This window comes from Schistocerca americana, chromosome 5 (assembly GCF_021461395.2).
Source record: "Schistocerca americana isolate TAMUIC-IGC-003095 chromosome 5, iqSchAmer2.1, whole genome shotgun sequence".
NCBI classification, from domain to species: Eukaryota; Metazoa; Arthropoda; class Insecta; order Orthoptera; family Acrididae; genus Schistocerca; species Schistocerca americana.
This window is the reverse complement of record NC_060123.1, coordinates 415,171,074-415,688,453: the sequence shown is the minus strand read 5'-3', so window position 1 is coordinate 415,688,453 and position 517,380 is coordinate 415,171,074. Positions and strand designations below refer to the sequence as shown.

The 517,380-nt window shown below is 41.9% G+C and overlaps 1 protein-coding gene and 1 pseudogene across 1 annotated transcript; both read right to left on the bottom strand.

Moving 5' to 3' along the window:
* Nucleotides 1-113,457: 113,457 nt before the first annotated feature.
* On the bottom strand, nucleotides 113,458-444,150 carry LOC124616408 (neuronal acetylcholine receptor subunit alpha-7-like). Its single transcript, XM_047144712.1, has 9 exons — nucleotides 443,971-444,150; nucleotides 403,567-403,611; nucleotides 380,408-380,517; nucleotides 342,039-342,219; nucleotides 241,165-241,240; nucleotides 228,840-229,034; nucleotides 153,304-153,390; nucleotides 144,189-144,298; nucleotides 113,458-117,690 (listed from the first exon to the last, which is right to left on the bottom strand). Exons 1-9 carry the CDS (start codon nucleotides 444,148-444,150, stop codon nucleotides 117,187-117,189), a joined length of 1,488 nt encoding a protein of 495 aa, XP_047000668.1. The 3' UTR covers nucleotides 113,458-117,186.
* A 41,009-nt stretch (nucleotides 444,151-485,159) lies between these two features.
* Nucleotides 485,160-485,277, bottom strand: LOC124616843 (annotated as a pseudogene).
* Nucleotides 485,278-517,380: the final 32,103 nt, after the last annotated feature.

The following is a 517,380-nucleotide window of genomic DNA, read 5'->3' as shown; positions in this document are numbered from 1 at the left end:
GATAGTAATGATGCCACGGAATAGTTTCTCAAGTTGGCACCTCAAGATACACAGACAACAGCGCCCTCTAGCCAGTGCTGTCAATGTCTATGAGCTCTGCGACTGCTTCAGCCCATTTCATCAGGTGCAGACAGCCAGTACACTTTGCTTCGACTTCGCACCACCTTGCAAGTTATGTAATATGTCTGCATATATTTATCCACTAGTAAAGGAGTTTTAACTTTATTGGCAGTACTGATGTAATTTACCTTTTCCTGTTCCTACCCACGTGCCGCCTCCCAGGCGGGATACAAAAGATGTCAACCAACAAGGATGGGATTAAATTTTTTTTTTTTTGCATCTCCTATCATTTCCTTTTTTTTGCTCGGTACTGGTTTAGCTTTTTTTTTTGTGATTTCACAGTGTGACCGTGTGGGTCTATGACTGTTCCCCCAGTTGCTATAAAACTTTCATTTGTGTACACTAGGCTTTGCCACAGGAACAGGCTTCGCTCTCCGATCTTGTACATCTTCAGGCTCAGCAAATGACGCAGCTGCTTGCTGCCATAAGTGGATTGGTCACACTACAAACTGCAGCTGCTTTGACGCCTCCTATGCCACCGCCTGTATCAATGCCATCGCCGATGGTGCCACCATTTCGAGCCTTAAATCCAGACATTGAATGCTGGGCAGAATACATTAGCCAGTTCGAGGCACACTTCACAGCTTATAACGTACCAGGTACAGAGCGGCTTTTTTTTTCATTGCCAACGTGGGTGTTGTGTTATACCATGTGCTCGTGAAATTGTTTCCCACCAACTGTCCAGCAACTAAAACTTACGACAAAGTGATTGATGCTTTTAACTCCCACTTCCTTGACAGCGTAAATGTGGTACCTGCACATTACAAATTCTTTCGTATCCGGCCTGGCCCTACTCAGTCTAATAAATCTTGGTTAGCGGACCTTCAGGGACTAACTTCTGATTGTGATTTTAATTGCTCATGTGGACACTCAAATGCGGATATAATGATTAGAGACGCTATTGTGCAGAATCCTCCGATTTATAGACCCGTCTTTGCAGGAAGTTGTGGACTTGCTAGACAGACAAGATACTTTAGACATGGCTACTTCTGCATTCAACGTGACCCTGGGTGCGTGTACTTTTAGTGTGGCACAACACGTGCCCTCCCGCCTGCTAGCACGGCCAGCCATGCCACGCAGCTCGCGCGCTCATAAACATGGTTCAAATCAGGCACCCTCTAAGAAACTGAAATCCTGATCGAAGTGCTTTCATGCCCACCCATGGGACAGTTGCCTATCCCGTCAAGCACAGTGTTACTTTTGTAATAAGAAAGGACATGTGCAAGGTGTGTACAGTAAGAGAAACAATAATTCCAAACTTGTCTCCTGTTTATGTGACTCGCATGGGCGTCACCACAATGGCGATCATAATTCACATCTGCCGATGGACGTTAATGCCGTTTATTCAAAGCCTTCTACTTCACGTGCGACAACAGCTCGTCGTGTGAATCAAGTTTTGCCAGACACTTCCTCTCGCATTCAGCGCAATGTGAGGAAACTTTTTGTTACTTTGCATATTTGTGGACATTCTGTTCGCATGCAGCTGGAGACTGGTGTGTCAGTTTCTTTACTGCACAAATCTACATATGACTTGCTTGGTTTGCCCCCACTTCGTGATTCGCATTCCATGCTGACTGCATTTACTGGACAGGAGATATCAGTGCTAGGTGTGTGTAGTTTGCAAGCCACGTATGGTGCAACGCGTACAGTGTCTTTCCATGTGCTCTGCTCTAGTGATGCTACGAACATTTTTGGCATGGACACATTTGAACTCTTTGGCCTCGCAGTTCAGGACAATGTACTTTGCTTCAACACTAGTGACCATGCAGACAGTGTTGCCACACTATGCGATGATTTTGCTGAACTCTTTTCTGATGGCCTTGGTTGTGTCATGGACTTTGCAGCGCATGTTGTAGTTAAAGACAATGCCATGCCTATTTTCCGGTGTGCACGCCCGGTACCGCATGCACTGTGTGATGCAGTAGGCGCTGAACTTACGTATTTGCAAGACAGTGGTGTCATTGAACCTGTTTCTGCTTCGCCTATCATGCATGTGAAAAAACCAAACGGTCGTCTCCGTATTTGTGCTGACTTTAAGTCAACAGTAAATCCCCAGACAGTGGTAGCTACGTTTCCATTACCGCATCCTGAATACATTTTTGATAAGCTTGGTGCAGGAAAATTCTTTTCCACAATTGACTTGTGGGACGCATACTTTCAGATTCTGCTCGACGAACATTTGCAGCGCTATTTTGTGATCAACACACACTTTGGATTGTTAAAGTTTCGCCGCCTTCCATTCAGTTGTGCTTCGGCTCCTGCTATTTTTCAGTCTCATTTCCAGCAGTTTTGTGCCACTGTCCCTGGTTGTGCCAATTATCTGGACAATATAGTTGTATCAGGTCGCACCCCTGACAAACATTTGCAGAATTTGCGTGCCTTGTTTACTGTACTTTTGCAGGCAGGACTAAAGTGTAACAGGGACAAGTGCAAATTTTTTCAAACTGAGATTCAGTATTTAGGACATATGATTAATGGACAGGGTATCCAACCCTCACCGTCACATCTTAGTGCGATTAGAGACTTGCCAGTCCCCAGTAACTTGAAAGAACTTCAGTCTGTGTTGGGCTAAATCACTTACTATATTTGGTTTATACCACATGCAGTGCAGATTGCAGCACCTTTGCATCGTCTTCGGCGTAAGAACGTTCCTTTTGTTTGGTCTTCGGAATGTGACACTGCTTTCAACAAGCTCAAATCTGCTTTGTTGAGTGATCGCTGTTTGATTCCTTTCGATCCATCCAAACCAGTTGTTTTGGCTGTCAATGCATCTTCTCACGGCATTGGAGTGGTTCTGTCACACCGCATTAATTCTGTCGATCCCCCGATCATTTTTGCATCTAAGTTGCTCAATTCTGCTTAGAAAAACTATTCTCAAATCGAGAAAAAAGCTTTAGCTATTGTATATGGAGTAACTAAATTTCATGATTTTTTTGTATGGTCACAAGTTCTATTTGGTCACCGACCATAAACCTTTGACATTGTTGCTCCACCCGTCAAAGCCAGTTCTGGAAGGACTTAACTGATGGTTCCCCCGTGGATTTTCGTCACATTGCTGCCACAACAGCCACCGATGCTTCTTTGCAGATTCTTTTGCAGTATATTCATACTCAATCGCCTCCATCTGCTATGCAAATTCTTGATCCACTTGTTTGACGTCACTTTGCGCAACATCACAACTTGTCTACACACCACGGTGTTATCTTGTTATGAACTTTACAATAATCAGTCTCGTGTGGTTGTACCTCGTTCGCTGCAGTCAGAAATCCTCTGTTTACTGCACACTGGTCATTGGGGTATAGTGCGGACAAAGCAATTAGCGCGCCATCACTGCACTTGGGTTGGCATTGATAAACAAATTGAGAATTTGCTTGCTAACTGTCAATCTCGCACAGAGCATCGATCTGCTCCCCGCCAGTGCTTCTTTACGTGGCCGACTACTACTGTGCATTGGCAGCGCGTTCATATTGATTTTGCGGGTCCTTTCTGGGACACCCGCTGGTTGATAGTTATTGATGCTTACAGCAACTTTCCTTCTGTTGTACCTATGTCCTCTACTACATCTGCCAGAGCTATTCAGGCGTTGATGTCTATTTTTTGCATTGAGAGCCTTCCTGAGGTTATTGTCTCCGACAATGGCCCCAATTCATGTCTTCCGAGTTTGCAGCACTCTGTGCTACCAATGGCATTCGCCATCTGACTCAGCCCCATCCACCCCCAGTCAAACGGAGAGGCTGAACGCTTTGTGCGTATGTTTAAGTCGCAGATGAGCAAGTTGCGTGCCTCGCACTCTCGCATGTGTGCGCTCTGGACTTTCCTTGCTCTCTATCGCTCTCAGCCATGCGACACCCATTCCCCAACAGAATTGCTACATGGCCGCACCCATCGGTTGCTCCTGCAGTTATTGCACCCATCGCTGCAAGCTCCCACTGCTTCGCATCATTCTGGCTTGGCGCCACATGATTTGGTGTTATATCACATTTTCTCTGGCAGGGAGGGCTGAGAGCAGGGGCGCATTCTTCGCCAGCATGGCCGTGCCTTATTTGTCATTTCTGATCCCTCCAGCACTGTCAAACGACACCAGAACCAGATTCGTTTGTGCCATCCTCGCTTTTCTGCCGCTGGTTGTTTACCGGCAGAATTGGAGGCTTCACGGCTTCCGCCACCACGGCCCATGACTGCACTGACGGCGCCTCTGCCGTAGGCACGCCTCCTGTCATCGCCGCTGCCGGTCTGGTCACCTGCTCCGGAGGGACACGTCCCGCCGCCGCTGATGTCGCGTTCCTCTGTGGTGCCAGAAGCGATGGACGCTGAGGCTGCCGTCATGCCGCCATCGCCCATGGAGTTTGTTGCTCTGCCTCCTACGAACATACCCAGTAGCGGTGTGCGGCCTGGGCAGGTTTTCCATGGGGCATTTTCCTTGTCCCCTCGCGAGCAATTTGGGGTCATGGGTGGACAGCGCGTCCCAGCCGCTGTCCACCCCCTCAGCTGCAGCACCCCTGGGTCCCTTCCCCCGGCCACCAGGAACCATACTCAATGACGGCGCGTTGTTTCAGGGGGGAGGGATGTGGTATCAATAGCAACAATGCCACAGAATAGTTTCTCAAGTTGGCACTACGAGAGACACAGACGACAGCGCCCTCTAGCCAGTGCTGTCAAGGTCTACGAGCTCCGTGACTGCTTCAGTCCATTTCATCAGGTGCAGACAGCCAGGACACTTCGCATCAACTTTGCACCACCTTGCAAGTTATGTAATATGTCTGCATATTTTTATCCACTAGTAAAGGTGTTTTAACTGTATTGGCAGTACCAACGTAATTTACCTTTTCCTGTTCCTACCCACCCACGTGCTGCCTCCCAGATGGGATACAAAAGATTTCAGTTTTTTAATACTGAAAAAACGAGGGCAATGGTCTGGATGATTGACTGATCTGGCCTTGCAACACTGACCAAAACGGCCTTGTTGTGCTGGTATTGTGAACGGCTCAAAGCAAGGGGAAACTACAGCCGTAATTATTCCCGAGGGCTTGCAGCTTTACTGTATGGCATGGAGAGCTGCATCAAACCAGTCTCAGGACTGAAGACCACCACCACTACAACAACAACAACAATAATACTGAAATGGATTCTAGTACCTTAGTAGTACCTTACTGTCCACACCTGGTTCAATGCTGTTTTTTACTTGCTGTACTTCTGAACCAAACCTCCTGCAGATGTCTACAACTTGACATTGAGCTTCAGTCAGTTCTTCCATAAGAAAACCCATAATAGATGTATTGAGCTCTGTATTCTCTCACTCTGTTTGTTCAAAATAGGCAAATTTGCTTTTGTTTTACTTGTGAGATAAGTCTCTATTTTCCTAATTCTAACTTTCTTTTCCATAATTTTGCCTTCTATCGTAATACTGTTTGCTTCTATGTTACTGCTAAGATCACTAGTAAGATCACTTTGCAGGATAATCATATTTCTTTGCATCATGTCCATATTAGTACTCATGTTATTTTTAAATATTTGTTTCATTTCAGAATTGAAGAATTGCTGTTTGACGTCTGCATTCTGATTCAGTTCAATAATTTCATTTTCATAATCTTCCAGTTCATCTTGAATTTCAACACAAAATGGACTGTGTTCACTTAATGGATTTGTAACATTATATGTGCCTGCACAAACTACTAAATCTAAAAGTATGTGCATGCAATCCGAAATTAACTGTTCAAACAATAAAATCAGAACGATTTGGAATGTAATAAAGAGGGAAACAGGTGCTGCACCATCTGACAATGAAAAATCTGCTGTCCTAAAAATTAACGATTTGGAAATAACTGATAGTAAACAGATAGCAGACACATTTAACAACCACTTTCTAAGTGTCACCTCTCAAATAGGTTGCAGTGGTGACCTAAGAGAAGCTTTAGATATTCTGAAACTTAACCTCCCACAATGTTTTAATGATATAAATGTAACACCCATAACTGTTAATGAAATAAAAAAATAATTCACTCATTGAAAAATAAAGGATCTTCAGGTATAGATAACATCTCTAATAAACTGTTGAAAGCCTGCAGTAATGATGTAAGTGTAGTACTTGCTCACATTTGCAACATGTCTCTTTATGAGGGAGTTGTTCCAGAGAGAATGAAATATGCCATTGTGAGACCTCTTTTCAAGTCTGGCGATGCTACAGATGTAAAAAATTATCGTCCTGTCTCTCTCTTATCAACATTTTCTAAGGTTCTTGAAAAGGCAGTGTATAACAGGATTGTGGCACATCTTGATAAACTTAATATTATTAACCACAGACAGTTTGGTTTTCAAAAAGGGGTTTCCACAGAGCGTGCCATATATTCACTCACAAATGATGTCTTGGAGTCTATTAATAGTAAGAAGTCACCAGTTGGTGTCTTCTGTGATATTTCCAAGGCCTTTGATTGTGTAAACCACAAGATACTCTTGGAGAAGGCCTATCATTACGGAATCAAAGGGCCTATAGGTAACTGGCTAAAATCATATCTTCAAGACAGGAAACAAAAGGTGGTTCTACATGGCTGCAACAAAGGATCTCCTAATCTAGTGGATTCTGAATGGGGCAAAATTCAGCATGGAGTTCCCCAGGGATCTGTCCTTGGACCCTTGCTGTTTTTAATATATGTTAATGATTTACCCCTGTCCATTAGTAAAAATTGTGAATTCACAATGTTTGCTGATGATACAAGCATTGTCGTTGATGGTCAGTCTACTGCTGATCTGGAGACTGATGTTAATGATATACTCAGAGAAGTTACAGCTTGGTTTTCAATTAATTCTCTTTCAGTTAATATTAAAAAAACTAATTTTATACAGTTCCACACAAAAAATAAAACTCTAGAAAGTATAGTAATTGCTCATGACAACCAGGAACTAGAACAGGTACAATCCACTAAATTCCTTGGGGTTCACATTGACAGTAGGCTCAACTGGGAACAGCATGTGTCCCTTACTCTAAAAAGGCTTTGATCAGCAACTTTTGCTCTAAGAATAATTACTCATTTTGGGGACATCAACATTTTAAAATTGTCTTACTTTGGGTACTTTCACTCATTAATGAGTTACGGAATAGTATTCTGGGGTAATTCACCAGCCTCAAAAAAAATCTTAACTGCTCAGAAGAGAGCAGTCAGAATCATGTGTGGGGTTCCTCCACGGACCTCATGTAGAAAACTTTTTATACAGTTAGGTATTCTGACCACAACATGTCAGTACATATACTCTCTGATGAATGTAGTTAATAAAGACTATGCTCAGTATGAAACAAATTGTTCATACCATAACTACAATACTAGAGGTAAAAATGATCTACATGTTGAACTAAAAAATTTAACACTTGTACAGAAGGGAGTAAAGTATGCTGCTATAAAGACTTTTAATGCATTGCCTAATTATATTAAATGTACAATAGAAAATGAAACGCTGTTCAAAGGTATGTTAAAAAAATACCTGCTCGGCCATCCTCTGTACTCTTTAGATGAATTCTTTTCCAGAAGTAATGCCCTCCCTTAATAATAGATGTATTTAGTCTCTTAGTTATTAGATGGATGATACAATATTATGTTAATGTTACAGTGTTAATGTTATAGTTATAATGTTATATTGAGAATTGCTATACTAGTTTAATGACAGCTTGTAATATCTATATCATTGAATTATATTACTATTCTGTAGCATTAATTGTATTTGTACAATTGTATTGACACGTTCCACATCCAGGCGAATCACTCGCATGTACGGATCTATGGAATACGCATAAAAAAAAAAAAAAAAAAAAAAAAAAAAAAAAAAAAAAAACTGCTTGTGTCATGTGTTAGCCCCCACATAAATCTTCTGTGTTCTCCTCTTGACCATTCCCATATTCTATGTCACCTTCTATGTGTCCAGTTTCTGTGTTATCCTCTTGCATTTTTTGACTCCATCTTAATTATAGCATTTCCTACTACAATTCATATTCAGATTATAGTGTTCTCCTAGTGTTCCAAAATCTCTTCAGAGATTGTGGGGTGAAGGTCTTTCTGGTCCTGACTCATGAGCCATGGGACAAACTTGGCAGCAACATGATGCATTCCAAGATGCTGCATTAGGATTTCATGACATGATTCAACTGAAATGTAACATTCTTATGCAGTCTCTCAGACTGTCAGTCTTTGACTGGCAAGCACAGTTTTGTTGATGTTCCTGACAGGAGCATTGTTGGTAGATGTGGAAGGGCATCTTGAATGAGGGTCACCTTTAACTTCCGTCTGGCCATTTTTAAATCATGTGAACCATTTTTAACACTGAGTACAGCTTAATTACTCATCACCATAGATTTTTGGGGTCATTTGTTGTATCTCTATAAAGGTTTTCTTGAGTTTGATGCAAAATTTAATGCAGACGCATTGCTTCTCTAACTCTGCCATTATGAAAATTGCAAACTGTGTGACACAATGTTCTACTCAATACAGCACCGTACAATAACTAAAACACACACAAAAATGAAACTTCTGGCAGTTACACAATAAACACAAGCATGTGCTGGGATGCCAACTGCATTTCACTCCAATATACAACTGCTGCAAAATTATTGATGTTCCAGAATCTTTTGAACAGACCTCACAATTACAAATATAGTCATTTCCACAACCTATGTGTCAGGCTCTACACTAAAGTCCATTGATCAGATTATATACTAGTCTGTACTATTGACCATTTCCATCAGAAGCTTCTGTTGCTGCTCTCAAATACTATACTATAAAATCTAGGAACTATCAACATGAGAATGTTCTGTAATTTGTAAGGTATCTCTTTAGACTTTTTGAGCAGTCAGAAAGTAACTTGTCTTTCAAGAATACAGCCTATTTTGCTAAGCATAAAGCCACAAAAAGTGAGTATTACTGTAGCTGAGTCATTTATTTTGGCTGAACACCTTCACGCTCTCAAAAACACTAATACACAGTCAATATTGTACCTACCATTGCCCTTCTTTTCAGATGGTCTTGTAATGAATATTTTTGAAATCCATGTAGTCATTTTTGGAGATTATTGTAGATGGATGAATCAAAGTATTTAAAATCACTGTTTTTTGAGCCAGATGAGTGCTCTATGCTCTGACTTATAAATCTGCAAGTGTTGGTTTGCAATATACATAGTGTTCCAGGAGCACGTGAAGTTAAATTCAAACTTCTAAAAATAATTTTCTCTTGAGCATATTCACATTTTCTCAACACAAAGACTGCTCCATTATATTTTTGGTGTGCAGGCACATAAATTCTTTGAATATTTTGGCTGTGTACCATTCAGTCATCTTCAGAGTGGGCCAAAAGATGGACACTACAGCCCTTGCCCCATCCTTTTAAACCAACAGACCATGCTACTGTGCATGCAGTCAGTGGTACAGTGTCATAGATGTTGATCAGTGGAAAAGAAGTACACATATGCATGAACTGAATCTGTGGTTACACGGTTCGTTCACCCTGGGAAGATGATGTATCACTGTCAGTTGCACTGTGGCGACATCTTGGCAATGTTATTAAAGAAGGTGTCTAACATTTTTCAGATGACATGAGACTGCATGGTATTGGGTTGCAGGGTATACATGTCCCTCAATTCAGTTAACTTGCACATTGTGTGAAGCCGATTCTCTTCTCTGGGCAATCAGCCACATCGATCTCCCAAAAGCTTCTACTCTGAAAACTATAGCAGATTACAGGAATTTATTAACCTACTTCTCTATTCTTGAAATAATTTGTGTACTCGTGGAACACTTTCAGTTCATTCTTGGTATATTTTCATCTCTCAAGACAAAGCAACATTTACTCTTTTTCACATAAGTAAGTAAACTCAGGCAAGCCAACTGGTGTCTTTAAATGTCAGACTCAATAAAACAGAAGTAAAATATCATAGTAATAATCCAATAATTTAAGGACATCACACGTGTCCTACCTCATGCAGGGCTAAAACATGAAGTAAGATAAAAGTCTCTAGTCTCAAGCATAGAAATCTATATTCAATTATTCATTAGTGTTTTTTACAATCAACGCAGACACTAACACATCAAAGAATACCATGTAATTATGCCTTGAGTTTTCATCACGTCTTCTGTGGTGCTCGCGGCAAAAACTTGTTGTCGTCAGTGACTCACCTCTCTTACAGTCTTCTAATAACAAACTTCCGACCTGCACATAAAAACAGGTGGATCGGTAGAAATGTTCTCACTCTCCCGGACTCGTACCTAAAATATCGGGATTTCAAGAAGGTGGAAGGCCAAGTGTTTGTAGAATTTACACCACAATTCTTGAGGCACTACATATCCCTCCCCTTAGCTTGAACATACGATATTTTATACATATTCATTATGTACAATAATATCCCATAAGATAATGCATTATCTTTTAAGAGTACATCTCTTTCTACTAATAACTGTGCATATTTTACCACAATCATAAAATGTCAGCCTTTCAAACCATGTTGGAGTTAGCTCTTTTCAATCTCCAAAAAATTTACGAGTACCAAATTTTTGTTTTCAGTTCCTCTTCCAATCGTAAATTACAGATACACATAACTCATGAATACTCTACTGCTTTGTTCTTACTTCCGGTACTACTTTTCCTAAGTATGTACTTATTCATTACTTATTGTAATGTGGAGGAACACTGGGTAGAATAAAAGTGTTCACTCCTTCGGACACTTGTAAATCTAAAATGTAAAACTGCTAGTGCTGCATAGAGTTCAAACCTACCAGACTCATCCATTTAAACGTGTGACTTCTGTCATGATACTGCCCTTTTCCCCTTTAGGAACAGTACCTATATCTTACATGGGTTGATCCTAGGACTATCCTTTCTCCTCCTGTTTTGGTAGGTACGCCCCTTTCTTATTCCTATCCCCCTATGGTACAGGTCAATCCCCTTCTTGGTGCTCCTGTCCACGCAGTATAGGTCAGCCTTTCATAGGTCTGCCTGTCCGCCAATAAATATCGAGTGTGCCCTCCGTATCCTTCTTGAGTAGGCCTCCTGGTTCATTGCACTAGCAATATGATTCTTAAATATGAATATGATTTTAAATATTCCCTGGTTAAATTACAACTCTACTTTACACCTTAACTCCACTTTCCAATATTCCCTCTAATACCCTAGAGATATAAACAGATATGCCCACAGATAGTAGATGCTATGTCTACCTGTATTTACCAACTCCCAGTAGATATTATGTCTTTTCTCAAAATACTGGCACGGCACATGTAAATATATTTGAGAGTGACAAAAAATAACAAAGCAGAACCATCACATATCAACAATGTAATATGTGCATGTGCTCACATGTATATATATCTTTATTCCCTTGCATCCCTTGGCGGTTCTGACATCACTTCGTAATTTTCCTGTTTGTGTTTAAGTACATCTTTGTGTGTATGTAGATGTGTGTTTGTGTATCCTGATTCTTCGGCCTACTTACATGAAATAAGTTGAAGGTTATTGGAAACCACAGAAAATAAGAAGGACTTCAGTGATAGAAGTATATGCATATGGAAAGAGGGAAAGATAGACCGGTACTGAGATGAGAAGTAAGAAAGTAAAAAGTAGAAATGGTTGCTAAGAAGAAGTGAAACAAGATAGCCCCAAAGACAGGAAAACCCTTCTTACTCCCTTTCACCAGGATCAATACTTCGCCGGTACTTGAGTGAGAAGCTGGAGGAGGTATGATGTTAAACTTCTCCTACAGAACAGACATTCTCACCTTCACCTTTGAAGCCCCCAAAGAAAAATCTTAGCAACACCTATGGAACAGCAAATGGTGAAGAATCAGTTACATTTGTCTGCAAGGGTTGTCTGAAAGGTGGGGTATGTGATTAGTGTTAGTCATGCTTGTACTTACAATGCCCACCCCTTCCAAAAGTGATACAAACCCTCCCATTTGCATTACATCTCACAAAAGGTATAAAATATTCTATTAAAATAGAAAATTAACACTACAATCAAATAGTTGTTTAGATAACCACTTTACACTATACTTCATACACACATAAAGTACTAAATCCAGTTTATGATGTCTAGATATCACTTTGTTTGAACAGTACCATAATATTCAATTCATTTCATTTCATTTCATGTCTAGAGATTACTGTTCATCTGTGATTATCTCAAATTTGTGTCAATCTTGTAGTCATATCCAGTTTCCGGTGTATAAAATTATAGGATAGTTTAAGAAATCGAGAATAGATTAGAGAATAGTTTAAGATTTGAAGGGAATTTGGTGCAGGAAAAATAATACAGAAGAAACACCAAAAACAACTGGGGATCTGATGGTTATCACTCAGCCCATTAACACAGTATGTTAACATCCCTGGGAGACAAATGTGACTCCACCTGGATCCCATGGATATGACATTAACCTCACTCGATTGCTTACAGACCAAAACATCTCGTTAAATTTTGTGTGAAAGCTTCCCCACAAGAAAACAATTACTACTTTATTAGGAAACACAACATTAGGTAAATTTATTCTATTTTCTAATTTGTTATGGACAAGTTTGAATTCTTCACCCAAGTCATCCATAACCTTGTTGGTATTATTAGGTTTGGTTGGTTGGTTGGTTTGAGGAAGGAGACCAGACAACGAGGTCATCGGTCTCATCGGATTAGGGAAGGACGGGGAAGGAAGTCGGCCATGCCCTTTGAAAGGAACCATCCCGGCATTTGCCTGGAGCGATTTAGGGAAATCACGGAAAACCTAAATCAGGATGGCCGGACGCGGGATTGAACCATCGTCCTCCCGAATGCGAGTCCAGTGTCTAACCACTGCGCCACCTCACTCGGTCAATTAGGTTTGAAAAAAGCATCAGTCACAATGTTTCCGGAGATTATACTCTTGGCCATTTCTTGATCTATAATTAGTTCAAATGCTTCCACCAGACTAATTACATTTATCATGTCAAAGTTGGCTAATTTTTCTTTAAAACTTTGCTTTACATTATTTACTCACGAACTGACAGCTCGTGTAGTAACAGCTCGTATACTAACACCTGGAATTTTCGACTGAATAATCGATATTAATTCCTTAGGTTGATTTGTGCTTCATTAGTGTCCATTTGCTGTCTTACGGAATTAAATTCAACATTACATACGTTTTTACAAAGTTTTGATTTTTTACTAAATTCAGATCCTACATTATTATTATTATTATTATATTTGATGTCACATTCAGTCTCCAAAGTAACTATGCCTTCACACTGATTACTAGATTCTTTGCTTTGAGCATCTATTTTGATGGGCAACAAACCTATATTTGTCATTTGAATATTTAAAGTTTTTTTCTGTCTCTGATTAAAGTCAGTGAACAATTGATTTACAAGAGTATTCAAAGAACTAGTGAGTTCACTCTTTAAATCTAACTTCAAATTTTCTACCTTATTATTTAAGGAGTCAAATTCAGTCTTTAATAAAACTATCTTTTCTGCTTGACTGTTTGAGGTTTCACTTTGAACATCTAATTTTTCACTTAGAGTGGCTGAGTAAGCCTTCTGGTCATTCAGCTTAGCACTCTGGTCATCTAATCTAGCATTTAACTGAGTATTTACTGAGTCTAACTTTAGACTTATGCCTTTGATTAAATTTGGCTCTTCAGTCCACTCTGGTGTGTCCTTATTCACTATGATGGCTATGGCTGGTCCTGAAGTTTGTTTCTATTCTTGATCCATAATTTTATTAATCTTAGACCTAGTAATCATCCAAAAGAAAATTCAACACTAAGTACAATAACTATAATAACAGTTTATGATTCAACCATCCCCTTCACTTTTACCAAATAATTTTGGTTTTCACTCACCTGGTGTAGAGTTCTAGTTCCGTTGGTGAGTGAATGTATAATCAGCACCTGTGGACAGCATTGGCACCGGTGGCATCGAATATTGGTTTCAGCGTCATCATCGGAGAGCGGACGCAGAGTCAGCACCGGTGCACAGCAGCTGGTGCAGTTGGCATCGGTGGCTGGTTACTGCATCGTGTCGGCACGATGTACGTATGTGAAGACTGCTTACTCTCCATACCCAATCTTCCTAGTTGAAAAGTTGAGGTCTTCTCTCCAGTTTTCTCTGCTATTACTTTCTCATGTCTTTTACTGCATTGCACTTGCAACTTTCTTCCATTGGTTTATTGGACTCAATATGGTTATTGGAAACAGTTCTTGTATGTTGTTAGGCCTGGCTGCTATGGTAACGCATAATATCTTCTTTCCATTTCTGTCTTGAAATTCCCATTTTCTTCAGGTCCTGTCACTTAGGTCACCATGTTCTAATGTTTTTCGGATGACACGAGACACTGTGGTACGGAGGAGCAAAACACACTCGTCTCTCACAGTTGACTTACGTATTTTGTGCAGCTGATTCTCTCCTCTGGGTAATCAGCTATGTTGATCTCCCAAAAGTTTCTTCTGTGAAGACTATAGTGGATTACAGCAATTTATTAACCTACTTCTCTATTCTTGAAATAATTTGTGTACTCGCAGAACACTTTCAGTTCATTCTTGGTATATTTTCATCTCTCAAGACAAAGCAACATTTACTCTTTTTCACATAAGTAAGTAAACTCTGGCAAGCCAAATTATGTCTTTAAACATCAGATTCGATAAAACACAAGTACAATATCATAGTAACAATCCAATAATTTATGGACATCACATGCGCCCTGCCTCATGCAGAGCTAAGACGTGAAGTAATATAAAAGTGTCTAGTCTCAAGCGAGTCCAATACCTGAATGTGCATATAAATCTATATTCAATTGTTCATTTGTTTTTTTTACAAGTAACACAAACACTATCACATCAAAGAATAGTACATAATTATTCCTTGAGTTTTCATCACGTCTTCTGTGGCACTGGCAGCAAAAACTTGTCGTCATCAGTGACTCGCTCCTCTTACAGTCTTCTAATAACAAACTTCTGACCTGCACATAGAAACAGGTGGATCGGTAGGAAAGTTCTCTCTCTCCCACACTTGTACCTAAAATATGGGGCGTTCCAGACGGTGGAAGGCCAAGTGTTTCTACAATTTACACCGAAATTCTTGAGGCACTACAAGTGCTGGATTATAAGACTTTTCAATCCTAAAACTGCTAGCTCTATTACATACTAAAATTCTTCCACAAATAGATTTCAAATGCTTATTTCAACACCAAGTCCCAAAAAGGTGAAGCTGTCACTGCAGTTATTTTCTTACAGCATAGTAACCAGAGTTCAGGGGATCTTGAAACACCAGCCTTCTGGATCACCAAATCATTTTTATCATTTAATACTCATTTCTAAAAAATAATTTTTTGTGTAAAATTTCATGTAAAGATTTGTGATCACAGAGAAGATGTTCATATTTGTATTATCTGTGTAATAAAAGAAGGTCAAGCCTTCAAATTTTTTTTTAGAGAGCAGCTACATGAAGGCTGGCTGTTCATATTTGTCTTTCTGCTTCCAGCTATAATAATTAATCATCATGGGCTGTACCTTTAAATTATTTCAAGACACCAACTTATGTTTGAGGTACTTGGGTGTTGATTATTTAATAATACACCATACCACATGTTTATCTCAATATTTATCGTATTATGAGTTCCACTTTACAGCATTCTTCACAGGGAAAATACAACAGTTTGATGTGCCACTGATCTGTCATCGGCATGATTTCATTAGCAATTTCAAATGTTCATTTTCACTTTTTGCATAACCTGAGCCTGCAGTCATTCAGACAAGTAGTGTTTTTCAAATCAGTCAGAAAGCATAGAGTGGTTACCAAACTGCGATATGCAATTTATATTTTCTAAACTTCATCCAGTCCACATCCTCCGTTGCACCACTCCCAACACCAACCTGGAACTTTTACGCGCTTCAGTTTGGTAAAATTTTGAAATATTTCAGTTGGTGAAGGTGGAAAATACTCTCACTAGCTACCACACCCACACAATTAATAAACAATGACTATTGTGTGGAATTGTGATGGTTTTCATTGTAGTAATTGTTTTTCCCCCCATTGTTGATTGGAGTATTATTGCAAGGACATACAAGCCAAGTGTAAACTGAAACTGAAAGAAATGTAATAAAAAGGAAATATAGAAAGAAACTATTAACAGCTTGAAGTTTTGGGTACTAGGTCACAATATTATGCTTTTTTATTTAAACATATCCACAATACCTTACTTTTCTAACTTAGTTAGTTAGATACTGGCATACAATACAATACAGTAACAGTGAGAGACTTAAAAATATGAAGTTTTGGTAGTACAAGATGGGTGATCTTGTTGCATCTCACATGTAAAAGTATATTCCATTATCAAAGTAAACACAATCAGCATTATGGTCATTCATTGACAGTTAATGTCGTTTACTACAAAAATGCTTTACTAGAATTAATCAATCTTCCATTATTGTGGTGAAAAATGTCAGAAACCAACTGTAGTATTATGCAGAGAAAAAATTGAGGTAGAAGTGAATTTAAACATAGAGGATATTCATGCTGCTGTGAGTGAAACCAATATACAAACTGAAGGTGAAAGAGTTCAGCCAGATGTTCAGCCACCCATAAGAAATCAACAGATTTCAAACACAATGGTTCAAAATTCAGACAATCTGGCATTCCTGCCAGGACAAGTTTTTAGTAAACTTGAAATATGACAGATGTTGTATAAGCTATTAGTTGAAATGACAAAGTTTAACACAAAGTTCAATAAAATAACAAAAAATATCACAACACAGATTTCAGATGTTCACTTACAGAAAGAAACTGGAGAACACAATTTCTATTTATTACCTTTTGCTAATGTTGAACAACCAGAGGAACTTCTTGTAGAAAGTAATACAAATGACTTCTCTATCCTACCATCTGCCATGCCAGAATTAAGAGATGATTGCAACAATATAGAAAAATTTCAAAATTGCTTTTCCATCTTGCCATTTGCAGATGATGATTTGTTTAGTGAAAGTGAAAATGTTGACTCAGTATCCGTAGTTAAATGGAATGAAAGTGAAGGGCTATTGTAAAATAGATCTGTCAGGGATGTGAATTCCATCATGTTCCTGAAGAAATTTAAAAGAGTTTATATAATAAAAGGCACTGAAATGATTGCACAGTCTCACACATCACTCATGAACACATTGCAGCATAAACTAAATTTTGATGCAGTACAAGTCCCCACTCATTCTGATTTGGTAAGTAGCATGCATAAAAATTTCAGGAATGTTTTTGTGGACACAAAAGGCTACTTTGAAACCAAGAATTGTAGTAATATGTTATACAGAAATGTATCTTTTCACAACCAGTTCTACAATCTGAGGGCAGTGCTTGCTTTTTCATTACTTTCATGACTCTAACAAACCAAGTAACATACATGAGAAAAGGCATAACAAGACACTGTATCACCACTTAATGTCATATAATCTTGGGGCAGTAATGAAATTTTTGCATATTTTCTTGCACCTCTAGAACATGTCACAAAGCTGGCTGGGATATTTTTACTTCCCCTCTTTTTTTGCCCTCTGCCTCCTTAAAATTCATGTCCCCAATTCTGACTAATTACCATTAACATACGTGAGTATAATTTGCATTTTCATAAAATAGAAAGGTTGGCCCTCAGTTTTAAAGAATATAACACCAGATCTAATTTTGTGCTTAGTTTTATACATGTAACTGATTTTCTAATTTTGTTATAGGGTGAAAGTCAGTGATTGTTTCATAACTTAAATTCTATTGTTGACTTGTAAACAAATATAAATCCTGTACTAAGTACAAACATTTGGAGAATAACTACTAGTATTCTTAAAGGATCTATTTGGCTCTATTCGAAAACATGTTAGCAAAGCCAGCCCTTAATTACTAAAGTAATTAACAGTTTTGCCAAATTTATTGTTTGCGTAGCGATATTTGTTAATTTCATGATTTAAACAAATAATTTGGCCTAACTCTTGTAGTAGAAGAAACTGTTTCAATGAGCCAATTTTTCGATATATTCAGTTAATTTAATGGGTTAAGTTTTAATTGTAATTTCCATAAATTTAACTTTGAACCTATTATTGTGAGGATATAAAAGGGCCCAATTTTTGGTCCTGAGACAGTCAGTCCATGACTGAGTTTCAGATGAGAAACCTGTGTTGGTTAGAACAACAACAATGCTTCAAGTTAACTGTGAAATAAGTGTTACACAATAAGGCCATGTGTAAGACAATGACAGTGACTGCTGCATACGTACCTTTCTATTCTTCAAAAACAGTGAACTTTGTGGTTAGGTTTCATTGCTTGTAGATGTTCAATAGTAAACTAATGCAGCAGTATGTGGAGGTTTGCCTGCAAACTACTAATGAGGCTTACAAAAAGTTAAAACAATAGTGCACTGGCCTTATATAACAGTGTATTTATTTGGGAGGGGTGAACAGTGAAAGTAAACAACTGTGAAACACAAATGTGCACCTGTTGACTATATCATTTAAAGTAGCCCATGTTTGATTTCCAGCCTCCATTTTTCAGTCAGTATAACAATGCAGTATGTTGACACCGAGGACAACAAACAAAGAAATAAAGAGAGCAAACTGTCACAAACAGTTACTGTTCAGACCCAAAATGAATGTCAAAGAGTTTTATTGCTAGTAGATTCTGCAGTCACACAGGAACTATTTATGGCCCAAAAGACTACAAAAAAAAAAAGGAAGAAATAATAGCTGGTATCAGCTGCACTGTCACCTGCATTATAACTACTTGGCCATATTACAGGTAATGTATAAATACAAATTAACAAAATGATACCCCAAACTGCAATCTGAACTGCAACAGACAGTGTTGCTACAACACTGTTAGTAACAAATAAACATCACTATTTGGGCACAATATGGCACATCATAAGTTTTAACTGGGATCATAGTAGGGGTTACAAGCTGGTAATTTCAAGAACCACAATAGACCAGACAGTAATCATACAGGTCCTGTATTCTTTTTTAAAGTACAAGAGAAACATGGATCTTCGTGATGACTTAACAGGTGCAGGAAAAAAGACACAAAATGTTGTGGCCCACAGAATGAAGTGATAGAGGCCATAACACAAGCTATGGTAGGTAGTGTACCAACCACAATTGTTATGATGATGATGATGATGTTGGTTTGTGGGGCGCTCAAGATCATGCTCATCAGTGCCTGTACAAGTTCCAAATCTTCCATTTCCAGTCTCAGTACTTCCTGAATGATGATGAGATGATAAGGACAACACAAACACCCAGTTCCTGGGTGGAGAAAATCCCTGACCCAGCCGGGACCCCATTATCCAGAGGCAGCAATGTTAGCCACTAGACCACGAGCTGTGGACTGCAACTGTTATAGATACGGGGGCAGCAAGATGGACTGTATCATACAATTTACATAAGACAATGTGGGAATTAGGCCCATTCCACACCTTCCTTTCTGTCTAGAAATGCTGATGACTGGTTGGTTGATTGATTGGCAAGAGGGGGAGCAATCAAACAGTGAGGTCAATAGTCCCACAATCTACGGTGACAGAAGGTAAAGGAGGGAAAACACAAAACATGGGGGTGGCAGGAAGAGTAATGAACAAGAGGGGGGGAGGACCAAAGGCATCTCAAAGCAATGCCAATGGCAGCTGAGTTATTCCAGTTCTGGAAGGAAATTCAGGTACTTAGATCTGGTAAGACAAACCACTTTCACAAAGAAAACTGAGGATGGACATAACCAAGCAAGGCTTATCTGCTAACACCTGGGACAAAAAATGTGGGAGGGCAAATTTAATGTGAAGGGCCAAATGATGGGGGTACTCCAGCAAAATACGGGGCACATTAGGAAGGCCCTGCAACCTCAAAGGGGAAGGGAGGTGGAGTGGTTCATTACAGGCTAAAAAACACTCCAGTGGGTCAAACTGGTATGGTTGATATGAAGACAGAAAAGGGTGGTTGATGCCTGTCAGAAGAGTTGGAGAGAAGAATGCCATGTGGTAGGAGTCCCCCTGATTGGTCAAAGTTTATTAGACAGATGGGCAGTTCTCTGGGAGTTGACTCATGACTAAGGACAAAGGAATTTGATGTGAACCTGCAACCCTCCCCTCCTCTGCTAGACAATTGGCAAGCTCATTATCTGGAAAAGCCACATAGTCAGGAACCCACAGGGAACTAACCAAGCAAGCAGCACAGTCAAGATCAGTGAGATGTGCATGGATGGTAGAGACCAAGGGGTGGCAGGAAAAACACCATGCTATAGCCTGAGGGCCCATCAACTCTGTACATTAGAAAATTTGTGTGAAAGAGGACCGTTTAATAATGTAAAGGGCCTGACAGATGGTCTCCTGTTCTGCAGAAACACCCCACATGTGGCAGGCAAGAGATGGTATTCTGTGATGTGAAGGCAATGCCACGCGACTGGCAAATTTAGAGCCACTGGTGTAAAAATCAACAGCTCCCTGAAACTCCAATAAGGGCAGGTGGAACAAACAATGGAACACCACCAGAGCAATTGAGGCATTTGGACCCCAGAAGAGATCCATCTTGGGCCAAGGAACTAACCAATGGGGGGTTGGACAGGAGAGAATGTGGAGAACAAGACAAAATAGAAATCACAGCAGAGAGAAGAGAGGCAGAGTCCAACTGGTAAACCCAAAATGGCAAAAAGACTAGAATAGGAAGATGAGCAGGGAAAGGGCAGACAGGGATGGCATAGGGAAGCAAACGCTGGGACCATTGAAATGAAAGGCAGGGAGAATCCCAGCATCAACCATAAGACTACTGACAAGGCTAATATGAAAGACACTGGTGGCCAAATGGATGACATGATGGTGGACCATGTCCTAGAGTACCAGTGTGGAAGGGGCAGCTGAGCTATAAACTTGAGAACCATAGTCCAGATGGGACAGTACAACTAAGGCCTGCCAATAAAGGTGGAGAAGAGTTGAATGATCCATGCCGCAAGAGGTGTGGGCAAGCAAGTAAAGGGCATTGAGCTTATGGAAACAGCCAATCTCTGGAAGGCGGATATGGGGCAACCACTTGTGCTCATTGTCAAAAAGAGGAGACAAGAAACAGAACTGGGTCAGGCATGGGGCATCAAGATAGATCTCTGATCAGGACAGATTGTAGTACAATGACAGAAATGCACCATCCATGAATTAAGGAGAGGAAAACTGAAAACCATGTGAAAGGGTTCATGTCGAAGCATGCCAGATAGCCCCCAGGAGCTGTCACTCTGCAGAGGCCACCGAGTGGGAACTAGCCCAGATACAGAAAGCATCCACATAAAGCACAGGGGTATGAAACAGTCCAACAGAGGCCATGAGTCCATTAACAGTGATGAGAAAAATAAGGACACTTAAACCTGTGCTCTATGGAACACTATTCTCTTGAGTCTGTGGAGAGCTGAGAATGTTGCTAACCAGAACTTGGAATGACAGGAACTGATGAACAGGAATTGGGAGGGAGTCACAAAGACATCCCCCCCCCCTCCCCCATGGAGTGTAAGTAAGATGTGATGGCATCAAGCCATGTTATAGGCCTTACAAAAATCAAAGAAAACTACAACAAGATGCCGGCACTGAGAAAATGCCTGCCAAACTGTGGTTTCCAACCAAAGAAGATGATCGATCAGAGATCACACAACCCCCTCCCCCCCAAAAAGCCACAATCATAATGAGACAAGAGATCCAGACATTCGAGTACCCAACTGAGCTGATGAGCCAATATCTGTTGAAATAACTTGCAGGGGGTGTTGGTCAGACTGATTGGCATGTAACTATTGAAGGATGATGGATTCTTATTTAGCTTAAGTACAGAAACACAATGATGTCCCTCCACTGAGAGAAGATAACTTGGAGAAAAATGGACTCGCATTCTGAAGGATGATGGTTCAAACCTGTCTCCAGCCATCCTGATTTAAGTTTTCTGTGATTTCCCTAAATCATTTCAGAAAAGTGCCAGGATGGTTCCTGTGAAAGGGCACAGCAGATTTCCTTCCCTTATTCCAGCTTGTGCTTGACGGGATGTAAAACACTAATCTCCTTCTCCTTGGAGAAAAACATGGTTAAATACCACAGGAAATAGTGTCATTGTGCAGGACTGAGATGTTTAAATAATTGGTTATGGGTGGCATCAGGGCCAGCAGCTGAATCATGGGAAGAGTGGAGGTTCAGAAGAAGTTCCCATTCAGTAAAACCTTTATTGCAGGATTCTGCGTGACAAGGGGTAAAACACAAGTAAGAAGCTTCAGCCAGCTGTTTCTGAAGGAAGGTGGCTGGATAGGAGACTGAGACTAATACCATCGCAAAACGGGTTGTAAGATGTTACGGGAAAACCGAAGGACCTGTACAAAAGCCACTTGGAAGGGAAAGACCCATGATGGAAGTCAGCTGTTAGCAACCTTGGAGGGTGCAGACTGTAGTCCACACCTGTGGTGAGGGAACAGAAGAACCTAGGGAGGTGACAAAGAGTTCCCACCACACTTGCTTGCTGAGTTTGAGTAAGTAATGGGCTTTGATATGAAGACATTTAAAGGTGACAAGACTGGTGCTGCTTAAGCCATTCCAAGGTCTGATGGTTGTAACGTAAGATCGTGTATGTCAGTAATTTTCGTGTATGTCAGTAATTTCTTTACCTGTAATGTTTTATGTAAATATAGCCTTTGACTACGAGTTTAACAACTAAGAGACAGTTATCTTTGGACATGCGGAAAGGAGGTCGATCTTTGGGAGAGGTGGTTAAAGGGCTTTGGAGAGAAAGCGTGGGCTAGAGGAGGTGGGAATACAGATGTGGTGTAAAACAATGTCTTATTGCATATCATTGTAGAAGTGTTAAATGTGAATAAATGAATTAAATAGTGATTTGCAAAACTAATGTAACGTTTGCTCTCTAAAAATCAAAATACCACATCGCCCTACAAACCAGTTAGTCTCATCCAAACACAAAGAAAACCGCGGGAACATCGCAGTGGAATCACCTCTAGACTTCACGAAGACAACAACGTAGCCATCGATATAAGTACCAAACTGTTCGTACTTGTTAACGACCTCGGACTATAAATTTGAATCTCCTGTAGTGCCTGAAGTTACCATGTGGACAAAGGAGTAGGACAACTCAAAGAACTGTGGAAATCTTAGGAAGAGGTCTGTTAAACTTGGGGGCTCGTCCGGGATATTACAGTTAAATGCAATGGGACTAATTGCGCTTCGTTTGCGGAACATTACAAACTTTATAATTCGTAAAACGTGAATAACATTGTACACGTTTCCTGGACCAGAAAAAGTAGTGTGAGAACCAACAAAGTGCTGGCTTATCGGAGAGGTGGACCTGTGATCGACGTCGTGGTGTGAAAAGATAAGTACAATTCTGCTTTGTTTTAAACTTTTCGTCAAAACTGTATCCAAACACGTGGTGTCATCATGACGCTATCAGAAGAAATTAAAAAGGAAGTTGGAGAAATGTTAGACTCGAACGTGTGTGGTGTAAGTGACGATCCAGATGACTCACAAACCGAAAGAAAACCGGATCAACAGGACTGGGTAAGTTTACTCTTTGCCAGAATGGGACAAATGCAGTCCGAATTAACAAGGGCAATGAACTCAAATAGTGAATTCCTAGAATCGAAAATAAATGCATCCAGTGAAGCAAAAATGAAAAGCAACGGGGATGTACTGAAAGAAGAGATCTCAAATTTAAAACTTCAATTAGGAGAAAGTTTGAAGGGCGTGAACTCCAAAATTGAAGCTATAGAGAATAAGTTTGTGACCTTAGAAAATAAGTTAGCCACAGTTAGCTCAAGTCAAGGGAAAGAGATTGAAAGGTTAACTGCAGCTCAAAGAACTGTGGAGGAGAGGGTAGACAAATTAAGTCTAGATACAGAATCAAAAGTTAACTCCTTAGATGCTGAATTAAATAAGATAAAAGAGTCTGTAACATGTAATTTAAGTGTAATAGACAAGAGATTCACTGAAATGCAAGATAATTTTGTGTCTAGAAATTTATGTATGAATGGTGGAAGTGTGTGGAGTAATTCACCTGTAAAAAGTTTTCCTTGTGATAATTTACACCCTGTAGATTTTTTGCAACACTGCTCTGACAACCTTGTTACTGGCATGTCTGATAATCTAAAGACTAAATTTGTTAAAAAATTTCTTGAGGGAGAAGCTTTGTCTTGGGCAAACCAACATTTTGATGAGTGGAAAACGTTTGATGATTTTAAGAAGAGTTTCTTAAATAAGTTTTGGTCTGAGACTGAACAGGGTAGAATAAAAAGTGAATTTTTAAATGGGCCTATCTTCAGGGGCAGAAACCACTCAATGAAAGACTTTTGCAGGGATCAACTTAGGAAATTGGTGCATCTAGATAAACCCTTCGACGAAATGACGCAAATTGATGCCCTTAAAAGGAGGTTACCTGAAAGATTTCAGTGGGAATTAGTGCATGGACCTGACGACTGTTTAGATCAGTTTCTAAAATATATAGACAAATTAGACTGGGCAATGGAGAGAAATGTGCAACAGTTTAGTAACGGAAACCATTACAGTGGGAGGTGGAATTCTGATTACCGTGGAGAGAACCCTAGAAGGGACGATAGAGATTTTCGGAATGAACACCAATATGATAGAACAAGAGAGTACAATGCTAATTGGAGAGGGAGTAACTGGGAAAGCAATGGTGTAACTAGGAACAACAGATGGGAAGGTAACAACAGAATGAATACAAATTGGAGGAGTGACAATAGAGGTAGACATCCGGAAAACTCCGGACCGCCTCAATGAGGGTCCACAGCTTTGGGGCGAACAGATTTAAACATAATAGGACCACTAACTTTCACACAAATAAACATAGGAGAGACCAAAGTTCTGACTCAATTCTGGATGAGGGGATGTTAAATGATTTTTACAGGTGGGCAAAAAGGGGAGAGCAAGCTAATAATGAAGAGAGTAACAAATGTTTTAGTTCAGAATTGGGGGGGTTGTTCACACAAGAAGGTAATAGTGAATCAGCTGATGATAAACCTAAGCAACAGGAAAAAGAATCAACCATAGAAAGTGAAAAACAGAGAGAAATAGATGAAACTGGCAGTAAAGTATACCATAGTAGTGATGATGTTAGTATTTTTGATGTGAAAAGTATGGTAAGCAAACCAATAAGTGAGTACAATGTTTTTATTGAAATAAATAATGAAGTGTTGGAACTTGATGATAGTTGTGGTGATGAAGCACAGGAATATGATAGGAATAATGAAGTGACAGCTGAAAATCAGTTGCTACATGTCTTTCCTGATGAGCTCATGGTTAATCAACGTGGTGATAACAAAAGTGAAAATATTGTGAAAGAATTAGATTTGCGTGATATTATTGAAAGTAAAGGAAGCCAATTCTTAGAATTCCTGTGGAACCAGTATAATGAGAGTTGTAGTAGCAAAGTGTTTTGGTATCGTCTAAGTATAATTAGTGGAATTTTATGCCCACGCTGGTGGGAGAGTAAAAGAAAGAGTCTGAGTGAAAGGTACATAAACAGTAGGGAGATATTTTGTGTGCAGCCAAAGTGTAAACTTGACACTAGTAACTTAGAATCTGAAAATCAGGTAAACCTGATGAAGACTGAAAGGGAGGAAGTAGATGGAAATTATAAAGAAATTGAAAAAGATTTATTATATGAAGTCCCTGAGGGGAAGGCAGATGAAAAGGAATTAGGCTGTCCATACATTAAAATAAGAGTAAATCAGTGGGAAGGGCACTGTCTTATTGATACAGGAAGCCCCACATGCGCAATTTCAGAAAAATTTAGAGATAAAATTAGAGATGGTAAGAACTTTGTAGAAATGCCGGTTGTAGGGGTAAAAATCAGAGGTGCCACTGGTAGGCAAAGTAAGGTAGTTAAAGAGCCAAGTATTGTTAACGTTTCAAATTGAAAATGTGGAGTTTGAGCAGGGTTGCCTCGTGGTCCCAAGGTTAGAAGAAAATATCATTTTTGGCATGGATTGGGTCTTAAAAGTGGGTGTAAGCTTCTCTTGGGAAGATAAGACTGTTATAATTACTGAACCTGAGAAAAATAGTATTCTGAACAGAAATGTACATCCTTAACTGTAGTAATTCTTGCAACCATATCAAAGCTGTTGTAAGCAAGGTAGATAATCAAGCCATAAGTGATAACACGTCCTTTGATCTTATAAATGAACAAAATTTCGAAGAATTAGTCGAAGCTGTAAATCTAAGTGAAAGTCAGACAAATCAGTTAAGAGAAGTGTTATGGGAATTTCAGGATACATTCAGTGAGAGACCAGGGAAGGTAAAAGACTATCAGTGCAGACTTCAACTCAGAGATCATCATCCTTTCTTCCTAAAACCATATGGCATTCCATTCTCCAGGAAAAAAGATGTAGAAAGGGAAATCCAAAAAATGGAAACTTGGGGGATTATAGAAAGGAGTAGAAGTGCTTACAACAACCCATTAGTAGTTGTGTCTAAGAGAAATGGTGGGGTTAGACTTGTACTTGACTGTAGGCACCTTAATAAGTTTTTGATTAGAGAAAATGACCATCCTGACAATATGGATGAACTCCTGCACAAATTTGATAATGTAAAATTTATGAGTAGCCTAGACTTGACATCTGGTTTTCACCAAATACCACTTGAACTTGATTCTAGGAAGTATACTGCCTTTTTGTATGGTGGCAAAAGTTACCAATATTGTGTTGTCCCTTTTGGATTGAATGTATTTGTGGCTGAATTTATCAGAGCACTGGATTTTGTATTAGGTGATGAATTGTCTTCAAAATGAATAGTATATGTAGATGACATTGTTGTAACTGGAAAAACCTGGGAAGATCATCTAAACCTTCTGAGACAAGTCTGTTCAAAATTGAGGGAAGGGAGAATGACCGTAAAATTGGAAAAATGTTGTTTTGGAGTTAATGAACTGAAATTTTTGGGGCATAATATTTCAGAAAAGGGAATCTTACCTGATAAGGATAAACTTGAGGCCATTGTAAACTTCCCTACTCCCAAGAACAAAAAACAACTCTAGTCCTTTTTTGGTCTCACTGGATTCTATAGAAAATTTCTTAGTACCCAAGCTTTAAATGCAAACTGCTTATGTAACTTACTAAAAAAGAATACTGTTTGGGATTGGACACAAGAATGTCAGGATGCGTTCGTGGAAATAAAACAACAACTGTCCCAAAGTCAAATGTTGTATAGGCCTGTTATGTCGTTACCATTCTGTATAATGACAGATAGTAGTGAGACAGATTTAGGGGCACACTTGTTTCAAAACATAGAAGTAGAAGGAAAATTAGAACACCATTCTATTGCTTTTGCTAGCCGGGTTTTACAAAAGTATGAAAAATCATATACAGTCACAAAGAAGGAACTACTTGCCATCCACTGGGCATTTAATAAGTTTAAAAGTTATCTTTTAGGGCACAAGGTAATTGTTTTCTCTGACCATAAAGCTCTATCGTACATTCAGGAGTGCAGACTCTATCATGACTGTATAACAAGGTGGGTTTTATTCCTTCAACAGTTTGACTATGAGATCAAATTTATTCAGGGTAAACATAATGTCATTGCAGATGCCCTTTCCAGACTACCAGTAGGTGCAGACGTTGAAAATACTTATGGAAAAGAGGAGAAAGAGTTCAAACTTATGTACTTAAAGGGTGTAAAAGATGAAGCTGAAATACTGAAAATCTGTAATGATATTTGTAGAAACCAAAACCATGATGAAAATTGGAAGTTGGTTAAAAGTTATATAGGGAAAAAGGGAGGACAAAAGGTAGATCAGTATTATAAAGTACAAAAAGGGATTTTGTTTAGGAGACCTAGACCTGACTTAGACAATTGGAAACTATGTTGGCCTGAGCAATGTATTGACACGTTAATCAGTTACATACACGAAAGCTTCGGACACTGCGGGGCAACAAAATGTATACAGAAGATACAGGAAAATGTATACTTCTATAATATCAGTAGGAGAGTGAAGAAAAAACTTGAAACCTGTGATCGTTGTCAGAGAGTAAAAGTGAGCAACCAAACATCTAAAGGATTGATGCAAAACATTTTACCAAATAAAAACCTTGAATTAACAGCTATTGATCTATATGGACCACTACCAAGGTCAAGGGGAGGGTATAGTTACATCTTCGTTATAGTTGACGTTTTCTCTAAATTTATAAAATTGTATACATTAAAGAGAGCAACCAGTAAACAAATTATCATCAAGCTGACGAATCATTATTTCACAAATGTTGGTATACCCCAGGCCATCATGTCTGATAATGGGTCACAGTTTACATCTAAATTATGGAAAAATTTTATTGAAGATACAGGAATAAAACATATCTTGATTTCGGTTTGTCACCCATCAAGTAACCCAGCAGAAAGGTACATGAGGGAAATTGGAAGGCTCTGCAGAACATACTGTAGTAAAAATCATGTTAATTGGATTGAAAATGTTACTGACTTTGAGGATATAATGAACAGCCTACAACATTCATCCACTGGTTTTTCACCTTACGAAGTAATGTTTAATAGACGACCTGCAAATTTGATTTCTGAGAATGTTGATTTCCCACCTTGTCAAACTATGACACCCCAGGAAAGAGAGACAGCTGTTAGGAACACTATGAAAAGACAAGGAGAGGTAAGAAAACGGAGACATGATGCAAGAAGTAAAGGAGTACAGTTCAGGACAGGAGATCTGGTTTTAGTAAGAACACAGGAAAAATCTAGATTGATGAGTTCTGAAATAAAGAAATTTTTTGACATCTATATAGGCCCCTTTGAAATCAAGGAAAACCCACACCCTAATGTCTATAGGCTAATCTACCCAAAATCCAAGAAGTTATTTGCACTGCGCAATGTTACAGAGTTAAAACTCTACAAACATGACCCATAAAATAGTCATTAATAAGTAAAATGCTGCTCGGAAAGAACTAGTTGACTGGCCCAACTACATCACTTTATTGTTTTATCATTCAAGGAAAACTCCATGTCAAAGTGTGGGGCTATGTCAGCTAAAAGTATGAAGTAGATTTTGTGTTAATGTGAATTATGTCTGTACTAATTTCTCTTTGTTCCCTAGTATACCCATTCATTAAATTTGGTACGAGATCAGTGTGTCGGGTTACGAACTATTCTACAGTGTCATAGTAATGTCTCTTAACAGAAACCAAAGTTAATGGTGTGGACACTTTTAAAGTAATAAGATATGAATAGTGATTGTGTGTACGAAGACAAAACCTTGTCATTTGTAAGCTATGTCAGATGGAACGTTATTTAATGGATAAAGGAAACTGGAGGTACTTGTCAGATTATGAGAGTGTACTTTGAAAGACCAGGTATGTTATAGTGTGTTAAAAATATAGTGGGTAGTCATGAAATTTAATCATGCAAATTAAGAATGTATTGAGGTTTAGAGCATTATGGAAACAGATGTTGGTGTATTACTTTTGAAACACTTGTGATGGATTGAAGGTTATGTGATACTAATTTTGAAGTTTATATTGTGGGAGAATATTTTGTAATAGTTTAGATAATTTAATGTTAAAGTGAATGAAGAGCTGTTAGGAATTTATCCCATACCCTGTTACACAATTTGGAATAATTTCTGTTCATGGCTATATGCTATTTGAGCACAGGAGAGTAAATAAAAATGAAACACTGCTTAATAAAGATGTAAAGTTAAGGTATAAATACTAACAATCTTACACAATTTAAGTGAAGAGTTTGTCATAATTTGACCTATAAAGCTGAAATAGATGTACAGTGTGAGGATACTGCAATTATAGTCGCAATCATATGGAACGTCTCAGCTATCTCATTATAAAGGAAACATTAAATCATAAATATGTAAACCAATCTGACTCTGAAAATACAGTGCTGATCACACATAATCGAATTTGCACTGGATTCACCATGTGATTCCATTCATCACGTATACATGAATTTTCCCTAAGAGACAACCATTTAACATTGTGTATAAGTATTACAATATTTTGAACTATGTCTATTTTATGTATGTGGTTAAAAGAACCAGTTTATTTTAGAATAATGATTTCTTTAGATTTAATGGTTGTTTTGGGCACAAGCCATGCCCTAAGGTATTTTATTGAAACACTTATATTAAAAGATTGTGAGAGATGCCTGCATTACACAGTTCACTTAATATATTCTAAAGAAACCACTGACAATCAGAAGAATGAGGTCAACTAAGATGCATTAAGTCAGTATTGAAGTAAACTTGAGTTTATGCATATACTATATAATTATGTACCCATCTTAACACGGCTCTGCAGCTAGCATGATCAATTAAATATAAGGTGCCATATTTTATTGTTAGTTATAAGCTCATTACACTTATTGCTCAATACAGCCAATGTAACTTTCAAATTGTATATCATGGAAAGTGTATATATATAACTAAGATCACTTGGGAAACCAATTTTATTACTAACTTTCGGAACTGGAAATTTTATTATGATGTGTGTATTAGACATATTTTATTCCATAGTGACACACAATCCCATGCATGCCATGCACGGACTTGTGTGTGGGGGGTATTGTAACAGAACATAAGATCGTGTATGTCAGTAATTTTCGTGTATGTCAGCAATTTCTTTACGTGTAATGTTTTCTGTAAATATAGCCTTTGACTGCGAGTTTAACAACTAAGAGAAAGTTATCTTTGGACATGCGGAAAGGAGGTCGATCTTTGGGAGAGGTGGTTAAAGGGCTTTGGAGAGAAAGCGTGGGCTAGAGGAGGTGGGAATACAGATGTGGTGTAAAACAATGTCTTATTGCATATCATTTTAGAAGTGTCAAATGTGAATAAATGAATTAAATAGTGATTTGCAAAACTAATGTAACGTTTGCTCTCTAAAAATCAAAATACCACATCGCCCTACAAACCAGTTAGTCTCATCCAAACACAAAGAAAACCGCGGGAACATCGCAGTGGAATCACCTCCAGACTTCACGAAGACAACAACGCAGCCATCGATATAAGTACCAAACTGTTCGTACTTGTTAACGACCTCGGACTACAAATTTGAATCTCCTGTAGTGCCTGAAGTTACCATGTGGACAAAGGAGTAGGACAACTCAAAGAACTGTGGAAATCTTAGGAAGAGGTCTGTTAAATGGTGGTGATCATAGATGGCAATGGCAATGACTGTGCTCCACCGTGGGACTGACTGGGAGGGAAAGATGCCCATTGAGTGAGGGACAGTCATGCCGGTGGCATGAATAATTGTATTGGACATGTCGTGGATGACTTCATCAATACAACCTGACAAAGATGGAGTAAACATGACCTGGGAAATATATGGAGACCATTCAGGGTGCTGGAAATCCTGGCAGGGTAACCTGGCCATTGGGAGGTGGGAAGGACACAAGAGAATCAATGGGAAGTGGTCACTATTGCACAGGTCATTGTGCAGTGACCAGTGTAATGACGGGAGGAGGGGAAGGGATGTGACCAAAAGATCTATGGCAGAGAAAGTGCTATAAACGGCACTGAAATAAGTAGGGGAATCATCATTAAGAAGGCACAGGCCATGGTCCACAAGAAACTGGTCTATGAAAAGTCCCCAAAAAGACAAGGAAGTGCTGCTTCATAAGGAGTGATGGGCATTAAAATCCCCATGGATGAGATAGAGAGGGGGTTGTTGCTGAAGGAGGGAAGTTAGGCCAGTGGGTGTACATGGCCTGTCAAGAGGGAAATAGGGACTGCAAATCATGACTGCAGAGACCAAGTCGATCTAGATGGCAGCTGTTTCTAATCTGGCATGAAGGGGGGTCCTTGTGCTAACAACTTCTGCATGGGCCTATGTGCAGACACCACTGGAAGCCCTCAAAGAGAACATCTGTTTCCGACAGAAATCAGAGTTACCACGAAGGGTTGGTGTGTGAACACTAGTAAAATGAGATTTCTGGAGAACAACACAAGTTGCAGAGTAAAAGGAAATAAGGAATTGCAACTCTGGAAGGTGATGGTAGCATTCGTTACTGTTCCATTGAATAAGCTCAGAACAGGGATACAAATTGGAGGAAAATGGGCTGAAACCAGCCACACCACCAGGTCACCATTTGCCACCAACAAGGATGGGATGAATCTATAAACAAGAGGTCTGACTCAGTTTGTGAGGGAGGAGTCAGCATCTTCAGGATCAACACAACCACCTTGAACTGTGACTTACATTACTTCTTTTTGTAGGCTGAGGAGGGCAGGGCCTGGAAAAAGAGTGGGCATCAATGGGATCTAGAACCGAGAAAGAGAAAGTGACCTTTGGGCTTGTGGGTCCCACAGCTGACTTGCAAAAGCAGGCCTCCACTTTGGCAGACACTAAGGCGAGGGGCCCAAGGTGGGGACCTCATCACTGTCAGGTGCCAGAAAAGTGGGACAGTTCTCCAACTGGAGTGGCACCTGGAAGGGAGGGTATGGGAGCTGGTGGGGAGGGGAATATGGAGAGGGAGGTAGTACTGAGGTAATGATGGGGAGGAGGGAAGGAAAGGGGAGCAGGGCAATATAGGGAGGAGAGAGAAAGGACGTAATAGAGGCAAAGATAGATCTCACAGACACTGGGTAAAGATGGTCTTATTTGTGGTGAGCCTCAGTATACATATACAATAAACAATCACCTCCCGATGAGTGTGGGGAATGATGGTCATGATAATTAACGCACATGTGCTGTGTAATACAGGGGCTCGGCTCATGGAGTGAGTATCCATGTTCAATCAATAGAGGGTCCACTATTCGGCAGGAAGACGTGTCCAAAATGAAAACACTGAAAACATTTCATGGGTGGTAGGCTGTAAGGCTTCACATCACACAGATAACACATGACCTTGACCTTCTCTGGGAGTGTGTCCCACTCACATGCCAGAGAAAGGCACCAGTACACATGTGCCTGACCTTATGGCCTTTCTGAACGCACCAAAAGAAAATGAAAGCCCCATCATTCCAGATTTCCCTGGACTCTGTCATTGGTTTGAAGGATGAGGTCCCTATGAAAAATGATTCCCAGAGCAATATTCAAAGACTAGTGAGGATTAATGGACTACGTTCACAGGTGTAAAGAGCCACAGAAAGGGTGGCAGAAGTAATTTTGATCAACAGAAAATCTGACGACATATTTCTCAGAGTGTACACTTCACAAAACTTGTCTATAATTGTTTCCATGGAAAACAATGCCTCAGTGGCAGTGAAAGTATCCCCATCAGTCCAGGTGCAGACTAGATAGCATGGAAAGTGTTTCACTCCAAGCCTGCACGCCTGGTCCTCCTACCAGGGTTTAGCCAGGGAAGGGAAGGCTGCAGGATTGTAAGAAGCAGCATGACATTGCCAACTAAGGAGTCAGTTATAAAGGAACAACCAGCTTGATGCTTAAAGTGTTTCATAGACAAAGCAGCCACCTGTAGGGCCACTCAGCCACAGCAAGGGCCGTCTGGAACATCGGCCATTGCCAGAGGTTTCAGTGCTCCAGAAAGACAAACAATCACCTAGGGCACAGGCATATACGGGAGGTATCAGCTCAGGTATAAGAAGTGTGATGTCTGTGTTGTTAGGAGGCTTAACCAAAAGGGTGAATAATGACCCCAGTAAATGGAATGCATGCTGTGCTGGCTATATAGTGTTAAAGGCCAATGGCATTGAGGAAAAGATGGAAGAGGCAGTAAGCCACATGCCGAAGAGGCTGAGTAAGGTGTTCTTCCCAAATTGGCTCACACTATGGAAATCTAATTTAGGAGGGGAGGTCAAACCCCAAAGGAGGACTAAAGATGTTGAAAAGGAAAGGTAAAACAAAAAAGCAAGAGGAACAAAAAACAGTAATAATACTACAAACCAGGAGTATAGCTGGGCCAACATTGGCAAGAACATGAAGAGAGGAGAAGGTGCGGCAGAGGGGGAGGAGCAAGGACAGCAAGGAAGGGGGACAGGGATGGGAATTCAGCTCTGGAGGGAAGAAAGTGCTGCAGTAGCTTGGGGCTCCTCATGTGCCACATAAGAACTCACAAAAGAGCCCTGAGCTCCACCAAGGGACAGAAATGCCAAGTAGTGAGTGCATTTGGCATTGTGTCATGTGAGGTTAGGATCGAGGAATAGTGAGTGCAGTTGCGTTGCGTCATATGTGGTCAGGCTGGAGGTTTTTGTGACAACTAAGCTGGGGAATGGAGTGATAAAATGCACATCCCTAGTAACTGATCATTTAGTTATTGACTGCCTGATAGGCATGGCTTTTCTGAGAAAGAAAGCCACAATAATTGATTTCTCCTTAGAAAAATGTCTCTTGAAGCAATGTAGTGAAAAGATTGAAGACATTCAGGACAGATAAAAGTTAAATCATGGCAATTCTTAGGCAATGATGATGGAAATAATGCTAACCAACAAATGATGAAATATCAAACTTAAAGGAACACGTAAGTGACGAAGTGACTGAACCTACAGCAACTACAAAAGAACAGCAAGGTAAGTAAAATGATTTATTACTATATTATTTACTGGTATTTACATATAAACTAGGTGTTATGAAAACCTATGATTACAATATGTAAGTTCGCCCCCGTGATGTATTTTGTTATATGCATACACACATAAAAAAAAAAGTTTTGCATCACCCTGGTTCACACAACTCCTGAAGACAGACATTGACTGTGGGTACTGTATCACAGACACAGTACCTTTGATTGTTCAGAGATGTCACTAAACCTGTCCAAAGATGTAAACAATCATGCATAGGCAGCGCCTATGAGATGGAGGGGATCCGACAGCTAATCAGTTCCAGTCATTCCACCAGGAAGGAGGTACATGGTTCATGTTGTCTGTGATGCAACCATGCCTAGACAGTCAATACCATGGTTCGAACATGTCTGCATTGTTACTTTGTGCCAGGAAGGGCTCTCAACAAGGGAAGTGTCCACGTGTCTTGGAGTGAACCAAAGCAATGTTGTTCAGACACGGAGGAGATACAGAGAGACAGGAACTGACAACGTCATGCCTCACTCATGCTGCCTAAGGATTACTACTGGAGTGGAGGACTGCTACTTACGGATTATGGTTTGGAGGAACCCTGGCAGCAACACCACCATGTTGAATAATGCTTTTCGTGCAGCCACAGGATTTCATGTTACTACTAAAACTGTGCACAATAGGCTGTATGACGTGCAACTTCACTCCCGATGTCCATGGCAAGGTCCATCTTTGCAACAATGACACCACGCAGCATGGTAGAGATGGGCCCAACAACATACAGAATGGACTGCTCAGGATTGACATCACGTTCTATTCACCAATGAGTGTCGCATATGCCTTCAACCAGACAATCATCGGAGACTTGTTTGGAGGCAACCCTGTCAGACTGAGTGTCTTAGACACACAGTCCAGTGAGTGCAGCAAGGTGGAGGTTCCCTGCGGTTTTGGGGAGGCATTATGTAGGGCCGACATATGTCGCTGGTGGTGCCATAATGGCAGTACAATACGTGAATGTCATGTTCTGACTGACAGTGCAACCATATCGGCAGCATATTGGTGAGGCGTTCGTCTTCATGGACAACAGTTCATCCCCATCATGCACATCTTGTGAATGGCTTCCTTCAGGATAGCGACATCACTTGACTACAGTGGTCAGCATGTTCCTATCAAACATGCCTGGGATAGAATTAAAAGGGCTGCTTATGGACAACGTGACCCGCCAACAACTCTGAGGGATCTATGCTGAATCACCGTTGAGGAGTGGGACAATCTGGACCAACAGCATCTTGATGAACCTGTGGACAGAATGCCATGACAAATACAGGCATGAAGGTCTCGCTGTATGGTGGTACAACATGCAATGGGTGTTTTCATGAGCAATAAAAAGGGCAGAAATGATGTTTATGTTTGCCTATATTCCAATTTTCTGTACACGTTCCGGAACTCTCGGAACCGAAGTGATGCAAAACTTTTTTAAATATGTATATTATCCAAGTGAACAGCAGTGAGAGATGTGATCAAGCGAATGCTAGACTGGAATACAATTGAACCATCTATATCACCATACAGTAGCTCACTGTTAGCGGTAACTAAACCTAATGGAAGTATTCATTGCATGGAAGATGCAGAAGCCAGAAATAAAATAATTTTACCTGTATGCACAACACCTGAAACCCTGATGAGCAGTTACAAAATTTCCACTGTACTCATTTAATAATTTCATACTGGCGGTTAAAACTAACATCATAATCTAGAAAGCATCCAGGCCTACAGACTTAATGTTCCTAGATTATATGCACTTTTTATTCCAAATGATCAATTGAGAGGAGATTCTCTGGGATGTGGAACATGTCAGAAAACAAAAATACACAATAAACATTTACAAAATAAGAACAGATATGCTAATGTATCTACTGCAGATCCCAAATGAAATTGCTCATACGGATGAGCAATCAGTAAAAAAAAAAGTCACACAAAAGAGGAAGTTATCAGCTAATGGGCCACAAAGGGTGCAAATTTTCTGAAAAGTTCTTATTCTCCTGTTTATAAATAATCACACCCGATAGTAATTGTGACTTTTTTTTAAGGGAGAGTAGGATGTCAAGAGTCACCACAGAAAATTTTAATTTCCACTGTCTTGAATATAAGTTTGATGGTTTCCATTAAAAAATACAAGAGCTTGAATTCCACAGAGCAAAATACAGTGACATGCAATAGAAGACTGATGTGTGAAGAGGTGTGGTACTGCACTTTGGCACACTTAAGACCAAGTAACATGTCTTACATTTCCTGGAACATATATGTTTTGTATATCAAACTCTTCACAAAGATGTGCACAACAAAATGTAGATATTTTTGAAAAATCGATTTTTTTTTAAACTTTCTATTGTTCTGTCTCAAATGCTCAGAGGGAAGTGAGGGTGGGAGGGGAGGGGGAGGGAGGGGGGTGCTACTATCAATTTTTTGCCCCTGTTCAGAAATATCATAGATCTGGGTTTGTGTGATATTGTTAATAACATACATGCATCAGTTGGTTCTGCTATTAAATTCGTCAACAGAGTAGAAGTTAGCCACCAAATATTTCTTTATACTTTTCTCAAACTGAAATTTATCAATAAACTTTTTTGTTGTTCCTGGCATATTACTGAAAAATGTGAATTGCTGAATAGTGGACACGTTTCAGAACCAAAGTAAGTAACTTTAAATATTTGTGAAATTTATTCTTATTTCTGGTGCTGATGCCATGAAAAAAAGATATATTTTTAATGACAAATTTCATTATGGAACAAATATATTGGTATGTAGCAGTTAGAATCTACAGTTCATTAAATACCCATCTACAGGATGTTCTTGAGTTCACACCACAAATAATTTGTATTACACATTTTTGGGCTCAGAAAACTTTACCTTGCTTGACGAGTCACGCCAGAAAATAATCTCATATGACATTGTGGAATGAAAGTAAGCATAGTACACTAGCTTTTTTATTTTTATATCACCTATGTCTGACAACATTTGCATAGCAAATGGAGATTTGTTTGAACACTTAGAGATTTGTTTGGGTACTTCAACATCTCTGTGGTATCCTCCTCCCAGTTAAATTTGTTATCAAGTTGTAATCCCAAGAACCTAACACTCTCAACTACTTCTACCCGCATGTCATCATATTTTATGCATATACTGACAGAAAATTTTACAAGTTTGGAGCTGCATATAGTAAGATTTTTCAAGGTTTACTGACAGAGAATTGACCAGGAACAATTTATCAATATCAGTGAAAATTTCATTAGCCAACCTTTCTAAAGTTATACTTGATTTACTATTTATTGCAATGTTTGTATCATCTAAAGCCAAAACAAACTTTACGTATTGTAAGCTTACTGATGAAAGGTCACTGGTGTACACAAGAAAAAGTAAGGGCCCTAAGGTGGAACGCTGGGGAACACCACATGTTATTGGTTCCCAGTTGGATGATGCCTGTTAGCTTAACACACATATCATTCCTATTGACACCCTTTGCTTTTTGTCAGAGATGTAGGACTTGAACCATTAGAAGAGAATGGAATTGAACAGAAGTTTAGTGTCTCATAACACACATTTCAAGTCACTGACTTAATGTACAGGAGGGAGTCAACAAAACACAAAATTTGGTTAACAATTTTTCTTATAATGTCAGTAACATAATATAGTGTACTAGATATGTAATTAATATGCAGATAATAATTTTTCTTAAAAATTGAAAACTTTCAATAACTAACAGTCAAAACTATTAGCTCTCTCCTGCTCAGATATTCAGGTTGTTCATGAATTCTTCTACTGAGTAGTGATGATTGTGCACTAATTTCTGATATAACTTTTTTTTAGCTTGTACAAATTTATACTGAACAATTCTCCTCCTTTCATTTTGTTACAAATTTTCATACCCATATACTGTGGAGTTTGAGCATAATTTTAAACGGTGGATGGACAGCATAAAATTACTTAATTTCTGGTATTGTAATGACGTTGAAAATGATTTGCTACAAATAAATCAGGGTTATTATACAAAAGATAGTCACTTCATAGGTGTGTAGTGAGGGAACACCTAATGTACTTGGATTTTTTAGGAGTGGGTGACATGATTTTCTTTGCTGTACATTGACCATATTTCTGATGATGGTTTTCTGAAGTTTTAATATTTGACACATATTATTTGAGTTATCCTAAAATACAATTCTATACCGTATCACCAATTCAGAATAGCTGTGAGATACTACTTTTCTTAAGCCCATACTAGTAGCATTTACAATATCCTCTTTGCAAAAGCTTAGCTATTTAATTCATTTGCAGGGTACGGTGTGAGAGCCCTATGATAGATTTTTATTCAGCTGCATTCCTAGGAATTTCAATCAGCCAGCTTCCTGCAAATCCTGACTTTTGTGACTGATTTGAACACCATTTAATTTTACTTGTTTTGTGTTAAACTGCATTAACTGAGTGTTTTCCATGTCTAATTTTAACCTGTTTAAATCAAACCAGGTATCAAATTTTTCCATAGTATTTAATACAGCTCGAGGAATTTGGTCAATACTGTTGCTTTCAGTGATTACAGGTGTGTATTCTGCAAATAGAACTGAGTGATACTCAATATTAAGTGGTAGGTCATTTATGTACAATTGAAATGGAATGAGACCTAAGACAGAACCTTGGAGTACTCCTTGTGAAATGGTTTTCCATTTTGAAATATAAGGTCCTCTCTCTGATAATATAACCACTCTTTGTCTTTGGTTGGTTAGGTGGACTTAAAGCATTCTAATACAGTTCTCCTAATTCCAGAGTAGCAAGGAGTGGTTCACACTATCAAAGGCCTTCAGTAGGTCACAGAAAATTCCTGTGGTATACAGTGAGTTGTCTAGAGAGCAGCTAATTTTATCTTTATCTAGAAAATGGTTTATAGCAAATACTGTGGTTTTGCCTTTTTGAAATCCATAGTGATTTTAAGATTATTTTAGATTTTTCTATGAAATTTTAAATTTGTATTGTGACCACATTTTCAAATATTTTTGATAGTGATGGAAGAAGAGAGACTTTGCAATAGTTTCCCTTGTGTTCTTTTGTACTTTTTTTGAATAGTGGCTTAACTACTGTGTACTTAATTGTTGTAGATAGTGGCTGAGAAATTATTATAGAGACTGGTTTTTACACTTTTGTTGGTATCGCATCCCATTCTGCTGATGTTTTACTTTTTACAACAGTATAACTTTTTCTATTTATTTTACAGTACGTTCGCTGAATGTACTGAAAAGTTCACCCTCAAACTGCTCAGTGTTGAAGAAATTTAACTTATCTGGGTAAATTTATATTGATGTTTAATTTGATTACGTTTATAAAGAATTCATTAAATAATTCTGAAATTTGGCCAGGATTTACAACAGCTTTGTCTTCTATCTTGATTTCAGAAATATCACAGCCTTTAGCTGTGGCACCTCTTTCAGCTATGATCAATGACCTTCTATTTCTTTTCACCATATAAAATAAATCTATTATTTGCCATTTCTATTGCTGCCTTCACAACTTTTTTAAAAATAATTTTGTAAGTTTTTGCATAAGTAAGAGAATCAGGAATTTTGTTGTGTTTTCGGTACCTATGTAGCTGTATTTTTCTTGTGCTTGAGATTTTTCTTCCTTCAGTAATCCTCTTTACTTTATTTCCTACATTTTTGTGATGTACAGTAAAGGGCAAATTTTCATTAGAAATGTGTAGGAAGTTTTCCAACAAAGTATCAAAATTTTCTGAATATGGAGTACTATGATCTATAGTCCATGCCACCTTATTTAATCTATGATGGAATAATTTCATATTTTCTGTGCTGAACTGGTGTTTTGTGTAAGTGTTTTTGGAGGAATGTTCTATTGTTTTTGGTAACTGCTGAAACAGAGCACAATGATCAGAAAGTCCTAACCTAAACAAAACTTATTTGCCTTATTATATATATAATTGGTTCAAATATCTTTACATATTGCTGACATTTTGTTTGCTTGAGTAAAATCAGTGAAATTGGCACTGAAACTTGATATTTGAATCATGTCAATGAATTTTCTTGAGTTGTGGGCTTCAGTAGCTAAATAAATGCTGAAATCAGCAGTTATTAAGACTCTTTTTCTGGTCTATTTTTGAAGTTTTTGCAGTAGGCAGTGGAATTTTGACTAAAATTAGTTTGTTATTTCTGTGTCTGAAATTCTATGCCCTAACTCTATGCAGCAGCTTTCAAATATGCATTCTTCATTCACTGAATCTTGCTTTATGTTCCATTAATCATTCCACAAGTACACACAATTCTCCTTGAATTAAACTACTCCCACAAAAGCCTCTGGCAACATAAAAATTAGAAAGGTTATTTAAGATTTTGATACTATCCTTTGTAAACCATTGTTCCTGCATAAACACGTCCTTGATATTTGGTATTTCTGACAAAATGATTTGCAAGTCTTTAAGTTTTGTTTATATGCCATTTGCATAGTTTAAACTCAACCCATTCTGTATAGTTTGATGTATTGTTAATTTTTTGAATATTTTTTGAAAAATAGCTTGTGTATTGTCATTTCAACTTTATTATTGATGTTTACACTTTCATTTTGCAGCGTTTCCTGTTACAAAGTAATATTCTAATTTATTTAAATGGATATTGTGATTTACACAGTCAAATTCCTTTGAAAGACTACAAAATATACCAGTAGCCTGTAATTTATTGTCTTATGAATTAAGTACTTTCTCATTGTATAGTAGATAGCATTATCAATATCAGAACTCTTTGGAAATTCAAATTGTGAGTTGGATAATATTTTATTTGTGGTCAGATGTCAAAGAAACAACCCTGTATTATATTTCCTAAAATTTTTGAGAATATGTGTAAAAGTGAAATTGGATGGAAGTTTGACGATACTTCTGTATCTCCTTTCTTGTTTCAACCATTCAGGAAACATTCCACTGATAAAGATCTGGTTGCACAAATAATTTAAAATATCACTAAACTCAATCATACTGTTTAATCAGCTTTGTTGGTGCATTACCATTTCCATTACCATTCTGGTGCATTATTTATGATCTTATCACGGCATGCTGATAATTTTTTACTTTTGGCCCATTTAATTACAACTGAATGAAACACTCAAAAACATAACATCAAAACAAATGTTCAGTTTCTAGTGTCGTTAAGTCTGAAAAACAAAATTTCATACTCCAGTTATAACAAGAAGAACAGTGCCAAATATGGGACAAAAACACAACATGTAGAACAACATCTTAGAAACCTGCCACCAAAGATGCCTTGCAAAGAATAAACACGAAATGCTTATGGCACAAAAACTGTGTTTCATTCAGTAGTAATTAGACAGTACAAAATTAAGAATTATCAACCTACATTAATATTATACGCAACTGAGGATGACAGGAATACAAAAGTTGAAGACGTTATTTATGATATTGTTATTTTTATTTTTTAATCAAAAAGCTACCAGTGTAACTAATTTTCTGAAGTGTTCATATATTTGTATAGTGTGCAGACAAAATGTCCCTAACATATCAAAAAGGATAAAGAAACAGTAACAACTGAAAAGTACGTTAAAACACCAAACTCCACAGCAAAAACCAAGACTCGTGTGAAAACAAACTATGCAGTATCAGAAACATTAGTAGAGAAACCTGACAGTGATAGGTTAAATTTAGATCAGAGGCTATCAACCTCAGATCATTACACCACAGTGTAGTTGGGGAACTGGTGTAACTATCTTAGTTCCTTTGTAGTTCATGCAGCCAATTTTCTGTGTCATGGACTTTAATAAAATTCTTCTGTGAGTTAATCATTGTCAATTGATTTAATAATTATTCATCACCAAATGGATTCTGATTAAATCTCGTTAACTGTAGTGCTTGTAATGGCTTGTACAATGCAATATAATTTTGACTGTTGACCATATTGCTAAGGGTAACAGCATTATTTGTCAATAACTTTTTCTTTCGAAATTTGTTAATTTCTTCTTGATTTCTTTAAATATATTCTTCTTATCTAACTTACACTGAATTTCCAGCAAAGAAGCAATGTGGGCTCTTCCTAGAGTGCTAGAGAGAAACGTTATGGTGCCTCAGTTACTGTATGTTCAGATTATGAACATTGTTACGATAAAATTCTTAACTGCTGCTTGTTGATTAAACACTGAGACAAATCATGTATTTTTTATTTTTTTCTTCACATGGACTTCTTCACTGTTGCAGTTGTTTCTGTGTGGCAATCAAATCTCTTATCTGTCTTCAAGTTTCTACTAAATAATAGAAAGCATATCTTCAGAAATACAATTACACTGCTCCTTCATTACAATACATCAAGACTTCATAAAATGTTCATACATAAATTCTATATGATATTAATGACAGTTCTAGTAGATCTGACAGCTAACAAATCATCATTTGTTCTTCATGACATCATCAGCATTGTCAAGACACCATCTTCATTTGTGACACATCAAAACAAAGCAACAAAGTGCTCTGATATGCATGCCTATAATACAATAAATAAAGACTGCTACTACAGACAAAGAACAAAATTAAAAACAACAGACCATAGTCCATGCATTAGTGGTCAAATATGGTACAACAGATTACCGAGCTCTATAAGGTGCAACAAAGGGAACCTATTCAAAGTGAAACTGAAATATTTCTTGATTGACAAGTGTTTATATTCTTTAAGTGAATATTAATACTGAACTAAAATAAATTATTGTATATATATATATATATATATATATATATATATATATATATATATATATATATCAAAAAACAAAGATGATGTGACTTACCAAACGAAAGCGCTGGCAGGTCGAAAGTTGTTTGTGTGTCTTTCGACCTGCCAGCGCTTTCGTTTGGTAAGTCACATCATCTTTTTTTTTTGGTATATTTTTCCCACGTGGAATGTTTCCCTATATATATATATATATATATATATATATATATATATATATATATATAGTTGTTTAAAATCTGAATATTTGTAATAGGTACGACGTAACACCCAATATTGTGCCTTATTAGGTACAATGGTACATTTGTATCATGTATATGTAATCACATATGTATATATGACTGTACTAAACTTGTAAAAAAATGCTATGACGTTTGCAAAAGACACCAGTTGGTGTCTCCATGCAAAAAAAATACAATAAATAAATAAATAAATAAATGTGCCCCCTGCTTGTCTAGGCTGAGACATCATAGCAGAGAATAACTGTGAAGCCAGCAATGCTTAGCAAAACTGCTGTCATTGTCAAACCATGAAGACCTGTGGTGTCCATCCATACCAGTGTACACACACAAACAGTAACAGACTTCCAAACAGGTTGTGATAATTAGCTTTAAAAAGTATTTTCACTGTGGCAATCATCATTTTCAGTTACATAGTCACTGGGTAACACATCATTTTACCAAAACTGATATGTTACGCAAAGCCTGCAACCTGTGCTACTGCAAAAAAGTGCATTCAGTGTTTGAGAGAATGGCTACTGCCACACTAAAGTTCAGTGTGCTCTTGGGATTCAACCAGCTAATGTCTCAAGATCTTGCAGGAGTGTTCATCTCAGGAATGTTTGCAGTTAGTTGATATTATATCATCCAAACAAGACTAAAAGACACAGTGTAATGAATTTTTCATTTTTTATGACAAGTCAGAATAAACATTAATTCTCTCTCCCTATCTGTTTGTGGTTACATGGATAGACTTACACTAAGGAATAAGGATTTCAGATTACTATGCTGTACAAATCTGTCAAAGCTTCTAAGATGAATTTAGGAAGTAGTCAAATACGGGCCTACACAGGATTGTCATGACAATGTGCTTCACAGGGTAGCAAAATACACAAGACAGAAAGAAAGACGTTTCAGCATTTACATTACAGCCTAATTCTTGGCCCATTGTGGTTTCTTTCTTTTTCCCAAAACAAAAGAAACAATCTGCATGCATCATTTTTTATCTACAGACACAGCTGAATGTTTCTTGTAACTGTCCTGAACAACATGCATAGGCAGGCCTGTCATGGAGCTTTCAGTTAATAATATGAGAAGATGCACTGAGACACAGAAATAAAGGAGAGTACTCTTACATGATGTGAAGGTAAGATTTTAGAAAAACAATGATTTTGATTACTTTCTCCAAAATTTCAGAGTCACTCTCGAATATTCTCAGGTCATTATTGGGAAAACTTTATACACTCCTGGAAATGGAAAAAAGAACACATTGACACTGGTGTGTCAGACCCACCATACTTGCTCCGGACACTGCGAGAGGGCTGTACAAGCAATGATCACACGCACGGCACAGCGGACACACCAGGAACCGCGGTGTTGGCCGTCGAATGGCGCTAGCTGCGCAGCATTTGTGCACCGCCGCCGTCAGTGTCAGCCAGTTTGCCGTGGCATACGGAGCTCCATCGCAGTCTTTAACACTGGTAGCATGCCGCGACAGCGTGGACGTGAACCGTATGTGCAGTTGACGGACTTTGAGCGAGGGCGTATAGTGGGCATGCGGGAGGCCGGGTGGACGTACCGCCGAATTGCTCAACACGTGGGGCGTGAGGTCTCCACAGTACATCGATGTTGTCGCCAGTGGTCAGCGGAAGGTGCACGTGCCCGTCGACCTGGGACCGGACCGCAGCGACGCACGGATGCACGCCAAGACCGTAGGATCCTACGCAGTGCCGTAGGGGACCGCACCGCCACTTCCCAGCAAATTAGGGACACTGTTGCTCCTGGGGTATCGGCGAGGACCATTCGCAACCGTCTCCATGAAGCTGGGCTACGGTCCCGCACACCGTTAGGCCGTCTTCCGCTCACGCCCCAACATCGTGCAGCCCGCCTCCAGTGGTGTCGCGACAGGCGTGAATGGAGGGACGAATGGAGACGTGTCGTCTTCAGCGATGAGAGTCGCTTCTGCCTTGGTGCCAATGATGGTCGTATGCGTGTTTGGCGCCGTGCAGGTGAGCGCCACAATCAGGACTGCATACGACCGAGGCACACAGGGCCAACACCCGGCATCATGGTGTGGGGAGCGATCTCCTACACTGGCCGTACACCACTGGTGATCGTCGAGGGGACACTGAATAGTGCACGGTACATCCAAACCGTCATCGAACCCATCGTTCTACCATTCCTAGACCGGCAAGGGAACTTGCTGTTCCAACAGGACAATGCACGTCCGCATGTATCCCGTGCCACCCAACGTGCTCTAGAAGGTGTAAGTCAACTATCCTGGCCAGCAAGATCTCCGGATCTGTCCCCCATTGAGCATGTTTGGGACTGGATGAAGCGTCGTCTCACGCGGTCTGCACGTCCAGCACGAACGCTGGTCCAACTGAGGCGCCAGGTGGAAATGGCATGGCAAGCCGTTCCACAGGACTACATCCAGCATCTCTACGATCGTCTCCATGGGAGAATAGCAGCCTGCATTGCTGCGAAAAGTGGATATACACTGTACTAGTGCCGACATTGTGCATGCTCTGTTGCCTGTGTCTATGTGCCTGTGGTTCTGTCAGTGTGATCATGTGATGTATCTGACCCCAGGAATGTGTCAATAAAGTTTCCCCTTCCTGGGACAATGAATTCACGGTGTTCTTATTTCAATTTCCAGGAGTGTATTTAAGGTACTATGCATTCCTGGTCACTTGAAATACTATTTGCAAATTAGCTTCTGTATTAAGGTACATACAGTATGTCCCAGAGAAATGGTCAATATGCAGAGATATGCCAGGAAACTTCAATTGAAACAAAAAACTTCATATGGGCATATACCTGATTCTGAATGTCAGATATAGAACACATTTAATTTACATTGTTCTTTATTTTCTGATTTTTTCAATATATGTCTGGTTTACACACGTACAAGCATTACTAATCATTACAAAGTGTAATTTACAAAATATCAACTGGAAAATATGTATTTTTAACACGTTCACCTCTAAGCATTATTGTACACAACAAATTACAGTTGTTGTACAGTTCATAATAAATGTTAGAATATCCCACTGTCAACTTCAGCCCATCTGTGCACTCTTGTGAGAACACGCGTTGCTTCTCTGAGTGCCTCTGCACATTCCCTAATCATAACAGCAGCATCCACAATGTGCCCAAGTAGTTCATCTTGTGTTTCACTTTTCGTTAGTACACCTCAGATTTTATCCAACCCTATAAATAAAAATCTAATGGTGTAAGGTCTGGCAGTCTTGGTGGCAAGTTAACTAGTCTACCATGAACACCCCACAATTAGGGTGAATGTCATTGAGTTAAAAAAGAAAACTGAATGTACATTAAATGAGTTCTATATAGGAAACGGCCTTGCCGCAGTGGATACACCGGTTCCCGTGCGATCACCAAAGTTAAGCGCTGTTGGGCATGGCCGACACTTGGATGGGTGACCATCCCGCCACCATGCGCTGTTGCCATTTTTCGGGGTGCACTCAGCCTCGTGATGCCAATTGAGGAGCTACTCAACCGAATAGTGGCGGCTTTGGACAAGAATACCATCATAACGAGTGGGAGAGCGGTGTGCTGACCCCACGCTCCTCCTATCCGCATCCTCCTCTGAGGATGACACGGTGGTCGGATGGTCCCGGTAGGCCACTCGTGGCCTGACGACAGAGTGCTTTATATAGGAAACCATTCCAAGTAGGGCATATGTCCACATGTAGGATTTTGCTTGAAATGAACATTCCTGTCATATTCCTGAATACTGAGCATTGCTCCTGGGACACATTGTACATATAGGGTGCCCATAACTAAAGCTCCAGTTTAAAACTGCTGTAGAGGGACACACTGTTCATAATGTCATCAAATTTCAACAGCATTATTACTGATGCAGGGGGAAATTTCATGGGCAAATATACCTGAATTTGCAATAGAAATCTATTTAATGTTTCAAAGCTGATTCCTCACCCCTTGTGGGGGGGGGGGGGGGGGGGCAGAGTGTTCAAAGTTTAGTGTCACTGGGTGTCTCCTTTCGTGATGAACAACTTTTATTACAACATTTTTTCATGCCTTTCTTCATGCATTTTTTCATGCAGGTTGTAGTGTTCCAGATATTTTCAGGGTGAGGTGATTACAGCTGTTTGTGGAAATATCTTGGACATTATAATCCAGATGAAAAAAAAAAAAAAAAGACTTAAATAAAAGTTGTACATCCTGAAAGCGGAAATCCAATGACACCAAACTTGATACCCTTGCCCCATCCTCAGGGGATGGGAGTGTAGTCAATGTTAAAATCTTTAATAGGAACCCCCAATTTTTATTGCAGATTCAGATTCTCCTGGCGTGGCGGGGGGGGGGGGGGGGGGGGGGCAGGGGGTGAAGGGACAGGAATACATAATTTTTGTCTGGCACAATTTAATCATTGCACGATGAATGGTGCTGTAATCAACGCAAATCAAAATGGGTTACAAACCATTGAAAAGTGACAGGGAAATGTTCGATATGTTAACCACTGTCTGTGATACAGTTTGAACCATTAAATAACTGTATGTGTGAACAGACAGCAAACGTGTTGCAGTCTGTGGTCAGACTCTCGCTGTAGGTGTAAAACCTCTATGTGCAAGGATGTAGTTACATTGTGTTGAGCACAACTGTGGCTGTTCCACAAATGAGGGACAAGGACACAGTGGCAAAAGCAGTAGTGGTTCACTTCACGTCAAACATTCGAACTCCAAATATCTCTTCACATGTGTGCAATGATGTTGACAATTGCCGAAAGGGTAGATATTATTGCTGTGTACTTTGCATCAAACAGACATGCAAGAGAAGCTCGTTGATGGTATGCAAACCTGTTTTCTGAGAGGATGTTCCTTCTCCAGAGACATTTTGCAGTATTATCCATCTGTTTACTGCAACTGGGAGTGTTCAACACACATAAAGAATCTGACCATGGCCTTTGACAAATGAAAGTACTGTAGTAGATGTTTTAGCTGTGACTGCGGCATCTCCTCACATTAGTTCATAGCAAATCAACCAAGGTGCAGAATTTCATGACGAAATTATTCTGTGTATACTGCATGAACAAAAATACCACCCATATCACCTGTCATTGCATCAACATATACATGAGGTCGAATTTCAAAGCCACTTGGACTTTTGCGATTGAATACAACAATAACTAGAAGCCAACAATGATTTTCATTCACAGATACTTTTCTCTGGTGAAGCAATGTTTATGAATTGTGGTTTCATGAATCAGCACAATATGCATTACTGGGCAATGGAGAATCCTCACTGGTTAAGGCAAGTCGAGCTTCAATGTTCCTGGAGTGTCAATGTTTGGTGCAGTGTGTTAGGTACTCGGATAAATGGTCCATACTTCATATGGTAAGGCAAATGGTTGAATGTATGACAACTTTTTAGACAATATTTTGCCAATACTACTGAAAAATGTCCCACTTTAAACAAGAATGGGTATGTGGTTTCAACACGCTGGCTGTCCTTTGATTATTCATGGATCTCTTGTGAAGTTCTGAATTGACACTATCCTGGTCAATAGGTTGAATGAGGATGTCCTAATAAGTGGCCTGGACATTTACTCTGTTTGATGTCTCCTGATTTTTTCCTGTGGGGGAACTCTAAAAGACAATTGTTACATGGATATTCCAAGAACCCCTGCAAAAAAACGGTAACAAATTGTCATTGAATGTGCAAACATTAGCAAAGAGACAGAGACATAGGACTGTCTTTCAGAAATATGATTGCAAGATGTGTTGCCAGCAAATGGGCATCACTTCGAACATTTGCTTCAGTAAAACATGAAGATTTCTGAGAAGAAAGGGAAACACAAGCACTCCAGTGCTGAGAGGCAAGTGGACTCACCTACAACAAACACCCCAATGGTGAGAGGCACCACTTTCCACTTCAGCACAATCTGTCAAGGTAGTTACACCAATAATGTGGACACTGGAGAATCACATTGATTTACTATAAAACAGTGGTGTCACATTACAGAATTTAAGAACACTGCTCTTTTACCCTCCTAGGATCATAATCTGTTACATTTCAGTGGATTATAGCTCATTTTGATTTATGACGATTACAACACCACCTACCTCTCAACAATAAAATTGTTCCATGCAAAAGTTGCATATTTTTTACCTGCAGAATCCGATTCTGAAATAAAAATTAGGGATTCTTATTTATCATTTCAAATTTGACCCCCCTCCCACCCCCTGAGGATGGGTCAGGCAGTTGAGTGTAGTGTCATTGGATGTCCTCCTTTGCCCCTTTGAAATGAAGAATTGTTATTACAACTCTTTTCACAATCCAATATGTAGTTTCCCATATATCTCCCAAAAAAGGGGTCAGATATACAAGAGACATTAATCTCAATATGATGGCTATGATTTGAATTGCAAATTACACCACCCGTACTGCTCAACGCGTATGCCTGCGGAAGTTCAGATGTTAACAGTTGTAGCTTTATTTGTTATGTAAGCCCACCCATCATAACAATGTTGTACCACATCATATGGAAAAAATTATTTTTAATTTTCCTGAGCCCAAAAACTCCATAAAAAGCAAAATGGAATCAGTTTATATTTGTCGTGAGATGTCTACCATTTTCTGCCACAAGCTGAAATCACAAAACAGCATCTCCCACAACAGACCGGAATGTCTCAGGGATGCATGCTGTCAGTTCAGCTATGTTTGTAAGTGGAACACTGAACACAACAACACTTTTAACATAGCCCCATAGCCAGAAGTCACACATATTAAGATCAGGTGATCTGGACAGCCAGGTTGTAGGGAAATGATGGCTGGTAAGTCCAACATTTCTGAAATGCCTCTGTAGCAACCATTTCACTGACACTGCAATGTGTGGAGGAGCACCAGCTTGCATTAAAATGATCCTACCTGAACATTCATGCTGTTGAAGGGTTGGTAAGGTGTTGATGCACAAAAGACTCTCATGGCATGCACCAGTGATGGAAGAAGTAACAGGAACAGCAAGATTCAGCTCCTCAAAAAAAATATGTCCCTACGATAAATAATGCCATCAACCCACACCACACAGTCACCTTTGTGAATGAAGTGGTACTAGTTGATGTGTGTGCAGATTTTTCACTGCTCATATTCTTCAATTCTGCAAATTGACATGTCCATGGAGATGGATATGGGCTTTGTCTGCCCACAGATTTTTCCATGGCCATTCACTCTCCACTTCCTTGTGATCAAGAAATTTCAGAGAGAATGTTTGTCTTGCTGGCAGGTGAATGGGAAGCCATTCCTGAATAAAGGTGAAATTGTGTGTACAGCATGGACTGCTTTCCTCCATTTGCCACAATGCATTTCAATAGAACCTGACTTTTTAAAATTTGCAATCATTTTCTCCAGATCCATAGCATACATTGGTCTAATGCCTTTTTTTATACTCTTGAGTGTCTGGAGCTTATGCAGGACTATTGGTACACAGTCAGCATCCTTGTAAAAGAGCTTCACCAACAGCATGTGATCCCTCATGGAGAACCTCAGGGAGAAAGTCACATTAGGTACCTTGGATGCAAACTGAGGATCAGCCGTGTGCCACATTTCTGTTGGAGTGCATATTTTGACACTTACAGAGTCATCTATTGGTCAAATTTTTGTTAAAATTCTTTTTTTGTTCCATAATGTTTCCCCCTGCACCAATAATATGCTGTTGAAATTTAACTTCATTCCGAGCAGTTGTTCTCTTCATACGGTGTTTTGAAACTGAATCTTTAATAAAAGACACGCCATACCTGTATATTCCAAATATTTGCCATCCATAAAACCCAAAAATACAAGCATCTTAAAAAGAACTTACCTATGTGTACTTGGTCTTGATAATATGCTAGGACATACAGAATCAACAGAAACAATAAGAACACAAAACATGCTAGAAAGCATTGTAGATACGGAGGTCTGTGATCACAATGGAGCACTGTGTGTGTGATGTGGCTGAGAGATGGGCATGCTTTATAAAGTCTGTGCACCCTCCTCATCTGGAAAAAAAAGAGTTTTGTTTGTAAATAAACAGCTGTGAATGCATTAAGAATGAAAATTAGAAAACTTTTTCCAAGAGAGTGTAAAAACAGGAAGAAGAAGAACACAGAAAGGCCAGCAACACACCACAACACCACACAGGAGGAATGTTATCACTCATTTATTCCCATGTGCACCTTCAGTTCAAAAATTCTATGCAAACAATATTATTCATTTGACTAGGAGTAAAAGTTTCATTGTGGACTACCCCTTAGATTTTTCATAGTTCATGTGCAATATATGTAAATAACATGCACCAAAATACTCATAGGATACTTGTTCATTGTTTAAAACATGTTTTCTGAATTTGCTTTGCAGTTTTATTTTTTATGGTGGAAAGTTCATTAAATATGGCAAAGTACACTCAACCTAATCTAGACATCACGCTACACTACACATCTGTCTCTCAGCAAACCAAGATTTCAGAGAAGGCCCAATATCAAACTCTAACCTATGAGATAAGTTTTTATTTTTTTATTTTTTCCCCGCATTACTTCTAATTCAAAAATATACAAGGGCATCTTAAATTCACTGAAGAAGCTTTAAGGAAGTCTTTTGTAGCGTAATATGACATTTTATTAGGAAATGACATGGTACACTCTAAGACTCTTCAAGAAATGGAATTTATCATGTGAATGTAGAGAGAAAAACTACTCTTTTACATTAATTGAACTAGAGTGGAGTAAAAGACTGCTGCTAGTGTCCCGTTTATGCAGAGCCCGGGATATACATAGCAGTTGCACCTCCTGTGAGTATTAGTGGAAAAGAGAAGTTGTAACTTGCTGTGAGGGACATGTTATTTCCTGCAGCTGCTCATGGAAGGTATAGTGGCTGCCAAGGAATAACAAAAGAGTATGCTTTAGTAATGAATGTTATGTAAAATGTACTACATTGACTTACTCCTTTGTGTACAGACCGGAGACAAGGAGCAGCCTGATGCTCATTGTGTGTACATTGTATTAATGATCAGTTTGAGAATATATAGTTGAAATCATGGAAATCTGGTTACAATTGCTTCACATTATTTGAGGAGAGAAATGAGCTAATCTTCAGGGAGAGGATCTGAGCAAGTGAAGAAGGTGCCAGTGATGTGGACTGTCTACCCCTTGTGTGTTCTTTGACATGTTTACTTCCTTGTAATGTACTGAAATTAGTGGGATTCAGTCCGTACATGTGTAGAGTATTCAGTAAAAATAAAATGTGCTCAAGTGATGTGATGTGTATCTGTGTGCACTCCCTGCCCTCCTCAAAAGAAGATTAACAGGTTATGGGCACAGGATTGCTGATCTACAGTGACAGGGACTGTTCAGAAACTGTGAGTACTGAAAACTTCTCGCTTTTGCGAATTGTGAAGAGGATTTGTAAGCGAAATTATGAAATCAGTGTGAAAGTGATAGGCATGACTGAATTCCTCGAAAATAAGCAGAAAATTACAAATGGAAAGTCCTTCTTTACTGTACAATATATTTAAAGCGCTAATATGGTGGACGAGTGTAAAAACGAACTGTTGTATGCAGATAATTACCGTCACTGGTCACAGAGAATTAAAGGGATTCTCATAAGCAAACACTGTTAGTGTGCTATCAATCCTGGCATGGGAAATACACCCACAGTGGATGAACGGAAAACAAATGAAAGGGCGATGGGTAGTCTACTAACAACAGTAGATGATAATTCACTTGACAATATACAAGACTGAAAAAGCGAAAGAGATATGGTATGCACTTAAAGATTCCCATACACATTTTGATTTGTGGGATGGAATGCTTGCATTAAAGGAATATGCAAACATAAAAAAGAAAGCAGATGAATTGATGTTAGATTACCTTACGAGATGCGATGCACTTCTGTTCAAAGTTTGCGGTTCTGGATTTGAATTATCAGACAAGCAAGCAGCTGTGCATACTTTGATGGGTCTACCTTCAGAGTACAAGACTTTTTCAAGAAGTATGCAATGTGATGAGTCAGATTTCTCACTTAAGAAGTTCAAAAGCTGTCTGTTAGAAGAAGAAAGATGACTTACAAACATGAAATGCAAAAATGAAGCAAGAGCATTAAAAGTTTCAGCATTCAGAAGAGGACAACCATGACTAACAAAGTGTGGTGGAAGTATTTAAAGGGGATGAGGCTGCGGAAACAACCAACGTGATAACAGTCACAGCAGTTACAAGAAAACATATGACAATTGTCCACGATATTTTTGTTGTCAGGAGTACAGACACATTGGAAGAGACTGTCCACAACTTGGCGATAATGTTTCAACTGACAAACAAGTAAACCAGAGAAAGGAAGCAGATAAAACATCCTCAAATTCTGTTAAGTTAACCACTAGCAAAAGTGCATTATTGACAGTGAAACACAATAACATGAAATGTCATGTTACTAGGGAATTAAGTGACACCCTGTTGGACACTTGTGTATTCAAATGGGATGTACACCATTTTCCGTGAAAACAAAAGAAACGATGTGTGGCTTCTGGAAAGTGGAGCAACAGACCACATGACCTACCAACGGGATAAATTCACCACTTTCACCGAACGTGAAGAATCAGTAAAGGTAGCTGGTGGTGGATATCTGTTGAGTTCTGGCTTTGGCACTGTGCGCATATACTTGTCAGGAGAATGTGAAGGGCAAACTGTCAACTTGCACACCACTTTGTACATCCAGACATCTTGTGTAGTTTGATATCAGTCCCTCAGGCTACCAATTAAAGAATGTTGGCATCATTAATGAAAAATGAAGCTCAAATAATGAAACAATGCAGGGAAATAATTGCGAAAGGACCAAGAAAAGGCAATCTGTATTACTTTTTTAAAGACAGCTCCTCCAGCTCTTCAGTGAGTGGACGTGAGCATACTGCAAATCTTAGCACTAGTCAGGAACTGGATTTGTGGCACCAAAGGCTAGGCCACGTTCACATCGAAAAGGCAAAGAAACAAGTCAAATGCCGTGGAATTACTCTCAAAGCATCTGATGACCGGATAAATGAAATGTGTAGTGCGTGCATTGAAGGCAACATGAAAGGTAAGCCTTTCCCCAAATTGACTGTAAACAGAACAAATGAACCAATACGTTTGATACACAGTAATGTAATGTGTGTGTCTGTCTCACAGTCACTTGGTGGAGCAAAATACATTGTCACATTTATTGATGATTACTTGAGATATGCAGTGATATATTTACTAAAAGCCAAAAGTGAAGTGTTCAAACATTTAAAGAATATAAAGCATATGCAGAAAACTGTCAACAGAAAAGAATACAAACAATACGTTAAGAAAATGGAGGCGAATATATGAGTAAAAAATTCAAAACATACTTGTTAAAAGAAGCTATTCGGAGGCAGTTGACTGTCGCTGGCACACCTCAACAAAGCGGTGTGGCAGAATGGTTCAACCAAACTCTTTCAAATACTGTACAACATATGTTGTTAGAATATGGTTTGCCACAAAATTTCTGGGGTGAAGCAATAACTACAGCAAATTACTTGTGAAATAGGTGTCCAACAACAGCAAATGATGGAGAAAGTACCTACAAAAAATTGATTATCTGCGATTATTCATATGTCATGCTTGGGCAAAAATGAAAAACCAATGTGGTAAATTTAATCCAAAAGGACAGCTTCATGTAATGGTTGGATATTCAGAAACCATGAAGGCCTACAGACTGTGGCATCCAATGACACGAAATATAACTATTTCCAGAGATGTGGTATTTGATGAAAGACTCTTTCCTGCAAAACTGAGCAAAAGTGTTGCAAAGGTGATTGACTTGAAGACCGCTAAAATCACAGGTGATGAAGAGGCATTACAGAATGTGGATATTATGGAAACAGATGCACCTGAAACTGAACGCAGTGAAGCTATGGAAACATGCGTGCCTTCCGAAAACACTGGCATCGAGAAGGAGAGTGCTGACAAGGATTTGAGTGATGAAAGCATTTATCCCACAACAGAGGATAATGACTGTCAACTTCAAAAATCTGAAACAAATGAAAACTACAGAACACGTTCTGGACAACAAGTCAATCCACCTAAATGGCTAACAGACTATGAGGCAAAAGAAAATAAGAAGGTATATGCAATAGAGGATGAGAGTACACCAAGAGAAAATGATCCACAAAGTATATGGGAAGCCATATCAGCTGAAGATAGAAACAAATGGCAAGAAGTGATGTTAGAAGAAATGGAAAATCTACTGTGAAACTGAATCTGGACATTTTTAGCACATACCAATAACACAAAAACAATATGAACAAAATGAGTCTTGAAATGGAAATATGATGAAAATGGAAGAATTGCTAGGCACAGAGCATGAGTGGTAGCTTTAGGGAATGAGCAAAGACCAAGCACAGATTTTGACAGCAGTTACAGTCCAGTAGTAAAAATGAAAAATATGCGAGTACTGATGGGAATAGCAGTTGAACGAGACTGGGAAGTTCACCATTTAGATGTTGTTGCAGCATATTTGATGGCTGACATGAGAGATCAGGTCTATGTGGAACTACCGATGGGTTTCACAGATGCTACTGACAAACTAAGAAGAATATTCAATGGCATACCAGATCAAGAAGAACTGCAAAATGGTGAGTGGATCTGCAAACTAGGAAATTGCATCTCTGGGTTGCACATCAGTCAGGCAGGAGATGGAACAAAACACTTGACGAGTTCCTGCGCAAGCAACGGATGCTGTGATCAGTAGCTGATCCATGTGTTTAATATGTTATTGAGTGTGAAATCATAGTAACTGCATATGTAGATGATATAATGTTGTACGGAGACAAAACTGAAATACGAAAAATGAAAAATATCTTAAGTGCTGAATTTGAAGTAAAGGATCTTGGACTTGCACAGCATGTACAATCAGTTCAAAATACAAAGGAAGATGGCACCCTGATTTTAGACCAGTCAGCATATGCTAAAGAAATATTAAAGGAATTTCAAATGGAAAACTGTAAACCTGTGTAAAACTCCACTCATCATCAATTTAAAGCTGCAAAATGCAACAGATAACCACAAACTCACTGAACATGAGGCAACAAGATACAGTATTGCAGATGGAGGCCTTCTTTACTTGGCAATGGGTAAGAGGCCAGTTTAGCATACCCAGTGACATACTTGAGCCAGTTCAGCAACAATCCAAGTGAGGAACACTGGCCTACTGTCGAACATACACTACGCAATTTGCGTGGTACAACAAATGATGCACTTGTTTTCCATAAGCCTGGTAAAAAAATTGTGATGCATACTGATGCAGACTGGGGAGCTGATCCAAACCACTGTAAATCCTTTAGTGGATATTTGACAGTATTTGGGGGTGCAGCTGAAAGTTGGAGCAGCAGGAAACAGCAAACTGTGGCACTAAGCACTGTTGAAGCAGAGTTTGTTGCACTGAGTGAAACTGTAAGAGAAGGAGGATGAACAGCTTTATTGGTGAAATTGGTGAAGATTGTTTTCTCCACCACCCCATGAAGATTTTCATTGACAATCAAGGTGCTAAGAAACTCGCTGAAAATTGTGAGGCTTCTTGAAAGGACTAAACATATTGATCTGAAGATCATCTTTGAGCAAGGGGAGGTGGAAGCCAACAACATAAGTTTGGAATACATCACAAGCAAGAAGAATGTTGCTGACTGTTTGACAAAGGCAGTCATCAATGTGAAGCTGAAAACCAATCAGCAGTTAATTGGGTCATGGACCAGGGAGGGTCTCAGTGATGTGTACTGTCTTCCTCTTGTGTGTTCTTTGCATGTTTACTTCCTTGTAATGTATTGAAATTGATGGCATACAGTCTGTACATGTATGGTGTATTCAAAAAAAAAAAAAAAAACATGTGTTCAAGTGATGTGATGTGCATCTGTGTGTGCTCTGTGCCCTCCTCAAAAGAAGATTAACAGAAGCTGGGACTAAACAGCAGGGCCAACAGTACAAGATAAAGTTAAGGGTGACTGTAGTATCCAGAAGCCATCAACAAACAAGTCAAATCTACAACACCATGTACCATACTGGGAGGACATATGTAACTGGTAGGTTTGACATCTACCTGTGAGCACTAAGCACGTGACACTTTAACATACTGTAATAGATTATACAAAGTATTAAGTTTATTAGTCACTTTCGTTTTGATTTTAAATTTAGCTTCAGAAAAGGAAAGGGTTAAGTTAGTATCTGTCAATGATGAACTAATTATAGGCAGAACACAAGCTCAGACAGGGCAATGATGGAGGAGGAATGATCCCAGAATTTGCCTTAATTAGGGAAACCACCAAAATTCTGATTCTAGATGGCCAGATGGATATTTGAGTTCCATTTCCCTTGAATGTAAGCCCACTGCCTTTACAGCATTGTCTCTTTGTTCAATAAATTTTGTGGCATTTATTGTCATTGTTATTTTATAATCTGAATTCTGTAATGATAATGTTCTCAGGATAATGATGAGCTTGGTACTTACAAATGAGGATTGTGACAATAGTGTTGATGATGGCAGCAGATAAGTAGAAATAGTAGTAGTAGTAGTAGTAGTAGTAGTAGTAGAGGTAATAGGATGAAGAGGAGGGAGAAGAAAAAGAAGAAGAAGAATAATAATACAGATAACACAGGTCAATGATGGAAAAACTTTTTTGCTGAAAATACCTTTTTCTTACATTTTTTGGGTGGGAAATCCAAATATGATACTTAAAAAACCATATCACCCATCATTTCTTCACATTTTACAGCTAAATTTATTAAATTAAGCGATTTTTTAAAGAATTTAACAGCTTTTATATAGTTAAAATAATTTTAAAAGGAGGGGTAATGAATGTAGATGATGTTGGTAGCACTGCTGAAAAACATTTGCTGGCAAGAAAAGGACATAACGTTAGATGTCCAGGGCTGTCGCTAACATTTCCTAGAAAAGGTCAGATCTATTTTTGTATTAACAGATGGTATTTTGTTTACTGTCAACCTAACCTCACTTTCCCATTTACTGTACATGCGCTCAGTACGATGTCTAATCATGGTTGTAAGAACTCTGCTGACAGTTTTTGTTATATTTGTAGTGAATTTGTGATTAAAAAACACCAAAGAAACATTACGGACTTTGTGAAAAAGGTTTATCTATCATACTTCAGATCTAAACTTGGTGATCAAGATAAATCTTTGGCGCTGCATAAGGTGTGTTATGTGTGTGTTGAAGATGTGAGAAAATGGTCCAAAAAAGAGAAAAAAAACCTTTAGATTTGTTTTTCCGATGATATGGAGGGAGCTAAGAAATCATTCTGATGATGGCTACTTTTGCAGTGTTGATATTACTGGTCACAATTCGAAAAACAAGAAGGTAATAAGCTACCCTTACCTTCCGCCCGCCATCAGACCAGTAGGGCATGATGTAGATTTGCCGGTTCCTGAACCAGCAGATGATTTAAATTTTATTCAAACAGAAGTATTTTTTGATGTACAATCTGATTTGCATGAACCAGATGATGTTCAGCAAGTGACGCATCGTAGAAAAAGCTACACAAGAAGCTTCAATGAAAAACGAGAAAGAAAATAAAAACCAATTCCAGCTGACAAGTGAAAGCTCTATTAACACATATCATTGGTTTAAATAGCTTACTGTAAATACAAACCATGCTTATGTTGTAACAAAGTGTTTCATTAATTTTCCTGTTTACCATATAGTGTAGGATTTTTATACTATATAGTGAAAAGCATATTGCTTGAAAACTACATCTACATCTACATCCATACTCCGCAAGCCACCTGACGGTGTGTGGTGGAGGGTACCCTGAGTACCTCTATCGGTTCTCTCTTCTATTCCAGTCTCGTATTGTTCGTGGAAAGAAGGATTGTCAGTATGCTTCTGTGTGGGCTCTAATCTCTCTGATTTTATCCTCATGGTCTCTTTGCAAGATATACGTAGGAGGGAGCAATATACTGCTTGACTCTTCATTGAAGGTATGTTCTCGAAACTTTAACAAAAGTCCGTACCGAGCTACTGAGCATCTCTCCTGCAGAGTCTTCCATGAGAGTTTATCTATCATCTCTGTAACCTGTTTAGATTAATGGCACATGGCCTGGCTGACCAACACTTCTGATCAAGTCATAAATTGGATCAAATTGTGGATCACTTCAAAAGATTAACAATTTTTTCGACGTTGGATTCGTACACTGCCCAAAAGGTAGGAGGAAGTAGTGGCCAGCGATGGAAAATGCTTTGAATGATGCATGTGTAACCAATTTGTTTCATTAAGGCCTCAAACGGTGGGGGAAAAATGGCGGAAGCAAAGTTGTACACCCTGTATGAAAATGCTCAAGAATTGTCTTCAGATTAGGGATGTTTTCTTATGTTCAGGACCATCTTACAGTGTGACAAAGAGATTTTATTCACATTTCACAGGATGAAAGACAAGTACAAGAATTTCACAATAGGTTTGATGCAATATGAGTATCATTAGTTGACTGACTGACAACAAATGTGACACAAATTCACCTTATAAGAAACCCAGTGTGACGGGTTGTTTACTTTAGATGACAATAGTTTACTTTAGATGACATTCTTTAAGTAATAGTGCAGTCCTCAGCATAAGCACTTAGCACTTTTGAGAGCAACTCCCAACTGGATTGAAACAAGTTGTAGTAATAAAACTATTGATACAACATAACTGGTAACTGGAACACTATATTACAATAAAAGCAGTAATATTATTTGAATTACTCTGCAAAATATAGGGAAAAATGCAGAGTAATATTCACCAATAAAATTCTCTCAGGCTTGCAGCCACAACTTGTGGTTTAAAATCCATAAACTTTTGACCAAGAACTCCCCGATCATTCTCAGATGGAGACTATCACGTGGTTGATACTGCTGGGCCTCTCCCATTTTCATTTATGCATTGTGATGCTGGAGTCAGCCAGACAAATACTGTTCATCATGTCTCTCATGTGATGCCCAATGTGAATATAAAGCATCAGTTTGTTTACTGTTACAAACAGAATTATTTTTAATGGCAGCATTTTGTGTGTCCATTCAACAGACCTATCCAGAATTAGTGTGTAGCATGATATTCGGTTTCTTGATATGGATTAACAGGGCCAGTACAACATGAAGAATAACCAGTTCTCCAGAAGTCACCCTACCCTGTACTGACTGTTACTGCCCAGCAGTACTATACTCAGTTGCTGCTGGGATGCTGCTTATTCTTCATATTTTACTGTCCCTGATAACACATACTGCTAAACTGAATGTTGTGCTACACTAAATTTTGGCAGCTGTATCTAAAGGTTGGTTAAAATTATGCTATAAAAATAATTTTGCTTGTAAAAAGAAAAAAGTTAACATTTTCTGTTCATAACAGATGTTCCATGAAACATATGATTATTTGTTTGGGCAAACTCCATATAACCACTAAAAAACTGAAATTCCAAATACCTGGTGAAACACCAGAGAAAATCCAACTCACATCTCTTAGGAAAGGGACCCTATATAGTGGCACTACTACTTCTGATGTCACTGGTGCCCAGTCCAGTGTGATATAAGTTAATGTTTTAGGTGCAAGAAGACCGTACCCAGCTCAACCTTCTCAAGGCATGGTCCCTAGCTGTGCTTAATTACAGACCACTGTCTTCGAGGGTGTTTCCAGAAATTTTGATCTTTTCCAGAACCTATTTGTCTGTTTAAGAACAGATGATTCGTCAAATGCAATTTGGTGTCCGTTTTCCAGAGGATGTTCTGCTACCTACTGATTTCTCTAAATATCATTGGCAGAATCATCTCTCACATTCAATATTGCACTGTTCAATAGTATGCACAATCCACCCAGCATAAAATGTTCACATCCAAATGGCATTCTGTATATTCCTGGCATTCTGAGGCTTAGATCATTTTCCACAGACCTAATAATCTGTAAAATTCTTGCTGGAGCCTTGCAGACTGAATTGATTTTATGCCTGCTGTCACTGAGGAACAGAACGACAAAAATGCAAGCTTCTCAATCCCCTAGAAGGATACAAAGCAGTCTGAATTTTTGCCATTCTATGTCTCAGTAGCATTAAATATTAGCTAGAACCTAAGAAGGCATAAAATTGATTAAGTCAGCAGACTTTCAACAAAAATTAAACAACTCATTAGGCCTGTGAAAGATGATCACCAGGGATATACAGAATACTGTGTGGGTGTGGACAGTTTTGTGTTGGGCAGACTGTGTGCAATGTTGAACAGTCCCATGTTCCTACCTCATATGGTATCCTGGGAAATCTGCACTGACAGAGGATGCAGTGGAAAATAGACACTGAACTGCATTCAATGAAACTTCTATTATTATGCAGACAAATGGTATATCGGTTAAGCTCAAAATTTCTGAAAGGATCCTCAATGAAGATGGCAGTTTGCAGTCAAGCACAGTTTGGAACCCAGCAAACAGAAGGTTGACAAGGGCATGGTGGTCTTGCAACTGAAAAATTATCTTATATGGAACTGGTCTGGACACTAATGATGTCACAGGCAGTAGGGCCACAATATAAAGATCACAGCAGCAAGCACACGACAGTCGCCACTTGATAAGCACTGAGTAGTACTCAGTGAAAAGCTCATCGATTTTAAAGTGCAAGCAAATTTTATCAATAGGGACTAATATTCTGATGAATTCACCAAAGTGGGTTGTGGATATAAGGCCTTCTTCAGAGCAGGACTGGGTAGCAGTGGTAGGTGCGATGAGGTAGCAAGTAATTGAAAGCACAAATAAATGAGTTCAAAAACTGACATATTTTATTTTAGCTCACAGAATTACAATGTGGTATCATTGCAGGTGCTGTTGCTGGCTTCCCTCAGCTGCATCAATGCACCCAGTGTTGCTGACTCCAGTGTAAACAACCTCAGGTCAAGCAGCCTACTTTCTATTTTGTGGCTGTCTGCATGAGGAGCCAGCAGCATGAATGGATAGAGACAGGAGCTCTTGCAGCAGATGCCAGCTTTCAGTGCAGGAACTTGTCCCTGTGAAAGGCTGTGTGTGGTGCTTAGGCATCCTCACAGACATGACAGAGTGGGGGGATTGCAGTGCCAGAGGCCTGAACTGCTGGCCTCAAGGACTGCTGCATGATGATGGAGAAGGCCCATCAGTGGCAGGAAGTCAGAATTAATACTCGGGGATGGTCTGGCGATGGATGGTACTCATAGCAGTTGTGACCTATTCCATGTTGACCTGGTGCCTGGCAGAGCCCTCATGTTCTGGTGGTACTGCCACACTGATCCTGCTCCTGCTGGAATGGGAGAGTGCGATACTCAATAATAACCCACTTGTGCCTTGGTGCCATATTCTGTCACTTAGTCTACACATGACACTGGCTCACAGGTGTGGTAAGAGGTCGCTGTTGCTGAGGTCAAGTCACAGCACTCATAGTTCAGCTGATTTGTCAGTACTGCAAGTGTACACTTGGCTTTGATATAGCAAGTGTCAGGCTGGCAGCTGTTGTAATGAAGTTATGACTTTCTTTGCATCAGTGACCATCTTGCACCCACAGTGGCAGTGCTACTTTTTAGTGGTGGCTCTACATTGTCTCTCCTTTCAGAAGAGTCAGACTCTGTGTCTCAATCCTGAACCTGTTTGTAACAGAACTCAACAAACATAGACAAAATAAAAAATATTTACAACTTTCTTTCCTATTATCTATGTGCTCTGAACTTTAATTTCAGGAGCTCTACCTTATTGCCCTCCAGCTGCAAGTTTTTCTCTTACAGTAGCAGGGTATTTTCTGCTTTTGTATGCCTCAAAATTAAACAGTCCTTATAAAACACTTCAATAGACTTAAAACTACCATCATTACTTTACATTAGACATGTGAACCTGGCATCAATCCTTCCATTGTTTATGTTTCTCAATCGGCCCTTCCATTGTTTATGTTTCTCAAAAGTCTTCACTTGCCCTGCTTAGTAATTTTTATATCTTAAGTGCCAGGTAAGGTATTTCTAAACTCCACTTGCACATACTCATACAGATTTCCTTACTTCACATTCCCATTACTGGTGCTTCAAGCACAGTTAGAGAAGCAGTCTGCTGAATCTGTACAACCTGTGGTCCACTTGTGTGGGCGACACTGTGCCTCAAGTAGATGAAGGCTGCATAGAATAGAGGTAGAGCTGGCAAGGTGCCTAACATGGTGTACGCAATGTCACATCCATTCTGTGCCCTTCTTGGCTTCATTTTATTGTTCAGGAGGAGGATTAGGTCTAGCTTCAAGGTATTGTTGTGGTAGGACAAATTCTCCTCTGGAAGTACCCCTCCATTTAGTACTGCTGTGGTTGTTCCATGTTCAACTTGGTAACTCCTGAAAGAGTGGCTCTCATTATTTCACAATCTGTTCCACCAATAAGTCACCCACTGCCATGCAGTTCCATCTCTTTACCATTGTGAACCTAACCTGCTCATAGCAATTCACTGCCACCACTATGGAACTAAGCACGGTGTAAATACGAGTAGCCCTGCTTGCTGAAAATAAGGCTACAGCTACAAAATGTGTCATGAGTAACCTTGCATATACATTTTGCCCAGGTATAACTGAATTTTGCGCGTGTCCATGCCAGTATGATTCACTCATGTTGGGCAGATTGTAATCATTTCCCCTCAACAGTGTTGGAATTACTCTGATGTCATCACTGCTTGTTGACCCCATCCTCTGATGTTAGCAAGATTTCTCCAATTTTTACCTACACAAACTTCTCTTAAGTTCCCACCTGAATGGGTAAGAGTGAATAGTGAAAGATGTAAACTGGATGTGCTCACTCACAACCAGGAACTCAATCAACATGCTTAGTCATGCCCAGTCCATTTTAATGTCCACTGCTGCTATGTGGTAGTATAATGGTAAATTCTATTTCATTCATTCAGTTCCACAGTAAGTTCCAACTCAAGTGGAAATTCTTTCTGTGCTTTCACTAAACCAATCAATTAGGAGGAGGAGGAGGAGGAGGAGGAGAAGATATTCAGACAGTTGTACTTTGCATATCACCAATAGATTTGACCAACTGTCAGAGTCCAATGGGAGGAGCCTCTTGTAGCTGTAGTTATATGAAACATGCAACAGAGCTCAGTATTGAGGACCATAAGACAGAGTAGAGTTTTAAATAGAAAGAAGAAGATTCTGCTATTAGCTAGTTCACATGGCAGGGGTGTAAGCAAGGAGTTGCAGGAAGTGTTGGGGAGTGAGTACTAGGACATCAGCATTGCGAGGCCTAGTGCACGGTTGGCTCAGGTGACTGTATCTTAGGGGAGTTACATAGGAATTTTACAAAAGAGGATCATGTTGTGATTGTGGGTGAAGCTGGCAACATTCTTGATAGTGATGTGGAGTATGACACAGGTGGTGACCTAGAAAATGTAGTTACTCAAACTGGTGGCAAGAATGTGCACTATGTGCAACTTTTCAGCATCATGATCAGCCTCATCTTAAAGCTGCTGTTAGGTGTGTTAACATAGAGCTTGAGAGGATGCTAATGGTGGAGGGCATGGCTAACATTGCAGTGGTGCCAGTTGAGTCTATCACTAGATCGGGTTCCACTAGGAATGACCTGCACCTCAATACATATGGGAAGCAGAGGATGGCAGAGCTTATAGGCGATAGTGTAATGGGTTGTGGTGGAATCATTCATGGGAGAATTCCTGTAGTAGTTGATGTTATCAGAATGTAAGAGGTATTAGAGATAAAGTCAATGAACTGCTTCAATGAACTGCTTACAGAGGTTGATTCCAACATTGCTTGTAGATCAGAGCACCACTTAAATACCATGACAGCTCAGTGGCTTCCTTTACCAGGATACAGATTAGCTGGCTGTTTTTCGAGTTCTTTGCAGAGTGGGGGAGTGGCCATGTATGTAAAAAATGCTATCCATTTGAGAGTGTAGATGTATCAAAGCAATACACTGAACATGTATTTGAATGTTTTGCAGGGACAGTTGAATTTAATGAAACTAAACGTTTGACTATAGTTATTTATAGATCCTGTAATTCTGACATCAGAGCATTTCAGCTCAAACTAGAGAGGGTTTCTGGTTCAATTTATATGAAGTACCAAAAATAGTAATTCAATAGTAATTTTGTTATGTGATTGTGCAAGGAAAAGGATGTTGGATGATCTCCTAAATTCATATGATCTGATGCAAACTGTGTCTTTTTCCAGTCAGTAATCAGGGGAATAATAGCACAACCACAGACATAGTTTTTGGTCACTCTTCATTACTAGACAGGTATTCTGTTAGTAAAAGGGTGAAAGACATTTCATACCACGATGCACAAATTTTAACACTAAGTCATTTTTGCACTCAAAATGTCATACATAATTACAAAGTACATAGAAATGCAAACCCAGAAGCAATTGAGAGTCTTTTTAAAACCCTGTTAAGAAACAAAAGTGGCAGGATGCTTGTAGTACTGATAACACAGATGACAAATATAATGCTTTTCTTAACACATTTCTCATGCACTTTGAAAGTTGCTTTTTTATTACAACTTTCAAAACAGGGTACTGGCAGTAAAAGACAGTATGGGTGGCTGATTAGTGGGATACGAATATCATGTAGAACAAAGTGGGAATTATATCAAAATGTCAGATGTAGCCACAGTCGAGATACAGTAGACCATTACAAATAGTACTGTCAGATGCTTAAAAATGTTATCAGGGAGGAAAAGAGTTTGTGGTAGACAAATAGAATAGCTAATTCATGGTCAGTCATGAAGGACATGTCTGGTCAGCATCGTAAGGTCAAGGATATAAAGTCAGTACAAAATAAAAATGTTTCTTTTATTGATAAGTCAGAAATAGGTACAGTATTTAACAATCACTTTCTGAATGTAGATGATGAATCAAATGAAAACTTAGTTTCTATAGGGAATCATATAACTAACTCTCTTGGAAAATGGCTGTCTGAAACTGATATCTGAAATACTCCTCCATGATATTGACACGGGGGAGATTGTGTCAATAATTTAATCACTCAAGACTAAAGAGTCTCATGGATATGCTGGAGTATCTAGCAGAATACTTAAGTACTGTACAGCTCATTTTAGCCCTATACTTAGCCATACTTGTAATTTTTCCTTTAGGGATTGTCAATTTCCTGGATGATTAAAGTACTCAATAGCAAAGCTGCTTTATAAAAAGGAAGAAAGGGATATTATAGACAAATTTAGACCTACTTCATACCATCAGTGTTGCTAAAGTTATTGAAAAGGCTATATATGTAAGCATAATTGATCATTTCATTTCACATAATTTGCTGTCAAATGTACAGTTTAGTTTTAGAAGTGGATTAACACATGAAAATGCTACATTCCCTTTCCTCTGTGAGGCACTGGATGGATTAAACAAAAGGTTTCAAATGTTAGGAATCTTTTTTCATTCAACTAAGACATTTGATTGTGTTGATCACAAAATATTTCTATTCTCCACAGTATTGAGAATGGCTATGATGTGGGGTCCAAGAGGGGCAGGCTAAATGGGAGTGCCCCAGGGATCAGCACAGGGACACTCCTGCTCCTTATTTATATAAATGTTATGCCTTCAGTATTACATGTGTTTGTAAAATATTTATTTTTACTGATGACATGAGTTTGGTAATAGAGGATAATGTGTGCACTGTTTCAAATAGTTGTTCAAGACATTATTTCATGGCTTGTAAAAAATAAACTATTACTAAATCACAATAAGACTCAACTTTTACAGTCTAACACTAAATGAAACAAAGCCTGACATTCTAATTATACAGAATGTGCATATGATTAGCAAGACTGAACATTTAAAATTTCCAGGTGCTCAGAAAGATAGAAAACTGTAGTGAAAAGCTCATGTTCAGGATCTTGTTCAAAGACTTATTGTTGCGATATTTACTATTAGAATGCTAACTGAAGTAAGTGGTAGTTCAATACAAAAAGTAGTCTGCTTTGGTTACTTTCATTTGCTTATGATGTATGGTATTTTATTTTGGGGTAACACTTTCCATTTTCAAAGTGGTTCAGGCAATAAGTGATCTAAGTTTGCGAACGTCTTGTTGACCCCTGTACATTAACCTGGGTATTCTAACATTGACCTCTCAATGTATGTTTTCCTTAATATCATTTCTTGTTAAAAATACCAGCTTATTTCCAAGAATTAGCAGCTTTTGCTCAGTTAAGACTGGGCATAAATACAATCTGTTTTTGGATTCCACCTTCCTGACTCTTGTGAAGAAAGGTGTACTGTATTCTGCTGCATCAATTTTCAATAAGCTACCACAAGAATTCAAAAATCTTAGCAGTAATCCACACAATTTCAAGTCCAAACTGAAGAGTTTCCTCATGGGTCACTCATTCCACTCTGATGAGGAGTTGCTTGAAAAATTAAGTCAATTCCTGAGTTACATTGTTGCCTGTGTTTATATAAACATATTGCTTGTCACCCTTTTAGGATTCATAAACATTTTATTTTATCTAATATTACTTTTCTGTTGTACTTCTAGGTACTGACACATTCCATGACCATGGAGATTTGCTCCTCAATTTGGTCTTACGGAACTATATGTGCAAAATAAAAAAAAGTAAAATAAAAAATACTGTTCCAGTGTAATTAATGCTGGACTTGCTGTCTGCACACTACATGGGAAATGTCTTCTTGTAAGCTTGCCGTTACTGCTCATGCATCGCAGATGCCTGTGACAAACCTGCCACCATGACCCTTGTGTCAAATACATCCACATGAGACTATATGATTTCCAGGTCTCAGTAAACAGTTTTCTTTGATGACTTTGCAGTCAGACTTGTCAGTTTCCGCAGTGATCAGGTATTATTTAAAACTTCTTGCTCCACACTCACCAATTGCACTGTAAGCCATTCTCCCACTGCCTTGCTGCCTTTTGTCATCTCTCTCACTCTTTCCACAGTACTGTTTAGTTCTCTGAAGTTGCTATCATCTGCTGTTCTGAACCCAGTCTTCAACACCCATTCTCCAGCATCTGAATCCTTTTGCACTGCCACATGGTGAATGGCACCATACCTACTATTTGTCCCATCTGCTCCCATAACTTTTCATATGATCGGTGCAGTCTGTTTTATTCTCTCCATACTCCAATGAATATGGCCTTTCTCTCCACTTCATTTAGCAAGTCTGCAAACACTTCTCCCAATCTCTTCATCTCATTTCTCATCTCCCACACACTGAAAACTGGCCTCTGATGGCTGGTGAGGGCCACATCTTCTTGTCCAGTAAAGAGCACTCCATTCTCCAAGAGCTGATCCTGCGTCCCCCCCCCCCCCCACTCCTCCTTTGGTGAAGCACAGAACTGTCATAACTAGGATACCCTTCATCCTCATTCTCATCGTTGGTGCACAGTTAGTTGGGAAAAGGGAACCAGCCTTACTCCCCCACCTCCCATACAAAGTCTGCAGTTACTTGTCAATCATTTTATTAACTAATACTCATAAACTGTATATACAACTACAAAGCTGTAACACACAACTTATTTCATATATATTTCCACAAAATCATGCTGCTTTTCAACACACGGATGTTCATAACTTTAATTCTACCTAGCTGATAGTCTTAACACAACGTAATACAAAATACACACTATTACTCCTCATTTCCTCAGCCACAAACCATATGGTATGTGTTGCTGATCGTACAACATCTTTGGGCTATCCTTCTTCTTACCAATCTCGCTCTTCTCCTCCATAATCCTAGTTGACACTAGTGCTAATGCATCTGGTGCACCTAGAAATGGCTGTCGGTGTCCAACATGAACTGTTGCCATTGCCAACTAGAGTCTGATGTTGATGGTGACTTTTTCTCTATTACTTGAGATAGTCCTTGGTAACTTGTCACAAATTTTGTTGTTTTATCTTTCAGTGTATAAAGGCTTGAGAGCATTATGAAGTGTTAAATGCCATTTAGGCAAATGAGATTTCACACTCCTTCTGAAGTACAGGGGGAAGTTCATAACAGAAAAATATTAAATAGGGACTAAGTCATGGAACAAAACTGCGTGCAGGTGTTTGTTTTCGTATGTGCAGATATTAAACAGGAAGTCTGAAATATGAGAAAACACGAAATGTGATGACAAGTAAACAGCTTCACCTGCTGTGGGAAGGGTTTTTCGTGTTTTGCCACTGCAGCCTGGTAGTGGCTTGAACGTCAAGGAGCAACCGCACTCTTCAAGAATGAAAACAAAAGATAAGATGGTTTTGTGATAAATAAAATATATTGTAACCTTGGATGTCATGTTAAGCCTTCAAGGCATAGGTCATGAGATAAGTTGTGTTCTACTCTAATTTAAAAGTCACTCTAATTATCTGTACACACATTCAAGGAAATAAATGTTTGTAAAAGGAAATTTCCCCCCCCCCCCCCCCCCCCCCGCCCCCCCTCCATGAACCACGGACCTTGCCGTGTGATACAGATAGCCGTACCGTAGGTGTAGGGGCAGCACTCTCTTCAGTAGTTGCAGGGGCAATAGTCTGAATGATTGACTGATCTGGCCTTGTAACATTAACCAAATTGGCCTTGCTGTGCTGGTACTGGAAATGGCTGAAAGCAAGTGGAAACTACAGCCATAATTTTTCCCGAGGGCATGCAGCTTTGCTGTATGGTTAAATGATGATGTCGTCCTCTTGGGTAAAATATTCCAGAGGTAAAATAGTCCCCCAGGTGGATCTCTGGGTGGGGATTACTCAGGAGTACGTCGTTATCAGGAGAAAGAAAATTGGCATTCTACAGATCGGAGCATGGTAGGTAGGTAGGTTAGAAAATTTAAAAAGGGAAATGGACGGGTTGAAGTTAGTTATAGTGGGAATTAGTGAAATTTGGTGGCAGAGGAATGAGGCTTCCGATCCAGTGAATACAGGGTTATAAATACAAAATCAAATATGGGTAATGCAGGAGTAGGTTTAATAATGAATAAAAAAATAAGAGCACAGGTAAGGTACTATGAACAGCATAGTGAATGCATTATTCTAGCCAAGATAGACACAAAGCCCATGCCTATGGTACAAGTTTATATGACAACTAACTCCAAAGATGACAAAGAGATTGAAGAAACATATGATAAAATACAAGAAATTATTCAGATATTGAAGGGAGACGAAAATTTAATAGGTCTGGGGGACTGGAATTCGATAGTAGGAAAAGGAAGAGAAGTAGTAGGTGAATATGGAATGGGGGTAAGAAATGAAAGGGGAAGTCACCTGGTAGAATTCTGCACATAGAATAACTTAATTATAGCTAACACTTGGTTTAAAATCATAAAAGAAGGTTGTATATGAAGAAGAGGCCTGGAGACACTGGAAGGGTTCAGGTAGATTATATAATGGTAAGACAGAGAGTTAGGAACCAAGTTTTAAATTGTAAGGCATTTTCAGGGGCAGATGTGGACTCTGACCATAATCTATTGGTCATGAACTGTAGATTAAAACAGAAGAGACTGCAAAAGGTGGGAATTCAAGGATATGGGACTTAGATAAACTGAAAGAACCAGAGGTTATAGAAAGTTTTAGGGAGAGCATTAGGGAACGATTGACAGGAATGGGGAAAAGAAATACAGTAGATGAAGAATGGGTAGCTTTGAGCGATGAAACTGTGAAGGCAGCAGAGAATCAAGTAAGTAAAAAGACGAGGGCTGGTAGAAATCCTTGGGTAACACAAGAAATGTAGAATTTAATTGATGAAAGGAGAAAATATAAAAATGCAGTAAACGAAGCAGGCAAAAAGGAATACAAATGTCTCAAAAATGATATCGACAGGAAGTGCAAAATGGCTAAGCAGGGGTGGCTACAGGACAAATGTAAGGATGTAGAGATTTATATCACTAGGGGTAAGAGAGATACTGCCTACAAGAAAATTAAAGAGACCTTTGAAGAAAAGAGAACCACTTGTATGAATGTCAAGAGCTCAGATGGAAACCCAGTTTTAAGCAAAGAAGGGAAAGCAGAAAGGTGGAAGGAGTATATAGAGGGTCTATACAAGGGCGAAGTAAAGCAAACAAGCACTCTGTCTTCAGGCCACAAGTAGCCCATTGGGACCATCCGACTGCCGTGTCATCCTCATCTGAGGATGCAGATAGGAGGGGCATGTGGTCAGCACACTGCCCTCCTGGTCTTTATGATGGTTTTCGTCGCCCAGAGCTGCTACTATTCGGTTGAGTAGTTCCTCAATTGGCATCACGAGGCTGAGTGCACCTTTAAAAATGGCAACAGCACATGGTAGCCTGGATGGTCACCCATCCAAGTGCCGGCCACACCCAACAGCACTTGACTTCAGTGATCTGACGAGAACTGGTGTAGCCACTTCGGCAAGACCGTTGCCTCCAATGGCAATGTACTTGAGGACAATATTACGGAAATGGAAGAGAATGAAGATGAAATGGGAGATATGATACTGCGTGAAGAGTTTGACAGAGCACTAAAAGACCTAAGTTGAAACAAGGCCCCAGGAATAGACAATATTCCATTAGAACTACTGACAGCCTTGCGAGAGCCGGCCATGACAAAACTATACCATCTGGTGAGCAAGATGTATGAGACAGGCAAAATACTCTCAGACTTCAAGAAGAATATACTGATTCCAATCCCAAAAAAACTAGGTGTTGGCAGGAGTGAAAATTACCGAACTATCACTTTAATAAGTCATGGTTGCAAAATACTAACACGAATTCTTTACAGATGAATGGAAAAGCTGGTAGAAGCTGACCTCGGGGAAGATCAGTTTGAATTCTGTAGAAATGTTGGAACACGTGAGGCAATACTGAACCTACAATTTATCTTAGAAGATAGATTAAGGAAGGGCAAACCTACATTTCTAGCATTTGTAGACTTAGAGAAAGCTTTTGACAATGTTGACTGGAATACTCTCTTTCAAATTCTGAAGGTAGCAGGGGTAAAATATAGGGAGCAAAAGGCTATACTATACAATTTGTACAGAAACCAGATGGCAGTTATAAGAATCGAGGGGAATGAAAGGGAAGCAGTTGTTGGGAAGGGAGTGAGACAGGGTTGTAGCCTGTCCCTGATGTTGTTCAATCTGTATATTGAGCAAGCAGTAAAAGATACAAAAGAAAAATTTGGAGTAGGAATTAAAATCCATGGAGAAGAAATAAAAACTTTGACACTCACCAATGACACTGTAATTCTGTCAGAGACAGCAAAGGGTCTGGAAGAGCAGTTGGACAGAATGGACAGTGTCTTGAAAGGAGGATATAAGAGGAACATCAACAAAAGCAAATTGAGGATAATGGAATGTAGTGAAATTAAATCAGGTGATAGATTAGGAAATGAGACACTTAGAGTAGTAAATGAGTTTTGCTATTTGGGGAGCAAAACAGCTGATGATGGTTGAAGTAGACAGGATAAAAAATGTAGACTGGCAATGGCAAGGAAAGCGTTTCTGAAGAAGAGAAATTTGTTAACATCGAGTATAGATTTAAATGTCAGGAAGTCGTTTCTGAGAGTACTTGTATGGAGTGTAGCCATGTATGGAAGTGAAACATGGATGATAAATAGTTTAGACAAGAACAGAATAGAAGCTTTTGAAATGTGGTGCTACAGAAGAATGCTGAAGATTAGATGGGTATACCACATAACTAATGAGGAGGTATTGAATATAACTGGGGAGAAGAGAAATTTGTGGCACAACTTAACTAGATGAAGGGATCAGTTGATAAGGCATGTTCTGAGGCATCAAGGGCTCACCAATTTAGCATTGGAAGGCACTGTGGAGGGTAACAATCGCAGAGGGAGACCAAGAGATGAATACACTAAGCAGATTCAGATGGATGTAGGTTGCAGTATGTACTGGGAGATGAAGAAGCTTGCACAGGATGGAGTAGCATGGAGAACTGCATCAAACCAGTCTCTAGACTGAAGACCACAACAACAACAGATCACCACTGACCGTGTAGAGGAGACACTGAGCAGCAAACAGGCACAACAAAAAGCCTCCTGCAACCAATCCCTTGCCTCAAGGCTCATATCCTTGCAACTGACCAAATTGCAAGACCTATCCCACATCCTCCCATCACCAACCACTCCAGACCTGTCACAGGCATCCCTTATCCCATCATTGGCAGGGCTGCCTCTGAAAGCAGTAATGTGGTATAAAAACTAAGCTGCAAACACTGTGCTGCTTTCTACATGTGCATGACATCTAACAAGCAGTCCATCAGCATGAATGGCTACTGGTAAACTGTAGCCACAGGACAGTTGGACCATGCAGCTGCTGAACACACTACCCAACACTGTGTGCTTCACTTCAATGACTACTTCATAGCCTGTGCCATCTGCATCCTTCCTACCCACTCCAACTCTTCTGAAGTGCGCAGGTGCGAACTCTGCCTGTGATATATCCTGTTCCCATAACCCCTGGCTTCAAACTGTGCTAGTCCCTCTCCTCCACTAACTTACCACTCCAGCACAACACAGACTTCTATTCCACCAATGCACCTGGGCTCTCTCCCTTTCTCTATTTCTTTCCAACTGCTCTTCACCCACCCCCACCCGAAAAATCTCCTGTCTGCACCTAGCAGCCCTATCCTGTCCACACTGTGAACCAGATGCTCCCACAAGCATCACTACATGCCCCCCTCCCCTGATATCCCCCACCCCCCCACCCCTTGCCTCCTCCTTACCACCACCTCGAAATTGCTGCTGCCATCAGGGCAGTTAAATTTAGTCTGGCCACAGCGACCAGAGACAGGGGTCATATGAGAGTGAGTTATGCCTGCGTGAATGTGTGTGTTTGTGTTTCCTACTTCAGATTCAGAAGAAGCCACTTTGACTGAAAGCCAAAATACAACAGTCTTTCCATTGGGCCTGTCTGTGATTCAACATCATCTTTCCATGGTGAGTAGCAGTCTAACCTCTTCACAATAGCGCTTTTATTCCATCTTGGGGTTTCCATTGTGTTAGTTATATGAAAGAAAAATGTGTGCTAATCAGAGAACATTGTACAACAGGGACCAATCTAATGAGGCAGTGTAGTTAAAGCACTGACATCATACTGTTTCTGTTCAAAAAATTCCAGAGCTCTGTTCACAAAATTTTTCTAGGCTTACCTTTTTCTTATTGTGCACTGTCTCCTTAAAAGTACCCTCCTCCATAATTGAGACACTGCTCTCAATGCCATTTCCACTTCGGGAAGCAATCTTGGTACGCCTCTTGCTGGATTACACAAAACGCTGTCTGCAAATTTTCATTTATGTTGTCTATTGTTGCAAATATTTGTCCTTTCAATGAGGTTACAAAGTTGGAAATTAAAAAAAAAAAAAAAAAAAAAAAAAACCATAGGAATCAGGTCTGGAGAATATAGAGGATGAGGCAGCACAGTGATTTTGTTTTTTGTGCAATAGTCGTGCACCAACAAGGACGATTGTGCGGGAGCGTTATCATGATGCAAGAGCCATGAATTGTCTTGCCACACTTCAGACCGTTTCCTTCTTACATTTTATCACAGGTGTTGCAGCACATCATGATAGTACCATTGACTAACAGTTTGTCCCTGTGGCATGAATTCACATCACAGCACTATCACAATTTCTTAGGACGAAAGTTTTGTTGGCTGACATCAGCCATCTGTTGTTGATCACATGACCTTCAAGCTCATTTCCTCTCAATACAAGGCCATGTGTAGATCTCCACCTCTTGTTTCACAGTAGTTGATACCAGTTGTTTGTTGTTCATTATTCTTGTTATTAATTGTTTTGTTTTATTATATCTTTTGTTAAAATTTAATAATAAATGACTAATGATTAATTGAATCACTTAGGCAGTCATCTGAATTGTATGACATGAGCGTGCTAAATTACTTGCCCTCTACTACATTTACAAAGTCAGTTTATATACCTACCACTAGTGTATTTAATATTTTACAATTAAGTGGACTGCAATATGGCTGCAAAGTGAAGTGAAAAAAATATTGTGGGGAGAGTTAGATTGATTACTAAGTGGAATTTACTTGTTCAGCAGCAAGAATTTGTAATGTTTCATAGAGAGATGAACTGAAACCCTCAGACACTGCAACAGTGCATCAAGTAATGTCTTAGAGTTTTTTTGTTTCAATATATGTTTGTGGCAGGCTTATTTATTGTTATGTAGCTCGCTGGATTGTGAGTGTACCAGCTTTGCTAGCATCAGTGGTCAATATTTATGTGGTTTCATTAGCTAACACCAGTGTAAATAAGGCACTTAATAGATTAAAATCCACATAAAAGATGTAAAAAATAACTGTGACTCTTGAAAGCCACGGTATAAGGGAGATATTACCATTGCAAAAAATTTTGCACTGGTCTGGCAACTAAACTTAACCTTATACAAGCCAATTTTTCATGGGATATGACGGCAGCTCGTAACACTGTTCCTTTTATTAATTCTGTGAGCAATTTGACCCAACAAATGAAAAAACTGATGCTTTGGTTTGCTAAAATACTTATAAATGCACATTCCTGTTCCTTGAGCTCCTTGTATAGTGTGTGAAATTCCCTTTCTGTATCACGTAATGACATTTTTCGGACCCACACTTTTTTTTTCTTTTGTATTGAACTTCTGTCATTCTTATCTAATATACAAGTTATCCTTGCAAGTTGAAAGCCATTTGAACCCAATAAACATCATTTTCAGACAAATGTGGACTCCAGCACCAACACATGTAAGCTACCACATTGTGTATGTGCACTTCATGCATAAAAAGTTAAAAATTGTCTTCCAAAGGACTCAGTTCCTGCAAAAATCAGTTGAGGACAGCAATGTGGGTTGAAATCGTGGGCTCTGAACTGACTTGATGTGCTGTAGCATAACAGACAGTGTGCTTGCACTTTGACATGACAGTGCCGTAACATAATGATGCCATGACAGCCAATGTGAACTGGTCTTATATCTGAATATTGTAGAATACTGAAATCAAATACATCATATTTTGATCATAGATATAAGTCATAGCTCACCACATTTTTGACACATTTTAACAATGATCGAGGTCAAAGAGAAAAGCATAAAAAACTAAAAAGTGAATATTAAAACGGTAAAGCGATAAAAAAAATTTCCAATATGCAAATGTAAAGTGAATCTGTAAAAAAAAAAGAACAGAAAAATAGCTTTTTTATTTGTATTCAATTGTTTTCTTAAAATTTTTTATCCAAGTAAGTACAAAACATCTTTTAATTTTATATTTGCTGCTAATTATTTGCAGAAAGTATTTAGAAGCACTGAATAGAGCACATAGAACACTCCAGGACTGACAAAATAACAAATGTTTAATGGGAGATGTATTACTTATACTGTCAAGTTATTTTTGTCAAACACTGTCTGTCATTCTGAAGTCAACACCAGCAGATGAAATAAATGCCTGTTTAATAAAGTCGTTCATAAGGTAGCAGGGAAAAATAATCAAGTTAACAAAAATATGAGAACACAAATCTTGGAAGATGAAAGAGCACAAGAATTTGTCGAAAACCTTTTACAAATAGGGGAAGGCGCCTATCCAATAGACAAAAAATCTGGCCAGGTCATACTGACAAATGAATTGTATAATATCACTGAAACACCTGAACAACTCTTAAGCCAAATAAACTCAGGTATTGTCAAAAATTATACCAATTCAGAATCGTTATGTGAGCAAGTCAATATAGCAATGAAGGGCAAAGTTGTCAACAACATCAACAAGGCCATCCAGCAGACAATTCCCAGAGCAGAGAAAATTTACCTGTTGATCGGGACATGATTGACGAAAATGAAACTGCAAATTTTTCTACTGAATTTTTAAATTCATTCAATGTTCCAGCAATGTCATTACATTGTCTCAACTTGAAGAATTGTTTGCCAGTCATTTTACTGCAGACTCTGATTTCGTTGAAACTGTGTAACGGGTACAAGACTCTGCATCAGACAACCACAAAATAACATCGAAGAAGACAGTACAATGATTCACAAAGAAACAAGGTAGACATTATTTATGATGTGATTACCTTTAATTCACCTAGATTGCCCACCAGTTTAACAAATTTGCAATTTCCAAGAAAGTTGGTTTACAGCATGACCATCAATGAAGCACAGGGCTAAACATTCTGAAATCGTGGTGTTATCTTACAGGAATCCTGCTTTTTAGATGGCCAACTATGCATCATATGCTCATGAGTAGGACAATTAGAGTCTGAACAATAAAAATTCAAATATAGTGTATGAGAAAGTGTTGTGAAATTTTTACCAAGGCCAGGATTTAAACACAGGTCTTTGAGTCACTAGGCAGATGCGCTACCCACAAGGCCACCCTGGCTGCACAACTGAATGGACTACTCTAGCATGCCTCCCTCCTTAATCCAAAATCCCATTCACACCTCAGCCCACTTGGTATTCCCCCTAACTCAAACAGCACTGCAGAAGCTCTCCAACTGTATTGGAATAGTATCTCAGCATCAAATGAAACAGAAGATCTTGCCTGAAACCCAGGCATAGATGCATTAATCAAATCAAACTATATGGTTCCACATACTTTTTCAGGTTTCAAAAACATCTATGATGTATATATGCATACTAAAGTGACAAATGAAAATTTGTATTATGCTATTCCACCACAGATGGCGAGTCTCTGCAATGCTGACTGGGTTTAGGTGCAATACTAAGTGGGCTTAAGTGTGAATGGTAATTTGCATTGAGGAGGGATGGATGCTAGGGTAATATGTGTAGTTGTGCACAGCTATTGTGCCTGGGTGGCCTTGTGGTTATTGCATCTGGCTAGTGAGCGGAAATCATATATGTCTGAGACTTGAAAGGGTCACTGGAATCATATAGTTTCATTCGATTAAATAATACTTTATTTCACTGTTGATCAGTTAATTTAGTATACACTATATACATCATAATGGAAAGTATATCTGTATCTGATAGGGAGACTGGTTCTTATGGTGTCAACATTACAATATATTCTGACTTGGGCAATGCTGGCTATTGCTGGTAGTAAAGAATTATTATTTACTGACCTCAAAATGGAAATTTCATCTCAGACTAATTAATTATGTAAAATTGTGTAAAGAGTACTAACCAAATGAGGGAGGGGGTTAATTTTTACTGACGAGCAGAGATACTTTGAGGATGATGATTACCGATGTACAGTATGGTCACTTAGCTGAAGCTAAACCGGAGGACATGGAAAACTTATGTCCTGTCCATAAGACACAATTAAGGTAATTGTTATGCAAATATATTGATATTTTTGACAAGAAGCCTAGGAATGTAAAAAATTATGAATTTAAGTTAAGACTGAAACCAAACACCTATTTCTCATTAAAGATTATGGAGTACCATTCTCAAAGAGGGAGGCCATAGAGAGGCAATTACAAAAGATGAAGAGTTGGAGAATAATTCAGAATAGTGAAGTGAATACAATAATCCATTGGTTGGCATATCAAAAAAAGATGGAGGTTTAAGACTGGTACTGGATTCAAAACATTAAAATAAAATTTTGCAAAGAGAAATAGATCATCCTGGAAACACTGATGAGTTGTTGCATACATTTACACATGAAATTCATGACTAGCTTAGACCTCACCTCCAGTTTTCCTCTAACCCCACTTATATAACTCACAGAAATACACTGCATTTTTATATGAAGGAAGATGCTAGCAATATTGCATAGTATCTTTTGGCCTTAATGTTTCTGCAGCTGAGTTTATTTGTGCACTGGTATTTTCTACAGGGGAGGGAACCTCTTGAGCGCATTAATCATTTATGGGGATTCAATTTTAACCTCTGGGAGAAACCGGGGGGGATATTTTGTTTTAATGGGGAAGTTTGTATGAAATTAAGGGAGGGGGTATATAACTGAAGTTGTCTAAGAAACAAATTTGGATTGAAGCAACTCAAATTTTTGGGCTACAGTATTAACAAAGAAGAAATTTCGTCAGATGAAAAGGAAGTTGGAGCCATCAAGAATGACCTTTTCTGAAAACAGGGCATTGAAATCATTGGGTATTATAGAAGTTCAACAGTACACAAGTTGCAAGTGCACTCTGTATAAACAATATTTTAAAGAATAATTCTGTGTTTTTTGCGGTAAAGATTAAAAAATTGGCAAAATTGAGACACAACTATGTGAAAATAAAATTTGGTACACACATGACTTGTCTTGGCCCTTCTGTATCATGACAGATAGCAAAGGCAGTAGGTTGCAGGAGAAGATTATAAATGGGAATAAAGAAGGCCAATAACTGTCACAAGTAGAGCACTACAAAAACACGAAAATTGTTATATATTTAGATCAAAAGACTATTTTACTTACACGAATATAAACTGTACCATAGCAAGATAATCATGTAGACACTTTTTATTCACCATTTTGATTACATAATCAAATATATAAAAGAAAAGAACAATCTAACTGACGATCCCCAGTCAACACTTCCAGTGGGGGTGAATTCAAAAAAATCTGTGGGAAATGTGAGGAATTTAACTTAATGTATTTGAAATGGATATAAGATCAAAAGGAGATAAGCATCATTTACAATGAAATCAAACAAAATGAAAACCATGACCAAAACTAGAGACTGGTAATGAGTTCTTTGAGTAACAGGGGAAAGAAAAAGTAGAGCAATATTACAAAGTATATAAAAGGATACTATTTAGGAGAATAAATATTGACAGTGAGATCAGGAAGTTATCCTGCCAGATGAGTATCTGATATGTTAATAAAATATCTACATGAAAGTTTCAGACACTGTGAGGTACAAAAATGTATTCAGAAAATTCTAGAAAATATTTATTTCTATAGTATCTCAAGGAGAGGCAGCAAACAACTAACAACCTGACCAAAGAGTGAGAGTCACTTACAAGACCTGGTGGGGATTATGCAGAACATTTTGCCAAAAAAATGGATGGAGCTTGTTGCTATACATTTATGTCTGTCACTACATGAAACAAAAAGGAGCTTTTGCTAAATATTTGTCAAGGTTGATTTGTTTTCCAAAGTTATAAAATTATCTCCATTAAAGAGAGTATCTAATGGGAATATAGTTTTGAGAATCAGGAGAGAGTATTTTACAAACTGGGGGACACCTTATACAGGACATATTTTAGCAAGAATAGCAGATGTTGAAAATACCGCTGCAGTTACAAATTTCTTTATTTTCACATGGCCAGTTTTGGACTGTTATAAGCCCATCTTCAGGTGTTGGAGCTATGCTGTGGTCCCCAAGCACCATGTGCACCAGGTGCGGTGAGCTGCCTATGAGTGCAGAACAGGGAAAAATAAAGAAATTTACAACTGAAGTGGTATTTTCAAACTCTGCTATAATGCTCAGTTGCAAATGTTCTTCCAACAGGATTGTTTGTAGCAAGAATCACGCAAATTGGATAGAAGAATATGTTGAGATATTACTGTGAGCAGCTTAACAGTTTGTTCCAAACAGAAAGATTTATAGAACACATTCACAAAATTAATGTCAATACATAAATTCACAGAGGATGAGAATGAGGCCATCTTGTAGAAAATTGAGCAGAGAGTGCTTGACACATTTTTTAGGGGTTTACAGCCACAGATATCATGAAGAATTTGGATGAATTTCTAATGACTTTAAATGAAGCAATAGGAACCAAATTAGCACTATCTAAGGTAGATATGTTCACCAAGTCATGAGAAAAGAAGGTAATATATAATATTGATGTTAAATGTTTTAGATGTGGACATGTGGGTCACACGAAGCACAATTTCAGAGAATGGCAGAGCCAGATACATGGACTGTTTAGGCATTCTGGTGAAACAGTAATGATAGAAATTCATGGAGGCATGGAAGAGAGTCACAGAGTGGACCTTCCACCCCCCCCCCCACCCCCCCCCCCCCCCCACCCCCCAGTTCATGGGGCAGAGGGAAATGTGTCCAATATACAATGCTTCCATTAACAGTTAGCTCCAATGTGCAATTACTGGCAGACTTTTTCTGACTGGTTATGAAAAAGGAAAGTTTTGTAAATTTTTATTAGTTACTGAATCTCAGGTGTCAGTGGCAAGTAAGTATAAAGTAAAATTAAGTGCAACATACTGGGCATTAAGTGCCGTAGATGGGGTTGATGTAGATTTGCTCAGTTCAATGGTAACAGCTTTCCACATGGAGGTATGGAGAAGTTGATGGAGAAGTTCTTTCCATCATCAGCAGTGATTATGATATCATTCTTGATTTAGATTTCCTGGCTGCACATCATGCAAAAGTTGGCTAGGAATGATGTATAGTGGGACTGGATGGAACACCATTTCATCTGTGCTCTAAGCTGGAATACCAATACTGTTGCAAGGTTCACATCTGGCCCAGGAGTGGTCACCTTGAGTGTGTTCAAGTTCTCAAAGTCAGCTCACAGGATATCACACTGGAAGGTGTTGGAGAGATAATCTGATTTCATTTAGGAGATGATCTGCCCGTGAATTCTTTTTATATTGTTCAAACTTTATCTAAAATGAAGAACTGGACAAGGTGAAGTGTTTTGCATGGTGTTGTTTATTATTTGTTTCAGAAATTGAAGGAAGCAAAGCAGTGCCTGTCAGTATTGATCACTTTAGCCATGAGGAGGTACAGCTATGTGTTATACCTAGATAGCTAACTTAGAAGTACTAGATGAAGATGAATTAGACAGGGATTTCACATTAAATTACACAACACTGGGATAGTCCATCAGCTTGACTGCACTATGAAATAAAGTAGCACATCTAGAGGGGCATTTCAAGAAGAACATGGAAAGACTTTCACAAGACTACATAGGGTTGTTTGATCCTTCTGCCACAGCACTAACTCAGTAGCATATCACTGGAAATGAAGCACCTTTTTTAAGAAACCATGTAAAGTTCCACAATCCCTACAGCCTGCCATGGAATAGTTTATAAGTTGACAGCTTCAACTTTTAACCCCTGGTCAGTACCTGTCATCACTGTACCAAAAAAGTCACCAGATAGATGCAAAGCGCATCAGTTCTGTTGTCACTACCACTACAGAAATCACAAAACAGTGTCAGTACCTACCCAGTGCAAATATTAGAGAAACATTAGATAATCTAAGCCAATGTCAATATTTTACAACTGCAGACCTATGAAGTGGATACCATAAAATAGAGGCAGCACCTGAACATCATGCGAAACCACATTCTCAATCCATTTTGGTCACTGACAATATTGCTGTATGTGTTTTGTGCTGAAAAACTCACCAGCTCCTGTCCAGTGATTACCATATAGTGTGTTGTGTGGAGTAAAAACTGAAGCAATGTATGATCTATTTGGGTGATACAATTATGTTTTACAAAGATACCCAGCAGCACATACAGTGTTTATGTGTGTAGCATAGTTAGCTCTTAGCCTGTTAAAGAGCAACTTTGTTTTACAAAAAGTCTGTTACTTGGGCTATATTATAGGCTGAAATGTGGGTCATGATGATCTGTGACTTCTTGAGCCCATCAAAAATTTTCTGACACCCACTAAAATAAAGAAATTGCAATCATATTTAGGCCCTGCAAATTTTTATCGAAAATACATTCTAAAATTTGCTGAAATTGCCAGATCCATCACACCATTGTTAAGGAAATGGATGAAGTTTCATTGGTCATCATATTGTGAAGCAGATTTTCTGAAACCTAATGATTTGTTAACATCTAGTCCAGTTCTTGCATTTTCAAATTTTCAGAAACAGTTCACGCTGTCACGTGACTCCAGAATTTTGCATTACATTGTGTTCTGAGTCAGGAAACAGATGGACAGGAATTCCCTATACTGTATACACCCAGACAGCTTAATAGGGCAGAAAGAAATTATTCAGCAGCTGAGAAAGAAACACTGGCTTTAATATTCATAATAACATATTTGTAATGTTATTTATGTGGACATCATGTTGAGGTAATAAATAATCATGGAGCACTCAAACTATTATTAGAACTCAAAGAGCCCACTACTAGATTTACAAGGTGGGCAATGCCGGTCAGTGAGGTTCCTTTTGAAGCAGTACATCAGCCAGGAAGGTATCATGTGAAGCAGATGGTCTGAGCCACAAAGTCTGCACTGTGGAATGTGCTGGCAAAGAAAAGGATGCATAGAAGGAAGAGCAAAGCAATAACCAATATTATTAGCAGTTCACCAAGTAGCTGCAGTGTACAGTAAGACGAGACGTGGGCTATGTATCACAGTGCCAGAGAGATTACGAAATGAAATACTGAGGCAGCTCCACAATTCAATTTTAGGAAAACATGTTGGTCGCAATGCAATAGAATGCAGGGTAGCGCAAAATTACTCGAGGGGAAAAACGCAAACGAGCCATCAATCATTAACACAAAGAAATGTATACCATGTACAGAAAGGCTGGAGATAAGTAACCAAAGGATTATGTTACAAGGGTTACCTGTGGCAGATAAACCATTTCAAATAAAAGGGACAGTTATTCTTGGACTATTAAGGCAAACACCAGTAGGAAACTATTATGTACTTCGACAATAATTGATCATTTTTCACATTTCTTTTCTCTGGCAGCTGTACCAAACCAGCAGCACATGTAATGGTGAACCAGAGGATACCCAAGTTGCCGGCCGAAGTGGCCGTGCGGTTAAAGGCGCTGCAGTCTGGAACCGCAAGGCCGCTACGGTCGCAGGTTCGAATCCTGCCTCGGGCATGGATGTTTGTGATGTCCTTAGGTTAGTTAGGTTTAACTAGTTCTAAGTTCTAGGGGACTAATGACCTCAGCAGTTGAGTCCCATAATGCTCAGAGCCATTTGAACCATACCCAAGTTCAGATCATTTGAAACAGTAATAACTGACCAAAGAAAAAGTGTAATGCTTGATTTAATGAAGTAGTTATACCAGCTATTGCACATTAAGAAACTTCAGACTAATGGTTAACATCCACAAAAAATGGTCAAAAAGAAAGGGATCATCAGACGAGCGCAAAGCTGTTAAGGTATTATGTTAACTTGAAGTTCTCTATACTATGTAATGAAAGGGCAAAACATACATATGAGAGGCATTCAATAATTAATCAGTATCAAATAAAGAAAAGTAGACATTGTGTACAAAATCATGTTGCCTGTTGAGCACTTTTGCTGGCTTCTGTTTTTTTTGGCTTTGTAAATTTCAAGCTCTTGTAGTAAACTGAGAGCACAGCTTTTCTTCACACTGTGGAACCTTTTTGCTCTGCCTATAGCATGGCTGCTTTCTGCTAAGTGTAATCCAAAGGCTGTATGCTACCTGGATGTAAATGCTCCTTGAACTTTGCATTAAAAGAGTGGCTAGTTTGTCCAATATAATGTGCATCACAGTTATTATGTTCAATCCTGTATACAGCACAGCTGTCAAATTAATCATATGCACTTCTCACCTTATGTTTTACGCAAAGTTTTAGAGTGTTGTTAACTTGAAAGCCACATCTGATTTCAGATTTTCTAAAAAAAAAAAAAAAAAAAAAAAAAAATTCTCTATATGGTTGGACACATTACTATGAAATTGCATTGGGATGGTTTTCATTTTTTCTTTATTAGTAGTGTTTCCTGGCTGAAGATGCATTTGCCCGCTTTATTAGCTTATTGTATGGGCTCATAACATCATTTACTGAAAAACCTTTGGCAACCACTGTGGTCTGCTTTGAGATATTGAGTCCTTTACATATTTCATTGTTAGTCACAGGTAAACAAAAGAGCCAGTGGATCATTGGGGTGAAGGAGACCTTTTTATATCAAGAAGCCTGATATGAAATGTCACTGATTGTAATATCTGTGCTGTGAGTTTTCTGAAAATGGGAAACCTGTGTCTGTTGTCAAAACTTTCTTAATAGTAAAGTCTAAGTAATTAATGGAGTTCTCTCATACTTCTGTAGTAAAAGTTATTTTTGGGTGCGGTATGCAGCATACTGCTTGGGCAAATTCATTAAGTTCATTGGTGTCACCCTTTAATAGTAATTAAATATTGTCAACATAATGTTTATAGTAAATAGTTTCCTCTTGTACCTGTGGGAAGTTGGCAAAAAATTTACATTCTAAATCATTCACAAAAATATCTACTAAAGTGCCCCAGACTTTTGCCCATCCCAAGACCATTTGTTTGTTAATATATTTCACCACTGAAGGTGGGAAAATCATATGCTAAAAAAACTCTAAAAATTCAATTAGTTCTGTACTTTCTGCAGTGATTATTATGGATTAGCAGATTAAGTCTTATAATTTCAATAGTTTCTTGTATTGGCACATTACTGAAGATGTTTTTTTTTTTTTTACATCCAGGGATGCTATTTGCATTATTTGGTATATGTAGGTCCCTGATAGCATTTGCTATCTCAGAACTATTTTAGCCCCCAAAACAGGTACCAAACATGTAATACCTTCTAAGTTTGTTGGTAAGAAGCTTATTTAGTGTATAGCATGGTGATGACATGTTTTCACTATTAGGCAAATCAGAGTTCTTTGTCTGTGAATCTTAACTTTAAATCTAAATTGGGGAAGTTCAGCATTGACCATTTCAAGCAATTTCTCTTCATATTAATTAACAAGAAATTTATCTCCTTATATAGTTCAGACAAGAGCCTAACAGTTGGATCTTATGAACTTCTATTACACTATTTTTCAGCAGATCATTCATTGTCTTCTCTAGCTCTGACTTTATATTGAGATTTTTTTAAAATCTGACTCTCACGATTAACAACCTTACAAGATCTGTTTTAAATGGATAGAGCTTTATTGAATTTAGTACTGTTTCAGTTTGTGTGGATAGAGAATTCAAATATGGCCAGGAATAATTCTGAAAAATTAGAAAAGAGGCATAACAGGAAGTTAGGTAAACTGATTAAACCTCAAACAAAAAATATTATATAAATAATTAATGGAAAATCTCATTTAAAGATGTGAAACAAATACTAACAAAGAGATAGAGGGGCTGACCAGTACTTACCTCAGCTCAGTACAGCTGATAGATACACAAAAAAAAATTTATCCTAGCTTTTGGAACTTTGTTCCTTCGTCAGGGAGGAGAGAGGCGAAAAAAAGGGGGAAGATCTTTGCTACCCTTCCTGTTTACCTTTCCCCTGTTGCTTCATAACCTCAGTTGTGAGTAACTGAGTCCACTTTCCCTTCTTCCCCTTTTTTTCTCCTCTCTCCTCCCTGATGAAGGAACAAAGTTCCGAAAGCTAGGATAAAAATTTTCTGTTCTGTTTTGTGTATCTATTGACTGTACTGAGCTGAGGTAAGTACTGGCCAGCCCCTCTATCTCTTTGTTAGTATTTGTTTCACATCTTTAAATGACCCAGAAATGTTGATTGGACGTGTGATCAGTTGTTCCTGAATCAATATACAACGCTTCTCCAGTTATGTCTGGATCACTTGCACTGCACAGTGCTGCTCCAATGAGAGATTCTCGATTGGATGAAGATTGGTTTGCAGTTGCAGATACTGCAACCTGTCTTCTGACAATAGTGACAACCACATAATTTTCAAAATGCCCGTGTTCTTTACCACAGTTTTTATGAGAGCTGTTGCTTGCTGAATACGCTAATTTTCTCCTTTACCACTTGTGTTCATTCTATCTTTCTCAATACTAAGTCGGGATCTAGACTGCCAAGTCTTCATTCACTTGTCTGAACAGATTCCCATGCAGCAACAAAATATTTGTATGCTACAGGTAGAGTCATCAGAATTGTTGTAATGATCATTTACTCAGATATTTGCTCATCCAGAACCTGCAAGCCATGTAGAAAATCTTCAGTTAGCAATATGTGTCAGTATGTCATCAGATTGTTTCTTTTGCAAACAATACCACTGCTGCAGAAACATGTAAACACTTGTTATGGATTTTTGTTCATAAATGCACAATGGTTGTGCCACATTTCTTTCAGTGTGCTGCAGTTCATAATATGCAGCATAATATTTTGAGCAGACATGGTGATAATTTGTTCAGCCATTGTTTCACATTGTGTCAGTCTGCAATCAACTTGCTACACATATCATTATTGGATTTTTTTTCAGTTAGACAACTATCCAAGCATTGCATGATTTCAACACTATGCATACTTGATACAGTCCAATTTTCAACACTTTTGAGTTTGCTTATGCAGATGACCTCACTTTCCATCCTGAGGTTAAGTTATTTTTCCTCTACATGCATGGCCCGAAAAATAACCTCATGATCATATTTCAATTGTTATTTCTTGTCTGATACTAACTTCCCACAAAATATTACTTGTTTTGTATTTCTGGGCCCATAACCTGCTGGAAATCATTATTTTTGTGTTAACAAATAATACATTGAACATGATGAACTTGGGTTTTATTTGATACACAGTTTTGCACACAACATTCAGAAAAATCAGGTACATACAACAGGAAAAAACAAAGATACTGGGCTCAAAAGAAAGTGAACAGATCAAAGAGTCTTGAGGACCAAAGAAGATAAATTGCTGAGTTTCTGACATTTAAAACAACATTAAATTTGTCCTTCTTTTATGTATTTTTAACACATGATTATAGCAGAAACAAATAGGGAATCATTTGAGTAATGATGTGAGTCCAAATGGGAAATCCACTGAAATAAGCAACTTTGACAAAGGCCAGAGTGTTGTGGCCTGACTCCTGTGAATTAACATCTCAGAACCAATGATGCTAATCAACTCTTTGCATGGTGCCATTGTGAACATCTATGGAAAATGGTTTACGCGTGATGAAACCACAAACATACGCCAATGTGTTGGATGGCCAAATCTCATTTTAGTTGGTGGAGGTCATAGCTCACAAAGGTCAGATGATATGACACTTCCAATTACCCAAGATAGACAGGGAGAGGACAGAGAGAGACGAGTCATTCTGTTTTATGAGTCAGTCTGCACCATTCCAGAGGTAGTTCACTTTCACGGGAAGATAGCAATCGTAACAATGTGATGGACAGTGAGAGAAATTGTTAGGGTGGAAAGTTTGCATAATGATTTTGCTTTTTTCAGCAGCATAAAACGGCATTGAACATACAATGTCTTCATATTCAGTTCGTATTCAGAAATAATACTGTCATGTTGTAACTATAGTCAGTTCAACATCCAAAAGTAGGGCTATCACAAAAATGATGACAGAACGTTTATTAGTACTGGCATACACCCAGAAATAATGAAACTCCCAGATGGATAGTGCAGGTATTTGTACAAACATTGAATATTCCAGAGTGCTGGTATTAATACAAACATCAACTAGTGCAGAATATGCAAACATTGAATATTCCAGAATATACAAACATAAGATTTTCCAAGAACCTTCCAGAAATGATAAATACTAATTTACAAGTAATGGTTGGTCGTTAGGTTTGTCCTGGAGAACCATAGCATGCCAGACACTGATGCTAACCACTATACTGTACTACATGGACAGTGACTCACTGTTTCAGAAATTTGCAATGGAGCCCACTAAATCTGGATCTCATAAAGCGTACTCTGTGTGGTGATGCTGGTGGATCGCCACATTCTGACCACACTCTTACGCCTTCTTTACTAAGATGTGTATTGAATGTAGCCCCTCCTGTCAAAGCTTCATGATCATTGAGTGGATCTTCATTTTCCTGGGACCTCCCATCATCATCCTGTGCCCTTGGATTGTAGTAGGCCTCCATACAGAGGACATGTATGACTTCTTTGTGCTTTTGCCTTCTTCAACATATGAGATGTCTAAGAAACAATGAAAGATATAATACAGCCCAAAGTAGTGCTCTAGTGACTTTCCAATAGTCCTACTTTCTGTATAGGCATAAAAATCCATACCACATTTCCAGGGCCGTATCTCAGTGACTGGTCCGTGGCACAATAGCCTCTTGGTCTTTCTCCTGGTCATCCAGAGTTCATTTGTGAGCTGGTGCCTTACTTCATTGGTAATGGTGAGAGGTGTTTCTTGTAGTCACAATGAGTGTCATCCACTTGAAACGGGAACCATGAATCACGGTCATTTCAGCCTTGTGACTGTGGGGCAGAAAGAATAGTGTGAAGTCTGTAGTGTCTTGCTTCATTATGTTGTATACCAATGTCATGACAAGCAGCACTATGTCCATGTTCGACATCAGTGTTCATCAACAGTGTATATGTCAGTGTCTTATTAAAGCAACTGATGAGGTTATTCGTCTGTGGATGGTAGGTAGTTGTCATCCTGTGGGTGATGTCATGACGTGACATCACTTTTGACACTAGTCTCAACTGGAAAACTTTTCCACAATCAGAGACCATCGCACAGAGTAATCCACATTTCAAAATGATGTCTTCTACAATGTACATACAATTTCCAGAGCTTTAGCAGTTGGAACAGCTTTAGTGACAGCACAGAGGGTGAGGTAGTCAGTGCGGACTATTATCCATCAATTCCCATTTATTAACTTTAGGCACCTCCACAAGAGGTTGATTCAAATCAGATGGAATGGGGGTCCTGTAGGTGGCATTAGTACCAAACACAACAGAGATAATTGTGACATGTGCTTGTGTCATTGGCATTCCTTAGAGAGGCTCACATAGTGTCTTAATGGATTGGTAGAAACATGACCAGTAATACCTGCTTCTGATTCTGTCTAGAGTCTTCACAAATCCTAGTTGAACAGATGTTGGAGCACCATGGAAATATTCAGGATAGGTAGTCACAGGTGAGCTGAGCAGAGCAACCAAGGCAAAAAGGCTGCAGGAAAAGTATGAAGAAGTTGAAAAAAGAAATGATCAGCAGAAGGACTGACTCAGCATATAGAAAAGTCCAAATAACTCGGTGAAATTAAAAGCAAAGGTGGTAACATTAAAAGCACAATGGGAATTCCAGTGTTAAACTCAGAGGAAGGAGTGGATAGGTGGAAAGAGCAAATCAAATGCCTGCAGGTAGGGGAGTACTTTTCTGATGATTTGACAGAAGAAGAAATTGGAGTTGATATCGAAGACACTGGGGATCCAGTATTACCGTCAGAATTTAGAAGAGCCCTGGGAGGCTTGGGATCAAATAACGCTGAAGTGTTAGATAACATTCCATCACAATTTCTAAAATCATTGGGGGAAACGGATACAAATGACTACTCAAGTTGGTGTGTATTATCTATGAACTGGTGATGTACCACAGACTTTTTGAAAAATATCAACCTCACAAGATAGCCAGGGCACTTAGGTGTAAAAACTATTGCACAATTAGCTTAACATCTTACACATCCAAACTGCTAAGAAGAATAATATACACAAGAATGGAAAAGAAAATTGAGAATCTATTGGATGACAATCAGTTTGACTTTAGAAAAGATAAGGGCACCAATAAGACAATTCAGATTTTGTGCTTAAGCAAGTCTGAAGAAAAACCAAAGTACACTCATAGGATTTGTCGATCCAGAAAAAAAAGTTTGACAATGTGAAATGGTGCAAGATGTTGGAAATTCTGACAAAAATAGGTGTAAGGTACAGGGAAAAATATGTGACATACAATATGTACAACCACAAAGCAGGAACAATGATTCTGGAAGACCAAGAATGAAGTGTCTGGATTAAAAAGTGTGTAAGACAGGGATGTAGTTTTTTGCCCCTACCATTCAATCAGTACATCGAAGAAGCAATGATGGGGGAAAAAAATTGTTCAAGAGTGAAATTAAAATTCAAGGAGAAAGGATCTCCATGGTAAGATTCGCTGATGACATTGCTATCCTCAATGAAAGTGAAGAATTACAGGCTGTGTTAAATGGAATGAACAGTCTAAAAAAAGAAAAAAAAGAATATGGTTAAGAGTGAACTGGAAAATGGCAAAATTAATGAGAAGTGGCGGAAATTAGAATAGTGAGAAACTTAACATCAAAACTGAGGGTCACAAATAGGTGAATTAAAGGAATTCTGCTACATTGGAAGCAAACTAACCCATGACAGATGAAGTAAGGAGGACATAAGAAGCAGGTTAAGCACAGGCAAAGGGGGCACTCCTGACCAAGAGAAGTTTACAGGTATCAAACATAGGCTTTAATTTGAATAAGAAATTTCTGATAATCTACATTTGGAGTAAGCGCTGTATGTTAGTGAATCATGGACAGTGAAAAAAGTGGAACAGAAGAGAGTTGAAGCATTTGAGATGTGATGTTACAGAAGAATGTTGAAAATCAGGTGAACTGGTATGGGATGAGGAGGTTCTCCACAAAATCGGCAAAGAAAGGAACATAAGGAAATACTGACAAGAAGGGGCAGGATGGTAGCATATGTGTTAAGGCATTAGGAGATAATCTCCATGGTACCAGCAAATACATAAGGACATAGGGTGCAAGTGCACTTTGAACCCCAAGGGGCTATCAGGAGTTACGAAGGCGGTCTTTTCCCAGTCAGTCTCTTCAACATCAATTTCCCAGTAGCCAGTCTGTAAATCCATATACATAACTTTGCTCCTTTCAAGCAGTCTAGGGTGTCACCAATGCGTGGCTATGAGCAAACGTCTTTCTTCATGATTATTAAAATTCAACAGAACCACATGTGCTGCCCTTCTCCCTCACAAGCACCACAGGAGAGGACTAAGGACTCTCTGCAATTTCAATGACATGCTCTTGCAGCATCTTCTCCCATTCCTCCAGGATCATCCTCGATCAGCTGATGACACGTTATATGAGAGTTGGCTAATTGGTGGATGATACCCAGTACTGAAGTGGTATTTTACCAAGGGCTACTTGGACTGACTTTTCTCCAGTCTGGATTTTAAAGCATCCAAAAAGTGAGACAGAATGGCTGTCACACACTGATGTTGTTCTTCAGTCAGGCTAGAACCTGTTGGCAGTTCAATAGCTGCCTTCTCCCCTGCATTTGCTGTCATTGTAATGGACCAGGATTCTTTGTTGATGGCCAGAATGGTTTGGCTGTCCCCATACACATACTGAAATATAGACAACCTCTTTCATATCATGGACTATAGTCTTCTTTATCTGACAACAGTAAGCACCAGACATTACAGAAAAGGAAGCTGACTAGCATCAGGACAGGTTGGCTGTCAGTGACAGCATCAGTGAGATTTCCTGACATCTTGGTGACTGTCATCCATGGACGATTTTCATCTGGGGTTGTCTCATCTCCACAGATGGTCACCTCATCTAGGTTTCCTAAAATTGGCAGTTAGGCAAGCTTCTGGTAGCTCTGTACAGTGACAGGGAATGACTATGGCATGCTGTGGATTGATGTCTCACAGTTCGGCTAGGTTCATCTGAAATTGATTGGCATGATTAGGTTTTGTGGCAGTTGATGTTTTTCAGCACAGTAATCATCAAAAACTTGCCTTTGTTTTTCGTGATAATGTACAAGGGCATCCATGGTGAAAATGTAGCAGTGTCCATTCTTCTGCAAGACATTAAACTTAGAGGAGGAGTTGGCTGTGCCTGAGTTGGTTGGGTGCATTTGATGGCTGTAGCATAAATCCGAGTTGGCCAAGTCCATTCTTCCTGGCACGATCAACTGATGGCAGCAATTGGTGCTAAAGATCATCACATCTCTTCTTTGACATCCTCTATTACCTCCTGTCAAATGGTCTTGGCATTCCCGGCTGCTATCTCTTGCTTATTCAACATAAAATGCTGTATCTCTTCTCTAACTACCTAGTGCATGAGGGAAATGAGATTGTGGTGATCTTCCAGTACCACATCAGGAACCACATTGGGAGTCAGTTGTGTTTCTTTCATCTGATTCTTTTCTGCTCCATTTCTCCAATGCACTGGCATCACTTGTTGACTTCCTGAGCTGTTGCAGCGTCCTTGACCAGAAGAGCATGTTACATATTTTCTCTGACCGCTTTCATCAAGTGTGAGATTTTGGAAGCTCCTATCATATTTGAATTTACAATTTGCACATAGCCAAAACATTCTGCATGCAGGACTGTGTTATTTCCCCATGGTGCTGTGCCTTGTTATTCACTTGTTTGACTTCCTGATTATTATCATCAAATGTTTTGTTTATTTCCACCAGGAATTTGTCTTTATCCTTCTCAAGGCACTGCTGGGGTGTGCCATCCAAATTAAAGTACACATTGGCCAAAAAATGTCATGTCATCCCACCTATCATATATGACTCGATTGAATCCTTTCAGCCATTGTGTTGGATCCTGACTAGTGATTTTCGAAAACATTGTAGATGTCTGGTGTATAGTTGATATGTTGCTGTTTCGGAAACCACTGATAACCACAGAAATGAAGTACTGCTTGTATTCTGATTATTTCAGTCCATGTCGGAGACAGCTTTTATGTGGGCTAATTGGAGTGAAAGTCATTTAGATGTTTTTAAGTACCCAGCATCTTCACCAAACAACGTCTTGTTGTGACCACACTCTTTTAAGTCCAAATGTGAAAGCTGAGTCATCACAGAAGTACAACAACTTAGAACCAAAAGCAAGTTTGCTATGACCACACCGTACAGCCATAAAAGAACTGAAGTCCTGGACAGAGAATGCAGCAATTTATCCAAACACAAAATACTCCAGAATGCTAGTATTTATATGGAAATTTAATATTATATAATAAACAAACATAAGATATCTGATGAAGCTTTCAGAAATAATAAATGTTAAATTACAAATAATTGCTGTTGGTTGAGCTTGAATTGGTGACTTGCGGCATGTCAGCCAGCAAAACTATTCATTGCGTCATACTCAATGCAACCCAGCATGCAACAATATATTTGCTCAATTATTACTCACATGAGATAACTGGATGTAAACTGCCATTTGTCATACAAAGATGAATGGATCTCTTATACAATTTTTGTGTCTGTAAATTATCTGTGCATCAGAGTGTCACACTATTTGTGCCAGAAGTGATGAGTTATTGGAAAAAAAGCACAAAATCTGGTCCAGGAACTGAGAAACTGGATGCTAAAGTTGAAACTTTTTAGGAAAAATGGTGGCAACTACAAAAATGATATGGAAGATCATCAAAGTTCATGATGGAAATTGAACAGGTTTTATTCTTTAAAAACTTGAAGATATAGCACATGCCAATGTGCTATGAAGATCATTAGTATTGAACAAGTTAGCTAACTTTTATAACAACCAATGGTTGGAAGGGGGATAAAGGTTCATGCATTGAATTAATCACTATTTATCTGAAAAATAGTGACAACCAGAGGCAGCTGTGAAGTTGCAACAAGGAAGTGAATGTGAAATTCAACAAGTTAACAGTTTATGTTCTTGTGGTGGTGGTGGTTAGTGTTTAACGTCCCGTCGACAACAAGGTCATTCGAGATGGAGCGCAAGCTCAGGTTAGGGAAGGATCGGGAAGGAAATCGGCCGTGCCCTTTCAAAGGAACCATCCCGGCATTTGCCTGAAACGATTTAGGGAAATCGCGGAAAACCTAAATCAGGATGGCTGGAGACGGGATTGAACCGTCGTCCTCCCGAATGCGAGTCCAGTGTGCTAAGCACTGCACCACCTCGCTCGGTTTTATGTACTTGTAATATAATTTTTGCACATGTATGAATTTGAAAATAAAATAAAAGAAGAAAATATTTCTCATTCAATGCTTTCATACCAAATCTGATTTGAGTGACAAGCTGCCCATCCCAGTGACACAAAAATGATAATTTCGGCATTGTACTGCACCTAGTTATTAAACTGAAAGTTGCAAATAATCTGGGTGAGAGAGACATCAAGTTCATGGAGGTCTACAATAAGTAATTTACAAATAACTGGAAACAGAAATAGTATGTGCTTCAGGTTGTATCTCAATATCACCTCCAGTACCCATGGCATAAAAGTGAATTGACTGAATAAGAATAACCTTTAAAAGTAAATGCAATTTTCTCATCATACACTATCTGATTATGAGCAACCAAACAGCCCTCTGAAAAGCAGAATTACCACTAGATGGCACAAGAGGTGGACCTGCCAGTATAAAACAAGGCGAGAAGTATTATGTTGACAGCCGAACAGCTGAATGAGTCAGTCAGAAAAACTCAGAGGCAAAATGGGGACCACTCATTGGATACATCAGGGGCATTTTAACACTTCTAATGCTGCCCAGATTGACTGTTGGTGTGATTGTGAAGTGGAAACGTGGAGGAACAACCACAGATCAACCAAGACCAGGCAGACCTCTTGTGCTGATAGGACAGGGACTTCTAACATTGCGAAGAGTGGTTGTAAAAAATCACATGAAATCAGTGGAAGCAATAGCTCAGGAGTTCCAGTGGCACTGTCAATCCAACTAGCACATTGACTGTGTGTATAATAATAGAATTATATTCAATAAAAAAGGGTGATACACCACATATACACCCTCACACTCACTGAAATTTGTTTAATAACATTTAAAGGTCACAAAAAATTATAGATATGAGTCTGTCAGCTACATGACAGCATCAAATACATTTAAGAAATTAGTAACTCAGACAGGGTTTGTTGATGCAGACCACACAGCCACGGGATACCAACTTTGTGTATTTCTTTAGTCATCAAGGAGTAATGAAATGGTAAAAAGTTGCAGTTCTAAATTAATGAAATTTGTCTCCAGAATGAACATTCATAAAAAAAGAGAGAAGTCATGAGGCATAATTGCTGGCCAAGAAGTGAAATATATATTTAGCACTGCTGATTGATACCTACAGAAGTACACATAGTATCCTAGCTTTCAGAACTATTAGTTCCTTCCTCAGGGAGGAGAAAGGCTCAGGTTGAGGAAGTTTAAAAAAAGAGGGGCAAGGTCACTCAGACTTCAGGCCAAGAGGAACTCACCTATTGTGAGGATGAAGGGAAACAAATATGAAGGGAAAGATGTCAGAGAGAGCAGGAGCGCAAGTATGTATCCTTTGAGAGCTGCCACCCCTTCCATATGAAATAATCTTTCCTTCGCAATCTAGACATTTACAGAAATATATCTGCTCTACCACTGAATCCCTCCATACCTACACCATACTGCCTTCTCCCACAACTAGCCCACAGATCTTATTCACATACAAATCTCCAGGGCAGTATCCTCATTTCACCTGAAACATCACTGCACCAAAGTCACAACTTTCTTGAGTCAAGTCCTGAAATGAGAGCCTCTTTCTTTCATATTCTCCCAACACCACCCACTTCCGCATTCCACCACCTTCCTAAGCTCCATACCATTGTAGTGAAACCATTATCCCTAATCCAAAGTTCCTGCAACCATTCTCTTTGAAAAACCTAGCTTCCTGAACCCACCCACTAACAGCTACTCTTGGTCAAACATTGGTAAATCCTATAATATCAAAGGAACAGCAGCTAGTGAAGATGTGAATGTTATTAGCGACTAATAGCAATGACCATCAAGTAATGGTGCACTTTGAAACACCCAGTACCCAATTTCTGAACAAAACTTAAGTGACAATCTAAGAAAGGGATAATAAGCCGAAGATGTGAATTGAAGCCTGTGTTAGGGAGAGCATTGTACTAGGGTAGTGCATGCAGCTGTGTTAGCTACACTGCCGTGGTGATGTAATGGCTAGCCCCACTGCCTAGTAATCAATGAAACATGAGCCCAAGCCCCAGTTGCAGCACAAATTTTAATCCACTTCTTCAGCTTCTTTCATTATCATAGATAAAGATGAGACTCAAATATCTCAAAGAAAATTTAATTATATCACACTCAAGTGAGTTGGGTGCCTGCTGCATCACATGGGCTATTTGGATCTTCACACCTGCAATGGAGATGGGAGCTTTCCCCTCAACACATCCATATATCTGGACATCCTTCTGAACTTAAACGTGTCTTTTTTCATTCTCATTATTTTTATGTTTATTTTTATTTATTATATGCCATTATTTTCTTTATTGGTTTTACCTTTTCATTTTTGTTCTACTCCCACCTTTCCTTATAATTTTTCCCATATACTTTCTTCTTTCCATATCATGTCTCTCTTAGTTATTAATTACACTATTATTTCTACATTTCTACATCTACATTTATACTCCGCAAGCCACCCAACGGTGTGTGGCGGAGGGCACTTTACGTGCCACTGTCATTACCTCCCTTTCCTGTTCCAGTCACTCCCCTGTGGCATGCCAAGTTTTCTTCTCTCTCTCTCTCTCTCTCTCTCTCTCTCTCTCTCTCTCTCTCTCTCTCTCTCTCTCTCTGCACTGAATCATGGACAGTGCTGACCAACGTAGTAGGCCTACTCTCTTTGATCTACTCTCTTTGACTCTTTACCGTTCACTTTTGTCTTGCATCACTGTCAAACCAGGTGGAACCCTGACAGCCTGGCATCTGAGTGACCTGCCTTTCCCTTTAATCTTCTCCAACACATCCCTCTCTCCTCCTCAAGGGAATAATTAGCAGTTTCAATTATTGTGCATCCTCAAGATTAAATACTGTCCATAAATTCTGATTCACAAAACATTTTAGTTATTCCCAGAGGGTATCTTTCACTCTGACACAGAAAGTGTATTGTTTTAAAACTTATTGGCAGATTAAAACCATGTGCTGAAGCTGGACTCAAACCTGGAACCTTGTCTTTCCTGGGCAGTGCTATTCCTTACAGAGCTATCTACAAATAACTCAGGACCCACCCTCATCAGTATACTTAGATTAGTATCTCTCTCCTACCTTACGAACTTCACATAAATTCTCCCAAATACCTTGCTGGATCATCACTCCTGGACTAGAGGGCACAGTGGAGAAATGGCTTATCCACAGCTATCTGCCAGGAAGTTTTAAAATGTGTGAGTTTAGAAGTAGAAAGTAATACATAGTTAGTAACCCCATTTTATTCTTAAGAGAATCACTTTATGAAAAATGGGACACAGTCTGCTCCCTTGGGCCTGACTGATATGGTAATTAAAAGAGTTCTTCTGAGTCTGCAGCATATGAAACACTATGCAGTTGCTACACATTCAGAAAGGGGAAGATTAGGAAAATGGAATAAGTTAAGTTTTGACCAATTGAATTGGGTTGCCACTGTCCTTTTCAGTATACCTTTCTCTTGTTGAAGAAAGTGCTTAAAAGTACTGTTAGTTACCCAAGACATCATCATCATCATCATCATTTAAGACTGATAATGCCTTTCAGCGTTCAGTCTGGAGCATAGCCCCCTTAAGAAATTCCTCCATGATCCCCTATTCAGTGCTAACATTGGTGCCTCTTCTGATGTTAAACCTATTACTTCAAAATCATTCTTAACCGAATCCAGGTACCTTCTCCTTGGTCTGCCCCAACTCCTCCTACCCTCTACTGCTGAACCCATGAGTCTCTTGGGTAACCTTGCTTCTCCCATGCGTGTAACATGACTCCACCATCTAAGCCTGTTCGCCCTGACTGCTACATCTATAGAGTTAATTTCCAGTTTTTCTGTGATTTCCTAATTGTGGACACCCTCCTGCCATTGTTCCCATCTACTAGTACCTGCAATCATCCTAGCTACTTTCATATCCGTAACCTCAACCTTGTTGATAACGTAACATGAATCCACCCACCTTTCCCTCCCATACAAAAAAGTTGGTTGAAAGATTGAACAGTGCACAGATAACTTAGCCTTGGTACTGACTTCCTTCTTGCACAAGAGAGTAGATCGTAGCTGAGCACTCACTGCATTAGCTTTGCTACACCTCGCTTCCAGTTCTTTCACTATGTTGCCATCCTGTGAGAATATGCATCCTAAGTACCTGAAACCGTCCACCTGTTCTAACTTTGTTCCTCATATTTGGCACTCAATCCGTTTATATTTCTTTCCCATTGACATTACTTTCGTTTTGGAGATGCTAATCTTCATACCATAGTCCTTACATTTCTGATCTAGCTCTGAAATATTACTTTGCAAACTTTCAATCGAATCTGCCATCACAACTATGTCATCCGCATATGCAAGACTGCTTATTTTGTGTTCACATATATTAATCTCACCCAGGCAGTCTTTTGTTTTCAACATATGATCCATAAATAATATGAACAACAGTGGAGACAGGTTGCAGCCTTGTCTTACCCCTGAAACTACTCTGAACCATGAACTCAATTTACCGTCAACTCTAACTGCTGCCTGACTATCCATGTAAAGACCTTTAATTGCTTGCAAAAGTTTGCCTCCTATTCCATAATCTCGTAGAACAGACAATAACTTCCTCCTAGGAACCCGGTCATATGCCTTTTCTAGATTTATAAAGCATAGATACAATTCCCTGTTCCACTCATAACGCTTCTCCATTATTTGCTGTATGCTAAAGATCTGGTCCTGACAACCTCTAAGAGGCCTAAACCCACACTGATTTTCATCCAATTGGTCTTCAACTAATACTCACACTTTCCTTTCAACAATACCTGAGAAGATTTTACCCACAATGCCGATTAAAGAGATACCTCTGTAGTTGTTACAATCTTTTCTGTTTCCATGTTTAAAGATTGGTGTGATTACTGCTTTTGTCCAATCTGATGGAACCTCTCCCAACTCCCAGGCCATTTCAATTATCCTGTGTAGCCATTTAAGACCTGACATTCCACTGTATTTGATGAGTTCCGACTTAATTTCATCCACCCCAGCTGCTTTATTGCACTGCAACCTATTGACCATTTTCTCCACTTCCTCAAATGTGATTCTATTTCCATCATCATTCCTATACCATTCTACCTCAAAATCTGAAACACAGTATTTTCACCTACATTGAGCAACTCTTCAAAATATTCCCTCCATCTGCCCAAGGCATCCACAGGATTCACCACCAATTTTCCTGACCTGTCCAAAATACTTGTCATTTCCTTCTTACCTCCCTTTCGAAGATTGCTAATTACACTCCAGAATGGTTTTCCAGCAGCTTGACACATAGTCTCCAACCTGTTTTCAAAGTCTTCCCAAGATTTCTTCTTGGATGCTGCAATTATCTGTTTGGCTTTGTTTCTTTCTTCAACATAACTTTCTCTGTCTGCCTGAGTTCTAGTATGTAGCCATTTTTGATGCGCCTTCTTTTTCCTTTTACAAGCTGCCTTGACTGTGTCATTCCACCAAGCTGTTTGCTTCATCCTACTTTTACACACTACTGTTCCAAGACATTCTTTAGCCACTTCTAGTACTGTGTCCATGTACCTTGTCCATTCCTTTTCCAATGACTGTAATTGACTACATTCAACTAACTGGTACCTTTCTGAGATCGCTGTTATGTACTTGTGCCTGATTTCCTTATCCTGAAGTTTCTCCACTCTTATCCTCCTACATATGGACCTGACCTCCTGCACTTTTGGCCTCACAATCCCAATTTCACTGCAGATTAAATAATGATCAGTGTCATCAAAGAATCCCCTGAATACACGTGTGTCCCTAACAAGCTTCCTGAATTCCTGATCTGCTATTATATAGTAAATGACAGATCTGGTTCCCCTGCCTTCCCAAGTATACCGGTGAATGTTCTTATGTTCAAAAAAGGAGTTTGTGACTACTAAGCCCATACTGGCACAGAAATCCAAGAGTTGTTTCCCCTTCCTGTTGGCCTCCCTATCCTCTCCAAATTTACCCATAACCTTTTCATACCCTTCTGTTCAATTTCCAATCCTGGCGTTAAAATCACCTATGAGCAGAACACTGTCCTTGTCCTTTACTCTAACAGCTACATCACTGAGTGCTTCATAAAAACTATCCATCTTATCTTGATCTGTCCCTTCACAATGCGAATATACTGACACAATCCTAATTTTCTTGCTAGACACTGTCAAATCTATCCACATCAGTCATTCGTTTACATACCATATTGCAACTACGCTGGGTTCCATTTCTTTCCTGATGTAAAACCCTACACCCCATTGCGCTATTCCTGCTTTGACTCCTGACAGGTAGACCTTGTATTCTCCCACTTCCTCTTCTTTCTCACCCCTTACCCGAATGTCACTAACAGCTAAAATGTCCAGCCCCATCTTACCCGCAGCCTCTGCCCGCTCTACCTTCTTCCCAGAGTAGCCCCCGTTGATATTAATAGCTCCCCATCTCATTACCATTTGTTAGCCAAGTCTATCTTAGGAGTCCCTGGTTTGTCAGTTAGAGGTGGGGCTCCGTCACCTCCAAAGGTCCGAGGCATTTTGCTCTGATTATTGCCTGCATCATATTTAAAGTACCAGGGAAGCAAGTTGCTAGCCTTACTTGCCCCGTGTCCCATTGGGTTTTACCCCTATCAGCTGAGGGATTAACCGGTGGATTTGGTAGTCTTTGCCGTATGAGCACAAAGGTGACCATGACTCAGAATACGTCCGAGATGCCCAGCCTTATTCCAAAGTAACTGGTATCCCGACTGTCGGGATCACTTACTTGGTCACTCATACGTTGCCCGTGGTTCATGAACTAGGACATGACTACAGGGACCCACACCATGAACCACAAGACTGGTATTTTAATTTGTTTATATCCTGCTACAGTTTTTCAAGTTTTGACATAGCATAGTTATATATTTATATATCAGAAAAATGAAGGTGTGCATAAAGAGGTGTAACACAGGGGCCAAGCAATAATTTTAGGTGGGGTCTGGATACATCTGAAAAAAAAAAAAAGGACCACTCATATTCCTTACTACATTTAATTTTCACTCACAGAATGAAAAGAAATACATTAGATAGGCACAACTGTATTAAAAAATGAATGGGATAAATTATATTTGTGGTTTTGAGGAAGCTTTTTGTAGTCAGGTTCACTTCGGGAGCAGCTTATGCGAAGAGTGACTTCAAGGTGGGTGACTGTTGATATTGGCCCTTCAAAAAGATTCATTTTTGAAAATGAAATTTCCACAAACATATGTGGAGCCAAACATGGCAGTCGAGTAAACAGCTTATTTTTGCAGTTTTTATATTTTTCTGGGACATGTTTACTCCAAAATTCTTCTCCAAATGCAGTTTTATACATCGGCAAGGGGATGTCTGCCTGGAAGCCTATTACCTCCATTTTGATTAAAGGCTTTGAAATGTGGAATAACTTTGCAGCCACATCAGTCTATTCTGTCACTGGAGAAACTTCAAAAACAAAATTAAGAATCATGACAACTTCTCTATTCCTGTGAAGTCTTGGAATCTTGCTGCAAATTCCTTTCTAAGATCTGACATAAAATTTGAAAATACTGTGATATCTATTTCAGAATTATTTTTGTATTCAAGCATTGTTGGAAAGTAAATAAATTCTTGACTTGAAATATTTTTTCACAGATATCTAGTTTTCAATGGAAAGAAGACACTTTGTATAACATCATATACTAATGTTCCACAGCTAGCACAATGTGATCCTTTGCTAGAAATTGCAGATGCTTCCTTGCTTCTTCTGCATTAAAGTTATCTAAGGAGGAGGTTACTTCTCCTTTTACTTGGCAAAAACATTCAATCACTTGACCCTTACTTTGCCAGCATACATTGCTGTGCTCCAGTAAGTCAGAATGTGCTGAATCATGCTCAGATAGGAACTCTGCGAACTACCTTTGCCGAAGAGTAGAATAAGGCCTCATAAAATTAATCAATTTATCAAGCTGTCCAGAAGTTCTTTCAAAGTGTCACTAAGTTTTCCACAAAGGGCTGCCTGGTGAATTATGCATTAATAAGATACTAGACCCAACTTCTTATCCTTCATTCTCTTTACTAACCCTTTTCTTTGCCAATCATCGCTAGAGCCCTGTCAGTTGAAAGAGACTCCATTTTATCACAACTAATGTTTGATTTTGTCACAAAGACATCAAAAGCCTTGAATAAATCTTCTCCACTTTTAACCAGTAATATTGCTAGCAATTCTTCCCCAAATGCTTTGCTTTCAAGATCCAAGGATTGTAACAAAGTAACATCTGTTTTTCATAAACAATGTCACATGATTTATCAAGTGTTATGGTGTAGCAAGGTATTTTCTGCAGAAGTTCAAGCAAATACTTTAACTGTCAGCAGCCAAAATTATGATTCTACTTGTATTGCTTCTTTATGACAGTGGAATACCTTGAACTATGGCAGCAGCATCTTCTCTTCAAAAAATGAAATGGTCATATCTAACATACATCTTTTTACTATCTAAGAGGCTGAAAATGACTTCTGATGTTTGAGCAGCTAACACTTATACAACGCTGCTTTGGCAGATTTTTCTTTACTGCTCATAGAGCGATTTAGTAAGGCCATCTTTTATTATATAAAGCTAGGTATGCCTGGAGTTTTTCTTGACAAGTTCCACTATACAGAGGAAAATGTTATGCAGCTGCTTATGAATTGTTATGTAGTGTCACTTTAAATTGGCACCTCTAATAAAAGCAACAGTCTCGATGCCTATGAAGCAAACTGGAACAGCTCTGGGCCTATCAGGCAGTGTAAAACAATGTTGTTCAGCCTACTTAAGTCTGTTACAAGCACCAACAATAACAAGGTGACATTAAGAACAGCTCCATACAAGAACACAACTACTGATGAACTGACAATAAAAGTTATCTGTTTTATTTAAATTCGTTTTTTATAAAAACATCACTGCCCTGCACAAAGCACATGCCAACAGAGTCGCTTCCCTGCATCAGATCATCATCGTCATGTAAACCCACCACAAAGGTAAAACTGTCATTTCACATCAGTTTTGTAATGTGATGTTAAGCTTTTGTTCGCGTTATGAGTACAAAAACTGTGTTAAAATGAGTATGCCAGCTCCGCTTAACAGAAGCATTGTGGGTTACCAGTCAGAGATCGATTTATAAAATTTCCTATTTCATTAAATAAATTCTTGTGTTGCTTTCAGGTGTACAGAGCTTTTATGCAGACTAGCATAACTTGCTGCACTGGGCAGCCAGCTGCCCCTGTTCCCCAGCATACACTCCTACACTACACAGTATATCAACTATGTATTTAATCTATCAACTAACAATTAAGAACACAAATCAGCCACACAATTACTTGTAAAATACTATAAAAATTATACAGACGACACTAAACATATTGTTATCTGTTGAAAAATATGTTTTAAGTACGCTACTTAAGTAGCTTATTTTCAAAAGACTTCTGGCAGTCCAGTTTCTGACCTTCCGTAGTCTGGAGCTGGACCACAGTCCACCGGTTGTCAACCACGGGTGTAACACTTCACAATTACCATTCCTGACATGCATGAATTAATAACTGAATTATTTAACTCCCTAGTTTCATATCTGTCTCTTACCATTTCTTTCACCTCTGGCACAGTTTGTTAATGTGAAAAATGCTGAGCTGCACCATGGTTCGGAAACCATGTCAAACTGCATCTCCCCCTATAGCTGTGTAAGTTTGTAGGTTGGAGGAATGCAATGGCATACCATGTCCAACAGAACCATGACCAGTAAAGAACTGTGGTGTTCAAAACAACCTTGCAGGAAAGGTGAAAAACAGTGAAATCAACTGCAATAGTAAAAAGTTTTATGAAAACCACTTGACCTAGGTTTTGACGTGTTTAAGTATGTCTTCTTCTGAAGGTTCAATGATTGACAATGACAATGGTTATATAATGCTCTGGAGGTACATCAACAAACATTTAATGCTGATTGTCATTGGAAAATGCTTCACAACTGCACCTAGTGAACCTATGCCACACACAAGTGGCTAGCCGCAGTAATGACTTTGAAACAGGCCTGGGTGACTAAAACTGATCCATGATTGCTCAACAGCTTTTTACAGCTCATAAGAATAGATTGAAATACATTCAAAGTGGTCACACTGTTTTATGCAGCATTCAAAATGTCCTCCATGGCTATATAAATGGAAATGTCGTGTGGCTAGGGCCTCCCGTCGGGTAGACTGTTCGCCTGGTGCAGGTCTTTCAATTTGACGCCACTTCGGCGACCTGTGCGTCGATGGGGATGAAATGATGATCATTAGGACAACACAACACCCAGTCCCTGAGCGGAGAAAATCGCCGACCCAGCCGGGAATCGAACCCGGGCCCTTAGGATTGACAGTCTGTCACGCTGACCACTCGGCTACCGGGGCGGACCTCCATGGCTATGAAATTAGGTGTTTCAGAGAGCCAGGTCAGTATTGAAATGCACATGAAATGTTCATCAAGCCACGTTAACACATGGCAGAACCAGTGGTAGTTTGATAATTGCTCAAATGCAGCAGATAAACAAATTGGTGAATATGAGATGTCAGCAAATCCTGGTATTTCTCACATGAAAGGCACAAAGGCAAACATATTGGGATCCCATTTCATCACAAGTAAACACTTCCCACATGAAAAAGCCATGACAAACATTAACAGTAGCATTTCAGCAAGAGTGATCCACGACATCACAGACTTTTTGGTGAATACCTTGTCACTTGCAGAGTGGTTCTGAAATCAGGTGATCCAGAGTCAGGTTAGTATTGAAATGCACATGAAATTTTCATCAAACCATATTAACACATGTCATCTGAATCGACTCACCAATTCAGGTAACCTTTATCCAAACTTTGAAAGCCAAGTGTTGTTATTCCTATGGACATACTGGTCCCTGAGCCCTGTCATTAACACAGTCATTCATATACTACTAGTAGCTCCTCCAGCCTTTAGAGTGAAGATGGTTTTGGTTGGTGTGGTGAATCATATGCTTTTGTTTTTTAGCACTGAGCTTGTGAGTGACATTCTCTATTGTTACAGTAACAGCTGATCAAAATTATTCCCCAGTATTAACATATAGCTGATTGTAACATATGACATTAACAGCAGTGGTTTTCCCAGAATTGAGGCACTCTAAAAATTGTGGTCCACAAGAAGGCCAGAGCACACAGATCTTTACACATGGATTGCACCATCAATCTGGCCCATGGTTAAGGTCAAATATAGTGAGAATTGGGGTCACCTCAATCCTGTGTGTAACAGTTATTGAGGCAGCCATCACAATTCATTCATTAGTCATTCACTAACTCATTCGCACAACTCTCTGCAAACTCCATCATGAAATTGCAAACTCCATCATGAAATAGAATTCTCAGGGATCTGGAATGAGAAAGATACAACAATAAGGAACTGCTTCTGTACATAACTGTCATTAAAAATGTCTGCTTATTTCGCTTCCCAAATTTTATACATATATTTGTGGATTATTAATTATTATGTCACAATATTATCTTTGATAGTGCTGAAGCTGAAGTTCACTTAATATTACATACACTAATGGTCAAATGTCAAGTGGGAAAATATGAAAATGGAAAGAGAAATACTCCAATTATCCCAAAAATTGTACAATATAGGATAGGAATACTACCTGCTTTGGAGACATATGTGTGTTACCCCCACAATTTCTCTGTCGTATTTTTATTCTCATTGTGAGAAGAGGTACTTCTTGGTGAAGTTTACAATATAATACCAATAAGAATATCTCTGCATTACATTAATGTATCAGAAAATTGTTAAGTAAAAAAGCTCTGAAAATGCTGGTTTTTACCGGTTACGTTGTTGGCTGATTTTCCCTTATTACTATACATGCTAATGGTAAAATGCAAGTGGAATAATATGTAAATTTCTCAGGCCCCTTGAAACTGCTAAGATGAAGATTGCAGCTCAGCATTGTTGAAAATGCTATGAAGTGTTGCTTTGGTGATAGCTCTAGGAGACACTTACTTTTTAGCATAGGTCACAATAAAGCCAACTAAATGTCCACAATAACTAATACCTGGTCTTAACTGCACCATGAACTCTTATTGGAATAAGTAAAGGCTGCCTTAAAAGTTGCACTTTACTGGAAAACTGTGTAATGGATACTCTGAGAAGTTGGTCTGTATTCTACACATGCTTAAGTTGGTGTTCTCACTCATGACAGTGCAGAGATAGGCTTTTTCATTGTGTTTTGTTGCAAGGTTAGCAAGATAGAGACTGGACCAAGAATAAATGGAAAACTGTGGTCTATACATTTCCATTAAATCTGCAAAAGAATCTTGGTAACATGTTCATTTTGAAGGAAGCAAGGTGATATAGCTGCAGGAGAGACATAAGTGTGATATTCACAATGGCTTTCAATCTGCAGCAGAGTGAATGCTAGATTAAAACTGTGTGCCAGACTAGGAACTGATCCTGGAACCTCTGGCTTTTGTGTGCCAATGGTCTATCAACTATTCTATCCATGATGCCTCAGCATATAAGAGGACGTGCCTGCAAAAGGCAAAAGTTCTGGGTTTTTGGTCCCCATTCAGCACAGAGTTTTAATCTGCCAAGATATTTCAAGTGTGGCATTGATCGGGACAGCATCGTTATACTAACAGAGCTTCTAACCTTCATTGGATGTTGGAGAAATAATGTTAATGTGCAAAATAAAAGAGATGAGCTCCTGGCCACATATGCAACTTTCAGGGGTGTGACTGGTATAGACCTTCTCTTCATGGATGAAAATACCTGTCAGCATTGAGCTGCTTTGGTAAACAAATTACATCCAGATGAGGATATCTGATAATGTACAGGCCAACAAGGTCTCTGGATCTGAATTCCACTGTGTGTATCTGTGCTACAGTAGGGAAATTACTTACACTGTCTGAATCCAACGATTCTTCTAGACTCCTGGAGAGCTCTGTCTCTGCTTGCCTTTTGAACACTAGTGTATTTTAATGTTATACACTGAGGAGGCAAAAGTAATGGGATAGCAACTTGTACAAATTCGGACGCAGTAGTATGGTCTACACAAGGCATAACACGGCAGTGCATTGGCAGAGTTGCCATTTGTATTCAGGTTATTCACGTGAAGAGGTTTCCAATGTGATTATGGCCACACAATAGGAATTTTAATAATTTTAAAAGCAGAATGGTAATTGGTACTAGATGCATGGGACACTCCATTTTGGAAATCATTATGGAATTCAATTTTCTGAAATCCACAGCCTTAACAGTTTGCCGAGAATAACAAATTTCAGGCATGTAAGGGCAATGCAGTGGCTGACTCCCTTCACTTAATGACTGAGAGCAGTGGCATTTGCGTAGAGTTGTCAGTGCTTGACAAGTAACACTGTATAAAATAACCTTAGAAATCAATGTGGGACGTATGAAGAATGTATCCGTTAGGACAGCACAGTGAAATTTGGCATTAACAGACTATTGCAGAAGATGGTCAATGCGAGTGACCCTGCTAACAGCATGACATTGCCTGCAGCACTTCTCCTGGGCTTGTGACCATATTGGTGGGATCATTTCAGTTGGTAAGAGTTGATGGTAGAGAACGAGTGTGGTGCAGACCCCATAAAGCCTTGGACCCAGGTTGTCAACAAGATGCTCTGCAAGCTGGTAGTGACTCAATTAATGGTATGGGCTGTGTTTATATGAAATGGATTGGGTCCTCTAGTCCATCGAGACTGATCATTGACTGGAAATGATTCTGTTTGGCTACCTGTAGACAATTTGTAGCCATTCATGATCTTCATATTTCCAAACCACATTGGGATTTTTATGGAAGACAATGTGACTCATCACCAGGTCACAACTGTTCACAATCAGTTAGAAGAACATTCTGGAAACCCAGCGTGAATGTTTTGGCCACTCAGATCACCCTACATGAATCCCGTCAAACATTTATGCGACATAATCGAGAGGTCAGTTCGTGTACAAAATCCTGCACCAGCAACACTTTCGCAATTATGGACAGCTGTAGAGACAGCGTGGCTCAATATCTATGCGGAGGACCTCCAACAACTTGTTGAGTCTATGCCATGTTGAGTTGCTGCACTACACCAGGCAAAAGGAGGTCCAAAACAATTTTAGGAGATATCCCACATGACTTTTGTCACCTCAGTGTAAGAATGTGCAGGAAATTATTGCAAGATGAGAACTACTATGTATTGTGAGGGCAAGATAAAATACTTATGGCCTGACAATGAAAGGCTGTGTGTTTATAGAGCTAAAATGCACTTATATTTTCATTTAATGTGCTTAACAGTGAAACACTATGTCTAATGTTTTTTTTGTAAAGAGAAGATTGTCACCAGGAAGTGTAATTTTAGAATGTTTGCAAAGTACAGGTCTGTCTGTCATGGCTTCCTCATTTGGCTCAAAATGTTTTCACTTATTAATTTCTTTTGGTGTAGGAGTGGTTGGAGGTCAGAAAGTGAGAAATGTTTTAATGTCAGAGCTTCTAACATTTTGAAATTCAAATCCCTCAAAAATTAGGGGACCAGCCTAGCAATTACATAAATGAACATGAGGAACTGCCTCAACCAGGATGGCCAGCATACCAACGCATGTTCATTAATCTTCCAGGCAGATATTATCTGAATCTGGCTAACCACCCTCCTTCATAAGCTAGAGTGCTGCACATTATGCTTTATGAGCAGGTTGAATTTTTTAAAATGATCTTACATAATGGGTTGTGTACTTCTAATTACAGCTGCTGATTAAACTTCAGGAATCTAAATGTACTTATGTCTGGACTGTGTTTGTTGCCGTCTATAGTAACTTGAATGAGAGTACAGGTCAAAATGCCAGGTGAAAGTTGAGCTATACATAATACAAATCACAATTAGATTGAGAATGTAAGTACAATGAGACTAAATGTATGGCCAGTACTTATAGTTTTCTCTAATAAACTATCCTTTTCATGCAAATGATTCATTAATGTCTCATTGGTCTGCAAAGGAATTTTCCATGTCATATCTTTGGTGTCTTAATGCTAATCAATCCATGAAACTTCAGTGACCTTGTCACCCTAAATGACTGCCTGTAGCCCCAGCTATCGTCACAGTAATTATGGATACAGAAAATGCTCCAGAAATATCTCCATCATTATATCTCAGGTGCTCATGAATAGGTTGACACTCAAGAGTGTCTTTTAAAAGGGTCAGGTCTTTCATGGGTGATGGATTTTTATTTTGTGGTGAACTAGATGATCTCATTCACTTGACTGATAATGTACCAGTATGTAAGTGCACACTTACCCACGAGTATTCTACAGTCTACAGTTTTTGTGCATGCATGTAAGAATAATGTTTAGTGCTCACCCACAATCATTTTGTAGATATCTGTTCAAAGAGTTGGGCATTATGACTACTGCTTCACAGTACATTTATTCCCCCATGAAGTTTGCTGTTAATGATCTGCTACAGTTAAAAAGGAACAATGATGTACATAATTACAATACCAGAAGGAGGAATGGCATTCATTAATTCACATTAAGTTTGTTTGTAGCACTAAAAAGGCTACAATAATAATTTTTCATCACTTATCCAATGGTATGAAATTTTTAAGAAAGTTTCTCCTTGACAAATCCTTCTATTCCACACAAGAATTTCTAATACTGTAATGTGTGAAAGGTTTTGGGTAGAAATTAGTAACACACATCTGATGTCTCTTTTATTTTTGAATAAAAATAAATGAAAAAACACTTTGAAATGTTCAAAATTGAGCCATATGGGCATATTAATTTGCGAAGTGAATTTAAAATGACTTGTTCCACATTACGACAATCTGCCATCCAAAATCATCCATGGAACTTCTGACTAACTCCAAAGGTTTCAGCCATAGGCTACATAAAGAGCTTAATTATAGCAAATACTACTTTAGAAGTCTTTCTTTTGGTCCTCATGTCAAATGTGCATTGAGTAATGGAGAACATCCCCCCAACTGGCATGTGTAACAACTATTCAAGGTTACTTATTTTCCACTAGGATCAAAATTTAAATACTGATGGGACAGCCATTAGCCTCTAATGCATCAACATAGTAAATGGATCAAATACCATTCAAAAAGTACTGAGATAGCATCACACATCTTGCCTTGTCTGTCCTCTCATACCCTAACTCACAAGCATGCCACACAAGGGAATATTATACAGCAAGAATCAACATAAGAGTTTCACAATGACCTCTTTTATGTAACTAGACAGTCTAAATGAATCACTTGGTACATATGGGTGTGATGAAATTAAGACAGAATGGAAACTAGTATCTGAGCAGTAAAAAATGCAATATTAATGACACAGATTGTACAAATACAGAATAAGAAATTGCCAATATTCTTAAGATGGATGACAAAAGAAGATCATGGATTGATGTACTTGAGGCTGTATTAAAACAATAAAGTGAAAGAATTCAGAACAGTTTTTTTTAAATAGAGGTTATGGAATGTTTTCAGGTGCCTACTTTATAAAGTTGTCTCTTTGCCATGTTACATTTGCTTCACTACTAGTGAAGTATGAATATACTGGCCCCTAGAAATTTTTCTCTTCATCAGACTTATGCTGTTGTTGGACTGGTGCCACATCACAAATGATGGTGAAGTTTGTCTCTCTGTCACAATGAATCTCCAGGTAAAAAAGGTACATCCTGGAGCTTTGGCTCCTAGCTTCACTTTGGAGGTACTTACCTTGATTGTTTCATAAGTATCAACTGAGTGATTTCATTTCTGAAGTCTGCTGGAGGTCACATTGTGATCCTTTGTTTAGTGGTTTTTCTAATGTTTCTCCAACTTAAATGGCCAGTATTATTAAAATTTCACATTTCATTGTTGGTGATGAAACACTTGTGTTGGTGAAATATCAGAAAATCATTAAATGACCATTGGCCTAAGATCCTGAAATGAGCACCAATGGGCAAGACATTAAGTGGCTGTGAAAAACTCAACAACCCCAGGAATGTGGTCTGAAGGCTGTTTGTGTATTTTATTTAAATGTCTGTACTGACTGCTGCGGTCCAGAAAGATAAATCTTCTTTTACTAACCATACATTTATTGCAAGTCTCTTCAGTTTATGTACCTATAGCTGTAAGCTGTTTCACAAACTGAATTAAAGTTCTTTTCAGTTTGAATTATGGCTTCTGTCAAAACTTAATTTCGTTTACTTGAAATTCATGAATGAGGAAAGCAGTGCACTACTTGAGATTCTGGGCCCACATTAACAAGGAATGGGGTTCCGATCCCCAGCTTTGAGTTTTCCATACTTTTTCTCTCCTATGCTTATTGAAATCATATTTTGTCAAAAATGACCTTGCTGCCTACAGCAACTTAAAATCTCATCAATCATCCCTTCGTTCTGTAAACCTTTGTAAGTGGGAAATGAATATGGAACCACTCCAAAAATAGGGCAAAAATTTCTATTTCCACAAGGCGCATTCTTTGACATTGCCAGACGCTTGTGTGTAATTTCGAAATCTCTTAAAAGTGTTCCTGTACTTACATGTTAATGTGCTATGGAACAGGTACTGGTAGTGAACGTAATTAGTACTGAGCATTAATACTCTGTTTTGACGATTTGGATTTGACCTAATCTTGCATGTCTGGACTGTTTTTCTAATCCCCCTTTTTTTGAAATGGTCTATAGTTTCCGTGATTCAGTGACAGTATTTCCGATTACCATGTACCGGTAGCGTACTTCGGATTTTGACTTCAAATTTACAGCGTACATGCATTAGGCTCGAGCCTAAGTATTTTAAGCTATCTTTGTAGGAAATAAAAACAGTTGTTTCCACTGGCTTAACGACAATTTGAGTTTGATTTCCACTAATGCATTTATTAATATCTATATTACTGTTTTTCTGTTTAGTGGTGAAATGTTTACAGAATGTCGTTTTGTAAGCTTTCAAAATATCATCTACTTAGAAGTTTGCAACTTACCTTAGAAACTTTTAATGTGTTCCTGACTGTTCCGGCTGTTACCAGTTCGTACTTTGTTTATGCCAGTCGCCAGCGAGAATATTAATACCGGTACATGAACAAGAGTTTGAAGAGCCTACTACGTTACATCATAAGACTTCCTTTTTCCATTGACTGGTTACAGTGTTACAGTGGTCACTTCCACATATTATTGATTCCTTCTCTGTGTATCAGTAACTGTAGATAGCGATCGGTTTTTATCTGTGTCCTGTTTGGGGCGTGTGTGTTACAGACTAGTGTTTCCGTTTCGGAGGTGGTCAGCAAGTGAACTGTTTAAACACATATCTGAACATGCTAAAGTCTCAAGCATACATTACTTTCTTCAGGTTGGAGCTATGGTAGGACGTAAGATAAAAAGTAATATCGTTACGAACATCTGGTAACATTTAATTCTGTATTATCTTCTACTTACGAAAGTATACATTGCAAACTCTCTACAACAATTAGCAGCATACATATTGTGCGTTTGATACGTGAGTCTTCTGAACACATTACCTTCAGGACACCTCGTCGCAGTACAAAATACGGTTATCTAAAAAACCAGTAATTTATAAATCATAATTTATTTGGTTGATTAAAGGCATTTCTTTAAAAATACATTATTTTTGCCTTGTCACGGCATTTATAGTTTTCATATTTCGCAAACTCAATGCAACCCTTCAGTGAGTTGCATGGGTTTGGAAGCTCGGTTAAAACAGTCTGCTTTCGCAGCAGTTAATTGAGTTTGAACTTTTCTGACAGTGTTTTATAAAAATGTTTCTCTTAAGACTTCAAACTTATATAATAGAGATAATTATCTTTTAGGGAATGACACTTTATATTCATACAGTTTAATTTCATAAACATACGGGATGCTTACAAACATGTTTAACAACTCAATTTAATTTAAATTTTATTAATTTATGTTCGTTTTTTTATCGTTCAAGAAATTCGAATGATTTGATGTACAATGCCAACACGATAGTTGCGGCTCTAAATTGAACTTCAAAGCGCGGCTAATAGCGATCGGCGACTGTTGTTCCCTTCGTGACCTGCAGTTATTCTTCAGATCCTCTCCACTGCCGTCGGTTGAAACACACTCCTAGGTATTAAAAAACGTGTAAGTACCTCAGGTTTTTTGCCAAACCACTTCTGTTAACAAAAACTTTCGTAACAGCATAAAAAGCTAATTATTATTTGTAGATTAAGCCCCCACGGCACTATTTTCTTTTCAGCATGCACTTTACAAGCACTAAATTGTGATGCAATTCAGGGATACAAGAATTTTTTTCTTTGTCAGCATTTTCCCCGACCTCGGCAGCCTCTATATGACAACAAACAATTTATAATGCTGCAGAGAAGCAGGTAGGAAACATGTTAACGGATAACAGGTGATACATGAAACGCCGAAGGTTACGTAGATGATCGCATAATGTTGTGTTCTAAACAATCCGAAAACAGAGGAATTCAGGCGAGTGATCAACAGCCAGTTAAAATTACAATATTGAAGGGCTTTGACAGTGTGCTGCCCCACTGAGAGGGCGTATTAGAACTGTTAATTCAGCATGGTTCGCGTAGTTAGTCACCTCACTACTGCACATTGTGCTGTAGATTAAACAGTAGCAGTCCACCAAGTAAATTGCAATTTTGTGAAGAGGAAGATGAAAACATTTTGATACCAATTTCGTGTATATGTGAGTTTTAACCTGTTGATACTTCAGTAATAATAGTCTGTGTGCCACTGCCAGAATCAACCTTTTGCTTCACTGTACGTGGCAGACCAACTCCTTTGTCACCAATCCGCAGCGCTTCGATACCACAGCTACAAGAAATTCATAGACAAGTAGATGCATTAGATGTTTATCGGAACAAAATTGTTTTGGTAATGAACTTATTCACACTTGTTTCGACATTGATAAGCAATAATGTTGTATTCAAGACTGCGATTTTTGGCTGTTACTGCAACGGGAAATAGAACGTTCGCAAGATATTATTATTACGCTATTGTTATTATTACAGTTCTTGATACGACCCATAACTGATTGACCATATGGCTTCATTTTTAATCGTACTTTGCCAGACAGCTCATCAAATAGCTCGACAACCCCATTATTTATTGCTAGAATGTTTGGTCGTAAATGCTGTGATTTATATTATTTTGAAACCGAAAGTAAGCGAAAATGAACAACAAACAAAATACGGCGCGGATACAGCGATTGTCGTGCAAGTGTTCAGTGAAATAAAGAGCCAAGAGACAGTCTTCTTGTTCAGAGAAATGAGAGACTCCCTAGCTAGCGAACAACTAGACCCGTCTTCACATTGGCGAAGACTTGATATCCGCCATCAGTTTGCCCCCATTTTTCAGATAAGGTTCACTAAAGAACTGTACATTGGCGGATTGATTATTATCGTCCAGTATGTGACATGCTTCAACTTCTCTCTTCGATTTCCGTGGCAACTTTGACTGAAATCAAGTCGAGTGGGTGAATGGGTGACAAAGTTTAATTGCCCACAACTTTTAGAATATATTATTGAAGCGAAAGTTCTTCACGTTCTTGAATTACATAACAATGAAGTTGTTTGTACGCTATTTTGAGCAGAGAAGTATGCTTCTGGCTGCTTTTGAAACCCGCCACATAACTTTTACTCCATGCACCTGAAACTGATAGACGCCGTTATGATTATTGTTGAATTTCATCGTAGGATCATATCCAGTACCATTTTGTTTTATGCTGAGCTCTACTTTCCTAAAATTAACTTCCAGTTGGCAACATAAAATGCAGAAAAAGTTAAGACGCAACTGTTCTAGTTCATTTTCATTGTACAGAATAGATATTACTCTTAAGCTCCGGAAAACCAAGGAATTTGTGAATTAACTTTTCGTTTCGATATACGTTAAATGATTAAAGTTTCCAGATATTATTTCCAAATGTCGAGAGAAATATAAGGACAAGCACTTCGGCGATAGACTGTGTGAAGTTTAGATGAAAGTGTACTTTTACTTATGAAATATGTTTGACATACAGTTAATAAATATTATATTTCTCAACAATTCGTTTCGATAAAATCTTATGTGTGCTGCTGCTTTCTTAGCAGACACTGTAACTACAGCTATTATCCATGATTCTAGTCGTGTATACAAGACAATGTCAGCTTCACGGAGATATAAAAATTTGTGACGAGCAGATCACAGGAAAAACTTTGTTACAGTTTACAATATATCTCTTGATATTTACAAATAGTTATGCATCTTTTAAACTAATGAAATAAAAACAATTTTTGTGAGACAAATTCATGCATACCTTCTCGCGATTTCGATAACATGTATTGAACAATGCAAAGAGCACCTTTCAACCAATCGGAAAGGATCTGTTGAACAAGATATAATTGAGCTGTGCTGGAAGACTACGCAAAAGTAATATTGTAGTTCTTCCGGCACCGTTAGTTTCAACGCTGCGAACCTAAGCCGCAGTTCTTTAACAATAACATTATCAACAATAACAATATATTGTGACCTAATAAGGTCTTTATTACGTCTGCACGCGGCTTGCGTCGGTGCAGACGGAGAAGACAGTGGAAGAGTTAGTCAATTCCTCATTACAGCATCGTCCAGCGACAGGCTGCAGACAAGAGTGAAGGGATAAACATTCATCAGACAATCGCTGACGAGCCGTTGATAGGCAGATTTCGTCCTGAGACACTGATCGCGTTGTAACACGTCCTTTGCGTAACTATTGTCCTCCAGTGAGTGCAACACAATCTCAGAACATACGAGAGTACTTTACAATAGCTTGATAACAGTTTAAGGTCTAGCGAATTCAGCTTCGTTCACGCGTACAGTTCTTATTTTGGAGACAGAAATGGCAGCAGTTTCCACTGATTGTACAACGGAAGTTGAAAGATGTTGGTGAGTTATGAGGAATGACGCGGCCAAAGTCAGGAATTAACGCAGCGGCGGAGGCCGCTTTTATAGCGAGGTGTACGTCTTTACACTGCACTTTGGTCAGCGGAAGACCTGAACGCACTTCTATCACCGACGTCTAGAACATTATGATATGTGGCACCCGTCGTAAGTAACTTGCAGCCCCGGTGATGGGTGGTGGGACAGAAGTCTTCGACGAACCATTCCCGTCGACAGTGAACTCGTTGCTCGCCGGTAGCCTACTGGACGATGATGTGGGGAGCCGACAGGAGCACCGCCACGGTCGCGATGATGGTGAAGAGCGTGAAGATGATGAGGCAGAAGCGGTCGACGACCATGGCGGCGAACTTCCAGTCGCTGATGAGCTCGGCTTCCTCGTCAGCCTTGCGCATGCGGCCGGTGATGAACTGCAGCTCGCGCAGGATAGCTTGTAGCTCGCGCTGGGCAGACGAGCAGGGAGCGTCGTCCAGTGTGGCCGCGGTGGCCGCTCTCGGCAAGTAGCCGCCGCCCGTCGGCGCAGGAGCGCTATTCGCCGCCAGCGTGGCCGCTGCCGCCGCAGCCGCGTGGTGGCGGAAGTCGTCGTCGATGTCCAGCACGTTGGCCAGCAGGCTCTTGGAAGACCGCTCCTTCAGCTCCAGTTCTTTCATGCGGTTGCTCATGAGGATGGTCTTGCGTGTGATCTTCTTACCCGGCCGACTCATCCCGAGGATCCACGGCAGCCACTGCAGGAACACGCTCTTGATCTGCGCACAACGGAAAGAAAAACCACAGTGATTAGCTATCAGCTGTGCAGCAGATTCTATGGTGCTGTACAGGTGTAATGTCGAGTCCCTCTACGACGACGTAAAAACAGGGAGTGCACAAAAAATGGGAACACCAGACATGCACTGAAGCGCCAAAGAAACTGGTATAGGCATGCGTATTCAAATACAAAGGATGTGCGTTTAGCGGTTACAGAGATCAAGAATCACACTTTATTAATAATTAATAATCGAGGTCAAGCGTCCGCTGTACAGGGTGAAAAGTATTTAAACCGACAAACTCTGGGAGGTTTAGGGGACACCATGTGGTGTGCGTGCTGTAAGACCTTCGGTACACACACCACCATATTATTTGACTTGTCGCTCTAACGAAGGAGGCGAGTGTCAGCAAGATGTCTCGTGGTCTTATCGTGGCGTGTTTATCTTCTGCCGTTAGGTCAGACGATAGAAATGCCACTTGCACGCTTAGAGTAGCAGATTGATGAGGACCAACTTTAAACAGAACTTGATTAATTTTCACACAATTTATTAAAATAATAAAAATCATAGATATTACGTAACTGCTTCTGGATGCTGTTTACAATTGACAATCTGAAGTTCCTTTGGTCTTGGTACGTTTATCTTATTCTCACGTATCTCTGATACTTGACAAAGTGTCTATACATTTCTCTTAATGGCTGCGTACAGGAATATGATAATCTTATTAGGCACCTACTGAAACTTAACTACAGACTAATGCAGACTGACTAATCGGAGGTCTGTACACTCGTTATTACACCTCGCGCGTTCAGGTATCACTGCGCGAGTGTGATCCGCGAGGAGAAAAGGTTCTACGTTAGCAGCAATCTCATTGGCTGCGTTACATATTAATACGCGGATCGGCGGAAGCAGAATTTGGTCCGTCTTTATGGCAGCGCCATCTCGTAGAGCGGAGACGGACGAGCGCTGCGCCTGCGCTGTTGTGCTTAGCGGGGCGCGCTCTAGTGGGAAAGTTGCATACGCGCTGACTACGCGGAGCTATGTACACAACACACCAAAACAAATATTTTTCCCAAATGTCATTTTTTCCTATGAGGAGTATTTAAACAGGTAGAGGAAGATTTCTCTGGCGGCAAATTAATTAAACCAACAAACAATTTTCCATTTTTTTATGACCAAGAGACAACACATTAACACAATCCAATTTCAGCTACAGTAGATTTTCAAAAATGCCCCCATTGACATGTAAACAAAGGTTACACCATCGGATCATGTTCTGTTTGACACGGGTAAAAACCCGAGTATCCTGCATTGTTCTTGCTGCTGCCACTATCCGGGCAACCAGATCCTCTTCTGATGCAAGAGGAGTTGCCTAAACAAGGTTGTGCATCTCTCCCCACACAAAAAAGTCCAGAGGGGACATATCTGGGGATCGAGCAGGCCATGGTACAGGACCACCTCTGCCAATCCACGTTTCTGGGAACCGTCGGTCCAGGAATCGACGCACACGACGACTGAAATGTGCCGGCGCTCCGTCATGTTGGAACCACATGCGTTGTCTTGTAGGTAGCGGAACGTCTTCCAGCAATTCTGGCAGTGCTCTGGCGAGAAAATTGTGATAGTGCTTGCCATTTAGTGGCCTAGATAGCAGATACGGCCCAATTAAACAGTCCCCAACAACACCGACCCACGCATTAACGAAGAGCCGCACTTGATGAGCGCTAGTAACTGTGCCATGTGGGTTATCCTCACTCCAAACATGCGAATTGTGCATGTTGAAGACTCCATCACGCCCGAACGTTGCTTCATCGGTAAACAGCACAGAGGATGGAAATGTAGGATGCATTTCACACTGTTTCAGGTACCACTGCGAAAACTGTGCTCTGGGTGGATAATCAACTGGTTCCAGGTTGTGGACATGCTGTAAGTGAAATAGACGTAACAATTGCTCTCGAAGGACTGTTCTTACATTCGTTTCATTCGGCCCCATGTTACGTGCAATTGCACGAGTGCTGATTGAAGGATCCCGCTCCACATGCTGCAAGACAGCTTCCTGAAATTGCAGCGTTCTTACCATGCGACGGCGTCCCTGTCCAGGTAATCTGCTAAATGACCCGGTCTGACGCAGACGTTGGTACACAGCAGCAAAGGTCGTATGATGCCGGATACGGCGATTAGGATATTGTTGTTGATAAACCCGCTGTGCAGCTCGTTGTTGTGGTGCGCTACGTAGTACGAACCAACCATATCGGTGTACTTACGCCAGGTGTATCACTCCATTAGTAAACAGAGACAATGCACTACTACGCTGGTGGACAGCAGTTGCCTACAACTGAAGAGCGTAATACGCCCTCTAACAACTGAAGATCGTAATACGGCCTCTAACAACAGAAGATAGTAATACGGCCTCTAACAACTGAAGAGCGTAATGCGGCCTCCACCGGTTTAAATAATTCTCATAGGAAAAAATGACATTAGGGAAAAATATTTATTTTGATGTCCCCTACAACCCCTCAGAGTTTGTCGGTTTAAATACTTTTCACGCTGCTTAAGCGGGCAGTGCACGGCAGCGGAACCATTACGCTGTGAGCTCAATCAGCAACATCACTAAAGCACTATGCCTCGTCGATGTGTGTATCGTCAACGCCGTCACCGCACGCCTGTGTACAAACATATTATTAGCCTATAAAATAAACTGGGGGGCAATGGAACAGCTCAAGCAGTTATATTAAGTGGACCTATATTCTTCCGTGGATGCAAGATTAATTTTACTCTCGACGTCACTACTGGAAATTCTGGTAGTGATTGATTTACCCTAGCCATTACTTGGCATTGTGGTATCGACCCGAAGACGCAAAGTAGACCTAGTTATGTGTATAGTAATAAGCCATTTACTTTGTACACTCGTTCACGTAGGCCGAATACGGCGCTGCGGTTGATAACGCCTATATAAGGAAAGTGTCTGGTGCAGTTGTTAGATCGGTTACTGCTTCTACAATGGCAAGTTATCAAGATTTAAGTGAGTTTGAACGTGGTGTTACAGTCGGCGCACGAGCGATGGGACATCTCCGAGCTAGCGATGAAATGGGGATCTTCCCGTACGTCCATTTCACGAGTGTACCATGAATATCAGGAATCTGGTAAAAACAAACCTCCGACATCGCTGCGGCCGGGACCAACGATGACTGAAGCGAATCGTTCAACGTAAGAGAAGCGCAACCCTTCCGCAGATTGCTGCGGATTTCAGTGCTGGGCCATCAACAACTGTCAACGTGAGAACTATTCAACGAAACATCATCGATATGGAATGAATGAGTTTTCACTCTGCAGCGGAGTGTGCGCTGATATGAAACTCCTTAGCAGATTAAAACTGTGTGCCTTACCGAGACTCGAACTCGGGAAGGTAGGAGAGGAGATACTGGAAGAAGTAGGAGACGAGATACTGGCAGAAGTAAAGCTGTGAGGACGGGGCGTGAGTCGTGCTTAGGTAGCTCAGTTGGTAGAGCACTTGCCCGCGAAAGGCAAAGGTCCCGAGTTCGAGTCTCGGTCCGGCACACAGCTTTAATCTGCCAGGAAGTTTCATCATCGATATGGGCTTCGGAGCAGAAGGCCCACTCGTGTATCCTTGATGACCGCACGACGTAAAGCTTTACGCCTCGCCTGTGCCCGTCAACACCGACATTGCACTGTTGACGACTGGAAACGTGTTGCCTGGTCGGACGAGTCTTGTTTAAATTGTGTTGAGCGGATGGACGTGTGCGGCTAAGGAGACAACCTCATGAATCCATGGACCCTGCATGTCAGCAGGGAACTGTTCAAACTGGTAGAGGCTCTGTAATGGTGTGGCACCTGTGCGGATGGAGTGACATGAGACCCTTGATACATCTAGATATGACACGTACGTAAGCATCGTGTCTGGTCACCTGCATCCGTTCATGTCCATTGTACATTCCGACGGACTTGGGCATCTCCAGCAGGACAATTGCTACAGAGTGGCTCTAGGAACACTCTTCTGAGTTTAAACACTTTCGCTGGCTACCAAACTCCCGAGACATGAATATTATTGAGCATGTCTGGGATGCCTTGTAACGTGCTCGTACTCTCACGGATTTATGGACAGCCCTGCAGGATTCATGGAGTCAGATCTCTCCAGCACTACTTCAGACATTAATCGAATCCATGTCATGTCGTGTTGCGACACTTCTGCATGCTCGCAGGGTCCTGCACGATATTAGGCAGGTACACTAGTATTTTTTTTTTTTTTTGGCTCTCCAGTGTACAACACATTACCACGCCTAGTATGACGCAGGAAAAGATTCGGAATTCAAAGAAATTTCCAATAATCTTGAAATGGATAAATACGGGTTCTGTGTGTTCAAGGGTATCTTATACCATTCTTCCTGCAAGATAGTGGCAAGTTCAGGTAATGGTGATGGGAGTGGATAGCGATCGCGTACCTTTTCTCTAAAGGACACCGGAAAGGCTCAGAAATATTGTGACATGGTGACCATGGCGGCCAGGAGAGATACGACAGTTTATCCTTGTGCTCACAAAACCAATGCTGGACGATGCGAGGTTTGTGAACAGGAACCCTGTTGGCTTGGATCACGGCATCACCATTGGAGAACAAACATCGTACCATCGTCTGGACCTGATTGTCCGAAATGCTCGCATAATTCTTATCAGTAATGCGACCTTGTTTGAATCACTATAAATCCTGTAATGCACAAAATATAGGGATATTACATTACTGAATACTGCATATACACTACTGGCCATTAAAATTGCTACACCAAGAAGAAATGCAGATGATAAACGGGTATTCATTGGACAAATATATTATACTAGAACTGACATGTGATTATATTTTCATGCAATTTGGGTGCATAGATCATAAGAACTCAGTACCCAGAACAACCACCTCTGGCCGTAATAGCGGCCTTGATACGCCTGGGCATTGAGTCAAACAGAGCTTGGATGGCGTGTACAGGTACAGCTGCCCATGCAGCTCCAGCACGATACCACAGTTCATCAGGAGTAGTGACTGGTGTATTGTGACGAGCCAGTTGCTGAGCCACCATTGACCAGACGGTTTCAGTTGGTGAGAGATCTGGAGAATGTGCTGGCCCGGGCAGCAGTCGAACATTTTCTGTATCCAGAAAGGCTCGTACAGGACCTGCAACATGCGGTCGTGCATTATCCTGCTGAAATGTAGGGTTTCGCAGGGATCGAATGAAGGGTAGAGCCACGGGTCGTAACACATCCGAAATGTAACGTCCACTGTTCAAAGTGTCGTCAATGAGAACAATAGGTGACCGAGACGTGAAGCCAATGGCACCCCATACCATCACGTCCGGTGATACGCCAGTATGGCCATAACGAATACACGCTTCCAATGTGCGTTCACCGCGATGTCGCCAAACACGGATGCGACCATCATGATGCTGTAAACAGAACCTGGATTCATCCGAAAAAATGACGTTTTGCCATTCGTGCACCCAGGTTCGTCGTTGAGTACACCATCGCAGGCGCTCCTGTCTGTGATGCAGCGTCAAGGGTAACCGCTGCCATGGTCTCCGAGCTGATAGTCCATGCTGCTGCAAACGTCGTCGATCTGTTCGTGCAGATCGTTGTTGTCTTGCAAACGTCCCCATCTGTTGACTCAGGGATCGAGACGTGGCTGTACGATACGTTACAGCCATGCGGATAAGATGCCTGTCATCTCGACTGCTAGTGACACGAGGCCGTTGGGATCCAGCACGGCGTTCCGTATTACCCTCCTGAACCCACCGATTCCATATTCTGCTAACAGTCACTGGATCTCGACCAACGCGAGCAGCAATGTCGCGATACGATAAACCGCAATCGCGATAGGCAACAATCCGACCTTTTTCAAAGTCGGAAACGTGATGGTACGCATTTCTCCTCCTTACACGAGGCAGCACAACAACGTTTCACCAGGCAATGCCGGTCAACTGCTGTTTGTGTATGAGAAATCGGTTGGAAATTTTCCTCATGTCGGCACGTTGTAGGTGTCGCCACCGGCGCCAACCTTGTGTGAATGCTCTGAAAAGCTAATCTTTTGCATATCACAGCATCTTCTTCTCGTCGGTTAAATTTCGCGTCTGTAGCACGTCAACTTCGTGGTGTAGCTCCCTGCTTTATATCAGTGTAAAACCGTTCGCAGAAAAAACAGTTGGGAGATATCAAGCAGGCTTTAGATCTGTCAAATCAGCTATTGACCAAATATCCACTCTGAGACAGATATTGAAAAAAAAAAAACAACAACAAAGGAATACAGTGTAAAAACACATCATACATTTGTTGATTTTAAAGCAGCAAATGACACCATCAAAAGAAATAAGCTCATTGAAGCTATCACAAGCTATCACAAACAGCAGTTGACCGGCTTTGCCTGGTGAAACGTTGTTGTGATGCTTCGTGTAAGGAGGAGAAATGCGTACCATCACGTTTCCGACTTTGATAAAGGTCGTATTGTAACCTATCGCGAATGCGGTTTATGGTATCGCGACATTGCTGCTCGCGTTGGTCGAGATCCAATGACTGTTAGCAGAATATGGAATCGGTGGGTTCAGGAGGGTGATACGGAACGCCGTGCTGGATCCCAACGGCCTCGTGTCACTAGCAGTCGAGATGACAGGCATCTTATCCGCATGGCTGTAACGGATCGTGCAGCCACGTCTCGATCCCTGAGTCAGCAGATGGGGACGTTTGCAACACAACAACCATCTGCACGAACAGTTCGACGACGTTTGCAGCAGCATGGTCTATCAGCTCGGAGACCATGACTGCGGTTACCCTTGACGCTGCATCACAGACAGGAGAGCCTGCAATAGTGTACTCAACGACGAACCTAGGCGCACGAATGGAAAAACGTCCTTTTTTCGGCTGAATCCAGGTTTTGTTTACAGCATCATGATGGTCGCATCCGTGTTTGGCGACATCGCGGTGAACGCACATTGGAACGTGTATTCATCATCGCCATACTGGCGTATCGCCCGGCGTGATGGTATGGGGTGCAATTGGTTACACGTCTCAGTCACCTCGTGTTCGCATTGACGGCACTTTGAACAGAGAATGTTATATTTCAGATGTGTTACGACCCGTGGCCCTACCCTTCATTAGATCCCTGCGAAACCCTACATTTCAGCAGGATAATGCACGACCGCATGTTGCAGGTCCTGTCCGGGCCTTTCTGGATACAGAAAATGTTCGACTGCTGCCCTGGCCAGCACATTCTCCAGATCTCTCACCAATTGAAAACGTCTGGTCAATGGTGGCCGAGCAACTGGCTCGTCACAATACGCCAGTCACTACTCTTGATGAACTGTGGTGTCGTGATGAAGCTGCATGGGCAGCTGTACATGTACACGCCATTCAAGCTTTGTTCGACTGAAGCCCAGGCGTATCAAGGCCGTTATTACGGCCAGAGATGGTTGTTCCGGGTACTGATTTCTCTGGATCTATGCACCCAAATTGCGTGAAAATATAATCTGACGTCAGTTCTAGTATAATACATTTGTCCAATGAATACCCGTTTATCATCTGCATTTCGTCTTGGTGTAGCAATTTTAATGGCCACTAGTGTAATCCAGTGCAGTTCAAAGGAACAATGAGGTATATAATTACAATACCGGAAGGAGAAATGACATTCGTTACCCCACATTAAAACTGTCGTTTGCACGGAAGGGGTGAACAATGCTGCAACCAAAATTTTTGATCAGTTATCCAGTGAAATAAAATGTCCGACAGATAGCAAAGTAAAATCTGAAAACAAAATGAAAAAGTTTCTCTTTGACTACTGCTTCTGTTTCATAGAAGAATGATCATTACTCTAATGTGTAAAAGGCGGTGGGTAGTAATTACTGACTCACATACCTATATTATTTTTTTAAAAAAATAACGAGAACCAATTTGTAAATGGACAGCATGTTGCTATATTTACAAATTAATTTGTGATGTGAACGTAAAATGACTCGTTCGACATCATTACGATTTATCGTGTAAATGTCCCAATGCAACATGAAACTAACTAAATAACTAACTAAATAACTAACTTTCCCGGTGAACTGAATATTCAAAGAAACTTAAGGCCTGCAACTGGGCTTCGTTTACCACATTCCACATTTCGACTGGGAATCTCCAGTCAGTCAGGCGAATCATCGAGGATTCGGTAGTTCAGATGCCGAGTCGACAAGTTGTAGGGTATAGTAAACAACGACAGCCTGCAAGCCCGAAAATTGTTTGAATAGTTTATTTAATTATTTTAGGTGAATTATAGCAATGAGTTATAATTTTTTAACAGAAAATTATTTTTTTCTGTAATGTAGCTGATGAACCAGGGTCGTCTAGATTACGGAAGAGCCAAAGAAACTGGCACTCCTGCCTAATATCCCATAGGGCCCACGTGAGCACGCAGAAGTGCTGCGAGACGACGTGGCATGTACTCGACTCATGTCTGAGGTAGTGCTGGAGGGAACTGGCACCATGAACCCTGCAGGACTGCCAATAAATCCGTAAGATTACGAGGGAGTGCAGATCTCTTCGGAACAGCAAGTTGCAAGGCGTCCCAGATATGCTCAATAATGTTCATGTCTGGGGACTTTGGTGGTCAGTGGAAATATTTAAACTCAGACGAGTGTTCGTGGAGCCACTTTGTAGCAATTCTAGACGTGTGTGGTGTCACATTGTCCTGCTGAAATTGCCCAAGTCCGTCAGAATGCACAATGAACATGAATGGATACAGGTGATCAGACAGGATGCTTACATACGTGTCACCTGTCAGAGTCGTATCTATACGCATCACACCATTACAGTGCCCCCACCGGCTTGAACAATGCCTTGCTGACATGCAGGGTCCATGGATTCATGAGATTATCTCCATATCTGTACACGTCCATCCTCTCGATACAATTTGAAATGAGACTCGTTCGACCAAGCAACAGTCATCAAAAGTCCAACGTCGGTGTTGACGGGCCATGAGAGGCGTAAAGCTCTGTGTCGTGCAGTCATCAAGGGTACACGAGTGGGCCTTCGGCTCCGAAATACCATATCGATGATATTTCGTTGAATGGTTCGCACGCTGACACTTGTTAATGGCCCAGCACTGAAATCGGCCGGAATTTGCGGAATGGTTGCAATTCTGCCACGTCGAACGATTCTCTTCCGTCATGGTTGGTCCTGTTCCTGCAGAATCTTTTCCCAGCCGCAGCTATGTCGGAGATTTGATGTTTTACCGGATTTCTGATATTCACGGTACACTCGTGGAATGGTCGTACGGGAAAATTCCCATTTCATAGCTACCTCGGAGATGTTGTGTCCCGTCGCTCTTGCGCCAACTATTACACCACGTTTAAACCCACTTAAATCTCTTAATGTGCCATTGCAGCAGGAGTAACCGATCTAACACTGCGCCAAACACTTGTTTTCTTATATAGGCGTTGCCGACCGCAGCGCCGTATTCTGCCTCTTTACTTATCTTTTCTGTACATAACTGGCTGTGTTCAGGTGGATTTTCTGGTGGTCAAATGTTCATTAAAATGACTGGTTCAAACGAGTACCCATTTTTTTGTATGCACAACTAAATGAGTCTTCAAAACGATCTGAGGACGAGATGGAATAAACCAACTCATGCTGGCAATCTAAAAAAATTATATTTCCTCTTGTGTTATCTTTACTCTGTTTTACCGATATTAATGGAACGACGTTGCTTTCGTTCGTTCCATGTTAATCACAGACTGTTACAACTGCAGTGATTCGGATCTTCAAATTAACGACTGAAATGAAACACGAGCAACATAAATCGAATACAGACACCTGTCTGTATTCTTGTTTTCACGCCTTCGAATAATAATAATAATAATAATAATAATGTCATTTAAAGAAATCAGCACTGAACTCATACGTTCTCTTTCTGTTCGTACAATCGAAAAAAACACCGCTTCTTTTTCTTTCGTATTCATTTTTAGGTGACATCTGGATGTTTCACCGACAGTTAGATTAATGTCTGAAGTGAATTGTCTGACTACAGAAAAAGTTATCGAACGGCAACGAGCAGAACTACAAAGTTCTAATCCGCGAAATTAAACGGGAAGATTTACGTCACCGGAGAGGAGTATTAAATTGCCAGCAGCATTCCAAGTTTTCAGAGGTGGTATGACAGCAACACCGTAATCACAGATATAACACTAGAACTTCTGGTACAGTATCAAAATAAAATCCTCAGAAACGTTTGCAATAAGCATGGCTGAAGAACGTATGTAATGTGTTCTCCTATTACTTTCATATAAAGTACGTTTCTACAGCTGATTCTCTGTTTCAGTTGTTTGAGGCAGTCAGGTACCCAGTAAGTTGATGAAGTGAAACAATAATTGTGTGACTGAAATTATTTGTGTGAAGTGAATTGAGAGAATAATTTGCAGACTGAAATTGGGGAAGAAAAGTTCGCTTTCAAGAAGCGAAAAAGTACTTGTGAAGTAAATATTGACATTACTCTTGGTAATAGAATGCAGGCTGAAGAAAAATCAGAATACTTTTCTAGCATTTAAGAAGCAAGAAAAAGGCTTACACGATATAAAGTGGATGTTCGTAATCTACAGAAGATTGCTGTTTATGTACAGTTACACAGGAATAATCTCCGAGGGGATTTCAAAAAGTAAGTTACACATTATTGTGGCAGGTCAAGTAACTTTTATTGAATGCTGCACTGTACTTCAAAGTGATACGGATAGTTGATACAATTTTTCAACGTAATCACCAGGTCTCTAGCCGGCCGCGGTGGTCTAGCGGTTCTAGGCGCTCAGTCCGGAACCGCGCGACTGCTACGGTCGCAGGTTAGAATCCTGCCTCGGGCATGGATGTGTGTGATGTCCTTAGGTTAGTTAGGTTTAAGTAGTTCTAAGTTCTAGGGGACTGATGACCACAGATGTTTAGTCCCATAGTGCTCAGAGCCATTTGAACCAGGTCTCTAAACAATGGTCTGAACATCCTACCAACCGTTCAACTCCTCAACAATGGGAATCCGCTCCTTGGTCGCGAATCCTTTCGAGAAACGGCGTGTGAGCATCCTCATCATTGGAAAATCTCTTTCCACTTCGCGTGTTCTTTCAGCTTCAGCATCACCCACGTTTATGCAGCCTTGGTCGTATTGTTGGCACCAATTCACTATGGCTGGCGCGACATTACATTTGGTCCATACACCGTCAAAAATATCGAGGTGAATCTATGTGCAATGTAGACGCTTTGTCCACAAGAATGATACTTTCCTACGTACCTCATCTTTGGAGTACGTTTGCAGTTGCCGTACCGTTTCACTCCCTTCCTGCGATGCACCTGTCACCCTTGCCGTAGCAGAACTGTGGCTATAGAAAATTGAAAACCTTTCTCACTGACAGTGCGCTACTGTTATTGAGCAATGGTCTTAGCGTGAGACGACATATGTAACTTACTTTCTGAAGTCCCTACGTTCATCTACACAACCCAGGTGGGTGTTATAAACCATTGAGTTCACGATAGACAAGCTAGAGACGGTACAAATCACGGATTTAGCTAATACCACCGTTATTCAAGTTGTACATCGAAGAAGGAATAACGGAAGTGAAAGCAAATTTTGAGAGCTGGAATCAAAGTTCATGGCGAGCAGGTAACAGAGCCACGGTTCGCAAGTGATATATAGCCTCCTGGTCGGATGTAATGGAGATAAACAGAGGATAAACAGAGCCAAGACAAAGGATATAGAGAGCAGCAGGAGGTTGAAGTACGACTTGCTCGACATCGCAATTTGGAACGACACAGTAGAAGAGACGGAATTCTGTCTACGTAGTATGGCCGAAGTAAAGAATATATCAGAAGCAGCTTGGCACGGGTGATGAAAGTATACCCACTCTGTCCAAAAAGTTTTGAGAATGGATTAATAAAGTATAGAGACAAGTTAACTGGTGGTTTTATGCTTCAGGTGTTCTACATTGTCTCCCCGCATTTGAGAACAACTTGTAGGACGTTCATAAAACCATGTGAAACTGTCACAAAAATCCTTCTTCGGAATATTGTTGACCTTGTGCATCACATTCGCTTCCTCTTCACTCTTGGCTAACCATCAAAGACCAGTTCAGCACTTTGTCGTTTGCGGTAGGTTTATGCTGGTAACACCAACTCCCTTCACCTGTGGTGATTTTTTTCCAGAAAATAAATGCCCGCGTTTTTAATTTCGTTCAAGTTGCAGCAGGCGTCCACACGGTCGTTGTTTTTGTTTGGCAGACAAAGTGTGAGGGACAAACTTTATGCACACTCTTCTCTCCTTCGAAACAGTCTGGAGAATGTCTTGAATACTTGATTTATTGATGTTGCTCCATTGCAATTTATGACGCAACAACACTCGCACACTACGGCTGGAATCCACTGTTGTACACTGCCTGCTGGAAACTGACTGGTCGAATGCACATCTGTTGCGTGCAGTCGTTAGTTCAACCTTCCACCGTAATTACTGTGCTGCAATCGCTTGTATGCCAGGAACATAATGAGTTTCGGAACGTTTTGGACAGGCGGTATGCAAGGTGCTCCGAAATTCCTGTTACAAACTTATAGGACCTAAGGTTACCTTTCGCGCATTTTAGTTCGTTATCGAAGATCTACATCTACATCTACATGGATACTCTGCAGTCACTTTTAAGTGCCTGGCAGAGGGTTCATCGAACCACCTTCACAATAATTCTCCATTATTCCAATCTCAAACAGCGATCGGAAAAAATGAACACCTGTATCTTTCCGTACGTGCTCTCATTTCCATTATTTTATTATGATGATCGTTTCTCCCTATGTAGGTGGTGTCAAGAAAATATTTTCGCATTCGGAGGATAAAGTTGGTCATTTAAATTTCTTGAGAAGATTCCGCCGCAACGAAAAACGGCTATGTTTTAATTATGTCCGACCCAAATCCTGTATCATGCAAGTGACACTCTCCTATTGCTCGATACTACGAAACTTGCTGCTCTTGTTTGAACTTTCTCGATGTACTACGTTAAACCTATCTGATTCGGATCCCAAACCGCGCAGCAGTGCTCCAAAAGAGGACGGACAAGCGTAGTGCAGGCAGTCTCTTTAGTAGACCTGTTGCATCTTCTAAGTGGTCGGCCAATAAAACGCAGTCTTTGGTTCGCCTTTCCCATAACATTTTATGTGTGTTCTTTCCAATTTAAGTTGTTCGTAACTGTAATTCCTATGTATTTAGGTGAATTTACGACCTTTAGATTTGACTGATTTATCGTATAACCGAAGTTCAACGGATTCCTTTTAGCACTCATGTGGATGACCTCACACTTTTCATTATTTAGGGTCAATTGCCAATTTTCGCAACACACAGGTATCTTTTCCAAATCGTTTTGCAATTTGTTTTGATCTTCTGATGGCTTTACTAGACGATAAACGACGGCGTCATCCGCAAACAACCTAAGAAGGCAGCTCAGATTGTCTCCTAAATCGTTTATATATATAAGGCATAGCAGAACGTCTATAACACTATTTTGGGGAACGCCAGAAATCACTTCTGTTTTACTCGATGACTTTACGTCAGTTACTACGAACTGTAACCCTTCTGACAGGGTATCATGAATCCAATCACGTAACGGAGACAATAAGAACGCAATTCGACTACAAGCTGCTTGTGAAGTACAGTGTCAGAAGCCTTCTGGAAATCTAGAAATACGGAATCAGTTTCAAATCTCTTGTCAGTAACACTTAACAGTTCGTATGAGTGAAGAGCTAGTTGTGTTTCACAAGAACGATGTTTTCTAAATCCGTGTTGACAGTGTGTCAATAGAGCTTTCTCTTCTAGGTAATTCATAATGTTCCAACACAATATATGTTCCAAAATTCTGGTTGTAAATCGACGTTAATGGTGCGGGCTGTCAATTTAGCGGATTACTCCTACTGATTTTGCTGAATATTGGTGCGATCTGTGTAACTTTCCAGTCTTTGGGTACGGATCTTTCGCCGAGCGAGCGGTTGTATATGATTGTTAAGCATGGAGCTATTGCATCAGGATATTCTGACGGGAACCTAATTGATATACAGTCTGGACCGGAAGACTTGCTTTTATTAAGTGATTTAAGTTGCTTTACTATTCCGAGAATAACTACTTCTAAGTTATAAGAACGTAGGCTTCCGCGGCCGGTGTCATAGTGATTAAAGTTCTTCTGGGTATTATGCCGCGTCATTGCTAAAAACTAACAACTATAATAAACTAAAACCGAGGCTTCGGCCGAATTGCAACGGCCTTCCTCAGGGCACGACTGGTTTTGCATGGGGGTAGGTGCTTCTATTTATTACAGACTATCGATGTCTGACGTCACTGTTGTAAAACGTTTAATTGGCCCTCTACTACGATTGGCTAGTCATGACGTAAGGAAAGATGGAAGGAAAGAGACTATTCGTGGATGTGACGTTTCTGCCTTCTGTTCGTTGGTGTCCGTTGTACTCACACAAACCTTCAGCGGTTGACTGAATAGCCGGTGTGCGTTTTCCTTGTGCTTCCATTTGTTTCATATCAGCTCTAGGAAGAGGACGAGTTATGTTTCTCCTGATACCTTCACAGGTTCGTCAAAATCATTTTTGTGTTACGTTTATGATAATGTCATGTTTACGTGAGTGACAAAGTGACATGTTTTTGAACAAATCTGGAGGAGAGGATGTGGATTCCTGGCAAGGGAGACTACGACGTTGGGATCACGGATTTTCTTCAAAGTTTGTGCACCATTAGTAGGCCCCATAATGTGCGAGTAGTAAGGTGCACTACTCTGGCAATTCTGAGAAAAGCGCAAGAGAAGTTTTACGCGTCTATCATGTAAGTGATGTATCTGTAGGAAGGAGCTGGCTGTAAGAGGTCATTGTGGTTAACGTTCGCGCTTAGCAAGTGGGGCGTACATCTACGTCTACATCTACATACATAGTCCGCAATCCACCATACGGTGCGTGGCGGAGGATACCTCGTACCACAACAAGCATTTTCTCTCCCTGTTCCACTCCCAAACGAAACGAGGGAAAAATGACTGCCTATATGCCTCTGTACGAGGCCTAATCTCTCTTATCTTATCTGTTTGGTCTTTCCGCCAAATATAAGTTGGCGGCAGTAAAATTGTACTGCAGTCAGCCTCAAATGCTGGTTCTCTAAATTTCCTCAGTAGCGATTCACGAAAAGAACGCCTCCATTCCTCCAGAGACTCCCACCAGAGTTCCTGAAGCATTTCCGTAACACTCGTGTGATGACCAAACCTACCAGTAACAAATCTAGCAGCCCGCCTCTGAACTGCTTCCATGTCCTCCCTCAATCCGACCTGATATGGATCGCAAACGCTCGAGCAGTACTCAAGAATAGGTCGTATTAGTGTTTTATAAGCGGTCTCCTTTACAGATGAACCACATCTTCCCTAAATTCTACCAATGAACCAAAGACGACTATCCGCCTTCCCCACAACTGGCATTACATGGTTGTCCCACGTCATATCGCTCTGCAATGTTACGCCCAAATATTTAATCGACGTGACTGTGTCAAGCGCTACACTACTAATGGAGTATTCAAACATTACGGGATTCTTTTTCCTATTCATCTGCATTAATTTACATTTATCTATATTTAGAGTTAGGTGCCATTCTTTGCATTAATCACTAATCCTGTCCAAGTCATCTTGTATCCTCCTACAGTCGCTCAACGACGACACCTTCCCGTACACCACAGCATCATCAGCAAACAGCCGCACATTGCTATCCACCCTATCCAAAAGATCATTTATGTAGATAGAAAACAACAGTGGACCTACCACACTTCCCTGGGGCACTCCAGATGATACCCTCACCTCCGATGAACAATCACCATCGAGGACAACGTACTGGGTTCTATTACTTAAGAAGAGGCGAATGTTCGAATCCGGCAAACACTTAAATTATATTCTATATTTCTTTCCTCGCTAGTCTGTTAATTTAATGTATATGACTTTTGAGAGGTAATGTAACGAAAAAAAAAATCACGCGCGTCTATGGAAGTTGTAGTGAATTTCATATGTTATTTGAGCGTTTATTATTCGCAATTAAATTTTCAAGGACGAGGGACATGCTTGGAAAGCCCAAGTCAAACCTCGATAAATAATTGTCCGAATGACGTTATTCAGTTATGTAGTAAGTCACAATGTGCCAGGCCACAAGAATAATGCACAATTATTCGTCGGATGTGCTCTCGACATCACACGCACGATGGTATTTGTCATACAGACATCGAAAACATAAATTGAAATGGCATCTATGACATCGAATGAATTCAGTTTTCCCACATTTACAGGGAATGTTCAGAGTTACCAAGGGAAAGCATACCTCGTTGACATTTTGAAAACTTTCTCTTTTTTCCGACAGGATAGATTAAAAAAATTAAGCTTCAGCGCGAGCCGGACCCTCGTTTCATACACGTTTCTTTTACACAGCTCGATCGCTAACCACTTGATCACAATGATGCGGCCGCTATTCACAGATACGTAAGGAACATAATGGGTAAAACTTCTGTTGCGATTTTCTCGGAATTTCCGGAGTAGTACACCTTATTATTTGCTCGTAATGTTTTAGTGGCCTACTAAAGGTGTACAAAGTTTGAAGTAAATCTTTGATCCTAACGTTGTGGTCTCCCCTTGTGAATCTAAAATATAGTGTGTTATTTAAGAAAGACGTACTGCTGTTCATATCTTCGTCACGAACAAAGCTACAAGGAAGGTAATCATGCTGTTTAATGTCCTGTCCGGTAGTAACACAATATTTGTTTGCTAAATTTTTATTTTGCTTCTGGCTAAAAAGATATTTGGAGTGGTCAAAATAAGTGCGACACCCTGTATAATGCAACAAACACAACTTTTAAGGACTATTATTGTCAGTCAGGTAAAATGGAACGAAAAGAAAGTTCTAGCAAAAAAGAATCTCATCAGCATCAGGATGGTAACGAGGGAGACGTATGGTCGACTTCGGTTTATTGGAAGAGTTTTAGGAAAGTCTAGCTCATCCACTAAGGAGAGCACGTATAAAACACTTGTGCGACCCATTCTTGAATACTTGCTCGAGTCTTTCGGATTGAAACCGGGTCGGATTAGAGGAAGACGTCGCATCAGTTCAGAAGCGCGTTGCTAGATTTGTTGTCAGTAGATTCGATCAACATGCGATTGTTATGGAGATACTTCGTGAAGTCAAATCGAAATCTCTGGAGGGAAGATGATGTTCTTTTCACGAAGCACTATTGCGAAAATTTAGAGAATAGATATTTGTAGCTGATCGGAGAACTGTTCCACTGAAGCCAACGTAGGTTTCGCGTAAACACCGCGAAGAAAAGATAATATTAGGTTCGTGCGGAGGCATATAGACAGTCTTTTTCCCTTTGCTCCATTTGTCAATGGAACTGGGAAGGAAATGAATATCAGTGATACATAATACCTTCCGCCATAGCCACAAGGTGGCGTGCAGAGAACGGATGTAGTAGAGAGCCTGTATACAGAGAGAGTGGTCATAGGTGAAGTTGCCCGTGATTGGTTGATTAGCTTGATTGGTTGATTTTTCTGCCAAACGTCTCTCGCACTTCCTATGTTTACCGTGCTTTGGAGTTGAAGTTCAGAGGACTTTTGGAAACGATTGAAAGGTATTTGAATTATTGAGAGACTTGTTATGCGTTGTGCATGCATGTTCGATTTAGTTGTATATCGTTTTTTAGTACGTAATTAGCTTTTGCGATCTTAAATACGAGTTGAAATAATGAAGCTTTTTGTGATGAAGTCGGTAGGCCTACATGTTTGAAGTAAACACATTAGTAATTGTACAGTATTGTTTTTGACATCTGTAATTCGTTCTGCGGCCGTTCGTAAACGATGCCAGGTTGTGCTGCATTTGGCTTTCCAATAAAGGCGAAGGTGGATTTCGCATGTTAGCATTTCCACGCATTGAAGAAAGACGAAAGTAGTGGGCAGTCGCAGTCAACAGGGCTGATATGAACAGGAGCCTTGTGGAAACCAACCAAGTACTCTTATCTATGCGCCGGCCGAAGTGGCCGTGCGGTTAAAGGCGCTGCAGTCTGGAACCGCAAGACCGCTACGGTCGCAGGTTCGAATCCTGCCTCGGGCATGGATGTTTGTGATGTCCTTAGGTTAGTTAGGTTTAACTAGTTCTAAGTTCTAGGGGACTAATGACCTCAGCAGTTGAGTCCCATAGTGCTCAGAGCCATTTGAACCATTTTCTTATCTATGCGAAGTAAGTCGTTTTTGCTTTTTATTACATATAAAACAACTTGCAATATGAAACAGACCTGTAAATTGGCTGTGTGAAAAGTCTGAAGACGTGACAAGAAGTACTAATACGTCTTGCATGTCACAAGTGAACAACTGCTTACTACTTTCATCCATCTGACGTAATACAGGCACTTCCGATACAGAACAAATGCTATACACTATATTTTTTTATTTACGTTACTTTCATTGCAATATGTCTAGTAAACGAACCTTAAAGAAGATAAATGCAAGTAACGAATAATTTTTACAGCCAGTGTATCAAATTTTCCTTTGCTGTACGTAGTAGGCTACTATGAGTATATTATAGCTGTAAAGAAAGGCATTTAACGAATGATTTCGCCATATTGTCTTGTGGTTTTGATTCGGTGAGTGTGTACTCCACTACTCCACTACTGGCCATTCGGGAGTCCCGCCCGCAGTTTGGCAGAAAAATGGCCGCCGTATCGTCTGGTTGGCCACTCTCTCCCTATACAGGCTCTCTTGGATGTAGAGGTAGGTATGGGCTTAGAGTAATCAGTGTGTATTAGAAAGCGCATAGTAGTTACATTCGTACCTGTGTAGGCACAAGTCCTTAACAAGTGTACCAGTTTCAGGGGAAGAAGAGCACAGATCACGGACACAGTATTCAGACTACAGAATTGTTCTACTCATGATTGTGGAACAAAAGTCAGACTTAACGTACATGTGCTGTGAAAAATTAAAATAAAGACTGAAACAATATTTTCTAGCAGCGAATAAAGCTGTACAATAATCGAAAAAGGTAACGAAGAGAAAGAGATAACGGAAATCAAAATGTTTAAAAAGGTAGTTAATGCATGCCTTTTAAATAATACGCAATACTTCAACACCATAACACAAATTGCAAAATGAAATGATAATTAAACAGACACACTAGCTGAAAACAGGCGTTCATATACTTCATTGGGGACATGTTGAAAATGTGTGCCCCGACCGGGACTCGAACCCGGGATCTTCTGCGAACGTCAGGAAATGTACCATATTGTCCGCTACAACTTGGCTAAAACTGACGTCAATGTATTTATTGATTCTGCAAATATTTGAGAATGCTTGCCTCACCGTCTATGTAACTGAAATACTACTATACCCTTTGTAAGAGAGACACAGAGAAAAAAAGGAATAGAAGCTCTTGAATTCTAGGGCTGTAGAAGATTGCTGAGTATTAGATGTAAAGATCGATTAAATAATGAAGAGATATTGAATCAGATCGAGGGCAAAACTTGACTACAAGATGGACTAGTTAGCAGGTGCCAATGGATGTCGCTACAGCAGTTAAGCAGAGATGAAACGACTTACACAAGATATACTGGTGTGGGGAACTGCATCAAAACAGTTTTAGAACTGAAGACAACAACAACAACACTAGAAAAACATTTGATGTAACGAACTCTTGCTTCCAAGTGGCTCGTCACAAAGAAATTTGTTTGGCTTGTTACCCCAATTACCTTTGAGATTCTGTTGAAGTATGAATACCTGCATATTATTGGATACGTATATAACGTGGAATGTGTGCCAAGTTTATGCTGTTACCCATCAAGGAAGTAAGAACAAGAGAGTGAAATTTTCTTAATCAAAGCAGGACAGTATTACTGAAGTCCGTCCCCGGTAGCTGAGTGGTCAGAGTGCCGGATTGTCAGTCCTCTGGGCACGGGTTCGATTCCCGGCAGGGCCGGGGAATTTTTTCCGACCAGAGATCGGGTGTCGTGCTGGCCTCGTCACCCTCCTATCATCCTCATCGACTGCAGGTCGCCGAAGTGGCGTCAAATTGAAAGAGCGGCACCTGGCGAACGGTCTGCCCGACGGGGGGCTCTAGGCATACCATTAAATAAAATAAATAAAAGTTTTACTGAAGCACATGGGAGTATCAATACGAGACAGCCGCTAGGTGCAAACATTGTGGCACGGTTAGTTGGTTACCAGGAGTGCAACAACACTTCTGTAGCTGTGAGCAGGCTTAGCGGAAAGGGTTAGACGAGTGCAGAGCAGACTGCCTTCGTTACTCTTATAACACTATGTAAGAAAAGCTAAGGGGGCTGCAACAGTACGCCTCAGGGGTTTGGCAAAGCTGTTAAGACACTGAAATTGCTTAAGCAAATGTAGCAGAACGGAAGACTACTGACAGCTCATAAAGAGCTGTTCCGATTGGGTCATGTTGAATGACGTCAGAAATCAGAGCCTCTCCTCAACGCCATAAATACTCCACCTCGCTAGTCTAGAGTCGGTCAATCAGCAGGATCAGTGGCATTCATGTAGTTCACACTCGATCCTCCGATTTCTGTATTTGAACACCTTGTGTATGAGATTGTTTCAGTACCATCACACTCCTGCTACCTTACATGATGACCACCGATCTGTATCCATGGATAATAGAAGCCAGCCTCCAGTACCAGCCACCATTGATGGACAGTCCAGAAGTCTACCAACACAGTTCCAGCCTGGGGTACAAACTGCTCTAAACTCCAGCATCACTTGGGTCAGACGGGCTACCAAACCGGCGGCCCACACGATCAGCATTCAACACGATCTCATGGCATCCAGCATCGTGGTCCATCTGAAGGGACAATATGTGCAGTGACCAGGGAGGGACAGAGTACGCCCAGAACGGTGTGTGAGACACAACAAACATGCGCCGTGGTCACCGCGAACACCGAGCAGGACTTATCACGGGGCTCGCCTTCCACACCACAGACGGCAACCCACTTACTAGAAGTCGCTGTTCGTGAGCAGAGGGCTGATGCAACGAGATATGGCAGCCTGAGCCAGCCATTGGGTTCATCAAATTCCTCCGCTGCTTGCTGAGCCACCAGCCATCGCCGAAGATATGCCGACGAGGTGTATTCAAAGAAATAAATGAAGTAATATTTAATCCTGTTTTATTGCATCTGGCGACAGCACACAGATTCCTTGGCCTTCGTCCTGATAAACGGAGGGGTTTACAGCCTGTGAGTGGGCGATCTCTACAGTGGCTCACTGTACCAGCTGTTTAACAATGCTGTGAAATTCCCAATTAATTCATTGCCTTGAAAATTTAATTGTATAGTGTCTGTCCTGTCTCGTATTTTGTTTCTGGCGATGTTAGTGGCTAAATAAGCAGTGACACATCACAATCCTACGATTGTTCAGCTTGTTAGACACACCATAGTGCGGCGGTTCATGGTCTGCGTTATTGTGTGCTGTAATATAAAAAGTTTATGGCGTTAATCTTTGTGTCGTAAAGTTCTCAGTACCTGTTTTTTGTGCTTCTTGACGTAAGTCCTGAGTGCTATAGACCTAGCTGAACTAAACTGAAGTCTGTTTCTAGAAGTGTCTAAAGCTTTTTTCAGTATTGATCTGCTTATTAGGAAATTATGCAAACATTGTATATGTGGATTGCCGATAAGTGGCTTAAGTCATATCTTTCTGGAAGGAAATATATGGTGGAAATATGTCAAAATAAAAGTTACTTTTCCGAATACATGAAAGGCAGAAATTGAGTCTCTTATGACTATATGTTAGGCTCTCTGTTATTCTTAGTGTTCATAAATTATTTACTGTACCATTTGTCAACTACAGAGCCAGTATTTTTCACAGATGGTAATAGAATTTTTGCTAAAGAACACGATGAAGCTGATTTAGAGCAGAATGTCTTTGTGATAAATAAAGAAGCAGGATGAGCCTTAGACATAAGACCAAAAACGAGAAGAACTATAATCCTAGAATTATTGGGATGCAGTACTGAAAAAATATTTTACACAAAGCTTCTACGAGTTTAGGTAGAATATTAAGGTAAGAAACATGTTAAACTACTGAACAAAAGCATGAGCAAATACGGTTGTGGCTTAACAGCGATCAAGAGCTGCTGTAACACTGAAACAGTACTATGTACTTAAACTGCTACTGTACATAGTTATTACGTTATGGTGTGATGTTCTGGGGAAATAGAAGTGTTGCAAAACCATAATTTAAAATTCAAAAACTAGTAATGAGGATAATGAAAGGAGTTACCGGTACAGAATAATTCTGGAACAGTTTTAAAGGATTAAAAATTTTGCCTGATCTGGAATATATACAATCTCATTCCTGTTTGTAGAGGTCATTCATTATGTTCATGAGGTAAGCAGTAGCAAACGTTTAAGGAAGTTAGTTGTAACAGCGATCAGACTTCGTGCCAAATACCAATAACTCAAAACTTATACTGAGAAGAAATAACTGAACGAAAGAAGTACACACATCAAATAAAGTTTTGCTTCACCCCGGTTCCCAGAACTCCTGAAGATAGACGTTGACTGTGGATATTGTATTACAGACACGGTCCCTTTGACTGTTCAGAGATGTCACTAAACCCGCTCAAAGATGTAAACTACCATGCATGATCAGCGCCTATTAGACGGAGGGGGTCCGACAGCCGATCAATTCCAGTAATTCCACCAGGAAGGAGGTATACGGCTCGTGTTGTCTGTAGTTCAACCATGCCTAGACGGTCAATACCGTGGTTCGATCGCGTCCGCATTGTTACTTTGTGCCAGGAAGGGCTCTCAACAAGGGAAATGTCCAGGCGTCTCTGAGTGAACCAAAGCGATGTTGTGCGGACAGAGAGACACGAACTGTCGATGACATGCCTCACTCAGGCCGCCCAAGGGCTACTACTGCAGTGCATGACCACTACCTACGGATTATGGCTCGGAGGAACCCTGACAGCGACGCCACCATGTTGAATAATGCTTTTCGTGCAGCCACAGGACGTCGTGTTACGACTCAAACTGTACGCTATAGGCTGCATGATGCGCAACTTCACTCCCGACGTCCATGGCGAGGTCCATTTTTGCGACCATGACACCAGGCAGCGTGGTACAGATGGGCCCAGCAACATGCCGAATGGACCGCTCAGGATTGGCATCACGTTCTCTTCACCGATGAGTGACGCATATGTCTTCAACCAGATAACCGACGGAGACGTGTTTGGAGGCAACCCGGTCAGGCTGAACACCTTAGACACACTGTCCAGTGAGTGCAGCAAGGTGGAGGTTCCCTGCTGTTTTGCGGTGGCGTTATGTGGGGCCGACGCACGCCGCTGGTGGTCATGGAAGGCGCCGTAACGGCCATACGAAACGCGAATGCCATCCTCCGACCGATAGTGCAACCATATCGGCAGCATATTGGTGAGGCATTCGTCTTCATGGACGACGATTCGCGCCTCCATCGTGCACATCTTGTGAATGACTTCCTTCAGGATAACGACTAGAGTGGCTAGCATGTTCTCCAGACATGAACCTTATCGAAAATGCCTGGAATAGATTGAAAAGTTCTGTTTATGAACGACGTGACCCACCAATCACTCTGAGGGATCTACGCCGAATCGCTATTGATGACCAACAGTGCCTTGATAACTTGTGGGTAGTATGCCTGCATGCCAGCCAGCTCAGAGATGAGGAAGTGGAAGAATATTATGAGAAAATACAAGAACTCATCGAGAAAGAAAATAGAAATGCCTGCATTATCATCATGGGGGACTGGAATGCAGTGGTGAGTGAAGGAAGAGATGAAGATACAGTAGGAAAATTAGGATTAGGAATAACAAATGAGAGAGGTGAACGATTAATTAGTTTCTGTAAAGAAAATTCATTAGCAGTGGTTAACACATTATTTGAACACCACAAAAGGAGACGTTACACAAGGATATCAAAAATTTGAATAAGAAAGACATCAGCTGGACTACATCCTGATACAAAAAAGGTTTAGGAACTGTTTGAAGAATGCTAAAGCTTATCCAGGAGCGGATATAAATTCAGACCACAACCTAGTGTTGGGAGAAATACAAGTGAAGTTGAAAAAAGTCTGGAGAGGTAAAGCAAAGGAAAGACTAAACATAGAAAGACTCAAAGAGGTAGGAAAGGCATCAGATTTATGGAAAAATGCCAAAGAGGTAGTGTTGATGAAAGTGGATAAAAATGAGGGAAGGACTCATGGACTCTGCCAAAGAAGTACTAGGAATTAGACTATCCCAAAGCACCAGGAAAGAATGGATAACAGAAAACATGTTGAAAAAGATGTAAGGAAGTGGAAAAGTGTAGAAACTGAAGAAGACAAAAAGAGGTACAGGAAACTGAATAATGAATTTAGAAGAGGAACTGAAGAAGCAAGAGAAAAATGGATGAAACAGAAATGCGACGAAATAGAGAAAATGGAGCGAGAGGGAAAGTATGAAATGATGTATAGACTGGCTAGTGAGATAGTTTTTGAACGTAAAAGAAAGAGCAATGACATGGAAATAGAAAGAGCGGATGGTACTTTAGCAGAGGGACCACAGGAGGTTTTGAACAGATGGCAAGAATATTTTGAATGTCTGTATAATGGGGATGAAATGCAAGCAAAATTAAGGTTGAAGAGGAGCAACATGTGCCGTAAGATGGAAAGGGATTTACCATCTTGGAAGCAGAAGTAGAAATGGCGCTGAAGGAGATGAAGATTAGGAAGGCATGTGGAATAGGTGATTTGCCAGCAGAACTGTTGAAGAGTCTGGGAAACAAGGCAAGAAAAGAAATAGTCTATCTCTGTAACAAGATATATGACAAAGGGGAATGGCCTGAGGACTTCGCTGCAACAGCTATGATACCAATAGAGAAAAAGTGAAACACTAAAAATGTGAAGAGCACCGGACCATCAGTCTAATTTCTCATGCAGCTAAAGTCTTGCTGAGAGTGTTGAATAGAAGGTTACATGGCAAGCTGGGTAGAGGGATTGCAGAGGAGCAGTTCGGGTTTAGAAGAGGCTAAGAACTATAGGGGAAAGATATGTGGAAAAGGGTAGAGAAATCTTTGCTGTTTTTATAGATTTAGAAAAGGCTTTTGACAGAGTTCAGTGGAACAAGCTGATGGATATCTTGAAGAGGAAAGGAGTAGATTGGAAAGGGAGACGACTGATACAGAATCTATATTTACACCAGAAAGTAAGGATAAGGATTGGAAATGAAATGTCAGAAGGAAGCAGCATTGGCCGAGGTGTTAGACAAGGTTGTTGCCTTTCCCCACTGTTGTTTAACGTATACCTTGAAGAGATTATTGTGAAAAGCTTAGATGGGAAAAGAGGAATATGTATTGGTGGAAAGAGAATAGAATGTTTAAGATTTGCTGATGACATGGTATTAGTGGTAGAAAGTGAGCGGACAGTGAATAACATGCTCAAAGATCTGAATGAAGCTTGTGTGGAATATGGGATGCAAATAAAAACAGCAAAAACAAAGAGTATGGTCATTAGTACAAGACGCAGACTGTACAATATTAAAATAGGACAATCTACCATTAGCCGAGTAAGTGAATTTAAATATCTTGGAAGCACAATAACTGAAGACTTGAGATGTCACCAGGAGGTGAAAAGTCGAATTGCCGTAGCGAAGGAGGCATTCAACAGAAAGAGGAGACTCTTATGTGGCAAATTAGATAAAGGACTAAGGAAAAGGCTTGGCAAATGTTTTGTCTGGAGTGTGGCACTATATGGGGCAGAAACATGGACACTGAGACTAGAGGATGAGAAAAGGTTAGAAGCATTTGAGATGTGGATGTGGAGGAGAATGGAGAGAATAAGCTGGATGGAAAGAGTGAGTAATGAAAGAGTATTGGAAAGGGTTGGTGAGAGAAGATGTGTGCTGAAGGTTGTAAGAGAAAGGAAAAAGAACTTGTTGGGACATTCATTGAGAAGGGAGCGCTTGCTAGTAGATGCTTTGGAAGGATTGGTTTGTGTGAGAAGACTGAGAGGAAGAAGGAGATACAAGATGACAGACGACATAAAAGGAAGAAATTATGCAGACCTGAAAAGGATGGCAGAAGACCGGACAGCCTGGAGAACTACCATGTGAAAACCTGCCTTTAGGCAGAACACTGAAGATGATGACATATCTCTTCTTGCTTTCTTAGGTATCATTAGCAAGCCGGTTTGATCGAGTACTGCTGTGAAATGCTTTTAACATTCCAGGAACACTGTTGAGTAGTGTTTTGGTATATTACGACGGTTATTAAACGAAATGATAACGTAATAAAGATCTTGTGCAAACATTCCTTTTTTTACAACATGCGCTAAAAACTGATATACAACCAGACGTTTAAACTACGTTCATTCTTAAGCTATTGACACATGGAGAACAGAAGTACTTTTATTCTATATAGTTTGATAATGAAGGAAGTGACATACCCACTGAGGCATCTCGTGAATATCTGCTGTTCGATGATGATAGTTGAGCACGACGACCGTTAGCACCACCGAAGAAGCCACCATGAACATGATACAGTTGAAGTATGTTCCTGAAAAGTCATCGGCAATAGTACATGTTCAGTTGTTCCAAGGGCGGGTGTCACTACAATGAAAAGTGTAAAAACGGCAGCTTGCTTGCAAACAAGGCCCTTGTGCATACAAAACTACGGTACTTCATGAGCCAAGAAACAACTACTGTGAACGCAACCAAATACATATCAGACAAAATATAAAGAAAAAAATAATGCACAACAAGAGATATAGACGTATACAAAATTTGATACTCGTAAAGTAGATAGGATTGTGGCTGCGAAGTTCAAATAACGTTCGGTGAAGAATACAAAAATTCTATAAGAAACTGGTGTGATACAAAAACTTTAAAAAATACTGCATAAACACTCTTTCATTTTAAAAAACTTTCAGGCACAATAGTAAATAAATTTCTAAGACTACATACTTGTCGTAGCCTCCTCAGAAAATTTATTTGTGATGTTGAGGATGTTCTCACATCACATGATTTCACATGTAAAGTATTTTAAAGAAGATAAAAATTAGAATGGGATGTATCTTTCCGTCGTTTAATAATCTCAAAGTACAAATTTAAATATATGGAAACTTTTAATAATCAATGAACATTTTTAGCAAATGAAGCTAAGAGAATTCAATCGCGAGTTCGCAGTATAAATTTAATAAATTTCATTAAAATTGTTTTAAGCAACTTCTTTAAATTTATAGCAGTTAGTTACTAATGAATCATGCTTGCACGAAATCAGAAAGTCAAATTAACTAATATATATTAAATATGTAATCCTATAGTTATAAGCAGAACCATCAGGCATTAATCTGAAAATGAGAATTCATTTCCAGAAAACAATGCTACAGCTGCAGCTCATACGAAAAGCCGAACTCAAACGTGATTCTAAGAATATATGCATATAAGTGATGCAGTACTCATTCCACTTATAAAAAATATATAAAAAAATAATTTTGCAAGGAGAAGTACTGTGTTTTTAATTGTGTTTTGTCTCTGTGACTATTTAAACTGAAAGTAAGGTGTAACTGTCCTTCGAGCTCTGTCTGGAATTAATAATTCTCTTTAAGCGTTTCTCTTTAAAATTTTTACCTTGAAGATTGTCCAAGCCATTCCGGGGATGGGTTTTATTGAGGTGTCGTTTAAATGCCTGGAGTTACGTGGCTTTCCTCTCCTTGCATGAACTTCGCGCTGAATGCACGACAAAATACATTTTAGGCTTTGTCCCTCGCACCTGTGTGATGCGCTTTTAAATATATGTTTATACAAATAAGTATTTATAGAAGTACTTAGTAAATCACAGTTTGTGTTAAAGGTTTGTTTTTTTCTTATTAGGAGAGAAGTTGAGATAAGGCTTTAGGGCTGAAAGTTAGTGAGGAGGAAACGAGTGGAAGAAACAAAATATAAAAAACAAGAACCATACCAGAAATAACACAGAATATACGGCAGAAGTTTATAATTTAATTTAATACTTTTTAGTATAGAAAACGGGACAGAGTCAGTTGATACTTGGAGGTGGAGGTGGTTCCGGCGGACTGCAGTCCACACCCTCGCATCTTTGTGACTGTCGGAAAGAACTCCGCTCAGCTGTACTGATATCCCTACGGATGCGCTCGAGTAAAGTAGGAGTAAACACAAAGAAAAGCACAAGACAGGTTTAGGTTTCACATTTTAAGACTAACGTTCTTTTAATAAAAATGTACACTATCAAAAGGTTAGTCATACCCTCGGAGTGTGATTGGAGACGCTGTTCATCCCGTGCGCCAGGAGACGACGTCTGTCTGTCAACAGAGAGTGTGCACACAGAAGGCATCAATCAGGTCACAGGTCGGTCCAACGAGGCCGTGCCGTCTCATTTCGCTCTGGAATCCCCTGCTTCGAATTTCTGTGCGTTTGTTACTGATAAACACATACTGGACATGCCGAACGCACACAGGGAGAGAAAAGGAGACGAATCTGTGAGATGTGCAATCAATGGTTCTTTTTACAGGAAAGGCATGCTTCCAATCTGTTTAATGGAAAAAAAGAAAAGAAAATGTACATTCGGGTTTTGCTTGATTGCAAGTCTCACGGTGATCCGCCGCGTCAAGGCACCCGTCTGAACTGGTCTCCAAGTACGCATCACATGTGAGGAGTATGGGGGAAGATTGCGATGTGTCAGAAAAAAAATAGAGTAACAAGATGTGGCTAAGTTTTAGAGTGGGTTTCTATCTGTCTAATAACTGCTGGATTCGAGATTCCTTTTTTTTTTTCTCGCGTCTCGGTTTAGTCGTTTCGTGTTAGAGTGGTCATCTTTATCAGTTGGTGATTATAGGGCAGTAATTTTACAGGAAAGCTGCAACAGAACGAGGTAAGCAGCGGGTAGCAAAGGGGGCGCTCGGCGCAGACCGCATGCAGGCGGGCAGGGTTGGGGGTATGGGGGCGGGGGTACAGGCACGCTCGTCGCCAATCCCATTGCGCATCGCGACCAAGTCACTGCGCTGCACGTATGCTGTCGTTCGAGTCCATTTTTTTTTTACTTTCTCATTCTAGTTACATGATTTTAATTAGGGGAGCTACCATTGAATTAACAATTTTTTTTTATTTTTAGGAAAATGAGTATTTTGTCAATTTACCCGGAAATAGTTCAGGCAATTTACTAGTGCTGCTCAGGAGAGCATGTCAAAAAACCGTGAGATCCGTGCACCATGCCATCCTCAGTCGTGTAAATACGGTTTGTGTTGTATGTGTCGGTAGTACTAAAATAGAGCTAAGTGACCAGACGACCTCCTGCTAGCACATCGTCTCAGCAGTTCCGTACACTATTATGCTGTTACACCCTCTCCCTCTGCCCCTTCCCTTCTACACACCACCTTCTTTCTCCGGATATTCATTTCGAATGACCTCACACACAACATAAATCTTGTTGTTGAGGCTGTAGGGACGCTGCGTCATCGGGTAGCGTCGCTAAAAATCTGCCATATTTCAACGAAGCTATTGCTCGTGATGTCGACTGACCTCGAACAACACAATAGGCTGGTAGTTCTCGTGGCGAAACATGAAAGTGCCACATTCTGCGCGATAGTGTTGGGCAATCGGAGAACAGGCTAGTTATCTATTCCAACGTGTTCTCCACAACTGACGTCGAGCTTTCGAATATTACATCCGAAAACAAGACCTCATTTTTCGGAGCGACTACTGACGCCAGCACTTAAGACTAAGACACTTGTTGATCGCTTTCGTAAAAGTTCTCGGTTCTCAGATTTACCGGGTGATCAAAAAGTCAGTATTGATTTGAAAACTTCATAAACCACGGAATAATGTAGATAGAGAGGTAAAAATTGACACACATGCTTGGAATGACATGGGGTTTTATTAGAATAAAAAAAAAAAATGTTCACAAAATGTCCGACAGATGGCGCTGGACAGCAAAACGTCAGTGACTGCGCATGACAATCGTCATGCTTGGCCTCCCAGGTCCCTAGACCTCAGCTCAGTCCGTACGATTATTGGCTTTGGGGTTACCTGAAGTCGCAATTGTATCGTGATCGACCGACATCTCTAGGGTTGCTGAAAGACAACATCCGACGCCAATGCCTCACCATTACTCCGGACATGCTTTACAGTGCTGTTCACAACATTATTCCTCGAGTACAGCTATTGTTGAGGAATTATGGTGGACATATTGACCATTTCCTGTAAGGAACATCATCTTTGCTTTGTCTTACTTTGTTATGCTAATTATTGCTATTCTGATCAGATGAAGCGCCATCTATTAGACATTTTTTGAACTTTTGTATTTTTTTTGGTTCTAATAAAACCCCATGTCATTCCAAGCATGTGTGTCAATTTGTACCTCTCTATCTACATTATTCCGTGATTTATTCAGTTTTCAAATTTATACTGACTTTTTGATCACCCGGTATTTTCGCTTACCCAGCTGCCTCTTACCGCGGAAATTCGGCCAATATCTCCTACTTATTTCATTGTTATACAAAAAAGGAAAGCTGCATTGGAAAATGTATAGAAACAATATTATTTGATCATGTTTTCTTTATAGTTGCGTTAATAAGACCGCACTGAATTTCGCTAAGAATTGTTCCATTGCGTTTCAGAAGTGATTATGAAAACATAAACGAATAAAATATTTCGAATAACGGAAATATAATAAAGTGATTATCAGGCAGCATTCTGAGACTATAATAAGCGGAACGTAACATGAAATCTCACATTAATGACGCGAACACAGGGATACACAGGCAAGAGCTGTACTGGCGGTTGAGACTGCAGCGTACAGTGGCCCTATCACCTAGGTTGTACTCTTGCAAGTTTACTCCTTTCGGCTGTGTATTCGATTCCTTTCGGTTCTCGAGTAAAAAACTCCGGAATCTGCCCATCACTACCGTGCAGCGTCTTGCTGAGTACCGATATACACTGGTGTGCAAAACTTATAGACGTAAGAAACTTTCGCATGACTTGTCGGTGCCAAGGAACGTAGCTCGGTGAAGCTTGGACCTTACAGAGAAAGAACTGCCACAGAACAGTGTAGAAATCTGAGAGTAGAAAAATGAGATGACCAGAAATTACTCTTTTGTTCAAAGACAATAATTGTCCCGAATTCACCGCAGTTCAATTCCGCCCCGATAGCTGAGTGGTCAGCGTGACGGATTGTCGTCGTACGGGCCTGGGTTCGATTCCCGGCTGGGGCGGGGATTTTCTCCGCACAGGGACTGGGTGTTGTGTTGTATTCGTCATCATTTCATCCCCATCCGGCGCGCAAGTCGCCCAGTGTGGCGGCGAATGTAATAAGACCTGCAACGAGGGGGCCGGACCTGCCCCGCAAGGGGCCTCCCGGCCAATGGCGCCAAACGCTCATTTCCATTTCCATTACCGCAGTTCATGATGGTCCCTTGAAAATTGAAAAAGGCGGGACATGGTTCTTAATGGGTTGTGTGGTCTCCGCGGGCGGCAGTGCACGCTCTGCAATGTGCTCCCATGCTGTCCATAAGATCGATAGTGACTTCTTGTGGTAGGGCTGTTGGCGACTGCTGGACGGTCGTTGATGCGTGCTGGAATTCGTTTCCTCAACGCATACCACAAGTGTTTGATGGGACTTAAGTCGGGGAAACGGGCAGACTATTCCATTTCCCGAGCATCCTCTCATTCCAAGATCTCATTCACCTGCGCAGTTAGATATCGTTGTGCACTGTCATTCATAAAAATGAAATAAGGGCCAAATGCTCCCCCGAAAAGACTCTCTTGGGGAAGGAGTACAGTGGCACATTAACACTTGTAAGTAGCCTGTTTAGGTTTTTACCTTGGTAACGCCACGTAGCGCTCTATATGAAAGTCACTGACTGTGCTGTGTGAAGTCTGTGGCTGGTTTGCATTGTTGTTTGCTATTGTAGTGTTGGGCAGTTGGCTGTTAACAGCGTGTAGCGTTGCGCAGTTGGAGGTGAGCCACCAGCAGTGGTGGATGTGGGGAGTGAGATGGCGGAGTTTTGAGAGCGGATGATCTGGACGTGTGTCCATCAGAGACAGTAAATTTGTAAGACTGGATATCATGAACTGATATATATATATATATATATATATATATATATATATATATATATATAATGACTTTTGAACACTATTAAGGTAAATACATTGTTTGTTCTCTATCAAAATCTTTCATTTGCTAACTATGCCTGTCAGTAGTTAGTGCCTTCAGTAGTTAGAATCTGCTGGCAGTATTGGCGCTCGCTGTATTGCAGTAGTTCGAGTAACGAAGATTTTTGTGAGGTAAGTGATTCATGAAAGGTGTAGGTTATTGTTAGTCAGGGCCATTCTTTTGTAGGGATTATTAAAAATCAGATTGCGTTGCGCTAAAAATATTGTGTGTCAGTTTAGTGATGATCAGAATAAGTAAAGAGAGTAATGTCTGAGTACGTTCAGTTTTGCTCAGCTGTTTGAAAAGCAAATAACGTAAGCGGTTTTCCAGCACAGTAATTAAAAAAAAATTTTTAAGGGGACGTTTCACACTGACCAGTGACTGTACCGTGTTCAAAGATTTGGAGGTCAGCACGCGCATACAACATTTTGCCACCCAACATAACACCTGCACCACGAAAAGGAACATGTTCGACAACGTTCCCGGGTGCATTACATGTTCATATCTCTCGCCACGTGAAGGTACTTCGTCGAAAATGATCGTTTTGGTGGGCCAGGTGCTACGGTGTTAGGAGGAATAATGTCGCATGGGCGTATGGATCCCAAATCTTTGAACGACACACTCACTGATCGGCATTACTGTCACTGTATACCTCACCTATATCGTCTTTTCATGGTTGCATTTGGCCCTGACTTAATTTTTATGGGTAACAATGCATCGAACAGCGCAGGTGTGGGATGCATTTGGGAGACGGACTGCAGCAAGATCACACGCACCAGCGACTATCCAGCTATTATCGACTGCGCTGTTGAAGCAACGGAATGCGCTACCACAAGAACTCCTTACCAACTTCGAGGACCACATGGGAGCAGGTTGGAGAACACGCACTACCGTCCGTGGTCATCACACACCGTGTTAAGAACAAAGTCCCGTCTTTTGTAATGTCCAGGGGAGCACCACAAATCGCCGTGACTTCAGTGTAATTATTGTCTATGGAGGAAAGCATCATTTCTCTTCGTCTCGTTGCGTTGGTTCTTTCAGTTACAATCTGTAATATAGCAGTTCTTTCTATATATGGTCCAAGATTCATCGACCAGTGACACATTATGCGGAAGTTCCTTTCGTCCTAAAGTTCCGCACCCCAGTGCAGATATGGATCTGCTATGCGCGAAGCGACGGCCTTTTATCCGGCACAGTCGTAACAGCGTGCTGCACAGAAAGAGAGTGAAAACAGATCGGCAGGGCACTGATGTGAAGGCACCAAGCAGTGGCGTCTCCGTTGTGCTGCCGTGTAATGATTTAAGCGCGGCCAATGACAGGTCCCCAGCCTTGATCAGATGTGTGAGGCTGGTAATGAAATTATTACTCGCGTGAATTTGAAAAGCCTCATCGTTAAACCTATCTCAGAAAATTTAAATAGCAGAAAAGATTTTAGTGTGTCTGTAAGTGACTTTTTCTCATCTCCTTTTTAAATATCAGTCATGTACCCTATATTCAGACGCAGTTCGGTAACCGCTGATTTTTTCAGTTAACAATGTACAACACCAGTGTTCATCTTGACAACGTTCAACGAAAAATTGCCAACGTGGGCAAGAGAATCAGTCTTTCCGAACCATCTTCTTCTGGCTACTTATTTCAAAATTCAAAACGAAATTTGCTTAAAATCTGTTGCTCAGTTACTCTGAGGTAAATTTTAGGCAAACAACTCGACACTTTTTGGAAATATTTCGGATCGAGATGGCTCAGAATCTATGCTCCATCGAAATATCGTAGAATTTCAGCTCCACCATTAGATGCAGTGCCCGAGTGCCTCTGCACCAGGTATTAATCCTAAATAGCTTAATATTATTTTTAATTAGAATGAGATATAATCACTCATAATATGCAAGCCCGTTATACAGAAACTAGTATTTTCGTAGTAATACCGTATATAATTTGCACGAGTCTTTATAACAAAGGGATTTCATTATAACAAGAGCTAGCAAATGTTCTGGGTACAGAAGACGTTAGTGTCCAGCGATTCCTGATTCAACAATTCTAACAGATCTTCCGGTCCCCAGTTCTGACACGTTTATTACAGCCGCTATTAGAAATTTTCAATGCGGTTCACATCTGGCGACTTTGCGGGCCAGAACAGTTACGTCATTGCTGCTGGATATTCTAAATATTAAGAATACTTTTAGTCCAGTGGACGTGAGAGTTATCCTCCCTGAAGACATAACGGATTATATTAACTATCTTCATTAACATGACGGGAAACAGGCAGAACAGTCGAGCAGTTGATCCAGTTCAGTGTACCCGTCACTTCATCATATAGCTCTTTTCACGTGTTTCGTGTGACAACATAAAATACTTTCTGTCCTTTAGTGTGTTTTTGGGCAACAAGTGAGTCAGCTGTAGATGCCCATGCGATGCCGTTTCCTTCCGAACTGTAGGTCGTCAATGGCTCGTGAAGGACCAGCGACGATCCTACCTCGCATTAGCAAAGACATTATTACATCCCTTCCCCCCTCCTCAGCACGTCACAATCCGTTACTGTCTGTTTATAGACCAAGAAATCTACTACTGCTCGGAAATCCACAGGATAGTTCGAGGCGAAATACCTTCGGATCCTCTGAAATCCGCAACGTTCTTCACAGGTCGACATCTTGTGCGCCAAAAGGCCATCAGTAGTACAAAATCCCCAGTCGCCTTCGCTCCAGACACCAACGGGTGCCTCCCAAAATCATTAGCGTCTACTCGCCAGATGAGTAATTTTACTACGGTGATTTATGCTTCTCCCTCTATAATTGCCGGTTAGCCATGGTCAGTCTTTTATTTCGCGAGAGTAACACTCATGATTATTTAGATTCTCTGTCGTTTTCTTGTATGTTTAACCACAACAAGAGTACGCTCGTAGCCGCAATTTCTGGTGTTAGAAAACTAATGATTAAAGAAATGTTGGGTGTAATAAATTGGTCTAAGCCTACAGTTAGCACCAAAGAGGTGATGTGCCAGCTTCCCTGGAATAAGTGTAAGGTTTTCTTTTTGTGCGTCACTCTGTTTCCATCCATTACCAAATGGAAACGTAGATGTGGAACGATATATGTTGTGAGTTACTTCGTCGCCGTTTGCTGTGAGCTAGGAGACGTTGCGGTATACCTGAGTCTGGTCACTACCGCTCGCGGTCAGTGTGAGAAACGTTAAGTGCCGTCAGCGACAAAACTGAAAGCAGCTAATGAACACAAGTTTTTTTTTAATGATGCATAGTCCAGGATTTTTTAAAAAATGTTTATTTAGAGAAAAGCGATCAGTATGTAGTGTGTGTTGTTGTCTTGCCCAAGGCGTTATCTGGCCATGCAGCGTTCAGTTCGCTTTTCAGTGTTGAGAATTGCATGGAACGCGATTCTGACCTATCAGGGGTACAGCGTCGGAAGTCTGAGGTAGCACGTTTGCCACCAGTAGGGAGAAAACTGTTAGCGACAGCAGGATTGTGACACCTGTAACAGACAGAACGACACTCAGGCAGGGGCACAAACTGGCTCGCTACTCAGCAACAACAAACAACATCCAACAAACTAAACAACAGTCTCCGGGCGGGCGGGGCAGGTAGGATGGCTCAGCTGGTAAACGTTGGCGGTGGTGGCGGGGTTAAGGCCCGTGGGGTGTACTCCACATACCGGCCAGGACAAAGAACCAAAAAGAGAAAGAAAATAAAAGGTTTACATACAGTCAAACAAACAACAACATCAACAACGGGAACTAGTAAAGAAAAGATTGTCTGAATGCTATCTTTGCCCCCTCCAACGATCCAAGTATCAGAAAGCAAACCACTGTCAGCCACTGAGACAGCAATCGGCATCACTACCTAACAGAGGGATGGCATCGGAGACTTGGGGGAGGGTCTCTGCCACGAGGTTCAGGAACACTGTCAACGAGAGCAAGATGGTCACCCCTGAAACAGAACAAGGGTTAATTGACACAGCTACCCGGGGCGCTGTGGCGCGCACTCCACACTCACTACATTTCGAGCAAAGTGCCTCGAATGGACCTCAGTTTAAGCGGCTCCCGTCCCGTCCCGTCCGGTGCGACGGAACGGCTTGTCTGTCAGCTCCGCGGAAGGTCGACGTGGCCTTCAGTGCCAGTCTTAAACGTTCGTCGCCGCTTAAAATGAGTTCCAAGCATTCTGCATTTGGTAACAGACAAAAGAAATTACGATGATTTTTCATTAAAATGAAAATGGTGTGAAGAATCAAGCTACATGAAAATTAAAGTAAAAGTGTGAATGCTTTTTTTTTTCAATTCGGGGCTTTTGGCATTACTGTAGTACATATCAGCATTACGTATTACATTTTAATAATTTCTGTTTTTCTGTTTTTCTTCTTCTTTGCAATCAGCTCTGATATCGAGAAATTGGTTACCAACGTACGTTGGAAAAGTAGTCAATTCTCGTATCAGTCGGTAGTTACATTTTCTTATATTAACAGGAGATATCACTTTTTTTCTATGCAGTTTCTTGCTCTAGCTTCTTTCTGTCCGAGATCTTCGCTTGCTGGAAGTTTCTCTGGCAAATACTCTTATTAGTGAGAGGCTAGCTGGAAGAAAAACGGAGGACAGGTACGACTGTTGCGAAGGCTTGGGTCTGTGGGGGGCTCCATAGCAACAGAACGATACACATACAGTTGGTTCTCCCATCTAACATGCGACACAGTGCTATCACTAAAACTAAAAAAAAAAAAAAAAATAGACACATCCACGGTGCATACAAGAGGCGGGCGGCGGGGTTGGCGCTTTGCTAGCGGGAGTCGGGGTGAGGGCGCGCAACAGAGACACACACGTGGACAGGACGGCCGTGCGGTCGCTCGGGCCTCCAAGTATCACCTCAGCCTCTGCCCGCGGCACGGAAAAAGGCGCAAAGCCGGCTCATACCTATCAGCGGCACGGCGTCTGACGTAGAGGGCATCTTTTCCGCCACTAGGTTGAGAAATACTGTTAACGAAAGGAGAATGGTGACCCCTGAAATCAAGATTTCAAGTTTTTTATCGTCTGCGCCCAACGTGCAAAAGGAAGCTTATTTTGTACTTGATGCGTGGCTCAAGGAAATTACAGACAGCGAAGGAACATTGTGAGACGTGTATGTACACTTTATACATATTCAGGCAGTGCTTACAGTTTGTTGAAAAAAATGTAAATGACATGCTCTGCATAATACAAGGTAAATGTTCACAGACGATCACCAACAGGACGCTCGACGATTCTGCAAATTGTATTCTTCTGTCGCTTAAATATACAGGCTGTAACTAAATTCTCTTTACAGACATTGAGAACGTGTAGTGAGGACCAAACGGTTAATTTTAGCGTCGGAAGTCGTTTCCCGCTACACGCAAAATACCAAATCACACGTTCAAATCTCCCTCATTTTCGGCGCCACTGACTAGGGTATCACGTACGTCATTCACCGATCGGATATGCCATGCCCACTACAAGGTTGTTTACATGCTATACAGTTGAGCCCGCGATCTGCCCGGAGAGGTTTGTACCTTTGTTTACGATGTACACTAGTAATCATTCACCACAGTACAGATGCAAGGACGGAGCGAGGTGGCACACTGGACTCGCATTCGGGAGGACGACGGTTCAATTCCGCGTCCGCCCATCCTGATTTAGGTTTTCCGTGATTTCCCTAAATCGCTCCAGGCCAATGCCGGGATGGTTCCTTTGAAAGGGCACGGCCGGCTTCCTTCCCCGTCCTTCCCTAATCCGATGAGACCGATGACCTCACAGTTTGGTCTCTTCCTCCAAAAAAACCCAACCCAACAGATGCAAGGCATACGTACATTTCATTCTTAGTGTGTTACTGTTGACCATGGTGAACAACCCGTTTGCAGAAGACGTCCGCATGATGTTATTGTACAGCGAAGCTCGGCGCAATTGGAGAGCTGCTGGACAGCTGTACGCGGAACGTTTTCCACACTGCCAGACACCTTACGCTCCCTCTTTACTACGGTGTACCAGCAGTCCTTGGAGACAGCTACATTCACCACCAGCAGAGCCGACTGTGTCGCTCCATAGCGGCGCCACACACCCGAGTTTGAAGAGTCTGTACTCCGTGCAGTGGAACAGGATGTGTCGATGAGTACCAGAAACATAGCAGATAGACCGAGTGTGGGTCGCCGAACTATCTGGCGTGTTCAGCATGAGCAGCAGCTACATCCGTAACATTCCCAGAAGGGACAGGCAATACAGCCATAGGATTTTGCGTCACGAGTCCGCATCTGCAGGTGGCTTGCAGCGTTGTACGGATGAGCCCGAATTCACCAGGGAAAGTGTTCCCAATTCCCACAACTGTCATGTGTGGGCTGATGAAAACCCGCATGCTGTGCGCTCCCATGGGTTTAAGGAATGTTATTGTCTGAACACTTGGACGCGGTTCCTGGATGAACTTCCGACTAGGTCTTACTTTTCTTCACTACATCTATAGGGTGCAGCGTACTTGCAGTTCCTTGATGGTGTACTGCACGGGCTGTTTGAAGATGTGCCACTGGTCCGAGATAATCTGGACCAACGATTTTGCACGTTCTCCCGACTTGAAACCCCTAGAATTCCAACCTCTTGGGTCACACGACTCTTTGATTTATGACATTCCATTGGCATTCGAGGAGGACCTACTGCCGCGAGTTGTGGCTGTGGCGGATGCTGGAGCACCAGGGATTGGTAATCATGTGCACCGGAACATTGTACGGAGGTACCGTATCTGTGTTGACGTCCGTCTTCCTGGACGCTGACGACAAACTGCAGGAGTCAGAGAGCGACATGTGTTGTGGTATTTTGCGTGTAGCGGGAAAACAGTACGAGTGAGTTCCTATGCTAAACGTAACCGTCTTGGTCCCCACTAAAAATTCTCAGAGTCTGCGATGGGAATTTATTTACACCCTGTATACTGCTGGCATTATCGATCCGCAACAGAACATATTTCGAATATGTTCTAACCACTTGTAGAAAGTCTGAAATTTAATGCAGCGGAAGTAGCGACCTTTTACATTGCGGTATCATCACATGCGGGTCATACTGCTACCTCTGGATTGAGCAGTACACCTTAAATAAATCACCGACTCAGTACAAATAATAATTCCATTTTGTATATTTTCATACACGTATTTTGTTGAGGAACACTTCCTCGATTCCTGTGTATAAATTCTGTATGGACAAGAAAATTCTAGCACACAGTATTTGAGAAGAATTCATGCAGAATGTCACAGTAAACTTAGTTCAATAACAGATCAGATAAATAACTTATTTGTTGATACTATTCGTAGTATATTATAAAAATTAGTTTCGTTTCAACTAGCCTCATCGCAGTTCAAGTGTTTCATATTTCCTTCCTGACTGCAAGATAAACACACATTCCACAGAAGTGACAGACTACACATTCAACAGCAGTTCGCGCATATCGTTGCCCCACACGTCTGAGCAGAGCTTGAAGCACAGCAACAGATTATTCACAGCGTAGAGTACATCTACAATTAGGACACAAAGTCACGCGAGTGTTACGCTGACTTGCCTGCCGGGTTGCAGTATACATCAACAAGAGTTTAAAATACTATGTTGTGGTGCTCATTATGGAAACTGGTTTGATGCACCTCTCCACACTAGTTACCTAGTACACGCCTTTTCATTTCTGCATCACTGCTGCAACCTACAGCCACTTGAAGATGTGAACTGTAGTCTATCCTCTATCTCCCTCTATAATTTTTATCCCGCATGCTTCCTCTATTATCATTCACTGAGGCCTTAGAATGTACCGCATCAATTAATCCCCTATATCAGTCGAGTTGTCCCTTAAAACCCTGTCCTCTCCAATTCGATGCAGTACCTTTTTGTTAGCTACTCGATCTACAAGTTTGATATTCTGCTTTCTTCTGTAATATCACCTACCAATAGCTTCTATTCTCCTCTTCTCGGTATTCTCCATCGTTCGAGTTTCGCCGCCATATAAGTCTACACTCTACACAAATGTTTTCAGAAACAGGTACATTTATAACACTGAGTGGATATTTCCATTAGTGTATGGAGTTCCAGTTACAATAGTGGAAAACGAGAAATGAACACCCTGAAGCTGTACACCAAGTGTTATTATAATCACAGAGTTCCTTACGTAACAGATTGATTTGAACAATAATTTCAGTATCCTGCGTAATCACTTCTAGCGACAATGCAATCTTGTCACAGTGCTCGTAGACAGTCGTAGAAACGCCGGACTTCATCTTCGAGAGTAGCGTTCTATGCCCCTTGCTGTTATCGTCGCACATCATCACCGGCATAAATGCTCAATGAACGACAGCTACGCTCATGGTGCTGGCCTTGAGAATTTTTTGAACGTCTTGAATAGCACATCTGATCACGCAAGAAGTGTGCACTCAGGCGTTGTGTTATCGGAAGAGCACGTTTTCACAGTGAAGTACGAGGGTGATTCTCTAAGTAAGGATGCAAAAGCCCTCACAAGTGTAGAAATACTCCCTGCGAATTAAGTCCATGTTTCGATCGAGGAGACAACGAAAACTTTGAAGCGCCAGTTGTAGATGGAGTTGGTGCCAGAAATTTGACAAATGCAGAACGAGCAAAAGTCAGGGCGGCCAAGCATTGCCACCTCAAATCAAGTTCGCTTTGTCGAAGGGTTGATTCAAGCCGATCGTCTCATTCATATGAAGCAGATTGTACACAAATTCAAAGTTTATAGTGGCAACACATTGGACTGCGGGCAGAATGGAATTGTCTTCCTCGGATACTTAACGTAGTATCAGACGGGGTGTATTCCATTCTTTCACCGCGACAGGGGACGAAGTGTCGTTTCACCCGAGAGTAGAAAGCATCAGCGTCAAGATACACACTTCGTCTAATATCACCCTCTCCCACAACAAGCTCCAACAACGGCATTCAAGAAGATAGCTGTGAATACTGTCTTTCAGAATACGCAGAGTGTGCAGCTTGTCGATTTCCTCACCCGTGGAGAGACAGTGAATGCTGCCGGTTATGGGGTAACTTTGTAGAAGGCCAGTCTGAGGAAACGACCAGGACTGTTTTCGAAAGATATCATACCGTTGTGCGGCAACGCCATGCCGCATACTGTTTGGTCACGCGTGGTTTGTTTCGATCTTTATAACGGACCATACTGGAATAGCTCCCATACAGCCCGTATCTCACACAAAGCGATTTTCATCTCTACGGGCCGTTAAAGAAGCGTCTGGCTCGTCTCCATTCCAGAACCCACGCCAGCGTTAAAGTGGCTATTGTTAAGTGGCCACTAGACTTTCACCCTGATTTCCTCTATGCCAATTTCGGCAGACTGGTTTCCGGAGGGCTCTAATGGCAGCCATGGATACTATGTGAAAAAGTAATATGTACTAACGCCCTAATAACTCTGTTTACTTGAGGTAAACTGACAGAAGACTTGTTGCATTACTTTTGCAACCAATCTCGTATCAACAGAACTAGAACTGACTGGATAATGACGTGGATGGATATTTTACTACACTACTGGCCATTAAAATTGCTACACCACGAAGAAGACGTGTTACAGACGCGAAATTTAACCGACAGGAAGAAGACGCTGTGATATGCAAATGATTAGCTTTTCAGAGCATTCACACAAGGCTGGCGCCGGTGGCGACACCTACAACGTGCTGACATGAGGAAAGTTTCCAACCGATTTCTCATACACAAACAGTAGTTGACCGGCGTTGCTTCGTGAAACGTTGTTGTGATGCCTCGTGTAAGGAGGAGAAATACGTACCATCACGTTTCCGACCTTGATAAAGGTCGGATTGTAGCCTATCGCGATTGCGGTTTATCGTATCGCGACATTGCTGCTCGCGTTGGTCGAGATCCAAAGACCGTTAGCAGAATATGGAATCGGTGGGTTCAGGAGGGTAATACGGAACGTCGTGCTGGATCCCGACGGCCTCGTATCGCTAGCAGTCGAGATGACAGGCATCTTATCCGCATGTCTGTAACGGATCGTGCAGCCACGTCTCGATCCCTGAGTCAACAGATGGGGACTTTTGCAACACAACAACCATCTGCACGAACAGTTCGACGACGTTTGCAGCAGCATGGACTATCAGCTCGGGGACCACGGCTGCGGTTACCCTTGACGCTGTATCACAGAAAGGACCGCCGGCGATGGTGTACTCAACGACGAACCTGGGTGCACGAATGGCAAAACGTCATTTTTTCGGCTGAATCCAGGTTCTGTTTACAGCATCATGATGGTCGCATCCGTGTTTGGCGACATCGCGGTGAACGCACATGGGAAGCATGTAATCGTCGTTGCCATACTGGCGTATCGCCCGGCGTGGTGGTATGGGGTGCAATTGGTTACACGTCTTGGTCACCTCTTGTTCGCATTGATAGCACTTTGAACAGTGGACGTTACATTTCAGATGTGTTACGACCCGTGGCTCTACCCTTCATTCGATCTTTCTCTGCCTCGTGATGACTGGGTGTTGTGTGCTGTCCTTAGGTTAGTTAGGTTTAAGTAGTTCTAAGTTCTAGGGGACTGATGACCATAGATGTTAAGTCCCATAGTGCTCAGAGCCATTTGAACCTTCATTCGATCCCTGCTAAACCCTACATTTCAGCAGGATAATGCACGACCGCATGTTGCAGGTCCTGTACGGGACTTTCTGGATACAGAAAATGATCGACTGCTGCCCTGGCCAGCACATTCTCCAGATCTCTCACCATTTGAAAACGTCTGGTCAATGGTGGCCGAGCAACTGGCTCGTCGCAATACGCCAGTCACTACTCTTGATGAACTGTGGTATTGTGTTGAAGGTGCATGGGCAGCTGTACCTGTACACGCCATCCAAGCTACGTTTGACTCAAGGCCAAGGCGTATCAAGGCCGTTATTACGGCCAGACGGGGTTGTTCTGGGTATTGATTTCTCAGGATCTATGCAACCAAATTGCGTGCAAATATAATCACATGTCAGTTCTAATATAATATATTTGTCCAATGAATACCCGTTTATCATCTGTATTTCTTCTCAGTGTAGCAATTTTTATGGCCAGTAGTGTATTTAACATTCACTCAACAATCACCAGAGAGGGCTTCTACTCAATTTCTCCGGTCCTGTACGCTCGTTACAGTATCGCTACCCTCCTGCTCGACATAACACTCAACAGCTCTTGTGTCAGAGTTTAACTACTTTACTGCACGGAATGGGACACACTTCCTGAAACAATGACATAATAAAAATAATGACCACGGCCTTGGCAAGCGTCCTAAGTTCCGCTGAAACAAGATCGCGAGACGATAATACGAAGGTGAAAGTCGTAAATGGAACAAACGTGTTTAGAGTTCCGAGAAAAAAAGAAAGTTCAAAGTCCCATTACGTAAGTGCGTCCAAGGTACATGATGTACCGATAAGATTCTGTAGCCGACACAATGCTTAAATAAGGATGCGCCGGAGAACAACGGCGTCGGCCCTTGTATTGGGACGAGAAAAACAACCCCATAACAAGATCTTACCTGGGCAGGGGGCGTCGAATTCTGCAAAATTTTCCAAATCCAAGTAGGCCAGAAACACAGCGTCGTGCCAGAACACAGCCGTGAGCAGAGCTGGTTGCTACATTATGGAGATCACGACAATCATTCGCAGCTGGTTAGGGATTTTTGAGGGGGTGACCAAATCATTTATTCGATGATGTATAGCGATGCTGGAGGCAAAAATTTCGAGAATTTTTGTAAAAATGTCACATGAGAAAAGAGAGGGTTTAAAATTCAGCTTTTGCTTTCTTTTTTATCATAGCCTTAAAATTTTAAAAATAAAATTTAAAAATTTGTGTAAATTTCTAAGGGACCGAACTACTGAGGTCATCGGTCCCTATACTTACACACTACTTAAACTAACTTATACCAAGAACAACACACACACACACACACACACATACACACACACACACACACACACACACACACACACACACACACACACACATGCCCGAGGGAGGAATCGAACCTCCGGCGGGAATCATTGCCTTAGTTCACAGTTACTGATCGACTGTACTTTTTAGCATTAAAGTTCATTTGCGCTCTGTGAGTATTAGCGAGAATTAAAATGTATGTCCTTTTGATTTCATTTTTAAAACGAGGGCTATTTTTTTGTTCAAGGCCCGATAGGTTCGAAATTAAGCCCACAGTGAACGTCCCATGAAGCTTTGTGGAAATGGGTTGCGCAGTGTCTTTAGTATGTCCGTCGATCGCGTTATGTCGCACGCTTCAGTTCTGAGCGCGCAGTGAGCACGTAAAGATGTCTAGAACAATAGTGTCTCCCGACAAGTGTGAAGTGAGTGTCTGATTTCCATGCAGCCCACATAATGCAACTGGCGTGAGTGGCAGCAAACTACGGCAATGGTGCAGGAACGTTGAAGGAGGACGAGCAGACGTTCATGGTGCAGACGTTTGGGTAACGGAGCGAGTGCAAACCGCTGATTTTGTTTCCGCAAGTGGATCAGGCGATTCGATAAAATAGTTGACGAGGGGAATTAGAAACAAGCAAAGAGGAATGCTGTTGTCAGGCACTGTCCTTCTTCAGGAAAATGCTCGGCCGCACACCGCATGTTTCTGTAACGTTTTCAATGGGCAGTGTTTCGACCCACTATACAGCTCTGACTTGGCTCCTTCTGATTTTCATCTTTTCGCTCACATGAAACACTGGCTATAAAAACAGCATTTTTGCACGGACAACGAGCAGCAGAGCAGCGTAGAGAATTAGCGGTAAGCACAGGCGGCTGCCTCCTATGACGAGGGTATTGGAAAGTTGGTACCACTCTACAACAAATGTCTTGGAGTGGCGAATACGTAGAGAAGTAGCTGGAAGGTGTAGCTAAATGTTGCAAATAAAATATTTTTGATTTTCACTGTGGTTTCCTTTCAGCGACTGATCAGGCTCTGAAAAGAAAAGAGTGTTTGTTGCATTGGACCTTAGATTCCCAAATGTCGACTGTTTTACTGCAGTGGTAAGTATCAAACGTCTCTGGCTGTGGCAGAACTCCTCCCGTTTAGTTTTGTGGCTCCCTGTGACGTTTCCGCAGTACTTTTTTTTCGCCAAGTTTCCTTTATTATCAATTAGGCGCTCGCTTGAGCATTTTTTATCTCATCCGCCAGCTCAGCTTCAGTTATCTTGAAATAAATTAAAAGAGTGAGTGACAACTGTTATTTGTCTTCTCTTGATAATTGGCAAGCTGAGCGGACGAAAAAAGTGGCGCTCTTACGTTTTAGTAACAGATTTACTAAAATAAGCGGCGGGTCTCAAAACGCGTTGGCGTGAACTACATTAATTATTCTCATGTTTAATCATGTTACATCTTCGTGGAAGAACGGACAGAAATGCTGCCAATATCGAAAAAAATCAACCAAAATTCGCCAGTCTCACAAGGGGACCATTTGACCTGTTAATTAAGAACTCTGATGAATCTTAGCTGTGTTGTTGAGTGTCCTGTCCTGAGTACCTGGCTAGCAGCTTTTCGTGAGACAGCCTTTAGTTCAACAGTGAAGTTTTACGGGTAACTCGTATATTCGTAGCGTTAGCCATTTTCGATCGAGCGGGTGTTGTGCACGGGTTAAGGTTCACGGCTACCACGCGTGTGTTCCTTGTTCAAATCCTGCCTGTCTTTTTTTCCAGTTTCATGAAATGGAAAATTATTCAAAAATAGTCATTTTCGCCGTAGTAATTTCATTAATAAATCAATCATTAAAATAGACTTTCTTCAAGTGTGTATTCTGTTTGTGGCTCGTAGTTAAAATTCCAAATATTTGGAGAGTTCCAGGAAGTTGTCAACGATGGACGAAGTATTAGCAAATGCCGAAGGATTCCAGGTGCGGACAACAGTCCTCAACCTTAATTTTGACCTGAGTTCTGTGATTGATTCCGATCAAACCGATGAACAATCGAGATATAGTAGATACCTTGCGGAACACGGAGCGTAAACCGAACATGATTAATTACTCCTTCACTGAACTGCATCGGAAAAGATAGCCCCTTACGTTTTCTTATGTCTGCAAGAACCATCAGGTAATTGTCACCCGGACAAAATCAGGGAAGTTCACGGTGATGGGCTTCAGCACTGTACGGAGATAAATGCGCCTCCGAGACTTCAACTGTTGATTACAGGCTCGTGAGCTTATACCTTCCCGTGATTTTTGGCCATTCACCGTATTATAGTCGGAGTCATTCATGAACGTATCACCATTTGTGGTGTTCACGAGTCGTTGATTACTGAACTTGGAAAATAAATTGTTCGTACCCTTCGTGGAACGAATTATTACTGATATCGTTTTCAGAATGGTGCAACTATTTAACCTTCGCGAAACTGGTAGTCGGTAATGGGAAATCCCGAATTTGCGGAACAGCTTGACGGACAACGTTCAGTTTACACAGCAAGGTGCGTCTCGAGCTGTAGTGATATTATAGGGTCGGGCATTTTCTGAATTATCATGAGAATGCTATTGTTTACAAGGAAAGGATCCAGGGACGGTTTTTAAAGCACAAACCCTGCGCTAAACTGCCAGAGACGCCACAACTCTAAGATTTCCGTACAGGACGTATCGTAATTAGTAGTGGCCGCTAGGGGCGCCAAGCCGAGAGAGGACGCTAGAGGCGTCCAAGTGCAAGATTTACTTACAGTGTGCATCACAATTATTAACGAAAACTGCCACAGGTGAAAGTAGGGGAGGGCACCAAATGATAAGTTCCTTGCGTGGAAAAATGTTCTCGAACAGGCCCTGAAAGGGTCACTGCATCGTGATTCGAATTCGATCGACTGGTCTCCATCAGAGCTGCGACTTGACGCCACGGAACGACTATACGATTATATAGGATACCGGCTGCGTACCAGAGCAGTTCACCAAAAAAGTCTGGTGACAACTGAGAATGTAGCAGGAAAATTAAAAAAGAACCGTCTTCATTATATCATATCTCGAAGGAAGGGTTTCTTCGAAGATCATAAGCTGTAATAGGTCGTCAGTGCTGTTGGTTAGATGATGATACTTTTTTTAATTAACAACAATGAATGCCTCGAGAAACACCTTTCTGATTTTATTATTGTTATGTAGCAAACAAAATATTGCTTCTCGCTTATCAGGACGAGCTTTGGATCAAAAATGGTTTCTCGTTGGCTTTGCCGAATACACTTCTAGATTGTTAAACAGCAGTTAAAAAGCGCCACCTATGCAAACTAGGACGGAAAGTATCGACACGAGCTGGCGAGTTTGCACCGTGGTGCGTGTCTACCTAAAGCTCGCTGTAATTACAAGAGCAGGGAGCTGCTTGTCGGTGTGGAAGATACCCGCCGAGCTGCCGCCAGCGTATTATTCTGGCTGCAGACGCCGCTACTTCCGCAGATAATTAGCATAGTAATGAGGCGGCAGCGTTATCCGCCGCAACTCAGTCGCCTTACCGTCCCAGCGAGCAGTTGTGAATATGCTGGCTCTTGAGATTCCGCCGTCCTCACAGTAGGCGTTCGTTTACGTTCCCTGCTTGCAGCGCTACTTTCAGCTCTCCTGCCTGGTTCCTTTTAGACGAGAGTTTCTCCCAGAGATAACCCGCCACTTACGGCCTCTTAGAATCTAGTTGCTCTTCGCCTTGGAGGATATGGCTTCAGGTTCCATATTACAAACACGAGACCGCTGTGTCAAGATTCGATTTCTGCCTCTCGTCTGGCTGTCGTTGTTGCAATTTGGAATGAGCTAAGCTGGCAGATTGTCGAAGAGAAACCTTCTGTCGGGCCTGTCTTTCCCAAATCTTTTTATTGACAGGGTCACGCATCGTACAAAGACAGATTATGTAAGAAAACGTCAACGATTGAGGTTATTTGAAGTAGGCGTGCAGAGGGGAGCAAAAGACAGGAACACGTGGAACATGTCTCCAAACCATTCTAAAAAATTTTCTAACGACACCGGTTACAAGTATTGTTTCTCTGCTCAAACACAGAGCGAATCTCAGCTGTAGCGGTCTCTAGTCTATTTTACCTCCCAAGAATGTATCTCATGAGACACTGGCAGCTGCCTGGCAAAAATGAGATTCCCTCATCGGTAGTTACGATGATGCGGTGTATTAGCAGAGATGTACCCATAGAGGGCGCTGACAGAAGTTAATTGCTATTTGAGAAACCGAGGTTTCGCTCAGAACCATTACACGACCACTGTGCATTGTCGGATGTTTTCTCTGATCTGTTGTGAAACATTTTTCTTATTCACACACAGCCCCTGTCATCCTGGGTTGCTGCATTGAACAAGGCGATTGTAACGATGAAGGAATCAAGGACTTTCACTGCTCCACGGTATGCCTGCCATACATTTTCCTGATTGGTCGAGGAGGCAGAACTATAGGAATAATATATTATCATACGAAGTCCGTGCACGCTGCCGGCCTTACTGTTCTGCTCCTGCATTCCACAGAAGTCAAAATTTGATCCATATTCTGTACAGGCCAAACCTGAAGTTGTCATTTGTGTACTTAGAAGATTAGCCAGTCCTAGAGATGCTGTCAGCACTTACAAAAGTGTGGTTATACCACTTGAAGAAAATATGTGGGTAAACTGTTTCCACCCGGTGTACTATGACATAAAAATACACCGTTTCAAGAAGGTACTTCTGTGAAAATAAACAATACCTCCTTGGCCAAACCCAGAGAACCATCGATGACTACTGGCTTTTTGAGAGATGCTTTTACTGGCCTTAGTTTCTTACTACGCCTCATGGCGTCATTCGGTTTGGGTATGGAGTAGTTTGAGGTCAGCACACTGCTCTCCCAGGCATTGTCAGTTTTCCAGACGTTGGAGCCGCTACCCCTGATTTAAGTAGTTACTCAGTTGGCCTCTCAAGGCAGACTATACGCCAATACAGTCCTCCCACCAAGGAAAAGTTCCTGGCAGCCTTGGGAATTGTACACTAGTCATTCACAAAGAAGATGTATACTCTGACCATGCAGTTAGGGTGGTGTTCCTTTGAGAAAATATGGTGATCAAAATTGCTTAATGTTCAACAATCTGGGTTAAGTTAAGTATCAAAGGTGGGTCAGATATGATAGTCGGATGCTTCTATAGACCACCTGCATCAGCAACCGTAGTAGTTGAGCGCCTCAGAGAGAACCTGCAGAACGTCGTGAAGAAGTTTCGTGATCATACTATTGTAATAGGGGGAGACTTCAATCTACCAGGTATAGAATGGGATAGTCACACAATCAGAACTGGAGCCAGGGACAGAGACTCTTGTGACATTATCCTGACTGCCTTGTCCGAGAATTACTTCGAGCAGATAGTTAGAGAACCAACTCGTGAAGCTAACGTTTTAGACCTCATAGCAACAAATAGACCGGAACTTTTCGACTCCGTGAATGTAGAAGAGGGTATCAGTGATCATAAGTCAGTGGTTGCATCAATGACTATAAGTGTAATAAGAAATGCCAAGAAAGGAAGGAAAATATATTTGCTTAACAAGAGTGATAGGGCACAAATCGCAGAATATCTGAGTGACCACCATCAAACGTTCATTTCTGAGGAAGAGGATGTGGAACAAAAATGGAAAAAATTCAGAAACATCGTCCAGTACGCCTTAGATAAGTTCGTACCGACTAAGGTCCAAAGCGAGGGGAAAGATCCACCGTGGTATAACAATCATGTACGAAAGGTACTACGGAAACAAAGAAAGCTTCATCATAGGTTTAAGAGTAGTCGAATCATAGCTGATAAGGAAAAGCTGAACGAAGCGAAAAAGAGCGTAAAGAGAGCAATGAGAGAAGCATTCAACGAATTCGAACATAAAACATTGGCAAACAATCTAAACAAGAACCCTAAAAAGTTTTGGTCATATGTAAAACCGGTAAGCGGATCTAAATCCCCTATTCAGTCACTCGTTGACCACGATGGCACCGAAACAGAGGACGACCGAAGAAAGGCAGAAATACTGAATTCAGTGTTCCGAAACTGTTTCACTGCGGAAAATCGTAACACGGTCCCTGACTTCAGCCGTCGCACGGACGCCAAAATGGAAAATATTGAAATAAACGATATCGGAATTGAAAAACAACTGCTATCACTTAGTAGCGGAAAAGCATCCGGACCAGACGAGATACCCTTAAGATTCTACAGTGATTATGCTAAAGAACTTGCCCCCTTTCTATCAGTAATTTATCGTAGATCGCTGGAAGAACGTAAAGTACCTAGCGACTGGAAGAAAGCGCAGGTCGTTCCCATTTTCAAGAAGGGTCATAAGTCAGATGCGAATAATTATAGGCCTATTTCGCTTACGTCAATCTGTTGTAGAATAATGGAACATGTTTTGTGTTCTCGTATTATGACGTTCTTAGATAATACAAATCTCCTTCATCATAACCAACATGGATTCCGCAAACAGAGATCATGTGAAACTCAGCTCGCCCTATTTGCCCAAGAAATTCACAGTGCCGTAGACACTGGCGAGCAGATTGATGCCGTATTCCTGGACTTCAGGAAGGCATTTGATACGGTTCCGCACTTACGTTTAGTGAAAAAAATACGAGCTTACGGAATATCGGACCAGGTTTGTGATTGGATTCAGGATTTCCTAGAAGAAAGAACACAACATGTCATTCTTAACGGTTCAAAATCTGCAGATGTAGAGGTAATTTCGGGAGTACCGCAGGGAAGCGTGATAGGACCCTTATTGTTTACAATATACATAAATGGTTCAAATGGCTCTGAGCACTATGGGACTCAACTTCTGAGGTCATTAGTCCCCTAGAACTTAGAACTAGTTAAACCTAACTAACCTAAGGACATCACAAACATCCATGCCCGAGGCAGGATTCGAACCTGCGACCGTAGCGGTCTTGCGGTTCTAGACTGCAGCGCCTTTAACCGCACGGCCACTTCGGCCGGCATACATAAATGACTTAGTTGACAACATCGGTAGCTCCGTGAGGCTATTTGCAGATGACACGGTTGTCTACAAGAAAGTAGCAACATCAGAAGACTCGTACGTACTCCAGGAGGACCTGCAGAGGATTAATGCATGGTGCGACAGCTGGCAGCTTTCCCTAAACGTAGATAAATGTAATATAATGCGCATACATAGGGGCAGAAATCCATACCAGTACGAGTATGCCATAGGTGGTAAATCATTGGAAGCGGTAACGACCGGAAAATAGTTAGGAGTTACTATCCGGAGCGATCTGAAGTGGAATGATCACATAAAACAAATAGTGGGAAAAGCAGGCGCCAGGTTGAGATTCATAGGAAGAATTCTAAGAAAATGTGACTCATCGACGAAAGAAGTAGCTTACAAAACGCTTGTTCGTCCGATTCTTGAGTATTGCTCATCAGTATGGGACCCTTACCAGGTTGGATTAATAGAAGAGATAGACATGATCCAGCGAAAAGCAGCGCGATTCGTCATGGGGACATTTAGTCAGCGCGAGAGCGTTACGGAGATGCTGAACAAGCTCCAGTGGCGGACACTTCAAGAAAGGCGTTACGCAATACGGAGAGGTTTATTATCGAAATTACGAGAGAGCACATTCCGGGAAGAGATGGGCAACATATTACTACCGCCCACATATATCTCGCGTAATGATCACAACGAAAAGATCCGAGAAATTAGAGCAAATACGGAGACTTACAAGCAGTCGTTCTTCCCACGCACAATTCGTGAATGGAACAGGGAAGGGGGGATCAGATAGTGGTACAATAAGTACCCTCCGCCACACACCGTAAGGTGGCTCGCGGAGTATAGATGTAGATGTAGATGTATGTGATCAAAAGTATCTGGACATCCCAAAACACATAAGTTTTTCATATTCGGTGCATTGTGCTGCCACCTACTGCCAGGTACTCCTACCAGCGATTTTAGTCATTAGAGCACAATGGGGCGCTCCGCGGAACTCACGGACTTCGAACGTGGTTAGGTGATTGGGTGTCACTTGTGTCATACGTCTGTACGCGAGATTTCCACACCTCTAAACATCCCTAGGTCCACTGATAAGTGGAAACGTGAAGGGACACGTACAGCACAAAAGCATACCTGCCGACCTCGTCTGTTGACTGACAAAGACCGCCGACAGTTGAAGAGAGTCGTAATGTGTAATAGGCACACATATCCAAAAAATCACACAGGAATTCCAAACTGCATCAGGATCCACAGCAAGTACTGTGACATTTACGCGGGAGGTGAGAAAACATGGATTTCATGGTCGAGCGGCTGCTCATAAGGCACATATCACGCCTCGCTTGGTGTAAGGAGCTTAAACACTGGACGACTGAACAGTGGAAAACGTTGTGTGGACTACGAATCACGGCACACAATGTGGCTATTCAGTGGAAGGGTGTGGGTATGGCGAATGCCCGATGAACGTCATCTGGCAGCGTGTGTAGTGCCAGCAGTAAAATTCGGAGGCGGTGGTGTTAGGGTAGTGTGGTCGTGTTTTTCGTGGAGGGGGCTTGCACCTCTTGTTGTTTTGCGTGGCACTAGCACAGAACAGGCCTACATTGATGTTTGAAGCAACTTCTTGCTTCCCACTGTTGAAGAGCAATTCGGGGATGGCGATTGCATCTTTCAACACGATCGAGCACTAGTTCATAATGCACGGCCTGTGGCGGAGTTGTTACACGACAGTAAAATCGCTGTAACGGACTGGCCTGCATAAAATTCTGACCTGACCTATATCGATACTTCTCAGTGCAGCACTCCGTGAAGTATGTGCTGTCATTCCCAAAGAAACCTTGCAGCACCTGATTGAACGTATGCCTGCGAGAATGGAAGTTGTCATAAAGGCTAAGGATGGGCCAACACCATATTGAATTCCAGCATTACCGATGGAGGGTGCTACGAACTTGTAAGTCACTTTCAGCCAGGTGTCCGGATACTTTTGATCACATAGTGTATATAAAATGGTAAAGATGCTCTCTCTCTTTCTGAGCCACAGCGAAGAACATGGTAATAGATTGTGGTCGCGCAATATCTTTGAACAAATGACAGTTACTGTGTGCAAGGTTATCTTTGAGCTCTTTCCTGCTGCCATTGCGGTGCACAGGGCTAGAGAAGTCTGTCTTCCAGAAGTAGTGGGTAAGTGAAATGTGAAGCTGGGCGAGATGTTGCGGTGTTCTGAGTTGGCGGGTATCAGGTTGAATACCACTGTATTTTGGGCAATTGGCAATTTCCGGTACTTATTGTCATTATTTCCACAATCGTTCTGAGTCCGTATCGCATATTTATGTAGAATAGTTGGTAGCAATTTGCTTATTTCTGAAAAAGAGTCCTTTATGATAGGCCTCGGCATTGCACGTGGTATTTCCAAAGATATTTGTTAGTGTAAATCGGCCAAAATCCGCTTTATCTTTTGATATATATGCACATTTTTTAAAGGGTAAACTTCTCTCTCTTTATTTTTATGGACCTTTGTTTTGTAAAAAAAAAAAAATGTGCAATCTATCTTGTAGTCATTAGTAGAGAGAAAAAGGTTGTCTCTTACGAGGAGCGTACCTAGGATACGGAGGAGTGGGGAAGGAGGGGGGGGGGGGGGGGGGAGACAACTCATTTTAGTTTCGCGACGGAAGGTGAAAGCTTTGAGAATTTACGTAAAGTAATCAGTATCAATTACATATTCTAGCTTTCTTAAAACTGATTCTGAGCTAGGTATAAGTCCATGTGCGGAGCAAGAAGGTCTAAATTTTTATCTCAAGGGAGGTATGCTGGCGTCAGCTGTCCTCTCACGCTTGGCACGCCCTTGTCTAGTTTCTCGTGGTACTGGTCGGCCACAGGATCAATAATAGGGATTGTGTCTCATGCCTTTACTGTGCTATACCGACTTCGCCACAATTGTACTAGTTTTTTCTTCCTTCAGATAGTCAAGTTACTGTTCATTATGTGAAATACAGGGACCGACACGTTATCTACAACTTATACAGGAATCAGATGGCATTTACACGAGTCGGAGGACATGAAGACAAGTACTAGTTGAGGAGGAAGTGATACAGAGTTGAAGCCTATCTCAAATGTTACGGAAAAAATAAAAACTTTTAAGTTTACTAATTATGTTGTAATTCTATCAGACACGGCAAAGGTTTTGAAAAATCGGGTACGAAATACAGCTTTGTGGTTTCCGACACACTTTTCTGGAGATATATAGGTACCATATATACACTGACATACAAAAATTCAGAACACCAAGAAAGAGTTGTGCGACATAAACGGAAGTGGTGTTGTTTCTACATGAAAAATGGTGTCTATTCAAATTTCTCACCAGACGCATAACAGTGGCACCAGTAGCGCCAATAGGAGGGTGCAAATCAGGTTTGATTTAAATACAAGCTGTAACGGTCGTGAGAGTTAGTTACCTTTGAGATTGGACGTAGTGAGTTAATATTAGTCAAGAATGCTTTGAAGACGACAAAGACGCCATTATCAACAGATTACTGAGCGAGTGCTACGACGATTGCGTTGTCGCGTGTTGAAATTTCCCGTTTCCTAAATGTAAATGTCGTGTGACTAGGGCCTCCCGTCGGGTAGACAGTTCTTGAAGTGTCCCAACAAGACGAGGGAACATTCATCGGGGAGGTGGGTTCTTGTCAGGATACAGTTTCGTTGTCTGCGTAGCATTTCGCTTACCTTCAATAACAACAATAAAAGAAACGTTATGTCGATGCAGTTTGTAGGAAGGACAGTCTTTACCGTATTCCTACTCTACACAACAGTATTTAAAAGGACTAAACTACTGTACTGAATGTACCCGTACATAAGAATACAGTATTGCAATTATTGTTCTGCTAACTTACATTCCCCGTAGATGAGTACCATTTCTACCTTCTCTTCGTTGGTGTACATTCTACTCACACAACTCTTCAACTGACGATGGGTGACGGAATGACGGGTGTGCATTCTGCTTATGTTTACATTTGTCCTCTGTCAACTTCAGCACGTGGATGTGTCCCCCCGAGTACCTGCACTAACTGCTGGCAGCGTCAACATCAATGTTGTGTTATGTAATTAATAACGCTGTGTTTCGGTGAATGGTACACTGTGATACATTTGTGAATAGGTCTTCAGGAGAGGAAGTGAATTAACGAATAAAAAAATACAGGGTGCCATTTAAAAAAATCGTACCGCTGTTCATATCTTTGTAAAAAACAAAGCTACAACGAAGGCAATCATGCTGTTTAATGTCTCCATGACGGCTAAAGAACATTTGCTTGAAATATTTTGTAATTTGCATCTGGACAAACAGTTATTGAGGGTGATCAAGATAAATGGGACAACCTGATAGTTTGTCCATGTCGTCATTAGCCACAATTCTTTTTATGACAGCATCATACATCACCTCTCTATGAAGCCACGCCTTCTCTCCTGGAAACAGATAAATCAGAGAGCTTCTAAGCCAAGACACCCATATTTAGATCTCCCAGTCACAGCACAGTATTATACCAGCCAATGAAATGAAACTGTCAGTAACATCCCAGCCATTAAAAGTAAACAGCTGATCCCCGTATTTGTTAAACAATTTTACATGTAAATTGACTATGTTATTTATCAAAATATGAAAGCACACACGCAACCACCCACACACATTATTTATGTCAACGTTATTTCCACAACATAAATAGCTGTTAAAAATATGCAAAGGGTGTAACGTGCAGTGTTTCTAACTGCAAAATATCTGTTAAAAATACGTCAACCGTGTAAACCAAAATAGCCGGCCGGGGGGCCAAGCGGTTAAAGGCGCTACAGTCTGGAACCGCGCGACCGCTACGGTCGCAGGTTCGAATCCTGATGTGTGTGTTGTCATTAGCTAGGTTTAAGTAGTTCTAAGTTCTAGGGGACTTATGACCTTAGAAGTTGAGTCCCATAGTGCTCAGAGCCATTTGAACCATTTTTTTGTAAACCAAAATAGTTTATTCCACATCTAAACCGCTAATCAAAACTACGAAAATGGTGTAACTTACAGTTTTCCCACGAGTAAAATCTTTGTATTATTTACCAAAAATAGCAGCATACGTTTGCTAAAATAATTTATCAGCCACTATAAGACCGCAATTATTCTGTAACTTACAGGTTAAGGCACAATTGATACCTAGAACGTGGCTGTGGACAAAAAAAATTAAGTGCAAATTTTACTTGGGGGAGGGGGGGGGGAGACTAGATAAAGCATAAAGAAAATTACAATTAAAGTTTTGACTGGTCAATATGACTTTTCATTACTTCTTATCTTGTACCTACCTGTAGTTATGTTTTACTAGCAAGTTTGTCGACCAATGTCACATTTTCCGACACTTTAGCACACGACAAATCGTACTATAAAATGTGGGTACCTATGAGATCGCTAATGCGTTCTGTCACTTAATCTGCATATTTTCGTAATACATGAGTATAATTTCTAAATGCGCGAAACACGATATGTAAACACAACAAGGTCGAGGTCAACGACGGATAAGGTTCAACTAAAGGAAAGCTCGACCTCTCGAAAATTTTATCTTTGCACCAAAATAATACTGTATTATTTATCAAAATACATAATGATCTATTTTTAAAAGTTCAAAACGCACATGGCCCCACTGTTGTGATTTAATTGTTCTTTAACATCCGAAAAAAATACACGCGGATCTAATATTGGCACAGTTGATGTAACTTACGGTATTGGAATGTGTGACGTAGGTGGATAAACATGCTAGTGGAACATAACAAGAAGAGGGTCCAAGACCAAAAGTACTAGAAAAAGGTAGATTAGCCTGTCATTATTGTCTATTATATTTTTCTTGATGCATTATCTTCTGCCCCCGCAAGCCAGAATGATGCAGCGTATTTGTACATCCGCAACGTAGCCTAATTTAGACCTAGCAGGAGCCGCCAGCAATTACTGCATTGCCTCCTTAATATGCTATTTTAACGACATGTGTTTTATATTCTTATAGAACAAAATACAGACAATTTACACGTGCAAATAACATTGTAGCCCTTAAGGGGCTCCGGAAAGGCTCAAAATCATGAAAAGTTCATTTTTACTTTTTTGCGTTTTCTGAATCTGCAGATTATTACCTTTTAATAGATATATAATTCATTTAATTCCGAAGACTACAACTATTTTTAATTTTTTTTTGAAATGTGTTCTACATGGGCGTGACCCACTGCGGCGCTGTTAAACTGCTGTCAAATGGTGTTATTATTAACGTCCGTGTTCATCAGGTACATTTTAGTGATGTGAGGTAAAGTATGTGTTGTGGCTAACCTGTGATGGTTCAATATATATCGCTGGTGTGATTGTCGATTGTTTAATGTTTATTTACTCTGTCGTTATCTCGAAAATATTCGCAATTGATTCTGTTTCTTGAGTCTCTGTTTTGTTGAAGTATAATAATGAGTAAAAGTAAAGTTATTAGAAATCCTCTGAAGGCTTTTAAGAAAAGGAGAAATGTTGGAAAGCCAAAGGTATGTGTTCTTACTGTAAACAATAAAGACGATAACCAAGTGAGTGAACCTAACCTCTCAAGTACACCTGCCCATAGCAGTCAAAGTGGGAAGGAAAATACTTCACAGAAGAAGCTTGGTTCAATGAGTGAAAACTATGAATGTTTTATGGGCGAATCGGATGTGAATGAAATATTTGATATGTCGGTTCTCAAAGGAATTTTTTCAAACTGTGTAAGATGTATTCATTGTAGTGAAGTTGGTCTGGAACTCTCCATAATAAAGCACGTAGGACTTGCTAGTGAAATACAACTGAAATGTGATAAGTGTTCATACATGACCACCTTTTTGAACAGTGTTGCAGTAACTGCAACTGAAGAAAATGGTAGCAAAATCTACGAACACAACAACGAGCGATGCTTGCTTTAGACAAGGAACGCCTTCGGGCTGCAGACAGGGCTGTAAAGAGTCTAGAAATACAAGCAAGAGTAAACAGCTTCCTCTTGTACCTCCTCCTGTTTACTCTTGCTTGTATTTCTAGTTTGCAGAGGATGAAGATAATCCATCCTATGGACCTGGAATGCACTAAAAAGTTAATCCAATCTTTGTCGCTCGATTCCCAAAACTTTTATTTTCTCATACTAATTACATGTTTTCTAAGGATCTTCCAAACATATTTGTTTCAAACTTTCAGTAAATGTTACACAGTACCTTCTGCATAATTTAACACAGCCTTTTTCCAAAAAACTGTATATATTTTTGAATATATAAATAAAAAATTGCAAAAAAATGTTGTGAATTATCATTACAATTGAAAAAAAAAATCATTTTTAATAACTGGACTAAAATTTTGTAAAATCCCTGTGTTAAGTTGTAGCCCATATTCCAATAAATAATCTGTAAAAAGTTCAACTTCCTACCTCAAATACTTTGTGAGGAAAGATGTAATTTATAAGCGTTATTTTAACATTGCAAGTATAGGGCGTTCCGGAGCCCCTTAATTTGAGAGTGCACAGTAATGGTCTAGCTGTCAAGAGTATCTTTACCTATAGTTTACGTAATAATTGGACTCTTCTAGTAGCTGACATTACTTTAGCTAACATGTTTTTTTTACAATTGTAGAACAATATACAGACAATTTTTGCTAGGAAATAGTATTGGTGGACTTCATTTCAGGGTCCACAGTTAGTTTTTAGGTGCGAAGTGTATCTTAACCTCTAATTTAGACAATGGTTCCACTATTCCAAAACTTATGTATGTTTGATAGATACTAAAGACAATTTAGGTTTAGAATACTGTAAGTTACACCCTTTACATAATTCTCATAAATAATGCAGGTGTGGAAATAACATTGTGGCACATGACTTAAATGTTTTAGCTGATGAGTCTTAGTTTTGAAAGACAGATGTGGAAATACTGTAACTTTACTGCCTTTACGTGTTTTTGACAGAAATTTCGGATGTAGAAGTAACATTGACATAAGTATTGTGTGATTTCTTAAGTATTTTTGACAAATACTACAGATTTGAAAATACTGCAAGCTATATCAGTGTTATCAATATCTGTACGTAACTTTAGACAGTAATTTCAGCCATGGAAATAACGTTGTGACACTAAATGTGCGTCAGTAACCCCTTTAAACGAGCCACGAGTGTTTTGTACTATTATAGCAGATAGTCTTAGATTTTGTTAAATAATGCACACGGTTTGGATGTGGAAATATTTAACTGTGCTTTATAATAAGTTTGGTGCAAATATCGAACTTTGCTCATTGCAAGGTGGGAGGTACAAAGAATAAACAGGGGGCTTGGCTGTTTAGTTTTAACGGCCGGTAAAAAAACTGTTTGGCTGTTTCAATTTAGTGACTGGTAAATAAAGGGCTGTGATTGAGATCAGGTCTCTGACTGGTCAAGGGGCGTAGCTTAAGAAGAAATTGAGAATCAAAATATGTGTTGGTTGCTAAATACAAGGCTTTGGTTGGAAGATCCAGATGTGGTTGTGGTAGTTTAGAAGTCTACTGACTGGACCGTTTCCAAGAAAAGAGTCGTAGTTTCGTAGAGACGGGGGATGTGATTATGTAATAGAAAGAAGGCATGGCTTGTGTCATCATGGATATAGTATGTATACGGTACATTACGGGTGGAGGTTACACTCAACAACCGAGCTAGGTTAATAATTGGCTCCTTTTATCGACCTCCCGACTCAGCAGCACTAGTGGCAGAACAACCTTCTCAGCATGTTATAGTCTTAGGTTGAGATTTCACTTTACCAGATATAGACTAGGACACTCAGATGTCTAGGACAGAGCATCGAGTGACATTATACTGAGTGCACTATCCGAAAATTACCTCGAGCAATTAAACAGAGAACCGACTCGTGGAGATAACCTCTTGGACCTACTGATAACAAACAGACCCGAACTTTTCGTCTCTGTAAGTGCAGAACAGGGAATCAGTGATCATAAGGCCGTTGCAGCATCCCTGAATATGGAAGTTAATAGGAATATGAAAAAAGGGAGGAAGGTTTATCTGTTTAGCAAGAGTAATAGAAGGCAGATTTCAGTCTACCTAACAGATCATAACGAGAATTTCTGTTCCGACACTGACAATGTTGAGTGTTTATGGAAAAAGTTCAAGGCAATCGTAAAATGCGTTTTAGACAGGTACGTGCCGAATAAAACTGTGAGGGACGGGAAAAACCCACCGTGGTTCAACAACAAAGTTAGGATACTACTGCGAAAGCAAAGAGAGCTTCACTCCAAGTTTAAACGCAGCCAAAACCTCTCAGACGACAGAAGCTAAACGATGTCAAAGTTAGCGTAAGGAGGGCTATGCGTGAAGCGTTCAGTGAGTTCGAAAGTAAAATTCTATGTACCGGCTTGACAGAAAATCCTAGGAAGCTCTGGTCTTACGATAAATCAGTAAGTGGCTGGAAACAGCATATCCAGACACTCCGGGATGATGATGGCATTGAAACAGAGGACGACACGCGTAAACCTGAAATACTAAACACCTTTTTCCAAAGCTGTTTCACAGAGGAAGACCGCACTGCAGTTCCTTCTCTCTCTAAATCCTCGCACAAACGAAAAAATGGCTGACATTGAAATAAGTGTCCAAGGAATAGAAAAGCAACTGGAATCACTCTACAGAGGAAAGTCTACTAGACCTAACGGGATACCAATTCGATTCTACACAGAGTACGCGAAAGAACTTGCCCCCCTTCTAACAGCTGTGTACCGCAAGTCTATGGAGGAACGGAAGGTTCCAAATGATTGGAAAACAGCACAGGTAGTCCCAGTCTTCAAGAAGGGTCGTCGAGCAGATGCGCAAAACTATAGACCTATATCTCTGACGTCGATCTATTGTAGAATTTTAGAACATGTTTTTTGCTCGAGTATCATGTCGTTTTTGGAAACCCAGAATCTACTCTGTAGGAATCAACATGGATTCCGGAAACAGCGATCGTGTGAGACCCAACTCGCTTTATTTGTTCATGAGATCCAGAAAATATTAGATACAGGCTCCCAGGTAGATGCTATTTTCCTTGACTTCCGGAAGGCGTTCGATACAGTTCCGCACTGTCGCCTGATAAACAAAGTGAGAGCCTACGGAATATCAGACCAGCTGTGTGGCTGGATTGAAGAGTTTTTAGCAAACAGAACACAGCATGTTGTTATCAATGGAGAGACGTCTACAGACGTTATAGTAACCTCTGGCGTGCCACAGGGGAGTGTTATGGGACCATTGCTTTTCACAATATATATAAATGACCTAGCAGATAGAGTGGGAAGTTCCACGCCCCTTTTCGCGGAAGATGCTGTAGTGCACAGAGAAGTTGCAGCATTAGAAAATTGTAGCGAAATGGAGGAAGATCTGCAGCGGATAGGCACTTGGTGCAGGGAGTGGCAACTGACCCTTAATGTAGACAAATGTAATGTACTGCGAATACATAGAAAGAAGGACCCTTTATTGTATGATTATATGATAGCGGAACAAACACTGGTAGCAGTTACTTCTGTAAAATATCTGGGAGTATGCATGCGGAACGATTTGAAGTGGAATGATCATATAAAATTAATTGTTGGTAAGGCGGGTACCAGGCTGAGATTTATTGGGAGAGTCCTTAGAAAATGTAGTCCATCAACAAAGGAGGTGGCTTACAAAATACTTGAGTATTGCTCATCAGTGTGGAATCCGTACCAGATCGGGTTGACGGAGGAGATAGAGAAGATCCAAAGAAGAGCGGCGCGTTTCGTCACAGGGTTATTTGGTAACCGTGATAGCGTTACGGAGATGTTTAGCAAACTCAAGTGGCAGACTCTGCAAGAGAGGCGCTCTGCATCGCGGTGTAGCTTGCTCGCCAGGTTTCGAGAGGGTGCGTTTCTGGATGAGGTATCGAATATATTGTTTCCCCCTACTTATACCTCCCGAGGAGATAACAAATGTAAAATTAGAGAGATTAGAGCACGCACGGAGGCTTTCAGACAGTCGTTCTTCCCGCGAACCATTCGCGACTGGAACAGAAATGGGAGGCAATGACAGTGGCACGTAAAGTGCCCTCCGCCACGCACCGTTGGGTGGCTTGCGGAGGATAATTGTAGATGTAGATGTAGATATATAAGCACTGCAAAAGTGCGGAAACTCGTTAGCTATACGGCTCAGGTGAACGTTGTGGACAACGTCTTGAAAAGTGTGTGAAGGCGAACATCGACAGAAGCAAAACAAGGGTATTGGAATCTACACGAAGGAAAGCAGAGGGTGCTGAAGGGATTAGTTTAGAGAATAAGTCACTAAATGTTTTTGTTCGAGCAGCAAAATAACTGAAAATGGCAGAAAGAGAGAGGATAGAAAATGCAGACATGAAAGCGCTCCTGAAAAAGAAATTTGTTAACAACGAGTAGTATACATTTTAGTGTTAGGAAGTCTTTCCAGCAGATATTTGTCTAGAGCGTAGGACAGGTAGACGACGCGCTAAACGGATGGTGCTGCTCACTAAATTCCGAAATCCGATGTTCACCGAGGATGTAGAGCACATACTATTACCACCAACTTTCAAATCGCCCAATGATCACCATTCAAAGATAAGGGAAATTAGAGATGGTACTTAGGCGTTCTGACAGTTGTTTTTCCCTCGTGCGATCCGCGAGTGGAACAGAGGGGGGTGGGGAGGGGGGGGGGGGGAATATGACCTTGGCCCGAATTGTGCCCTCCGCCACACACCGCTTGGTAGCTAGCGGAGTATATGTAGATGTAGACGTAGATGTAGAAGTGAAAAGTAAAAGAATGATAGTTAAGGCATCACGAGAAAATAAGGTTTGTAAATATGCTACTGCAGAAGAACTCTGAAGAATACGTGGGTCGATCAGATAACGAATAAAGAGACAGTGAATCGATCTGGGGAATAAAGAAATTTATGGCACTGTTTGAGTAACAGAAGGGTTCATTAGACTGCATACATTCTGAAGGTTCAAATAATAGTCAGTTTAGTAGTGGAAGAAAGGGGAGGCTAAAATTTTTACAGGTAGCCCGAGAGTTGACAGTAGTAAGCAGGATCAAACGGATGTAGGTTGCAGTAGTTATGCAGAGATGAAGAACTTGTACAAAGTAGACTAGCGTGGAGAGGCTTGACAGTCTTCTGGCTGAAGATCGCAACAACAACAATGTGTTGGTTCATATCCTGTCTGACCTAACGAGGGTCCACTGTGTATCTTACGCATCAGAATTTTGTAATAAGTGATTACCCTGCAGTGTGAGATTAAGGATGCTTTTTACTTTACATTAGACTCGTCTTCCCCTGCCGGTAACCACCGCCACTTCACTACATGACATGTTTCAACCTAAACGTTAAAGAGTCGTAAAGGTGTACAGAAGCGCAGGATCACCGCGTCGCACGCTCTAGCTCGCCACGTGTGCGTCGCAGCCGCCGGCTGACGTCACGAACGGCGCCGGGATCGGGCAGGTTAGCGCGCCCATCTCATCGGCGCCTCGGCGGAGCGCACGCATTATTGCAGCTTTTGTGCCGGCCCAGAGATTAGCTGACGCCGAACAAAACGCGCGCCGCCCACCGCCCGCTGTTGTCAGCGGCGGCATCTGTCACGCTGCGCGCAGCTGCGCGTCGCATTCACGCCCCTGCAAAGCGCTCTGCCCGACACTTGCTAGCGGAGCCCTTCGCGGTTCCCGGTTTGTCACAACGCCAGCCGTCGCGCCTACCAGCTGTACATCAACCACACTGGGTGTCCTGCTGAAAGTGACGTGCTGGAGCATCATTCATTCCGCAAGTCACTCTACAGTGCATGCTCCAAAGTAGGCGAACACTGGGGACACTTCCCACACCTTCGCTTCTAACCAGCTCCGTAACAAAAGTTTAACATACACTGACGTGACAAAAGTCACGGGATACCTCCTAATATTGTGTCGGACCTCCTTTTGCCGGGCGTAGTGCAGAAACTCCACGTGGCATGGACTGGACAAGTGGTCGGAAGTTCACTGCAGAAATACTGAGCTCTGCTGTCTCTATATCTGCCCAAAATGCGAAAGTGTTGGCGGTGCAGGGTTTTGTGCACGAAATGACCTACCGATTATATTCCATAAAAGTTCAATGGGATGCATGTCGGGCGATCTGGGTGGCCAAGTCATTCGCTCGAATTGTCCATAATGTTCTTCCAACAAGTCACGAACAATTGTGATCCGCTGACATGGCGCATCGTCATTCATAAAAATTCCATCGTTGTTGGGGAATATGAAGTCCATGAATGGCAACAAATGGTCTCCAAGTAGCCGATCGCAATGACTTTCAGTCAATAATCGGTTCAATTGGACCACAGGACATGGTTGATAACCTGGACCCATGGCTTCATGGGGTCTGTGCCACACTCGAATCCTACCATCGGCTCTGATCAACTGAAATCAGGACTCATCTGCTCAGACCTCGATTTTCCAGTCATCTAACATCCACCGATACGGTCACGAGCCCAGCAGAGGCGATGTCGTGCTGTTCGCAAAGACACTCGCGTCGGTCGTCTACTGCTATAGCCCATTAACGCCAAATTTCGCCGCTCTGTTCTAACGGTTGCGTTCCTTGTACCTCCCACATTGACTTCTGCGATTATTTCACGCAGTGTTGCTTGTTTGTTAGCACTCTGACCAAACGGCGTTGCTCTCGGTCGTTAAGTGAATGCCGTTGGCTGCTGCGTTCTCCGTGGTGAGAGGTAATGTCTGAAATTTGGTATTCGTGACACTGTGGCTCTCTGGATATTGAATTACCTAACAATTTCCGAAATGGAATGTCCCATGTTTCTAGCTACAATTACCACTCCACGTTCAGGATCTGTAAATTCCCGTCATGCGGCGATGATAACGTCGGACACCTCTTCACGTGAATAACCTGAGTACAAAGACAGCTGGCCGAGCGAGGTGGCGGCCAACTTATCGCGCCCTTACTTTAGATAATCTATTAAGGACTCATAACATAGTAATTTACGTAGGTTAGCGGTTAATAACGAGATCGGTACATATGCACCCAGAAGTACCGCCTCACAGTGTCAGTATTGGTTTCTGAAAAAAAAAATAAAAAAATAAAAAAAAACACTGTTCGATAGTGCTGCTTGCCGATTTTACTAGCTGGACTGAATTGGTACCCAAGGCAGCATAAATGGGTTCCGTTATCATCTCGTGGCTGTTATACGCTTCAGGCTGTTGGTACTTGAAGGGGTTTACGAACGTGGGTACTTCGCTTCTGTAAGTGGCCAACTTGTCCACATGCCGCACACGTATTGTTTTGACTCCCATATATGGGCAGGCCACAAAAAGTTTCCACATTAATGTATGACGGAGCATGATTTTTAAACCAATGTGAACCTCTCGAACACCGTTATAAACTTTTAAGTGGGCATCCGTTGTCCTATCCTGTTTTATTTGGATAAACCTGTTTAAGTCTTCAGTACCAATTAACTATGTTCGTCTGGCATTTCAAATGGATCGGTGTGCACCCTGCCGGTGCATGTCACTCCGGCCAGGATCTAGCGAGGTGGCGCAGTGGTTAGCACACTGGACTCGCATTCGGGAGGACGACAGTTCAATCCTGGCAGACTATCCTGATTTAGGTTTTCCGTGATTTCCCTAAATCGCTCCAGGAAAATGCCGGGATGGTTCCTCTGAAAGGGCACTGCCGACGTCCTTCCCTAATCCGATGAAACCGATGACCTCGCTGTTCTCTTCCCTAAAAAAACAACCCAACTCAACGAAAGACAGCTCCATCAATGCGCTGCCCGTTTACACCTCGTGTACGCGATGCTACCACCACTTGCATATGCGCACATCGCTACCCCATCACTTTAGTCACCTCAGTGTATTATCTTGTCTCATTTTAAAACGATGCCATTCAGTTTTTTGTGCCGCAGTCTTTTTCTGAAGTTACAAGGGGCAGTCAATTGAAAACGAGACATGGGAATTAGTAAGTAAATTTTTCATTTTTTCAAAAGTAATCGCCATAACTGTTAATAAATTTATCCCACTATGAAACAAGGCTCTAAATGCCGTCATGGAAAAATGTTTGCGGTTGTCTACGAAACCGCCATTGTACCCAGCTGCATCTCTTCGTCCGACGCAAATCGATGACCACGAATATCTATCCTTGCACCAAGCGTTTATCTTCTGCAGGTCTTCTTGCATTTAGCTACAATTGTCTATTGTTGCGACTTCATATCAGCATCAACCTCATCCGTAAATATGGAAATCGCATGGAGAGATCGGGATTGCATAGACAGTGTGTAAGGCTTTCCAGCGAAGCTTTTTCAGGGTAGTCGAAAACACGGGAACTCCAGTTCCGGGAAAATCATGATGACCTTTTTAACTCTTGGGAGTATATTTGTTCTGTCTACCTTTATATTTGACTGCAAGCGCCCGCTCTTAATTGACTTTATGGAGCACGGCGCCACGATTAATGCACAGCGGTACGTGTCCATTTTGCAAAAACTGAAACGCGAAAGGTCTAGATACACAGGAATGTTGACGGACAGCATCATTCTGTTGCAGGAAATGCCCAACCAAATGCTGCCGAGATTGTTTCGGCTACGCTGCAGAAGTTTCGCTGGGAAGACCTTACACTTCCTCCTAAACAGTCCCTACTTCCCCCCACCCGATTTTCACATTTTTGGTGCCCTGAAGAAAGATGTTTTGCTCTGGACGAAGAGATACGCGCCTGGATCTCTAGAAGACCACAAACATTTTTCCATGGAGGCATTGACTGTCTTGTCTCACAGTGGGATAGATATATTAACAGTTATGGCGATTACTTTTGAAATGCCGTAATAAACAATTGACCTACTTTTCCCCATGTGTTTCGTTTTCATTTGACAGCTCCTTAACTTAAAAGTTCTGCAGAAAATTAAGGTTATTCCAAAAAAGAAAACATGTTCCAAGGTACAACAGATCGTGTACCTAGAAACAAATATTGTACTAAAATTTAAAAGCGTTGCGATTGAGAATATCTTGTCAGCGCTGTATTTAAACGTTTATCTGTTACATTATGATTCCACAGTACATCAATAATCAGTAAATGAAATCAAACGAAGCAGAAATAGTATCAAAAATCGATTACAAGCTAAATAAATATTTGAATTGAAATTTTCAAGACAGGTAAAATTGTTAAGGCGTTAACGAATTTGCAAGTATTCCCCGTTCCATGGTAAAAGACCTTCTATTTCGATGTTGAAGTTGGTCAACGGTCGACGAAGTGCGGCTTTACCCTCGATGCATACATAACTAATTTTAGAAATATGTGTGAATTTTATTTGACATAAAAATCTGTACCTGAAGAATTAACAATATATGTATGCTAAATAGCTTTAATATATTATATAGCACTTAAATGCGTAGAACTCGAAATTTTTACAAATGTTGCGCAAAACACCTCATATCTGGTAACAACGTAACCTGTGTAAAATGGCGGAATCTATTTAGGGCTCTCTCTGGTGCGCATTCTTTATTGTGGTTCTAAAATCAGTCAGGAGACTGAAGTTCCGATCAATAAACGTCGTGTTCCTAGATGCTCTATCTTCCAGGTATAACACTCTCCGGTACTTGGTACCAGTAGCGATAGCATATCGTACGACGCAGTAGAAACGAAATGTTCCGAGTGACTGGAAAAATGCCCAAGTAATTCCCGTTTTCGTTGAATAGATGCACCCAACTATAAGCTTATAACACTGTCTTTCATCTGTTGTAGAATTTCGGAACATGGTATATGCTCGAGTATTGCGAGCTTTCTGGAACCTGCTGGTACTAATCTGTACCAGCAGGTCCCAGAAAGTTCATAATACTCGAGCATAAACCATGTTCCGCAGCGTAGCGCGTCAGCATGCATCAAAGGTAAGTGAGCCACTTTTGGATTGAATGCGTATGGTGATTTAACGACCATTGTTCTGGTAGACCGGCCAGCCTAAATTTCGTTTTTAGGCGGTTTCCCGCTCTCGTTTAGGCAGATGCTAGGCTGGTCCTCAATGCCTGACACAGAAAATACTATGCTGAAACAGTTAAAATACGATAACTCACAGAAAAAAGTTTACTCGGTTCACAGGCAGGTGGCGCAAGCGTTTCCTGACAGTTCTGTCGCCTGAAAGTGTATCCGGTCACACAGTTAAAACATAAAGAAAACAGTAAATTTCCTAAATCACGATAACAGCGGACCCCGTGAGAAGGAATAAACGCTAGGAAACGGGGGCTATGACCTTTCTGGAGGCGGAAAACATCCTCTGCTGGAGGCACCATGGATCCGCTAGCAACGGCCTTAGAAACCCAGGTCGCTCAGTTCGTCCATACGACACATAAAACAGTAGATACCGGATTCCCGGCCGAAGCTAAGTTCCTTGACCTTCGGAAAGCTTTCGTTACAGTTCTGCACTTCCGCTTAATGATGACGTAGTGCATAGCGTCCGAAGCTCTCTCACCCTGTTTGCGGATGATTCTGGTACGAAGTCGCAACACCAGAAAATTGTAGCTAAATGCAGAAAGACCTGTAGAAGATAGACGCTTGGTGTAAGGATAGACATTCACCCTCGCAACGCAAGCGAAGTCAACGTATTACATATATGACACTTTATTGTATTATTACACTGTTGCATAAAACTAATCTTAGGGAAGGCAGATACTGGATCGAGTATCGCTGGAAGAATCCTCAGGAAGCGCAGTCTACCTACGAAAGCGTTGGCTTACAAGACATGCAGTCGACTGATACTTGAGAATGTAATTTGAGTCAGGGACCACTGACGGATACGGCTGGTAGATGTAATAGAAACTTCGTTAAAAATAGCAGCACGTTTCGTTACGGGTTCATTAAGTACACTCGAAAGAATCGCAGAGGTTCTTATTCAAATGCAGTGGAAAACTATACAAGAGGGGTGTTGGGCATCAAAGTGTGATTTCTTGTTAACATTTCGACAGCGTACGTCCCAACCATTATATTGTTTCCTTCTACATATAAATTTCCAAAAGACCATGAACGTAAAATTACGTGGATTAGAGCTTATACGGAGACTTATTAGTGGTATTAGCCACTGACACTGGAAATGGGGCAGGTGACAGTCGTACAAGAGGTATCCTCCATTGTACGCCGTACCGTGGCTTGCGGATTATAGATGTAGATGTAGAATATAGTCACCTTTAATCCTCTTTAGATTATGTGTGGGCCGAGGGAAACAAGCGTCTCTATATGCCACGTGTGTCCTAATCCCTTATGCATTGCGACATATATACGACGTAACACTCCTTTCATTAAGTGAAAGGTCCAAGATCTCAAAACAAGTTTTCCGTCAAATTAAAGCATGCAGAGGGGCATGTAAATTTATTGCACCGTTAATGCTCTTAACTCTTGTATAAACCGATATACTGAAGCTAGTATGGTTTTATTGTTTTAATGGAAAGACGCATTTTTCTAAACGGCTTTTTAAAGCCTTGACAAAGCGAGTACAGCTACATGACGCTTGTTGACGTTAACACGGAACTTTTCGAAAGGTAGCGGAGAAATGTGCTAAAACTGAAAGAGAAGGCCCGGTATAAAGACAGTCACGAAGGGCTCTCATACCAGACACCGTCGTTGTGCATAGAAAGAAGATAGGTCTACACTGCTAAGATAAAACGTATTTTCTCTTTGCCTTAATGTTTACGACATAGATAAGGTCTTCACTACGACTGTGCCGAATGGAACGACAAGCTAAATTCTACCACACCAGAAGGCGCTTAGGAAAACTATTTCAAATTGTGCACGTATTCTGTTTTAAGCGAACAACTTTTGTGGAAACAAGTTAACAGTCGAAAGGCTCTTCAAACACGGTGCACTCACCGATCTGCTTTACTTTTACGCTGTACTCCCTCCCCATTTACGTCTTTTCTGGAGTGCCTTTGGTACTGACTTCATTTTTATGGATGACAATGCGCAACCGCATCGAACTGCGCAGATGGAGGCCTTGTGGTCAGCGTGGGAACAAGTTGTAGGGACGCACTGCCGTCTGTGGTGATCACATATCCTATTAAGAAACATGTCCCGCCTTTTTAGTGACCAGGGGACTATCATGAATCACGGTGACTTCAATGTTATTATTGTCGAATAGAAGTGCCATTTCTGTTCCTCTCACTGCGTATCTCTTTCAGTTACATTGTGTACTATATTACAGCAGTTGTTTCTATGCATGGCCCAAGTTTCATCAATCTGTGTTACTTGCCAGTGGCACATCATGCAGAAGTTGCTTTTGTCCTTAGTTTTGCACACTAGTGCATAAACGGGGTATCTCTCCTAAGAGTCGTCAGGAGCATTTTCTCTGGTGTTTCGGCAGATATTTGTATCTCAGCGTATTCGATCAGAGGGATGCTCGCTCTCTGTAGTAAAAACACTGAGTAAAGGAGTCAACGATCAACTTGAACGGATGTCTTGTGACTTCCACCGAGACCAAACGCAACGAACAATATCGGAAAAAAAGATGGATAGATCGTCTGCCATGTAAGCAGGAGGTCCCGTGTTCGAGTCCCGTTTGGGGCACACATTTTCAACATGACCTCAATGATGTATATCAACGCCTGTTTGCAGCTAGGGTGTCGCTTTAATTATCATTTCATTTGTAATTTCGTTTTTGCAACGTCTGGCTGGTGTCAACTCAAACAAATCCTGCTCATATGTTTCATACGACGCACGACGTCGGTGGAATGCGTCGGTTTGCTTCCTGTTTCAAACAAAATGATTTATAAATCGGAATTTTACGTGCCCATTCGATAGAGTGCTACAAGATTAGTCTAGTGCAATACTCGTTTTAACGACATGTGTTAACAGGAATAGTAAAACACGAAGAATAGCCAGAGTTTCAGCAACGACTGGGCAGTGATTCTGCGTGGCTGTAGCTGTCAGCGCGCGCCAGGGCGGAGCTGTAGCTGCTGCAGTACTGGTTAATCTCTGTGTTTTACTGTTCCTGATAACACATATCTTTAAAACGAGTATTGCACTAGACTAATCTGGTAGCGCTCCATCGAATGGGCACGTAAAATTCCGATTTATAAATAATTTTGTTTGAAACGGGAAGCAAACCGACGCTTTCCATGCACGCTGGGCGTTGCTTGAAAGACGAGATGAGTAGCATTTGTTTGGGCTGACTCCAGATACACGTTGCAAAACCAAAACTGCGAATATCTGCCGAGACACCAGAGCAAATCCGCCTTACGACTCTTAGGAAAGACACCCAGTATATAGGCAATGCCACGTAATAGGTACAAATTTCAAAATACTCAAAAAAGTTTTTTGGTATCTTACTTTAATAAGCACGTATGTAAACTTCGCAAAAAGGTGATGAGTATGACACTCTTCGAAATGTCGCAGTATTTTAACACTGTCACCCGGCTGGAAAACAGAGCTTTTTTCATCATGGCTGTAGTATGTTTTACTGTGTTAGCACAATTGTTCTATGACTCGATTGTAAAACGCTCTAAATTACGGCATAACGGTCATTCCGGAAAGGAAATATGTCGTCTACATGTGCCCAGTGGTGGTTGACTTGTAAAGAGTTTGTAATAGCACAACAAAAAACTTTAGGTTTTTTTGGCTTTTACAATTATACCCTGTTTTGTAGTACGTTTCCATCAAGCAATACAAAGTTTTAACATCAGGTAATTCCCTATTCGGAACATTCTGTTCAGTGGAGAAAGTAGAATTACTTAAGACTCCAGTTCCCCATATTTATTCAGCCGGGTTCCACGGTTAAAATAACTCTCGTTAAAGTTCTCCATGTACATGTTGTTACACATTCCTATGATCTACATCAGTTCTCAAGAATGTCGCGACGAGTAGAAGATGATCCTGCAACAACCATGCCAAGAATTGTTTCTGTTTGAAATTATGAACAAGAAGGATCTTGTGTTGTTGATTCTGCCCGAGCAGTTGCTTTATCCATATCACTTACAGCTCTCAGACAACAAGATCACCATGCCCTATTACAGTTCTGACAGTTCGTAAGAGATGGTGCCTAAAGCAGCACTCCTATTTTTGTTGTTATTTAGAAAAATAGAAAATAGTAAACAATTATGTTTTAAAAACATTTAATGTTTACTTCATAATGTTATATACCATTTACATTTTATTCTTAGAAAATATAATAGCAATGTATTATAAAAAATAATATTTTCAAAAACCTTACACGTCGCGAGTCTGAAAAATAGTTGCTAAAATCGGACTCCTTGTAAAAACACTCAAAATAACACTAAACAAAATTAGCTAAAGTGTTGCCGGTGTTTGTAAGAGAATTTTAAGAGGGTAAGGGGGTGTATAAGTACAGGCAGCTGTCAAACATGAGAAAGTGAGAGTCCTGTTTAAGCAACTGAAAGGAGTCAGTGAGCAACTAAAGCCAACATTTTAATAACAGAATACATTTTTAACCAACCATCTGCATGAAACGGCCTAATCATTGGAAAATACTTCACTGTTCACGATTACTTATTGGCTGAAAGGCTTACCTGCCGATATCTAAGTGAAATGAGAAAAATGTAGCTCAGCGCAAAAGCTTTTTCCATTGTCAAAACCTGCAATGGCTAACTGGTAAGTAAAAGTGAAGCGGACGAATTGGTTACCGCACAACAGAGTGCTATAAGCCTAAACTACTATTTACACTTGGTCTCACTAGGGCTCAGCAGAATGCAGAGCCAAGAGACCAGGCTGTCCGCTTTAAAGAGGGGGGGGGGGGGGGGGAGCCACTTTAGGGCACTTTCCCCTACCAACAAGACGGAGTGCATAAGACTGGTAGTCAAGAGTTTCATTCTATTTACAGATGAGGTGGGAGCTACACAGAGCAGAATAAAAAATTACCGCAATTACCAAGTGTGGGCAGATGGAAATTCTTTGGTGTCGATATATGGTCAGGAATTGTGGATAACAGATTCATATGCTTCACCAGACGAATTAACCATTGTTGTTTATCACCTGTTTCTGCGCGGCAAATTACTTCTACTGTTGGAGAACAAAAATACAGCGGATGTCGTTTATGGATGAAGAAGCACAATGCCATTTGTTACGTCTCGCAACACAGCTTCTAACAAACTTTTAATGACGATGAACTGGCCCAGGAGAGTGCGCTCCTTCTTCACCTGACCTTAATTGCTTATAATTACAGCTTCTGTCATTGATGAATTGGACTCACGTCCGGAAAGTGGACACATTGCACTGACCAAAACCGAGGATAGCCAGGTGCATTTGAAGAAATCTGTGATTCTTTGAGAAGGAGGGCTGGAGGATGTGTCATAATAAGTAGTATCCGCAGTGATCACCGCCTGTCAGGTCAGCAGCAAGATGACTATTACAAGACAGCGTGACCCATATCTCGATAATACATATGTTAATTTATGATAATTTTTCTAGTTTTGACAAGTAATATATCTATTAAGATCCTACAAAAAATCCATGAACTCATTCGTCATCAGACGATTTGCTTACGTTGTGTTCCCTGTGTTCGTCAATTTCGTGGGCTGATGATATTTTTGGTCATGTTAATTTTAATATAACTCTTAGTTTTCATCAGGAAGGCGATCAGAATTATCAAGGTTCATTGTCAAGAGTGCAGGTATACATTTTCTGGGTTGTAGTTGGCGGTTAGAACCAGCAAGGTCAAGGAAACCTGAAGGGTTAGCGTCAGAACTCGCTTCTAAAAGTGGCCTTATTGTAATAAGGTTATTCGGAGTAGCATTAGATAATAGAAAATAATGCTAGACATGACACGACGCAGTTATTTTGCTGAGACTGCGTGTTTAAATGGACCTAGCAATATCAACCAGGGTCTCTGTTATTAGTTTTCTTAAGCAACCTCCACGTGACGTCCATGTCGTGAAAATAGTGCCACCTCAATGGACCACATGTTAGACGCCGTGATGTCGAAAATTTTGCACAGAGAGTCCACATACTCAAATATGTAGTAAGAACTTATGACATAGGTCATGAAGGTTATCGTTGGTGAAGTATAAACTACCTTCGTGTTGTGTATGCACCGGTCACACAATTCGTGTAAATTATGGGCTGGTGGTTTGTGGGTGAGAAACTGGTGCCTAATAGTGTTGCAAATGTGTTCCATCATGTTCAGATCAGATGAATATGGTGTCCAAGACATCAACGTGAGTTCTTTGCCATGTTCCTCAAACCACTCTAATATGATTCTGGAGTTGCGACATGGGTAGTTATCCAGCTCGAGAATGTCATCACCGTCAAGGAAGACATCAAATACGGAGATATACAGGTCGTCCACAATGAATTCATGTAGTGCACAGCGGTCATATTGCCTTCGATTACTACTAAGCTCCCTTGGAAGCCCATATAAAGTTCCTCACATCATAATACTGCTCCCACCGCCCTGCGTCCACTGCGCTGTACTTCTTTCGAACAGCCATTCGCTGGATGACCGTGTATTTGGACGCGACTGTCAATCTGGTGTAACAATAAACGAGATTCATCTGACTAGGCTACATGGTTCCAATGATCCACTGTCCAATTTTGATGATGCCCTGCCCTTTGCAATCGTAATGTTATTGGGTCAACCAGGGAGTACATAGGGCTCGTTTGCTGGGGAGCCCAATGTTGGACAGTGCCAGTTGCATGGTGTTGGGCCGGCACCAGCATTCTACAGTGTCGCCCGATCTGCCTCAAACGACTTGGAATACTTTGTGCCCACTCATAGTTTCACCATCCTTCAGCCACTCTCAAAGGATGCTCATGACTGCAGCACATGGAAGAGCCGACCAACATCGCCGTTTCTGAGACCCTCGTTCCCAAGCGGAAGGCCGTAATAATCCGTCCTCTATTAGTTTCTCCAATTTCACAGCGTGCTGTTATTCCGCAACGAATGAAAGGCCGCTTCAGTTGTTGGTAGGCGCTTTACTAGCTCCACTACTGGTTTCGCCCTTCACAGTCAGGCAATTTTAAAACGGATCTGAAAATCGTGTCGTTGAGAAACAACGCCAAACGTTCATTTGACAGAGAATCTTAACAGCGGTTTCGGCCGTTGAAATAAGGCCATCTTCAGATCCACATGAAAATGGTGCGATTATAAACGTATAAACGCCAACTCTGATCATGGTCTTAGTAAAGTACCTACTAGCTGTTCGTAAGCTCTGAAATCATAAGATGATGGAGATAAGGGATCTGATATATTTCTTAAAAAAATTTTGTCTTGATCTCACTAATACACTAGTTTATAGCTCGTTGATTACTATTTTCGGTTGCTATACAAGATGACTGGGTGTTGTGTGATGTCCTTAGGTTAGTTAGGTTTAAGTAGTTCTAAGTACTAGGGGACTGATGACCATAGATGTTAAGTCCCATAGTGCTCAGAGCCATTTGAACCATTTTGCTATACAACCAGCTTCATATCAGTCTTAGTAGGGCCTAGAAATGGGCAAACCCTTCTGTTCAGAAATCAGATTAGAACTGTTCACTTACTGGGATGACCAACTCTTTTTCATGACTCACCACTTATTATCCACTCACAAAAATACGAGGCGTGTTTTTTAAGTAAGGTCCATTTTGTTGATGACACAAGTAGTTCGCGCGCATACCGCAATGAGCGCCTGCATCGTGTATTGGCATGCCTCGGGAACAACTGGGTCCAGTTTCAGCTCCGTAGCTAACCTGTACGGCTCTGTTCTGTGCTTTCAAAATGTTTGAGACTATCAACTCGCCCGCCGCGTGTGAAGTTCGCTCAATGATACTGTTTTTGTCAGCAAGGAACCTGTCTGGTACAGAAATTCATCGACAGATTTGCGAAGTATACGGTGATACTGTTATGAGTGAAAGCAAAGTGCGTGAGTGGGTACGAGAATTCAAAGACTGCCATGACAATCTCCATGATGAGAACCGCTCCGGTCTCTTTTCTTTGATTATAGACGATTTGGTAGCTTCAGTTGAAGGGAGGATTCGTGAGAACAGGCGCTTCACAATAACAAGTCTCGCAAACGAATTTCCTCACGTGGCGAGATCGGTGCTTTATAACATTGTTTCTGAACACCTAAAGTTTAGGAAACGGTGCACCCGTTGGGTCCCAAAACTCCTAAAAGAGGACCACAAAAACCAAAGATTTGAGTGTACGATGAAGTTCTTGACTCGTTATCATGAAGAAGGTGACGGCTTCTTGAGTGAGATCATAATTGGAGACGAAACGTGGATTTCGTATATCACGCCCGAATCGAAGAAACGGAGCATGGAATGGAGACACACACATTCGCCTGTAAAGGTGAAGGCCAAACAGACTCAGTCCTAGCGCAAAATCATGGCGTCGGTTTTTTGGGATAGGCATGGTGTTTTGTTGGTCGACTTCATTCAACGAGGAACCACTATCTATGCAGAAGCATACTGCCAAACCCTGAGAAAGCTATGCAGAGTGATTCAAAACAAAAGACGCGACATGCTGACAAAGGGAACTGTCCTTCTCCATGACAATGCAAGACCACACACTGCAGGTCAAACCCGTGATTTATTGGACAATTTTGGCTGGGAAGCTTTAGACTACCCACCCTACAGTCCTGATCTTGCGCCAAGCGATTACCGTCTGTTCCTCCACCTCAGACATCTCAGTGACAACGGTTACAATGATGACATCGACGTGAAACGGCAGTGAATTCTTGGTTATCGGAGCAGGTGGCAAGTTTTTATAAAGAGGGTATTTTAAAATTGGTTGAGAGGTATGATACGTGTTTGAACAAACTTGGCATCTATGTCGAAAAATAGAGTGAAGTATGTACTTCCTGAAAATAAATTTACTTTTTTGAAATAACCTTTCGTTGTGTACTTATGTTCAAAAGGACCTTACTTAAAAAACATGCCTCGTAAATAAAAGAAAGCCACCTTGCCTTTTTAATTTAGATCACTATAGGTGTATTTATATCTGGTTTAGTCCTATTTTGAAAGATCATAGAAAGAGAAGTAATAAGTTTTTGTAACATCCCTAATAGTTTTCAGGTTTAAATGTTCTACATTTTGTCCAGAGTAAAAATTAAAAATACCACAAGAAAATCATAAATATTATTTATCAAACGCGAATTCTAAAAGTAAAGCTAGTCTTGTTACGTTTTCATACTTTTATTGGAGACAAAATATAAGAATTACAGCATATTTGTAAATAATTTAACTTTCTGCAGTCAAAATTTGAAATTAGTATGACAATATATGTTCCCAAGAAGTAAAAGTTAACCATTATTGTGATTTACAAATAAAATTCGATCTATTTTACTTCAAGAAATTGAGTTTCTTTCCTCAGCGCACATTCACTCTGTCTTTGAAATGATATGCTCATAAAGCACTGATGTACCTGTGATACATAATATTTTCAGAAACAATTGGTATAGCATTGGGTACAGCAATTTTCTGCTTTCCCAACACTTTAATGGACATCTGCTTCTAGGCAAATACGTCTGAGACAAATATTTATCTAGTTTGACAGTAGCTGCATGTACCGGATCATGAATTAGTTGGAGCTGAGAACATACTCCAAACAGCTGTTAATATTTTAAACAGAAGCTGAAGTATTCATTCTATTGGTATCTCCAAAAGAAAGAGAAACTATGTCTTTCAGGTGCCAGAAGCCATTTCCCAACAAAATAATAATAAATGATCAGAAAATAGAAGAAACTTATTAAACATCATAGGAATTATCATCTCATTCATGACAGAAATGGACATACAAAAGAAAGTAGAAACTTAAATTAGATCAGAAGAAAAATCTTGAGAACCTTCAGAACTAAATTAATAAGGAAACTGTAAGTTCTACTAAATAATGTCAGGATCAGCTTTGATATTTGAAAAAAGATATGAACAAGGATACAAGCTTTGGAGATGAGATTCTTAAGAAGAATAACTCAGTACACACTGCCTGACAGGAGGATGAATGCTGACATCACTGAAGAACTGGGAATGAAAATATTAAATGAGCAATTATGGAATATAGAAACAAGTGAAAGGACTAAGTCACAAGAATGAAAGATTACAGAATACCCAAATTAAGGAGGAATTATTACCCAGTGGACATAATACCTTTAGGAAGACTGAGAAAACGTGGAAAGATCAATGATTTGAACCAAGAGGGCTTAATAGACAATGCCTAATACGTGCAGAAAGAAGATGATGACATCTCATATTAAAAATATTATGCTTTTTAAGTAGCTATGGCATAATAAGCTTTGAAATTACACAAAAAAACCTGATCCAATGTAAGAGGGGTATTGAAGATATTAATCTGATTAAAAAAATAAATAATGAATAAATTTATTAATGCACTGTCTCTATTAATGGACTATCATATACATAAATATAATTATATAGATATATACTATTACTGTGATGAAGAACAATATTCAGCAGAGCCAAAATTTGATGGAGAGTCACTACGTCATGAAAGTGAGCTGTGAGCTAAATCAGTGAGTGCAGAGATCAGAGTGACTCCTGGTTTGCTTTGCAATCAGTTCTGTGTGAACCATGGGGAACAGAGTGCCTCCTGAGTCACTCTGTGATCCTCACCATGTGAGCAGCAGTGAGTCAGATCAACTGTGAGCCAAATCGGTCACTGAGACAAGTCCATCAGTGGGCTCGATCTGCTGGTGAGCTAATGGGAGGGGAGTGACTTCTGAGTCACTTTGCAGTCTGCTCCGTGCAAGCAGTGGCTGAAATCTACTGCTCATACGACTCACATGATCACTGACAACATATTCTGAGTGCAATGCTGTGTCGGAAGATAAGAAGTAACAGTTCGCTCAGAATAATGTAAAAGTTTATAGTGCTTGTGAAATTTGAGACTTTCTTTTCGGATCAAGAGGAGAAGTACACGATGTAAACGATTAACGTTTACAATGAACCACCGTAGCGTACAGGAAATTGAGATGAACAGTTTGATAAATTAGTAGATTAAGCCAAAGACCTAAACATCTCAAATATTGGAAATAATTCGTGTAGTCGCACATCTTCGTGTACTGGTAGGAGGGAGTGCTATGAACAACTCACTAAAAAACCTGACCTGTAGGAATGAGTGTGAGGAAGGAGGGGGGCGGGGTTATGTACTTGAAGGTCGCTTTTGTATGTTTCTTTTATAGCTCAGAAAATGTGCCCTCTAACGAAAATTTATCCCAGTACAAAATTAAACTACATTAAATTTCCAAAAAACAGGTCGTACTCATTTTTTCTCTAGGACTAATAGTTTATATGAAGAGAGAGAGTGCATACTGAAAATCTCAAACAATGTGCATGTGCTGAGCTTAGGTATTTTTGTAAGTCAATTTGAAATGTTTCCCGACTTGATAAACCACTAGCGTCCTATACCAAATTGATCATCACTACTTCCAGCTGGCCGTTGGGACCGAGCGGTTCTAGGCACTTTAGTCAAGAACCACGCGACCGCAACGGTCGCGGGTTCGAATCCTCCCTCGGGCATGGATATGTGTGATGTCCTTAGGTTGGTTAGGTTTAAGTAGTTCTAAGTTCTAGGGGACTGATGACCTCAGATGTCAAGTCCCATAGTGCTCAGAGCCATTTGAACCATTTTTGAACCATCATCACTACTTCTCTTACACCACTGTGATAGTTTGTAAACAACTGCTGTCCTTCATCCTTTGTATAAGGTGGCAAAGTGTTTCCTGCATTAAAGCAGTCTTCTGGAGAACTTATCCTTCTTCATTTTCTATTCTTTTCATGGCTGAGAAAAGCTGCACACACTGGTAAGATACACAAATTCATACATGCACATGATCGATAGCACTTTTTTTTTAGCTTGAGAAACGAGAAACATTTCCTTCAGTATGCAATGAGACGCCCTGCTACATATTCTTCGTTCAGCTTCCTAATTCACCAGAGAGACGTTTCAGATCGGAGGAGATAATGGTCCTTTTTTAGGAATTATTGATTGCCGACTCCTCAGAAGGATCTGGCTTTTTGAACTGGTTCAGGAATGGATCGCCTATTTCTAGTACTCAATGATAAGATGATTGTCACGATTTTATGCTTCAAATGGCTTTGAGCACTATGGGACTTAACATCTTAGGTCAGCGGTCGCCTAGAACTACTTAAACCTAACTAACCTAAGGACATCACACACATCCATGCCCGAGGCAGGATTCGAGCCTGCGACCGTAGCAGTCCCGCGGTTCCGGACTGTCACGATTTTATGATTCTTCTAAACTGTAAATGAATGCGCTATTGCGGATAAGGGAATTAAAAAACTTTTTAAGAAGTACCTGTCAGGAAGTGAAGCGCCTTTTCATTACTCTGCTCTTTGTCAAAGTCGCATATGTCAGTGGATTTCCCCATCTGCGGCCCGTATCGCCGCTAGAACATGCAACACCACATTCAGACTCGGGTTTGGACAGTCATGTTTTCGCTCGTTAGTGTACGTCTGCTGGTGCGAAAGATAAAGAAATAGAAATGGCAAATAATTTATCTAATGAATTATGTAACAATATTACAAAAGGAAGATTGTGAATCGTCAAAGAGAGCGTAATAACCGGGGCACTTCCACCGGGGCTAACCAGGCAACATCAACAGAGAGGCAAATTAATTCAGCGGTCAGCATTAGGACGCACAGCTGAAGTTGCGCGCGCTGACCGACTGGGACGCACGCCAATTTTCCCGTGCACATCGCTGACAGTTGCAGAAAAAAAGCAAACGTAAATAAAATAGGACGAGTTATTTCCCCCGCTGGCCGCATTTCGTTGACGCGGGCAGCCGGCTGCGAGGAATGGGCTGTGATTGGCCGGGCGACCGCCGTGTTTGGCTGGCTGCGCAGTTTGAAGGGCGCTGCACCGCTCTGCGGTCGTTCATCGCTGGGCGTGGCACCCCAGGGACGGGCCGCAGGCCGCAAATCACCGCTACGTGGCCGCCGCCGCGGAAACCGCCACAGGGCGTTCTTCCTTCTGCCACTGCGCGAAGACGAGTCACAGCGAAGAGCATTTGTGCTCCAAAGATATGGTGGCCAGAGGTTCGAAACAAGGACACGAGACAAAACATTACTCACACTCTGGACACACGATGCCGATACCATGTAACACAGCCTCTTGTCTTGGTAACGGCTTCAATTCGCCGAGAGACAGAGTCCAAAAGTTTCTTCTGGCTGCATTGATGACTGGACCCCGTGGAGACATCTAATTGTGGAGATGTCGATTGATACATTTCATCAGCTCTTCCAAAGAGAACCAGCTGTTTTCTATGGGAGTAAGACATGGTAATTTTGCGGACCAGTTGAGGCACAGTAGGATGCCTGATCGTTCCTTGAACTAGGAGCGTACACATGCAGTTTGTAAGCACAGCAGCCGGCCGCTGTAACCGAGCGGTTATAGGCGCTTCAGTCCGGAACCGCGTGACTGCTACGGTCGCAGGTTCGAATCCTGCCTCGGGCATGGGTGTGTGTGATGTCCTTAGGTTAGTTAGGTTCAAGTAGTTTTAAGTTCTAGGGGACTGATGACTTCAGATGTTAAGTCCCATAGTGCTCAGAGCCATTTGATCATTTGTAAGCACAGCTGCAGTTGCCTTGCAAGACGAAAGAGTCGCAGCATATCTGTCATTAAGATGTACCAGGTGATAATAATGAAAGTGCAGTTACTCACAGAGGTCTATTGTAGACTGTAATTATCATACGGCAGCGAAACATGGTAGATATTCTAATGTGTTAATGTGGAACAGATTTATGCTGGAAAAAAATTTCGTTCCATATTAGTCCACCAGGTGCAAATCTGGCGCTGTAAGTGCAAGAAAGACATATTAAAATATGTCCATAAGTAATGGTTTTAGGAACGGGATGTGGGTAGAAAGGCCAAACAAGTGAAAAAGGCGTAATGTTGATTTCATTATTAACCACCGTTTACACATTTTGTTCAATATGGGCTCAAGAGAAGTTGGTGAGATGCTGTGCAGCGCCAGATTTTCACCTGTTGGCGAAAATTGGAACAAATTTTTTTGCAGCTTAAATCATTTCCACTGTTACGCTTTACAATGTCTACCAAGTTTCCCTGCATCATGATGACTACAGCCCCAATGGATTTTCGTCAGTAGCTGCACTTTAATTATAACCACCTGGTAGAAGATAAGGAGAAACTTTGTCTAATAGAATGTGGAAATAAAATACTGGTTCATGATCACGGTAAGCTGAATGATTGATCCCAAATCAAGGTATGAGAAACATCGCAAACTATTATAAAAGCACTTCTGACCCCAACTTCACTCTCCATACGCAGCGATTTGAACTCCTTGTTGAGCCGCCTTGCGTCATGTAACAGAGCAAAAATTGCTACTTAACGGAACACATTACACGCCTCCAGGCAGCTGCTGTCCAGTTTCTGTGTTGTTTGGCCCTTTCAAGACGCGTCGCTCTTTGTGCCAGTGTGAGAAATAGCTTTTTGCAAATTGCGCGCCATATGTCAATAGGACATAGTTCTTTCCTTGCACTGAAACTGTTTGAGATGGGCCTGCACTGTAATTATCGTACCACAGCGAAACTTGCTAGATATGCTAGTGTGTTAATGTGGAACCGATTTACGCTCGAAAACAATAGTTCCAGTTTTGCCCACCAGGTGCAGATGTAGCATTGTGGAAGGTTTGTTTGACGGACCAATGCCCGCGCTCTCATTGGACAATCAATAACGTGAGTAAATACACTCCTGGAAATGGAAAAAAGAACACATTGACACCGGTGTGTCAGACCCACCATACTTGCTCCGGACACTGCGAGAGGGCTGTACAAGCAATGATCACACGCACGGCACAGCGGACACACCAGGAACCGCGGTGTTGGCCGTCGAATGGCGCTAGCTGCGCAGCATTTGTGCACCGCCGCCGTCAGTGTCAGCCAGTTTGCCGTGGCATACGGAGCTCCATCGCAGTCTTTAACACTGGTAGCATGCCGCGACAGCGTGGACGTGAACCGTATGTGCAGTTGACGGACTTTGAGCGAGGGCGTATAGTGGGCATGCGGGAGGCCGGGTGGACGTACCGCCGAATTGCTCAACACGTGGGGCGTGAGGTCTCCACAGTACATCGATGTTGTCGCCAGTGGTCGGCGGAAGGTGCACGTGCCCGTCGACCTGGGACCGGACCGCAGCGACGCACGGATGCACGCCAAGACCGTAGGATCCTACGCAGTGGCGTAGGGGACCGCACCGCCACTTCCCAGCAAATTAGGGACACTGTTGCTCCTGGGGTATCGGCGAGGACCATTCGCAACCGTCTCCATGAAGCTGGGCTACGGTCCCGCAAACCGTTAGGCCGTCTTCCGCTCACGCCCCAACATCGTGCAGCCCGCCTCCAGTGGTGTCGCGACAGGCGTGAATGGAGGGACGAATGGAGACGTGTCGTCTTCAGCGATGAGAGTCGCTTCTGCCTTGGTGCCAATGATGGTCGTATGCGTGTTTGGCGCCGTGCAGGTGAGCGCCACAATCAGGACTGCATACGACCGAGGCACACAGGGCCAACACCCGGCATCATGGTGTGGGGAGCAATCTCCTACACTGGCCGTACACCACTGGTGATCGTCGAGGGGACACTGAATAGTGCACGGTACATCCAAACCGTCATCGAACCCATCGTTCTACCATTCCTAGACCGGCAAGGGAACTTGCTGTTCCAACAGGACAATGCACGTCCGCATGTATCCCGTGCCACCCAACGTGCTCTAGAAGGTGTAAGTCAACTACCCTGGCCAGCAAGATCTCCGGATCTGTCCCCCATTGAGCATGTTTGGGACTGGATGAAGCGTCGTCTCACGCGGTCTGCACGTCCAGCACGAACGCTGGTCCAACTGAGGCGTCAGGTGGAAATGGCATGGCAAGCCGTTCCACAGGACTACATCCAGAATCTCTACGATCGTCTCCATGGGAGAATAGCAGCCTGCATTGCTGCGAAAGGTGGATATACACTGTACTAGTGCCGACATTGTGCATGCTCTGTTGCCTGTGTCCATGTGCCTGTGGTTCTGTCAGTGTGATCATGTGATGTATCTGACCCCAGAAATGTGTCAATAAAGTTTCCCCTTCCTGGGACAATGAATTCACGGTGTTCTTATTTCAATTTCCAGGAGTGTAGTATGGCTTTCGAGAAGAGCGGCCAAGCACTTTTGGTGAAACTGATGTATGTGAACAGCAGCAATTACGGTGCCGCATTGTGGGAGTATCGTTGACTGGAAGGTCTGAGGAGGGATTTGATGTCATTAAATGTTTAAAGAAAATGATAATGGAATTCGAAAACACGGTGGAGTTCAGTGTGTCACCTGGAAGAGAGGAGTGTCGTATCTCGGTGGAAGTTACTGACGAGGTTGCTGTTGGTGTAACTGACCATGCAGCACGTGCCCCGGGTAATGCTAGTGGTCGTGCAATGTCACGAGAACTGTCTAACCATGAGCAATAGTACGGAAAGTTTTACGGTCTATTTTACACTGGCACTCGTACAAGATCAGAACTGTGCAGCAACTGAAACCTCATGATCTGCAGCAATGTTCGGAATTTGCTCATCAGTTTCTGGCACGGATCGTTCGTCGTGACATGTGGCCGGGCAGTATTTTATGGAGTAACGAGGCACGCTTTACACTAAAGGGTGCAATGAATACACAGAACTGCCGAATTTGGGGTAGTGTCAAACCACTGCTGTGCACAAAGAAGTCTGCACTCGCCGTATGTAACTGTGTGGTGTGGATTCACAGGCACCTTTATTCTCGTCCCTTCTACTTTAAAGACAGTTCACCCAGAGGGCCCGTCTGGTGTGCCGTGACGTCTGCACGTTATCGAGACCTTCTTGTACAGTATGGCCCTGCTTCGGAAGAGTGCAATGGTGTGGAAACCACTGTTTTCATGCAAGATGGGCGTGTCATCTGCAGAGGTTTCCCAGATGCGTGGCCTACAAGATCACTTGATCTGAATCATTTGGTCTCCACCTGATCTGAACCAGATTTGAAGCCCAGTATATAGGAACACATTTCCTAGATTCCACTGGAACTGCTGCAAGCAATTGTTGATCATCTCATTTTACGGTTACATCGTCTCGTCGACGTCTCTGTTGATCTTTGGTCACTTACTTAATAGCACTTTGGTCACTTAACTAATTCCATCAAAAGTCTGACAGATAGCCATATAGCATTTAAAAGGAAATTAAAAGAATTTCTGAATGGCAACTATTTCTACTCATTAGACGAATTTTTGGATGTAGTAAGTGGGTAATTTCCCCTCCCCCCCCCCCCCCTCCCAAAAAAATTAAGTGTCATGTAATATTTTGTGTAATGTAATATCTTGTATAGACACCTTTTATTAACCTGACAGGTTCCACATACGAAGTGTCGTATTCATGACCTATGGAACAAGTTATAATCTAATCTAATCTGATCATATTGAAAAAAACTGAGTGAGCGCGGTGAATAATAAAATAAGCGTTATGATTTTCTCAATTGTTTGACGTCTCCTGCCTGCATCCCACCCCTAATTCATTGCACATGGAAACATTTCTGTAAGTCTTTCTTGGAATCATAGCGCCAGATTTGCACCTGGTGGCTAAAACTGGAACTAATTTTTTCCCGCGTAAATCAGTTCTGCATTAATGCATTAGCATATCTACCAAGTTTCACTGCTATAAGGTAATTACAGTCCTCACTGGACCTCCTTGAGTTGTGCAGTTTATCACCCGGTATCAACATATCGGGCTTGACATGGCTTACATCAGCGGTGGAAGGTCACTCGGCGGCTTGGTGCCAGTTCGACATCTATAGCGTCTAAAGCGACTAGTGTGCGCTTTGGAGGGGGCGACTTATTTTATCCCGCTACCACATGCGTCTATGACTGATAGAAAATTTGGAAAGAAAGTTAAATTCCAGGTAAAAGAAATAGAACTTCAAGGTTTGTCGATGAGATTGCAGTTAGAATACTTGTGAGGAACATATGATGTAACAAAAATATTTATCGGGATACTTTAATAATAATAATAATAATAGCGTGTGACGAGGGCCTCCCGTCGGGTAGATCGCTCGCCTGGTGCAAGTCTTTCGGTTTGACGCCACTTCGGCGACTTACGCGTCGATGGGGATGAAATGATGATGATTAGGACAACACAACACGCAGTCCCTGAGCGGAGAAAATCTCCGACCCAGCCGGGATCGAACCCGGGCCCTTAGGATTGACAGTCTGTCGCGGTGACCACTCTTTTTTTTTAAATCTCATTTTGTTCGTTGTATCTGCTCGGGGCGGACGTCGAAAGACACCCATGTCAGTGCGTTGTTGATCCATTAACTCAGTTTTTTTATTACAGAGGGCAGCTAGCCCTCTGACTAAACACGCTGAGTTACCGTGCCGGCTATTCAGCTACCGGGGCCGGACGGGATACTTTAAAGGAAAGTAAACCTAAAACAAGGGTAATGGAGTGTAGTCGATTTAAGTCACCTAATATTGAGAGAGTTAGATTCGAAAACGGTAAGCTAAAAGTAAGAGACGAGTTTTGCTGTTTGGGGGATAAAATAACTGATTACGATCGAGGAGACGTAAAGTTCAGAACGGCATTAGCAGGAAAGCTTCCCTGAAAAACAGATATATGCTAACATGTAATACAACTTTAAGTATTATGAAGTCTTTTTGAAAACATTTGTTTGAGATGTATCCTTACATGGAAGTGAAATTTAGGCGATAACAGTACAGACAATAAGGGAATCGAAGCTTTTGAAATGTGGCGCTCCAGGAAAATGCTGAAGTTTAGATGGGCAGATCGTACAATTAATGAAGAGGTGTTGAAGAAAAGTACTTCAGGGGACAACTTTGCTACAAAACGGTTATACTGAAAGGACACATGCTTAGGTATCAAGGAACTGACAATTTGGTGTTGGGGCGAAGTCTTAGAGGTAAATTTGTAGAGGAAAACCAACTCTTAAACACAGTATGTGTGTTCAAGTAGATGTAGGATGCAGTATTTATACAGAAATGAATATACTTGTAGATCATAGTCTATCGTGGAGAACTGCATCGAACTACTCTTTAGACTTGAGATCACAACAGCAACACAGTAACCAGTATCTAGTTGGGTTTTGAAATTTGCTTTATATAGTTTGTAACTTTCAGATGTTTTTCACATTCTTATTAAAAATGTACACATTTTTTGGGTGTAAATGTATACAATGAAAATAACAGCTATTTTAAACTGTCGCTTCCTCACAACTCCTGCATTCTTCCTCTTTTGCTACTGTAGGACTTCTGATGCCCTCATCTTAGGCGCGTATCAGTTAGTATTATGTATTCGGATATGATTATTGCAGCTAAAGCAGTAGCAAGAGTTAAGAAGTTTTACAAAAACAACAGCAAAAGCTGGAGCTTATCTTCCGTGAGTAACTACCAGCGTTTGGCTGCATTATAAGGCAAAAAACAAAACTCGTTCACTGGGCAAAACTATAAGGACGTTCAAAAAGAAACGAGCCGGAGGCATAATTACAGAAACCAGTACCTTTATGTTAGAAGTATTGACCCTGGCTGTGGAAACACTTGGCTCACAGTGACACAAGGCGGTGAATGGCTGGCTCATAAAATTCCCGGTGCTGCGATGTTAACCAGTTCCGCACGTACAACTGGACGTCGTCGTCCGAGGTGATCGCTTGCCCCCCCCCCTCCCTCCCTCAGAGCCTTTCTAAGAGGAACACGGGAGAGAGGTCCGGATTGTATGGAGGGTGCCCTAGAACTTCCCATTTGAATTTCTGCAGGAGTTCCGCGACTGTGTTGGCCGTATGAGGCTCGTAGAGCAGAATGACCCCACGGGTGAGATTACCTGGTCGTTTTGATTTGATCGCTTGGCGAAGGGTGGTCAAGGTTTGCGAGTAACGCTGGGCATTCACTGTTGTCCCCGTGATTACGCCATTTTTGGTCTCCTTAAAAAGGCTCTGAGGGGCAAACGGTTCACCTCGGACGGCTATGTCCAGCTGTACGCGCGGAGCTGGTTAACATCGATCGCAGCCCCGGGAATTTTATGAGACAACCATTCACAGCCTTGTGTCGCAGTGGGACAAGTGCTCAACAGCCAGAGTCAATACTTCTAACATACAGGTACTGGTTTCTGTAATTATGCCTCCGGATCGTTTCTTTTTGAACGCCCCTTATAGTTTAGAAAGATACTGAAATGTCTTACCTCGTCCAAAGCCTCAGCCTCGTTGAAATTCTTTGGTCTTACTTCAAAAGACAAGTAGAAATTACACCGATGCATTCTAAAAGCGAATGAGAATGTGGGCTATAGGAAGAAACAAATTGAACCGGTGGTCAAGAGGTGTAGAGAGTCATTCCAGATGAAGGACGTCCCAGAACAAAACTAATATGTCTCATTGCACTAAGAGATTTCTCATCTTTTTTTCTGAACGTTTGTGTTCGCGATTTTTCGCTTTAAATATAAATTTGGTTTTAGTTATACGTGTATTACATTGATTTAATTTTAAAGTGAATAGTTTACGATATTCTACAACTACATTTTTGTTTTAACGCTGCCATGAGTGCGTTTGTATACAATGTAAATCGTGAACAATAAGTTTTTCCAGCGTGACGGCCAGCCAAAAATATAAGCTGAATGCCTCGTAGACATTAGGTGACACCAAGCAGCTTAGTTGCATGCTATTTCCTTTACGACTTTCTTCTGGATAAATCATTATCCCATGAATACTTCGGTTATTTGTAAAAGGTGTTTGTAGTTCTCTGGAATGTATACAGAATACGTGGTTAGTAAGGGTTTAAATTCGAGCCTGTGTCAAGAAGGGTAGCCTATCGTTTCTCTGCTGTAGAACAAACATATAAAACATTATCATCCAACCAGCTGTTTGTAACGAACTATTGTTTTCATGATTCTAATGCTAACAGCTGTTTTAGTAGTAATAATAGTAGTAGTAGTAGTTGTAGAAAGAAGTGAATACAACCAATAGAATATGAAACCAAAAGTCGATGTTATAAGATGCGCATAGGCATTAGGCCTGGCAGTTGTTGCCACGTTAATTAGTTGGCTACATATCTAATAAATATACGAGTCACGCTCAATTACTATAGTTGTTTCTTTCAGCAGTCGTGGGAGAGTGGATCACATTCTTCTACAACGTATATTCTTGTAATGCTGACAAGATAGTCCACGGCCATGGGTTCTTATCAAAGCAGTATCTGCCCAGCCAAATCTATACGTTCTACGTTTTTGTAAGAGGAATTTAGAAACAATGATTATTATTTTTGCTGTGGTACTGAGTTCAAAAACAATTTTGAGGCAGCTTTCCATGTGTATATATTTTCTACAATTCTCTTCATCTATGCATAACTACTGCAACAAACACACATTTGAACCTGCTTATTGTATTCAACCCTTGGTGTCTGCTACTGTTTTACCCGTCAAACTTTTGAGTATTACCAAATTAACTAGGTGCGTCAAAATGTGTCTTATAAACCTGTGCGTTATTTTGGTTACCCAATTTACCCGTTTAATCTTCTGTCACATAACGTTTCAGATGCTCCTGTTCTCATCTGGTATATACTATTCATCATCCACGTTTCACCAGTCCACATTTTATATCCCCTTTACTTCAGCCGTGGACAGTTATTTTAATGAACAACTAGCAGAAGACATCTACTACTTTTAGTATCACACCATTAGATTAGATTCGACTACTCCCAATTACAAATGTTTTACTTTTATTGATATTCATCTATTTATCTGTTTATAGGACACTGTCTATTCTGATTTACAGAGATTCCAGGTCCTAACTCGTCTCTGACAGAATTAAATACTTTCTGTTCCAAAATTCTCCTTGTTTCTTTTACTGTTTCCTCAGTGTACAAATTGAACTGCGTGCAGGATAGCTCGCAACCCACTCTCACCCGTTCTAGCTACTGCCTCCATTTCATGTCCTTCGATACCCTGTGCAATAGGTATTTTGTTTTCTTAAATACAGCTGAGTGGTCTAAGGCCCTGCAGTCATGGACTGTGCGGCTTGTCCCGGCGGAGGTTCGAGTCCTCCCTCGGGCATGGGTGTGTGTGTTTGTCCTTAGGATAATTTAGGTTAAGTAGTGTGTAAGCTTAGGGACTGATGACCTTAGCAGTTAAGTCCCATAAGATTTCACACACATTTTCTTAAATACAGTTTCCTAGCCTGTGAATTGTGTCACGAGTAAATATCTGAACACTGCTACATTTACAAACAATGAATTTACCTTCTAGATCAGAGTTGTAGAATACATTAGTACGTCTCCTTTTACGAGGTGCCATTGTGAAAAGCGAAAGCTGCCTTTCAGCATACCTCAAGGAAGTGTGATGGTACTATTACTATTAACGGCACAGACTGAGGTGACAAATGTCATGAGATACCTACTAATATCGTGTCGGACCTCCTTTTATCCGGCGTAGTGCAGCAAATTGACATGACTTGGAATCAACAAGTCGTTGGAAGTACCTTGCAGAAATACTCTGCCGTCTCTACAGCCGTCCATAATTGCAAAGCCGGCCGCGGTGGCCGTGCGGTTCTGGCGCTGCAGTCCGGAACCGCGAGGCTGCTACGGTCGCAGGTTCGAATCCTGCCTCGGGCATGGGTGTGTGTGATGTCCTTAGGTTAGTTAGGTTTAAGTAGTTCTAAGTTCTAGGGGACTTCTGACCTAAGATGTTGAGTCCCGTAGTGCTCAGAGCCATTTGAACCATTTGAACCATAATTGGAAAAGTGTTGCCGGTGCAGGATTTTGTGCCCGAACTGACCTCTCGATTGCGTCCATGAATGTTAGATGGGGTTCATGTTGGATGATTTGGGTGACCAAAACATTCGCTCGAATTCTCCAGAATGTTCTTCAAACCAGTGGCGAACAATTATGGTCTGGAGACATGGCGCATTGTCATCCACAAAAATTCCATCGTTGTTTGGGAACATGAAGTCCTCGAATAGGTACAAATGGTCTCCAAGTAGGCGAACATAACAATTTCCAGTCAATGATCGGTTCAGTTGGATCAAAGGACCCTGTCCGTTCCAAGTAAACACAGCCCACACCATTATGGAGCCACCACCAGTCTGTACCGTGCCTTGTTAACAATATGGGTTCTTTGGTGTCTGCGCCACACTCGATCCTTACCATCGGCTCTTACCAACCAAAATCTGGACTGATCAGACCAGGCCACGGTTTTCCAGTAGTGTAGAGTGCACCGGTGTGGTGATCAGCCCAGGAGAGTCGCTGCAGGTGACGTCGTGCTCTTAGCAAAGACACTCGCATCGGCCGTCCGCTGCCATAGCCCATTAACGCTAAATTTCGCTGCACTGCCTAACAGATACTTTCGTAGTACATTGATTCCTGCGTTTATTTCACGCAGTGTTGCTTGTCTGTTACCACTAACAACTCTGCACAAATGGCGCTGCTCTCTGTAATTAAGTGAATGTCGCCGGCCACTGCGTTGTCCGTGGTGAGAGGTAATGTCTGAAATCTTGTATTATCGGCACACTCTTGACACTGTGGATCTCGGAATACCGAATACCCAGACAATTTCAGAAAAGGAATGTCCCATGCGTCTAGCTCCAAGTACCATTCCGCGTTCAAAATCTGTTAATCCCTGTCGTACAGCCATAATCACGCGAGAAACGTTTTCACGTGGATCATTTGAGTTCAAATTACAGCTCCGCCAATGCCCTGCCCTTTTATACATTGTGTTGGCGATACTACGGTCATCTGTTTTTGAACATGTCGCTACTTCATGATTTTTGTGACCTAAGCGTACAGGGTGATTCTTATAAACCTTTTAAAAACCCGCGAAACGACGTAGATGACGCTGAAACAAGTTATTTAACCTAAGAGACATTGGGCCACAAATTTCGGGAAATACCCCAAAAGCGGATGACTAAGTCAGTTCAAACGTTGGAACAATAAAGGCCGTATCATCTCGATTTGGACCAAAATATTGCAGTGTTCAAACCAATCATTGGGTTTTGGGTAGTTACTTATCGTTTGACTACATAATCGATTATAAGTCGCTCAAATAAGACAGAACTGCTCAGTATGAATAGTCGAGTCGGCGTAAAAAGATTCCTGAAAGCTAGCAGTGGTACTGCCAGCTTGGAGCTGCATAGCGCTAAAGCAAGGTCCGCGCTAGTGGCTGTAGGCACAAACAACAGCCAGATATACAGGATGTTACAAAAAGGTACGCCCAAACTTTCAGGAAACATTCCTCACACACAAAGAAAGAAAATATGTTATGTGGACATGTGTCCGGAAACGCTTACTTCCCATGTTAGAGCTCATTTTATTACTTCTCTTCAAATCACATTAATCATGGAATGGAAACACACAGGAACAGAACGTACCAGCGTGACTTCAAACACTTTGTTACAGGAAATGTTCAAAATGTCCTCCGTTAGCGAGGATACATGCATCCACCCTCCGTCGCATGGAATCCCTGATGCGTTGATACAGCCCTGGAGAATGGCGTATTGTATCACAGCCGTCCACAATACGAGCACGAAGAGTCTCTACATTTGGTACCGGGGTTGCGTAGACAAGAGCTTTCAAATGCCCCCATAAATGAAAGTCAAGAGGGTTGAGGTCAGGAGAGCGTGGAGGCCATGGACTTGATCCACCTCTACCAATCCATCGGCCACCGAATCTGTTGTTGAGAAGCGTACGAACACTTCGACTGAAATGTGCAGGAGCTCCATCGTGCATGAACCACATGTTCTGTCGTACTTGTAAAGGCACATGTTCTAGCAGTACACCGAGCGAGGCGGCGCAGTGGTTAGCACACTGGACTGACATTCGGGAGGACAACGGTTCAATCCCGGTCCGACCATCCTGATTTAGGTTTTCCGTGATTTCCCTAAATCGCTCCAGGCAAATGCCGGGATGGTTCCTTTCAAAGGGCACGGCCGACTTCCTTCCCCGTCCTTCCCTAATCCGATGCGACCGACGACCTCGCTGTCTGATCTCCTTCCCCAACACAACCCCAACCCCTAGCAGTACAGGTAGAGTATTCCGTATGAAATCATGAAAACGTGCTCCATTGAGCTTAGGTGGAAGAACATGGGGCTCAATCAAGACATCACCAACAATGCCTGCCCAAACGTTCACAGAAAATCTGTGTTGATGACGTGATTGCACAATTGCGTGAGGATTCTCGTCAGCCCACACATGCTGATTGTGAAAATTTACAATTTGATCACGTTGGAATGAAGCCTCATCCGTAAAGAGAACATTTGCACTGAAATGAGGATTGACACATTGTTGGATGAACCATTCGCAGAAGTGTGCCCGTGGAGGCCAATCAGCTGCTGATAGTGGCTGCACACGCTGTACATGGTACGGAAACAACTCGTTCTCCCGTAGCACTCTCCATACAGTGACGTGGTCAACGTTACCTCGTACAGCAGCAACTTCTCTGACGCTGACATTAGGGTTATCGTCAACTGCACGAAGAATTGCCTCGTCCATTGCAAGTGTCGTCGTCGTTCTAGGTCTTCCCCAGTCGTGAGTCATAGGCTGGAATGTTCGGTGCTCTCTAAGACGCCGATCAACTGCTTCGAACGTCTTCCTGTCGGGACACCTTCGTTCTGGAAATCTGTCTCCATACAAACGTACCGCGCCAGGGCTATTGCCCCGTGCTAACCCATACATCAAATGGGCATCTGCCAACTCCGCATTTGTAAACATTGCACTGACTGCAAAACCACGTTCGTGATGAACACTAACCTGTTGATGCTACGTACTGATGTGCTTGATGCTAGTACTGTAGAGCAATGAGTCTTATGTCAACACAAGCACCGAAGTCAACATTACCTTCCTTCAATTGGGCCAACTGGCGGTGAATCGAGGAAGTACAGTACATACTGACGAAACTAAAATGTGCTCTAACATGGAAATTAAGCGTTTCCGGACACATGTCCACATAACACCTTTTCTTTATTTCTGTGTGAGGAATGTTTCCTGAAAGTTTGGCCGTACCTTTTTGTAACACCCTGTATAAGGTATATCGCGTATAAGTGCAGATATTTCTATTGCTGACTGAGGACGGTGTACTGAACAACGTTACATCAGTGTTTACGTCATTTGCAGACTAATAATTATAGCCATTACAAGTTGTATGTTTTTGGGTTGATTAGTACCTCCAGGTACATGTGGCAGGTAATTGGGAAGCAGGTCAGGTGTAAAAGTGTGGACGAATGAACTCAAAACGATGTGTCTGTACTGACAGGCATAGTCAACTTGGAAGTGCAGTGCGACCGTGCAGAAAACATCAGGTCGTAAGGCTTCTGACATGTTTGTGGAAAGACTGTTCGTCGCAGAGAAAAAGCAATCAGCACGCTGATGTCTGTACATGTCAAGGCATCATATATGAAAATGTTTGCGTTATGCCCATTACACACTGTATAGCTGCGAAAACAATGGGGCATAGCCACAGGGGCATTTTCAAAATCGCGTTACGTGACTTGTTGAGGTAGGCGCAAGAAGCTGGCGTGCCAAACTCACTGCGACTGTCAGGGATCGCTTTCTGTGCCCACTCGGCTATAGGAGTATATGTCAGGAGTGGTTTAAGGTGGAACGACCACATAATGGCAGCTACCGAAATGAGACTTTCAAACAACTAGCTAAACAGGTATTCCACCTACAAGGAATAGTGTTAACAAAACTATTATTAGAATAAATCTTTAGTATAGTTCATCGGTTTGGAATCCTTACCAGATTGAGTACATGAAAGACAAGGAAGATCTAAAGAAGTGCAAGGCAGTTCGTGATGAGATGGTTTGAGCAGCAGGAGACCATTGCTGAAATTTTCTACTAGCCAACAGAGATGCTGTACGCCATGGAGAACGTTACTCTCAATATCCCGAAAACCACAAGTCAAGAAACAAATTACCTCTTACAATGTACGTCTTGCGCAATGGCCACGATGGTAAGACTAGAGAAATTTGGAATTTTTCGAAGGGCTATCGACATCTTTCATTCCTTCGTACCTAATGCTGCGAATGGAATAGGGAGAGGGGCACACAGGTTCTTGTTAACTATGTACCCTTGACCACACAACATACGGTTGATTACGGCGCCCCGCACATCTGTGATGTAAATACTGTACTGTTTTCGCAAACGACTTCGAGCTAATTTGGTGAAATCAAATTACTTGTCTGTCTCTAATAGTGAAGTTTTCATCGAATATGTAATTGGAAATATGCTTTCTTCAGAATTCGTCTTAGGATGTTTTCGTCTGACAGTTTGCTTTGATAAAAAAAGAAACCCGGACAGTAATCTGGTTACCTATAGAAATTTCGACTAATGAATTATTTAATTTTCCGTAAATCGTTTCACATTTAAAGCCATTTTCTGATGACGTAAAGACTGAAACTATTCTTCGTTCATAGTGAATTGGACACACAGCAGCTACGTCGTTTGGACTTCTAAGTCAAAATTTGAGACTTTGGTATTTCGTTGCGTTCCCAAGGGGAAGTAAGGGAAATTTCAAAATTTGGCAGAAAATTGTGATGTCGCGTCCTGAATATCGCGTCCTAAATGTCAAAAATGCAAACTCGAAGCATGAGATAATTCGACTTCCAATCCCCTACCATCGATGCGGCTTAGAATCATGGTTCTCAGGTCTGGAGGATGGGCACAAAATCTACCACAGGAGACTGCAGATTGAGGACATTTTTTCTTATTTTTTGTTACATCACCATCACATTTTCAACTGCGAATTACTTGATAGAATCCACGGAAATGTGGCTACCTTTTATTGTACGCGACAAATAACTATGTTACAGAATAATAATTGTACCGGACTTTGTAGAATATCTTTAAAGGCTTTCAGAGATTAGCTGTAATTTTCAAACAAAATCGAACTTCCTTGTAATCTCTTTGACTTACGCGTACCGCTAGGAGTCATTAATGCAAATTAGTGGGAAGTTTCAGCGTCGTTATTTAGTAGGCATAAAGCCTCTATATATTTCACATTGAGTTTTAGAATTTCTGAGCCTACAGTAACACGATCTGTATGCAGAGTCGGCTCATAACTGGAGCTGATTAAATTACGACATCAAAGACATGTACCAGAAGCGAGAACATTTTATTCTGTGGGACCTCGTCTTTCGGAGCGGGGCAGGCTCCTTTGACGTTCAAATCATGGAATTTGTAAGCGACTCCTCACCAACATCTACGAAAGGAAAATTTTCAAGTTACTTGCTGCAGTCAAGACAAATCGAAAATTTCAATTATATTTTGCTCACAGACGCCGAAAAGTTTTTGATCTCTGATGAGAAAAGCTATTCCTTGACCGTCACTTTGTGTCCATAGAGGAAAGCTACTTGACTTGAAGTTTTCCTCATACATTTTTTGGCTTGTATGACGCATTGACTAGTGCGACAAGGATTCTTTACTGTAACGAAAATTTTAACTACAAATGATGAAAAAATAATACGCTTTGCCAATTACGATGAAAAAAGAAAGAACCGTGTTCTGAAGCTGTTACAAAAAGACTTTATCAGAGCTATAAGCGTCATCATTAGAATAGCAGAGTTCGACGCTCAAAACTTTTAGACAGATTAATTCATATTGAATGTCAGAAGCACATAAAACAGAGAATAAGACTTGTGGAATTACAATTTTTTGTGATTTTTTCTGGAGTGTTGTGAAAAATCCAGAAAGTGTGGTTTTATACGAAAAGTTTTCACTATGTTCAGCGTACAATACCCCAAAGCTTAAAACCAAAATCTATAGCATGTCATTCTCATTGATGTCGATGAATTCAAAAGCTCCTGTTTTTTCGACAAATACAGTATTTCATGAGGCGATTTCTGAGTTCTGATTTCCTTAGAATCTTCAGTAGCTGTTCCTACACAAGATTTTAGACATGAGATAACAGGCAAATTTATTATGTACAGAAATACTGAAGCAGTTAAGTTTTTGATGAAATAATGTACGTTGTGAAACTACATCCTAAAGTTTGATAAGACTAGTACAGTGATGTGGTACTTGCCAGTATTACACTGAAGTCTTTGGCAAAAAAATACGGAAAAATGAGGTTTATTTGAGGAGCAAGGCAGGCAGTACTTTGTAATTTGAGCTCCGTTGACATTGCGAGTAGCACGTAACTGGTCTCTGGCCGATACCATAGTTCTAAAATTTAGGAAAGTTTCGTTTTTTGCTACAATTCAAATGGAAGCATTAGCAGGAGTTACTGTACTTCTCTTTCCAACAGTCTGAAATGCCGTTAAAGTAATACATGTAAGAATGTAGTTATTTTAGTATCTCGTCCTATTATTTATGCATAAAATACTACCCATTTGTGTAGGATCGCATTTTGAAACCTTATTTACGTATCTTAAATTGTTTGTGATAAACGTGGGCTGTATGTTTACAATTGTTGCTTACTTGAAATGAGGGTTTTGTAGCGATGGACGGATAATGGCTGCATGTCTGATTGCGCAAATATGAGTCATGCCTGTAAAATGAAGTCTTAACACCAAGTCCTCCGTAGCGAAAACAAAAAAAAAGTAAAATATTTCAGGACCTCTTAATACTAAGCGAATAAATTATTTCAGTGCCACTCACTTCGGATTCTATTCAGCTCCGAGTGCAATTTCCAAGGAACTCAGGAGAATCTGTTGATTTAAAACAAATAAGGCAATACTATGATGGATTCTGTCCTACGAAAAACAATAGCTCCAAACAACTTTCTACAGCTTAAATGCAGCGAATTTCGCCAGGTACGTGTACAGCTTCTGATGCTGAGCAACAACGATCTCCATTTTCTCATTCACATTCTTGAATTCGATGCTTTAAAAGATGTATTTTGTAAGAAAGAGAAAAAGAATAATTGTGGTTCCGGCAGTGGTTCCAGATATGATTTCCCTTTGAACGGATATCTTCTCAGATATCTCGTAAAATATGTGGCAAAGCAATTCGAATCATTCATCGTATGGCATAAGATCGGTAGTGATCGTGTTTTTTGAAACTGTTCCCGTAGTTGATCTTATATTATTAGTTCTCTACATCCAACCGGTGTATTCTGAAAGTATGGATGTTCATCCCTGAACAAATATTTGTTACATACTCTTCTTTAGAAATCTAGTAAAATGATTTAATGAGTTCCTATTCATAAAAATACTCCACTAGTATTCCCACGTCACGTTGTCATTACGATTACATTGCTTGAGTCTCACTTTTCTTCCGAAGGAACCTCGTAATAGGTAATTAGAAAAATTGATGATTTTAAAGAAACACGAGGAAGTAATTTCTACACCCCACTGCGTCGAACAGTGCACCATTTTTTGTGAAAATTGCGGATTTCAGATTTGTTGTCATCGGACACGTAAATTTATTTTATGCAATACGCAGATCATACAGTCGCGCGTTTTAGTGCAAATCGGTTATTGTTAGCAAGATAGCAACAAGATATTCTACATATTTTGTGTTTGAGAGGCACAGCCTTTAGGTGTGATTCTGAACAATAACATGATGGGAACATCAGAGCGAGTATGAACTTCTTCGCTATGTTTGTTGGTTCATGCTCAGTTTTATGTCAAGGAAAAATAAAAGATCAACACAAGTTACTCATAAGGAGCGACATATGTACCAGATTATGCTATACGAATAGGCAGCAGAATAGCTTCTGGTCTGTCGTAGGGCATCTCTGTCTAGTGCTTTGACGATAACGGCGCTCATTATAACATAAATCTCTCCCAAACAGTTTTTCTAATAGCACTTTGTCACTTTTTTGATTGTTAAGCAAGCGTGAGAAATTTCCAGGAATGAGAGTAGGACTGCATATTGGTCCTTACTGGAATCGGAGGTCCACATGGTTCGTTGTGAATGTAAACTGAGAATTAATGTCGTTTTTTACAAGAGATTCATTGCGCTGTCGCTATTCCATATCTTAGGGAGACAATGTCTGTCACCTATAGTGATAGAATGTTTCCAAAATTAAGTTATATGAGTGACATTTTGGCATGCTGCACCTCGTGAGTTGATAAGACGAAAGGTCAGATTGCCTTCTCACGTACAAACGTAATTTCCCCTGTAAAGATTTCTTATTGTGTGCCCGTGCCACCTGCTAGGCATACAGTGTGCTGTGTTATTAGTATGACAACCTGCTTGTGCATAGAGTTAACCACTTTCAGCAAAATTAGCTGATTCTCATTTCTCCGCGATTTTATTTGGGTGGAGAGCTGGCAGGCCGTGGCATGCGGTTGACGTTTGCGCAACGCCGCTATCGATGTTCACCTCGGGAATCAACGGTGCGATGCACTTCTCCCTTAGAAACATACGACTAATTCACAAAATTTTCGTTTTAACAAATACTGCCTCGCCTGAACTGAAAACCAGTAACTAACCCGCGTCGCAAGTCACAGATATTCTTGTTTCGTCCGCAGCAGCACTGAGCGAAGTGCGATCTGAAAACTTGCGCCTTTTTGTGGATTATTTCACCATTGAAACACATCACGAGACATAAATCATGAGCTACGTTTAGTCTATTAGATGGTCACATTAATGTTCCACGTACGCTGTCTTAATAAATAGTAACTAACTTGTCTGGCATTATCATTTTCATTCCGACGGTGAACAAACTTGCCTGTGCTGATTGACAGTTCTGTATAGAGTTTCAGAGGTTTCCCTTGGCTGTAAGAATGGTATCAGAGCTGTCTCCAATAATCCGCTACAAATTAATTCCTAGCTGGAAGATATACTCGTACGTGCACAGTCATAGAGTTCTGTTTATCATCTTTTAAAAAAATAAATTTACATACGAGGGAAGATAGGAAAGTAAAGTACAATAATTTTATCACCAAAAAGTTTAACAGGTAACGAAATATAAAAATTGCAAATGAATTTACGTCTTTCACCTGTTTTATACATAGTCACCAACGTTTTCAGCACATTTCTCCCATCGTGGTACCAATTTCAATATGCTCTGTTCGAAGAAGTCCTTTTAGCTGGAGTATACCCATCTGCGGACTTTCACTTCCGCATCTGTCGCAAAGCGATAGCCGGCCAGGAATTTCTTCACGGGGCCAAACAGATGAAAGGCTAACGGTGCAAAGTGTGGAGTGTATGGTGGATGCTAAAGAACCTCCCACCAAAATTTGGCGATTTTCTCGCGAACAGGACCAGCAACATGGGAGCGAGTATTGTTATGAAGAAGTTTGACACAGTCAGCGTTAATGTTTTGTCGTTTGTCACGTAGGTCACGACGGAATATAACCAAGGTTTTAATACAGTCTGCAGCATTCTCAGTGTTCCCGTGTTCAGCAAAGTCCACCAATAATACTCCAAGCGTATCCTAGAACACTGTCACAAACAGTTTTATAGCAGACTGACTCAGTCTGGATATTTTTCGAACTGGGGAACCATCGTGTTTCCATTCCTCATAAGTCTTCTCGGTTTCGGGCGTGTAGTGGCACGCCCCACGTCCCATCACAAGTGGTGATTCCTTTCAGACAGTCATGACCTTCTGCAGCTCATTGCGTCAACTGATCCAAGTTTGTCATCATTCGGTGATCCTTGCAGTTGTCTGTCAGTTTCTTAGGCACCCAGCGAGCACTAACTTTACGATATTTCACCTTGTCATGAACAGTGTAGTACACCGCACGATAGCAAATGTTGAACTGCTGTGATAAGATTCGGAGGTGCCCACGCAGATCGTTCAAAATTGATGCCTCAATTGCTTCGACGTTTTGCAGAGTTGCAGCTCTTCCTAGCCGCCAGAACGTGGCGAATCTCTGAGTTTCACATGACCCTCCTGGAAGAATTCACAACTTCTGGAGGAATTGCTACGGTTCACAGCCGTCGTCCTACCCGCCACGCATGTTCCTGTGAATTCCACTCGGCTTAATGCCCTTTGGTCCCCACAAATATCGAACTACGCTTCGTAGCTCTTCGCCAGTTGACGACAGTAACATGCGCACCATGTTTGTTTCGTAGTGCAGGCCCCTCTCGCTGTAGCTGCACATGAAAACAAAATACTCTGTGTAGCGCAAAGTTCAAACTATATCGTCGTGAAATTTCAACATTCCAGATACAATACCAGGGGAAAACTAAAATTATTGTGAGATACTTCCCGATCCTTCCTCGTTTAGCAATGATTGAGAAAAATCAGGACATCCGGCCGTCTGCAGGCACTGTTATAAATCAACGGTGAGGGCTGAAAATTTGTGCCGGACCGGGACTCGAACCCGGATGCTCCGCTTCTCTAGAATGGATGCGTTGACAGCATCGGTTATCCCGACACATTTCCCCTCCCACCAAAATTCTCAACATGTCTAGCGCGTATAGCGCCTCTGTCTATAGCCCCACTCTTCGTATTGCTAAGTCCCGCATAGAATCGGAATATTTGTTGCATCCTTTGTCTGCAGCGCTGATATACATTAAAATCCCCGTTGCTTAGAGGAGCCAAAACAAAATGGCGCAGCCCTTTGATAAAGTGGAAGAGCGCGCGGTTATTCGTTTTCTGGAAGCATGCAGCAACAAAAAACCATCATACGACGTGGTGGTCAGGTGGTGCAGACGCTTCCAGCGTGGTCAAACAAATATCTGAACGACGAAGCATGAAGTGGTAGATGATCTCTCGATGAAGAATCGGGAACCGCAAGGGAAGTGGAAGCTCTCGAGCTCGAAGATCGGCGTATCACAATGGAGGCGATAGCGGAAAAGAGTCAAAACCAGTTACAGATCAGTTTTCAGCATCTTGTACTACACTTTAAATTTGATAAAGTTCACCTCTCGCTGGGTTCCGCGACAGCACACAGCAGAAATCTTGTTGTGGTTTCAGCTCAATTTAGATGACTGCTTTAGCCTGTTAATCACCGTCGACAAGTGATGGGTATATTACTATGACCCCGAGATAGAGAAGAAAATGCAAGCAGTGGTAACAAATGGATTCTACCACCGCTGAAAAAGGTGATGCTGAGTGTTTTATAGGACTGCCATGGGGTGGTGCCAACAGAATGTACTCATAAGGGACAAAATGACGCAGGAGCATTCTATAAAGCAGTCCTGACGAGTCTAAGGGAAGCTGTCAGGGCGAAGCGTCGCGGGAAAGTGTCCAAGGGCGTGATTTTGTTGCTGTGTCTTCATACTCCGCCCTCGGATGAAGATACCATTGCGTAGCAAGCATTTCCATTGTGACGGTGAGGTGATTGTTCTAGGTGTAAAGTTCCTTGAACAACCGAAATGCGAAGTTCAACAGCCAAATCTCCACCAAGTCATCCATCGTTAGGAGCCAAGTGTTACAGAAGCAGGATGAACAGAGAAGGACAAACTCCATCATCCAGTTTCACGTACGCAACTTCCGTGTTTGGATATTGTAACAAGACTGTATGACTACTCGTCGTAAATATCACACCCATTTGTGTATATACAGGGTGGCCCATTGATAGTGACCGGGCCAAATATCTGACGAAATAAACATCAAACAAAAAACTACAAAGAACGAAACTCGTCTAGCTTGAAATGGGAAACCAGATGGCCCTATGGTTGGCTGGCTAGATGGCGCTGCCATAGGTCAAAGGGATATCAACTGCATTTTTTAAAATAGGAACACCTAATTTTTATTACATATTCGTGTAGTACGTAAAGAAATATGAATGTTTTAATTGGACCACTTTTTTCGCTTTGGGATAGATGGCGCTGTAATAATCACAAACGTATAAGTACGTGGTATCACGTAACATTCCGCCAGTGCGGACGGTATTTGCTTCGTGATTCATTACCCGTGTTAAAATGGGCCGTTTGCCAATTTCGGAAAAGGTCGATATGATGTTGATGTATGGCTATTGTGATCAAAATGCCCAACGGGCGTTTGCTATGTATGCTGCTCGGTATCCTGGACGACATCATCCAAGTGTACGAACCGTTCGCCGGATAGTTACGTTATTTAAGGAAACAGGAAGTGTTCAGCCACATGTGAAACGTCAACCACGACCTGCAACAAATGATGATGATCAAGTAGGTGTTTTAGCTGCTGTCGCGGCTAATCCGCACATCAGTAGCAGACAAATTGCGCGAGAATCGGGAATCTCAAAAATGTCGGTGTTGAGAATGCTATATCAACATTGATTGCATCCGTACCATCTATGCACCAGTAATTGCATGGCGACGACTCTGAACGTCGTTTACAGTTCTGCCTCTGGGCACAAGAGAAATTACGGGACTATGACAGATTTTTGTGCGCGTTCTATGTAGCGATGAAGCGTCATTCACCAACAGCGGTAACGTAAACAGGCATAATATGCACTATCGAGCAACGGAAAATCCACGATGGCTGCGGCAAGTGGAACATCAGAGACCTTGGCGGGTTAATGTATGGTGCGGCATTATGGGAGGAAGGATAATTGGCCTCCATTTTATCGATAGCAATCTAAATGGGTGCAATGTATGCTGATTTCCTACGTAATGTTCTACCGATGTTACTACAAGATGTTTCACTGCATGACAGAATGGCGATGTACTTCCAACATGATGGATGACCGGCACATAGCTCGCGTGCAGTTCAAGCCGTATTGAATAATATATCTCATGACAGTTGGAATGGTCGTCGAAGCACCAGATCTGCCGTCCCCGGATTTCTTTCTGTGGGGAAGGTTGAAGGGTATTTGCTATCGTGATCCACCGTAACGCCAGACAACATGCGTCAGCGCATTGTCAATGCATGTGCGAACATTACAGAAAGCGAACTACTCGCTGTTGAGAGGTATGTAGTTCCCCTTTTTGCCAAATGCATTGAGCTTGACGGACATCATTTTGAGCATTTATTGCATTAATGTGGTATTTACAGGAATCACGCTGTAACAGCATGCGTTCTCAGAAATGATAAGTTCACAAAGGCACATGTATCACATTGGAACAACCGAAATAAAATGTTCAAACGTTCCTAAGCTCCGTATTTTAATTTAAAAAACCTACCTGTTACCAACTGCTCGTCTAAAATTGCTAGCCATATGTTTGTGACTATTACAGCGCCATCTATCACAAAGCGAAAAAAGTGGCCCAAATAAAACATTCATATTTCTTTACGTACTACACGACTATGTAATAAAAATGGGGGTTCGTATTTTAAAAAAAACGCAGTTGATATCCGTTTGACCTATGGCAGCGCCATCTAGCGGGCCAGCCATAGCGCCATCTGGTTTCCCCCTTCAAGCTAGACAAGTTTCGTTCTTTGTAGTTTTTTCGTTTGACCCTTATTTCGTGAGATATTTGACCCGGTCACGATCAGTGGATCACCCTGTATATGCTTCACAACAAATTACTAAACATTTCGTCTTTTCGTGCTCCAAGATTTTCTTGCTGTCCAGTTGAATCTGGCCCAGGGTTGATTCCTTGCCATACTAACCATACAGCAATTGAAATAGTCATTCAAACGATATTTTTAAAATTTAGACTGTTAATTGTAAAAAAATGGTGGGCATTACGGAGTTTTTGCTATTATTTTAGGAGTCAGCACTTTAAAAACCACACATAGGACTCTTAAGCTACAAGATTTTTCCATTATTGGTCAATACAGGGTGGTCCATTGATAGTGACGGGGCCAAATATCTCACGAAATAAGCGTCAAACGAAAAAACTACAAAGAACGAAACTTGTCTAGCTTGAAGGGGGAAACCAGATGGCGCTATGGATGGCCCGCTAGATGGCGCTGCCATGGGTCAAACGGATATCAACTGCGTTTTTTAAAAATACGAACCCCCATTTTTATTACATAGTCGTGTAGTACGTAAAGAAATATGAATGTTTTAGTTGGACCACGTTTTTCGCTTTGTGATAGGTGGCGCTGTAACAGTCACAAACATATAGCTCACAATTTTACACGAACAGTTGATAACAGGTAGGTTTTTTAAATTCAAATTCAGAACGTAGGTACGTTTGAACATTTTATTTCGGTTGTTCCAATGTGATAAATGTACCTTTGTGAACTTATCATTTCTGAGAACGCATGCTGTTACAGCGTGATTCCTGTAAATACCACATTAATGCAATAAATGCTCAAAATGATGTCCGTCAAGCTCAATGCATTTGGAAATACGTGTAACGACATTTCTCTCAACAGCGAGTAGTTCGCTTTCCGTAATGTTTGCACATGCATTGACAATGCGCTGACGCATGTTGTCTGGCGTTGTCGGTGGATCACGATACTAAATACCCTTCAGCCTTCCCCACAGAAAGAAATCCGGGGACGTCAGATCCGGTGAACGTGCGGGCCATGGTATGGTGCTTTGATGACCAATCCACCTGTAATGAAACATGCTATTCAATACCGCTTCAACCGCACGCGAGGTATGTGCCAGACATCCATCATGTTGCAAGTACATCGCCATTCTGTCATGCAGTGAAACATCTTGTAGTAACTTCGGTAGAACATTACGTAGGAAATCAGCATACATTGCACCATTCAGATTGCCATCAATAAAATGGGGGCCAGTTATCCTTCCTTCCCATAATGCCGCACCATACATTAACCCGCCAAGGTCGCTGATGTTCCACTTGTCGCAGCCATCGTAGATTTTCCGTTGCCCAATAGTGCATATTATGCCGGTTTACGTTACCGCTGTTGGTGAATGACGCTTCGTCGCTAAATAGAACGCGTGCAAAAAATCTGTCATCGTCCCGTAATTTCTCTTGTGCCCAGTGGCAGAACTGTACACGAAGTTCAAAGTCGTCGCCTTGCAATTCCTGGTGCATAGAAATATGGTACGGGTGCAATCGATGTTGATGTAGCATTCTCAACACCGACGTTTTTGAGTTTCTCGATTCTCGCGCAGTTTGTCTGCTATCGATGTGCGGATTAGCCGCGACAGCAGCTAAAACACCTACTTGATCATCATCATTTGTTGCAGGACGTGGTTGACGTTTCACATGTGGCTGAACATTTTCTGTTTCCTTAAATAACGTAACTATCCGGCGAACGGTTCGGACACTTGGATGATGTCGTCCAGGATACCGAGCAGCATACATAGCAAACGCCCGTTGGGCATTTTGATCACAATAGCCATACATCAACATCATATCGACCTTTTCCGCAATTGGCAAACGGCCCATTTTAACACGGGTAATGAATCACGAAGCAAATACCGTCCGCACTGGCGGAATGTTACGTGATACCACGTACTTATACGTTTGTGATTATTACAGCGCCATCTATCCCAAAGCGAAAAAAGTGGTCCAATTAAAACATTCATATTTCTTTACGTACTACACGAATATGTAATAAAAATTAGGTGTTCCTATTTTAAAAAATGCAGTTGATATCCCTTTGACCTATGGCAGCGCCATCTAGCCAGCCAACCATAGCGCCATCTGGTTTCCCATTTCAAGCTAGACGAGTTTCGTTCTTTGTAGTTTTTTGTTTGATGCTTATTTCGTCAGATATTTGGCCCCGTCACTATCAATGGACCAACCTGTATAATTCACGGCTTTTTTCGGTAATCTATTTCGAGATACGTTTTTAAAATGTTCTCCTGTTTTCTATTGCTTGTTATTATTACGCTAGCAATTGAGTTCATGCTGAGTTGTTAACTAATATCGAAATTTCATGACCTGCTTAATAAAGTATATTACAGAGTTTGCAACAAAGTTTCTCCGGGTACGTGACTGCGTCGTCGCGTTATTCCATACACCAGGGTTTCGACCACTGTTGCATGTCCCCTTCATCATGGTGATATGGTTACTAGTGCCACGTTCATGTCGTATGTAGAGTAATTTCGTCCGGCTTCTAGAGTCAGTTTGTCAAGAACGTCGCTGAACTACGTTCTTTAGTGTATAGCAAGAGTGGGGAATCGTTATGTGCCGTCCTTTATTGATATAATTTATTTTAATTCCTCGTTGCCTTCTCCCTTATTGTCGAAGCTCGGTTGAATACATGAATGAGCATTTAAGAATGGATTTGCGATCACGGAACTGGTGGGGAAAAAAAGAAATGAAAACGAAGTATCCCGTCAGTCCAAAAAGTTTCGAGACTGGATTAGTAAAATACAGAGAAAAGTTAAGATGACGGTTTTAAGGCTTCGATTGTTCTACATAGCCTCGCTTCAGTAGAGTACAATGCACAGAATGTTCATACAGCCATGTGAAACCATCAGAATAGTCTTTTTGTGGGACGTCGCTCAACTGAAACGTCACGTTGGATTGAAGGTCGGTCGTGTTGTCTAAGCGATGACCCTTGATGTGAACATGACGTTCGGTCGTATAACTGGAGAAATTTATTGAAGATTTAAACTGCAGTGGAGGTCTACACTCACACATATATCAAAAGTGTTACTTAATAATTTCATTTCTGTCGAATGAGTATTCTTCTTACATTTTTCGGAATTTGTATTCGTTTCTGAATAGTGGGACTTGAAGTGACATTTCACTGTAAATTATAATGTGTATACAGGGTGTTACAAAAAGGTACGGCCAAACTTTCAGGAAACATTCCTCACACACAAATAAAGGAAAGATGTTATGTGGACATGTGTCCGGAGACGCTTAATTTCCATGTTAGAGCTCATTTTAGTTTCGTCAGTATGTACATTCCAGCCTATGGCTCGCGACTGGGGAAGACCTAGAACGACGAGGACACCTGCAATGGACGAGGCAATTCATCGTGCAGTTGACGATAACCCTAATGTCAGCGTCAGAGAAGTTGCTGCTGTACAAGGTAACGTTGACCACGCCACTGTATGGAGAGTGCTACGGGAGAACCAGTTGTTTCCGTACCATGTACAGCGTGTGCAGGCACTATCAGCAGCTGATTGGCCTCCACGGGTACACTTCTGCGAATGGTTCATCCAACAATGTGTCAATCCTCATTTCAGTGCAAATGTTCTCTTTACGGATGAGGCTTCGAGGAGGAGGAGGAGGAGATAAGTGTTTAACGTCCCGTCGACAACGAGGTCATTAGAGACGGAGCGCAAGCTCGGATGATGGAAGTATGGGGACGGAAATCGGCCGTGCTCTTTCAAAGGAACCATCCCGGCATTTGCCTGAAGCGATTTAGGGAAATCACGGAAAACCTAAATCAGGATGGCCGGAGACGGGATTGAACCGTCGTCCTCCCGAATACGAGTCCAGTGTGCTAACCACTGCGCCACCTCGTTCGGTGATGAGGCTTCATTCCAACGTGATCAAATTGTAAATTTTCACAATCAACATGTGTGGGCTGACGATAATTCTCACGCAATTGTGCAAACACGTCATCAACACAGATTTTCTGGAACGTTTGGGCAGGCATTGTTGGTGATGTCTTGATTGGGCCCCATGTTCTTCCACCTACGCTCAATGGAGCACGTTATCATGATTTCATACGGGATAGTCTACCTGTGCTGCTAGAACATGTGCCTTTACAAGTACGACACAACATGTGGTTCATGCACGATGGAGCTCCTGCACATTTCAGTCGAAGTGTTCGTACGCTTCTCAACAATAGGTTCGGTGATCGATGGATTGGTAGAGGCGGACCAATTAAATGGCCTCCACGCTCTCCTGACCTCAACCCTCTTGACTTTCATTTATGGGGGCGTTTGAAAGCTCTTGTCTACGCAACACCGGTACCAAATGTAGAGACTCTTCGTGCTCGTATTGTGGACGGCTGTGATACAATACGCCATTCTCCAGGGCTGTATCAGCGCATCAGGGATTCCACGCGACGGAGGGTGGATGCATGTATCCTCGCTAACGGAGGACATTTTGAACATTTCCTGTAACAAAGTGTTTGAAGTCACGCTGGTACGTTCTGTTGCTGTGTGTTTCCATTCCACGATTAATGTGATTTGAAGAGAAGTAACAAAATGAGCTCTAACATGGAAAGTAAGCGTTTCCGGACACATAACATATTTTCTTTCTTTGTGTGTGAGGAATGTTTCCTGAAAGTTTGGCCGTAACTTTTTGTAACACCCTATGCTTTCATATATACTTCTGAACATGTTCAACTTTTCATGCAATTTTATATCAGTCTCACAAGAAATGTTATCATGATTATCATAATAAATATATGAATGAAATCTAACATTGCAAATATTTGTATTTTTTGTCATCTGTTATTTTATCTTCAGTGTCTGTTTCTTGTTGTTAACAACATGTCCTTCAATCACATTATCTTTGGTTTGTCGAGAGAACTTTTAAGACAATGTGCATTTGCTATCGTATTTTATATAAAAATTGTGCATTCCACCTCAGTTACACTATCATCAATAATGAATACAGCGCTGAATAGCATAACAAGTATTGAAATCATACAGTGTAGGCTTTCACCGCCGGTATTGTCTTCACTTAAAACTTCCGTGCTGATAGGCCGTGGTCGAAGTATAAAACTCTCCCCTGACGTTTCGTCTCCCGCAGCCCGGAAGTTTTAAGTGTATAAATTATTGAAATATTGCCTCCCCCCTCCCCCCGTTAAAGAAATATCCAGGTGAGCCTTCTGTTTTCGGGTTCTGGTTCGTCGACCATGAACAGGGATTGCTTCACAATGATACTGAAAACGCTCGAGGTGTTAGGCATGATTCCGGAGGGAACAGATTGTGGAAATCCACGGGAACCCGTTTCATCCCCGTTACAGAGCTTCGAAAATAGGGGGTCCAATCAGCCGGTAACCTCCCTCTCTCCCCCTTAGCCCTCCTCTACCTCCTAACAGAACTTATCACTCTCTCAAATACTGAAATGTTACTGATTCAGAAGTATAACGAAGATCTTAAGTAATAAGAACCAACAGATGAGTGATCTCTATGTATTGCTCAGGTGACCTAAATTCGCTGGACTTCTTTTTCTTTAGAGATTTCAGAAATGTTGTTTATTAATCAGATAAGGACTAAGTTGCCACGATACATACAAGTGTGAAAATAATATTAAATGAAAAACGCTTTTCCAATGTGCTGCAAAATTATATTTACTTATTCCTGGCCCCAGTTCTAGACCAAATATAATTTTGCAGAACATTTGGAAAGTGTTTCCTGTTTAATATTGTTCTCACCTTCTCACGCCTCTCTAGTATTGCCCCCCTTTCATGTCTTTGGACTCTTCAGCATAACTTGCAGATAACATTTCAGTCCGTGTATTTCATCTCTGATAATTTCAGAATAACAAAGAGTATGAAAGATGTCTACATTGTATCCATGTCAGTTTGCGTGACGGAAGTTCTGTTTTATGCATTGCTTTTGTCGGACGCTGCACCACCTGGCCACCAACTCACGACTCTGTAGCGTTAATGAGAGTTTTTCAGAATGATCGCTGGCGCCAAGGAGACGAACGTGAATAGGATGCTGTACAAACGGAAGTGGCGGGTAGAGAAGAATGAAAGTAGCAAACAATCCTAATAAACATAGGTATATGCTCAGGTGAAGTTATACCGATGCTGCAACACTGTTAATGTCTCATGCTGCTTTTGCTTCGAAACATCGAAAGTGAGGCGAACATTTCAAAGTGATGAACCTCGTTTGACTATCATCGTTCTGGATATCTTTAAGTACTGATAAATAGCGTTTCGACAGCAGGTAACTAGGAAGGGAACTCCAGGCAACATTGCTAAAATCTTTTTCTGAATTTATAAGTGACGTAAACGTTGAAAATTATTTCTTGTCTGAATTGTTACCTGTGAGTCTTCCTCTGAGTTTCATAATGTACAGTGATGAAGATGACGATAAACGATATTCATAGGTTTATCGGGAGGCAACGGTCCTCGTATTTTCGAAACTCAGCAGCAGAATTGGACGATGTTCGGGACATGGTTTCCAGCTATCAATGTGCTCCTCTGGGTGCCTTATTCAACACCTCCTAGTTATTCGGTATCATTTCTAAACACCGGCTATATCAAAGTGTTTGTATCAGGCTGCATCGTTGTCTGACCCTTTCATATGCGGGAAATTTAGATGTTAAAAACTTGAATAAATCTCATTGATTTGTATGAAGGACACCTGTGAAAGAGCTTAAAAAAGAACCAGAAGGTGAGAAATATAGTCGGTAGACGCCGGAGCGGAACGTGGAAGGTGTGGAGCGCGAGGGGCGGCGCGCTTGCGGCTGCGGCTGCGGCGGCGGCAGCGGTAACAGCCGCTAGTTATAGGCCGGCGGAGCGGAAGGAGTGCCTGACCTAGCGTGAGCTTCTCCCCGGAGTCAGGCGGCAGCGTGAAGCCCAGCAGCGCCATGCTCGAGATGAGCACGCACGGCACGATCAGGTTGAAGAAGTAGTACAGCGTGCGCCGGCGGATCTGGATCGTGAACGTCACGTCCACGTACGGCTCCGGGCAGCACTGGTACACGATCGTATTCTTCTTCCCGGGCATACCTGTGCAAACAGACACATCACTCATTTCATGAAATCACACTTTCTATCTTATTCAGAGTCACAGCGGGCGGTCAAAAAGCTTGCGTTTGAGGGCGTTCAACAGCGTATATGCAACGTAGCGCGACTACGATGCGGGTGTACGCGGAGGTGCCAAAAGTCGCAGGATACCTCCAGACAACGTGTCGGAGCTACTTTTTACCGGCGTAGTGCAGGCGTCCGACATGGCGCGGACTCAACAAGTCGGTGGAAGTCCATGTACGAGGGCGAGTCAAATGAAAACCTTAAATTTGTAATAACAAATCGAAATTTCGCGCCGTTATCCTGTAAGTTGGTAAGCGCGCTACAAACAGCGTGCAGAATGGCCTGTAGGTGGCATCATAGTGCAGATGCACACATACCGTCGCAGTATCAGTATAAAGATGGTCGCCCCACTTGCGACTTGCACCAGAGAGAACAGCGTTCTGTTATTCGGTTTTTGCTTAGTGAATATCTGAAACCTACTGAAATTCATCGACGAATGAAGGTTCAGTACGGTAATGCATGTTTGTCACAGCAGCAAGTCTACAAATGGAGTAGGAAGTTTGCAAATGGCGTGACTATACTGAAATATGCCCCTCGTCCAGATCAGGCACAACGAGTTGTGACTCCACAGAACACTGCAGCAGTTGAAGCCATAGTGGAGGAAAACCGCCGAGTGACACTGAATGACATTGCAGCATGTTTACAGATTAGTCATGGGTCAGCACACCACATTGTGCATGATGTGCTCCAGTTGCACAAAGCGTCTGGAAGATGGGTGCCACGGCAGCTGACTCCTGAAATGAGAGAACGACGTGTTGATGCTTGTGAAGAACTTCGGCGCTTTGAACGAGAAGGTGATGGCTTCCTCGTGAGAATTGTTTCTGGGGACGAAACCTGGGTTCACTTCCACCAACTGGAAACGAAGAGAGCTAGCAAGGAATGGCGCCATTCCTCATCACCAAGTGATTTCCATATGTTTGGACCACTCAGAGACGCAATGGGAGGAAAGAAGTTCCGTTCTGGTGAAGAGGTACGCCAAGCGGTGCATGAGTGGTTGTGCGGACTACCAAAAGAATTTTTTTCTAAAGGAATTTATGCACTTTGTAAGCGCTGGAGGACTTGCATTGAGTGTGGGGGAGATTTTGTTGAAAAGTGATACAGCTTTGTACCACTTCTGCACAATAAATAATATTAAAAAAATATTTAAGGTTTTCATTTGACTTACCCTCGTAGGAATACTGAGACATACTGCTTCTGTAGCCGTCCACAATTGCGAAAATGTTGCCGGTGCAGGAATTTGTGCACAAAGTGACCCCTCGACTATGTCCCATAAATTTTCGATGGGATTCATGTCGGGTGATCTGAGTGGCCAGATCATTCACTGGAATTGTCCGGAAAGTTTTTCAAACTAGTAGCGAACAAATTTTGCCCGGTGACATGGTGCATTGCCATCCATATAATTTGCTTCGTTGTTTGGAAACATGACGCCCATGAACGGCTGCAAATGCTCTGCAAGTAACCGCCCATAACCATTTCCAGTCAGTGATCGGTTCAGTTGGACCAGAGGGCACAGACCATTACACGGAAATACAGTGAACACCATTGTGGAACCACCACCAGCATGCACAGTGCCTTGTTGACAACCTGGGTCCGTGGCTTCGTGGGGTCTGCGCCACACTCGAACCAGGCCATCAGCTGTTACAAACAGAAATCGAGATTCATCTGATCACGCCACGATTTTCTAATCATCTAGGTTCCAACTGCAATGGTCACGAGAGCAGGAGAGTCGCCGAAGGCGATGTCGTGCTGTTAGCAAACGAACTCTTGTCGGTGGTCTGCTTTGTTTTTGTTTTGTTTTAGGGCGACGCACCCAAGTCAAAACTATAGAACCCGAAGACAGAGAGGAGTTAAAAACGACTACACGTCAATCCTAGTTGTCATACGAGAAGACAGCTAAAAACAGGGACGTGGAGAAAGGACTACAAAAGATAACATACAGAAGCGGAGGTCCAAAACTAAAAATTAAATGGCCTTCTCCATATTGCTGTGACGGTTAAAAAGTAAAACGCGATCGTCAACACACGCGTCGTTTGCTAAAACGGCCGATAACTCAGACGGTACGTCCAAGCGAATACGTAAACTGTCAAAAAATAGACATTCCGTCAGGAAGTGGCGGACAGTTAAAACTTTGGCGCAATGTGTACAAAGTGATGGGGGGAGCGCCACTTATTAAATGACGATGGCTAGAAAGGCAGTGCCCAATACGCAACCTAGTTACAATGACCTCCGCCGGCCGCGGTGGCCTTGCGGTTCTAGGCGCTTCAGTCCGGAACCGCGTGACTGCTACGGTTGCAGGTTCGAATCCTGCCTCGGGCATGGATGTGTGTGATGTGCTTAGGTTAGTCAGGTTTAAGTAGTTCTAAGTTCTAGGGGACTGGAGACCTCAGATGTTGAGTCCCATAGTGCTCAGAGCCATTTTACAATGACCTCCTCCCGGCGGGAAGGCCATGAGATCGTCCAAGCCACTGGGAGAGGCTTAATAATCCTGAGCTTATTCCCACGAAGGGAGGACCGATGGCGATGTCAAAGGTACACCACCTCCTGACAGATGGCAACACAGAGATTATTGGAGGGAATATAGGCACTCGTGGGCTGAGGTACGAGGACTGCAGCCTTGGCAGCGGCGTCAGCAGCCTCGTCTTCTGGCAGACCGACATGACCAGGAACCCACAGTAACTTCACAGTGACTCCACAAAGAGTGAGAAAGTGACAGTTTTCCTGGACCGGTTGAATAGGGTACGGGCGGTGTACAGTGCACATAGACTTTGAAAGGCGCTGAGAGAGTCTGAGCAGAGGACACAATCGAAAAGTCTCTGTCGCCGGCTGCACTCCGTGGCCTGATACAGGGCGAAGAGCTCGGCTGTAAATACTGAGCAGTGTGCCAGAGGCCAATATCTAACGACGTGGGCGCCAATGATGAAGGCACACCCGACACGACAGTGAGTCCGAGAGCCATCATTGTACATGAAGGTACTATCGCGAAATTCCATGCGGAGGTCGTGAAACTGAAAACGATTGACTGAAGCCGGAGTAGTGTCCTTAGGAAGCGAATTAAGGCCAAGATTAACACGGGCCACTTCACGAAGCCACGGTGGTGAAGGGTTCACGCCCACAGGGAAAGTTGCAGGTAGTGTGCAGTTAAGCTGCCGGAGCAGGCGCCGAAAGCGGACTCCAAGAGGTAGCAAAGAAGAGGGACGCGCCCCATATTGGCGATCAAAAGAATCATTGAAGAAGAAGACAAAGGGTGGGTGGTCACGCATGGAAGATAAACTGCATGCATACCTGCTGAGGAGAAAGTCACAGCGGTAGGACAGTGGTAGATCACCAGCTTCAGCACACACACTCTCAACCAGGTTAGTGTAAAAGGCTCCAGTGGCCAAATGGATGCCACGATGGTGAATAGTGTTGAGATGGCGTAATAGGGATGGACGTGCAGACTCATAAACGAAGCACCCATAGTCGAGTTAGGGACGGACATGGGACCGTTACAAACGGAGGAGGGCGGTTCGATCGGCACCACAGGAAGTACCATTGCGGACACGTAGGACATCGAGGGACCGCGTCGGTGGTCTGCTGCCATGGCCCATTAACGCCAAATTTCGCAGCTCTGTCCTAACGTATACGTTCGTCGTACGTTCCACATTGGTTTCTCCCGTTATTTCACGAAGTGTTGCTTGTTTGTTAGCACTGAGAACTCTTCGCAAACGTGGCTTCTCTCGGTCACTGCGCTGTGCATGGTGAGAGGTAATGCCTGAAATCTGGTATTCTTAGAACCCTCTTGACACTGTGGATCGCGGAATATTGAATTCCCTAACGATTTCAGAAATGGAATGTCCAGTGCATTTGACTTAAGGACTGTTCTGCTTTCAAAGCCTGTTAATTCCCGTCGTGCGGCCGTAATCACACATGAATCACCTAAGTGGAAATGAATGCTCATCCAGTATAATGCCCTTTTATGCATTGTTCATGTGACACTCCCACCCCCTTTATATGTGCGTATCGCTAACCCATGACGTCAGTGTATAAGCACCAACATGTAGGCAAGGGATTAGTTTGACATCCGTGTGTTTCCGACGTGCGTGCGCAAATCTGGAAACGTGAACTATGGCGACATTATTACCAAACGCGTACAAACAGAACCAACGTGCTATTATTATTGTTTTGGCTGCTGAAGGACAAACACCTGTGTGTGGGGCAGCACGTCTGTCGAGAAGCACCGTTGTCGAATAATGCGCCATGTTCCGTGCGGTGTATCTGCTCCACGATAACGCAAGTCGCCATATGCAAATGTCGTAAGGCAAAAGTTACGCCAGCTCAAGTGAAAGACATTCCTATAGTCCCGATCTCTCCACGTCCGGTTGACTCCTTCGATCCCTTAAAAAAGGCCTTGAATGGTGGACGTTTCCTGTTGTTCCTGTGGGACGGGTATGTGCAACAGGCAGTTCCAGTCTTCTTCACACAGAAGGACACGGTGTTTTGACAAACGGGTATCTTCAACCGTGTGTATCGGTAGGATGATTACCTCAATACTCACGGCGATTTTGCCAGACTGGCATACCGATTCTGGACTGTACGGCCTTCGACCGGAATCTTTTTCATCGCCCATTATTTAACAGGACAGGAGGGGCAGGGGGAGATACGGTAGCCAGCGAGATGAACGTTTAAATGAAAGTTCCGCCATTTGGCTGTATAGATTGTTTATTCCTTTGTATAGTCATTTTCAAGTGCCACAGTATTACGTACGATAAGACTGCTCTAAACGGAGTCATCGTCGAACACAGAAGTCCGATCATTCTTAACAATGTGGTACACGAAAATTGCCAAAGGGTGAAATCATGATTGTGCAGTACCATAAACAACCTATATATACAAATGACGGAACTTTCATTTAAACAGTATTATATTATAGTGGCCACGAACTATCGAGAGATTATCAACGAAATGAATGCTGAGTCGGGGAGTGGTGAAACCAGGTGAGGATACAGGACACACTTTCTTAACGTCTCTCTCTCTCTCTCTCTCTCTCTCTCTCTCTCTCTCTCCCGCTCGCTTGCCCCTCCCCGCAAATTTGCCATCATCCCCACTACATTACGGTGGCACAGATGTCGAAGGCTTTAATAGTAGTAATAGAATACATATAAAATACTATAATAGAATATTTAATTTTTTAAGACAACTTATTTGGATCGGCGCTTAGTACATCGCTTTAGCATGTAGGGTAAGAGAAATTGCGAGTCAGGGAAATATGGCATTTGAGAAGCATAGATTTGAAAATTTGAGAAAAACTTGTGTTATGCAATCAATTCAAGAACAGTGATAACAACAAGTTCTGTCATCTTTGAGCCGCACGGGATTAGCCGAGCTGTCTCAGGCGCTGCAGTCATAGACTGTGCGGTTGATCCCGGCGGAGTTTCGAGTCCTCCCTCGGGCATGGGTGTGTGTGTTTGTCCTTAGGATTATTTAGGTTAAGTAGTGTGTAAGCTTAGGGACTGATGACCTTAGCAGTTAAGTCCCATAAAATTTCACACACGCATTGTCATCTTTGACATTATCATAATTTACAAAATATAAAATTGAAGTGTGCTCTGAACGTGAACAGTATTCCGATATTGCAGTGCCTGTGCTGTTCCGAATTAAGATACAATGTTCCTTTGGATGTGCATGCAGACTGTAGCGATCACAGGCGTTATGAAATACATGATATGTATTCGCAGTTATATGGAATAACATTAGATGTATAATGGAATGACGACAGTGAAAATTTGTGCCAGACCTGGACTCCAACCTAGATTTCCCGCTTATCGCGAGCGGTCGCCTTACCATTTTTTTTAATCCCATTTTGTTCGGTATTGTTCGTTGTATTTGTTCGGGCGGACGTTTTCTGACACCCGTTCAAGTCCATCTTTGATCCGTTTTTTTTTTTTTTCTTTACAGAGGACACGTAACTTTCTGACCGACCACGTTGAGCTACCGTGCCGGCACCATTCGGCCATCGGAGCACACCTCAAGGCCAGACCCAAAATTCAATATGTCGTCAACCATGTGTTTACATGCATGTCCGAAGGAACATTACATCTTAATTCGGAATAACACAGGTACTGCAGTATCTTATTTATTCACCGACTCCGGGCCAGTGACTCTCTTGCTAAGTGTCTCCCCTGTACGGGAATATACATAATGGATGTACAGGTGCAGATTGTAGACAAATGGTCAGTGAGAAATTGAAGTTCAGGTATGGCCGTGAGTGGTGCTCGGATATCTGGTAAGGTGGCCGCCTCGCAATAAGCAGAAAATCCGGGTTCGAGTCCCGGTCCGGCACAAATTTTCGCCATCGTAATTCCATTATACAACTGATGGTTGTCCATATTCGAAGCTGCGAATACATCTCGTGTATTAACAGTACTACGAGTTTGATTTTACGTCTACAGCCTACGGCTATGGAAAAAGGGAAGGAAAGCTCCATAGCTCTGGCCTCAGACGGGCAATCTTTACCGACTGACAGACCTCTATGTCACTCTCAGCCAGTGGCGTTATGTGGAGGGGCGCAGCGCCAGCACACCGCTCTCTCAACCACCGTCGGCCCCGCACATTTTGGAGCCGTTGTTTCCCATCCAAGTACACTACTGGCCATTAAACTTGCTACACCACGAAGATGACGTGCTACACACGCGAAATTTAACCGACAGAAAGAAGATGCTGTGATATGCAAATCATTAGCTTTTCAGAGCATTCACACAAGGTTGGCGCCGGTGGCGACACCTACAACGTGCTGACATGAGGAAAGTTTCCAATCGATTTATCATATACAAGCAGCAGTTGACCGGCGTTGCCTGGTGAAACGTTGTTGTGATGCCTCGTGTAAGATGGAGAAATGCGTACCATCACGTTTCCGACTTTGAAAAAGGTCGGATTGTTGCCTATCGCGATTGCGGTTTATCGTATCGCGACACTACTGCTGCGAGATCCAATGACTATTAGCAGAATATGAATCGGTGGGTTCAGGAGGGTAATACGGAACGTTGTGCTGGATCCCAACGGCCTCGCATCGCTAGCAGTCGAGATGACAGGCATCTTATCCGCATGGCTGTAACGGATCGTGCAACCACGTCCCGATCTTTCAGTCAACAGATGAGGACGTTTGCAAGACAAGAACCATCTGCACGAACGGTTCGACGACGTTTGCAGCAGAATGGACTATCAGCTTGGAGACCATGGCTGCGGTTACCCTTGATGCTGCATGACAGACAGGAGCGCCTGCGATGGTGTACTCAACGACGAACCTGGGTGCACGAATGGCAAAACGTCATTTTTTCGGCTGAATCCAGGTTCTGTTTACAGCATCATGATGGTCGCATCCGTGTTTGGCGACATCGCCGTGAACGCAAATTGGAAGCCTTTGTTCGTCATCGCCATACTGGCGTATCACCCGGCGTGACGGTATGGGGTGCCATTGGTTACACGTCTCGGTCACCTCTTGTTCGCATTGATGGCACTTTGAACAGTGGACGTCACATTTCAGATATGTTACGACCCGTGGCTCTACCCTTCATTTCATCCCTTCGAAACGCTACATTTCAGCGGGATAATGCACTATCGCATGTTGCAGGTCCTGTACGGACCTTTCTGGATGGAGAAAATATTCGACTGATGCCCTGGCCAGCACATTCTTCAGATCTCTCACCAATTGAAAACGTCTGGTCAATGGTGGCCGAGCAAGTGGCTCGTCACAATACGCCAGTCACTATGCCTGATGAACTGCGGTATCGTGTTGAAGCTGCATGGGCAGCTGTACCTGTACACGCCATCAAAGCTCTGTTTAACTGAATGCCCAGGTGTATCAAGGCCGTTACTACGGCCAGCGATGGTTGTTCTGGGTACTGATTTCTCAGGATCTATGCACCCAAATTGCGTGAAAATGTAATCACATGTAATTTCTAGTATAATATATTTGCCCAATGAATACCCGTTTATCATCTGCATTTCTTCTTGGTGTAGTAATTTTAATGGCCAGCAGTGTAGCTCCTAAATCGGCTTCATGGCTGCGAGGGCCCAGTTCCAGTCCTCTCACCTCCGAATAATCCCTGGCCGTAACGGAAACTGAACCAGGGTCCTCGGCATCGCTGTCATCCGTGCCGGCCATTTTTTTTCTATGTGTGCTTTTCTCGTTTTTTCTCCCGTAGGCAACGACAGCGGACACAGAGGTGTTAAGCAAGAGTTCTTCCCCCACTCCACACGCAAATACAACAGAAAGAATCTCTAATAACTAACTCAGTGGGAAATGCCGTTTGCCATGCACCTCACGATGGCTTGTAGCGTATAGATGTAAATGTAGATGCAGGGCGTAGAAAAGTATTTCTGCACACTTCGACAGGCGATAATTTAATCAAAACAAATTACAGTAGACAAGAAAGTACGGGTCACATGTGTTGGTAATGTTTGAATACGACATAGTCCTTGGAAGTTCACAGTGCCTGAAAGACAAGGATTTTAAGTCTGATGCGCTGAAGTGTAACTAATTTTTATGCCTAGCTTTGGAGGGTAGGATTTATGTCTGTAAACATGTCGTGTACAGTGCCGAATATAATTTTCTTCCATAAGAACATCGTCCTTAGATGTTACCACTGTCAAGAAGATCCTGCACTAATATGCAGCCTGCTGCTTGTCACCTGAACTTCGAGAGCCAGTAGTGATTCTCCAACAGAAAGAGGTTCCTACTCAATAGTCTGAAGATGACCACAGTAGTGGTCGAAACCGGTCACATTGATAAATAAATCGTGATCAAGACTGTTTTTAATAGTAAATATTCGACAGAAGGGTTGTTTTGAACGTTTTGAGTGAGAAATAGTAACAACGGTCTCAGCTAATGCAAGGGCCCACCTGCTGCTCTCTCAGATAACAAGCTACTAACTGGTTATCACAGAAGTGTCGTGAGATGAGCAGTTTCACATCGTTAATTGTCTTTACTAAAGTGACCTACTGTACAAAGAAGAGTTCTACAAAAGTCCTAAAAGGCACACCGAGGCGGACGCTAACACTCAAGGGGCAATTATTCGTTGCTGTCAGCAGTTGTCTCGTGTGAACTAATAGGCACAACAGTTTGATTGTCTTGGCCTTACTGCTTCCAAGGTTGGGTGAAGACAACATTTCTTTTTGAAATTCTGCTTTTACAAAGGCTTCAAGGCGTTCTAGTTTACATCTGTACATGCTCATCGTTCCACGGGGATTCAGGTCACTGTAATAACAGAAATGTTGAGAGATGAATCGGAATAGGAATATCTGTTGGCTAACTACCAAGATCACCAGATCCGATGGCAGTGGACTATTTTCGTAGCTCCATGTGGAGAATATGGTGTGTTCCAAATCTGCAACGACAGTTTAGGACGTGTATGAATATTAAGAGCTCAAACGGGGCACCAAACCTAAGCAAAGAACGTGAAGCCGAAAGGTGGAAGGAGTATGTAAAGGGTCTGTAAAAGGGAGATGTACTTGAGGGCAGTATTATAGAAATGGAAGAGGGGATAGATGGAGATGGGGGATATAATAATTCGAGAAGAATTTGTCGGAGCACTAAAAGACCTAAGTCTAAACAGGGTTCCGGAAGTAGACCACGTTCCGTCAGAGCTTTTGATAGGCTTGGGAGAGCCAGCCATGACAAAACTCTTCCAGGTGGTGTGCAAGATGTATGAGGCAGGTGAAATTGCCGGCAAATTTAGTGATATATATGGCTACTGTAGGCAGACTAACTTGCGAATAGAGTTAGTAGTAACAAAGTAATACATTAAAACGTCATGCCTGATGCGGCAGCTTTCGGCATGTTCAACGAAAATGTAGTAAGTGATAACCTTTTTTTCCTTTCATCATTTTGTGGGTGGTGTCAGGGAGAAAAATTTTCATAGAGGGCTGAAATTATAAATTATGTAAATTTTGCTGCCAGTCGCTAAGTGTTCTCATTCTCAAACAGTGGATGCATAAATCTGGGTATTTCCCTGAACGGTGCGTCGTACTCTTGTTGTTTTTTTGGACTAGGAACTTTCGCGGGCGTACGGAGAACATCTCATCAAAGTTTCATCTCAATCAGATGAATGGTAAAGGAACACATAGGGGACAACCTCAGAAAGAAACATTCATTTTTATTTATGAACATTGTCAGTCCTAAGTATTTAAAACGGTCAACTCCACTGATTGTTTGACCACCTTCGGACAGAAAAATTCTCTTTTGCGGGAGTTACGTGTCAGAACCTGTATGTATTGAGTTTTGTTGCAGTTAAGCGTTAATCTATTCTCTCCGGCTACCCCAGTATCGAGACCATTTACGTTACGTTACATTTGTGTCATATTGCCATATACAAAGATAATATTGTTTGAATAGTATTTCATTTTTGGTTTCACATCATCATATATACAAGCATCAAAAAAGTTTTACATCACCCCGTTCCCCAGAACTCCTGCAGATAGACGTTGGCTATGGATGTTGTATCACAGACACAGTCCTTTTGACTGTTCAGAGATGTCATTAAACCGGCCCAAAGACGTGAACGACCATGCAAGAGCAGCGCCTACTAGACAGAGGGGGTCCGACAACCGATCAGTTCCAGTCATTCCACTAGGAAGGAGGTACACGGCTCGTGTTGTCTGTAATTCAACCATGCATAGACGGTCAATACCGCGGTTCTATACCGCCCGCATTGTTACTTTGTGCCAGCAAGGGATCTCAACAAGGGAAGAGTCCAGGCGTTTCAGAGTGAAAAAAAGCGATGTTGTTCGGACATGGAGCAGATACAGAGAGACAGGAACTGTCGATGACATGCCTCGCTCAGGCCGCCCAAGGGCTACTACTGCAATGGATGACCACTACCTACGGATTATGGCTCGGAGTAAACTTGACAGCGACACCACCATGTTGAATAATGCTTTTCGTGCAGCCACAGGACATCGTGTTACGACTCGAACTGTGCGCAATCGGCTGCATGATGCGCAACTTCACACCCGACGTCCATGGCGAGGTCCATTTTTGCAGCCAAAACACCATGCAGCGCGGTACAGATGGGCCCAACAGCATGCCGAATGGACCGCTCAGGATTGGCATCACGTACTCTTCACCGATGAGTGTCGCATATGCTTTCAATCGGGCAATCATCGGAGACGTGTTTAGAGGCTACCGGTCAGGCTGAACGCCTTAGGCACACTGTCCAGCGACTGCATGGTAGCCATAACGGCTGTACGTTAATGCCATCCTCAGACCGATAGTGCAATCTTATCGGCAGCGTATTGGCGAGGCATTCGTCTTCACGGATGACAATTTTCGCCCCCATCGTGCACATATTGTGAATGACTTCCTCCTGCATAACGACATCGCTCGACTAGAGTGGCCAGCATGTTCTCCAGACATGAACCCTATCGAACATGCCTGGGACAGACTGAAAAGGGCTGTTTATGGATGACGTGACCCACGAACCACTCTGAGGGATCTTTGCCGAATCGCCGTTGAGGAGTGAAACAATCTGGATCAACAGTGACTTGATGAATTTGTGGAGAGTATGCCACGACGAATACAGGCATGCATCAGATGGCGTTCTACTGGGTATTAGAGGTACCGGCGTGTACAGCAACCTGGACCACCAGATCTGAAGGTTTTGCTATATGATGGTACAACATGCAATGTGCTGTTTTCATGAACAATAAAAAGGGCGGAAATGATGTTTATGTTGATCTCTTATCCAATTTTCTATACGGGTTCTGGAATTATCGGAACCGTGGTGATGTAAAACGGTTCCGAGAATTCCAGAACCTGTATTTATATCCAAATGGCCAAAAACTGAATCCTGTGATACTCTTGACTTTACACGACCCCAGCTTGATTCAAATATTTTCCGTGTTTGTTGACGTTGGACGACAACCTTATGCTTCCTACTTTACAGATTTTAAGTGAACAACTGTTGACCTTCATCCATAATCCCATTAAGTTCCAGCTTAAGCAAAAGTATTCTATGGTCCACACAATCGAATGCTTGCATCAACTAGGATGAGACGACCATTTTTCCATACTTACCTATGAGGTACCACTCGCCGTTGGTGATGAAGTCGGAGAGGTCCCCGCCCTCTTCCGAGTTGAGCACCAGGTCGAGCTGCACAGAGTAAAAACAGTCAACGACTAACTGCCAGTGCTGGCGAATCGAGGCGCATGCTGCGTGCACTACATGCTGCGGGGATCCGCACCTAGCTTTGCGCGTATGCTCGCCGCGGTTGCTCACCCTGAGGGGTGCACTCGCTACGAGTGACTTCAAGAAAAACTTTTGTGTTTTAGTTGCAACAAAATGACTGTGGCTCATGTATGGCCCATGCATCTGGTACTTGGTGTGGCAGGTGTCAGAACCGGGCAGAGTGGCGCAGCTGTAACAACTTGAATTTGTAGTCGGAAGGTGTGCATTTCAAGTCCCAGCCTGGCCATCCTCCTAGAACCTTCCGTAGTTTGCCTAGTCACTGAACGCGAATTTGGAGATGGTACTTCAAAATGATGTGAGTGGTATTCTTCTCGATCTGTTAGAAATGTCAAAGAAATAACATTATCCTACAGAAGGAAACTGAGTGGCCAAATTTCGCAAGAAAAGTTGTTCCATATGAAGATGTGCCGGGTGTGACACCTTAGTGTTGTGGATAGATGAGGCGTTTGGCACAAATGTAGATATCTGGGCAGCCTGTTCCAGACAGATGTTTAGTGAAATGACATTACGTCGAGAGTTGACGGACTTTGAACTCGGGACGATACTCGGTGTACGACACATTAGTCGTAACGTATCGGAGATTTCCAATTAAGATTTACGAGATCAACACAGTCTTAATCATATCATAAACATATCGCAAAGATAAAGTTTCTAACCGCGGAAATCGCCACTCAGGGCTACCGTAAGTGTTGGACGAACGGACCACATTTCGTACGCAGAGACATACGGGGCAACTACAACTGAGTCATTTGTTTTCAAACTTCCTTTTTGTCCAAAGTTTACATGTACAAATATGACTGGTTCTTGAGTGGAACCGTAAAGTCACAGAATTTGCATTCTACTCATCAGTTTGCGTCACCAGAGCAGTGCTTCGACAAAATGGCGACAAAGCAAGAAAAGAGTTTTTGTATGTTGGAATACGCGAGATGTTTACCTGTTTCAACTGTGCAGCGTGCATTCAGAAGGTATTATAGGAAAGAACCGCTATATAAACAGAGCACTGTACGTTGGTATCGACAATTTAGGGAGACTGATTGTCTGTATAGGCCAACGGCGTTTCAGCAGTGGTAACACCGGTTCCCGTCAGATCACCGAAGTTAAGCGCTGTCGGGCTGGGCTAGCCCTTGGATGGGTGACCATGCGGTCTGCGTAGCGCTTTTGGCAAGTGGGGTGCGCTCAGCCCTTGTGAGGCAAACTGAGGAGCTACTTGATTGAGAAGTAGCGGCTCCGGTCTCGAAAACTGACGTACGGCCGAGAGAGTGGTGTGTTGACCACATGCCCCTCCATATCCACATCCAGTGACGTCTATGGGCTGTAAATAAAGAAAAAAAAACATATGCACCGTATTGGTTACAGTAGTCGCCTACCATCCCGTGCCCCTATGCTTACACTTCGACAAAGAGGCCAACTACTGGCATGGACTCGCGAACACCGTTACTGGATCCTGAAAATAATGACGGCTTGTAGCACGGCTCAATGAATCCTGCTTTCAGTAGCCTCGAGGTAATGAACGCTAAAGAGTGTGGAGTATGACCCATGAAGCTACAGATTCTGCGTGTCAAGAAAGCCGTGTGCAGACAGGATGTGGGTCTGTTGTGACATAGGTTGTGTCCGTATGGGCGTAGTTAGGTCCTATTCTCTCGCTCAGGGACAAATGACAGGTGCAAGTTATGTGGAAATCCATACAGACCATCTATATTCTATTTTAGCGTTAGGGTACTCTGACAGAGAACCCATGTTTCAACACGAGAATGCGACATGTCACAGCTATTTTGTTGCAAGCTAGTAGCTTGATAAACACTCAAGCGAAACAACGACATTGACTTTGCTCTCTAGAGCTCCCAATCTTAGCACAAGCGAGCATTTGGGGGATTCAGTAAATAGCCTCGTACCTCGATGATCCCAGCACAAACTACGATGAATAATTGTAGATAATACTCCAAATTCCGTGGATCAATACCTCTCGAGAACGATTCTAACACCTCCTTGATTCCATTCCTCGAGGTGTTACAGCAGTTTCGAGGACTCAAGGGGGAGCTCTCGATTCTAACTTCCCATGACACTCGGCCACTCACAAGTGTAATATCGATATTTATAAAAGGATAATATACTTTCGATGGATCATCAAAGTTGATACTTTCCCCGGTATCTCGGGATTTCACTATTCTATTTTCTACATATTATTTCTGGACATTGAATATGATTAATCACTTTATTTTAAACGCCCTTTCAAATAAACCTTTTAAAACGAAGGTTCATTAAGTATTTCCTGTATCACATTAATATACAGCATCTCATCTATAAGGCGAGTACTTTATTATTTTCCATGAATTACTTTTATTTTTAATGAATTTAGTATGACTATAGTGAGTGAGTTAGCGCTTAGGTTTTTATGAAAACATTTCTGTGGGGCAGGGTAGCAGTATTTGTTGTGGCAAATCGAAAGAAGACTTGCGAATTTCGTAACTGTTGTGCACTTCTCCGTATCCGACGTCGCTAACACATGCATATGGGGTGGCGCTCTAAGACAGTTTGAATTCTGATCGTGTAACAAGTTTTCATGGTCGGTATTTTGTCGTCGAGGAGAAGAGAGGTGCTGGCAAACACTTTCTGTTTACTAGACTTTTCGCAAATTTCCTGGTATAATTCCAAATATCTCCACGGTGACTAAAGCACTGTTGTTTAAGGATAATGCACCTGTCGCACGGTACCGTTCAGAGGCGTGGATGCCTTGATTTATCGAGTGTACTAAGCTACGTGCGGCCACCATGATCAAATCTCCCATATTTTTCGCCTTATCAACAATACAAACACAACTCTAAATTCCAACCCCTCTCAGCGCAGTCACCTACATCCAACAGGTACGCAAAAAGGAAGAAAACTTTCAACACTAGGCAGCTGAACTTACTGTCAGTATTCTTTCAGCTAACAATGCCATACGACTTGTTTTACTTTCAATAATATTTTTTCAAAACGATTTTATCTCTATAATGAACGTACCATTTCAATTGCTAATTATTTATGAGATCTTGTTGTTGTTTCTGCTCACCATCTAGTTTAGGAAACCACGTTCCAGGTACGCCAGCTCACACTGGGATTATTCAAGAAACGTAATGCGCTGGGTCTAAAGCTGATTCACAACATTCGTGTACGGTGCACGATTCCCTGGATCGATTTTCTCCTCGCTTGAATGAACAATACATGACATAAGCACAGTCTTGCGAAGATGCCCGGTTAAATGAGGGACTGCAGCTGTATCCTCATATGGAAAATATATACATGAAGTGAAATGGGCTCCGCGATATAATTGCTTTTGTCGTTCGAAGGCGGATTGTTCATAGAGGCCCGCCACTGATCTTATTCATGTAGGGCATCCCAAAGGTACTTGAAAGTACAACTGTAAGTTTGTGTAAGACCTTTCACGCTCATATTGTATCAAAGTAGCTTGAAGGAACTCCATGGGTATGGAGTGTTTTACTTCAATCCAATTAAGCCATATGAGATGGAGATGAAAGATATACACGCGCTATGAAACATCCCATTACGCGTCTTTGACATATAAATACACATCTGTACTTCGCAAGTCAACTAACAGCAAATGGCGCAAGGTATTTCTAGTATTCGCGAATGGTGTCCCCGAAGAATATCTGTCGGTAATAGTCCACATGAGCTCGAAAGCTTCCATTTTTCTTGTCAGTGTCTCTGGGCGAGGTGGTGCAGTGGCAAGACACAGGCGCTGTAACTGGGAGGATAGCGGTTCATTGCCCGTCGAGAATTCTCGCTTTAGATTTTCCGGGACTTTCCTAAATAGTTTAAAGCTAAAGCTGAGGTTGTTCATTTAAAAAGAACGTGCCAGTTTTCTTAACCAACTCAGGTTTTCTCTCCGTCTCTAATGAAATCGTCATCCATGGGATCTTTCTTCCTACCGTCATGATCATTTCAAAAGGTGAGTGTGGGAAGAAGTATATACTTGCTGAATCTTCTTGAGCGGTCATGTGTCCCAATACCTTCTCAACTAGCTCTCAATAGCATATACGTGATGATGAATCCTTGTTATTTTTAGCTTAGATAATAATAGTCATGTACAAAACTTACAAAGCTTGTTCAAAAAGTAATGAGTTTTAATGGAGGGGAAAGTCTTCATCTGCTGTCTTTCACGTATGGGCTTCATTTGATTTTAGTTTATTCCTGTCTGTAGGCTCCGTCGAAGCTTAAAAGTGCGTTAGTCTGCCGTAAGAGCTGTGCCATCAGATTCTGTGCGGGACTCGAATAGTCAGCTATGGAGATGGTGGCCATGATCCAGAAATTGTTCAGAGGCCAACGCATTTCAAAAACTGCTGTTCTGATATGGTACAACTGCTTCAAATACCGTTGACATAGTGTGGGAAATGAATCCCGTATCCCGTGTAGAACGCCCATCGAAGGTAGAAACAACGACTATACGCGACGTGTGCGTGATGTGTTAAATTCAGACGGGCGGGTAAGCGTTCGAATGTTTACGGACCCGGAATTGATAAAATGACTGTTCGCGCCATCATTTCCCAGAATTTGCAGACGAGAAAACGAACAGCTCGTCCCAAAAGTTACGACAGATGCTATGTACTAGACTAGGAATGTTTTTACGGCATGATAACAGGAGAAAGAATGTTTGTTTTTGAGAACGACAACGAGACGAATCTCCAAAGTCCCGAATGGCACACACTAGTAATTCCCTCATTAAAAATTCTCGAAGAGGTAGGTCAAAGGCCAAAGCACGCTCATCGTCTTCTTCGTTACCAAGGGCGGGCTCCGCCACGAATTTGAACCTGAGGGACAGACCGAGTGCTTCCTACGTGGAACTGCTGGGAACATTCATGGGAAGGGTCAACCGAATAAGGCGAGCCTTTGCCGCCAGCTGAAATATGTATCATGAGAATAGAGAAAGCCAAACCTCATTTTTTGTCAACAACTACCTTGCACGGAACGACGCTGCTACTTTTCCCCAGTCCCCCTACAGTCCCAACATGGCCCTGGAGAACTTTCCCAGATCCACCGAGCGAAGACAACACTCAAGGGGTAACACCACAAGACCGTAGCGGTGATTGAAGCTGCTTCGACGAGCTGCTGGAGGGACATTCCCCGAAAGCACTTCCAGAGCGCATTCCAAGTTCATAGCGATGTCTTAAATATTCTCCCAAATTTGGGCTCATTATTTCTTGTACGAACCTTGTATCATTACAACACCGACAACGGTTAGTTAGTTTCGCTCTACGGAAAATTTCTGTGTTTCAGGCTGGGAAATTAACTTGATTTTCTTCGATCCGTGATGTAATGGTCCTATGCTGTTACCGGAGTAGTTTGCATCATATTCTTCTTAGCAACCCGTAGAAAAGCAGTCAGGGGATATAAGACCAAGTGGCCACGTAAAGGGTTTCTCTTTATCAACTATCTGAATAGTTGGCGTCCAAAACGGAGGCAACACACTGATCGTTTCCGTATTTGTGTACATCCATGTTTGTGCATTCACAATTGTCACATAAGCAGATATGTCTTCAAATCAGTGAATGTTTGGGTTTTACGGCAAATTCAGGTTGTAGTTCATCTAGAGAGTGCTTCTTCACAACTATTTTAAATTGACTTCGGTTTTTACTAACATAAAGATCTTTGAGTTGCTCTTTTACCTGATTTTCTGATTTTTTCTCTTATTTGTAAGTAAAATCTGGTGATGCTAGGACTCATTCAGCTCTCGATTATCACAGGTATGTATCCGGTAGAGATAAAGACGTAGCTCTGTACTGACAGTCTAATCACTTCGTTTCGTGTAGATGCGGGATAGCCCACATTATAGTTTTCGTGCTTAGCGAAAATTTATTAGTTGGTGATTCAGTGGGAGTCAATTTTGCCTAAAGAAAAGAGGTTTCCTTCATACTTTGCTGAAATTCTCTCGCCTATGATAATGGTAGCAATTGGGACGTAAGTTTTGCCAATGTCTCTGTCTCGTGTGAAATGGAGGGTTCGGCTGTGGGCGTGCTGGTTTCTCCTAAATTTTCGTCGCTCGAGTGGATTCTCTTCTATGTGTATTGTGTTGTTCTAACGCAGTGGTCATCAAACTACGGTCCGCGGGCCGCATTCGGCGCAAGCCAGGTATACGTGCCGCATCGGACGACTAATGGCCGAATACAAAAACGTCATCTAACGTTAAGAACTTCTTAAGCGTGTATTTTTCCTGTTCAGTAACACAAATACTTACAGATACAGCAACATTTTAAGATGCGCTTACTTTTAATTGACGTTGGTGAATTCGGCAGTGAGCAAAGTAGGCCGCTTACCTCAGGGACAGAGGTATAAGTAGTACGGCCACTGCGGGGTTACAGGGCGTGAGGAGAGGAAAGTTTTATTTTTTGTCATCTGACAACTCACGTGAGTGCGTGGCTCCTACAGATCAAATTTCAAACGACAGTAGCTGGGATTCGTGAATACGTGTTATGGATATGGTCATCTTCAAATGCAATACATATCTGTAGCAAAGAATATGGATAAATTAAGGCTATTTTAATACAACACAATGAGTAGAAGTACAATGGCATTCAAAACATTTAGTAAATCTGTGAGATCGTGTCTCATATTGCGCAATATGTTTAAATATAAGTTCAGTTACTGTTTTTAATCAGTTATTCATCCGCTCAGACAGACAACACAACACTACTTCGTCAGGCAATTACAGTGTTGCATCTTTGAGGTCGCGTGTGGGTTGGGACTGGGAGGGAGGGGGTATGCACGGATGTGCAAGCAGAGGTTGAGGCGGGCGGGGGGGGGGGGGGGGGAGGGGGGAGGGGGGCACAGGTGGCAGCAATCTGAAAAACAGAAGTCGACACGAAGTGTTCAGAGTGGTGTCGATTTTTAACCATCAGAACTTGGGGCCTGGCGGCCAACTTATCGTGCCCTTACTATAGATAATCTATTAAGGGTTCATAACATAGTAATTTGAGTAGGTTACCGGTTAATAACGAGATCGGTACATATGCGGTCTGAGGTATCGCCTCACAGTGTCAATATTGGTTTCTGACCAAAAAAAAAAAGACGACCACTGTTCGATCGTACTGCTAGCCGATTTTCCTAGTTGGACTGAGTTGGTACCGAAGGCAGCATAAGTGGTTTCCGTTATAATCTCGTGGGTGTTATTTACGCTTCAGGCTGTTGATAGTTGAAGGGGTTTACGAACGCACGTACTTCGCTTCTGTAAGTGGCCAACTTGTCCACATACCGCATACGTATTGGGTTGACCCTTATATATGGGGGGGATACAATAAGTTTCCACTTTAATGTAAGACGCTCGAACACCGTTATAGACTTTTAAGTTGTTATCTGTTGTCCTCTCCTCCTGTTTTATTTGGATAAAACTATTTAAGTCTTCAATACCGATTAAATATGTTCGTCCGGCATTTCAAATGGATCGGTATGTACCTACCAGTACATGATCCCTCCGGCCAGGACCGAGCGAGGTGGCGCAGTGGTTAGCACACTGGACTGAAATTCGGGAGGACAACGGTTCAATCCCGGTCCGACCATCCTGATTAAGGTTTTCCGTGATTTCCCTAAATCGCTTCAGGCAAATGCCGGGATGGTTCCCTTGACAGGGCACGGCCGACTTCCTTTCCCATCCTTCCCTAATCCGATGAGACCGCTGACCTCGCTGTTTGGTCTCTTCCGCCCCCAAATCATCCCAACGCTCCAGCCATCGATGTCGGTAACTTCATGATTTCACCTGTTGGGGGTCACAAAATCACCCTCTACTTTAGATTTGTCCATGATTCGTTGACATGTCAGTTGTGAGCTGAAAAATCTGTTTTTTGAAGTAAATTAAATTGAAATGTATATCTATCTTCTAAAGATAAACGTTGTTTGACAATAAGCCAATAATCACTCATGGCTATCCTCGGTTTGACACAAACAATAGGGCAGTTAAATCGGTGCGTATTCTTTAGAATTTCTTCCACGTTAGCCCTATGCTCCACAGGAGCTTACATACTGTTGCTGCATCGCCCGACTTAGCTACAGTACTCTCTTGTATGTCTGTCTCGCCCGACCTCTACCGCGCAGCTAGGACGTACAGTAAATACAGCACGTCCTCGCACGGTGATCGCCGTAGCCAAACTGACGAGCTATAAAGGCACGACTCACGACACTCCGTCACACCTCTATGCAGCCATGACTTCTCTCCTGCTTTTCAGACCTCACAGATATTTTCACGGGAGAGAGGAAGACTGATTTACTCTAATGAAGTAGTCCTTGTGCTTAAGCACTAAGACTCTCATTTGATGATGATGACGATGATGTTTGGTTGTTGGGGCGCTCAACTGCGCGTTTATCAGCGCCCGTACAAATTCCCAACCTTTTCTCAGTCCAAACTCGCCACTTTCGTGAATGATGACGAAGTGATGCGGACAACGTAGACACCCAGTCATCTCGAGGCAGGTGAAAATCCATTACCCCCGCCGCGAATCGAACCCGGGACCCCGTTCTTTGGAAGCGAGAACGCTCTCATTCGAACTGCGACTGACCAGACATTTGTTAGCCTGTGCACGTCAGCAGTCGATCCTGCAATGCAATCGTGCTGCCTTTCTCAGCGTCATTTGGACATACTTGAACACCCTGTTTACGCTTTGAAGGAAAATGCGCGCATTCGTGATAGCTTAGCAGCATTCAACACTCTTTAAAACGAGGTTCGTAGAACGCAGGTACGAGTTTCTAGTTTCAAAGCTTTGCTATACGTTGTTTTTAAGTTTATTGATTGCTACTGAGCTGTAACGATTGAACGTTGTAACCGCTACGCCGCATCTGTATAAATGGATAATACTACATAAAGAGTCTGTCCTGGTGGTCTATTGATACTCCTCTACGGCTGCCGCCTAGACAGGACTTGCCAGCTAGCTCTTGCTTCGCGCGCGCCGGCAGAAACAGTCGTTGAGCAGGTCAACTATTTTGAGTACGACACAAGATTGTCAACAACATGGAAAACTTGTACGAACGATGTACTATGAAATTTACCTTTCAATACGAATTTGCACGCTCCACGATTTCCGAATTCGATGACTGGCTCTTTGTAAAGATTAAGTTGAAACATTATGAAATAACTAGCTTGAAATACAATTTAGTTGCGGACACTGTAGAGGTGAAACTATGCGGTGATGATACTTGTGTTACAGTAATGACTCAACCTGCAGACTGGTGATAAAGTAAGGTTGCTATTAGTTACCCTGGATTGAGCTTACAGATTTTTATTCAATTTATTGCCTTTCGGGCCATATCCATCCAGCCATTTCAATAGTATTGTCAGTTACGACGATACAGCGCAACACCCAATCCCTGAGCGGAGAAAACCTCCGACCTATCCGGAATGTTACAGTCGAATCATGTCTTCAACTTGCCTTTTGAAATAACAGCGGGCCACATTAGAAGAACATTCCGTTCACGACATGCTTTTGCAAGTGACCAGAGAAAAACGGACGCGAAATGAACCCTACGATATCGATTACGGCGTAAAGAGCGTGAAAATTGATTATAAAAAGTACATTCAGTCATTCATACCCGCATAAGGTTTCCAAGGCTAAATAATTTACAACGGGTAGCCGCGCCCTTGCTCATTGAAACATATCAAAACGACAGACCCAGACACATCAGCTCAGAAATACTCTCGTCCATTCGAATACAGACGTAGGACACAGCAACCATACCCAAGAATTCACCTACGGTCCAGGCGACGCAAGAAACTCCCTGACAGCTCGTAGTACTTTGACCTGTGACGAGCCAACGGCTGCAGACGACAACATCTACAGAACTGTGACGACACTTAGGCGCTGCCATAGACAAGTTTATAAAATCGCTTACTTTACTGATTCGCGCCCATCCCATTGCAGCTATCAGGGATCAACATGCACCGACTCAACTGGAGTACTAGCGTGGATAATTCGCACGAGAAACCATTTGCTGTTCAGAACGCAATAAAAATTGCTGCACATAATGATTTCAGCATAAGATCTAATAAAAAAGTTTGGCAATTTCACATTGGGGGCGTATACGTTTACTATTAAGAAATGTTGGAAACACGTAGATATTCCGCTGCCACTTTCTAAAACCACTAGCGAGCTAAGGTTTAATCCTTATTTTCCCCAAACGCGATCGATTTCTCAACAAAAATCATGAAGTCAAACAATAACGACGACAGAAATACTGCCCTTCAGGCACAGAAAGTAAAAGCAAATTCACTCGGTCGGGAACGTGACCCAGAACAGCAGCTTATTCCTAAAACTAATAAACAAAGCAGCGCGGAACGGCGGTAGCAGAAAAACAAAAACACTGCCACGCCTGTAGACCTCGCGTCTGATATTCACATAATCAAAATAAAACCAGAGCAAAGAGAGGATGCATCAACAACTGTCGCAACTCACCAAGCCGAAAATAAACAAGACGAGCCTCCGGCAAGCTCTCAACACAAACCTGGAAGACCGAAGCGTGTAGCGCGCAGACAGACATCCGAGGAGACATATGATTTAGAATTTAAGCTTCAGAGTGCACGCAAAACGCTCACAAAAATACGAGAAGAAGTGCTCATCAAAGGAGCAAAAGGGCGTATCATCTTCCGAAGTAGACGACGATGATGCAGCTATGAAAACTGATGTACAGGTAGCCGAGCTTATGGATACAAGAGTCACGCATACACCAGCAACAAGTTTAGAATAGTCGGAAGACACGGAAGACTAAACACAGCCCGCCACGGACTTCAAGCGAAATTTCAAAATAGCAGTAGATAGTTTAAAAAAATCATGGTTGCAAAACACTAACACAAATTCTTTACGGAAGAATGAAGAAAAAGGTGGTATAAGCTGGCCTCGGGGAAGATGAGGTTGTATTCCAGAGAACAGGAACACGTGAGGTAGTACTGACACTACCACTTATCTTAGAAAATAGGTTACGGAAAGGCAAATATACGTTTATAGCATTTATAGACTTAGAAGAAGCTTTTGACCATGTTGACTGGAATACTCTCCTTGAAACTCTGAAGGTAGCAGGGCTACAATACAGGGAGCAAAATGCTATTAACTTGTACAGAAACAAGACACCAGTTGTAAGAATCGAGTGGCATGAGAGGGATGCAGTGGTTGAGGAGGGAGTGAGACAGGGTTTTAACCCATCCCTGGTTTTATTCAATATGTACACTTTACACGCAGTAAAGGAAGCCATAGAAAAATTTGGAGTAGGAATTAATGTCCAGGGAGGAGAAATAAAAGCTTTGTTTGCCGACGACATTGTAATTCTGTCACAGATAGCAAAAACTTGGAAGAACAGTTGAATCGATTGGAACATATAAATAGACACTCCGCAAGCCACCGTACGGTTTGTGGCGGAGTGCCTTGAAAGGAGGGTATAAGATAAACATCAACAAAAGCAAAACAAAGATAATGGAATGTAGCGGAATGAAATCAGTTGAAATTGAGGCAAATAGATTAGGATATGAGACGCTTAAAGTAGTAGATGAGCTTTGCTATTTGCGTTGCAAAATAACTGATGATGGCTGAAGTAGGGAGGATATAAAATACAGACTGACGGTGAAAAGAAAAGCGTTTCTGAAGAAGAGAAGTGTCTTGACACCGATTGTAGGTGTAAGTGCTAATAAATTTTTTCTGAAAATACTTTTGCAGTGTGTAGTCATGTTTGGAAGTGAAACATGGACGATAAACAGTTTAGACAAGAAGAGTATAGAAGCTCTTGAAGTGTGGTGGTACAGAAGAATGCTGAAGATTAGAAGGGTAGACCATGTAAGTAATACGGAGGTACTGAGTATAAATGAAATAGTTATTGGGAGATGAAGAGGCTTGCACAGGATGGTGTAGCATGGAGAGCTGCATCAAAGTAGTCTTCGGACTGAAGACCACTATCACCACCACCACCACCACCACAACAACAACAACAGCAGTCTATATGAACAGAATTGTTTCCGATACTGAAATCCGAAACTTCGAAAAATATCTGTATGCCACCGATTTAGGCATAGTATTCGTAGAAGAGCTAGTTTCAACATTGCTGACTACGCAGTAGAAATCCACGTTGGGAACGAAAGTAGTACAGCTATAATGTGGAAACAAGTAATGAACCTTAACTCGCACGCAAAAATTGGGTGTAATTCACGTGGACAACGAAGTACGTTTTATTGGGATGAAGCTGGAAATATTTTTATTAGACCTTATCCTAAAATCATTACGGACGGCGATTTTAATTGCATTTTAAACAAGGCATGTCAGAATCCCAATTTAAAATTTTACCATGAGCATCAGATTTTAACGGATGGACTCAAATTAATTGACTCTTGGACACATTTACATTGGCAAAAACATGGTTTTACTTATTTCAGTTCCAACTCGAAGACAAGGGTTTTGCACAATTCATTTCTGGTAGAGAAGTTAGGGCATGTGCCGTTTCAGACAATTTGCCTATCAGAATTCAGTTAAACTTGCAAAACCAAAAATCTTTCGTGGGGAGACGCACCTGATATAGCAACCCGACAATTATAAGAGATCCAGGGCTGATTCAGGCTATTGAATAAGTTTGGAAAAAATGCATTCCAGAAGTTTCTAGTTACATTCGACGCATTGATTGATGGACACGAATGTTTGAAAATCCACGACTAAGTAAGTGCGATATCAGTTCGCAGAAGAGAAAGATTACTGGAGGACGCAGATAAACGAATTTTATTTTGAGTTCTACGAGTTCTAGAAGTTCTGAGCACTCGCTACATGCCATGGAAATGCAGATACTGAGAAGAGCATTAGAGATTTCTCTGCTCGACCGTATCAACACTACAACGATCTGACAACTGGCTGGAGTCGTTCCAATAAAACAGATGATGCAAGAATGGAGACATATCATACAGTCACCTACCGGTTCAGTCATCAGTTCAACCTACCGTCTCGCTGTCGAAGACCAGAAAAAGCGATAAAGACCTATAAAAAAAGATCTGAGATCAATAAGCCTAAATCCTTAGGAAGTGTTAGACCGTAAGAAATGGCTTGCATTCCCCTTCCAACGGGATGACGCTAGTAAGCAGAAGTATTTCTACGATATCTATACTCCAACACAACGACCAATAATGAGACTTCAGTTCACATAAGAAGCCAAAATAATTACACAGACGAGACATTCACTGGAAGGAACCAAAGTTAGGGCGCGCAGTAAGGTAGAAGTCAATGACGAAAAAATCTCCATCTGCCATATGATTAGAGAATCGGAAAGAGCTTGACAGACATTAATTACCTACTTGAGAGGTCTACAAGGAAATGTCTACAACATCCAAGCCATCACTGGACAGCACGTGATCGGTTATTTACGGATTGAAACTAATGAAAGCATGCAACAGAATCTGTTCGATGGCATCGCAAGCACGATCATCGAGAATGACAAAGAATCAGGTAGCAAAAAAAAAAAAAAAAAAAAAAAAAAAAAAAAAAAACATTTGTGATGAGATCGAAAACCGAAAGCAGCAGGCTTCGACGAACCCCTTATAAAATTTTACGCTGAATTTTGGTATTTATTGGACAAGAACTCAATGAAATGAGTAACGGAAAACTTCACGGTATCAGACTCTCCTCTCGATTTACAGAGATTCTCAGTGTTAATACCAAAAAGGTGCATAGCATCAATTTGCTCCGACTTCCGCCCTCTCCATAGATTGAATACAGATTTTAAAATCTTTACGTGGATAATTAGTAACAGAATAAAATCAATCTAGCCTCGAATTATCGGACATTACCTAACGAGCGCAGTTAAGGTCGTTTCATGTTAAACGCCTTAGTCAAGTGTAGGGATCTAGCCCATCCGGCTAGCCGCACGGTCTAACGCGATGCTTCCCGGGCGGGAAGGCGTGCCGGTCCCCGGCACGAATCCGCACGGCGGATTAGTGTCGAGGTCCGGTGTGCCGGCCAGCCTGTGGATGATTTTTAAGACAGTTTTCCATCTACCTCGGCGAATGCGGGCTGGTTCTCCTTATTCCGCCTCGGTTACACTGTGTCGGCGGTTGCTGCGTAAACACTGTCTCCCCATAAGTGTACACCATAATTACTCTACCACGCAAACATTTGGGGTTACACTCGTCTGGTATGAGACATTTCTGGGGGGGAGGGGGTCCACTGGGGGCCGAACTGCACAATAACCCTGGGTTCGGTGTGGGGCGGCGGTGGGGTGGGTGGACTGCTGTGGCCTGTTGTGGGGTTGTGAACCACTGAGGGCTACGGCAGGACGAAGCCTCTCCGTCGTTTCTAGGTCCCCGGTTTAATACATACGTACATAGGGATCTAACATGTTTGAGGTGGGTGTGTAAAAATAAGGGAGCACTGGCCGCTCTCGATTTTGACAACACATTTCACAGATTTAGTCACACGTTTCAGACATCTCCGAAAAAACAGATACCATCTTCATATAGTTAAGGCTAACCGGCCATTGACCTTCCTCTGTGCGGATGCACACGCATTCCTCGAACTCTTACGGGATTCGGTAAGATTGTCTGTCGCGCGTAATGAGTGTAATGGGCAGGGCACAACGAATGTAATGTGTGAACGTTAAGTTGGGCATGTGGGTCTCACGGAGAGCGTGCAAAGAATAAATCCCTGCAGTCGCACTATCCTCTGTGCCCTCCGTGGCTCAGATGGATAGAGCGTCTGCCATGTAAACAGGAGATCTCGTGTTCGAGTTCCGGTCGGGGGACACATTTTCAACTGTCCCCGTTGATGTATATTAACGCCTATCGGCAGCTTAGGGCCTTGATTTAATTATCATTTCACAATAGTGTGTTGTCCACTTTTGCGATAGAGCAGCGATTCCACGTGGCATGGATTCGACAGGGCCTTGGTAGGTGTCTGGAGGTATGTGGCAGCACAGGTTTGTGTGCAGGTCACGAACTTCAAGTAAATTACGAGCCGGTGGCTTGTGAGCGTGGAACTTGCTCCCGAAAGCACCTCAGTCGTGTCCATCGCGTTCAGATCAGACGAGTTTGGTAGCCAATATCGAAAGTTCTCTAGCTTGCTCCTGAAAACGCTGTTTACGATTCCAGCATCTTACTGGAAGGTGACATCGCCGTCGAGGAAGACAGCAAGCATGATAGGATGCTGGTAGTCTACAGGAATGCCTATGTAGTCCACGGCTGTCACGATGCCTTCAATGACCACCACAGCTCCCTTGGGAGATGGAGTACTCGACAATGTCTCGTATCTTTCCGATGCATTGCAGCAGATGTCCGAGGACGAGTTTAGGGCTGCCCGAGCAGGCATGCCGGCTGTTTCACAGCTGCCACACTGAACATGTATCCCACGACGTCCGCTCCCGGAGCAGTGAAGTACTGTCAGCTCTGCTGCGAGCTACAAGAAGATCAGCCCAGAAGGGACCAAGAGAAGCCATCGAAACCGATCATCAAAATTCTTTTTACATTACAGATTCTTGGAGACAAAACACCATGTGTTTGACACTTAATCTGAACGAGGGTTGAGGCTTCTCATGCGTGGGTACCTACAACGCAACCAAGTGTCATTCACTCTTTCGGTCTGCAGTGGTCACTATGATTTCGATGATCAACGTATATCTTATGATCATTTTCGTAGATCGAGGAACTAACCGTATGTACAGTCGTGGACAAAACGAGCGAGGCCCCTCGCCTTTTCGTTATGCTGATGCGCACAGCTTTAAAGTTTGCTATACAGCATAACAGGCAAGGCGACGAAGTGCTGCCAACATACTATGCAAGTTCGCTCAGCTGAGGTGCTGAGATACCTAGCACTGGCGAAACTCGCGCTTCGATGACGCCGCAGCATCGTCTGCTACCACTTAGTGGGAAGCAAAATACCTCAAGTATAAGCCAATGTGTTGTATTCCCATGTCTGTGACTATGACTTGGATCTAAACTGTGGTTATGGATTGTACGTATGCTCAGATAGCGAATCTAACATCATGAATAAAGACAGGGGGAAATGAATTAAACGTCCTTCCTCTTCCGTAACATCAAATACAGTTCAGTTATTCTTTCTTAAATGAACTGCGCAGAAAATCATTCACCAGAAGTGAATAACTTTTTAGCAACATCAGAAGATATTAACAGCTTGCCGGCGCGGGTTAGCCGTGCGCTCAACGGCGTCATATCGCGGACCGCGCGGCTCCTTGCGCCGTCAGTTCGAATCCTTCCCCGGGCATGGATGTGTGTTAGGTTAGGTAGGTTGAAATAGTTCTACATCTGATGACGTAAGTAGTTTGGTGGCATAGTTCTTAGAGCAATTTTTTTACCTTTCGCGTAAATTTTCTTTACATAAACGGCCGTATCTTTAGATTGCGTTGACATAGCTCACTTTTTTACACCAGTAAGGGACCGTATCCCGCAGGAACTGCGATACATTTCCTCTTATTATGTCCACCAGTACTTGAGGTAAACGGGTTTTAAGGGTTGGGTAGACAGATACACAGTCAAGAAAGTGAGACTAGTAGAGTTACATTTTTACCGATTTACGTGACGAAATCCTAACAACGAAAATAGCTACCACAGTTACTGAAGATGCGGGCCGCATAATAATTTCCTCTACTCTTTATTCGAAATGTTCCAGTTGCAGTCGATACATCAGCATACGAAGAAATGTTACTGTAACAAACCTGCTTCAATGCGACGCTCGTGATGTTCGTAATTTCAATGTTTCGATTGTTTCTACGTTTGGAGTCAACCAAGGAAACAGGCCAGATCTTACTGAAGAATGAACATAACAATGAAGTATAAGAGTTGATATACGAATGAAATACAAGCGTATAGGAATTTAAAAAGGTTGTAATCCCTGAATGTAACGTACAAACATATTTTATGCAATACATGTTTGACATTGTAAAACCCAGAAGTAATTTTACAATTAATATAACGCCTTGTATTCCCGAACCTGATAAGGAACATCGTGTAGTAACCTTCTTCGGACATGGGTAAATAAATGTGAATAATAAAATAAATAACAACAATATTTGCGTTTAGAACACGGGGCGCGGAAGTGAGAGACCGTGACGATAACCGCTGGGCCACCATTTCTTCTGAGATTATCGCCTTCTAAAATGAATCTAAATTACGTCGAAAACTTTTACAGTCGTTTTCTCAGAAACGGTCAAGTATCCACGAATCTGTCGAGACAAGTGTTCGCTTATTTTGAGCCCTCTTCTACCGAGCGAAGTTTCTGGGAAATCGGGTTACGGCACTTACGTGTTCTCATCAGCCGCTTCAAGCATACTACAATGGCAACGCAGATGTCGCCAATAGAAGTGGATGGAGATTATATGCGAGGAAGACATTCGCCACGGCTGAAAGACGTCGCGTTGTTGAGACAGAGCTAAGCCTTATTCGTTCATTGTGATTGTTGATAGTCGTATTGTTCTGACCCACTAGGACAGAGTTACAAAGAGACACAAAAAGAGACATTATTACGTATACTTATTATTATTCAAGTTGATTTCATGGCTCTACAAGGTCGTGGAATTTGTCATAATATATCCATAATTTATTAAAAGGAAAAAAGTGAACATTAAGGGTATGATGTATAGAACTGTGGTATGTAAATAGCAATGTTAATAACAATAATGGCGAAACAAATCTCACTTTCTCGTCCATCGGTATGAGAATGTCAACAAAGAATTCTGTATCCGCGCTTTGTAAAACTGAAGTGCATTTGATATGACTGTAAAAATTTTATAATACATTTAGTTACACATTTTATTTGCCCGAGTAAACTCTTCGGCCGGTTTAATCATTACATATCCCCAGAAGAATTTATCAACTGTGACCAGCTATCAAATTTCCCGAGCTGCAAAACTAATAGTTACAAGAGAATTTATGAAAATTTTTGCTAACGAAAGTTCATTAAACTCAGGTTAAATATTCTCGGGTAATAGAACTTCTTTTGAATGTAACATGAGTCGCGATTATTTTGTTATGAAAGCGGAATTGTGGTTTTAGTAATACCATTGAAATCGTCGTCTTCTTGACGCTGATGATGGTGTAATGGATTCACAAAATTTGTTGAATTGAAATACCAGGTTTATAAAAAATACTTGTACGACATTTAGGGTCAGCTCTCTGACATAAAAAAGGGAAAATAAAGTAAACGTACGTTCAGAATTGTTTAACTTATTAGGCTGTTGTCCATCTCTTACATAAAAAAGGGAAAATAAAAGTAAACGTACGTTCACAATTGTTTAACTTATTAGGCCGTTGACCACCTGTTGTTGCTTCCAGGGGTAATAGCTCTATCTATTTTATTAAAGATCCTTACATCACGTACAGACTTAATCATGTATTCGTGTTACCGCGCTGCATACGCATAATAAAAGTAAATTTTCCTTATTTACTATCCTTCTTGGTGTTGAAATTTTAATGGTCAGCAGACTATGTCTGTGAAGATTGTTTGCTTTCGATCATACCTTCGACGAAACACCATTGGAGTTACATGTGCAGCAGGTCCAATAATGAAGCGGAAACGTTAGAACAGTTCTGAGCTCAACCGTTGCTCTCAGAAACATATGAAGTTAACTGAGAATAACAACCGACAAGTATAGCATCCTGTCGTACCGAGCCTTAGACGTTCTCGCCATCTGTAGCAGGGGAGTTTCATTGTAGCTCAGGTACAGAGGAAAGTGGCAAAACGATGCGATGAGAGGTAGTACAAGTTGGGTTTTACGGCTGTGCTGTTGGCTATAATAGTGATCACCGGAACGAATGCGCAGTGTGACCTAGGGCGGTCTTTGGGCTAATAGGAAAAGTTCTATGGTGTGATGGTGCACAACGTCGTCCGGAGACGGACGTGTGTAACTAGCAGATGCTTGGCGAATAATAATTTTTTAAATGTTGGAACGGGACAGTTAAATTCAAAGGATGACAGACTGGATCTCGTTTGGGCTCAGGCTGCTAGTTTTAGTCAAAGACAAACGATCAGAAATATTTATAAAAAAAACGGGCAAGTGCGAGTAGGACTGACGCTCTAAGGCTTCCGTACAGACGTAATAATGTATATAAACAATAACGGTAATGACTTTGTGCAAGTCTTTCTATTTGACGCCACTTCGCGACTTGCGTGCCACTAAACAACCCCAGTTATGCAACCTGGGAAAGGGGACCTAACAGTTTAACGTGGAGTATGAACCACAGGGTATTTCTGAAGACTCCTTATATCATCGAGAGGTAAAGGCTAGGTTAAACCGAAAAAAAGACAGAAAAATCCGTTGTCCGACACTCAATCCCGTGACCATTCAGTTTCCAGGCACGCAATTTACCACTAAACGTCCAGGCCCGACGTAAGTACCGATTGCTCATCTATATGTTTTGATGAGTGAGTCTGCGAGTATCGAAATGTGTAGCATAGTTGGCCGTTTCTTTCGACTGATTTGTCTTAGAAGTTTAAATTGTCCACACTGCCAAGGTTCAAATGGCTCCGAGCACTATGGGACTTAACAACTGAGGTCATCAGTCCCCTAGAACGTAGAACTACTTAAACCTAACTAACGTAGGGACATCACACACATCCATGCTCGAGGCAGGATTCGAACCTGCGACCCTAGCAGTCGCGCGGTTCCGGACTGATGCGCCTAGAACCGCATGGCCACAACGGCCGGCACAGTGCCAAGGGAATGTATATCTTAGACCGTTACATAAATTTAAACTTGGGACCTATCTCAGTTAATGAAAAAAGGGGTCTTAATAGTCGGACAAACACACAGACAGTCAGACAGAAGACATAGTGATCCTATGTGAGGTAAGGAACCCTAAAAAGCGAAGAAATATTAAGGTTTAAATAACCTCTGATTATAAAAAGAAAGACATGGAAATCAATCAAATACTTCCCACAGGAACTATCCGACAGGTGCTCCATGCAAGTTGCTTTAAAGTAGATCTGGATTCCGGACGCAGAAATGAATCTCAGTTCTTCCGCATGAGGGTGGTGTGGCTTAATTGTTGTGACATTTAGCTCGCCCACAAGGAAAAATTTGAACAATGAATGCTTCACCCAATGAACACCACTTGTAGAAACGTGTCTGTTCTGCATTTACGTGACAGTGTTCATATTCACAGATCAAGGCTTACGGCGTTGGTGTTCGAATTGCATTAGGTGTAACTATTACACTGACTTGTTCGACACCTCTATCTGAACATCTTTGGAATAGTTAGTGGCGTAGAGCTCACATACGACGATTAACCATATCACAGGATGAATGGAAACAGATTTCACATTAAAGCCTCCGGCAGATAAAAACTGTGTGCCGTACCGTGACCCGAACCTAGGACTTCGACATTTCACGGGTAAGTGTTCTACCTAGTGAGTTATCCAAGTAAAGTTCACAGCTCGTCCTCGCATCTCTACTTCTGCCAGCCATGGGTCGAGAGTCTTGCTCGGCAGTGGTTCAAAGTTCGAGTCCCAGTCGGTGCACAATTTAAGCAGGCCAGAGAGGTTCAAATTATCACAACCTCTGCTGCAGGGTGAAAATTCATTCTCGAAAGATTCAATTTTCATTATGTCAGAATTTAGTGGAAACCCTTTCACTGAGATATTTAATGCGTGAATGACGATCTTTGGGGAAAAAAAAAAAAAAAAAAAAAAATTGCTGCTCGAAATATTTGGGCGCAAATATGTGTAAGCTCATACGAACAAAAGTTGCTTTGCTGATTTCAGTTATGGTCAAATATTGTCTTGTAAGGCAAATATAAAGTGTATGCTTCGGATCAAGCAACGCCATGCTGGAACAAGAAGGAACACCAAGAACTGTAAAATGAGTGTTCATACCATGCTGACAAATGACTCATAGACTTCAGATCAGAATCTACACACAGCAAATGATGTTTATAAGCGAAATAAGGACAAAATGCCTTTTCGTGGGCACACTCCGGTTCAAATGTAATGTAGCGAAATGTCTGCGGAGTTAGGCGAAATGCTCTGTGCGTCTGATATGTATCTTTAAGGCCCTTATTTGCATCCAACAATGTCTGACACGCATCTGCAGGTGTTAAAATGAGATACACCATTATAACCCCTTCACATTGTCTGAGCTTTCTGAGTAGGTTTGCACTTGCCTTTAATTATTTTACTTTGCTGAAGTGGACTCGCATCCGAAGTTTTGTGATGAACTACACGAGGGACGTTTCTGAATGCTGCGTCAAACTAATTTCTTTCCGCATCTCACAGTGGCAACCAATAATGTTACTTTTTATTTATGTTTAGCGCGTTTTGATGAGGAGAACTTTCGTACCCGAGGTTGCGCGCTCTGCCGACACACCCTGAAAATTACCTTATGTAAAACAAGGATGTAGTAGGTGATAACGACCAAATAGTTTTATCCATATTTTGTAACTGTGAACATGACTGTATTCAAAACACAGAGTATGAACAAAAACGCCTTTACTCGCAATTTTCTCGTGTTTTATTGAATTGTACGTTGCATTTCGGACCCTGTGGCTCCATCGTCAGATGCAAATCGTCTCAATACATAATTTACTTCTGCTCTTAAGTGAAGTGAAATGTATATTCCTGTTATAAGAAGGTTAGATGTTAGGTTTTGTATTTCATGAACCAACTACGGCAAATACCGTGAGAAACAGTGTAAAAACAATGAAAACCTACCTAATAATCAAGGAAGAAAATTTTTAACCTTTTATCGCTTGTGGATGTTGGTTTACCATTTTTTCTACTGCACATCACGTCACTCAAGGCGCTTGTACATTTGTTTAAACATTTTAAAAACACTTCACAGATGTAGTTTAACATGTTATGATCAAAGATGATATTCATCACGTAGTGTCAAAGGTCTGAGTATTAACCAAACTGGCATACCCAAGGAAATAATTTTAAAATAATTCCTTAAAATTATTAAAAGAACACTGCGAATCTGTGTGTTCATTTAACATAGATTCAGGCTTTTTAATTTTATTGTGGTATATTTTCAATTTTTCTAACATATTTAGGGTCTTATCGTTGACTTCATAGTGCAGTACTACCAGATTGTATTCTGTCTTGTTGATAATGCGTTTGGTCTCCGGCAAATGCTGTGCAACAACTGATTTTTCAAAGTGGTTGAGTCTGGAAGCATTTATGTGCTCCTGGAAACAAGTTTTGAAATTTCTGCTTGTTTTCCCTAAAATAGCATGTAGGGAAATTGGGACATGCTACTTCATACACTCCTCTGCTGTTGAATGTTTGGGTTTCTATTTTTTATGTACAAAAAGTTAATACACTTACTAGTTCACAACATAAAAACAATTTCCCAACTATTTAACAGCGGTGGACTGTATAAAGTATCATTCCCTTGTTGTCCTGCTTGCTATGCAGGGAAAACATACAGAAATTTCAAAACCTACTTCCAAGAATACGTAATGCTTTCAGGTTCAACCGTTTTGAAAAGTCCTGTATCGTAAGCATATGTTGGGAACCAAACACATAATCAACAAGACAGAAAACATGTCGGTAGTGTTACACAACGAAACCAGTGGTAAGATACTAAATCTTTTAGAACATCTGGATATATGCCACCATAAAATTAAAAAGCCTGAATCGATGTTAAATGAACAGGCGGATCTCGCGGTGTTATTTCAAAGAATTATTTTAAATTTATTTCCTTGCATATGTCGATTTCGTTAATACTCAGATCTCTGATACCACGTGACAGATTTCACCTTTGATCATATGATGTTAAACTACATCTGCGAAGTGCTTTTAAAATGTATAAACAAATTTGTGCACGCCTTGAGTGCCGCGTTGGGCGATGACAGAAAGAATAAAGCGACGTCTTCCGGGGTTTGAGGGTCTAATAATGCTCTTCCATATACTTGTAAATTTTACTCTGTTTTGTTTTTTCACTGTTTCTCTTCGTATTTTCTGCAATTGATTCACAAAATATAAAACCCAATACCTAACCTTCTTAGAACAAGAACATAAATTTCTACTCACTCAAGAGCAGAAGTAATCATTTATTAAGACGATTTGCATCTGACGATGGATCCACTGCGTCCGAAGTGCAACGTATAATTCAATGAAACACGAAATAATTGTGAATGAAGGCGTTTTTATTCATACGTCATGTGTCATAACCAAATACCTGGAGATGGCAGGAAGTAATTGTGAAATTTAAAATTTTCCCTTCGTATAGACTGCGTATCGAAAGAACTCCTGGATGTCAGTAACTTGGTGCCATGTTTGATTCGCACCGTATCTTGTGACCATCTTCAGGCCATTATGATGGCGACGGTGCACTCAACTCTTGTATTTAAAACCCCGCCGGTGCATGCACGGTGTACTTAGTTGCTGTAAGTCTGTTGTAGGTCTGTGCATTGCTGAGAGCGCCCTCCGCTGGTGAATACTCGCCTCTTCGATGTCAGATCGTATTTCTACTGACTGGGTGATAATGGCGTTCCAGGAGTATGAAGTATAGGTCGCAATTATTGTTGCACTGTATTTTGTCGAATGATCAAAATCTGTTTATAAGCCGGTAAATTTTTAAATACCACATCAAGCACGTCAAGGGGAAGCAAATGGTGAGTGTATTCGAAGACCTAAAAAGTTACTGGAAAAACAAGAGCGAGGTTACTGAGCTCACTGACAGTTTTATTGAGTTCCAGAGACAAGGGCATTATTCCAAAGTTTGCCAAAATTCTGTGTTTCATTAATGCCGCTGCTACAAATAATATAAAATGCAAAGTGATCATGGCACTTGTAAGAAAAAAGATTAGTTGTAGGTAATGCTAGTTTGCTTATGCCATTGGAGGACAATATTACCAAAATAAGATCAATTTTTTACGTATCCCACGATCAATAAGTATGCTACCAACTATATAATGAGCAAAACTGTGGTGTCTTTGACTTCCCGTCTTTACCTAATGTGGTCATTGAGACTAAGATCGCATAGTTCTGTTCTCCCTTTGTAGACTGCCTAAGAGACATAAAGAACTTGTGCCTCTATAGTGATCAACATTGGAGCAGCCATCTATGAACTGCTTAAGTATTCAGACCCACTGGATATAAATCATATAAGAAATTATTCTGATTTCATCAGCAGATTTAAGTCACTTAAGCTGAAAGACAAATTTTTATTACTCAGTTTTGACGTTGTCGCTGTTTTTATAAAAATACTGTTGGTGGAAACGCTACATCTCATTAGCAACCCAAAAGTTTTGGGGCTGACATAACAGCACTGTTTGAGCACATCCTCTCCTTAACGTACGTTTTATTTAACAACGAGTTTTATGAAAAATCTGATGGTGTTACCGTGGGGATTTATTTACCTCTCCTGGTGTTCAACCCTTCTACGGAAGATTCTGAGGAGCGAACAGTCGATTTAGCAGTTTCAGAATAACAGTACTTTGGGGATATTTTAATGATACTTTTATAGTTTGTCCTCATGGTTTTGACAGTCTCATATAATCCCCGCAACATCTAAACTATGTACACTAAAATATAAAAATTACTATTGAGGTGGGGAATTAAGCTTGTTTGCCGTTTTTAGACGCCTTAGTGCGACGTAAAATCAGTTTTACATTTGGATATTCGGCTCATTCATAAGGACCTATATTTACAGGCAAATAGTTACCACCCTGAGGCAGAAACAATGACCTTCCTGAAGACTTTGATTCACCGATTCTAAACTATTTTAGCTGCCATTAACCTGCAAACAGAACTGGAACATTTCCAAATGATATTCCTGGAAAATGGATGTTAATTACAGCAGGTACGGAGACATATTAACGGCAGAACAAGGAGGAGGATGAGAAACATGTCTTCAAGATGAGAGCCTATCTACCTTACACTGGAACCGTAAATAGCAAACTATTTCAGAAACAGAAGGTTGAAGTGATCGTTCGTCCTCCTCAAAAAATTATTTCTGAGATCGGTCAAAGATGACTTTGAGTTGTACAAGGCTGGTGTTCATAAGATTCAGTGCGAATTCTGTAAATCATATTTAGGACAAAAAACGCGCACTGTTCAGGAGAGCGATGCGGAACACAGGAACAAATTGGCTGTCGCAGAACAATGTATTTCTACTGGTCATGCGATGAAATACAATGTAACAAAAATTTTAGCCTGTACTTCAAATTTCTGGAACTCTTATTATCAATGAATCAGTAGAAATACGATATCTGAAGCTCTTACTGATCGGGACTGCGGTTTCAACTGTCGTAGTAAAACGTCGTGCTCTGGATAGCCGGCACCGATCTGCGATTTTACGACATGAAGACGATCGATCTGACATCGATGAGGCGAGTTTTCGCCATGGAGGACGCTCACAGCAGCGATCGGACTGGCATCGTGCGTTCGAGCAACATATGCTTGGAGAAAATCGGGTACATCACACATGTGCTCGCGGGATTTTAAGTAATGGAGCTTAAAGTACTGTCACCAGTGTACATTTGATGGTGGCCAGAAGACTCTGTGGCAAAATATCGTGGCAGCAAGTTACTGAAATCTGCCAGTTCGCCCAAAATTTTATGGAACAGAAATGAACTATTATTGAGGATATCCAGTAGTCATACCTTCCGATATTTACACCACAAAGCAGTTATCACTGCGACTCTCCGCATACGTGCACACATCTGGCTATACTGCCATGAGGTAGCATGACTTCCGTTCGTTTAGAACAAAGTAGGGCAGTTAATTTGTGAATAACGCGCGTGTCTTGTTTGGTCATAGCACTTTCGACGTAGAGGTGGCAGCTGCTGAGAATGATGAGATACCGAAATTCATTACGTGTCTCGTTTCCTGGTATCTTTTGTCTTACTGTGTTGCTGTAAACGGAGTCACTGCGTCATTTTTTGTCTTGGAAGGTACTAATAAAGTGTGTCTAATCCTACTAACTGAAGTACAGAGTTTGTAACTGAAAGCGTCGGAATCAGTACGTCACGACTGCAGTAGAGTGGACGTAGACGGTTTCCAGACGATCGTTATGTGCTGCATCACTTTAAATAAGACGACAACTAATGCAGTAAGCACACCACATTCGGATGTTGCTGCAATTTCTACTATTAAAACTTTCTCACGTTCTTAAAGGACGGTTATTCTTGACGGAAACCACTGCGCGCTAGGTCGCGTTGTCTCACTGCACCTTAAGAATTCATGCGAAACTCAAGTACACAATGTTTGACACTGCTCTGAATCCCCTGGAGCGGCTGGATGGAGGGGAACATAGGAAACAGAGCGAAGAGGGGGAATCTCACTACAGAGGAGATGTTCAAGGGACACGCTATGGCAAAATGCGGCATTAGTACGTGCTGTTTTGCTGCAATCGAAATTTCTACATACGAATCTTCAATAGAACCAGCAACTCGAAGTAAGGGGGTGTAAGAAAATTCCCTGGTTCGCCAATGGATATTTTTTTGCTGAAAAAATGCCGGAAGTCTAATCAACTACAATCATATCCGCTATCATACTTGAGAATAAAATGTAAATGTCAAGTGACTAGGGCCTCCCGTCGGGTAGACCGTTCGCCGGGTGCAAGTCTTTCGATTTGACGCCACTTTCGGGACTTGCGCGTCGATGGGGATGAAATGATGAGGGCAACACAACACGCAGTCCCTGAACGGAGAAAATCTTCGACCCAGCCGGGAATGAACCCGAGCCCTTAGGATTGCAATTCTATCACGCTAACCACTCAGCTATCGTGGGAGGACATACTTGAGAATGAAACAAGTATAGTGTTGGCTCCACTTGATATCTTAGGGTCTCAACAATTTTCTTTTTATAGAGAGTATATAATGTACTGTGATGACGGCTAGCTGATTCTTTATCATATAAAATTATATGGTGATAGTGCACAAGTACTATTTTATATTTTGGATGCTTATGCTGTGTAAATGAGTAAGAGTGAGTTCATAACAATGTGTGGAAGTGACAGATAGTTAACGAGACTTATTAGGGGTAATTCCAATCTCTGTGTAGACTGTATTTGTTTCAAGCACTATTTTACAATTATTTATGTCTTTCTCAATTTGGTTATTTTATAGTTACGTTTCCCTTTTCTTTAAATTTTTCTACATTAATTCTATTTATTTTTTATAGGTGCATCAGGTACACTATTAGTTTTATATTTATAAGTCTTTTGAAGTTTCGATGTTTGACTAATTTTAAAGTTATTTGTGAATTTATTTATATAGTTACTTCAGCTGCCTTTGTGTATCATGCATTTGTTTAAAATCTCAGCAATTCCCCCAAGTGCAATGCCTCTAAAATCACATGATTACACAGTCTGTACAAGTGACCAAGTATCGTGTGGTGCCTATATACATTGTGATTAGCCTTATGACCAGTTCTAGAAATATAATTTTACAATCTATTTGCAATGGACCAACTTACCGTGAAATGTCACACCACAGTTCAACATGCTGAAGCTGCTTTTCACTGTTTAAATTGATTATCTATCGAGAACATTAGGAGTCTATGCTCTGCAGTATCAGTTTGTAGTGAAGCGTATTCGTTTTTGAGGGTTATCGGGCTAGGTGCACATAGCCATTCTCAATGCAACCCCAACGTCTTAAACCTCTGAGCAAGGAAAAGACTGAGTTCAAGTTCATCACAATGGGGGTACGAAACCAAAAATGCTTTATAAAGCAACCTAAAAACCTTAAACAAATGGTTCAACTAGGAATGTCAGCTAATAACGTATGTATTAAAATAACAATGTTACTGAGTGGTGCTGATACAGTAAATAAAACTTTCCGCGCTTGACATTATTAAATTTTTTATGCGTTATGGTTCAGCAACAAAAAGCGACTTTTCAGCAGTAACTTCATGTAAGATGCAGGCAGATAAATATTGTTTTAATTTTAAACAAATCAATATCATTCGTGCCTTGTCACTATACTAGGCAGCCTCAGACCTCCATATCTCTACCTACTTCGTATTACGCACGGGTAACTCCGTGCCGCCCGCCTGTTATTTACGCGCTTGCAACTTGTTCGTACCCTCGGAATATTCCAGCTCAGCCGTTTCGCGCTTCAGTCGTGACTAATAGTCCGCCAAGTTTGGGTGCTGCTGGTGCCCTGTAACATTCTCGTCACTTTGGAACGTTCTGTCGGGAGCCATCCCCTGTGGCAGCCGTGACTCATTAACATTTCCACCCTGGCGGGCTGTAACTCGCTGTTGGAATGTACTCGTTCCTTCGTTCACAGTTTCCGGGGTAGGAGTTCCGAGTCCTTCCATTGCGCTATGTGGAAGCCATGACAAAGCTCCATATGTGTAGAGCGTTCTTGACTGTGGTCTTGTACTCGTGTGTAATGCAAATCGTGATACACTATTGTAAAATATAGGAATTTTACGCTCAGTTTCGTGTGTAGTTGCAACTGTTCGTCAAGAATGAATGAAATACGAAGTCTAGTTATTTGTGGGTATATTCTTCTGTAAGAGGCGAAAGTAACAAAACTATACAATGCAATTTTTATGATTAAGCATTATGTTTCAAAATGAATACAACGTGTAGAATATTCAACAATTCTTAAATAAATCGCAGTTCAAAGCGTTTTATTTAACCACATAAAATACGAAACATTGCTTCGTGATCCGAACTGCTTTGTTCGTTTCAGTATACTTAATAGCCTATGCAGACCCTTTGAAATAATTAATACGTATCTGAAATCTATTACCTTTTGGAACATGAACAATGGAATCTGTTTCTCGTAATTAATAGTCTAGCACATCCCTAGTTTTATCCTCATTCAAGTCACACCCCGAGTAAATTACTGTATAGAGCACTTCTGCGGTGTGTTTATGTGTTTGTTTGATCTAATAAAAATTTTAGTGTTACCACAAACTCATTGCATGGCCACGATTCAAAGGATTACGAGGCGGGCTTGCTGTGTTGAACAAAAACTGCACCGCACAGCGGTAATGGCGAGAGTGAGCAGGGTAGCGTTACCACATCGAGGCAAGGCCCATGATATGAGCTATATGCCTGGGGGCCGGGATTAGTGCAACAAAGACGTCCTGGAGTCGTATAAATAGCTCTGAATTATGAAGCGGATTCATTCAGAGCCCAGAAGCACCACCACAATGCCAGAACCATTGTAGACAATGAGACGAGTTGGCACTGCCAGTTACAGCCATAGGTTCGAGACTGCGTTGAGCCATCCACCTCATGCACTAAGTCTGTCCTGTGGAAATTGGTGCCACGGCGCCACTGACCATCTGTCCGTGCCTCGCACCACCAGACTCTTGTGAGAGGGTAGCGAGTAATGTCCCAAGCACGGTAGTCTTCCCTCGCCTCCGTGGTACACGTGAGCCGTCACGGAGTCGCCTGGGGTCTGCTCAACGGCAGCACACAGTCCCACTAAGAAGAAGAAATGCGATGCCGACGCCAGCGACTAGCCCCACTGACAGACCGCTTTTGCCACTGCTCAACGTCACATCAGTAACGTAGGGTGTTGACACCCTTACATCTTCACTGGGGCAGAAGCCAGCTACCTGCTGGTCATTACCGACTTGCCGTGCTGGAGTGGGGTGTGACTGCCTCATGTTGTCAATGAAGAGATGTGTAATTGAGGTTTAATAAGATATCTCTCCCGACCACCAGTCTGTCAGTGGGACGCACTGGCCCATCTCTCTACTATTCTCTCTAAGAGTGGTGTCAGATATCGGATTTAGCCCTCCAGAATGGTGTTAGGAGAGCTGAGGTCACCACCAGTGGGCAGCGAAGGGTGTATTGTTCAGCAGCCTATAGTATTTTAGTTATGGTGTGAGTAAGACTATTGTTTGTGTTTTGGCGACAATCACGGGGTCGAGAGTTTGGGGCCATCATAACTGCAAAGTTACTGTTGTGAGACCAGAGGAACCGGTGAATGTCTCCCAGTTTAAGCGTAACTCTAAGGATCAATGGTTAGAGCCCATGCTGTGTAATTTAATAGGGAATTCCGCCCCAAGGCGTCACTGATTAGGAAGCTGATCAATCATTAGTTGATCAGGTAGTATGGGTAAGAGCAGAGAATGTGTTTGTGAATAATATGCTTAGGTGGGCAGCGGAAGTGTTTAAACTCAGAAGAGTGTTCCTGAAGCCACTCTGTAGCAATTCTGGAGGTGTGGGGAGTCGCATTGTCCTGCTGGAATTACCCAAGTCCGTCGGAATGCACAATGGATATAAATGGATGCAGGTGATCAGGCAGGATGCTTATGTATGTCTCATCTATCAGAGTCGCATCTAGACGTATCAGGGGTTCCACATCACACCACCTGCACACACCCCACACCATTACAGAGCCCCCACCAGCTTGAACATTCCCCTGCTGACATGCAGCGTCCATGGATTCATGAGGTTGTCTACATACCCGTACACGTCCACCCGCTCGATACGATTTGAAACGAGACTCGTCCGACCAGGCAACATGTTTCCAGTCATCAACAGTCCAATGTTGGTGTTGACGGGCACAGGCGAGGCGTAAAGATTTGTGTCGTGGAGTTATCAACGGTACACGAGTGGGCCTTCAGCTCCGAAAGCCCATGTCGATGATGTATCGTTGAATGGTTCGCACGCTGGCTCTTATTGATGGTCCAGAATCGAAACCTGCAGAAATTTGCGGAATGGTTACACTTCCGTCACGTTGAACGATCCATTCAGTCGTCGTTGGTCCCGTTCTTGCAGGATCTTTTCCCGGCCGCAGCGATGTCGGAGATTTGACGTTTTACCCGATTTCTGACGTTCACGGTACACTCGTGAAATGGTCGTACGGGAAAATCCCACTTCGTCGCTACCTCGGAGATTCTGTGTCCCATCGCTCGTGCGCCAATTATAACACCACGTTCAAACTCACTTAAATCTTGATAACCCACATTGTAGCAGCAGTAATCGATCCAACAACTGCCCTAGACACTTATTGTCTTATATAGGCGTTGCCAACCGCAGCGCCGTATTCTGTCTGTTTATATATCTCTGTATTTGAATACGCATGCCTATAACAGTTTCTTTGCCACTTCAGTGTAAGCATCTGTGTGCCGGTTCTTCCTGAGCAGTTAAATGTAATTTCGTAGAGGTCTAATGAAGTCATAGAGGATTTTGTGGACTGGATTAGAAAGGTTAATGTGCATATGAATGAGCTGACGTTGAAAGATGAGGCAAATAAGCGATTAGAACAGGAAGCCGAGCAGATGGTTCTTGATGCTTTCCTGAGGGGCTTAGCACTGGAATTGTCCAAGATTGTGTACAATAGTGCGCCTAGGGGTCTTCATACAGCAGTTAGGATAGCAATGTTGTGACAGGGGTAAGAGATTGACGAAATATATTTGCGGCGAATATAAGATGTTTAATTGTAGGTGTACGGGGGATGTGCAGAGGCAGTGACAACAACCACGGAATAATAGGAGCGGTAAGAACTAGCAGCAGTTTTGTGGGAATGGTATGAACCGGCAGCAGTCTTATCGGGATGATGATGTTTGGTTTGTGGGGCTCACAACTGCGCGGTCATCAGCGCCGATACGAAGTCCCATTTTTTACACAGTCCTATTGTTTTACCCAGTCCAACCTATCCACCGTCACGAATGATGATAATGATGATGTAATGATGGAGACAACACAAACACCCAGTCCCCGGGCCGAGAAAGTCCCCAACCCGTCCGGAATCGAACCCGGGACGCCGTGATCCTGAGGCAGCAACACTCGCCACTAGAACACTAGCTGCGGACACAGTCTTATGGGGATAATGGTAGCAGTGGTCTGCGTGGTAAAACGCAAACCGGAAGACGTTCGCAGTACAAGCAAATGCAGTAAACACGAATGAAGATGTGGAACATGCCATAATGGATGTTGTAGGTGGTAGAAAGCTTTAGCTTGACACAGGGGCACGTGTATCGATGGCTGTGGGAGATATGGTGGGTAGGAGGGGTGAGACCCAAATCGTTTTAACTTTTGTGGAGTAGGGGGTAACGATGTATGGTAACTGGGGTCGATAATGGCGAAATTTTGAATTGGCGGCAATCAAGTTTAGGCGGTGTGTAGAAGTGATTTCTAATGTAAACGAGGGCTCCGGCATGATCCTAGGGTTAGACTTTCTGAATCAGCATCATGTCATAATTGACTTTGATGACGTGCAGTGGAACTTAGAAGAAAGACATCCCAGCTGGGGGAAGTTGTTGTCAATGTTGATCTGTCACGAGGACCATCTGTTGTACATGTCGGTCAAGTTAAACCATGGGCAGTGACATTAAGGCTTAATTCGCATTACTGCGTGTTGAGTGGCACTGGTAAGTTGCTATGAGTGAGTGTGGAAAAAAAATGGTTCATATGGCTCTGAGCACTATGGGACTCAACATCTGAGGTCATAAGTCCCCTAGAACTTAGAACTACTTAAACCTAACTAACCTAAGGACATCACACACATCCATGTCCGAGGCAGGATTCGAACCTGCGACCGTAGCGGTCGCGCGGTTCCAGACTGAAGCACCTAGAACCGCTCGGCCACACCGGCCGGCTAGTGAGTGTGGAGTCTGACTTACCAGTTGGTATGTTGTGTATAGTGGAACTACTGGAGAAGAGTGATGTATTGGATGCAACGGGTTGCTTGGTAAGACGATGCACTGTACGTGTGTAGGAAAGGGACGGAGGCAAGATTATACCCATCAGTGTGGATTATTTTGGCGCTGAGGAGGTTAAGTTCTTAAAGAGAACAGTAGTGGCAAAGTTAGAAATTTCTGAAGAGGAAGATTGCTGAGCAGAATGTGTAAGCTACGAAAAGGCACTGGATGGCACTAAGACTACATTAAACGAAGAAGTGAAGCATTTGAAGGGGGAAGAGAGGGCACACATGGAAGAACTGTTGTTAGAGTTTCAAGATTTGTTCTTTTCACAGGGGCCATTGCCTTCAACGCCCTTGGTGCAACACAGGATTCCTACAGAGAACGAATCGCCAGGGTACCACAGGCCATACAGAATACCGTGGTGTCTGCAGGCGATGCTATAAGAGTTTATAAGTCAGCATAATAGAAGAGAGTATCAGGATCGGGGGGGGGGGGGGGCAGGGATTGTAATTGTACGAACTGTCAAGGAAGTGTTAATTTTGCTATGACTAACGCTATTTGACTAGTAAGACAACAACAGATGTTTACCCCTTTCCATACATCACGGAAACCATTTGTAATTTGGGCAGTGCCGGTATTTTTCTACATTGGACCTGAGGAGAGGTCACCATCTGTTAGAAGTTGCTCCAGAGGATAGATCAGAGACTGCGTTTTCAACATGCTGCACGTGAAATGGGTCAGCAACTTCTCCTTTATTTGGGTGGAATTCCATTGAAAGTTGCGTTAGGAAGTATTCTTTATTTATTGATGGTGACTACTTTTACTCCATTTTCAAATCAATAAATGAAGGACACTTCTTAATGCGACTTTCGACAGAATTTCAACCATTTATTGCTTATGGACATGATCAGTGTAGAAGAATGCCATTTGGTTTAGCGAATGCGGACGCAACATTTCAGCGTTTGTTAGATGGAGCGTTGACGGAAATGAAAAAGGGACTGAAACCTCATCAATGTTTAATGTATCTGGACGACATTATTGTATTATGAGGGGATGTGCAAGGACATAGCGAATGAGGGAAGTATTCAAGAGGTTATGTGTGGTACATTTAATACTGTATTGAGGAGTGTCATTTTGTGTTGGTAGAAGTAAATTATTAGCGTTATGTAATTAATAAGGATGGTATGATAACTTATCTGACGCAGGGCAAGGATTTCCAGTACCAGGGGAAAGTAAAGGGTTACAGTCATTCCTGTGCCTCAAGAATTATTATATAAAATTCGTGAGAGTATTTGCAGATATAGCACGATCAATAATGCAGTGACTAAAAAAGGGCATCGAATTTGTGTGGGCTGAGGAGTGTAAGAAAACGTTTAATGAGTTAAATAAAGTGTTGACGTAGAGTTCAATGTTGGTGTTCCTTGATTTTCAGAAGAAATTTATATTATTATCTGATGTGTCGAACCATGTGCGTTTCGAGCCCAGGAGGTCGGTGGAGAGGAGCACACTACTACTTTTGCATCGAGACAACTGAATGAAACTGAGAGGAATTATTGTATGATGGAGAGGAAGGTCAAGAACAAAACGCAGTCACGGCAAGAAGAATAAACGCTCCGCTGACGTAAGGTCTTAGCCCAATGACAGGCCGCCGACTGCTGATCGGCTTGATGTCAGCAACGCAGGGTGCTGACATCTGTACTCTTCGCTGGGGCAGAGGCAGCCACATGCTGGCCATCATCGGTTTGCCCAGCCAGAGTGGGATGTGACTGCCTCACATTGCCAACGACGGGATGTGAAACTGAAGTCTAGTAAAATATTTCTCTCGATCACCAGTTTGTCACCGGGCCCCACTGGCCCGTCACTCCATTCCTCAGCCTACAGAGTGCCGCCAGAAATCGGCCTGACCCCACTGGAACCTTGTGATCAACTTAACAATCGTTCAACAGCCGTAGTTATGGCTCTTAATGTTTTATTTGAATTCTTTCGTGATTCGCGACTCGACGTTTGTTACAATTAATCTTTGAGCTAGCATGGATGCTCATTAACTTGTCTGGTACATGTGTTAGTTCTGGCGCGTGTCTAACCTTCTACAATACCACCAGTAACGCAATTATTTTTGCCACACCATTTACTCTGGAAGTAATGCATCTTTTTACTGTGTTTCTAAGTACCTTGCGGATCCACCATACATGTATTAGTTGTAACTGAGACAGTTTAATGCTTCATTCATTTCTTATTATTTTTGAACGAAGACGTTCACCATTTTCAGCTTTTTCCATGTCTGTAGATCTTTTTAAAATAAATGTGTAGTAATCGAATTCCTCTTATATCATTTTGGTAGTTAGGTAATACAATGTCACTTGAATGTATATAAATCAACGCCGTCAGCCATACTTATACGTACGTGAGGGATATTGTTTGTTATGACAGTTCTGTGGTGCAAATCTACTTTCAAATAATATATAGCTCCCAATCAACCTAAAGGGCATAGGACATGTTTCTTTATTTTGTATTAATCATTGATGCTCAGGGATCTGCCGACTATTGTGTTGAACCATTCTTAGAAACAAAGAGCTACAGCTCACATAGTTCCGTTCCACAAAGTAATAAATAGTTTCATAGTTTGACGAACTTTCGGGCGACTAGATTTTATTTTGCAGGATGTCAAATTAAACATCTTTCATCCGTCTAGTTTCCAAACCTATTTATATGGCCACCAGCTTCGGCGATTTACTACGCCATCTTCACAGGCTCCTGACCGACGTGTGGGAGGTTCCCACCTCGGTTCTTATCAAAACAGAGGCCAGCAATACTGGTATTAGTAGATTTATGCCTGCTATAGCGATGCCTTCAATCTTGGTTGAAGCTATCGGTATAGTTGTTTTGATCAGAACCGTGGTGGAATCTTTCTGCGCGTCAGTCAGGGTGCCTGAAAATGGCGTAGTAAATCGCCAAAACTGGTAGCCAATTAAAATAAATTTGTAAACTAGAGAGGTGCATCGAACAGCTGAGTCCCACAACCATCTCTGAAAAGATGGTCATACAGAGACTCAGTCTGATTTCGTTTTCCCTATGCGTTTCAACGGAGATTGTGATCGGGAGCCAGTTGCACAGAATCTCAACATTTCATTTGTGAACGATGATATTAATTTGAGCTTTCGTAGTAAATTAATTGTGCTTTGAGCTTCGATGGACTTTGGAAACACTTTAAGTGAACTGCAGTGAGACTAGGTTCAACCACCTTTCATGATCTGACTGAATAGCGGGTGCTGTTAATGTAGTTAATAATAATGTAATTACAAACTATAGCCATGGTGTTTAGCGTTAAACTCATTCCCCAGTCACTTTAAACGTGTGGTTACTATTTTATGGTGCAATTAGTACCAGGGAAGATACCCGTGGTCTAGGCGTAGCGTCTTTGATTCATAATCAAAAACGTCTTCGGTCCCGGGTTTGATCCCCGCCACTGCCTAAATTTTGATAAATAATCAGCATTGGGGGCCAAAGACTTCCGGCATAAGAAGTCAGCCTCATTCTGCCAACGGCCTTGTCAAAGAGGGCGGAGGAGCGGATGGAGGTTCAGGGCACTCTCTTGTCCTTGGGGTGGGAAATTGCCCTTAAAGGCGGAAGAATCAGCAATGATCAACGACATGAGGATGCAGAAGGCAATGGAAACCACTGCATTAAAGACACGTAACGTGTATCCACAGGACATGTGACCTGTAATTGAAGAAGTGTCATGATGATCTCTCCATTGGTTCAAATGGTTCAAATGGCTCTGAGCACTATGGGACTCAACTGCTGAGGTCATTACTCCCCTAGAACTTAGAACTAGTTAAACCTAACTAACCTAAGGACAGGACAAACATCCATGCCCGAGGCAGGATTCGAACCTGCGACCGTAGCGGTCTTGCGGTTCCAGACTGCAGCGCCTTTAACCGCACGGCCACTTCAGCCGGCTCTCTCTCCATTGGCAAAAGATTCCGGAATAGTCCCCCATTCGGATCTCCGGGAGGGGACTGCTAAGGGGGAGGTTACCATGAGAAAAAGATTGAATAATCAACGAAAGGATAACGTTCTACGAGTCGGGGCGTGGAATGTCAGAAGCTTGAACGTGGTAGGGAAACTAGAAAATCTGAAAAGGGAAATGCAAAGGCACAATCTAGATATAGTAGGGCTCAGTGAAGTGAAGTGGAAGGAAGACAAGGGTTTCTGGTCAGATGAGTATCGGGTAATATCAACAGCAGCAGAAAATGGTATAACAGGTGTAGGATTCGTTATGAATAGGAAGGTAGGGCAGAGGGTGTGTTACTGTGAACAGTTCAGTGACCGGGTTGTTCTAATCAGAATCGACAGCAGACCAACACCGACAACGAAAGTTCAGGTTCAAATGGCTCTGAGCACTATGGGACTCAACTGCTGAGGTCATTAGTCCCCTAGAACTTAGAACTAGTTAAACCTAACTAACCTAAGGACGTCACAAACATCCATGCCCGAGGCAGGATTCGAACCTGCGACCGTAGCGGCTTGCGGTTCCAGACTGCAGCGCCTTTAACCGCACGGCCACTTCGGCTGGCCGATAGTTCAGGTATACATGCCGACGTCGCAAGCTGAAGATGAACAGATAGAGAAAGTGTATGGGGATATTGAAAGGGTAATGCAGTATGTAAAGGGGGACGAAAATCTAATAGTCATGGGCGACTGGAATGCAGTTGTAGGGGAAGGAGTAGAAGAAAAGGTTACGGGAGAATATGGGCTTGGGACAAGGAATGAAAGAGGGGAAAGACTAATTGAGTTCTGTAACAAGTTTCAGCTAGTAATAGCGAATACCCTGTTCAAGAATCACAAGAGGAGGAGGTCTACTTGGAAAAGGCCGGGATATACGGGAAGATTTCAATTAGATTACATCATGGTCAGACAGAGACTTCGAAATCAGATACTGGATTGTAAGGCGTACCCAGGAGCAGATATAGACTCAGATCACAATATACAGTAGTAGTGATGAAGAGTAGGCTGAAGTTCAAGACATTAGTCAGGAAGAATCAATACGCCAAGAAGTGGGATACGGAAGTACTAAGGAATGACGAGATACGTTTGAAGTTCTCTAACGCTATAGATACAGCAATAAGGAATAGCGCAGTAGGCAGTACAGTTGAAGAGGAATGGACATCTCTAAAAAGGGCCATCACGGAAGTTGGGAAGGAAAACATAGGTACAAAGAAGGTAGCTGCGAAGAAACCATGGGTAAAGAAGAAATACTTCAGTTGATTGATGAAAGGAGGAAGTACAAACATGTTCCGGGAAAATCAGGAATACAGAAATACAAGTCGCTGAGGAATGAAACAAATAGGAAGTGCAGGGAAGCTAAGACGAAATGGCTGCAGGAAAAATGTGAAGACATCGAAAAGGATATGATTGTCGGAAGGACAGACTCAGCATACAGGAAAGTCAAAACAACCTTTGGTGACATTAAAAGCAACGGTGGTAACATTAAGAGTGCAACGGGAATTCCATTGTTAAATGCAGAGGAGAGAGCAGATAGGTGGAAAGAATACATTGAAAGCCTCTATGAGGGTGAAGATTTGTCTGATGTGATAGAAGAAGAAACAGGAGTCGATTTAGAAGAGATAGGGGATCCAGTATTAGAATCGGAATTTAAAAGAACTTTGGAGGACTTACGGTCAAATAAGGCAGAAGGGATAGATAACATTCCATCAGAATTTCTAAAATCATTGGGGGAAGTGGCAACAAAACGACTATTCACGTTGGTGTGTAGAATATATGAGTTTGGCGACATACCATCTGACTTTCGGAAAAGCATCATCCACACAATTCCGAAGACGGCAAGAACTGACAAGTGCGAGAATTATCGCACAATCAGCTTAACAGCTCATGCATCGAAGCTGCTTACAAGAATAATATACAGAAGAATGGAAAAGAAAATTGAGAATGCGCTAGGTGACGATCAGTTTGGCTTTAGGAAAAGTAAAGGGACGAGAGAGGCAATTCTGACGTTACGGATAGTAATGGAAGCAAGGCTAAAGAAAAATCAAGACACTTCCATAGGATTTGTCGACCTGGAAAAAGCGTTCGACAATATAAAATGGTGCAAGCTGTTCGAGATTCTGAAAAAAGTAGGGGTAAGCTATAGGGAGAGACGGGTCATATACAATATGTACAACAACCAAGAGGGAATAATAAGAGTGGACGATCAAGAACGAAGTGCTCGTATTAAGAAGGGTGTAAGACAAGGCTTTAGCCTTTCGCCCCTACTCTTCAATCTGTACATCGAGGAAGCAATGATGGAAATAAAAGAAAGGTTCAGGAGTGGAATTAAAATACAAGGTGAAAGGATATCAATGATACGATTCGCTGATGACATTGCTATCCTGAGTGAAAGTGAAGAAGAATTAAATGATCTACTGAACGGAATGAACAGTCTAATGAGTACACAGTATGGTTTGAGAGTAAATCGGAGAAAGACGAAGGTAATGAGAAGTTGTAGAAATGAGAACAGCGAGAAACTAAACATCAGGATTGATGGTCACGAAGTCAATGAAGTTAAGGAATTCTGCTACCTAGGCAGTAAAATAACCAATGACGGACGGAGCAAGGAGGACATCAAAAGCAGACTCGCGATGGCAAAAAAGGCATTTCTGGCCAAGAGAAGTCTACTAATATCAAATACCGGCCTTAATTTGAGGAAGAAATTTCTGAGGATGTACGTCTGGAGTACAGCATTGTATGGTAGTGAAACATGGACTGTGGGAAAACCGGAACAGAAGAGAATCGAAGCATTTGAGATGTGGTGCTATAGACGAATGTTGAAAATTAGGTGGACTGATAAGGTAAGGAATGAGGAGGTTCTACGCAGAATCGGAGAGGAAAGGAATATGTGGAAAACACTGATAAGGAGAAGGGACAGGATGATAGGACATCTGCTAAGACATAAGGGAATGACTTCCATGGTACTAGAAGGAGCTGTAGAGGGCAAAAACTGTAGAGGAAGACAGAGATTGGAATACGTCAAGCAAATAATTGAGGACGTAGGTTGCAAGTGCTACTCTGAGATGAAGAGGTTAGCACAGGAAAGGAATTCGTGGCGGGCCGCATCAAACCAGTCAGTAGACTGATGACAAAAAAAAAAGTACCAGGGATTATAATCACGAGTGTCCAGAAATTCGTACATTTACCCCTAGAGGCAATATTTAATGAGATAGTTACGCGGGAATTCCTTGGCATATTCAGGGTGATGAAGAAATGCAACACTTGCTGGGCGGCATATGAGTCCTCGTCCCAATTCAAGACAAAAGTGTATCTAGCAAAACCTAGTCCCACCAATAGGTTTAATTGAAACGCGATTTAAAAATACGAGGCTTTGGCAACACTGTAACTGTGTGCAGCGTGGCCAAGAACAGGCACCATGACCTGTGCACTGTGACGGAGCCATCCCATTAGCTCATCGAGCACGAGGCAATGCCGTGGGGAACGGATATGCAGACTCGCCGACATTTGAGTCACGTGAGCGCCAAACTTTCTTTCCGTTAAAGCATCAAATTGTATTCTGTTTACACCTCCACAATGCTTTACCTTGTATATTTCTTTCTGTTATGTTTATTTAAAAATGAAGACATAACGTGAACTTCTTACAGATGTAAACGACCACTTTCTTCGTCCATGACACAAATAAACCCAATAGAAAATAATAGTGGATACCACAATAGATAAGCTACACTAGATCACTATGCTATGCAGTATCTTCCCAGTGCCGGTACGTATGCATACGAGGAAGGTTAACTTTAGAGAATACTTTCAAACGACCACCTTGCATTTGCAGACACTTCGCCGCTCACTGGATCATACTTTGCTGGACCCTACACAACACACCTGCATCCACCACTGCCGAAGTGGCATACACACGAGCTATTAGGTCGTATACATCCATGGTTAGACTACTATAAACTGGTTTTTTTAAGTGTCCCCACACACAAGAATGTAGTGCATTAAGGTCCGGGTAATGCGGAGGCCAGAGCATTGGACCTCCCCGACCAATCCATTTCCCCGGAAACGCATCATTTAAATAGTTACGCACATTCATTACAACTTGTGGCGGTGTGGCATCATGCTGAAGCCTTAACGGTCGGTAAAGAACCAAGTCACACGTTTTCTAATGAGCCAGTCAAAATGTTTAAAAGAAAAGTACGATGTAGGGGCGCATTCAGCTTGTCTGGCAAAGTGCCCAAAGTACTTCTCCCACGATTCCAGCCTACAGGTTTAGGTCACATATGGCTAAAAGCCACATTTACAGGTGACACGCGGGTTGAGTGCCAATCAATAATGGCTGTTATAAGAGTTTAAATACGTTCACGGGTGAAGCTAGAATCATCAGTCCGTATCACATTATTCATAAAATATTTGTCATCTTCCACTTGGTGCAAAAGCCATTCACAAAACTGTACTCGTCGAATGCTGTCTTCGGGCCTCTGGTGCTGAGTTAACGTGTAATGATGGATGCAGTTCTCCATCCTGTAACATTTCGACAAACATATCTGAAACTACCCTGGAATATCACGTATCCTCTGTTTATAGAGATCGTGCCTGGACGACCTTTTTGCGTTATTTGTGGACGAAGATTACCGGTTTTCAGAAAGCTTTGCTGCAGGCGACGAAAAACATTCTTATCGGGACGGCGAGCAGCAGCAGCGTGGCTATTGAATGCACCCAGCACCAACAGCATATTCATCATTTGTGTACTCCATTGAATGGCCGCCCAACGTAAACCTTATAGGACCAATTATCACTGTGAAATGCAAGCAATTTAATGGATCCCACTGTACGTGATAGAATATTTCAACGCCACTAAATGATTTCCTGCGTATAAAGGACGAGAACTAGGGATGGGACACCTAAAAAGCAAAAACAGAACATGACGACGAATCGACTCGTAGTACCATGGGGTGTGGGCTTGATGCTCCAGCAGTCTACTCAGTGAGCTGTGACGGCTAGTACGGTAGTGCTGGGCGATACACGGTCCTCGATGCATTCTGATGCACTGCACAATGTTACAGTATTATCATCTCTCAAAGTGCACCCAATCTGATTTTGCTAGATAAATCTTTGTCTTGAATCTGGATGAAGAAGTGCATGCCGACCTCCAAGTGCAGCATTTTTTCTTCAACCTGTATGCAGTTTGTCGTCCAGTGTGAACCTACTACGGCAGCAAATCCTACTTTTAAAAGATAGTAACAAAGATTTGTATCGGAAGCTAATTGCTATTGCTCCAGGACACAATGCTGCAGAAGCGATGAAGGAGCAATTGTGAGGGTCGGCTGCAGAATGAATTTTAAATATTTTTTGAGGCGGGTATTTAGTGTATTTGTATGGACTGTAGCCATGTATGGAAGCGAAACGTGGACGATAAATAGTTTAGACAAGAAGAGAATAGAATCTTTCGAAATGTAGTGCTACTGAAGAATGATGAAGATTTGATGGGTAGATCACATAACTAAAGAGGAGGTATTGAATAGAATTGGGGAGAAGAGGAGCTTGTAGTACAACTTGACTAGAAGAAGGAATCGGTTGGTAGGACATGTTCTGAGACATCGAGGGATCACCAATTTAGTATTGGAGGGCAGCGTGGAGGGTAAAAATCGTAGAGGGAGACCAAGAGATGAATACACTAAGCAGATTCAGAAGGATGTAGGTTGCAGTAGGTACTGGGAGATGAAGAAGCTTGCACAGGATAGAGTAGCATGGAGAGCTGCATCAAACCAGTCTCAGGACTGGACCACAACAACAACAACAACAACAGTATTTAGTGTTTCGTTGGGTGTGTTGTTGCACATATGTGCAATACCAATGTACATAAATAAATGCCTCGTAGCAGTTCCTGGATAGCTTGTATCCTCAAGGATGTTATCAGCTGAATGTGATGTTCAAGAACGACAAGAACAAAATTTCTAGAAAAGATTGACACAAATGGTGTGCAGTAGGTACTGGGAGATGAAGAAGCCTGCACAGGATAGAGTAGCATGGAGAGCTGCATCAAACCAGTCTCAGGACTGAAGACCACAACAACAACAACAGTATTTAGTGTTTCGTTGCGTGTGTCGTTGCACATATAAATGCCTCGTAGCAGTTCCTGGATAGCTTGTATCCTCAAGGATGTTTTCAGCTAAATGTGATGTTTAAGAACGACAAGAACAAAATTTCTAGTAAAGATTGACACAAATGGTGTGCAATATCTAAATGTGCCATAGAGTAGATATGCGTTTCCTGTTACATTACAGTGAAAGCTGCCTGGTCAGACTTAGGAATATAAAAATCTCCAAATGAAATCAGGTGTTGGACTTAGAGTTTTGCTTTTGGATACTATGAAAAGCCTTGCTACATCAGAAAATCGTCTACCACAGCTACAATGTAACTTTCTTAACGCAGATGTATGTCCACGCCCACCCATTCTCCCTCTCTCTCTTTCTCGCCTCAAGCATTAAAAAGTGATTATTTCATGGCAAACATTATGAAAGACGTAGCTGAATCTACCAAAAATCGACGGATATTTACATTTTTCCGTCTTCTGTTCAGGAAAGGACGTGCCTAATCGACCTTGTTTCCAAGAACAACACTTCGAATATGGGGCTCAGAGGGCGGCATAGGGCTTGTAAAGCGCTGCATTCGCAGTCAGTAGGAATAGGCTTCAAACGCCCATGTGCTGCAAGTTTTCCACGATTTTCCTAAATCGCGTAGGGACTATACTGTGAAACTTCATCTGAATATACTCCTCAAACCTCTACGAAGTTCATACCACAAGGCACTTCCCATTGTACCGCTCTGGTTACATTTGCATATGGAGGGGAGGGGGGGGGGGCGTGTACGTCCGCGTACACTGTAATTAAGCTAATCTTGTGATTACAGTCAACACAGCAGTTGTACGTAGTGGGCTATAATATGTTCCTAGTTACATCACATAAAGTGGTTCTTGAAATTTCGTAAGAAGTCTTTCACGGTATAGTTGGCATCTATGTTCAAGTGTCTGTCACTTCGGTTTTTTCAGCGTTCCCGTGACACTCTCCCAAGGATCAAACAAATGTGTGACTTACTGTGCTGCCTTTGTTTGCATACATTAAACATCACCTGTTAGTACTATTTGGTACCGGTCCCAGACACATGAGTGAGATTGTAGGTTGGGTCGCACAAATGTTTTGCAAGCAATCTCTGTTGTAGAGTGGTTGCATTTTCCTAGTATTCTTTCAATGAACTGAAGACTGCATCTGCTTTGCTTACAGCTGAGCTTGTGTAACCAATCTTAAACGCGGCAAGCCATTTGATATGAGAATCACCCTCTACTTAGAGGACAGAATATTATAATAATATTTCATAAAGAGGGTTTTGGACTGTAGTGGCTGTACGTACTAACGTCTACCTAACTTCATATCTTAACTGTATTTAACAAGGTGCAAGTCTTCATCCCCTTTTTGCTTTCTGTGTATAACTGGGAATAGGGTGCACTCTGAATCTGGCACAGGCAAGCCAGTGTCCAACGTAACGAAATAGGTGGAGCTGAGCCGCCGGCGGTGCCTCTCGCGTTTGCACGGGTACTAAGCAAGATAGGTGTTGTGAAAGTAGCCTTGCCAGGTGAGCCCCAGGGGACTGGTCCTAACGTGCATTTATGATTCGCCTCCAGTCGAGCGGCCGAACAGTAACAGTGGGAGGAATTTCATCAACAGATCGTCGGCGCTCTCCCATTCTCTGAAGAGCGTCTTCAGCAGGTAATAGTCTTACGTTTACCTCTTTAGAAAACATGGCATGCTAAAATATAGGGGCCTAAGGTCATAAGCGATTTGCAAGACTAGTTATTGGGCGTGGAAACATGCTATATATAAAATGTTTGTGACGTCAGAAGTCGGAGCAAAGCAGTATTTATTTTTGTTGTTGTTTGAAAGAGAGGGGTGAATCAGAAATTCATTGGAGATTTAATGCAATGCGTTTTTCTTGACAGAAAGGAAAGCGCAGGCTGTGCAATTCAGTAGAAACATTTGGATTTTTCCTGAGATGGAGATGAGGATGAGACGAGGAGTTCACCGGTGACAGAGACTAGGATGGACCGAAAAGTTCGTTCAGAGGTGGAGAGATGTGAGCATTTGGTACACATATCAGGAGCCGATCAGGGACCGCTGTTTGTCTCAGCAGAACCGCGGCCCTTGCCCATTATTTCAGAGTAACAGGCGCGACGGCAGTTTTATGCATGTCTCACGCTGTTTACAGTGAGCCTTATTTGCAGATCCGACATCTTAGGAAAACCCTTGGTCCGCGTTTAGTCAGATCATCGCAGTTACCTGTCTCAAGTCCAGCACTGCTGTAGTAGACGCACGAATTTTTCAATGTAACTATTAGACTAACAGTCACTCTATTCGTTTCATTACAAGCTCACGAGTCATTTTATGAACGTCAGTTGCGGATAAAGGGCACTTTTTCATTCACGTTCGAGTAGCTCTGGAAACCAGCAGGCTCACTTTGTGCAATTCATGCAGGGCAGGTTTGTAACATCAAATGAAGTTCTTTCATAGTCAGATGCCTTTTATGTTTGTGTTATAATTGAGTAATTTAATGTGTTTGTGTAAAACTTGTTTCTGTTAGCATCTTCACTTAATACTGTATTCAACATTATGCTGTTCCCTACTTAGGATCCACAGGTAGGGCCATAAATTCTTCGCATTAATTATTCCGCTGCGCACAGTAATTTCAGCTTGGGTATTAAACATGTGTCTGGCTCTTAATTAATTTTCAGGGTCAGGGTAAAAATTTAAAACACAGCTGGGTGTTGGAATTACATTCTCAACCTTCAGAATTCTTATACGCACGTATTCTTATGAGTTGACTCTCCTTCCAGAATAACAAGCTGTGTCTTCCCTACCAAGGATCCTCGATAAAGTCAAACATTTCGCCCGATACCTCATTCGACCGTACTTTCGATAATAAGTGTAGGTGTAGTACTGAGTCAAGTGCTTTCCGGAAGTTAAGAAATATTGCATCTACCTGACTGCCTTAATCCATGGATCTTAAGATGTCCAATGTTTTCGGAATCCACGCCGGTGGCAAATATCTCATTGTATTTGAGCTTAGAATATGTTCGAAGATTCTACAACAGATGGATGTCAAGTACATTGTATACTGGTGTGAGTTGTATGGCTGTGGCCTGCACTGGGTACAGTTTTTTGTTCTATGTATCTACAGTATGCTACGGTTAAACGAGGGGCTTATTCAAACACATATTCTAAATAGAATCTGTCAAGGATTCGAATAAAGTTATGTTTAGCACCAAGAGCTGCTAATACATTTTCTTTATGTAACTAACAGTTTGAGTCCAAGGGCCATCATCAGGCTCCTACAAGCATTTACGTCATACTAGGCGATAAAAAATCAGTTGCGTCAGATAATAAGATCACTGAACTCGTCACTGGTGTCACATATAAATAAAAAATTACATCGTCAGTCAGAAAATGTGCTAGACAGTGCACACGTTCATACTTATTGTTGGTAGAGCATGAAAGAATGCACTCTCCGTCACATTTTATGATCGGCGGTGTAATGTGACAAAAGTGACGAATTCATAGATTTTGTTATCTGACGCTGTGGATGTTATATCGCCTAGTGTAATGGAATAGTTGCTTTTATTATGGTCCTTGACCGAAAGTGGCTGCTAAATAAAGAAACTGTATCAGCAGCTTTTGGCGGTAATCATGATGTTCTTCAAATATTTACGAAAAAATGATAGGGATTTCACCGGGCATTGGACCTTTGTCTAATTTTAACGGTTTCAGCTGTTTCTCAACGTCATTGATCCTAATACCTATCCCACTCAAGTTTTCAGTCGTATGATAATTAAACCGGAGCAATATTCTTATCTTTTCCTCTGTAATGGAACGTTTGAAGGCAGAATTACTCATTTCTGCTTTTGCTTTACTACGCTCAATTTCAGTTCCTGTCTCATCCATAAGCGTCTGGACATAACCTTTGGTACCATTAACACATTTACGTATAGTAAGAATTCCTCCTGGTTTTATGAGAGCACTTTAGATAATATTTTGCCACCGTAATCACTAAAGTCTTTACGCTTTGCTCTCTTCGGTGCCGAACGCTTTTCATTTAGCAGTTCGCTAGCCATAACCGAACTGTTTATAGGCTTCTACCGCATCAATGCTCAGTCGTGTTGTTTGGACCTCGCTATCAATGAGACGTTAAATCCTAGTTTCCCTGCTGTTGCCATATTATTTTCGTATTGGTGGACAATCAGGTTTTGATTTGATCCATAAAATCGCGGGAATTCAGCCGTAACCAAACTTTGTCTGCTGCTAATTATTTCGGCTGTAAACCGTTCGGCCGAAATACTAACAGTATACATTGTTTAGTTACGGGTGAATCCCCATAATTTTAGAAATCAAGTAATATGCCGTGAGAACATGAAGATTCACAGCATTTGATTTTCTGCGTAAGCTTTGGAAAATATATGGTTTATGTTCAGCTGCTCAGTCATGCAGTACATTTAATAAGTTACCAACGATAAAATGTTAGCGGTATCCTAAATAAATCTGACATCAACCCGAAGATTGGTTTGAACACCACAGTGCTTTACGAGGCATGATTGTAATAGAGGTGGTATATCGTCACCTTCCTCAAACTTCTGAACTGATTTACCTAGATACTAAATACAGGAAGGTTACAGTTTAATGTGGACTCTGCAACTCGGTGAAACAGGACAGTTTACACGCTTGCCCGAAGGTTAAGAAGTGACAGTGACCGATAAAAATCCTAGGATTCAATGAACTTTACATTACGAATATACCGTAGCTTCCTCCTTATTTCATCCGTCAAGGGTTATTTTCCTTACAGGCTAGCAGAATTCGTTAATTTCGTGTACTTCGTGATCACCAGTTTTGATGTAAAGCTTCTCGATACCCTCATTTCTGCAACTTCCCATTATTTTCATCTTTCTTCGATTTACTCTCAGTCCATACTGTGCTCTCATTAGACTGTTCATTCCATCTAACAGATTTTGTAAATCTTCTTCACCTTCACTGAGGATAGCAATGTCATAAGCGAATCGTATGGATTTTAATCCCACTCTTGAACCTCGTCGTTGCTTCTTCGCTATGTAGAGTGAGCAGTAGGAACGAAAGACTGCGCCCATGTTTCAAACCGCTTTCAATCCGAGCACTTCTTACTTGATCTTCCAGTCTTATTGTTCCCTCTAGGTTCTTGTACATTTTGTGTACTACCCGTCTTTTCCCATAGATTACCCCTATTTTTCTCATAATTTCGAACGTTTTACACCATTATACGTTGACGAACGCTTTTTCCAGGTCGACACAACCTATGAACGTTTTTTGATTTTTGCTCAGTCTTGATTCCATAATGAAGAGCAACGTCAGGATTGCCTGTTAAGGTGTAACATTGTAGGTAAAACACTAATTTGGGTGCGACGAACTGATATTGTGGTGAACGACATATACCGTCAGCGAGAATCGAACGTTCCGTGCTACGAACGCATCTCTGTGTCTTAACGAACCAAAGATTTTGTTTTATGGACTGTTTGCGAAGGAAATGGAGATATCGGATGTGTGAGAGGAGAAGAGTGATTGTATTGTTGTGAGACACCATTACGGTATGTAGTAAATTTTCAAATACTTTTTCACAAATTAAAATCCAATAACTAACATCAAGTATTGAAGGCGTGTATGTCTCCTTACCAAAATTACTTAATTATCACGGTACAGATATTACGAGACGTAGAAGTTTGGAACGGTAATGCGAACTTGCATTTTTGACGGTCAGATTTCGTTGAGAGATTATCTCCGAATTAATAAACTTTTACTTGCTAAATTGTTGGACCTGTCATCCAGACTCATCAAACAACATAGCACATAGTTGTGCCGAACGATCTGCGTAGCAAGTAAAGGTTTTAAAAATTTCAGGTGGAGCAGATAACGACGTGGAATTCCCGCGAGATCGCCGCATTGGAATTCATCTCTTGCTCTCCTGTGGTATTTAAACCAAAATATTTATATTTTCCGAGTTTTCAGGAGAGTGAAGGTAAAAGGAAATAAGGAACTAAGCTAAACCAACTAAAACCAATAACTAAACAAATAATTAAAATAAAAGCACACATAAAGAATAATTATTTATAATAATAAATAAATGAAGAATATTTTTAATTAACTAACCAATAATAGTATATTTAACTCTCTGATGATAAACTTTATACAAGCCAAACTGATAGCCATCTAACAAATCTTGAATTTTCTTTTCCATTCTCCTGCACATTATTGCGGTCAGCAGCCTTGATGCCTGAGCTATTAAACTGACTGCGCGACAGTTCTCGAACTGTCCTTGTCATTTACGGAATTGCGTCGATGATATTTTCCCGAAAGTCTAATGACATATCGCCAGTCTCACAAATTCGATACACCAGCTTGAATAGTCGTTAGGTTGCAATTTTATCCAATGATCCTAGAATTTCTTGTGGAGTATTATCTATTCCTTCTGCTTGCTTGATTTCAAGTTATGCACAGCTCTTTTAGATTATGACCCTCATACTGGATCCCCTATCATTTCCATTTTGACTCTAATTTCTTCATCTATCATGCCATCAGGCAATTTATTCTCCTCATCTGGGCTTTAGTGTACTCTTTCCAATGCTTTTAACAGTGGGATTCCCATTGCACTCTTACTGCTGCCATCCTTGCTTTACATTCCACTCTAGGTTGTTTTAACTATTCTATGAGCTTGCAAAATTACTGAGAAAACAGGATTAAGTGTTAATGATGAAAACACAGAATATCTGCTCATAAGTAAGAATATCCAAACTGATGCACCTTTGGTCTTTATGCTGTTCATTTTTGGAACACATTCTACGACCAGCTTAGAGACAGAAGTGATGACACTTTCTGCAGGACCTGAACACCATTTTGCAAGAACGTACAGTGCAAGTTGTTACTGATTTGTTTGACTAATGGGTCTGCTAAGTGCTATACCACCTACTGCACTCTCCTGACATAAGCCCTCGTGAGTTCAACTCGATTTCTAAACTGAGGGAAACACTTCACGGCATTCGCTTCAGAACTGCTACAGATTCGTTGGGCAATAGATCGCGCTGCTCGAACCCCAACACAACTGACACTACTAAGAGTATCCTATGACTTCCACATCGCTGGCAACGGGTTATACACAATGCTGGTGACTGCTTTGAAGGTCAGTAAAACTTTGAAACACGTATCTATTTTGTACGAGCTGTAAATAAATAGTTGCCACTATAAAAGTTCCAACCCCTGTATATGCTGAGTCAGTCCTCCCGATGATCACTTATGTTTCGATTTCGTAACTGTTTTCCTGCAGCCATTCCGCCTTAGCTTCCCTGCACGTCCCATTTATTTAATTCCTAAGTGACTTGCATTTCTGTAGTCCTGAATTTCCCTTAACATTTTTGTACTTCCTTTTTTCGTCTATCAACTGAAGTACTTATTCTATTACCCACGGTTTCTTCGCAGTTTCTGCCATTGTACCTGTGTTTTTCTTTGCAACTTATCGAGATATTCATCATCGCAATGTCTATAGTCTCAGAGAACTCCAGGCGTATCCCTTTATTTCTTAGCACTTCCGGAGTCCACTTCTTTGAGGACTGATTGTTCGTGACTAGTCTCTTAAACTTTAGCCTCCTCTCCATGGTTAACAAATTGTAGTCTGAATCTATGTCTGCTCCTGAGTACGCCCTACAAACCAGTATCTGAGTTCGGACTTCCTGGCCGTGATGTAATCCAGCTGGAATCTTGAAGTGTCTCTGGGCCTTTTCCAAGTACACCTCCTCTTGTGAATCTTGAACAGAGTATGCGCTATTACTAGCTGGAATTTATTGCAGACCTCAATTAGTCTTTCTCCCTTTCATTCCTACTACCAAGGCCATATTCCCCGTAACTCTATTTTCTGCTCTTTCCCCTACAACCGCATTCCAGTCTCCCTTGACCATGAGATTAACGTCTCCCTTTACATTCTGATTTATCCGTTTAACAAGTCCTCTGTCTCTTTATATTCTGCTTGCGATGTCAGCTGGTATATCTGTTGTTGTTGGTGTCGGTTTTCCGTTAAGTTCCATGAGAACTATGCTATCACTGACCCGTTCACAGCAACTCACTCTCTCCCCACCTTACTATTAATAATGAATCCTATTCACTTAATACCATTTTCTGCTGTTGTTGATACTATCCTGTATTTCTCTGACCACAAATCCCTATCTTACTTACATGACTCTCTCTATATCTACTTACATGACTCTCTCTATATCTAGATTGAACCTTTGAATTTCCGTTTTCAGATTTTCTAGCTTCACTACCACCTTCACACTTTTGACATCCCAGACTCCTACTCGTAGTATATTACCCTTTCGTTAGTTATACCATATTTTTCTGATGGTCGCTTCCATGTTGGCCGTCAACTCCCACAGTTCCGAGTGAGGGACTAATTCGGTATCTTTTCAGTTATAGGCCACATGGCCTGAGGACACAACTTATTTGTCTTTAGTGCGATGGTTTCCATTGCTCCAGCATACTCATGCCATTGATCGTTGTTTTAATTTTAGGTGCAATTTCCCGCTCCGAGGACAGGAAAGAGCCCTGAATCTCAGTCCGCTCATCTGCACTTTTTGACAAGGCCGTTGGCAGAACGAGAATGACTTTTTATACTGGAAGTCTTCGGCCGCCGTTGTTGATGATTTTTATTCAAACTTTAAGCAGCGGATACTTTCGATTCCGGAAAAGAGGAGATTTTGATTATTGGTCAAATACGCTACACCTAGACCACGAGTCCACTACAAAGTTCATAGTATATGCCACAACAAGAAAGATATGGTTTGTGTATAGTTAACAAGGAGAAAACAGTTCACGACTGTTATTACTGACATCTTCAAATACTGACATCTTCAAACAATAAATAATTTAACCCTCAATTTCAACTTAATAATGATCTTTGAAGTGATAACATGGTCGCCATCGTTTTAATTATTTATTACCATTTCCATTATTGCAATTTCGATCTTAGATCATCATCAAGTAATAAACTGCAATGAGTGTATAAGCTAAAGTTAGATATTGTACAGACAAAAAGAATACTTGTATGACATTACATCCATGACAAACGTGGATTTAGGGTCACAAAAATTACTCATTTGCTGGAAAACAGCAGCTGTCAACATTAGTAGAATTAATGATCTCGGGGTGTTGCCGTTTTTCTTATGTCCGTGCTTGCTACAAAAATAGCAACAATTACTAATCCACAATTGTAAATATTTTGCACCAAAAGTTTCTCTAAATGTTAATATGTAACAATAATTTTAGAGTAAGAAAATAAAATAACTCACTGAAGGTAGCAGAAAAAGTGCTAAAACATGTCTGGGTAAAACGAAACTGAATAGGTGTCTTGCATAAGGGGGAATTCCTCGTTTTATTAACATAATTACTAAAACGGACGTGAGCCTCTATGGCTCATGTCATCTTTCGTCACATACGCACCATCTGTATTAACATCTTGTTACGAGAACATAACATAAAATAGGCAACTAAATACAGCACTCTTAATTAACTTCATCGGTTTGTAACAAATAAGGTTAAGTCTCTTGAAACTAGATTAATTGTTTCTGCACACGCCACGAATACGTACTGCTGAAAAACAGGTTGGAATCTGCTGCAGCTTGCTTACATAATTTCCAAGGACTAAATTTAACAAGCACGCAAGGCGTCTAGATACAAAATCTTTGGTAACCAACACAACAGAAATATACTTTAAATTCTAAGCTACAGGTAATAGGAAATCGATGACTATCACGCTTTATTAACTAACACACACATACACATTGATAAATCCTTAATTTATATTTATGTGTGCGTTTTTTACCATAGGTAATAGAGTATGATACACACATATATCCACAAACCCATAGTTTCTAGATATGTGTGTGTGTTTTTTACAACAGTTAGTAAAGTACAAAAGTTCATATTTGATTGTCACCTGAAGGTTAGCACCTAAGAGTACATTTGCCTTCTCTACTAAAGGTTTTGTACCTGGATGCCCATATGCGACTTAAATGTAGTTCTCAGAAATGATGCAAACACAGTGAAGCTAAATCCCACCTCTTTCTGACTAGTGTGATGTGTTTGGAAGGTGGGAGATGAGGTACTGGCGCAAGTAAAGCTGTGAGGAGAGGGCGTGACTCGTGCTTGGGTAGAGCTCTACCTCAGATGGTAGAGCACTTGTCCGCGGAAGGCAAAGGTCTCGAGTTCGAGTCTCGGTCGGGCACACAGTTTTAATCTGCCAAGGACTTTCACTCTAACACCTCTTTATAAAATCGTATGGGTGAACAGGCAAGGTTTAACTGCTGTCAGGTATCATGACGAGATCGTGACACCTCATGTACGGTTGTGGCGAGATGCTATAGGCTCAGGCTTCGTATTCAAGGACGATAATGCTTGACCTCATAGAGCATCCGTGGTTGAAGTTTTCTTGGAAACGATGTTTCACACCAGGCATGGCCTGCTCACTCTCCCGATTAGAACTCCATAGAGCATGTCTTAGATGCACTAGGCAGATGGTTTGCCTCGTGTCACCATTCACCAATCACTCTCCAAGACTTGCGAGCAACTCTGCAGGAAGAATGGGTTTTATTGCCTCTACAAGAGACTGATGACATCATTCACAGCATGCCCCATCGTTGCCAGGCCTGTATTGCTGTAAGACAAGACCACACCCCTTACTGAGCATATTAACCAGTTGCTGGAAAGTGTGCGCAGAACCCTCAAGTTAGAAAAAACAAAGAACGTTATTGCCTGCCGTTATGTGTTGGTGCAGCTGTTTATATTCTGTATTCTACACTTTGTTCCGACTTTACCATCGCTTATTTATAGCGTTTGGTGGCAAAATAAATTTAATATTGCAAAATTTCCGTTTGTTGATGTGATTTTTGACGCCATTGTAGTTGGTTAGAGACGATCTGTTATTTCCATTTACTGAAAATTCTGTGTTCCTTGTTGACAACTTTGTATATACCTATGTGTCCAAAATGACAACATTTGTTTTGAATCTGAACACACAACAATATTCTGAGAGCTAGTTTGCTCTATGTAAATTTAAAACTATTACAGGCTTATGTACATTAAATCTTAGTGAACATGTGGACGATCTGTATAAATTACGTGTTTCTCATGTGATAATTTAGATTGACTTTCCACGTGTGAAGAGGCTGAAGATGAATTAACTTCACTGGTAACTATTGTCTTATAATGAAATTGCCTTTGCAAGTATTCAGTTACTATTTTATTCAGTTTAAATTCTAATAAAATAACCACATATAATTTAATCCACCGCTCTTTAATTTTCTTTCCAGCAGCTGCAACATTTTCTTAGGAAAGTTCATTGTCACTCTCTGATTTATTCTTCTCACATTTGAGAGTGAGTGGAGTTTTCCACCTACGAACCACAGAGCTTGCCGAGGTAGGGTGCCTTGATAGCGTCAACGATACAGATAGCCAAACAATAGCTACAATTACAATGAAGGGGTGTCTATGGAGATGCCAGACTACCCTTTAGTTCTCGAAGAGTGGCAGCAGCCTTTTCATAGTTGCAAAGACAACACTCTTTATGTTGACTCATCTGGCTTTTTGACATTAGCGAACATAGTATTGCTGTTCTGGTATGCAAACGACTGAAAGCAAGGGGAATCTATAACAGTTATTTTTCCCGAGGGTATGCTTGTTCGACTCTGTGGTTCACTGATGATGACATCCTCTTGGGTAAAATATTACAAAGATGAAGGATCTTGGGGCAGGGGCTGGGGCCACTCAGGAGGGTGTCATCACTAGCAAAAACAAAAATGGCATTCTATGGGTCGGAGTGGAGAACGTTAGATCCCTCAATCAAATAGGTAGAGAATTTAGATAGAGAAATTAATATGCTGAAGTTACATATAGTGTGAATTAACGATGTGTGTTGGCAGGAAGAACTGGACTTCTGATCAGTTTAGTGGAGAGTAGAAATACATAATCAAATAGGGGTAATACAGGAGTAGATCTAATAATGAATAAGAAAATGGGAATGAAGTGAATACATTACTTTATCCAAGATAAACACCACCACAATAGTACAAGTTTATATGCCAACTAGTTAAGCACGTGACGAAGAGGTGGAAAGAATGTATGATGAGAGAAGTGAAATTACTCAGATAGCTAAGAGAGAGGAAAATTTAATGGTAACTCGGGCTGGAATTCAGTAGTACAAAATAGAAAGAGAAGGAAGTTTAGGAGAAGAGCGTGGACTATGGAAAAGAAATGATGCCATGTGGTGGGATTATGTGTTTCATTCAAGAGTTATGTAAGATGATTGTATACAGTAAGAGGTCTGGAGGCACTGGAAGACTTCAGATTAGTTATACAAGGGTAAATGGGAGATCTAGAAATCAAATTTTAAACTGTTAGACAACTCCAGGAGCACATGTCGACAATGACCACAATTTATTGGTTATGATTTATACAATAAAACGGAAAAAACGGCAAAAGGTAGCAAATTAAGGAGATGGGACCTGGGTAGATAGAGGAACCAGAGGATGTTGAGAGTACCGAAGAAGAAATTAGGCACCGATTGACTGGGAAAAAGGGAAAGAAATACAACAGAAGACGAATGGGTAGATTTGAGGGATGAAACAGTGAAGACAGCAGAGGATCAAATAGGTAGAAAGACATGTGCTATTAGAAACCCTTGGGTAACGCAGGAGATGCTGAATTTAATTAATGAATGGAGAAAAGATGCAGGCAAAAGGGTATACAGACGTCTGAAAAATGAGACTGACTGAAATTGCAAAATGAGTAAGCAGTAATGCCTGCAGCTCAAATGAAAGCGCTATAGAAGCGTCTATAACCAGGGGAAAGAGAAATACTGCGTAGAGTGAAAATTAAAGAAGCCTTTAAAGAAAAAAAGAAGCAGTAGTATGAACATCAAGAGCTCAGAATGGAAAACAGTACTGAAAAAGGAAGGGAAAGCTGATTGGAGGAAGGCATATGTAATGCCCCTGGAATACATGATAGTCCCTCTGAACTACTTTGGAAAAATCAGCTATGATAAAACTATTCCACCTTGTGCACAAGATGTATGCAAGGGAAATACCTTCGGGCCTCAAAAAACTCCAATTTAAAAGAAAAGGGGTGCTGACAAGTGTGAATGTTACCAAACTATCAGTTTAGTCAGTCACGGGTTTAAATATTGACACAGATTATGTACAAAAGAGTGGATGAATTGATAGAAGCAAGACCAGCTTGGGGAGAAAAGAAGGAACAAACGAGTCTATACCGACTTTACGACTTTTTTTAAAAGATAGTTTAAGGGAAGGCAAATCTACGTTTAGAGCATTTGTTTACTTATAGAAAGCTTTTAACTACGTTGACTGGAACACAATCCCTGCGATTTTCGAGGTAGCAGGGGTAAAATCATTGAGCGAAAGATATACGACTTGTACAGAAGCTAGATGGCACATGCAGGAGTCGAAGGGCATGAAAGGGAAACAGTGGTTGAGAACGCAGTGAAGCAGAGCTCATCCCTGACGTTATTCAACCTGTACACTGAGCACACAGTAAAGTAAACCAAGGATAAATTTGGAAATGGAATTCATGGAGAGGAAATAAAGCTACAGGTTTGCCAATAACACTGTAATTTTGTCAGACAACGAGAGAAGTTACAAGAGCAGTTGGATGGTATGAACAGTGTCTTGAAAGAAGGATATAAGGTGATCATCAATAAAAGCAAAACAAGGTTAATGGAATGTAATCGAAAGAAATTCAGGTTATGTTAAAGGAATTAAATTAGGAACTGAGAAACTAAAAGTAGTAGACGTATTTGGCTATTTGGGCAGTAAAATAACTGATGGTGGAGGCTATAGCACGTAGACTAGTCAAGGCAAGGGAAGGGTTTCTGAAGAACAGGTTTATGTTAACATCGAGAACAAACTGACTGTTAGGAAATATTTTTGAAGGTATTTATCTGAACTGTAGTCTTATGTGGAAGCGGAATGGGGACGATAAGTTTAGAGAACAAGAGAACAGAAGCTTTTGAAACGTGGTGCTGCAGAAGAATGCTGGAGATTAGATGGTAGATCACATATGTAATGGAGACATATTGAACAGTATTTGGTAGAAAAGAAATTTATGTCGCAACTTCACTAAAAGATGGAAGCCATTGATAGAGCAAATTTCTCAGACATCAAGGAATCATCAGTTTGGTACTGGAGCTAATTATGTGGAGGTAAAAATTGTAGAGGGTGGTAAAGAAATGAATACACTAAACATATTCATATGAATGATTGTTGTAGTTGTTATTCAGACATGAAGAGTCTTGAACAGGATAGAGGAGCATGATGAGCTGCTTCAAGCCAGTCTTCAGGCAGAAAACCACAACAACAAGAACAACGACAAGAACTGCAACACCAACACATCGAGTAATCAGTAAAGAAAAGAAGTGAGAAATTTGGTAAGAGGATTAAGGTTGAAGGAGGAGAATGAAGAACTTTGAGGGTTGATGATGACATTCTAATTTTGTTAAAAGCAATGAAGTATTTCGAAGAGCAGTTGGACGGATTGGATAATGTGTTGGAAATACATTATAAGACGAACACCAAGAAAAATAAATTGTTAGTATGTAGTATAAATGTAAGCATTAGTGGGTCTTTACTGTAGGCATTTATCCGGAGTGCAATTCCTTACAGTGCTGAAAAGTGAATGGAATGCATTTCAGACAAGAAAAGAACAGCTTTTGAAGTACATTGCTACATAATAATGCTGAGGAATAAATGGGTAAATCGAACAATGAATGAGGATTGGCGCAATAAGATATTTATGGCATAACTTGACTAAAAGAAGGGGAAGAAAGATATTTATGGCATAACTTAACTAACGGATGTGTTTGGTTGTTAGGACACACTCTAGGGTATCCAAATATCTTCAGTTTTGTAAAGGGGAGAAGTAAAAACTGTAGCTGGAGACTAGGCGATGAATACAGCAAGCAGGTTCACTTGGATGTAGGTTATATAGAGATTCAGAGGCTTGTACAGGATAACTGCCTCGATGAGCTGCATGAAACTATTCTTCAGGCTGCTGCCAACTACAACTATAAGACGGTTATTTGGTGATGATTTTAGATGAAAGCTATACTTGAAATTCACATTTGTGGCATTGTATTCCAAAATATTCTAATATTTTTCTCATTCCATTGTTTAGTTATGCATATCCAGTTATTTAATTTTTAAGCTTTCAGCAACATTACTGTCTTTTAGATTTTTAATTTTTTTAATCTCCTTTATTTATGAATTGCTTGCAGTTCACATCATGACAGAATATTAATTCAAATTAGAGTTGATGAAATGTCCAATTTTCTGCATATTTTACTTATTGTATGGAAGCTATACAAGTTGAACAACCACACTTTTCTAAATGCTGTAAATTTTTTTAACCTGTGTCACTGAATGATAAAAATTGCAAAAAGCAACAGGTTATTCATGTGTAGTATGTTGTATAGATGATAAAATCTTCAAAATAATGAGAGTGTAAATGTTTGGTAAAATTCAACAGCCTTGCTGCAGTGGTAACTCCAGTTCCCATCAGATCACTAAAGTTAAGCACTGAAGGGGTTATCTAGCACTTTGATGGGTCACCATATGGGTCTGTCGAATGCTGTTGGCAAGTGGGGTTCACTCATCCCTTGTGAGGCAACTTGAGGAGCAACTTGATTGAGAAGTAGTGTATCTGGTCTTGTCAATTGACAACAGCCATGAATGTGGTGTGTTGATCACATACTCCTCCGTATCTGCATACAGTGACGCCTATGGATGAGGATGACACGGTGGTCGGTCTGTACTGCGGGGGCTTCAAAGGCTCTTTGGAAAGAATTTAGTCATAATTGTTTCGTAAAATCTGCCTAGCTGTTTCGTGGAGTATTTCAAGGCCAAAATCTGGAATGAAGGAATTTCACAAGGCTTAGATATTAAAGAAAAAGCTTATAAAATGTTATCTAACTTCAAAAACTGCAAAAGAGCGAAAAATTTTGCCTAATCAGTCAGTAGTAATGATGTGTTGTCAGACATTCAGTTAAGTTGATGATTCTATTTTATGCACAATATGTTGATAGTCAAGAGCTGCTTGTGTTACAAATTGTGCTGTTAAGTTTACTCAGTACCTATACTCCAGTCTCCAGTTAGCACAACTAGCAGCACTTCAAGAAGACGAATGAGTCGGTAATCGAAAAAGTGCGTATAAAATGGAAACAATAACTTGACTGAACGCCCATTAGGACCCCATTAATCAATAATGAATAGGAAATCTGAGAGATTACATCGTAAGCAGTGCAAGACCCATGAGATTGGTTATGTGACGTACATGGAAGATATACAAGACCCTGGAGATAATGAAATCAACTCACCAACTAGTTATGTAAACATAATTTTACTAGGGGAGGAGGCTGGATGAGAGTAATAATGTTTCATTTAATTTTGTGGCACTAGAGTAATCGCTGTCAGCAAATAGAAAGTTTTCTCTTGTGGGTACAAAAAAGAAAGAATTTGATACAGCCATAAAAATGGATAGAAACATAAAAGGTGTTAGGTCAGACGGTATGAACATGGAATGTTAGAAGTATGGATGGACTTTACTTCAAGTTAATTGCTGCTCCTGTCTGACATGTTTCGAAATCTTACATAAGTCCTCAAAAGCTGTAATAAAAGAAATAAATGAAGCTCCATCTAAGAGCAGTAAGAGATCAGGTGGGAAGGAAAATGACAGAGGTGAAAAGACGAAAGAATACTGGAGGAAAAGGAAACAGAAAATGTAATTAAATATGCATCTGGTCTGTAACTGTCCATAATAAAAAGAAAAAAAGCGTTATCTATTTTATTGCTTAAATAATAGGCAGCAGTACGAAAAGAATAATGGAGTACTGGACAGTAACTGTAACAAATAGGATAATAATGTGAGGACCCAGAGCTGTGCAAATCTCATAAATTCATATCATTGTTAATAAGATTATAAAATACAATTTCCTTTCATTCCTTTAATTTGTACTGTATATTAAAAAGTTGCTGTACAAGATCCTCCAATAAGATAGTTATAACCTGTATTACACCATGGCCAATTATCATCCGATCGGAGTGCAGATTAGACTATATGTATGTTCTATTGCTCGTTGTTACTTCTGTCTTCCCAGACCTACTGAGCAAGGAATAATAAGCATATTATCACTACAAAATTAGAACTAGAATCGTGCCAGATTTCAGAGAGAACATGTTTGTTATTGTGTTCTTGTATTCAATACAAAGATACTCCACATAATTTGTGAAAGCATCTAAGTGAAACGAAATCTAGTCTTACCCCTTAATCACCTGCAAACTATTTTATTATATTACCATCTACATCAGGTACAAGAATGTCTTTGATGAGTTGAATTTAAGATTCAGGGATATCCGCCCTCTTCAATTCTGAATTTAGCACTTGGAGCTTTACAAAAGCTATTAAAGAAGGAGGCAAATTGTTGTTTATGGGCATTTCATGGTAGATTTTCTGAAAGAATCTGATAGAAACAATGACCTTGAAGGATTACTTGGTTCTTTCACATTGAATTTGTTATTGATTTTGTTACTTGGGTAGTGCAGGAAAGCAGCACACTGACAGATAATGTTTTTATAGATCAAGATAAATTTAATCAAATAAAAATCTTTTCTGTTAAGAATGGTCTTTGTGATCACGATGCACAGCTAGTTACAGAATATGACATAGCCCCATACAGTAATGCAAAAGATTCCTCCAAAATAGTGCATTCATTTAGCAATTTAAGATTTAAGATTTTAGGGAAACCTTGCAACAATTTGCCTGGGATGAGGTGTACAGGGAACATCATACTAATATAAAATTTAACTTGTTCCACGATATTTTTGTGACTATATTTGAAAACAGTTTCCTCAAGAAAATAGCGAAACATAATTGTAAGAAACCATCTAAAAAGTCATGGACTACTAAAGGGATAAAAATATCTTGTAAAGAGAAAAGGGAAATGTATCTTATAGCAAGAATGAGCAATGATCCACAAACAGTCAAACATTATAAAAACTAGTGCACTGTATTAAAATAGTTATTAAAACATCGAGAGGTATGTGTATTACATTTGATAAAAAATTAAAGCAATTTGAAATATTGCTTAAAGGGAAACACAGCAACTGAGAGCACAAGAGGACTATTTCTTGAAATTCAATGAAAATTTTTTTAACAAAAAGTCAGAAGTAGAAAATATTTTCAAAAATAATTTTTTAAGCGTTATAGAGAAAATAGGAGCCAGCTGTTCATTAGAAAATGCTAACCTGTATATGGAAGAGGCAAACCTATGCAATCTGATGAAACTGAAATTCAACCCACCTCTCTTACTAACTTAGGAAAATAATACATTCACTCTAAAGAAAAAGCTCACATCGAATTGATGACATTTACAACAGAGTAGTAAAAGCTTGTTCCCATCAAATATGTAGGATTCTTAGCTCACTGAAGCAGGGCATTTTTCAAGACAGACTGAAAATTGGTATTGTTAAACCATTGCATAAAAATGGGGATAGGTCTGATACTAATGACTACCACCCAATTTCACTTCTAACAACTTTATCAAAAATTCTTGAAACTGTAATGTGTTCAAGAATAGCTTCATAAATTGGTAAAAATGAAGTACTAACAAAATGTCAGATCGGTTTTCAGAAAGGCTTGTCAACAGAAAATGCTGTACATGATTTGACTGATCAAATATTAAATGCTGTGAATAATCAGACATCACCCATTGGGATTTTTTGTGATCTCTCAAAGGCTTTTGGTTGTGCAATCACAAAATTATTTTAGGTAAGCCTAAGTATTGTGGTATGATTGGGGCAGTGCACAAATGATTTGATTTGTACACTCCTGGAAATGGAAAAAAGAACACATTGACACCGGTGTGTCAGACCCACCATACTTGCTCCGGACACTGCGAGAGGGCTGTACAAGCAATGATCACACGCACGGCACAGCGGACACGCCAGGAACCGCCGTGTTGGCCATCGAATGGCGCTAGCTGCGCAGCATTTGTGCACCGCCGCCGTCAGTGTCAGCCAGTTTGCCGTGGCATACGGAGCTCCATCGCAGTCTTTAACACTGGTAGCATGCCGCGACAGCGTGGAGGTGAACCGTATGTGCAGTTGACGGACTTTGAGCGAGGGTGTATAGTGGGCATGCGGGAGGCCGGGTGGACGTACCGCCGAATTGCTCAACACGTGGGGCGTGAGGTCTCCACAGTACATCGATGTTGTCGCCAGTGGTCGGCGGAAGGTGCACATGCCCGTCGACCTGGGACCGGACCGCAGCGACGCACGGATGCACACCAAGACCGTAGGATCCTACGCAGTGCCGTAGGGGACCGCACCGCCACTTCCCAGCAAATTAGGGACACTGTAGCTCCTGGGGTATCGGCGAGGACCATTCGCAACCGTCTCCATGAAGCTGGGCTACAGTCCCGCACACCGTTAGGCCGTCTTCCGCTCACGCCCCAACATCGTGCAGCCCGCCTCCAGTGGTGTCGCGACAGGCGTGAATGGAGGGACGAATGGAGACGTGTCGTCTTCAGCGATGAGAGTCGCTTCTGCCTTGGTGCCAATGATGGTCGTATGCGTGTTTGGCGCCGTGCATACGACCGAGGCACACAGGGCCAACACCCGGCATCATGGTGTGGGGAGCGATCTCCTACACTGGCCGTACACCACTGGTGATTGTCGAGGGGACACTGAATAGTGCACGGTACATCCAAACCGTCATCGAACCCATCGTTCTACCATTCCTAGACCGGCAAGGGAACTTGCTGTTCCAACAGGACAATGCACGTCCGCATGTATCCCGTGCCACCCAACGTGCTCTAGAAGGTGTAAGTCAACTACCCTGGCCAGCAAGATCTCCGGATCTGTCCCCCATTGAGCATGTTTGGGACTGGATGAAGCGTCGTCTCACGCGGTCTGTACGTCCAGCACGAACGCTGGTCCAACTGAGGCGCCAGGTGGAAATGGCATGGCAAGCCGTTCCACAGGACTACATCCAGCATCTCTACGATCGTCTCCATGGGAGAATAGCAGCCTGCATTGCTGCGAAAGGTGGATATACACTGTACTAGTGCCGACATTGTGCATGCTCTGTTGCCTGTGTCTATGTGCCTGTGGTTCTGTCAGTGTGATCATGTGATGTATCTGACCCCAGGAATGTGTCAATAAAGTTCCCCCTTCCTGGGACAATGAATTCACGGTGTTCTTATTTCAATTTCCAGGAGTGTATTTCACTGGGAGGATGCAGAAAGTTGAAATTAACAGTGCAGATAGTCTGGAAAAATCAATAGAGTTCTCTAACTGGAATGGTATGAAGAACAGTATCTCACAGGGCTCGGTCTTGGATCCCTTATTGTTTATAATATGTATTAATGACTTGCCACTGTATAAATATGCAAAGCTAGTTATTTTTGCTGGTGATACAGATATAGCATTCACATCCAACAAACAAGAATTAGCCAAGGAAATTGTAAGTAACGTCTTTCAGGAAATTATTAAGTAGTTCTCTGCAAGTGGACTCTCACAGAATTTTGAGAAAACACATTACATCCAGTTCTGTACAGTAAATGGCATAACACCATTGATAAATATATACTTTGAACAGAAGTCTCTTGCTAAGGCAGAATATTCAGTATTTCTGGGCAAGTGTGTTCATGAGAAATTGAACTGGAAGAAATACATTAATAATCAGTTGAAACATCTGAGTTCAGCTGTGTATGCTATTGTGGTTGTTGCAAATTTTGGTGATAAATATATCAATAAATGTGCCTACTATGCCTGTTTTCTTTCACTGCTTTTATGTGGCATCAAATTTTGGTGTAATTCATCACTAAGAGAAAAAGCTTTTATTGCACAAAGTGTGTAATCAGGATAACAGGTGGAGTCCACTCAAGTTCACCTTACAGGCATTTATTTAGGGAACTAGGGACATGCACAATACCTTCACAAGACACAAATTAACTTATGAAATTTTATTATTAAAAACTCACTCAACTTCAAAAATAATAGCAAAGTGCATAGCTACAGTGCTGGAAGAAAGGATGATCTTCCCTATTCTGGGTTAAATCTGACTTTGGCACAACAAGGGGTGAACTATCTTGGCACAAAAGCCATTGGTCATTTACCAAATACCGTTAAAAGTTTGTATATATATATATATATATATATATATATATATATATATATATATATATATATATACCGTCCAAAGGAATGTTATGTTAAACTGACATGTTCCATATCATTACGAAATGTCATATTCATTATTTACAGAACAAGTAATAATGTAATGTAACGGATGAACTGGTCTATTGCTTGAGGGAGAGGAAGAAAAGAGAATCTAGAAGGTAGCCAAAATGCATCACTTAAAGAGAATCATGAAGGTGTTCCACAATAGTACTGGGATTTTCCCCAAGAGAGAAATTAAGTAGATTCAAGTAGCCAGAAAAATAGAATATTACATTCCTCACAAAAACTTTAGGTTAATCTCTATAAAAGGTTCTTAACAAGGAACACTCTTGCTTGCTCTATGATATTCCCAGGACATGCCATCAGTATCTATTTACTCATCGTATTTATTGTATTTGGTGAATGAGTACACGTTAGCTTGTGTGCTGTAGGGTACAAGACTTGTATTAATGACATAAAATTTCTCACTTTTCCAACGGTCTCAGTGACCTTCAACTGGCACCAGACACATAACTAGCTGATAAACGTGTAACACATTCTTGACTAACTGCAAAGACCGCTGAAATGTACAAGGTCACATTGGTTCATTCATTAGTTAGTTGGTTTCACGTTCCATAGATAATTTGACAATAAATTGTAGTGATCTGGAACAAGTAAGGTTATATTCATATCACAAATTATATTCTAAATATTCCTACATGCTCATCATTTACCATTGGACTTTTTTTTCTAAAAAAAGAGACATTTATATGTGAGTTAGTTTCACACATCACAGAAATAGAAATCTTCTATAACATAGGAGATATCGAGGAGAAACACTTTCAGTTTATTTTTAAATTTTCCTTTGCCTTTAGTTAGACATTTTACATCCCCAAGCGAATGATCAGAAGTTTTGGTAGCAGCATTGTGCATCCGTTTTTGCTAAAGAAAAATGAACGCCTTTTTTTTCTTTCGGTATTCTAATTATGTAAATCAGAGTTAGTTTTGAACTGGAGCAGATTAATCACAGCAAACTAGATGAGGGGGTAAATATACTGTGAAGCAGTAGTCAAAATACCTAAGTCCTTAAAAAGATGTCTACAAGATGATTGTAGTTGAGTGCCATGTATTAATCTTATTGCTCTTTTTTCAACAATGGAAACTTTTTTCTTAAAAATGAGGTGTCCCAGAACATTATTGCATGTGATATTATTGAAGATATGTAAAATATGCCAACATACTGATTTGTCTCCCCCCAAGATTTACAATGCATATAAGTGTAAATGTGGCTGAAATGTTGTTTTAGAAGTTGCATAATGTGCTTTCTCCAGATTGTCAGTAGTATGGACACCTAAGAATTTTGAAGTTTCCACCCTATCTGTTATTTTATCATCATTGTTGTAGTACTTCTTCATGTGTAAACTAAAATATCGAATGGTTTTAAAATTTAGGATGATACCATCCATAAAAACCAGTCAATGCATGCTTTTGGGGACACTGTTTGTTGTTTTTTGTGTTCTGTATGTGTGGTTGGTACGATTACAATACTTGTGTCATCCACATAACAGCTAATTATGCTTCTTGTGTTTTGGACAGAAGATCATTTACACATGTGAGGAACACTAGTGGCCCAAAGACTGAGCCTTGGGGAACCCCATATGTTATTGCCTCCATCAAAATAATCTTCCCTGGTTACAGTGGTTGAATTACTAAATTCAACTGCATTATTTTTGTTAAATATGACTATCCATTTGTTGGCTATATCATCAATCAGATGAAACTTCAGTTTATCTAGGAGAATATTGTGACTCAAGGATCAACTGTCATAAATGGGTTGCAGAAAACACCATCTGGCACTGTTTTGTTATTAATGCTTGTACTATCCGGTGAGTGAATTTGTAAATAGAATTGTCAGTAGAGCAACTCTTATGAATTTGAAACTTTGATTTGCTGAGTTCATTATTGTTGATCTGGTGAGATCTATTTTAGAATACATCAACATCTAAAAAAGTCTTGAAAATTATGCAGTAGTCAAACATACTCGTAGTCATTATCACCTCTCTTAGCACCTTTCTTATATAAAAGGTTTAGCAAAGGCATATTTCATGTTTCTTGTCTTCTTGTGATGCGTTCCATATTTCAGATAATAATCTGTTGGAAACGCCATCAAATCAAGATGAACTTCTGTTTCTGAGACAATTTTTAAGATTTTTTAATTTCAGAAGAAAAAGTTGGTCGCTATGACGGAATTTTATGAGAGTTGCCTTTCAATATACTGCTTTGATGTTTCTCCTGAACGGTTTGTCCATATTTTCTACTGTGTTTAAGAAATGAATATTAAATATATTTGCAATCTTCGACTTATCATTTATAGCTATTCTATTCAGTTCAATAATGATATTATGCTATGCTATGGCTTCTTATCCAGTCTCTCATTTCACTATGTTTCATATAACCTCATATCTGTTGCCAGAAGTAATGATTTATGACATAATGTGCATGTTCTTTGATTTTTAGCAACTTTACATAGTAATTCTGTGTAGTTTTGGTTGTGTGCAACTACTTTAGGACCTCTACTTGCTCTTGCCAGCACATAGATTTTTCTTTTCCTTTCACAATATACTTTAAGCCCGCTAGCGTTCCACGGTTTTTCATGGCTGTTTAATGTCCTTTATGATTAGCTTTTGCAGGAAACATTCAGATATGGATATGAATTTATCCTTCTATTCTAATAAATTTTATATCAGCGTTTGGTATGTTATAGTGGTCATTCCAGGGCATTGTAAAAATATTTGTTCCAGAGTGATTAATTATTCTGATTTCTGCTGAGGAGCATATATGATCTAAGGTACTTCCTGAGATCTACTACTATCTGTGCAACTTGATCAGAAAAAGAGAGAGAGATCATTTGTAGTTGAGTGTACAGTTAATTTCTTGCTTTGACCTTCATCAAAGAAAACATTATTAATTAGGGCCATAATGCCTTTGTACACCTGCGTTGGAATGTTAATTACTGGTATCAAATTTTAGGATCGAAATAAGATTTTCAGATTAATTTTTGTTTGAGGATCCTTTCGGAAATCTATATTCAGGCCACCACAGACTGTTAATTGTTTGCTGTTGTGTGATGGATAGCATAATAAGGAATTAGAATTCCTCAAAAACAGTACAAAATTTCCCAGTGGCAATCTACTCGAATTTTCCAAACAGACAAGAAGCTATTCTACCTTACTACCCCATCCTGTGCCCCCCCATGAACCATGGACCTTGCCGTTGGTGGGGAGGCTTGCATGCCTCAGCGATACAGATGGCCGTACCGTAGGTGCAACCACAATGCAGGGGTATCTCTTGAGAGGCCAGACAAACATGTGGTTCCTGAAGAGGGGCAGCAGCCTTTTCAGTAGTTGAAAGGGCAACAGTCTGGATGATTGACTGATCTGGCCTTGTAACATTAACCAAAACGGCCTTGCTGTGCTGGTACTGCGAACAGCTGAAAGCAAGGGGAAACTACAGCCATAATTTTTCCCGAGGACATGCAGCTTTACTGTATGATTGAATGATGATGGCGTCCTCTTGGGTAAAATATTGCGGAGGTAAAATAGTCCCCCATTTGGATCTCCGGGTGGCGACTACTCAAGAGGACGTCGTTATCACGAGAAAGAAAACTGGCGTTCTACGGATCGGAGCGTGGAATGTCAGATCCCTTAATCGGGCAGGTAGGTTAGAAAATTTAAAAAGGGAAATGGATAGGTTAAAGTTAGATATAGTGGGAATTAGTGAAGTTCGGTGGCAGGAGGAACAAGACTTTTGGTCAGGTGATTACAGGGTTATAAATACAAAATCAAATAGGGGTAATGCAGGAGTAGGTTTAATAATGAATAAAAAAATAGGAGTGCGGGTTAGCTACTACAAACAGCATAGTGAACGCATTATTGTGGCCAAGATAGACACAAAGCCCATGCCTACTACAGTAGTACAAGTTTATATGCCAACTAGCTCTGCAGATGATGAAGAAATTGATGAAATGTATGATGAGATAAAAGAAATTATTCAGGTAGTGAAGGGAGACGAAAATTTAATAGTCATGGGTGACTGGAATTCGTCAGTAGGAAAAGGGAGAGAAGGAAACATAGTAGGTGAATATGGATTGGGGGGAAGAAATGAAAGAGGAAGCCACCTTGTAGAATTTTGCACATAGCATAACTTAATCATTGCTAACACTTGGTTCAAGAATCATAAAAGAAGGTTGTATACCTGGAAGAATCCTGGAGATACTAAAAGGTATCAGATAGATTATATAATGGTAAGACAGAGATTTAGGAACCAGGTTTTAAATTGTAAGACATTTCCAGGGGCAGATGTGGATTCTGACCACAATATATTGGTTATGAACTGCAGATTGAAACTGAAGAAACTGCAAAAAGGTGAGAATTTTAGGAGATGGGACCTGGATAAACTGAAAGAACCAGAGGTTGTAGAGAGTTACAGGGAGAGCATAAGGGAACAATTGACAGGAATGGGGGAAAGAAATACAGTGGAAGAAGAATGGGTAGCTCTGAGGGATGAAGTAGTGAGGGCAGCAGAGGATCAAGTAGGTAAAAAGACGAGGGCTAATAGAAATCCTTGGGTAACAGAAGAAATATTGAATTTAATTGATGAAAGGAGAAAATATAAAAATGCAGTAAATGAAGCAGGCAAAAAGGAATACAAACGTCTCAAAAGTGAGATCGACAGGAAGTGCAAAATGGCTAAGCAGGGATGGGTAGAGGACAAATGTAAGGATGTAGAGGCTTGTCTCACTAGGGGTAAGATAGATACTGCCTACAGGAAAATTAAAGAGACCTTTGGAGAGAAGAGAACCACTTGTATGAATATCAAGAGCTCAGATGGCAACCCAGTTCTAAGCAAGGAAGGGAAGGCAGAAAGGTGGAAGGAGTATATAGAGGGTTTATACAAGGGCGATGTACTTGAGGATAATATTATGGATATGGAAGAGGAGATAGATGAAGATGAAATGGGAGATAAGATACTGCGTGAAGAGTTTGACAGAGCACTGAAAGACCTGAGTCGAAACAAGGCCCCCGGAGTAGACAACATTCCACTGGAACTACTGACGGTCTTGGGAGAGCCAGTCCTGACAAAACTCTACCATCTGGTGAGCAAGATGTATGAGACAGGCGAAATACCCACAGACTTCAAGAAGAATATAATAATTCCAATCCCAAAAAGCAGGTGTTGACAGATGTGAAAATTACCGAACTATCAGTTTAATAAGTCGCAGCTGCAAAATACTAACGCGAATTCTTTACAGACGAATGGAAAAACTAGTAAAAGCGGACCTCGGGGTAGATCAGTTTGGATTCCGTAGAAACGTTGGAACACGTGGGGCAATACTAACCTTACGACTTATCTTAGAAGAAAGATTAAGACAAGGCAAACCTACGTTTCTAGCATATGTAGACCTAAAGAAAGCTTTTAACAACGTTAACTGGAATACTCTCTTTCAAATTCTGAAGGTGGCAGGGCTAAAATACAGGGAGCGAAAGGCTATTTACAATTTGTACAGAAATCAGATGGCAGTTATAAGAGTCGAGGGGCATGAGAGGGAAGCAGTGGTTGGGAAAGGAGTGAGACAGTGTTGTAGCCTCTCCCCGATGTTATTCAATCTGTATATTGAGCAAGCAGTAAAGGAAACAAAAGAAAAATTCGGAGTAGGTATTAAAATTCATGGAGAAGAAGTAAAAACTTTGAGGTTCGCCGATGACATTTTAATTCTGTCAGAGACAGCAAAGGACTTGGAAGAGCAGTTGAACGGAATGGACAGTGTCTTGAAAGGAGGATATAAGATGAACATCAACAAAACCAAAACGAGGATAATGGAATGTAGTCAAATTAAATCGGGTGATGCTGAGTGGATTAGATTAGGAAATGAGACACTTAAAGTAGTAAAGGAGTTTTGCTATTTAGGGAGTAAAATAACTGCTGATGGTCGAAGTAGAGAGGATATAAAATGTAGACTGGCAATGGCAAGGAAATCGTTTCTGAAAAAGAGAAATTTGTTAACATCGAGTATAGATTTAAGTGTCAGGAAGTCGTTTCTGAAAGTATTTGTATGGAGTGTAGCCATGTATGAAAGTGAAACATGGACGGTAACCAGTTTGGACAAGAAGAGAATAGAAGCTTTCGAAATGTGGTGCTACAGAAGAATGCTGAAGATAAGGTGGGTAGATCACGTAACTAATGAGGAGGTATTGAATAGGATTGGGGAAAAGAGAAGTTTGTGGCACAACTTGACTAGAAGAAGGGATCGGTTGGTAGGGCATGTTTTGAGGCATCAAGGGATCACAAATTTAGCATTGGAGGGCAGCGTGGAGGGTAAAAATCGTAGAGCGAGACCAAGAGATCAATACAGTAAGCAGATTCAGAAGGATGTAGGTTGCAGTAGGTACTGGGAGATGAAGAAGCTTGCACAGGATAGAGTAGCATGGAGAGCTGCATCAAACCAGTCTCAGGACTGAAGACCACAACAACAACAACCCCATCCTGTAATATTCTAATGAAATAAAGTAACTTTACTTTACTGTGTGTTCGTAAACAGCTTCTGCTATTTTAGCCTCCTTCATAATAGAGTGACAAAATGCTGAGTCTAACCTAAAAAGTGCCTGTCTGTCATTCATAACCGCAGGGATCTTGCATTGTGTCATGGTGATCCACTGTACATTATCTGCAAGAAGCTCAGCCAAACTATCTCTACTTCTCTTTTTAAGATGTAGGCCATCTCTTAACTGTAGCAACAGGCACCACACTCATGAGCAGCTGGCTCAACTCAATATTCAAATGGATCCTACCACTGTTACACCAGGGCTGATTATGGAACTTTAGAACCTCCACAAAACTTTTATTTGTGTGTGTAGATGCTACCCATTTTTCGTCTAGAAAATTCATCAGACCCAATTAGCAGATGTGGCAACCAAGGAATCTTGTGCAACATATCCTCTGGCTCAGCATGGAGACCCCATATTGTGTAATGATTTAAGATGCAGAGCCATGCACCGTCGGGAAGAATAATAGTACAAAGTTACAGACAATAAGCTGCTGCTCGTGAGGCCAAGTACTTGGCCACGCCATACCACATTTGATTATATATCCTCACACAGTATGAGCAAGCTACCGTTCGTTCCTTCGAAGCTTACAGGTCCTGCGAATTAGCCCTACCAATGAAGTGTGCTTTTGATTAAAGGTTTCTTTGATTTCTTGTTGGCCAGCCGCTGTGGCCGAGCGGTTCTAGGCGCTTCAGTCCGGAACTGCGCTGCTGCTACGGTCGTAGTTTCGAATCCTGCCTCTGGCATGGATGTGTGTGACGTCCTTAGATTAGTTAGGTTTAAGAAGTTCTAAGTCTATCGGACTGATGATCTCAGATGTTGAGTCCCATAGTGCTTAGAGCCATTGGAACCTTTTTTTTTGGTTTCTTGTTGTCGGTCATCATAGCCACAACAAATTCAAAGAAAATGTAATCTTTTCATGCAGACTGTTTGGTTTAAATAAATACTTTATTGAGAACTACTGTCCACTTATGATGTTAAGTGATAATCAGGCACAGAGACGTGTACACATCATCAAAACAAACACACACAATAAATCACATGTCTTGCTAATTTAACTTGGAGACATCGTCGAAGCAGATGACAGCTACACCTGTGAGAACTACATGTGATTCGATGGTCAACAAGTATATTTTACTTAGAAAAGGGGAATGAGACTAGTTTATCTACTGATTTGTCATATGTTTTAGCACACAAAGAGTTGTATATGAAGCAATTTTTAAGATTTTGTGAAACTTACAATCTGCTTTCAAAAAAGCTCGAGACAAAATTTTAACCTATCACAGTTACTTAGGTTTTATTGTGTATTTTCAGATTTTCTTGGCATAATGAAAAATCCATTAAATGTTGGGCATGCAGAAGTGCAAATTCCAATCATTCGACTGGAATTTCAGCTGTGTGTCTTAATTCCTTCGCAGAAGATCTTTAGGTATGTTTCCTTGGCTGAGACACTATGGGCGCTGTCAACAATGTTTTAAGGACATTGGCGGTTTTTGAAGGCTGATGGCGACTATCAGCAGGTAAACAATGATTTGTATTTGCAGTTCATTGGAAACCTCATCAGTAGTATGTTAATCAAAAGAAGCTTTCAAGTTGTAATGGGCAATAATAGGAGATCACTAACAAATGTTATTAATGGCCTTCCACAAGCATCAGTGTTAGCCCCTCTTCTATTTTCCTTGGGTATAGCAGACATGCCTAACACAACATCAAGGATATTTGGAAATGATATTGACTAGACTCACCGTGCAGGTCGCAAAGAACTGGGCATTTCTGAGTCTGTTTTGACAGAAGATCTGCAAATTCTTGGCAAACACTTCCGCAACTGGAGGTCACAGACAAGCAAGCCAACTGGCAAAATAGACGTCACAGGTTTCCACTTTAACAACAATCTTAGCAACAAGAAAATGAGGGTATACGCTGAAGAGGAACAGCTGAGGATGCTTAGGAGTAAAAAGCACTTGCTGAAAACTGTCGCTAAGATGAAGACAAGGAACAACATCTTGTAGATATGACATGTAGTTCATCAGCACCAATACTAACCACTTGTGGTCTTGGACTGATGTGCCCTGTGGCGGAATGCTGCACTGCAGTTTGCATCAGCAGCTCATACAACAGACTCGTCGACTCCCAACTAAACCAGACTACGTGCATCAGTAAAGAATAATTTGAAAATATCTTTTTGGGTGCTTATTCTCAGCCGTATAGCTCCCCCATTTTTTCGGCCAGAATCTGCTCTCTATCGGGAGTTTACGAAAGTAGCGGCTGATCATTATCTCCAAATATACGAGAACATTCCTGCACACAGTAGAAAGAGACTACACTCCCGTCATCCATCTTTACAAGGTGCAAAATTTTTGGTGGACTGCGGATTAACAATCAGAGTCTGACGGACAGAAATATGGCGGAGAAGTGCTATCCCGGAACAGCGTAACATGCTATGGATCTCGTCCAGGGCACAACGTTTTGAAGAACATCGCAATTTTTGGTCTGCACTCAACAAAATAAGGATAATTAGTGGAAGAAGTGCTGACTCAGTGTACAACATCGCTTAACTGTGACTATGCTTCAGAATGATGAACTTTTCAGCATATAATAATGCGTGCCCTAAACGATGATTTCTTGCTGGTCGGAAGGAGTTCGGTATTTTGTATACTAACCAGTAAAAACGGACTTTTCGTGGGAGATCCGAGAACACCAGCGGTGTAACTGGGTAAGTCAACAACAGCAAAGCATTGGATAGATATGAACAACTCTGAGGTCGGCAGCAGCAGGAATATTTTAGTTTCCACGTCATTGTTTTGGGGATTAGTGCTTAAGAAAGCCGTGAGATCCTGTTAACGGAAAATCTAAAAAATCACGACAGTATATATAGTTTGGACAAGGCACGTACTACGGCCCTTTCTAAAATTAAACTGCAGAGAAGTCACCACGACGTTTCCGCCAGCCACCGAAGACACATCGACGTAAGATTCAACCATTTGAGCGCTTAGTTCACCTACTTCAAGGATTTGCATTCGCAAAGCATACCTCTTCACCGCCGAACACCCTCTGTGGCGCAAGCCCGCTTGCGCTGTGCTCGTGGATGGCCAAAAGAGCGGTACGAGAAAATCAGGGAAGGAACTGCATTGCTGCATGTCCGAATTTTGTATCTATATCTGCATCTATTCTGCCTATCACAGTTAAGGGCCTGCCAGAAGGTTCATGGAACCACCTTCACATTAAGTTTCTATTATTCGACTCTCGAAGAGTGCTCGCAAGAAAAAGAGTACCTTTTTCTTTCCGTGCGAGACCTAATTTACCTTATTTTGTTGTAATGATCGTTTCTGCCTTTGTAGGTCGGCGTCAACAAAATATTTTCGCATTCTAGGAGAAAGTTTCTAACTGCAATTTCCTGGGAAGATCCCGCTCAACGAAAAACGCCTTTGTTTTAACAATTTCCACCCAATCATATCCATGGACTTCCTCCTCTATTTCTCTATAATACCAACGTTCCGCCCTACTTCGAATTTTCTCGATGTTCTCCGTTAATCTCATTTGGTAAGAATCCAACATCGCACAGCTGGTACTCCAAAAGATGACGGACAAGCGTAGTGTAGGCAGTCTCTTTTGTAGATCTGTTGCATCTTCTGAGTGCCCTGCCAATAAATACAGTCCTTGGTTCGCCTTCCGCACAACGTTTTTTATGTGTTCTTCCAATTTAAGTTGTTCGCATCTGTAATTCCTAGATATTTAGTTGAATTTACGACTTTTAGATTTGATTGATTTATCATGTAACCGAAGTTTTATGAATTCCTTTTCGCACTCATGTTGATGACATCACACTTTTCGTTAATTAGCGCCAGTATCCAATTTTCGCACCATACAGATATATTATCTAAATCGTTTTGCAATTGGTTTTGACCTTCTGAAAGCTTTACTAAACGATAAACGACAGCTGCTCAGATTGTCTCCTAAATCTTTTATAAAGGTAAGGAAGAGCAGAAGAACTATAACACTACCCTGGCGAACGCAAGAAATCACTTCTGTTTTTCTCGATTACCTTCTGTCAATTACTACGAACTGTGGCCTCTCTGACAGAAAAACAAACTGAGGCGATATTCCATAAGCACACAATTTCACTACAAGCCGCTTTTGTGGTACAGTGTCAAAAGCCTTCCGGAAACACAGAAATACGGAATCAATTTGAAACCCCTTGTCAATAGCACTCAGCACTTCGTGTGAGCAATGAGATAGTTGTGTTTCACGAGCGATGTTTTCTAAACCCATGTTGACTGTGTCTCTTCGAGGTAATTCATAATGTTCGAACAGTATATAGGTTCCAAAATCCTGCAAATCGACGTTAATGATATGGGCCTTTAATTTAGTGTATTACTCCTATTGCCTTTCTTGAATGTTGATGTGACCTGTGGATCTTTCCAGATTTTGGGTATGGATCTTTGGTCGAGCGAGCGGTTGTATATGATTGTTAACAATGGAACTATTACATGAGCATACTCTGAAAGGAACCTTGTGTACAATCTGGAACGGAAGACTTGCTTTTATTAAGTGATCTCCTGTAGTTTCGACAGCCTTATTGAGTAAAAAGGTACCACACTTGTCCTTACAGCTGCAAGAGCTTAACTTCTGGAGCACTATGTTCACAATAACTATTGATAATCAATTCACTTTACAATACGGGACGTTTCATCAATTGTATTTTAAGTAGCAATAAGATATTTATCTATGAATTTGTTAGTCTCTGCAGGTAATGAACGTCATGTCCACGAGTGCAGTTATAATATAACATTACTTCTCTTAGTCTTTTACAGCACAATATCATCTTCCTTGATGACTGTTAAATTTCACATCGAGATATTACGAATTTCCTTCAATAAACACAACGAAATGCATTATCGGGTTTTAGCAGTTTTGCGACTGTTTCGATGCGGCTAGGCATGATTTTGTCTCTTATGCTATTATCTTCATCGCACAGTAGCATTTGCACCTAACATCCTGAATTGTTTGTCCCGTATCTCCCAATCCTTGTCTCTCTGTACTATGTTTTTCCTCTACAACTCCCTCCATTTCCATGTAAGCTATTACTCTGTGTCTTGTTGCGTAGCTGTAATCCTGAAGATATCAGCAGTTTCCTCTTTTTAATGACAAGATAACGGAATGAAATTTTGAAATGAGACTTAACCACAACTGCAAAAGTGAGCATTATCATGCTGGAAAGTGTCTCCTGAACTGATTAAACCATGGAACTTCGGGTGCAGTCATTGAGCCTCGAATTTCCTCACATCACTCTGATGAGCTGCATTGGTACTGAATGCATGCATCTCAGAAAATTGTGTCAAGGTAGTGGCTTCTGGCCTGACACGTGTGTGAAAGTCACTTCTGCTATGTCGGGGCTCATAGTCCTCCAGCATAGCAGCAATGCATCGCAAGTGGACTATGCCTGAAGCCGCAGGGGCTACATAGGCGAACACCACCACGACAATTCTGAGCGCTTACCTAGCAGGCAGGCAGCTGTAGTACCGCTACAAAGGGGCGCAGTAAGCGTGGACGCGCTTCCGAAATGTCAAGTAAACAAAAATAGATCCTTCCGTATCTTGGCGCCTCAACAGTATTTAAGCAGGCGCACGTCTACTGCGAGCCATTTCTGCACAAACGAACTCTCTGGACAGTTACGCTGACCGCTTTTGTGGTTACGTAAACAGAAGATTTCCTGGTGTCATACCGTGAGCTGCCGTCCGACGCCAGCCTACTTACTGGAAATCTTGACCTCCCTTGGGACGTGGAGCAGCCAGCTACTTAGCCCCTACAGTGTTTTGTGTGTAAGTAGACATTCAGGGGAAGCACTCGTGGTTTACGGGTAGCGTTTTGTTTAGTATTCAAAATACCCTTGGTCCATGGTTCGAACCCCAGCACCGTTTAAATTTTGAATAAACATCATCAGCTATATCAGCCGAAGACTTCAGGCATAATAAGTCACCCTCATTCTGCCAACGGCCTTCTCAAAGAGCTCGGACGAGCTGACAGACCGTCAAGGCACTCTCTTGTTCTTGGTGTGGGAAACTGCCACAATAGGCGGAAGAATCGACAATGATCAACGGCATCAGGATGCAGAAGGCAATGGAAACCACTGCATTAAAGACACGTAATTTGTAGCCACAGGACATGTGCCCTGTGCTTGAGAAAGTGCCACGATGATCTCTCCGTTGACAAAAGATTCCGGAATAGTCCCTCATTCGGATCTCCGAGAGGGGACTGCCAAGGGGAGGTGACCATGAGGAAAATATAGAGTAACCAACGAAAGGATAACGTTCTACGCGTCAGCGCGTGGAATAACAGAAGTTTGAATGTGGTAGGGAAGGTAGAAAATCTGACAAGGGATATACGAAGGTTAAATCTAGATATAGTGGGGGTCAGCGAAGTCAAACGGAAATAAGGCGAATATTTCTGGTCAGAGGAGCAAGGGTAATATCAGCAGTAGCAGGAAACGGTATAAGCTGAGTAGGATTCGTTACGAATAGGAAGGTAGGGCAGAGGGTGAGCTATTGTGAACAGTTCAGTAATAGGGCTATTCTCATCAGAATCGACAGCAAACAAACACCAGCAACGAGATATCAGGTATATATGCCGACGTCGCAAGCCGAAGATGAAGAGATAGAGAAAGTATGTGAGGATATTGGACCGGTACTTCAACAAGAAGTACGTAATGGGAGACGAAAATCTAATAGTCATTGCTATTGTGCTATTGTGCTATCGTGGTGGGAGGCGTAGAAGAAAGGTTTACGGGAGTATATGGGATTGGTACTAGGTATGAGAGCGGAGAAAGAATAATTGAGCTTTGCAAGAAAGTTCAGCTAGTAATAGCGAATACTCTGTTCAAGAATCACAAGAGAAGGAGGTGTACTTGGAAAAGGTCGGAAGATACCGGAAGAGTTCAGTTGGATTACATATTGGTCAGACAGAGATTACGAAATCAGATGGTGGTTGTCAGGCATGTCCGGGAGCGGATATAGTGGTGATGAAGTGTAGGCTGAAATTTGAGAGACTAGTAAGGAAGAATCAGTGCGCAAAGAAGTGGGATGTGGAAGAACTACGGAATGAAGAGATTTGCTTGAAGTTATTTGAAAAAAATTGGAAATTTGTGGTAAGGACTGATGGTACCAAACTGCTGAGGTCATCGGTCCCTAAGCTTACGCACTACTTAATCTAACTTAAACTAACTTATGCTGAGGATGAGACACACACCCATGCCCGAGGGAGGACTCGTACCTCCGACGGAGAAAGCCGCACGGACAGTGACAAGAAGCGGCTGCCCCGCGCGGTGAAGTTCTTTGAGGCTATAGACACTGCGATAAGGAACAGCTCAGTAGGAATTTCAGTTGAAGATGAATGGACATCTCTAAAAAAAAAGTCACAGAAGTTGGAAAGGAAAACATAGTTACAAAGAAGATAATTGCGAAGTAACCATGGGTTACAGAAAAAGTACTTCAGTTAATCGATGAAAGAAGGAAGAACAAGAAGTTCAGGGAAATTCAGGAATACGGATATACAGATCACTTAGGAATGAGATAAATGGCAAGTGCAGGGAATCAAGGGCGAAATGGCTGCATGAAAATTTTGAAGAAATCGAAAAGAAATGACTGTCGGAATGACTGACTCATCTTACAGAAACGTCAAAACAGCCTTCGATGAAATTAAAAGCAAAGGTGGTAACATTTTACTGTTAAATGCAGAGGAGAGAGCAGATAGGTGGATAGAGTACATTAAGGGCTTCCATGAGGGGGAAGACTTATTGAATGACGTGATAGAACAAATAGCAGTCGATATAGAACAGATAGGGAACCCAGTATTAGAATCAGAATTTAAAAGACATTTGGAAGACTTAAGATCGAATAAGGCAGAAGGGATAGATAAAATTCCATTAGGATTTCTAAAATCATTGAGGGCTGTGGCAAGAAAGTGACCTTTAACGTTGGTATGTAAAATGTATGAGACTGGAGGTATACCTTCTGACTTTCGGAAAAACGTCATCCGCATTGTTCCGAAGACTGCAAGAGCCTTCAAGTGCTCATGCGTGAAAGATGCTAACAAGAGTAATATATAAAAGAATGGAAAAGAAAAATGAGGATCTGTTAGATGACGATCAGTTTGACTTCAGAAAAGGTAAAGGTACCAGAGAGGCAGTTCTGACGTTGCAGCTGGTGGATACAAGACTTAACAAAAATCAAAATATATTCATAGGATTTGCCGACCTGGAAACAGCGTTGGACAGTGAAAAATGGTAATAGATGTTCGAAATTGTGAATAAAATAGGGTTAACTATAGGAAAAGAATAGGGAAAAACATACAATATGTGCAAGAACCAAGAGAGAACAATAAGGGGTGAACAAAAAGAACGAAGTGCTCGGATTAAAATGGGATGTAGTCTTTCGTCCCTACTGTTCAGTCTATACATCGAAGAAACAATGATGAAAAAAAAGAAAGTATCAGATATGGAATTAAAATTCAAGGTGAAAGGCTAAGAATGATAAGATTCGCCGGTGACATTGCAATCCTGAGTGAAAGTGAAGAAGAAATACAGGATCTACTGAATGGAATGAACAGTTTAATGAATACAGAACATAGGTTGAGAGTAAATCGAACAAAGACGAAAGTAATGAGAAATAGCAGAAATGTGAACAGTGAAACGCTAATCGCCAAGTAGATGAAGTTAAAGAATTCTGCTACTAGCTAGCAAAATAACTCGTGACGGTGGGAACAAGGAGGACATGGAAAGCAGGCTAGCACTGGCCAAAGAGACATTCCTGTCCAACAGAAGTCTACTGGTGTCGAAGATTGTCCTTAATTTGAGGAAGAAATTTCTGAGAATGTACGTTTGGAGCACAGCATTGTATTGTAGTGAAACATGGACTGTGGGAAAAGCGGAGAAGAAGATAGTCGAAGCATTTGAGACGTGATGCTACAGAAGAATGTTGAAAATTAGGTGGACTTATAAGGTAAGGAATGAGGGGGTTCTCCAGGGATTCCGCGAAGAAAGGAGTATGACAAGAAGAAGGGACAGGAAGGTCGTACATCTGTTAAGATATCATAAAATAACTTCCATGGTTCTAGAGGGAGCTTTAGAGGGTATAAACCACAGAGGAAGACAGAGATTGGAATACACATAGCAAATAAACAAGGACGTAGGTGGCAAGTGCTGCTCTGAGATAAAGAGGTTGACACGGCAGAGGAATTCGTGTCGGGCTGCATCAAACCGCTTAGAAGACAGACAAAAAACAAAAAAAATGCGCTTTCAGTTCCTCGTGAACCAATATATTGATATCATGCACTAAGATTCGGTTTTCAGCGTTTAAAACACACCTTACTTACATTTCTTTTCACTTCAAAGACAGATATACTCGTATAATCGTGAAATTGTATTTCTTTTGTGTAATCACGCTTCGAAGAAAGAGAACTAGTTTACGAGGGTTGGAACATAAATAGTGGCAACTATTTATTCACAGCCGATACAAAAGAGTTACATGTTTGCACCTGTTAGTGTCCTTCAAATTAGTCACCAGCGTTGCATAGAACCGTTGTCAGCGATGTGAAAGGCGTAGTATACTGTTAGCAGAGCCTGTTCTGTTGATGCTGCAAATGGAGCGGTCTACTGCCTGTCGAATCTCTGGAACAGTTCTGAAGCGAATGCCATGAAGTGGTTCCTTCATCTTCGGAATAAAACCAAAGTCACAAGGACTTAAGTCCGGGCAGTATGGTGGATGGTACAGTACCTCCCAGTCCCATCGACTGAAGAGAGCAGCCACAGCTTGCGCTGTATGCGCCCGCGCATTCGTGCGAAATGATGGGTGGGTTGCGCAGAAAGTGTTGCCGCTTCTTTCGCAAAGCTGGTCGCAGGTGGTGCTACAAAAACCAACAGTAATACCGTGCATTGACGGTCTGCCTTGGAGGAACGTAATGCGTTAGGGTAACACCATCACAGTCGTACATGAGAATAACCATAACTTTCACCATACTGGGGCTCTGACGCACTTTCGACTTTCACGGCGACCCATAATGAAGCCATTCGTTGGATTGGCTTTTCAGTTTTAGCTCGTACGATGTGGCCCATGTCTCATCCAGTGTTACAATACGACATAAGAAAGCCTCTCCTTCGCGCTCATAGCGCTCCAAGTGCGTCTGAGCAGTGTCATGTCGCATCCATTTCTGCACTTCCGTCAAGTCATGCGGAATCCATCGTGATGAAATTTTTCGCATGCCCAGGCGTTTCTTCAGGATGCGAGGCCCTGTCCACAACCGCGGCAACAGCATGTACTTCTTCAGAGACGCTAGGACGACCTGCCCGACGCATGTCTGCCACAGTTTGCCGACATTCGTTGAAGGATTTTACACAACGTGCCACTGTTCTGTACGGCAATGCCGATTCATCGCACGCCTTCTGAAGACCTTGATGACACTGTTGTGCTGTACGACCTCTGGCACATTCAATCTTGATTCAACTCCGTTGTTCCTGTTTCAAAACATAGTGACACCGTTATGTTAGACCGCTCGCTCACAAGTGACTGTGTTTCCCTGATTGGGCGCACGCCGGTGACGTGGGACAAGCGAGTCCATTTTTTCGGAGGTAAGGTAGGTATGTCAACAACGTGTGCTATCAGCGACAATAGTAGATTCCTTTGCATAGGGTCTCCACAGCAGTGTTGCCACTATTTAAGTTCCAACCTACGGATGTTCATTTTAATAAACGTGCGACATTTACTCCGTTCACTGCCACCGCCTACCATCATGGTATACATGGTCTGAAGATGGTCACATTCTGACCGAAACCGGTTAGCATTGCAAATAAACATATTATCTCAGCCAAGACTGTTATTAGTCCATTTTTAAAGTATACTACCTGGACCACTGATTTTCTCCGCGAGAAATATTCTCAAAAGGTACTGATAGTTTCCATTGTCTAATTGGGCTTTACTTTCTTTGCGGCGTCACCGGGAAGAGCACCTTAAGTTTCTTTGGAACATTACCCATCACACAAAATGTTGATGCTGAATTACTGATGTAACACTGATGTTAACTGAATATTGAGTGTTGCCAAGTTGTCTGTAAGCAGATAATACTGTAGGAAAAGCGGAAGACACATTCCATATTGTGTTACATAGTTGCTGTGGTAACAACGAATGGAAATATATTGCCGCTGACGTATTACTATGGTGCAGCCTGGAGGTGAATAGTTATCGCCGTCCAGCGGTGCTTCTGGAAGGAGATTCAGTCTCTTGAGCTGCCGGGATACATGGAGGGAGATGCGCAGAACAAGTACGAACTTGGAAACCTTCTGACGTGGCGCACGCTATATTCGTGGTGCCGTACTTTATTTTTGATTCCTGTTATATTTATAGGGCGGCAACCGAGACAGGTGATAGGTATGTAGTAGTATGATAGTTAAACAGAATCCTCTGAGACATCAAACACTTCCAGATATGAGGAGCTACCATCATACACTGATGCGTCAAAACATTAAGGCAACCCGTCTGGTGGTGTTGCGTGTACGTGACACTGCTTGCAAAGCATTTAAACGGAGCAGAGACGAGTGGGGAAACATTCTAAGGACCATACGGGCCACAACTTGGGAAATATACTGATTCTGGCCATACATACAGCGCACCGGTGGCAAGACAATCAATACCTTCACTGCACGATAACAACGGTGAAGTCACTGATGACAGTGCCACTACAGTAGAGTTATTAAACACGGTTTTTCGAAACTCCTTCACCAAAGAAGATGAAAAAAATATTCCCGAATTCCAATCAAGAACAACTGCCAAGATGAGAAACATAGAAGTAGAAATCCTCTGTGCAACAAAGCAGCTTAGAGCACTTAATAAAGGCAAGGCCTCCGGTCCAGATTGTATACCAGTCAGGTTCCTCTCAGAGTGTGCTGATAATATAGCTCCATATTTAGCAATTATATACAACCACTCGCTCACAGAAAGATCCGTACCCAAAGACTGGAAAATTGCTGAAGTCACATCAGTACCCAAAAAGGGAAGTAGGAGTAATCCACTGAATTACAGGCCTATATCACTAACGTCGATTTGCAGTAGCTTTTTGGAACATACACTATATTCGAACATTATGAAGTACCTCGAAGAAAACAATTTATTGACACACAGTGAGCACGGATTCAGAAAATATCGTTCTTCTGAAACACAACTAGCTTTTTATACTCATGAAGTAATAAGTGCTATCGGCAGGGGATGTCAAATTGATCCCATATTTTTAGATTTCCAGAAGGCTTTCGACACCGTTCCTCACAAACGTCTTCTAACCAAACTGCGTGCCTACGGAGTACCGCCTCAGTTGTGCGACTGTATTCGTGATTTCCTGAAAGAAAGGTCTCAGTTCGTAGTAATAGACGGAAAGTCATCGAGTAAAACAGAAGTAATATCCGGCGTTCCCCAAGGAAGTGTTATAGGCCCTCTATTGGTCCTGATCTATATTAACGACATAGGAGACAATCCGAGTAACCGTCTTAGACTGTTTGCAGATGATGCTGTCGTTTACCGTCCTGTAAAGTCATCAGATGATCAAAACGACTTGCAAAATGATTTGGGTAAAAGATATCTGTATGGTGCGAAAAGTGGCAATTGACCCTGAATAAGTAACAGTGTGAAGTTATTGACATGAGTACTAAAAGAAATCAGCTAAATTTCGATTACGCGATAAGTCACACAAATCTGAAGGCTGTAAATTCGGCTAAATACTTAGGGATTACAATTACCCATAACCTAAATTGAAACGATCACATAGATAATATTGTGGGTAGAGCGAACCAAAGACTGCGATTCATTGGCAGAACTCTTAGAAGATGCAACAGGTCTGCTAAAGAGACTGCTTACACCACGCTTGTCCGCCATATTCTGGAGTATTGCTGTGCGGTGTGGGATCCGAATCAGGTGGGACTGACGGATGACATCGGAAAAGTACAAAGAAGGGCAGCTCGTTTTGTATTATCGCGAAATAGGGGAGATAGTGTCACAGACATGATACGTGACCTGGAGCGGCAATCATTAAAACAAATGTGTTTTTCGTTGCGACTGTATCTTCTCATGAAATTTCAATCACCAGTTTTCTCCTCCGATTGCGAAGACATTCTGTTGGCACGCACCTACTTAGGGAGAAATGATAATCACGATAAAATAAGAGAAATCAGGGCTCGCAAAGAAAAATTTAAGTGCTCGTTTTTCCCGCGTGTCGTTCGAGTGTGGAACGGCAGAGAGACAGCTTGAAGGTGGTTCATTTAACCCCCTACCAGGCACTTTATTGTCAATAGCAGAGTAATCAGGTAGATGTAGATGTAGATAAAGCGACTGTTGTGTACCGGCGCTTTGGAACGAGTATCGCAGAAGCAGAAAAGCTGCTCGGACAGTGAAACCATGAGTAGCGACAATGTATTGCACGTCCGAGTTTCATCGAAGAACGCGGAAATTAGAGCTTTGACCACTCTGTAAGGCAGGGGGGGGAGATATGAAGACAGAGCGCAATTTTGCTGCAGGAACTAGTATTTCGAAGCTCACCGTTCAGCGCACATTTTTGAACACAGGTCTTCGCAGCGGACAAGTTGATCAACGACGTCTTCATTTACAACTGCTGTGCGCACAGGGTCATAGAGACTGGGCCATGGATTTTTGGAAACGTATTACTCGGTCGGATGAGTCACGTATTCTGTAATATCAGGCTGCTGGGGTCATCCAGCGAATTGCTGCTCGAAATATGTACTGCGTCATGAATAAAGGCCGTTGGGGACAGTCTAGTGCTGTGCGGGGACATTCACCCGAGCTTTTTTGGGACCAGTTGTAGTAATCAGTGGCACCATGGTGGCGGCGGACTACGTGAACATTACTGAGGACCACCTGTATCCCTCCACTCTTCGGTTCTAGGCGCTCAGTCCGGAACCGCGTGACTGCTATGGTCGCAGGTTCGAATCCTGCCTCAGGCATGGATGTGTGTGATGTCCTTAGGTTAGTTAGGTTTAAGTAGTTCTAAGTTCTATGGGACTGATGACCACAGATGTTAAGTCCCATAGTGCTCAGAGCCATTTGAACCATTTTTTGAACCTCCACTCTTGATGTCTTGTCTGATGGCGAGGCCATCTTCCACCAGGATAGCTGCTGGTGTCGTTTGGCCAGAATAGGACTTCAGGGGTTTGAAGGACATTATAGTGCACTCACTTTGTCCGTTGAACACTAAATTCGACTGATCTGAACTCGACAGAACTCATCAGAGACGCTATCTGGCGCTAGCTCCCAGCCAACAAGCGTCAGGCTTCTTATTGACGGAAATTGTGTGTCTTATGCGTAGACTTATGGTGTCACATAGCTCCGGAAGCCTATCAAGGACTTACAAGATTCATGCCACACAGAACCGCTGATATAGTGTTTGTCAAAGGTGGCCCAACCCCCCTATTGAGGAGGTGGTCAGTATGTTGCGGTTCATCAACGTATGTTGATCACTTGGAACCATGAAGTAAAAAGCACGAAAATGACATGCAACTCAGTACACTACAGTACATCGTAGGTAGATGAGCATCCTTACTCTTCAAAAGTTGTTATTAGTTTATGCCGAGTGTATTTTATGCATACACTTTACTCAATTTCACGCCGAGTAACTATCGTCCAAGTGACATTACAGGCTATTCACCGTCCCCAAATCGGTAGACATACAACTTTTTCTTCTCATCACTTCTGACGATACCTTAATAATGTCAAGACAGTTACTAATATTTCCATAATTATTTGTGAACCGAAATTTTAAGGCTAGTGTAAGACGGAAGTGACAGCAATGCGAGTAGCTCGCCCACCAAAATAGAGAGAAGGAAATTAAAACAATTCTGTGTTCTGTATTAATAATAACGGAGGTTGCCTAATAATACACTACCCAGTCACCTGTCAAAAGCCTGAATGACTACCTTTTGCAGCGCGAGAGGTGTTGTGGAGGGGTTGTGGAGGGTACTGCAAGGGATATGGCGCCATGCCGACTGAATTGCCGTGGCCAGCTGTGCTATTTTTCTCGTTTGAGAAACCCAGACGCAAAGAGCCCGATCGAAGAGGACCCACAGACTCTCGATTGGGTTTAAATCCGGTGAGTCTGATGACTTCTCGTAACGCTCTTCTAACCACGAGCTGTGTGCTGTGTGACACGTGCATTCTGCTGCTGGTAGGTGCCTTAGTGTCAAGGGAAAACAAACTGCATGTAGAAGGTGGACACGGTCACCGAGGATATATACATACTTATGCTGATCCAGTGTGCCTTCCAGAATGACGAGGTCACCAAGAGAATACCACAAAAATATTCCTCGTACCATAACGCTATCTCCTGGTTGCAGGATGTTTCACACTGTACACAACAGCGGGCATCTTTCCAATGGAGCATAAAGCATGCTACATCTGAAATGGAAACTATCGCCTCTCAGGGGACGTCTAGTTGCGATACTGGCGTTCAAATTCGTCGCCGATGAACAACAGCCAGCATGGATCCATAAAACAGGCACCTACCGCGGAGGCTCACACGCAGCTCCGTTCGCTGAACAGTCGTTGAGGAGACACTGCTGGTAGCCGCTTGGTTCATCTGTTTGGTCAGTTGATCAAAAGATACACGTATATTCGCCTGTACATATCGTCGCAACAGTCGTTCGCCACTGTCGTTTATGGCCTGTGGTGCACCACGGTTGCTTTGTCTCCGGTTTGGAACAGGGCCATTTTGCCGTGTGTTATATACTTTAACAACGTCGGCACGCCCTTGGCCCAAAGGGAATGATCAGACAGTTTTGGAAGTCAGATAACTCACTCCGTTTGCGGATTACCACGACGACTGCACTGTTTCTCGCGCCTTGCCGGCCGGAGTGGCCGAGTGGTTCTAGGCGCTACAGTCTGGAACCGCGCCACCGCTACGGTCGCAGGTTCGAATCCTGCCTCGGGAATGGATGTGTGTGATATCCTTAGGTTAGTTAGGTTTAACTAGTTCTAAGTTCTAGGGGACTGATGACCCATAGCGCTCAGAGCCACTTGAACCATTTGAATTTTTCTCGCGCCTCCTGACAAACTTTATATAACCTCCACCGCTAGTGCTGCCATCTGCCGTTTGTGGATGGTTATTGCACTTTGACTTTGAACATAGGGGGTGGTCCTATTTATGTGAATGGGCTGTGTAGGGTGATGGGTAAAAAAAATTCTGGTAGAAATTTAAGGGACATATTCGGTACAGTAACATTGACAAATGATGAACAATCAATGACATTCTCTGTTTGGTCAGATATTTTATGAAGAGTGCTTCAGGGGGAAAAAGACATGATTTAAAATGTGTTAGTATCTACCATTCCGAAACTATTATGCGAATGTGTGCTTTATCCCCAGCTGTTTCCGAGATGCTGTATCTACATCTACATGTACATGGATACTCTGCAAATCACATTTAAGTGCTCGGCAGAGGGTTCATCGAAACACCTTCACAATTCTCTGTTATTCCAATCTCGTATAGCCCGCCCAAAGAATGGACACCTGTATCTTTCCGTACGAGTTCTGATTTCCCTTATTTTATCGTGTTGATCGTTCCTCCCTATGCAGGCAGGTGTCAACAAAGTATTTTCGCATTCGGAGGAGAAAGCTGGTGATTGGAATTTCGTGAGAAGATTCCGTCGCAACGAAAAACGCCTTTCTTTTAATGATGTCCATCCTAAATCCTGCATAATTTCTGTGACACTTTCTCCCATATTTCGCGATAATGCAAAACGTGCTGCCTTTCATTGAACTTTTTCGATCACACTGCGCAGCAGTATTCTAGGAGGGGACGGACAAGGGTAGTGTATGCAGTCTCCTTAGTAGTATATAAACAGATCATCACTTGCTGCATTTAATTTTCTTTACCTTTCTACAAATTTCATAAAAAATGGCAAACTGAAGCTGATATCGGTTGTTTGCCCAAGTTTTAATTATAACGTCTCTGGTGAATCTATGCCGGCGACAGCTTAGAGTGCCGACTGGTGAAGTCTTTGGCCAAATAAGAGTAGTTGCAATCTGTAAATACTACACAGCACAACAGAATTATTTTTGTCTTCATAATTGGTACCGTGCTTCCTGCTCAATTAAACGATGTTAATGGTGCAAATTTACAAGCATAGTATATGAACGCTGATACTTCGGCCAGTGTCACCTGTCGTTTGAGACAGACTGCCCTGACGACCGGCTTCCTTCAGTGGTCATGCTATTTTCGCGTCAACAAGCACAATCCCGTTCATTTGTAAGGGATAAGTATTCAATCAACTAACTCTAGTGCCGGTTTTACTCAGTTCCGATTAGCAACGCATGACTTGAAAATTTACTGAAGTTTATTTCCTTGCATGCCTGGATGAACAGATATTGTTGACGATGGGCCGTAGTCCGAAAATCACTTCGAAATAAATTAACTGAATGCGGATAACTTGGCTTCAGCTTGTTACGTAAAGATTTACTACCTTTTGGTGACAAAGCGACAAGCGGAAGTTTTGGTTGATCCGCGAGGCGTGCGTGGACAGCCTAATGTTAAGGCGACCACTCGCGATAAGCGAGAAATCCGAGTTCGAGTCCCGGGTTCAAAATGGCTCTGAGCAGTATGGGACTTAACATCTATGGTCATCAGTCCCCTAGAACTTAGAACTACTTAAAACTAACTAACCTAAGGACAGCACACAACACCCAGCCATCACGAGGCAGAGAAAATCCCTGACCCCGCCGGGAATCGAACCCGGGAACCTCGAGTCCGGGTCCGGCACAAATTTTCTTACGTTACAGCAACAACTTCCACCCTTCTCATTCCTGACAGTTGCAAATAGCTGTAACGCGAGAGTAAGAGAGCAGTTACAGCGTGTGTTTATACGAAGTTTTCCCCCCGTAGTGAATCACACTATCATTTAGCGTGGATCTGCTTCCTTTTGAAACACTGTATAAAGAGTGCTCCATTGCTAATGACCGGGCCAAACATCTCACGAAAAAACTACAAAGAACGAAACTCGTCTAGCTTGAAGGGGGAAACCAGATCGCGCTATGGTCGGCCAGCTGGATGGCGCTGCCATAGGTCAAACGGATACCAACTGCGTTTTTTTAAAATAGGAACCCCCATTTTTTATTACATATTCGTGTAGTACGTAAAGAAATATGAATGTTTCAGTTGGACCACTTTTTTCGCTTTGTGATAGATGGCGCTGTAATAGTCACAAACGTAGAAGTAGGTGGTATCACGTAACATTCCGCCAAGGCGGACGGTATTTGCTTCGTGATACCTTACCCGTGTTAAAAAGGACCGTTTACCAATTGCGGAAAAGGTCGATATCGTGTTAATGTATGGCTACTGTGATCAAAATGCCCAACGGACGTGTGCTATGTATGCTGCTCGGTATCCTGGACGACATCATCCAAGTGTCCGGACCGTACGCCGAATAGTTACGTTATTTAAGGAAACATGGGAAACGTCAATCACGACCTGCAACAAATGATGATGCCCAAGTAGGTGTTTTAGCTGCTGTCGTGGCTAATCCGCACATCAGTAGCAGACAAACTGCGCGAGAATCGGGAACCTCAAAAACGTCGGTGTTGAGAATGCTACATCAACATCGATTGCACGCGTCCCATAATACTATGCACCAGGAACTGTATGGCGACGACTTTCAACGTCGTGTACAGTTCTGCCGCTGGCCACAAGAGAAATTACGGGACGATGACAGATTTTTTGCACGCGTTCTATTTAGCGACGAAGCGACATTCGCCAACAGCGGTAACGTAAACCGGCACAATATGTACTATTGGGCAATGGAAAATTCACGATGGCTGCGACAAGTGGAATATCACGACCTTGGCGGGTTAATGTATGGTGCGGCATTATGGGAGAAAGGATAATTGGCACCATTTTATCGATGGCAATCTAAATGGTGCAATGTGTGCTGATTTCCTACTTAGTGTTCTACCGATGTTACTACAATATGTTTCACTGCATGACAGAATGGCGATGTACTTCCAACATGATGGATGTCCGGCACATAGCTCGCGTGCGGTTGAAGCGGTATTGAATAGCATATTTCATAACAGGTGGATTGGTCGTCGAAGCACCATACCATGGCCCGCACGTTCACCGAATCTGACGTCCCCGAATTTCTTTCTGTGGAGAAAGTTTAAGGATATTTGCTGTCGTGACCCACCGGCAACGCCTGACAACATGCGTCAGTGCATTGTCAATACATGTGCGAACATTACGGAAGGCGAACTACTCGCTCTTGAGAGGAATGTCGTTACACGTATTGCCAAATGCATTGAGGTTGACGGACATCATTTTGAGCATTTATTGTATTAATGTGGTATTTACAGGTAATCTCGCTGCAACAGCATGTGTTCTGAGAAACGATAAGTTCGCAAACGTACATTTATCACATTGGAACAACCGAAATAAAATGTTCAAACGTACCTACGTTCTGTATTTTAATTTAAAAAACGTACCTGTTACCAACTATTCGTCTAAAATTGCGAGCGATATGTTTGTGACTATTACAGCGCCACCTATCACAAAGCGAAAAAAGTGGTCCAACTATAACATTCATATTTCTTTACGTACTGCACGAATATTTAATAAAAAATGGAGGATCCTATTTTAAAAAACGCAGTTGATGTCCGTTTGACCTGTGACAGCGTCATCTAGCGGGCCAACCATAGCGCCATCTGCTTTCCCCCTTCAAGCTAGACAAGTTTCGGGCTTTGTAGTTTTTTTTTCCTTTGACGCTTATTTCGTGAGATATTTGGCTCTGTCACGATCAGTGGATCACCCTGTATAAGATTGGGAATGGCCAATCACTGTATATCTTAAAGGACATTCCGAATTACAGAAAAAATAAACAAATGAATCTACAGAATAGTTAGAAGCATTCTAAAGTAGAATATTAAAAGAAAAGAAAATATGATATCCTGATGTTATTGTAGGCCAGGTTATGTCACCTCTGATTGGAGCATGCCTAGTAGAGCACTGTGATGTTTATATCAACCCTTGCTTCATTAGCAAGTACTAATCGCAGAATAAATTTTTATAGCCGAAATCGCGTTGAAAACTGTTATTTACTGACCAGTTTCGGCAGGTAAGATTTTCATCCTCAGGTCTTTAAAAACTTTTTTGGTTGTACGTCTTGTTTCTTTGTGCGTTCATTACTCATACCGCATTAAAAAATTTAGTGGACAAATGGTTCAAATGGCTCTGAGCATTATGCGACTTAAATTCTAAGGTCATCGGTCGCCTAGAACTTAGAACTAATTAAACCTAACTAACCTAAGGACATCACACACATCCATGCCCGAGGCAGGATTCGAACCTGCGACCGTAGCGGTCACTCGGTTCCAGACTGTAGCGCCTAGAACCGCATGGCCACTCCGGCCGGCTTTAGTGGACAGTGTATTGCACATTCCACAAAGGTTTGTCAGGCCTTGACATCAGTAATGAATGCACAATGGAACAAGACGTACAGCCAAAAAGTTTTAAGGATCTGAAGATGACAGTCTTACCCATCAAAACCGGTGTCAATAAAGAACAGTTTTGAAAGCGATCTTGGTTTTAAAAAATGTCTTAAAGTACATACAGATCGCTACTTCTCATTTCTCATTATTAGAAACTTCAAATTATTCACAGAACCTAAAGTTGACGAAGAGGCTTCAGAGGAGCGTAGGACTTACAGTATGGATTAGTGAAGGATCAGATTCGTGTCTCTCATACTTCAAGTGCACTAGAGTATTACCAATGACATTTGCATGTAGATACATACTCAGGCTACTGTACACTGCAGGGCGGAGGGTGAATTATACTTTTATTTGCCACTTCCCATCCTCATCTGTTCTTGTGTGCAGCGAGGCAAGAATGACCTTATGCTTCCGTAGGTGCCATAATGCTACACTAATGTATGGCGTTTCACGGCCCACTATGGTTCTAGCAGTGCGTCTTTGAATTCATTCTCTGGTTACATTCAGACCTATGCACTCCATACGCTGGATTTCAACAGAACAGGCCGCACGAGATTATTAATAGATACACTCAATTGCAGTGTTATCCCATCAAATACAAGTCTTCCATTGGCCTTCCCTACTATTGGTTTATCGTTTTCGCTCCATTTCTATCACTTTGTAGTATTACCACCACGTGTTGAAACTATGGAACAAGCTCGAGAAGCTTACCAGTAATCTTACAATCAGATTCTATCAGGTTCTTTGTCTTGCTGATAGGTGTTATTTAGCATTTAGAGAGCACTACTTTAAGTACAACAAGTGGAAACGGTGTTTATTTTGTTAGTCATTTCTCATAATCATACACTGACAAGAGAGCTGGCAGTGTTGCTAAACGTATATAATAAACAAGTTATAAATTGGAAGTGTATAAGACTTTCTAGGGGGTACAATCAATGTTACTTTCATTTCTGTTGAACATTCGCTGTTTGTGAAGCATACTCGTTTCTTCTACTCCAATATTCTTAGAGCCAGTTGCATAGGAGTATTTGTGAAGCTGCTTCGTAAGATCTTACAGTGAGTATTAGTCAATAATGTGGTATAGTGTTCGAAGCCTTTGAGAAATTTATGACAAGGAAGCACACCTGTTCGCGCGTATATTCCATGGGTGAAACATGTGACTTGTCTTTCGCGCGAGTGCTGATTCCCGTAACCACACTGATTCTTTGAGACAAGATCCTTCCCCTACAGGAACGTCGTAAGTAGGAGCTTAGAATATGATCTAGGCACCTGCAACATACGAACGTTTCGGCTATTGGTCAGTAATTCACTGTACCCATTATTTAAATTTTTCTGTAACCCGATGTCACCTGCGCCCATTCCTAGTTGAGTGGGCCTGTCTCACACGAGAGATTAGCGATAAATATGAAGCAGTACAGGTAAATTACCAGCGGTACCGTGTACGAAGTATTCCTAGTCGACTCTGTACAAATTAAAGCCACCGCAGAAAACTACCGAACATCGGGATTTTTGAGTATTGTGGATTGTACGGTGCCTCTGAGTTGCTCTGCGAATGAGGAGTATGAATCTGAATCTGGTACCATCTAGGGCGGTTACTAATGTCTATACAAGTATGCAGGCGATTTAATTTTGGATCTCTCTATACCCAGTAATTAATACAAACGATCGTTCTCCTGGAGAATGTAGTCTGCCTTTCAGATAAACATTTCACTAAATATCAGAAACTTACTTCCTTTATACCACGGGTTTCAACTCTCAGTAACTCGTAGTCGTATTATTTGACGGGGCCTGCTTTCTTGGAGAATGGTAAGTTTCGGGAATTAACTACGATCATTTCGTTAGTTGACGAAAAGTATTTTAATATTATCGCCATTCACATTTGATCTCTAAGTCATTTTAATAAGTGGATTCTGAGATTGCATGTTTTTCTTTATGGATATCGGAGTTTCGCCTAACCTAAAGCACAGTCATTTGTATTCCAAAGTTACTGTGCCGAATTATTAATGGTAACTGCAGCAGCTGTATGTGGATAAGTAACGCAGAGACTAGCCCTTAAGAAAGTATGTGTTATTTGGGTAAAGATAGGATACTTACGTGGTATTTACTTACCTACAATCTGCTCTTAATGACCCTTAAAGGGCCAGTACTTTTCCTGTATTTACTGCTTTCTGAATATGTGTTGGTTACCAGTAGTTAAGCAGTTGGGTTGCATCAGAATTTTTACTGCTACTTTGATGTGACACCATGGAACAGCCGAGCTAACTTCATTTACGTCTGTAGCGGTTCCAGTTTTGGTCCTCTGTTGTAGCTGTATTTTAACATACTGAACTCAAATTTAGAAGGAAGATGAACTACAAGTTACTATACTACCATGATTCTCCACATATGTCTGATGGTAATAAGAGCGGAATGACATATTGGACTAAACAAATTTCAAATGATTCCGTTAATTTAATTCGGCACCAATCTAGCCTTCCCACATACAGTAGCTAAAAATATATTTCTGCATCTCTAATGACATCAGTATTGACTGGACATCAAAATTTATCCTTTCTTTCCTTGAATGTTAAGAAAACTTTGGTTATGAACATGTTAAGCTAGGTCTAATCGTGCCTGTAATATATATTGTTCGAATACGCAGGAATCTTTAACCAGTAACTTCAATTACGAATCCACGACACATTTCTGACTCTTATACTTCCATCATCAGGCCTATTCTATTCAAATTTATTTTAATATCAATGTTGATTTTTGGGTATACGTTTTTCTGGGTTGTAGCGACCACTACAAACATTGTCAGAGGGTTGCACACCACATCGAGCACATGAAATTAAGCATTATGATACATTAGCATTACGTGAGTAGATGACTGATGCGTAATACTCCAACCTGCGTCGTTGAGTCATAAAAAAAGTGACTGGTTATAAATTTTTATGTATTTTGGTTCCCCGTAAATTGGTATATAATACAGAAAAGTGAATTTAGCTCCATACAGAGTATGTCTAGGGGATAATTTTGACAATTGGATAACGCACCCCATAGTGCTTTACAACTGAGGAGATCGTTGAGGAATAACTGTCAACAGTGTTACCCTAACAGTCATTTTACATTATGTCGAGTTCATAGAGATATAAACTATCAACGGACACACAAAGTACCACACTATTTCAAAGACAATGTTGTTTCTAGTTCTCTACAATTATTACTCTACACTTTCGACTGTGTTCATTGTACAGTCATCCAGTTTAGAGGGTGAGCAACCGTCAGCATGCGTGTAAGAATAACTTATCGCTGAAATATGAGTATTTAGAAACTCGGAAAAATGTGTATTTATAATCATGCGAGGAAGCAAAATGAGAACATTACGTAAATGGTTAATTGGTCGTCATATTATTAGTCATGCACTATGTCTAAGACTAGTTGATCTATTGAGTAAGTGCCAGAGGAATCATATAATTTAATGTATAAGATTCTACCCAATGTTTGTAATAATAGTACGATATAGAAAGAAATACTATAAAGAAAAATGTTAAACCTTAGAAAGTGAGCTATTACGTGCAGAATGGATAAATGTATTTTCTACCTAAGTAGTACCTATTGTCTGAATGTTATGGATAATCATGCGTCAGCGTTTGCAATTCAAGTTCTCCACATTTGCTGTGCACTGAATCACTTAAAATGCGTTTTTTTGTATGTTTCAGTGTTACTGGTATGAGCAAGGCTTTCGAAACTCGTGGACTAGTTGAACGTTGACTTCACTTTCATTTCTGAAATAAAGATATTCCTCTTTTGGAAAACCATTTCACGGTCAAGAGATTTGAGTGGAAACACTGTAAATTGCAATCGCTGTGCTCAGATGCCACTACCGGGATAGTACGAAAATGCATTGGCGTCAACTGCAACTCAGATCTGCCCATATCGGTAGTTTGACTGGCTGCCGCCTCTTAACCTAAACCAGATATCCCCGACGTCTACCAAAACGTCAGTTGGAGGCCTGTTTCAACGATGACATTCGAGAAATTATTGGGGAAACTATAATATTCCCCAAATATAGACCAATGTTGCTAAACAACGTTCCGTTTCTTTGTTGCGGAATATACTGTAATTGGTGATTGAGTTGTGACCTCTCGCAGGCTAAGCCACTGTACTATATACAATGAATTTAAGTTTTCAATTTATTTCAGACATATCTAAGCAAGTGGTCTACACAGAATGTCTGTAACATCAATTTCAGTATTTTTACTAAACATGTGAAATGTGAAAATAACTAATTTTTCAACCTATTTCCGGTCATTTCTAAGTGAACTTTCTTTACGATGACCAGACTGAATCTCTATAATCTTACTTTCAATTTTTTCCGCCAAATATGTGACAACTTTCCGTCCATAGCGTTGCTTGTGTCTGATCATATGTTCGATATTATCTAAAATTTCACCTACCATTTGTAAGTAAAAATTGTTATAAGACTTTTTTATGGCAAAATTAAAGTTTGCGACAACAAGTAGTCATGATCTAAAATCAGTGGTTCCCAACCCTTTCGTAAATATTACCCTTCATCGAGTTTACATGTCAACAAATACCTACAGCAAAATTTTTTGTTTAAAGTGTTTTGTAGATGTTTTATTAAACTGAAAAGTAATGAGTCACGGAGACTGTTGGTACTGCTTGTGTCTGACACTCTGTTCTTATATTTTCTTTACTTTTGGTTAATTCACATCGTTCTAAAATATGCTTTAATATCAATAAGTCATGGAGAATTGTATCGTTACTTTTAAGGCTATTTCAAATAACAATGTATCCAATCTATTGCCGAGACTTAGCCATTTCCGTTTTATCAAAGCGTACTGTCAGTGTGTTGATATCACAGAGTTCAAGAAATTCCTCTTTGTCTCAGATTTCACGATCTGAAAATATTCTTTAACTCATTGAAAATGGTCTTAATAGCCACACATTTATTTGTCGATTTATCTGAATCAGCAAAACAGTCAGTGGCAAGGGCTGGCTTATTACACTTGTGAGAGTAACTTTTGTTGCTCGTGTGAAGTATCATTGTCAGTTCTTGGAACAGTGAAACGTCTTAAACTACAGGCCTTCGTTGGTAAAGGCCAAATTTGCCAAGAAAACGAACAACAGTAACTTGTTTTGTTAAAATATTCCCTATATTTCGAGACCATCCGAAATGAAGCATGCTTATTTCATGAAAGAAATCAACGCGGCACGCTGGTTTGGAAAAAAAAAACGAAAAAAGAAAAAAATCGTTCACCATTTTCGCTCGTTCGTCGAAGTAACAACTGGCTGGTAAAACATTAAGAAACAAGCGAACTAGTAGCTGTTTCGAACCACAGAACACTCTGAGCCAAGCAACTGCCCATTGTAATATGTTCCCTGACTATACGCAAACTTCGAATAACGTTGTTCATTGACTCGTTTCAACAGTTCTGCCTTCCTTTTCATCGCATCACAGCCAGATACTCGTTTCTGCATCGATACAGCAATAGTAGATATGACTGTTTCAAATCGTTTCGTTTACTAATTTGCCGTGACCCATGTCTCGCTTTCGATATCCGGTCAACCCTCGGATTGTTATCGTCACTTATTATTTCTTTTGCCTCTAGCAATGTTTGTTATGTGAAACAAGCCAAATTGTATCTTTGTTTGGAGGCACTCTATGACTGGTCAAGTGGAAGGCAACGGCATCTACATCTGTACTATATATACTACGCACTCCGCAAGCCACCATCATGTGCATGGCGGAAGGCACCTTGTACCATTGCTAGTCACCTCCCTTTCATGTTCGACTCGTAACTCGAGCGACCGAGCGAGGCTGTGCGGTGGTTAGCAGGCTTTACTCGCATTCTGGAGTACGACGCTTCAGATGCCCGTCTGGCCATCTATTTTTAGATTTTTCGTGATTTTTCGCTCCAAAGCAATTGCCTTGATGGTTCCTTTGAAAAAGACACTGTCATTCCTCACCATTTCGTAATCTAGCTTGTGTTCCGTCTCTAGTGACTGCACTATCGATGGGACGCGAAACTATAATCTTCCACCGTCCTTTCGTATGGAGGTAGTCAAAAACTGCTGTTTATGAGCATCCGTAAGAGCCCTGATTTCTCTTATCCTGTCTTCAGGGCCATTACGCGAGATGTAATTTGGTGGCAGTATTAATCGTTCTTCAGTCTATCACGCATGCCAGATTCCCACTAAGCACATTTATTTGTTTTTAGTCATCAGTCTTTTGATCGCTTTGATGCGGCCTGCCAACCTCTTCATTTTAGAGTAGCACTTGCAACCTACGCCCTCAATTTTTTACTGAATGTATTCCAATCTCTGTCTTCCTCTCCTTTTTTGCTTTCTACAGTTCCCAATAGTACCATGGAACGCATTCCCTCATGTTTTGACAGAATTCCTGTCTTCCTGTCGTTTCTCCTTGTCAGTGTTTTCCACATACTCCTTACATCTCCGATTCTGCGCTGAACCCCCTCATTCCTTACCTTATCAGTCCACTTAATTTTCAACATTCATCGGTAGCATCACATCTCAAATCCTTCAATTTTCTTCTTTTCCCGTTTTCCCATAGTCCATGTTTCACTACCACACAAGCTCGGCTTCAATCGTACGTTCTCAGAAATTTCTTCCTCAAATTAAGGCGTTTGTTGATTACTAGTAGACTTCTAATGGTCAGGAATACCCTTTTCCCGGTACTAGTCTGCTTTTGGTGTCCTCCTTGCTCCGTCCGTCATTGGATATTTTGCTACCTAGGTAGCAGAATTTCTTAACTACATCTACTTCGTGACTGTCAGTCCCGTTGTTAAGTTTCTTGCTGCCCTCATTTCTGCTACTTCTCATTCCTTTCGGCTCTCTTCGATTGACTCTCAATCCATATTCTGCACTCATTAGACCGTTCATTCCATTCAGCAGATCATGTAATTCTTCTTCACTTTCACTGAGGATAGCAATGTCATCAGCAATTCTTATCATTGCTACCCTTCCACCTTGAATTTTAATTCCACTTCTGAACCTTTCTTTTATTTTCATCATTGCTTCTTCGATGTGCAGATCGAGCAGTAGGGGCGAAACACTACATCCGTTATTTACACATTATTTAATCTGAGCACTTCGTTCTTGGTCGTCCACACTTACTATTCCCTCTTGACACTTGTACATACTGTGTATTACCCGTCTCTCCCTATAGCTTACCCCTATTTTTCTCCGAATTTCGAATAGCTCCAACCATTTTATATTGTCGAGTGCTTTTTCCAGGTCGACAGATCCTATGAACGTGTCTTGATTTTTCTTTAGACTTGCTTCCGATATCAACAGCAAGGTCAGGATTGCCTCTCTGGTGCCTTTACCTTCCCTGAAACCAAACTGATCGTCATATAACACATCCTCAATTTTCTTTTCCGTTCATCTGTATATTTTTCTCGTTAGCAACTTGGATGCGTGAAAGGTTAAGCTGATTGTGCGATAATTCTCGCACTTGTCAGCTCTTGCAGTCTTCGGTATTGTAGATGATATTTTTCAGAAAGTCAGATGGTATGTCTTCAGACTCACACATTCTACACACCAACTTGAATTGATGTTTTGTTGCCACTACCTACCGGTAAAAAATCCAGCAGCACTCCTCTGAATTGCTTCGGCGTCTTCCTTTAATCCGAGATTTGGAGTTCCCAAACAACCGAGCAGTATTCAAGGGCAGGCCGCACATGTCTTCTATACGCGATCTGCCTTATAGGTGGTCTAGTATATCCTAGAATTCTTCTAATAACCCGAACTCGAACTTTTACCTTCCCTACAACCAGCCTTGCGTACTCTCTCGTTGCATTTCATGTCTCTCTGCAACGTTACGTCTAGATGTTTAATCGAAGTGACTGCGTCAAGCAGCCCGCCACACTCTATTCGAACACTACGGTACTTTTCTTTTCACTCATTGTATTAACTTACATTTCTCCGCAATTAAGATCGCGCTGCTATTCATCACACTAAATAGAAATTCTGTATCTTTTTACGGTCACTTAATGACGACATTTTCCCTGGCACTGCAGTGCAATCAGCAAAGTCACCTCCTCTGATAGGATGATGTGTAGTTGTGTTCAGAACAAGCTTCGAGCTGATGACAGATTTACCTAATTGATCTATAATATATCCCTTCTTGTTTGTTCCCCGTAGAACATTTCATTTTACCTATTTCCCAGTGTGTAACTACCCAATAGGTTGAGAACCACTGCCCTATATTACAACGTGAAGAAAGAATTCAGTACGCAATATCCGTTTAAGTTACCAGAAAACACAATGACTACTTATTTCGCCTGTGTGAAAGGAATTGAAATATTAGATAATTAATTAAAAAATTACTATGTGACGTACTCTACTCAACTCCCTCTAGCAACTCTATATGATGAGATGTTCTGCTCTTCAAGATTTTCTTGATGTCATTCAGCTGTGGTGACCGAAATAGCGTACAAAATCTGTAACTTTCCTATTGGTCCTACATCACTGCTTTGTCGAAGATCCAGTCAGATTAAGAGGCGACCTCCAGGGCTTTCTTGCTCCATGCAAAATGGTGGTGCAAACCGCGGTTTCCCCTCCTGATGGTTCAATTGCGCCAGAAACTGAACGATGGCCAGCTGATCTGAACATATACCTGAATAGTGCACTGCCTTGGAACCTACTGCCTGCAAAGCTAAGCTCTCGTGTCAGCGGAAGCAGTGCTGTTGGTTACGTTCTGCTCCGATCGCATACTGAACGATTTATGTAAGCTAAGCCAGTCGGCGTACGGGGCTCGTTTTGCATGATATTAAGCATGAGATTCAGGCACTGAAGCGGCCGTGGCGTATGCACCGTGCCTCTTATCTACTCATCAACTGTCGTCGTGGACTGCAGTGCTGTTTCTCGACTGGCCCGAATACTTGGCTGAGCCAGCTTCCCGTAATTTCGCAATGACAACGTGCAGTAATCAACTAAACTGGATACTTGTCTACTGTTCAGAATGCGCCGTGTGTATCTACTCTATTGCTTAGGCATTCGATTAGGAAGTCACTACTTAAAAGACAATTTACTCAAGATTTTTTTTCTGATTAGTGTTCCTTACCTTACACTTGCTTCTTTACATTTTATTTGCCTGCATGTTTGTCATTTTCGAAATGTGCTACCTCAAATTCACTTTGAAATTCGGTATCTTCTATACATGATCAGTATCCTATCACAGACTTCTGTGACGACATTGTCGAATGCTTTGAAACACACTTATAAAGCTTTCTCGGAGGCAGTCTGTTTACATCAGGTGACATTAATTTAGACGAACCAGGCAATCTAGTCTTCGTCTCTCTCAGCCTCGATGACATTTCAGCTTTATGCACTTGTTATCCATTTTTAACCTTAATCGGTATAGTCACTAATTCTTATTGATCTTTAAGGCTTCTTGAAGCAGACAATAAGGAAAATAAGTCCCAACAAAAAGAATACAATTATTTTCGGTAACATTATTAGATGATTCGTAGTTAGTTATCTAGAGCAATATTCACAGTGTCTTATGAAAAAAAAAGAGTTACTCTCACAGTGACATAATTCTTTCCTTTCATTTTCAAGCCGCGGCTTTGGTCAAACTTTTGTACATAATTTTGAGAAAAGAGTACTTGACTGAGGCGGTAGGGACTGTCTGTTGCAGCTCTAGTGCACCAGGGACGCGGAGACTAGATTGCCTGGTGAGCCATCATCGCATGTTGTGCAGCCACTGTGTACTACCTGATTGCCATCATAGGTCCAGCTACCGAACTTCATGTCACAATGTTGGTCATCAAAGGGGAACCACGTAATGTCTATCTTGCATGTGCTCTTGAAGATGCCCGGTGGAACGTACAAGCAGCTACCGTTATGTCTGACCACAACGTTGGTGTGGTAGGTCCCGTCGAAACCCTCATCAGCACTTGTGGTGGAAAAGTTGGAAAATATTTACTGTGTGTATCATATCAACACTATCGTGTGTGTATACAAAGGCAACTGAATAGTAGTATTACTTTAACAGTATTTAGTTCTGCTTAGTCTCGTCACTTTAGGTTCCAGGCGTTTAAAGGACCTACTTGAGTTTTGAAATTTTAAATCGGTATTTTTAGGGATGCAGGAATTCGGGAAGGGGTATTAAAAGAACACATTTATTACTTAAATATTTTTATTTGCTTTTTTTAACAGGAATAAAGGGCATGTGTAAGTTAAAATTGTTCATAAATTTTTATATTTAGGAAATATTGCAAGCAGAAAAGAAGAAAAATTATCTGAAAACATCCTTCCAATCTCATTAATGCGACATTTTTTAACATAATGTTCCATAAGATAGTTGTTAAAGGCACTGTGTTTCGTTTCTAGAAATTAATTTTAAAAATGCATAGGGTAGCTCTCATGCGTGAAGCTAACCTTATCAAATACAACTAGTCCTATAATAAAATACTGGCAGGTCGCTAATATCTCAGGATATATTTATACTGCAACTGCAGTTAGCAGCAGATAGATCATAGGAGACGCCATTAGTGTTGTAAAAGGAACATCAAAGCTCAGCCAATTTGGAGAGCTCGCAAGACTAGGGCCCAAGAGCTTTGAAGTTCATACTTTTCTTAGTTTCAAAGAGTTTGTAATTCTAACAAGAGTATGTAATTTGTCTGTTGTTTTCTATCTACATCTCTTTACATGACGTTTTAGACGGTGCCAAATAAAAAATCAAGTATTATCTGTAAGAAACATCAAAGGTCAGATTCGTGTTCCTGCCAATGTGCGTGAAACTTTAGACTCAGTTCATGATTTGTTACAGCAGAGCACCCCTTGTATTCTACACGCGTCTTTTGGTGTTAATGTTTATTCTCTTCATACAAAGAGAAAGAGTCAGCGTAAATTCTTTTTATTGGACCGAATGATTTCTGTATAACATCACAGTGCCACATGAGTTTCAAGCATACGATAATTTTATTTGACTGTTGTAATTGTACTGGAAGCAAGGATCGTGCGAATCAGTTTAGTACTCACGTGCTTTCATCCCTGAAGTGCTGGTGTGCGGTGAATTATTGGGTATGGTTTACTGAATGTTAATTTATGGTAAAAGCTGGCGTTGTGGGTTTAGATTTCTGAAATTTACAATGTCGGTTGACAAAGATTTTTTCTGGGACTTTCCCACCACACGCAGGGAGCGCCGCCAGCTCCGAGCCGCTAGAACCAGTGCCGCCAACGTCTGTACAGTAAATTTACTCCGGTCTTCACGGAAAAACATTAAGTAGTGCAATGAGGAAGGATAAGGTGTGGGAGAGGCGTTCATGGAAGAGGGGAAGACGAAATTCAAACCGTTTTGTATCTCGGGACAAACTGAAATTTTCTGCCAACCAGGACGACACCAAAATGCTTCTTTTGTTGGGCATCTGCGAAACCAAGCAAATGCCTTGAGTGGAAGTTGCAACGAAGTGTGCTCGAACATGCATCGAGCATCACTCGGAGGAGTCTCGCTGCAGTAACCATGGTGTGTTGAGTGTCAGGACAGACTGAAGTGGATAATCATACACAGGAAATACAAGGTGTAATTAAAAAAGAAAAATATGCTGATGACGTCATAAATGTGGTGAAATTTGTTTGAGTTAAAAGAGAGACCCATTGTTTCTATACAAGAAGACGGATCTATTAATCACACTTTTTGAAATGACGATAACGTACCGAGAACTCCAGCATGATTAACCCAGAGCACTATCAAAAAATTTAAATGCTCTCTCTGACGCTGATTTACTATCTTTTACAGAGACCTGTTTTACTTGTTAGAAGAAAGCAAAAGCAACTGCAGCGGAATACTGTTTGAAAACCGTGGTTAGAAGAATTCTGAACATCTGCTCTGTGAGTCGTTGCAGTGCTACAGTGTGGTGTAGTGCTTGGAAGTTGAACAGAAGGCTATTGACTGCAGAATAACAGCTACGTACAGCTGTTGCTTACAAAATGTAGTCGATAAAAGAACAATGATTGTTTACGTGCAGTGGGAAAAAAATGCGAGAACGGTAAATGGAAAAACAAAGTGCGAAAAACTGATAGATTGGTGTACCTCTTCAATAAATCCCTTTGCAGTGATACCAAATGATTTCCTAGAATTATTATACACAAGTGGGACGTCAGCATTGGACACATATCATACGCGACTGGAACAGGAAAGGGAGGTAATGACAGTGGCACGTAAAGTGCCCTCCGCCACACACCGTTGGGTGGCTTGCGGAGTATAAATGTAGAACGGATCAGATGCTCTACCTCGAGGTCATTTTAGTTTAGCCTTGACAGGCATAAAAATGAAAAAATAAATAAAATCTTGATTGAATTTGAAAGTGATCTGATAGCAAGGAGTTACAATATAAACATAACCTTTATTAATACAACTGTCAGTCACAAAAGTTGCTATATTTAGCTTATTTATTTGCGATGCGTTGCGACATCTGGAAGATCATATTAAGGCGCTACGACTATCCACATTTCCTACAAATGTACTGGCTGAATTGTATATCACGTTATTGTTAACAGGTTGTCAGGAACGGTGTGTGCTGCTGCCAGTGAAAATAAGGTTGTCCAGTTATCTGGTATATGTCGCCACCAACAAAAGAATGGCTTACTATTTTATTACTGCTGTGTAATTACTTTTGCTGTCATTTAAGGTGTTGTTGCAGTGATTCACTGGCTGTTTGAGCGCTGGTGTCTCCTTTAGTGTCTAATTAAAGTCACTTCATTTGTGTTTTTGTTTCGATGTTTCATTTAGTATAAAATTCACATCGATTTGTACAAGAAAGAAGGAAGAATAGGGTTTAGTGCCCCCATCAACGGCAAGCTAATTAGAGACAACATAACCCAGATTGGTCAAGAATGGGACAGGAAACTGTCAGTGTTCTTTTTAATTTGATGATCTCGGAATCTGAATCAGGAAATTTATAGAGAGATTATAAATATAGATGGCAGCGGCCTAATCCAGCATCCTAACAACCAATGGGGTTTCATTAAAGGACGTAATGCTGCCGTACCATCTTTGCTGTGCATCAACTCATAGAAAAAAATCTAGAGAGTTTTATATTGCTTTGCTACATTTGGAGAATACTTTTGGCTGTGACCCACATCAAGCAAATGGGCACAATTTCTATGTCACAGGTGTGCCAGAACAACTCATCTATTGACTCAGAATGTTATGCATAAATAGGCTGTGTATGTCTGGCATGGCCGTCATTGTTCCAGTATCAGTTGAAGTGCATCTGCACAACTGTTCATATTCGTCATGGACACTAAAGAGATTGGAAGCTAAACCTATGTTGGACTTATTCTACAATGACGATGGTTTGATTGAAGATTCTACGGGATTGGATTTACATAATGCTCAGGCTACGCTGTTGATCGCCCCAGTTTGTGGTCTGACAGTAAAACCAGAGAACTGTATGCATGGGTACAGTTATTAGTCAAAGAAACTTCGAAATTTGAGGGAAAACTTACAAAACCAGTGTCTCACGGGAAGTGAAGGCATTATCAGTAGTGACGAATAAACTAGGATGGAAGTAAGTTGGAAGTGGGAAACACAGCAGCTTATCATGTTGTCATCCTAGGGAGAGCAGGATAACGCCTTTAACAAGAATGTGAAGATCGTAGACTTTTACCCAATAGGCGTAAATGGTTGAGGAAAGTGAAACTCCAAAATTCTAAAAAGCTTGATAACGTGAGAAAATGCTCGAACGAAAAGTAAAAGGAGGATTTGTATTGTTTTTGTTTATGGTGAAGTTCGAAGACAAGGGATGAATGGATCTCGCTGGACAATGTTGCCCTAAGTAAAACTCGAGAATGCTATTATAATTCAGAAGGGACCTCTCCGTTATTTGGTCTGCACGTCAGCTTGATAACGCACGATGAGTGGGACTGGGTTCTGACTAAAGGGATCTTTCATGATCAGACAGGACAAAGAGTTTGCATGTTCTGGGAAATATTATACAAATATTTCTGAAGAACAAAACAAGTTTCTAAAAATTTCATTGGTGGAACTCAACCAGGCCAATGAAAAGAAAAGACAAGCCCAGGTCAAACCAGGGTGCCAGAAGAGATGAGATTTTGATATACTCCTACTGTTGAATTTGTGTTATGATACTTGATGTGATATGCTTCTACGTTTATTAGAACATTACTGAGGTTTTCACGCCAATTACAGTCATTGGTGTTAAATGCCTGATCAAGTCAGAGCCAGCTGCAACCACATGGGAGCAACACACAACGCGCAGATATATTATTGTCTCATATGCACAGCAGCCTGAAGCCACAAGTTACTGGATATCAAAAAACTGGCTGTGATCTGCCTGATAATAATACGTCCTAAAGCATTTTGTGAATGTCTGCCTTCCGTAGTTCTGTTGGTCTCAAGGTAGTAACAAACACCTAGGAATGTCACCCTGAGTCTCCGGTTCGTACAATAGGCATATCATTGTGAATCTTATAGTTGTGATGGAAAGATGTTATTTTGCTTCGTTTGAATCCTTGAGAGCAAGTCACTAATTAATTTTGTAGAGGGTAATTACTATTCATTTAGCTGTAGTCCATAATAGATAAAATTCGTGAAAATAAATGTTTTAAGATATTCTACTGTACCAGTCGCGTAGCTGGTGTATTCAGTCATATTAACTGATTGAAGTTAAGTTTCCTGAGCTCGATTTATGCAACAAATCTATCACCAATAGCTTCTCACAAAAATTCACGCCATACTTAGTACTATCTACCAATTACAGTGGACAGATGAGTTAGTAAGTAATAATAAAATCGTTGTACAAATGTAAGCAGTATGAAAACAATAATTCTGTCTTTTTACAAAGCGGCGACAACTCAAAACAACTGGATAACATGGAGCATTAAACTTATCTCTCATCAGTTATATGTTGATGTGCTTATCGAAAAACATATTGTACTTTCATCAGCTGCTATGAAAATTCTTTGTTATAGCAACCAGTTTCATCACCTAATCATCAGGCACAGGGTGTTTTTCAATTAATGTATTTGTGTAGAAACGTACAAGGCGTTCAGTCACACTTTAGATAACGTCAAGAATGCGAATTGAACAACACAGCTTGAGAATATAAAATCTACATATAGTTCACAAACTGCAATGTTATCAATAACCAAGGAATATAACGCACCAAAAGCCTGAAAACTTGCACGGCGTATACCATTTCGCTATTAGACTTCTGTCGTGATTCAGACGTCTAAGAGTATCTTCATCTGGGTTTCTTTCCTGTCTTTATTCTGCAAAACTTTTTATGATGGTCCCATAAATGGAAGTAAATTTATTTAAATTTTGGTCCACGTCGTGATTATATTCTTAAGCGATGTGCATCCTAGATATTTAATATGATTTATTTGCTTCAAGATTTTATTATTCAAGACTATTTTGGATCTTACTAGTAGTCTGCCAAGAAATGCCATCATTTTCGTTTTATCTACCAACAATGATAGGTTGCAATTTGAGGCTTTCAGCTGCAACCTACAGACTACCATGCAGAGGTCGTCTTCATTGTGCGTGATCGGAGTTAGGTCGTTTGCATATACATTTAGTGTAGTGTCACGATCTAAAAGAACTCCATTTATGTTCAACATTTTTCATTTGCTGATAGCTTCATGTATATATTTAATTAAGAATTTTGGAGAAATGTAGCATCCTTGTCGTATTCCTTTGTTTGTGTTCATTGCTTTGTTGTTATGTTTCCCATATGTATAACGATAATACTATCATTGAAAAAGAACCGTATCCTTGATGATTGTAAAACACTTAATTGTGCCTCATGATAGTTTGTGATAATCGCAACTGGTAGCAATAATGCAGACTTATCATATCATGTAAAGATACTGCAGCATCATTCCTGTCAAATATATACAAGCTATGGGGTACTACCTTCTGAAAATATTAAAAAGTTGGTTACTGTAATTGTTTGTATACTGAATACATACACCATCTGATGATAAATTACCAGATCTCGAAATCCATCGCAAATAAATAAGTTAACCAGAGCAATATTTGTGACTCGTAACTGTTCTATTCATAATGTAATTAATCTTGTAACTATGATATTGGTGGAAGAGAAGGAGTCAATAGATGATTAGATTTTCGTGTCGAAATGTAAGTGCTATTTATTGTCTTTTTAATTCTGTATCCGAACAGGTGATTTATTACGTTCCAGTTTGCTTCCTATCGATTTAGAAGGGCTCCATCTTCCAGCAAAAAAGGTGGGAATCGATACACACTATAACAGCTAGTGTATCACCTGAACTTGAGGAAACTGCTCATCCATTCACCAACAGGTGCTAAAACATTTCAGTTGATGAGTACAACAGGATCTGTTGTTAGGGCTGTCGTACCTGTTGGACAGAGGACCAGTTTCCTAGTTTTAAGGCGATATAAGGACACTAGACAAGAAAAAATTAGTCACACCTAACAGAAATCACGCTAATAACTTGTAATACCACCTCTAGCCTTGATAATGTCCCAAATTCGTCGGGGACGTTAGTTCACCATTTTCTTCAGACGTACCATATCCCCCTGAAATCACTCATTGATCCTGCAGAGCCAGCAAATTGCGGAGATGTTGAGTGCTACGTTTCAGCCGCTGTTACGAGTAGTCCCATACATTTTATGACGGATTAACATTGAGTAATTTGGCCTGAACGCATGCGTGCTGCCTTGTAAACACGACTGCTGTTATCTTGGAACGCAGGAGTGTCCACAACATACTCACCATCAAGATAAAGGACAAAGGCCGTACTTAGTCATCGAGATATTTAAAGTAAATATCCTGGCCCTAGCTCGCGGTGACCTGAATCAGTGGGCCCAAGTAGTAATACAGAAAACACCCCAGTCTGAACCACAGCCTCCTCATCATTTGATAAGAGGCCAAATGGTGACTTGAATTACTTTTTTACATGTCTACAGTCAGTTTCTGTCCAGTTTCTGTGCTGCTTGACCAACTGAACTTTATGTGTCATTATGAGCAACGGCCTTTTGCGACGCATCCAACTTCAAATGTCTCTTGAATACAATGTTCGCTTGGAAAGTGATTGATACAGACTCGTGTTCACTAACAGTAGAAACTCCTGCCTTGTTTGAAAGAGGTCTCTGGTCACAGTCAGTTAGGATCTTTTTACGAACATAGTTCTTGTGTTATATTGCTCCGAGTGGTACACTATTTCATGTAGACACATTGGACAGCCTGTATTGATAAACTGACCATCGGGCAACTTCATTCTTGGTGTGGTTGTGGGCATCTTCCCGTTATTGTCACGTCTCCAAGTCAACTCATCTTTTTGCAATGATTCAATACAATGGACCAGTGAGTGCACACCATTTCATTGCCATGACTTACACCTATGGTGGATGGTCACATGAGCACCTGATACCCGCTCTCTAGCACCTACAGCGTTCCAAAGCGACCAGTGTGCTCTTTTAAGGGTGTGATTAATACAGTATTGTTCATAAGTACCACCAGGGTTTCAGAAGAGAACTGTGAGAAAACAACAAGACATACAGAAAACGCATGTCAGTGGACAGGGTTTCTCTCCAAGTTTGGTTTCTTAATAAGCTCCTTGGCATAGGTGCAATGTGGAGCAGACATATGGAAAGATGTAGAGAAATCATTCACTCTGTATTGTCACATCGAAATAATTCGCCCCTGAAAATAGGCAACCCAGTAAATAAATTTCCAGATCAAGCTGCTGTGGTGCCTTTCTGGGCAATTAGTGTCTCAGACTTCAGTGTGTTGCACGCCACTACAGATGCCTGTCGCACCACAAAGAGTGCCGTTGTTGAGTACCTGTAGTGTCAGTTAAAACATGGAGGGATGCTGTATCACTAATATGTGTTTATTTTCTATATTCGTTTGCCTTGAAATTTTAGTGCAGTCGTCTTCTGATAACCTGGAGGCACTTACGAATAACTGTGTGTTTTGCTAACTGAGATTGCTTGCATTTGTGTAATATTCATCAAATTTCGCATTTTGTGCTTTAAGATGGACCCTTGTGAATTCTAAACCGACAGAAATTAAATGGGAAAGCAATAAATGCAGCTATTTGGATAAGGACATTTTTGTGTAGCTACCTTTGGCTATAGGTGTTATATATTAATTATGTATTTTTTATCTTAAGTGTATTACAGTTTAAGAGAATTTTACAGCAGACATTTTTTGCTTTTATTTACGAAGCATCTTTAATAGATTCTATAAATCTGATACACTTAATACGTTTCTACATTTCTACATTTACAAATTAAAATAAAAACAGAAATAAATTAAAGACATTAGCAGCCAGTGGGTGCTGATTTATATCAATGGTGCATGTTGAAAATTTGTACCAGACTGTGGCAGGAAACTGGGCTGCCTCGTTTCTAGGCAGATGCCCTGATAATTATGCCAGACAGACAAAGTGGTCTCCTGAACTGCACAGACTACCCTAGTACCACTTCCATCAGACTCATATTCTCTATTTTCTACTTATATTATATATATATATATATATAATTAAGCTGATGACAGCCGAGAATTTGGATCTGACGAGAGGTGTTCATGAATTTAGGCAACATTGTCTATGGAGTGCAGTGATCTGGTGTTAACTTTGATTAAACCAATAGTCGGGCTCACAATAACATTTGTTTATTATTACTGGTCTTGGCTTATGTTAAAGCCATCAGTGTTTGGTCGTGGTGTCACGTGAAGAACCAAGGAGCTGCTAAAATCAACCACAGCGAGCCTAAAATATATGAGGATGGCTTAAACATAAGCCGAAACTGGTAATAATAAACAAATGCTATTACAGTCTTGACTGTTGTTTTAATCAAAAGACTGGAGGTGTTCTAGGCTAGCCTGTACAGCTGCTGTGAGCACTGTGTTTGGATTTGCATAGTGGTCTGTCCACTGTTCGAGTAAGCAAGAGACCCAGTTTGGAATCCCAATGTGACAAAAAATTTCAACTTGCCTCATTGATATAAATAAATGTGCACTGGCAACTGGTGTCTGTAATTTCTGTGTGTCCAAAAGAACAGAAAACACCTGTAAAATTAAAATTAATTTTTTTCTATAAATTTGGAGTAAAAAGAAATATTGAACACCATAAGTAAGTTGTTGCCAAATCCATAAGGAAGAACTGTTTTTAATGTACATATAGCAAAATGTAAAGATATGTAATTTATACTGTATTTATAGAAACAACTCATGATACTTTGTAAATAAAAGCGAAAAGCGTCTGGTGTAGAACTTTTTTGAATTGCATTGTGCTGAAGATGAAACAAATAATTAATAATTGAAGTATTACGTTTTTCCCAACTGACATACACTTTTTATGTAACTATCAATTGAAGTCAATAGAGCGAAGAAATGATGTGCTAGTTAATGGAGAAGTCAAGAGTGTAAGAGCTATGCTGGAGAAATGATGACACGGGAACAGACAGTGAGTGGATAAGTTGGAAGTTAGTGGGACAAGAGAGGCAGTTGAGAGAGAAAAGTGGTGAGGTTAGGAAGGGCTTGGCGGCGCTGGCGGCGCGCGGCGCGTAGTGGCGGTGGCGCTCCCCGCGCGGGCGGCCCGGGCGGCTGATGTGGCCCACAACAACGGCTAGCTGCCACTTGTACTTCCACCAAGTCGCCGGGCGGGCGGGCAGCTCTGACTCGCATGCGCTCGCGCTGCTCACAGACACAGGGGCGTAGGCGGAGGCGGGGCTGCTAGGGGGCGTGGGGCAGGGCGGGGCGGACAGCATGCACGACCATACCCGGCCGGCGACTGCTCGTCACCTCGCTTGGCGCCTTGCTGGGCCGGACACCCCCGCGCGCCGGCGTGCTTGTGGTGGTGTGATGGTGGATGGTTGTAGTAGTAGTAGTCGTTTAGTAAGCATGTTTGGTTTTTGCTTTTATTGCACTGCAGGGCGGTCTGGAATAGTCTTTAGTAGGTGCTTTCAACTCGGATGGAATTTACAGGAGACAGAACATAGGATGCTGTTATAGAGGGTGATTACTTTTGACAGAATGAACACAGTTTTACTGCCGAAGTGACTGTTTTAAAAGACAGGTGCAGCACTGCCCAAAAATTGTCGTGATCGTCGAGGTGACATGCGGGTTGTACCACAACTACGTGGACGACGCTTGATGTGGTCCATTTGCGTCTGCATATACAGACTGTATCGTAACTAAACTTTTTGTAAGATGATTGCCAGCAGCAGTCAAATATTTTATGAAATACATGACATGCGGCTGTCCGTACGGGCTGTATGAAAACATTTGTCAGAAACCTTACGGATTTTTTCTTGACATCAAAACGTTACAAAAAGTTCGTAAGGGAAGTATGAAAGTAATGCGCTGTAGTGACTGCTAGATTTGTAATTTACCTCAGTTGTACATTTTTACTCACTTTGTTCTGTATAGACGACCACTCCACATGTTTTATTTTATCTGATTGTCGTTTCTTATGGTTTAGAGTAACATCCACCACAACGCATCGTGACTGTTTATTCAGTTCCTGAAATGATGGATTGGGAATACATGTATGGCCCAGTATATGTGAATCCGGACGCAGAACGTCAGCTTTAGCCTGAACGTTGCCCTGAGAGACAGTTACCTTGCATGCATATGTTTGATTCCATCAACGCGTGCGACGGACAAACCTCATTTGAGAGGAGACTCGGATATTGTGGGAGACTACATGACTTACGAACGCCTGAACGTGAAGAACGGGCTCTACGTAACGTGGATGAAACTCCATCAACTACCTAGTACCACGACAATTGTGACAGTCCGCAGCTCGTGGTCGTGCGGTAGCGTTCTCGCTTCCCACGCCCGGGTTCCCGGGTTCGATTCCCGGCGGGGTCAGGGATTTTCTCTGCCTCGTGATGACTGGGTGTTGTGTGCTGTCCTTAGGTTAGTTACGTTTAAGTAGTTCTAAGTTCTAGGGGACTGATGACCATAGATGTTAAGTCCCATAGTGCCCAGAGCCATTTGAACCATTTTTGAACAATTGTGACAAGGAGTTAATCACGTGATGATGCAGAATATTCTGCACGAAAATCTTCTGTACACCTATTACCTTCAACGGGTGTAAGGATTATGAGGTAGACTTTCAGCTAAGAGTACCTTTTAACGCATGTTTTCGTATTATGCTGTGGTTCTGCATTTCTTAACGTGTACCTCATTCATTGACGAGGCTGGCTTGTCACTTACGGGTTCTTCAATTACTTTTACAAACGCGTCTGGACTTATGAAACCCTCATGAAGTGTGACAAGCAAAGCATCAACAATGGTTCAACCTCATCTCATTCATTGTTATCTCGATGGTCCTATTTCTTCCAGCAACGTCTTCTGGACAAACCTATCTACAATGTCTCAGGCATGCATTGCTTCCTTTACTAAAATAATGATGCTCCTCTAGACATCGTCCAACCAATGTTGTTGAAGAACAGTGGTGCCACACCGCGATTTAGACAGATAGTTCGCCAGAATCTCGATAACCAGATTGGTCGAGGGGGATCCGTATGACCCACTAGATCAACAGCTCTGAATGCAACTGATTCCTTCCTTTGGTGACACTAAAAATCATTGGTGAATTCAACTCCCACACCAAGTATCGATGTTCTGAGGGAACGAATCCGAAATGGATATGACCAAATGCGAAACGAAGCAGGAGTTTTCCGCAACGTACGTCAGAGTACGGAACGCAGCCTCAGTGGATACATGGAAGCAGGAAGTGGCCACCTCAAGCCGTTTCCGTAAATGTATTATTTTTGTACCATGTATAATAAATCCTTTCACACATGTAAATGTGTTTGGTAAATTGATCATTTTTGCGTTCATGAACAATAAATTTTTACATACTTTTTTCCAAAGTTTTGATATAAAAAATAAATCCCTAGAGATCCTGACATCCACTGATGAAAAAAATCACAACATGGAGGAGTTGTGCGGCATAATCGATAGTTGGTAGGCGTGTTTCTACATCTGAAAGTTGGTGTCTATTCACATTTCGCGCCAGTCACATAAGACTGGCGCCAGTAGTGCCACTATGACGATGCAAATCAGGATTGCTTTAAATACGCGCTGTAATGGTCATGAGCGTTGTTACCATTGAGATTGGACGTGATGCGTTGATGTTAGTCAGGAAAGCCTTTGAGGCACAAAGACACCATTATCACCACTTCACTGGATTTGAACGAGGTCGTTTAATAGGGCTGTGATAATCTGGATGTTTCTCCTGCGATATTGCAGGAAGGTTTGATAGGAATGTAGTCACTGTACATGATTACTGGCCGCGCTAGTCACGAGAATATATAGTCGCAAGAAGACTGGACTCCAGCTGACCATGTGGCAATACCGAAGAGGAAGACTAACGCTTTTGGCGTATAGTTCTGGCGCATGGTGCTGCATGTGCAACAGAAATTTGAGCAGCAGTTGGCATCATAGAGACACAACGAACTGCTACAAATAGGTTACCACAAGGCCAGCTCCGAGCCAGACGCCAAGTAGCCTGCGTTCACTGACCCCAAACCACTGCTATTTACGACTTCAGTGGTGTCAAGTGGGATCTCGTTGGAGTACAGGGTGGAGGTCTGTTGTGTTCTATAATGGAAGCTAGTTCTGCCTCGGTGCCAGTGACGGCCTCGTATTGCCAGTTAAGGGCCTGCAACTAGCCTGTCTACTTGATAGACACACTGGAACTACACCTGGTATTACAGTTTGCTGTGTGGTTTCGTACGTCAGCAGGAGCACTCTCCTGGTTACCCCACTTACCCAGGCTGCAAATTTGTACTTCTGTCTGGTGATTCGATCTGTGATGCTGCCATTCATGAAGAGCATTCCACGGGGCGTTTTCCAACAGGATCATGCTCGCCCATATACTTCTGTTGTAATCTAGCATATTCCACAGAGTGTCGACATGTTGCCTTGGCCTGCTCGACCAACAGATCTGTCTTTAATCGAGTACGTATGGGACATCATCGGAAGACTATTCCAGCGGCATCCACAAACAGCATTAACCGTCCCTGCATTGATGGACGAGACTACCGACTAGACTGTAGACAGCTGCGTGTCAAGAATTTCAGAAAATGTATCATGACGTGCCATGGAAAACAGTGCACAATAACGGAAACAAAAATATTCCAGTAAACATTTGCCCACGTATAGCCGTTTGCGGGATAATTGCGAATGTGGGATTCTGAGCAGCCATTGACGTCATTTAGTACAGAGGTATCCGACGTCTGAATTTCCCTATTAAGTCACCATCTAGTTTCGCTGAAAGTTCACCGCTGGCTCATCGTTGGGAAATATGATACGGGCGTGATGAGGCATTGGCATACTTTGCTATTAGTGTAAGATGACATGTAAAACGCAAATATGGTGCCAGATAGGTTGAGCAAGCCTGGTACCTTGACCTCCAAGATCGCTTGACCTCAATTCTCAGGTTTTTTCTGCCTTGTTTACGTTACTCGCCTTGATACGGTTAAAGGACTGGGGCAGCGAATTGTACAATCTTATCAAGAACTCCTAACTCACTGCGCAGACGGGCGCACATTGTATCCACCTGCGAGAACGGCAGGAGCAGCACCCCCTTTAACGTATTCGAATGGTGACACGTAACGTGCTGAAACAACACAGTATTTCTTGTTAAGCTAGGCCAAGGGTAAACAATGAGCTCAATTAGATGAGAACCTATTCATAAAGTTTATATTTCTAATAAGTGTGCGTCAGTGGGGCAATATTTCATACAGAAGGCATAGGAAACTCATAGCCAGTCATTCTCAGTTACCTCAGAAACGGTTCGGTTCCGGACACATGTTTACTGAAACTCTTCTGATTCTACTATCTTATATTTTCATCCGCTCAGTTTTCCCAGTTAATTTCGATACAGCCTCTACACACAGCACATCACTGTACAATGCCTGGAAGTGCGTGTTTCGCACTGATATTAATCGATTTTCCCTTCTCCATTCTCGTGTAGAGAGATGGAAAAATGAAGGTGCGTTTTCGTACACGTCCCAATGACACCAATTTTATTATCGTGTAAAATAATTGTCAATGAATAAATACAGTATGACGCGGGACAACACTCAGAACATTTTTGTGTCAACTGACTCTGGTGCGACTGTGATATTTTCGTCCCAGAGCGATAGACAAATTCAGTGGTATAACTGATGAGAAATTACGCAGTACAAATAATTTAAATATAGGGGTTTTGTGCTATAGATACACGGCACCCAGAAGTTTGAACCATTCTCAACGGCAACTGGCATCACCAAGGCAAGCGATATGTAATGATGTAAATAATAAAAATCTATACAATAAAATAATTCTGGGTATCAGTCTGAATGTTTATAAAACACTAAAGCAACCGAATTGCCGACGTTACAAACCAGCTTTGCAGTAGTCTTCTTCATGTCTTCCCTGCCGAGTCAACCATCCTGAAGAGGACCGCTTTAAATGCGGTCGAAACGTCAGCAATTTAGTTGCTTAGCGTTCTATAATGGCACGGCTTAATATTAAAAATTATTTTATTCGGATATGTAATAGTATTTACGGTAACTTCTTGTGAAACTTACAACAGAGTTTTATCACTGAATGTGTCTCATACAGATCTACTGCTCTGACGCAAAAAATACCATAAATCCATTTAAAAAATAATGCCTGTGTCTCGGTGACTAGCCAGGTTGCTCCATGAACCGCTGGTGACTATTCGGCTAGATTAAACGATATTACACATCTTTAACGCATCAAAAGTTATTTAAACTTGGGCTCCTTACCCAATACAAGGTATATGATAATAGCAAAGACTGCCGCGGGCGGTATTCGGCGAGTTTGCACAGGGACTGAACTTTGCACGTGCTGTTATGTCGAAGGTTACCGAAAGCACGGCAAGCTGCGGAAAACTAGACCTTGCAGGGTTCGTTGTCCTGCCAGATCGACTACCGTGGATTCGAGCAGCGAATAGATGCGCCACTGTGCTTCAAACAGCATACTAATTCGATGGAAGCTGTGAGCAACTGTACTATGCAGAATCAGTTCCTCCCCACGCGATACGGAAGACAGCATCTCACTTGTGCATCTCTGCCTCGGCAAACGTAAGCGGGCACAGAGTTTAGTCTGGCTGTGGCAACACATATACTGGACACTCGAGGCGTGTAATGCGTTCCGCTTGCTAACAGGAAGTGGATGAGGTACACTCGTGCGGGAGATTTTCACATTGTGTGAAATGGAGCTCCCGATACGTGTGCCATTGTCTCTTACAGGTTAACGGTACAGATACCTACTGTCCAATCATGTGCATCTGTTCCTTTGTCTATAAAAATTTGCACTTAAATTATTTCTTTGGTAAAATAATGCATCACTCTCTTAGTTCTGAACTGTGAGTAAACTACTTGTTTGAGCCTCTATACCAATGGGCACCTGTGGGACATTATCGAGCGAGATATGTAAGTCTCTGACTTAGGTCCAGTCAATGTCTGTTGTGTGTGAGGGGAGGTTGAATGGTCATGGATCAAGATGGCTATACATTACTTTCGAATGCGACACACTATTTGCTTGACAGGGCTCGCGCAAAATAACTTAGCACTTCTGCAGAAACGAATTCTCGTTTTTCCCGCTGTAAAATTGACAGTTTCCAGAGTCGCTAGCTGTGGCTTTAAAGTTCTTCATTGGGAGTAGGTTTCAGTTGTTAATTCACGCGATGGCCGCACGCAACGGAATCTACAACACCACTACTGTTGCCCCCCCCCCCCCCCCCCCCCCCCGCCTTTCAAGCGGTCTGCGCAGGTACAGGCCAAGTTATTTAGTGGATAATTAGGTAGATTATGCATTTTGAAGCTAGTTTTTTAAGGACTTATTATCACAGCGTTCTCCTCTCCACAGTTTTCGTTACCTCTGTGTGCACAGGGTTCAGGTATTATAAACGCAGTGGGCAACAGTGACACACTGTAACTGCCTGAGGAGTATTATCTGTACTCTAAAGCTCATGTTACCCAACGTTCTGTGTTACCTTTTATGTAGGAGTCGTATTTGCGTTAGAGGCAACACTAGGAGAATATTAGCAAATTATTGGGAATCAATGTTTCATTCACTTCCTGATGTCAGGAAAATCAGCTGTATAACTGGAATAAAAATGTTCGGGTGTATACTGTAGAAATGCCACATGAATGGAACTTCGTTTTATCTTAGCTGTCTGGGCTTGAAACTAGATCTTACACATGTACAAGGGTCTCTAACGTTCTTCGAGTGTTGTAAATGTACAGTTTAATAGAGCACTCTGTATCGACGAATGTAGAAAATATAGAAATCAAGAGCAACAGCGGAATTGTGACAATGTATTGCTTTGCTACAATGTACACGATTTTTCGTTTTGACATACAAACTTGCTATTTTGAATTTCGATGTTCATAAAATTCTATATCTCGCATTCGTTGTACAGTTCTTACTTTCTAGTCACGACGATTTATACAGTACCGTTTGCCCAATCACGCCATCGGCAGGAAAGCTATGTTCAGTTCAGTATGAAGGATTTAGGGAAGGAGTACGTGATGGTAATACAAATTTTATGGATAATTTACTGTTGGTACTATAAATCATTCTTCAGCATTGTAGTGCGAATCTGGAACCGCTTTGACTTTGTATGCGCTTTCCAAGGAAACGAGAGTTCTCTGCAAACGCAGACTAATTATTACAAATTGCTGAATCTAAAGGTGTTATTAACAAATCTATATTTTATGAGCTTTTTCTACAATGCTGTAATGATTTATAGGCATTTGAAGATGATGTTTAGCTCACCAGTATTTATCTGTTGACATTAAACACAGAAAATTTAAATACATATTCCATTTAGAGATATTACACACAGAAAATAAAAGAACAAGGCTTAGTACTTAATTATATAGGAAATAGATTCTTTCCAATATTTCTTTGAAAATTTTAAAATGTATAATAAACTTTTAAAACTAGTTACAAGTCAGTTTGCAAGTGATTTTGATGAGAAATTGTAAATTACAAGTATTTTTCTGACAGTCAAAACACCTTTCAAAGATAATTGAATGCATTTCCCAAATACTGAACAGAACATGGAAAAGTATTATAAAGTTTCAATTCGAACGTTTTCATACAACTTTCCAATTTGCTAGCTACTATTTAATAATAATATGCATAATAATTTTATCAGTTTTACTATTGTGTAACAAATAGCATTTAAATATAAATGTATTGTAAATAAAAAAGAAAGAAAAACATTATAGGTGAACCCAGCAAACATACTGTGAAACGGAGAAAAGATAACATGATCATTTAATACGATAGTTGTGTTTCTGAATAGTTCCTTATGGAACATTTGGAGATGTCAACTGTATACCTTCAGTTTATAACAGTACTTATTGACATAAAAATGGCTGGAAATTTCGTGTATAAGCTGTGCAAAGTGTTTGTTATTTATAACTTCTGTGTGACTAGGCGGCATTTGACGCTTTACCGGCTCAGTTCTTGCTAAAAAGAATTGTGTGTCTTGGAAAGTTAACTATTCTAACAGAAACAGTAACCAGTCGCAGTTGCTCTTTTGAAAAATTTATTTCTTCTCTACGCTACATTTCAGTCACCAGACAGTCCTAAATTGATTGCTGTTTGCAGTAAATTACTTGCTAAATTACATGTAAGTCTTGGCCAAAGTTGTAGCGATGATACAGAAACATTCACTATGTATGAAACTTTATAACATGTCAAATGGAGAGACACCAGTAAACTGCTCATTGTTTACCAGTGTGAGTAAAAAGCGGTCGAAAAGTTGTTGGTTTGCTTATATGTCGAACAGTTCACTCATATGTGAAAATCCAACATTTCACCTATCTGTCTTGCCTTTACGCCACGTTATTTGTTTGGCAACGACCTACAAGTTATTTATATGAGGCAGCTCAAGTATACTATCAAACCTGGAGAGAAATTAATATTTAAAGAGAATAGCTTGCAAACTGGTTGATTGTTATAACTGAATAATAACCATAGTGTGCGTATTTGGTGATAATGTTGCCTTAATTTTTATTCTCAGATTTAACTATCTTTTCGCAGATTTTTATTTAACACGTAGCCTAATACAGTAGGGTCTACAGATTTCATAGTCAGTGATACTGAATGATATTTTTGAGTTAATTTCCTTATAGTACAGAAATTTAAAGCCTTGAGTAAACTTTCAGACGCTGTTAGTATTTAAAAGAGAGTGACATAAGCATTTGTTTAAAAGCACACTGTAAGTCTTGTATTACGGTTGTAATCTACTATATTGCACAGTGACTGCTATTGATTTAAACAGTCGCATGAAAAATAATTCTCCAGTTAACGTTAACGAGAATAACTATAGGAGAAATCTTGAGGAAGCATTTCATCTTGTTAATCATTACTGTCTTTTCAACAGTAATTTTTTGAAATATCTCTACATTATTTACACTGTCAGTTGCTGTCGGATCAAGATTAAATTAACATGATAAAGGTGATTGCGTGTTAGATGCTTCTGTCACACTGGTTGAACATAGAATTATTTTTTCTGATGATGTGCACAGATTGTCCCAAAGCTGAATCTGTAATTTGTGTACATTGCTTTTTAAAGTCATTACTTTATTAATCGCTTATTACAGCCTCTGGGATCTCATTTAATTAGTTTTGCCTACATACATTCACTTTTGTGCTTGCCTAATATGAAGATTTAGCAGTTTGTTGTAGTTACTATTCCATCATAGAGCCTACTAGAGTTGTGCTTGCTACATAGTCTACGAGAAGTAGTGGAAGTGATTTCTTGCTTCCTTCAGATTTCTAATTTACGTTTTCTTGACATTCACTGTTGCTTCACATGTATTAACAGCTTATGTCTGAGGCAAATAAAGCGCATCACTCCCTCAAAGCTGTCGATATTTTAAAAACTGGTACCACATTTTTCAATTAGCAGTTAAGAAAATACAAGTTATTACCTTTTCTGCAAATACTTCCAGCATACAAAACTGGTTAATGTTTGGTTAGTCTCAAGACCTTATCTTCGAAAGTGGGACGATAGAGCGACATTCTTCATGGGCTATACAAGTCTATTAATTACAATGAATTATTGAAATGAGAATCACAGAAAACTACACGATGTACGTGTAGTCCCAAAATCTTGAATTACTGGTGATGTAAAATTATTTACTTTCTCACATTTCGAGATTTTTGTTGCATCTCTCCTCATTACCTAAGGAGTAACGAAATTTTTCGCCATAATTACCGATTATTCCTCATGAGCTGTATTTCACACATGGTTATCTGAAGGATGCCTTTGTGTTCTGAACCGATATTGGTTTGTGGGCACTGGAAACATGCTTTTATGTCAAGTGACTGCTGCATTCTGAAACGCACCTTTTCTGTTGGCAGAGATTGCTTACTCAGAGACCTTGCTATACGTGAACCTGCGACGATGGTGATCCAATATTCAGTCTGCCAGTACCAATGAATAAAGCGACCTCTCGAAGCAGGTGAGACTTAGGAAAAGATAACAAGCAAGGAGTGTTGCAGTAGACTCACTTGCCATGGATATTTAATTGAGAGAAGAAATTCGCTCACGTGAAAGGGGCTTTATACTAAGATACTAATTAATGAAAAAGTGCCAGCTTTGTTTAGCTCCTTCAAATAGAGTTCGCCTCTGTAGCCGAATGGTCAGTGCAGCTGACTGTGATGCAGGTTGCCCAGGTTCGTTTCGCAGTACTGGCAGGATTTTTGCTTGGTGCAAAGACTGAAATGGGGTACAATCAACCTCGTGATGCCAATTGTGAGGAGCTTCTCACATGAGAAGTTGTGGGAGTGGTGTGCTGACCCTACATCAGTATTGGGACAAGGGGGACATGAGCACAAAGTACCGTTATCCAAGATGGCGGCTGTGACGTCAGCTGATGATGTCATCCAAGATTGCGGCCGTGACGTCAGTAATTGACATCATTCAAGAAGGCGTCTGTGACATCAGCTGATGATGAAAGTACCGTTACCCAAGATGGCGGGAAAGTGCCACGCCCCCTGGCGGGAAAATTGAATTTCAGAGGGAAGATAGGTCGCTTGGGTTATCTCTACTAACCTAAGAAAATGGCGGGAAAGAAAGGGCACTTGGCTACCTCCACTAACCTAAGCCAATCGACCGCCACCTCTTCCTAGAAAATGGTGGTGAGAGGACTCAGCCTGTGCTGGGCTGCTGGAGGGAGGAAGGAGTGTACTTTATTTATTTTGGGACAATGTATTTAGGCATGGATTTTGGGAGATAGTATATTTATCTCAGTGATACAGAACATACACTCTGACATGCTTGGGGTCATGGCTCACAGCATACAGACCTACAAACAACTCGTAAATTACCCATGTATAATAATCTGCAGATGCACTCGCTAATTGTAAACAGCCCAAAATAATGCACTGCACAGCCTACAGACCTGCAAACCACTTGTAAAATAATGCAACACATGTATGTCCAGAGATCCAAAAAACTCATAAATTGTCAAAACAATAATACTCTGCATACATAGTCGCTGATTTTCAACTCTCGAAATCATGTACCAGTCTTTATTTAAACAATTTGAGGCACTACAGCCATCCATCGTGGTCGACATGGGGTCCAGAGTCGAACTGACCTAGTGCACAGTACTGCCACCAGAGGGCACTGGCATCCTTTCCATGATGTGATCCAAGATGAAGAGGGAAAATGGCGGGAAACAGTGTGGTCACCATGGGGTCCGGAGTACAACTGACCTAGTACCCAGTACCACCACCAGAGGGCACTTTGTCCATTCTGTGATGTAACCCAAGATGGCTGCTGGGAGGGTGAGGGAAAATGGTGGGAACAGTTAGGTCTGGAGTTCTGCTGGCCTAGTACACAGTACCACCGCCAGAGGACATTGTCTTCCATTCCATGATGTAATCCAAGATGGTTGTCTGGAGGAGAAAATGACTCAGCCTGTGCTGCGGTGCTAGGGAGAGGAAGGAGTGTACTTTATTTATTTTGGAGAGATATTATATTTATTACACTGGTACAAAACACACGCTCTGACATGCATGGGGTCACACCACACAGCCTACGGACCTGTAAACTACTTGTAAATTACCGAAATAAACCACTAAGACAAGCAAACTATTCCTAATTTACCAAAATAATTTCAGTACACATCACACAGACATGTAAACTCCTCCTAAATAATGTAGTACACTGATTTGTAGACACGAAATCAACTTGTAAACTAGCCAAATAACACATAGCACAGCCTACAGACCTGCTCGCAAAATAATGCAATCAACTTGCGCAAGCACTGCCCACTGCTTCCTGTCTACTGGACCGCACAGGTGGCTTCTGGCAGACCCCCCCTCCCCCCAAAGTGATGCAGCCATCAGCTGCCAAGCCACACACAGATGCCATTTTGTGTCCCTCAAGCATGAGGCGGTGCTTCCCTTTCATACTTGACACCTGAGAACTTCCTCTCGAAATACGTGATCAGGTAGACACCATTGCTGACACGACTAGATGGGAGTGAAGACCTATTTGAAGAGTGCAGACGCTCCAAGGGCGCATGCGCATCGACGCCACTGGCAGATGCAAGCCAGCGTGAGCCATCACTCTCACACCACTACTGCCTACAGCGAGCAGGTGAAAGTTTCCTCTATTTTCGGGTGTACAGTTAGAGTTCTTCCAGTGTTATACTGACATCACATAACTCCAAGGGATGCTCACACTTGTCTCATGCATGATACCTATGGATACTGATGTCATTGGTGCCTAGGGGATTTCTATATCGGATGAAGTTAGTGGATCTTTTATAGTTCGTAAGTTTTCTCTGTTGAGCTGATAGGTGTGAATCATCAGTTGATGACGCCATCAGCTGGCGTCTCCGCTGCCATCTTGGATAACGGTACTTGTGCTCATGTCTCCCTTGTGCCAATACTAACGGCTTCCACACTGCTTCTCGATGACGTCATTAGCTGATGATAAAACGGCTGTCAGTTGGTCCCAGTCGTCCTGTTTGTTGCCAAAACGTCGGTGCTTTCCTTTCTCCTTTGACTGAACAGTCGGCGACACAAGCTGGTATAGGGTGTGCAAAATGGTCTGGCCGCTAGATGTACAGCTGGTTAGGAAAGTGTGGGGAAAGTGGCACTGGTGGGGGGTCGCTCAGAGCGCTGCAGGGGAAATGTCGAGTGCTAGAGGGGAAGAGCCGCTCTAAACTGAAGCCTACACTCACATCTTTTGTAAATATTAAGCGAGTCCTCTCCACACCTACACTTGCATTGTGACCATTCAAAATAATCTACTGTCATCTCAACTTTCGTTGGTGTCTAGAAAGAATTCCGTCGATAAAGCACCAGTTTCTTTTCGGCTGGCTTGTTAACAATTTGTGGCTTTCAGAGAAGCATCGTGAGCGGCGAATTTTGAGTAAAACCTACACATTCCTCTGGCTGCCACGTTAATATTTGCTTCTTTTGCCAAAACACAGCGAAGTTTACACTGTCTCACCTCACTAACATGTTGTGCAGACACAATTGTGAGCGAATTCTGAAACAGTGCTTTATTAAGTATATTAAAAGAGGAACTGTGGAAAAGTAAAGTCAGTAGCTTATGAAAAAACACATCCTCTGTACAATCAACCCTATAATGTCTTCACATACGTTGTTCTAATGCCCATAGTATTTCTCATTTCACGAGCTATCGATGGCCCTTAAAAATTACATTCCCTTACCAAAAAAGTCTCTAGTTGTTGGAATAACACCGTAGATAACGAAGTTATATATAATAACGATATGGTGATATACTCCCCTCTTTGCGTGCAATCATTTGCCAAAATCTCATTTCGATGACCGAAACTATAAATGAAATAAGAAAAATGTTGTGGATATTTCACTCTGACTTTATCGCTTTTGTGGCGCGATCGCGAACGTGTGTTACATCAGGTCGATTTTTCTCGGGATTTTCTACAGACAGATACCTCTGCCCAAATTTAAAGAACAATTCAACATGTTAGCTAAATTTCATACCCAACGACATATTATGTAATATGCACCAAACGCAGACTCATAGCAACGCCTATTTTTTGTCGTACACTTTTCCGAATTTCGCGCAGTGTCTTGCTTTTGCACAAATATCACAATAACTATGACCTTTAACGAAATGGTGGGCACATGATCACGAACCTGACATATAAAGCTATTAGTAAAGTAAAAATTAAATTTTTTCCAGAATAGTTTGTGTAAAATCGTTTGAGAATGATTGCAGTGTGCGCGCCTCGATTCTGGCATCGCTGACGGGTCGAAAGGTGGAAAAAATTTATCGGCCTCCCGTTTGGAGCAAACGAATGAACTCTCCCAGCGCTTTTGGACGAAAACTGGTCACTGCGCTTCGTCCTCCGTATCTTGTGCGAGCTATAACCTCATCTTGCGTAAGCAGAGGCCTCTGTCTTCAAACACGTGTAGTTGTTGAACCAACGTCGTACTCCGAAAGGACATTGCGATGTTCGTTTGGAGACCGTGTGTGGTAAAATCTCCTGCTCTCACTTTTCACGCATGCGGTTTAGTATACAGACATAACAGGCTATTTCGGGCGAACAGACAGTCCTTAAAAGACGTTAACTGGCAGGTCCGCGAGTCCGGCCGGACATCTTCAGCCGCTGCCGCCCACGCGCGGCCCGTCGCGTCGCTTATCTGATGCCGGCCGTCCGGAGCCAGGGCGCGCGCGGCCGTCCCCGGCGTGCCCTAAACTCTGAGATACGACCCATTAAAAGGGCGCCGGCATTCGTCGTCAACCTTTACGACCCATAAAAACTCGCGCCGCCGTAACGAATTACGCGTTACATGTGTTTATTTTGCTGCGATTATTCGCCTGGACTTCTTACGCCGTTACTCCCGAGTCTTGCTGATAAATTGAGAAACTCATTTGCGGACAGAGTCGCTTCAGATGGATATGAAATACGTGGCTTGTGTTTCTGACTTGGGGAATTGGAGGAAGGGGGCTGGGGATGGGGGGACAGAAACTGTGCCCTGCAACTTCCGGGCTGCAATGTCGTCTCGAACGATCTATATCATCCAATTCTCGGTATTCATTAAAAAGTTGGTGGGTGTTAAATTTTGCTCTTTCTGTCAAAAATATTGTTGTGGAAGTACGTTATCTAGTTTTCTAGGACGCTGGACTGATATTTCACAAACGCGACGTAATCTTAGTTTTCTCGTTATAACAGCTTGTTTTCATACCGAGTGGATAATTATAGTAAAAAAAAATTTAAAAAATGTTTTGGGATCACATTTGCTTGGTAAAAAATAATTATATGTTGGAATGGTGAAATTGCAAAACGACTTAGTCCAAATTTTCTCGGTGCCTGATTTACGGGCACAGCCATATTCCAGTGCCCAAATTGCTACGTTTAACAGAAAAATCACTTCAGTCCCCATTTTCTGTACAGTATTTCTAGTCCCAGAAAATTAATGTTTACCGGCAAACCAAGCTTGGTACAGGACTTGTTTTGCTTGCCAGGTATTTACATATAATTATTAACACGTTCATTAATAGCTTTCTCTCGATAATTTATGTATATTAATATAGTCTGTACGGTAGACCTACGATAGGTAAGTAGAAAATGACAATGGCGTCTAATAGCAGTGATTTATGTGTTGATGTTGTTGAAACTGAACAAAAGAAGTTAATGACCTAAGAAGGAATAAATGGAGTAAAATGAGTTCAGAATACAAGAGAGCTACATTGAAATGTGCAAATGTTAATGGTCTGGAGCATATAAATCATATCGAGAAGTTAGTTTCGGTCAGAGAAACAAGACCTACTTGTGGGTAAGCAAACTGGGTTTAGTCGTGTTTCACAATAATTACTGTTGTACACATCTTTGTAGATTAGTGACATAATGACGTCAATAATATCACTGTCCGTACTGATCATCACAGTCAAAGCAACCAATAACGGTTGAACCAAATGTATTCCATCTGGAACTTTTGTGTTTACCATATGACATTACACTGGTGCGTCTTCTTCAACGTGTTGCTCCCAAATGTGTTTACTGAATACTGCATAGAGTGCCACAATGATTAATGTATTTACATGACCTGAGGATTTCAATTTAATTTGCCGAAACTAGTTGTCTATATATTTACTGTGATCTAGGCAAATAAAACTTCTCTAGTAAGAAGCTAACATTCTGCAAATTCAGAGATCTCTCTCCTGCTCGCAACATCCGTTAACCGTAAAAAGCAAATAGCATGACAACAGTAACGGTGACGACTGGTGATACCAGTGCAGTTGACAATAATGTTTTGACAATGTAAAACGATCAAAGGCTTTCGCTCAGAACTGAATGCGTCGTACTGCGTCGACTGTTTTCATTCAGCTGCTCTCACAGACCTGTTCCAGTCAAAAGAATGAATAATTCAAGCGATACATACGAGTAGAACTATAACCGAATGAGTCGACTGTTTCCCAGCAACATACTCAGTCGACTGTTTTCATTCTGTTGTTCCTATCACCTCTACCTACCACTCATGCTTATCCAAATGGTATGTGCCCAGTTAATGAATACAAAACCAAATACGTATGCAAGATGTCAAGTATGTTCAAGTCAATGATTAATTCAATGCATTTTATGAAAAAAAAGCTAAATGAGTAAAATTGCAGTTTGATTTAAGTTTCTTATATATGGTTATTTCCCATGATGAGTTATTGTTCTATGTATTTTGAATGCGTTTTTCACCAAACGAAGTATATTTCATGTATTTATACATCAGAAATTTATTTCGTAACCACAAATGAAATTAATTTGAAATATGGCTTCAGCCTACCTTTGTCTATAAGAATTTGAGCAAGAAGAAGGATATAAAGTAACGTAATTTCATAAACTTTTTATGTCACATACATGTATGTATAATATCACATCGTAATTTAGTGCAATATTCACTTCAGTACGATAATAAACCGTTCTTTGTTGTTTCTAAAGATTTACTTCTACGAACTTCAAAGGCGATTTGCAAATTCATGATTCACTTGCAAATGCGATGAGCAGATAATTTATTTCCTCGGATTCTGACCAAGGTTATGGAGTGATTTTCCTTGGTTTTAAGGCAAATTCCAGAACCGTGAACCTCCCGAAACGTTCCCAATTGGAACTCCGTCTGTCCCACTACCATCTAGTCTGGTATTTGACTGAAAAGACCCAGTGGGTCAGAACGCTAAAAGACTGCTCTTTCTCTAAATTTACGATTAAGGAATAAAAAAAAAGCTTTATTCCTTGACCGCATCGTCTGCTATTGGCAACGCATTGTACATGCTGAGGAAGGCATCTGTCTACACTTCGACACACTGGGTAAATGGCAGGCTATGAAGCCACAGATCTGGGTTTATAAACTGGTTGGTCACAGAGTTTATTGCCTCCTCTGGCTATATTTTATGTCTGTTAAAAATGGTGAGTTGCTCCGCGATTTGGAACCCATGTCAAACTGTAGGTTCCTCTACAAATGACTAGCTGATTGACTTCCAAGGTCGGGATGAGACAAAGACACGTCACCTCCGATAGGACTATGCCTAGTAAAGCACCGTGGTCTTGAAACAAGCCTTTGGATTGATGCAGATTTTCCTTCTACATAAAACAGAACACTTACATACATCCGAGGTCCTCATACTTTTGTCTCGGACATAAAAATAAAAAATTAAATTAGAAAGATAGTGCACATACCTTAGCCCCCATAACTATGCTTCGTTTTCGGGAGTTTTCATTGATTTTTAATGCGACCGTCAAAGCTTGAAATCCCCTCACGAATAATATTGTCAGTTGGGACTTCCTCCGTTTCTCTGCTGCCTTGCCTGGACTATGGCGAAATGTAACCGCCCGCCCTACCATTAGGACGATACTTTATTTTTCGAATGCCTCAAAAAAATTAGGCGTTGTTCTAGTGTAGACGTATTGTAGTTCTTAAGCAATTTTCGATTGAACTCACCAATTTCATAACTGTTGTTCGTTCTGTGTGGCGCAGTGCAGACGGTTATTAACGGGGAAAGTAATGTAATTATAATATCTGAAGTAGCGTTTGTAAACTTTAAGTCATGCTTCTACAGCAGATTTTGGGCAGATGTTTCCTTTCTTCCTTCAGTATGTCCCAGGCTGATACCCTCTCCATTCCTGGAAATATACTAACGTATGTAAAAACTAGAATGAGATTTTCACTCTGCAGCGGAGTGTGCGCTTATATGAAACTTCCTGGCAGATTAAAATTGTGTGCCCGACCGACACTCGAACTCGGGACCTTTGCCTTTCGCGGGCAAGTGCTCTACCATCTATGTAAACACTGCAGTACTCAGAAATAATAGCCCAATTGAATCCAAACTTGGATGATACATAGAGCAGCGTATCAGTGGCTATAGATGTAAATTATTCTCCTATGAGATTGCACGGAAGCTCTCGAGAATCTCGCCGATAGCGCAGGGATTTCTATCCATCCGTGTGAAACAACTACATCACATTCAGCGAGAAGAATTGATAGAAACGGTTTTGCAGGATTTTCTTTGAATTTTTATTGGGATTTCATGACCATATCTACACCAGTTAATTATTATTAAAGATTAATTTCATAAGTTAATATGCACAACAGGCTGAGTTTACTGCTGTACAACCTCTATAAGGTGGACACTTCCATTGTCGTGCACCTACTATGAACTGCTGACGACAATACACACTGCTCCTACATGCTTTCGCTGGCTTCACCTCAGAAGAGAAAAATAAAATCTAAATACAAATCTCTACAAAACATGTCCCGTATTCGTCGCCGTACGGATTTTGGTGATTCAATACTTACTATTCAGTGCAATTATGAGTGGAGAATTTGCCTGTCTTGCTTTCAGTGGTTTTAATGGCAGGCTTTGAAAACAGATTTGTGTGAAAGATAGACAGCTCCAAGATTTCAGCTTTCGTGTACCCGTAGCGCGATTACGTGTACTGAACGCTACAGGATACCAGCGGAGAAACGCTCTTATCGGAGCACAAAAACGCGAATATACTCCTGTTTAAAAGATTAACTTAAAAGTGGGGTACCAGATGTCTCATTAACCCTCCTCAGCACCTTTAAAACTTTCCCAGAGGTTATGTCATGCAAGCATATTCGCGCTCTTTTTAACATGCAACTCTTCATTCCTCTCCCATTGGCACTGTCTCCTTCATTCTTTTACCAGCAATGTTTGGTCACTGTCAACTATATCTCACTGCCACTATGGACCTCCCTTTATCTCACATTGCCCTCGTCTCATTTGCTCTTTCTATAATACAACCACTGTCTAATATCTCCCACTATTTGTCACTTTTTCGTCTATTTTCCACTGCCACACTATCCTCATCTCTCAGCATAAAAATGCAGAAATATATCCGCATGCCTAAATTAATGGGACACTTTTTGACGGTGTTGAAGACAGAATGAGACAGCTGCTATTCCACTTTTCAGAGTCTTTTAAACAGACTTGTTCGCCTTACTTGTACTCCGATAGGAATATTTTTCCTCTGGTTCCCTTCTTTTTCCTGATACAGCAGGGCATGTCGCTCATGAAAAGAACTTTAAAGGACAGTAAAATTTTAATAATTTACTTATGTGAAGCTGAAGTAACGCTAAACTATTTTTACACTTCAGACCGGATATTGCGCAAAAAATTTTTACTCGTGCTTCAGTGCTACAACGTGGGCTCCCAGAACATTTCTGATGATAATGGTGACGTTTATATCATCATACTGCTCCGTGCTACGTCACTTTATAAATTACATTTTCGCCTCAAATGGCATTTTAGTTGCGTATTTTACGTGAGCAAGTAAGGTAACTTTAAACCCCTATGTCTAGGATGCACCACATTGTTTTTTCTTCAACAATTCTTTAGCGGACATAATGAAAATTTCACACAAGAAAGAATGGTGTTTTATCTACACTCCCTATTTTTTCACGTAATCTCCATCCCGTTCTATGGCCTTCCTCCAGTGCGAAAGAAGGGCGTGTATGTCCTGTCGGTACCAATCCTTGTCCTGGTGGCGGAGCTAGTGCTTAACTGTGTGAATCACCTCCTCATTGTCCTCAAAATGTCTTCCGCGAATGGAATCCTTTAATAGCCCAAACAAGTGGAAGTCCGACGGGGCTACGTCAGGTGTAGCAGCCGTGGATGATTTCCCCGAATGCTGCAAATCGTGGAGCTCCGCCGAACCACCTTCTGATGACCTAAAATTCTCTGCCCAGAAACTACCTGTACTTCTGTCGAAAGCAAATGCTCCATACATTTTGCACAAGCATTTGTGAATACTGTGGTGTCACCGCCAGACACCACACTTGCTAGGTGGTAGCCTTTAAATCGGCCGCGGTCCATTAGTATACGTCGGACCCGCGTGTCGCCACTGTCAGTGATTGCAGACAGAGCGCCGCCACACGGCAGGTCTAAAGAGACTTCCTAGCACTCGCCCCAGTTGTACAGACGACTTTGCTAGCGATGCTACACTGAAAATTACGTTCTCATTTGCCGAGACGATAGTTAGCATAGCCTTCAGCTACGTCATTTGCTACGACCTAGCAAGGCGCCATTATCAATAGATATTTAAATTATAAAACATGTACCGTCAAGAGCGATGTTCTCCAATTATGGATTAAAGTTAAGTATTCCAAGATCTTCGTACTTTATTTGCTACTATCAATTCCCTTAACTGTTCCAGACCTCACGCCGTTCTGCGAGAGCTTAAAAGCGTGCATTTCGGCCTCCTCTAGCAACACGGTGTTGGCTCTTCTGCCAACACTTCAAATACTCCCCACAGTTTCTTTCTCTGCAGTGAGAAATCCAATGACGGCACGTTGCTTGTAACGTACATCAGCTACAAACGCCATTTTGAACGTGTCCTGTAGCTTCCCTCTCTGTCGGAAGTGACGAAAACTCGGTGCGCTCACTCAGGAGATTTCAAATAATACATACGTAACGTTCTTCGAATTCGTAGCATTGTTTTCGGCTGAGAAAAAAAGTGCAATGCGGTGCATTACTTTCTGGGCAACACCCGTATTTTGTCACTCATGGATGTTATGTATTATCAGATATGGTTTAATTAATTTCCACTTATGTGACATACGATATGGTAAACAATAATGCATAGCAGGTGGTATAGTTCGACAACTGCACACACGTGTGTGTCAAGATATGCAATGGTACGCTTATGATAAATGATGCGGATGGCCAGTTGGTATACTCGTATATGCTAACAAAATAGTCAACACATGACTTTGAACATATGAAGTGGAAGGCGTTCTGTTAATGTTTCTGTGTAAAAATATTACAAGTGAGTGGCAAATGCTTTCTGTTTCGTATAACAATTGTGATGGTTTGTGCAGATACGACGAACCAATTTTCCACAAGGAACATGTATACCCCGAGCTACTGTTGGTGAATGCATTGCGCATATTAAAACATTGTGCATAATTATTCACTTAAAACGGCGAAAAAAAATTCTAGAGAAACGAATACAGGTGCTCGACAACTGCAGTCATTAGCGCTGTGTCACCAAAATCATTTATATGACAGCAGCTCTTCTGGCAACAAACACAAGATGCACTTTTTATGGATCTACAGGGCGTCCCAGAAATATAGTGACAAACTTCGGGGGGTTTGTAGCGTTTGTTTTGAGGAAAAAATCGAGGACAGCAACCCGTACCTGGAAACTTCATACTGCAACGTGCCACTTCGGCATCCCTTCGGCAGCAAACGTGACTTTGTACGCTGGCGCACCGCGGGCGGAACGTCTCGCAATGTCGTTTGTTATTCAGTGATCACAACTAACTGCCACTATCGCCAGTGGAGAACATGGAGCTAGCTGCTGCGTAGAAACAGAGCTAGCAGCTGCATAGAATAGCCTTGGCTCATATGAATGCAGTGCTCTGTTGCCTCTGTGGATGACGTTTTCGGACACGGATTTCCACCCACAGTTTATGATTCTCCCGGAACCCTCTAAAATCTGAATGTTTTTCGGCATACGGGAGAAAAATAAAATGAAGATAGAAAGCCCTATCCGAATCCGTCATCTACCATGGCAACAGAGCATTGCATTCGTTGGGAACAAGGCATGTATAACAAGTAACTATCTCCTCCTTCTACAATGGCTACCATGCAATCAGTCGCAATCACTAATTAATAGAAAACATTGAGAGACATTCCGCTCAAGGCCTGCCAGCGTAGAAAGTCACGGTTGCTGCCTAGTGGCAGGCATCGGCACCTTCAGCTTCGACGAATTCTAACGTCATTGGATGAAATTTTCAGACACTGGTTTCTACCATCGATTTGGTCCTTAATACACCCTCTATAACCACTCTAAACTTGTCGGAAAATTTCAGGAACACCCTGCATAACACATATGTTTTGGACTTAGCAAATACCCCGAAAGCTCAACAAATTAGCGACAGTCTAGTCAATAGTGTTAAAAGTGCAAATAATATTTGATTAGTTTGTATACCTTGATGGCTGATGATGAGCACCAGTGGCTCAAAAAAGGATCGTAAATAAATTAATGTCATAAGATGAATAATCCTGAAACATTATGTCTAGTTGCGCTGATTACGTAAACAGATGAGCCAAAAGATTATGACCACTGCCTACAGCGAGAACGCGTGCGCCTGATGGTATTCCTCCCAAGCGTCGTCCTAAAGAAAGTATATAATCAGAACAGAGATAACTGGGACTCGTTCTAGAGATGATACGGGCTGCAAATTTGGAAATCAACTGACAAAAACCGATTTCCACAATCGGGAACGGCGAAGCTGGTAGGCCCTTTGCGTGCTACTGTCGTGGTTGAATGACTGTTTCAATCACGACTAGGCGACAAGGTGCTGGACGTCACCAGAGTGTGAAATTCGAAGGTTTACTAGCCCCTCCGCAAGCAGGATAGGTGGCGAACTGTGGCAGGTCTGAGGACAGAGTGCAGTGCTGGTGCATGTACAAATGTTTAGGAGCACCCCCTTCCGCACACATTGTCGAACATGGAGCTCAGCAGCAGATGACAACTACGTGTTCCCTGGATGACCCAACGAAATCGTCCGGTAGGGTTGCAGTGACCACAAGCTCATCGATATACTAATGCCGATTAGTGGAAACCTATGTTCGGATCGGATGAAGCACGTTTGATACGCCTTCATCCAGACAAACGGCTACTCGAAACATCCACCGTGCTATGTACGCACTCCCCTGGGGCTGTGGGGGATATTACCCTGGGCTCCCATGAGATTAGTCGAAATAACGAAGATAGCTGTGGACTAAATGTTATTGCGGACCTCCTGCATCCATCCATGCTTCATGTCTTATCCGTTGGCGTTCGCGTCTTCCGGCAGGTGAACTGTCTCTATCACAAGCTCAGAATAGTGCCACAGTGGTTTGAGGAGCATCACGTTGATGTCTTGGCCATCAAATTTGCTTTTATTAACCTGTTGGAACAAAACTGGGACGCTTCGTGGGCCAGTTGCACGCCCGCAAACCACCGAACTGAAGCTGGTGGGAATTACTTGACCTGTGCGTAGTCGTCTGGTGCGACATATCGGCAGAAACCTAGTAAGGAATTATCGAATCCATGCCACCGTGAATCGCTTCTATGCTGCGTTCCAAAGGTAGACCAACAAGCCATTAAGAAGATGGTGATAATGTTTTGGCTCATCGGTGTATCTTCATTATGGCGGGAAAGACCCAGGCCTAACTATTCAAATGTGCGAAGACGCGCATTCAAATATTTGCACAAATCTAAGGGAGAGATCCTCGTATTGTCGAACGAACACTCGGCTGCGCCGTCTAATGTAGGGAACTGTAACTGCTGCTGGAAGATCACTCAGTAGCTTGGTTCTGACCATATGACCATCGTGACAGAGTCATTACTGCTGGCCCTTGTCCCTTTGGACCCAATTTCTGAATCCAGTCTGGCAGCACCACAGAACGAGCCATTACCTGGCACTTGCTTGCGGATTAAAACTGTCTACGCGACCTGGAATCGAAGGTGGGACCTTTGATTTTCGCGGGCAAATGTACTACTAACTAAGTCATCATTCTGGAAACGATCCTTCAGGCTGTGGCTAAGCCATGTGCCCGCAATATCCTTTCTTCCAGGAGTGCTAGTTCTACGAAGTTTGCAAGGTAGGTGATGAAATACCGGAAGTAAAGCTTTGAGAACGTGCTGTGAGCCGTGCTCGGATAGCTCAGTAGGTATAGCACTTTGTCGCGAAAGGCAATGGTCTCAGGTTTGAGTCCCGGTCAGGTGCATAGTCACACAGTTCTAATCTACCAGCAAGTTTCAGACAGGCACACATTCCGTTGAAGAGTGAAAATTTCATTCTGGAAGCCATTACCTGCCAACTCTTGCGCTCAGTCGCTTCTAACTCGGTGCCAGCACACTATCAGCTCAGCGAAACACATTACCTGTCAGTACTAAAGCACTAATGTAAGAGCTTGTTTCGCAGTGTTCCGTTAGTTTGTAATTGAGAACTGGCACTCTGGCTAATTATCAGTACAGCGAGCTTTTTAACTGTATTAAGGAATTCAAAGATAAGTTTCGTTAATAGTAACTACAATATCTCTAGCGGCTACGCAGAATAAATATTTTTTTGAAAATAAAACAACTGCACTATACTTTATTTGCCAGACAACGTAATATGCCATGTGGTTTTATTTTTGCAAACTATATATTTCTTTGCGTTTCGGCTTAAGCCAGCATCAGAATCAGTCACGTAACAGTGCACTTTACTTTCAATGTTTTAAAGTCCTTGCTATATATTGCTATAATAAAGTTATCATCTTGTTTTATAATCCCTATTTTATGAAGTGAAAACTGTTATAACATACTTTTTACACACCTTTACAATGAAAGAGGGTAATAATTAAAAATATTGTTGCTCATTGACCTGTCTTATTTAATATTATACAGTATGTTACAGTGCTTTCAACTTCAAATTAGTATATTTACTTATACAGTGTGCGAAAAAAGTATGACTTTTTCGAAATGCCGTAGTTGTCTCGCATTGTTACGCGTAACTTTTAAATTTGGCTCAAATGTGCTTACAACCCTCCTCTGTAAATGTGCGATAGGTGGTACCCCGCGACGTCACCGTTGAGCTCGCCGATGCTTCAAACAACCAGGTGTCAACACATGTGAAGCAAAGTCCACAGCACCAAAGTTTCTTGTAAGGTGTAAGGCGTGTTCAAGATGGCACGTTATTTGCAAATTTCACCACAATTCTGCCCAACGTCTTTGTAGACGTGGCACACGATGAGAAAGTTGTCACATCCCCTCTTAACCCACATTTGGCGTTTTCTTTGACGCCTCTGCGAAGGAAGTCGGAACCATGACACACAGTATTGAAATCACTCGGTTTTCTTACGGTTAGCGGCCGCTCAGAATCGATACGAGGATCCCTCCACCGGTGACATAAAGGGCACTTGGGACGTTTATTCCTACACATTTTGCAATCGAAAACGACAGTTCGCAGTGAAATGGGAAACAAGATGATGTTGACGACTTTCGACGCAGCTGCAATTCCCTGGACGTTTCGAGACCACTCTAAGTGCATCATGGGGCTGCAGCCCCATTGTGCGTCATCTGACGTCTTTGAAGTGTAGTGCGACCGCAGTTGTTGCTCTGACATACTGGGTGTGAAACCAGTAGGAACTATTCGAAACCATTCGCCGGAATTTGAACGTGATCTAAAGCAGCAGAGGGTGTTTATACTTCTTCAGTCCTCCTGTTTCGCCCCCTCCTGTGGCGTGACCAAGGAGGGGAGCGGGACAGACAAGTGCACGAACAAAACAGCAAAGGGTCCCTCTAAGATCTCCAAGTTCGGCAACATCCTCGGTGCCATCTAAAGAACTTTGTTGAGACGCTAAAAATATATCTGTTGCTTCTGAGGCAGGCAACCTCTTTGACACCCTTAGGTGCGGTTGCATGCCCTCATGCGCTAGAGCAGCCATGAGGCACCACTGAGCTGAATGGATTATCGAAATATCTGACTGATAGATTTTTAACACGCTCAGCAAAGTGTTTGGGTGGCACCGAGTGTGTTATGGAACTGCGGAGTTTGAGACGGAGCCTTTGCCGTTTTATCCACGCACAACTCAACGTTGCACCTCTCCATGGGATTATTTTTCGGGGTAAGTCATCAAGCCAAGCGAAAGTTTTCCGTGTACAAAAACGTGCTATGAGAGTTATATGTGATGTGAACTGAAGAACATCTTGCAGAAGCCTGTTGAGGAAACTAGGGATACTGACTACTGCTTCCCAATATATTTATTCCTTAATTAAATTTGTCATTAAAAATATGTCACTTTTTCAAACCAACAGCTCAATTCATGGAATCAATACTAGAAAGAAGAATAATATTCACAATGATTTAAAGTCACTTACTCTAGTACAAAAAGGTGTGCACTATTCAGGAACCCAGATTTTCAATAACTTGCCAGCTGCCGTAAAAAGCTTAACAACCAATGAAATTCAGTTTAAGAGAAGCCTAAAGGATTTATTGGTGGACAACTTTTTCTACTCCATTGATGAATTTCTCAGTAGAACCAACTGATTTGTGTGTGTGTGTGTATGTGTGTGTGTGTGTGTGTGTGTGTGTGTGTATGTATATTTAAGTACAATCTAACTTCTGCACCACTTCAGAGCAGTAATGTGTTCATTGTAAATAAGTATTGTAGTAGTTCTATTATATGTTTATTACCCTATAAATAAAAAAAACATTTTTTAAATTTTAAATTCAGTGCATTAATGCGATCTTAGTAAATGAGTGTTTGTAAAATGATTCTTTCATATAGTGTTCATTAAAAAAAGTGACGATCATTCTACTTGGGACCTGTGGAAGGTACATTAGCTTATTTGTTTCAGATGTAAATATTTGTCATGTATTATTGTTTTTCTGACATGTTCTACATCCTGGAGGACCTCTTCTCTACGGATCAGTTGGAATGAAAGTAAATCTAATCTAATGTAAAAACGCCACAGGAGGGCTCAAAAAGCATTAGCACGATTTGCTGCTTCGGAATGTGTTTAAATTTCGTCAAATGGTTTTGAACAGTCCCTAGTGGTACCACCCTGTATATCAGAGGAAAAACTTTGGTCGCACTACACTCCAAAATGATCAGATCGCGTTCAGTTACGTTGCAGCCCTAAGATGTTCTTAGAGTATGGATGAATCGTCCGAGGGTGTCATCAGTACGGAATGTTGTCAAGAACCTCTCTCCCTGTTGCTCATCGTACTGCGAACTGTCGTTTCCGACCGTGAAATGTGTGGGGGACTCAACAATGCAATGTAAAGTGTGGTTTTATTGACGTCTTTGTACCACCTACTGAGTGGCGGTGTGGCTGAAATTATTTCCTCGTCCACTCGTAAGAAAACCGTATTATTTCAACGCTGGGTGTCGCGATTCTGATCTCCATCGCAGAAGTGTCAAAAGAAGGGGTGAAATGTGGGTAAGAGGGAATGTGACGACCTTTCCATAGTGTGACACGTCAACGATGGCGTTGGGCAGAATTAGGGTGAAATTTGGTGCCAGTGTGACATGATCAACCCACTTCATAACTCACATGAACTTCGTTTCGCATGTGTCGACACCTTGCTGTTTAAAGCGTCGCCGAGTCACAGGCCACCGCTCCTTCGCATCTATACAGGGGAACGTTGTAGGCACCTTTGAACTACGTTTCAAACTCACGCGTCGCAGCGGGAGGCAATTACTGGGTATCGAATAACTAATACGCTTTTTTTTAACAGTGTGTGAAATGACTGTATGCCTAAAATTATGTTAGAGTTTTGCGTGAATAAACGTATTGTACGCGTGCCACCTAAGAGCCACAGTTTATTTTATTTGTAGCAGTTAACACTAGCTTCTGGTACGGTTGTTCACGAGAACCTGACAACGTATTTTGTATCTACATTCTTTTACGTACGTTGTATATAAAACGAACATTTGCATCTATATATAAAACTACTCACCCGATCAAAAATGCCAAAATGCGACCGTCTAAAAATGAAATAAAAAAGGAAGCGAGGAATATGGAAAACGACGTTGTCTAGTGTCGTAATGTCATGGATTCGTATAATGATTTGTTTTCACTGACTGACAAATGTACTTTTCCTACTTCACAACCGATGCACCTCACAGTTTTATTTGTTAGGCCAATAGTAAATGAAATTTTTATAATTAATAATTTAAGTTACTACGTAGTAGCTTGTCAAATTGCATCGCAACAAATGTACCACTATTAATGAACTTCCAAAAGTAGTTCAATGTAATTGTTGCAAAGCGTTTAATGTGACCTGTCAGCCTTTATTGATGGCTGATTTGTAGATCGAAGGAAGGAGGATTGGATTATCGCCCCGGAGACTTCGAGGTCATTAGAGACGGAGCACAAGATTGGATTGTGTCAGGGATGGGGAAGGAAATAGGCCGTGCCCTTTCAAAGGAAACATCCTGACATTTGCCTAAAGCGATTTAGGGAAATCACGGAAAATCTAAATGTGGATGGTTGGACGCGGGCTTAAACCATCGTCCTCCCGAATGCGAGTCCATTTCACCATCTCCTCTGTGGATGGTTTGTAGTTGCTTGTCCTACTGACACGCCGTAATCAAATAAATCCGACATAACTAAGATTGAATAAGCAACGGGTTGACAGATTGTCATTTTTTTATATGTTCAGCAAGGTTAGCAGTGGAGACTAATTTAAAGTTATGTAAGAGATAATTTAGTAATGATTCTATTTTGGTCGATTTGATGGAACTCCTTCAGTTTCTAATGAATACAAAGAGACCCGAGAAATATAGGATGCTGGTTATGTAGGTCAATAAGTACTGTTATTATGCTGGAGGTTATCGATAAAAAAACCAATTCGTGTGAATACTCTGCAAACGTTTTATTTTCATTGTTTAACCTTTATCGAACAAATTCACATGATTTCATGACATTAAGGCATTCTGTGCATTTAGTTTGGTTGTGGGATATCTGTGTGGAAAGTGTGAACTTAGCATTAAGCATTATGAAAGGTGGTCAGGTGGAATGATAGAACCTCCACCAACTGGCTTGTGGCAGTGGCTCGGTTGATCGAGTTTACCTGTTGTACATGAGGATGTCAGGCCGCCATATCTTGTTGGGTGTTATCCTGAGGTCCTTGACGCCGCCGTACTCCGACTCGTTCCAGCGCAGGTTGTAGTCCACCCACTCCTGCAACGCCACAGAGCACACGCACACATACAAACGCGCGTGCAAGCCAAACAAAGCGGTACACTCCTACACCAGGGCAGAAGTCTAAGCACACTCTCCCTTTTTGCAACGACTGTATCTCTAGTATTCTGTCTGATTAAAACTGAAAGTGATAGAAACAATTGAAAATTACATTCATCTGCGATAATATATGGAACTAAAGACAATCGAAATAAAGGCACCAACACCTTCATATTTTTTCTATTATTTTCTTTTTAATTACATGTAATTTCAATAGTAGCCATTTCTAAAATTTCAAAAGATTATGGTTATCTTAAAACAAATACAAAAGATCATTTTTACCGCACATAACTAACAATACTGAGTATATATTGAAGTGCACAGAACTCCTAGTCACAGTACTGCATGCGTTGATAGTTGAATTTTATTTGTGTCTCAAGTACAAAAATTAAAATTTAATTCTACTACACTTAACACGTCACTCTACAGATACGGCGACATTTCGATATACTTTACTACCGATACAAATTCACAAGATATTCGTGAAATGTTACTTCGAACTCTACGTATTAAATTTATTTATGTAGTGAAATGCTAGATAAGAGTGAAAATTTGCTAACGAGCACAAAATAAGTTCAAACTACAAGACTGAATGTCTAACGTCATGCATATGTAGGATATAGACGTGAAAAGATATTAAAAACTGTTAAAAGAAAGTAAGAAATACAAAAAGCAGTAAGAAGTAAAACTTCATGCAGGTTGGAGCAGATAAATAAGAGAAGCAATTTATTTTTCATTTATTAAAATATTTAATTTCGTTTTCATTAGTTTAGTTGATAATTTAAATTTTCCATTTATTATAGTTAATTTAATAATCTAGTCTTGTTTTGCCGAAGACCGAGGAGTTTTCACATTGGTCCGCAAAAAGTAAGCGAAGATATCACCCCAGTCCACTGTCAGCTCTTAAGCGAAAGCGAGTTAAAACTACAACTTAGTAAATATTCTCAACAGTTATTTATAATTTGTTATTTATTACAAATTTATATTTATAAATGGTGATTTGGTTGTCACTGTACGTATTTAAAAGTCAGAGTACAGTCCTATGACGAGTACGTAAAGTGTCTCCTCGCTTTGCTTGTAGGAAACGTTCCATCCAACATTTGCTTGTTACGCACTGTTACACTAACTCACACTGGTAATGAGTGTAACAAATCTTGAAACTACGTGCACGGGACCTGGACAATGAACAAGATCTCTGTCATTCACAGACATTTCATTTAAACTAAGCTGTTCTAATGCGCCTCGTGAGCTCACATGAAGAGCTTATCTGGTAATAGTGTTATTACGCTTTCAAACTCCACAAGTGCACTATTACGTAACTACGCGGTGAAATGGTGAGTAGTGACTTGACAGCGATCAACGGCATATTTCACGTGACAGACACGACTTTGCGTCAGTCATGAAGCTTGCTAGTATAGCTTCCATAGTAGACACGTATCTGAGAAATGTAATTATCCGGGTTTTGAGTCCTTCTCCAGCACGAAGATTTGACTGGCGACGAAACTTGCGGTGAACGAGCACTTCGCCACAAACCGAAGACTGATTCGTCCGCCTGTATATTGCCTCGTTATCACCACTAATGCAATTACGACAGCTCATTACACCGGACAGCTATTAATGAAATAAAGAAATGTATGTTATATTAAATTTAAAGTGAAGCTATTAAGCAACATTTACGAAGTACGCAGTAAAATAGTGCATTATCGCTCTCCCGGCGTTACTCGATTCCATCCTTGAGGGCCACAGCAGAACAAGAGCATATCGGTGTTTATGGTTATTTTTTTAAAGATGAGTAAGTTGAGGAAGGTTACAGAGTGAGTTTTAAGAAGTGTCACACACACGGCAGCGACTGACGATTTGGTGGTGAAGAAACAGGCAAGTAACCATGGCAACACATTTCATGCAGGAGTGTTTGGAGACGGTTCATTCCATTTGACTGTCGTTGTAGCTTCCACGTGAACATCTCCTTAGTTGCTAGTGATGGATGTTTATACTCCAGAATTAGTGAATAGTGACACATTTAATTGTTGACCGTTGTCAGCTTTCATTTGGAGTGTTTAAAGAAGTCTTCGCTTTAAGCATTACGCAGAATGAAGTGAATCAGTTATGTGATTTACGCGGTAAGGCTGTGTGGCCACAGCATTTACTGATATGGTAACGGTGTGAGAGGCTGAAATGTTTATTTAATTTGGCTCAGTATGTGATATTTTAAACTTTTCTTTGTCGTTACACAATAGTTATCTAGCATCGCAGATTTTTAGTATCTGCAAAACAATGACAAGTGAGGTAATAAGTTAAATTAGGAACACATTTTGTGTCAATTTGGAAATATGTATCATTTATGGGGCATTAAATGTTTGGTTTCGGTACGTAGGTAGAGCGTGGTGGGAGAAAGTGTTGTTGCGACTTAGTTTCTACTGTAAAATAGCTATGTACTTAGGTGTCATGCAAGCTGTGCAGCTATTGAAAGATTGTGCTGTTGTGCGTGTTTGGCTAAAACGTTGTTCCGTAATCTGTAAGGATGCGAGTGTATACGTTTTGTTTCAATTCGAGTTATTCCAGGGTGATAGCCGTTGCTGATCACGAGTGCTTAGCTGAATTAATTCACATAACATAAGTTATTCTTAACTACGAGTAGTATTCAGCTGTTGGTGACTATAATGGTCCACATGTACTTATTTTACTGATATAAAACAGACTCGATTGTTACTGTCCTTTGTTTAGAACAGATTTAGACTCCATGAATATATGATCCTAATGAAACGTTTATCTTGTAGTGTTTACCTTAAGCATTAAGCTTTAAAAGTTTCTGTCCGGGAGTAATTTCCTTTTATCGCAAGAAAAATAAATGAAATTTACACAGCAGTTAATCAATTAATTTCGTAACTGTTCATTTCTGAATATTAACTTTTGCTCTTATCAACAGGCTGTAAGCGGGGATGTGTATTCTCTTTCAGTGAACCTCACTGACTCTGTTTATGAGCCAGTGGCAGACGGAATTTTTCATTTCCTTCACACGTTCAAAGCGGGGATCAGAATGAGAATCATTTAGTGGTCTGAGGGGACGATAGTTTAATGACGATAAGTGTGACGGGTAAGGCGGTACTTATAGTCCAAGTTTCACGATATCAGCAGTGACTTGCCTATCCATGTGAGGCCCTGCACTGTGAGGCAAGTGCATCAAAGTTTTCAGTAACCCAGTTAATTTATACAGAATATCTGGAAGGCCTTTGGCGATGCAAAGGTGGCGGCACACATCACCAGGCTTTACACGGCGGTTGGCACGATCGGAGTGTGTATAGTTATCGTCTACGGTTACACAGATATTAATTCATTGTGTTTCGGAATTATTCTTATAGAAGCCAAGTCACGTCAAACATCACAATCGTAGGCAATTATCATTCAATATATTCTTCAGCAGCGATGAAGTTATGAGACTGGTCTCCACAAACAGTGTTACTGCAGGAAATGGTAAATATACGTGGTCGAGATTATATTTATTGATCCATATCGTTGTCACGATTATGTATTCGCAAATGTTGAAATACAGTGAGTTGAGAGAAGTCATGGGACTTAACATCTGTGGTCATCAGTCCCCTAGAACTTAGAACTAATTAAACCTAACTAACCTAAGGACATCACACACATCCATGCCCGAGGCAGGATTCGAACCTGCGACCGTAGCAGTCGCACGGTTCCGGACTGAGCGCCTAGAACCTTTGACCACCGCGGCCGGCTGGTGTGCAGCAGCTCAACATCGGGTGGTCTCATCAAGTTGTTGGTAGTCCCCTGCCTCTGTAGCAGTACATAATTTCGAAAGTGTTGCCAGTGCAAGATTTTGTGCACGAACTGATCTGTCGATTATGTCCTATGAATGTTCGATGGAATTCATGTCGGGCGATCTGGGTCGCCATAGCATTAGCTCGAATTGTCCAGAATGCTCTTCAAACCAAACGCGAGCAATTGTGACCCGGTGACATGGCGCATTGATATCCATAAAAACCGCGTCGTTATTTGAGAAAATGAAGTTCATTAATGGCTGCAGATGGTCTCCAAGTAGTCGAACATAACCATTTCGAGCAATGATCGGTTCAGCTGGAGTAAAGGACCCGGTGAGACCAGCATTATGGAGCCACCACCAGCATGCACAGTGCCTTGTTGACTCGAACCCTACTATCAGCTTTTATCAACTGAAATCGGGACTCATCTGTGTGGGACACGGTTTCCCAGTCATATATAGAGTACAACCGATATGGTCACGAGCCAAGAAGAGCCCCTGCAGGCAATGTCATTGTTAGCAAAGACACTTGCGCCAGTCGTCTGCGCCGGCTGGAGTGGCCGTGCGGTTCTAGGCGCTTCAGTCTGGAACCGCGTGGCCGCTACGGTCGCAGGTTCGAATCCTGCCTCGGGCATGGATGTGTGTGATGTCCTTAGGTTAACTTAGGTTTAAGTAGTTCTAAGTTCTAGGGGACTGATGACCACAGATGTTAAGTCCCATAGTACTCAGAGCCATCTGAAACATTTTGAACCAGTCGTCTGCTGCCGCAGCCCACTGAAGCCAAATTTCGACGTACTACCCGAAACATATATTCGTCGTACGTTCCACATTGATCCCTGCGGTTATGTCAGGAAGTGTCGTTTGTCTGTTAGTATTGACAGCTCTAAGCGAACGCCGCTGATCTTGGTCGTTAAGTGAAACCGTCCGTGGTGACAGGTAATTCCTGAAATTTGGTATTTTCGACATACTCTTGACACTATGGATCTCGGAATATTAAATTCCCGAACAATTTCCGAAATGGAATGTCCCACGTGTCAAGTTCCTTCTACCATTCTGCGTTCAAAGTCTGCTGATTCCCGTCGTGCGGCCGCAAGTACGCCGGAAAGCTTTTCACATGAGTCACCTGAGTACAAACGACAGCTCCGCCCATACACTGCTCTTTTAAATCTTGTGATTCTACCGTCGTCTGTATGTATGCATGTAGCTATACCATAACTTCTCTCATCTCAGCGTAATTCTATAGCAAATTGACCGCTTATGTATTGTAATCAATCGCCCTCCTAATGCAGGATTGTGTGTTTGCTTGATAAAACAAAAACATCTGCCTGGATATAAAGCTTTTCATAGAAATCACAGTCATAAGTTTCTAAGCATAAATCATCTAAGTGGAAAATATCAAGACGCTTTTGGGTTTTACCGAGAGATCTGCGTCTTGTTTGATGCCACGACAAAGTTGACTTCAATATTTCTTGTACATGATGTTTTGCAGCCTCAAGAAATTCGTCTCAGCTCCGGTAAAATATTTTCCTTAGGCAGTGCCCGTAACGCCATCAGCCGATATTTACCCTACTAACCATTAAAATTGCTACACCATGAAGATGACGTGCTACATACGCGAAATTTAAGCGACAGGAAGAAGATGTTGTGATATGCAAATGATTAGCTTCTCAGAGCATTCACACAAGGTCGACGCCGGTGGCGACACCTACAACGTGCTGACATGAGGAAAATTTCCAACCGATTTCTCACACATAAACAGCAGTTGACCGGCGTTGCATTGTGAAACGTTGTTGTGATGCCTCGTGTAAGGAGGAGAAACGCGTACCATCACGTTCCCAACTTTGATAAAGTTCGGATTGTAGCCTATCGCGATTGCGGTTTATCGTATCGCGAAACTGCTGCTCGCGTTGGTCGAGATCCAATGACTGTTAGCAGAATATGGAATCGGTGGGTTCAGGAGGGTAATACGCAACACCGTGCCGGAACCCAACGGCCTCGTATCACTAGCAGTGGAGATGAGCGTCATCTTATCCGCATGGCTGTAACGGATCGAGCAGCCACGTCTCGATCCCTGAGTCAACAGATGGGGACGTTTGCAAGACAACAACCACCTGCACGAACAGTTCGACGACGTTTGCAGCAGCATGGACTACCAGCTCGGAGACCATGGTTGCGGTTACCCTTGACGCTGCATCAGAGACAGGAGCGCTTGCGATTGAGTACTCAACGACGAACCTGGGTGCACGAATGGCAAAACGTCGTTTTTTCGGATGAATCCAGGTTCTGTTTACAGCATCATGATGGTCGCATCCGTGTTTGGCAACATCGCGGTGAACGCACATTGGAAGCGTGTATTCGTCATCGCCATACTGGCTATCACCTGGCGTGATGGTATGGGGTGCCATCCGTTACACGTCTCGGTCACCTCTTGTTCGCAGTAACGGCACTTTGAACAGCGGACGTTACATTTCAGATGTGTTACGACCCTTGGCTCCACCCTTCATTCGATCCCTGCGAAACCTTACATTTCAGCAGGATAAAGCACGACCGCATGTTGCAGGTCCTGTACGGGCCTTTAGGGATACATGAAATGTTCGACTGCTGCCCTGGCCAGCACATTCTCCAGATCTCTCACCAACTGAAAACGTCTGGTCAATGGTGTCCGAGCAACTGGCTCGTCACAATACTCCTGTCACTACTCTTGATGAACTGTGGTATCGTGTGACATGGGCAGCTGTACCTGTACACGCCATCCAAGCTCTGTTTGACTCAATGCCCAGGCGTATCAAGGCCGTTATTACGGCCAGAGGTGGTTGTTCTGGGTATTGATTTCTCAGAATTTATGCACCCAAATTGCGTGAAAATGTAATCGCATGTCAGTTCTAGTATGATATATTTGTCGTATGAATACTCGTTTATCATCTGTATTTCTTCTTGGTGTAGCAATTTTAATGGCCAGTCGTGTAGTTTAGTCTCACCGTGACTAGTGGTCATAATGATTTGCCTCCTCATAGGACGTTGACGTGTTTAAGTTGTGTGCAAAGAGATCTTGAGTTCACAATCGTACCTTTTTTTTTGAAATACTAATCAGGTACTTTGTTAATTAGGTGAGGACATGGAAGCCTTATTCGGAAGTAATGATAAACGAAACGAAACTGTGGTCCGCTGTCTACGGCCCTCTGGGACTCCCTACCCAAACGGAATACTGAGAGCCTGTTACGATGGACGGTGAGATTGCAGTCGCCGCGGATGCAGCAGCAGCAGCTCGGGGTGCGCTCAGCGCCGGCGGCGCGACTCGGAGGCCGCTCGGTGTGGTGTGGTCCCGAGCGGCACGCGCCGACCTTCGCCGCCGGCGCCACCGCCGCCGTCGCCACGGCGCCGACGTCTGCGCCTGCTCCGACGCCTTCATTAGCGGTGTCTTTGTCCGCTGCTTAATTACAAGGCGCGCCTCTGCCGCAAACGCCGCACCGCGCAGCTTTGATACAGATCCGCGGTGTGCCGCCGCCGCCGTCACCGCCGGTAATTGACTTTGGCTGCCTGCAGTTTTGCGGCTGCATTCTCCACTAGAGATGTAATTACCGAGGATCGCCGGCGGAGGAGCGGTCGGCATGACCTTCAGGCGCTAGTGGACAGGTGTCAGTCAGTGCGTGACGTTCCCCCTGCCCTGCGATGTATTATTCTCGGCTCCTTATTTGGCAGTGACGGTGTTGTGCGTTATTCAAGTTTATTCGTGATGTTTCAGGTTGTCGTTTCAGTCGTCAGCTCTGAGGCTGGTTTGATGGAGCTCTCTATTGCTGTTGCTTCTCTGCTGAAGTTCGTCGGAGGAGAGAATGAAGATGAGCAGGTAAGTCTACCAATGCGCGTCTCAGGAACACAGTTTTATGGGTTCAGCAGGGAGTTCAGTCATTCACTGTATGTGAAGGATTACAGACTTCCTCAGCCTGCACGTGGATTATTCATAAAACATACCAGGTGATCAAAATGTCAGTATAAATTTGAAAACTTAATAAACCGCAGAATAATGTAGATAGAGAGGTAAAAATTGACACACATGCTTGGAATGACTTGGGGTTTTATTAGAACAAAAAAAAAAAAAACCAAGTTCACAAAATGTCCGACATATGGCGCTGGACAGCAAAACGTCAGTGACTGCGCATGACGATCGTGTATAGAAGGAACTGTAATGAGAGAAAGAATCAAATGCGCCAGCAGTCGCAGCATGTTGACGTTACCAGAAAAGGCGCTTTTAGTGAAGCTGTATTATCATAAAGGGGAATGTGCTAGTTCAGCGTTACGATCCTATCGCCATAGGAAGGGGATTCGAACGGGTAAAGGTCCGTTGACAAATCCAGCTGCGGCGAGAATGATTTCGAAGTTCGAAGCCACGGGTCGTTTAGACGATAGACCCCGTAGTGGCCGACCGAGCACAAGGCGTAATGCTGCTGAGGCAGTTCAGGAAGAAATGGGGACTGTATCAGGTTCGTCTACGCACGGGGAAGTCAGCGCTCGTGCAATCGCACGTCGCACCGGTACTCCATACACTACTGTTTGGTTGGCATTGAGGCGTACCCTCCGATGCTATCCGTACAAAATCCATCGGCATCATGAACTGTTACCTGGCGGTTTAGAGAAGCGGAGGGCATTTGCGGTGTGGGCGTTTCAAAAGATGGCGGAAGATGACGATTGGTTGAGTAACGTGTTGTGGACCGACGAAGCTCATTTCAGGCTCCGAGGGTCTGTCAACGCCCACAACTGCAGAATTTGCGCTACCGAAAATCCTAGAACTGTCGTGGAAACTCCATTGCACGACGAGAAAGTCACGGTATGCGTTGGATTTACCACATCTGCCGTTATCGGGACTTTTTTCTTCGAGGAAATGCGTGATTCTGGTTTTGTAACTGCTACCGTGACGGGTGAGAGGTACACCGATAGATTACAGAATCGCATCATCCCCAGCCTGGCTGATAAACAACTACTGGAACGTACGATGTTTATGCAGGATAGCTCTCCACCCCATATGACCCCATAGACGCGTGAAAGATCTCTTGCGTGCGTCGTTTGGTGATGATTGTGTGCTCAGCCGCCACTTTCGTCATGCTTGGCCTCCCAGGTCCCCAGACCTCAGTCCGTGCGATTATTGGCTTTGGGGTTACCTGAAGTCTCAAGTGTATTGCGATCGACCGACATCTCTTGGGATGCTGAAAGACAACATGCGGCGCCAATGCCTCACCATAACTCCGGACATGCTTTACAGTGCTGTTCACAACATTATTCCTCGACTACAGCTATTGTTGAGGAATGATGGTGGACATATTGAGCATTTCCTGTAAAGAGCATCATTTTTGCTTTGTCTTACTTTGTTATGCTAATCATTGCTATTCTGATCAGATGAAGCGCCATCTGTCGGACATTTTTTGAACTTTAGTATTTTTTTGGTTCTAATAAAATCCCATGTCATTCCAAGCATGTGTGTCAATTTGTACCTCTTTATCTACATTATTCCGTGATTTATTCAGTTTTCAAATTTATACTGACTTTTTGATCACCCGGTACATGATAGATTTTGAGTGAGACACTCCATCATCATGTATCAGGGAAACCAACTGCATTTACATCAATTCAATAAAATACGTAAAGGCCGATAGGAGATAACCATATCTTGCCATATCACGTAGTTAAATCGCATTAAGCTTGTTTTTTGTTTTTGTTCCACAACAAATACGAAACACAATTGAACAGGGGGTTCTGGTTCGCCTTTAGCCAGAGACCCCTGGAGACTGCACAAATGTCACGAACATCAATAGAAGTTTGGTATCATCCTTTATTTCCACATTCATAGCGCAGAAAACAAAAGCTGGGTCTGAAGCATGCGTTTATATCCATTTGCAGTATGTCTAAATCACTATAACAGGAAACATTTGTGTGAAGACGGCGGTTTTTCACACAACTGCTGAGCATCGTCAGTACGTAGAGGAACGTCCACTGCTCGGATGCAGATCTGAATCCATCGTGGAGTAACACAGATGAGGTTATAAAGCCACTCCTGATCCAAATTGTCCCGCTCTTCAATGGCAATTCTGCGTAAGTCGCACGGAATACTGGTCCTTGTCGACGTCCAACAACATCTGGTTTCAGTCTATCCCACACATGTACGATTAGGTTCAAGTCCGGGGAACGGGCTGGCCACTTCATTTTGGTCATTCTAGCATGCTGAAGAAACATGTTCAAGACAACAGCACGATGAGTCCGTTAGTTATCATCCATCAAGATGGAATTGTCACGTAAGTGTTGGCTCCACTATTGGTTGCAGTCCCTGAAACCGTCCTCAACAACCACGAAAGGTGTACGATAGTAGTGTGTAATGCCACCCCAGAACCTTGTTGCACATGTGGGACAAAGTTTTGTAGGCGTTCGATATTATCAGCGTACAAACTGATCCGATTTTCGTCCATAAACAACAACCGACGTCAGCGCTGGGGCGTTGATTCTGCGTGATTTTTTGCCCATCTGTAATTGAGTCCACGCTCTTGTGCCGAACAACGTGGTGTTCGCCATGATCGTCGAGAATGTAGGTTGGTAACACGCAATCTTCTTCTATCGGTTTGATGGGATACATGACGTCCTGTAGCCTCTTCGAACTTCCAGTTCAATTCTTGAGCACGCAGCCCACAGTTCCTTCGACTCAGAAGTCGTAGATATCGATCATTCTGTGGACCTGTCGAGCATAGACGGATTGTGTGGTGCTAGTCCTCAACACTACCTGTCAACTGGAACCGATTCCATGTCCGAACCACATCATATTGACTCCGGTGCACACGTCGAGCAACGTCCGTGGTTGAGAAGTCTTCTGTGATTTCAAAGGCCATTGACGTTTATCCAACTGAGAGACTTGACCTTCCGCTATAATCCGTTTGGTACTCTTCATGCCTTCAACATTTGGTCTAATCTAGCTCACTATTAAGCTGGATTCTACATTTCCCAGTGATCTCATCTTGTAGTGGACTATAGCTGTTTCTTAATAATTTTCGCTTTCAAACTAGAAGATTATTGCAATTATTCAGTCGTTGTATCTGAGATTTTTACAGTTAGAGTTCGAAATTCCTCGACAGATTAAAAAGCTGACGGAGTCTGAAATTAGTCTCCAATTTGTATCCTCGCTTTGATCTCTGGTGACTGTAAAAAAAATCACCCTCATACAGTTAAAATCATTCACCCTTTTGTAGGATCGGCTTCGGACTACCAATGGTTAGATTGGGTACTTTCTTAGCTGTTACTTTAATTATTTAGTTTCGCAAGGTTTACTGTCTCTTTTCCTTTCTGATATGCAAGTGACGCAAAATTTTTTTCTATGAGCGGTTTATATAAGCAAACGTTATATTATTTTACAGAGCGATGTGATGCAATAGTTAACACAGTGGATTCGCATTCGTGGTGACTACAGTGCAAATCGGCGTCCGGCCATCCAGATTTATGTTTTCCGTGATTTCCCTAACTCGCTCCAAGGCAAATTCCGAGATGGCTTCTTCGAAACGGCACGATCGATTTCCTTCACCGTCCTTGACACATTCCCAGCTTATGATCCCTCTCTAATTATCGTGATGTCGACGGGAAGTTAAATTATAATCTTCCTTCCTTTCTTTTGGCACATGTTTCTTTGTGTGGTACGTTAGACATTTTTCTCGCTGACTCGATCCACTACTGTCTCTCCCATTGTGTATATTCCGCATCCATACGGAGCCGTGTTCCAAACATAACTTTCCAAGAATATTTTTCTGGCTATAAAGTATTTTTAATTTTTTTATAGCAAACGTTTCTGTTTTTGCAATTTTCTACTAGGTCATCTTCGCACCGTCCATCTTTATCTACTATATTTCGAATGTAGCAAAATTCATCCACTTCTCCGTGAGTCTCATATCCGAGAGCAGCAGTTAGCTGTCCGGTGTGCCAGCGTGCTGATACCATGCCAGTGCAGCAGTTTTCTTTTTGATTACGTCCATACTATAGCCATTCGCCAGCACATGTTTCACTTCATTAGGTACTCGACAGCTTACTTTCATTTTCGGCGTCTACTGCTTGCAGTATCATGCTGATTTTCTGCTCGTAACAAACAACTCCCACACCTTTGCTCTCCGCATTTCCTTTTCTATATAAAAATTAAATATTAGTGGTGATAAAGAGGAATACTGCCTCACACCTCTCCTGATTTTAGCCATTTGAATTATTCCGTTAATATACTTCGCATAAGGTAAGGAGAATGGAGATATATCTTAAAATGTTGTAGCGGAGATTCAGCAGAGAAATGAACTGTAGAAAGTTTTGGAATGATATCTTGGGGAATTTAGTGTAATTTCAGTTTCGGTTAATGAAGTTGGAGCACTCAAAAATAGGAACATTATTACAAAATTTCTGATGGCACGGTATTTTCGTCGGAATATTTAATTTTCCTCGTGTTACGGAGCCACAAGTCCATTTTGAACACCTGCATTAAAGTTTTGGAGCATTACATCTGATTTAGTGTATCAGTAATCAGTAAATAGACAACGGTAGTACGAATATTTATTAACAGTTTAATCATAAAAAATGTAATGCAGAAGTAGATAATTTTGTATCAGAAATACGGTAACCACTTATAGTACTTTATTTGTTTGTTAATATTCTCTGAGTCACTTTTTCCAAAAACTAACAAATTTATCGTTCATTTACTGTTGTATCATAATTAATGCAGATATGCACGAAGAAAATGTTAGTGTACTTCCTGAAAATGGACATGCAGCTTCGTAACGCGTTAAGGAGAAAAGTAACATATTGTTACTGACATTGCTCTATTACTAGTAAAAACTGGTTATTACTCGTAAAGATATCTTCAACCGAGAAACGCTGTTTATTCACGTATTATGTGTGATTGATGAGGTGGTGAGCGAGTAAAATTGGCGGTGTGCCTTGTTACTAGCGTTTTTGGAGATCATCGTGTTTTGAATTTTGGACGAGTCGTAGAATCGACTGTCTGAACAAGCTACCTTTACCCCTGAAATGGGGCAGAACCATCCCAGAAAATGCAACATTTGCCAGGCTGCTTAAACCGTATGCTGCTTATTGCTGGAAAGAAGCTTACATGACTCGTTCCTTCATATCTCACCAGTGAGATTGCCTAATGAGTAGTCTTTGTAATTTTGATAATCAATGACAGACCTGTGATTATTCAGTATCTCCCGGCGTATTTCTTGCTCGAACAGTCCAAAGGTGTACTGCCGGTCCATAGTGTCCAAAGGGAACAATATTTCGGCGATCAGACATGTCGCCATCGTCAGGTGCGCTGACGAACTGAGCTTCTGAGGGCGGGCAGCCGTCTTAAATCCCCACCCCTCGCGAGGCGGTCTCTCTGCGATCCGCGCCCGGGCGTCAGCGGTCGGTGAGGCGCTGGCGTCGGCTTCTGTGGTGGCGTCGGTGTAATTGCCTCGTCCGTCCTAGACGCCAGTTCGTTTCCTTTTCTGAGCGACTTTTTAATTCGACTCAATGCTGGTTCCAATGCCCTGCTGAGGTTGTAAGTGCAATCTCGTTTGATGAGTCCGATAGCCTCTCCAAGGACACTGTCCCAGTATTTAGATGTCTGTACCAAGACCCTGGTATGTTGGTAGTCCATTTCGTGATTTTCGGATAAACAGTGCTCTGCGACTGCTGACTTGTTGGGGTACCCAGCGTGTGGAGATGGAAGAAGTCATGGAGAAAGAGATAGCCACTGCCTATATACCGTATGCTGGCCCACTATCGGGAAAATAGGACGAATATTGAGGAAACACGGAGTAGGAACTGTCTTTGGGGCACCAAATAAAAAGCTAGCATTATTGGGAAGTGTCAAAGACGATCTCGGTTTGCGGAAGGCCGCCATATACCAGATTCCGTGTCAATTTGGGCAGACGTATATTGGACAGACAGTGCGCACCATCGAAGATCGTTGCCGAGAACATCAGAGGCACACTCGACTTGGGTACCTCAACAAGTCGACGGTTGCAGAGCACTGTTTGTCCGAAAATCACGAAATGGACTACCAACATACCATGGTCTTGGCACAAACCTCTAAATACTGGGACAGCGTTCTTAGAGACGCTATCGAAATTCGTACCAGGGACGGACTCATCAACCGAGATTGCGGCTACAACCTCATCAGGGCATGGGAACCATTTCTGAGTCTAATTAAAAAGACGCTCAGCAAAAGAAACGAAAGGGCGACTAGGGCGGACGGGGCAATTACACCGACGCCACCGCAGACGCCGACGCCAGCATCTCACCGACCACGGACGAGCGGACGCGGACTGTGGAGAGAACGCCTCGCTAGGGAAGGGAATTTAAGACGGCCACCCGGCCTCAGGAGCTCAGTTCGTCAGCGCAGCTGACGATTTCAACATGTCTGATTGCAGAAATATTGTGCCCGTTGGACACTATCGACCGGCAGTACAACCATGGACTGTTCGAGCAATGACAGACCTAACATAGAACTCAGTAAGAAATCCTCTAGCGCAACCAGTAGCCTCCAATTAGAGAATTTTATAACAGTGTAATGTAGAGTTAGGCATGAAATTCTTCTTGGCTCGTTGTAGGGGATTGCCGATTCGCTGGGGGCTACTTCAAGAGAACAAGGCACCCATTACTTGCACTCTTGTGACGGATGACATAGAGGGTAGTGTCTGCTCCACCGAGAGTGTCAGGTGAGGACAGCAAGACCTCGACGGAATTAGTGTTTTATGATTGATAGTCAGTTTAGTAAACTTATATGGATTAAGTAACCACAGAATCTCATCAGATAAAACATTAGTCATCCCCTTAAAACATCGCACACTAGTTACATTGGAACGATCTAGCTGGCGTAGAGCTGATATCTTCCCTGGTTCACTTGTGTCATGGCAGCGAATCAGTGTGTGTGTTCCATGCTGATGTATGAAATATGCGCAATAACAAGGGTGACTTTTCTGAAAATAATACGTGTTTCAGAATGAATTTTTACTCTGCAACAGAATGTGGGCTTGTATGAAACTTCCTGGCAGATTACAATTATATGGCAGGCAGGGTCTCGATCCCCGGGCCATTGCCTTTCGCAGGCAGGTGCTCCACCATTTTTTTTTAAATATCATTTTGTTCGTTATTGGTCATTGCATTTATTCGAGGAAGACGTTGCATGACACCCGTTCAAGTCCATCGTTGATACAGTTACTCAGTTTTTTTTTTTAATTTTTTGTGTTACAGAGGGTAGTTAGCCCTCTGACTGAATACGCTGAGCTACAGTGCCGGCACTAACTGACTTACAACCCATGCTCACAGCTCTACTTTCGCAAGTACCTCATCTCCCACCCCAAATACACAGTTCTCCTGTGAAACTTGTGGGACTAGCATTCCTACGAAAATTGTGGTTCTAGCACTCTTGGAAGACTTTCAGACTGCAAGTTTCGCAAGAGATGTTCTGTGAAATTTGTAAAGTAGGATATGAGGTACTGGCGACAAGTTGTGAGGACAAGTCTCGAGTCGCCCTCGAGTAGCTCAATTGATAGGCCACTTACCTGCCAAAGACAATGGTCTTGGGTTCGAGTCCTGACCCAGCACACAGTTTTAATCTGCTAGCAAGTTTCAATAAATGTTTCAGTGTTAGTCTACCGTTCGTCTTTCATTCAGTTTTTCCTACATTTACAGTGCCTGACCACTGTTCATTTTTCAGTTCAGTTGAGAGACAAATTTGTTTAGTAAAAACCAGTTAGGTGCCCTAACATTTTCTTCATATAATATTTCTGTTTATGTTACTACTGTGTTATCTTCTGTTACGATAGTCATTTATTACATGAGGTCTTTTTTGTTGTTGTGGAAGGACATCGAGAAAGATGTATTCTCTTTTGCACTTACTGTCAGTTAAGAAAAAAATATCTTGTTAAAGGGTATAAAGGAAACAAATAGCATTTATTCCACTAATTATATGTGTACAGGATGCTCCATAATATCTATTACAGGCTTCTGGAGGTTGCAGAAGGGACTTAGTAGATAAAGTTTTGATAAGGATCCGTGTACGGAAACATATGTTCGGATGAAAAATATAAATTTCGGATCACTTTCGAAGTTCCCGATTTACGGTTCGCATGTAGTGGAGACGATGAGCTCTGGCGTGTGTAATCTACAGGAGTTGGTCCACGTGGCGATCCTGCTGTCCATGCAGAAGGCGTATCTGCGACGAACACATTCATACGCACTGTCCGCAAGCCATGGTGCATGTTTGTCGAGAACTACTATCAATACTTATATTTGTGAACGAACCAGTTTCTCGCAGTCTTTCTTGTAGTTGGACGAAAATGGTACGTGATAGATTGAGACGATTCGGAAGACGTTATCGGTAGATGGGTTGTGCAGCTCTGCCATTAAGTACCGTACAACGAAACTGGAGATTTGAAAATGAGCCGATCTTCAAGCCTGTTTTACATCTAAGCGATACATTTTAGGATATGAGTTCCTTATCAAAGCTTTTTTGCGCTAAATTCCCTCTACAACTTCTAGAGGCGCAATAGGAATTGTGAAACACCATCTATTAGAGTAACAAAACGTGATTTGATTGCTTTCCTCTCTGAAATAGGACATTTTTCTGCAATGAAGTGACAGAAGAATTCACTTACATGAGAAATTGAAATTTTTCATAACAATGTTCTGAGTCTAGGATATCCTCATAATTTTTATTTGTGGACCATTAAAGTCGGTTCAAACAGCTGCGATTCCAGTACGGTTGTAAAACGCTAACACACTTTCTGTACACATACGTCAGAAGCGTTTTAAAAAGCTAAATATGCGAGAATCGCCTTGAAAGCTACGCAGAAAGGAGGATCTGTAGCGAATTTCACGCACTAGTGTCGAACTAATGTGCATTTTCTGGCAACTAGAACTATGCCTCGTTTGGAACCTGCTACTTTTCGTGCCAAAGTTGTGTATCGAATACAGTTTTATTATAAGAGATGGATTAATAAGGTGGTTCAGATACATGGATAATAGGGAAGGCTTTCTTATCTAACGAGGTTCTACAGTTACGTGGTTGTCTGGGGAAAAATTATGAGTACAAAGTATATAAATTTGGGCATCTGCCGTGTGTGTTTTTAATGAATCAGCAGTTAAAACACTTACCAACGTAAGCCAAATATTTGTAATTAGGAGTTGATTCTTCTCGTCCTATTGCAAGACACAACAGAAGGGAAACAACTGTTGTTAGTGACATGGCATTTCATGCAGCAGGCAGGCGGGCGCGGTCCACAGGCTCAGGAGTTTCATTTGGGGGGGGGGGGCTAAAAGGGGGGCGCGACGGGGGGCAAGGAGGGTGTCTGCGGCCGCTGACCTCTGGACGATCCCAGCCAGCTCAAATTCATTTTACTGCCTCCTCAATGCCATCTGCAAAATCGTCGGAGTAACATTTCTGATCATGCAGCTGGTCATTAAGCAGTCATTATCACGTACATCTATACCTGGCGACTTCGTTCTTGAATTAATCATGGGAGTCATCCTATCTTCACCCGACGTGCGAATTCCACAAAAAAGGGTCGATACCTTGCGTCTGATCGATTCTGATGAACTTCAGAAATACTGGTCGGTACCCACTGGTAGGTAGCTGGTGTGAAAGGGCTTAGATCCCTTCATATAAGTTTTCAAAAAAGAAATCGGGGTCAAAGGTCATTAGCCAGGACCCATTTCAGATCGGGTAACACTCGAAAATAATGAAAATATGTTTGTACCCTTTGGTCCTGAAACATAGTATTTTCCGAAAAATCCAAGAATTACCGATTTCAATTCATTTTGAGAAAAGCATTTGCTATCTTGGGGGAGGGGGGGGGGGGGTATAATCGTGTAAGATATAAAACTTCTTTTATTTAATATTATAGCACGTAAACTGCGAGACAGCTTTAGTTCTCTTGCCAATGTGTTAAAAGTATTGAATATCGCGAGATTAGAACCTCAAATCCACGAATCTTGACTGTTGGCCTTACAACACTTAGCTGCGGACCACTTACATAGCATACATAGAGCTTTCTGTCACAAATATGTCTGCAATTTCTCGGAAAATACTAGGTTACGGGCCTGAAACGCATATAAAATTTTCACATTTTCGATTGTTGTATGTTTCCCGTTGGTACGAAACGGATTCTACGACATATTTTTCGTCTCGATTTTTTCGGAAACGAAAGTGTAGTCGAATGACTTTCACAGAAGCTACTTCCTAGTGCCCCTTTCTCCCTCCTCCCTCCTCCCCTCCACTACTAATCTCATCGAAATCGGTGTATCATAGGATATTTTCTCTATTGCCGTTATGAACGTCGAGCAGTCGGATAACATACTTTACAATGGTAGTATCTTATTCATCTAGTTGATGAATTTGGATCTACGTCTCACAGCTAATTAAATTTAGAAATCTCCAAACACACAGCGCTATACCATTTATTTCACACATGATTAGTTTCTAGGATTCAGCTTTTATTCTCAAACGCCACCGGTATAACAAACAGCGGGCATCTGTGCTTAGCGTTACTTCACTTGCCTTATGACTTGGATTATTAGCGTTGGCTCGTACGTGCATACGCTGACTGCGTTAATTCAGTGGATGTAGTTGCTCTTTGTTAATCGTTTCACTAACGGAGCAAGCAACGAAGTACCTGATATACATTGAAATGTGATAAAAGCGTAAGCATTTGTCTTACAGCGTCGTACATTATTCGCAGATAGTTCTTGAAAGAAATGATTTTCCGTACCTTTTGGTAATAGTTTCACCTCAAGTGATCTTTGGAATTTTTCCGTTTTGATGTCAGCTATCCTTAGGCTTTCATCAGTGTTTGTTATACAGATCACATTTGACAATGGGAGTTGGTCTCCTAAACTAATTCTGTCTTAAATAACTGGCGTAATGTTGATGTTTGGAGATAATTTACAGATTTCCATGGAATGTAACACGGAGTAAACTACGAAGACGTATGCGTTTGTATTCACAAACAGCCTTATGACGTGTGTCGAAGTTTACACCGTATAACACTATCATTTACCCTTTCGCTCCGTCTAATCCCCAACTGCACTTGAGTTCGAGCACTTTAGAAGCCCCTTTTCCTCTCACTTTACCGTAATGATCAATTTGAGAGATTCATATGGGAGAAAGTATTACCCTGCTTGACTCATTTTAGTTCGCGTGATCTAGGAACTTCATTCATGCTCTCCGAGATGCCTTCTTCTGCATCTGCTACTACTTCGGTTGACCATTTCGTCGCGTTCTAGCACAGCTATCCTTCGAATCTTCTTTACGTCTATTCTGCCATATAAGGGTCTGAGTTTATGAGAAATATTCAAGGATCGCCGAATGAGGGTCTTCTAGATCACCTCCTTCCTGGACGTATTAAACATCGTTAAGATTCTTCCACCCTTGCTACGTCTGGCATCTACTTTTCCTACGACCAGATGCTCCCCTGAAAGCTTTCCCATCTATATTGTTGTGCTCGTAACTGTTTCCAGTGGCGACGACAAACGTGACCAATCAACGATGAACTTAATTTTTCTGTTTACGCCTCGAGACCTTACATTTACGTGCGGCTACAACTCTCCGGACCATCATTGTCCACCGCCCCAAAGATATCAGTTACATATTTTTCACTTCCTCCTCTTAGGGGAAAAGGCGGGCTGTTTGCTCTTTGCAGTCACTGGTTTTTTGCAGACTCTGTGTTGCAGCTCGAGTGTTTCTGCAATTAGTTATGTTAAGGGAGAAGGATAAACTTTTAAATCCCACTTCGGAGTTTATTGGGAGCTGATTACTGGAGACGCTCTTTTACTAACGGTAGAGCCCTGGGAAATCTTCTGAAACCCTGGCAAATGCTAATGATGTATTTAACACGTCGCATCTAAGACCTGAGGACGTTTCACTACTATGTTACGTGGAAAGTGACATTGGCTAGCCTACTTCTTGGAGTGTGGCAAATAACATCTCTGATTTATTTCTGAACCATGATGTAATTTGGATAGTAATAGCATTATCGTATTAGTACAGAAAACATAGTATTTCAAACCGATACATGGTACTGTGCAAAATATATTTTGCCATCAACCAAAATTAATTATACGAACCACATTGGCGACTTTCTAAGCTACTGGAAATATAAAGTAATGATTCGATCTATATTTACGTAAATGTTACAGCACCCATCAGACTTATTTCTTACAGTGAAACGGCCCAACTGATACAGTATTTGGTAAAAGAGATCATATATTACCAACTCTATTCTCTGCAGCCCTACACGAGGCTTTCAGCACGTAAAACTGAGATAACGAAGGAAAAGGTATATCTATTAATGGAAGACGTCTCAACCACTTTCATTTTCCTGATGACACAGTTCTGCTTATGTCTCTTGCAGAAAAACGTCAACTATACGAGGAACTTCATAGGGAAAATTAGAAAGTATGCATGAAATCTGGTTATAATGCAAATAAAACAATGCGCAATCAACACACCGAAAAGAAAATTATGCATATTAGGGGTAAAGTCATAGAACCAGTTGGCGATATTTTGTAATTAGGGCTGATGAAGACAACTAGATCGGCAGTAAAAGAAATATACAAAAGAGTAAAAGTTGCCTCTACTGCTTTTGGTAAAACAAATACAGCTTCAAAAGCTAAGCTTTGAAAAGTTTGTATTGTGTAGTTGACGTTTGATGCGAAAATAATTCAAAAACAGAAGGTTGATCATTTACGACTGGAGAGCTGGATGCACGAAACTGCTAAGAGAGACAGAAAAACGAACGAATGTTTGGGGAAGAAACTGGAATGGAAGCCGCCATTATGACTATAAAGAAAACGAAGTGGGGGTAGATGGAACATATAACCTATGTAATAGATGGTATTGCATTCCACGACATAAGAAAAGACCAAGACGTTGTTGGGCAGATGACGTTAGTAAATATGCTGGATGCATTTATCTGAAGTCAACTCTGAATAAAAATGTCCTGAGGAAGCAGTTATCCAGTTGTGGATGTCAGATGGCTGATGATGTTAATCTTAATGATAACGATGGGAGCGATATCAGATTGAATCCAGACCACACTGATAAACTTCCTGAGATTTGTTTGTGTTGTCTGCTGATGAGGCAAGTCTTAGTTGACGCCACTTCGGCGAGTTGTGTGTGTACGATAGTGAAATGATGATGAAGACAACACAACACCAGTGTCTGAGCAGAGAAGGCCTCTGGCTCGGCTGGGAATCTAATCCGGATCTCTCCATGGGATGCGCTAACTACTCAGCTAAGGAGACAAACATTTTATGATTAACTTGATGTGACAATCTTTCAGTCTTTACATCTGGAAATATGAGCTACTGACAATAAAAATACAGAAAAATATTTGAAATATAAAAAATGTGTGATTATGAAGTTTTTTCATAACTTGGCGAAATTAATTTGCTCCAGAAAAAGTTACAATATAATCAGCAAAACCTGATTACCTTAGGCATGTTTGTTAACTTGTATTCCTTTCTCATTTTCTAAACATAAGGATTTGAAAGTGCACTAGTTTTATGGGAAAGAATTTGGTTGTACTGCTGAGAATAGACTTGGCCTGAGTGTTCTTCATCCTGTGTTAAAGGTAATTTTAAATTTCGTACCTTCTTCACGAGTACTTTGCAACTCATTCAATGGTATCTCTTGATAATGTTATTGGTGTTGACATTTCCTACTAACACCCAAAACTACAATCCCGCGTCCGGCCATCCTGATTTAGGTTTTCCGTGATTTCCCTAAATCGCTCGAGGCAAATGCCGAGATGGTTCCTTTGAAAGGGCACGGCCGACTTCCTTCGCCGTCCTTCCGTAATGCGATGAGACCGATGACCTTGCTGTCTGGTCTCTTCCCCCAAACAACCCAACCCAACCCCCTAAAACTAATGGAGGTTGCCAAGCAAATGCTGGGATGGTTCCTTTGAAAGGGCGCGGCCGACTTCCTTCGCCGTCCTTCCCTAATCCGATGAGACTGATGACCTTGCTGTCTGGTCTCTTCCCCCAAACAACCCAACCCAGCCCCCTAAAACTAATGGAGGTTGCCAGGCAAATGCTGGGATGGTTCCTTGGAAAGGGCATGGCCGACTTCCTTCACCGTCCTTCCCTAATCCGATGAGACCGATGACCTTGCTGTCTGGTCTCTTCCCCCAAACAACCCAACCCAGCCCCCTAAAACTAATGGAGGTTGCCAGGCAAATGCCGGGATGGTTCCTTGGAAAGGGCATGGCTGACTTCCTTCGCCGTCCTTCCCTAATCCGATGAGACCGATGACCTTGCTGTCTGGTCTCTTCCCCCAAACAACCCAACCCAACCCCCTAAAACTAATGGAGGTTGCCAAGCAAATGCTGGGATGGTTCCTTTGAAAGGGCGCGGCCGACTTCCTTCGCCGTCCTTCCCTAATCCGATGAGACTGATGACCTTGCTGTCTGGTCTCTTCCCCCAAACAACCCAACCCAGCCCCCTAAAACTAATGGAGGTTGCCAGGCAAATGCTGGGATGGTTCCTTGGAAAGGGCATGGCCGACTTCCTTCACCGTCCTTCCCTAATCCGATGAGACCGATGACCTTGCTGTCTGGTCTCTTCCCCCAAACAACCCAACCCAGCCCCCTAAAACTAATGGAGGTTGCCAGGCAAATGCCGGGATGGTTCCTTGGAAAGGGCATGGCCGACTTCCTTCGCCGTCCTTCCCTAATCCGATGAGACCGATGACCTTGCTGTCTGGTCTCTTCCCCCAAACAACCCAACCCAGCCCTCTAAAACTAATGGAGGTTGCCAGCCAAATGCCGGGATGGTTCCTTGGAAAGGGCATGGCCGACTTCCTTCGCCGTCCTTCCCTAATCCGATGAGACCGATGACCTTGCTGTCTGGTCTCTTCCCCCAAACAACCCAACCCGACCCCCTAAAACTAATGGAGGTTGGCACCTGCAGACACCCAATCCCGCTGGCGCCCCGCCCCTGGCTGAGGGCAGCTCGCACCTCGGTGTAAGTAAGTGGGGAGCGGGGTCTCCGGGCCTGTGGACGCCTGACGCAGCCAATGAGCAGACAGCGAGTGCGGGGCTGCGCCAGAGAGCAGCAGCGGCGCCTCGGCGCAGCAGACGCGAACACATAGAGGCACACACTCAGCTAGCACCGCCGCCTCGTGCCGTACCGTGCACACACTCACTCACTGCGGTCCCACTTACCATGTTCAACCAAGCGTTGGTTGTCAGAATTTGGTTCTTTTCGTCCTAGAAAAGAGAGGGGAGAGAAACAAAGAGAGTGGTCAGGTGGCGAAGACAGGAACGCCGCTGGGCTTCGGTGGCGCTTAGCTTTGCTTTGCGTTTTGCTGTGCTTTGCTCGGCTGTGCTGTGCTGTGCTTTGTTTTACGCCGCTTCGATACACTGGTCTTAGTGCTAGAGCCATTTACTGCATAACTTGCTGGCAGCTTGGTTCCTAAATACGTGGAAGGCCTCTTACGCACTGCCGACTGGTCGCTGGCAGCTGCGGATACTAGCGACAATTGAAGGCTGGAGCAACCAGAAGGAAGAGATCAGGGAACAACAAGTGCTGAGTTCTCCGCTTCCAGTGTGCACTGGGATGGACGCAGAGGCCAAAGTTGTCGTAGTTTTTGTGACTACTCAGAACGAAAATGAAGAAAGAGAATACTGGATGTAATCCCTGCTGCCATAACTAAAGGAGTGAGGCTATATCCAGAGTTTACTGTAGTTTTGCAGTGAACACATGCTGTGTCGTGGGGCGATCACTCTGTTTTTAAAATAATTGGAAAGCCACGATCGCTTCAATCGTTTATTAGATGACCGGTTTCAGCACTCTGAAGGTGCCATCATCAGATCTGAAACGTGGATTAACATCTATAAAACCATATGGACGTCATGGCATATGAGGAAGACCATCTGATAAAATCATTGTCACCACCAATAAAAAATAATAAAAAACTGCTCTCATGGTCGTTCTTTCCATAAAATATAAAACTGAAGTCACCAAATAAAACCACCACTGCCCCTAAGTGGTTATCAGATTGTCTGCCTCATATGCCATGATGTCCATATGGTTATATAAATGTTAATCGACGTTTCAGATCTGATGATGGCACCTTCAGAGTGCTGAAGCCGTTCATCTAATAAACGATTGAAGCTATCGTGGCATTTCAATTATTTTTACTGTAGTTGTTGATCATTTACGTGACAATGTCAGTAGGTGTAGCTGTTTTCGCAGATGTTTTCGATGGCTCTTTCATAGAGTAGCAACAGAGTGTTCCATCAAGTAATTTCATCTCCTTTTTCACAGTATTTTCATTATAAGGTGTCGTATTTTCGGCATTAAATTGTTCAGCTGCACTGACAAGCAGTTACTGTTAGTTGCAATATGTGTTTTTCGACATTTTTGCAAAGAAATGAAAAAAGTGAAGATTATTTCAAGAATCGTTATGTCATAAGACCATAAAAAATTTAATTTTTTTTTCAGGCAGAAAAGATTACATTAATATTTTAAGGTGAGGTAAAAGCCAATCTTGTCAATGGTGAATAAACATTCCTTCTCAATTAAAATCGTTGTTTATCTAGTTTCCTTTCTCCTCCAGTTATTCACTGACAAAGAATCAACTATATTCTCCCACTGACTTTTTCTCCTCCCAGTTTACGCAGTGGAATTTTTGGCGTTGTGCTCTGTATCAATCGTTCGAAAAACATCCCGAAAACGGCCTTTTCGCTATCTGGTTGTGTAATCTGAGTGCGCACACGTGGGGCAATTCACATCACTCTGTTGGTCGCTACACTCCCTGATCGTCGGGACCAGTCTTCCTTGAATTCCTGGACTCCGGCGACTCGTTTTTCGCGAGAACCAATGTCGCCGCCGCGCAGACTTTTTCAATACCTGCCAAACAGTCGACAGTGCGTAAGAGGCCGAAATCTTTCGCTTACGTTTGCTTGCGAGCGCCTCGGCAGCTGCATGCACGACGGAACGGGAGGATCTCGTCTTCTCTTTGCTTTGGCTTACTTTTGTAACGAGTTAATTACAGTACTATTAAACACTGAGTGATATTGCAACTACGGAGTGAGAGTCTGAAACTGTTTCATATGGCACCCGGTGAAACATCGCCTGGAGGAAGGCATACACGACAGTCGGAAGCCCCTGGCGTATGGCGCAATGCTTGTAAAGCTCTACACGTTCACGGAAGTGTCTTGTTTGCATGCAAGGAACAAGTAAAGATATCGATTATACCACATTATATGTGCCACAAATAAAAATCAGTTTCAGACGGCAGCAGCTGGCAAGGCCCAACTCTCAACTGTGTTGATGAATTAATATATTTAAAATGATAATTGCTGCAGTCAGGCAAAGACGGTCAGTAGTGACAGTGTTTTATATTTCTAGGAACTGTGAGGGTAAAGTCAGTATATTGGCCCCCCGTCGCAGAGGAAACGTCTAACCTTTGTTAGTCAGAAATACGGAGAGTCATATTTCACTAATCAAATAACAGATTATAAGGCCTGTTTTTTGAGTTATGTTTTCTGATAGAGGTACACCCGCTACAGCGCTGCAGTGCCGATTCGAGCATGCGTGCTATAACAAAAGCATTCATCCTTGTTTACCTTTATGCTTATTTAAAATGCTTTAGTTGATTGATATATTCGAATGATTTGTCTTACGTGCGTTGAACAGGAAACATGTCGATATTCATCTTTGCATTAATGGTGATTGTGGCGAAAACGCATGTGCGATGGAAAGGAAGAAAATGGGTTAGTGAGTTTATAGATGGTTGAACTCATTTTCATGATGCAGTAGTAAGTGGGCGACCATCTGCCATCACTAACGACTTTGTGCAGGATGTTGACCAAAATTTCAAGAACAACAAAAACGTATTACAATTTTGTCCTTATGCAACGCGTTTTCTCAAATTTGAAAAAGTCTCCTGTAGTATTAATACATTTCACTGTGCACTAAGTTGTTCTTTCATTTTAATAGTATCTTGTTTATCATCGTTGACGTTCATGTATTAATAACTACCAGACTGAAATTTTCGCTGCGGTGATAATGAAACTTCGTGACAGATTAAATCTGTGTACCGGATCGAGAATCGAACTCGGGACCTTTGCCTTTCGCGGACAACTACTCTACCAGTTGAGCTACACAACCACGACTCAGACCACGTCTTCACAGCTTTACTTCCCTCAGTACCTAGTCTCCTACCTTCCAAACTTCACAGAAGCTCTCCAGCGGAACGTGTGGGACTAGGGGTCCAGGAAGAAAGGATATTGCGGAGCGATGGATTACCTACAGCCTGGGGGATATTTTCCAGAGTGTACTTTTCAGTCCGCAGGGGAGTTTGCGCTGGTATCAGTCTCGAGTCTCGGTCTGGCAACAGTTTTAATCTGCCAGGAAGTTTCATATTCAGAACATTTTGTATAATTGAACAATGTTTTTTCGGATATTCATCTGTTGATGGCAATAACGTATCGAAAACGATAGTTTAAATATTTCATCACAATCAACGATCCTGAACTGGTAACTAATGTTTGAACTCTCAAGATAGTTCTCCTCCTTTGTAATTTTTTTGGTACGCTTACTGTAGGAAAATTCTCCAACTAACTGCAGCGATCATAATCCAAAGGAAAGACCCAGACATTCGTATAACGTTTGAGGTTAACGATTATCTCGGAGATTCACCTTGCGCAGCTGTGATCGGTTGTTAACAGGTAACAAAAGCTTGCAAAAAAGCACTGTAACGTCAATCATCGAGCTTCAGAGCATTCCACTGAAAAATAAAGACGGGACGCTGAGAGGCGACAACTGAGGCTGGAAGCAGGTAGAAGGAGACATGGGTGTACTGCGATGTTGGTATTATTCCTCCAGAAGATAGTACAGGGAGCAGCCAAAAGTACGAAAACACCAAAAACATAAGACATTACCACGTCTATACGGTAAAGGAAATCATTAGCATTCAAAACAATTTCGGAACGGATAAATACATCTCCTGTATGGTTTTATAGGTAATCTTATAAGAAAGTACACCACAAAGGCACAATAATATTGTGATCTGGTGACTGTGGTGGCCAGGCGAGAAGCAAAAATTTATCCTCGTTCTCACAAAACCACTCCTGGAAGATGCGAACTGTGTGAACAGAGGCTTTGAAACCTTCGAATGCAGTATTAGCATTGGGGAATAGACATTGTACCATGAGATGGACCTGATTAGCCATATCGGTCACATAATGCTTGGCAGTAATTTGATCTACATCTACATCTACATGGATACTATGTAAATCACACTTAAGTGCCTGGCAGAGGGTTCATCGAATCACCTCCTCAATAATTCTCTATTATTCCAATAGTCCAATCTCGGAAGAAACGAACACCTATATGTTTAAGTGCGAGATCTGATTTCCCTTATTTTATTACGATAATCGATTCTCCCTACGTAGGTCGGCGTCAATAATTTTAGCACTCGGAGGAGAAAGTTGGTGATTGAAATTTCGTGAGAAGATCCCGCCGCAACGAAAAACGCTCTTGTTTTAATGATGTCCACCCTAAATCCTGTATGATGTCAGTGACACTCTGCCCCCTATTTAGCGAAAATGCAAAACGTGCTGCTCATGTGTGTTCTCGACGTACTCCGTTAATCTTGTCCGCTAAGGACCCCAGACCGCGCAGCAATACTCCAAAAGAGCACGGACTTGCGTAGTGTACGCAATCTCTTTAGTAGACCTGTTGCACCTTCTAAGTGTTCTTTCAATAGAGCGCAGTTTTGTTTTGCCTTCCCCACAACATTTTCTATGTGTTCCTTCCATTTTAAGTTGTTCGTAATTGTAATTCCTGGGTATTTAGTTGAATTTATTGCCTTTACATTTGACCGATTTATCGTGTAACCGAAGTGTGACTGATTGCTTTTAGCACTCTTGTGGATGACATCACACTTTTCATTAGTTACGGTCATTGCCAATTTTCGAACAACACAGATGTATTTTCCAAATTGTTTTGCAGCTTGTTTTGATCTTCTGATGACTTCACTAGACGATAAACGACAGCATCATCTGCTAACATCCTAAGACGGCTGCTCAGATTGTCTCATAAATCATTTATGCAGATAAGTAACAGTGGAGGACCTATAACGCTACCTGGGGGAACGCCAGAAATCACTTCTCTTTTATTCGACGTCTTTCCGTCAATTACTACGAACTGTGACCTCTCTGACAAGAAATCACGATTCCAGTCACATAAATAAGCCGATATTCTATAAGTACGTAATTTCACTACAAATCGCTTGTGTGGTAAAAACTGTCAAAAGCCTTCTAGAAATCTAGAAATACAGAATCGGTTTGAAATCTCTTGTAAAGAGTAGTTATGTTTCACAAGAACGATGTTTTCTAAATCCATGTTGACTATGAGTCAATAGACACATAGTGTTCGAGGTAATTCATAATGTTCGAACACAATATATGCTCCAAAACCCTGCAGCATGTCGACGTTAGTGATATGGGCCTGTAATTTACTCCTACCACCTTTCTTGAATATTGGTGTGACCTGTGCAACTTTCTAGTCTTTAGGTACGGATCTTTCGTCGAGCGGGCGATTGTGTATGACTTTTAAATGTGGAACTATTGCTTCGGCATACTCTGAAAGGAACCTAATTGCTATAAAGTCTGGACTGGAAGATTTGCTTTTATTAAGTGATTTAAGTTGCTTCACTACTACGAGGATACCTACTCCTAAGTTACTCATGTTGTCAGCTGTTCTTAATTTTAATTCTGGAATATTTACTTCGTCTTCTTTGGTGAAGGAATTTGGGAAGTCTGTGTTAAGTAATTCAGCTTTGGCAGGACTATCTTCGATAGTATTTCCATTGCTATCGCGCAGAGAAGACACTGATTGTGTCTTGCCGCTAGTATTCTTTACATACGACCAGAATCTCTCTGGATTTTCTGGCAGGTTTCGAGACAAAGTTTCGTTGTGGAAACTACTCTGTTATAAGCATCTCGCACTGAAGTCCGCGCTAACTTTCGAGCTTCTGTGAAAGATGACCAATCTTAGAAATTTGGCATACGTTTAAATTTGGCATGCTGTTTTTGTTGTTTCTGCAACAGTGTTCTGAACCGTTTTGTTTACTATGCAGGATTAGGTCCGTCGTTTATTAATTTATTTGGTGTAAATCTCTCAATTGTTGTCGATACGGTTTCTTTGAATTCAAGCCACATCTGGTCTACACTTACTTTGTTACTTTGAAAGGAGTGAAAGTTGTCTCTTGGCAAGGAGTCGCGCGAATTTGTATCTGCTTTTTTGAATAGGTATATTTGTCGTCTATTTTTGGAGGATTTGAGGATTACAGTATACAGTCTCGCTGCGACCACCCTATGTTCACTAATCCCTGCATCTGTTTCGATACTCGCTACTAGCTCACGATTATCTTGCAGACTACACATGCGGCCCATGGAATATGACGGTATAGTTGCTGAGTTCATCAACGAAGCCCCGTCGTGTTTTACTCTTTGGAAGTAAATTCGTCCAGATGGAGACAGTGTGCAAAAAGACGCATCCGACCAAATGACATTCTTTCGTTGCCCCATAGTCTAATTTTTATGGCTTCGGCAACACGTTTTCCTGGTACGAGCACTTTCATCACTGATGAATGGGCCTGGAATTCCAGTTCGCCCTGAGATCCCCAGTTTACGGAGCTCCCTTTGTGTTGTTTGTTGCTGACAGGGTTCACGAGTGCGACATTCGGTTCTGCAGTGACTTCTGCAACCGTGGTTCTCTTTTTATTCGTCACAGTCCTCTTCATTGAGCGTCCATCACGATCACTCAACACTCATTTTCGTCCGCGTTGTGAATCAGCGGCTGAAGTATTTGGTTTCGCTATATGCAGTATATATCTTGGCTACAGCGTCTCCTGAAACACCAAACACTTCGGTTACCTTAGTTACGGATGTAATACAAGCACCAACAATATGCCCACGTTCGAAGACACTTAGCTCCAACATAATGCAGCCACAACTACATAGAATACTCTCCTGGCCATGACTGGCACTTGCAACGTATGAGGACAATGGACAGTTGTGGTTCGAGGTCAGATACAACAGCGAAATCTGCATGCTCGGCTAGTATCTACATTTATGGTCAAGGAAGCATTTCTTGCGGTGTTTTCGTTTGTTTGTCCACCCCCTAAAGTTATCACTCAACAGAAGTGCCCCCTTCACTGCCACCAGCCTGCCAGTTAGTCTTCTGGAGACGATTACATTTTCTAGAGCGCAGTACGCTGTGACTCCCTCACGTGCATTCTTGAATATTTTTATCCACATCGAAATTTCTCATGTAACGGTTGTTGCAAGTGCCATAGTTTTGTAAGGGAAGCGTTTTTAATAACGTATGACGTGAGATTTCGACGCCATATAGAAGTCACCAGAAGAAAGCTGAATGATGCATTTAATCACATAAAGAAGCGCTATACGTCACTGAAAGCAACGTGAGACCCACTAACGCAACGTGTGAGTAGTGTTGTCAACTACGAGACACAGCGCACGAATAGACACAGAAAGTCCACCTGTTGGAACGACAGTGATTGGGTAAAGAGTAGGTAGGTAATGAGGGGTATAAGACACTGGAAGATACTGGCAGTGAGATGGCACGCCTTCTTCATTAGTTGGCTATGATCGTAATTGTTAGTTTGGTAATAAAATGGATCCACTGTTTCATTAATCTGGACTGCAAAATCCGCAACCGTACACTAACATCTTACCAGCGGAGCAGGACTCTAATCATGTGGGCATTGCAACTGCAGCAAAGAATCGTCTGGTCTCATAAAGAGAAAGCTCCAGAATCATCAGTCACCGTGATGTAGAGAAGCCCGTTATTAACCGCTTCATTTAGGATAGTCAGTAGCCTGAGATAGTGTGGGTATTGTTATTACGTTAAGCAGAAAGGTTCAAATGGCTCTGGGCACTATGGTCATCAGTCCCCTAGAACTTAGAACTACTTAAACCTAACCAAGCTAAGGACATCACACACATCGATGCCCGAGACAGGATTCGAACCTGCGACCGTAGCGGTTGCGCGGTTCCAGACTGTAGCGCGTAGAACCGCTCGGCCACTCCGGCCGGCTAAACAGAAAGATAAGTAACTAAAATGCATAGGGAAAACAGATTATAAGGTGAACTTCAGCAAAATTGCGGCAATATAGTGTAATTTAACTGAGGTTGCGCTGTGGTAATGTAATTAGAAAATGAGAAGCTGAAAGTAGTAGGCTTTCTTTTTCTAAAACTAGCAGCAAAGTAATTTACGATACCAAACATTCCAAGTAGCTATACCAGAAAATATAGTTTCTGAAATGGAGAAATGTGTTAACATCGAATATAAAATGGAGTGTTACGAAGTCCTTTCTGACAGTATTTGTCTAGAATGTAGCCTTACATGTAAATGAAGCCTGAACGATAAACCACACAGAGAAGAAGAAAGTAGCTTCTCAAATGCTGTGAAAATATCAAACAAGTTTCAATGTAAATATTTTTTCACTGATTATGTTATCAATAGTAGTGAAATGCTGAACGATGTGTTTATAAATTTTTACCGATATTTCTCGGTGTTTAAAGGAGTTTTTTCACTAATCATTGTGATACCAAACATAAAAAACTTAATCTTCTCTGAGCGCAATGTATGTTAAAACAGCTTTCTGCACTGGCATCGCCTCACCCACCGAGGACACAGCAACCTCTCGCGGCAGTTGCACCTTAAAAGGTGTTCACCTATCGACGTTGTTGTCGATGACGTTACCCGGATGTAGTGTCGAAAGTTATTTGATATCAAGACTAGAAACAAGTTAAACAGATAATTAAATATGCAATTGTGTCTTTACTAAGTGCTTCTCCTTAACTAACTGGTCAGCGTAGATCACTGCCACGAAGGGAACCTGGATTCGATTCTAAGTACTGCCAAGGAATTTATCCTTGGTGGGAGGCCTGGTACCAGGTGTTTTTAGTCTCATGATGCCCATTGATGAGCTGCTTGATTGAGAACTGCCTGGCCCAAGGTCTCGAAAGTCGGGAAATCATCTGGGAAAGCAGTGTGCTGACCGCATGCCCATCCATACCGCAGCCGCATGACGCTGCTTGGTACAGGATGACACAGCGGCCGGTCGACATCCCTTCGGGTTTCAGGGCCGGAACGAGCAGCACGTCTTTATAACCGTGTCTTTGATTACTACCTTCCCATGGAAACACAGCAGAAAGTTTATACAGCACAGTACTGTCCACAGGGTCTTGCTGTTTTGGCCGGCCGCGGTGGCTGAGCGGTTCTAGGCGCTTCAGTCCGAAACAGCGCGACTGCTACGGTCGCAGGTTCGAATCCTGCCTCGGGCATGGATGTGTGTGATGTCCTTAGGTTAGTTAGGTTTAAGTAGTTCTAAGTTCTAGGGGACTGATGACCTCATATGTTAAGTCCCAAAGTGCTCAGAGCCATTTGAACCATTTAACTGCACCAACATTCTTCTTTGTCGTGAGATCTGTCACAAATAGCCGCCGGATTCGGTGGCCGTGCGGTTCTAGGCGCTCCAGTCCGGAGCCGCGCTGCTGCTACGGTCGCAGGTTCAAATCCTGCCTCGGGCATGGGTGTGTGTGATGTCCTTAGGTTAGTTAGGTTTAAGTAGTTCTAAGTTCTAGGGGACTGATGACCGCAGCAGTTGGGTCCCATAGTGCTCAGAGCCATTTGAACAAATAGCCTCCTATCATGCTGGCGAGACTGCGGCCTCGAAATTCTGTACCGAGTTGTGGACGTCCAACACCTCAATGATTCCATGTCCAATACAATCGTAATGAAGGATGTGTTTGGGTTAACATGGGAAAACGCTGAAGTTGTCTGCTGCGGAGCCACATGGTCAACAATGTACGCTGTATAGAGTACTCTGAAACACTTAAACCTGCACCAGCACTGAACTTTGCCGTCAGAACTGTTACAGACTGCGGCCAGTGCTGTTTTACAGAACGGGAAAGCCTCCAGCCTTCAAGTCCTGTGAAAAGCGTGGACGCCCAACACACTGTCACCTACTCGTGATTTCACCATTCTTCAACCACTTTCCGTAGATTCTCACGACATTAGCACACTAACAGGCGACCAAATTCGTCGTTTCCGAGATCCTCAATTCCAGTATCGTCGCCAGAATATTTGTCTCTCCTTCGCTTATAGGAAGAAGGGGGTAAATTATGCTGCCACAAAAGTCTTTGGTCACTTACCTAATAGCATCAAAAGTCTGACAGATAGCCATATAGCATTTAAATGGTGATTAAAAGAATTTCTTAATGGCAACTCCTTCTACTCATTAGATGAATTTTTGGATACAGTAAGTGGGTGATTTCCCCACCCCAATAAAAAAAAATTGAAAATATTAAGTGTCATGTAATATTTTGTGTAATTTAATATCTTGTGTAGATACCTTTTATTAACCTGACACGTTCCACATCATTACGAAGTGTCGTATTCATGATCTATGGAACAAGTACTATTCTAATCTAATCTAATCTATATAAAATTGTGTTGTATTTAAAGGCAAAGAAACACTCTTGTATATAACAAAAATGTCACAGGTGATCCGTTCCACCATAGGTGTTCATGAGTTTTGACGCTAGTGGTGTTTAGAGACGGTATTCAAATTGCCGTTTCATGAATATCGTTGTAGAGATGTTGCCTCACTCGTATGAATTTCTTATCACGAGAAGAGATGAAGCGTCAGGTTTATGAGACACCGACAGACGTTCCAGAAGAGATGGTTCTCGTTTTACTGAAGCAGCAACACCGGTTTGTTCTGACAGTGTTTGGCTATCATTAGTAGGCAGATGCCAGTTGTAAACGGACTACATTTTCAGGATCATTTCTAAAACAATATTCAGCTTAAGGTAGTCTGAACACCGACGCTGAACATCACTTCACGTAACTTTAGTGTTGAAAGTCTGCACCTGAGACAGATTTGTCACGTAAAAAGTGTTTCTTTTTGTCTCCTCTAAACACCCTGAAACTGTGTAGATAGTTTCTTTTTAAACCTTATCGCTCCACGTGGCCGTAGTGCAACCGGATGGTATTCAGTCCCTTTATAGGCAGTGATTATAAATTTTTGGCTCATGAGTGTATTTAAAATAAGAAATGTGAAACAAGAAGAGGCATGTTACGAAAACCGCTTATTGGCGAAATGAGTCACAAAGTATGTAGTTAGTGTATTGTGACAGAAACAGCGGGTGAGTGTAATTTATGTAAAGCTATTAAAAACTGTTGAACTGAATAAATTCTCATTATTGTAAAGGAGAGAAAAGTTGAAATGCGCAAATTAGTGAGTATCCAGTGGGCGGAATTGCGCACTAGTAAATCTGCTGGAAATATCTTGTACACGACATTTATAGGATTTAATAGGCTTGTGATTCAATAGTAATGAAAATGAACTGCCAAAGTTACTGAACAGAAACAAATTGTCTTTGGAAGAATGAATGGAAAACCATTTCTCTCTTTTATGTTCTGTAGCGCTACGGTAGCTGTGCAGCTGTGCTGATATCTGTAGGAGGATTCTAGCGCTACATTTATCAAACGGCGTCACGGTGTTAATTGATCACCAGTTTTAAAATATTCTAATCTTTATCTCTTGCTACCTCTCGGATTATGGAAATGAGCGCACGTGAAAATTTATGAATCTTGTATCAGGAGGGTACTGGAAAAGGGAACAAACTTTAAATTTTAATTGCTACATCAAACGATCCTGTTTCACCCAGCTATCAAAAGTCTGTTGATAAACAGGAGGGAGCTCAGAATTGCAAATTTTGTAGGAGATAAGGATTAAAAATTTTAATTACTTTGCTCTTACCGTCTCGTTTTTCTGCATGTTGGAGCAATAAAAATTATGTGAATCTACTTTTAGTGTCGAGTTGCTTTTGTGGAAATTGGAACCAAAGTTTTAGTCAAGGAAGAGAACGAAACTACGTACCAATTTCCCTCTGTTCGATATGGTGTGACTGGAAGACTAACAGTAACAAATGCGAAATGCTATTATCTTCAGCTGGAAGATCTAATGGTTGCCAACAGAATTCGCTGCCACAGACAAAATGTGCTCTTTTATAGCAGGATAGTACTCGACCTCTTTCATCCGTTAATTATAATTTGAGAACATTTCGCGGCATTTACAATCAGCTGATATAGAATAATCAAATTAAATCTTTAACATGCATAAGAACTTTCCTGTTGGTTAAAGTATTGATTCATATGGTTACGTTATAAAGGGTAATGGAATGGATTCCCAAGGGACCAAGAATTTTCTGTTCTGTTTCAATACAGTCTCTCGCCTAAAGAGAGAGGGCACATTACGGAGGAAATGAATGTATCACCTTCGCTATATGATCCTATATTATATAAATTATCCTTTATGATATGAATCCTCAGACAAAAATTTGTGTTATTCATTAAATTGACATCATGTATAGCACATATCTCATGAATCTTCGCTGCCGTTGTCGTTTCATTGCCTGCCCAGTTTCTACATGTACATCGATGGAAGTGGAAAGTGTAGCACCATGAAGTATCAGTCCGATATTTATAAAATTTTTGGAGAAGTGGGTCAGGTAATAGGTATTTGATGATTAAAATTTCATTCCATCTGGAAGTGCATCAGTAACAGTAGGAGGCCCAGGCACCATTAAACTCTTACATTTGTTGTAGTATTGAAGCAAATATCCTCTGAACGTCACCTTGAGGAATTTCTCGCCATGCCTGAATCACATGTTGAGTCAGTTTACAAGGATTGCCGGCTGTCGGCTGGAATGAAAGAAACTATACTACACTCATGTTCAGGAAAAAAAACCACCTTGAATGACTAGATGTTGAACGTTCATATTCAGAGGACATGTGCATCTGTACGTTCTGCAGAGATGATTAGCAGTTGAGTCACGTCGGTTCAGCATGAGTCACCGAGCGAGGTGGCGCAGTGGTTAGCACACTGGACTCGCATTCGGGAGGAAGACGGTTCAACCCCGCGTTCGGCCATCCTGATTTAGGTTTTCCGTGATTTCGCTCAATCACTCCAGGCAAATGGCGGGATGGTTCCTTTGAAAGGGCACGGCAGACTTCCTTTCCCGTCCTTCCCTAATCCGATGAGACCGATGACCTCGCTGTCTGGTCTCCTCCCCCAAAAACAACCCAACCAATCAGCATGCGTCCTGTTGCCTAGCAGGCACAGGGTCCGCTCTAAGCCCTGAAGGCTTGTTCCATGCGTTATGGCGTCGACGCGTATAAGACGCGAATATCGTCCCGTAGTGTGCTACATTCACCTGGTTCCAAAGTTCATTTACGGTGGTTGGCATTGGGTCGCAGCGCTGCACCCATCGCTTCACCATTTTCCACACATTTTCGAGTGGTGAGAAGTCTGGTGACCTGGAGTGCTAGGGCAAAAGACTGACATTCAGTGCTACCAAGAAGGCAAGATTTCGTGACGCTACATGTGGTCGTGCATTGTCTTGCTGGAAAGTGGCATCTGGGGTGTTATGCAGAAAGACTATGGCTACGGGTCGCAAGATGTCGTTCACGTGGGTCACACTGCGAAGCAAAATGCGGCCATCATTTTCAAACAAACAGAACCTCTATTCGTCCGAAAACACTATCGGGTCCTATTTCTATCCCCAGTGATGCCGTTCAATATACCATCGCCTTCTAGCATGTTTCTGCACATTCGTCAAAGGTTGACGGAGAAGTGGATGATGCGCACTTAACTCATGCCGTAATAAACGGCGACGCCACGCTTGATTAGCCGAGCAGTCTGAGGCGCTGCAGTCATGGACCGTGCGGCTGGTCCCGGCGGAGGTTCGAGTCCTCCCTCGGGCATGGGTGTGTGTGTTTGTCCTTAGGATAATTTAGGTTATGTAGTGTGTAAGCTTAGGGACTGATGACCTTAGCAGTTAAGTCCCGTAAGATTTCACACACATTTGTTTTTAATAAACGGCGACGGTCTGTCATCCCTCATAGTGTGCGATGTTTTACAGTGTTCCACTCTTACGCCAGAGCCGAGGAGGACGCTGACCTGTCCTACAACGCCGTTCGGATCTTGTCGGGGGGTGGTCTGGGTGGTGCGACCTGACCCATCTCTTTGTGTTTTACGGCCTTCCGTAGACCTTTCCACACACAGCCGTTGCAGTACGGAAACACTTCGTCCCACACGAGCAGCCGTTTCTCAAATGGTTCAAATGGCTCTGAGCACTGTGGGACTTAACATCTGAGGTCGTCAGTCCCCTAGATTTAGAACTACTTAAACCTAGCTAATCCAAGGACACCACACACATCCATGCCCGAGGCAGGATTCAAACCCGCGACCGTAGCAGCAGCGCGGTTCCGGACTGAAGCACCTAGAACTGCTCGACCACAGCGGCCGGCTTCCCGAATGGATGCACCACATTCTCTGATACCAGTAATGGGCATTCTTTCAAACTCACTGATTTGACGATACGGTTCACGCATACGTCTTGAAAGCATGCTGCGCGCCTGCCTCAAATGCCAATGATCCATTACCTGCGGTTTATGGACGACGAAAACCCGAGACACATTTTATCGGTAGGTGGTGTTGCACCGCGATATCGATATTGACGCTGAACCCGCAGGCGACATAGTTTAAATGCTAATCATTTCTGCAGAAAACGCTAATGCACATGTCCTCTGAATACGAACGTCCTATCTCTAGTCTTTAAAAGTCTTCTGGTTTCTTTCTTTTTCCTTTTCTTTTCTGTCAAATCCAAGACATGCTGTGTCTTTGACATATCGAGATACCGGGAAGGCCTGTCAAGTATCTCTACATTTCTCAAATTGTCTCTGGTGTGAACTGTAGTGTGGGGTCTCTCATTTTCCTGTTGGAATATGCCTTACGGAACCCTGGTCATGAGGGGTGCGACAACAAGGGTTTACCATTCTTGACACGTGCAGGCGAGCATTCAGCGTCCCGTCAACAACTGCCTAATCCGCACTGTTGTGATCTCCGATAGCTACTCACACCATGTTTCAAGGAAGTGGAGATGCTGCTTCCTGTAACATTTTACAGTCGTCTATGGACACATAGGGTGGACCTGACTGTCACAAACGGAAGCGAGACACAACGCTGGGCACGACAGCACACGACTCAGTGTCCCAGTTGACAACGGTACTACACAAGGCAAGTCTCTATCGTCAGCGGTATGATGCCAGCAGTGAACGAAGTATGGCAGGTCGACATCTCAAACCAGTTTCCAACAATCTGTTCCGAGCCGTTCGTTGTGACTCTCTGCCTACAACAACCAACAACTCCCCCTCAGAGCCAGTCAGTGCCCGTCGAGCAAATTTACGACAATGTCGTGATGCAGTCTTTCCGGAAAGATCCGTGCCTACTCTTCTCGCCACACTGTTGTTCTGAGACTGTCTTGAAGTCAGTCGTTCTACAGTCAGTGCACGACATCCAGCTCTCTGTGCGGAATGTACGTATGATGTTATCATGTCCCTTATGCCAATGTGAAGAAATCAAAAGAGAAATGATCGTCTAGAAGCTTGATTCAGAATGCAGAAAAGTCAAAACAACCTTTGGTGAAGTTAAACGCAAAAGCGGTAACGTGAAGAGTGCAGTTGGAATTCCGCAGTTAAACGCAGAGCAAAGAGTGGGAAAGTTGTAAAGAATACTCGAAAAGCCACCATGAGGGGTAAGTCTTTTCTGCTGTCTTGATAGAGGAACAAACTCGGTTCGATAAGGAACATATAAGGGATCCAGTGTCAGTGTTAAAATTTAAAAGAGCTCTGGAAGTCTTGAGACCAAATAAAGCAAAAAGGTTAGACTGCAATCCATCGCAATTTCTAGAATCAACCAAATGACAATTTAGGTTGGTGTGTAGAATCTAAGAGACTGGTGTAGTACCATTAGACTTTTGGGAAAATACTACCCACACCATTTCGATGATAGCAGGGTCAGAGAAGTGCGAAAAATAGCACCCAGTCATCTCTACAGCTTGTGAATCGAAGCTGCTCACAATACTAGTACACAGAAGAACGGAAGAGAAAAATTGCGGATCTGTTAGAAGACGAACAGTGTGGCTTTAGAAAAGGCTAAGGCACCAGAGAGGCAGCACTGACGTTCCGTTTGATAACGGTAGAATGAAGAAAAATCAAGATATGTTCATAGGATTTGTCGACCAAGAAAAAGCGTTCGACAGTGTAAAGTGGTTCAAGATGTTCGATATTCTGCAAAAAGTAAGGGTAGAACTGATAATATACAATAAGTACAAAAATCAAGAGGGAATAATAAAACTGAAGAATGAGAAAAGTGCTCGGATTAAAAATGGTGTAAAACAGGGATGTAGTCTTTCGCCCCTACTGTTCAGTCTATACATTGAAGAAACAACGACGGAAATCAAAGAAAGGTTCAAGAGTGGGATTAAAACTGAGGGTGAAAGGATATCAATGATAATATTCGCTGACGATGTCACTACCCTCAGCGAAAGTGAAGAACAATTGCAGGATCTGTTGAATCGAATGAACAGTCTATTGAGCACAGGATATGGACTGAGAATAAATCGAAGAAATCCGAAAGTAATATGAAGTGGAAGAATTGAGTACAGCGAGCAACTTAAGATCGGAACTGGGGATCGCGAAGTGTGTGAAGTTAAGAAATTCTATTACCTAGGCAGCAAAACTACTCATGATGGACGGAGCAAGGATAAAAAATCGGCCAGTAGTGGCAGAAAGGGCATTCCTGGCCAAGAAAAGTCTACTAATGTCAAACACAGGACTTAATCTGAGGAACAAATTTCTGAGAATGTACGTCTGGAGTATAGAACTACATGGTTGTGAAACAGGGACTGTGGGGAAACCGGAAGAGAAGAGAATCGAAGTGTTTGAGATGTGTTAAGAGAAGAATGTTGAAAAGTGGTGGTAGAAAAGAACGTCGAAAATCTGGTGCTCTGATAAGAAAAGAATGAGGTGGCTCTCCGCAAAATCAATGAAGAAAGGAACATATGGGAAACACAGATCAAAAGGACGGACGGGATTATAGGACAAGTGTTAAGACATCAGGAAATAACTTTCATGGTACTAGGGAGCACTGTAAAGAGTAAAAACAATAGGAGAAGATAGAGATTGGAATACATCCAGTAAGCAAGTGATATTCTGAGATCAAATGGTTGGTGCAGAAGAGAAATTCGTGACAACCACATCAAACCACTTAGAAGACTGATTACAATAAAACTGAATACATAAATAAATAATACAGGCAGACATTTTATGTACCTTTGATCGCCTTCCATAAGGCCGACGTGAATGATATCCGAAGTCTGGAACAATAACTTCTGAAATAAAGCTTCCTGCATTGGATCTCCTAACTCATGGAATGCAGTTCACCAGATATCCTAAAAATATCTGGAAGTTTCAAGTGTTTCAGTCAGCGTAACGCAGGTCGTTGTTTTAACGTTTATATGGTTAGGAGATGACGAACAATCGAAATTCCGTGGTATCTCTTAAGCTTTGGCTTTTCAAAAAAATGGTTCAAATGGCTCTGAGCACTATGGGACTCAACTGCTGAGGTCATTAGTCCCCTAGAACTTAGAACTAGTTAAACCTAACTAACCTAAGGACATCACAAACATCCATGCCCGAGGCAGGATTCGAACCTGCGACCGTAGCGGTCTTGCGGTTCCAGACTGCAGCGCCTTTAACCGCACGGCCACTTCGGCCGGCTCTTTGGCTTTTCAATGGGGGTTATGGAAATTCAGTTTTCCACTGCACGCTGGTGATTGTTATGTAGGTTTCAGCGAAACTCATCTCCAGCTTACGCCAGCGAAAGTTAGTGCGAAGTTGTAGGCAGATCAAGAAAGACTTGTAGTACCGCGCTCCTCTTGTTAGGGAACAAATCTAACACTAAGCCACAATCCGATAATCCTTGGAAAACTTTTGGTGATTCGAATTTTGAAGAGGCTGGTAGTGGTTTTCTTTCTCTTCAACGTTAAGCAGAGTGTAAAAAAATGCGGTATACTTCTGGAGAGGCAATTAATCAGGATACAAAAGCTGCTAGAAATGAGCTATGCCATCTTTTCTGACAACGCATAATAAGCCGAAAATAAGTGAATGTTTGGAATAATAAATGCCAGTGAGAAGAATATCATTTTATACGCGTAGAAAATACTTGGCATGATGTATCTCAGAGCGGAAAAATCCATTCAAATACGGATCACTTGATTTTATTAGATACGCCAGTCTGTAGTTGATAAATACAGGCCGGCCGCTGTGGCCGAGTGGTTCCAGGCGCTTCAGTCTGGAACCACGCGACAGCTACGGTCGCAGGTTCGAATCCTGCCTCGGGCATGGATGTGTGTGATGTCCCTAGGTTAGTTAAGTTTAAGTAATTATAAGTTCTAGGGGACTGATGACCTCAGATGTTAAGTCCCATAGTGCTCACACTCATTTGAATCATTTTACTAAATACACTGATGACCCATAGCATTGGGCCACTGGCTTCACAGCTTGTTTATCCACATTTGGAGGGCAATACAACAGTGATTTTGCGCAACGTAGTTTCGACAAATCTTTGATAGGATTCCAGAGGTATGTGTCACTAGACATTTAAGTCCGAGCCACGTAATTCCCATAATGGTACAGGCCAGTGGTTTGTAGGCACCGAGGTGGCGCCCTACAGCATCACTGATGTGTTCCTTAGGGTTCATATCAGCTGAATTTGGCGGCCAAGACATCAACGTGGCTCACTATGACTCTCTTCAAACCACTGTAACACGATTCTGGCCTTGTGAATGTAGAAAATGCAATCGGCGTCGGGGAAGATATCAAGCATGGAGCGATGCAGATGATCCTGCATAGTTTCCAAGTAATTCACAACTGTCATGGTACCATGGAACCCCAAGTGTATGTCCCTCATAGCACAACATTGCGACCACGGTCTGCGTCCCTGCCGCGGAGAATGTTACGAGCAGTCGTTCGCTCGAATGGCGCATTACCCGGACACGACCTTCAACATGGTGTAACGAGGTTCGTCTAACCAGGCGACACGTTTCTATTGCTCCGCGGTCCAATCTCGATGGTCACGTGCCGACTGCTATCGTAATTGACGATGTCGTTGTGTCAGAGTGGGATAACACAGGGCTCGTCAGCTGCAGGACCCTCTGTTCGAAATGTGTGCTGAACGGTGTAGTCCGAAACGTTCCTCTATCAGCTCTGTACCCTGTCGTAAGACCTGCCACAGATCGTCGCCTACCCTGCTTCACAAAGTGGACTAGCCTCCGACCTCCACTTTCCCTGGATGTCAACACCTTGTCACTTACACGTGGTTTCACAGTCCTTCAATTACGTTCCACATACGCTCACGTCAGTAATACACGAACAGACGACCAGTTTCGAAGTTTCCATGATTTTTGTTTCCAGCAGCTGTTCATAACAATCTGCCCTCTGCCAAAATCGCTATGACAGTGGATTTTCTGTTTTGTGGCCCGTATCGTTGCTAAATGACTCCGCTTATATACCATCCTTCTACATTAGCATCTGTATAATTTCTTTGCAATTCACAATTAAGTGCCTGGAGAGAATTCATCAAACCACACTTAAGCTGCTTCTCTACTTTTCCACTCTCGAATAGCGAACACTTAAATTTTACTATGCAAGCTCTGGTTTCTCTTATCTTATTATGACGATCATTTATTTCTATGTAGGTGGCGCCAACAATTTATTTTCACATCCTGACTAAAAGTTAATGAAAAACTCCTGCTTCAGCGAAAAACGCCTTTGTTTTAATGACTGCCTCCTGAATTCGTGTACATATCCGTGGTGTTCTGTAGCTTTATTTCGCGATGATACAAAAGGAGTTGCCCTTATTTGAACGTTTTCGATGTTGTACATTAGTCCTATCTGACGCGGATCCCACTCTACAATAAGGTGGACAAGCGTAGTGTTAGCAGTCTCCTTAGTAAGCCTGTTACATTATCTAATTGCTCTGCCAATAAATCGCTGTCTTTGGTTTGCTTTCCCCATAAAATTATTTATGTGATCGTCCAGTTTAAGTTATTTGTATTGTAATCAGTAAGTGTTTAGTTGAATTTACAGCTTTTAGATTTGTGTGTTTTATCTTGTAGCCGAAATTTAGCGGATTTATTTTAGTATTCCTGTGGATGACTTCACACTTTTCATGATTTAGAGTCAATCGCCACTTTTTGCACCATATGCATATCTTGTCTAAATCATTTAGCAATTTTTTTTATCATCTTATGATTTTGCTTGAATATAAATGACAGCATCACCTGCAAACATTCTAAAGGGGCTGCTCTGATAGTCTTCTAAATCCTTTATCTAGATCATAAACAACAGAGGGCCTACAACACTTCCTTGGGGAAAGCCAATCATTATTTCCGTTTTACTCGATGACTTTCCGTCAGTCATTACGAACTGTGACCTTTCAGGGAGAAAATCACGATTCCAGTCACACAACTGAAGCGATACTCCATAGGCAGGCAGTTAATTAGAAGTCGCATGAGAGCAACGGTGTCAAAAGTCTTCTGGAAATCTAAAAAATATGGAATCAATTTGACGTCCCCTGTCGATAGCACACATTACTTCGTGAGAACAAAGAGCTAACTGTGTTTCACAGGGATAACATTTTCTGAATTCGTGTTGGCCGTTTCTCAATAAATCGTTTTCTTCGAGGTGATTCATAATGTCTGAGCACAGTATATGTTCCAAAATCAACTGCAAATCGACGTTAGTGGTATGGGCCTGTACTTCAGCGGATTACTCCAGTTTCCTTTCTTGGGTATTTGTGTGACTTGTGTAACTTTCCAATCTCTGGTACGGATCTTTCTACGAGCGAACGGCTGTATATGAATGCTATCAAGGGAAACTCCCCATCGCACCCCCCTCAGTTTAAGTGGTAAGGTGGCCCAGCAGATAGCCCATCAAAAACTGAAGACAGATCAAGCATGAACACAAGAAGAAGGTGTACTAGACGGTGAAAAAAATCAAAATAAAACAGTGAACTTTCCAAGGTTAACCAGTGCAATATCGAGAAATGTTGCACAGCTCGACGTCCTGGTTAAGTGGTCGCGTTGTTGGACTGTAAACTGGACGACCCATGATCAAAACTCCCTCGTGAAATTAATTTTTTTTTTCACAACATCATGAGCTGTCCGTCCGGTCATTAAAGTGTTGTTCTCTTTCTGTAGTCTTCGTCGTTGTCATACTATACATTGGTTGTACCGGGTGGCAATAATTAAACCTTCACGATTTAACACGTTATAACACGGAAACTAAATACCATACGAGAACCAGACTTGGTAGCACTAACGTCCAGAGTACGGGGTGCGTGATTTCCACGCGTCACAGCGCCACCGTCCATATCCAACTATGGCCACCGGGTGCCACGATCAGTTATCGTGATTCATGAACTCAGACGCCTGACCAATCGCTGTGCACTTGTCGACATGTCAACATGAGTTTGGACAAAAGGAGCAGGGCATTATTGATGAAGCTCTATTATAAAAACAACAGTAATGCTGGAGCTGCACTTCGAGAATATCGCCGGCTGAAAGGATTACGGAAGGGTCTTCTTTGTCCACCTGCTGTGCGGAGCATGATGAAGAAGTTACTACCAACAGGAGAAATGGGCGTCGTTCCGGCGTTCCGGGATTATTTATGATTTCACAGAAGTTCTTTTCACTGTTTCAAATTATACATTATTTGCTTGACTCATTTTAAGAACATATTACTCGAATTCATTAAAAATAATGTCACTCATTCTAAGATCTTTCCGATAATGACACATACTCTCATTGCAGTTAACAGCGCCAACGCTTAGGGAAATGAGTTAATGGATCCCCAGGGAATCAAAAAGTAATCATGTCCACGAGGGTCTCAAATGACATATTCCAACGAACGCAAATTTAATTATTTGGGAAAACAGTTCATAAATCCATGAAACTAATGTAGAGTATAGCTATCACAGCCTTGGCTCACTTTAAAGTGAGGGCTGGTACCACCTATTCATGGGAGACATGGTATCTCAATTCTGCAAACAGACAATATAATGCTCAATAAAATTCAGTAAATCAACTCTTGTAGCTGTGATATCTCATAGCAGTTGAAACGCAAGCCAAATGTAAACGAAGCATTTTTCGGAGAAATGCAGCAGTATTATGTAAGTCAGCAGAAATCTCAGATTTTCAGGTCTGTTGATATCGGCGGCGGCAGGAAGAGTGAGTCTGCATTATTCCCTTCCAAAAACCGACGGTGTGCTGCCTACGGCCGGCCGCGGTGGCCGTGCGGTTCTAGGCGCTTCAGTCTGGAACCGCGCGACTGCTACGGTCGCAGGTTCGAATCCTACCTCGGGCATGGATGTGTGTGATGTCCTTAGATTAGTTAGGTTTAAGTAGTTCTAAGTTCTAGGGGACTGATGACCTCAGATGTCTAAGTCCCATAGTACTCAGAGCCATTTGAACCATTTTTTTACTGGCTACGAGGACTTGCCAGTAAATACCAGTCCACGAAAACTTCTGCCAAAAGACTGATTTGCTGAGGGTGGCAATAAGGAGATGGTTATATCGCTTGCCAAGGTTCGTGGAATTAGCTTTTTCGCTGACCTCAGCTCACGCTGCTCCAGATTCACGAAATTTTGCAGGCTGGAAATCGTAATTGTAATAGTGAATTGTCAAAACAAATAAATCTCAGGAAATTCCAATAAAACATTATGAGATGTTGCCTATGGACGGGCCTCAAGTTTTGTGCATTGTGTATGTAGAGACATGACTTGAAAAGATGTAGGCTTCACTGTGCATCTGTTTAAAAGGGAATGAAGTAATTCATTATGGCCAACTTCTTGCTCGCAAGTGGATATAATACAAGTGGAAACTGAAGAAATCAAAGTTAGTTTTAAGAAGAATATACGACAGGGATGCACCTAATGACCACTGTTGTTCAACTTTTACATCGTAGAAGCTAAGATGAAACTAACTAAAATTTCTGAACGGGGATACAAGTGCAAGGGAATGTTACTTTATGAAAAGTAAAGAAGACACAAAGGTGATGAAAAGTGGTGGAAATAAGAATAATGACTTGCTTGATATCAAAACTGGGAAGGCCACAGCAGTGGTACAAATGAGAGATTTCTAAAGATTGTAGAATTATTTTGCTAAAAATGCACAAACCGTAGGGAAGGATCCCTAAGAGAATAATGAGTGGAAAAGGTCATATGGAGATAGGGCCAGAAATTCGTTCCAAGGGAGACACATCAACTTGAAGATGGAGATAAAAGTTCTTTATCAGTATAGGTTTCAGATATTAAAACACACAGAAGAACTCGCCAGGCAAGTGGGAGTATTCAGTTTGTACTAGCATTTTAGTGCTATGGTGGCAGCGAACCATCATGACCGTTTCAGCTTCCATGTAAGATCAAAATATACCGGTTGATCAAAAAGTCAGTATAAATTTGCAAACTGAGTAAATAACGGAATAATGTAGATAGAGAGGTACAAATTGACGCATATGCTTGGAATGACATGGGGTTTTATTAGAACCAAATAAATACAAAAGTTCAAAAAATGTCCGACAGATGGCGCTTCATCTGATCAGAATAGGAATAATTAGCATAACAAAGTAAGGCAAAGCAAAGATGATGTTCTTTGCAGGAAATGCTCAATATGTCCACCATCATTCCTCAACAATAGCTGTAGTCGAGGAATAGTGTTGTGAACAGCACTGTAAAGCATGTCCGGAGTTATGGTGAGGCATTGGCGTCGGATGTTGTCTTTCAGCATCCCTAGAGATGTCGGTCGATCACGATACACTTGCGACTTCAGGTAACCCCTAAGCCAATAATCGCACGGACTGAGGTCTGGGGACCTGGGAGGCCAAGCATGAGGAAAGTAGCGGCTGAGCACACGATCATCACCAAACGACGCGCGCAAGAGATCTTTCACGCGGCTAGCAATATGGGGTGGAGCGCCATGCTGCATAAACATCGTACGTTCGAGCAGGTGTTTATCAGCCAGGCTGTGGATGATGCGATTCTATAACATATCGGTGTACCTCTCACCCGTCACGGTAGCAGTTTTGCAGTCCAGTGCCATCTGTCAGACATTTTATGAACTTTGATTTTTTTTTGGTTCCAATAAAACCGTTTGTCATTCCAAGAATGTGTGTCAATTTTTACCTCTCTATCTGCATTATTCAATGGTTTATTAAGTTTTTAAATTTATACTGACTTTTTGATCGCCCGGTATGTTGTCGAGATGCCTCCACACGGAAATGCGGAAGTGAGCTGGAGCACCATCAGGTAGTAGACATAATACCATTCGTACCACCAAAGGCAAGTCTTCCAGCAGAAGAGACAGCATCACCTGCAGGAAGTACAGACGTGCCTCGCTTTTGAGGCGTTGTAAGGTTGACTTATTTAACGAGGCGGTCGCCAGTAATCCCCGCCCACACATTGAGACAGAACTGATGCTGCCACCACACCACTAAAACACTGTTACATGCAGAACTTTCCCCCATGTTCTCATGTGAGTTTTTATTAATGAAAACCTACATTGTCACAGCTATATTATCTCCATCTTTAATGGGTGTACCTTCTTTGGAAACTGTTTCCAGCCATATGTCTACGAGTATTTCTCCTTTCCTGCTGCTTATCTTCCCTGTGATAATTTCTTGCAGTTCGTCACCATTTAGCCAAATCACTCTCTACCGAATGGTGACGAAAGAAAAATGTCACTTAACATCGGCGAAGGGAGAGTCCTATTGGTATAAGGCATTGATATGGAAATGAAGAAGTCGTTCCCCAAAGTGTACAGTACTTCTGCGCTCAAAAGAATAGATAGGGAACGAAGTCTGTGAAAGACCCGTAGAGCAGAAAAGACAAGTTACTAGTACATCCGTTGCGGCATCCAGAAATAGTTAACGCTGCAGGGGGAAAAGTGACAGAGGTTGAGAAAGACTAGAAAGCACTTTCATGGAGATAAAATTAAGCAGAAATGGAAGACAACGACAAACCAGTCGAAAAATAGCTTATAAAAGATTATTTATGATGGTCTTGTATATATTTTTTTCAACGGCACAGCGTAGGTCCAATATATGCAATGTTATCCCAAAAAACATTTTAATTAAGAAACAATATACTGCCTTATCCTGCATAGAGCAATCGTTGCATTTCATGGTCGGTTCCAGTGGATCTTACCCTGTAGATAGTGGCCACCATCTACAGTACACAGGTTAATATCCGATATCTATCCAATATGCAGTATTCAGATCAGTCTGTGTGTGTGTGAAGCCTGACGCGGTTAATCCAAATCAGTATTATAATGGTCCAGAAACAAAGCCTTGCCATATCACAGCAAAATGTGACAACAGGAAAAAAGAAGAAAGTATTTCAGACACACTGCCGCTAAGGAGGTGGCATAAAGTGTGGCACAAAGGGTGTCCGTGAAACCACCATTTCCCTTTAGCACTGATTCCGACATATTTCATGGTCGAAAACGACCGCAAAGCGATGAGCAACAGTTCGACGTACCTGACAACGTTCGACACTACTGATACCCCGTGGACTACTCAGGCCTACCTAATCTGAGGCCACCTTAGGGCTGCAACACACTGAACGTGATCCCACCTATCTGGAGTGCAGTTCGATCCTGACGTACAAAACACTCGAGGAAATCTGAACGCGATTTAAAGCAACAAAGGGTGCATACGGTGTTCCAGTCCTCTGGTTTCGTGCCCTCCTGTGGCGTGATCATGGAGGGGTGCAACGATGACATACGTGAATGACAAGGGGTTCCTCTAAGGCCCCCCAGTTCTGCATCATCCGTGCATCTTTGGTGAGCACGTTACAAATGTACCTGTCAGACGTTCGACACTCATTCAGCTGGGTGATGCAGCCAGTCAACCCATTTGGCTCCCCTTAGGTCCCGCATGCACGGGCGCTACGGCAGCAACTGAATAGGTTCAAATGGCTCGGAGCACTATGGAACTTAACATCTGCGGTCATCAATCCCCTAGACTTAGAACTACTTAAACCTATAACCTAATGACATCACACACATCCATGCCCGAGGCAGGATTCGAACCTGCGACCGTAACAGAAGCGCGGTTCCGGACTGAAGCTGATTAGGTGTCGAAGTACATTTTTAAAGTGTTCAAGAAAGGTGTGCAGGTGACACCAACGGTGTTGCCGAAATGGGACTCTTGAAAAGAATTCTTTGCGGTTTTATTCATGCAAGTGCCACTGTTTCACAAAAATAAATAATTTATTTTCTTTCTGAGTAAAGGAACAGCATATGCGCTTGGTGTTATATTTATAGGGCTGGCAATTAATTGTCGTCACTACGGCAGCGTCGTAATGGGAGTCGAATCATACAATAATACAACCCATTTGTTTTTATTTAGTAACAAATTGCTAGAAGATTAGTTTTATCGAATGCAAATCGGTTTTAACTGTTTTTTCTCTTCTGTGAATTGTATTTCCCTGTTAACATGCGCAAAGTTTCAAATGTAAGTACGTAGCGCAATATTTCAAAAGTATCACGTAATTATGACGATACGAATAGACGAAAACGCAGGAAGTATGACGACAGTTATTTGAATTTCATGTTTATGTTTTATACTGTTGGAAATGAAGAAAGAGCGCAGTGTGTCATTTAGTTCAAAGTCCTAGCTACTGGAGTATGCTTCCAGACAAAATGAAGTGATGTTTGAAGGCAAATTGGTAAACAAGACACTAGAATACAAGTTCAAAGAAATGACAGAACAAGGAAGACTCTCTCTAACCAGGCTAGGATTTCTAAAATGGCTCATCTTTCATCTTACGAAGTTGCCTACCATGCAGCAAAGAGTGAGAAACCTCACACCATAGAGGAAAACCTTATTTCACCGAACATAATATATACTGTAACAGGTTAGTCAGTTGCAAAGTAATTGGCAAGTGTTCGTTTGAAGGCAACACTATCAGTCGTGGAGTACTCGATATGGTTGACATCATTAACGATTATCTGGTTGAAAACGTCAAAAGTAACGGCGATTTTGCCATTCAGTTGGATGAAGCTACTGACAGTTACCATGACGCGCATCTAATTTGTTACTCGCAGTTTATTTCATGAAGACAAATTTAGCTCCTGCCTGCTACGCCGGTTTGCAAACTCTGATCCGAAAGAGACTACTCATGCTATTTGGACACGCTTTTTTTATTTACCGAGAAGCACTGGTATCAGAAAGCATGAGCTCCGTCCTTCATGAGGGTCTTCAAATGGCACTGTGATATACTTCCTTAAAAATCGGCCACTTAAACCGAGATGTTTTCAATAAATTTGCCTTGATATGAGGGCTGCTCAGATTTTCATAACAATTACAGTGGAAATGGAAATGAGCATTTGGCGTCATTGGCCAGGAGGCCCCTTGCAGGGCAGCTCCGGCCGCCTTGGTGCAGGCCTTATAACATTCGACGCCACACTGGGCGACCTGCGCGCCGGATGGGGATGAAATGATGATGAAGACAACACCCAGTCCCTGAGCGGAGAAAATCCCCGACCCAGCCGGCAATCGAACCCCGGCTCGTGGGACGGCAATCCGTCACGCTGACCACTGAGCTATCAGTGCGGACAAGAATTACACTAACTCTTGCTGGCTTTCGCTTGGCAATGTCTTGAAAAGAGTGTGTGAATTCAGAAATAAACTTCACTCTTCCTTTGTTCAAGAAGTTCGTAGACAGTGATCATTGTGTAGTTGACGCATGTTCCTAACATATTTAAAAAGCTCAGTTCACTCAATGAATCTTTTCAAGATAATGAGACAAATGAGTTCCTCCTGTTGACCATCTTCTTCCGTGCGGATGCACAAGCAGTGCCCGAACTCTTACGGGAATCGGCAACAAGCCGCGAGTAATGAGTATAATGGACAGGGGCACTATGAATATAGTGCGGGACAATAAGTTGGGAATGTGGGTCTCACTGGAGGCGTGTCAGAGATAAGTCCCTGCAGTCGCATTATCCTCTGTCTCCTCGGAGGCTCAGATGGATAGAGCGTCTGCCATACAAGCAGGAGATCCCGGGTTCGAGTTCCGGTCGGGGCACTCATTTTCAACTGTCATCGTTGACTTATATCAGCCCATGTATGCAGCTAAGGGTATTCATTTCATTGTAATTTCGTTCTAACGAGCTTCATGGTTTACATTCTTTCGGACATGTCCAGAAGAACAGATACCATCTTCATATATAGTCTATATATACTAGAAATGAATAAATATGACCATTGTGGACCTAGGAAAATATTTTCTGTTTTGGCTTGATACTCTGCAAAAATTATTGTGTGATGTAGTATAGCACCATGATTTCGGAGATCTTGTTACTTTTTCGTATGAAATGGCAAAATGAAGTTCTCAGCAAGTTGTCACATACGAAAGCTTGAAATACCTTCTTCTAAATGTAAGATAAATAATACGGAAGGCGTGCAACGAATGGCTTACTGAAGTCATGCTCATTCCAGTGTGACACAACAGATATTGACATTTATCAATTTAATAGAAAATGATCGAAGCTCAGGCCAATTTATGTTGGTTCGTACAGACTACTTTATTACGTTCGCACACAAGACAAAGAAACAACCATCCGCTGCGTGTAATAAAATGTAACATCGCGTCTAACCTTGATAATGACGTCAATTTGGCACGGAAGAATGTTCCCTGTTTTATTCGGGTACCAAACTTACATATCGACAATTCTGCTGTTTGGTGACTCTACTGGATATAAAATCCTATTAGTGACATCATTTGCATAGTGAGTAACTGAAGAAACTTCTAAGGCATCTATCTCCGTTCCAGCAACAGCCTTGTAGATCATTTGTTGACTAAACTGAGGTGACAAAAATCATGGGATAGCGATATGCAGATATACATCTGGCGGTAGTATCGCATGCACAAGGTTTAATAGGGCAGCAGATTGGCGGACCTGTCATTTGTACTCAGGTTTCCGAAATGATTACGGCCTCACGACGGGTATTAACAGACTTCGAATGTTGAATGGTAGTTGGAGCTAGACGGATGGACATTCCATTTCGGAAATCGTTAGGGAATGGAATATTCTGAGGCCCATAGTGCCAAGAGTGTGCTGGCAATGCCAAATTTCAGGCGTTCCCTCTCACTAAGGACAAAGCGGTGGCCTACGGACTTCGCTTAATGGCCGAGAGCAGCGGCGTTTGCGTAGTTGTCAGTACTAACAGTCAAACAACACTGTGTGAAATAAACTTAGAAATCAACGCGGGACGTACGGCGAATGTATCCGTGAAGACAGTGGGCGAAATTTAGCGCTAATGGGCTGTGGCAGAAGATGACCGACTCGAGTGCCTTTGCTACCAGCACGAGGCCACTTCTGCGCTCGTGCCTTAGTGGTTAGGCACTAGACAACTGGAAAATCTTGGCCTGGTCATACGAGTCCCGATTTCAGTTGTTAAGAGCTGATAGCAGGGTTCGAGTGTCGCGCAGACCCCACGAACCTATGGACCGAAGTTGTCAACAAGACAGCGGTCAAGCTGGTGGTGGCTCCATAACAGTGTGTGCTGTGTTTACAAGGAATGAACTGGATCCTTTGATCCAATCGAACCGATTATTGACTAAAAATGATAATGTTCGGCTACTTGGAGACCATTTGCAGCCATTCATGGGCTTCATGTTCCCAAACAATGAATGAGTTTCCATGGGTGACAACGGGCCCCAGTTGTTCTTGAATGGTTTGGAGAACACGCCGGAGATCCGAGGGAATGAATTGGCCAATCAAATCTCCCCAAATAAATCCCACGGGACATAATCGAGAGATCAGTTCGTGCACAAAATCTTGTATCGGCAACACTTTCGCAATTATTGATGGCTGTAGGGGCAGCGTGGCTCAGTGTTTCTGCGGGGAACTTCCAGCGACCTGTTGAGTCCACGCCACGTCGAGTTGCTGCACCACACCGGGCAATAGGAAGCCCGACACGGTATTAGGAGGTATCCCACGACTTTTGTCATTTCACTGTATACTAAGAGCTTCTACAGAGGCGAGCTGCTTATTTAGCGTTGTCTGCGTTCTTTTGCAGTTTAATATTTGATTCCGTGTCTGTGTATTTACGAGGCCAGACTCGCGTTATTAACTGTGTAGTGTATATTTACGCACTCTGTATCGCCACTGTCGTTTATTTTGAACAGGACAGCGACTGTGTCCACGGAGTCTTCGGTGGCTGCATGGCTGAATTAATTCTTGTTAATTTACAAGCCACGTTATTTTGGATAAGAACCTAGAGCTTTCGATGGGTTCTCCGCCATCGTCGTCAGGAGCATTTAAAAAAAAAAAAAAAAAAAAAAAAAACACACTGACTGCTGCTGAAGGTGCTACATTTGTTAGAAAATAATACGTACTGGAAGCTCAGTAGATCTGACACAGGCCATCATCAGAAAGACAGGGATGTTGTGAAAATGTCCTAGTTCGCCAAATGATGTGATGAAGAAATTTATGCCTCCTGCTACCAGACCTGAAAGACTTTATAGAATGTTGAAGATGCACAAGGAAGATACCCGTCTAAGGCTATTGTTAGTGCAATCAGTTCGCCCACTTACAGACTGGCAAAACACCTGGTAGGTTTATTATTACTCAAAATGGGACTTTGTGAACGCTAGGTCGTCAGCTCACAGACATTTCTTGAAACACCCAAGAAAATTAAGAGAGATGAAAACGACGTAACCATTGGTTTGTACGTAGTGGCTCTTTTTACGGGGGAGCCTGTACAAGTCACGCTGGATCTTTCGGTCCAATAGTTTGCACTTTGGATCGTCAAGTTTTACCGCCATGCTCTAAGGACAACGTTCATGATGGTTGTGATTAAGTTTTTCTACTTGAGCCAGTGTACACACGAAACTACAGACCCTGTATAAACCTCTTAGACTTTTTGCAGATGAAGTCATCAGAAGATCAAAACGAATTACGATGTAATTTGGACTAAATATTTTCACGGTGCGGAAAGTGACAATTCATCGTGAACAGTACAAAATGTGAAGTGTTCCACAGGAGTACTACGAAAATTTCGTTAAATTTCGGTTAGATAATAACTAACAAATTAAACGGTGTCGATCGAACTGCATATCTAGGAATTTCAATTATGAGCAACTTAAGTTGGAACCATCGCATATAATACGTTGGCGTGGAAAGTGAACCAAACATTGTATTTTATTGCCACGACACTTAGAAAATGCAACCAGTCTACTAAAGAAATAGCTCACTCTACGCCTGTCCGTCCTCGATTGGAGTAATGCTGCGCGGTATGGGGTTCTGAACTGGCAGGACTCATAGAGAAAGGGCAGCTCGTGTCGTATTATCGCGAAGCAGGGAAGAGAGTGTCACGGATATGTTAAAAAGGCGTTTTCCCGTCCGGCGAGATCTTTTCACGAAATACAATCGTTAAATGTTTCTTCAGAAAACTAAATCATTTTGTTTTCTACCATCTATGCAGAGAGAAATAATCATGGTGTTGAAATAAGAGAAGTCAGAGCCTAGGCGGAAATATTGAGATGTTAATTTTTTCCACGTGCTACTCGAGAGTGGAACGACAGAGAAACCTCTCTGACAAACAAATAACTATGAATTTCAGAGTTATCATGTAGATATAGGTGTAGACTCTCTTACAAGCCGATTTTGGCCGTTATCACGGCTGAAGACGGTGGTACACGATAATAGCGTAATGGCTCAAGGTGGAGACAAATTTTTTGTCCGATTTTCTTATATTCTTTTTAAAGTCTTTCCTTGTATACAGCTAGCGCGGCATACTGTGAGAGATGCACGCTGCGCAGCGGGCGCGCGCTCTGTACTCTCTGGTGGGGCTAAAATCCCTTTGATTACACGACGTCCCGACAACTCGCTGAGTTCCTGTGAATAATTAGCTCTGCCGTTTGAAGCAAACTTCATTGAACTGACAGAGCACTTCTATCCTGCACAGGCCAACTAGATTAGGGCTCCGCCCCTTTGAGTGAGGCGCTATTTCACGTTTCACGTAGTTACTCAGCGGAAACTGTCCTTCAGGGTTTGCTCGTAAATAACGCTACCTTTTAAATTCTCTTTTAATTAAAACATTAGGGTTTGTCGGCATGGTCTTAAGACTATGTTGCCAAGTGTGTTGAACATAGTTCTATAATACTTGCCGGCCGAAGTGGCCGTGCGGTTAAAGGCGCTGCAGTCTGGAACCGCAAGACCGCTACGGTCGCAGGTTCGAATCCTGCCTCGGGCATGGATGTTTGTGATGTCCTTAGGTTAGTTAGGTTTAACTAGTTCTAAGTTCTAGGGGACTAATGACCTCAGCAGTTGAGTCCCATAGTGCTCAGAGCCATTTGAACCATTTTTTTTATAATACTTATCGGTCTGATATTCCACAGAATTACATCAGCTATACGAGAACTAGGTTGAAAAGGAGGATATTACAATAGCATATCACTATCTCAGTATACGAATTTTCCGTGCAAAACTCTAGCCGCTGTAGAGTGAACTGTCCATGGTACTTCCAAGTGAAACCGGATTTAACATTTCTGGCGAAGACAGTGCTACACTGGTAAGCATTTTGCGAAGTGTTACTTTTTCGTCATTCCCGCCATCAATCATGTTTCCATGCTGAAGTTTCGACTATATTGTATTTAGCATTGATTATTTTCTGTTAAGAATATAAATTGCGCCAATGCCCTTGCCGCAGGGGTAACACCAGTTACCGTCAGATCACTGAAGTTAAACCCTGTCAGGCTTGACCAGCACTTGGATGGGTGACCGACCAGTCTACCGAGCGCTGTTGGCATGCGGGCTGCACTCAGCCCTTGTGAGGCAAATTGAGGAACTACTTGACTGAGAGACAGAGACTGAGATGATGGAAATGAGCGTTTGGCGTCATTGGCCGGGAGGCCCCTTATGGGTCAGGTCCGGCCGCCTTGGTGCAGGTCTTATTACATTCGACGCCACATTGGGCTACCTGCGCGCCGGATGAGGATGAAATGATGATGAAGACAACACTCATATGATGAAAACTGACAACGGCCGGGAGAGCGGTGTTCTGATCGCATGCTCCTCCGTATCCGCGTTCAGTGACGCCTATCTTTCCCTCCGGACGGAGGAGAAAATACAGGATGCTGGAGACACTCATAGCAATTTTTGAAACTATTATCTACACAATACTCAATCTATTAAGGGCAGATAGAAGAATTATCATAACAGCAGCTTTACAGTTAGCACACCCAAAATTCTGACGAGAATAATTTAGAACAGAACGGATAATTAAGATTTGTTAGACTATGATCAATCTGATTTTATGAAAGATAAAGACTCGTGAGATACAATTCTGATTTATAACTTGAAAATGCAAGCAAGATATAAGAAAAATAAAGGCACTCTCCTAGAATTTGTCAACACAGAAAAAAGATCGACAATGTATAAGTGTTGCAAGTTATCAGAAAACTGCACAAAAACGGGCATAATCTGAAGGGAAAGAGAGAAAATATACAGAATGTGTGAGAGCCAAGTATGAATAATAAGAACGTAATAAGAACGAATGACCAGCAGAGAAACTCGTGGAATGAAAACGCCATTAGCTAGGATGCAGTGTTTCTACTCTATCGCTCTACCTGCACATCGAAGATGCGTGGAAGGATTTGAAGGAAAGCTTTCGAAATGGTAAAAAGATATCAACGATAACACTAATGACATGCTATCCTCCGAGAAAACGAGGAAGAATTTCAGGTCTTGTTGAATGTAATGTACAGTCTAAAGCGTATAGACTATGAACTCAGAATAAACTAAGTAAAGATAAATCCTCTGTGAAAACGAGGAAGAATTTCAGGACATGTTGAATGTAATGAACAGTCTAAAGCGTATAGACTATGAACTCGGAATAAACTAAGTAAAGATAAAAAAAATAAGGCAGTTTGTCGTAGTTTTCAAGTAATAAACCAAACCCGTAAGAAGCAGATTACGACAGGCGAGGAGAGCTTGGTTCGCCAGAAGGATTCTGTTAGTAGGAAAGAAACGCTCTTAACATGACAAGAAAATTTCTGAGAAACTGCATCTGGAGCACGACTGTTAAGGAAAGGAATCCTGAATTGGGGAAACCCCAGAAAGAAAAGAATCATGGCCGTTGAGATGTGCTGTATCTATGTTTCCGAAGATTAAGTGGGCCAATGAAATAAGAAATGAGGAATTCTCCGCATAACAGCCGTGGAAAGTAATATGTCTAAAAGTACTAACAAGGTGAACGTTCAGAATAATAGAGTGAACAGTATAGTGCTAAAATTCTATGGGAATATAGAGAATGGAATGTGTGGAATTCTCGCAAGGTATCCAAGAGATCTTGAATGAAACGGGTTCAAATGGCTCTGAGCACTATGGGACTTAACATCTGAGGTCATCAGTCCCCTAGAACTTAGAACTACTTAAACCTAACTAACCTAAGGACATCACACACATCCATGACCGAGGCAGGATTCGAACCTGCGACCGTAGCGGTCGCTCGACTCCAGACTAAAGCGCTTAGAACCGCTCGGCCACACCGGCCGGCTCTTGAATGAAGTTATGAAGGTAGATACTGGCGGAAGTAATGATGTGAGTGTCTGCATAGTTCATTTGGTAGAGCATTTTATCGAGAAAGGCAAAGATTTTGGGTTCGTGTTCCGGTCTGACACATAGTTTTAAATGTTTGAAATATTGGTATTTTTATATAAACTCCTGTGGCCAGAAAATTGCACTATATATTTCATACGATATTTTATTACACATTTCCATCACATTCTTCTGGCTGTAGTAAACCGTATCATATTATAAAAAGATGTATGAACGCTTAAGCCTCCGTCAGGGTACGTAACACTGTACTACTGTCCTGGTGTCCATTGATATGATGAATTTTTATTCGTTCCCTTTTAGGAAGACAGCAGGTACTGAGAGGTATGAATATTACCGAATTATCAGTTTAGTAATTCATGCCTGCAAAATACTAAAGGAATTGTTGACAGAAGATTGGAAAAACGTGGTAAGCCGACCTCGGGGAAGATCAGCTTGGATTCAGGAGAAATGTATGCACAAGCGAAATAATACTGACCCTTTATCTTAGAACACAAAAAGAAGACAATCGAAAGCCAAACCTACGTTTATAGTTCTTGTAGATTTGGAGAAAGCTTGTGACGATGTCGACTGGAATACACTCTCTGAAATTCTGAAGGCAATGGCAATGGCAATAAAATACAGGAAACGAAGGAGTATATACAGCTTGTACAGGAACCAGACGGCAGTTACAAGCGTGCAGAAACATGAAAGAGAAGCAGTGGTTGAGAAGGGAGTGAGATAGAGCCTGTCCGCAATATTATTCAATTCACCAAGTGGTAAAGGAAACCAAGGAACAATACGGAGAACGAATGAAAGTTCAGGGAGAATAAATAAAAAAATTGACGTTTGCCGATGACATTTTAATTCTGTGAGAGACAGCAAAGGATTTGGAAGAGCAGTTGAGTGGAATGGACAGCGTCTTCAAAGGACGATATAAGATGAACGTCAACAAAAGCAAATCAAAGATAATCGAATATAGTCGAATTAAAACAGGTGATGTTGAGGGAAATAGATTAGAGAACGAGACACTAAAACTAATAGATGAGTTCTGCTATTTCGACAGCAAAAAACTGATGATGCCGAAATAGAGAGTATATCAAATGAATACTGCCAATGGAAGGAAAAGCGTTTCTGAAGAAGAGAAATTTCTAAACATCGAATATAGATTTAAGTGTTAAGTAGTCTTCTATGAAGGAATTTGTGTGGAATCTAGCCTTATATGGAAGTGAAATGTGGACGATAAACAATTCAGACGAGAAGAGAATAGAAACTTTTGAAATGTAGTGCAACAGAAAAATGCTGATGATTGGGTATGTAGACTTGCGTACTTATGAGGAAGTACTGAATATAACTGGGGAGAAAAGAAATGTGTGTCATTTCTTGACTAAAAGAACGGATCGATTGATAGGACACATTCTGACACATCAAGGGATCACAAATTTAGTATTGGAGGGAGATAAAGATTTTGAGGGCGACCAAGAGATGAGCACAGTAAACAGGTTCAGAAGGATGTAGGTTGCAGTAGTTATTCTTAGATGAAGATGGTTGTGCAGGATAGCGCAGCAGGAGTACTGCACAAGGTCAGTCGTCAGGCTGAGGACCACAACAACAACAACAACATTTGTAGGGGTGAAGACAGTGGTTAACTTGCGCTGCCCTAGTAGTATTACATACACTCACGACAGCCACTTATCGTAACGTTGGTTCAGCATTTTACAGCGCTATGCGGGCTGAGGGCTAGAAGAATTTTATGGAAATTTATTCCAGATATAAAAGCCTACAAACTTACATATTTTTCTTTATTGCTGCTTCATACTCTTGTTCCTCACAGGCTAGGGTGCGCTGACAACACTCCAACATTCACTCTACAGATGCACATTGCACAAAATAGATAACTTAATTTTTTCTTTAAGGAAACACTGAAGATGAAGTACACTCCTGGAAATGGAAAAAAGAACACATTGACACCGGTGTGTCAGACCCACAATACTTGCTCCGGACACTGCGAGAGGGCTGTACAAGCAATGATCACACGCACGGCACAGCGGACACACCAGGAACCGCGGTGTTGGCCGTCGAAAGGCGCTAGCTGCGCAGCATTTGTGCACCGCCGCCGTCAGTGTCAGCCAGTTTGCCGTGGCATACGGAGCTCCATCGCAGTCTTTAACACTGGTAGCATGCCGCGACAGCGTGGACGTGAACCGTATGTGCAGTTGACGGACTTTGAGCGAGGGCGTATAGTGGGCATGCGGGAGGCCGGGTGGACGTACCGCCGAATTGCTCAACACGTGGGGCGTACATCGATGTTGTCGCCAGTGGTCGGCGGAAGGTGCACGTGCCCGTCGACCTGGGACCGGACCGCAGCGACGCACGGATGCACGCCAAGACCGTAGGACCCTACGCAGTGCCGTAGGGGACCGCACCGCCACTTCCCAGCAAATTAGGGACACTGTTGCTCCTGGGGTATCGGCGAGGACCATTCGCAACCGTCTCCATGAAGCTGGGCTACGGTCCCGCACACCGTTAGGCCGTCTTCCGCTCACGCCCCAACATCGTGCAGCCCGCCTCCAGTGGTGTCGCGACAGGCGTGAATGGAGGGACGAATGGAGACGTGTCGTCTTCAGCGATGAGAGTCGCTTCCGCCTTGGTGCCAATGATGGTCGTATGCGTGTTTGGCGCCGTGCAGGAGAGCGCCACAATCAGGACTGCATACGACCGAGGCACACAGGGCCAACACCCGGCATCATGGTGTGGGGAGCGATCTCCTACACTGGCCATACACCACTGGTGATCGTCGAGGGGACACTGAATAGTGCACGGTACATCCAAACCGTCATCGAACCCATCGTTCTACCATTCCTAGACCGGCAAGGGAACTTGCTGTTCCAAAAGGACAATGCACGTCCGCATGTATCCCGTGCCACCCAACGTGCTCTAGAAGGTGTAAGTCAACTACCCTGGCCAGCAAGATCTCCGGATCTGTCCCCCATTGAGCATGTTTGGGACTGGATGAAGCGTCATCTCACGCGGTCTGCACGTCCAGCACGAACGCTGGTCCAACTGAGGCGCCAGGTGGAAATGGCATGGCAAGCCGTTCCACAGGACTACATCCAGCATCTCTACGATCGTCTCCATGGGAGAATAGCAGCCTGCATTGCTGCGAAAGGTGGATATACACTGTACTAGTGCCGACATTGTGCATGCTCTGTTGCCTGTGTCTATGTGCCTGTGGTTCTGTCAGTGTGATCATGTGATGTATCTGACCCCAGGAATGTGTCAATAAAGTTTCCCCTTCCTGGGACAATGAATTCACGGTGTTCTTATTTCAATTTCCAGAAGTGTATTTACTAAGATGGTGATGATGTACATTATTTCATGATGTATGAGAATGAGATGTGAGTGCTCCTATTAACTATGAGATATGAATTTTGATGGGGATAACATGTCTGCGGATGTTTTGTGTTGGAATATGTCTGTGAGTATGCGGACCGTATGGCAAGTGCAGGGTGTGGGTATCAGATTGCGGGTGAGGTTGCAATGAAGTAGAAGTGAGATTGGAAGGGATCGGAAAAGAAGGTTTTCAGGTGTTGAGATGTGTGGTTTCCACGAGAAACACGGCCGTTCTGAAATTCAGACTGTGACTGACTCAGAATTTGTCGGAGGATTTGAGGAAAAGGTGGATGTTTTTCAGGAGTGCTACGATGAGGCGGACTGTGTCTTTAACTGTGGGAGTAGGACGGAGAGAGTTACTTGCCGTTGTAGCTTCACTGGATCTGAGAAAGTAGGATGTGGGATTGGGTAGATTATACCAGGGGCGACGAAGTGTGCCTGGCTTGGGGATTGGTAGCTATGACGTTAAGGTGCATGATAGATTGAGCTCTGAGGAAAATTTGGCAGAGTTTAGTTTCTTGCATGTTCTGTGTATCAAATTTGCCGCAGCTTACTATAATGTGGCAAGTGGCAGTAGGTTAATAAATACAGTCCATTTTTCTTCCGAATCTACGGCTATATGCAGGCCACTTACTCTATTCCTTCCTCCTTTTATTTTTTATTTTTTCGTGACGTACAACGAAATTTTATGACTGTGACGCAACCAGATACTTACTATCCATTCAGAAATTCGTCTATGACACAGAAGAAATTTTCAAATAGAAATGATTTCAATTTATGTTTAGTTTTGTTATTCGCAATGGAGGTGCTCAAATATTTTTATCTTGACATTGTTTACAGTTTCTGAGCAAGTAAGTTGGAGGCTATTCTTTACCCAGTGTCATATTTAAAAACGCTACTATTATTTTTAAATTGTGCCTGATCCTTCACAACAAACTCTGTAAGAGTGTAAATGTATTTTGAGGCTCATCCTAGCATGCCTAATTTTTTTATGCAGTTGCTTACGTGAAATTCGAGAAAGGGCCCCTGATATTATCTATACGTGAGTCACTTTTGTGTGCAATTAATACTTTGTATCTTTGTGTCGAAATGCTCAAGAAAATTAATGCCCCGTATCACGTCCATTAATTGAAGTAAGCAAAGTAATTTGCTAATGATTTTGTTATCAAAATCAGCAATTACACGGGAGCAAATATTACTGAACTTAATTGTTTGAGAAGATCTATAATATGTGATTTTCGCTTCAAATTCTAATCAAAATGCACACCATGAATGTGAACAATTAGTTTTAAGATTTCCTTTCCTCTGTGCTGTACTGTTACCGCTGCATATCTTATCTTGTACACATTCTTTTCTATGTTAGTCGATAGACCATTTACCGAACACATTGATAATGCTTTCGAGTATTTCGTTTATTGGTGTTATATAGTGGCTGGTATGGTGGACTCAGTTCCTTCAATTTAATGCATTCGCCAGAAATTTACATGAGAAATGATTTCCGAAAATCAGATAGTAATATATAATCTTACACTGAGGCCTTATGTATTTATTCGAATATACAAAGTCGCTTTTGTTATGCGTGTACAGCATGGATGTTTGTCATCACCGCGAAAACCAAAGTAACGTAAGGAAAACAGCCTGAAAATGAGGCCTGTACAAGAAAAGGAAAACTGGTACGCTAATTTTACCCAAGTACGCTCTGGCCAGACGCAAATTTGCGTAATAAAAAAACACTGCTTCTGCTCCATTAGTGCAAGACGAAAGGCCATTTATTTGTGGCAAGGACAGGAGTTGTCCCGGAATTGAACCCTGTGGGACATCGGTAGTAACTTTTTCCCACTCAGCAGAAGATTCATCACGATCCTTTGCTCTCTGTCATGCAAATATTAAGTGACTCCATATCCGCATCCAGTAACGCCTATGGGCTGAAGATTACACGGCGGCCGGTCGGAACCCTTGGGCCTTCATGGCCTGTTCGGGAGGGGGAAATATTAAGTGATTCACTTACTCAGTGTACATCGAAAGTGATGAATTTCATCTTTCTCCAAAAGAATGTTGTGATTTGCTCTGTCAAATGCCTTGGTCGGACCACAAAAGAATGTCACTAGGTGAAATCTTGCCAATCAGGTATTTCAGCATATTGTGAGTGAAATGGTAGGTGGCCGTTCTGGAATTCAGACTGTGACTGACTCAGAATTTGTCGGAGGATTTGAGGAAAAGGTGGATGTTTTTCAGGAGTGCTATGGTGAGGCGGGCTGTGTCTTCAACTGTGGGAGTAGGACGGAGAGAGTTATAGTGGTACATTGGACTGTCGCCCGCTGAGATGAGGACATTGGTTTCAAATTTTGTTGAAAGAGGTCTAACTTTGCAGCTTTTAGAGTATGAAGTTTATCACAAAGCCTGCTCAGCATGGTTGTGGGACACAAGAATGGAGAGTGAAATGCTCTGTGTGTCAACACAGCGGTGCCTATTCGCGGGGTCATATCGTATAGTAGTATTTGCAGACTCTGTGCCTAAGCAGCAGTAGGTGAGTGGGATATGGGGCTGCTGCAGCGCTGCGTGGGCGGAGGGCGTCGAGGAGGCTGGGCGCGGCGCAGCGTGGCACGGCGCGGGACTCACCACGTCTATGATCTGCTGCAGCGTCAGGCCGAACTTGACTTCCAGCGGCTCCGACTCGTTGGCGACGGGCCTCTCCAGCGTGTTGTAGGCGCCCAGCAGCCGGTTCAGCAGCTTCTTCTCGTGGGGCCCCTGCTCCGAACCTGTAACCACAAGCCGATCTGCACTGCTCTGTCCACTCATACGGGACACTCACTTCAGGAATAATTCCTGAGTTATGTTAGATTCCGTGGGAATGATTGTGCCCCACGACGATGATGTAATCTAGGACAGAAAAAAGGTCCACATCGGTCGTAATATCATCTGCCGTTTTTATTGCACTGCAGATCTACACTCCAACTGTCAGCGTAGCTCTCATCAGTGCTATAAATACAAATAATACAAGACTCAGACATAGAAACAGCAGCTAACAGCACACTCATCAAATGCCACGTCACAGTTGTACGCAGTTACAGTTCCACTGTTACATACCATTATACACTGATAAACCAAAACATCATGACAACTGCCCACCGCGAAGTTGAATGGCTCCTGGTGACGTTGCGGGCACGTGACGCGGTAGCAAAAGTGTGTAAACGGATGAACGAAGTAGACACGGATGGGGCATCACCCTAGCAAAGATATGGGCTACAAATGGGGAAATCCATTGAGATAAGAGACTCTGAGAAAGTGCAAATTGTTATTACGCAGAGCCTGTGAACGAGTATCTCGAAAATGACGAAGCTGGTCGAATATTCACGTGCTGCAGTCTTGAGTATGAACGGAAAGTGGTGGAAGAACTGTGGAGCTACCACTAGGCGTTGAAAGGTTGGACGTCCACGACTCTTCACAGAACGTGGGCTTCGGAGGTTGGTTGGTTGGTTGGTTTACAAGAGGGGGGAAGGGACCAAACTACTAGGTCATCCGTCCCTTGTTCCGAATAAAACAATGCCACAAGGGTGAGAATAAAACAAACGAGATTGACAACACAAAACGGAGGGAAAGGCAAAACCACAAGAACGGCCGAAGAGTAACAAACACTTAAATGGACAAAAGGGGAGAAGAAAACTACAGGAACGCAAGAAACAAATAGAAGAGATTAAAACGACGAAACAGATTACCATGACTGGCTGACTATGACAATAAAAAGGGGAAGCCAGCCATTGTGCAACACATTAAAATCTCCATCCTAAAAGCACTAGGGTGGAGGACACAGAGGGACAAAGGATAAGCGCTGAAACTTAGATCAAATGATAAAACCCACCCTTACATTCAAAACCTAAAACTAAATCAGCCGATGAGGCGTAGTCAGATAAAATTAAAGCCAACGAGTCCAGTAACCGAAGACTTCGTCGCAGGGCAGTCAAAGTGAGACAGTGCACCAGAATATGGGCCACTGTCAACCGAGCGTCGCATCGACACTGAGGCAGGTCTTCACGGTGCAAGAGGTAGCTGCGGGTCGCCCAAGCGTGGACAATGCGGAGCCGGCAGAGAAACACAGAGTCCCTGCGAGAGGCCCGCCTGGAGGATGCCACTCATTCGTAGTCTCTTTAATGGCACGCAGTTTGTTGTGCATACTGAGACTATGCCACTCCGTCTCCCAAATCCGAAAAACCTGGAGGCGTAAAAACGAAAGCAGGTCAGTTACTGGAATGCCGATCTCCATAAGCAGTTACCGGGTAGCCTGTTTGGCCAGCCTGTCAGGAAATTTGTTGCCTGGGATTCCGACGTGTCCTGGGGTCCTCACGAACACCACTGAAAGACCAGACCATTCCAGGGCACAGATGGACTCCTGGATGGTCGCTACCAAAGGATGACGAGGGTAGCACTGTTCGATAGCTTGTATGCTGCTCAAGGAGCGGGTACACAGAAGATGTGCTCAAGATGTGCTCAAGAACACGAGATATAGCCACCAGCTCTGCGGTGAAAACACTGCAGCCATCGGGCAAGGAATGGTGTTCAATACGTCCTCCATGGACATACTTGAAGCCGACGTGATCATCTGCCATCGAGCCGTCGATGTCAACCACTTCATGGCCTCGGTACATGTCAAGAATCGAGAGGAATTGACAGCGGAGAGCCGCGGGGTGAACTGAGTCCTTTGGGCCATGTAAAAGGTCCAGGCGTCCTAGGTGTACACCATGGAGGTGTATACGAATGGACTTCGAGTGTAGGTGGTAAAGGCAAGAAGGCAAGAACTTAAGATAGATACTGAAATTGTAATCCCTGATCTGGGCCGTAGTCAGACGAGAGATGTTTTATCATCTGACTGTGGATCAGATCTGGCCCAGGAGCTGTGGCGGGGCAATGTGCAAGGGCACTGAGGAGCTCCCACTCTGTAAATGGGGCGTTATAGGGTTCACTGTGGCGTGTAGTGAACGAGAGGACTCTCCCTTCCATCCACCGTTTGAGAGTGCGAAAGGTTGGGGGGTAATTCTCCGATGCAGAAGCTTGAGCATAGTGCTGATAAAAGTGCTCGGCAATTGCATTTGCGTCGGTAGATGACACGCTATTCATGTTAACACTGGGAACACCTGTTGGGGTCTGGTACCCAAAAACTCGTTTGATCTTTGCCCAGACTTGGGAAGGTGACGTATGGCACCCATTGGTCGAGATGTATCTCTCCCAACACTCCTATTTCTGTCTTTTGATAAGCTGGTGAACACGGGCAGGGAGCTGTTTAAAGGCTGTGAGGTGCTCCAGAGAAGGGTGTTGCTTAGGCCGCTGTAGAGATCGCCGACGCTCCTTAATTGCCTCAGCGACTTCTGGCGACCGCCAAGGAACTGCCTTTCGCTGGGGGCACCCTAAAGAACTAGGGATCACGTTTTACGCCGCAGAAACGATCCTTGTAGTTACCTGCTCAACCACCACATCGATGTTACCATGTGGGAGAGAGTCAACGGTGACAGCAGAGGTGAAAGCGTCCCAGTCTGGCTTGTTTAAAGCCCATCTGGGCAGGCGTCCGTGGATCCGACGCCGGGGCAGTGACAGGAAGATGGGGAAGTGGTCAATACCACACAGGTCGTCATGTGCTCTCCAGCGGATAATGGCAGAAAGCCAGGACAGCAGACCGAGAGATCAATGGCTGAGTATGTGCCATGTGCCACACTGAAATGCGTGGGGGCTCCTGTTTTTAGGAGGCAAAGTTCGAGATGTGAAAGCAAATTTTCGACATCTCTGCCTCGGTCTGTAAGCACAGTGCCGCCCGACAATGGGTTATGAGCGTTAAAATCTCCAAGAAATAGGAAAGGCTTAAGTAGTTGATCAATCAGTGCAGCCAATGCGTTCTGCGTTACTGCACCATCTGGAGGAAGATAAACTTTGCAGACAGCTATTTCCTGCATGTCCTTATCCTGACAGCCACAGCTTCAAGAGGCGTTTCAAGGGGCACAGGTTCACTGCATACTGCGTTCAGGATGTAGCTACAAACTCCACCTTACACTGTATTATAGTCACTACGGTTTTTGTAATATCCCCTATGGCCACAGAGGGCAGGGGTCCGCGTTTCTGGACACCGGGTTTCCTGAAGGCAACGCAGAAAGCAGGTGTAAAGCTTAAGACTTGCCATAGCTAAGCCAGGTGGTGGAAAAAACCACTGCAATTCCACTGGAGGATGACGTTCTACATCTACAACTATACCCCGCAAGTCACCTGACGGTGTGTGGCGGAGGGTACCTTGAGTATTTCTATCGGTTCTTCCTTCTATTCCAGGCTCGTATTGTTCGTCGAAAGAAAGATTGTCGGTATGCCTCTGTGTGGGCTATAATCTCTCTGATTTTATCCTCATGGTCTCTTCGCGAGATGTACGTAGGAGGGAGCAATATACTGCTTGACTCCTCGGTGAAGGTATGTTCTCGAATCTTCAACAAAAGCCCATTCCAAGGTACTCAGCGTCTCTCTTGCAGAGTCTTCCACTGGAGTCTATTTATCATCTCCGTAATGCTTTCGCGATTACTAAATGAGCCTGTAACGAAGCGCGCTGCTCTCCATTGGATCTTCTCCATCTCTTCTATCAAACCTGTCTGGTGCGAATCCCACACCGGTGAGCAGTATTCAAGCAGTGAGCGAACAAGTGTACTTAAACCTACTTCCTTTGTTTTCGGACTGCATTTTCTTACGATTCTTCCAATGAATCTCAGTCTGGCATTTGCTTTACCGACGATTAATTTTATATGGTCATTCCATTTTAGATCACTCCTAATGCCTACTACCAGATAATTTATGGAATTAACTGCTTCCAGTTGCTGACCTCCTATATTGTGGGAAATTGATAAAAGATCTTTCTTTCTATGTGTTCGCAGCACATTACACTTGTCTACATTGAGGTGAAATTGCCATTCCTTACACCATGCGTCAATTCGTTGCAGATCCTCCTGCATTTCAGAACAATTTTTCATTGTTACAAACTCTCAATATACTACAGCATCATCCGCAAAAAACCTCAGTGAACTTCCGATGTTATCCACAAGGTCATTTATACATATTGTGAATAGCAACGGTCCTACAACACTACCCTGCGGCACACCTGAAATCAGTCTTACTTCATTATCGTGAGGCTGGGAAGGCATGAAGCCTGCAAGGAGGCAGGTTATGCCTCAGGGTCACCTGCTGCCACCGATTGAGTATTTGTAGCCATTTCTATGCTGGATGAGGCATCAGTGAGATCCAGGTCCGCAGGGGACGCTAAGATCTCAGCTGCATCCTCAGATGCAGAATTGATAGGGAGTGGTTGTGTTGGGGCCACAAGAGGGTACTGTTTCTTAGCAGACTTCTTCTTAGTTTGCTTGCTCTCTCGCTTCTCTTTAGGGGCTTGCTGGGAAGGTTTCTCCAAAGCAGCTTCAGGCATGGAGGTAGACTGTGAAGCTCTTCGTCCAGCAGGCTTGGCTCCTTGAGCCACTGGCAAGTGTCCGCCATGGCATTAGTGGAGACCTTGGGAGAGAGGGTCCCAAGGGATCCCTTCCAGATGAGCCGGAGAAGGCTGTTGCTTCTCCAGCAGGGGGGAGGGGACCGATATCCCCTGTGTTTGGGGGGGGGGGGGAGCTTGCTCCCAAAGTAGGTGCTTTGGGAGCAACGGAGGAAGATTTGCCCCCTACCACCAAGGGGGTAGATGCATTCTGGTGGCCCAGAGGGCCCACTGTTCGTGGCATAGAGTGAGGAACCACTGGCACTTGGGACAGCGATGGTGAAATAGCTGCAGCACGTTCCGACATCAACCAAATGGGGTGTAATATTTCAGATTTACTTTTAGACTCTATGTAATTCAACTGGTCCAGGGTCTTGTACTCCATGATTTTCCGTTCCTTTTGGAGTACTGGGCAGTCTGGCGAGCAGGGGGAGAGGTGCTCTCCATAGCTGATGCAAGTGGGAGGAGGTACACATGGAGTACCTGGGTGCAGTGGACGTCCGCAGTCTTGACATGTGGCGCTGGAAGTGCAGGGGGAAGACATGTGCCAGAATTTCCAGCACTTAAAGCACCGCATAGGGGGAGGGATGTATGGTTTAATGTCACAGTGGTAAACCAACACCTTCACCTTTTCAGGCAATGAATCATCCTCAAAGGCCAAGATGAAGGCACTGGTAGCAACCCTGTTGTTTCTGGGTCCCCTGTAAATGCGCCGGATGAAATGAACACCCCACCGTTCTAAATTGGCACGGAGCTCGTCGTCAGACTGCAAGAAAAGATCGCGATGGAAAATGGTCCCCTGGACCATGTTGAGGAGTCACTGAAACAGGAATATCACCCAGCTTGTCACAGGCGAGTAACGCTTGGGATTGGGCTGGGGATGCTGTCTGAATCAAGACTGCGCCGTTTCGCATCTTGGACAGCGCTGCGACTTCTCCAAATTTATCCTCAAGGGGTTCAAAGAAAAACTGAGGCTTCGTAGGTAGAAAGGAGTGCCCATCAGTTCTGCTACAGACTTAAAAGTGTTCAGAAGCCCTACATTCCTCCCTTGGTGTAGCACCGTACGGTCACCAGCAAGAGATGACTTAGTCCGCTTCATTGCGGGTCATCCACCCTGATGCCACCCACTCGGATCAGGGGCTCTCCCCATAGGCGCCACCTAGCCACAGCAAAGGCTATGGGGCATGATAGCCGTTGCTGGGAGTCCTGATGCCCCAAGAAGACGGACATCTATTCCTTGGCATACATGACAGCTCAGTCATCAACAGTGCAGTCCCTGTGCTGTCACGGGGCCACCACCAAATGGGTACATGCCAGCCCCACCACAACGGATACGGGTACCGTGCTGGATATTGGGTGCAGAGAAATCCAATATTGCATTGGGGGCGAAAGAGGGCAGGAGACAACGGAAGAAGATGACAGACTCCGGAAAGTGTCCTCGCCCAAATAGTTGAATCACAAGTGGAGACGCAAAGCCATGACAAGAGATTCAGGGGATCGAATCTAAGGGCACTATGGATACCTCATCCACCACGTAAGGTATCCTTCCCCATATGGCCCGCACTTCTGTAGAATTTTGAAAGTGGCGGGTTAAATCATAGAAAGGGACCTGAATTCATAGGGCCGAAAAGTGTGAGACTCATTTTAGTCGCCTCTTACGATAGGCAGGAATATCTCGGGCTTATTCTAACTCCCTGACCCGCAGGGGGGAGGGGGGCTTCAGAGGCTTGTCTGCCGTGAAAAGTAGAGTAGATGGTGATGTGTGTCGTCTCTGACGAAACAGCACAGTGCTGGTGCAGGTACAAGTGTGTCTGACCACACTGTTCATTGTAGATTGTTGAACATGGACTTGCGCAGCAGACCACGTCTGTGTGTTCGCCCAGCAACATCATCTGTTTCGACTGCAGTGGGCACGGGACCAACGGGATTTTTACTACACTAGGTCGCTGCTCGTCTCCACAAACACCGTCATCGAGGAGAACCGCGGCGCGAAACGTGCAGCGTGCCACGGATGCAGGTTGGTGTGAGCAGTATTATGCTACGGGAAGCATTCTCCTGTGTTTGCATGGGACATGCGGTAGTAACTGAATATGCGATAACAGCTGCGGATCACCTGTATCCCGTTATGCTTGATGTCTTGCCCGAAGGCAAGCAGTATAGCTGTCCGTGTCTCGGAGCCAGAACGGTGCAACAATGGTTTGAGGACCATTTTAGTGAACTCACATTGATATCTCGGCGACGAAATTTGCCTGATGAAAATCCTATAGAAGCCATCTATATCGCTATCGGGCGCCATCAACGCGAACGCCGACCAACGGCCCGTTGTTTACGCGAATTACATGACCTGTGCGTAGGCATCTAATGCCACATATCTCCACAAACCTACACACAGACTGCCGGATCCGTGATACACAAGATCAATGACGTGTTTCGTTTGAGAGACGGACAAACAAGCTATTAAGCAGGTGGTCATTATGTTTTGGCTCATCAGTGTAAGTAGTAAGTAGTAAGTAGACTGAATGTAATTATAGCGACACATTTCATTCTAAGTCAGGCATGTACAAGCATTAGTCCAATTGACGCCGCTGTTTACAAATCTATATAGCTAACCTCATTTTTCGTCATACTGGATAGCCAATGCCCTCAATTTGTGGCCCATATGTCAAATAACAGGTTAAATAAAAAACTTTTACACATAAATATACAAAGAATTCTAATCGTAAAAGAGCTTAACCTTTTCTTTTACATGTGATCAATAAATATAGTGCTTGTCTGTCCAATATGACGTAAACGGAGATCAACTGGCTCTGAGCACTGTGGGACTTAACTTCTGAGGTCATCAGTCCCCTAGAACTTAGAACTATTTAAGCCTAACTAACCTAAGGACATCACACACATCCATGCCCGAGGCAGGATTATTACCTGCGACCGTAGCGGTCACACGGTCCTGACTGTAGCGCCTAGAACCGCTCGGCCATCTCGGACGGCCACGGAGATTAGCTGTATGGCTCCTTAAACAGTGGTCTGAGTTGGACTAATGCTTCTACAATTCTGAGTTAGACTGGAATGTGTGTCTTTGTAATTACGTTAAGTCTAAACTGCTGCTTATAACGGTTTTCAGTAGTGGAACTGTAGTTGTGTAGCACTGTGACATGACGTCTGTCCGACGTGCTGTTTTAGTGTCTGGTTCTCTATGTATAGCAATTATGTTAAAAATCCAGATCTGCAATGCAATAAATAAGACAGATGCTGAAATTCGTTCTGTCCTGTTTTCTCTGAGTATTTTGAGAATTTTAATAAATGTGACTCGTCGCTTCTAGTGTCTGATTACAGAGTAATGATATGGGAGGCGACTTAAACAACTAAGTTAGTCATTATTACGGCAGACCAAGTAAGTTTCATTTAACGCTGCAAAACGCTTCGAGAGTGACACAGCTTCATGACGCTGTATTTCAGCATAGTCACCAAGACTCTTCAAACAGCGATAGAAACGTTCTACCAATTGTTCACTTCCTCGACAATAGAAATCCTCTGATTTGTCATGGAGCCATTCGAGAACCGCTTTGCGAACGTCCTCATCGTTCTAAAACGTCCCAAAACGAACTTTCAGCTTCCTGAAAAGATGGAAGTGGCTTCGTACAGGATATGGATTTGCCGATCAGTGTCTTCCACGTCTGTGCGTCGTAGGACAAATCGTTGGCGCCATTTCACTATGGCTGGATGCGACATTACATCTGGTCAATGTACTGCCAGAATTTTACTGTGAATCTGTGTGCAATTTAGACGTTTGGCTACAAGAATCGTACTGTCCCGTGTAATTCAACTTCGGGTACGTTACCAGGTGTCACACCATTTTAATCGCGTACTATGGTAGATCTGCTATCTGTACTCAGTGGGCCGCCCGGAGTGGCCGTGCGGTTAAAGGCGCTACAGTCCGGAACCGCGTGACCGCTACGGTCGCAGGTTCGAATCCTGCCTCGGGCATGGATGTGTGTGATGTCCTTAGGTTAGTTAGGTTTAAGTAGTTCTAAGTTCTAGGGGACTGATGACCACAGCAGTTAAGTCCCATAGTGCTAAGAGCCATTTGAAACATTTTTTTGTACTCAGTGGCGACTGTTGTGCAAGAGCACAAGAGCACGTGAACACCCTAACTTTTGACATCCTGTGGATTTACTGCTTATTTTTCTTTGAATGCTGTTAAAAGTAATGACACGACAATCCCTGTAATGGACTGGCTTGCACCGACTCCTGACGTGAATCCTGTAAAAGACCTTTGGAATGTTTTGGAACGCCGACTTCGTGCCAGGCCTCACCGACCGACATCGATGCCTCTCCTCGGTGCATCACTCCGTGAAGAATGGGTTGTCATTCCCCAAGAAACCTTCCAGCATCTGATTGAACGTATGCCTGCGATAATGGAAGCTGTCATCAAGGCTAAGGGTGGGCCAACACCATATCGAATTCAAGCATTACCGATGGAGGGCGCCACGAACTTGTAAGTCATTTTCAGCCAGCTGTCCGGATACTTTTGATCACATAGTGTAATTGGTGGTGACTTCAGTCTACCCTCGACATGTTGCCGAAATTACGCGTTTAAAGTCGATGGTAAGCATAAATCGTCGTTCGAAATCGTACTGAATGATTTCTCTGAAAATTATTATGACAACTGGTTCAAGAGACCGCTCGAAGTGTAAATGGATGTGTTAACGTACTTAACGTGTTAACGTACTTAACCTCATAGCAACAAATAATCATCAGAAAATAGGGAGCATCATAACGTGAGACGAAACTCCTCTGCTATAGTTTTCGGCTTCCCAGTATTTTATAAACAATAACAGTGATAATATGATAGCGTATCAAGGACGCAGTGAGTGGATAGTAATTTCAGATCCATAAATAAGCTGAGACCCATTTAATTTCACTCCTCATTACATACTGCTTGCTAATGTAATTGCAGTGATTTAATTAGTTCACTTAAACACTTTGTTAGTTGTGCAATATTGTTGACTGAAGAAGTTGATAATGTACAGGCTTACATATTTAGTGAGTGGTAGGGAACATATTTGGGCAAATTAACGCTCGTCATTTGAAAGTACGTATCTCCGACTTTTTGTAACATACTTAAAATTGTGTGAACTAATTATCTCCCGAATTAATTAACATTAAAGCTTTAGACTATTGCTAACTTCAATAACAAATCGTGTCAAAATTACTCTCAGATTCTGAACTTGGGAATTATACTTTCATTGATACATATTTTGTGTTCCATTTGACGTGCAGCATTTGTTAATTAACTTATTAACTAGAAACTTCAGTATTTTAAGGGTCATAAAATATTTTATTTAAGATGGCTGCCGTCAGTAATGAGTAATGCAAATCATATTGTTCATAGACGAAACCGTATGTAGATCTACCATATCTGACGTCAGGCAGTCTGAGGCTGAGAGTAAGGTGAGCAACACCTTTTTCTCTTGACGAGACCAATGTGCCGTTGTCCGACAACTAACACTGAAATATTCGCATATATTGCGTACAGTTCGTTTTTTTAACGCGTGGTTTCAATTCATGACGATTGTGATAGTAACTACTAATTAATTCCGAGTGAGAACATATTAGAGGAACACCTTGATTATTGACTACTATGAACAATAAGTGGTTAACAGGGCAATGTTGATGGTCTTACTGATTATTTTTGAGTACTACCTTAATTGCTTAAGAGTTCCTTACATTTTTGCCACGTGTGAATCTTTTGAACAACTGGGCTGTGTTGTGTAATTATTGGACTAGGATAATTTAACAATCTAGCAGGCAACAGTCTGCTTTCCTTTAATTCGAACTATATGTGAGACACGAAACTGGCCGTATCAGAGAATACTTTGCACCAAGAGTGCATTTAAAGTGTTTCAAGTCTAACTTTGGTGTCGACCACAATATTGATATAGACTCTTAATAGAACTAACATGTTTGAGCCAGTTTTGCAGCCAGTGCAGCTACCGAGAAGAACGGAAGAGGCTTATGCAGAAGGAAGCTAGTTTGTTCCACTCCAACACAGGAATTAATGACCACAAGATCGTTGTAGCGAGACTTAATACTGTAACATCCAAATCGGGCAAAATAAACGCAAAATATCTCTATTTTAAAATGCTGATAAAAATTCGCTTGACGACTGCCTAAGAGTCTTCTTCCCGAACTATGTGAGCATAGACCGAATGTGGCTAAAATTCAAAGAAATGATATCAACAGCAATTGAGTGATATATAACTGATAAAATAAAAAGGGATGCTACTGATCCCCCAAGGTAATTAAAACAGATCAGAAAACTGTTCCAAGAGCAACGAAGAAAACATGTCAAATTTAAAAGTACACAAAATCACGAAGATCGACTCTGTTTTGCCGAAGCTCGGAACTGAGAGCGGATGCTATTAATAGTTTCCACAACGAAACTCTGTCTCAAAATCTGGAAGAAAATCCGAGGAGACTCTGGTCATATGTGGAGTACGCCAGCAGTAAGACATTACCTATTCCTTCATAGCGCGATAGCAGCGATAATAATACCGATGGCAATGCTACTAAAACAAAGTTACTGTACATGATTTTCCGAAATTTCTTCACCAAAGAAGACGAAGTAAATATCCCAGAATCTGAATCAAGAACAGCATGAGTAACTTACAATGGAACCGCGCCTATTCGTCATCACCGATTTCCTCCAAATTTATCTTATAAATGAAAATGGCTGAAATGGAAGTTGTGGATCGCCAAGTGTTTAGAAAAAAATAGCATTTCTGTCTTGAGTCAAGTGAGGCATGAGTCATTTACGTGTGCGTGTACCACAGGCAGCTGTTGGCATAGCGGAAAAAGTGCAGAACGATAATCCAGCGGTCAGGGGTTCGAGCCACTTTGCGAAAACTTTTATAGTTTTCAACTTCTACGTTACTCACACTGAAAACAAACCGAAATAATGCACAGTGTATTGTATTTATTAGTATTTTCATAGAAGGAAAGGCAAAGGAAAACTTGGGATAGTAAATAAATTTCCAGGAAGATATTGTAAGGCATACTCGCGAACTTCGTGCGTAAAACGAGATACTTTTATTATTTTATAGTTGATGATTCACGCATGCTAGAGTAATAGCCATCACAAAAACAGGAGGAGTCGTAATTTTCTCAGTGTCTTGTTCACGCTATAAACGCCACATTTTTATAATTACATGGTTGTTTTATAGTTTCTATATAAAAACAAATTTTGATTTACTTTCATAAAATCTTCTCTCTGACAGTACAGCACGGCAGCAAAGCACGCGTAACGCATCATTTTGCTAAATATTGGTGAGGATAGGTGGCGATACACAATGAAATGTATTTTGGTGGTCTTCTCGAGGTTTAATTTCTTTTTCTCTCTCGAGGAGGCAAGAGAAGTTTTGAAGCTTTCCATTTAAATTATTTATCTAACAATAGAGTTTGGCGTGACAGGATCACACTGTCGGAGAGCATTTGGAAATAAATGGCTTTAACACTACATGATGGCAATCCTTCTTCATTCTGAAGAGTCTCATCGTATGGTTATGGATTTGCTTATCCTCCCAACGAGTCAATTAACAGAAGAAATTGGTTCTCTGGCATATGGGATTTCATCACATGAAATACGCTATATTGGGCCTCATCGCGGTTTATTTGCAGCTAAATTAACGTAAAAATTGAAAATACAAGAAAGAAACAGTTTTCCGCTAAGGACTCGACCGCACGACCCACGGATTGCCGTTCTGTTCTCTTTCCCACTGGGCCATTCACTTACCTGAAAATTATGCCAATCTAAATGGCACATACATCGCCCTACCCGCGCCAAAAATTCTTCAAAACGCTTGGCCGTATGTAGCTCTCACTTCTATCGCTGTCATTTCTGGTCAAGCCCTGTGTATACCATAAATTTTGACGAAATCGGCGATGATAAGCAGACACGATCCCCTTGTTAGATGCAGAAACCCTCGGTATAGCGAAGCAGCTTGCATTATTTAATGAAGTCAAAGTCTCCAGTCCATACTGTTTACTAGTTTGGTTCTTTTGAGAGTATCCAGATAAAACAGGTCCATGCTTAGCAGTCAATACAACCGCTCGCTCGATGAAAGAGCCGTACATAAAGACTGCAAAGTTGTACAAGTCACGCCAATACTGAAGAAAGGAAATAGGATTAATCCACAGAATTAGAGAACCAAATCAATGATGTCGTTTTCAGTAGGATTTAGGAACATATGACGTCTGTTCAGAAAATTCCGTTACTTTTTGCACACAATTTTTCTACGCTTACCTTTTATTTATTGTACGAGGGCTGTCCAGAAAGTAAGTTACGATCGGTCGCTAAATGGAAACGACTATGAAAATCCGCTAAAGCTTTGCAAAGATGTCTTGGGCAGTGTCTCTAGTATGACTCTAGGTAGAATTATGTCGCTCTTTTCATTCCTGAGCTCTTAGTGAGCGCTTAAAGATGTTATAGAAAATAGTGTCTCTCACCAAGTACGAGGGCCTGGTGAGAATTTTCCCCTGAAACTATGCAACCAACATTACATAACTGTCGTGCGGTTTCTTCTTCAAGACAATTCTCAGCCTCATTCTGCAGGGGCAACGAAGATGTTCCTGCATCGCTTCAATTGGAAATGTTTGGTTACGCACAATACAGCCCGTAATTGTCTCCCACTGAGTTTCAACTCTGCTCAAACGAACTGCTGGCTATGAAGACTACATTTTGGCACAGACAACGAGCTTTAGGCCAGCGTAGAGAATTGGCGGAAAGCACTGGCGGCTGCCTTCTATGATGAGGGTATTGGAAAGTTGGTACAACGCTACGACGAATGTCTGAGTCAGAACGGCGACTACGTAGAGAAGTAGCTGAAAGGTGTAGCTAACTGTTACAAATGAAACATTTCTGATTTTCACTGTGATTTTCATTTCAAGATCAATCGTAACTTACTTTCTGGACAGCCCTCGTACATAGCCTCCTTCGAAACACTCTCTTCCGCAACTGATACTCCGCTTCCAAGGCCGTTTCCACTTCCGGAATTAGTACCCCTCTTGCTGTATCGCCCGAAGCGCCCTCTGCGAATTTTCTTTTATCTATCGTTGCAGATCGTCGTGCTTTCAACGGGGGTTTCAACTATGGAAATAAAAGGAAGTCCGTCTGGAGAGTACGGACGATGAGGCAGCACAGTGATTTCGTTTTTTGTGCAGTAGTTCCTCTCCAACAGGGATGAATATAGGGGTGTTATTCTAATGCAAGATGGTTCAAATGGCTCTGAGTACTATGAGTACTATGGGACTTAACATCTGAGGTCATCAGTCCCCTAGAACTTAGAACTACTTAAACCTAACTAACCTAAAGACATCACACACATCCAAGCCCGAGGCAGGATTCGAACCTGCGACCGTAGCGGTCACGCGGTTCCAGATTGAAGCGCCTAGAACCGCTCGGCCATACCGGCCTGCCCTAATGCAAGAACCATGAATTGTCTCGCCACGTTTCAGGCGGTTTCCTTCTCACATTTTTTCCCATAGATTAACAGTTTGCCCTGTGGCACGAGTTCATGATGAACTAATCCTTCAAAGTCAAAGAAAACTACCAGCATGGTTTTGACATTTGACCTAACGGGCATTTTTTTTGTCTTGAAAAACCTTTCCCGACCCATTGTGGAACAACCTTGGTCTCAACATCATAACTGTAGACTCACGTCTCATCATCAGTTGTCATTCCCTTAACATCTGGTTCTCATTTTCCCGATCAAAAAGCTCTACAAAGATTGCGAGGCGAAGTTTTTCCGCTCTTGACTCATGAGCCGTAGGACGAACTTAGCGGCAACACCGTGCATTGCAAGATGCTGGGTCAAGCTGTCACGACATGAGTCAACGGAAATGTTACATTCTTCTACAATCTCTCGGACAGCCAGTCTTCGATCAGTACGTACAATTTCGTTGGCGTTCCTCACCTGAGCGTTGTCGGTAGACGTCCTGAACGAGGGTCATCTTTAACTTACGTTCGGCCACTTTTAAACCGTGTTAAACATTCGTAATACCGACTACGGCTTAAGCACTCATCACCGTAGGCTTCCTGCATCATTTGGTGTGTCTCTGTAAAGGTTTTTCTCGAGTTTTTTTGTAAAATTTAATGCAGAGGCGTTGCTCCTCTAACTCTTCCGTCTCGAAACTCCCGAACCACGCACACAACATTCTATTCAATACAGCACTGAACAATAAGTAAAAGACTTACAACAAAGAAAATTCTGGCAGTTGTACATTAAACACAGGTGTGTGCAGGGATGCCAACGGCATTTTGCTGCAACGCACCATTGGCGCGAAATTACGAATATTTTTGAAAATACCTCGTATACCTTATTCGAACATTATGGATTCCCTCTACGAAAACGATTTATTTGACCAATAGTCAGCTCGGATGCAGAAAATATTGGTCTCGTAAAAGAAAACTATCTTTTTATTCACGCGAAGTAACAAGTGCTATGGTTCAAATGGCTCTAAACACTATGGGAGGTCATCAGTCCCCTAGACTTAGAACTACTTAAACCTAACTAACCTAACGACAGCACACACATCCATGCCCGAGGCAGGATTCGAACCTGCGACTGTAACAGCCGCTTGATTCCGGACTGAAGTGCCTAGCTCCGCTCGACCACAGTGGCAGGCCAAGTGCTATGGACGGGGGATCCCAAACTGATTCTATATTTTTAGATTTCCAAAAGGCTTTTGACACCGTTCCGTCACAATCGACTTCTAATAAAATTGCGTAAAAATTGAGTAATATCTCAGTTGTACGACTGGAATCGTGATTTTCGGCCAGAAAGGTCACATTTCGTAACAACTGACAGAAAGGCATCGGACAAAACAGACGTGATACCTTGCGTTTCCCAGGAAAGTGTTACAGGCCCTCTGCTGTTCCGAAGCCATAGAAATGATTTAGGAGACAATATGAGTAGCCCCCTTAATTTTCAGTTGATTCTGCCATTTACCGTCTCAAAGTTATCAGAAGTTCGAAGCAAACTGAGAAATTACTTAGGCAAGACATCTGGATGGTGCGAAAAGCGGGGATTGAATCTAAACAGTGAAAAGTGTCAGGTCATCCACGCGAGTACTAAAAGGAATCCACTGAATTTCGATTGTGCGATAAAGCACCCTGATCTATAAGCTGTAAATTCAACTAAATACTTATCGATTACACTTGCGAATAATATAATGTTGTGAGGAAAGAGAAACAAAGACTGCGTTTTATTGACAGAACTCTTATAAGATGCAACAGGTCAGCTAAGGAGACTACCTAAACTACGGTTGTTCGTCCTGTTTCGGAGTACTGTTGCAAGGTGTGGGATCCGTACCATATAGGTTTAACGGAGGACATCGAAAAAGCCAAATAAGGGCAGCTCGTTTCATTATTATCAGGAAATAGGGGAGAGAGTGTCAAGGATATGGTAAGGGAGTTGGTGCAGCAATTATTAACGCAAATTCACGGAACTTCATCCCCCGAATGCGAAAATATAGGAAAAAAATGATCGTCACAATAAAATAAGAGAAACTGGAGCTCGCTAGGGATTTTTTCCGCGCGCAGTTCGAGGGAAGAACGGTAGGGAAATAACTTAAATCTGGACCGATGAATCCACTTACCAGGCACTTAACTGTGAACTGCAGAGTAGATGTATATGTAGATGAACCCAGTGTTACAGGACTGGCCATAAACGGTTGCTGTCAGGACCCGCAACTTCTGTTTCCTTCTAACGTGTACTTATGGAAATTTTAACTGAACGCTTGGAACCGTGATTTGTGTATTTAATACGTGTGAGGCTACACAACGTATAGTTTGTACAGGAACCAAAAGCTGAATTGATTTTGATGTTACTGACCTGCGTATTATTTGTTGATGTAACAGTATTTACATTAAAATACATATTATACAAATTACACATTTTATTTTTAATGGTTATCGTAAATGTATATTTGACAGCCATTACGACATTACTGAGAGATAAGGCTTTTTGAATGTAATATTTACATACAGACGGATGCAAAAAACAGCTGTTATGAAATTACAGGTTTTTTTAAAAATAATTTGATACAACATTGATATTTATTTTGTTGTTACAAAGATAACTTCAATTCCTACGCCTGTCCATGTTTTAATAAAATATTGGTGAAACGTGAGGATTTATTTACTTATCGTATGATAACAGGAGAATTGGCTAGACAGCTATTTACAACAAATATATTTACTTTTCTACACAAATACACGCAGTCTGAAGTCGTAATGGCATCATAGCTGTAAGAATATGTTTCAAATCTACTCATAGTCTTATTCAGACCAATTCTGAAAGCCTTCTGTCGTCAGTTTGAAGGCTCCGGCAGAACGTTGCAATTTTATTTGATTTACTATTTGCTGCTCTTCGCCTCATTCACATTCAGGGAAGGACTTCCGACCCCATTGATGCAGCAGTGCTATAAATCTTTCCCGGCCAGTTCTGATCCGATTCGGTATGCACCATCGTCGTCGGGATGGATCACAAGCCGGCCGGAGTTAAGTCCCATAGTGTTCAGAGCCATTTGAACCATTTGACAAAATCTTGTCGACTGGATGAAATCAGAAAACCTCAACCTTAGATATGATGCAAAAGACAGGCACGTTATTATCCTGCCGGTGGAACAAGGGCCACACATACAACCTATGCTTTCTCACGCCGTCTCCATATGTGTCCAATGTGTTGCACCAAAAAGTCCTAACCAGATGCCCCTACAGTCAGCTTTGCCCAACAATTCTCCAGACAAGATTGTTCATACTCATCATCCACCCCTATCAAAAACTGATGTAGAATATGCGAATTAAATTGGCAGATGAAATGATTTTTTTTATTTTACTTATTTTTTGTGTAGCAAAACAGTTCGGAATTTCAAAGTGTATCTTGTGTTCAGTAGCTAAATTTTTTCATTCAGTACACATTTGGTGTATGTCCTGTCATATCTGTAGATTCTTTTCTTCTTGCATGTCCATTTATTGGCTTTTTCTGGCAATGTGTGAAACTTCCATATGTTATTTCGAATGTAAGTGGCTGTATGACATATGGATAAAATTATGTCAACGTGTTATTGGTGAAAATTTTGTTCATAACGCAAAAAAATTCAAGGCGAACGAAAGTAGATCTTTGCCAAAAACTAATCAAAAAAAGTCCTAAGGACCTGGAATACTCGTGACAATAGTGCTGCTACTTAAGTTTAGTGGCTTAGTGATTGGGGATTATAAATATTTGTGAAATTACAGAATGTGCTGTGTACTTGTAGGGTTCCGAAAATGTTGCAAGATGAGTACAAATACGAGCTAATGTACGTCTTACCGGTAATATTATGTGTTATAAACAGCAAAAAATTCATTTGCAGATAAAAGGATAAGGAACTAAGGGGTATGGGAGTATTTCCCTGAAAAGGCCAAAATTCGTCGGGTAACTCGCTGATTGCCCCGATGATAAGTAAGGTAACGATTTCAAGGGTGTTTGTGGAGCCCAATTCGAGAAGTTGTGGACGTGTTTTCTGCCAGAAAAATCCAAACGAGAGGATTGAGTGAATTCGACTGGAGAATGTTTAGATGTTCCCATAATTTCGTTCATTCCATAAGAGGGGCTTTCATAGGGCCTGCAATGATGAAGTACAAAGTTAGTAAAGTTATTTTTAGGCGTTAACCTCAAGAAAGCCTTGTATCTAATTGTCGATCTGGTAGGCATCAGATGTTAACTTAACGATTCTCCTGAATTTTACAGCTTGCTGTACCACCCAGTACGCAGATATTATTGTTAACAAATGTACAGGGCTCTGGAGAATGAGTACTAAGGCCAGGGACAAAGATCTGTCTTCATAGGACAGCTAATGCCCAACAGGCATTGATCACGGATGTGCGAAGTCGATTAGAGTGGCACAAAAAATGCCACCAATGGTTTGAGAAGCTGCTGAAGAAAGGTACATGGCTTGACTGGCATCTGTCAACCTCATTTGCTCTCGGACTATTATTTTTCGTGGGTGACTCATGTCATGTGATGTGACTAGGGCCTCCCGTCGGGTAGACCGTTCGCCGGTTACAAGTCTTTCACTTCGCCGACCTGCGCGTCGATGGGGATGAAATGATGATGATTAGGAGAACACAGCACCCAGTCCCTGAGCGGAGAAAACCTCCGACCCAGCCGGGAATGGAACCCGGGCCCTTAAGATTGACATTCTGTCGCGCTGACCACTCAGCTACCGGGGGCGGACCGTTGGTGACTGATTGTATACGAGTGTCTACATCTTAGCCTGTATCATGTTTGGCACATTTTTACAACAGTTTGGATTTATGCTTTTTCCATATCAGAATAACGATTATCCTTGCTACGAAGAAAGACGCACATCACTGTGGCTCGATGAAACTCCAATACTGCTTTCGTATGGCATCATATTCTGGGGTAATTCATCGTTGAGTAGAAAAGTATTCATTGCTCAAAAACGTGTAATCAGAATAATTGCTGGAGCCCACCCACGGTCATCCTGCAGACATCTATTTAAAGATCTATGGATCCTCACAGTAACCTCACAGTATATATATATTCATTTATGAAATTTGTTGTTAATAATCCAACCAACTTCAAAAGTAATAGCAGTGTGCATAGCTATAACACCAGGAGAAAGGATGATCTTCACTATGCAGAGTTAAATCTGACTTTGGCACAGAAAGGGGTAAATTATGCTGCCACAAAAGTCTTTGATCACCTACCAAACAACATCAAAAGCCTGACAGATAGCCAACTAACATTTAAAAATAAATTAAAAGAATTTCTAGATGACAACTCCTTCTACTCATTGGCTGAATTTTTAGATATAAATTAAGGAAAGAAAACAACTTAAACATTAGTGTCATGCAATATTTTGTGTAATGTAATATCTTTTTATTAACCTGACACGTTCCACATCATTACGAAGTGTCGTATTCATGATCTATGGAACAAGTATTAATCTAATCTAATCTATGGTCCAGTCTGTTCAAATCCCCCCCCCCCCACACACACACACACCGCAAAGCAAAGAATATTGGTCGTGGTAGGAAAGAATTATAATGGCTTTGCAGGACTCAGCTGTTAGCATTCCGGACAGGACTTGGCTGACGGATCAGAGAGCCAGTTGTTCAGAACATTAATTTTTATGGAAACCCAAGAATAGTTTACGGTATGCTTCGGGTGGACAGGGAAATAAATTCTCTGTTAGATTTGTGGAAAGGCACATTAAATCTCGTAACGTATTAGAGTGTATTTGAACTTTCTAACTGTGTTTAAACAAAATCATTTTCATTCAACTTTGAAGTCATAGAGCACAAATTGTACTTTTGCAGTAGAAACGCTTTGAATGAGCTCTTCGAATAGCACAACGATTTAATGACGACGATAAGCAGGAAATGGAATCGTATACCGACATGCAACTTATTTCTTTTAAGAAGAATCAAATTACACATCTTAAGTGCCGGTACAGACGCTTGCGATCATATTTTTTATTTGCCTTAACTGTGGCGGTGTGCTACCCTGGCCGACCGAGGTGGCCGAGCGGTTCTAGGCGCTACAGTCTGGAACCTCGCGACCGCTACGGTCGCAGGTTCGAATCCTGCCTCGGGCATGGATGTGTGTGATGTTAGGTTTAAGTAGTTCTAAGTTCTAGGGGACTGATGACCTTAGAAGTTAAGTCCTATAGTGCTCAGAGCCATTTGAACCGTTTTGTACTACCCTGCAGCACCGGACTTCAGCGTCTATAACAAGTGATGCGTATTTTGAAATCGAAGAAAGAAAGAGGGGAAGATTTCGACGATGCAATTAATATAGATGGATCATTAGCCCAGTTGGACAGGCGTAGAGCTGGAAATCTGACTCTGTCTTAAGGATGGAATCATCACAGCATTCCCGAGAAGTAATTTAGAGAAATCACAAAAAATCTAAATCACTTTGGCAGAAGGGGTTTAGAACGCTGATATCCCCGTTAGAGAGCTCTGTGCTTTAACCATCACTCTAGTTCGCTCAGTTTCTGAGATCGAATAACAATGAATAGCGCTTGATGCAAAAAAAAAAAAAAAAAAAAAAAAAAAAAAAAAAAAAAAAAAAAAAACCACTGCTGTCTAATATTAAGCGCTCCTCGCGGGACCTAAAATCCTGTAGTCATTTTCTGGGCCAAGCGCTCACTATAATTTTATTTCACGTTGCAAAGTGAAAACGTTTTATTTATTTTTAACGGGCGTATTTCTCCAATAAGCAACGCGGAATCTCGCCGGCTACACACGAGAAAATTAATGAAATTTGTTTATTTTTAACGTATCATAATTGAATTTACACCTCACAGAACATTTACAAGCGATACCGCACAATTAGTTACGATTGATTGCCTGCGATTTTTCCATCAAACAAAACAACAACGCAAACAAATTCTGGTGAATGCAAATGTAATCTACGAATGGAAGGCACTAACACAGGTGCAGTGGGGAGTAACGTTAACAGTCAGTTTTATAAATGTTTCGAACTCAGTTACATAATAGCATATGAATCTTGACTTTTTGACATTATGTATGACCTACCCATGAAACATTCTTTATGATTAGAATTGTTTTTTGAAATATTTGGTAAGCAGCTATTGTAATCGACATTAAAACTGCAGGACCATGAAGGTGGATTGGAACACAAGGCAAATTGGCATGCAATCTGTGATCAGAGATGTAAACGATAAGCATTACGGTGCAAGCTCAAAAACTATGTACAAGTAAAACAAAGAAAATATTATGTAGTCGGTTTCTTATGTATGGCATTTCAGTTTCAGTTGTTTCCGAGAACACTGTGATACTCCATATCTAACATAGAGAAGTACACCAACACGTGTCGTAATTCGATAGCGGCGGATCACGGTCTATCGACATTGCGGTTTACCGCTCACGTTGGTCGGGATCTACCGACTATCACGTAAACATGGAATCGATGGGTTCAGGAGTCCATACTCAATCCGATGCATGATCTCATCTGGCCGTCGCTAGTGAAACCCGAGTATCAGGACACCTATTAGCTCATACCTACCGTAGACACTATGAATGAGGTTTCTGAATGTCTGTGGAGGAATGGTAGCCCATTCTTCCTTAAGAGCCGAGGCCAGATGTTGGTCGCTGGGGCCTGGAGAGAAGTCGACGTTCTAATAAATCCCAAAGGGGTTCCAATGGGTTCAGGTCGAGGCTCTGGCCAGGACAGTCCATTTCAGGATTTTCTTTTTTGAGTCATCAGTCTTCTGACTGGTTTGATGCGCTCCCGCAATGAATTCTTCTCCTCTGGCAAATTTTTCGTCTCAGAGTAAGAATGGCATACTATGTCCTCAATTACTTGCTGGACGCATACCAATCTCTGTCTTCCCTAACAGTTTTTACCATCTACGGCTCCTTCTAGTATCATTGAAGTTATTCCCTTATATCCTAACAGATGCATATCATTCTGTCCCTTCTCCTTTCCTTGGCGATTCTGCGGAGAACCGCCTCATTGCTTACCTTATCAGTCCAACAAATTTTCAACCTTCTTCTGTAAGACCAAATTTCAAATGCTTCTATTCTCTTCTATTACGGTTTTCCCACAGTCCATATCTCACTACCACACATTTCTGGGTTCCCTCTTTAAGTTAGGACCTATGTTTGGTACTAGTAGACTTCTCTTGGTCTCTTTTTGCCAGTACTAGACTGTTTTTGATGTCATCCTAGTTCCGTCCGTCATGGGTTGCAGAATTCCTTAACATCATCTACTTCGTGATCATCGATTCTGATGGTAAGTTTCTCTGTATTCTCATTTCTGCTACTTGTTATTACTTTCATTTTTCTTCGATGTTCCCTCAATCCAGTCTTTTCATTCCATCCAATAGTTCCTGTAATTCTACTACACCTTCACTGACGATATCAGCGTCATCACCACTTTGAATTTTCATCCCAGTCTTGAACCTTTCTTTTATTTCCGTCATTGCTTCTTAGATGTATAGATGAAAGCAGGGTCGAAAGACTACATCCCCGTCTTATACGCTTTTTAATCAGAGCACTTAGTTTATAGTCCTCTATATTATTGTTCTCTCTTTGTTCTTGTACATATTGTATATTTCCCGTCTTTCCCTATAGCTTATCCCTATTTTTCTCAGAATTTTGAACATCTTGCACTACTGAACATTGTCGAACGCTTTTTCAGGTCCACAAACCTTATGAAAGTGTGTTGATTTTTCTCAATCTTGCTTACATTCTCAACCACGTCAGAACTGTCTCTCTGGTGCTTTTACCTTTCCTAAAGCCAAACTGATCTCATCTAACAGATCTTCAATTTTATTTTCCGTTCTTCTGTATATTATTATTGTCAGACACTTGGAGGCACGAGCTGTTACGCTGGTTGTGCGATAATTCTCACACCTGTCGGCCCTTGCAATATTCAGAATTGTGTGGGTGATGTTTATCCGACAATTTGATGGTATATCGCCAATCTGATACCTTCTACACACCAGCGTGAATAACAGATTTAATGTCACTTCCCTTAATGATTGCAGAACTGCCGGTGGAATTTTATATATCCCTTCCGCCTTATTCGGTCTTAAGTCTTCCAAAGCTCTTTTAAATTCTGACACTCGATCCACCTATCTCTTCGCTATCCACTTCTTGTATCACGTCAGGAGCCAACTCCTCCCCCTCATAGGGGCCTTCATTGTACTCTTTCCAATTATTCGCTCTCCTATGCAGTTAACTGTGGAAATCCCATTGCACTGCCGGCCGAAGTGGCCGAGCGGTTCTGGCGCTGCAGTCTGGAACCGCGAGACCGCTACGGTCGCAGGTTCGAATCCTGCCTCGGGCATGGATGTGTGTGATGTCCTTAGGTTAGTTAGGTTTAACTAGTTCTAAGTTCTAGGGGACTAATGACCTCAGCAGTTGAGTCCCATAGTGCTCAGAGCCATTTGAACCAATTTAGCCCATTGCACTCTTAACGCTACCGTCCTTGCTTTAAATTGCACCAAAGGTTGTTTTGACTTTTCTGTATGCTGACTCAGTCCTTCTAGTGATCATTTCTTTTGCGATTTCTTCACATTTTTCATGTAACCATTTCGCCTTAGCTTTCCTGCTGTTCCTGTTTATTCCATTTCTAAGTGACTTGAACTTCTGTATTCAATGAAAATTTTTTGCTTCTTTCTTTCGTCGATCAGCTGAAGTATTTCTTCTGATATCCAAGGTTTCTCCGCAGTTACCTTCTTTGTACCTAGGTTTTTTTTCTGACTTCTGCAACTGCCCTTTTTAGAGATATCCATTTTCTCTTCAACTGAACTGCGTACTGAGCTATTCATTATCGCTTTATCTATAGCCTCAGAAAGCTTCAAGCATATCTCTTCATTCTTCAGTACTTCCGTATCCCACTTCTTTATGCATTGATTCTTCCTGACTAGTCTCTTAAACTTCAGTCTACTCTTCATCATTACTAGATTGTGGTTTGAGTCTATATCTGCTCCTGGGTACACATTACAATCCAATATCTGATTTTGGAAACTCTATTTGCCCACGATGTAATGTTACTGAAATCTTCCCATATCTCCCGGTCTATTCCAAGTATACCACTTCCTCTTGTGATTGTCTTTGCTGTTACCATCTGAAAATTATTACAGAACTCAATTAGTGTTTCCCGTCTCTCATTCCTACTACCAAGTCCATATTCTTCCGAAAGCCTTTCTTCTACTCCTTCCCCGACAACAGATTTTCATCTCCCTTGACGTATTTAATTACCTTTTCAATCCACTCATACTTCTCTATCTCTTCATCTCCTGCTTGCGACGTCGGCATATATACCTGAACTTTTGTTGTCGGTGATGGTCTGCTGTCGATACTGATGATAACAACCGTGTCACTGAACTGTCCGCTGTAGCCCCTATTCATAACGAATCCAACTGCCATTATAGTTGTTGTTGATATTACCCTACACTCATCTGACCAGAAATCGTTGTCCTTTTTATTTCGCTTCACTTATTCCCACTATATCTTCTGACATCATAAGCCATGACTCGTAGAACGTTCTTCTTTCGTTAGTTACTCAGCCTTCTTCTCATGGTGACCTCACCCTTGACAGTCCCTCCAGGAGATCCGACTGGGAATTATTCCGGAATTTTTTTCCAATGGAGAGATCCTTATGACACTTTTTTTTTCAATTACAGGCCATTTGTTTTGCGAATACACGATAAGTATCTTTGATGCAGTGTTTTCCATTGGTTCTGCGTCCTCATGCCGTTGATCACTGTCGATTCTTCCGCCTTTACGGGCAGTTTCCCGTCCCAAGGGAAAGAGAGTGCGCTGAACCTCTGTCCGCTCCACTAACCTCTTTGGCTGGGGCGTTGGCAGAATGAGGGCAACTTCTTATGCCTTAATTCTTCACCCGGCGTTGCTGATGATTTTTACTCTTTTATTCAAAATTTAATTTGTGGCAGGGTTCGGACCAGGGACCGAGCACATGTTTATCAGGAATGTTACACTACAGTAACCATTACTTCACACATGCGGTTTTATAACAAGGCGCATTGTCTTGCTGATACAAACCGACATCATTTTGGATATATTCCTCTGATGTATACAGCAAATACAGTAAAATGTATTCATATCCTTCCGCATTTAGCGTTTTATTAAGTGCAATAAGGGAGCCATACCGTTACCACCAAAAACACCCTCTTACCGTAAAATCATTCAACGCCCCACTTGTTAATAAAACGTTTTTGTAGGGGAGGTGGGAGCTATTCGTTCCAAGGGTCGTATACATTGAGGAATGTGGATGAAAAGAGTTGAGACTGTCATTGAAATGATAAGTGTGTAACGTGAATATGTTTCATCTGTATAGAAAGAGACGTCTAGTGGCAGTGACTAGATTAACAACGTGGCTGGTTGCAGAGGTGGCGGTGACTGACGAGCTGTTTGAAAATCAACCGTTGTTACATCTAAGAGAAGCACAGGTGGGCCAGAATGATACTTATAAATCAACAAGCTATTTGGTCGCCATTTACAATGAGGTTATAGTAAAGCGAATTGTAAGCGGGCCTGAAGAGCTGTTCAGTTTGATATGTTGAGACAGTGAGAGTTGGTATAGATTTATGGTCATGACTAATTGTCCAGTCTTACGTCTGAAGATTATGTGGTGTTGGCGAGGGTTGGTCTTGCAAAGCAGTTTTCGGTAAAGTATGTGAAGAATACAGCGCTTAGTCTAACCCGAATTACTGTAGATAGCTTATGAGGTGAGTAATATCTGAAGTTATTTACTAGGGTGATTCTGCAATAGAAAGAGCGTTTCTGAAGTGGAAGAGTTTATGTTTGTGAGGTTAAAGTGCTAGAGGCACATGTGAGAATGAAATATTTAAGTTGCTGAGAAGACTACATCAAGACTCTATGAAAAGGCAATAATAATCGGAAATGTGTTGTTTTAGGTTAAAGTTTAAAAAGATTGACTTTTCAGTAAATAGTTAATAACACTGGACGGGGTGCAATTTAATTATAAAACTACTTTGGCATATCGATAACTTTTTTTGACTCGGCAAAAGGTTCAATTAAAAGTAAAAGATCTAGTGTTTTACATTATTGCGATTTCGAACCAGTATAAGACAAAATATTAACGAAAAGAAGTTAATTTGCTCAGTATGTTTTGTTAAATTGAAAGAAATCACAATACAGAAAAAAGAAGTTTGAACATCCCTAACTGTAGTTTAAAATGAAGGAAACTTTTCTTAATTAAATGTCAGTTGGCTGTTCATGAAAAAGATAGTCTTTGATAAAGAAGCTCCCGATATTATTTACTTTCTAATAGCAGAACCAGGTTTATTCATACATAAGTAATCAGTTTACGAAAACAGTAGTCAGATGCATAAGTTTCAGGAAGAGTGGATTTGTTTTTGTTTTATTTTATTTATTTCTCTAAATTTCACTGCGCAAAGAGAAGTAAGGTGAGAAGTGTTCGTTGGTGTGGAATTGCAGTAACCAAAGCGCAGCTATTTAAAATGTAGCTACCACTGGATGAAATATTATCGCTGGCGCAAGTAATAGTCGATGCTCCCAAAATAAACGTTCAACGACGATTAAAAAATAACTAACCCGCGATGCATCTTAAAAACTAAACCAGTAATTAGCAACTCTGATGTATTTCTGTGACATATACGTGAAATACCACCATGGTAGTGCTGCCTTGCTATATCAAGCAGTCAATTACCGACTGGATCCACGTAGATTATCTCCCGTGGCGTATTGGGTTTATGTTGCGCAAAATTAAAATAGTAATCTCAACATAACCTAACAATCAACTCTCCGTACTTCACTCTTAGCACTGCACATGATGGCAAGTTTCGTTCCACAGGCATTCGCCGAACCCAAACCCATCCAATTGGCGCAATGTATACACGCTTTTCCACTCCAGCTCACTCGTTTTCAGTCAGCCACTCTCCTTTGGTGGCATTCTTTGCATCATGCTGTGGCCTTCTCCACCAGACATCAGGGCGCCTAGAGTATCGGCAACCAAACTGACAGCCTGCAGCCGCGGTTGCCCGCCTCGCAGGCACACCGAAGCACTACACAACCGACAGGCAGTTATGATGAACGGCCACAACAACAACCACAACAACACCCCAGCAACGACACCAGCGTCCACCAGGGGCCACTACCGGTCCACAAAACATAAGAAAGAGGTCGCTGCAGCTCCCGAAACTATTTTTACACGTCAAACCACGTGATAGAAAATAGTTCCGAGGTACTCATCCGCCGAAGCGCTATAAAGGCCGGCGCTCGGACATACATTGGCAGTTCATCGACCGCCAGCAGACATGGATAACTGCTGCCCCGGCAGCCAGGGTGGATCTTCTCGCTGATCTCTGGATTAGGCTTAGTATCTCGGAGAAGTCTCTGGCGGAGACTAGTAGGAAATTATTTCAGTTGTTTTCTATATTATTCTTGTATGTAGTTGTGATTGGAAGACGGATCACTGTTTTGTGTTGGTATTATACTTGGAGAATTTGTTTTGGTTAATTGAACAGTCCAATAAATTGTTTTCGGACTTGATCGTTAGTTTCTTATGCGTACGCAGACGTATCACATCACCTCAAGCGTCGCTTAGCACTCACAACTGAAATGCATGGCTTACGAGGTTATGCTCGACCATTGTATCCCATCCTTTTGATTTCCAACGAACAATCACTGTGCTAATTGCTCTTCTGGTAGCACTTTGGAACGCAGGAGTGATTCGTTACGCTGTTTTCACGCACCTTTTTACCACCACCCTCCACAGTGCTCGACGGTTCCTGCCAGATGATGTCTGCTTGCTCTTGATCTAAGTGCGGTTATTCCTTCGCATTTCTACTTCGAGATCAGACCACCAACAACAGATTTGGGCAGTTTTGTAACGTTTGAAATATCCCTGTTGTATTTGTTAATCAGGTGACATCCAATGCCCAGTCCACGTTAGAAGTCACTGATCCCTCCCGAACGACCCTTTCTACTGTTACTGCGTCTCTACTGACAACACAGTACTCCTCGCCTACTTTTATACTAACGCGTCCCCACCTCGTGACATCCATTGGTCAACACCGCATTACATACGGGTGTATGGGTACTTTTGATAAGACACTATATCGTTGCTCAGCCACGCAGCATCCTACACCCCGTCAAGTTCCTTGAGTCAGGAAAAGGACTTGTTTACAGTGAGACAAATATCCACACGATCAGTGCCACGACATCTGGAGCAACATGGACAGTCAGCACGACCAGTATTGTTACGAATTCCCTCGTCACAACAGTAGAGAGAGGCGCAGCGTCAGTAGGCGCCCAATGGATACAGGAGTGGCATAAAGCCGTGTTTTGAGAAGGAACACTTAAGTGTGTAGCATGACGATGTACCTATTCGTGTGTGGATGCTCCGAAAAGAACGAACGTTGTCAGATTGCATTCGTCTTTGTCAAGTGTGCAGTGTACCCGGTATTGTAGTATGGGCTGCTATTGGGTACGCAACACAGTCATTTGTGTTCCGTATAGCCGGTAGTTGGTAGTTCCTCTGTTACATTTATGACATGTGAAATCCTATGATTAAGCGCTATATCTTTCAACGAGATAACGCAAGATTGCATGTTGCGTGTTGTCATGACCCGCATCGATATGGCGGGTGTTGTACTACTTGGCTGACCAGCAAATTTTCTAGATCTGTCACCAGCCGAGAGTCCGGCCCTGGTAGCTCAGTGGTCAGTGCGATGGAATGTTATACCTAACGGCCCGGGTTCGATTCCAGGCTGGGTCGGAGATTTTCTCCGCTCAGGGACTGGGTGTTGTGTTGTCCTTATCATCATCATTTCATCCCCATCGACGCGGAAGTCGCTGAAGTGGCGTCAACTCGAAAGACTTGCACCAGGCGAACGGTCTACCCGACGGGACGTATTAGCCACACGGCATTTCCATTAGCAGCTGAGAGACCGGCAAGCTACAACACGACAGCCACTACGATTGGTGGCCTCTGGCACAAAGCTGAAGCAGCATGAAATGAGACACCCACATTTGTCAGTCAAGCTTAGTACGACTCTATGTCCAGCCGTATTAGAGTCATTACGGGGGTGGGAACAGTGTGTACCAAATTTCGCACTGTTTATACCCCATCAAATCACCAACAAGTTGAACAATATGATCGTGCTATTTCTAAATATACTGAGGTGACTAACGTCATAGTATAGCGATATACACGTAAACAGATGGTGGTAGTACCGCATACACAGGATATGAAAGAGCAGTGGAACTGTCATTTGTGATTCACCTGAAAAGGTTTCTGACCTGATTAAAGCCGCGTTTAAGACATTAACAGACTTTGAATGCACGATGGTAGTTAGATGCATGGGAAATGCCATTTCTGAAATCGTTAGAGAAGGCTATATTCCGAATTCGACAGTGGCAAGAGGGTGCAAGAATACCAAATTTCAGGCATTACCTCTCACCTCGGACAATGCAGTGGCCGTCGGCCATCACTTATCGACGGAGAGCAGCGGCATTTGAGCAGAGTTGTCAGTGGTAACAGACAAGCAACACAGCCTGAAATAATCACAAAAATAAATGTGGAATGTATTCATTAGATCAATGCGGCGAAATTTTTCGTTAATATGCTTTGGTAGTAGAAGACCGTCGCGAGTGCCTTTCTAAAGGCACGGCAATGGCTGCAGCGTCTCTCCTGGACTGGTGACCATATCAGTTGGATCCTAGACGACTGGAAAACCATAGCTTTGTCAGGTGAGTCCCTATTTCGGTTGGTAGGGTTAGAATGTAGCGCAGGTCTCACGAAGCCATTGACCCAAGTTGTCAACAAGTTGTCAAGCTGGTGGTGGCTCTGTAACGTTGTGGGCTTTTTTCACATGGTATGGACTGGGACATCTGGTCCAAGTGAACTGATCATTGACTGGAAATTGTTGTGTTCGGCTAATTGGAGACAATTAGCAGCCATTCGTGTACGGGACATAATAGAGAGGTCAGTTCGTGCATGAAATCCTGCACAGGGAATGCTATCGCAATAATGGGCGGCTATATAGGTAATGCAGCCATCACTGCCAAAAGTAGATGTTGGCATGCGGTGGAGGAATGTAGGACATGGATGGAAATGGTCAGGATGTGCCGTATTAAAACTCGGGCGTGATCTTCAAGTGTTTTATTATTCCCAGCTACAGTGCCACGTTCCTCTCTTCACAGGGTCCTGCGATGCCGAAGACGCCACTTCGCTGTCTACAATAGAGCTTGGCACGGAAGGGCTATCTCAGTGACGCGTGCAACATGCTGCAGCGCGCCGGCTGTGTACAGCTCCTGAGTTTTGACGTCAGGATGCGCCGGCAGCCGACTCAGCGGCCTCCGTCCCCATTGCCTCAGCGCCACTCCACTGGGAGCCACAGGGTGGCCCGCTGCATGCCTCTTCGCCATCGTGGTTAAGATCGTGACGACAACAAGCGCCTGTAATCTGACAGCCAAATCTCCGGCCCACACCTTGGGATGCATCCAGTGTGTGTTGAGAGCTAACAAGACCGCTCGTGGTAGCGAGTGGCCCACTGCTGTCTGCCTATGGACACCGCATTGGCCTCAGAGGGACGAACCAGCGACCCGCTGTGGACTGGAACACTGGCGCCTCATCTGCCGCTGCGTGTAGCCGATGGTGTGACATGCCCCACCGTCCAGGAGACCTGCCACACTTGAATCCACTTGTCAAAAAACCGGCACCTATTTATACGCGGCTGTGCGCCTCTGTTTTGCTGACGCGCCCCTCCGAGTCATGTACTCATAAAACCTAGGTAGTCCAGTGGGCCTCTTCTGCCTGTAACTTGCGCCATCCAAACCACTGCGTTCAATCTTTTCAGCAGTTCTACGGCCCTGTGGCCTCCATTCTGCTTCGCAACCGCTGGTAAGTGTAACTTACTGTCTGGCTGTAACTTGTGCACTCAGAAATATTGCGCCGAATCTAAATTTTTCCTACCTTAAAGGTGGTGCAACTACAGTAATATAGCTCAATATTTCTGCAAGAGGCATCCAGTGACTTGTTGAGTCCATAGCATGTCGAGTTGCTGCGCTACAACAGGGGAAAGGCGGTCCGACACGATATCAGGAGGTATCCCATGACTCGGTGTAAGTAAAATTTCGTAATTTGTAATCGTTCTGGTGTTACAGTCGTAGTGGACAGCAATGTACTACGTATCTACTATGTAGAGTTAGTATTCTTACTATTCCTTACGTGAGATTAGTAACAGTTTGTGATTCATGCATATAAATTTACCGAAAGACAGTGTCAGAAGAGAAACGTAATACACTCCTGGAAATTGAAATAAGAACACCGTGAATTCATTGTCCCAGGAAGGGGAAACTTTATTGACACATTCCTGGGGTCAGATACATCACATGATCACACTGACAGAACCACAGGCACATAGACACAGGCAACAGAGCATGCACAATGTCGGCACTAGTACAGTGTATATCCACCTTTCGCAGCAATGCAGGCTGCTATTCTTCCATGGAGACGATCGTAGAGATGCTGGATGTAGTCCTGTGGAACGGCTTGCCATTCCATTTCCACCTGGCGCCTCAGTTGGACCAGCGTTCGTGCTGGACGTGCAGACCGCGTGAGACGACGCTTCATCCAGTCCCAAACATGCTCAATGGGGGACAGATCCGGAGATCTTGCTGGCCAGGGTAGTTGACTTACACCTTCTAGAGCACGTTGGGTGGCACGGGATACATGCGGACGTGCATTGTCCTGTTGGAACAGCAAGTTCCCTTGCCGGTCTAGGAATGGTAGAACGATGGGTTCGATGACGGTTTGGATGTACTGTGCACTATTCAGTGTCCCCTCGACGATCACCAGTGGTGTACGGCCAGTGTAGGAGATCGCTCCCCACACCATGATGCCGGGTGTTGGCCCTGTGTGCCTCGGTCGTATGCAGTCCTGATTGTGGCGCTCACCTGCACGGCGCCAAACACGCATACGACCATCATTGGCACCAAGGCAAAAGCGACTCTCATCGCTGAAGACGACACGTCTCCATTCGTCCCTCCATTCACGCCTGTCGCGACACCACTGGAGGCGGGCTGCACGATGTTGGGGCGTGAGCGGAAGACGGCCTAACGGTGTGCGGGACCGTAGCCCAGCTTCATGGAGACGGTTGCGAATGGTCCTCGCCGATACCCCAGGAGCAACAGTGTCCCTAATTTGCTGGGAAGTGGCGGTGCGGTCCCCTACGGCACTGCGTAGGATCCTACGGTCTTGGCGTGCATCCGTGCGTCGCTGCCGTCCGGTCTCAGGTCGACGGGCACGTGCACCTTCCGCCGACCACTGGCGACAACATCGATGTACTGTGGAGACCTCACGCCCCACGTGTTGAGCAGTTCGGCGGTACGTCCACCCGGCCTCCCGCATGCCCACTATACGCCCTCGCTCGAAGTCCGTCAACTGCACATACGGTTCACGTCCACGCTGTCGCGGCATGCTACCAGTGTTAAAGACTGCGATGGAGCTCCGTGTGCCACGGCAAACTGGCTGACACTGACGGCGGCGGTGAACAAATGCTGCGCAGCTAGCGCCATTCGACGGCCAACACCGCTAGATATGAAAAGAAATTGTGAAGTGCTTATGTGGTTTGAAGACAATGCCCCTCAGGGACAATTCGATTCACGTTCGGCTAGAATGAATCAGCTTTTTCATTGCTTGCAGAAACTTTGTGTTTCAAGGTAGTGACACTGTGCGAAGTGTCTTACTTTAATATTTTCTAATGTTGCAGTGTTTTACGCTATGATAACTGATATTTATGTTAATTTATATGTTTCACCCAGAGGGGACTGGCGACGCTACAGAGCGGCATTCGTGCTGATCATGTTATCAGCTCTCGTGATACACCAACCAGGAAGCACAGCGAGATCCCTGATGTGCTTTCACGCCGATCTGTGTCTGTCAATGTGAACAGTACTTTAAGAGAGTAGTATATAGTTTGTATTAAACAAGTGTGAAAATGTGCAATTTAAACTGAGCTCTCGAAGTTGGTGTTCCGGTAGGTCACGGTATAGTTGTACACTTACGCTTGCTAACTGTAAGAGCTATAGTGAAGTACTGAATCATGGAGTAATATGTGTTTTTAGTGTTATAACCAATTTATTTGTGAAGAAAACTGCACAGTTTATTTCATGGAGTTAAAGGAAGCTAAAGGGCTGCAAAAGACACTTTTAATTAATTACGAATTATCAAGGACCGTGTACTGAAAGAATGAAATTACATTAAATCAATGAAAAATACTGCAGACTACAGAAAAGCAAGCGTGGAGCACCTTGAAGTTTAAGTATCTTTGAAAGTAGCGTTTCTTATCCCTTAGAAGAGTATCAGCCGTGGGAAGCTTCGGTAGAACTACCCGCGAATAAACTGACCAAATAGATTAAATATTCAAATTACGTGCCCTGAAAATATGTTCTCAAGTCACAGAATATATTAAACTAAAAGTAGCTCGGTTATCCACAGCAAAGAATAATAACGACAAGACTGTGCAATTTAATAAGTGAAAGTAATAACGGATCTCTCTGAAGAAGATTAACTTGATAAAACATTTCTCAAAGAAACGACAACTTTTACGTTGAGGTAACATTCCAGACTCGTTGGCACATTTGACTTCATGGTAAAACTTCATCCATAAAAATCGGAATGAGAAAAGGACAACGATCAATCATCGGGAGAGTAGTAGGAACGAGTGACCTCAACCAAGTCTGTAAGATTAATTCGACCTCTTGACAACGTCTGGGCTAGTTTACTTGTGACAATAACTGCAAGGAGTTTAAATATCAGTCATAATGTGTTCCTCTTCTTGTTGATACCGGGCCTACACTGGATGAATTACTGGACTCAAGTGTTAGGACAGTAACACACGACTCGCATCTAGGAACAGACTGTTCAGAAACATCAGAAATACGTTTACCTTAAGTGTAACGCTTCAGAAGCGAACGTACGCGTCGTTCAGAACTGATTCTCAGTGAGAAAATAAATATTAATTTCCCCTCCCAAAAGATGTAGTGCGTGCCCATTTAAGGACCCTGCGAAGTTTGTGCAAAATATTTTGAATACCGGCCTGGCTGTGATATATTTCCACTAATTCAGAGTTAACTGACGCAGGCACGCGCGTGCCAATAAAGCCTGTGCCAGAACAGGCGGGCGCGTTCACACGGATAGCCGGCTCTTGTTCATTTTCGAAATTAATTCGCGGTGAAAGATGATTGTACGGGTACAACAGTCCACTGTGTGGTGTCGACATCCACGTCTGTGTATGTTAATTTGTCCTGCCGTGGCTGACAGACAGTAACAGCAGAGGCTTTCATCTATTGCGAGTAGTTTGCATTCAATTGAATGGCACCGATTATATATCCGTGTATCGTTGTGAACTTTTGGGATTCCACAATTGGCTGGTTTCGTGCTTTTACGAATTTCATCGTGTGTTGATGCTGCCGACTTTGACATGTCGAAACCTGCCCTGATTTTTTTGATATAGGAAAAATACCGCGAAAGCTGCTAAGACACACTGCAAGTATTCAAAAAAATGTTGAAAACTGCTAAATTTACAGCTCGCCAGGCCACTAGAGAACTGCACACCCGTATCGTAGTTCTAGCAGACACAGCATGCGCAACGCAGCAAGCATATATCATTGGTTGTCGGCATACTGGTAAAATGATCACACGGCACGACTCGATCGTAATTTTGAAAGGGAATCGTTGACAGTTTGTCAGAATTGCCCACAGTTACTATTCACTAGTATTCACAACTACTTTAACATCTAAAACAATTAGCAGTCCCGTTTCTGGTACTGCTATGTGCTAATACAATGGAGATGAAACTAATTTTCTTTGTGTTTTCCTCGTATATGCTTGCTAACAGCATCTGTGTCTGTGCAGATTCCAGATTTTCACAGTACTGTCGAATCCAAAGTTTTAAACCTGCAAAGATGATCTACTTCTTTTGAAGAGCTACATATGCCATATCTATAAGTTAATTTCTTGGAAATTGATTCGATTGTTATCGGGAACGTTAGAAGAAACAGGAAATAACTGACAGTTCTGTGAAAAGTGGTTCGAATGATGATTGTTGAGCTAATTACAGTGCAGAACAAAAATACAGAACTTCCAAGCCCAAAGACAACGTGTACAGTAATAGCTTTCAGTGACAGAGAAAAGGCCTAATTTTTTGGTTAAAAGAAGGAGAGAGAAAGCGCTTAAGTTTAACCAGTGTGCGAAGCTGGTTTCGTTTCGGAAAATCTGAACGTTAATTTTGTAACCTAGATTTACGCGAAGTACGAAATGAGCGCCAAAATGAAACTCGCCGAAGTTTCTGAGAAAAACTGTTTGAAAGCTTTAGAATTGTTCGTTATAGTCAATGCTCTGGTACCGAGAGAGGTGTATGACGCTGTGCCCTTCGGATAGTTCAAGAAATTATACGGAAAAGAAAGTCGCTGAAGTACTTAAAGTAAATGTGTAGAACTGTCATTAATAGGTTATACTACAGAGAAATTCGTAGCTAATATGAGGATGAAGCTTCTCGTTATCCCTTAAAATACTGTGTATAAAGGCAGTCTATGTGCAAACTGCACTTTATCATTTCGAGCGAAAAGAAGACAGAGGGGCTTGAGCAGTTGATGAATGCTATAACACATTCGTATATAAGATTGTGAGTGATAAGTATCAGTGGATTAATGTTTTTGCAGCTTCATAAACTCTCAACGCAAATGAAGACCAAAAATTAAAGAAAAATGACTGTTTAGTTGAAAAAATCTAGTACTCGACGTACCAAATTCTGGAAAAATGGGAGAGGATAATTTTCAATATTAGAGTCGATACGTTCCCTTAAAAATTGCAGAAATTAATTCGTTGCTTTTGTTGCAGCCTTTGCCTGAACATAACCACGCCTCCGTCTTCTGGAGGACGACGAAAAGGCTGTTAATGTAATTAGGATTCCATTCTGAACTAACAGTGTGATTCAGCCTCTCGATAAAGAAATGCTTTCACGGTGTAGGCATCTTTTAGAAAATGTCAGTCATTTGTAAATTGTTGGTTTGTATCTCAAAATTTTACTAATTTGATTAAGCGTACGGTACGCAGCACTATAAGCGCAACGACCTCGATCATTCCTTACTCCATCCCAATTCTCTCTAAATAAAACTACTGATTACAGTGAAGTGCCTAAATGCATTAATATATCTTTTATCAGTTGTGCCTGGGGAAAATATTTGTTTTTCGTGATCCAATAGACACTTCGCATTTTTGTGAGGACTTCAGGGAACAAACAACAAACTGTTTCATTGTCCCCTGAATCTTTCGCTGTGGCATGCTTCAATAAAATCCTCTCGGTTTACAAGCCGCGTCGCTTCGATTTCGATAGCTGTCACCTCCATCATCATCCGGGGGTAAAATCACTGATTGCTGGAAGTGTCATGGTGTTCTGCTTATATAAATGTATTGGCAGTGTCTGGAACGTGCCACAGAGAGCCGGAGTAACATCCGCGGAAGGCAGCTCTGCCCCGCCTTGGGCTGAGGCTTACGCGAAAGACAGGCCGCAGGCGCGTAGGTCACGAAGGTAGTCCTGCGCTCGCTCTATCGCTCAAATCAGCAGACAAACTACGTTTCTACACCTGTTAACTCGTAACTAGGAGTGTCCGTACAAACGAAAACTGAATCTTCTACTGGATTCCGCTATTGTGGAATCTTACTGTTAGTAGCCCTGTAATGATGGGAAGCCCATGGACGTACTTATAATTTCTTACGGCTATACTGACGTACAATAAAATAAAATCGTGCTAAAATGATTATCATTTGGATAAGGCACCACTTCCAGCATGTAATGAGTGCTGTTAAGCAGAAGAGACTAAATGCTACAAACAAGACGTTATACCATTTATATCGAGTACTGATCTTAAATTAAATTTTGCTGTAGTACTGTTAATCAGTAAGATTTCATAATAGCAGATTCCAGTGGAAGATGCAATTCTCGTTAGTACCTACACGCCTAGCTGCGAGTTAACAAGTTTAGAAAAGTATTTTGTCTGCTGAGCTGAGCGAGCGAGCGAGTGAGTTCAGGACTACTTTCGTGACGTGCGCACCGCGGCCTGTCTTTCTCGTGTACCTCGCGTGGGCCCGAGTGACGTCACATGGTGCGACGGCGAGAAAGACAGGCCGAGGCGCGTACGTCACGAACTCGCTCGCTCGCTCAGCTTAGCAGATAAAATGCGTTTCTAAACCTATTAACTCACAGTTGGGCCTGTACGTATTAGCGAGAAATGCATCTTCTACTGGAATCTGCAATTATGAAGTCTTGCCTATTGACAGTACTACAACAAAATTTAATGTACTTTAAATAATCGATGTAAATGGTTTAACGGTGTTGGCCGGTGTGGCCGAGCGGTTCTAGGCACTTCAGTCTGGAACCGTGCCACCACTACGGTCGTAGGGTCGAATCCTGCCTCGGGCATGGATGTGTGTGATGTCCTTAGGTTAGTTAGGTTTAAGTAGTGCTAAGTTCTAGGGAACTGATGACTTCAGATGTTAAGTCCCATAGTGCTCTTTTAATCTCTTCTGCTTAATAGTCCTCATTTCATACAAGAAGTGGTACCTTATTCAATTGATAATCATTTTGGCTTGATTTTAATGTTATTGTGCCACAGTACAGTCGTAACAAATGATGACTAGGCCTACGGACTTCCGATCATTGTAGGACTACCAACAGTAAGACTCTATAGTAGTGGAGTTCAGTAGAAGAAGCAATCTCTTTTGTACGTACGCACCAAGTTACGAGTTAAAAGGTGTAGAAAGGTAGTTTATCTGCTGATCTCCGCGAGCGACCGAGCTGAGCCTGGCTCGGGCCTACCTTCGTGACGTACGCGCCGCGGCGTCTTTCTCATAGGCCTCGGTGCAAGGGGCCGACGCCATATTTGATAACTTCCACTCCCGCGCCACTTCGAACTTGAAGCCTGCGTCTGAAGCTGCCATTACATCCATATAAGCAGAACATCATACCGATCAGTGATGTTAACGCCTGATTACAATAGTAGAGACAGCTACTGAAAGCTCTAGTCTTTTATTCGAAATGACATGGCTTGTAAGCCGAGAAGACTTTAATGGGACTCTTTCATTGTTAGTAAAATATACAGTATTCAAAAATTATCATAAAAACTGTGCTATAGGAATTGTTATAAAATATTTACTGGCAACAAATTAAAGTCCCGATTGATGGAAGTAACTCTTATACTTCTTTGATTGTCTAGTCACTTGTGTAACAGTTTAGCTGTAGATATGAACTGCAAATTATTTGAACAATTAGTGATTTGAGACATTTTGGGTATGGTTTAAGTGCTTAAATTTCACGTCGGAGTTCGCGCTGTAGGACGCTGCGCTCACGTGTCAAAACTTCGTCTGCTTATTCGGCGACTCGCTCCCTAGAGAGGAAGGGCTGTACGAAACGATGTTATAAACGATTATTCATGCAGAAAAAAATAAGAAACGTCAACATTAAAAAAATTACTTGCCGTGAACATTAGCATATAAAATTTTGGCAGTGTATTTCTTTCGGCGTGAGAGGAAATTCAGGGTAGATTTCGACATGTCGGGTTGGATCATCCCCTTGTGAGTGGAGTAATATTAATGATCTGCTCACAGGTAGGTGCCAGTCTGTCGACTTAACGTCACTTCGTCAGCTTATGTGTCAGACGCCATGAATGTAACTGTCTCACAGTAGGTGTTAAGGGGTGTACTGATGTGTTTGTTGTTTGTAATATCAATCTTGCCGCCCCCCACCCACCACAAACTGCTGCGTTCTTAGGCGGCGGACGGTCCGCCGTAAAGGGCTCGCCAGAGTCCTCCGGCAGTAGCTGCTGGCTGTGCCTCTTCAGAAAACACTTGTAAACTGCGAGAAATTTAATGGAGAAGTAATTCAGTCCCAACTGTGGATGGTTATCAACTTCGTCCGTACTTGCATGGGATCCCAATTAATTAGGAGACTGAGGAAAGTGCACAGCGGAAGCAAATTGAATTAAAGCAGATGAATGTGAAGCAATAGGGTATAGTCTTCTAGAAGTTACAAAATCGTAGCCGATAGCAGCCTTCACTGACGAGATAAACTACTGACATAGAGAGATGTAAAATTGGTAACATTCCGATAAAAGAATGCTTGAACATAAATGCAGATGCCAGGCAAAACCTACAGGTGTATTGTGTAATAAACCAGGGAACCTAGAAACGACCGAGAGGCTTCGTCCCGCCGTAGCCCTCAGTGGTTCACAGCCCCACAACAGACCACAGCAGTCCACCCAGCCCACCGCCGCCTCACACCCAACCCAGGGTTATTGCGCGGTTTAGCCCCCAGTGCACCCCTCGGGAACGTCTCATACCAGACGAGTGTAACCCCAAATATTTGCATGGTAAAGAAATTGTGGAGACAGTGTTTGCGCAGCAATCGCCAACGAAGTGTAACTAAGGCGGAATAGGGAGAAACAACCCACATTCGCCGAGGCAGACGTAAAACCGCATTAAAAACCATCCACATTGTGGCCTGCACACCGGACCTCGACACTGATCCTCAGGGCGGATTCGTGCCGGGGACCGGCACGCCTTCCCGCTCGGGAAGCAGCGCGATAGACCGCGCGGCTAGACGGGCGGGCAAACCTACAGGTAGTGCTGCTGTATTTGACCACGATCGACGGACGTGACATGTGCTCAGTACGTAGCAAGTGTCAGTCGTGGCCAGAACAGTGATGCGTGTAGTTGTGAGTGCATTATGTCGTAGCTAAGTGAACTCGGACGTGGACAAATTATTGGTGCTCGTATGATGGCTGCGTCCATAACCAAGATAGCTGAAATGCTTCGTGTTTCACGAGGTATTGTATCGAAGATATATAGCACGGAAAAACATCATTCGCTAAATGACAATGCGGAGGAAGGTGTCTGTTGAGCGATCGTGACAGACGGTCATTAGAGACGATTGTGACGAAAATTAAAAGGGATGCATGCACCAAAACACGAAGCGAACTCCATAAACCTGGAATTGCAAGGCGAGCTGGAATTCCAAAACCACCCACGCTTGTAACTGAAAACGTGGTGCTGAAGCCATAAAATCTGGCCGAGTTTATTTCCAAAGAATGATACATAGTGGGGATTCGGTGGTAGTAGCCACATCGGGGTATTCCATGGACCCCGTGAGAGGCCTACAAGGTCGCATTACTGTGAAGCATTATGTGACAGTTTTGGCTAATCAGGTCTGTCCCCAGTGGTGATCCTGTGTTCCAAGACGACAGGGCACATGTTCAGGTTGATCGCATCGTCCAGGACTGATTTTTGTGAGCACGACGATGAACTGTCGAATCTCCTCTGACTAGCAAAGTCACTACATCTCAATCAAAGTTACTACATCTCAATATTATTCAGCCTTTGTGGTCTACTTTGAAGAGAATTGTGCGTGATCGCTATACACTACCATCATCACTATCCTGAACTTATCACTATTTTCTAAAGAGAATTGCATAAGATTCCCTTGAAAGTCATAGCACTCACTCCGTCCTCAGCCCACGAGTGGCCTACCGGGACCATCCGACCGCCGTGTCATCCTCGGTGGAGGATGCAGATAGGAGGGGCGTGGGGTCAGCACACCGCTCTCCAAGTCGTAAGATGGTATTCTTGACCGAAGCCGCTACTATTCGGTCGAGTAGCTTTCTCAGTTGGCATCACGAGGCTGAGTGCACACCGCAAAATGGCAACAGCGCATGGCGGCCCGGATGGTCACCCATCCAAGTGCCGACCACGCCCGACAGCACTTAACTTTGGTGATCTCACGGGAACCGGTGTATCCACTGCGGCGAAGCCGTTGCCTTTAAAGACCATAGAGGACCTGTATTTATCATTACGAGATGACTGGAACCTATTTTGGATTCCAACGGGTTTCCTACGCCCTGTTAGGCGTGGTATGGTGCTGTGAATTTGGTGTTTCAATATTTTTGCCCAGTCCCTGTAGTAATAATGAATGCATGAATCAACATACAGAATTATCAGAAGAATTTAAACGACCCCTGGAGTTTAAAGTGCAGGGGAGAGTTGAATTCACGTAAGAATATTAATATATTACAGAGAGAGCTTATCGCATCAGGTAGCGATCGAGGTGACGAAATTGTGGTGGTTGCGATGAGGGCTTACCAGACAGCAGAATGTATGGTCTCTCTTTTAATGGCGACATAGTCACGCTCACCGGTAGCAAACGATGGCACTCCTATACCACAACCGACATTCAACTTTTTGCTCAGGGTAATGAGCTGGCAAACTTTACTCTAATGGAAGGTGGCTTGCCGAGAGAATACCGCGTATGCGTCTGACTTACCTTGCTGCAACCGCTGGTCCGAAGAGAAGCTGGTGAACTGAGTCCGGGAGGCTGCGCTCTAAAGTTTTGTGGTTTCTGGTAATACCAACTGCTGGAAGGGTCTATGGTGAAGGACTACTTGCTGATGTCTAAAGAATAGACACAACTTTTTGTCGACTGAGGTTTCCCCTCCTGCGTTGACTCCAACCGTCGAAACGCAGTCGTTTTTGTAGCATTGCACCTGCTATAGAAATAAGAAAAGCTGTTTGAATTTATGAATTAACGGTTGTCGCCATCTTGAGCAAACGCATCCCCTCAGTGATCGCACCCGAATTTAGATTCTGGCATGCTGTTCCTCAGTACGTGAGGAGTCTGTTACGGTGTCTCTTCTCTCTGCAGCGCGGGATTAGCCCAGCGGTCTAGGGCGCTACAGTCATGGACTGTGCGGCTGGTCCCGGCGGAGGTTCGAGTCCTCCCTCGGGCATGGATGTGTGTGTGTGTTTGTCCTTAGGATAATTTGGGTTAAGTAGTGTGTAAGCTTAGGGACTGATGACCTTAGCAGTCAAGTCCCACAAGATTTCACACACATTTGAACGTTTTTTTCTCTTCTCTCTGAATTTTTGATCAGCAGGAAATTTTCGTTTAATGTTCGGAGCACATAGAAATAAAACTGATGACGTGAGTCAGTCGTTAAAATGGATCAGGAATCTCGAAATATGTGTATTAATTTTCAATTATCTGGGGCTTCTTTCTTTGTTAATGACCAGTCGCGAACTCACATGTGTGTGAGGTTTGTGGCGTTATAATTGGGCGATCTTTAAATGGCACAGCAAGATGTAAAAACGGATATGTCTCTAATGCACACTAACGCTCCTAGTTGGAAGAATACGCATCGGCGGAATGGGCACAGGTAGTTTTGGTGTTATTGCCATTTAAGATGAATAGAACACTACATGTAGCCACTTGTATATTTGAAACTTCATTTAAATCAGAACTGTGTGCCTGACCAGAACTCAAAGCAGGGACTTCTGCCTTTTACTGTCAGTTGTTCTGCTGACTGAGCTATCCAAACCGGACTCACCACCCACCCCAACTGTCTTACTTCCGTCAGTACCTCTTCTCCTATCTTCCAAACTTCACAGAAAATCCCTCGCATACCCAGCGGGACTAGTACTCTTGGAAGAAAGAATATTGTGGAGAAAATATCTCATTCGCTGCCTAGGGGATTGTTTTTAAAATAGAGCGGATTATACGCCTATTTAAAACTTCCTGATGATTAAAATCGTCTGCTAGACTGTCGTCTGCCAAATTTACCGATCTGGACGAATTAGTTTGATGTTTATTCAGCGGTTGTTAGACTGTAACTTGATTTTAAACGCGTTATCTCCCTGCCTCAAATGATAGAGTTTTCTTGTTTTAAGATTGCAGTTCGCGTCAACAGCGGCGAGTATCATGAGGTTAGTAAATGAAGGAGGTGCCAGGAGGACTCGGCGATGAACGGTGTATGTGAAAAATATTGACGATATGAAAGAAGAGGAAGATCGAACATAATAGTAAAGGTAACCGTAGGGGCCAAAGCTGTTGGGGAACACGGAGACTGGAGTACATCAAATGAATTATTTCAGTGGTGTGCGTGAATACTACTCTGAGAAGAATAGGACGACAGAAGGGGATAAGTTTTCGGTGGTTAGATCTTGTAGCCCTAGCCTGGAAGTAGCGACATTAAAAAAAGGTCATCTTCGTTTTTAGCGCTGATCCTCACGGTTAAAGGAGAAATCACATTTTAAAGTGTGAAGCGACTAGAAGGCTGCCTAGGTGCTAATCAGTCCACACAACTGTGATGGATGTCTTGTAAACTAATATCGTGGCTGACGTCCCTTTCCTAAAAAACCTGCTTGGGGAAGTTAACAGACCATGTACGACACTAGCTTAGCGTCCCCATCTGCTCAGTTGATCACTATGAAAAAGTCAGCTGGCTTAGATACTTTTGGTAACACGCATAATTTAAGAGTTTATTGGTGCGCTGTGTAGAGAACTGTACCCAAGCCTCTCTTCTTTCTCTGATGGCTACATACCGGCGATATTCCACTGTCAGTACTCCAGCCAGCTACCTCTAGGTTGCGAGCTGTTGCAGTAAAATGCGTTACTGATATCTCTTACAGTGCTTATCTTGACCATTCCAGAAATAGGACTAAACTGATTTAGCTGTGGGAAGTACATGAGGACTACTAAATTTTCCTCTTTCACCCAGTCAGATGTAATGATAAGGAATGTACAACTAAAAAAGCAACTGCTCCCCTCATAGAAACCTCCCTGTAAATTGATTTTACGGCAAGGTGATCGTAAACTAAAGAGAATATTACATTAGCTGGAAGTTAAAACTGTGTACACTACCGGGATTGACGTTGGCTCGAACGGTGTGGTAGTTGTTCTGCACTGGTCGTTTAGGAATCATTGGCGCCTTTGCTGCTGAGAGCTATGGATGTAATCAATCACTCGCTTTGTCGAAACGCAGCACGGCAATGACGGGGCTTTCCGCAGCGTGATAAACGGCCACTCGAGATACCAGTTCATCCGTTACCGCTTGACAATTTTCGGTTATCAAGCGTTGCACGAACAACTAAATCGATGAGTCCTTCAACTCCCATTCATCTATACGTTTATGACAACATGGCATATTTTTTTTATGTGCCTATTGTCAAGGTTACCATACTGAATTTAGGGGGTTATAGGGCAAGTAAGTAAGTTGGCTTTCTTATCCCACAATATGGTAACGCACCACTTTCCAAGTACTATTTCACTCGGCTAGTAACTTTCATGAACCCGCCAGTTCACAGAGGACGTTAACGCAATGTCTTCGTCTCAGCTGAAACAACTTTAGGTCGCTGGCCAGAAACGCAAAGTAGGTTTAGGTGCAGGGTAAGTCCTAGGTCAAGTTTTTTGCGGAAACCGCTGGTATGTCGGCGGAAAACGCGCGGGGGTAAGTAGGCGATGCCTGTGTTTCTGTGAGCGGTCGTTGCCAGACCGGTTCTGGATGAGTTCTGCTGGCGCCAAAGGTGACTGTTCGGGTCCAGGGCTATGTAACTTGAGGTTAAACAGAGGGTGTTAACAATTCCTCATCTTTTCTGAATTAGTTTTTGCTTAGGTAATGCTGTAAATACTTTTTGATCCATCACGATTTTAATTTCGTTAAATAAATCAATGGGTTCTTGTGAACGTGGCCACATATTGGCAGACAGTCTTTCATATGGTCCATTGTCTTAGACAGGTCTCCAAAGTGTTTCTTCCTACCTTAAATTGCTTCAACATTATATCTCTCTCATTAACGATAATTTGGGAGTACAATTTTCATGATAAAGCCAACTTTTCTTTGTCGTTGTGTGCACTTGATATCGGCCAGAGATTTCATGTAGCTCATGAATAGACACTTCTACTTAAAGTTTCTCATTATCATAAATTCCTTTGATAGTACAGTGTGATCAGTCCTTAATGTACCACATGTCGGATATTCTGTTGCCCGTCCGGCAGTCAGCCCGCGGCACAGAAATAACATCATAAAAGTTCTGAACCCGTGAATTTTCATTTTGTTTCCTCCTCGCCTTCTGGGTGCTGCAACTTTTACTGTCAGGAAGTGTATATGGCGAATAGGTGCAGATACTTCTACTGATGATTGAGGAAAGTGTACTGCACAAAATTACATCAGTTGTTGTTGTCTTTAGTCCAGAGAATGGTTTGATGCAGCTCTCCATGCTACTTTATCCTGTGCAAGCTTCTTCGTCTCCAAGTAACTACTGCATCGTACATCCTTCTGAATCTGCTTAGTGTATGCATCTCTTGGTCTACATCTACGATTTTTAGCTTCCACACTGCCCTCCAATACTATTTTGTTGATCCTTTGATGCCTCAGAACATGTCCTACCAACCGATCCCTTCTTCTAGCCAAGTTGTGCCACAAATTTCTCTTCTCCCCCAATTCTATTCAGTACCTCCTCATTAGTTATGTTATCTACCCATCTAATCTTCAGCATTCTTCTGTAGCACCACATTTTGGAAGCTTCTATTCTCTGCTTGTCTAAACTATTTATCGTACACGTTTCACATCCACACTAAACTTTGAGAAAATACTTCCTGTCGCTTAAATCTATACTCGATGTTAACAAATTTCTCTTCTTCAGAAACGATTTCCTTGCCATTGCCAGTCTACATTTTATATCCTCTCTGCTTCGACCATCATCAGTTATTTTGCTTCTTAAATAGCAAAACTCGTCTATTACTTTAAGTGTCTCATTTCCTAATCTAATTCCCTCAACATCACATGATTTAATTAAACTACATTCCATTATCCTCGTTTTGCTTTTGTTGATGTTCATCTTATATCCTCCATTGAAGACACTGTCCATTCCGCTCAACTGCTCTTCCAGGTCCTTTGCTGTCTCTGACAGAATTACTATATCATCAGCAAATCTCAAAGATTTTGTTTCTTCTCCATGGATTTTTATTCCTACTCCAAATTTTTCTTTTGTTTCCTTTACTGCTTGCTAAATATATAGATAGAATAACAGCAGGGATGGGCTACAACCGTGTCTCACACCCTTCCCACCCACTGCTTCCCCGTGAAGCCCCTCGACTCTTATAACTGCCATCTGGTTTCTGTACAAATTGTAAATAGACTTTCGCTCCCTATATTTTACCCCTGCCACCTTCAGAATTTGAAAGAGTGTGTTCCAGTCAACATTGTCAAAAGCATTCTCTAAGTACATAATGCTAGAAACGTAGGTTTGCATTTCCTTGATTTATCTTGTAAGATAAGTCATAGGGTCAGTATTGCCTCAAGTGTTCCAACATTTCTACAGAATCCAAACTGAGATTCACCATGGTCAGCTTACATCAGTATTTACTTCAATTTCACGCTAATACTAATAGCAGCTACGAGCAGAATGTTTTTAGGTTGGTTTGTACTTCCAAATACATGTTGCACAAGCCAGCGATTAATGTTTATTTTGCACTAGGCAGCCGATGAATCTTTGAAATGTGAACACGGATGCAAAATAGCTAGTCTATACTGACAGGCGAAATCCAAATCACAATCGTGTTATGACCATTCAGTAAACATCAGATAGTAAATTACTTGATGTATTTGGGGGAAAACTATGACAATCTTATTTTAAAGCTGTGATCTAGAATGTTGCGTTGTTATGAAAATAATTTTAATAATATTGGAGTGAAGACATAATTGTAGTGTGGCAGATGTATCGAAATGTATCGATTATCAGACACCAATACGTACAACAAATGTTTTACTTGATGTATTTGGGGGAAAACTATGACAATCTTATTTTAAAGCTGTGATCTAGAATGTTGCGTTGTTTTGAAAATAATTTTAATAATATTGGAGTGAAGACATAATTGTAGTGTGGCAGATGTATCGAAATGTATCGATTATCAGACACCAATACGTACAACAAATGCGCACTTTATTATCTCTGAATATGTTATTCTAGCTAAGTCGCTATTGTTGTGTCAAACGATTAGTGTATGTTGGGACATCAGCATAACATGTTATGCTTTAATTGTGTGTTATTTTATTTGTGACAAGCTGATGCTCCCAGTCATGTTGTTTTTGACGCAGCATCACTATGTGACATCTAGTATTGTAACAAGCACATTCGACTAATAATGTTACAAGGTACATTCTAACACTGGAGTAGTGTACACTGTGGTTAAGTGCAGTCGTATATGCTTACACCTCCTTCATCTGGGTAGTTTATTTTTGTAACTTTCAGATCCGTTGATGACAGCGTAGATGTGGTGAAACCAGTCGTAGTAATAAAAAGAATTGCTAGCGATCCTGGCGAACTCTATTCTTCAAGAATAATGCGTGTTAAGATACCAACTATCACAATATCTGTGTGTGTGGCTGGGCTTCTCATTTTTTCTGTATTGGTGGAGGATGTATAGTGGACGACTGTAATTTCTCAGCATATCTACTGTATTCAATGACTGACGATGGGATGACCGATAACTTTTTACCATCATGGTCATGTCGTTAAATGTACGTGGAGGAAGTAATATTTTTCTCGGGTCAACTGTAAAAATGTTTGACGAATTACCCAGCTCACCGCTTAGATTTCCCTCTTTTGTGATTGTAATGATAAGACTCCTGACTGTTGAAGAATCTGTAAGATTGGTAACTGTCTTCCACAAAACCACAGTGGAGTCATAAAATCGTTGCCCTTCAGATCACGCAGGATTGAAGCCACCGAGTGCATGACAGTAATAGCTGAGTTATTGTAGCATATGTTTTGTTTGTTCGTTTATTCACGGGCTGCTTGAGACATAACGCGCAGGAGTTTTTCTCGGAATCTGTGCGACCAGTCCGTTTCAGGTGAAACGAGTTTCAGGCAAACCGATAAGGGCAAACAAAATATCCTCGCATCTAATTAGAAGAGTTTCTGTGATGACCTCAGTTTGTTATGCTGTCGGTAAAAAGGGGAAGCGAAATTCGCGCACTCGGGCTTCACAGCGCGACTCCTCATATACCAGCGATAAGAAAATGTCTGTCACAGAATTTCGTCTGGCGAGTACATCCGGCAGAAAAAGGACATTAAAGAGTGGTAATCTGGCAACACTGTAAGAACACAATTGGTAGCTACCTCTGACAGCCCCTTTTAATTGTATTGCACAGTTGGCATAGTGGGTTAGCATGCACGAGGTCCAGGGTTCAATCTTGGGTTGGGTACTTTTCTTTGTTTGCTTATTTCGTTCTAGCATTTCACACAGTAGTATACACCGTTTCTTCCGTCTCATGTATCCTAAATTTACAACATTGTATAACGCTGAACACAACAAATACGTGGTTAGACAAATAAGAAATAGTCAGTTGAAACAGTTAATGGGACCATGGTGATAACACATACAAATAGTAACAGAGTTTGGACATTATTCGCAAAGCACGTTGCTAGTCCTACTGGTAAGGTAAGGCGCTAACGAAATGTAATGGACCTGAATGAGTTAAGAATAATAGTTGGTACTAGTCTATGTGACCGTTAGACGAGGGTACAAAAAAAACAGGTTTCGCTTCTAGTAGAGGCAGTGGTGTAAATAAATTCGAGCCCACATCTTTCAAAGCTGACCAATCTTTCATTTCCACAACTGTCGTATGTAAGAGCAAATGTTTTCCAGATGACCCGCTGCAATCGCTGTTGACGATTAAAATGCCAGACACCGTACCACTTGGACTACATTTACCAACCTCGACCTTCTGCATGCTAATCCAAAACTCTGTCCACTGCACCAGCTATACAGCACAACTACCACGTGTTGGCAGAGGTAGTTACTATACATGTGGTTACAGTTTTGCCAGATTGCCACTCCTTAACGTTCTTTTTCTGCCGGATGTATTCGCTGGACGAAATTTTGTGACACCTTTTTTTCATCGCTGGCGTGTGAGGAGTCGCGCTGTGAAGCCCGAGTGCGCGAATTTCGCTTCACCCTGTATGACGATCGGGCATTTGGTATGATTGTGACATTTGGAAAATATCACCAATATTACCTACACGCAGAGCAAACACTGCAGAAACATGGAAAGTTCGTTAAATCTAGTCAGACATGTTGCTCGGTGACTGGAAGCACAGATTCGCAATAGCCGCGCATTCTCGTAAAGTACGAGCTTGTACTGGGTCTCGAATGGTCACGTCGTCGACGAGACTTTAAACCCTAATCCTTCTTTCTTCAAACATACGTGACTCCACATTGAGGTAGTCAGTAATGGTGTGTAATAATTGCTCTCCTTAGGTTGTGGAATAGTGTGCGTAATAAATGTAATGAAAATGGACAACTGTAACCGCATGGTTGGTCTGTGGTTCGCCGTGGGCTATGGTCCAGAATGGTGTTTCACTTCAGGGCACAGCCGTAATGAGAATGAGAATCCGTTAACGGCCGTCGGCGGCCACTCCTTAGTGATTTATTGCGGCGGGGGTTGGCAGCGCGGTGTGGTCGTAACTCAGTGTGGCGCTAACTGACGCGGCTCCGGCATGACACGGCCATTCCTGCCGCTTGCATTCCAGTCAGTCGCGCACGTCCGGCAGGTTGTTAACTCTGAAGCGACTCGCGTGCTCTGTGTTATTCGACATGTTATGCGTGAGCCAAGTCCATGAGTAAATATTCCCATTCTTCGGGGCGTCGCAGTTGTGCACAGAAAGCTGGACATCAGATAGCGCGAGCTGCGAAACTTCATTGTAGATTACCATTAGGTGTTTACTTTTATCCTTTATGCTGCTGGTTTCGATCAGTAGACCTTTATCAAACCGAAGCAAAACATAACCAGCTTGTCGTCTTGATGACAGTCTCCTGATCGAAACCAGCAGCACTGAGCATAAAAATAAACAGCTGATGTTCGTCTGCAATGGAGTTTCACAATTATTTGACACCTGTAAAGCCCAACCACATCACAAATGTAAAATACAACGAGAGGTCAGGCCGCGCACCACGAGACGTTTGAAGGAACGGGGAGAGGCAGTGTGTATCAATCAGTGGTGGTCCGGGGACAACATCTGCTTAACTTCACACGGAGAAGAATCATTGGTAGACTGGAAGAAGTGTGACGAGTGTAGCCCAGGAGTTTGGTATTGCTAGCAGCACTGTTTCGCGTGCATGGGAAGCGTTCAGAAACACAGCCGCTGCTGCCCGAAGGAGATGAGATGGTCGACCACGGTCGACTACAGCAGCAAATGTTCGATCAAGCAAGAAGACAGGAAAGCCAAAGAATGGGTGCAGTTGCTTACCACATTTAACAGGACTACGGGACACGCAATCTCACGCTTCACTGTGGCAGATCGACTGCTTGGAAGTGGTCTCTTTGCCGACGACCAGTACATTCTGTTTCGTTGACAGTCACACACCTGCGACATTGTTTACTCTGGTGCCAAGAGCATAGAGGCTGGACCAACGAGAAGTGTGATCCTGTGATCTTCTCGGATGAGAGCAAACTCAGTCTCAGTAGTGATTATGGACATCTCCTCATGTGGCAAGAAGTGGGAGCACGCAATGTACCCAGGAACATTGTCGAAGGTGATCGTTTTCGTGGTCCAGGCGTTTTTCTGTGGGGAGGCATATTGTTGCTGAGGCGTACTGACCTGCAAATCGTTCAACACTGTACCTCACTGGTCAACGTTATTGTGACTCTGTACTCTTTCTCCATGCGCGTCTTCTCAACAATGCATTCGGCTGTGACTTTGTTTTAAGGGGAGATTGTAGGTGAAATTTGTTGAAATTTGACATTTTCTGTTTTCTACTCCATAATGTACTTTTGGTATATAATACATTAAAATTAGACAATTGTGAGACCTTCAAATAATATTTTCAATGTTGACGTGTGACTGTCAAATTTCGCGGTTACGTATATACTGACGCAGTCATATCTTGGGAACTACAGTCTAGAAGGCTGCGAATTGCTTTGTTTTGTGCCTACTGCTATGTATCACAAGTTGACATTACGAATAAACAAATCAGTCCTTTGTATCTAATACTAGTAGTGTGATAATCGGCTATTTTTGTAGTAAGCTAACTTCTATTGCTCTTTATACGTAAATAAAGTGACTAAGCGTAAAAGTAACTTCAAGAAACGCAAGATGAAAAAGCTGTGTGGACCAGTTTCTTTCGTTGAATATCAACCGATGAAAAGCCATGTCACGTTTCGTGTACACCTCCACAAAACACTTGGTGTAAATATAGGCAAGCTGAATTTTATGGCACCCTGCATGAGTTTACACATAAACATTCTCTTCCTTTGGCAGTAATGGAGGCAATCAAACTTATTTACAGAGATGTGGCAAATTCCGAGCTACTAAAGAAGTGTTTACATGGGAAGACCCAGAATGTGAGTGAGTCCTTCAATAATGTTGTGTGGTGCCGTGTGCCTAAAAATGTATTTGTTGAGCTCATGACTCTAAAGTTAGCAGTGTCTGAGGCTGTAATAACTTTATGTGGTGAGAGCTATGAAAGACTTAAGGTTATGGAGGAACTGTTCGCCCACTGTCCTCGGAGGATTCCTTCCGCAGCCGGCCGAAGTGGCCGTGCGGTTAAAGGCGCTGCAGTCTGGAACCGCAAGACCGCTACGGTCGCAGGTTCGAATCCTGCCTCGGGCATGGATGTTTGTGATGTCCTTAGGTTAGTTAGGTTTAAGTAGTTCTAAGCTCTAGGGGACTGATGACCTCAGTAGTTAAGTCCCATAGTGCTCAGAGCCATTTTGATTCCTTCCGCAGTCGAAGGCGAAACGTCAGGGGAGAGTTTTATGAATGGACCACTGTATCTCAGCCCGGAAGTGTTAAGTGATGACAGTTTACTATCGTACTTTTCGGAGCCTCCATATAAGTATCCTCATAATGCTGTGCACTGAACCAGCATGCGTCAGAAAAGGCGACATGCCGGCGCTGCTGCGTCAATTGCTGTTAGCCGCATCACAATCGGCGCGCCCCTCTCATCTTACGAGTGAAGGGAAGCCGCAGTATTCTTCGCTATACTGAGAGTCCATAATGATCCGGACATCGTAGCACTAACCTTGTGAATATTTGTCTTGTTGGAAACAAGTCCGTTTCCTGGATGAAATTATGCACGGCTGAATGAACAATGTATCTCTCTGATAGTCAGCCAAAAACAGAACATACGTCAAGTGTAACCGGAAGAAGGTGTACTGAATTGTGGAAAAAACAAGCAACACAGAAATAGTGAACGGCCCAAGATCAACACTTGCAACATCGAGGAGCTTTGAACAACCGTGGTGTCGTGGTCATGTGGTTAAGGTATTGGATTGTGAAGGAGGAGATCTTCGTTCAAAACTCCGTCATGGCTCACTTTTTTTTTACAAAATTATGAACTGTCCGTCGGCGCATTGACGGGTCTGTTCGCTGTACTGAAATTTGTGTCTGTATCGTGTTGTAACGTTCGTTAGGAACATCGATGTGTAAGGAAGGGACTTCCGAACGTCCGCATCTCCTACTTGTTCTACACAAATATTACATGTTATGCATCTTGCGTTTTGTTTTGGAAATTTTGACTCTTGAATTTCTTCGTTCTAACATTGGTCACACCGTATTATTTGTTGATTTCATTTCTGTGAGAGTTCTATGAGGCATCTTACCTGCTCTCACTATTCATCACACTTGCTTGCGATGGTAATATATTCCTACCACATGACTCATATTCTATATCCAATGTATAGTACGACAATTGCCAAGACTACAGAATGAGAATATACACGTCAATGATTGGATGAACAGTTAATAAATTTCTGAAAAAATTGGGGCACGGTGGAGGTTTGGACACGAATCTGCCGCTTTGTCGCCCAACAGCGTGACCACACTGCCAGGACGCAGTTGTTCTTGCGACTCGCTCGATGCTGCACGTATTGATATTGGACAATTCGCTGTTTCTATTCTGCTTTTCTTTCACAGTTGAGTACACCATCTTCTTGTTTTCATGCTTGATCGGTGTTCAGTTTTACCACTAAATCTGAGGAGGGTACGATGGGGAGTTTCCCTTGTAAATACAGACTTCTTGAAAACATAGATTCCATTTTCGCATGAAAGTCACGGGATCCCAACCAACGCAATACCACTTCCTTGGAACGATAAACCGCAGTCTCTTTAGGCCACCATCCTGCCTCTGACGAATTGGTAGACGTTTCCCTTGTCATCCCACTGTGTAATATTTACGTATATACAGAAAATAGACTTGCATTGCTTCTAGGTACTTTCTGCGGTTGCGCTTGTGACGTAAATGTTACATTGACAGCCCCGGTCAAGTAGCAAACGAAAAACACGAAATATTGTGTTTTAGATGTAGCTGGCTTGCTTAATTATTCTCTGACCGTGAATTTTGAATATTTTTCGAGTGTGTGAGAAATATGAGACTTATTTTTTGTTTACCAAAGGTTTATTTTTTTCAAACAACAATGTCGTCCCCTCCAAAATAGTTCATTTCGGTAGCTATAAACCGGCGAGTCATTGTTCCCAGTCTTCGTAGAAGTGCTGAAAGGCTTCAGCTGGTAGGGACTTTAACATGTCGGTAACATTCTCTTGAATGCTATCCAGAGTCCCAAAACGACGTCCTTTTAAGACTTTTCCAATTTCGGGAAAAGAAAAATATCAGGACTCAGATCTGGTGCAAAGGGGGCTGTGGAACAACGGGAATGCCATTTGAGGTCAAAAATACCATGATGGCAGTGGCTGTGTGACTTGGGGCGTTCTCATGATGCAGCATCCACTTGTCTGTAACGCCCAGTCGCATTCGATTCAACCTTTGTCTGAGCCTTTCAGGGACATCTTAGTAACACTGGATTGGTAGTTTGTCCTGGAGGAACAAATTCTCTGTGCATGACTTCCCTACAGTGAAAACTGCTAATCAGCATTGTTCTGATCTCTGATTTGCTCGTTCGAGCTTTATTCGGTTGAGGAGACCTCAATGTGCCACTCCTCACTTTAATCAATTGTCTCAAGATCGTACTTAAAAATACTGGAATCTTAACTTACGATCACACGACTGGACCACTCGTGGTCATTTGGAATACTCTCAGGAAGCCAAACACACACGTTTCTTCCATTGTCGTTCTGCTCAGTTGTGAGATCTGTCGGCACTATCCTTGAGAGGTTCTATGCCCTATTTTGCATGTCCCCTCTCATTCTCATCAATTTTATTAATCTTTTATGCCATTGCACGGTGGTAGCAGGCCGAATAAGGTCATTTTAATGAGAGTGTTTGTACTGAGAGCTCAAAATACTTGATTCCTATGCATGTTGGCTTACTTCCCTGGGTGGCCTGTGCGAGGCGAGCGCCGGAGGACACGGCACACTGCGTTTCCGGTTGGGGGCTGCGCTTCTGCGTCGTACATCAATTGGCTTAAGCGCCTAGCGGAACGACTGACGTTGGTCGAGTTTCGCGTGTTGTATGCAGGGCAAACCGACCTGCGAGACGTCTGAGTGTTGCCGCAGTTTATGTGTTTACAGTTCCGACGCGTCCGGAACGAAGACTGCTGGCACTGACAGACTACATTGTCCTCATGATTCTGAGAATACTTGTGGACCATGCCCTGCTGGGCACGACCATCTGGCGCCGGATGCCGGACGTCTAGGCATGTTGTTTTCGTAGCTGGTCAAACGGTAAGTTCAGTGTCCTCACCTGAATAGCAGAGGCATGACTGGTCAACTTAAACTGAGGCGAAATTGGAGGAAACGGTCGCTACTGGCGCGAACGATGTTCTGAGACAGTGTGGGGGAATTTTGGAATCAGCACTGATTGCTGATTTGCGGTTTTCGAGGATGGTAGGGAGTCGAGCAATGTGGGCTTCGCTCTTGTGTTCCGCGCGCGCTGGTATTCGGGATCTGATCGGACGGTCTTGCGGCTTAGTCGCACTTTTCGGCAGAACTTAGAATTCTCGGACAGCCTTCGAAGCCAGGGGTGGAAACAGAGTTGCTGCACAGCAGAAGTCGGCACCTACATCGTTAGAACGCTGCCTTCCGACGACGTGCTGCAGATTTTAAGTCTGGTACAATATTTTGCGACTTCTGCATTGTAGGACCTATCATTTTTATACTGAATCCCTCAGCAGCATGCGCGCTCACTTTGCTACAAGTCCACCTTGCTTCTTTCTCCATGTGATCCTATTTGAGCTCTCACTACTAATTGCGATAATGCATTATGTCAGGAGTGTAACAGTTGATTCATTAGGACCTCCAGTCATTATCGTGATCTATTGCATCACAGAGAGTATGAGCCCCTTGTTCTCGAGCCAATTCTTATTCTCATAATAATTCAGCATAGCCTGTTCTTTGACCTGCTATTTATGTCGATAATCATGTGCCTTTATCTTCTGATGTATAATAAATCTCAAAAGAATGGTTCAAATGGCTCTGAGCCCTGTGGGACTCAACGTCTATGGTCATCAGTCCCCTAGAACTTAGAACTACTTAAACCTAACTAATCTGAGGACATCACACAACACCCAGTCATCACGAGGCAGAGAAAATCCCTAACCCCGCCGGGAATCGAACCCGGGACCCCGGGCGCGGGAAGCGAGAACGCAACCGCACGACCACGAGCTGCGGACAATAAATCTCACTGTAATATTTGATCCACGTATCATTTCGTAGATATATGCAGAATCACATTTCCTCTTGTTTGTTATGATAAAGTTCACTTTTTTTTCTCTAAGTAGATTACGATTTATATAAAATTATTGTGAGTGTTCACTCATTTTACCAACTAGCAGGGTCCACCATCATTTCCTTTCGTTACCGTTGTGTGCATAATTAATTAAGTAGTAGATAAGGAGGGGGTGGAGTGCATGTCTCGTTCTCATGTAAAATTCGTCAGAATTAAAGAGGTACAAACTCTTCTCCATCCCGACACCTCGCAACCTTTCACTTATGCAAATTTCCAGTCAAAACTTGGTGTACGGTGAAAGTGTTTAACAGGTAACCCATCATCCTTATTGTTAAACGTTGGTCTGATCTCACAAGAGCACGCATACATTCGACATTTTCGTCGGTTTGTTGAAGATGAAGGTCTCCCTCAGCGAGGTTCAACTTGATCTCGGCATTCCAAAACTGATTTGTGGCAGCGAAAAACTTGTGATCTCGATAATGAATGTTCCCCATAGGACTGTTTCAACATTTCGAACGTCACATTCGCAGATTTCCCAAGCTTAACAAAAAAAACTTGATTGTATAGCGTTTCTCTAAATTCTGCTGTTCCATTTTCGTAACACACGACAAAAACACAACTTCACTAATGGCTCTCTCGCCAGTCACGTGGTGGATGTACGCAGTTCAAACTTTGACCTAGCATCTGGTATACACAAGCAGAACAACACAGCGTTGCCAGATCGCTCGCAGTGTAATCTCTCTGCTTTCCTCACACATCTCTCATGTGCGTCAATGTTGTTCGCTCTGTTGTATTGGATTTTGTGAAAAAAAGGAGAATGAACAGAGTTTACATAATTACAACAATTAATAGTTGTCTCAGTGAGATAGCCACAATGACAGCTAAACAGATTACATCCAGGCTGGCTATTTCTAGGCAAGAGACAACACTCACCATCACTCCCAAAGCATGAACTGTTAAAATACAAATATATCATCAGTGACAGGGATGTAAATAAGCACTATAGAATATGTCCATTTGTCATATTTTATTATTATTATTTTTCAAAAAGATAACTTACGTAATCACACACAGCACTACAGATAGAGAGAAAAAGGAAAAAAGGTAATGCACGAAGTGACAAGAGAATGTGAAAACAGTGACTTGCAAATGGGTACGTATTTTTCTGCTTCCTTTCCTAGATTGTAGCTTATATGCACAGCTACGTGTTTCTTCTGTGCTTTAAACATTTTACTATAGGCTTCATTCCTGACTCCTAGTGTTGAAACGGTAATAGTATATGGGTATTTACAAGACCATCAGCTCGGAGTGTACGCGCTCCGCCTCACACTGAAAGACAGGACAATGCTAACGATAGCGCCTGCGCAGTATTTTCCTGCACGTGTTGCAAGTCGGCATCTGAAACTATGTGCAGTCGATCGAATACTATCCTGCGTGGAACCTGCCACCGTGCGAAAAGTCTGCATGTGGCCAGTCTAGCTGAACAAACAACTGTCTGCACTGTCGGAGAGAATTCCGACATAAACGCGCGTGGAGAAAATAAAGGAGCGCTTGCGTGGCCACAGCATCAGAACAGAAAGCGCTGAGGGGATGTGCGGTTCACTGAACGCCAGCGCCGGTGTTTCTGGACTTAACGTGCGTCTAGAGAATTCAGTCTGAATGAGAAACAGAGATGCAGAAAACACATAAACAAAACATTCATGCTATGACCTGCAAATTTGATGAATGCAAGAAACCGACTTCAGTGGTCCACGTAGCAAAGCGAGAGTGTTGTTGCACAGTTAAATCATGTATTACAGGTGCTTTTCTCCGTGGCAGACGGTGCTACATTTGCAAACCACGTGGTACGTGTTTATTTCTGTCTTACTACTACTGTGAAAAATGGTGGAGGCACTATAGTTTTTTTTTTAATCTTTATTCAATCATTATTATAATACAAATTAACCTACTACCTAAATACATTAGTAGGTCCTATTTTTAACTATTATAATTTACAATCGGCAGGTTTACTTTCTAACACTACAGGTTAGTACTATAATGCTATATATAACACTATAGTTTACCCGGTAATATCGCAACCTTCTGTCGGTGCTACGAATACATTGACAGAGGAGGGAACAAAAAATCTATGATATCACTCTGACTGGCGATGTTTTTTAAGATCGGGGGCGAGAACTGTTCACAGTACGGATACGCCTCTACGATAGAAATCTCTAGGACTGGTAGTAGCGAATGATGTTGGCGTAAGATACTTATGGGAAGATCGTGACGTTCAAATTCAGTGGAACTCTTGTGCTGGTTTGGCTCTGCTTTTGTTTTAGGTTTGGATGATTAGATCTACGTACATGTGTATGAAAAGAGCTGAGGCGAGGGAAAGTGTGTCGCATTTAAAATTTTGAATCGGTGCTATTTGAAACTGTAAATCTAATTCACCAACAAGGACTGTTGCACGTGCATTTGAAGAACATCTACAGTGTGCTAAATCCATTTGACGAACATACCAATAGCAAGTAAGGTTGTGGATAATCTACGGTATAATGCTAGTAAATCGTGCCTCAAAGTGTAGTTCCACGAAGACTAAACGTCATAAACGAGTCAACTGCTTACGAGGGCGGTACTATAAAAAAATCTATTTTTTAAGACAAACAACGGAAAATCCAGGGTGGAGTAACAGCAGCACTTTGAAAATGATAGAATGCTACTCACCATACAGAGGAGACTTTGAGTTGCAGACGAGCGCAACAAGAAGACTGCTACACATTCGAAATTTCCGCGAAAAGGCCTTCTTCGAAAGCAGAAGACACAGGCACATTAACACACGCACATTCACACAAACACAACTCGCACACACACATGACCTTTGTCTCTGTGCTCTGAGGCCTTGTAAAAGGGACATTTATCCACTTGGGGGGGAGGGATGAGGCATGATGTAATGCGGATGTTCCACAGTAATGTTCAGGTCCACAGCGGTTTCAGCGGCAAGGGACAAAGGTAGACATCGTTGCTAACTTAAGTTGCCGCCATTCTTTAGGACGTTGATAAAATAAATATGGTACTGGTTCATGGCGAAACATGAAGATACACGATGAGCCAAAACACTACAACAACCAGATTATAGCATATTGCTCCTCCTTTGGAATGCAGTACAGAAGCGATTGTCCGTGACATGGATTCGAAAAGCCATTGGTAGGTTTTTGGAGGTATGTTGCACCACATGTCAACAGACAGGTTACAGAATATCCGTAAATTACGGGCCAGGCGTTTCAGCGCGCATAGCTGGCACTCTATTGCTTCCCAGACGTGATCCGTAACGGTTGAGATCAAGTGAATTCGGTGGGCCAGACATCAACGTGATCTCACTATCATGAGTTTCAACTGTAGCGCCATTGGGGCCTTTTAGATATTGTGTTATTAAAATACGGATGGAATGTGTGCGAGGGGAGGCAATAGGAATTACTACACAACGTAGGTTAAACTTTTGGAAACCATAGCTAGTACTCATTTTAACAAAAGACACAAGAGAGATGGTATTTTCACAGTGTACATTAAAGTGAAAATCCAGAAAAACCCGCGATCTATTAACACAATTCAAACAAAAGTCGAGAAAATGTGGCTAGATACAGAAATATATTCCAAGGGAAGAAGGACTTTATCAATAGACAACTATACCATAGTCGTCTAGACTAGTGAATAAAATACCAAGTTTTACCACCAACTATATGCGTCACAATATCAATAACAGTGCTCGCAGAGAGTACCTCAATGCCCTAAAGAGACACAAGAAAAGCTAACCAAACTCAAAAAGTGCAGTGCAACGGAAAACCAGCCAAAGCTCCAAACTGCATCAGGATCCGTTACAGGGATGTTACTGTCGTGTAACCACTCCGCCACAGGCAGTGCATTATGAACAGGTGCAAACTTAAGTTGCAATCGCCATCCTCGAATTGCTCTTCAACGGTGGGAAGCAAGAAGGTGTTGTGTTAGCGCCACGCGAAACAATAAGGGCTACAAACCCCTTCTAGAAAAACAGGACCACACCATAACATCACCGCCATACCCACACCCTGCCATCGGATCGCCACATTATGCACCGCGATTAGTCACCCCACTCAACGTTTTTCCACTGTTCAATCGTCCAATATTTACGCTCCTTACACCAAGCAAGGCGTCGTTTGGCATTTACCGGCGTGATGTGTGGCTTATGAGTAGCCGCTCGACCAGAAATCCAAGTTTTCTCACCTCCCGCCTAACCGTCATACTACGTGCAGTGGATCCTGATGCAATTTGGAACTTTGACCGGTTTATCGTTATATTCATTTACAGAAGCTGCTGACCTACGATTATTCTGGCATGCTGGAAGTTCCACAAAAAGTGCAGTTGTCATCAAGCCATAGAAATAATGGCTAAGGGAACCAGCGTAAAATTAACAGTAAAGTTGTAAACACGACCAGAACTGAATTCGCTGAAGAAGAACTTAAACTTAAAGGTCTGAAATGTTACACTGACGAAACACAATAGCAATATTTAAGAGATAATAGCTACTAAAAATGATGATGGTAAGTTAGATAACAACAATAAAATAGCTGCATCCGAAAAAAATTTAAATGTCTGCTTGAGAGAGAAACCACAAGCCGAACAGAAATATTACCGCTATTAATGAGGACAAAGTACTTCACATATTAAATGCGTAACTAAAAGACCGTAAAGAAATTTCTAATATAGCAAACAAAGGAAACTCAATAGTAATTATATGTGAAAATGCATACATCCGGAAAAACCTTGACTTTTTTTGAAGAAATTATGTGATTCAGATAGACAAAGACTCCACCTCTTCATGATACTTACTTCCTTCTTACTGAAAAAGGAAAACACTACTGAATTTGCATGAATTTAATAGGAACACACCTAAGACCTCAATCAAAAGCTCAGAAAAAAGACTGTGCCCACATAAACTCAATAAATCATCCTGGGTATAAAATTCTACAAAAGCTGAAACAAAGAGCAAAAAATCCTGCACGATTACCTTGTGTTTGAAAGTAATTACTCAATAAAAATAGTGTTTCTCTGTGAACGATCTGAAAGACACACGATACTACAAAAACCAAATGATCCCTCTAGATGTAAGTAGGTAATCTGTTTAAATATCCCCATTCATAATTCTACAGCTATTATTAAATAGAACTTAATAAGACGCAAGGAGCATTCTCCTGCTGAAATAACAGAAGTCAATGATGTCTTGGAACTGGTACTGAAATATAATTACCTCTATTTCAATAGAAAAGTTACAAACAAACAAATGGGCTAGCTATGGGAGCCAGAGTCCGGAACTATAGCTGAAATATTCCTCTATTACGTACAGCTCAAACTTTTCACAAAAAAAGGATAATAATCCTTCAGAAAGTTCATTTTTTCGGGAGGTGACTATTTCTATTCATTGAAGGGGGAAACAGAGATTATGCCCACGTAATCTTCCAAGCATTCAACAAAATACACAGTTTAAATTGAACTGTGAACAAGAGATAAATAATAGAATTAACTTATTTGATCTAATCCTCTGCATACAAGATCAAAAATACGTCTTCCAAATATACAGGAGGCCAACCAGTACTAACATAAATATAAATGCTTTCTCCAGGCACCCCAAAGTACACAACCAGCATCATTCCACTCAATGATTCACAGAGATCTAAAAGTCCTTCTGAGTGAGGAGAACCTCCAAAATGACATGGAAATAACAAAAATTAGATGCTGTTAATGATGAGTGTAAACCAATAATAATAGACAGTTCAGCTGTAAAAGTAAGAAATAAAATCAGCAAAGTAACCACCAATAGCAAGGAAAATACACAAACAACATACACTCCTGGAAATGGAAAAAAGAACACATTGACACCGGTGTGTCAGACCCACCATACTTGCTCCGGACACTGCGAGAGGGCTGTACAAGCAATGATCACACGCACGGTACAGCGGACACACCAGGAACCGCGGTGTTGGCCGTCGAATGGCGCTAGCTGCGCAGCATTTGTGCACCGCCGCCGTCAGTGTCAGCCAGTTTGCCGTGGCATACGGAGCTCCATCGCAGTCTTTAACACTGGTAGCATGCCGCGACAGCGTGGACGTGAACCGTATGTGCAGTTGACGGACTTTGAGCGAGGGCGTATAGTGGGCATGCGGGAGGCCGGGTGGACGTACCGCCGAATTGCTCAACACGTGGGGCGTGAGGTCTCCACAGTGCATCGATGTTGTCGCCAGTGGTCGGCGGAAGGTGCACGTGCCCGTCGACCTGGGACCGGACCGCAGCGACGCACGGATGCACGCCAAGACCGTAGGATCCTACGCAGTGCCGTAGGGGACCGCACCGCCACTTCCCAGCAAATTAGGGACACTGTTGCTCCTGGGGTATCGGCGAGGACCATTCGCAACCGTCTCCATGAAGCTGTGCTACGGTCCCGCACACCGTTAGGCCGTCTTCCGCTCACGCTCCAACATCGTGCAGCCCGCCTCCAGTGGTGTCGCGACAGGCGTGAATGGAGGGACGAATGGAGACGTGTCGTCTTCAGCGATGAGAGTCGCTTCTGCCTTGGTGCCAATGATGGTCGTATGCGTGTTTGGCGCCGTGCAGGTGAGCGCCACAATCAGGACTGCATACGACCGAGGCACACAGGGCCAACACCCGGCATCATGGTGTGGGGAGCGATCTCCTACACTGGCCGTACACCACTGGTGATCGTCGAGGGGACACTGAATAGTGCGCGGTACATCCAAACCGTCATCGAACCCATCGTTCTACCATTCCTAGACCGGCAAGGGAACTTGCTGTTCCAACAGGACAATGCACGTCCGCATGTAACCCGTGCCACCCAACGTGCTCTAGAAGGTGTAAGTCAACTACCCTGGCCAGCAAGATCTCCGGATCTTTCCCCCATTGAGCATGTTAGGGGACTGGATGAAGCGTCGTCTCACGCGGTCTGCACGTCCAGCACGAACGCTGGTCCAACTGAGGCGCCAGGTGGAAATAGCATGGCAAGCCGTTCCACAGGACTACATCCTGCATCTCTACGATCGTCTCCATGGGAGAATAGCAGCCTGCATTGCTGCGGAAGGTGTATATACACTGTACTAGTGCCGACATTGTGCATGCTCTGTTGCCTGTGTCTATGTGCCTGTGGTTCTGTCAGTGTGATCATGTGATGTATCTGACCCCAGGAATGTGTCAATAAAGTTTCCCCTTCCTGGGACAATGAATTCATGGTGTTCTTACTTCAATTTCCAGGAGTGTATATCTAATTTCTCGGTAACAACTCCCAAAGAATCACCAATATCCTCAAAAAACCTAGAATAAGAATTGAATTCCAAACGAACGATAAAATATGCCTCAGACTAGTTCAGCAGCCACAATAAATTTTAGTTCTCTGATACACAAAAATCATATGCACTAAATGCCCCGCTCAGCGCATAGGTTAAAAACACTAACTTCCACACCAGATACAAAAATTACATAAATGTTTCCTGATACAACACACTACACAAATCTGCATTAGCCTTTCATATATCAGAAACAGAACACTCATTTTCTAGTATGCAAAGGATCCTACAAACAATGAACAAAGGAAAAAAGATGTCACTATGTGAAGAACACAATTTTTGCAATATCATTAACAAATTACTAGAGGCCTTTGTTTTATTTATAATAAATTTCATTGGGCAGCAGCTTATTTGAACTCTTCTACATATGTCAGTAAGTTCCCCATGGGGTATATTTGTAAGAAGTGTGTTAATCTTTTTAATTCACCTGCAGTGTATATGTATGATCTGCTTCAATCCATCCTTGTAACAATGATAGAGCTTAAGAAATATATAAGTAAAATTTTGTTAATGCATCGATGTAAACAACCTATCTCTGACACTTGCAGTATCAGATTTTTAGCTTTAGCTTTTTATGTTCTTTAAATTCATAATATATTTATAATTAGCGATGCATTTAAATTCAGAACATCTCACAAAATTTTTGCGCTTCCCACGGGTGACTCACTCCTCTGCTTATGCTCATGTTCATATTCTGAAGCAGTCCATCCATATGTTAATAACACAAGATAAATTATACACATTATGTGATCAAAAGTATCCGGACATCTGGCTCAAAATGACTCACAAGTTCGTGGCGACCTCAATCGGTAATGCCGGAATTCAATATGGTCTTGGCCCACCCTTAGCCTTGATGACAGCTTCCACTCTTGCAGCCGGTTGCTGTGACCGAGCGCTTCTAGGCGCTTCAGCCCGGAACGGCGCTGCTGCTACGGTCGCAGGTTCGAATCCTGCCGCTGGCATGGACGTGTGTGATGTCCTTAGGTTAGTTAGGTTTAAGTAGTTCTAAGTCTAGGGGACTGATGACCTCAGATGTTAAGTCCCATAGTGCTTAGAGCCACTCTCGCAGGCATGCCTTCAATCAGGTGCGGGGAGGTTTCTTAGGGAATGGGAGCCCATTCTACACGGAGTGGTGCATTGAGGAGACGTGTCTATGTCGGTCGGTGAAGCCTGGCACGAAGTCGGCGTTCCAAAACATCCCAAAGGTGTTCTATATCATTCAGGTCAGGACTCTGTGCAGGCCAGTCCATTACATGGGTATTATTGTATTGTTGTCGTGTAGCCACTCCGCCACAGGCCGTGCATTATAAACAGGTGTCTGATCGTGTTGAAAGATGCAATCGCCATCCTCGAATTGCTCTTCAACAGTGGGATCAAGAATATGCTTGAAACATAAATGTAGGCCTGTGCTGTGATAGTGGCAAGCAAAACAACAAGGGTTGAAAGCCCCCTCAATGAAAAACACGACCACACCACAGCACCACGCCACCAAATTTTACTGTTGGCACTACACAGGCCGGCAGATAAAGTTCACCGGGCATTCGTCATACCCACACCCTGCCATCGGATCGACACATTGTGTACCGTGATTCGTCACCTCACACAACGTTTTTCCACTGTTCAATCGGTTAACATTTACGCTCCTTACACCAAGCAAGGCGTTGTTTGGCATTTACCGGCGTGATGTGTGGCTGATGAGCAGCCACTCGACCATGAAATCCAAGTTTTCTCAACTCCCGCTTAACTATCATAGTACTTGCAGTGGATCCTGATGGAGTTTGGAATTCCTGTGTGATGGTCTGGATAGAGATCTGCCTATTACACATTATGACCCTTTTCAAATGTAAGCGGTCTCTGTCAGTCAACAGACGAGGTCGGCCTGTACGCTTTTGTGCTGTACATGTCCTTCCACATTTCCACTTCACTATCACATCGGAAACAGTTGAACTAGGGAAGTTTGGGAGTGTGAAAATCTCGCGTACAGACGTCTGATACAAGTGACATCCAATCACCTGACCACGTTCGAAGTCCGTGAGTTCTGCGGAGCGTCCCATTCTGCTCTTTCACGATGTCTTGAGGACTACTGAGATCACTGATATGGAATACCTGGCAGTAGGTGGCAACACCATGCATCTAATATGAAAAAAGTATGTTATTGGGGGTGTCCGGATACTTTTGATCACAAAGTGTATGTAACTAAATTGTGATGTACATTAAGCTTAACAACCAAGCTTCAGTAAGAGCACCTTTCAATTATTTTTGTACTCAGTGTAAACATAGCATATCGGTAACATCCATCACATCGTTGAGTGAAGTGACAATGTAATCATAATGTACCTGTATAGTGAATGGCACATGCATCAAGTAGCAATATGCAACATCTTTTCGATTCTGGTTCCCTTTTAAGTATATTTTACTATTTCAAAATGATGTTTCTCAACTTTAACAGTGCCTTGTCTGAAAAGCTAACTTAACACCAACAAAAGAAGAGATGTAACCTGCTTTGCGCTTGGTCTGCTGCTGTGAAAAGCATCTGTGCCATACACTAATACCAGGAAAGTAATAACACAAGTTTCCACGTGAAGATGATGACGTGAACCATCCAAATGCAAAATCGGAAAATAAAAGTTATTGACGCAGTAAACTATTTACACAATGAAAACTCTATTGTGCTACAACTTTGTGTGGAGGTCGTTGTTATTAAAGCCTGGGAAGGTGTGGCTGGTGGGTGTCATGTGAAGTTTAAGCCTGGAGATGTGCTCAGCTGTAACTGATCACTTAAAATTAGGTGGGAGTTTTGGGCTAGATGCTTATTTACCTTAAGTGCTTCTAGTGGGTTAAGTTTTTTCCTTTGTCGTCCTTCGATAGCATTTCTGTGCTGACTTTGCGTCAATCACTTTCCTTTAGCCCATATTTAGCGAAAACAGAGTCCAAGTTGTGTGCTTTACAGCTACATCCCAGCTCAGCCTGTTTAGCCGCCATAGTCGTGCATGTGTGACCAATATAGAACTTGAGTAACATGTCCTGGGGCTTCGAGCCGCGTCAAGTGGTAAAAATTTCTATCGAATACTCCTTGGTCATTGTCAAGTGGGATGACTGCTGATAGACTGCTGGTACGTCCTTCTATAGTCTAGCTGTCGGCTGTGGTCACTGGTGTTCACGGCGTCGCCATGTTTGGGTTCTGGTTGACTCCGCGTTCGATGCGCCGGCTTCGGTCTCGCGAGCGATGGGTTCCACGCTGCCATGAGCTGCCTTTGATGCCTATGGAACAGCAGCATTTGAGTGTATTCTATTACTAAATCTAGATCTCGGTTACTATTCACTTGATTCTATGACATACTGCGTAAACACAGCCGAAATTTCCTTCGAAACATGTACACCGATTTTGGACTTCTATATAAAAAGCTTGACATACGAGATGTGTTCACATGTCAGTTTCTATTTTTTGGGTAGAGCTTTATTTTTTAATCTACAGCAATGTTATCAAATGGTTCAAATGGCTCTGAACACTATGGGACTTAACTTCTGAGGTCATTAGTCCCCTAGAACTTGGAACTACTTAAACCTAACTAAGCTAAGGACATCACACACATCCATTCCCGAGGCAGGATTCGAACCTGTGACCGTAGTGGTCGCGCGGTTCCAGACTGTAGCGCCTAGAACCGTTCGGCCATCCCGGCCGGCAGGAATGTTATCCTCTTCAAAATATTCCCCATTACATACTATACAATTACGCTAGTGCTTTTTCCAATCCCCGAAACCCTTTAGGAACTGTTTCCTTGGGATAGTTTATAGGTCTCTTAACTGAGCATTTTTAATCTCATCCATGCTTGTGGAACCGCTGTCCCTTAACGCCCCCTTTGAAATGTTTACCTTGTATGCCCTTGGTTTACTCACAACAGACTCACCAAAAGCAATATTTAACATTTCTAAAAATCTGTTACACATTATTCCTTTCTTACAACAGAATTTAATACAGATTCTGTAATCTATTTTACACAACACAAATAAACGTTGGTGCTACCAAAACACATTTAACCTTTTTGACAGCTGACAACAGAGTAATCACCCTTGTGACGTAGCTGGTTAGGCAGAGTAGGGGCTCACTCGCTCGCTCTTCAGTTTATCGACGGCCTTATACCAGGAGCCCATCAACAGCCATTCCACTTAACGCAAGTGCACTTGGTTCTAACCGTTTGATGCAGCAGTAAGACCAAGAACATTTTGAAAAGGCTCTGGGCACTATGGGACTTAACATCTGAGGTCATCAGTCCCCTAGGACTTAGAACTACTTAAACCTAACTAACCTAAGGACATCACACACATCCATGCCCGAGGCAGGATTCGAACCTGCGCCCGTAGCGGTCGCGCGGTTCCAGACTGTAGCGCCTAGAACCGCTCGGCCACTCTGGCCGGCAAGAACATTTTGTTCATTGCTATCGCCGAGAGACTCAGCATTCTTACAATAAGCAATTTATTGTAGTAATTCCAAATGTAAAACTCCCAAACAGGCCATGAAGGCCCAACAGAACCGACCGGCCGCCGTGTCATCCTCAGCCCATAGGCGTCACTGGATGCGCATATGGAGGGGCATGTTGTCAGCACACCGCTCTCCCGGCCGTATGTCAGTTTCCGAGACCGGAGCCGCCACTTCTCAATCACGCAGCTCCTCAGTTTGCCTCACAAGGGCTGAGTGCACACCGCTTGCCAACAGCGCCCGGCAGACCGGATGGTCACCCATCCAAGTGCTAGCCCAGCCCGACAGCTCTTAATTTCGGTGATCTGACGGGAACCGGTGTTACCACTGCGGCAAGGGCGTTGGCGGTAATTCCAAACGGTTTTTGTTAAATCTCTTGTTTTCGTGGAACGTGCCTCTTCGTTCGTAGTACTGGCTCTTACGGAACAGCTCTGGTATATTGGTCGGCTTTGGAAACTTCAGAAATTATATGCGGGAGATTTTGGGATCAAAGTGTAGCTTATGGAGACTCCCTTATATCGCCGTCGCTCAAGTTCCTGCGGAAAGGTGAAAGCGGCGCCGCTCCTTCACGTGAATGCACGAAGCGCAACAGCTGCGGATGGGCGGTGAATCGCTCGTGTATCGACGGCAGTTCAGGAAGGCGCTTGACGGTGCGGCGGATATTGCGGGTGTGGTGGCCCGGCGGCCATCGCGGCTGCGGCTGCGGCTGAGCCCCTGGGGCCGTAATGGGCCGCTTTAATCCGTGGTCGCCGGCCGCCGGGCCAGCTCCTCGCAGGCGACAACACGCCGCCCGCTCGTACACTGCTCAACGGCTGACAGGTAAGGATAGAGGTCAGCGCTAAAATAACCGGCTTTCGGTTATATCGTTTCTTTTTCGACACAGTTTAACCTCAGTGTTACATCCAAATAACCGATTATAGGTCAAATTCCTATTATTTCCTGTAATAAACGTAGAAACTGGACAAAGATTGAAAAACTTTGACTCCCTCAGTTTCAAGATACATAGAATTAAAACATTAAATTAAATAGGCAAATAAAAAACTTATCCCGTCAACCGTTCGCTCTTTCCACGAAACGTGATATGTGATTGAGTACTACAAAACATTGCGTATATTCTTCTGTGGACTCTAATAGAAAGTTTGCTCAAAAATCATTGCGTAATCAACGATCATACCACCATACGGGCATTAGGAGCAGTCAGTGCTAAAAGGTGAAAACTGAGGTTGAGTACAGTATTTCTCGTATTAATTTGTCCATTTTCAAGAGCTACAAGCAGACAAAGGCGTATTACATAGACACAGTTTATATTGTAAGCTGTGAATGAACTGTAACACTTCTGACACTAAATGTAACTGGGTTTTCTCTTTTGATGCTAGTCAATTGTCAGGATGAGCATTACTGCAAAGGGCATTTGATTCTAAACCATTATGTCAGGGTGAAAAACACTAAATAAATTACTTTTTCTCTCTTAACGACATGTGGGCAGGGTGGTTCCTCCTTGGCTCGGGTATGAGGTAGAGTGAAACAGCATTTTTACATAAGATAACTTTTATTGAAGATTTGTACAATGGTTTCCTTACTGGATGTTCTGGCTGGGAGAGCGGCAGCTGTGTCGTTTGTGAAGCCTTCTGCTGCGTGAGCGGCGACGTCTGATTACACCTGGCGGTGTGTATCTCGTGTCGCTGTTTCGCCCAGTTGGCTGGAGACGCGCATCGTGCTGTGGCCCGTTTAATTATTGAGAACAAAGTCGTGAATCGGATGGTGATACCTTGGATGTGGCGTCCCAGTGTTTCTCTTTTTTAAGCGTCCGCGTGTGTCAGTGTTGTGCGTCGGCCAGCGGAGCGGCGCGGCGAGGGAAGGCCAGTGTCCCGGACTCGAAGAACAGACTCCAGCTTGCCAGTCTCCGGCTGTCAGATCTTCATCCCAGCTCACAGGTGACTGCTGATGTGAGGCTGTCTCCTTCCCGTCCTCACGAGTCACCCGGGTACGTAAAAATCAGTCTTCAAATACCTTCTAACTTCTGTCTTCTGGCGGCAAGGCTGCTGCTTGCTATTCCATTACAACGGCGGACTTCGTGCTTCTGTGTACGATGTAGTCTCTTCTTGCATGACGGTCTTCAGCTCCGAAACTGAACTGAAAACTACTCCTCCTCTCGGGTCCACTGCGTCTCGCATATTTATTCACTTCAGTTCACTAGAGGTGAACGACTGCACGGTCATTGCCTTTCTGTCACGTTGAAAAGCTTCTCTAATAATCTTCTTAACGTCGGTCATTGGCTCTTGGAATGTAGGCGAGGGCCTTTGATCACATGTGACAATTGAGAAACACGTGAGCCGGTCGGGCGATGCCCTGACGGCTGAATCGACAGCTTCCGCTTATGTGGGGAGGGCGATGGTTTCTCCCGACGTGCTGACTTGCAAGCGCCGGCAGTTGGCACTGCTACTCTGCCCGCTGTTTGCCAGTGTGTACTTTTCTAAAATAAACTAAGATTTTCATTTATTTATTAATATATACTTCACATTGATTTCACTAATTTACTTACCTATCTTAAGTACCACTCAACAGAACTGTAAAGTTATAAATTTTCTCCTTATACTATATCGCAAGTTTTTTGGGGATCCTCCCATTCCCAATCTTTTAAAGGAAGAGAGCATTGTACGTCATTGGCAACTGGTATTGCACTTCGTAAAATACTTTCAGACTAGGGACGGTGCCATTCTGTAATTCAACCAATGTCCGACGAAGACAGTATGAAACTATCATACAGACGAAACAGTGCAAGTCTCGCACTGTGCATGTACATTTGTACCACCCAATAGGCCACGCCACATGGTAACAGGTTCATTGTTGCCTCAAACAGCTGTACCAAACATTATTTCATTTGTTTGTTGCTCGGTTCTGTCGGCATTGTTATTAAAATGGCACCGATCGCTTTTCCCATTTTTCTACAATAACACAATGTTTAAAAAAAAGGAAATTTTACTAATCAAAATTAGAGTTTTTTAACAAAGGTTTGTTTAAATTTGGCACTGCTGCTGTGGCTAGTTGATATTTCGGTTTTTATCTGGTTATTGGTAAAAAATAAAAAGCACCTATTATAGTCGACACAAGACGCATACTGAAAAATACCTGATGTATCGGTATTGGTTTCAGGCGGTCAGATTTCCCCATCCCTGCTGCCAGGACTGACTGCCGGAAGATGATGTCCGCTCCTGACAGATGGACGGTAGTAATCACTGCTCCAGAAAATTCGGCTACTGCTTACGAACTGACGGCTTCACAGTGCCTTTCCTGCATTTTAGGTGGTAACAATCATCTTTACAGAATTAATTATGTGCGATGAGTCTGAGAAGCCTCTTTTTTCCGTAATCTGCCACAATAGGTGTTTATTGACTTCGTCAAAAGCTTTTACGTAATCTCTTTAACTACGTAAGAAGTCTTTACCAATACAAGAAAATTTTTAAGAAAGATAGACATAACCAGTCTAACAATTAACAACACAGACACTTACGCAAGGAAGTTACCTTTCCCCAACTCTATTCAGTGAGAAACGTTATAATATTTTACTACACTGAGATGAAAAAATTCATGGGGTACCTCCTAATGTCGTGTCAGATCTCCTTTTGCCCTTTGTAGCGCAGCGACACTATGTGGCATGGACTCTACAATTCGCTGGAAGTCCCCTGCAGAAACACACACAACATGCTGCCTCTAGGGCCGTCCATAACTGCGAAATCGTTTCCGGTGAAGGATTCTGTACATGAACTGAGCTTTCCCTAAGTCACACAAACGTTTGACGGGATTCATATCGGGCGATATGGGTGGCCAAATCTTTCACTCGAATTGTCTAGAGTTATCTGCAAACCGATCGTGAACAACTGTGACCCCTTGATACTGTGCATTGTCATCCATAAAAATTCTATCGTTGTTTGGGAACATGAAGTTCATGAATGACTGCAAATCGTCTCCAAGTATGCGAACATAACTATTTCCAGTCGATGATCGATTTAGGTGCACCAAAGCACCCGGTCCTTTCCGATGACTACCTTGGTGACAAATTGACTTGATGACTTCGTGTGGTCTGCGCCACACTAGAACTGTACCATCAACTCTTACTATCTGAAACTGGAACCCGTCTGACCAGGCCACAGTTTTCCAGGCCAACTGATATGGTCTTGAGCCCAGGAGTTGCGTCGCAGGCTAAGTCGTGCTTTTAGCAAAGGAACTCGCGTAGGTCATCTGCTGCCATATCCCATTAACGAAAAATTTCGCTGCACTGTCCCTATAAATACGTTCGTCGTACATCGCACATAGATCTCTGCGTTTATTTCATACATTGTTGCTGGTCCGCTAGGACTGAAAACTCTACACAAACGCCGCTGCTCTTGGTCTTTAAGTGAAGGCCGTCGGTCACTGCATTGTCAAAAAAATGTTCAAATGTGTGTGAATTCCTAAGGGACCAAACTGCTGAGGTCATCGGTCTCTAGGCTTACACACTACTTAAACTAACGTATGCTAAGAACAACACACACACCCATGCCTGAGGGAGGACTCGAACCTCCGGTGGGAGGGACCGCGCAGTCAGTGACATGGCGCCTCTAACCGCGCGGCCATTGCATTGTACGTAGTGAGAGATAATGCCTCAGATTTGGTACTCCCGACGCGCTCTTGTCACTGTTGGTCTTGGAATACTGGATTCCTTAACGATTTCAGAAATATAATGTCCGATGCGTCTAGCTCCAACTACCATTCCGCGTTCGAAGTATGCTAATTCCTGTCGTGCGGCCATAATCAGGTCGGAAACCATTTGATCTGAATCACCTTATTACAAATAACAGCTCCCCCAGCACTTGTACACCTTGTGTACTCGAAACAACCGCCATGTGTGAATGTGCATATTGCAGTTCCATGATTTCTGTCACCTGTAAAGAGCTGTTTATCACCTTTATTTGTTGGAAAATATAACATCAACACCTACGTCTACATACGTACTCGAGACGCCACCGTTTGGTGCATGGAGGAGGGTACCTTGTGCCACTGGTAGCCATTTCCCCTCCTGCTACACTCGTAAATAGAGAGATTGTCTATATGCCTCAGCGCGAGCCCTAATGTCTCATATCTTCGTGGTCAGTATGCGAAATGTACGTTGGCGGCAGTAGAATCGTCCTGAAGGCAGCTTCAAATGCCGGATCTCTAAACGTTCTCAACAGCTTTTCGCGAGGAGATCGTCGTCTTCCCCTCCAGTGAATCCCACTTGACTTCAAAAAGTATCTCCGAAGTACTCGCCTGTTGGCCGAACCTAACGGTAACAAATCTAAGGATAAGGATATAAACTATTTAGATATCTTTCGTTAGTGCCACCTTTTGGGGACCACAAACACACGAACGGTACTCGAGAATGTGTGGCACTAGTGTTCTATAACGCGGTTTCCTTTATAGGTGAGCTACCTTTAACTAAAGTTCTTCCATAAACCGAAATATTCCATTCGCCTCTCTCCTATTCTCCTCAAGTGCTTGTTTCATTCATCACTCCAACTAGAAATTTTGCCTGAGTCATTTAGTAGCTTTCTATATTCTCTCAATTCTCTCAACAGCCCCAACTTCCAGTACGCCACAGCGTC

Coding starts and splice junctions, on each gene's coding strand:
- LOC124616408 (XM_047144712.1), bottom strand. CDS start 444,150: ATGAGTGGACAGAGCAGTGCAGATCGGCTTGTGGTTACAGGTTCGGAG. Junction 342,220..380,407: donor GACATCCTCATGTACAACAG/GTAAACTCGATC, acceptor TTCCACCACAAG/TGCTGATGAGGGTTTCGACG. Junction 117,691..144,188: donor TTCACGAGATGCCTCAGTGG/GTATGTCACTTC, acceptor CGTTGTGCGCAG/ATCAAGAGCGTGTTCCTGCA.